The sequence below is a fragment of the Mustela putorius genome, unplaced genomic scaffold (assembly GCF_011764305.1).
Source record: "Mustela putorius furo isolate JIRA1106 unplaced genomic scaffold, ASM1176430v1.1 tig00000095_pilon_pilon_pilon, whole genome shotgun sequence".
NCBI classification, from domain to species: Eukaryota; Metazoa; Chordata; class Mammalia; order Carnivora; family Mustelidae; genus Mustela; species Mustela putorius.
This window is the reverse complement of record NW_025421280.1, coordinates 38,211,239-38,656,053: the sequence shown is the minus strand read 5'-3', so window position 1 is coordinate 38,656,053 and position 444,815 is coordinate 38,211,239. Positions and strand designations below refer to the sequence as shown.

The 444,815-nt window shown below is 58.0% G+C and overlaps 22 protein-coding genes, 1 non-coding gene and 1 pseudogene across 61 annotated transcripts; 10 read left to right on the top strand and 14 right to left on the bottom strand.

The window, feature by feature from the left end:
- Positions 1-3,922: 3,922 nt before the first annotated feature.
- Positions 3,923-13,242, bottom strand: EEF2 (eukaryotic translation elongation factor 2). The gene is made up of 15 exons (XM_004771417.3): positions 13,093-13,242; positions 11,967-12,181; positions 10,994-11,175; positions 10,700-10,911; positions 10,056-10,234; positions 9,774-9,879; positions 9,189-9,302; positions 8,850-8,988; positions 8,517-8,712; positions 7,643-7,901; positions 7,088-7,195; positions 6,100-6,453; positions 5,621-5,803; positions 5,407-5,539; positions 3,923-4,654 (listed from the first exon to the last, which is right to left on the bottom strand). Exons 1-15 carry the CDS (start codon positions 13,093-13,095, stop codon positions 4,461-4,463), a joined length of 2,577 nt encoding a protein of 858 aa, XP_004771474.1. The 5' UTR covers positions 13,096-13,242; the 3' UTR covers positions 3,923-4,460.
- On the bottom strand, positions 10,306-10,370 carry LOC123394500. The gene has a single exon (XR_006609276.1). It is a non-coding gene; the product is annotated as a small nucleolar RNA SNORD37 (small nucleolar RNA).
- A 16,992-nt stretch (positions 13,243-30,234) lies between the features above and the next one.
- On the top strand, positions 30,235-54,695 carry PIAS4 (protein inhibitor of activated STAT 4). Its single transcript, XM_045086543.1, has 11 exons — positions 30,235-30,343; positions 35,261-35,687; positions 46,387-46,471; positions 47,160-47,201; positions 47,541-47,631; positions 47,725-47,853; positions 47,943-48,048; positions 49,980-50,053; positions 50,139-50,299; positions 52,601-52,731; positions 52,882-54,695. The coding sequence occupies exons 1-11, from the start codon at positions 30,317-30,319 to the stop codon at positions 53,151-53,153; spliced, it is 1,545 nt and encodes a 514-aa protein (XP_044942478.1). The 5' UTR covers positions 30,235-30,316; the 3' UTR covers positions 53,154-54,695.
- Positions 54,696-56,464: 1,769 nt separating this feature from the next.
- ZBTB7A (zinc finger and BTB domain containing 7A) lies at positions 56,465-76,518 on the bottom strand. 2 transcript variants are annotated; one of them, XM_045086539.1, is made up of 3 exons: positions 76,057-76,518; positions 65,198-66,480; positions 56,465-61,577 (listed from the first exon to the last, which is right to left on the bottom strand). In XM_045086539.1, exons 2-3 carry the CDS (start codon positions 66,463-66,465, stop codon positions 61,079-61,081), a joined length of 1,767 nt encoding a protein of 588 aa, XP_044942474.1. In that variant the 5' UTR covers positions 66,466-66,480; positions 76,057-76,518; the 3' UTR covers positions 56,465-61,078. The 2 variants fall into 2 exon arrangements, with proteins under 2 accessions (XP_044942474.1, XP_044942477.1); XM_045086542.1 differs by lacking the exon at positions 76,057-76,518 and adding an exon at positions 74,806-75,257.
- A 17,440-nt stretch (positions 76,519-93,958) lies between these two features.
- Positions 93,959-114,285, bottom strand: MAP2K2 (mitogen-activated protein kinase kinase 2). Its single transcript, XM_004771421.2, has 11 exons — positions 113,904-114,285; positions 110,384-110,594; positions 106,256-106,402; positions 102,032-102,109; positions 101,378-101,429; positions 101,167-101,291; positions 100,356-100,569; positions 98,425-98,489; positions 97,053-97,114; positions 95,907-95,952; positions 93,959-94,354 (listed from the first exon to the last, which is right to left on the bottom strand). The coding sequence occupies exons 1-11, from the start codon at positions 113,993-113,995 to the stop codon at positions 94,244-94,246; spliced, it is 1,203 nt and encodes a 400-aa protein (XP_004771478.1). The 5' UTR covers positions 113,996-114,285; the 3' UTR covers positions 93,959-94,243.
- A 19,357-nt stretch (positions 114,286-133,642) lies between these two features.
- LOC123394475 lies at positions 133,643-133,822 on the bottom strand (annotated as a pseudogene).
- Positions 133,823-139,217: 5,395 nt separating this feature from the next.
- CREB3L3 (cAMP responsive element binding protein 3 like 3) lies at positions 139,218-149,157 on the top strand. The gene is given in 11 exon segments (XM_004771423.2): positions 139,218-139,365; positions 139,910-140,038; positions 140,697-140,936; positions 140,939-140,996; positions 141,894-142,009; positions 143,496-143,633; positions 144,413-144,519; positions 146,613-146,681; positions 147,824-147,908; positions 148,081-148,177; positions 148,385-149,157. Coding segments are annotated over 11 exon segments (1,422 nt in total). The 5' UTR covers positions 139,218-139,338; the 3' UTR covers positions 148,741-149,157.
- A 659-nt stretch (positions 149,158-149,816) lies between these two features.
- Positions 149,817-159,650, bottom strand: SIRT6 (sirtuin 6). Of its 7 annotated transcripts, none has more exons than XM_004771427.3 (8): positions 159,520-159,650; positions 156,885-157,012; positions 154,788-154,970; positions 153,220-153,279; positions 151,677-151,772; positions 151,516-151,596; positions 150,809-150,932; positions 149,817-150,715 (listed from the first exon to the last, which is right to left on the bottom strand). In XM_004771427.3, the coding sequence occupies exons 1-8, from the start codon at positions 159,583-159,585 to the stop codon at positions 150,374-150,376; spliced, it is 1,080 nt and encodes a 359-aa protein (XP_004771484.1). In that variant the 5' UTR covers positions 159,586-159,650; the 3' UTR covers positions 149,817-150,373. The 7 variants fall into 7 exon arrangements, with proteins under 7 accessions (XP_004771484.1, XP_044942446.1, XP_012900899.1 ...); XM_045086511.1 differs by lacking the exon at positions 159,520-159,650 and adding an exon at positions 159,215-159,430; XM_013045445.2 differs by lacking the exon at positions 159,520-159,650 and adding an exon at positions 159,034-159,208.
- A 405-nt stretch (positions 159,651-160,055) lies between these two features.
- On the top strand, positions 160,056-183,726 carry ANKRD24 (ankyrin repeat domain 24). Of its 9 annotated transcripts, none has more exons than XM_045086439.1 (21): positions 160,056-160,380; positions 162,421-162,492; positions 169,670-169,800; positions 169,879-169,967; positions 170,812-170,876; positions 171,372-171,429; positions 172,800-172,870; positions 173,063-173,169; positions 173,351-173,538; positions 174,016-174,044; positions 174,668-174,748; positions 174,887-174,994; positions 175,684-175,728; positions 175,821-175,919; positions 176,925-176,997; positions 177,228-177,346; positions 177,529-179,070; positions 180,975-181,142; positions 182,830-182,955; positions 183,103-183,168; positions 183,359-183,726. In XM_045086439.1, the coding sequence occupies exons 2-21, from the start codon at positions 162,457-162,459 to the stop codon at positions 183,434-183,436; spliced, it is 3,279 nt and encodes a 1,092-aa protein (XP_044942374.1). In that variant the 5' UTR covers positions 160,056-160,380; positions 162,421-162,456; the 3' UTR covers positions 183,437-183,726. The 9 variants fall into 9 exon arrangements, with proteins under 9 accessions (XP_044942374.1, XP_044942372.1, XP_044942381.1 ...); XM_045086437.1 differs by lacking the exon at positions 160,056-160,380 and adding an exon at positions 160,544-160,677; XM_045086446.1 differs by lacking the exons at positions 160,056-160,380; positions 162,421-162,492 and adding exons at positions 168,515-168,667; positions 169,479-169,565.
- A 95-nt stretch (positions 183,727-183,821) lies between these two features.
- On the top strand, positions 183,822-191,755 carry EBI3 (Epstein-Barr virus induced 3). Of its 2 annotated transcripts, none has more exons than XM_045086483.1 (5): positions 183,822-184,905; positions 185,540-185,660; positions 186,710-186,885; positions 188,356-188,513; positions 191,324-191,755. In XM_045086483.1, the coding sequence occupies exons 1-5, from the start codon at positions 184,842-184,844 to the stop codon at positions 191,474-191,476; spliced, it is 672 nt and encodes a 223-aa protein (XP_044942418.1). In that variant the 5' UTR covers positions 183,822-184,841; the 3' UTR covers positions 191,477-191,755. The 2 variants fall into 2 exon arrangements, with proteins under 2 accessions (XP_044942418.1, XP_004771486.1); XM_004771429.3 differs by having other exon boundaries at positions 185,537-185,660.
- Positions 191,756-193,496: 1,741 nt separating this feature from the next.
- On the top strand, positions 193,497-206,568 carry YJU2 (YJU2 splicing factor homolog). 3 transcript variants are annotated; one of them, XM_045086434.1, is made up of 8 exons: positions 193,497-193,628; positions 195,232-195,332; positions 196,485-196,629; positions 199,213-199,347; positions 201,461-201,642; positions 202,263-202,386; positions 204,857-205,004; positions 205,307-206,568. In XM_045086434.1, the coding sequence occupies exons 1-8, from the start codon at positions 193,605-193,607 to the stop codon at positions 205,468-205,470; spliced, it is 1,023 nt and encodes a 340-aa protein (XP_044942369.1). In that variant the 5' UTR covers positions 193,497-193,604; the 3' UTR covers positions 205,471-206,568. The 3 variants fall into 3 exon arrangements, with proteins under 3 accessions (XP_044942369.1, XP_004771490.1, XP_044942370.1); XM_004771433.3 differs by having other exon boundaries at positions 205,175-205,449; XM_045086435.1 differs by lacking the exon at positions 193,497-193,628 and adding an exon at positions 193,937-194,976.
- Positions 206,569-211,412: 4,844 nt separating this feature from the next.
- On the top strand, positions 211,413-218,499 carry SHD (Src homology 2 domain containing transforming protein D). Of its 2 annotated transcripts, none has more exons than XM_004771436.3 (6): positions 211,413-212,949; positions 214,219-214,324; positions 214,404-214,592; positions 215,577-215,700; positions 216,899-217,018; positions 218,106-218,499. In XM_004771436.3, the coding sequence occupies exons 1-6, from the start codon at positions 212,680-212,682 to the stop codon at positions 218,290-218,292; spliced, it is 996 nt and encodes a 331-aa protein (XP_004771493.1). In that variant the 5' UTR covers positions 211,413-212,679; the 3' UTR covers positions 218,293-218,499. The 2 variants fall into 2 exon arrangements, with proteins under 2 accessions (XP_004771493.1, XP_004771492.1); XM_004771435.3 differs by having other exon boundaries at positions 211,415-212,976.
- Positions 218,500-219,233: 734 nt separating this feature from the next.
- Positions 219,234-225,038, bottom strand: TMIGD2 (transmembrane and immunoglobulin domain containing 2). Of its 5 annotated transcripts, none has more exons than XM_013045468.2 (5): positions 224,922-225,038; positions 223,058-223,408; positions 220,121-220,211; positions 219,941-220,042; positions 219,234-219,546 (listed from the first exon to the last, which is right to left on the bottom strand). In XM_013045468.2, the coding sequence occupies exons 1-5, from the start codon at positions 225,016-225,018 to the stop codon at positions 219,351-219,353; spliced, it is 837 nt and encodes a 278-aa protein (XP_012900922.2). In that variant the 5' UTR covers positions 225,019-225,038; the 3' UTR covers positions 219,234-219,350. The 5 variants fall into 5 exon arrangements, with proteins under 5 accessions (XP_012900922.2, XP_004771494.2, XP_004771495.1 ...); XM_004771437.3 differs by having other exon boundaries at positions 219,234-219,689; positions 220,121-220,156; XM_013045474.2 differs by having other exon boundaries at positions 219,423-219,546; positions 220,121-220,156.
- A 1,819-nt stretch (positions 225,039-226,857) lies between these two features.
- On the top strand, positions 226,858-237,651 carry FSD1 (fibronectin type III and SPRY domain containing 1). The gene is made up of 13 exons (XM_045086372.1): positions 226,858-227,001; positions 227,992-228,087; positions 228,308-228,439; positions 229,249-229,350; positions 230,241-230,263; positions 230,459-230,580; positions 230,867-231,076; positions 234,339-234,437; positions 235,252-235,411; positions 235,746-235,825; positions 236,799-237,050; positions 237,144-237,232; positions 237,351-237,651. Exons 1-13 carry the CDS (start codon positions 226,987-226,989, stop codon positions 237,459-237,461), a joined length of 1,491 nt encoding a protein of 496 aa, XP_044942307.1. The 5' UTR covers positions 226,858-226,986; the 3' UTR covers positions 237,462-237,651.
- Positions 237,652-237,860: 209 nt separating this feature from the next.
- Positions 237,861-244,922, bottom strand: STAP2 (signal transducing adaptor family member 2). Of its 2 annotated transcripts, XM_004771443.3 has the most exons (13): positions 244,575-244,922; positions 242,312-242,383; positions 242,040-242,162; positions 241,635-241,691; positions 241,099-241,199; positions 240,815-240,949; positions 239,986-240,055; positions 239,792-239,894; positions 239,608-239,682; positions 238,623-238,784; positions 238,449-238,538; positions 238,284-238,358; positions 237,861-238,019 (listed from the first exon to the last, which is right to left on the bottom strand). In XM_004771443.3, exons 1-13 carry the CDS (start codon positions 244,674-244,676, stop codon positions 237,949-237,951), a joined length of 1,236 nt encoding a protein of 411 aa, XP_004771500.1. In that variant the 5' UTR covers positions 244,677-244,922; the 3' UTR covers positions 237,861-237,948. The 2 variants fall into 2 exon arrangements, with proteins under 2 accessions (XP_004771500.1, XP_044942316.1); XM_045086381.1 differs by lacking the exons at positions 239,986-240,055; positions 242,312-242,383; positions 244,575-244,922 and having other exon boundaries at positions 241,099-241,691; positions 242,040-242,129.
- Positions 244,923-250,089: 5,167 nt separating this feature from the next.
- MPND (MPN domain containing) lies at positions 250,090-258,240 on the top strand. The gene is made up of 13 exons (XM_045086357.1): positions 250,090-250,555; positions 250,658-250,965; positions 251,697-251,933; positions 253,622-253,754; positions 254,163-254,247; positions 254,424-254,520; positions 254,787-254,859; positions 254,940-255,016; positions 255,788-255,956; positions 256,046-256,116; positions 256,455-256,544; positions 257,159-257,251; positions 258,052-258,240. The coding sequence occupies exons 1-13, from the start codon at positions 250,549-250,551 to the stop codon at positions 258,136-258,138; spliced, it is 1,527 nt and encodes a 508-aa protein (XP_044942292.1). The 5' UTR covers positions 250,090-250,548; the 3' UTR covers positions 258,139-258,240.
- Positions 258,241-258,551: 311 nt separating this feature from the next.
- On the bottom strand, positions 258,552-288,442 carry SH3GL1 (SH3 domain containing GRB2 like 1, endophilin A2). Its single transcript, XM_004771449.3, has 10 exons — positions 288,190-288,442; positions 263,741-263,809; positions 263,484-263,556; positions 262,468-262,611; positions 261,903-262,036; positions 261,615-261,773; positions 261,235-261,338; positions 260,749-260,873; positions 260,556-260,612; positions 258,552-260,058 (listed from the first exon to the last, which is right to left on the bottom strand). The coding sequence occupies exons 1-10, from the start codon at positions 288,232-288,234 to the stop codon at positions 259,862-259,864; spliced, it is 1,107 nt and encodes a 368-aa protein (XP_004771506.2). The 5' UTR covers positions 288,235-288,442; the 3' UTR covers positions 258,552-259,861.
- A 2,831-nt stretch (positions 288,443-291,273) lies between these two features.
- On the top strand, positions 291,274-316,457 carry CHAF1A (chromatin assembly factor 1 subunit A). 7 transcript variants are annotated; one of them, XM_004771455.3, is made up of 15 exons: positions 291,274-291,603; positions 294,192-294,242; positions 295,259-296,127; positions 301,319-301,372; positions 302,932-303,161; positions 303,330-303,390; positions 303,587-303,655; positions 306,763-306,989; positions 307,518-307,638; positions 307,764-307,844; positions 308,709-308,801; positions 309,848-310,100; positions 310,572-311,062; positions 315,328-315,424; positions 315,980-316,457. In XM_004771455.3, exons 1-15 carry the CDS (start codon positions 291,303-291,305, stop codon positions 316,078-316,080), a joined length of 3,099 nt encoding a protein of 1,032 aa, XP_004771512.2. In that variant the 5' UTR covers positions 291,274-291,302; the 3' UTR covers positions 316,081-316,457. The 7 variants fall into 7 exon arrangements, with proteins under 7 accessions (XP_004771512.2, XP_004771513.2, XP_004771511.2 ...); XM_004771456.3 differs by having other exon boundaries at positions 307,470-307,638; positions 310,572-311,049; XM_004771454.3 differs by having other exon boundaries at positions 291,276-291,603; positions 307,470-307,638.
- Positions 316,458-317,992: 1,535 nt separating this feature from the next.
- UBXN6 (UBX domain protein 6) lies at positions 317,993-328,519 on the bottom strand. 2 transcript variants are annotated; one of them, XM_004771459.3, is made up of 10 exons: positions 328,334-328,519; positions 325,296-325,459; positions 324,898-324,962; positions 323,977-324,105; positions 321,353-321,450; positions 320,729-320,804; positions 319,898-319,982; positions 319,456-319,806; positions 319,199-319,347; positions 317,993-318,563 (listed from the first exon to the last, which is right to left on the bottom strand). In XM_004771459.3, exons 1-10 carry the CDS (start codon positions 328,414-328,416, stop codon positions 318,435-318,437), a joined length of 1,329 nt encoding a protein of 442 aa, XP_004771516.2. In that variant the 5' UTR covers positions 328,417-328,519; the 3' UTR covers positions 317,993-318,434. The 2 variants fall into 2 exon arrangements, with proteins under 2 accessions (XP_004771516.2, XP_004771517.1); XM_004771460.3 differs by lacking the exon at positions 328,334-328,519 and adding an exon at positions 327,888-328,073.
- Positions 328,520-329,087: 568 nt separating this feature from the next.
- On the top strand, positions 329,088-357,859 carry HDGFL2 (HDGF like 2). 3 transcript variants are annotated; one of them, XM_045086313.1, is made up of 16 exons: positions 329,088-329,267; positions 339,789-339,865; positions 339,969-340,107; positions 346,979-347,170; positions 351,420-351,536; positions 351,637-351,708; positions 352,331-352,499; positions 352,604-352,679; positions 352,767-353,076; positions 354,212-354,309; positions 355,194-355,267; positions 355,442-355,512; positions 355,870-355,971; positions 356,222-356,435; positions 357,037-357,169; positions 357,563-357,859. In XM_045086313.1, the coding sequence occupies exons 1-16, from the start codon at positions 329,103-329,105 to the stop codon at positions 357,660-357,662; spliced, it is 2,109 nt and encodes a 702-aa protein (XP_044942248.1). In that variant the 5' UTR covers positions 329,088-329,102; the 3' UTR covers positions 357,663-357,859. The 3 variants fall into 3 exon arrangements, with proteins under 3 accessions (XP_044942248.1, XP_044942259.1, XP_044942253.1); XM_045086324.1 differs by lacking the exon at positions 329,088-329,267 and adding an exon at positions 336,866-337,037; XM_045086318.1 differs by lacking the exon at positions 329,088-329,267 and adding an exon at positions 336,867-337,037 and having other exon boundaries at positions 357,560-357,859.
- On the bottom strand, positions 357,846-369,679 carry PLIN4 (perilipin 4). 5 transcript variants are annotated; one of them, XM_045086241.1, is made up of 10 exons: positions 369,572-369,679; positions 369,410-369,480; positions 368,767-368,902; positions 367,859-367,917; positions 365,766-366,659; positions 363,615-364,941; positions 362,340-363,317; positions 362,040-362,227; positions 360,143-360,229; positions 357,846-360,068 (listed from the first exon to the last, which is right to left on the bottom strand). In XM_045086241.1, exons 2-10 carry the CDS (start codon positions 369,458-369,460, stop codon positions 359,736-359,738), a joined length of 4,053 nt encoding a protein of 1,350 aa, XP_044942176.1. In that variant the 5' UTR covers positions 369,461-369,480; positions 369,572-369,679; the 3' UTR covers positions 357,846-359,735. The 5 variants fall into 5 exon arrangements, with proteins under 5 accessions (XP_044942176.1, XP_044942187.1, XP_044942193.1 ...); XM_045086252.1 differs by having other exon boundaries at positions 362,340-363,614; positions 364,308-364,941; XM_045086258.1 differs by having other exon boundaries at positions 362,340-364,941; positions 365,469-366,659.
- Positions 369,680-373,200: 3,521 nt separating this feature from the next.
- PLIN5 (perilipin 5) lies at positions 373,201-379,592 on the bottom strand. Its single transcript, XM_004771467.2, is given in 9 exon segments — positions 373,201-373,341; positions 373,343-373,821; positions 374,025-374,141; positions 375,336-375,535; positions 376,295-376,475; positions 376,808-376,890; positions 377,739-377,934; positions 378,375-378,450; positions 379,491-379,592. Coding segments are annotated over 8 exon segments (1,368 nt in total). The 5' UTR covers positions 378,435-378,450; positions 379,491-379,592; the 3' UTR covers positions 373,201-373,289.
- A 1,112-nt stretch (positions 379,593-380,704) lies between these two features.
- Positions 380,705-383,785, bottom strand: LRG1 (leucine rich alpha-2-glycoprotein 1). 2 transcript variants are annotated; one of them, XM_013045247.2, is made up of 3 exons: positions 383,661-383,785; positions 381,652-382,510; positions 380,705-381,556 (listed from the first exon to the last, which is right to left on the bottom strand). In XM_013045247.2, exons 1-3 carry the CDS (start codon positions 383,711-383,713, stop codon positions 381,404-381,406), a joined length of 1,065 nt encoding a protein of 354 aa, XP_012900701.2. In that variant the 5' UTR covers positions 383,714-383,785; the 3' UTR covers positions 380,705-381,403. The 2 variants fall into 2 exon arrangements, with proteins under 2 accessions (XP_012900701.2, XP_012900700.2); XM_013045246.2 differs by having other exon boundaries at positions 380,705-382,510.
- A 4,388-nt stretch (positions 383,786-388,173) lies between these two features.
- SEMA6B (semaphorin 6B) lies at positions 388,174-399,706 on the bottom strand. The gene is given in 18 exon segments (XM_004828384.3): positions 388,174-388,826; positions 388,828-389,269; positions 389,674-389,732; positions 389,829-389,906; positions 390,632-390,778; positions 390,870-391,052; positions 391,442-391,591; positions 391,808-391,939; positions 392,775-392,992; positions 394,019-394,107; positions 394,555-394,674; positions 394,985-395,075; positions 395,466-395,567; positions 395,990-396,052; positions 396,185-396,245; positions 397,852-397,975; positions 398,101-398,250; positions 399,216-399,706. Coding segments are annotated over 17 exon segments (2,697 nt in total). The 5' UTR covers positions 398,222-398,250; positions 399,216-399,706; the 3' UTR covers positions 388,174-388,309.
- Positions 399,707-444,815: the final 45,109 nt, after the last annotated feature.

Here is a 444,815-nt window from a genome sequence, read left to right as displayed (position 1 = left end):
TGCATCAGTAAAAATGCAGGTGAGGTCAGGTGTTGCCACGCGGGCTTGATTCCTCCGACTCGCGTCGTCTCGGGACACCGGCTCCAGCAGCTGGTCAGTATGGCCAGACCAGCCCGCCGCCGCAGGGGAGCTGTGACCATTCCTCCGGTTCTGCAGATGGGACGCTGAGACCCAGAGAGGTTAAGCAGCCCACCCCAAGTCACACAGCCAGTAAATGGCGCAGCCGAGGCTCATTCCCAGGAAGCCGCGAACCCGAAGCCAGTGCTGAACCACTGCAGATACCATCGGACGGCAGACCCGGCTTGACTTTCGCCACCTCCCCTGACCTCTCGCCGTTTCTCCCGAGCTCACCTGCCTGCCTTCCGACTTCGAACATTGCACTCCCACCCCGGTGTTTGCGCGAGCTGTCCCTTCAGCCTGGAGATCGCCTTCCTCCGTTCTGGCTTCAGGGACCTCCCCCCGGAGCCGTTGCACTGGTGGGTACATCTTACATTAGATGGCATCATCCCGTCTGACGTCGGTATGGAAAACTCGTCACAACTAACGAACCCACAGGGATGCACCAGCACGACCGAGTCCGTTCTTCATTCTGATTTGTTCTCCCCAACACCCTTTCCCTGCCCCACAATTCCAATCAGGATCCCCTCTATTTAGTCCTTGTGGTCCTCTTGGTTGGTTCGCAGACTTTCCTTTTTTGATGACTTTGACAGTGTCAGGGAGGACTGGTCACGTATTTTGTATAATGTCTCTCGACTGTTTGTCTCTTTTTTTCCCCCATACACTGGGGTGATGGGTTTTAGGGAGGAAAGCCAAAGCCCTTCTCAAGACACCGTAACACAGGTCCAGACTATGAATATGACATTGTCGTTCACACTGACCTTGGTCCCCTGGTTCCAGGTAGGATCTGCTGTCAGGTTTCTCCGGAATACTTTTCCCTCCCCTTCCCATACGGCATTTTTTGGAAAAAGTCACTTGTGCATAGCCCATACTTAGGGAGTTGGAAAATCATTTTTCTTGGGGGGAAAAAAAATCTGACAAACTAACATTAGACTTGGGTATATGGCATTTTCTCAGAAACAAATCCAATCTGTCACTTCAAGGAAAACAATTGACAGGACTTGTTGCCTATGGTAAATTTTAGCTTTTAAGGGGAAAAAAAAGTTTAAATACTTCACTTCCTTGTTGAAATTGTTAACAAATGGGAGTTTTCAATGGTTTGTTTTTTTTTTTTAAGATTTTTTATTTATTCGACAGAGAGAGATCACAAGTAGGCGGAGAGGCAGGCAGAGAGAGAGGAGGAAGCAGGCTCCCCGCAGAGCAGAGAGCCCGACGCGGGGCTCCATCCCAGGACCCTGAGATCATGACCTGAGCTGAAGGCAGAGGCTTTAACCCACTGAGCCACCCAGGCGCCCTCAATGTTTTTTTTAATGAGATGTGTCACCATCTGAAAGAGCACCAAACTTGATACACCAGTATTTCCAAGGGACCAATGCAGGTCACAAAAAGGACACCTTCAAAGTGCAAGAGGGGCCAAGGGAGTTCATTAAAAAGTTCATTAATAGGGTCTCAGATTCCACCTTATAATTATTCTTTAAAAAAATTACTTGTTGAGGGGCGCCTGGGTGGCTCAGTGGGTTAAAGCCTCTGCCTTTGGCTCGGGTCATGATCCCAGGGTCCTGGGATGGAGCCCCACATCTGGATCTCTGCTTAGCAGGGAATCTGCTTCCCTCTCTCTCTCTCTCTGCCTACTTGTGATCTGTCAAATAAATAAATCTTAAAAAAAAAAATTGGGGCGCTTGGGTTGCTCAGAGGTTTAAGCCTCTGCCTTCAGCTCTGGTCATGATCTCAGGGTCTTGAGGATCAGGCTCTCTGCTCAGCGGGGAGCCTGCTTCCTCCTCTCTGCCTGCCTCTCTGCCTGTGAGCTCTGTCAAATAAATAAAATCTTTTTTTAAAAAATTAAATAAATAGGGGCGCCTGGGTGGCTTAGTGGGTTAAAGCCTCTGCCTTCTGCTCAGGTCATGATCCCAGGGTCCTGGGATCGAGCCCCGTATCGGGCTGTCTGCTCCGCAGGGAGCCTGCTTCCTCCTCTCTGCCTGCCTCTCTGCCTACTTGTGATCTTTGTCAAATAAATAAAATCTTAAAATAAATAAATAAATAAAAATTACTTGTCGAGTTTTGGTGTTCTATCAAACACAGCAGGTACATGAATCTGGCTATCTCATTAAGACTGACATTTCGGAGATTTACAAAAAGCCTACTATTCTTCTAATTTTTGTTGCACTTTTCTTCATAAAGATGTTAACGCATAGGGCGCCTGGGTGGCTCAGTCGGTTAAGTGCCTGCCTTCAGCTCTGGTCATGACCTCAGGGTCCTGACCCCCATATTGGGTTCCTTCCACCCTGTGGGGAGCCTGATTCTCCCTCTCTGTCTGCTACTCCCCTTGCTTGTACTGCCAAGTAAGTTCAAAAAATCCTTAAAAAATGTTAACATATAATGGGTTTACCATTAAAACATTTTTAAATCTCTCAATTTTATTTTCTAAACATGGCAAATATCAGTAGATAAAACCCATTTAAACAAAAAGGGTCTTTCTGGCGTCCTTGATGATTAAGAATGTACCAGTGTCCAGAGACTAAAAAAGGTGAGTATTGGCCTAGAGTAGACGAGGCTAACACAATCGGTCAGAGTAAACAAATTATGTGTGGAGCACGACACACACGGGTACTTGTAACACACCGCCGCTGGGGGTAGGCAGACTGACGTCGTCAGGACAGCCCTGACCAATGGTACCTTTTGAATTTTACAACTGAAAATGCACAGAGTTGCTGTTACAAGCCGAAGTACCCCAAAGGACTATGAACTCAGAATTGAAAACGGAATAGTTCCATCTTCATCTTCTCAATTTATACTCTTTAACAGAATTACTAGACCTTAAAAATGCACCAAACTAAATGCAATGTGGCATCCTGGACTGGCCCCTTGACACTGTGAGGACTTTAATGCGGAAAAGCAAATGAACGGTCACTTAGCATTAGCTTTGTAACATCTTCACGACTCTTCTGCAAATGTAGTCAGAAGTGCTTATATTAAGTGCAAAAAATGTGTACACATGTCACCCAGTGCCAGGTTTTGAAATAAGAGGATTTTCCAACGTGAAAAATGCGGGGGATGGGAGACTTCGTAGAGGGCGACCTGCTGGTGGGCGGAGCTGTCCAGTGCCTCTGGGACACCCATCACCCAGGCTCCTGCCTTCTCAATGCGAACCGGGTTCCTTAAGCTGGTGAACACCCGAAGTCCCCCCACAAATTTTCCAAACCACTTCCACTGCATCACGTCACTGTTGAAGCCACGCATTCTGTCGGTCACTTATCCAAGAAAGACAATGAGTACAGAGGTTTGTCCTATGTGAGATCTAGGGTTAAATGTTTAAGGTTAAAATAATAATCTACTAGGTTTATGTGCCACTTTTAATTTTTCTGAATAACCCATCTGACTGGCGAAGACAACTTGCCCCGCAGGTGGCTTTCTTCTGTGGTTTTCCCTCACTGCGGAGCTAAGTCCACAAGAGCAGACTGGGCAGAACCGTCCAGCCAGCAGCGCACACATGGCGGCCCCAGCAGACCGGAAGGGCACTCACGCGGTCCCTGGCTGCAGAGCGCTCGCTTCGAGCATTGAGCAGCCCCACAGCCCAGTGGCCACCACTCTGCAGAGTCTGGCTAAGAGGCCCCGTCACACCGGGTGGCACCCTGGGCCGGAAGGGCAGACTGAGCACGGGCCTCCGTGCTTGGGCCTGGCATTCGAGGATACTTCAAGATTGAGTTAAACCTTTTGCATTTCAGTATCACCAACAGTGGGGACACTGGCCCGGGGGGCCCACTGCAGCCTGACCGGACCAAGGACGAAGTCACATGGACACACACAGTCACCACTGTATCAAATTTATTATTCCAATGGCACGAATACAGCTGGAGGTGCTCACGGTGACACCACACCAAGTTTCCTGCCTTCTAGCTTCTGTCCAAAGAGAAAGGTCTACCCACCTGTTCCTTCCCCCTTTCTTTGGGAAAATCCACTACGGGCCATTTACCCAAATAAACCTCTTAATGCGTTTTTTTTGTGTGTTGGTTCTTTGCTTTTTTTTTTTTTTCTGAAATGGAAAAAGAAGTGTTGAATGTCCCACCCCGCCTCCCCCACCCACACCGGCCAAGTCAGTCCCTGCTGCCAGGGCATTTCTGCTGCCTCTGAAATCTCGAAATAAATATCTAGAGGAACGGCATCAAGCGTTCGCGCTGAGTGATGGCACTGGGTGGGCCCCAGAACCTGTCAGGTGGAGCAGCCCCGTCTGGACAGTCTCGAGGTGTCATGGAGAATGCGAGGGCTTGTTGCTGTGGTCGGTCGTCAGCCGGTGCAGGGGCTGTGCTGAGTCCCACCCGGGGTGGTGGGCTGCAGGGAAGGGCTGCCTACAATTTGTCCAGGAAGTTGTCCAGGGCCGGGATGCCTTCCTTCAGGCCTTTGCGCTTGCGTGTTTCGGCCACCACCTGGCTGGGGCGGCTGGTGTTGTCGAAGGGATCCCCAGGAAGGATCTGCCAGTGGTCAAAAACGCACTGGGGGAAGGCCTGGCCGCCAGTGTTGGACCTCAGGTCAGCAGTGAAGCCTGTGGGGAGGCACAGGGCTCATGAGCCAGATCAGGAGACTGTCCCTACCACCACCACGGCCAAGTCCGGAGAAGGTGGGGACGGCGCAGGCACACAGATCAGAGTTCTTTGTCAACCCAGACTGGGTCACACATTAAACCTAACTCTGGGGCACCTGGGTGGCTCAGCGGGTTAAGCCTCTGCCTTCGGCTCAGGTCATGATCTTAAGAGTCCTGGGAGAGAGCCCCGCGTTGGGCTCTCTACTCAGCGGGGAGCCCGGTTTGCCGCCTGCCTCTCTGCCTACTTGTGATCTCTATCAAATAAATAAAATCTTTAAATAAAAAAAAAAAAAGAAACTAGCTCACCCAAGCTTTGTTCATCTGTAAGGCCATGCTGGCCATTCTTGGGCTCACCCACAGTATAAACCTGGGCTACAAACCAACTGCTCTGCTAGCCATGACCTTAATGTTTCGCCAAGTTACACATCCAAAGGTTTTCTTCCCCTGCAGAGTCACCATCTCAGGGATCTGCATGCAAGGCGGACCAATACGTCCATGACCATGCGGCCCCCACTGCCCAGCTGCGTGGGTCCAAGCCAGCACTTTGCAGATTCTACCCATGGCTCTCATTAAACCAGCTCCAGGCCTTGCTAGAGCAGAAGTCCAGACGTATCCTGGACCAGGTTTAACTGCCTGTCAGACTACAGCTCTGTCCTGGGGCCCACAAGCCACAAGCAGCAGGTGTCTGAGGGGGGCCCCGAGCCCCCACTTACCGAAGGACTCATTGACGGGCAGATAGGCCTTCACAACAAACATGGGGGTGCCAGCCACCTGGGACTCCTCAAAGACGTGACCCCGCTTCCTGTTCAGGACACCGTAGATGCCACCAACCACTTGTTCCGGACACTGTGAGGCAAGAACGAGTATTATATGCAGCTATTAAACAAAACAGGACCTAGAAAAATTAAGAGAGCCCGAACTCCCTACCTGAATCTCCACCAGGTAGATGGGCTCCATAAGCCGGGGCTGGGCAGTCAGCACGCTGGCGTAGAGGCAGCGGCGGGCAGTGGGGATGATCTGGCCACCCCCGCGGTGGATGGCATCCGCGTGCAGGGTCACATCATGGACATCGAAGCGCACACCACGCATGTTCTCCTCGCACAGAGCCCCCTGCAGAAGGAGCCAAGACCACCATCAAGTTCCTGCAACTACTGTAGCCCCGCCTTCCAGGACCGGTCCCAGTGCTACACCAATGCCTCCAGGTCTCCACCGGGATGGACCTGCTGTGTCTCCTGCCTACCTCCACCGCCCTAGGATCCCCTTCCCAGCAAGCAAGTCCACTGCCTTGCTCTGCCAAGGACAGGTGACCCCAAGATTCCCCCAAAAGACTGCGAGCCTCCCCGGCTCTTCTGAGAACCCACAGCCAACTGTTCCATCTTCCACTGGACACCCACGCAGCCCCTCACCTCTTTGGTGGCCCACTGGAAGCCAGCCACCACGCTGTCCTTGATCTCGTTGAGGTACTGCACCCCCTTGGTGATGTCAGTGAGGACGTTGGGGCCAGTGCCGTCGGGCCCAAAGCACCAGATCTTACGGGCTTCAGCCACGTCCCACTCATACTTCTCAGCCAGATAGCGGGCCCGCTGCTTGAGTTCCTGGCGGGCAGACACTTCGCCCTTGTCAATGTCCTCAGCCAGGCCATCAGGGAAGGGTCGTGCCTTCATGTACAGCCGGTTGTGCTTGTTGGGGGACTTTGACAGGCAGAGCACATTTGACTCCTCACTGACGGTCTCGCGGTAGGAGACTACAGGGTCCGATTTCTGCAAAGTAAGTGTGCAAGTCAGGCCTGGCAAGGACCTCCCAGGAAAACACAGGGTCCTGATCAGAACGCACAGGCGGGGCATCATCTACAAATGACAAACCCAACTCCTTGCAAAAGCAGGTAAGAGGAGTGCCTGGGTGGCTCACGGGGTTAAGCCACTGCCTTTGGCTCAGGTCATGATCTCAGGTTCCTGGGATCGAGCCCCACGTTGGGCTCTCTGCCCAGCGGGGAGTCTGAGTCCCCCCCTCTCTCTGCCTGCTTGTGATCTCTCTGTCAAATAAATAAATAAATAAAAACCTTTAAAATAAATAAGTAAAAAAAATATTAAAAAAAAAAAAGCAGGTAAGAACAGGGCAGCCAACAGACCTCAGGGTGGCTACGGAAACCTAAACGGTATGTTAACTTTAGAACCTTGCCTTGCCAGTTTTCATCACCTGGAAAGCAACAAATCCTTCATGATGCCAACCTCAAAGATTCTGAAAACCAAAGTGAACTGTTCCTCAATTATACGTTTTATCTGAAGAAACACATCAAGGAAGGAGAAAAAACCTTGACTACGCCACCTCTGCATGCCCGGCTCTATACCGGGGAGGGCAGGCCTCCCACCACCTGAGCCCAGACCCAGGCCTCACCTTGATGGGAATGCACGCATGGTCCTCCTCCAGGTCCTTCAGACAGATCTCCAGGTGCAGCTCCCCAGCCCCCGCGATGATGTGCTCCCCGGACTCCTCAATGATGCACTGCAACGGGCCCATGAGTTAGCCCCTGGGCCCTGACCCCAGGACACTCAGCGACCCCGGGAAGTTTTAGGAAATGGGTGGAAAGCAGGCTCCAGGCTTCCCTACTGTTGGGAGAATGCAGACTTCCTCGAAACAGGGATTTCTGGTAACTCAGGGTCACGCAAAATAGCAAGAGCTCTCACAGGTGTGTGTGGTGCTGGTTCTTAGCATTACATCCCAGAGCAACCCGCTCTACAGAGAGCCCACAAGAATCGAACTATGAAAGAAAACTTGAGGATTCCCGGGCAAGAAACCCCCGTTGTCGCACAGCTGCTCTGCCAAGAGACATGCCCACCACACACCCGGCTTTCCGAGTATCTGACTCCCCCTAACTGTCCGAGAGGCTGTCGTAGGCCCCCACGGTAAGCGCTCCTACAGGCAGCCTTCCCTGGGCCCGCACACACCCACCTGCACCATGGGGTCGGACTTGGCCAGCCGCTTCAGACCCTCCACGAGCTTGGGAAGGTCGGCCGGGTTCTTGGCCTCCACAGCCACGCGGACGACTGGGCTCACGCTGAACTTCATCACCCGCATGTTGTGCGCGTGCTCGAACGTGGTGATGGTGCCGGTCTTCACCAGGAACTGGTCCACGCCCACCAGCCCCACAATGTTCCCACAAGGCACATCTTCAATGGGCTCCACATAACGGCCCATCATTAGGATTGTCCTGGGGGGATGAGACAAGCACCCATACACCAGAGATCCCCCCAAAGGGCCAAACATGGCCTCCCTCGCTTCTGGAGCCTGTGGCCATCCCCGACCGCCTGAAACGGCAGTGTGGACCCAGCCTCCGAGCCTCGGGCCCTGGCTTCACCTTGCAGCCCAGGCTCCCGTGACAAGTAGTCCCAGTCCTTGTACACCGAAGCAGAAAGCTACCTGCCAGATTCCCACCTCCCCTATGAAGCCCCACACCCAATTCAAGGCTGACAGGAATGTCATGGGAACCTGACAGCTGTCGGAAGTCAAGGCCCCAGGGAACTAGAGGTCGGTCTTTCCCCCACCCCCACCCGGACTAGGGACTGGCACCAACAGACAGAGCCTCTGGAGTCACGCAACCAAGCCGCTGCTAGCACCTCGAGCTTAGGGACATGTGTCCAAACCCAAACTAGGGCTCCAACCCCTGTTTCTGGACGTGCGTCATCCAGACAAGTCCCTCCCTCACCTGAGTTCCTCCCTGCTGTCTGGGCCCCTCTACACGCTGCCCCGCTCCCTGTGGGGGGAGCTCGGGACTGGTGTGGGACAAAGACCAGCCTGGCACACCCAGGAGCCCCGAGCACCTCACCTCTGGATAGGTTTCAGGTACAGGTCCTCCTTCTTCCCAGGGGTGTAGTTGGGCCCCATGATCCTGACCTTCAAGCCAGTGGACACCAGCCCCGAGAACACACGACCGAAGGCATAGAAGCGACCTTTGTCGGAGGTCGGCACCATTTTGGAAATGTACATCATGAGAGGACCTTTGGGATCACAGCTTTTAATGCCTGAGAAGAAAGAAATCCCCAAAGGGAACTATGTGACTCCCTCACAGCTGGGCAGCGAGCATCGCCTTCCGGCCACCGGTGCAGACTGCTCTTAGGACCAGCGCTCTGTAGCCAGAGTGCAGATGAACCCCACATACCCATGGCTGCCTCGTCGTCCGGGGGCCCCTCGTACAAGAGCTCACAGCGGTACTTCTGGGCCGTCACGGGGGAAGGCAGGTGGATGGTGATCATCTGCAGCAAAGCGTCCCCAGCGGGAAGCCAGCGGCGCATCACAGCCTGCAGCAGGAAACGCAAAACTCAGGCAAGGCCCATAGCCTTCAGAATCCCAGCCTGCTCCTGCCGGACAGGCCAGCACCGCAGGTCTCCTGACCGCCCGGCTGGCGATGGGGCTGGGTCTGGTGGAGCCTCGACAGCCAGTCACTGACGCACCAGAGGGCAGGGCCAGCAGCATCCCCAAGCGGCCCACCCACACTCACCTTCAGAAGCGGCTTGCCTTCTTTGTCTTTGTCTTCGCTGTCCAGCTTGATATCCAGCTTTTCAATCAGCTTTGCTGTCTCCTCTTTCTTGAAATTCATGATCGCATCAAACACCTGATGAGTTACACAAACAGCACAGTGGGTTTGGGAACAAAACGGAAACCTGTGGCTGCCTCCTGCCCAGCAATCCTAACAAAGCCACGGACAAAACAAGGACAGTGCTCCACAAGTCTGTAACAGCACAGCTCTCAGGGAGCCAGACAAGCTGGGAGAAACAAGATAGACTCCCAGGACAGGAGTCTGTCCTAACCCCTCAACCACAAAGGTGCCCGGGATTTACAAACGCTGAACACCTGCTAACAAAGCTCCCCCCGCTTTTAGTCTGTCCTCCGCCGACCAACCTCAGTGCGAGCTCGTCATCAGAGTAGAGCCCTGGTGGGCTGAACCCACCTCACCCTCCCCCAACACCCACTTTTCAACCCAGCTCTGCCCAGCCACAGGAGGTAGGAACAGATCCGGGAGCCACCAGGACCAAGGACAGAGAGCCCAGGCGGAGGCCCATCCGCAAGGAACTCGTTAGCTCACCTTGAAAATAGGGTCTAAGATGAGCTGACAGAACGTCCGTGGTAGTTTCTTCCCATCGGGGCTGGTGGCCGACTTGCTGAATTTGCCATTGGCGGGATCAAAATACCTGGCGAGGAAGAATCCACCAAGTCAATGACAGCAGGCCATGGGGAGACCCAGGTGGGCAGAAGGCGCCTCCAGACCGCTCCTGCTCCCCAGCCACATCGCCACCACTGGCCCCGAATCCCTGCTGAGGTTCAGCAGCATCAGGGAGTGCCCTTCCACCTCCCCTGCAGTGCTCACCGGTCACCCCACAGCTTCTTCATCATGTCCTCCACTTTCTTGGCCCGCTCAGCAGGCCCCAGCTGGCCCTCGCCCTTGGCAGCAAATTTGGCCACATACATCTCTGCAAACTGCTTCAAGGTAAAGGCCCAACCGTGGAGCCCAGACCCAAAGCCGACAGTCCCAAGTACAGGGTCGATCTGCAAGGGCGAGAAAATGCTATGAGCGGAAACAGCTGCACAAAAAGCACAAAGCCCCTGGGTACTGTGGGCCTCAGACATCCGATTTCTTCAAGAGCCATCAGGTCAAAGTGAAGAAATTTTAGTCATCATTTTTAAGGCCCAACTCTGCTCCATGCCCTCTGGCGGCAGGGTATGTGAGCACGGACCGCCAACAGGTGGGACCGCCCACCAGCCCGCAGCCCCTCAACAGTGCAGGTCAGACCCGCTTAAAAACAGCCCAAGCTCCGTTGTAAACCTGCCTGCGCAACCATCACCCGGAGTCCCCAGGAGAGCCTCGACTCACGCCCTCTGGCCCAGAGAGGTGCCAGCCCTCCCAGTGTGGCCAAGAACGAAGACCTCTCCAAGGGAGATGGACAAAGCATTGGAATCGAGGCAAACAGCAAGCCAGCCGAGACCCTCAACCGCAAAAGGCAAATGACATACCATGATGTTGCCCATGGGTCCGCTCTCGCCCTCCCCGTAGGTGGAAATGATGACGTTGACGTTCTCCACGATGCGCTGGAAGGTCTGGTAGAGCTCCTCGGGCTCCAGCTGCAGCTCCAGCAGAGCCCGGTCCATCTTGTTCATCATCAGCACAGGCTTGATGCGCTCGGCGATGGCCTGCCGCAGCACCGTCTCCGTCTGCACGCACACACCTGGGAACGGGCGTCTCCATCAGTGGGGGCAGGGGTAGGGGGGCAGCATCCCAAACCACACATGCAGGGACCTACCGCTTACCAGACACACAGTCCACCACCACCAAGGCACCGTCGGTGACACGGAGGGCGGCAGTCACCTCCGAGGAGAAGTCCACATGCCCAGGGGAATCGATGAGGTTGATGAGAAAGCCGGAGCCGTCCTTGCTCTGCTTGATAAAGTTCAAGTCGTTCTCCGAGAGCTCATAGAAGAGGGAGATAGCCCTGAGGAGATTGGGGCACGTTGGGTGGATGGAAGCCACATCTCCACTGCCCTCCCTGGACGCGGGAGTACACCCAGACCTGCCCTGGGAGTCGGCACGCCCTTTTCCTACCTCTCAGTGAGGTGCTGCGACCTCCCCTTGCTGATCACTCCGCCCTACGGACGGGATCCGACTTCCCAAGCAGAGAAGCTGACCCACCCGAGAGGCTCTGCCCTCAGCCCGGAGGCCCACCTCCCTGCCAAGAGTACCAGCTGCAAATGCCCACCTGCCCAGCCCCTCGTCCTGGTTCCTCTCAGGCCCAACACACCTGACCCCAAATACTGACCAGGTGATAAAACAAGGCCTGAAACCTGCGGACAACCTTCCACGCTTCCCCCGGACCCCACTGACGCCAGCCTCGGAACCACCCAGAGAATCTCCCCAGCTGCCAACTGAGAGCAACGGCCGCTCAGTCCCTGCTCCAGGTGCTCCCTTTGCCTGACACCTAAGACCAAAGATGGTCACTGAGGGAACACACATGGCAGGAAGATACGAAGTGGCTCGCTGTCAGTGGCACCAGCCCAGACTTCTCCTGACGGTGCCAAGAGCCCCGCAGTCCTGGAACCGGGAGGCCACCCGGCTAAGCCCCTTCCTCTCGGAAGCGCCCCACGCCCCAACACCAAGCCTCCCGGGCCTCGCTGGCTGCACTTCCCCTGGCGGGACTGCTCCCCTCCTCCCTCCCTGCCGTGGACTCCCCACGGGCTCCGACCGGCCCGCCCCGACCGGCCCGCCCGGGGACAGCGGCGTGCTCACGTGGATTTGATGGTGATGCAGCGCTCCTGCTCGTCCTTCCGCGTGTCGGTGAAGCGGGTCTCCCCAGCGCGGGCGGAGGCGATGATGCCGGCCTTGCACACCAGCGAGTCCGTCAGCGTGGACTTGCCGTGGTCCACGTGGGCGATGACGGACATGTTGCGGATGTTGGCCTTCTTGTCCATGATGGCCCGGATCTGGTCTACCGTGAAGTTCACCTGGGCGGGGGAGGGGGAGCTCAGGCCAGCCCCGGGGCAGGGGGACCGGGGTCTGGGACTCCCCCGGTGGGGGCTGCCGAGGCGGGAACAGGAGCGCGGCCGCTGGGCGTCTGCACACCCCGACTGCTGGCTGACACCCCCGTGAAGGTGTCACTCGCCCGACTCCAGGAGACCCCGGCCGAGCCTCCCGCACCGACACCAGGTCCCCGCGGGACAGCGGCGCCGAGGGCTGCGGCAACCCCCTGGCCACCGCGGGACCGAGGACGCCCCGAGAACCCCATCCCCGCGGCCGCTCCCCACCCCCCAGCGAAGGTCCTCCGTGCGGTCCAAGGTCACCCCTCCAGCTGGGGGCTGGACGGCGCCGGGGCGGGCGGGGGGCTGGCGCGGTCCCCGCGGGCGCCGGCCCCGGCCTGCGGCCCCGCTGTCAGCTGCGCGTAGGGGGACGCGCAGGCAGGGCGGCAGGTGGCCCTGACGGCCCAGCGCCGGCGCGGCAAACCCGCCTCCGCCCCGCGCGCCCACCCCCGCCCCCGGCGACCCCGGCAGAAAGTCGAGCCCGGCTCGCGACCCGCGGGTTACATAAGGCGGCTCGCCCTCGCCCCGCTCCCCGCACAGCGCCCGCCATGACGACGTCTGCCACATCAGCACAAGCTCCCCCTGCCCCGCCACGGCCCCAGCTCCGGGCCGGGGTCCCGCGAGGGGCCGGCGCCCCCGGAAGTGGGGAAGGGGCTCGGCGAACGGCACGACGCGCAGACATGGCGGCGGCCGCTTCCTCTCCACCCCCCCCCCCGGGCCTGCCGGCGCCGCCATGTCTCTTCCATGTCCGGGCGGCCCCAGCGCTCCAGACCCGCGAGCACCGGTCCCGGGGGGACCCCGCCGCCTTCCCAGGCCTCCAGCCGGACGCCGCTGCTCACCATGGTGGCGGATGGCGGTGGATTCTCCCAGGCAGATCCGAGCGAGGCGAGTCGCGCCGAGGATGGCGGCGACGACGGCGGAAGAGAACGTTGACGTCAACACCTGACCTTTTATAGGGAGAAGCCGGTTGGGCGGGTCATCTGCCCGCGCTACGGGGGCGGGGCGACAAGGAACGCCCGGCGCAGGCGCAAGGAAGGGCTCCTCCGGTTAACCCTTCCGGCGACGGTGCGGCCGTGGGATTTCCCGGGGACGGTGGTCGACCCAGAGCTGGGGGCAGGCTTCCGGAATGCAGTACTGAGGAGCCTTGGGCGAAAAGCGCCGCTTTAGCTGAGAATATTAACCGTGGCGGCTATCGCAGCTTGCGCAATGCCTAGCACGTCTGCTAAAAGCACTTTACAGTGTGAAAAGGGTCTGTGGATTGCACGCCAGCCAATTTTCTGGTTTTGCTATTATGTAAGATGAAACCACCGAGAAAGGTGGAGCGAGAATCCTCGAGACCTCTCTGCACTATTTTTGTAACTGTCTGCCATATAATTATTTCAGAATAAAAACCTTTTTTAAAAGCAGGTATTAATCATTTATCCCAGAAAGACAGATGGGCCAGCCACTGCACCAGGAATCCTGTAAGCGTCGTCGCTGTGACAACCCACAGAACGCCTGACCTTCTCTCCCACTTCACCTGTGCTTACACCAGGTCCTTGGATTTCTCGTGCCTCAGTTTCTTCATCTGTAAAATGGGGTCATCGGTGCTACCTTACGGCGGGAGGGTGAGATGACAGACATTCAAAGGGATAAGCTCTGCGCCTGACACAGCGCTGAGTACACACCAGCTATTTTAATTAGCTATCTCTGCTCTTAGTACAACATTTATTTCAGAGACGCGGTTTGCCATGTCTCAGGCACCAGGCTCAGCGCTTTCCAGGTGCAACCTCATTTTCTATTTCATTTCCTCCCTAACCAAAGGTTCACAAGTCTATTTTGCATTTGTGTCCTAATCTGACCCTAACAAACTATTGTATCTCAGATCTTTGGCTCGAGGGAGCAAATTTGACATTCCATTCAGCATCTTTATTCTTTATAATGAGCCAAGTTCAATGCTGGGTACATAGTGACTTGTAGAAAGTCTTTCTTGTACCATCCACGAATGATATTCTTATTAGCACACAAACAAACAAAAAATCACCCCTAAGATAAATCTTCCCCTACACTCACGCTGTCAAAAAGAGAGGGACTGCACTGCTTCCCTCCCTCCTTCCCCACCTCCGGGAGAAGGGAAGATGTGCGTCCTCAGAAAACAACACACTTTGGAATCTGAACTCAAAGCCTGTGCACCCTTCCTTGCACATTTGGTGTTGTAAAGCACTGTCCAGCCCTGACAGCCTTTACACTGGGGGTTAATTCGGAGGCTCTAAGCACCAGCATCTGTGTCATGACACATCTAATGTTAATCTTTACAAGGCAAATATATGTGCCATTTGAAGCACACGGGGGGTTTTTGTGTGTGTGTTTCATTTAAGATTTTATTTATTTATTTGACAGAGAGAGAGAGAGAGAGCACAAGCAAGGGGAGCAGCAGAGAGAGAGGGAGAGGGAGAAGCAGTCTCCTCCCTGGCCACAGGGCTCAATCCCCAGACCCCTGGACCATGACCTGAGCTGAAGGCAGACACTAAGCTGACTGAGCCACCCAGGTGCCCTCGAAGGACACATTTTCAGTGTACACTTTCCCATTCTCAATAAATGTTAATCTTTAAATGTATTGACGACCTACTGCGCGCTGGGCTCCGTATCAGGCACTTCACAGCACTTCCTTGCAAATTGGGGCATTTCATTGTCGAAAAGCAAAGGTTTTCATTAAAAGGGGGGTCAATTCGCTCTCAAGTGAATGAAATGCTTAAGACGAAAATTCAATTTAGTATAACTTAAACGAGCGGGGTTGACTTTTAAAGAATAATGAGATTAAAGTCCTTCCATCCACAACGACCCTTCACGGAGAGGTTTTCTGTCCCACAGCTGCAGAGAGGGGACCAGGCGTTGGCGAGCTACCTGTCCCCATCGCTATTCCCAGACCCACATTCAGCAGAAGCCTGGGGAAGGAATTGGGCTTCAGCAGACAGCGAAAGCATCCACCGCCAGGTTCAGGGTCTGCAGTAATAAATACAGGCCGAGGTAAAGGGTGGGGAAGAACCATGAGAAAAAAAATCACCTCTGCAGGGAGGCTCAGCTGCGCATGCGCGAGCCAAGAGGTTGGTGCGTCTAGGAGGCGACGGCAGCGGCCCCTGCTGACCAGGGGCCGCCATTGCACGCTCCTCGGATCTGCCTTTTGATGCGCTTTGAGTGCTTACGGGATGTCGGCCACCGCCCTTTCTATCAATTAATTAACTTAATCCTCCTTCCACCCTGGGCTTTGGCTAAGCTCCTTTGTGCTGGAGAAAACTGAGGCCCAGAGAAGTTAAGTGATTTAATGAAAGTCTCCTCCGATTAGAGCAGAACCGAGTGACTCAAGCATGGTTTACCAGTGCCTACACGTAATGAAGGGTTCTGCCCTGGGAAGGACGCGCATTCCTGCACCTGCCACGACGCGGAGGGACCCCGAGGATACGGAGCTCAGCGAGGTCCAGAAGGACACATCCCGCAGGACCCCACTCCCAGAAGGTCCCCAGAGGAGTCCCATCTGCACAGACAGGAAATGATGGGAGCTAGGGGTGGGACAGGGCTTCGTGGGGGCAGAGTCTCTGTTCGGGGAATGGAAAGTTCTGGAGACAGAGGGTGGGGGTCGTTGCACAAGAGTGAGTATGTGGGGCGCAGGGGTGGCTCAGTCGCCCCACTGAGTGTCTGACTCATGATTTCAGCTCAGGTCGTGATCTCAGGGTTGTGCAATCGAGCCCAGCATCAGGCTCTAAGCTCAGTACAGAGTTAGCTTGATACTCTTTCTTGCCTTTGGGCTGCTGGTTGGCTCAGCGGGTTAAGCCTTTGCTTTGGGCTCAGATCATGATCTCAGTCCTGGGATCAAGTCCTGCATCAAGTTCCTTGCTCCTCAGAGAGCCTGCTTCTCCCTTTGCCTGCTGCTCCCCCAGCTTGTATGCTCTTCCCACCCCCAACACTTTATTTATTTAAATAAAATGTTTTTTAAAAATAAATTTTGGTCCTTCTCTCACTGGCTGTGTGACCTTTGGCATGTTACTTAACCTCTCTGAGCTCCAGATTTTGCATGTAAAATATCGAATAATTACAGAACCTATTTTATTATGGGACTCTTGTGAGGCTTGAAGAAACTACCCAGTATACAGTATTCCCTTCTTTAAGAGTTTACTCCTGTTTGGGGTGCCTTGGTGGTTCAGTGGGTTAAAACCTCTGCTTCGGCTTAAGTCATGATCCCAAGCTCCTGGGATCCAGCCCCACATCAGGCTCTCTGCTCAGCGGGGAGCCTGCTTCCTCCTCTGTCTCTTCCTGTCTCTCCGCCTACTTGTGATCTCTGTCTGTCAAATAGATTTTTAAAATCTTTAAAAAAAAAAAAGTTTACTCCTGTTTAAAACATAAAAAAGGATTTACTCCTGTTATAGGCTGAATTGTGTCCCCCCCCACCACTAAAAAATAATATACTTAAGTCCTAATCCCCAGTACCTAGGAATTGGATTGTATTTGGAGATAAGGGTTTTAATGAGGTAATGTTGTGATGAGGTCATAGTGGGAGGCCTGCTTCTCCCTCCACCTCTGCTCCTCCGCCCACTTGAGCCCCTCCTAATAAATAAATAAAACCTTTTTTAAAAAAGAAACTTCAATCACAGGTTAACGTTTTAACACTACTTTCTGTTAACACCGCTTTAAAAAATCAAAACGAATGCATAAATGTCCATGATGAACAAGACATGAAATTTTTATTTTTTTTTTTTAAGATTTTAGTTGCTTATTTGAGGGACACCTGGGTGGCTCAGTGGGTTAAGCCTCTGCCTTTGGCTCAGGTCATGATCCCAGGGTCCTGGGATCGAGCCCCGTATCGGGCTCTCTGCTCAGCGGGGAGCCTGCTTCCTCCTCTCTGTCTGCCTCTCTGCCTACTAGTGATCTATGTCTGTCAAATAAATAAATAAAATCTTAAAAAAAAAAAAGATTTTATTTATTTATTTGAGAGAGAGAGCGCAAGAGAACACGAGCAGGAGGTCATGACCGGAGCCGAAGGCAGATGGTTAACCAACTGAGCCACCCAGGTGCCCCAAGACATCAAGTTTATACACCAAGACAGAACCTGTAGTCTGGATTTTTCTCTTTTCCCCGGGTCCAGCATGGCTAGCAAATAGGCCTTCAGCGTGCCCTTGGGCAAGACGGCACAGGTTGCCTTCAAGTCCCGAGAAAGTAGTGTTGCGCTGCATTCTCCCCAAGCAGCCTTAGGGACAGACATACTGCACTCCAGGGAGGATCAGGTAAGCCAGTTTAGGGAAATCTGGCAAAGCTAAGTGGTAAGAACAGCCATTCCAGGGCAAAGCCCGTGTGCAGGGTCACTGAACTCTGCAGAGGCTTTAAGGAAAAAAGATGGCCTTGTTTCTAACCCTCCGGAGGGGTTTCGCCCAGGGGTGATGACCCGGTTTACAGAGGCTTACAGTGAGAGTCCGGGAGGACGAGTTAAGGTGACTGCCTCCTCCTCTTCTGGGCCCCACTTCTGTGAGGACACCACCAGGCCCTTGGGGCTTTGATTAGAGCCCTTGGCCAACTGTTTTGCATTTCTTTGTCTTTAACCTGCCCCTAGGACCTCCAGCCCGGGGACTTTCCAGGGCCCCCATCCACCCATCCGTTGTGCAGCCATATTTTTGCCTCGAATTCTTCACAATCCTCGGACCAGGAGCTCCTAGGTATTTTTCAGTTATCTTCTGGGAGAGTCCCTCCCTGCCCTCAGGGAGCTGAGTAGCTGGAGGAAACAGTCAGTCAAATATTTCCCCAAACTGAAGTTTTCAGACTGGACTTGGAGGGAGAGATAGACTGGGAAAAGGAGATAGCAGAACAGGGCAGGGGTAGGATCTAGCCTGGAGGATCAGGGAGGGCTGCCTGGAGGAGGTGACTCTTTTTTTTTTTTTTTTAGATTTTATTTATTTATTTGACAGAGATCACAAGTAGGCAGAGAGGCAGGGAGAGAGAAAGGAGGAAGCCGGCTCCCCGCTGAGCAGAGAGCCCGATGCGGGGCTCCATCCCAGGACCCTGAGATCATGACCTGAGCCAAAGGCAGAGGCTTAACCCACTGAACCACCCAGGCACCCCGAGGAGATGGCTCTTAAAATTGTTTCCTGCAGGATGCTTGGGTGGCTCAAGTCAGTGAAGCCTCTGCCTGCAGCATGAGTTGTGATCCCAGGGTCCTGGAATCGAGTCCCGCATCAGGCTCCTTCCTTTGCCTGCTGCTTTCCCCCACACTTGTGCTCTCTCTGACAAATAAATAAATGAAATCTTTACAAAAACAAAAAAATGTTACCCATAAGATGAGAAAGCTTTCAATGAGCAAAAGTGGTTTTATTTATTTATTTGAGAGAGAGAGAGAGGGCAGGAGCAGAGGGAGAGGAAGAAGAAGGGTTCCCTGACCAGAAAGAAGGCAGACGCTTCCCCAACTGAGCCACCCAGGTGCCCTTGTTGACTTTTTCTTAAAGGGCCAAGTAGAAAGCATCTCAGCCTTTTGGGCCACACAGTTTCAGCCATAGCTTCTCAGCTCTGCCATGGTAGCATGTAAGCAACCACAGACGACTACGCAAGTGGGCGTGGCTGTGTGCCAATAAAACTTTATTGATGGACGCTAACATGGGCGCAGGCTTGGTGGGGAGACTGCTCTCTCACTTTCTCAAAATAAATAAATAAGGAAATAAATGAATCCTTAAAATACATACTGTGACCAGCCTTCAGAAACCCTAGAAATGCCCCCCGTGTCTCTTCCAGTTGCTACCACCCCAAATCAACCACCATTTTGTCTTCTAATGACATTAGATTAACGTGATGCTCCTTGTGAATTTTGTATATGTTCCAACATGCTGCATAGGCTCTTCTCAATGCTGAATTTTCCTTTCGAGACCCTAGCACAACGCATCTGCCCGTTTCACAGTTGGTGGGTATTCCGGCGTTTTCAATTTGGAGTGGTTATGACTAACGCTGCTGTGGAACATTCTAGCACATGTCCCAGCAGCATTTCTGTTGGGTGCATACCTCGGAGGGGAATTGCTGAGTCATACACTGTGCCTGATTCCAGCTCCTGTGGATGCCTCCATCTACCAGAGTGCAAACCAGGATGGTTGGGAAAGCAAAATGCATGTTAATTTCATGAGAGCAGCATGATTGTAACTCAGGGTTGCCCCAGGCCCCTGGGATGTGTGATGTCCCCCGGCAGACAGGGGAGGAAAGGAGTAGAGACCCCAGTGAGAAGAACCTTATGTACAACATGCTGCCTTTTTTGAGGTGGAATGGGGAAGTCACATGCCGCTTCAGCAGGTAGCCTCCAGGAGCCATTTTGTCCCCCATGGGGCACTGGGCCATGTCTGGGGACATCTGTAGTTGTCACAACTGGGTGCGCCCCTGGCATCAAGTGGGTAGGAACTGGGGATGCCACTCAACACCCCCGGTGCCCAGGACACCCCAAAGTGCCCAGCATCACCCCATTTTATAGCATGATTGGGTTCTGAATGTTCACAGTGCTAATGGAGTAAAAACCTACAATGTGATCATTTAAAAAAAAAAAGTGCTCTAGGAGCTGGCTCAGTCAGCAGAATATGTAAGTCTTGATCTCAGGATCATGAGTTCGAGCCCCACGTTTGAGGTAGAGATTATTAAAAGTAAATAAATAACTCTAGATTTTTAGAAGGTGTATGATATTCATCTGTCCCACAGGTATCTCGTGAGCAGTCTGCCAGACATTGATTGAGGGGCTGGGGACACAGAACAATCGTCCCTGTCCTGATGGGGCCAGCCAGGGAAAGCATGAATGCAGTATGTCAGATGGCAAGACGTGTTGTGGAGAAAGATGAAAAGGGATTAGGGGCTGGGAGCATTGGGGTGCAGATGGTGGCACAGATTTCATATGTGTAAGGATGCAGCAGAGCAGAGACCTGAAGATCGGGGGCAGAGCAATGTGGTTGTCCGGAGGAAGGGCGTTCCAGCTGGGGAAAACAGTATGAGCAAAGGTCCTGGGGCAGGACCATGCCTGGAGTGTTGAAGGAACAGCATGGACGCTCTGTGCCTGGAACAGAGTGAGGGAGAGGGAGAGAGGAAGGAGGAAAGGGCAGGAAGGGGATGGGGCACGTCTGGCAGGGCTGTGGCAGCGACTGGGAGTACTCCCCGGTGTTTACCCCCAGGGAGGTGGGAGTCCTGGAGGGCTGTGGGTAGAGGGCAGGAATCTGACTCTGGTGCTCACTCGTGCCCTCTGGCGGCTGCTGCGGGGAGAACAGACTGGTGGTGGCAGAGGGCAGGGAGTGGCAATTTTCCTGGTTCAGGCAGGACACCATGGGGCTTAGGAATAAACGAATGTGCCCCCAGCCCAGCACACTGGACTATTATTATGCCATAAAAGGGAGGGGAGTACTGACACACTACAATGTGGATGGACCTTGAAAACATGATGCTCAGGGAGAGAAGCGGCATACAGGTCATATAGCACGCAAACGTCCAGAACAGACAAATCCACAGAGACAGGACAGTGGGTTAACGGGTAACAGGGGTTGGCGGAGGAGGAATGGGGAGCCATGGCTAAGGACTATTAGGTTTCTTTTTAGGGTGATAGAAATATTTTAAAATTCGAATATAGAGATATAAAAATTCATTACACACATTGTTTATGGATGGGATGCCTGGGTGGTTCCGTTGGTAAAGCATCGGCCACTGGCTCAGGTCATGATCCTGGGGTGCTGGGATCGACCCTCATATCAGGCTCCCTGCTCAGTGGGGAGCCTGCTCCTCCCTTTCCCTCTGCTGCTCGGCCTGCTTGTGCGCATGCGCTCTCTCTCAATAAATAAAACGTCTTTTAAAAAAACGCTTTAGGGGCGCCTGGGTGGCTCAGTGGATTAAGCCTCTGCCTTCGGCTCAGGTCATGATCTCAGGGTCCTCGGATCGAGCCCCACATCAGGCTCTCTGCTCAGCGGGGAGCCTGCTTCCCTCTCTCTCTCTGCCTGCCTCTCTGCCTACTTGTGATCTCTATCAAATATATAAAAATCTTTTTTTAAAAAAGCGCTTTAGAATGAAATTAACACTTAAGTCAGTGGACTGTTAAGTGAAGTAGGTTGCTCTCCCTGATGAGAGCAATGAGTGGGCCTCGTCCAATCAGTTGAAGACCTGAATAAAACAAAAAGACCGACATTCCCCCAGCAAGAAGGAATTCCACTTCACATCAGAATCGCGGTGGCGGCTCTTCCTTGGGTTCCCAGCCTGCAGGTTTGGGGACTTGCACTTCCACAGTGGCCTTAGCAAATTCCTTAAAGGAAACCTTCCTTCCTTCCTCTCTCGCTCCCCCTTCCTCTCTACGGATGCATATGCATGTATGAATCTATAATTGCAGAGACACCCCCAATATGTGTGTGAATAAACACACGTGTGCACGCACACACGCATGTGTGTGTTTATTCTATACTGCACGTGCTGTTTCTATGTAACACACACTGTACTAACTGTACCCATTGTCTCCGTAAAATGCACGCATTTTTTTTAAAGATTTTATTTATTTATTTGACAGACACAGATCACAAGTAGGCAGAGAGGCAGGCAGAGAGAGAGAGAGGAGGAAGCAGGCTCCCTGCTGAGCAGAGAGCCCGATATGGGACTCGATCCCAGGACCCTGAGATCATGACCCGAGCCGAAAGCAGCGGCTTAACCCACTGAGCCACCCAGGCGCCCAATGCACGCATTTTGTAACAAACATATTGCAGTCAACATCTCAAGATCCTACTCTCTTGGGGCACCTGGGCAGCTCCGTCCTTAAGTGTCTCCCTTGTGCTCAGGTCATGGTCTCAGGGTGCTGGGATCAAGCCCCACATCGGGCTCCCTGCTCAGCAGGGGGCCTGCATCTCCCTCTCCCACTGCTGTAACCCCTGCTTGTGCTCCCTCTCCCACTGTGTCTCTGTCAAATAAATAAAAATCTTTGAAGAAGAAAGAAGAAGAAGAAGGAGAAGGGGCTTCTATCTTTTTCCTTCACTCTCCCTAGAGTGCTCCCCTGGTGGCCCAGGAGAGTACACCTCACGGTCATATTGCAGCCAATAGGAAGAAGGAAAGAGGAAAAGGAACAGGAGTGTACAATCACTACCATCATTGGCCAGAATTTAGTCACATGACCACACCTAGCTGCAAGGGAATCTGGGAAATGTAGTCCTTATTCTACGAGGCCTTGCCGAGCTTACAATAGGAAGTCTTTTTTTTTTTTTTTTAATATTTTATTTATTTATTTGACACAGAGAAAGGGATAATGAGAGAGAGGGAGAGAGTGCAAGCAGGGGTAGTGGAAGGCAGGCAGAGGGAGAGGAAGAGGGAGAAGCAAGCTCCCTGCCAAGCAAGGAGCCCAACCTGGGGCTCCATCCCAGGACCCTGACAGATATGAGGGAACGACTCATCTTTACCACCCTATGATAATGCTAAGGATTTTGTGAGGCTTGCCACTTCTTGGAACACCCAGCATAAATTTTCCCACAAATCACACACTTCCGAATTTACCTGGCTGAGCTTGGGACTTATATAAGAATGTATTTCTATGGAATAAGTTTCTTAAAGTGAAATTGCCAGGCCAAGTTATATGGCTACTTTTAATTCTTTTTAAAGATTTTATTTATTCATTTGACACAGAGAGAGATCACAAGTAGGCAGAGAGAGAAGGGGGTAAGCATGCTCCCCGCTGAGCAGAGAGCCTGATGTGGGGCTCGATCCCAGGACCAGGCAGAGGCTTAACCCACTGAGCCGCTCAGGCGCCCCCCTACTTTTAATTTTTTATAATGACGTGAATGTGTCATTCATGTGAAACATGTGCCTGGATGGCTCAGTCAGTTAGGCATCCGCCTCTTCGTTTCGGCTCAGGTCATGATCTCGAGATTGAGCCTGTGTTGGGCTCTGTGCTCAGCAGAGAGTCTTGCTTGCAGATTCTCTCTCTGCCCCTACCCCTACTTATGCTCTCTTATGCTCTCTTTATCTCTTTAAAATGAATAAATCTTGGGGCACCTGGGTGACTCAGTAGGATTTAAGTCTCTGCCTTCGGCTTGAGTCGTGATCACAGGGTCCTGAGATCAAGCCCTGTATCAGGCTCTCTGCTCGGCGGGTAGCCTGCTTCTCTTCCTCTTTCTCTGCCTTGCCTCTGCCTACTTGTGATCTCTATCTGTTAAATAAATAAATAAATAAACAAATAAATGATTTTTTAAAAAAATGAATACATCTTAAAAAAAATAATAACACGAATGTCAGGGCACCTGGCTGGCTTAGTCAGTGGAGCATTGGACTCTTTATCTCAGGGTTGTGAGTTCAAGTCCTCTGTTAGGTTAGGAACTGTTCAAAAACACAATAACACACACACACACAATAACATGAAGTCTAATATTATACATGAGATCAGATTGCACATACTACTTTTAAGATGCTTCTAGTACTTTTGTAAGAGCATTTATAAATGCTCCTGATGGACAGACTCTTAGGTTGGCCCTCCAAATCCCCACCTCCTGGTACTCACACTCTTGTGTCATCTCCTCCCCTTGAGTGTGTGTGGGATCTTTGACTTGCTTCTAACTAACAGAACACAGCAGAAGTGGTGGATGTCATTCCCATGAATCGGTTACATAGGATTTCTATCTCTAGCCGAGTTGTCTCATTCACTTGTTGGTCGGGATGGAGTGAACTTCCACCTTGGGAAGCTTCCCATGACAAGTCCTGGAGGGTGGCTTCTACCTTACAGCCAGTGAGGAGCTGAGTCCTTCTGTCCTACAACCACAAGGAAGGGAATTCTGCCGGTGACCACCGGACCATTCTGGATGCCTGAACTACAGGAACTGTTAGCTGATAAATAGGTGTTGTTTTAAGCTGCTAAATGAGTGGTTATTGTGTTACGCAGCAATATGTACAGTCAAGTTAAAGGGACTGGCATAGGGGTGCCTGAGTGGCTCGGTGGGTTAAGCTTCTGCCTTTGGCTCGGGTCATGATCTCAGGGACCTGGAATGGAGCCCTGCATCGGGCTCTCTGCTCAGCGGGGGGCGTGCTTCTCCCCACACTGCCTGCCTCTCTGTCTACTTGTGATCTCTTTATGTCAAATAAATAAATAAAATCTTTAAGGGGCGCCTGGGTGGCTCAGTGGGTTAAGCCGCTGCCTTCGGCTCAGGTCATGATCTCAGGGTCCTGGGATCGAGTCCCGCATCGGGCTCTCTGCTCAGCAGAGAGCCTGCTTCCCTCTCTCTCTCTCTCTGCCTGCCTCTCCGACTACTTGTGATTTCTCTCTGTCAAATAAATAAATAAAATCTTTAAAAAAAAATAAAAAAAAAAAAAAAAAAAAAAATAAAGGGACTGGTGTAAAGAACCATCACGTACCAGTTGCAATTATACAACAACAATCAAGATTTTACAAGCTTGTAATAAGTCCTATACGCAATATATTAAAAATTTATGGAATTTTCCAAAAATGTCATTTTAGGGGCACCTGGGTGGCTCAGGTGGTTGAGCATCTGCCTTTAGCTCAGGTCATGATCTCTGGGTCCTGGGGTCCTGGGATTGAGCCCCACATCAGGCTTCCTGCTCAGTAGGGTGTCTGCTTCTTTCCCTCTGCTTGTCCCCCCCACTTGTGCTTTTTCTCTCTCTCAAATGAATAAATTAAAAAATGTCATTTTAGTATTTTTCTCCTTCCTTTGAACAATGTATCAATTTCCTAGGATTGCTGTAACAACAGATCACAAACTGGGTGTCTTAACTGCCAGGAGCTTGTTGTCTCCCAGCTCTGGAGGCCAGAAGTCCAAGATCAAGGTATCGGTGGCACTGGATCTTCTGAGGCCATAAGAAGGGATCTGTCCCATGCCTCTTCCTCAGTTCTGGTAGCCTCAGGTGTTCCTTGTCTAGGAGAGGGGCTTCTCCTTGTGTCCTCACATTGTCTTCCTTCTGTACATGTCCAAATCTCCCATTTCTACAAGGACACTAGTCATATTGGATTTGAGCCCATGGTAATGACTTGATCTTCTCTTGATCATTTGCAAAGACACGGTTTCCTTTTTTTTTTTTTTTTAAGATTTTATTTATTTGTTTTGGAGAGAGAGGCAGCAGCAGAGTCCCCACCAAGCGGGGAGCCCGATGTGGGACTCCATCCTGGGATTCCAAGATGATGACCTGAGCCAAAGGTGGTCCCTTAACCGACTGAGCCACCCAGGCGCCCACAAAGACATTATTTCCAAACGAACTCCTTGCGCAGGTGCTGGGGGTCAGGACTCCTACATCTTTTGGGGAGACACAATTCAACCCATAACAAACAGGACCCCAAAACAAAGTCTATGGTTATATTCAGTTGCTATGTCTCTCTCTCTCTCTCTCTTTTTTTTTCCAGTTGCTATGTCTCTTGAGTCTCTCTTCCCTAGAACTGTTCTCCCTCCCCAGCTCGCTTTTCTAAATATGACCCCATTGAAGAAACAGGGTCGGTGGTGCCAAAAAAGTGTTGCACATTCTTCAATGTGTTAATGTGCTTCCTTGGGGTGTCCACATCCGTTAGCCATCTGGTCTAACCTTGATAAAATGGCAGTTAGGGCTGGAGTCTTGGTTGAGTTCAGGTTCAACTTTTGGGGCAAAAAAATGCTTCCTAGGTGGTGCTATTTTCTTCCTATTGCATTACACCAGAAGTCTCAGAATGCCACGTGTCCCAGGCAGTGTGATTCTAAGACGGAGGCGAATGTCCAGGTGATGGTAACTGGACCCCTCCAGGGTCAAGTCATCCTTCCATTGACGGCTTTGACCAAGAATCCTCTTTGCTGGAATCAGTAATTTCTTCAGCAGTTACAAAATGGCAGCTTTCTAATTCCACCAAAATGTAGGTTTTCCCTTTTGTTCCTTTTTCAAAAATTGAGCTATAATTGACATATAGGTTAGTTTCAGGTGCATAATACAGATTTGATATTCGTGTTAAACGTAGACTTTCTAGTTCCTGTATTGGTTGGCTGGAAATCTGTAAAAAGAAAAAAAAAATCTTCCCTTTATCAGCTAGAGCTACTCAAGTCCACTGAAAATAGAGTTTGTGGGATAAAGACTGATTAAATGCTTAACTCTCTCTCTTTGAAAGCCTGCTCTGAGAGCAGTGGGCGCCCTAGTTACCTCCAAGGGTGACCAGGGGTAGCTTAGTTTTCTTCTTCCTCTTTCTGCTTTTCTGAAGTGGCATTAGGAACTCCTGGTTTTTGGTACTGGCGGCATGCCTGGCCAGTTGTGGTCACCTCATTGTTTTTTGAAAGCTGCCCCCCCTCCACGTAAAACCAGGTCTTGAAGACCTCCGTTATTCCACCGAATCCAAGACGTCATCCACGGTAAGCACGACATTATTCCCACGCCTTACAAATCAATGAGAAAGGAATTACTTAGTCCATCCATCTAAGTCCCAAAATTGATGGCAAGGGGCACCTTAATTTCAGCGACATTCAAACAGGAAGACATGCACACACGTGAATTTCTTTTTTTTTTCTTTAAATTTTTTTTTTTAATTTTTATTTATTTGACAGACAGAGATCACAAGTAGGCAGAGAGGCAGGCAGAGAGAGAGAGAGGGAAGCAGGCTCCCTGCTGAGCAGAGAGCCCGATGTGGGACTCGATCCCAGGACCCTGAGATCATGACCTGAGCCGAAGGCAGCGGCTTAACCCACTGAGCCACCCAGGTGCCCACGTGAATTTCTTTTAAAAGTCATGTAGTATAACAGTCTATTTTGCTCCTCTTTTAATTTTAATTTTTATTTATTTTTAAAAAGATTTTATTTATTTGATAGAGAGAGAGAGAGAGATCACAAGTAGGCAGAGAGGCAGATAGAGAGAGGGGGGGAAGCAGGCTCCCTGCTGAGCAGAGAACCCGATGCAGGCTCAACCCACTGAGCCACCCAGGCACCCCTTAAATAAATAAAATCTTTTAAAAAAAAATCGTATTGGCTATTGGGGTCCCTTGAGATTCAATATGAATTTTAGGATGGATATTTCTATCTCTGCAAAAAAAAGTGATTGGGATTTTAACGGGAATTGCATTAAATCTGTTGACCCATTACTTTGGGTAGTTTTTTTTTTTTTTTTTTTTTTTTTTTTTTTTTTTTTTAAAGATTTTATTTATTTATTTGACAGAGAGAAATCACAAGTAGATGGAGAGGCAGGCAGAGAGAGAGAGAGAGGGAAGCAGGCTCCCTGCTGAGCAGAGAGCCCGATGCGGGACTCGATCCCAGGACCCTGAGATCATGACCTGAGCTGAAGGCAGCAGCTTAACCCACTGAGCCACCCAGGCGCCCACTTTGGGTAGTTTTTGACATCTGAATAATATTAAGTCAGGCACTCAGGGAATAGGAGAAAATATTTGCAAATCATATAACTGATGTGGAGTTAAGGGCCACAATATATAAAGAACTCCAATAGTTCAACAACACAAAACACAAACGACCTAATTAAAAGAAAGGGGGAAGCGCAAAAGACTTGAATAGACTTTTTTCTTTTGAAAGATTTTATTTATTTATTTATTTATTTATTTGACAGACAGATACCACAAGAATGCAAAAAGGCAGGCAGAGAGGAGGAAGCAGGCTCCCTGCTGAGCAGAGAGCCCGATGTGGGGCTTGATCCCAGGACCCTGGGATCATGACCTTGAGCCAAAGGCAGAAGCTTTACCCCACTGAGCCACCCAGGTGCCACTTGAATAGACATTTTAAAAAAAGATTTTATTTATTAATCTGACAGAGATAAGAGAAAGAGTATAAGCAGGGGAGCAGCCGGCAGAGGGAGAGGGAGAAGCAGGTTCCCCTCTGAACAGGGAGCCCAACGCAGGACTCCATCCCAGCACCCTGGTATCAAGACCAGAGCTGAAGGCAGAGGCCCAACCATCTGAGCCACCGTGATCCAGCAACCCCACTTCTGGGTATTTACCCCAAAGAGCTGAAAGCACGTTCTCAAAGAGCTATCTGTACCCCCAGTGTTCACAGCAGAATTATTCAGCACAGCCGAGCGATGGAAGCACCGCAAGTATCCGTCCGTGGGCGAACGGAGAAACGGAAAGTGGCCCCTCCACACGGCAGAATGGGATGCAGCTTGAAAAAGGGCGGACACGGGCACCGGCTGCAACACGGATGGACCGAGGACATCACGCTCGTCCAAAGAAGCCAGACTCAGGAGAACAAATGCTGTATGAATCCACTTAGATGAGGTCCCCAGAGGAGCCGGTGGGAGCCGGGGCGCCCCTTTACGGAGCCTTCTAAGAACACAGCGGTCATACCGCGATCGCACCTTGAACCATTAGTGGCAAGAATCTACACATGGGATCGGCTTTCACCGCCACCAAAAAGTACATATGAAAACCGGAGAAATGTAAACATCTGTACCTGAGGGCACTGTATGGTACCAGCACCACTTTCCTGGTTTTGACAACACACGGTGTTTCTGGTAGACTAGAGGTTATCACTGGGGGAAGGGTTGGTAAGACTCTGTGCTATCTTTGGGATTTCTTGCAAGTCTGAAAATGGTTCCAAAAACTTAAATATGGTAGTAATAATAAAACAAACCCTGTAGGGCGCCTGGGTGGCTCAGTCGGTGAAGCTTCTGCCTTCAGCTCAGGTCCTGATCCCCAGCTCCTAGGACCGAGTCCCAGGTGGGGCTCCTTCCTCAGCAAGGAGCCTGCTTCTTCCTCTGCCTGCTGCTCCCCCTGCTTGCGCTCACACTTTCTCTCCCTTTGACAAATAAATCAAATCTTTTTTTTTTTTTTATCCTGTAAAATTAGATCAGTGAAGTCATGCCAATTGGAGTTGGATTCTGTCTTAAAATTTTTTATATTTTCATCATGGTGGATTTTTTTCTCTTGCATTCTCACTTAAAAAAAAAAAAAATCCCATTAACAGGGGCGTCTGGGTGGCTCAGTCAGTTAGGCCTCTGCCTTCCGCTCGGGTCATGATCCAGGGTCCTGGGATGGAGCCTCCCAGCCAGCCACCCGCTCAGCTGGAGCCTGCCTCCCCCTCCCTCTGCTGGCGTGCGCGCGCTCTCTCTCCGCTAAATAAAAAAAAAATCTTAAAAAAAAAAAAATCACACTAACATACTTTGTAACTGAGTGATTTGGAGTGTTTCCTTCAATTTCTCTTAATTCCTGCCTTGAGAACCATGAACCCAGGGTACGAGCCCTGGAACATACATTTTTAAAAACATTTTAAAATATTATTCTCTCTCAAGTCAACTCGCCCCCGAACGTGGGGCTGGGGCTGGAACTCACGACCCCGCCGTCCAGAGGCGCTCGCGCTCCCGACGGAGCCAGCCGGGCGCGCCTGGAACACACGTTTTTGTCCTCTTGCTCCGGACGCAGGCAGGTTGGAGCTCCGCTGCTCGCGGGCGCTGGGGAGCCGAGGAGGGCTCTAGAGCAGGGGAGGCTCCAGTTCGTGCAGATTCCAAAGGTTACTGTGCGTGGGGAGGCGGGACCCGCAGAGGGTCGCCCGCAGGGGCGGGGCAGAGAGAGCCGCGGGAAGCTGGGGGGTGGGGGGGTCCTGGTTTCCCCCGCCCAGGGCCGGCCCGGGGGGCGCCGCGCCAGGACCCGGATGTGCACCGCGCCGGGCCCGCCGCGGCTGTGCGGTGCTGGACGGCGGGGAGCCCGGCTGCACGCGCTGGCGGCCGCGGCGCCGGAGTCCCCGTCCCCTCCCCCGACGCCGCCGGGCATCCGGGCGCGCACCTGGCCTCCCTCCCCGCGCGCGGGCCGCTGCACCTGGCTGCATTGTTGTCCCCGCCGCCCCCTCTCATCTTCCTTCCCTCCCAGCCCGGGACCCAGCACGCGCCCCCACCTGTGCGGAGCTCGTACCCCTTTAAGTGGACAGACGCCGCCAGGGGTGGGCGTGGTCGCCGCGGGAGGAAAGGGGGGGGAGACGGTGTCGGGCAGCCCTGATTGGCCCGAGGCCCGGGCGGCGGTCGCATGCGCCTGCGCACTGAGCAGCAGCGCGCGCCTTCGGGGGGTAGGAGGGCGCCCGGGTGCTAATTGGCCGCCGCGACGGCCCCGCCCGCGGGTGGCGGGCGGTCACGTGACGCGACGGCTGGGGGCTCCCGGCGCGGGGGACGCTGGTGGCCAAGATGGCGGCGGAGCTGGTGGAGGCCAAAGTGAGTGAGCGGCGGCGGCGCCGGCCCGGGCGGGCGGGAGAGGGGGCGGGGGCCGGGCGGCGGGCGGAGGTCTGCGCCTTCCTCTTAGGGCCCCACGGCGCGGCCCGGTCGCGGTTCGCCGCCCAGCCCCCTCGCCCGCCCCTGGCCCTGGCGCGCCGGGTGCGGGCGGGGGGCGGGGAGGCCGGGGGCGGGGTCCCCCAAACCTTACCCCAGCCTTCGCGCTGGGGGTTGGTTCCCGGGCTTGGGGCGGGGTCGCCCCCCCCCGCGGCCCGAGTGGTTGGGGTCCAGTCTCCCTAAGCACGGGGGACAGGGCCGCGCCTCCCAGCTAGAGGCACAGTTCCCCCGGACAGCATGACGGGCCGAACTGCTCGTCCCCTCCTCGCCCTGAGCCGGGCTCCTGCTCTGTGGGCTGGGGGGAGCGTCTTCGCTTCTCCGCCCCCCCTGGCACCGAGGGCTGGCATCTGGGTCTCAGACTCCCCACCCAGCAGGCCAGCTGGGGTTGGCGACTTCCTCCTCTGAAGGGTCCCCTGACCCTTCTGCCACCGATTCCACCCTCCGGGGTGATGAGGGCGTCCTGAAGCGCCCCCAGATACAGTGTGCTCCTGGGGTTCGTACCCCGGCCTGGAGTTTGGACCCCTAGTTCTGCTCCCGCGTTGGTCCCAGAGCCCCGCCCCCCTCCTGGCACCATCTCTCTCGTCCTCGGAGTGGGCACCGTGTCACTCGAGTTTGCTCTCCTGCCTGGGATGGAGTCCTGACCCTTGTTCCCAGTTTAACGCCTTCCTCCTTCTCGCCTCAGTTTTGGGTCCTGGGCTCTGCCTTCCTCCCCTGTCTACCCTCGGGACCGCATCTGTGAGGTTTTGGACTCTGCTCTTGGGGTCTCTAAACTTTACACTAGCAAGATCAGGCCCCGTAGTGACTGTTTTCCCGTATACCCTAGTGAGTCTACTGAGATGGTCGTGCTCCCTCCGCACAGCTCCTGAACACTACTTCAGATCCCTTTACGCACCCCAGCTCTGCCTGCAGAGGCTTCCTCTCCTATTTTGCTGGTTTCTTGTGTTGCTCTATGGAGAGTCCCTGGTCTCTTTCTTCAGTGCTCTCAGTGCTTCTCTCTCATACTCCATTTTGGGGTTTGGGTTCCACATCCCATAGAGGCCATCCCTCTTCTAGGGATGTACCTTCTTCCAGGTGCTTTCCCAACGGTGAGGCTCCAGAGCCCTTGCCCAAACTACACTAGGATTGTTCCCTTCCCTGAGAAGTTTACTCAAGGTCTTTGATGGCAGGGAGGTGGGGGACTGGACCTCCTCTGGACAGAGGCTCCGCCCCCGCCCTCCCGCTGGTCTCCCCACCCCAGGGTCCTGACCTGTAAATGTTTCCTTTCTCCTGTTCTCTCTCTCCTTCCATCTCCCTTCCCTTCCCTCGGAGATCTGAAATGAAGCCCCCTTCCTCCTGAAGCGTCCACCTCAATGCCTGTACTACGCACTCTGCCCTTCTCTAGGGTTTTGAGAAATTGGGACTTGCCCTGGAGATGCAGAAGTCTGAACTCTGCAAGTCCATGGCGGCAGCCGGTGGGCATGAGGTCCCCTGGAGTCCTGAAATTCAGTAGTCCCATGGGGCTGTGAGTCTGGGCCCCGGCCCCTGCCCCCACCCCTGCCAGAGGGTAGGGACTCAATTCAAGGCCCCATCCATGGCTTTGAAATATGATCTGATGAACTCCACTTGACCCTCCGGTGGCTGGGGCCCCCCATCCCAATTAAATCAAGTTGACCCTTTTTCCAAGTTCTCTAGAACGGGAGCCTCCGTTCAGTGGCACAGCTAGCTCTGAGCCTCGGGAGCCTTCCTTTGGTCTCTGTCGCTGTGGAGCACCGGACGCGTCATTGAAGCGTTCCCTTCTTCCAGGTGCTTACCCAGCCTTTCGTGCTAGGAGCTGGAGATTGCATCTTTTGGGGTGCAAAACTGGCTGGTCCGTGGGAAGAAAGGGGGGAGCTTGTTGGTAAACTTGGAAATCAGACTCTTCAGGTGTGGCCCCTCAGAGGGCTTGGGGGAGAGGCAGTCTGAGAACCCCTTGGGATGGTAGCATTTTTCACTGATCTCCCATTTCCTGGAGATAAAGACCTTAACTTTCCCCCATGCTCCAAGGAACCTGTATGCGAGGCCGGTTCAGTTAAGCCCAGCAGACCTATCCAGCCTGATGCTTTTCCACACAGCTTCAAGCAGGCCCGGAGCTGAGACCATGGAAGCCATCGGGGCCTGGTGCTGTTTATAAACAGACCTGAAGGGAGGCAGGGAAGGATGAAGCCAAGGCAGGAAGTGATTTTGCAAAGCGCTTGGGGCTTCTTCCGGAACGGCTGTGCCCCTCTCACGCTGTCCCCCTCCCAGTGTCAAGGGCAGCCTCCTTGGTGATGGCAGCTGCTGAGAAATCTGAGTCGTGAACATATGGCAGCTTGAGGGATGTGCCCCAGGATGCTCTCGCGGCCCCTGGATGTCCAGCCTGGTGCGAGGGCTAGGCCTCGGCGGGGGCAGGGCGCTCCCAGGGGCCGGGTGATGTTAGAAGACGTGTTGTGGTCGGACTCGGCACCCCGAGCCCACCTGCCTTTGGCGCCGTGGAGGGCAGGCAGCTTCCACGTGACATCGCCTCTCCCCTCCAAGGCCTTGGGCCTCTTGCAGAAGAAACATCTTGCCTGCAAGCCCATTTTCTCTGCTCCAGGTAGGAGGTCAGGCCAAGGAAGGTTTGTTTTCACAAGCGTTCCGGGCTCTCCGAGGGCCAGCTCACTGCTCTGGTCCCGAGGCAGGGGGTGTGCTGGGATGGAAGGGTCCTCAGGTCCTCCAGACAGCTGGGTGGGAGTGGGAGGTAGTGCCCGCGGGAGTCCAGTGGACTCTGCCTCTGACACGGAGGCTTTGGGCCAGCCGCTTCTTTCATGGGGCCTGAGTCTTCTCACCTGCCTGGTGGGCGTGGATCCTGGTGCGCTTCACCGCCGGGGAGAGCCCTGGAGCGTGGCGGATGATAGATCTCCAAGTCTGTCGCCTGGGAGCCGGAGGAAGGCCCCACTGCAGGAAGAGGCTCCCTTTTGAGATTTTGCAGGCAGGACGGGGCAGTCGCACGCGTTTTGTCTGTCGCTTGGTTCCTTGACAGCCCTTCTGCCGCCTGTGGGAGCCTCGTGTGTGGCTGGGAGTGTTCTTAGAGGGTTCCCATCTCTCGCGGCTAGATGAGGTGCCCAGTGTGTAGAGAGGCCGGAGGACCCAGGGCCCCTGAGTCTTGGTGCTGCCGTCAGACACCATGCCTCACCCTTCGGCAACCAGGAAACGGGCAACACCAGAGCCTTCTGACACTGAGACCGCTCCGTAAACACCCTGGCAGGGTTCCCACCCACCTCCAACTGTCAGGCTCTCAGGTTGAATTTAAGGGCGCTATGGATTTCCTTGGGTGCCGTCCTGCCCGGTGCCAGCCAGCTTTCCTTAGGCACCCTCGTCACTGGTACCCATCTTCCCCATCCCACTGGAAGCGTCTTTTTCCCACCACATTTCGTTCATCACAGGCCCGCTTTGGGGCTCGGTGTGGGTGGCCCTGAAAGCCCGCTGGCCCATCCATTCTTCAAGGATGTTTTGCTTATGTAGCATGTGGGGAAGCGTGCCTCCCCTTGGCGTCCCAGAGTCTCCCCGAGGCCGGGCCATGGTCAGGCCGCCCCAAGGAAAACACTGGCATCAGCTGAACTCCCGTGTTTGGTCTGAGCGATTTGGAGGGACCCTGCCAGACCACTTGCGTCACTGCGCCGCAGATCACTTCACTGCCTCTGGGGCTGCTGGATTCTCAAAGCCTTCTCTCAGGTCCACGGTTCTCGATGGGCCGATCCTGTTCCAGGGGACACTGGACAGTGTCTGGGGAACATTTGTGATTGTCACCATGGGACTGGGGAGGGGGCTCCTGGCGTCGAGTGGGCAGAGGCCAGGGATGCTGCCGAGGACCCCACAGCGCCCGGGACACCTCCACCCTGGAGAACAATCTAGCCCCAACATCCACAGTACCGAGGTGAGGAGGGCCTGCTGAAGTGGTCAGCAGACGTTTGACGCTCGCCTGTCCTCAGCTCCGTGTGGACACCCGTAGTGCGAGGGACAGAAATTGCCCCCGGCTTTAGAGTCAGGCTTAGGTGTGAAGCTTGGCTGTAACGTGAAGCTCCCCCGGGCCTGGCAGTGGTGTTTTAGGAGTCAGAGTTAAGTATGTGATTGCGCGTGCGGCTCCTGGCAGGTGATGACTATTGAGTCGTGGCTCCCATCCTCCAGACGGAAGGGAAAACATGTTTGTGGCCAAAGCTGATTTACTCTGCTTTCCGTATGTTACCTCCTCTGGTCGTTCCCACATCCCAGCGAAGTGGATCCTGTCATCCTGACGAAGATACTGAGGGTCCGAGAGGCCGTTAGTGTTCTTGGCTAGGGAGTGGCTGAGGTTGTTTACGGGTAAAGCAAGATTCCCAGTCCCTGCCCTGGGGATGCTTTCAGGCTTGAAGATGGGAGAAGAGAACCTAAAATAGAAGGCAGTGGTGTGTGCTGGGGGGCGGTCAGAAGCTTTTGCTGCGTGGGCAGTGCTGAGGAAGGTTTGAAGAGGAGGAGGGGAGCAGGGCTGAGCTGGGGAGGGGGCATCACGGGGATGGGTGAGCGGGGGCCTGAGCACAGGCATGGAAGGGACTGAGCCTGGGCCCGTGGGCCTGGGGCCAAAGCCTTTTCCTCCTCCTCCTGGGCTCCTGCTCCTGCGGCTAGAGTGAGGGGGACCTGGGGGCAGGGCCAGGCAGCCCCCGATGGGCTCTCACTTTGCTGTCCCCCCATTTAGGGCGCAGGTGGCTCCAGGAAGCCCCTTGCCCCATTCGCAGTCCCTGAATCTGGCTGTGTCTCCTCTGAGCGTGTGTTCCTGTTGTTGCTCTTCCCCAGAACATGGTGATGAGTTTCCGAGTCTCCGATCTTCAGATGCTCCTGGGTTTTGTTGGCCGGAGTAAGAGTGGACTTAAACACGAACTCGTCACCCGGGCCCTCCAGCTGGTCCAGTTTGACTGTAGCCCTGAGCTGTTCAAGAAGATCAAGGAGCTGTACGAGACACGCTACGCCAAGAAGAGCTCAGAGCCTGTCCCCCAGCCCCACCGGCCCATGGACCCCCTGACCATGCACTCAACTTACGACCGGGCTGGCACGGTGCCCAGGACTCCCCTCTCGGGCCCCAACATTGACTATCCCGTGCTCTACGGGAAGTACTTGAATGGACTTGGACGCTTGCCCGCCAAGACCCTCAAGCCAGAAGTGCGTCTGGTGAAACTGCCCTTCTTCAACATGCTGGACGAGTTGCTGAAGCCCACAGAGCTGGGTGAGTCTGCCCCCACCCCGGGGGTAGGAGCGGGCGTGGGGGTCCCCCCCTCTGCATTCTCCCCAGTGCCTGTGGCCAGCACGTCACCGCCCCGGAGTGTCTTCTGGGAAGCAGTGAGAGCCAAGGCGTCACAGGGGAGCTTTCCCTCCCAGGAAGCGCAGGAGCCACCTCTGGGTCTTTCTGTTAGCGACCTATAGGGTCGTCTCGTGAATAAGCCTGATTCTCAGCAGCTTAGCATCCCAGACACCTGGCTTGTGAGGGTCAGAACTCGGGAGTGGCTTAGCTGAGTGGTCCTGATGCGTGCACACTGGTGCGGTCTCTGTCGGGCTGTTGGCTGGAGGCTGTCTCATCCGAAGGCCGGGCTAGGGCTGGGGGCTGCCCTCTCCCATGGTTGCTGGCAGGTCTCGGTTTCTTGCTGGCTGTTGGCTGGAGACCTCAGTTCTTGACGTGCGGGCTCTGTGGCCTGTGGAAGCGTCCCCGCAGTGTGGAATGGTGGTTTGCTTCCTCCGGAACCAGTGACGTGGGGGTGGGAGGGTTCGTGTGCGGACAGACAGTACGTGTGGGAGCAGCCGGAAGCCACGTTGTTTCTCTGACCTCCACCTGGAAGCAGCCTGTCTTTGTGTTCCACGTTTCATCGGTCACATAGGCCAGCTCTGTGCCTTGTGGCCTGGGACCATACCAGGCTCACCCTAAATGGGTGGGTGTCACTGGGCGCCACCGGGGATGCTGGCTTCCATGCTCTCACGCCCTGCGGCGGAAAGGCTGGAAGTTGCGTCTGACCTTCTTCCTTCCTTCCCCCCACAAAAAGCTTGTTTCCTGCTGGGCAGCTTTGGGAGCAGCCTTGCCAGTGGGCTCAGGCTGATCACCGCGGGCCTGCTGGTTAGGGAGCTGCTAGTGTGCTCCCGAGAGATGGGACACTGCCGGGACTGGAGGAGACCGTGCCAGGGCCTTGTGGTTCCTCTCTCTGCTCATTTCTCTGGCCCCCAGGTTGATGGAGCGCCACAGGCAGACAGGCCCCGGCGCCTCACCGGCAGTTGTGATGTGGGGGCCCGGTGGGCATCAGCCTGGTCTCGGCTTCACGTGCTCCCTCCCGCGCGTGCCCTCTCTCGGCTGTCCGTGCCTCCAGGGCTCCTGATGGCACGTCTAGGGCCACGGGCTTCTTGGGGCCCCTGGGATTTGACCAGGTGCCCGCCTGGTCCTGGGAGGCCTCTCTCGCCGTCATTCTCGTTTCTTCCATCTTCTTCCCTTGAGGGCCTGCGGAGGGGTGCCTGTGGAAGCCCCCCGTGGGGGACGCGGCAGGGAGCAAGCAGGGCTCCCCGTCGTGGGGAGGGTTCGCTCTGGCATTCCTCGCTTAGGGCCTAGAGGTGCCCTGAGTGCCTGTGGGCACAGTGGGTTGGGCTGTTCCGCTGTGGCCCTCATCCACGGCTCCCGCTCAGCCCCCCGCATCTTTACCGAGCCCCTGCTGCACACCAGGCTCCGGCCTGGGCTGTGAGTTGGTCTCTGCCGACTGTAGCTAAGGTCATGGCCCCGCCACGCCCCCTGCTGTGTGGTTCTCTCCCGCCCCTCCTGCTGACCCAGCATCCCGTCTGGCTCAGCCAAGGGGCCCCTCTGTGCATGGTGAGTTCCACGCCAGCCCTGCGCCAGCCGGCCCACTCGGTCCAGCCCTAGCTGCGGGGAAACGGGACTGCAGCTGCCTCTTTTCCTCCTTCCTGTAGACCTTGAGCTTCGTGAGGTTGGGTGAGGGGGCAGTGGTCCCGGTGAGGCCGCAGGAGGTGGAGGAAGGAGTGCCTGGTGCTCCAGACCCTGGAGTCCCAAAGCTCCGTTTCAACCCGAGGCTCTGCCCTCTCCTGCCTTCCCTCGGGCAGTGTGGTCGCCGGCCCCCAGGTGGGGAGTGAGCTGGCCTGGCAGCCCCTGGCATGGGGTTGGCGTGGCAGGGCTGGAGAGCCCAGGCCCTTTCCTCAGTTTCTCCAGGACGGCCCCCACCCCTGCCCTAGCTCCACTCCTCCCCACTTCCCTCTCTGTGTGTTGGAACTCCCTCCCTGTGCCCAGGGGCTCTCCAGCAGGCTCTGGGGGCCTTGGGGCTGGCTGGCTCTGAAGGTCACGCAGTTCGGGCTCCTCAGGACTCAAGGGTGATGTTTACAGTAGGGAGGCTGGGTTTTCACTGGGAAGCAGTAAGTCAGGCTTGGCACTGGGCGGGGGACAGAGGTGACTTTGAACTCGGGGGCCAGCAGCCTCCCTCCCCTGCCTGGACCACGAGCTTCCTTCCTGCATGGCCCGATCCCATTCCCGCCCCACAATGCATCACTTTGCCCTGAGCCCCCGGGGACCCCAGTCACCTGATCTCCGGGAGAGTCTGCTCCCCTGTCTACACCAGGAACTACTCTGCTGGCAGCTCAGAACAAAGAGGCCAACCCCGCCCTCCCTGGCTCCCACCCACTTCCCCGCCCCAACCTGAATGTACCCCTTCCCTGGGGCTGCGTCCTCAGGGACCCCCGCGCCTGCCAGGTCCCTAGGGAGAGTCCTCGTGGAGCGCAGAGCTGGCCCGGAAGCCGCCTGGTCCCCTCTGTTCCGAGGCCAGCACTTTGGGCCGCCCACTCCCCCACCTGGGGGCCTCCCTGTGGTGACTTGTGCAGTGCTGGCATTGCCCAAGAGTCCCTTCTCCGGGCTCGGGCTCAGCTGGCGTCCCCTTCCCCCTCGCTCCTGACCATGACCCGCTGACCAGAACGAGGTCCAGACACTCCGGTCTGTTTCCCCGGAAGAGCTGCTGGCCGGCTCCAGCTTCGGGACGGAGAGTGCGCCCGGCGCAGAGGAGACATAAATCTCAGGGAGAGGAATGTTTGGGTTGGGGGAGGGGAGGAGGATAATGGAGCTGGGAGGAGACGGACGATCTGCTCCAGCGGGACCGGGCCCCTGGAAGGATCGGGAAACTGACGCAAGGTCACACAGCGTCCCAAGGATGGGGTCCTGGGGCCGCAGGCTCAGCCATCTTCCCGACTCTCACTCCTTCCCGAGTCCTCGGTGCTCTGCACCTCTGGGGGGGGAGGGGTACCCATTTTGAAGCACATGAAGGTTCTGGACCTCAGGTCTCTTAGCTCAGAGGTCCTGGCTGTCCGAGCCATTCCAGGGCACTTGATTCCTGACCCCCGCAGAACCCACGGGGGAGCCAGGGAACGCCATCCTGGGCATGCCACCGCAGCCCATCTGACGGCCACCTAGGCTGTGAGTGGCCGCAGTGTGACCGAGGAGGCCCAGAGCTCCGCCAGGTGCGTGGGAGAAAGGAGAGGCTGGCGTGAGGCGTGCGATTACGGGCAGAAGGAAGGAGACGCGACCTGGTGCAGTGCTGCTCCGTGGGGCTCGCCGTGTCCTGTGGCCAGTGTCTCGGGCTGGGGGGCTGGGTCCCTACTGCAGAGTGAAGGAGCCACCCCATGTCGGGACAGCTCCCGAGGGTCTGCTGGTTGTCTCCATGCCCTGCAGGGTGGCAGCACCAGCACTGGCTGGGGACTGCTGGTCCAGCGGCTGCCCTGTTAGGCAGGGCACACGTGTGTCCCTCGTCCGGCCTCTCTGGCCTTGGGCTGGCATCACCCAAGCAGCAGGGGAGATGTGGGGTCCCCACCCTGGTGTGTTTGGCCAGGAAGCTTCACTAGAGGCGAAGGAATGGGCCCGGGGAGGAACGCTGTGCTTCCTCAGGGCGTCGGGCCGGGAGCTTCGGGGATGCATTCGTGCGGAGGCGGCAGGTAGGAGGCTTCCGGGCGGAGGCCCCGTTCCAGACCTGAGGGCTGAGTAGCCAGAAGCCTGACCGGGGAAGGAGCAGGCCCAGGTCTGGCAGGGAGCGAAGGCTCCAGAACGGGAGTGGTCGGGCCTGGAGCGAGGTGTGGTGTGGGAGGAGAGGGAGGCCAAGGCCAGAGGGAGGCCATGGCCAAGCTGCGCGGGCCATGGGGCGAGTGGAAGCTTCTCGGGCCATGGGGCGAGTGGCGGCGGTTGGGACTGCCCTGAGGGCTTCGCGGTCGGGATCTGGTGAGCTTTCCTGGGTCTCGTTTCCTGGGGTCCTCTCTGAGGTGGGTGTTAGCGCCTGGGGTACACAGAGGCAGAGGGCCTATGTGCATCCATGGGCCCGGTGGGGCTTCCATGCAGGGGTGTGCTCTCTCTCTGGGTCCTCGGGTCCCTCCTGTGCCCTGGGGCTGCGGTGGTCCCGTGGCATCCCAAGTCTGGCCTCACAGCTCCAGGGGCAGGTGGGCCAACCTCCCAGGCCGGAGCCTTCCCCCCGCTCCCCGCAGCTCACCTGTACAGCCGCCTTCCTGCTTTCCTTCCTCCACATTGCCAGTCTCCCTCAGCAGCCAGAGGAAATTTTTAAAATAGCTGGCTCAGTATGTCCTTCCTCTGTTCAGAACCCTCCCATGACCAGCTGACTTTTCTGCTTGGTTTCTTCCCTGCTCTCGTCTCCTCTCTCCCTTCCCCTTGCCTTGCTAGTTCTCCGAAACGCCAGGCCCAGTGTTACCCCAGGGCCTTTGCACGTGCTATACCTTCTGTCTGTCCCACTTTTTCAGACGCTGCCTGGCTCTTTCCACCCCGGTCACCTAACCTGAAGCTCATCTTCCTTTCCTCCTCGCCTTCCCTCACCTTCTCGCCACCCCCCACGCTTCCATGGCCTTGCCTCCAGCCCTGACGAGGTTTATTCATTTGTTGGTGTTCTTCTTTAACACTGGGGCCAGGTCAGTTCATTCCCTCCCTACATCTACAGCGGGAGCAGGGCAGGAGGCGCCCAGTGCAGGAGCTGAGGAGCGGCCTGGGGCTGCTGTGAAGCTGACGGGAGCTGGTGTTGTCTGGTGTTGTCTGACGCTCCTTCGGTGTGTGACTTTTGTGAAAGTGTGTGTGTGTCGTAGAACATAGCATCAGGCCCCTGCTGGAGGCTTCAGCTTGTTCTTGCCTGTGTGGCCCTCCGAAACAGCGGCTGTGCCCTAACTACTGTTTTACCTGCCCCGCTCCCCGTTATGGTGGGAGCATCCGCTCGGGCCAGGAAGTGTTCTCTGCTGGTGGTGGTTTGCACGGTGGGCTGACAGCCGGGGCGGAGATGGTCATGCTGCGCTCCTCGCTTGGTGTCTTGGATTGAGCCGGAAGCCAGTTCCCAGTCCTCCCAGAGGACCTGGAAGCAGGGGGTTCCCTCCCTTTCGTTCCTGGGGGTCTCTGAGGCCTGGGATGGGTTCCTCATCCTAGCCTGCGCAGGGCCCCCCCACAGCCTTGGGGCAGCCTGTGGGACACAGCAAAGGCACTTTGGGGTCAGTTTGGTGTTGGCAAAGAGCCAGAGACACTGGGAAGTTATGTTGATTTTTTTTTTTTTAAGATTTTTATTTATTGGGGCGCCTGGGTGGCTCAGTGGGTTAAAGCCTCTGCCTTCGGCTCAGGTCATGATCTCAGGGTCCTGGGATCGAGCCCCACATCGGGCTCTCTGCTCGGCCAGGAGCCTACTTGCTCCTCCCTCTACCTGCCTCTCTGCCTACTTGTGATCTCTGTCTGTTAAATAAATAAACTCTTAAAAAAAAAAAAAAGATTTTTATTTATTTACAGGAAGAGAGATCACAAGCAGGCAGAGAGGCAGGCTGGGTGCGGGGAGCAGGCTCCTTGCTCAGCAGAAAGCCCAATGCGGAGCTTGATCCCAGGACCCTGGGATCATGACCTGAGCCAAAGGCAGAGGCTTTAACCCTCTGAGCCACCCAGGCACCCCAGTTGTGTTGTAGAGAAGAATCGAGTGGGCGGGGAGGTACGGGCAGTACCAGGATGGCAGGGGCCTTGTGGGGGGCTTCCAGCTTCTAAATAAAGGCGATCAGGGTAGTCTGTCATTCTGACGCCATTTGAGCGGACTTCGGAGACATCAGGCCATCTAAGTAGCTAGGGGAGGAATCTTCTGGAAGACAGGATGTTGAGCACAGAGGCCCCAAAGCAGGATGTCCTTGGCACATGGGGAACACGAGGAGGTGGCCTGGGAGGTGGCCGTGAAATCAAGACCACTAGGGGTGAGGACAGCATCCCTCAAGTGGCAGATGGTGAGCTTGGGGGAGCCAGGGGGCCAGCCAGGGGTCGCATACAGATCAGGGGGCAGGGGTGGTGGGGGAGGGACCTTGCTAGTGTGTTTCAGAATCGGAGCCAGCTGGGAGTTGGTGCTGTGGGTTGGGGGCAAGGAGTCGTGGATGAAGCCTATGGCCCAGCCCTGTGCAGCTGGAGGGCCGTTGGCAGTGGGTGATGGAGGCCGGGGTTTGGGGGGCCCCCCACCTCCATCCTACCATGCAGGGTGTGCTGTGTCCCCGTTGAGGCTCACCTCCCACTGGCTGCTTGGCTTCCTGAGGGAGCTGTCAGCCACCTGGGGCCCATGGCACAGCAGAAAATCCGAACGCCATCCCCGCGGGGGTGTCATCTAGAAGTGGCAGCCCTAGAAGGGACCCCCGACTCTTGGCCTCCCGTGACCATGCCCACTGCCTGCTCTGTTTCTGGGGACAGCACTCCCTGGCCGGCGGGTAGGGTCACTGGTGGTGCTCTCTGCTTCCCACTCGGCCCTCACAGCTCCCCTAGGTATGGGGAGCCCCACCCTACCCCATCAGAAATAATTGCCTCCCCCTCCCCAGGGAGCCTGGGTGGCTCAGTGGGTTAAGCCTCTGCCTTCGGCTCAGGTCATGATCACAGGACCCTGGGATCGAGCCCCACATCGGGCTCTCTGCTCAGCAGGGAGCCTGCTTCCTCCTCTCTCTGTCTCTGCCTGCCTCTCTGCCTACTTGTGATCTCTGTCTAATAAATAAATAAAATCTTTTTTTTAGAAAAAAGGAGTAACTGCCCCTTGGCTGTTGGGGCATGTCTGGGCCTGTGTGCACTCCCACCCCCCAGTTAGCTGTCCTCGAGGGCACCAACCAGGACTCTGTGGGGACTAGCCAGGCCCTCGGCAGACAAGCAGGAATTGATGGCGGCAGCTTGGCGGTTTCGTCGGCCCTTGCTGAGCTCCATCCACGGGCCCACATCTGGGCCCTGGGAACTGTGGCCCGTGGACAGAGGGCACCCAGGTTGGGGCGGGGGCAGGGATGTGTGCCCCAGGCAGAGCTGGGCTATGAACCCCGGGATCTGGCTTCTGAGTCTGAGCTGGTTTTAAATCCAAATTGTGTTTGTGTTTTAAATAGGTGATCTTCTGTTGTGGTTTTGGAGTTCAGAAGGTTCTGGAGCTGGGGTGGGCCAATTAGGGCCAGGGGCCAACGTCACAGGCTGCCTGTTTTCCTAAACCAAGCTGTATTGACACACAGCAACACCCATCTGTCTGTTGACTGTCTCTGGTGCCTTTCATGGTACGAGGCCAAGTGGGGACATTGAGGCAGAGACCGTGTCTCACTAAAACCAAGACTGTTTGCACTCCAGCCCTTCGTAGGAACAGCAGTCACGCCACTGTTGGAAAGGTTGGCCGTTCAGAGAAAGCTGGCTCCCTGCCTCTCCCAGTCCCTCCGAGGAGGTGACCGTGGCCGTCCTTGAGCAGATGAGCGGACCTGCATTTGCCCAGACCCTTCCCTCTGAGGGTGACCCGAGCCCGGGTGTGGTGCACGCCTGCCTGCACCGGCTGCTTTCAGCTGGCAGAAGCATCTCGCAGGTTACCCCTTAGCAGAGCAAGAAGAGCTCCCGGGTTCCTCGCTGTCCGTGTCAGGGTCACATGCTCGTCCTCCGTCAGCTGTCCCGGAGTGCATCGTCGCCAGGCTGGCTCGGCGGGCGCGGCTTTGGGGCATCGGCCGTCTGGTGGAAGCCGTTCTGAGTAGGGCTGTCTGCAGGCCTTGGACATCCTTTGTGTGGGAGCCTGTCTCGGCGCGGCTCCCGTGTTCCTCGTCGTGCGCGTGGCAGTGACGAGACGGCCTGCTCTAGCGTCTCGTCTCCTGATCAGGCAGCTTTTCAGTGTGGTTGGTGGGGGTTTCTTTTTTAAAGATTTTAATTTTAGGGGCGCCTGGGGGCTCCGTTGGTGAAGCGTCTGCTTACAGCTCAGGTCATGATCTCAGGGTCCTGGAATTGAGCCCCGCGTTGGGCTCCCTGCTCAGTGGGGAGCCTGCCTCCCCCTCCCCCTGGTCTTGTGCTCCCACTCGCACTCTCTACCCCACACCCCAAATAAACAAGCAAGATCTTTTTAAAAATAAAAATTAAAATATTTTAATTTTAAGTCATCTCTGCACCACCATGGGGCTTTAACTCACAACCCCCAGATCAGGAGTTGCAGGCTCCACCAACGGAGCCAGTCAGGTGCTTCTAATTCAGCAGAGATGCCAGCGTTTTTAAATTGAGGCAGAATTTACATCCAGCAAGGTCCTCAGATACTTAGTGTGAACTTGGAGTCTTACCAAGTGAACGTACCCCAGTTACCCAGATGCCAGCAAACAGAACACGTCCGTCCTGGAAAGCCCCTCACCGTTGCTCCAGCATCCCTGGTCACACCCCCCGGAGGCAGCTCCCGTTCTGATTCTTTCCCCTGTGAGTTAGTGTCCTGTTGGGGGTGCAGCCTAGTGGACGTGCAGTGGGTGCTTTGGGCGTCTCTGACGGTGGCTCACCATCCTGATCTTAGATTTGCCCCTGCACTCGCCAAGGTCACCCGTTTTATTTTACCGCGTGAACACACCACCGTCTGTTTCTGCTTTTCCACTGGTAGGCACTCAGGTCGTTTCCAGTTCAGGGATCTTAGGAATAAGTTTACCATGAGCACTGTTGGGCAAGTCTTTTTGTAGCCCCATGTCCATTCATTTGGGTGTATGTTTACCTTCGTTAGCCGACAGTTTTCCAGAAGGGTTGTGCTTGTGGCAGAGAAGCCCGCGCTCCACGTCCCTGCTGGTACTTGGAGTTGTCGCTCTTTCATTTTAGCCAGGCTAATAGATGAGTAGAATGCCGTCTCGCATTCCCGGGCTGAATCCCCAGATCCTGGATATTTGCAGATATTTTCTAGAGGACTTCCGTGTCTGTGTTCATGGGAGGTGTTTACCTGTAATTTTCCTTTTATGATGAGTCTTTGTCAGGTTTTGATACAAGGGTCATGTCAGCCCTGTGAAGTGAGTTTGCTGTTCTCTTTGTTTTCTGAAAGTTCAGAGAAGTTTATTTACATGGTTTCTTAAATATTAGAACTCAGCAATTGGATCTGCAGTTTTCTTTGTGGAAAAGTTTTTGTTTGTTTGTTTTTAAGTTTTTATTTATCTGTTCATTTGACAGCGCATGCGTGCGCGAGAAGGGGAAGCAACAGCAGGAGGGGGAGAAACAGGCTTCCTGCTGAGCAGGGAGCCTGATGCGGGACTCCATCCCAGGACCCTGGGATCATGACCTGAGCCAAAGGCAGATGCTTAACCAACTGAGCCACCCAGGTGCCCTTGAGGAAAAGTTTTTAATTATGAGTTCAGCTTCTTTAAGTGATAAAGGGCTTCTCAAGCTTCCCATATTTTTTGGTGCGAGTTTTGGTAATTTGCAACTTCGGAAGAATTTGTCTATTTCATGTAAGTTATCAGATTTATTGCCATAAGTTTGTTGGTTTCATTCCTGTATTAAACCAAGAGACTGTAGGATCTATTTCTATTGTCTATCTTTTGTTTCTGGCAGTGGGTGTGCTTGCGTTCTTTTTTATTGTCTGTTCTGGTAGCTTATCTAAGAAGTTTGACTTGATTGATTTTCTCTGTTGCTGACTTTGTTTTTATCTTTTAACTTCCTTCTGATAAGTTCAGCTTTAATTTGCTCTTTTTCTAGTTTCTTGTGGAGGAGCCAATCTTTTGAAACTTTTTTCTGTCTTTTTTAGGAGAAGCATTTAAGACTGTGATTTTGCCTTCATCAGCTGTGTTAGCTGCTCCCTCCCAGGTTTTGCAACACTGTGTCTTCTTGTTCAGTTCAGAGACTTTCTGGTCACCCCTGGGGTTCTCAATGCAGTTTTAATGGACAGTGAAATGCCAGCTTGTCACCACCAGGGTCCCCATCCTCTGGCAGACATTCCTCTACTTCTGCACCCACTGGGCACAGAGCCAGTGTGGCTCTGTGTGTGGTGTCCCTGTGCCCTCCTCACGTCTTCTGCTGTGCGCGGGGCTGCTCCGTGACTCTTGTTTTCTGCACTGGGAGCTTCGGGCAGTTTCACTTGCCTGCCTCCTCCGCTGGCCATGAATGCCCAAGGTGGGATCTCTGTCCGGCTCGTCTCTGTCCCCTCCGGCAGTGCCTTGCAGGGCCTGTGCCAAGCACCACAAAGACAGGCAAACACTTGCCAGGTGCCCAGAACAGTGGTGTGAGGTGGGGACAGAGTTGTTGCTGGCATCTCACAGGCCCCAGGGGGAGCAGCTGGCCCAAGGGCATGTAGTCTGTCGCACTGCCTCCCGTCAGCTAGGCAGGCTCCTTTCCCTGGGCTGAGCACTTCTGTCTTCCTTGGAGACTCCTGAGCCCCAGAGGGTTAAGAAGGTTTCTGCTTCCCAAGGGGCCCTTCCGGGGTTAGGGGTGTTCCCTGAATCCTAGGCTGCGGTGTGACACCGGCAGGGGCTGCGGTGTGACACCGGCAGGGGCTGCGGTGTGACACCGGCAGGGGCCGCGCTTCCCGCACCCTCGTCCCTAGTGGTCCTGCTTCCATCCCTGGCTGCCTGGGGGGGGCTCAGCCTCCTGCTCCCTGCTGCCCCTCTGAGGAGGGCCCGGCTCCCTCCCTGGGAACCGGACATCCCCCTGACGCTGAGTATGCCTTTAGTCCCGCAGAATAGCGAGAAGCTGCAGGAGAGCCCGTGCATCTTTGCGCTGACACCGAGGCAAGTGGAGCTGATCAGGAACTCCAGGTGCGCTGCGCCCCGCACCCCTGCTGGCCTCCCCAGCGGCCGCTGCGCCCGTGTGCTCTTGGGCCACCCAGGGGCTGGGCTAGGGGTGCCTTCTGCAGACCCGATGTGCCTGCTCTCCCTGCCTCTAATCTGCAGCCTCCAGACGTGGGCCGCTGTCCCCCTTTTAACAGGATTCCCCTCAGCACTGTTGATGTCAGGGCTGGGTCCCTCTTTGCGGGGGATGCTCCCGGGGGTGTCCTGGGCCATGTGGGCGGCTGAGCTGCATCCCTGGCCCCCTTCCCCTAGTTGTAATGCCCGTAGCTGTCCCGATGCTGCCTGGGGTCCTGCCCGGCCAGCATCGCCGTGATGAGGACCCTGAGCCTTAACAGCCGAGAGACAGAGGCCATTCCCAGTGTCTGCTGAGACGTAACTCCCCACTGAAGCAGCCGCTTGGCGCCCCCATGGCCGTGCCGAGCTTACGCCCGCCGACCTATTCAGTAAATCCCCACAGCCGCCCCGCCTCGTGAAGAGAGGGGAGGCCCTCTGCCCAAGTCACAGTGAGTAAGCAGGAGAGAACGTTCCAGTCAGCACCCAGAGGTCTTCGGCTGCCGAGGGAGGTCGCGGGGTCCCTGTCTGGCTAGCCCAGGCGAAGGGCTCTCCTGCCTCACTGAGCGCTCTTCTCCTCCCCTCTGCTTCCGCGGCCGCGCAGAGAACTGCAGCCCGGGATCAAGGCCGTGCAGGTCGTCCTCAGGTAAGCCTGGGCCTGCCCGGAGACCCCGTGCCCGGAGCCCGGCCCTGCCTGCCCCAGCGCCACCCTCCTGACGGCGTCTCAGGTTCTCCGCGGTCAGAGGTGGAGCCCTGCTCCTCCTCGCCGCCTGCCGTCTGTCCTTGCCTGTGCGCCGTCACCACAGAGCCTCGCTCAGGCCAGATCCGGGGCCTCAGAGCCGCTCTTGCGGTCCGGCAACGCAGCGCCCCTGCCACGTGGACGCGGCCCTCATGGCCCCTGCGCCGGCCCTGCGCCCATCCCCCCTCGGGGCCGCCCCTCTGTGCATAGCCCCTGCTGGCCTCACGGTGCGCGCTGTCATTACAGAATTTGCTACTCAGACACCAGCAGCCCTCAGGAGGACCAGTACCCACCCAACATCGCCGTGAAGGTCAACCACAGCTACTGCTCGGTCCCGGTGAGTGGGCACCCCTGGGCCGCTGTGGGGGACGCGGCAGGGGGGCCGCCACAGAAGCCCTTTCCGAGGTGTGAGCCCCGCGTCTGCTTCCAGGGCTACTACCCCTCCAATAAGCCGGGAGTGGAACCCAAGAGGCCCTGCCGCCCCATCAACCTCACCCACCTCATGTACCTGTCCTCGGCCACCAACCGCATCACCGTGACCTGGGGGAACTACGGCAAGGTGAGGGGGGCCCGCCCGCCTGCCCCCCACCCCGGCCCCCTGCAGGCCCCGCCTTGGCCTGACTGCTCCTTCCCGACTTCTGCCCCCAGAGTTACTCCGTGGCCTTGTACCTGGTGCGGCAGCTGACCTCTTCGGAGCTGCTGCAGAGGTTGAAAACCATCGGGGTCAAGCACCCAGAGCTGTGCAAGGCGCTGGGTGAGCTGCGGGGCCCGCGCGTCACCCCAGGGGATGCACAAGGAGGGGAGCAGAACAGTCCGCGCAGAGGCCCTGAGGCACGGACGTGGGGGGCGGGACCACTTGGGGTGGTGGTTCGGGGCCAGGTCTGGGGGCATGTGGGCAGGGCGGGCACATGGGGGTCACCCCCACAGCATCTGGGAAAGATCCCGGGGGATGGGTGCTCGAGGCCGATGCTTCTGACTGCTGGGTGGGGGCTGGGAGCCCGGGGGGCAGGAGCAGACCCGATTCACAGCTGCAGGTACCGGGTGAAGGAGCCCAGCCCGAGCCCAGACCAGCAATGTTGGGGGCGGTGGAGGGGTGACACGGGGAGTGTGTTGAAAGTGAACCACCGCCAGGATGGGTAGACAAAACCAGGCCTGTTTCTCGTCTTGCATCCATGTGTGCGATGGCTGTGTGGCCTCAGGCAAGCCACTGGCCCTCTCTGTTCAGAGGAAAGCCCTCTTCTCTCTGTTTGCTGCGTCTTCTGACCCAATCCTCATAGTAGCCCTGGGCGGAGGGACTAGGCGATGACCCCATCTGACCACTGGGGACCCTGAGGCGCAGAGTGGTGGGGCTCCCACCTATGCACCCCAGCCCACTTTCCTCGAAGAGCTGGCCCCCCAGCCTGCGCATCACCCTCTCACTGGCCAATGTGACCAGAGGGGACAGGCATTGGCATGGGGGCCAGGCGGGCTTCATCCAGGCCTTGGCCTGCAGGGGGGTGGGCAGGGCACCCGGAGGTCTGGCGGAGGCCTGGATAGGGTGTGTGGGACCACTGGGGCTCCTGCTTGGCACGGATGGCCCGGTTTCCTCTTGGAAGCCCGCCCCCAGCTTGGCTGGCAGCCGCGGGGTTTCTGGTCGCTGCGGGAAGCCCCGTGATTGTCTCACCTGTGGCCTTCTTGCCGCACTGAACCCTCTTCTGTCGGCCGGGGAGGAGCGGGCCTGGCTTCAGAACCAGACGTACCCGAGTCTGTCGCTGGCATTCCGTCCGAGAGGCGAGCCCTGTGCTGGGACTTCACGTGGGGGTGTGAAGGGCTGACCTTCGGGACCCTGGGGAGCTTCTGGAGGAGGGGCTGCAGGGCTTGTGTGGAGGAAGGCGGGGCAGCTCCGGGGTCAGTCCTGAGTCTTCCCACTGAGAGCGGAGCAGACGCAGGGCGAGCCTCAAAGAGTCCGGAGAGGGAGCCCGTGCGTCCTGCGGACCTGCCTTGGGGTTCGCTCTGTGCGCCTTTCCTTTCGGTCCCTCTGGCAGCCCCGTGCTCACCGTTGCGAAGGGGCCTTGTGTGTTGTTGTGGGCATTTTGCACGTGGCCTTTGGCTTCAGGCACCGGCCAGCTCTTCCTAAGTTAGGTCGACTTGGTCACCTGAGAGGCCGCGCTCGTGGGCTCCCTTCTGCCCCTGCTGGGTTTGGGGGTGTCCAGGAGTGGGGCCTCGCTGTGTCCTGGCTCCGTGTGTGGTGGCCACGAGAACCTTCCTGGAGCGACCCATCCCGCTCCTCACCAAGTCCCGGGGATGGTTGGCGTGGAGCGCACGGTCGCAGCGGACATCCCTGTGGGCGGCTCGCCCTTGCCTCCATCTTTTCTGTGGGCGGCGAGAACGCGCAGCGGAGTGGGCATGTGGGCCGGCCTGCCCCATCAGCCTGCCAGGTTGCGCGAGACACCCCGCCGCGGCCCAGGGCGCTTTTGCAGGTGACCCTCGCAGGCCCGAGCCCCAGAGCCGAGCCATGTGGCTCGTCCTGGGAGGAGGATGTGAGGTGCCCCGTGTGTGGACCGTCTTCCCCGAGGTGGAGGGGCTGAGGGTGCTTGCCGCTGCCTGCCCTGGCGTCGATGGGTGCTGGAAACGCCTGCCTCCTAGCTCCGCCCGCGCAGACGCCTCTGTCTCTTCTGCTAACGACGGCCACCCCCTTCTCCGCAGTCAAAGAGAAGCTGCGCCTGGACCCCGACAGCGAGATCGCCACCACGGGCGTGCGGGTCTCCCTCATCTGCCCGGTGAGTCGGCACGCGCGCGCCCTCTGTCCCCACCTGCCTGCGGCGCGCGGCCGCCCAGGGCCGCTGACCGCCCCCCTCCCCGCAGCTGGTGAAGATGCGGCTGTCGGTGCCCTGCCGCGCCGAGACCTGCGCGCACCTGCAGTGCTTCGACGCCGTCTTCTACCTGCAGATGAACGAGAAGAAGCCCACCTGGACGTGCCCCGTGTGTGACAAGCCGGCCCCCTACGACCAGCTCGTCATCGACGGGTGAGGCTGCCGGCTGCACGGCCCTCTCCTCCTGGGGTCCCGCGGGCGCCCTGCCGCCCGGGCTTGTGGGCCGCCCTGGAGCCCTGGCCACAGGGCCAGCGGGTGTCCTCCCTGTGGGGCTCTGCAGGGCCTTGGCGGTGCAGGCAGAGGCCGCTGGCTTAGGCTCTCCGGGCCCAGGACCCCGCGGACCTGGAGTCTGCTCTTCCCCAACAAAGCAGGGGCCCCGAGAGCCCAGCTCACGGGCCCTGCACAAGCCGGAGAGCCGCTCCCCGCACGGCGCTTGGTGCCACCTCCAGCTCGTCCTCCGCTCCAAGAGGTGGGAGGCTCAGCCGTCTGCCCGCCTCTGCTCTCAGGTGCCCTGCGTCCCAGGTGGCGCCCACATGCGGCCAGGCCCTCCCCGTGCCACAGGGAGACGAGGGGAGAATGGCTGTTCTCCCCAAAAGGGAAACTTTGCTCAGGTCTTAGGTTTCTAGAAACTGAGCCCAGCACCTGACCAGGCAGCTCCGGCCAGACGCCAGCCACACCCATCTCCTCTCCCGGTGCTGGGGGTGGGGTGGGGAGGGAGCGGCCGCAGGCTGGGTCTGTGGCCACACTCAGTGCCCAGAAGTCTGTGCAGCCCAGATGCGTGTTGCAGGATGTGGGTGTGTGGGGGCCCGGGGATGGCCCGCGGCCAGCAGGGGCTCGTGTACGTCTGTGCCACATTCGAGCGCTCACCTTCGTCTGGTCCCCACACGTGGGCACTTGTCAAGCCATCCCTCCCAACTGTACCGAGATGTGGTGGGCCTGGATCTTCCCCACCTTACTGATAAGGAGACTGAGGCTCAGAGGGAACAGTCACCTGTCCTAGGCGTGCCCAGCTCACAGGTGGCCCGGCCAGCTCTGAGCCCGGGTCCCTTCCCTGGAGGGGCTGAACTGCTGTGTCCCGCTGTGCCCCACTGTCCCCATGCCGTCTGGTCTTTGGGTGGAGTGAGCAGGCCCCTGGGGCCGGGCACAAGGGCCAGGGTTGAATGGCTGCTCTGTTCCTGGCCTGGCAGCCGTGCGGCCCTGTGCCTGCCTCTCCCCCCACCCCCACAGGCCTCGAGCGGGTCACCCAGGCTCCAGTGGCGGCAGCTTGGACAGCTCCAAGGGCAGATGGGCCTGGGGCTAGGGGGTGTGGCTGTGCCCCGTACACCACAGTCCCAGCATCCCATGGGGCCTGGGCATAGCCAGGAAGGCTTCCTGGAGGCAGGGTCCTTGATTATTCTGTTTCTTTGAGGATTTGGTATTTTGTCCCACCCTTGGCTCTGAGCTGGGTGATTCTGGGGTCTCCCTAAGGACTGTGTCCCAGACTCTGCCTTCAGGGAATACCAGCTGGCTTGGGGAGCGTGGGGACCTGAGCCAGATAGAGACGCTCCTACTGCTTGGGCTCTGCGGGGGGCAAGAGGCGCTGCGGACTGGGGCGTCCTGGCGGAGACGTCCATGGCAGGCAGAGCTGTGTTAACACTGTGGAGCGACCCTGGAGTGGCGGGTCTGTGAGTGGCCCGGGGGAGTGTCCTGGAGCAGGAAAGGGTCTCCCTCCTTGTGACTGCGTTTGAGGCGGTTGAAGTTACATGGAGGCAGGCACTGTTCTGACCTGGAACAGATGCTGGGGGCCAGGTTGGCCCGTTGCCGCTAGGGCACGTATGTCCCTTGTACAGGACCTGGCCCGGTGTGGGCCTCCCGGCCGCTGGAGTTGGTGGGGAGGTGGAGGCCCCGTGACCGGGAAGGGGCAGAGCCAGGAATGGAGCCCAGGTGGCCTGGTTTTCGGCCTCGTTGGCTTCGGGGAGCTTCCCTGCCCTCCCTGGGCCCCGGTTTCTCCATCTGTAAAATGGGTCTGGCCGAGTACCTTAGTGAAACAGTGCCCAAGGCCAGAGCGTGTCTTGCCGGGCCAGACTCACGCTGGGTGCTCCCTTGGGGTTGCTGTGGCGTGTGGGAATCCAGTGCCCCCACTTCTGCTTCCTGCCCTGCCCCAGAGCCTCTCCAGGGGCTGTGAGCAGTACGCACCCCTGCGCGCCTGGCGCCTGGTCTGCAGAGAGGGCGAGGTGCGGGGATGGGACAGGAGGCTGGGGCCGTGGGCCAGAGGGGGCAGCCACAGGCATGGGTGCAGGCAGGCCTCTTCCCCCCGCGGGGCAGGGGTCCCCAGGCCCTGGTGGGCGCTGTCTTGAAACCACTTCCATGGAGGAGGAAGCAGCTAACTTAGCGAGTGTCCCGTGGGAGTCCAAGCAGTCAGGGCCGGGTGACAGTGGCCCTGCCGGCCCGGGAATCAGCTCCTCGCCCCTCCAGGCTCCTCTCCAAGATCCTGAGTGAGTGCCAGGACGCGGACGAGATCGAGTACCTGGTGGACGGCTCGTGGTGCCCGATCCGCGCCGAGAAGGAGCGCAGCTGCAGTCCCCAGTGTCCCATCCTCGTGCTGGGTGAGTCGGCTGCCCGAGAGCCGGGCAGGCTGGGGCTCAGGGCTCTGGCTAGAGACCTCCGTGCTGTCCGATCGCCCGCCACGTCCCGGGCCCCTGCCCCTCGCTGGCCTCCATGGGCCCGCTCTGAGCACCACCCCCTGTCGCCCTCAGGCCCCTCGGACGCCAATGGGCTCCTGTCCGCCCCCAACGTCAACGGCGGTGGTGGCGGCGGTGCGCTGGGGGGCGCCGGTGGCGGTGGCAGCGCGGCAGGTGGCGTGGAGAACGGGAAGCCGGGAGCCGACGTGGTGGACCTCACGCTGGACAGCTCGTCGTCCTCGGAGGAGGAGGAGGACGAGGAAGAGGATGAGGAGGACGAGGACGAGGAGGGCCCCCGGCCCAAGCGACGCTGCCCCTTTCCGAAGGGCCTGGTGTCGGCCTGCTGACTGCTTGCCGCCGCCGCCGCCACCGGCTGGACACGCGACTTTCCTGGTGCTCACCACGCGGATGGGGCGCAGGCGGGCCTCGGGCTACAGAGGGAGGAGTGATTTTTTTTCTTTTTATTGTTGTTCATTTGTTTTTCCACCCCTTTCCCTGGCTCCTGGCACCTGTACCTCTGGACTCTCCAATCGGAGGATTAAAAAAAAGTAAAATGACAAAAAAAAAGTACAAAAAAAAAAAGAAACCACAAAAAAAAATCAAACTCTTAAAAACAAGGCAAGCCGCCCTCACAGCTGCTCCCCCAGCCAGAGCCTGAGCCCCGGAGCCTGAGCCGGCCCTGGGCAGCAGCGGGCAGACCCGGGAGCTGCACGCGGACGCCCCGGCCCACCTCGCCTCATCCAGGGACCATTCCAGCGGGTGCAGAGGGACGGGGCGCGCGGGGGTGGTGGGGGCAGCAGGGGAGACGGACGGGCGCACGGCACCCCTCCCTGGCGGCAGCCACGACTTTGACATTCGTCTGTTCCTTTTGCTCTTTTTTCTCTGCAAACACGTTCTCTCGCCCAGAGACCCTGGAGCGCACCGCCGAGCAGGGAGCATTTTAGCCAAGAAGCCATGGAGTGGGTTCGGGCGGGGAGGGGGGGGGCAGGGGCACGGGGGGGGGGGGCGGGAGGGGCCAGGGAGGGTTTAGCCACAGATGTGTTGTATTTTTTGAAAGTGCAATAATTTGGTATTTTGAAGACCCAGCATGTGGCCAGGACCCCCCGTGGAAGGCGGGGCCCCAGGGTGCGGCAGCGTGTGGCGTGGGGGGGTCTCCGTTTCCTAGCAGCTACCTCGGTAACTCCAATTCAGGTTAACTTCCCTACGGGCCAGCGCAGGTGTCCACAGACGCCGCTGCCGCCGGCCCTCCTTGGCGGGCGGGGCGGGCGGCCACTTCCGGAGGGGCAGCAGGGACTCCCCCCCCCCCACCCTCTCCATGTGGGGTGGCCCCTTCCCCCTCTTCTTGCTCTTGGGTTTTCCAACGGGTCGAGGCCTGCCTGGCCCCCCCACCCCCCCGGGAGCCTCACTCTCGTCTTCCAACAGGACCGGGCCGAGGGCCACCCGCCAGCGACTCGCCCGGCCTCAGGGGTCCAGCCATCGTGGGGGGGGCCCCCACCACTGCCCCCGATGCCTCCAGGAACCCGCGGCTGGGTGCCCGGCCCCCCGCCCAGCATCCTTGTCCTCTGGAGGCCACGCTTGGTTCTCCCACCGCCTCTGCCCTCTGTTCTGTTCTGCTTTTTTTTTTTTTTTTTTCCTTGCTCCCCCCCAGCCCCAGAATAATTTCCTTTGTGTAAACAGAGCTCTTCTAGTCAGGAAGCAATACCGTTTCAGGTCTGAAGAAGAAAGGGACATCAATCTGGCCGAGGGCAAATTCAGTTTTACTGTATAAACTCGGCTGTGCAGCTCGGCCCCCCTCCGGCTGCCCCGGCAGCTGAGGGCCGCGGTTTTCTAATATTTGTATTCTAATTTAATTGTTTTTAAAAAACGCAAATAAAAAAGGTCAAGGTGAAGCCACCGAGGCGTCTGCTTCTCTGTGCGTCGGGGCACTGGCTGGGCGAGGGGCGCAAAGGACAAAGCTCCCTGTGGCCGGTCCCCTGCGTGGCATGACGTTGGGGATCCAAAAGGCACAGCATTTGGTCAAACGCGGAAGGTTTCACTTTGTGCTGCTGGGCCGGGTGTCTTTGTACTAGGCTGGGCCAGGAGCCGAGGCAGAGCTGCCAAGTCCAGGACTGTCCCCATGGGCAGCCGGGAAGACCCCCACACGGCCCATAAGCTGGTGGGGGAAACACGGGCCAGGGCCCCGAGACCCCAGCAAAGCCTCCGGGAGGGGGACAGTCAGACAAGACTAAGTGTCAGTGACGACACGGAGGGACCGGAACCCTCACGCGGGCCTGGCGGGAGTGGAAAGTGGGGCAGCTGCCCCAGAGGACCGGACAGTGGCCCCTCCCCAGGGGAAACCGCGATCGCGGGACAGCCCTTCCCGTCCTAGGTTAGCGAGACAAGTTCACGTACGAACCCGCACACACGTGTGCAGAGCAGCCGGAAGGTGGAAACAGCCCCACATCCAGAGACAGGCTAACGGATAAAGGAGGGGTGTCCCCCACGTGCAGGCACGTCTCTCGGCCGCAAACAGGAGCGAGGCTCCCACATGCGTGGCTCCGGGACCAGACCCCGAGCCCACGAGGCTCAGGGAGGGGACCAGACACAGAAGGCCACACGGGGTGTGGGTCTACACATGTGACATGCCCAGAACAGGTTCCTCCACGAACAGGGAGGGGGCTCGTGGGGCAGTGTATAGGGGTGACTACTAACAGGGATGGGTTTCTGGGGTAATGGAATGTTCTGGAAGTAGGCGGGTTCCCGGAATATGCTGATACCCCTCCTTTTACAAGATGAGTCCTGAGTGAGTACTATTTAAATTAAAAGCAAACCCCTCCCTCCTAGCGGGGGGGGGGGGAGGCTAAGGGGGGACACCAGGGCGTGTGGGAAGAGGCCCTGGTGGGCTGGTGGCTGCCTCAGGCCACTGGTCCCACCAAACCAAGCCCACAGTGGAGGCCGCAGTTGCCGGCCTACGCGTGACCCCGAATCCCTCTGCACGACCCGGCTCGCGCTCTCCCGGGCTGCGGCATGGCCATCCTGCCTTTTGGTCCCCTCCATCACCCACCCCCATGCCCCACTCAGGGCCCTGGAGGTGGCCGTGTTTGGTAACCCCAACCTGGACGTGGGGGCTGCCGTCTGGGACCCCTCATTGTGGGTGGGCAATGGCCCCCCCTTCCTCCTGGGGGCATGTCAGGGGAACAGCAGTCAGCACAGATCCTTGATCGCGTCAGGGGACCCAGTGTGGGACAGCCCCCGGGGCGGGGGGGGCCTCCGGCAGATCTGGGGCTCCCCAACTAGACGCCCCGCCCCCGGCCTCCAGAAACCGACGAGCTAAAGGTGAGGTGACCGAGAAGCCTGTCAGGCCAGTTCTCCCTGCCCGCCTCCGGGGCCCCTTCCTGGTGCCATCTGCCCAAGCTGGGGGCGTGTGGGTCACCTCCTCTGTAGGGGCCCCAGGCCTGCCAATGCTGGGGGTCCCCACCCAGCCTGGGAGCCCGGGAGGCCAGCTTCCAGGCCTGGCAGGAAGGGTCAGGCTGAGCATGGTGTGGGTGCTTGAGGGCCAGACCCTCGGTGATGGGGGTCCCCAAGGCACTCCGTCCCCACCCCCCAGCCACCACCCCCCCCCCGGCCCCCACCCAACAAAACACAAAGAACATCAAAATCAGGCAAATGAGGCGGCAGCTTTCGTAACAGGCTGCGTTTAGTGGTTTTTTTATGTACAAGAAAAATGACTTTTTTTTGTCTGGTTTTTCATCTTTTGTCTTTTTGTTTTTGTTTTTTTATTACTTTTAAAGCTTCTCCCCCCCCACCCCCAAAAAGTGCATTTTTATCAATTGATTTTTTTTTTTTAAATCTCCCACACTTTATAAAGACTCTCAGATACAGTCTATGGAATGTCTGCTCTGTGCTCTGTGTCCCCGGGCGCCGCCCTGCCCCCCATTCACCAGCCCCGGCCCCCCAAAGTCCAAGGCACCTTGTATCTGGGCCTGGGAGGGGCAGGGGGGAACCGGGGTATCTGGACCCCTGGCCGTGGCCTCCAGGCAGCTCCGACTCCAGGACAGGGGCCTCCCCGGCCCCCTCCATCTGCTGGCCCTGCCCGCCCACCCCCCATGTAAATCTATGGACTTAGTGCGAGCTAGTCTGAACTCTGAGGTTATGGCTCCCGGGGGCCCCTGAACCCCCAGGCCCTGACCCGTCCTGCGCCAGCCGCCCCTCCAGGAAGGCTGCTTCCTCAGCTTAAATAACTTTTTAAAATAAAACTGCAAATATAAATATCTTTCTTTCTCAAAAAATAGGATTTTTGCTTTTTTTGTTGGTTTTAAATTTTTTTGTCCTGCTTTGCCTTTCGCTCTGTCTGGCCTCCTACCATCCCGGCTGCCTGGACTGCCTCGGTCCTGGGGTGGGTGGGTGGGTGGGTGGGGGTGCTCCCCGGGCCCCAGCCCCTGCCTCAGTGCCACCCTGTGCCACACATCCGCCGCGGTCCCCCCCCCCCCGACCCCGCACTCCCACCACCATTACTGGGTCTCAGTAGTGCAGAGATGCCCCAGAGGGCCCTGGAAGGGACTGGCGTCTCTCCCCTCCCCCCTGAGACCCCCCCTCCCCCCTGGAAGGAAGCCAAGGGACAGCCATGTACAAACGGAACGGGATGAGATGGCCACATGGGTTCTCCTGGGCAAGCCACCCAACGGGGCAGACTTTGGTACGGCCTGCTGAGCCCGGCTGGGCCTGCTCCGGCACTTTACATTCACTGGGTTTTAAGTTTTTTTTTTTTTTTTTTTTTTTTTTTTTTTTTTTTTTTTTTTTTTTTTCTTAATCTCAAAAGGCAGGGTCAGGGTTGGGGTGGGGGTCTAGGCAGGGAGCAGTAGCAAGGGTGTTAACCTCTCTCTCCAGGTCCCACAGGCTGGTGGACGTCTGGGGGTAGGGGGCTCCGGCTCCCCCACCCCGAGCGTCCCCCGGAGCGCCCCCCACCCAGAGCCCCAGGCCGGGACCTCACTCTTACACACACGCGCACAACACACAGCCACACAACTTCACCAAGATGATGGAAATAACAATTTCGCTTTTTCTTTTCTTTCTTTTTTTTTTTTTTTTTTTTTGTACCAGGCAGTTAAAAAAAAAAAAAAAAAACACCCCAAAAAAAGAAAACACAAAAAAAACCCCAAACAACCAAACAAAAAAACGTTTTGCTGTGTCCCTTCTGACCAGTCAGCACGTTCCCCCCTCAAATTTTTTTGTGTTTGTTTCCTGAAACGCGAGAATTCAGCAGTATCTTTGGCAACACTTTATCACGACCTTAATTTAAAGAATAAAAATAAAATCGATCCACGTCTATATACAGTATGTGATTGCGCAGAGTTGGGGGGGGCTGGGGTCCCGGCGCTGGGCCCATGCAGACCCTGCGGCCCCTAGGACGGGCTGGCGGACAGCAAGAGAGGGTTAAGGCGGAGTAGGTGGGCAGGGCTGTCAGAAGCTGAGCTCAGAGCTAGGGGCAGGGGTTTAGTGCAATTCCCAAGGAAGTTTGTTAAAAGTGTGCTCGGCGGGGGTTCAGCCCTTGCCCCCCCCCCCCCCGCCATAGTCCCAGAGGCCTTGATCCCCCAAGTCCAGTCGCCCCCACTGGCCAGGACGACAGCTGATTTTTCAGTTGGTTTTATTGCAAGGGGGTATACGGGTAGGGTGAGGGGGAGAGGGCTGTTCCCTCAGGGAACCTCTCGGCTGGGCGGGTGGTCCCTGGCCTGGGTGCTCGAGCTCTCTGCTTGGCCTCCACAGATGGTTCTCCAAAAGAGCTCACTCCGTGACACGGGGTGTGAGCGAGGCCACCCTGGGCTCCATGCCACCCCCTCGGGGGGGGGGGGCAGTCCTGAGACATTTTGGGGGGGGCTTATGGGCTCGGGGGGCGGGGGAGGAGACACGAAAACCATCCTGTAGAAACGATGATGAAAGTTGCCTTCTTAAAGCGCTTCCCTTTAAAAAAAAAAAAAAGAAAGAAAGAAAAAGAAGACGGGGGTCTGTGTCACAGAGCCAAGGGGCCTGGGGAGACGGGCCAGCAGCTGGGGGGAGCAGGGGCCCCTCACCTTGGGCTTCGATGGGGAAGGGTCTCGGCTGGGCAGAGCGTCTATTTACAGGGTCCCACGCTAGGCATTGCATATGCGAGAGGGCGTTGGGGTGAGGGTGCCCTGGCCTCTGGCAACACGGTCTCCCCAGCCCTGGCCCCTGTCCGTGGCCTGTGGCTCGGTTGGTACCGGGCCTTTGGGGTGCCAGGGGCTGGGGGGAGGCAGGTGCCAGCCCCCAGATTACAGTCAGTGCCTTTGAATAAAAAGAGGGGTGCCTAGGGGGGGGATGTAAGGCCCTGGAGGTGGGGCCCCGTCACCCACCTCGACGGGGATGGCATGTCCAAGATGGCAGCTCCTTGGTGGCCACAAGGAAGGGCGGCCATGCTGGAGGGCGGGGAGCCCCGAAGTGGGCGAGGGGCGAGGGCAGGGGCCGGTGGGGGAGGAGGGGGGCTGGGGGGGGGGGCTGGGCTGCTCTGGCTGGTCGGAAGGCCAGCCCTCTCTCGGGCCCATCCCTGAGCTGGGGACGCCAGGAAGGACGGTCCCCGCGGACACGGGTCGGCCATCGTATGGCTGGTGGGTGACGAGACATCTCCAAATCAGAACCAAAAAGGGACAGAAGGGGGGTGGGGGACACGGCAGAAACACAAAAACCCCACGGTCCTGCCTGCAGCACAGGCCCCGTGGCGAAGCACGAACGGCCTCAGCCCCGGCCCGTGCCTTCCTGACCCCTCCTCACCTCGGGGAACAGAAGTGGATTCTGCATCTGTGGTGGGTTTTTTTTTTTATTATTTTGTACAAAAATAAATGGACTTTTAGGAATTTTCTTTTTGCTCTCTCGCTCTCTCTCGCTCGCTCGCTCTCTCTCTGTTTTTTATTTATTTATTTTTTTTTGTCTTTTCGACTTTTCATAGAAGTTGGTTGCGACTTGTAAACATGTTTTTAAATTAAGAATTAAGATAAAGTGTAGTACCCGTTCTGTTACAAAGTGCCGAGACTTCTATTTGTGGTTGGTTGTCTTTTTTTTTTTTTTAAGTTTTTTTTTGGTTTTTTTTTGTTTTTGTTTTTTTGTTTTTTTTTGTTTTTCCTTTCGTTTTGTAAAATCTTGTTTTTATTGCTTTTGTGACACTGGAACTTCTGGACTCTCTCCTCTCTTCCCTGCCACCACGAGACCCTGGGCTCCCTCTGCTCTGGGCTGGTCTGCCCCACACTGTTGTCAGCTCCTCTGAGGAAAGTATATTTTATATATATATCTATATATATCTATATATAAATTTTGTTTTTAAGGAGGAAAAGAAAAAAAAAAATCTAAAAAGTGCTTTAAAAACTTGGGCAGGGGCAGGGAGGGTGAAGACAAAAAAGTTTCGAATCTCCAAACGTCGTCTCGTGGGGTCTGGGCGGCCTGGTCAGGGAGCGCAGGTGGGGGGGGCGCCCTGAGCGGAGGTCCGGGGTGGGGGTGGGGGTGGGCGTCCGCCAGGGTGTAAGTGCCGAGAAGGGAGGCAGCGGGAGCCCCTGGGAGCCGCCCTGGTGCCCCCGCCCCCCCCCACCCCCCGGGGCTCCCCTCTCTCCAGGCCTGGAAATAAATAGATTTGTGTCACAGCGGCCAGGAGACACAGAGGACCACAGGCAGGAATGGGAGGCGGGGAGACCCCCACTTAGTAAGTGCCCTGAGGAAGGAGGGTGGGGGGTGGGGACGGGGTACATTTTAACGTCCACTCACAGCGGACAGAGAGCGTTTAAGGTCCTGTCTGAAAGACTCATAGAAACCAGCGAGGGGAGGAAAACAAAAGCCCACACCCCTCCCCCCCGTCCCCAGCCCCCCACGGCCACCCTCACCTCCACCTGGGGCCTGGGGCCCTGACCAGGCCTCAGATGGGACCCCAGACTCCGTGCCGGGGGACGTCTGGGGGACTCCGCATCTGTGTCCCACAAAAACCCCAAAGTGAGCCCCGAAACCCATCGACGGGGTGGGGGGATGGGGAGCCGGAGCGGGGGCGAGGGTCCCCGTGGAGGGAGAGATCATCATGAAGGAGAAAAATCTGAGAAAAGCACTACCCTAGATTCTGTGACGTTTCATATATATATATCTGTATATATATATATAGATATAGATATCTGTATATAGATAGATTTTCTTTTTTTGTGTTTTTTGGGGGGGTGGTGGGTGATTTTCTCTTTCTCTCTCTCTCTCTCTGTCTCTCTCTCTCTCTCTCTCTCTCTCTCGGGTTTCTGTTTTCTCTTTTTGGTTTTCAGGCAAGTCCGGCCGCAAAGCTGCCGTCGGCGGTGGGCCCGGTGCCCCCGTCGCCCCCCCCTGCGCCGGCACCCGCTACATTCAACCTGCTCAGGCCGTCGGGGCTGGCCGCCTCCTCGTCCTCCTCCTCGTCCTTAAAGTGCTTCTCCTGGCCGTTGCGCCGGGCGTCAGGGGAGCCGGGCGGGGCTGGGGCGCCGGGCGGGGCGGCGGCCCCCGGGGAGGGGTCGGGCCCCCCGAGCCCCCCGCCCCGGACGCGGGGCTTGCGGCCGCGGCGCGAGGGGACGCCGTTGCAGCCGTCCTTCTTGAGGTGTCTGTGCAGGTGGTCGGAGCGGACGAAGGTCTTGCAGCAGCTGTCACACTGGTAGGGACGCAGGCCCGTGTGCACACGCATGTGGTTCTTCAGGTCGTAGTTGTGGGCGAAGGCCGCCCCGCACTGCTGGCACAGGTACGGCTTCTCGCCTGTGTGCTTCCTCATGTGCACCTTGAGCTTGTCCTGCCTGTGGACGGGGCGACGGGTCAGCGGGCACGGCCGGGGGGGCCCCCCCGCAGCCCACCCCCCACCCGCTGGCTTGGCTGGGGATGTGAGACATCGGCGCTGGAGCAGGGGCACTGCTGGGCGCTCTGGGGCGAAGGAGGCGCCGAGGGCCCACAGGAATGGAAACAGGCCTCGGATCACTCGCTGTGTGGCCTCATGACAACGGCTGAACCTCTCTGAACCCCTTTTCTTAGCCATAGAAGGAGGGATATAAGGGCTTCCCCCCGGGACTTTGATGGAGTGCCTGCTGAGCACCAGGCCCTATTCCGGGGTCTGAAATATACTGCAGGGCACAAGGCAGAATGCCGGGGTGTTTGGTAACAGATGGGGGGGGCCAGCTGTCCTGGTTTTTAATACCGGCAATCCTGCATCCTGGGGCCATGAGTCTCCACCCCACAGCCCCTAGGCCCCATCAACTCTCCCAGCACCTCTGCTTCTCTTGGTTGGCTCCGACCACCCCAGCTTCCTGGCTGTCACAGCAACACACTAAGCACATGCCTACCTCAGCACCTTTGCATGTGTTCTTCCTGAAGCCTGGAGCACTTTCTTCCCAGCACTTTCTTCCCATCTTCACATCTAAATTCCAGCTCAAATGTCACTTCCTCAGAGAGGTCCCTCCACCCCCTACAGTCGACACCACCCCACGTCCCTCACACCACCACCATCTGACTCTCATGCCCGTTTCCTTGTTCCTCATCTGTCTGCCTAACTGGACCATGAGCCCCAAGACAGCAGGATCGGGGTGATTCTGGGATTTCTGCCTGCCCATCTTGCCCCACAGGGAACAGCATGGACCTAGCTCAACCTGGGGCCTTTCGGGCCCCCAAAGCTGGTCAGCGTGTCAGCCTTAAGCAACTTCAGGCCAGCTGCGGCTCTGTCCCCCAGCAGCCACTGCTCGCACGTGGCCCCTGAGCCCTTGAAAACATGTCCTGTCCGAACTGAGAGTTGCTAGAAGTGCAAAATGCATCCCAGATTCTGAAGACTTTACCTGGTTAATGTAATGTAAAAAAAACTCATTTATGATTTGGCACACTGGTTACATGTTAGATGTATTTAAAAAAAGGATACAAAGTAGGATTCAAATCACTTTCACCCATCCCTTTAACTTGTTTAAATTTGTGGCTATCAGAAAATGTAAAATCACAGCAGTGACTCACATGACGCTTTCCCGCACTGGGTTGGTCTGCAGTCACAGGAGAGGGCTCCTGCTTGGACCCATTCGGCAGGGCAGAGACCTGGGTCTCAGGAGCCCCGGCCAGCAACATCTGAGATACACTAGGTCTCTCACTTTTCACATGTGGCCAGCCTGGTCAGAACCAGGAGTAACAAACTCCTATTCATCCTTCAAAGCCCCATCTCAAATGCCCTCCTCCTCCAGGAAGGCTTTCCCCTTAGTCAGAGACTTGGTCTCCCCGAGGTTCCTCTAGCCCCAGGTCCCTCCCTCTGGAATCATCCACAGAGCTGGTATCCTTACTTGCTCTAACCCTTTGTTGACTCCCTACTGCTCTGAGGGTCAAGACCTGGCACTCTGCAACCACACTCCTGCCTATTCTCCAGCCTTATTACTTCTAGGTGCATCAATGGAACTCAGGCCACAGTGAACTCATCGTTCCCTGGACTGATCGGGTCTGTCAGCAGTGAGGGGATGCAGCCGCCAAGTTCCCTTCCTCTCACGCTACCCAAAGTCGGCTAACATAGTCCTCCGGCTGCCTTGCCTGGATTCTAGCATGGGGCCGGGTCCAGAGGGTACAGCAGCCCCTCGGACTATGCAAGCAGTGCACAGAGATTTCCCCACGTGAGGCCCAGAGAGGGAAAGTGACCTGACCCAAGTTGCACAGCGGGTCAGGGGCCGCACAGTGGTGGGGTGGGGGTGGAAGCAGCCTGTTTCGTCACCCCCAGCCCTGGTCCGGGTAATTATAGCCCCGGCTGCCACAGGCCCCGCTTACTCAACTCTCTAGTGTGACTCAGAGGGGCCCCTGGGCTCCCTGGCCTGGAGGAAGGCGTGGGGGCTGGGGCCCTGGGTTGGGGGCAAAGAGGAGCCAGGTGGGCACATGGGGGAAGAGGCACAGCCCAGGGACCTTCTCCCTGCCTCAGCTTCCCCGAATGACGAACAGGATCAGCCCGAGTCAGGGTGGGGTAACCACGAGTACAGCAGGTCAGAATGAAACTGCGTCAGGCCTCTGGTTAGGGGAGCTGGGGGAGTGGGACGGGGGTGCTCCAGGCCTCTGCTCAGCCTGGTCACCTCTCTAGACCCTGGCTTGCTGGGCCTCTATCAGGCTGCTGCTGGACCCAGAGACCCCTGAGGGCAGGGCCCACAGACGCCTTAGGACTCCTGTCTGGAGAAAGAGGGAGGGCCCAAGACTCTGAGCACCCTAAGCTCACCAAAGGGGTGGGGGCTGGGCCACCAACTAGACTGCCTCCCTCCCCCCTACACCCTTGGCCCGTCGTGGGGATACCGGGCCCTGCAGTCAGGGCCACACCCTCTTCTCCTGGCCTGCTGGGGAGGGGGCCAGAGGTCAGCCCCTCTGTCCTGTCCCCATGGGGCAGGACCGGGAAGCTGGGACAATGGCCTCTTTCTTTAGCCTGGGTGGGCGTGGCTGGGGGAACCCCAGGGCGGGTGGGGGTAGGGGGTGATGCTGAGTCACCCAGCCTGGCCAGGCCCCTGCACGCCAGCCCCCCACCTCCACTGGGTTGGTCCACAAGGCCCAACCAGCCAGCTCTGGACTCTTAAGATCCAATCACAAATTCCCCTAGCCTGGCCTCGGACTCCTCCTGCCTGTGGACCAAGCCCAGTAGCTCGTAGGCCCATTTCCCTCCACAGGTAGCTGCAACGCCCAAGTCCACTGGCCTCAGGACCTTTGCACCGGCTATTCACGTTGCCTTTCCCTTGCCTCCTTGGGATACTGGCTCTGTTTAAAACAGCTGCTGCCCCCCACTCTGTTCCCTGTAGCTCTGCCAACTCACGTTACCAATTCTGTGGTTTCGCCTCAGATGTGCCCCCTCGCCCACACAGGACCTCTAGCGTGTCTCTGCACTCCTGGGTCCCCACCGCCTAGGACCGGGCCCAGCACCCAGCAAGTGTGCCATAAATGTTGGCCCAGGACAGTGAGGCCCCCAGGGCTCCCAGGAGACTCAAGGAGATAACACAGCTCCCGATGCCCTATGGGGCAGCCACCCCCTCCCAAAGCAAACATCCGCCTCCAGCACAGCAGAGAAGAACCACCCCTGGGAAAAGAAGAAGAGCGACTCCCTGTGCCTTCCCCTTGAGCCTCCTGTGGTTCGGCCCCAGCGCCCGCACACTCCCCGTGGTGAGCACCCAAGCTCCCCCCGCACCCGAAGGCTGCTCCCCGAGGGCCGCAGGGGCGGCAAGTGCCCAAAAACAGAAGGAGCACCCTTCCAGGCAGGACCGCGCCACCCTTGCGCGTGCCCGCGCTGTGTGCATGCGTGCGAGCGCGTGGCTGGGTCCACACGTGGGGGAGGGGTCCACACATGCCTGCAGTTGAGGCAAAGGGCCCTGGCAACACCCCTGGCCACGCCCCTGCAGCAACCCCGCCCCCGGCCACACCCCCACGGCTGGCTCACCTGGTGAAGCGGACCTTGCAGATGTTGCACTCGTAGGGCTTCTCCCCGGTGTGGGTCCGGATGTGCCGGGGCAGCTTGCCGGCGCCCTGGATGACCTTCTCGCAGATGGGGCACTTCTGGAAGGCCTTGGCCCGGATCTTCTTTTCCACCTTCTGCGACCAGGCTGGGTAAACATCCCCGTCGTGGGCGCTGCTGAAGTACTTCAGGTAGTAGTCCACAACGCCCTTGTCGTCTGCCCGCGACTCGTCGTCACTGTCCCCCGCCGCCGCCGCCCCCGCCCGGCCCACCGATGACATCATCTGCTGCAGCAGCGTGCTGGCCGCCAGCCCGTCGGCTTCGGGCCCGTCCCCGTCCCCGTCCTCGGCCGCACCCGACAGGAAGCCCGGAGAGTCGCCGGGCTCGGGGGCTGCCTCGGACAGCGAGGCCGCCTCCTCCTCCCCACCCCGGCCGTAGTGGCCATTCTGCGTAGCGGTGGCCGGCGGGGCCACGGGGGGTGGGAAGAGGCCTCCGGTGGGGGCATCCTCGTCCCGCTCGGGCCACAGACCTGGGTTGCTGTCGCCCTCATCCCCGTCCCCAGCCGAGGGCCGATCGCCCGGCGGTCCCGGCCCGTAGAAGTCCAAGCCGTTGCAGTCGCCAGCGGCCACGGCAGCCACAGCCGCGGCCACGGCCTCCTTGGTGGCATCCAGGTCATCATCGGACGCGCCAAAGGCAGACCAGGGGAAGGCGGCGGCGGCGGCGGCAGCGGCGGGGGGCAGGCTGTTCATGGGGTTGCTCTGGAAGAACTCGAGGTACTCCTTGGCCCGGAGCAGGTTCCGCTGGTCGGTCTGATCGACGAGGTCCAGCTGCCCGGTGTCGGCGCCCGCGTCGGCCGCCAGGATCTGCCGGTCGAGGAGGTCGGCGCAGACGTGGCTCACGGCGGGGATCTCGAGCAGGCGGGCAGCACTGAGGATGTCGCCCACGTTGGCCGTGCTGACGGTGAGCGTGGCCGTGTAGGCGAAGTCCATGAGGGCCGTGAGCGCCTCGGCGCTGACGAAGTCGATCTCGTACACGTTCTGCTGGTCCACCACGGCGCCCGACGTGAACAGCTTCTTGAAGTACTGGCTGCAGGCCGCCAGCACCGAGCGGTGCGTGGGGAACTCCCGGCCCTCCACGAGGATCACCACGTCGCACAGCAGGCCCTGCGTCCGCTGCTCGTTGAGTCCACTCAGGATGTCGCTGCTGTGGTCAGGGAACGGGATCCCAATGGGGCCGTCCACGCCGCCGGCCATCTTCCGCGCCGAGACCTACAGCGCCGGGGAGGGAGTGCTCGTGAGGGTGCCAGCCGGGGACCCTGGGAAAGGGGCACCCCGCCCTGCCCTCCAGCCTCAGTTGTCCAAGGCAGGGGGTGGGGGATGGGGGGTACAGTTCAGCACCTCAAGTTCAGCATCTCAAGGTGAGATGAAATCGGCAAAACCCACGCTGGATGCCTCAGGGGGCGGACCCTGGTGCCCTGTCCTCCACTAGAGGGCCCACCAGACGACCCACCCCAGAGGTGATCTGCAGCGGGGCGAGAGCACACAGCAGGTGCCCAACGAATGCCTCCCGGGACTTGCTTCCTCATGACGCGGAGCACTGGCTTCTGCCCCTGCACCCAGCCTCTCTAGGAGGCATTGACACAAGCCACCCACCAGGCGCCATCCCCCCCCCCGGGGCAGCATCATCTCTGCCAGGGAGGTGAGAAACCAGGCCTCGGGGAGGAGACCTGTGCCCACAGCCCCACAACTGCACCCCAGCTCAAACCTAGGGTACATGACCCAAGGGTCCATGTCCGCCTGGCCTCTTGGCCTCCCAGACCCTCCCTCCCACCTCCCAGTGAGGCCCAGTTCACTTGGGGGGCTCTGAGGGAAAGGAAGAGGCTAAGATCTAGAGACCAGGCTGGGGTCACCAGGCTGTAGGCGTGCCCGGGGGGGCGGAGCCAGGGACGGCACAACAAACCCGGGGGAGCCTCCAAGGAGCAGTCTGGCCCTGGGACTGCTTTCCGCTGCCTGCCACGGATGAACCCTGCGGAGGTGGAGCAGGGGGCTGGGGGCTTCCTGCCCATATCAGGCCCACCCAGGCCACTGCTGCTCGGCCCGGGCCTCAGTCTCCCCATCCGTTAAATGAACAGAGGGCTCTGGAAGAGCCGGCCACGGCGGGGGCGGCGCTCAGTCCGTCCTGCCCCTCGTCCCCACTCCTTTTTTCCGCCTTCCCCTGGGCTGTGACTCATCCAACCACTCGGGCGCTTGTGCAACCCTCTGGCTCCTGTCCGCACCCCTCCGCCCTCTCTGGGGAGCCCCTGGCTGCCCCGAGCCACCCAACACAACCCACAATCCTCTGGCCGGTCGGCTCCCAGGACAGAGCCTCCCGACGTCTCCCAGGAGAGGGGTGCAGCTGTGCCTTCCTCGGCCTCCTCAGGACCTCTGGAGCGCCAGCCCCCAGCGCCAAGCAGCCCAGCGTGGCTCGAACCCAGATCCCTCCCACCTCGCAGGGCCAGCCTGGCGGGCCACGGAGCCCAGGGTCTGTGCGGCCAGCCCCAAGGCCATGGCGGAACGGTCCCAAGCCTGGGCCGCCCTGGGGATGGGGTCCAGGCCTTGGGGCCAACACAGAGGCCTTTGTGCAGCCACACAGGCACAAACTACACTTCCCAGGATGCTTCTCTCTTTGGCCCGCCCTCTTTCCCGCTGACCGCACCAGCTGCTCGGTTCCCCCCTCAGTTCCGCCAGCCTGTTGGCAGGGGGGGAGGCTGACAAGTGGCTGCTGGGAGCAGGAAGATGGGAGGCTGACCCCTTCTGAGAGGCTCAGCCCCGGGAAGCCTCGGAGGAGCCCCCATGGCGGCTTCCACCCCCTGCCACCATCTGCTGTCTGGCCCCAGGCCCCCGGGAGCAAGTGGGCAGATGGGCTCCGGATCAGACTGGCCTTGGCCCTCCTCACCCCCTTCTGATCCGCCTCAAGATGGCCACCCTGGCTGATCTGTCCCCCCCGCACCGGGGTGCCCCAGCATCCCCTCGGACCCTGAGGTGTCTCTGGGGGCCTCAAGGTCGGGCCCTGAGATAGTTCGGATGATTCACCGGCCCCCCTTCCACGGCCACTCCGCCCCCGCCTTCCCACGGGCACTGAGCCCGCAGGGCAAGGGGGCCCGCACAGCCCTACTTCAAGGGTGAGGAGGCCCAGGTTCTCATTTGCTGGAAACCACCTGGCTGGGAAGGAGCAAGCCTGGGCCTCGGAACTGGTGTGGGGCAGCAGGTCAAGTCCTGGGGTCCACACCGGGTCCAGAGCATCTCTTTCCCCACGTAACCACAAGACATCCTCCGGAGGGCCTGGCCTGGGAGCACGGATACAGGCCAAAGAGCCCCCCCTGCCCCGCGAGAGCGGCATGACCCCCACTGGTCTCGTCCACTGACAGAGGAGAACACAGGGGCCCCCAGACACACCTGGACCCCCAGCCCGGGCGCCCGGCGACCCTGACCCTCTGGGTCTGGCCTCCCATGTCCCTGCTCCCGCCACCAGCCCAACAAGCCATCACCTCGTCCCTCACCCTGGAAACCAAACTGGCTTTGCAGACACCTGGCCCACACCCTCTCTCCAGGAACACAGGCCACCTGCCCGCCACACCCTGGGCCATGGCCTCCACCCAGGCCTCCTGGGTGCCTCCCTCTAAGAAAGAGTTAGAAGACGGTGTACGCCAGGAGAGGAAAGGCAGCTGAGCCCCCTCGCTGGGTCAGGTGGGCTCCTAGCAGCAAAGAGCCGCGTCTGTTCCACACCCACTGGGCCCTGCGTCTTCTCCCGGGAGAGCCTCACGGCTTCCTGCGCTCCAACAGGCCCGGCTCACACCTGACGCCTAGTAGGTGCCCCCACACCAGGCGGTTTCCTTGGCAATGACAATCCAATGAAACTCCTCTTCTCCGGGAAGCCCCACCCCCACGCCGGCCAGGCGGGAGGTGGGGGGGTCCCCCTAAGCTCAGGCCCACACCCACCAGGCCCATCTTTCATCAGAGCTCCGCCCCCGCGCTCGCCTCTGCGGGATTTCCGGGGTGCTGGGTGCTGACTCGGCGGCAGAGGGGCAGGCCTCAGCAGGCTCCTCCCGGGCTAGAGGTGGGGCACCCCTTCTCTCTGTGCTCCCCGCCCACCCCCTCCCGCCACCGCCGCGGGCGCACAGTAGGGGCGCAGCAAACCGGATGAACCGAAGACCACAGAGCCAGGCGCTGGAGAAAGCCCACACCCAGCCCCGCCCACCTCGCCACCGGGCTCCCCAGTCCCACCTCCCATCTAACCCAGGGTCGTTGGCCGCACCAAGGTGGCAGAACCCGGGCCGGTTTCGGCCCTTCTGGGGCCTCCTCTGTGCCCTGGACATTTCAGGAATTAATTCAGGCACTAACCAGGCACCTTGACTTCATCTTTCCCACTGTAACCCTGGGCTTTAAAGACAAGGAGAGGCTCAGAGCAGTGAGGAGGCAAGGTGACACAGCAGACCAGCGGCTGGGCTGAAACTCAGACTAGCAGACCCGAGCCACTGCCACGCAACAACTACTAAGGGCCCCAAGGTGAGGTCAGAGGTTCATTCCCCTGGTCCCAGGAGGAGCAGGTGCCACCAGGAAGGACCCCAGGATTGTGGGAAGGGCGTCCCAAGCATGGGGAACAGCAGAGGCCAAGGCCCAGACGTGGGTGCCCGGGAAAGGGACAGGGAGAGGAGGCCACATCTACCAGGCTTCCCAAGGTCAAGGGTGCAAAGTGAGGGTTGGGCGCGCCTCCTCCTTCTCCCCCACCCCTCAGGAAGGAGAGGGGGCGGGCAGCCCAGGGTGGGCGGGTTAATGGCCATGTGATGTCTTCCTGGAGGAGTCCTGCGGGGGTGGGGGGGTGCTGGGGACAGCTTAGTGAGGGGTCAAGGCCTCTTCACCCCTCACCCGCAGAAGAGAATGACAGGAACCCAAAGGGAACTCTAACACCTACTATGTGCCGCGCAGAGCAGCCTGGGCCTGCCCCAGCTCTTCCACTTCCAAGTGGTAGGACTCTGGGCAGAACACAGGGTCTCTGTGCCCCGGTCTCCTCAGAGGTCACGACAGCAGCAAGGGGACTGCGGCTGCTCTAGGCCCAGGGTCCCGCTCTCACCCACTGGGCAAATTCTGCCTGAGGACCTACTGTGTGCCAGCACTGGTCCCCAGAGGCCCAACGAGGCTGTTTGTTGATCCTCTTCTGTGCATGGTGGGGGGGCCGCCTTGGAACTTAATCTCTAAACGCTACTGCAGGATTTTAGCCCCTCCCCACCTACTGTGTGTCAAGGGAGTGTGTGGGGGCGGGCCCAGGGGAAGCCAGGGGAGAGGAGCTGTCACCTGGAGGGGAAAACCAGGCCCAGGCCCAGAGAGGGTGGGTGGCCCGCCCAAGGTCACACAGCAAGTCTGGTGCCCAGGTGCAGCTGCCAGGCCCACACCCAGCCACCCCCGCCCCCTCCCAGGCCAGCGGCCTGTGTTGCAAGGTTGGTCCCAACGGGTAACCCCGCCCTGACCTGGTGCCAATCCCTGCCTGGCCCGGTCCCCGGCCTGGGGTTTAATGGGACAGGAATGCAGCGTCCCGATTAGGGAGTGGGGGGCACCAAGGGCTTGGCGTGGCTGCCGGGCTCCTAGCCTGCCTGTCCTCAGAGGCCTCCCTCCAGGCCAGACACCAGCAAACAGGCCCTCGGCCATTTTATGTGTCCATTATTGCCCTAAATGGGGAGGGGCTTCCTGCCCAGGCCTTAAAGGGCCAGAGGCAGGAAGGCTGCGGGCCCAGTGGGAAGTGCAGGGGGGAAGGGTGACAAGGAGGTCATGGGGATCCCATCTGACCCCCAACTCATGGGTGGGGCTGAGGCTCACCCTATTCCCACGCTCTTGAGCGCTGTCACAGGTCAGGAAGTGACAGCCCTGACACCAGTACCGGGTTCCAAAAGGAAGCCCCAGGAAGAGAGAGGCCGTTCATGGTATTAGAAGGAACAAGCCGCCTATCACCTGGGGTAAGTAAATCTAAGCCTCACAAAATCCCATCTCTGCCTACCCCACCCCTGCTCAGGCTGCACCTGCTTGTACAAAACGCCGGGAAGAGGCCTGGGGAGCCTCTAGGAGCCAGACTCCTCTGTACCTCCAGCCTCTTCCTCCCTCCCCGGAGGCCTGCTTGTTACCAGGAGGTGCCTGCACCAGTCCCACCCCCGCCCCCAGCCTGGGCAGGCGGAGGGCTCAGCCTCCAAGCCCCAAAGGGGAGCTCGGCCTATTGGCGCCTACTGGGGGGCCCTAGTGTCCCGTGCCCACAAAGCCGCCAAGTTCCCTCCCATCAAACACATCCTGATGGGAGGTGGGACCGGGCCTTGTTTTCCAGTTAAACCAGAAAGGCGTGGGTGGGGACACTTCCACTGAGTGGCCGTTCACAGCCTGCTGGGGGGACAGATGGAGGGGCCGGTCCTTTGGCCATACTCCTCACAAGCGCCGGATTCTCCGCGGGTATCTTTCGCGCTTTGGTACTCCGGACTCGGGCCTCGGGCCCCAAGGGCAGGAGCTGCTCCTCCACAGCTTCGGGGGTGGGGGGCCTGATCTCGATTATCTTGACATCAAGCATCACAGGGTCTGTAATCACTGACCCACTTTACAGGTCAGGAAACTGAGGCTCAAGAGAGGGGAAGGGACTTGCCCAGGGTCACAGGACAGAGCTGACTTTGAGCTCTGCACTGTCTAACTGGTCCTGCCAGGGCTCCTTCCCCCGCTCCTCCACGCTGCCCCCGGGGCACCAGCAAGGGACTAAATCCCCCTCCCCTGGGGGCCTTGGGGCTGAGGACAGCTTATTCTCACGCCCCCTCAGCACTGCCTTGAGATAGCCCAGGAGAGGGATAGGTTTGCCTGAGGTCACACGGGGAGCCTGGGGCAGGCCTGGAGTCCGGAGCCCTGGTCCTCAGAAGGATGCAGGAGGGGTTCTCCCAGGCCTTGACGCTCCCTGGGAAACACTGACCAAACCCTCAGGCCCAGAGACTCGGGCTGACGGCAAGACTGAGGTGGACAGAGGGGTAGTGACGTCCCCAGGCAGACCTTGGGTGGGGCAAGGGGTAGGCTGGGACTGGGCCACCCTGGCCCCCACCCAAGCCTGTTCCTCTGGTCCCCACCGCCCAGGGCTGTGGCAGGGCGGTTTATGGCCCATCAGGTGCCTGGAGCACAAGGTGACAGGTGGGGGCTGCCGCACGTCTCAAGGGGTTGTGCTGGCGACACACTCCAGCAGAATCCAGGTGGTGCCCCGAACTGACCTAGGGGCTCCCTCAATGGGGGGAGGGAAGGAGCGAGAACACAGGCAGACCTGCAGCCACCAACCACAGAATACCCCGTAACACCACTTTACGAGGGGGGACATCCAGACTCCAACAGGCTGAGGGGCTTGTCCGACGTCACAGAGCAGCCGGTAGGGCGTCATTCGAAACCCCCGCAGACCTGGGCCAGCTCTGCTGCAGAGCAGCCGGCCCCGAGACTCGGCTTTTTCGAGGTGACCTCAGTCATCTTGGGTATAATGGGTCATAAAACCCAGAGCCCTGCCCGTCTTCAGGGGCCAAGGTGCCAAGGTGCGGGACTGTGGCTCCAAGGGGGTGGGAAAGGCCTCAGCAAGTCGTAAAAGGGCCGGCCAGAAAAGACTGGGACATGAGAGGCCAGGGGTTTGTGCTGTGTGACCTTGGGCACCTCGCTGGCCCTCTCTGAGTCTCACTGTCCTCTTTGTGCAAAGGGAAGGGGTTCGAGAGCCCCAGGAAAGCTCCAGTTGGCCTCCAGACCCCTGCTCTCAACTCCCAGGCTCTCTGGAAGACAGGGGTGTGGGCGCCCCTCCGCTGAAAGGAAGGAAGATTGGGCCTCATCCTGAGCTGGGAGGCAGGACCACAGGGGACAGACCCTGCTCCAGTGAGGTGACCTTGGGCTGCTCTCCGCTTGCCCCTGAGCCCTGGTCCCCAACCGCCTCACCACGACACAGGCTCCCACAGGCTCCCAAGGCTGCTGTAAGCCCCCTCGTCAGGGTCTTCTCCCTGCCTTGGCTTCCTCCGAAGGCAACAGTGGCCGGGGTTGGGGTGTGTGTGGGGGGGTTGCCAGCCTGAAGCAGCCGTAGGTTGGAGGGCCCCGAGGAAGAGAAAGCAAGGAAAAAAGCAAACACAGGTGCTTGCTCCTGCCTCGGGAGCCTGCCCTGCTGGACAGAAGCTGAGCTCTGCGGGGCCTCGGTATCCCACATGCAGAAAAGGGCACACCAGCTCCCCACCGCAGCCCTAACACTGCTTCTCCCGGGCCCGCTAGCGTGGAGAGTTTCGTGGCTCCCGGCCCGGGCCAGGGTGCTGACTGGCCACCACGCAGCCAATCAGAGCTAAATAATAAATACCCCCCCAAAGTGACCCACGAATTAAAATTTCAGTGTCCCGGTTGGCTCCTCTTTCCTTCATTAGGCATGCGGATCCCAGGGCTTCGCTCTCCCCGTCACTGGCTCCTGCCCCCCCTTCTCCCCTAGGCTCCCGTCGCCACAGCGATGGCTGGCGGTAAACAGAGCCCCGAGCCCAGCCGACAAGTGCCAGGCCCGGTGTGCTCCAGGGGCCCCACTGGGGGGTGGCCCTGGGGAAAATGCCCCCTGCCTGGAGCCCTTGGCCCGGCAGCAGGAGGGCCCAGCCTGGACTCCCCGACCTCTCCCAATACCAGCTCTGCCAATAGGAAGTGATCGGCGGGTCGTGCGGAGGGCCCCCCCAGTGAGGGAGCGGCACACTCAGGGTTACGCCCTGGCCCTGTTGGGGGGGGCGCTGACATGGAATCCCGGATGCCCTCTCCAGCCAGCCCTGCTCCCAGAGGCAGCTGGCAGTGAGGAGGGGGGAGTAAACCAAGCCTGCTACCCATGGGTGAACCAGGTGGGCACAGCGGGGAAGGGGCACCAACACCGCTCTCACTTCCGCCGCCTGGCTAGGGGGAGAGAGAGAGAGAGGGAGAGAGAGGCTAGTTGTCGACCTCCCCCTGCCGCTCACTCCACTGCTGGCTGCATTTCCCAAACATTTAGTGGGCGCCCACTAGGTGCCCCGGCCTGGTTGGACAGCAGTCTCTTGCTGCGGTCCACGGGGCTCCCCCGCAGCCAGCCAGCGCGGGCAGTGCCTCCCAGAACCCGCAAAGGCCTGTGCCTGAGGGTGCACCTTCCCCAGCGCTCAGCTCAGGCCCCTGCCTGGTTCCCAGGCCTTGGGCCGGGGGAGGGAGCGGGTTCCCAAGCCAGGGAGGGAGGAAGAGCGAGGGAGGGGGCCGGATCCCACCAGCTCACCCCCTCCCCTGCCGGGGCTCAGCGTTCGCACGTGGTGGTGGCGTCAAGGGGAAGGAGGGGGTCCGGGCCAGAGGAGACGGGGTCACGCGCTTTGGGGGCGCGGGCGGGGGAACAGGGGTGCTCTCCGCCCCCTCCTCGGGGGCCGGAGCCGCGCGGCCGCGCGCGGGCGGGGCAAGGGGCCAGGCCGGTCCCCCCACCCAAGGCTGAGTCAGGCCCGGGCGGGGGCAGGAAGCGGCCCCCTCCCCCGCCCCGGCCGCAGCGCGCGGCCCCCGCCCCGGCCCGCGGGCCCCCGCCGCGCCGCCCGCGCGGGGGGCTCCTACCTCCTTCCCGGGGCAGCGGCGAGGGGGCCCGGCCCCGGCGGCGGCGGTGGCGGCGGCTGCGGCTGGGCTGGCTCCCTCCGAGGGGCCGGGAGGCGGCAGTGAGCCTGGCCCCGCGCCACCCCCCGCCGCCGGCGGCCAATCCCCACCCGGGCTGGGGGGAGGGCGATGCAAATTACCCCGGATCTGGGTCCGCCCGCCCGCCTCCCCCACGCCCGAGCCCGGCCTGCACTAGGCCGCGCATCCCCGGGCTCGCTTGCGCCGCGCGGCCGCTCGGGCCGCCGCCCTCCCCGGGGAGCGCCGGGTGGGTGACCCCCCCCGGGGCGGGGGGCCGAGGGGAGGGGGGCTGGGGACGGTTACACAACCAGGCTGGGAGGGGCCCCGGGGCGGGGAGGGGGCCGGCCCGCGGGCCGCGCAGCCGGAAGCCGAGGACCGCCACCGGCCCCCGGCGAGGGGAGCCCGGCTTCAGGCCCCGCCCCCAGGCCGCCTCGGCCCGCCCCCGCGCCGCGCCGCGCGATCGGCCCGCGCCCATTGGTTCGCCGGCCCGCCGCTCACCGCCCCTCCTCCGCACCGCCCCTACCCGCGGACCGCGGCGGGCCGCCGGCGCGAGGCACCCTGGGACGTGTAGTCCGAGCCGCCTGCCACCTGCCAGCCGCAAGCGGCGTGGGGACTACGACGTCCAGAAGTCCCCGCGGCCGCTCCCGCCCACCGGGACACTCCACCCCTTCCCCCTCCTTTGCAAAGCCCCCCTCCCTGTTTTTTCAGCCCCCTCCCCCCCATCCCCCATGGAGCTCAACCCTGGCCAACTCCAACGTATGCACGCAGCACCGAATAGGCCCCCGGGGGGCGAGAGCACCCCCAGTACCTAGCTGCAAACTTAGCACGCGACGCGCCCCCCTATCTCCCCACGCCGGTTTCCCCCACCCTCAATGCGGCCCCGCTTCCCCTCCCCCGCTCTCCGCGCGCCTGGGATCCCCGAAAAGCCATGCACTCGCGGGGGGGGGGGGCCGCTGGGGCACAAGTCCATGCACTTCGCCCCCAATTCCCCTTCCCGGGCGGCGACCCCTCCCCGCGCTCGGGATCCAGGGTGCCTTCAGCCTCGGGGCAGCTGCCAACCACCCCCTCCTCTGAAACTTGCGGAGCGTCCGCGGCTCCGCGATCTCCCGTTCCCGGGAGGGCAGAGGTGGGCGCAGCGCCCCCGGCCCGTCCCCGCCCTGCACCCCGTGCGGGGGGCCGCGCCGGGCGCTGACTTACCTCGCGCGGCCGGGCCGGGGCCGGGCCGGGCCGGGGCGCGAGGGGCCGGGGCCCGGAGTTGGGACTGGGCTCCTCGGCCGCTCGCCTCTGGGGTCCGCGTCTCTCGCTCTCCGCCTCTCGCGCTCTCCCCTCGTCGCTCCCTCGCTCCGGCGGCGGCGGCGGCGTCACTGCCCCTACAGTAACTGTACAGTACAGCCAAAGCCCCGTATGATGCTCGCGACTCCCTTCCTGGTTTCTCCGAGGGCAAGAGGGGTCCTCCCTTGTCTTAAAGGTGCCGCAGCCGCCGGCCCCCCCCCACGCCCAGCCCGCCCCCCCCACCCCGGCCTCGGAGGCCAGAACAGGCTCGGCAGGTCCCCTCTTGCCACGTCTCTGCCCTCCCGTGGGGCTTCGCCTGCTGCGCCGGGGAGACCGGGCTGTTATTAGGTTTTGTCAAGTTGGGGGGGGGTCCAGCCCGCCCCCGGCGCGCCCCCCCTCCTCTGACCTCTCCGCCCCGCTGCGCGGCGCCGTGCCAGCTTGCCAGCTTATCTGGCCCCAGAGCTCCCCGGGGCGCGGGGGGAGCGGGCCCCCCGGGGTGGAGGGGGGGTGGGGGCCTCCAGATAAACAGGCCCCCAGCCTCTGCGCAGAGGCGGGCGCGGGGGGGCGCGGGCTTTGCCCCCGACGCCCGGGGCGTGGCAGGATGGCAGCGGGGGCGGGGAGGGCTGTGCGCACTGCGAGGACCGACGCGGGCGTGGGTCGCGGCGGCCCGGGCTGCTGGGGGTGGGTGGGGGCGCGAGGGAGTGGGGTCCCCGGGCCCGGCGCCGGCCCTCCCTGGGCCTCAGTTTGCCCAGACGCAGAAGGGAGCCGGGGGCGGGCTTTCGAATGACGGCTTGGGTCCGCTGGGCTCCTGGGTCCCTAAATGAAGCAGCCAACCTGCCTGCCCGCGATTATATAAAAGAGTCGCCTCCGCCCGCTGCGCCAGGGGCGTAGCGGGGGAAGGGGTTGGCGAGGGGGCGGGCTGGGCGGTTGTTTTCCCGGCTTTCCGAGTTCCCCCACCCAACTGCGGGCGGCCGGGCTGGACGGGGCCCGGGCCCCGGACGTCTGGGTCCTGCGGGCCGCTCGCGCCAGGGTCTGCGTGGCTCCGGAGAGGCAGCGATGGGGAGTGGGGAGGCGTTGGCTTAACCCAACTTTTTTTCCCTGTCCATTTCTCCCACTTCCTCCCCGGTCGTGGGAGAGGTCCGGCGGGGGACGGGGGAGGGGGAGGAGGGGACGAGCGGTGAGAACAGCCTGACCCGGCCCGGCCGGCTGCCCGCTGCACACAGTAGGCGCCTGGGGAGGGCTGGCGGGCGCGGTCCGCCGCGTGGGGGGCTCGGGGCCGCAGGTTTCCCTTCCTCCTTCCCTTGCACGGAGAGGGCCGGCACCTGCTTGATAGCTGCCTTTTCCAGAGGGCTTCTCGAGTGGCTGGCTCTGTCCGGGGTCCTGTTTACCTCCATTCTAACATCTAATCGCATTATACTCATTTATTGCTATTATCATTACCACATTACCTTCCAGGCAGGAAACTTGCGCTGCCATGGGTAAGGCGAAGTCAGTCTGTCCTTCTCTGACTTCAAAGCTTCCCACCGCCCCGTGTACTTTATTACTTCTACGCACAACATATTAAAGGCGCCTTTCAACACCCAAACGGGTTGACTCGGCTTTTGTAATAATAATTTGGCTTTAAGGGGAAACCCGGGAGGCCCCCAGAGGGGAAGTGACAGCCCCAGGACTTGCAGCCTGAAACCAGCCCCTAGTAGGTGGGAAAGGACTGGGCGAAGGGCCACGTGGGTCCCGGCTTAGGGTGGAACCCAGGGACTTCGCTCTAACGACCCTGCCTGGGACATAAGCCCTTCTTCCTTCCTTAAACCACCCTGCCATCAGCCTCGGGATTAGAAGGGCCAAGCAGAAAGACAATTTGCAGGTCTCAGGGTTGGGTCTGGTCTCCGGCAGATAACTAGCTCGGTCCTTATTCCCCGGTGGTCTCACCGCCCCTCACCCCAAGCTCCACCCACTCGGCCAGTACAGGGGTGACTCTGTTTTTCCCTCCTGCGCCACCTAACCTCGAATATCCGGCACCCTTGCTCTACGGTTGATAACCTGATTCGGAATGGGAAGGGAATGCATATAGAAGGTTGGCGTTGGATCTTATTCTCCACACGCCCTGAAAAGAGGCAGGAGTTATATAATTTCCATCTTCCATATGAGCAAACTGAGGCCAGAGGGGGAACCCCAGTCTAAAGCTAATAGCCTTATAAAAGACTGTTACTGGGTGACCTTGTGCAGGTCTCCTTCTGACTGTTACTGTGTGACCCTGCCCAGACTACTTAACCTCTCTGATCCTCAGAGTCCTTTCCAGAGGATAATGATAGAGACTTCCTAGGGTTCTAACAAGGGAGACACAGGATGGTACCTGTAACTTTTTTTTTTTTAAAGATTTTATTTGAGAGAAAGAGACAGACAGTGAGAGAGAGAGCACGAACCAGAAGGAGCGGGAGAAGCAGGCTCCCCACTGAGCAGAGAGCCAAATATGGGACTCAGTCCCAGGACCCTGAGATCATGACCTAAGCTGAAGGCAGAAACTCAACCGACCGAGTCCCCCAGGCACCCTACATGTGACATTCTTAAACAGCACAAGAGGGCAGGGCAGGAGAGAAGTGTTCCATACGAGAGAGATGTTACTCTATCGATGTTACTACTACTGTTTGGGCCATACCCCAGCTCCCGTTCCTGGCATGGCAGTGATGAAACCCGCATTTCTAAGATGACGAGTTCACACACACACTCGATGCATTTTTTACTTCATCGACAGACCCCCATAAGGTGCTCACCGAAAAGGTTCTCGGGGTGTGTCTAGACCAGCTCTATCTCAGCAATAAAACGACACGAAAATCAACAAATGCTTGGCACTTGCTTCAGAACAAATTTGTTCCGGGATAGGTAGGAACATCGGCTCTGGATTTCTGAATTCCACCTTTGAATGCAACAGGATGATGGTGCAGAGACCCAGAGAAGGCAAGTAATCTGACAAAGACACACAGCGAGTGGATGGATGGACTTGAATTCGAAGTATGTTGGCCAGGCTGCCAACCGATATATTTTGAGCAGCTAATCCTTGTCACCATAAGCAGGGATTGCTTCTGGGATGGGGGATGATCCCCCCAGAAGGGGATGGGGACTGGGGTTAGAGACCCTGTGTTTACTCTCTTTGATCTTTTGAATTTTGCATCATGATTTTTTTTTAAAGTCATCTCTATGCCCAACATGGGGCTTGAACTCAGAACCATGAGATCGAAAGTCACACACTCTCCTGACTGAGCCGGCCAGGTGCCCCGACGCACATATTGTTTATAATGAAATTTAAAATAAAGTCACATTTCTTGACTTCTGCGCTTCAGAGAATGCCATCAAGAAAGTGAAAGAAAAACCCACGGAAGGGGAGAGCATATTTGCGAATCATAGCTATGGTTAGGGTCTGCTGCTCAGAATAGGTGAAGAAACCTTAAACCTACTCATAAAGACAAAATAACCAATTGTTTTAAATGAGAAAAAGATTTGGGGCGCCTGGGTGGCTCAATTGGTTGGATGACTGCCTTCGGCTCAGGTCATGATCCTGGAGTCCCGGGATTGAGTCCCACATCGGGCTCCCAGCTCCATGGGGAGTCTGCTTCTCCCTCTGACCTTCTCCTCGCTCATGTTCTCTCTCACTGTCTCTCTCTCAAATAAATAAATAAAATCTTTAAAAAAAAAAAAAAAATAAATGAGAAAAAGATTTTAATAGACATCTCTCCAAAAAAGATCTACCAAAAAGAAAAAAAGATACACACAAAAAAGTTGCCCAACATCACTAGTCATTAGGGAAATGCAAATCAAAACCACGATGAGACACCACCTCACCCCTGCTGGTGTGGGCTGAGTTAAAAAGGCAGACAACAGCAAGTGTTGGTGGGTATGGGGAGAGACAGGAGCTCTCCTGTCCCCGCAGGGGGAGTCCACGATGTTGCAGCTGCCGTGACCGGCCGGCACTTAATCCCAAAGTGAAACAGAAGTTAACTTCCCCAAGTTAAACCTCTAGCCCGGCAAGGCGTGTGCCCAAGACAAATAGCATCTGGTCCACAGCGAAACGTGCAGAGGCAAACCCACAGCAGCATTATTCCTAAGAGCCACAAATGAAAACCAGTCCTAATGTCCATCCATTGATGGATAAATGCATCCAGTGCGTCCGTCCACACTGGGGAGTATCAGCGGGGAGCAGGGCGAGGCCCCCACGCGCCGCCTCTGGACAGACCCGAGCCCACGACCCGCAGGGAGGGAACCAGATACAGAAGGCCCCACGGGGTGTGAGTCCACGCGTGTGAAACGCCCAGACCAGGCTCCTCCATGGATGGGAAGGGGCTCATGGGGCAGTGTGTGGGGGTGATTGCTAATGGGCACACGTTTCCTTTAGGGGTGACAAAAATGTTCCAAGATTAGATCGTGGTGATGGTTGTACAACTTTTGAGTACACGGAAAACCACTGAATCATAAACTTTAAAGAGTGGATGTTTTGGTACGTGGATGACATAAATTTTTAAAAAGCAAAGCAACACCCGTATTCACAGCAGCGTTTTCCCCAATAGCTGAAATGTAGACACAACCCAAATGCCCATCAACAAATGGACAAGGGGCACCTGGGTAGCTCGGTTGGTTAGGCGTCTGCCTCCGGCTCAGGTCACGATCTCAGGTTCCTGAGATCGAGCCCCCAGTCGGGCTCTCTGCTCAGCGAGGGTCAGCTTCCCCCTCTCCCTCTGCCTCTGTGTGCGCGCTCTCCCTCTCTCAAATTAATAAATAAAAATCTTTAAAAAAACACACGAATGAAGAAACACAATTAGGCCTCATTCATACACTGGAATATTACTCGGCCTGAAAAAGGAAGGGACCCTGACCCCTGCCATGGTGTGGAGGGACCCCGAGGACACGGGGCTCAGCGAAAGCAGCCAGGACCAGGAAGACCCCTCCCACAGGACCCCACTCCCAGGAGGGCCCCAGAGGAGTCCTGTCTGCACAGACAGAGAGGAGAGGGTGGGAGCTGGGCCTGGGGCAGAGGGTGGGAAGTCCGTGCTTCGTGGGGACAGAGTCTCTGTGTGGGGGGATGGAAGGTTCTGGAGACAGAAGGTGGGCATGGTGGCATGAGAACATGAATGTGCTTAATGCCATGGACTTATACAGGTAAAAATGGTTGAAATAGTGAATTTTCTGCCATAGATAGATTATCACAATAAAAAAGTAAAAAGAAAAAGAAGTGTCCCTGTAGGAGGCTATGAGGGTGACCATGTTCGATCTGGTTCCAAAGTCTGGGAACTTGTGTGGTCCCGGTCCCTGCTGGATGGCACATTCCGTTAGTATCTATGTGGGGTTATTGAGGAATAAAATTTTTTTCTTCCAAAAAATTAAAATTAAAGGGGCATCTGGGTGGCTCAGTCGTTAAGCATCTGCCTTCGGCTCAGGTCATGATTCCAGGGTCCTGGGATCGAGCCCCGCATCGGGCTCCCTGCTCCGCGGGAAGCCTGCTTCTCCCGCTCCCACTCCCCCTGCTTGTGTTCCCTCGCTTGCTGTCTCTCTCTGTCAAATAAATCAATAAAATATTTTTTAAAAATTAACATTAAAAAATGGAAAGGTGCCCCAAAATGGTGTGAGGGGAAAGCGTTAGCATTATTTTAAGCAGATGATGGTCCGCCCTCATGCTCCCTTTGTCCGACCCCTGGGCAGAGCACGGAGCCACCCGCTGGGGGCCTAGCGTGGGCCTCCGGGGAGCACAGACGGAAACAGCGGTGGCAGAACGGAGAATGGGTCTACTTTGAAGGTCAAGTCGAGAAGATCGGAGGCTGCATTGGATGTCGGGGTGGGGGGCGGGGGATGGGAGGCAACCCAGAACCCCAAGGGCTTCTGGGTTGCACGGGGCGTGCGGCGGGCCGGGGCACATGGGTTTGGGAAGACAGCGAGCGCGTGGTGTGAGCCGTGACTCCGTTTTTCCTCTTCACGATGGAGACGTGTCCATCGGGGGGTCCAGAGGCAGTGGATGAATCAGGAGTGTCGGGGAGAGAGGGTGGGCTTGGTGCTAGGGGCAGGAGGGGGGTTGGTCTTCCCCTGCTCGAAGGCTGAGTGGCACCCCCTAAGGGGGCATGGACAGAGAGGGCGTCCCTAGGCGTCCCCGATGCCAGAGTCCAGCAAAGGGGGGCAGAGGAGGAGGCCAGCGGGAGACTAGAAGCGGGTCCGATCCCAGCCAGCAGTTTCCGGGGACCAGGCCTGGCCACTCACTGCCTAATCCCCGGGGCTCAGGGTACGGTTCTGCCGAGCGAGCCGTGCCGCTAAACCCTTGCCTGAAGAATGAGCAGTTGTCTTTAAACACGCAGACGACAAAAACGGCAAGCGTCAGGAACCCTCCCGCAATCGCCGAGGACAAGTCACTGCCAAGGGGACGTCTTCACTGGCTTCTTAGATCAAAGCATAGAAGGAGACCGGCGGAGGGGACCCCGGACGGAGGGGACCCCGGACGCCAGCAAGGTCAGGAGCCGGACGGTGCCCAGGACGGAGGAAGAGGGTGGGGAGCGCAGCAAACAGAACGGGGTACACGTGGCCTGTTCCTGGACCCGCCTCTGGGTGTGTGTGTGTGTGTATGTGTGTGGTTGTGTGCGCGCGCGTGCGCGAGCGTTTATTTTTACTCTTGATCTCAATTATATATAAATAATATATAGACGATTATTTTTTTAAAAGGCTCATGATCTCTTTCTTCCATCTTCAGAACCAGCAGCGTGATGTTCTTCCAAGATCTCTCTGACCCTCCCCCCCTCCTCTTGGAATGGACCCCATAAAATATATCAGCCGCTTTCTTAGGGCCGCTGTGATGGGCTCCCCGGACCCGGTAGCCCGGATCTCAGTTCTGGGGGCCGGAAGTCCCACGTCAAGGTGTTGGCGGGGCCGCGCTCCCTCCCAAGCCTCCGCGTCCTGACCTCTCTCTCCTGGCTTCCAGGAACCACGTAGTCCTGGATGGCTTCCCTGCGCCGTCCCTCCGTGTGGGTCTGCCTGTCCGTGTCCAGATGTCCCCTTCTTATAAAGCCAGCAGTCCTGTTGGATTAGGGGGCCCACCTTCCTCCAGCATCACCTCGCGGTAACGAATCAGATCGTCTTCCATAACCGTCTCTCCAGAGAAGGTCACATTCTAGGGTCCCGGATGGAGGTTGGGACTTGAACGTGACGTGGTGGGTATGTATGCGTGCGCGTGTCCCCAGGTGAACACATCTACCTATCCGGTCAGCCATCTGACTGTCACCTGTCAGTTTTACCAGTGACTTGAGCGAGGTGTTGAAGGTGAGCTTATTGGCCGTTTGGGAGTCACGTTTGGGGGAACAGAGCGATGTCTGAATTCGAGGCAGACCACACACTAAAAACCACCCGCGTGAACACCAAGTTTCCTGGAAGGGCCGTAAAGATTCCACGCAGGCTTTCAAAAGCCCGCTCGCTGCGTGGGGATGGGGGTCCAGTCTGGGAGGAGGAGAACGTTCTGGAGAAGGGCCAAGCCCCAGCGTGACACTGTTGGAGGCCACTAACCTGCACACCCAGAAAGGGTTAAAATGGTAATAGCTGTGCAATGTATCATTTACTGGGCCAGGTGCCCCAAGGACACTATTTTTTTAATTCACCTTCTAGAGGCATCTGGATGGGTCCGGAGGTTGAAGCCTCTGCCTTGGGCTCAGGTCATGATCTCAGGGTCCTGGGATCAAGCCCTGCATCGGGCTCTCTGCTCAGCGGGGAGTCTGCTTCCCCCCCTCTCTCTGCCTGCCTCTCTGCCTGCGTGTGATCTCTGTCTGTCAAATAAATGAATAAAATCTTTAAAAAAATGTATCTAAAGGAAATATTTTGGGTTGTGCTTTAAGACATAGCTGCAACTGAGCATTGTTTATAGAAGCAAAATACGGGGAGATGATGCAAATGTCCTGTGGCAGGAGCTTCGGGCAGTGAGACATGCAGGGGGGATATTCAGGATGTTTGACCCACTGATAAAACCGGAGCACTGAGCGGACAAGTACCCGAGGGAGGGATGTCAGACCAGCCCTTGGTCCCCTCTGAGCCTCCGCCTACTGTCTTGCACATTTCATGGGGCTCTCTAGTCCCTGGCAGGCAGATGTGCGCCACCCCTGGAGAATTTCCCGGAAGCCTTGAGGGGAGCCCTTCCACCAGACTCATCAGGTCCAGCTCCAAAGTGCCAACAGGGCTGCAGAGGCCTAAGTCAGAGACCCCAGAGCAAAGTTCAATTCCTAAAATTATGTTGGTGTTTGCACACCCATGTTTGTAGTTGCCCAAAGGTGCGAGCACCCTGAAGGAATCTGTGCATGGATGGACCCACACGGTGCGGTCTGTCCCCACGCGGGAACACGGTGCAGCCTCAGGAAGGGAGGGACCCTGACCTCTGCCACGACGTGGAGGGACCCCGAGGACAGCGGGCTCCGTGAGAGCAGCCGGACCCAGAAGGACCCATCCCGCAGGACCCCACTCCCAGGAGGGCCCCAGAGGAGTCGCGTCCACACAGAGGAGACCGTGGGAGCCGGAGCTGGGGCAGGGGTAAGGAGTCCGTGCTTCGTGGGGACAGAGTTTCCATGTGGGGGGATGGAAAGTTCTGGAGTTGGAGGGTGGGGGTGACTGCAGTACGGGTGAGCGTGCTTCACGTCGCGGAGCTGTGCACTTACAGACGGTTACGATGGTGACTTATGTGTATCTTACACAATAAAAATATCAAGAGTTCTAATCTTTTTTTTTTTTTTTTTTAAAGACTAAAAAGAAGGAAAGGAAAGAGTATCAGGGCCCAGCCCCACAGAGGCCGGCCTTTTCGGTCTGACAAGTAAGGACATTAGGAAAAAAGAAGGGGCACCTTGCTGCCCACAAGTACAGAGACAAGCCCCCGCCCCCCACAGCCCGCCACCCTCAGACTCTGAGTCCCGCTGGGGCCGCAGCGCTGAATTTGTGGGCCGGGACGTGGACGTTGCAGGCCACGGGTGCCCGTGGATCCCGGGATTGTGTGCGGGCACAAGGAAGACGGGCTGCCGCCAGCACCCCCCCCGCCCCCCCGCCCCGCCAAGGGTGAAGCCGCCTCCTGCCCGGGCTGCTCCCAGGTCCTCCGGCTTCACCGGCACGCGCTCCGGGCCAGAGCTAACATTTAACCAGCAGCCCAGGGTGGTCAAACCAGGTGTGCAGGTCTGAAGGCACTACCTGCTCAGCAGATGCAGCTGTCCGAAGCGCCCAGAAGCCTCTCCCTAGGACAGCACCCTGTAGCCTCCTAGCAGACCGGCAGCCCCTGGACCCACGGAGGCTGGGGGGAAGCCTGGCCTCCGTGTGCCTGGGGGGCCAGGGTGCCCCACACAGGCTGTTTAGACTTGGCCCACAAGGTGGAGGAGGGGGGCTTTCCAGGCACCACTGCGGTCCTGACTCTGCAGCTCAGTATTCCTATCTGTGCAATGGGCCTTGCCGGCCGTCACTCCCCGAGGATGCCTCCCACTGGCCCCTCTCTCTGCCTGCGCCCTGGACGCCCCCGCACTCCCAGGCTGGACGAGGACCCTGGGGCCTCTCAGAACCTGGACGGGAGCTCCAAAGCCAGGGGGCTGGCTGGCTGGGAGCGCTATGTCTGCCCCTCTCTCCCCCGCCTGGCTTCACGTTGTAAGAATTTGCTGAGGGCTGTCGGTCACATGAGGGAGGCTGATCCCCCCACCCCGGGCTCCCTCCTGGGGCAGAGGCTGCCATCTGGGGACATCAGTGGGGGTGACACTAAGGGTGTTCCTGGCATCAAGGGATTGGGGCAAGGATGCTGCCGGAGCCCCCATATGCCCAGGACGCCCCCCACACCCCCGCCCAATGATCAGGCCCCAAATGGCCACACTGCCGATGGGGAGAAAGTCTGGCCTGGGTCTAAGGTCAGTCCTGCGTGCTGCCGAGCGTGGCTCTAGCTTCTCCCTCTCTGCGCTCTGCAGGGAAGGAAGACTTGCCTCGTGGCCCAGGTCAACCCAGGACTTGAGACCCCCCCCCACTGCCCTGCTGCCCCCAGGCAGCCGTCTCCACTCAGAGCCTCAGAGATGGTTCCGGGGGATCCACTTTGCCTGCGGGACCCCAAAAGGAGCCGGGGGGTCCTGGTCCGGGCCGCAGCCCTGCGGGAGGCCGCGAACAGAAGAGACCAGGCCGCAGGGCGGGGTCGGGGGCGCCCGGAGAACGCGGCTGCATTTCTGCTCCCGGTTCTTTATTTAAAATCACCGCAGTTGGCGTAGCCACTCCTCCCTCTGGCCTGCGCCTGCCACGTGGGCCGCCGGCAGCCGCCGCTGTCCCCGACCCTCCCTGGGCTGGGCCAGAGGCAAGAGCTTTGGTTTCACTTTCCTGCAGGAGAAGAAAAGAGAGGCAGAGCCAGGACGGAGAGCCACCGGAGGCTCGGTCGGCCGCGGGGTCGGCCGGCAGCCGCCGCCTCCGCCGCAGCCGGGTCCCGGTCGCGGCCTCCGGCAGCCCCCACCCCCCGCCCTCCTCCTGGGCTGGGGATTCTCCTCTCTCCTGGAGTCAAGGTCAAGGGTCAAGGTCAAGTTTGTTACTTGGCTGTGGGCGGGGCCAGCCACCTCCTCCCTCCGAGCTCCTTTTGGCAAGCCCACCCCCCTGAGCCAGGCTGAGAGTCCCTCCGCAGGCTGACGTCAAGGGCAGTCCCACTGCGTTCCCAGTGGGCGCGGGTGGGGCAAGGTGCAGGGCGAGCCGGATGTCGGGTCAGCGGACCTTCCCCGGCAGGGGACCCTTTGGCCCAGAAACCACTAGGAAGGAGGTTCCGTGTGGTCTGAGTCAGGGTCTAGATGTGCGTGTGTCCGGTGGGGGACAGGACGGTGTCCCCGAGGCCACCTGCCGTGGCATCTGTCTGGCAGACCCAGGCTGGAAGCCCAGCTGCTCCGCCGGCTTTCTGGCACACCTGCCCCGCTCTGGGACCCGGTGTTTTCATCTGTGAAATGGGTGTGGCCTTGTTCCTTGCCCCAAGTGCTCCCCTAGCCCCAGGGCGGCGGTGGGTGGGGGGTGGTGCGCGTCCCGGCTGCCCTTGTGCTGTGCGGACAGGGGATCCACAGCCTTCCGAGCCTGGCTGAGAGCCACGCCAGGGCAGGACCCGGGGGCCTTTCCCCTCTCTCTCCGCAGCACAGGCTCATGGTCTGAGAAGGACTTGCCAGACAGGACTGGGGAGTCATGCGCGGCCTATGTCAATATCGTGGCGCGGGCAACACAGGCAGCGTGTGTGCCAGTGGGACAGGGTGGCTCGTTGTTTGTAAGAACAGCTTTATTGAGATAGTTCACTTATACTCACCCACGTCAAGTGTCTAGTTCACTAGTTGCTAGTACATTCACTCAGCTGTGCAACCACTACCACTACCAATTCTGGAACATTCCATTGCCCCAGCACGAGGCCCTGCCCCATCATCAGTCCCACCCTAGCACCGACCCCCACGAGCCCCCTTCCTGTCCGTGGGGGAGCCTGGTCTGGGCGTGCCACACGCATGGACTCACACCCCGTGTGGCCGTCTGTGTCTGGGTCCCTCCCATCCTGAGCGTTGTGGGCTCGGGGTCTGTCCCCGGGGCAGCGCGCGGCGGGGGGAGGGGGGACGACACACTGTGTGTCTGCTTCGCAGTCGGTGGGCATCTGGCCTGTTTCTACTCTGGGCTCCCCTGAGTCGCGCTGCTGTGAACAAGAGCAGGCGTTAAGGTGCCCATGGCAGGTTCTGGCCAGCGTGTCCACCTGCAGCAAGTGATGCTCGGGGACCCTGTGTTTTGTGGGGTAACAAGCATCACCAAGTGCAGGGAGAGGAGGAGTGCCCGTGGGGGGCTCTGGCACCCAGGCTTTCCAGGTCTCTGCTGGGCTCTGGAACCCCTTCCCAACCCCTTCCCCAGCCCCCGGGGCTCCCCGAAACTCAGGGGCAGCCCTCAGTGCTGGCTGACAGCACAGGGGCCGGGCATGCTGGGAACACAGGTCTGGAAACTGGTCCCTTCCCTTTAAAGGGGAAGACCCCTGAGCTGCTGTGGGCAGGGAAGGGAGGGGAGAGGCAGGCAGGGGAAGGAAGATGGGGGAGTCGGAGTCACACAGGGAGCCACTTCCTACTCTTCGGTGTGGGGTGAAGACAGGAGACAGCACACCTAGGGCTTCATTCAGGCATCCCTCCGGACCCCCACCCCAGGACCCTGGGCCTGGGCCTGGCCAACGCGCCTCCCGGGTCCTGGGGCTGGGGCCCTGCCCCTCGGTGGACCGGCCAGAAATCCAGCCCAGATCTGCGTGTCACCCATGGGGAACGAGGTCCAGTGTCCCTGTCCCAACCACTGCTTGCTTTGTAACTGGGACGACCGTCTTTGGGTCGTTGAGCTGTGAGGGTTCTTTATGCACTCTGGACGCCAGACCGGTCTCCCCCTGTGGCTTGTCTCTTGATGGGGCCCTTTCACGCACCCAGGTTTTTGACTTTGGTCAGTCCGAGCGCACCCGTGTTTTTGTCTCCTGTCCTGCTGCAGAGCCCACTGCCAAGTCCAAGAGCACGGAGATGGGAGGGGGGAGAATCCAACCATCAGTGATGCTGAAGGTCCCTGGAAGGTCTGGTGGCCCTTGTGGGCGGAGGGAAGGAGCAGGCTGCCCTGAATTGGGGGGATGTCTGTCCTGAGCCTGAAGTTTGAGGAGGAGTTGGGGGTGGAGAGGGGAGATGAGAGAAGCTTCCAGAACAGGGAGCAGCAGGTGCACAGACAGGGAGGGAGCAAGAGTGGGAGATGTGCATTTCCCTCGTACCCCTCCCCTTTGTCCTCTCTCTTCCCCGCACCCCATGACCCCTGGGTAGGCCCTGGGTCTGCACCCTGGGTCCTGGGGCCAATGGGCATGGGGGTGATTTGACTGTGTTTAGAAACGCGGGTCCCTGTGAAAAAAATCCAAGCCTGTTCCTGGAAGGAGATGGGGGTCAGGGCAGGGGGGTGGCCCGTGCCCCCCTGCGTGAGCTTGTATATGAGTGGAGGGGGTGACTGCAGCCACACGGGACGGTTACAGGGGTGAGGGAAGCAGAGGTGGCCTCCCTGAGAAGGCAAATCCTGAGCAGATGCCCACCTATCAGCGAGCAGGAGCTCGGCAGGCGCAGAGGGAACAGAGCGTGCAAAGGCTCAGAGGCAAGCAGAATGGGCCGTGTGCAGGAGAGGACGCCAAGTCAGGTGGGCTTGGTCCTTTGGGGGAGGGGACCCAGGACAGCTTCTCAAGGGCTAGCTTTTACCTCCACAAGAGGCGGGCCCCCCAGCTAGGGTCTCTGTGGCTCTAAGGGCTGGACCCCAGAACAGGCCGTGCGGGGGGTCACCATGGGATCTCCAGGCCAAGGCCTCGCCCTGCCCTTTAGGACCCAGCTCTGTGACATTCTTTGCAATCTGAGGTCTGCTTCCCCAGGGTTCCCCCTTGAACCTGGACATGCGCTCCCGCATCACTGGTGTGGCCCCAAAAGAGGACAGCCACCATCGGGGCTGGACCCCCGTGTGGGGTAATCTGTGCGTCCTGCTCCGTATGAACTCAGCTTCCTAAACCTGTTTGTCTGAGCTTACTGCCTGGCTCGCGGGCGGCAGCTGTCCCTGGCACAAACGACTAGTGTCTTAGCCAGACGCCCAACTGACCTGGCTCCCAGCGCGGCCACCACCCAGTCCTGCACCCAAGGCCGGTGGGGGGTTGCAGCATTAATAGGCTTCTGTTTCCCCTGCTGGCCAACGTCCTGTCCTGTTTCCCACTGTGTCGCCCGAAAGGGTAGGTCAACACCGGGCACAGTGGGGGCGGGGGATGACTCTCTTCTGAGCCCAGGTCCGTTCCCACCACGTCCAGGGGAGCGCGGACTGCTCTGCGGGACGCCCGGCTGATCTCCTCCAGGGCCTGTGCAGGCTGCCCTGCTGGGGACAACCTCTGCCCGGGACCCTCGGCGGCCCTCCGAGCCCGGGCCTATGCGAGTTCCGCTGCTGGGGTGCGCTCTGCCCGGCCCTCGGGACCCCCCTTCACGGTTCCTGTCGCTTTGCCTTTAGCCTCAAGGGCTCCGTGAGCTGTGTTCAGCCTCCGGCCAGGCTGCGGGCCCGCCATAGGGCACCAGGGGACAGAAAAGACAGTGACAGAGTCAAGAGAAAGCGTGGCTCGGGCGAGGGCAGGATGACCGGCGTTTGTCCTGGGGGAGGCGGGACCCTCCGGCGTCAGAGAACTGTGCTGCCCCCGTTCCGGGCGGTGGCCAGGGTGGAGGAGGATTCGGGCTGCCGCAGAGGGTCTGCTCCTCCCGGGGGGAGGGGCAGGCGCCATCTCTGGGCTCCAGGAAGGACCCCCCCTCCTGCTGGCGGGGGCGGGGAGGGAACGGGCCACAGACCCAGGGGGACAGTGATGTGGGTGTCCCAGGGGAAGGGGCAGGGCTGTGGGCCCGAGTCCCTCCCTCACCTGAGGCCCTTGGTTCTCCAAGGGCTGCTCTTCGGCCTCCCTCTGTCCCCTGGGAAGCCCGAGCCGGAAACCCGAGACAGCCGGGCGGGCCTCGGTTCACGCCACCGAGGGGCCCAGGCCTCTCCCTCCGGCCCTCCTTCCTCCTCCTCGGTTGCCATGGGGACGGCCGACCAGGTCGGTCCTCGGGTACCTGGCCAGCAGCCCCCACCTGGGCGGCGCCGAGCCCCGAGAGGGGCGGCGCCTGGAGGGCCCCCTCCCCACCCCACTCCTGCTTGGACCCTGCGCTCTGGGAAACCCTGTGGCAGTTTCCTCTGACCTCTGTTAACCCGGAGTCCGTGGCCCACAGAGAGAGGCCGACTTCCGCCTCTGACCTGAGGCTTCCTGCCCAGCACACACCTCTGCCCTGAGGGCTGGCTGAGCACCCTGCTCTGGACTCCCCACCTTCCAGAAGGTTCTGGGGACCCTCTGCCCACATCCCTCCTGCCGCACGGGGCCCCCGGCTCCGGCCACGAGAAGTCCACTGGCTGGCGCACAGAGGCCTCTGCCTCTTGGGGCATTGAACTGGGGTGGGGTTTAGGGCTGGATTGTCCTCCGCGCTGTGGGGGTGGGGCAGCACCCCTGGCCCCACCCTCTCAACGCCAGGAGCTCCCCAGTGTGACTACCACAGAGGTCCCCAGACAGGACCGTGTCCCCTGCGGGGCAAGTCAGCCCCAGGTGAGACCCTGGTTTGGGGGGTCAACCGACCTCCCAAGTCACTGCCTTCCACCGTCATCCGACTGCAGAGGTTCTGGGAGCCACACACATTTAAAGGCGCACACTGGGGGTGTCTGGAGCACGCGGCTCTTGACCTCCCGAGCTCGAGCCCCACGTGGAGCTTAAACACACACACCGAGTTGGGGAGAGGGGGGGACTCACAGATACCAGGGTCACCTGGGCCCTGACCCCTGGGGATTGACTCTGGTGTCTAGTGTGTACAGAGCTCCCCCCGCCCCACCGTGGCCACGGGGAATCCTTCTCTGTGGGGCCAGCCAGGGTGCGGTGGGGGCTGAGTAGCACCCCTGGCCCCGTCCACCGCAGGCCAGGAGCCCCCAGTGTGACCACCACAGATGTCCCGGACATGGCCCTGCGTCCCCAGGTAAGACCCAGTGGATGGACAGCCTGAGCGGACACCCCGAGCGGACACAGAGCAGAGCGCAGCTGGGCCTATGCTGTGTAGTCCTGGCCACACATGGCCCCTGGGCTCCAAGATGTGACCACGCCGGCCTGAGGGGTGCTGTGAAGGCAAAAAACATGCCAGATTCCAAAGGCTCCGTGGAAGAAGAAACATGTAAGAACCTAAAAGACCACACTGCTCATCTCGTGTCGGTTACAAAATAAAAGTGGTAATTTGCTGCTACTGGGGCGAATAAACCTGCCATCAGGTTACGTTCCCCGGTCTTTCCCCAGCCTAGACGTGGCTGCCAGGGCATCAGGCTGGGGCTGGCACGGCGTGCCACGACCTTGCCAGGTCTGCAGGCCTGTGCCCTGCGGAAAGGGGGCGCGGGCCCACACAGGGCGGGTGGGCTTTCCTGGGAGGGCCAGGGGCCCCAGCGGGCCGTCCGGAACTTCTCAGGACTCTGCGGCACAAAGGGTGCCGAAGGGACAGAGCCCGCCCTCGGGGGACGCAGGGAGCAGGAGGAGGCAGGCTGGCGCGGACGGACGAGAACCCGTTCGCTGCACAAGACTGCGGAGCTCTGACGTTGTTTGGACAGCGGGCAGAAAGAGGGGGTGCCCGGGTCACGGGTGTGTCTGCAGGGGCCCCCGAACGTGGAGGCGGAGGGCTCCCTTGCGGCTCCCGTACTTGATGGTGTCGCGATTCTTCAAAAAGAGCCAAGAAACCTCAGCGTGGCCGCACAAAACGCTCCCTCTCCCCCAAGGGTCACCTTCTACCCCGACCCCCAGGTCAGGAGACACCAAAACCACCAGCTCCTACAGGACTTCCAAGGAGCCTTGCCCCCTCGCCGAGGAGCCCCCGCCATCAGGTCCGGCCGGCGGAGAGCCCGCGTGTGCGGGAGATGGCAGTGGGGAGGAAGCCCGGGAGGCGCAGGTCTAGGTCCCTGAGGCTCTCGCGCGCCCGGCTTCCCAGGAGCCTGGTCTGGGGCAGACATGGAAGAGAAGGACCCACTTCTCTGCAGTCCGGCCCTGTGGCAGCGCAGAGCGGAAGCCTTGGGGCGGCACCCAGACCTTCCTGGGGTCTTGAGCTGGAGACATCCTGCTTTGGAATCGGCCTCCCCACGGATTCCCAACCCTCCCCGAGCCCTCAGGACCCAGCCACCATGGTCTCTTACCCCTTGAAAATGGCAGCCGGTCACTGGAGGCTCAGCGGCTGCGGCTAGGCATGGGTGGGACAGGCCCCAAGATGTGGCCGATCCTGGTGGCCCGCGCTGGACCCCACCGCCCAGATGCTGACCCACCTTCCCGGCCCCACAGAGGGACAGCGGCAGACTTCCAGGATCTTCTTTATTCTCCTCTCGACCAGGAGAGACTTTGGGGACTAGCAGTGGTGGAAACCTGGGAAGCTGGCACAAGGAGCCAGCAACTTGTCTCTTCTTTGGTGTCCGCAGGAAAGAAGGCAGGAGACTAGAAGGGCCGCCTCCAGAAACACAGGGCTGGCCGCTGGCCATGCCCCGCAGAGCAACTGGGCCCCGTGACCTGCCACGGCGTCCAGGGGGTGGCTTCCCCGTCTTCAGAGGTGGCCCTGCTTTCCAGCCGCAGTGGCTCAGCCCTGGGTCCTGGGCCATGTGCACAACGCGACGGACAGAGAACCGGGACCACCACACCCTCACTGTTTCCCTGCCCGGCCACTGTGGCTGACCTGCCGGAGGGCCTGAGGGGCGCGCCCTGGGTGAGCAGAGGGGACGCGAAGGGCCACAGCCTGCAGGCGCGGGACTGCGCAGGCTCAGCGGGTCTGCGGGGCTTCTCGACCACGCCTGGAAGCCCGCTGCTTCCTTTCTGCCAAGTGTCAGCTCAGCACCTGCACTGAGAGCTGGGAGGGCGGCCCCTGCAGCACAGGAGGCGGTGAGCAGGTCCCTCCTGGGGGCACGTCACAGGCGGGTCAGTGGCGTGACAAGACGGAGGCAGGGAGCGGACCCCATGACCAGCAATGGGTGCTGGGGCGCACCTCTAGGGTGGGCGCCGGCGAGGGGAGCGACACAGGAGTGCGGGGCTGTGGCACCTCCTTCTCTGGTGAAAGACAGACACCGAGGTCTAGAGGGTCCCCCTGACGCTGCATCTCTTGGAAACAGAGCGAAGCCAGTTCCCGGTGCCTCCCCTACCCCATGACGCTGCCCCCAGGTGGGCGGGGGGCTCACGGGGAGCTCTCCCGGCCTGGGGCTAAGCCAGAGGCTCATCCGCACCCCCGTCCCCCCGCAACAAACGAACAAGGAGTACACTGGGCACGGTTTGCGTTTTCTTTCCCTGTTTTGTTTTAACCCTAAGAAGCAGGTCTGAGAAGACCCCGCGAGCAGCGTCACCCGTCACCCTTCCCCGGGGACCGGAGGCCACACCGGCTGGGACAGGCGGGAGCAAGGCTCAGTGTCCCCGCGGTGTGTGCGGGCGGCTCCGCGGACGGCGGAGGCAGAGGCGGGCCGGGCCGGGGAGGGGAGGCGCTGGCCTGGCCCGGCCTGGGCGGGAGGGGCGGGGCGCGGGTGGGACTGCGGGCAGGTCACCCGCAGGACCCTGTCACACGGCCGTGCGCGTGGGTGTGCTGGGCTGCTTCAGCCGCAGCGTTTTACACAACCAGCCGGCAAAATCCACTTCTTCCACCTCGGAGCGCTTGATGAAGGCGTGGCTCTGCAGAGAGGAGAGGCGTGTCAGGAAGGCCACGGCCCGCCCACTGCAGCTCGTGGGGGGCAGGGGGGTGGGGGGGTGGTAGTGTTGGGGGGTGGCAGGTGAGGTGGGCTCGTCAGCCCCGGACAGTGCCCAGCACCACCCATGTGGGGCCAGTCACGCTCTGAGGGGGACGGCACTGTCCCCAGCCCCTCGACGCCCAGAGCACCCCCATCCCCAGACACCACCCGCTGTCCCCCACGGTCGCCCCGGGGAGAACGCCGGGTCTGGAACGGGAGAAGCGTCTGCGAGGACAGTGACTCCCCAACACGTTCTGTCTGGTCCAGCAGCCACGGGCCCGGAGAGCCTCCCAAGGCACTGACATTGGGCTCCCGGGGCTGAACAGAACTCAGCATTCTGTTTCGTTTCCAGAACTGTGAGAGCCACGTGGGGCCGGGGGCAACTGCACAGGACGGGACACTGGCAGTTCCCTCCTGAAGGCTGGGGGGCATGAGCAAGGCTGTCCCCAAGGGCGTGCAGGGCAGGGGCGGCCATGGGGGCTTGGGGGGCACGGGAGGGGTGCAGGCCTCGAGATGCCCAGCTGGGTGGCAGGACTCCCACGGTCTGGGTCAGCAGGCCCCACGGGAAGTGGTTTAAGTTGGGGCAGAAAGACCGGGGTGCCCCACGGGGTCAACACTGAGGAGCTCGTCTAGATCACTTATCTGTACACATATTGGTGGCAACACACGTGCCTATAACACGTATAACTGGAACTCTCTGCTGGCACCGGGGCACACAGACCCTTCCCACATGGTGCCCTCGGTGGTGCCCATGACCAGGAGACATTGGCTGTCACCGAAACTAACAGAGGAGGCAAGACTGGATAAGGTGCCTGGGGATGCCTCACAGGAGGTGCCAAAGCAGAGACCCCAGGATGGGGACAAGCCAGCCGAGAGGGCCACAGGATGTGTCCCCCGGGGAGCAGGACTGTCCTATGCAAAGGCCCTGAGGTGGAGACTCTGTGAAGGAGGCAGGAAGGCTGAGACTCCCTTCCTGGAAAGGTTGCGTCCTGACACTGAATAAAAGGCTCACGTTCTGCTGTGCCACAACGGGGGCCCAGTGCCCGGGACTCACAAGGTCTCGTGTCGTGGAGGTGGGTGAAGGGCGGGCTGCCGCAGGCGTGGCAGGGCCGTGGGGATGAGAGCTGGCAGTGGAGGGGACTGAATGCACCAGTGGCCTCACTGCCCCGTGTGGCCTCCCCTGGCAGGGCAGGGGAGTTTCGACGCCCACCCTGGTTCTCAAGGACATCAGATGACAGCCCTGGGACTGACAGGGAGGCTGGCAACCCTGGGTCTCCCCAGCCTATGGGGCCCCACCAGCCCCAGGAACACCCCTGACCACACCTCCAGGAGCCAAGAGCGCCACAGCCGCTCTAGACCCGCCCACTAGTGGAGCCAGGAGACCACAGACAGGGGCTCTCTGTGGGGACATGCCGTGCAAGACAGCAGAGCCGCTTGAGGGCTGCCTGGGGTCTATCCTCTCCCCGGGGCGAGCCCGTGCCCCTGGGGTCACTTACCGTGAGCATCTTCAGATCTGCTCGCTCTGCTGGGTTCTTTATTAGGCTGGAGAGAGGGAGAGAGAACGGGGGGGGAGACGGCGCAGGGCAGTTAGCCAGCGGCCATGCGACCCCACCTTCTGAGCCATGACAGGTCAGCCCCTTCCCCGCGCCTGGCCCAGCTGAAGCCGATCATGACAAGGAGCAGGGGTGAAGGCAGGACCCCAGGCGAGGAAAGGGCAAGGGTCTGACACCAGGACGAGAAGGAAGGGGAAAGGCTGTGGGGACTCCTAGCCACTGCTCAGTCTGAGGCCAAACAGCAACAGCAAATAAACCCTCCTGATCTGGGAATCTGAATGCCAAAATGGAACTTTTTCCTTCAAAAAAGCAGAAATGCTCTTAAACACAGTTGCTCAAACCAGCCCGAAGTCAAACGGTGGCTGTTCAGAACCAAAAAAAAAAAAAAAAAAACCACACAAGGTGTAGAAAAACATTTACCCACACCGCTGGTTGGTGTGGCAGTGTGCTCGCCAGTGGTTGTGCAAAGGGCCAGTGGTCCCTTCACCCCCGGGAGTGGGTTTGCTACCGTGTGGGATGCAGTCCCCAGGCAGCAATGAGGCCGGCAGACTCCACCCGCCCTGACCTGGAGGACTGCCCTCAAGGTGAGGGGGTGGCCCCAGGCCCCCTTCCTACACCAGAGCCTGCTCGCCCCAGGCCCATGCTGACGCACTGAGAACAGCTGGCCGCCTGCCAGAACCCGACTTGGAAGGCCTGTTTGGAAGCTAGTGGGTTACAGGGCTTGAGGAATTAGGAAACCCGGAGGCCTGCTGGCGGAAAGCAGGCGGGAATGGCGTCATTTCCAAAGAGCCTGAAGTCCGGGTTTGTTCTGGGCTTTGGGGACAGCAGATGGACACCACGACTCAGCAGTCTTGGAAAGGGAACCTATCTGGGTTCTCAGGTGAGCTCCAGGTGCCCCGATGCCACCGCCCATGGGCAGTCCTGCCGCTGATCCAGGAAGGGGGACCTGGCCCAGGACCAGGAAGGAAGTGTGCACCTGGGCCGGGGCCGGGGTGTGGGAGCTGTCCCGGGAGGCAGGCGGGGCCTCTGGCGGCATCGCATCCTGCCCTGGCCCGCCCCAAGACCGTGCTGGGGGTGGTGGCACCTTACCATTTATTTACAAACTCCTGGAAATCCTGGGTGAAGACGCCACTGGGGAGCTTGGGAGGCGGCTGTGGGAGAGAGCAGAGAGTTGGCAGGTGGATGCTTGAAGAAGGTTCCAGAATCTTGGGGAGAAGGTGCTTCCGGGCCTGAATCCATGAGGACAGTCCAGCACTTTTGGGGGACCCTCAAGAGGCACCTCTCTTGGCCTTAGTCCCTTCCCCTTGCCAGAGGCGGAGGCCCCCCCACCGACCCCTGCCTTCTGGCAGCTTCCCCACAGGACTTGTGGCCCGTCCTGCCAATTTGGTCTCAGGCTCATCTGGGGTTCTCTTTGGAAAGTTCTGGTTTGGGGATCACAGCTGGTTCTAGGGAGTAGAACAGGGCCCACCCATCTCCCGCCGGGGGTCTGCACCATTGGGGGAAGGGGTGGGGTATGAGGCAGCCAGTTCCAGAAGCCCAAGGAGCCTGGCCCCATGTGTATGTGCTGGGGTGGGCACAGCCGGGTGCGGGGTCAGGCCCCCGTCAGGGAAGGCAGCGGGCAGACTGCCCAGTGAAACCCAAGGGGCCCCCCTCCAGGCAGGGGTGGGAGGTGGCGGCGGGCTCCTGGGAGGACGGGATTGCTGGGCCTAGGTGTGGCTGCAGGTGCAGGGCGAGCTGTGTCACCAGAGCCGGCCTGTCCTGTTCTGTCACCACCAGCCTGCTCCAGGCCACTCACCCTGCCACCCTATGCTAAGCCAGTGCCACACGCCATCCCCTTTCTCTGCCCTGACTCCAGAGGACCCCCCGGAAGCATACTTCGGCCCAAAGGAGGCCTGGGAGGGGCGACATGGCCAGGCGGGGAGGGCGGGCTTTGGGGACAGGTCCCACTCTGTCCCTGTCCAGCCGCAGCCCATCTTGCGACGTCTACGACAGAAACAACCCCACTACCTGCTCACACAGTGGCGAGGAAGATCTGGGGGGTCGGGCCCGCCACGCCTCCTGCCCTGAGCTGTCCCTGGGGACGGGGGTCATTCGTGACTGTGCGCGCAAGGACTCCGAGATGTGTGGAAGCTCCCGGGGATGGGGGGGCAGCTTGGGCGGGGGGAGTTGTCCCGCAGCAGGACTACGGGGTTGTCTCTACTCCCCCCATCCCCACACGTGCACGCACACACGCACACACACGGGCACGTGAGTTCCGCCTGGGAAGTGGGACTCGTGCGGCACAGCAGGAAGGCCGCACTCCTACCCCCACGACTGGCCATCCGGAGGTCCTGCCCGTCCCGACTCCTCCCCAACAGAGTCCAGTTTCCGCGTGGCATCCCTTCCTCTGGGTAGCGACTTCCTAGTCCAAAGGCTTCACCTGCCCACGTGAAGACAAGCCAGAGGGGCCTCAGGTACGCACCTCGTTCACAATATAGTCCAGCAGCTCGAAGATGGCCATGGCCGGCCGGCTGTCTGTCCCGTGACCTGCGTGGGCCGAGACAAAACAGGGGTAAGGCAGGCGTTGGCCGAGTATCCTGCCCCTGACACTGGCCCAGAGCAGGGGAGGCGCCCCGGTGGGCTTCCCTGCTGCTAGGCTCGCTTTCTGGGGACCCAGACTCAGACTCAGACTCAGCTTCTTCTCTGAGCCTCCGGTGAGTTAACGAAACAAAACAAAGCAAAATGCCAAAATGAACAGGAGTGTTTTTTGAGAAGTCACACATCTGGCACGGTGCTGCTTCCAGGCTGTGCCGAAGTCACAACCCCTGCCGCGCGGTGCCCAGGCAGGCTGTGCGGGTGGTGCTGACCAGCAGCAAGGCTGGCGGCGTGACCTTGCATGGAGCCGCGGGTGAGGGCAGCATCAGGCCCCAAGTGCTGCCCAGACCGGACGACCAGCTGGGGGTAGCTGACCCCTGACTTCCACCCAGCTGGCCAGGGCCAGGTTTGGCAGCTGGACTTTCGCCTTCTGTCCCCTGTCCTGAAATGGGCATGAGGGCCGGGGCTGGGGGAGGTGCTGGCAGGCCAAGGTGGCCTGGCACGGCCCGCCACTCCTCCCTGCTGGGACAGGGCCACAGCTGAACACCCGCGATGCCATCTGGGAGTCGGTGTGGGGAGCGACAGAGCAAGGGCCTGGGGACACAGATGGGAGCAGTGGTAGGCGGTTTCTACCCTTGGAGAAAATCAAGACACCCCAGCGGTGAGGGTCTGTCCCTAGAAAAGGAGAAGCTGGGCACAAAAATACTGTGAAAGTTGCTGTTGGATGGCCTGTGTCCATGAGCCGCAAAAACAATGCGGTCCACTACACTGAGACACACGGCTGTGAGCAGGAGCAAAGTTTTGACCCATGCCGTCCCGGGGACAGACCCTGAGCCCACGATGCGCAGGGAGGGAACCAGACACAGAAGGCCCCACAGGATGTGAGCCCACGCGTGCGACACGCCCAGACCAGGCCCCTCCACGGACAGGAAGGGGGCTCGTGGGGGCCGGGGGAAGAGACCCGAGTGGGTAAGGGGCTTCTTTTGGGGGTGATGGAACGTTCTGAAACTAGACGCTGGTTATGCTGGCGCAAGCTTGTGACGATACAGAATTCCACGATCCGTACACCTTCCACAAGTGAGGCCTGGGGAGCGTGAGGCCTAAGGGCTCCATGAAGCCGGCCGCGAACACGCCCAGCCGCACTCGGCTGCACGCTCCCTTGGCCTCGCTCGACTCCCTTCCTGTCACTTGACTTCAAAAATGGAAACCTGAGTCCTAAGCGCTGCTTCCTAATTATGCTGCAGCCACCGTAACCCTTTCTCTTCCACCCCCAGAACACGCCCGGGGGAGCCCCCAACCTTCCAGGGGATTGCTGCCGGCCCGCAGAGTCCCCCAAAGCCCCCTGGCCTCTTGTCCGCTCCCACGCTGTGTCAGGACTGAAGCGGACAAGCCACCCAAGGAAATTCTGAGCCATCCCTTGCAGGTTCTGCAAGGCCCGGCCCCAACACAGCAGAACGTTCACCGCCAAGTCCAGGCGGCAGGCACGTAGGTGGCTCGCGGGGCCATCCTCGTGTGATGAAATGCTGGGAAACCCACCAACCAGCAGCCTGGCTGCGGAGATCGTTTCCAGAACAACTGCCTCCCCCAGCCCTCCCAGGCTGGCCACAACCTGCGCAGCTGCCTTAGATGGCAATGGCCTGGGGAACCGTCCCCAGAAGCCTCGGGACCACCCGGGACTGCTGAGCACAGTTAAGGCAACCCGGGGGACGGCTGGTGCTGAAGGGGCCAGAGTAGAGGCAGCTGCGGCCCCCGTGCAAGGCACTCCCCACATTCGGCTCGCGGCCTGTCCCAGCCCGAAGTTCCAGAGTCAGGCCGTACCGCTGATGGGGCGTCCGGGGGGTCTCGGCCGCGGCGAGATGCTGTGAGGCTCTCCTTCTACCCCGTCCACCACGGGCCGGCCAAATATGGCCTCCAGCTCCTTGGCGTCCGGCGGGGGGATGGGGTACCTTCCGATGGACAGCTCCACCAGCGACAGCCCCATGCTCCAGATGTCCGACTGCACGGAGTAGTGCGTGCCCTGCAGCCGCTCCGGCTGTCGGCGAGAGAGCAGAGAGACGCCCCAAGGGGCGCTGGGACCTGGGAGCGCACGTGGCGCTCCTCCTGCAGCCCCATCCAGGCCTGGGCCACCCTCCAGAGACCCAGCAGCGGAGAGAGAGCGACTCCCGCTCCTCCCTGCCCCTGCCGCGGGACCACGACGCTCCTGGCCGGGGCTGACAACGGCGCTCAATGGCCCGACCTCCGGCCCTTCTGGGAAAGGGGGGCCGCCCCAGCAAAGGCAGAGGGATGCCTCCTCCTCCACGACAGTCCCAACACTAGCTTCTCCGAGTCCGCTCCTGAGGTCACCCAGATGTTTCCTAAGCTATCTGGGGGGGTAGACTCTCGGCCCAGAAGCTGCCTGACTGCTCTCCTGCACGGGGCTCTTCCTGTCAGCGGGAGGCACCGGGCGGCACTTCCAGAGAGAACCCGGCGTGTGGGCAGAGAGCCCCAGTGAGAATCTGACGGAGAAGAGAAACCAGCGGAAACGGGAAGTGTACTGCGGAGAACCGCAGGCTTTGGAAAAGCTTCTGGAAAACGGGACAGCTGACAGGCCAGGGAGGATCCAGCCCTCCTCACGGCCCGATGGACTTACAGACATGTAGGACCGCGTTCCCACGAAGGAGTTGGCCATGGAGTCGATGAGCTGTCCGCTCACCCCAAAATCGCACAGCTTGATCTCCCCTCGGGAGTTGACGAGGATGTTGGAAGGTTTCACATCTAAGGGCAGGGCCAGGGCAGGTGAGTGGGGAGCCTGGCCTGCCCGCCGGCCCCGCCCAGCCCACAGGCACCCCTGCCTGGCTCACCTCGGTGCATGATCTGGTGCTTTTCCCGGAGATACGCCAAACCCCGGAGAACCTGTGGGGGAGCCCCAGGCTGGGGTCAGCACCGTGGGCAGACCTAAGGGGCCGCCAGTCTGCTAGACCTAAGGGCCCACGAGCTCAGGGAGGAGCCCGCGTTGAGGGGCGGGGGCAAGTGAGAAGAGCAGCAGGGCCGGTCATTCTGTCCCAGGTCAGCCCACTGGCCGGGCAGGCGCTCAGCAGGGACTGGCCAGGCCCAAGGCCCAGCAGGGGGGCTGCCCTGCCCCGACGGGGATCATCTGGGGAGCGCTTCCGAGCTGAGTTTGCATGGAGGCCCTGCAGGTGGACAGCCATTTCACCAAGGGACAGTGGCACTGTGGGGTCCTATGCAGCTGGGGCCCTTGCCACTCGGGCCCTGGGTACCCCTGACACCTGAATGGGGAAGGGAGGCATCACTCCCGTTTATAGGCCACAAGATGCCACTGGCCAGGCCCGCAGATGGGAGAGATGGGCGTGGGCTGCAGTCCCGGGCTTCCGGTGGCTGCTCTGACTCTGGCCACATGAAGGGGGTGGGGAGAGTAAACCCGGGCAGAGCACTCGGCCAGGAGCATGCGCACAGCCCCCAGCGCTTGCCTGGCCAGAGGGGCCGGAGCCACTTACCGCAATGCTGACCTTCCCCAGGATCTCCTCGGGAATTCTCTTGGCTTCTTTCAACACCTGGTCCAGGGAGCCACCATCCTAGGGTCAGCACAGAAAAAAAAAAAAAAGCCCGCCATGCTGAGTGGGTGGCCGGGCAAGGCCTGCAGGGCAGAGGATGGTCCCGCGAGGGACACCGGAGCAGCAGGTCGGAAGGCGAAGCATTTCCCCGGTTCCCGGCGAGCCGAAGCCTGGCTTCCTCCACAGGAAGCAGAGGCCAGACCACTGCCAAGTGCCACCAGCTGGCCCAGCGTGGGGCCTCCTTCAGGCCCTCACAGCTCTGGGGCTCCAGAACGGCCCATCCAGTAAGGAAGGACAAGGCAGTACGCTCCCTCTGCGGCCTGGCCTTCCGGGAGCCCAGGCCTCTGACTCAGCTGGCCTTCCCAGGTTGCCACGGCAGCGGCGGGCGAGGCAGAGAGCCGGGCTGGCAATCAGAGCAACCACGAAGGTGCCAGAGCTCCACCGCCCGCTTCTGGGGCCTGGGTTCCAGTCCTGCCAGCCCGAGGCAGCCGCACCGCACTGGGGTCAGAGAGCTGGGACACGAGGCCAGGAGGCACCGGGGGATAGAGTCGCTCCCCTGCCTCTGGCCCATAGGTCCGGTGCTGTGCTCCCTGCACAGGTCCCACTCAGCTCCCCACCCCAGGCCTGGCCTTAAATCCACAGGCTGCCTGACAGCAAACCAGGAGACCAAGCCCAGGCCAGGGTCCCCGCTGGGCCCCCCGGGACACCAGGTGGGACACGGCGGGGAGGGCCGGGGACCTGCCGTCTCCAGCACTTCTACTCCAGCCTTGCTCAGTTAGAAAGGCCAGGGGTGGGAGCTCTAGAACACCCAGCACGCTGTGAAGCTTCCACAACCAGCAAGTGACTCTGGCCTAGCTCCTGCTGGAGGGGCGGAGTGTGCACAGGGAAAGGCCTGGCCCAGGAGAAACCCACGGGCCCAGCCTTCCTGGGTCTGCTGCAGGACCAGCAGGAAGGCCTTCGAGGGTCTGCTATCCCCTCTACCTCCCGACCGTAGAAGCTTACCGCAAAATTCTTTCTAAACCAGGACCCTGCTTTCCAACACAGCTCCTTTCGCTCTGGACTTTTTCATGGAGCCACGGCAGGTTTCTAGATGAGGACGTCCGGGGAGGCACCCCAGAAAGGCTACGGCAGGCCAGACCCCGCGCGGGGACCCCATCAGCGGCTCTGACAGTTCGGGGAATGGACAATTCTGTCCCCTCTCTGGCTGCCACTGCCTCGCCCTATCCCCATGTCCACCACAGACGTCTGCAGATGCGGCCCAGCGTCTGCCGGGGCAGGATCGCTTCTGGATGAGACCCCGGTCCACGCTGAGAAGACTGTAAGTTGCTCAAGTCACGCTGACAGGAAGTGGTGCAGGAGACAGCACAACTGGGTCCCTCTGACCCCAAATGTCACACCCTGTGCAGCGTCATGCGCTTTCGTTTTGTGTGTGTTCTAAGTGTTCCGGGAACGGCGCTCTTACTAAGCAAGCGCCGCTTGAATACCGTCTTAGAAAAAAACTCAGGGGTGCATGGGTGGCTCAGTGGATTAAGCCGCTGCCTTCGGCTCAGGTCATGATCTCAGGGTCCTGGAATCGAGCCCCGTATCGGGCTCTCTGCTCAGCAGGGAGCCTGCTTCCCTCTCTCTCTCTGCCTGCCTCTCTGCCTGCTTGTGATCTCTGTCTGTCAAATAAATAAATAAAATCTTTAAAAAAAAAAAAAAAAAGAAAGAAAAAACTCCACCGTAGGGACGGCCGGGTGGCTCCGCTGGTGCAGCGCCCAGCTCCCGGTTTCGGCTCCGGTCATGATCTCCGGGTCGTGAGGTCAAGCCCCGCGTCGGACTCAGTGTGGAGCCTGCTGGAAACGCTGCCCCTTCCCTTGCTCATGCTCTCCCCCTCTCTCAAAACAAAAGCAATTATAGGTAAGCGACCCTCTCCTCTCCCTAAGTTTCCACTCGCCTCCCCTGAAATGTGGCTTCCAGATCCTTCTGTGTATTTGCATACGCTCCCATATGCGCTGGAAAACACAGAGTTTAAGAACTCTACGTAAGTGGGCTCCTATTTCCTCCCTCGGCATGTCAGCACCGTCTCCCCTCCCTGTGGCCCGGTACCGTTCCTTACCTCTCCCCGACCAGCGGATGTGTGATTTTCACTATTACAGAACAAGAGAGCACGTGCTTCAGATGTGACTAGATGCCCCAAAATACCAACAGGTGCCTCTGAACAGACAGTAAGCTGCCCCCCAGATACCCACGGTCTGCAGGGTCCATGCCCTGAGCTGTCGGTGACAGCCCCAGAAGCCAGCAGGTGCGGCCTGGAGAGTTCCCCTTTCTGTGCTGAGACTGGGCTGCTCACCCCCTCCTCGGGGTCTCTGCTCGCAAGCCAGGGCTGGAATCGACTCGGTCGGGAACAGGAGCCGATTCACACCCAAACCTGCACAGAGACTGCATCTCACCCTGTGCTCCCTGCTCCAGACTCCGCAGGAAGACTGGACCCCCCCACCCCCACCCCCGGGGCAGGCACTGCCACCCCGACGGGTGCAGTGGGGGGAACCTGGTCCCAAGTCACGCCTTTGGGAGGTGTGCGGTGGAGTATAAGCTGACCCTGAGCTGTCCCGCCATGTGGCACACGAGTGAGTGTGGCAGGAACGTCCCGCACACTTAGAGAGGCCCTGGGCACACGGGGCAGTTCTATGCACGGCCACGTTGAGGTGGAAACACCACGAAGGCCGGTGGGACAGCCTTCCCCTTCCGGTATCTTATGATCCGTTTGTTCTTACCCCTTCCTTGACCGCAGCGCCCCCTCCCAAAGGCTCCTGGCTAACCGGTGGGCAGGGCAGCAGCGCTCAGCGCTGGTGCACACCTCACCCGACGGCAATGCGGGAGGGAGCCGCTGCCCTCCTCCGCTGCCCCGCAGGAAATCTCACCAAGAAAACCCAACCAGGAATATGCAGTGGGTGGGCACGACACACCCCTGGGACCGCCAGCACCTCTCCCCGCCCCAGCAGCTCCTCCTCGTGCTGCTGGGGGCAGACGCCTCATGCGGGAAACCTCAGCTTAGGTTCACCGACAACAGAAGCAGAAGGCAGGCCAGGCTGAATCGCTCCCCCTCCTCTATGAGGGCAAGAGGCACCTCTGAATTCCCACTGCGTTCGGGGAAAACAGGAAGAGAAGGCAAAGGGTGCCCCTTGGATCACAAAGGGACGCCCCGTCCTTTCTCGCGCCAGGTGCCTGTCTGCAGCGACCGCCAGACGGGCGGCGGGTTTGACCTCCCGCTCCCTCTGCGTCTGGGCGCTGCCGGGCCAGGAGCCTGGGGCCAGGTAGGCGCAGGGCGGGAGGGCGGGAAGCACCTTCTCCAGGGCAGGGTCCCGCCACGCGGCTGCTCACTACGCTCTCCTCCGGCTGCTTGCTCAAACTCACTTCCTGCCTCCGTTACAAAACCATCAGGGAAGAGCGCGCCGTGCCTGCAAGGCGTAACCGAAGCCCCCAGGCCCGAGGTCACCGCATCCTGGTTTTGCAAGGGCCCCAAAGGGCCCGCGCCCAGACGGCCCGGCAGCGCGCAGCCCCGTACCTGACGAATCAGGCTCTGCCCGGGGCCGGCAGCACCTCCTCCCAGGGCCCTCAGCTCTGACCACTTCTGCTTTCGTTATCCCCGATCTCACCCATTTCTGAGGTTCAAGACCGGCGTTTCTTCACAAGGGGGCTCATCAGAACCAACAGGGTGGTTTGAAACAAGATCGGTTCCCGGGTTCCACCCCGGAGCTCCTGATTCCACAGACCCGAGCTGGGTGGCAAAGCCGGGTCTCACCCTGAGCAGAGCGCACAGATCGCTGCCCTCTGCTCCGGGGCTCCGGGGCCCCTGGGCCCGGGACTTCGCCTCCGGGACCTCATCCCACCTCTGGTCCAAGGACATTCCTTGCGCTGCTGCTCCCGACAGGTGGGAAACCTGGGCCCGCCACCCCGACGGCGTTCGATGAACGACCCGACAGGCTCTGGCCGCGACTGGGACACGGACCGTGGGGAAAGGGACGCCGGCTGCCCGCGAGCCAGTGGGGAATGGCTTCCACCAGGTGTGCGGGCAGAGGCCAGGCTGCAAGCAGGGCGTCTTGTGCGTACAGAACTGGGGACCTAGGACACGGCCGCGAGGCACGGAGCGTCCCCAGGGGACCCAGCAGCAGCGGGCGCACTCACCATGTGCTCCATGCAGATGCTGATCTCGCCGTCGCTGTAGAAGGCCCCGTAGAAGCCCACGATGTACGGAGAGTTACACTCGTGTAGCACCTGCAGCTCGCGGATGATCTGGTTCCGAATGGCCGGCTTGATCTCCAGGTGGATCAGCTGCGGGGGGAAGTGAAGGGGGCTCAGACCAGGCTTCGAGGGGGCCCAGGAGGAGGTGGCTTTGGCCCCCGACCCTCAATGTGCTCACGGCAGCTTTCGACACTGTGCAATCCGCGCCAAGGCACTTACCTAGGGAACAAAAACACATGTCCACACACACACTCATTCGGCTGTGTTCGCACAGCAGGACTCACAGCTGCCAGAGTGCGGCAGCCACCCTAGTGTTCCTCGCCAGGTGAAGAGACACACGTGACCCACACCACGCACGGGCACGCCGCTCCGCCAGGACAGGAGCGAGACGCCCTCCGTGCTGCTCCGGGGATGGGCCCCGAGCCCACGACGCTCAGGCAGGGAACCACCTGGAGGAGGCTCCTGGCTCCCCTTCCACCAAGTTCAAGTCAGCGGAACGGGGACTCCCCCACGGCATCCCGACGTTCACACGGGAAGAAACCCGAGGACCGTCTGGAGAGATGCAGTCACGGCTGACAAATCTGACAGCAACGCCCAACGGGAAAGCGTCGAAGCCGGGGCTCCACGTCCGGGCCGCTTAGAATCCCAGCTGCTCCGACCATTGCAATAGGACAACAGAACGTTATTTCCACCTGCCTGTCAGGGGCGTCTGAACCTATCGCCAGAGGTCCCACGTTTCATCGGAGCCCTGTGATAGGGAGAGGGAGCGACAAAGACTTGCTCGGAGGGGACACGCGCCTGGAAGGACAAGTGGGAGTTGGCCGGACAGATGTGGTGAACAGTGGGGAGGGGGGGGGCAAAATGCTGACTGAGGCCACCAAGGCAGGAAGGGGTATGCGCCAAGCTCAGGGAGGCACACAGTATGTGTGGGGAGCAACATCTGCTCCCCGATGACTCCGGCCACCTTGAGAATAGCAGAAGGTCTTTGTGGCACTTCTCGCCACTCCCTGGCAAAGCTTCATACCTCCACCTGGGAAGGCAAGCTCTGGCCATGGGTTCCAGGCCCTGTGCTCCCCCCCAGGGCTACCCCCAGTAGGACTTGGGGATGCTCTCTCCTCTGGGGGAACCGCATCTGTGACGTGATGCCAACAGGCACACAGGAGATGCTGGTATGAAAAGTTGCGGTCTACGCAGAAGGCAGGACGTCTGCTCTCAAAATCCCAGAAAGATTTCCTGAGGCCGAAGGATGAGCCCCACAGGGTGACAGAGGCCAACATTAGCCACAGAAATAAACCGGGCCTCGTGTTTAGTTGTAAACCCTCCGCCTACCACGGCGTTACGAGAGTGCAAAGAAACAGAAATGACTCTTTTCACGTATTTTAACTCAATGCAGCATATCAAAAAATGACTGTTTCAGGGGCGCCTGGGTGGCTCAGTGGGTTAAAGCCTCTGCCTTCAGTTCAGGTCATGATCCCAGGGTCCAGGGATGGAGCCCGCATCGGGCTCTCAGCTCAGTGAGGAGACTGTTTCCCTTCCTCTCTCTCTGCCTGCTTGTGATCTCTGTCAAATATAAAAAAAAAGACTGTTTCAACATGCAATCCATGTAAAAAATATTCATGCAATGGTCCCATACTGAGCCTCTGAAACCTGGTGCCGTGGTTCTCTGCACGACAGCACACCCCAGCCGCGTCTCGGGGGCTCCGTGCACACGGCTGACCAGGCGGCCGCCACGGACACCGCAGCCACAGATGAGCGACCGAGCGGGGTAGCAAGAACTCCAGGCTTTGCACCAGAGGACGGGGAGGAGGGAGGGCACAGGTGGGCGGCACCGGATGGAAACCCGGAGGTCACAGGAGCCTGGAGCTGGGGCCCGGCATGTGAAGGACGGCCACCGGAAGTCAAGATGTTTCTGGGAAAGGTGTGGGGAGGATGCAGGAGCTCGTGGGCCACTTCCACCCGGGCCTGCAGGGTGGGCCTTCCAGGTCCCCAAGGAGCCACGTGGAGTGCATATGGACAAAGAGCGGGCACGGGAAGGGGCACACTTCTGAGCACACATTTCCACAGCTCCCCAGGGACGGGGAGAACCACCCCCATGCAGGTTCTAGAGGCTCGACCCTGTTTCCAGGGGCACGCGGCTGCCGAGCCGTCAAGCGTGCGTCAGGGCAGGGCTCCCGGGTCACCCAAACCCACGCTCTCTCCACGCCACCACCTGGGGTCATGTGCACTCGGGAGCTGGTGACCCAGGGACGGCGCTAGCCATTCAAGCCCAACACCAAGCCCATCCGGGAGTTTCGGCGACTTCTACTGTGGAATGGGGGTGCACACAAGAAAGAGAAGGGAAGACATTCTCGAGGCAAGACGCTGACAGTTCCTCCAGGTCAGGCCCAACGGGAAAGGGCAGACCCGAGAGGGCTCACACCCAACTCAGATGCCGACCCACCTTGGCCCGTTTCCTTGTGTGTAAAATGGAGCTTTTGCTCCCCTGAGACCAGAACAGGACACCAGCTCTGCTGTGCAGCAGCCACTCAAAGGATGGCAGCCAGGACCACGACGTGGCCTCGCAAGGGCCACAGACCCCCATCAGAGGCAAGTAAGCGCGACGCCCTAACAGGCTCCTCTGCCCGAGTTCTGGGGAGCCAAGGAGAGCACGTGCCCAACACACACCCTAATTTACCCTACGGCCCCCGGGGCCTGAGCAGAGGTCTCGGCCCCCCGGGCTCGCAGAAGCATGCAGGAGTCAGAACGCAACGCGTGAGTCAAGAACACACTTTCTATCACATGTGGTTGTAAACCTCAAGACCAGTTCACTCGGGGCTTACAGAACAGCTCTGCTCTCTCCCGGCTGTCATACTGGTTAGGAACATCCTCTGCCGATCCAAGGGGCCACAGGGATGCTGGCAACAAAGGGTCCTGCCTGGGAAGAAGCCCCACCCAGGCTGTTTCTGGAGATCTGATGACCTTAAGTCCTCACAAAGCCCAGAATCCAAACGCGGCACCCGTTGGTGCCCCCGGCGACCACTCAGCTGGCCTGGGGGCTCTGCGAGGTCCCCAATGCTGACCTGGGCCAGCACGCTGTTCGCAGGGTCCCTCCCCCACACCAGCCGTGGATCTCACATCTGCTTTTCTATCCCTGCTCATGGGGTGACAGCAGACCCGAGATTTCTGGGGTCTCCAGATGAGCAAAGGCTGCCTGTGTGGAGGGGGTAGAGCCAGGTCTCGGAGGGCGGCGGTGATTCAGGGGCAGGAGGAACAGGCCAGGGGCCAGCCAGCCAGCCCAGCGCTCCCGGGAAAGGCAGGACAGTGGGCACCACGCAGGCATGGGGTGCCTGGGTTTCTGAGCATGTGCAGTAGGACCTATGGGGGAGGGGACTCCAGAAGAGCTGATTTTCCCTGCCTGAGAGAACATGCCTGTAGGAGCAGAATAATTTGTCACACAAAGTCCCCTGCTTATGTGAGCCACTATCCCCAAAGGGTCACATCCTCCTATTCTCCACCCATCCAGCTGGCAGGGACCGCTCAGCTGGGAGCCCGGGTGAGGGCGCCAGTCTAGAACCATCCGGACGTTTCTGAGCACGGGAGTGTAAGTTCTGGAAGGCAGAAGTCAGGGACAGAAGGGAAGAGATGTTCAAGGCAGAGGGGCACTGCCGTGTCCTAACCAGAGGCCAGCTCTCCCTGAGGACCGAGGCGGGCTGACAGTGCCAAGCCCAGGGGCCCATCGGAAAGCAGAGGCCTGGGGCGCCTGGGTGGCTCAATGGGTTAAAGCCTCGGCCTTTGGCTCAGGTCATGATCCCAGGGTCCTGGGATTGAGCCCCACATCGGGCTCTCTGCTCGGCGGGGAGCCTGCTTCCTCCTCTCTCTCCCTGCCTCTCTGCCTTACTTGTGACCTCTGTCAAATAAAAAAACAGAAATCTTCAAAAAAAAAAAAAGAAAAGAAAAAAAAGAAAAAAAAAAGCAGAGGCCTGCACCTTTCAAACCTACCCCTTATTTCGGGGGGGTGGGCGGGGGCTGCCCCACCACACACCGCCGCAGGGCTCAGGGATGGAGGGCCCGCCCTCACCGGCCGCCCCTCACCTTTCTCGCCATGATGAGTCCGGACGGTCTGTGCTGGACCTTGGTGACCACCCCGCCGTTCCCAGCTCCCAGCTCCGAGATCCGTTCAAAGTCATCGTCCTTGAGCTCCCCGACCTTGGCCTTCTGGGTGAGGAAGGCTTCCAGTCGCTTCTTCTGCTGCTCATCCAGTTCTAGCTCTGCCAGCTTCTTCTGGAGGTCCACCAAGTTTGCTCTGCAAAGACCCAAAGGGCAAGGGCCAGTGAAGACAGTGCAGGCTGCGGAAAGAGGACTGCGCCCGGCCGGGCTCAGGGGGAGGCCGCCGAGTGCCAGGCCCCAGGTGCGCGGCCGCAAGGACACCGGGATGGATCAGACACCAGCCCCTCCTTCGGGACCGGCTTTGGCTCACTGGTGCTGGTCTCAGACCCGGGAGCTTCCGTTCCTGACACGAGGACTCTCGACCGCGTGGGAAGGAGACGCGGGAACAGGGAGGGGATGGGCGGGGGGCGAGCCTCGGGTCAGGCGAGGGAAGGCTCAGGCGGACACAGAGGAGGAAACTCGTGCTGAGCGGGGTCAGGGCCAGGAACAAGAGCCGCGGGGCAGAAGACAGAAGCTGCAAGATTCCTGTCTTTCAAGTTCATGAACGACACAGGAGCACTTGCGGGGAAATGAAGAGGGGCAGAGAGCGCAGAATTCCCAGGGCGCAGAATTCCCAGGGCGCGGCCGCCCAGCCAGCAGGCTTTAGGACGTTACTCTAAACATGAAGCATTTATGTGCACAAACGTTCCTGCAGCCGGACCTTAAAAAACAACCAGGGGCACCTGGGTGATGCAGTTGGTTAAGTGTCTGGTTCTTGATTTCGGCTCAGGTCATGATCTCAGGTCACGGGATCAAGCCCCACATCGGGCTCCATGCTCAGGGTGGCGTCTGCTTGCGGTTCTCTCCCTCCCCTACGCTCTCTCAAATAAATAAATAAATCTTTAAAAAAAGAAAAAAAAGGAAAGAAAAAAACCCAATACCCCACCATATACACCCCTTTCTTAGGTGATATGAGGAATTTCCCAAGGAATTTTGACCGGAAGCTATTCTCACGAATGCCTTGACTTTGACCCAAATCCTGGAGTCAACAGCAGCTCCCTGTAACAGGTGGGCAGACATTAGCTCAATGCACCAAAGGGCTAACCCACTGCTGTCCCAAAGGTCATGTGGGCAATTTTTTTTTTACACGTGTACAATTAAAATTTTTCTGGCTACGTTAAAAAATATCTATCAGGTGAAATTAGTTTTATCATATTCAATTTAACCCATCAAAAACAAATTTCGGGGCGCCTGGGTGGCTCAGTGGCTTAAAGCGTCTGCCTTCAGCTCAGGTCATGATCCCAGGATCCTGGGATCAAGCCCCACATCGGGCTCTCTGCTCGGCGGGGAGCCTGCTTCCCCCTCTCTCTCTGCCTGCCTCTCTGCCTACTTGTGATCTCTGTCTGTCAAATAAATAAATAAAATCTTAAAAAAAATACAAATTTCAACATGTAATCAGTATAAACAAATTAATGAAAACTTATTTTCCTTTTTCTTCATATAAGGCCTCTGGAATCTGGCAGGCATATTACACATCCAGCTCCCCTGAATTTGGACCTGGCACATGTCAAATCCCGGCGGTGGCCAGGGGCTGACTGGACCAGAGATGGTGGGCAGCTCAGAGAGTCTCTAAAGGTCCCTGGGTGTTACCTGGCCACTGATTTCTGAGGGTTTTTAAGAGGCTGACCCCCAACTTGGGGGAGACCTGGCGGGGGGATTCAAGCAGGGAATGAAGGGGGGACTGGGGCTCTCTCAGGAAACTTCCAAACCTCAGACTGGACCATAACTAGGCTAGAACTTGGAGGCTGAGCAAAGGGGCACAGGCTGGGAACGAGGTGAGGGGAGTCACCCGAGCTGCTACGGCGAGAAGCTGCTAGAAGGCAGGGGACTAGGTGCTACTTCCTGAACACACACCAGGGCTTACGAACACCACCTTGTTTCACGCTCAAGATTTTCCTGGAAGGTGGGTATCTTGTAGTCCCAGCCCACGTAGGAGGGAACAGGTTCCGAGAGGTTCAGTAACCTGCCTGTGGGTCGCAATGCAGGGAACTGGCAATGCCTAGAACCAAACCCGTGTCCATCCTCACTGCCAAGCCGTGCTCATCACCCACGGTGCTGAGCTGGGACTGAGGGCCTACTAGGCGCTCCCTGAAAGCCTGGGTAACAGAGACCTGGACGAGGAAGGGACAGAGGAGGGAAGGCAAAGGGATGAGTGCACACGACACGCTTTTCCCCTAAAGGGCTGAAGAGGTGGCTTTTGAGGCCAGACGCTGCAAAGTCGTCTTCGCCGGGCCCTGCCATCTGAACATGCGTCCTGGTCGTCAGCTGATCCATCCACTTTACATGGACTAGCAACCCAGCTGTGGCTACAAGGAAACCCTGGAATCCCAACGGCTGGCTTCCTCTGCAGGGGGCCGTTCTGGAAGGGGTGGAAATCAGAAGCGAGGAGAGAGAATGGAGAAGGCGCTCTCCTGCGGGAAGAGTCAGCAGCGGCTTTTGAAAATAAGGACCCGGTCCCCATGTCGAGCTGCCTGCTCAGAGACAGAGAAAGAGGCCAAGCCGCACACACAGGCCTCAGACCCTCTTGCCCGGGGCACAGGGGCCGGGTCCCCTGAGTGGGGCCACGCACGATGCTCCCCCATCGCACCTGGGTCTCAGGGGGTCACGCCACACCCACAGCAAACAGACCCCAGCCAGGGGCCTCTGCCACCGTCCTGCTCCTCTTTACTGTGGGGGACAGGAGTGGGGAGATTCCAGGGACGTCTATGGCCAAGGGATCACCCTCGCTTGACCTCGCAAGTGTGTGCCCCTCCCACAGCAGGATTCCCGGTCTCAAGACCCCACTGTCCCAGATGCTCCGTTCTGTCCCTGCCCCCAAAGCCCTCCTCTCTGCTGCCGTGCCTTGTCCTCCTCCCTGCCAGGATCCCGCAGTTGACCTCACTGCTCAGGGGCCCCGCCGGCCCCTGTGCCCTTAGAGACCCTCCACTAGTCTTCTCCCCTAGGGGGTCCTGGCTCATCCTAGCCCTCTACCGCCCTTCTCCTCCAGGGACCCTTCCCCCCACTCTCTGGTGTGCAAGCCCCCCCAATTTCACTACTGGGGCCCCATACCCCCTCTTCTTCCTCAGGGACCTACCCCTGGCTTCATTCTCCCCTCAGACTCCTCCCCACCGCCCTCAACTCCATCTCCCTCCTCCAGACCTCCCACCCCGTCCTCTTCTCCCAGAGACCCTCTCCCCAGAACACACGACAGGGACCCCCTCTCCTGACTCAATCCTCGGGGTCCCGCACCCCGTCCTCTCCACTCAGGGACCCCCTGCCCCAGCCTCACTAACCAGGGCCCCCCTCCCCTCAACCTCCCTACAGAGAGCGCGGCCCCCCATCCTCTTCGCCGAGGGCCCCGCGGCCCGACCTCACTGCTCAGGGACCCCCGCCCCTTCCTCACCCCGGCCAAGCCCGGCCTACTCACTCGGAGGCGCCCTCGCTGGTGGGGGACGGGCCCTCGGCGATGGCGGGGTTGATAGTGAGCGCCGGCAGCACCGGCTTCCTCCGGGCCAGCATCGGGGCTCCGCGGGCCGGCGGCGGCGGCACCTCTAACCGGGGCCCATAGGGGGCGGGCCGGGAGCGGGCGGCGCCAACGCGAGCCCGGGGCTGCGGCCGCGGCCTCGGCGGGCGCCGGGGCGGCGAGTGAGGGCGTCGCTGCGGACCCGGACCGAGGGGCGCCGACGGGCACCGGGGCTGAGGCCGAGAAGCCGCCGCCGCCGCCGCCGCCGCCGCCGAGGAGGCCCTTCCGAGGCTGACGCTGCAGACAGAGCCCGGGAAGCCCAGGGCAGGGAGGGGGAGCGACGAAATTGCGCGCCAGCCTCTCGCGAGACCCAGAGCCGGGAGCCGCGAGGCCCCGCCCCTGACCGCGGCGCGTGCGCGCCAGCCGTCGGCCGCCTTCCTGTGGTCGGGCGGGGGAAAGGGGCGGAGACCCACCGAGACGCCTCCAGGAGCGTGCACCCTTGCTCGCTTCCTTCAGCTGGTTTGCGCATGCGCCTGAAGCTCTGGGCGGAGGCGCAAAGGAGGCGGAGCCGGCGCAGCTGATGAGAGTGGGCAGGTGCGCGGGTTCGAGGCCAGACCCTGCGAGCCCCGTGGGTGTCGACTGGGGCTGCATGAGCCACTAAAATCCGCCAGATTTGTGGGAGACCACTCAGAGTCCATTGCAGTCTTTTTGTCGTTTATGGACACAGCCCCCGGAAAGAAAGCTCATTTCCAAACTTTGTTTTTAAGTCGTCTGAAATATATATGGCATAAAATTTACCACTTAATGTTCTGAGTGCACAGCTCGGTGGCATGAAGCTCACTCGTCCTGCGACCACCCCACCGTCCGTCTCCGGAGCTTCCAGCTCCCCAAACGGAGGCTCTGTCCCCGCCAAGCACGGACTCCCCAGCCCCTGCCCCAGCCCCGGCTACCACCGGGCTCCTCTCTGCCTGGGTCGACGGGACTCCTCGGGGGACCTCAGATAATTGGAGTCATGTTGGTTTTTTTAAAGATTTTACTTATTTATTTGACAGACAGAGATCACAAGTAGGCAGAGAGGCAGGCAGAGAGAGGGGGAAGCAGGCTCCCTGCTGAGCAGAGAGCCCGATGCGGGACTCGATCCCAGAACCCCGAGATCATGATCTGAGCCAAAGGCAGAGGCTTAACCCACTGAGCCACCCGGGTGCCCTTCAGTCATTCTTTTGAAAGTTGGGTTGCCTAACTCTTTACGTAACAGATACTGTGCTGGGCACCAGAAATACAATGCTTAAAAAGTAGATACATGATAAATGTATGCATAATTGCAAAATGTAACAGTGATCCAAAGTGCCATGTAACTATGGTTCTCCCCGATTAAACTGGTATGCATGCCTACTTCTCCATCTCTAGATGATAAGCCTTTTTGGTTTTTTCCTCCCACTGCTCCCACCCACTCCCGGAAAGTTAGGGAGAAGGCTGATCTGCCTTCAAATAATGCCACGACCTTCCCCAGCTCTGGGTGTTTTTCTACCTTCCTTCTGTTCCGTAAAGTGATCTCTCCATCACTATTTTATTTTAGGCTCCACATACATATAGTCTTTTCATGGAGCTGTAACATCCATATAATAAACCCACAGGGGGCGCCTGGGTGACTCAGTGGGTTAAAGCCTCTGCCTTCCGCTCAGGTCATGTTCTCAGGGTCGTAGGATTGAACCCCGCATCGGGCTCTCTGCTCAGCGGGGAGCCTGCTTCCCCCTCTCTCTCTGTCTGCCTCTCTGCCTACTTGTGATTTCTGTCAAATAAATAAATAAAATATTTAAAGAAATCATTAATAAACCCACAGTTCTTGGCTATTCCATTCCTTGAGGTTTGACAACTGTATATGCCCATGTAAGCACATCCATGTACCAAACAAGATACAGAGCCCATCCATCACCCCCAAAAGTGTCCTCCGTACCCTTTTCAGTAAATTACCCTCACTCCTGTCAGCGGTGGTGCGTTAGTAAATGTTTAACAATGTTTTTTTTTTCTTAAGATTTTATTTATTCATTTGACACAGACAGAGATCACAAGTAGGCAGAGAGGCAGGAAGTAGTGTGGGAGGGGGAGCAGGCTCCCTGCTTAGCAGAGAGCCTGATGCGGGGCTCAATCCCAGGACCCCGGGATCATGACCTGAACTGAAGGCAGAGGCTTCAACCCACTGAGCCACCCAGGCGCCCCTAATAATGGGTTTTGAAATGAGAGATGGATTGTCAGAGAGATGAAAAAGAGAGACAGGGAGGGAGGGGGAGAGAGAGAGAGAGACAGGCTGATTTGGAAAGAATGGTAGCAACTGGTGCCAGTGAGACACACCAGGCCGCTGCACACCACTACCCTACAGACAGCCTAGAGTCTGATTTCTATCCCCATAGATTAGTTCTCCGTGTTCTAGAACTTTATGGAAATGCACAGTGTGTACTCTTTGGCATCGGACTTCTTTGGCCCTGCACGACGCTTTGCCATCCATCCACGTGGTTTCATCTAACCGTGGTGGGCTCTGTTTCCTCGCTCCGGGGTATGTGTCCTCTGGGGATGGCCCTTTCCTCTTCACTGAGGAGGATGAAGCGATCACATCCTTTCTAATGTTCAGAATTGTTGGTTTCCACTCATTCAGACTTGAGGGCTCGGCCACCAAGCCCCCTTTTCCATAAACTCCATAAACATAAATTCTGGATTCTGCCAGGGGCCTCTAGCCCCCTCCTTCTGGAATTTCTGATATACCCTGCCTGTTTCTGGCTTTTAGCTCTTGTCTTCCAACCCGCCATAGCGCTCTTGCATTATGTCCTTCCCACTAGCGATGACCGTTCTGAGGGCAAAGAGGTTCTTGGGTCCGTGTCTTTCTCCCCCAGCCCTGCTCCTTGGAGATAACTAAAGCTTCCTACATTTATGCTGGTTGAACGAATGCAATGGCTGTTGCCGACCAGAGCGGGACAAGGTTCCTGTTAGTCACGTGGTTCTCAGCACTTGATAGAGAACAATTTATTGTTGAGATAACAGTGTGGATTCGTGCCCTCTACCCTCTTCCCTATCTCTGCTCGCAAGCACATTCTGCTCGGAAGCCTCGCCCTGCTATCTATCTCCGTAGTTATAATTGATTCTAATCACAGCTCTCTTCGAACTTCTGTTCCCTGGTCCCAGAAACTTGGGTGTCTCCTGAATCTGCCCCCAGCCCAGGAAATAAATTTCTAAAAGCTTTGTTGATAGATTCAATGCAACGTGACATTTATCTCGTATTTATGCACAATCCCATATTAATAATGCATGGGGACCCTCTTCTATCTCGAAATGCACCCTGAACGTTATCTTTCTCACCTGTGCAACGGATTAACAAATACAATGTGGACAGGACCCATTTGGAAAGCAGTTTAGTACCATCTAGAACACACACAACCCAGCAATTCTACTCTTCGGCATCTAACCTAGGAAATTCCTGGCTTGTATATAACCAGGAGCCAGAACCACAAATGCTCTCAATGGCAGGAATCTGGAAACTACATAAGAACAAATCAATGGAAAAAATATGATCTAGAGTAGTCCCACAAAGAGATACTAAGCATCAGAAAACTCACAAATTAAGCAACATTAAAAAAATGCCTTGGCAATATGGGGTGCCCACTGGCTCACTCAGTGGAACAGGCAACTCTCGATCTCAAGGTCACGAGTTTGAGTCTTGCATTGAGCAGGGAAGCTTATTTAAAAAAATACAAGCCTTAAAAATATAAAATTACAGAATATGTCTTTAGGAGATTAAAACCCCAGTAAGGTACTGCTAAAAGTAAAAAGGCTAAAGTAAAAAGATTGACAATACCAAGTGCTGACAAGGATACAGAGCAACTGGGACTCACACTTTGCTGGTGGGAATGCGAAAATGGTACAGCTTTTCTGGAAAAATGGTTTAGTGGTTTCTTAGAAAGGTAAATAAACACTTCCTCTACGACGTAGCAATCCCACTCCTGGGTTGTTTACCCAAGAGAAATGAACTCTTAGGCTCACCCCAGATCTGAACATGAGTCGTCAAGAAAGCGTGATGGGTAATAGACCAAAAACTGGAAACAACCCAAGTGTTCTTCAATGGGTGAACTGATAAACAAATTCTGAATTGAATGAGTAAAAAATATATATATATATGGATTAACTGCGCACGGGAATACTACTCAGTAATGAAAAGGAATGAACTGAGTACATACATGAACGTAAAGGCAGTTCAAGGGCAGTATGCTGACAAAAGGAAGATAATCACAAAAAGTTACATGACGCAGGATTCCATGTACGTGAGGTCCCTAGAGAAGTCGCATACGTAGAGAAAGTAAGTAGATGGTGGGAGCTGGGTGGGGAGGGGGATAGAGAGCAGTTGTTTAGTGGATATTGGGTTTCATTTTGGGGTGATGACAGTGTTTTGGAACCAGAGAGAGCTGACGGTCACAGAACATTGTTACTGTTTTAAATGCAACTGAATTGTTTCCTTTGAAAGAGTTCATCTTTTTTTTTTTTTTAAGATTTTATTTATTCATTTGACAGAGAGAAAACAGTGAGAGAGGGAACACAAGCAGGGTGAGGGGAAGAGGGAGAAGCAGGCTTCCCGCCGAGCAGGGAGCCCGACTCAGGGCTCCACGCAGGGCTCAATCCCAGGACCCTGGGACCGTGACCTGAGCTGAAGGCAGACGCTTAACGACTGAGACACCCAGGCACCCCTTACTGTGTACTTTTTCAACTTGACTTCATTGACGTCTTATTGGCAGCCCGAAGCGGGCCATGGTGGGAGTATTTGCATCATGGGAATTGGTGAATGTCATAAAAGAGAGCTGAAGGCATGATGTTATTGGTTCTCCAGACCGAGGGTCGGAAACCTTTTATAAAGCTTTTTAGAAAAACCTTTATAAAGAATCAGGTAGTACATGTTCGGTTTGTGGACCCTTCCAGTCTCTGTTGCATCTGCCCAACCCTGTCGGAGTGAAAAGCAGCCGTAAACCACATAACCCAATGGGCGTGGCCATGTACCAATAAAACTTTATTTACATAAACAGGTGGAGGGCCACAAGCATGTCAGCCCCTGGTTTAGGCTTTAAAGAGTGATGTAGAGAGACACCCAGGTGGTTCCGCTTGCTAAGCATCTGCCTTCCGGTCAGGTCATGATCCCAGGATCTCAGGATCAAGTCCCACATCAGGCTCCTTGCTCAGATGGCGAGCCTGCTTCTCCCTCTGCTCTCTCTCTCTCTCTCTCTGGTAAAGTCGTAAATAAAATCTTTTAAAAATAATAAAAAGAATATAAAGAAAAGTAAAAAGTGATGGAGAAGGGCACCTGGTTGGTTGAACATGAGTCTTGGTTTCAGTTCGGGTCATGATCTCAGGGTGGCGGCGGGATCAAATCCTGCTTCGGCTCTGTGCTCAGGGTGGAGTCTGCTTGAGATTATCGCCCCCTCCCTCTCCCCCCTCCCTTTCCCCTCCCCATGGCCCCCCTGCTCCACCCCCCCACTCATGCTCTCTCTCTTTCAAAAATAAATAAGTAAAATCTTTTATAAAAAGTGGGGTGCGCCTGGGTGGCTCAGTGGGTTAAGCCTCTGCCTTCAGCTCAGGTCATGATCCCAGGGTCCTGGGATGGAGCCCCCCGTTGGGCTCCCTGCTCACTAAGGAAGCCTGCTTCTCCCTCTGCCTGCTGCTCCCCTTTTGTGTTCTCTCTCTCTCTCTCTCTGAAATAAATAAAATCTTTAAATAATAATAAAAGTAATAATGATAATAAAAGTGTGATGGAGAAACATTAATAATGCAAATTACACTTTAAAATGCGTCTCATCTAGGAATGCCTGGCCGGCTCAGCGGGAAGAGCCTACAACTCTTGATCTCAGGGTTATAAATTCGAGCCGTAACTTGGATGTAGAGATTACATAAAAATAAAAATCTTAGAGACACCTGGGGGGCTCAGTGGGTTAAAGCCTCTGCCTTCGGCTCAGGTCATGATCTTGCGGTCCTAGGATGGAGCCCTGCATCGCATCGGGGTCTCTGCTCAGTGGGGAGCCTGCTCCCCGCCCTCCTGCCTACTTGCGATCTCTGTCTGTCAAATCAATAAATAAAATCTTCAAAAAATTAAGTAAAATCTTAAAAATAATGCCTGTCTCTAGTTGTTAGGTTATGAACAGCGCAAAAAAAGTGGGGCCCCGTTTTTTCCCCAGTATTCAGAAACTATTATCGGATTCATCAAAGAAGACATTCAGGTTATCAACAAACAAGTGAAATTCCAACACGTCCTCACTTTCACATTACTTTTTTCTGAAGATTTATTTATTTGACAGAGAGAGAGGGAACACAAGCATGGGGAGTAGGAGAGGGAGAGGGAGAAGCAGGCTCCCCACAGAGCAGGGAGCCCGATGTGGGGCTCGATCCCAGGACTCTGGGATCATGACCGGAGCTGAAAGCAGATGCCTAACCACTGAGACACCCAGGCACCCCTCACGTTACTTATTAACATAAATGAAAATATTGTGGACGTTCATGTCAGAACTACACTTGTTCCATTGGCAAAAACCAGCAAAATAATATAGTGAGAGTCAGGTGACTATTACAGTAGACTTTATAGTAAAGCGTTGCCTATTTTATTATTTGTAAATGGTGTGCTACACATCCTTTAGGTCGGTGACACTTACAACACATACATGTTCTGGACAGGCAGTATGTACGCTGCATTCAACACACAGAGATAGTGTGGTCCCCCCTCCGGAGAAGGGTCAATGCTAAACATTGACCAGGACACCATCACCTTCCTACACTTGAGAGTGGAGTTTCCTTCAATACCATGTTCATTCATTCAACCATCAATAATTTCGTGTCTGTTTCCTGCCAGACAGAGGGACGCATCCCTGGGGATATGGATATCCAGCAATTATTTCATTCTGTGAGAGTATCTTGTGACCCTTCCCCTCATCGCCATCAGTCCAACGACCCAGCTAGTCAGAGGGAAGGAGTGAAGGGAACAGAATGTACCAGCTCGGGAACAGAATGTGCAGAAGCCCAGAGTCCCCGTTGTGTTGGGGGTGGGGTGCCATTCTTAGAGCATTTTTCTTTTTGTTTTGTTTCCTCATCTGCTTTTTTTTAAAATTACTTTTTCATCGCTCTATGGTTGGCTGTAATATCATGTTAGTTTCAGGTGAGCAGCACAGTGATTCGATGGATGCGTATATCACGACGCGACCAGTGTTCAGCAAACAAGCATCACCTCACATAATTACAAACTTTTTCTTTTATTTTTTTTAAGGTTTTACATTTATTTATTTGATAGAGAGAGACACAGTGAGGGAGGGAACACAAGCAGGGGGAGCAGGAGAGAGAGAAGCAGGCTTCTCGCCGAGCAGGGAGCCCGACGTGGGGCCCGATCCCAGGATCCTGAGATCATGATCGGAGCTGAAGGCAGACGCTTAACCACCTGAGCCACCCAGGAGCCCACAAATCAATTTTTTTTTTTTTTAAGCATATTCCCTGTCTTGTGCAGTCATCACCACAAGCTTATTCTGGAACATTTCCATCATTCCAAAAAGAGACTCCGTCCCCCTCAGCAGTCAGTCCCCATTCCTCATGCCCCCAGCCCCTGGCGACCAGGAAGCTGCTTTCCATCTGTGTGGACCAGGAAGACAATCGCCCCGCTTGCCTCTCGCTACCAACTTCTGACTGTGTTAACAAAACACCTCCTCAGGGAGCAAGTCAAAACGGGGTTTTGATATGATGTTGTAATCACTGTGATCAAAGTCCTAAACTCAAGGTTTCTAAAAAGACCAATGACTTTTTTTTTTTTACAGGGGCAATTAAAAAATCTCCAGGGCTTGGCAAGACCAGATGGGTGTGTACAGATTTCTCTGTCAAGGTCGGTATCCTATGTGACCTTCTCTTTATGAAGGTACTTACTCGTGGGTCCGATTTCTGTGTTTCCTGTAAAAAAAAAATTTTGAGGTATGTTTGGATAATTTGGCAAATGAAGAATCCCTCAGAAATGTGGAGTCTTGAAAAACTCACTTCAACTCACGGGGCCTCAGTTTCCCCTTGGGAAACCTGATATTCTCCTTTGACAAGAAAGCGGGGCTCTCCAAAGGTTTTCTGTAACAAACAGGATAGTAAATATTTTCTGCTTTGAGGGCCAGATGGTTCCTGCCACAGCTACTTCCCTCTGACTCGTAGCTGGAAAGCAGCTTCAGCTGATACACAGACAAATGGGCCATGTGCCAATAAACTGTATTTATGGACACTGAAATTTGAATTTCGTATCATTTTCAGTGTTGGAAAATAGTCTTAAATTTTTTTCAGCCATTAAAAAATTGTAAAAATCACTCTTAACTTGTAAGCTTTGCAAAAACAGGTGACAAGCTGGGCTTGGTCCCTGGGAGGAGGAGAAGGCAGGACTAGGACAAGGCTGCAGTTTAAAACAGGATGGCAGGGAAGGTCTCATTGAAAGGGTGACATCTGGTCAAAGGCATAGACGGTGGGAGTGTATCCCGTGGATACCTGGAGGAAGGATTCTGAGGCAGAGGACATAGCCTATGCAAAGGCCCTGGGGCAGGACTGGGACTGGTGGGTTGAAAGAGCGGGTAGGAGACCTGCACGGCTGAGCAGAGTGAGAGAGGGGGACAATGGCATAGCACACAAATGCAAGGCATGCAGGTAAAAAGCACAAATTAAGAGTTTGTAGGCTTATATTGGAAGGGCCTTTGGAAAGTAATAATTGTTCAAATTTGTTGGCATCCTTGACATTCGCTGAGTGTGATTGAATTCAACTGCGTCAAGCATGGCGGGATAGTGGGAGCATGATCCCAGGTGGGGGGCCTAGAGACCTTGCCAGGAGCAGGGGGCAGAATCAGGGGGAGGAAGCGGCGCGAAGATAATCCTCCCACTTCCCCGGTGTGGGGATGCCCTAGGGAAAGGAGGCTGGGAAGCAGTTGCCAACGGCGTCCACTAGCGGGCGCCAGGGACTGGGAAGCCGATCTCAGGGTCCCCCAGCCTCAGGCCTGGCCTGGGTGGAAAGGGAGCGAGGGTCCCCCACCTTTGCTGGGCGCCTGGAAGAGGATGAATCTGGACGGCCTTTTCTGTGCTTCCAGAGTTGGGGTTTGGAGGAGAGGGGTAGACAACGTAGGGCAGGAGTCCGAAAACTTTTTCCTAAAGGGCCACATAGCCAGGAGTTAGAACAGAGCGTGTGGAAGGCCAAACTGCTCACCCCTACCCCTCCAGCTCCCTGACCGCCTCACACCACACCTCGGCTAAGGCGCCCGGCTCTGTGCCCATGAAATGTAGTTTCTGCAAGCTGAAAGGTGGATTTCATGCAACTTTCCTGGGACATGAAATAATTTTTTCCCTATTTTTTGAACCACTTAAAAATGCACAAACTGGGCACGCCTGGCCAGCTCCGTGGGTAGAGCACACAACTCTGATCTCGGCGTCGTGAGTTTGAGCCCCACGTGGGGCATAGAGATGACCTTAAATAGATAAATAGTGTAAAATATAAAAGTCCAAAAACTTCTGAGTTCTCCGGTTGGGCAGAGGCAGCCTGGGCGGCGGGGCGTGGGGCGGGGTGGGTATGCAGTGTGTCGGTGGGGTGACTACCGTAAGAAATATTTGTTTGATGCTAAGTTCCAGGCAGTAAGTGCTTCAAGGCAGGTGTCATGTTAACAGCCCTAAATCTACATCTTCAAAAGCTTCAGGAGTAATTATAAAAAGCAACTTGTAATGGGAATGTCCAGCAAAGAAATCCCAAGTGAGGATCACATGGGTAATTGTGTCAGCAACACAGGTAAAGTAAATGTTGCGGTGCAAAAAAAGGGGAAAGAGTAATGCGTGGATACTTTTTTGTTCCATTCTTTTCTCCTTTTTTTTTGGTTTTTTGTTTTTTAAATATTTTATTTATTTATTTGTCAGAGAGAGCGAGCACAGGCAGACAGAATGGTAGGCAGAAGCAGAGGGAGAAGCAGGCTCCCCGCTGAGCAAGGAGCCCGATGCGGGACCCGATCCCAGGATGCCGGGATCATGACCTGAGCCGAAGGCAGAAGCTTAACCAACTGAGCCACCCAGGCATCCCTCTTTTTTTTTTTTTTGTTTTTTAAGATTTTACACATTTATTTGAGAGAGAGTGAGAGAGGGCGGGAGAAGCAGGCGCCCCGCTGAGCCGGGAGCCAAATTCGGGTCTCGATCCCAGGACTCTGTGACCATGACCCGAGCTGAAGGCAGATGCCCAACCAAGGGAGCCACCCAGGCGCCCCCCATTAATGATTGTCTTTTAAAGAAATGTTATCCTTCCGTCCTGTTCTGTCCTAGTGATGAGTAATAGCATGACTGTTTGATAACTGGAAACCATCAGATGAAAAGATCAATTTGAAGGAAGAAGATACTTTAATGTAAAGATATGGCTCAAGTTTCAGTAAAAATACTGTGTTTGGATGAAAATCTGAGCTGTCCCTACAAAACTGGTATAAATTGCAGGTCAGCCCACTGTCAAAAATTTTAGACACAATGAGAACCTACAGGAGTCCCGATGCAATAAACGAAGTTACGTGGTCCAAACCCTAGTTCTTTGTGTTTAAAACAACTGGGTTAGCATTGTTTCTTTTGAATCTACTGTTTAAAACTTTTATTTCTTTCTTTCTAGGGGGAGAGACAAGCAAACACCTTTCTGAGTGCAGAGCTGGAGGACCCAAGCTCAACCCCACCACCCTGAGATCATGATCTGAGCCAAAACCGAGAGTTGGGGGCTTAGCCCCCTGAGCCACCCAGGTGCCCCAAATGTATTGTTTAAACAGGAGAATGTGTTAACACCACAAATGTGCCCAGTGAGGGCTCAAAAGACAAGATGGACGCATGTAGCTGGGTGTGTGTTGAGGCCAAATGCCCAGCACTGGGTACTCCAACATCCTTTCCAAATAGGATGATATAATGTTTACCAAAGGATAAAGAATAAAAATGTGCTAATACACTGCTTCTATTAAATATCACGAGTACCGGCACAAATTAGACCAAGAGGAGACAAACCATGGCTTTGCCGGCCAAATCTGGCCCCGTGTCTATTTTTGTAGGAACTAACGACAGGTTTTCAACTAGTTAGGGCAAAAAAAAAGTCAAAAGGGAAATAATATTTCATGGCATGAGCAAAGTATATAGGATTCAAATTTCAGCGTCAGGAATAAAAGTTTGTTGGCACGTAGCTACGCCCGTTTGTTCACAAACTGTCCGTGGCTGATTCCCACCAGGGCCTCAAGTTAGTAGAAACCACACGGCGCACGGGGCAGAAAATATTTACTCTCTGGCCCTTGATAGGAAAAGTTTGCTGACCGCCTGTTGAGACCAATGCAAGATTTCTTCAGGCGACGATTTTTAGGTCGTTGACATTGTTCAGAATCGCCTATGCACAGATATAATAAAAACACAGATCCCACAATAGGGTTTATTATCCTTTTTTGCAATTTTCCTTAGACAATGGGCCTCTGCGGCGAGCACCTGCTGGGGTCTGCTTCCCCCATCCCATCCTGGGTATGGCATTGCTGCGGGTAAGAGCTCACTGGGTCTGTCCTGTTATCCCCATTGCAAAGAGGAGAATGCTGAGGCAGAGGGAGGCCAAGTAACTTGCCCCAGATCACACAGCCTGCAAGAGGAGGGGCTGGGATTGAATCCAGAAGGCCGTGACCGTGACGTCACATGACCCTCCTGCCCGGCATGGCCAGGAGCACTGCCGCTCAGGAGTATCACCGCCTGGAATCTTGGGACGGCCACATACAAACTCCCCGTAAGCGTTTGGACAAAAGACATTCCCCTCCCCACTGCTCCTAACACCTCAGTTTTCTCATCTGTAAAATGGGTGTCACCAGAGACCCCACTCACTGAGATTTCTGGAGGATGGAGTTTACGTGTGTACTCAGCACAGTGAGGGATCGAGGACTATCAGCTGGAGGGGGCGCCCGGGTACCTCAGCGAAGCATTCGACTCTGGGTCTCTGCTCAGGTCTGGATCTCAGCGTCAAGAGTTCAAGCCCCGCACTGGCCTCCATACTGGGCGTGGAGCCTACTTTAAAATAAATAGGTAGATACACAGATAGATACATAGATACATAGATACATAGATAGACAGACAGACAGATATTGGCTCTAGTTTTTATTAGATTGCGTGCTTAGATCCAGAAGCTGAGCCTAGAGGGATGGCGTGGTTTTCCTTGGACAAAGAAAGTCCAAGAGAATGGGGTATTGCGGGGTTTCAGTGCACAAAATGAGTTTCTGCATGCTTGTAGGTATGTAGCACACACAAAATAAACCAAATGATAGGTAAGAGGCTGCTTCCTTTTCAATACAAGCTTTTTTTTTTTTTAAGATTTTATTTATTAATTTGACACAGAGAGAGAGGTCACAAGCAGGCAGAGAGGCAGACAGAGAGAGACGGGGAAGCAGGCTCCCCGCTGAGCAGAGAGCCCGATGCGGGGGTCCATCCCAGGATCCTGAGATCATGACCTGAGCCGAAGGCAGAGGCTCAACCCTCTGAGCCACCCAGGCGCCCCCAATCCAAACTTAAAAAATTTTTTTTTTTTAATTTTTAAGTCATCTCTATGCCCATTGCGGGGCTGGAACTCACAGCCATGAAATCCAGAGTCGCACACTCCGCCAGCTGCGTCAGCCAGGCGCCCCTCAATCCCCTTTTAAATCTTCTGATTCTGTCGAGAAGTACACAGGGAGCTTCCGTGTCTCTAATATCTATTTGTTAACCTCTTTTTAAGAATCCCCTAATCCCTAACCTTCCACAGCTAACAGTAGCTGCTTAAAGTTTAGTAACATTGTTTCTTTTCCTTTACATCTACTTTGGGCATCAGATACTGTGCTATTGTTGTTGTTGTTGTTTTTAATCTACTCCAGTGTTACAATGTTTCCTTCTAAGATAAACACATTAGAGGAAAAAAGTTCAGTACAGCCTTCCACGTGATCGTGAACTTTGGGGTTTTTTTCTTTATTAAATTTATTTTAGAAAGACAATTAGCAACCTGGTGGCAAATTGAGACTGATATCAGATGCCCCAAAAACAAGGTAGCTGTGAAAAATAAATGTTATTAAATCCCACCAAAGGTGGGGCAATCTTTCCAACATCCTCCAACCTGGAGATTCTAAATTGCAGATCCAAGGGACCCGAGGTTCTGCCTGCTGTGGGCAGGGAGTTCTGTGAGGAACTTCATAGCAGGTGCCAGGGAGAAGAGTCAAAGGGCAGTGTTTTCTGAAACCCCCTCTCAGCATGGCCAGCCTCGCTCCTGCGTCGGTGGGGATGGGCCTCTGACTGGTGGGCTTCTCCGTGCACCCAAAGTGGGCCCCCGTAGCTCCAATCGAATGCCACTTCCGATCTGATTTTCCCTGGGGTTAAACATCCACCCCCATGTTTGGCCTTGCAGGGATTTTATATAACCTTTAGGTCAATCTTCACATTTTACAGGTGGGGAGACGGAGTCTCGGAGGGGAGAAGTGATGTGGAGACAAAGCCAAGTTTATTGCTGAGCGGGAGGTAGGACTGAGATCCCTGGACACCCGGTCCAGAAAGCCACCGTGCCCAAAATGGGAGAGTCCATTGTGAACTGATGAGAGACGATGAGGCGGACGCCCCAAGCTGGCCAAGAACAGGCACAGTTATCCTGGGATCCACGGTGCACGCCGAATGGTGGGGTTCATTCCACAAATGTGTTTGCAGTCACTTTGATGCTCACAGGCCGTCAGTGGCCAAAATAGACCAGAGCCTGTTCCCTGGGTGAACAGGTAACATAGATAAACAGAGCTCTTCCCCACCCCTAGGTGCTCTGCTGGGGTGACCGAGGTGGGGGCTGCCTCTGGCTGGGGTGCTCAGGATGGCTTCTTAGGGAGGTGACCATTGGGCTGAGAGCACCGGCTTTGAGAAGGTGATGTGGGTTGAATTATGTGCTCCCCCATTCCTAAGTTGGAACCCAAGCCCCCAGGACCTCAGAATGTAACTGTGTTTGGAGAGAGGATCTTTACAGAGGTGATCGGGTTAAGATGAGGTCATTGGAGTGAACAGGTGTCTTTCCAAAAAGGGGAAATATGGACAGAGACACAGGAAGAAGATGGGGTCTACACGGCAAGGAGAGGCCTCAGAAGGAAGCAGCCCGTTGACCCCCGGCTCTTGGACTTCCAGCCTCCAGGACTGGGAGGCAAGAAATTCTGTTGTTTAAGCCTCCCGGCCTATGGGATTCCTTTCGACAGCCCGGAAAACCGACTCCGAAGGTGAAGGACGAAGGGTCAGGCCTCATTCAGGATCTGGCGACATGGAAATGCCTCTGCACCCCTCTACCGTGGGCTCCTTTCCAGAATCCTCTGGGGGTGGAGCCGAAGGAGACATCCCCTCAGGGGCCGCCCCCCACCCCCGACCCCGTGGCCACCAGAAGGAAGCCGGGATGACCACATTCTCAGCCAATGGAGGCCTCCCTTCCCTGTGGGAGCGTCCCTGTGACCCTTGGACCCGCCAGCCATAAAGCAATCACCAAGATTTGATGTGGAGGGAGGGGCGGGCCGGGAGAGGAGTGGGGGGCCGGGAGAGGAGTGGGGTGCCGCGAGAGGAGTCGGGTGCCGCGAGAGGAGTGGGGGGCCGGCTCTCCTCGCCGTCCCCACCTCGCTCCAGGCCCTCGTGGGGCGTGGTCCCAGGGGTCGCCCATCCTCCTGAAGCTGGGGGACCACATTCCCCTAGGAGCGAGCCCCAGACTCCAGGCTTGGGGAACAGCGTCCCTGACACGCCAGGCCTCCCAGTTCCATCCCTACACATGTCCCACCCAGACCCCCCGCAGAAACTTCTAGAGCCATTAACGACTGGCGTCACAGGCCTGACCATCAGCCTTCTCACCCCGGAACAGGCCGCAGCATCCCTACCCTCGCCTGCCTTGCTCGCTGCGAATGACTGTGTTTGGCCTCTGTCTCCCCCCACTGGAACATAAACCCCACCAGGGAGCCGAGTGGGGGGATGATTCGGTTCCGGTATGTTCCCTCCCGCGTCTGCGACACCCGGGACATAGCAGGTGTTCAGTAAACAGCGGCCAGGCCACGGGGATAAATGAATCCACGAATGATGAATCCTCAGCCCTGATGTCCTTCCTCTTTTAGGGAAGATGGAGGGAGTCGCCCCCTGCCAAGCACTCCTCCCTTGGGTGCTCCAAGGGCCTGGTGCAAATCACTGGTCTTCATCGCCCACCCCTCCCAGAGCCGGGAACTTCCAGGACACGCCGGAGCGCGAGGGGCAGGAGCAGGAAGGACCGGCAGCCCCGAGGACGAGGACGGGGAGCTAATCACTGGGCATTGACCAAGAGGTAGATCAGAGTCCCCCTGGCCCCCCCTCGCCGCCCCACAACTGCCCCTGCCACACCCCTATCACGAGGGCTTTGCTCACTGCCCAGCCTGGTGGCAGAGGCAGAGGAGGAGGAGGAAGGCAGGGAGTTGGCCAAGGAGCCGCAGCTCCCAGACCCCCTGCTTCTTTTTCCCAAAACTGACCTTAAAGGGAAGCGGAGGGAGAACCCTCCAGTAAGAAGTCCGAGTAATGGGGAGGTGACATGGTGTCCAGGGGTAAGCCCCCGCCCAGGGGGACAGGGACAGGGAAACTTGGGCGTTGTCTCAACCGAGGCTGACTCACGGGGGGGGGGGGGCACGGTGAGTCATAACCCTTTATTAGCCTCTCCGGCCTCACGGGCAGAGTGGGGGCTGTTGTCACGACCAGACCAAAGGGCTAAGGAGGAAAGCCAGAGGCCAGAAAGCGCCAGGCAGGCGTCTGTCCAGTGTCTCAGACTGGGAGAACCCGGCATTGCTTATGGGTGAACGTACTGGTCATAATGGAAACCAGCGCAAAGACAGCGTGTCTGGGGACCCGGGTCCGCCAAGGTTCCTTCCCAGCATCTTGCGTGCTTCCATTTATTGACTCCGGCCAACAATCCGGCGAGGCAGGGCCTTGAACCCGTCTTGCAGATGAGGAAACTGAGGCAGGGAGCGGTAGAGTCACGGGCCCGCGGACACGCAGCTACACACAGCAGAACGGGTGCTCCCCCAGGCTCTGCTCTAACCCCCGCCATCGGACAGAAGTGGCACGTGTCCTCTGAAAATTTCTAGCAGCTGCTAGAAATTTCACAGCACACTGTGAAATTAAGTTTCGACTTCGTAACATAGCTGGTTGATCCGAACAATTGAATCGATACATCCAAATGATGATCATTTCAACATCTAATCAATACTGAAATGATTTTTTTAAAGATTTTATTTATTTATTTGGCAGAGAGAGAGCACAAACAGGGGGAGTGACAGGCAGAGGGAGAGGGAGAAGCGGGCTCCCCGCTGAGCAGGGAGCCAGGACCCCGGGATCATGACCTGAGCCGAAGGCAGAGGCTTTAACCCGCTGAGCCACCCAGGTACCCTAATATTTCACTTTTTGAGATACTAACTCTTGTATATCCCTAGTGTACTTCACCCTTAAAACACATAACAATATGGACCCTAAATTTCCGTCACAAAATCCTTGATCTGTCTTCATAGAGTTCGTAAGATTTACAGGTACAAATGTAGACTCATGTACCCAAGCTCTTCCATAGGTACACAAAGCTGTCTGTTAACTGAGTTGAGTATCGGTCTTTAAATGCAAATTAACAAAAATAAATGAACACTTCCAACCCAGTTGGCCAGTCACCCTGTATACATCAAAGGCTTCGATAACTGGGTGACATGGCCCCTGTCCTGGGAAGATCAGGTCTAATTCAGCAAACCTGTGAATTACAGAGTTTTTTTTCTGTAAAGGGCCGGATAGTAAATATTTTCAGCTTTGCAGGGCACAGGTCTCTGCCGCAACTACTCACCTCTGCCAATGTTGCAGGGAAGCCGCCATAAACAAGAAGTAAACCAAAGGGCATGGCTAGGTGCCAATACAGCTTTATTTACAAAGCAAGCAGAGGGCCAGAATTGTCCCGCAGGCTAGAGTCTGTCAACCGCGCACTCAATTCTGTGGTTATATTTAAACATCTTCTGTTGTTCCTTCCATGAGCATTGATTGGGTAGCTCTTGTGGGCCAGGCACGGGGGATGCTACCTAGGTCTTGTCAAATTTTTGCAGATAATCCTAGGTGGAGATTTTCTAGCTCTCCACCCCACAGCCTTTCTTCTCTCTAACAAGTTAAGCACCTGGATCAATGTTGATGCAGGGAAGAATCAAAAGACATTTTTTGGTTAATGAAACAATGAATGAATATTCGTATCCCCTAGGTGAAGGCACCCAATAAATGCTGAATAAGCACATGCCCCAATAAATAAATAAAATACATGGTATGTCAGGTGATGGTTAAGTTTCTTTGAGCACGCGTAAAGCCGGATGGGGGATGGGGACCGAGGGAGCAATTGCAATTTTGGAGAGGATGGTCAGGGAGGAGGTGGATCTGAGCAGAAATCTGAAGGTGAAAAGAACCAGCCACAGGGAGATCTAGGAAAAGGAATTCCAGGAAGCGAGGAGAGCATGTGCAAAGGCCCTGGGGACAGCAAGTGCAAAGACCTTGTCCACCAGTGTGGAGTGAGGGAGAGGGAGAGCAGGGAAAGGCAATGCTAAGGTGGTGAGGGAGACAGACACCGCCCCTGTAAGGACTTCTGTGTCATAATAAGGAAAGCAGACTGTGGGGTGGGGGGGAGTGAGGGCCAAGCCAGGAGGAGGGCAAGATGGAGGACAGTGCTGATGGGGCTGGAGGCTGGACCAGGATTCGGGAACCAAGCAGGCAGGGAATGAACGTGTTTTGAAGGCGGAGCCGCCACGACTCATGGATGGATTATAATAAACGCGAGCAAATCCCATTGAAAGATAAAAATAAGTATGAGAGAGTGGGATGTAATGAAAGGAGGTACGCGGCAGATACTCAGGAAATGGAGCCAAAGGGCATGGAAATCAGAACAGTGGTAATGACTAGGAAGGAGCTTCTGGAGAGCGGGGGACGTTCTGTGTCTTATTCTGGAAGGTGCTTACGCAGATCGGTATAGATAAGAAATAATTCACCAAGTTGTACACTTACTATTTGAGAGGGCTTGTATTATACACAGCCTGATATATAATATATAGAACATATTATATTATATAATATATGTATATAATATAATATATGTATATATAATATATATACATATATATTATATATAATATATACATATATAATATATGTATATAATATATAATATAATATGTTCTATATGTACATATATTATATACTCATACATATACATATACAATATATATACATATATTATATACACATACACATATAATATATAACATCTATCATATAATATTATATTTATATCACATGCATATTATACTTTAAACAGTTCAGCTCTGGCTGAAGTTAATGCTAGTAGCATGCCATGAGAGTAATCAACTTAAATAATTTCAGTGATTCAGGAATGGGACCTTGACAGTCAAAAAATAGGGAGAAAGAAACCAAAGATGTGCGGGTAGGAAAGAATCTTTTTGGCGGATTCAGAACTGGCCGTTCCTAAGTACTCGTCATGGCCTGAGTAGTATCAAGGAGAATGAAAAGACCTACTTTCAAGGAGCTCCTTCTAGTTCTGAAAAGACAAGGCGGACAGATGATCAGCAGACACCCAAGGAGACTATGTGAATGCTAATTGTCATGATCTATATTCCAGTGTGCAGTTTGCGTGGGAGAGAAATCTGTGGGCAGAATTAATTAGGGAAAGTGAATAGTTAGCTTCCCACCCCCTCCCCTGGTCATGGAAAGGTAAGAAAATCAACTGAAAATTTTAAGCTGAAAAGGGAATCCACTGACTCACGTTGCTGCCATGCATCAGAAGCCAAGGATTGGATTTCAGGTATGGCTGGATCCAGGACATCAGACCATGGTGTCAGGGATCGATTGCTCTCTGTCGGCTCTGCTGTGTTCTGGGCAGGCTTCATTCTTTCACTGTGGGGTAGTGATGGCAAGCAACCCCAAACCTACATTCCTTGAAACCTGGCATCCCCAGTGTGTCCAGCATATCCTTTCTACAGGTGTGGCAAGAGGAGGTGCAGAATGAAGTTACTTCCCCCGGGTCCCACACCACACTTGAAAGCAGTAGAGTTCACACACTAGTTCATCTGGTCCAAACACTGAGTTCTTCACCACTGGATCATACTGCCTCCTATGGTCCTATCCTCAGGCTGTAGAGAAAGTGGGTAGCATTTTCTCAATTTCAAGAATTCTTTTTTTTTTTTAAAGATTTTATTTATTTATTTGACAGAGAGAAATCACAAGTAGATGGAGAGGAAGGCAGAGAGAGAGAGGGAAGCAGGCTCCCTGCTGAGCAGAGAGCCCGATGCGGGACTCGATCCCAGGACCCTGAGATCATGACCTGAGCCGAAGGCAGCGGCTTAACCCACTGAGCCACCCAGGCGCCCCAATTTCAAGAATTCTTACATCTGAGTTTTTCCCAGTCTTTTCTAACTTCTAACTGCTACGTGTCTGAGCGAGAATCTGGCACAGTATGTAATCTCCAGCCAGTAAAGATTCAGGAAGCAGTTTCATCATGCCCTAAATTACATGCTGGGGTTTTGTAGACACAAAATTTGTATGTGAAATTGAATACCATAACTTCATGGTGTTTCACAAAGATCCCAGGGGCTTTTGGACATCTTACCACTTGAGTACATCTGAAACACACAGAGAGAAGGATTTGACCTGAGCAAAAAGTTAAGAGCTGATATAGACGTAAGGTACAATTCCTTCAGAATGTAAATGGTCCCGAGAAAAATAATATATTTATTTCACATCTGTCATCACATTTTCAATTAGCAGTAATCGCACCTTGGATAACCTCATTGGCTATGATACTGCCACTGTGCAAAGCTTTGTCATCACATTTTAACTAGACCTAGTTATATCAAAGTAACATCTGAGAGAGGGTGATTTTTGTCCTGGGAGAAAAGCTAAGAACTAATCTTTGAGTTATAATGCCTTCCAGTTCCACAAGAAAATGTAAATGCTCCCATGAAAAAGTATATAGTGCTTGATATCACTGATTCACCTTAAACTAGAGCTAGTTTTACCCAATATCTTCGGATCTTCAGGGGGGTGAATTTTACCCTGGGCAAAAACCTAAGAGTTAATCTGGACTTGAGCTAAAGGGGTTCCTCCAAACCCCTTTAGAAAGTGTAGCTGTTTCCAAGAAAAGGAATAAATGAACCTGATATCAGTCATTCACACTTTAGTTAGAATTAGCTCAAAGAGCTTTGAGTGCCTTTTCGCTCTGTACTGTTGGAAACCACCTGAGGTAATTTTAGGGTTGGAAAGAAAGAGGGATCAGTGAGAAAGACATGGGTCTAAGGGACCTGCTTCCTGACAGGTCTCGGCTGACAATCATTGATACTTAAGTGTTCACACCAGAATAAAGCAATAATGGTGAAAGACAGGCATCTCCTTATTTGAGGAATGTTACAAGGGTGGCACCTAGTCCTGGTGGGAATGCTGAGCTTTGGGGACACAGCTGAAGTGATTTACTGTTATAGGAAAGGCAGCTCTTAAATGCTAACTCGGACCCGAGGTGAGCTTATATCAGGAAACTTGAAGAACCGTGAAGAATGCATGATCCTTGCTTCATTTGTAATGTTTTCTTTCTTTTTTTTTAAAGATTTTATTTATGTATTTGACAGAGAGAGAGAGAGCCCAAGTAGGGGAGCAGCAGGCAGAGGGAGACAGAGAAGCAGACTCCTCACTGAGCAGGGAGCCCGACGTGGGGCTCGATCCCAAGACCCGGGGACCCCAGGACCATGACCTGAGCCGAAGGCAGACGCCCAACAGACTAAGCTGCCCAGCTGCCCCTCTTTTTTGTTTAAATAAAATTGCATTTATGTGGAAGATGTAACAGGTACATGGTGTCAAATTCCAGGAGAGTAAATGATGATGCAGAAGAAAGCATCTTCTTTGGGGCACCTGGGGGCCTCAGTCAGCTAAGCATCTGCCTTCAGCTCACATCATGATCCCAGGGTCCTGGGATCGAGCCCCACATTGGGCTCCCTGCTCAGTGGGGAGTCTGCTTCTCCCTCTCCCGTGCCCGCTGCTTCTGTTCCCTTTCTCTCTGTCAAATAAATAAAAAAGATCTTAAAAAAAAAAAAAAGCCTCCTCCTCGGGGAGCTCCCAGCCGTGCAAGCCACCCCCATCCCCATCGTGTCTCACTCCAGCGTTAGTCCATAAACGTTCATTCATTTCCCCTGCCCTCACGCACACGTGGTGTCCTGTGCTCTGCGCTGCCCTGTTTCACTTACCGGGTGCACTTTCAATGGGGAAGATATTATCTTCGGGGGGATGAAAACTAGTGCTCATGGGGTGAAACAGATCTTCCTCTTTTTTATGCAAAGCACAGATCACATAGAGAGAATGAGCAGGTACATAACCTATGCGTGGTGTTAGGATTTCAGTGGGACGAAGAACACAAAAACCGAAATGGTGAGAAAACACTGATGGAACCATATACGCTCAATATTGCCTTCTGTCAGGTCAGCGCCTGGGTGGGCTCAGCGGGTTAAGTGTCTGACTCTTAGCTTCAGCTCTGGATGGTGAGTCCGGGTCCCGTGTGGGGCTCCAGGATGGGTGTGGAGCCTACTTTAAAAAAAATAATTATTGGGGCACCTGGGTGGCTCAGTGGGTTAAAGCCTCTGCCTTCGGCTCAGGTCATGATCCCAAGGTCCTGGAATCAAGCCCCGCATCGGGCTCTCTGCTTGGCGGGGAGCCTGCTTCCTCCTCTCTCTCTGCCTGCCTCTGCCTACTTGTGATTTCTGTCTATCAAATAAATAAATAAAATATTTTAAAAAATATATAATTATTGCCCCGTATCAGCACATACAAATAATCATCTTTCATTTTTGAAGTCGTGCAACATTTCATTATGGGAATACACCAGGCTCTACTAACCAATCCCCTGCTGATGGCTATTTTGTTGTTTCTAATGTTCCACTAAGTGTTTTCTGTATGTAATTGTTCACTTTATATTCTGTACATTTTTTATTGAGGTAGGATTAGTTTATAGAAGTAATGCACAGGTCTTGGGTGTGTGTTCAATTTGATGAGTTTTGACAATTCTATACACTCATGTAACCACCACTGAAAATTGGATCTCGGGGCCCCTGGGTGGCTCAGTGGGTTAAGCATCTGCTTTCAGCTCAGATCGTGACCCCAGGGTTCTGGGATCCAGTCCTGCATCGGGTTCCCTGCTCAGCGGGGGAGTCTGTTTCTCCTTCTCCCCCTGTTTGTGCTCTCTCTCTCTCTCTTGCTCAATCTCTCTCAAATAAATCAATAAAACGCCTTTAAAGAAATAAAAAATAAAAAGAAATAAAAATAAGATCTAGAATATTTTCTCCACCCTAAAAAAGTCCCTTCCTGCCCCTGTCCACAGAGCTCCCCACTCTAGCCTAGGCAACCACTCTCTTTCCCCCAAGATTCCGTTGTCTAGTCTCCAGATTTCCTATAAATGGAATCACACAATGTGGTGCCATCATACGGTAAAGGCACGTTCAACTTTACAAGAGATTACCCAATTTCCCAAACGAGGTAGAACGTCTTGACTCCCCCCAACAGCGGGAGCGTTCCGGTGGCTCCTTTATCTTCCAGAAGTGTTCGACGTCCAACTGTTTTATTTCAGTCGTTCTGGTGGGTATCGTTAACATTTTCACGTGCTGGTAACGGTTCAGAACCAACCAAGTGAAAATTAAAAGAAAAACCCACGCCGAGACAGTTATGTTTGGGAAATGCTACTGACCAAGTCCGTCCACTCTAAGAACACAGCAGAGCCTTGCAAAGACGGGCCGGTGCTCAGAGCCATTTCTCGATGGGGTGTTGCCTCATCTTGTTTGGCTGACGCGTCTCTCCTGCTGTGTTTCACACTCACACGTGCTGGTGGAAGCTACTGTGCGAACGTGACTTTGCTTTCCAGCTTAGCGTTGCCGGGAAGTACGCGTTCCTGTTCCATAAACGAGGTACTACGATGCCAGCATCAAACAGTCCTCTTGTCCCGCACTGCTTATCCTTGTTGGACTCGCGCAGATATCTCTTCGTTGGGTTCTATAAATGCTTTCTGAAGTCCATAATTATATATAAAAATTTAAATGCAAGTATCTTGGGGAGCGGGACTAGGGGGTCAAATCTACAGAAAGGAGTGAGGGAGTGAGTCCAGACCCTTTCCTCCGGCAGGTTTAGGTACGAGGAGGAGGGAGAGCTCTAGCTGAAGGGCCCTGAGGCTCCTGGGGGTCAGTAAAGAGGGGGCAGGCCCCGGCAGGGCGAAGCCAGAAGTCAGATGTCACCTACTCCGCACACCTGCCGTCCCTGCCCTGGAAGAGAGTCTCCACAGCAAAGTCTAAATAAATATTGTGTCTGGGATCACAAACGCCGAGCCAAGCCAAACAAAGCCCTGACGAGTCCAACACAGGGTGGTTACAGAGGAAGCAAGGAAGGTGGGGGAGCTGAGGCTGAGGGGGGACAGTGACGCCCCCTCTCCGCGGGGCTGGCGATGCTCCAGGGGGCGCTGGGGATGCCCGACCCCCTCCATACTGGGAGCTCCCCCAGTCTGATAGCCACAGACGTCTCCCAGACGTGGCCCAGGGTGCCCTGGGGGCGCCGCTGCTGTCATGTGAGTCCCCATCAAATACAAGGATGGCACCCGACGGGGCACCTCCTGGGCACTCATTAAGTCTGTCTGTGAATGGATGGCGATGGGTCCATTGAGAAAAACACACGGGGATGGGAATTTCTTGAGCGCAAGGGGGAGTTTTCCTGCCAGCTGCGAGCCTGGTGCCCGGCCCTGTGCCTGACACACAGAAGGCTCCGTTCAGTTCTCCTCGGCCCACTCAGCTCCCAACAGCTTCCTGTGGTATTTAATATAAAACAACAACTTCTCCTGGCCTGCCCCCGACCCCACGCCCCGCCCGCCCTTCCTTCCTCCTCTCGCCACCTTCTCCTCCTGCCCCAGCCACGGGGCCTCCTCCCTGTTCCCAGGACCTTTGCATGTGCTGTTTCTTCAGCTGGAAACACACTCCCCCCAGATCTTCCCAAGGGCTCCTTCTCCTCCTTGAGGACTGCTGTGAAGTGTCATCTGAAGGAGTGCCTGGCGGGCTCCTGAAGTGGGTAAAGCACATCGTTCTTGATCTTGGGGTTGTGAGTTCAAGTCCCACCTTGGGTAGAGAGCTTACTTTAAAAAAAAAAAAAAAAAAGGTCACCTTCTTCAAGGACCAGCCTTTGGTGGCCTTTCGCCGTGGTAACACACAGTGTCTTGGTAGAACTTAGTCATTTGTCAGTTTCCTGATTTATTTATGTATTTATGACATAATTGGTTCAGGGCTCTATCCCTATCCCTAGGGCCTGAAACGGGGGTGGTCACAGAGGACGTGTGTCTGAGTAAGGGTTGACTGAGCCCCTTGGCTGTGCGCAGACACTTTCTGGATAATGACGACCCGGCAGAGAAGAAAGCAAACTCCATTCTAGCCCATAAGGCCCTGGGAGTGGGGAGGAGGGAAGACAAAAAACAAAAAAAAAAAGGTTGAGGAACAAGACACTGTCAGACAGTGAGGGGTTCTTGAAAGCAGCCGTGTCACAGAGGGCTATGGGGCCGGCCTCCTCTGGCGGGGGGCGGGGGGACGGTCACACATGGCCTCTCAGCCAGCTGGGCTGCATGTATGAAGACAGTGACCGAGTCAGAGGTGGGAGGGAGGGCAGCTTCCCGCAGGCAGAACAGCGAGTGCAAAGGCCCTGAGGTGGGACCGAGTCCGGCTCAATCAATATCCGGTGAACAAATGAACCATAGAAGATTCTAGAAGGAACTGATTGCTGCTTAGCTTTGGCTGGGGAGGACTTGGAGCATGGCTGGGAGGTTGCTGGCTCCGGAGGGAAGGGAGCTTCTGGCAGAGGGGCGGCTCCAGCAAAGGCCTAGGATGTCCTTTTCTTGGTTTTGTTCCATCCTGTGGGTGGACAAGACACTGCCAGGGGCTCTGGACTCTCCTGGAGACCTACATCCTGGGACTCAGAGGAGAAACAGTCCCTGAAAGTAGGGGAGAGGTCATGGCAGAGCTGAGGCACCCCAGACTTTGGCCTTTGCCTCTTGCCGGCTAGAAAAGCACAAAACATCAAGATAACGGTCTTCCCTCCTTCCCCCAGCCTGGCCTGGTGTCAGTGGCCCTTCGCCCTGTCCATCTCGCGGATTCCCCAATCAGCACCCAGGGATGGGCTAGGAGCTCCCGATACAATTCCAGCATCTTTGGGGGGTGGTTACAGAGCTACAGAGAGGAGCGAGCAGAGTCGGCCGTCCTGGTCCTGGTGGTGGGGTGAGGCTCCAGCTCCGAACACACTCAGAAAGCAGCAGGAGGCCGGGCTGGCTGGCCTCATGAATGGGGATCTAGTACCTGGAAAGGTGAGCCCTGTGGAGGCGTGGGGTGTGGGGGCTCTGGGGGAGGGAGGGTCGGGGCGGGGGGGCGCTGGGGGAGGGAGGGGTGGAGGCCAGGAAACCCTCCCAAGATCCCAGAGTTGGAAGGAGCCTCCCACCCCACCCCCCATTAGACAGATGGGAAAACTGAGGCCCAGAGAGAGCACGGAATGGCCAAACTCATGCCTCCATCCCGGAGCTCTTCTTGTCTTTCCTCGAGGAAGGGGGCACTTGGGCAGGACGGGAGGGAAGAGGGCGCTGGTTCCATCAGCTTCATAGGAGCTGACCAGGCGGTTCCCCCGCACGCATGCCCCTGTCTAGAGCTTTGAAAGAAATCCGCTCGCCGGCGCTGGGAGGGCCTGTGGGAGCGGCACAGCCCGCCTGGAGATGGGAGCGCCAGGGGCAGGGTGGGCCGGCCTGGGGGTCGAGTGGGGGTCGATTGGAGCCGCGGGGACCTGGCGGCGGCGTGCCGATGGGGGGTGGGAGGAGGGGGAGCCGTGGGTTCCTCACGCCTGTCCCCTCCTCGCCCCAGATGGCTTCCTCCAGCTGCCCCTTGGACCCTATTGGCAGCCTGGAGCTCCTGGATCTCCTGTTTGATCAGCAGGATGGCATCCTGAGACACGTGGAGCTGGGTGAGGACTGGGACCACGTCGAGGACCAGGTGAGGACACACCGGGCCTCAGAGCCGGAGCTCCACTAACTCGGGGAAGCATTTAGGGCTCGGAGCTCAGTTTTTTTTTTTTTTTTTTTTTTAAGATTTTATTTATTTATCAGAGAGAGAGAGGGAGAGAGAGCGAGCACAGGCAGACAGAATGGCAAGCAGAAGGCAGAGGGAGAAGCATGCTCCCTGCCGAGCGAGGAGCCCCATGTGGGACTCGATCCCAGGACGCTGGGATCATGACCTGAGCCAAAGGCAGCTGCTTAACCACCTGAGACCCCCAGGCGTCCCTCAGAGCTCAGTTTTAACAAAGCTCATCGTTGTGTTGAACCTCTCAGCTACTCTAGGGAGTAGGTGACATTAGCTTCTTCCTAGAGGTGAGGAAACTGAGGCCCAGAGAGGGACAGTTACTTGTCCAGGGTCACACAGCAGTTTGGGGTTGGGTTCAAGCTCAAACTCGGGGCTTGTGTCTTGGTGGGTACCCAGGCTGCATGATCGTGTTCAGGCTCACCAACCCCGGGAGGAAGGAGCATTAGCCCGTTCTGTCTTGCAGAAAGGACAAGGGAGGCCCAGAGAGGATCTGCGGCTTGCTCGGAGTCACAGAGCGATCCAGAACAAAGCACAGCGCTTTTAACTCCCCCCTCCGTCTCTGTCCCAGCAGGTCCTGCCAGGCCCAGACTCTGACGACTTCCTAAACTCCATCCTGGGTTCCGGAGACTCGGTGCCCAGCTCCCCGATCTGGTCCCCTGCAGCCAGTGACAGTGGCATCTCTGAAGACTTGCCTTCTGACCCCCCGGACACCCCTCCACGCAGCGGGGCAGTCACCTCCCCCACCAGCTGCCATGCGGCCGAGTCAGCCAAGGGGCTCTGCCCCTCCTACCATCCTGGAGCCCCCCCGGCCTTGCCAGTCCCCCTGGGCCAATGGCCCATGTGCTGGAGGCCTCTGTGGCCATAGACCTGGGTAGGTTCCGCGTCTTCATTCACCACCCTTGCCTGGTTCTGGGCACTGGGCTGACACATACCCACCCTTTGAAAGAGATGCTGTCCTGGGCCCATTCCCCAGGTGGTGACATGGCATTCCGGGTGAGGTTTAGGAATGAGTCAGAGCCACCGAGCTGGGCTGTAACCCTGGCAGACTGGCTCCCGCCCCAGACGCCACCTTGTCAGCCTCATCTTTGAACCTCCCATGCCTGGATCTTGGAGATGCTCAATGAAAGCGTGTGAGGTCACAGGACCCTAGGCCTCCAGATGCTCCTCCTGGATCTGGGGAAAACTAGCCTTATGCAGAAGACACCCTCCCTAACCCCCAGCAGGGTGTCCTTTGTCCCTTGAGTCTTGCAAGGAGGCAGGAGTGCTTAATAGATTCACTGGGGAACTTACAAAACTGAGACTCAGAGAGGTTGAGTCATTCAGTCAAGGTCACACAGATCTGCCCAGCCAGGATACGAACCAAGAGCTGTGTAACCCAGAAGTCTGCGTTCTGGGGAGCAGCCTGCCTATAGGTGCCAGGTGGAAGGGCATCTGAAGTGAATTAGACCTGGTCCCTGTCCCCAGGGGGAGATAAGGCGCTCTGGCTGGAGACCTAGTCTATAGTCCTGGACAACAACCGCTCCCTCCTGGGCTGGCAGTGGGTCCCTCAGCGGTGTCCCGGGGAGTCAGGCTCCCAGTTCCCTCAGTGAGAAGACGGAGGCTCCAGCTGGGGTTCTCTCCTTCAGCCCAGGCCTTGGGTTTGTGCCCCCAATCCCTAGCACATTGTGGTCAATCCTGGAAGCCTTTCTGGAGGCAGCAGGTGGAAGCTGGGCACTCAGAGGCCCCCACCTGACTTTTCCCTGGGTTTGTCCCCATCTGCCCTCGTCAGAAATGTGGAGCCCCGACCTCTGCTCTGAGGAGCAGGTTGAGCCGGCCGACCAGCCTCCGTGCTGCAACCTCACAGTGAAAGATCTCCTGCTCTCCGGCAGCGGGGCCGCCGACCTGGTGAGCAGTCCCCACCCCCACCCCCCGCCAGAGCATCGGGGCTCAGAGGGCTTCATGGGGTCCCAGGACCTCCATTTCAGAGATTGGGAAACTGGGTCACACACAGGGTAGGGCACTTTCCCGTAGTGATAATAATTTTTTTTAAAAAGGCTAAAACCAGGGGCGCCTGGGTGGCTCAGTGGGTTAAAGCCTCTGCCTTCAGCTCAGGTCATGATCTCAGGGTCCTGGGATCGAGTCCCGCTTTGGGCTCTCTGCTCGGCAGGGAGCCTGCCTCCTCCTCTCTCTGCCTTCCTCTCTGCCTACTTCTGATCTGTCTCTGTCAAAGGAATAAATAAAATTAAAAAAAAAAAAAGGCTAAAACCAAGTATCCGCTATAGGCCAGACATTCTTCTAAATGCTTTCAATTCACAGAAATGCTAAAGATTGGGGCTCTTGTTACATTAATTTACTCTTGAGGAAATAGCACAGAGAGGGTCAGCAATTTGCCTTAAGTCACACAGCAGCCGCTGGCTCGATCCCTGGCTGACCTACTGAATTCCTGCTCACAGACCCAGGACCATCTGTCTTTCCGAGGGCTTTGAGTACCCCGAAACCAGATCTGATGACCCAATTAGTGCCCCCATTTCACAGATGAGGAACCAGTGATCAATGGCCTGGAATTATGGGTAGTGGGGACTGTCCCTCAGGATGGACAGACTGCCCCAATCTGTACCTTTATTCTGGGGTCTGCCGTTCCACCGGGTGACATTTCTAAGACTTGGCCGCTCGGATGACAACGTTCTTTCCTTTCTGATGTTTATCTTTCATAATTTAAATTTAGTTAAACACTTTTTAAAAATAGGCAAATGCAATCATTCAGCAGGAGTTCCAAAGGCACAAACAGGCGTGGGGGGTGGGGTGGGGGGGTCACCTCACCTCCCTTTCAAAAGATTCCAAGGATTCCTTTCGAAGGGATTCCTCCTCCTCCTCCTCACCCCCTCCTCCTTCTAAGCTTGACATAAGTACCATCCCACACTTACACTGGTTTTGCCCCTTTCTTGTTTTAACTTGAGAGTTTACCCTGGTGATTGCTTTAGGTCTTGATATGGGGAAGCCCCTGTCCTTTTCCACACCCCCCCCTCCATGATCACCTGGATCATACCTTATTTAATCTGTCCCCTCTTTGTCAGCTCTCCCCCTTGGGTCCAGCCCTTTGCTGTTACTGTGAATTTTCAGAACCCAGAACAGTGCCCGGCGCCCAGTAGGTGCTTAATACATGGTTGTCACATGACTGTTTGTTAAACAGATGAAAAGTCTGTGCGTCTGCGGTGAGGGTATCTGTGGGATCAGTTCCCGGCTCAGGGGGCTGGTGCCGGCTCTCGAGCCCCAGTGCCCGCCCGGACCCGGCCGCAGACCGATGGACAGTTTCTCAAATCTGGTCCCTCCTCCGTCTCCCGGAGGCTGTCGGTTTCCCGCCCCCAGCGCCTTGTCCCCGCTTCCCCCACAGCAGCAGCAGCACGTGGCAGGCCCCCACCTGCTGCGCCCCGGGGCTGAGCACTGCCAGGAGCTGGTGCTGACAGAGGACGAGAAGAAGCTTCTGGCCAAAGAAGGCCTCACCCTGCCCACCCAGCTGCCCCTCACCAAGGTGAGCCCGGGCTCCGGGCCCCGCCCCCTTTCCTGCCGCTACCTGCGCCTGGCTCTCACCGGTGCGCCTCCTGCGCGAGAATGTCAGGACCGGGCTGTGGCTGGAGCTGGGAAATGCATCCTAAAGGCCAGCTGGGTGGGCGGGTCGGAACACCCGGGAACCGAGGGCGGGCTTCCAGGCAGAGGCGGATTTGGGCGCTGGGAACCTTCCTGGGCCTTTCACACTGTATCATACAGCCCCTTGCAAGCCGGAGCTCACAAAGGGGGTGACCCGCAGGCCAGCTGTTCCTGCAGACAGGCTCCCACTGGGCTGTGCTGCGTTGTAGGAATGTTTGAATTTTTCTGGCCGGGAGTTTTCACGCAAGAATTCCGTGACCGTGGCCCCCACCCCCACACCGCCACAGGCAATAGCTCGCCGCAGCCACCCCCCCTCGACCCCCCAAGCCGATTTCACTCACCACCTGGGTTTGCCATGCCCACTGCCAAGACCGTCGGTCTCGGGACCCACCTGCCGGCCCCAGGAAAGCGCTGTTCCCCGGCGCGGCCGGAAGGTGGCGCCATCGCCCCGGTGCGCAAAGTCTGGGCGCAGGTTCCTAACTGGGACTGGGATCCCGGAAAACCATCAGGACCCAGGAGCCCCCCTGCAGACTCTGCATGAATTTCGAGGGGTCTCCTGGACTCTCCCCCTAGATCCCTGGGTCTGGGGGTGGGGGGCTCCTATGGAAAGAGAGCAGGGGTCCAGACAACAGAGCGGACCCTCCTTCCCTTGTCACTGCGCAGTACGAGGAGCGAGTGCTGAAAAAAATCCGGCGGAAAATCCGGAACAAACAGTCAGCCCAGGAGAGCCGGAAAAAGAAAAAGGAATATATAGACGGCCTGGAAACTCGGTAAGACTGGGGGGACTGGGATGCCACACGTGGGGTGGGGGACGGGAACAGAGGCCAGGAAGAGGGATGCAGCAGTGACTAAGGTCACAGTTGGGGGGGGGCTGACAAAATGAGAGGTTTTTTCCGCTCTCGGGGAGAGATTATTTTTCACGTGAATTGCAAGGGTGGAAAGATGCCCGGAGATGGCAGGAGCTTGGCCTCGGGGTCCCTTTATCCCCCAGAAGACGTAACGCAAAGAAAGGAGACTGTAGGACCCATCTTGTTCTGACTCTCTGCCTGGAGACGGGGTGCTTCCTCCCCTGGTCTGAACATCCCTGGTCCTCAGCTGTCACGGCTTCCTTGAGTGTGTGATGGGAAGGACAGAGGGGACGCCATTCTTGGCAGAACTTCCTCAACGGAAAAACTGTCACCCAGTGTCATCCAGTCACCTCTCTCTTAACTGACGGAAGGGGACAGCCTCCTCTTCTCTAACAGAAGCGTAACGAGCTCGCTCGCTCACTTCTGGACCCGGGCCTGACTCGATGGGGTGTTACGGGTCCATCTGGGTGTTCTGTGTCTTCCCAAGTCGGCTTTGAGCTGTCCTCCACTTCCGGGAAGTGGTCCGTGACAATGGACCGCCGTGACAATGGACTGCCATGAACTGGTTCACAGTGGTCTCTTCTTAGTTTGCTGAACTCTGTGCTGTAGGCGGTTGTACCCATTTTATTTTATTTTTATTTATTTATTTGACAGAGATCACAAGCAGGCAGAGAAGCAGGCAGAGAGAGAGAGAGGAGGAAGCAGGCTCCCTGCTGAGCAGAGAGCCCGATGCGGGGCTCGATCCTAGGACCCTGGGATCATGACCTGAGCCCAAGGCAGAGGCTTTAACCCACTGAGCCACCCAGGCGTCCCCCCCGCCTTTTCTTTGGTCGTACCCATTTTAATCATGTGCTGTTCATTTGGGCTTTCTCTTTTCCTTCATCTTCTTGACTCACCTTGCCAGAAACTTGTTTATTCACTTATTCTCGCCGGAGAATGGCTTTCTGGCCCTCCTCCCGTCCACCTGTACTTCTGTGTTCTAGCTCTCCCATTTCTGCTCTTAGCTTTATTATTATTTTTAATGTACCTACATTTAGTTCATTAACATACAGTGTATGATTCGTTTCAGCGGTAGCGTTCAGTGATTTGACAGTCTTGTTGCCCTTGGTTTGAGTATGTTCTTCCTTGGTGCTTTATTTTGTTCTGTTGTCCTTTTGCTAATTGTCAACACGTGTGCCTCCAGCTTGTTGAGCTGGAGGAAGGCTGGGAAAGGTCTGTCCCTCGCCGCCCTGCGTCAGCTGCCCCTTGCTCATGATTTGCTTCTGGTTTCCTCCATTGACATTACCATTGGGTCCTTGGGTCTTCCTTAATCGACATCATGGATTCTTTTCTACCCCGTGAGTTATTTAGAAGGAGGGCTTTTCGGCGGGGTTGGGGGGCGGTGCTTATTCCTTTCCCTGGATCCAATGCCAAGACCAGACTACCCCATCTGAGTGGTCTGAGCCAAGACCATGCTCGCAGATGGATGCTGGTGGGAAGGGTGGGGCTCCAGCCTGGATCTGGGGTCCCTAGACGGACAGATCACCATCGTGATGCTCCTCAGATGCCATCCGCGAAACCCCTCATCAACTGTGTTTCATGTTCCCCCAGACACTCTGTGAAATAGGTAACCGTTGCCCCATTCTGCAGGTGAGGGGACTGAGGTCAGAGAATAGAGTGACTTGAGCTCACGGGGAGGGTGAGGATGGTAACTTGGTCCTCCGTGGACTCCCAGTCATCCTACTCCTTGGTCTTCGGGAAGCATCGCTGTCCAAGTTTGGCATTCCATGCCCAGTCCTGGGGGCACAGGCTGGAGGGAAACCCCCACACCGATGCAGATGTGGGATATAGGAGCGAGGCAGAGCTGGGTTCAAATCCTGACCCATCCACAGATTTGCCAGGTGACTTTGGATGAGTGATGTCCCATCTCTGGCCTCAGATCCCCTGCCTGTGAAGTGGGGCCTCTCAGGGAGAGGTCAGCTGGGCCAGTTGGTGACAGGCATATTCTGAATGTCACTGTGACATTGTTCCTGCAGGATGTCAGCTTGCACAGCCCAGAACCAGGAGCTGCAGAGGAAGGTCTTGCATCTTGAGAAGCAGAACCTGTGAGTCTTGGTCCTGCTGTGGCAGAGGACGGGGGGAGCTGGCCCCCAGAGTCCCTCGCAGGAGAGAAGAACCGTGTGGGGGACAAACTTGTGATGGCAAAGCAGAGCAGGGGTTATGGGCTCCACCTAGAAGGGGTCAGGCTGCATAGAGTTGGGCACCTGGACTTGGGGACGGGTGTTTCCGGAGGAGGAAATGGCCCACAGATGGCCAGAGGCTAGAAACACAGTGTCCTGGAGGACTGCATGTGTTCTAAGAGGGACAGTCATCTACTTAACATTTATTTAGTATCTTGTCTGTGCCAGACATTCTTCTGGGCACTGGAACCACGCGATTAAACAGACAGACCATTTCCCGACTTACAGAACTCATGGTCTAGTGGGAGACATACTAAGACAAGTGAAAATATGTGAAAGATTATTTTCAAATAGTGATTGTCACTGAGGGGGAGAGCGAAGCAGGGCGAAGGCACTGGAGAGCGAGTGGGGCTGCTCTGGGCAGGGAGGTCAGATAAGGAGACTTTTGAGAGGAAACCTGATGGATGAGAAAGAACCAGTTCCGAGAAGACATGTGGGAATTGTGTCCTTGGCACAGAGGGAACCAGCATGTGCAAAGGTCCTGGGGCAGAACCAGGTCTGGTGTGTTGGAGAAACAATATGTGGGCCCATGTGGTTGGAGCAGAGTGGGCAAGGGAGAGAGAAACAGGGGAGGGGACAGGGCAGGTCGTGCCAAGCCTTGGGGACCATGGGGAGGACTTGGGCTTTTACCCAGGGTGGGGGGAGCCCTGGGAGGGTGGAGAGAAGCCCACTTACATTTGAAAAGTTCCATCTGGCTACTGCTGGGAGCATGAACCCTAGGAGGGCAGGAGGGGCCTTAGGGGGGCCAGAATAGAGGCTGGAGCTGGAGTTTTGGTGAGAGATGATGGCGGCCTGGATCAGGGAACCGAGAAGTGAGTGGATGCAGGGCGGGGATGTTCAGGGAGATTTACTGAAGCGAAGATGGAGAGTCCGGGACTCTAAGACCAATGGGGCCATGAGAGATGAGTGGGGTTCAGACATCAGCCAGGCTGGGAGACCCCAGAAACAGATGGGAGTCAGATCACAACGGCCTGGGGCTGAGCCAAGGCCTGCGCATTCCCACTAAGGTCCCTCTTGGAGCAGCTGAAGAAACTCCAGGCCATTGTCGTCCAGTCCACCAGCAAGTCGGCCCAGACCGGCACCTGCCTAGCGGTAAGTCCTGGTCCCGAGGATAAAGGGGGTCCGTGGCCTTGGCCAAGGGGACTGTGCAGGGAGCTGACCATAGCCTGAGCCCCAGTTCAAGCACGATCCCATCGTCTGGGCCTTGGTTTCTTTGCTCACGGGGTGGGGGGAGGGATGGGGTGACCTCCCCCCTCTCCGCCAGGTCCTGCTGTTCTCCTTTGCCCTCATCGTCCTGCCCTCCATTAGCCCTTTCGTCGCCAACAAAGCCGAGAACACCGGAGACTACGCACCTGTTCGAGGTAGGTGGGTTTGAGATGCTCAGCCTTCAAAGCCCCTCTGGGGTGCGCCATGGGTACAGTCCCTTTGTTTCCCCAAGCCCCTATACTGGGCTTCTGGGGGGTGGGGGAGCGGACCCCCTCATTTCCACCCTCTGAGGCTGGGGTTAGGGACGAGAGGGATGCCAGTCTCCCATCCTGTCCCTCATGATCCTCCCAACCCTCGCTCAGTTTTCTCCAGAACTTTGCACAACGACGCTGCCTCCCGCGTGGCCCCCGACGTCACACCAGGCTCCGAGGCCCCAGGACTGCGGTCCAAGGATGGCACATCCCAGGAAGGGTCTCCAGGCAGGCCCATGGCAGACTGGAAATCTCGGGGCATGTCGGCTCTGGGCAACTTGACGAAGGGTCTGGACAACTCGACTCTGATCCCGGACAACTCGACCCTCCCCCGGGACAACTTGACACTGGTCCCAGACAACTCGATGGAGAAGCTGAAAGGGGCCACCCTGCTGGGCTGGACTGCGCCTGAGCCAGCGCTCAGCTCTGGGCGGGTGGGATTGGAGGCAGCGGGGGAGGAGCTGTGAGCACCATCTCTATGTGCCCTCAGGCCCCTGGGCTTAGGGGACCTTCTGTGGACAGTCACGACGGGCATGGGGGTGAGAGGGGAGACCTGGCAGAAGATCCAGGATGGAAATGCACAATCTCCGGGACCCCGAAACACACAGAACACGCCCAGACACAGGACGCTCGCAGGGTCACAAAGCCCGAGAAAGCCACAGACCCAGGCAAAGGAACCTGCAGACACATGCAGAGTGACCCACAGACCCAGACAGACAGACACACACACAGACATCATGACCCAACAGCTCCCCTGCTCCCGGCCTCCTCCCTGCCCCCTGCACACAGGGAAGAGAAACCGGCTGAGTCTGTGGGGACCCAGGCCCCAAGCCACCTCACTTTTCTAAGCTTGCAGAGATCCTTAATAAAGTATTTTGACAGAACATGGCTGGCACAAAGAGGCGTTGGGTGGGAGCCGAAGCAGAGTCTTGGGCTCCCCAACTCCTGGAAGGAGGGGCTGGGTCAGCCCATGATGCGAGGGGAGGTGCGGCCCCACCCCCAGGCTGGAAAGGCCACATGCCAGGCCCTGGAAGTGCCTTCAGCACCTTGGAGAGCGGTCGCGAGGCCCGTGCTTGTCATGCCTTGACCGAGCTGTCTGGGGGCCCTTCAGGGTGTCGAGGGAAGGTCTGGGGACCTGCCCTCTTGGGGGCCTCCACAGCCCACCCTGCTCATTTTCCAGATGGGGAGACTGAGGCATGGGAAGTGAAGGATGCTGGCTGGAAGCCGGCTGTGTCTGACGCTCATGCGTGGTGACTCCCCACCTGCTCTGAGCAGGTGCCAGGGGCTGTGACCCAGACCTGCAAAGCCACAGCCTCTAGCCTCCAGGGGCTCACAGCCAGGCAGTGGAGGGCAAATATTTAGGAACCATGCACGCGGGCCCATGATCACACACTGAGGGCTCTAGGAATGCCAGCCAGGCTGGGGCTGGCCCAGGCCGGCTCCACAGGGGCAAGGGGACCACGTGGTCCTGCCCCGCCCCCCCCGCCCCCTACTCTCCAGGACTAGGACCTGGTACAAGGTCATGAACGTCAAACACACAGACTCAGACGCAAGAATTGCTGTTTATTGCATTGAAGACTTCTCTGGAAGCCGGAGGCAGCTGGGGGCACACACCTTTCTCCCTCCAGCCCCCAAGGCAAGGCAAACCCCTACTGTCCACGCCACCATGAAATCTGGCTCCTGAATGGTGGCTCGGCCCACCCTTACCTCCTGGAGGGATGGTGAAGGCGATTTTGGGGAGGCAGGGGATCGGGAGTGAGGGCCCAGGGCCAGAGAGAGTTAACTCGGCCCGGCCACACCTCCCCAGCACATCCTGAGTCAGGGGCTGGGCCTGGGCCTAGAAGAGCAAGTGCCTCAGGTATCAGATCCAAGGTCGTGTCCAGGGCGAAATGCTCCTCCTCGGGCCCACCCCAGAGGCCCCCAGAGCTAGAGAGAGAGGCAGTGGAGGGTGAGCCTGGCCTGGGGCCTGGATCCCAGCAATCAGCACCCTGAGGTCGCCCCCCCACCCCCATGGGCAGGTAAGAGTGACAAAGTGAGACCAGTAAGAAAAGATGAATTCACGGTTTCTACAAAAAGCCCCACCCTCCCCAGGCCCCCTAGTCAGCTGGGGGCCACCTCGGCCTTCACCCTTTTGGGGGGCCTGTGCGGCACAGGACTGTCCAACCGTTCCCTCTTGGGGCTGGCAGGCCCAGAGCCATTGTGCTGGGCGCAGGACTCCGTGGAGGGCTCGGGCTTGGGGCCGGCAGGTGCTGGGCCTTCGAGCTGGGTGGGGGTCTCCTCCTTGGGCTCCAGCTTGGGGGCGGGAGGGCGGGGCAGGGGGGGCAGCGCCCTCTCCAGCACGTGGGGGCCGTCCCAGGCAGGGATCTCCAGGCCCAGGTGCTTCATGAGCCTGGTCATGACCTCGTCCACGTAGCCATGGATACGCAGGTCAGCGTGGCGGTCCTGTGGGGGGCAAAGGCAGGTCAGGCTGAGGCCAAGGTTGGGAGAGGAGGGAGGCTGGGGCAGGGAGCATGTCAGGGGGAGCTCAGAACGCACGTGCTTCGTGGGCTGAAGGTTGACAATGACCAGTCGGCCTCCTCGGCGCTTGGTGGCAAGGGGCAGGTTCCCGCTGGGCCGGATTTGCAGCGAGGTGCCCAGCGTGATGGACAGGTCTGCGTTCCTGGGGCGGGCAGGCAGAGTCGGACGGAGCCCCTCCCAGCCGGGCACGGTGGTCTCTACAGCCCTCCCGCCCCTCCTGGCTCAAGCACCATGGTCTCCCCACAGGCCCTGTGCCCCTGCTACACGCCCAGCCCAGGGGGTAGGGGCAGCTCCCTTCAGGCTGCCTCCGTTCTCAAGGGCCACCCGCAGCCTGGGCCGGCTTCCCAGCTGCCCTGAGTCCCACCACCGCAGCTCCGCTTCTGCCTGGGCCCCCTCTCCCCCAACCCCCCATTGGCAGAAGCAGGGCTGTTGACGTGCGCAGGACCGTCGAGCCTTGGGACTCGGGTTCTACCCTGGCACAGCCACTTCCCAGCCGGGCAGCTTTGGGCAGGACCCCACCTCCAGATGCCTCAGTTTCCCTGCCCGCAACACGAGCACGGTGCGGTGCGTGCGAGCAGCTGCTGTACTCAGGAGGACAGTGAGGCCCAGAGCACTAGCAACCGCTTCTTTCAGGAAGCCTCCCCTGACTGCCCCCGGGGCCAGGGCTGGCTGGGCTTCTCCCTGTGTCCCCATCCGCCCAATCCGGGCTCTCCTGAGGGTCAGACCTGCTGGCCTCGTCAGCGCGAGTGAGGTCCCGGTCAGGCAGGGCGTCCTCCCAGTCCAGGATGGTATCTCGCAGCTCCCCCCTGCGGAGGAGGTTGGGGGCATCAGCGCGGAGGCGCACACCCTCCCCTGGAGTCCGGGTGGGGCGGGGGAGGTCACTCACCTGCAGGCCCGCAGCCCCCTCGCCTTGGCCACAGTGCAGAGCCGGCCTGTAGCCTTGAGGCCCATGCTGCCCACGACAGTGTCCCGGACGTACTGCCTGTGTTGGGGGAGGAAGGGGGGGCCTGTGGGGCCGGGTCAGCCCACCCCCTGCTCCCCTGCGGCCTGAGCTGCTCTCCCAGGGAAGTGGGGGGCTTCCACAACACAGCCGGCCTAGCCGCACCCCAATGCCAGTGGCGTGGAAATAGACTGGGAAGGGTTCCAGATAGAGACTCGAGAGATGCGACAGTGACATGCAAGGTGGGACCCCTGGTTGGATCTTGGACCGGGACAAAAACAGAAGGCTCAGGAGCACTGGGCAGCTGGGCTGGGGTGAGGCTGGGTGACCTACATGGCTTTCTATGTGGCCTTTACAACGAACGTGCTGCGGCCGAGGAAGAGAAGAGCTCCTGGGAGACACGCGTCCCTCGGGCCTGGAGCGGTGGACTATTAGCCTCAACAGCCCAGCAAGGACTAACAAAACAGGAACGACTGCCAAATCCACGTGGGGATCAGCAGACTACGGACGTGAGGACCAAATCTGGCCTTCAGCCCCCTGTCCTTGTGAATAAAGCTTTATTGGCGCACGGCCACGCACATTCCTTCCCATGGTGTCTAACACAGCTCTCACACCTCGAAGGCAGAGCCCGTCACCCTGACAGAGACACTCTGGGCCGTAAAGCTGAAAACGTTCTACTATCTGGCCCTTCCAAGAAAAGGTTTGCTGAGCCCTGGTCTGGGCAGAGTTCGGATCATCATACGATTCTTACGAGTTTTCTGTAGATTTGAAATTTTTCAAAACAGATTTGGGGACTTTTTTTTTTTTGTGGCCATGGGCACCTCCCGCCCTTGCCGGGCGGCTGCTGAGTCAGCACCCCGGCTCCGGGAAGGGCTCTGGCTCAGTCTGCCCAGAGCGGGCAGACACACCTCTGTCACACTCTGTCTTGGGCTGAACTGTGTCCCCCCAAAAGATATGCTGGAATCCCGACTCCTGATACCTCAGACAGTGACCACATTTGGAAACAGGATCATCGCAGACATAATGAGCTCATACTGGAGGAGGCTGGGCCCTCGTCTAACAGGACTAGTGTCCTTACAAGCCAGCCAGATGGCAGACTGAGGGGTCGACAGGCCGAGGAGTGCCAAGGACGGTGAGAAACTTCCAGCAGACACAAGCAGGCGGGAAGAAGCACCCCCCGCAGGGCTCAGCAGGAGCCGGGCCCGGCCACAGCCGACTTCGAACTTCTAGCTCCAGGTTGAGGTGACCCGTTTCTGTTTTGAGCCGCCCGGTTTGTGGCCATTGTTCTGGCCATCGTCCCTGTGGCGCAGGAGAGGAGCGCACCTCCCCAGGGGGAACGTGTGTCCCAGCCCCCACCCAAGCCTGGGTCTCTGGCCAGGCCAGAGAAGGCTCACGAGGCCCCGACCTGGGAGGTGACAGAACATGAACACAGGGCCGGCCGGGGGCTGCCCATGCCCTGCGCCCCGCCCCCACCCTCCGTGGCACTCACGTCTTACACTTGACACACTCCTCTACAAACATGTTTCCGTGGAGCTCTGCCAGCTTGTCCCTGTGGGAGGAGAAGGGAGACACTTCGCCGTGGCACGGGGTACTGGTTCCTAAGGCTTAAGGCTGAGCACTGAGCCCTCTTCCTCCAGGAAGCCTTCCCTAGGCCCTCAACCATAGGATCAATGGACTCCTTCCTTCCAGGGCCTCTGGCTGTGGACTCCGCCATGCATAGTGGTACAACCTCACCCAGAAGGCCCAACCTCTCCGAGCCTGGACATCATTAACCTCTACGGCTGATCCCACCCCGTACATGGACAGCCCACGCCGCTCACAAAATCCTTCCACACTCGGGCTGGAACCTCCAAATGTCACCAGGTCCGAAGGACAGGAATTCTGATCCCCGGTTTGCAAAGAACCTAAGGTGATGAGTGGCCCCGGGGGCACAGGGTTTAGAGGCAGAGGGACGTGGGATCAACTCCTGGCTCTGTTGCTTCCCTGCTGTGTGACCTTGGACAGGTCACTTAACCTCTCTCTGCCTCAGGCCCCATCTGTGAAATGGGACAGCAGAGCCTAACTTTTGGGATATTTGGGGGAGCAATGATCAGGCCTGGAAGGCTCTTCCCCTCGCTCTGTCGGTCACCTCTCTCACTCCCTCATGTCCCTAGGCCAGTGTCACAGCCCCCCTGGCCTGTCACAGGCTGCATCTCCTGTCCCACTTTCCCCTCTCGGTCCCTGACAGCAATCGCTGCCTGACCTAGCTTGCAGTTTGCTAACTGATCTCGTCTTCTGTTTCTGCGTCCCGAGAGCGTAAGTCCCGGGAGGGCCTTCCGTCCTGTGCCCACAACGACCTGCGTCTAGAACAGCCTGTGGTGCGCAGTGGGCACCGGGTAAAGAGGCGGGTGCAATCCATTTCGCTCCTGTCTGTGTGCAGTGGGTGCTGGCAGATTAGTGCTTCCTCCTCCAAAAGGGACTCAGGCCCATTTCAAAAGGGGAGGGGACAGTGGTCTCATTCCCCTTTAGAGGCCGAGAAAAATCCTCTTCCTTCAACCCTCGCCTACAAAGGGTGGGCGACTCGTGTCCACATCTGCCCCTGCTCTCATCCGTGGACCCAAGAGTAAGACCTGGTCAGTCTTTTGGCCCTAGTACAGTGTTCCCACTCACTATAAAAGTAAAAAAAAACAGGTATGAAAGACCCAACTACCAGCTTCCAACCGTGAGCACTTCCTCCGGCGCCCAGCTTCCTCTCGGCCTCCCCCGAGGGAGATTTGGGAGCAGGCCTGGTGCTGGTGGCTGAGGGCCACACTCCAGGCCGACAGAGGTCCAGACCACAGTGGTCAGGGCTGGAAGCACCCCAGAGGACCCTGGGACCAGGAAAGGGGACCCCAATTCTCGAGATGAGCCCGGGAGGCAGTGACAGCGGATGACAGCTCTGGTTCACAGAGCTCCAAGGGGCGCCCGGCGCTTCTCCCTGCCGCCTAAATCACCGCGGCGGCCTCCCATGGGAGGGGCCGGCTTCAGCATTCAGGAGACTGAGGCCCCGAGGGAGCAGGGCCAGAAGCCGGGGGTTACCTGGGGAAGCCGGAGCGCACGTGCAGCCCGTCCACGTTCTGGCTGACCAGGAAGCGGAGGAGGCCCACACGCTCCAGCTGCACCAGCGCCATGTGGGTCTGTGTGGGCCGCGCACTCTCGAAGGTGGTGTCGAATTTGGGGGCCAGGCCCCGCTCCTCCATTGTCCAGACACCATGGGGGCCCCTGAAGGTGGCAGGTGGGGGGAGACACGGAGAGTTTAGGGTTCAAGGAGACGGGGTAAGGAATAAGAGACATTAGAGACAGAGACAGAGAGAGACTGAGCCCTGCATCAGGCTCTCTGCTCAGCGGGGAGCCTGCTTCCCCTTCTTTCGCTGCCTGCCTCTCTGCCTACCTGTGATCTCTGTCAAATGTCTGACCTGAGGCTTATTTTATTTTAAATAAAATCTTTAATACAAAACAAAACAAAACAAAAAAACCAAGGAGAAGGGAGAGCTAAAGGGGGCAGGGAGGGGAAAGGGAGAGCCTGTGGCGCTCGACGGCAAAAAATTATTCATTCCAATCAACATTTCCTGCTGCTACACTGAGCCTGGCCCTGTGCTGGGTGATGCGGAGGTCCTAGTGGACCGAGGCCCTGCCCTCAAGGAGTCCTCCATCTCATGGAGGGTGGACCTAAGTAGTCACCGACCCTGCAGCTGTGAAGCTGGGGGAGCCCAGTGGAGGTGCTGGGGCCTGTGCATGGTGAGTGTGGGAAGGCTTCCTGGAGGAGGCTGAGCTGTCTCTTCAGCTGTGCAAGCAGAGGGAAGAGAGTTCGGGCGGGAGGGGTAAGCAAAGGCCTTGGGGACTGACAACAGCCTGTGAGTTGGCAGAAATGAAGTGGTCTGGGGGCTCCAGTGAGGTGTCCTGAGGTGGGTCAGGAAGGGCTTTGATTTCCAGCCCGAAGTATGGGGAACTCCCCTGTGTGGCAGTGGGGAGCCATGGCAGGTTATGGAGGAGGGGTGGGAGGGAAGCACGCCTTAGAAGTGTGACATTCCTGGGCGCCTGGGTGGCTCAGTGGGTTAAGCCGCTGCCTTCGGCTCAGGTCATAATCTTGGGGTGCTGGGATCGAGTCCCGCATTGGGCTCTCTGCTCAGCAGGGAGCCTGCTTCCCTTCCTCTCTCTCTGCCTGCCTCTCTGCCTACTTGTGATCTCTCTCTGTCAAATAAATAAATAAAATCTAAAAAAAAAATAAAATAAAATCGGGACGCCTGGGTGGCTCAGTTGGTTAAGCAGCTGCCTTCGGCTCAGGTCATGATCCCAGCGTCCTGGGATCGAGTCCCATATCGGGCTCCTTGCTCAGCAGGGAGCCTGCTTCTCCCTCTGCCTCTGCCCACCATTCTGTCTGCCTATGCTCGCTCTCTCTCCCTCTCTCTCTCTGATAAATAAATAAAATCTAAATAAATAAATAAATAAATAAATAAATAAAATAAAAAAAGAAGTGTGACATTCCTCCCGGAACCAGGAATCTGCTCTCCCACTGCAAGTCTGGGCTAAGGGCCTATGAGGCCTAGGGAGGGAGTATAAACACAACAGGCCTGCCCTATAGGAAACTCGGTGCCTTCAGGGGCCGCTAGGGGGTGCCAGTTTGAGACCCTGGTGCTTCAGCAAGAAGACTCTTGCCCAACACAGGCTGCCCCAAGCAGGGAGGGGCTTAGACACTGGTACACACCCTTGTCAACAGGTGAGAGCCTGAGGTCGGGATGGTTAAAGCCACTTGCCTGACACCAGGTCCGACCGAAAAATATTTGCAAGTGAGCATGGAGCCAACTGCCCCTGACAGCAATCTTCCCAAAGTCTAAGGTAATAGAACCCCAGTACTTGGGCATGCATGGTGGGACCAGGCAAAAGACTACCTTCCCCAGGATCCCTTGCAGCTAGGGACAGCCAGGTGACCACACTCTAGCCAATGAGGTGTGAGTGACCAATGGAATGTTGAGCATGACTTAAAGGGACCTGTCTGCAAGGGCGGGGTCTTTCCAGTCCCCAACATCCCCGGGGAAGGCGGCAGGACTGGTTCTGATGGCCAAGCCTCTGTGAGTTGACAGGGAAAATGCTGGCGGTAGCGGACCCTGCCTCAACCTTCCCTCCATGCCCACAGACCTGAAGTCAGGGATGCCCGAGGCGGTGCTGATGCCGGCACCTGTGTGGAACACCACGTTGGAGGACCGCCACACCAGCTGCGCCAGCTCCCACACCTTCCGCTCTAACTCCTCAGGAGGGTCAAAGATCTGTCAGGGGACACAGAGAAGGCAGAGGTCAAAACGTGTCCCAAGTGGCAAAGCCACTAGCCACAGATTGGGATTCCTCTGCCTTTCCCGGGGGTGGGGGGTAGTAGGGGGAAGAGAACCCACTGGAAAAGGGAGCTTATCCTCATGTCCCTCCTCTGTCCACAGGGGCTCCCGCATCCTTAGGGAGCCTAAAAACCTAAGCCCCCCTCTGCTTCTCTGTCTACTTGTGATTTCTCTCTGTCAAATAAATAAATAAAATCTTTAAAAAAAAAAAACACCTAAGCCCTCCTTAAAAGCCTAAGCCCTGAGGCGCCTGTGTGGCTCAGTGGGTTAAAGCCTCTGCCTTTGGCTCGGGTCATGATCCTAGGGTCCTGGGATCGAGCCCCAAATCGTGCTCTCTGCTCAGTGGGGAGCCTGCTTCCTCCTCTCTCTCTGCCTGCCTCTCTGCCTGCTTGTGATCTGTCTGTCAAATAAATAAATAAAAATATTAAAAAAAAAAAAAAGCCTAAGCCCTCCCAGTGGCCCCCCCGGAGGCCCTGCACTATCTACCCTCCCCTCCTTCCCCTCTCTGCCCTTTATCCACTCTCCTCCAGTCACACATGCCTCCTCGCTATTCCTCCAACACACCAGGCCTGATCCTGCCTCAGGACCTTTGCACAGGCTCTAGGCAGAGGGTACAGCACTACCCACATGACTCCTCTCTCACCTCCTTTAGCTCTTGGCTCAAAAATCATCTCATTTGCACACCTGTGTTCACAGCAGCATCATTTACAATCACTAATATGTGGAATCAACCCCAGGGTCCATCAATGGGCAAAAGGATAAGCACAGCGCGGCCCGTCCACACGCTGGAGTACAATCCAGCCTTAGAAAGGAAGGGACCCTGACACTTGCCATGACATGGAGGGACCCCTGAGGACACTGGGCTCAGTGAGAGGAGCCAGACCGGAAAGACCCCTCCTGAAGGACCCCACTCCTAGGAGGGCCCCAGAGGAGTCCTGTTCACAGAGACAGAGAGGAGAGGGTGGGAGCCAGGGCTGGGGCAGGGGGTGGGGAGTCCGTGCTTCACAGGAACAGTCTCCGTGTGGGGAGATGGAAAGTTTTAGAGATGGAGGGTAGTGGCGTGGTTGCAGGATGGTGTGGGTGTTTTCTTTTTTAAAAGATTTTATTTATTTATCTGACAGAGAGAGATCACAAGTAGGCAGAGAGGCAGGCAGAGACAGAGGAAGAAGCAGGCTCCCCGCTGAGCAGAGAGCCCGATGCGGGGTTCGATTCCAGGACCCTGGGATCATGACCTGAGCTGAAGGCAGAAGCTTAACCCGCTGAGCCACCCAGGCGCCCCATGGTGTGGATGTTTTCTAAGCCTCTGAACTGTATACTTGAAATGGTTAAGGTGGGACATTTTATGTTGTGGATTTTGCCACAATTAAAAAAAAATTGAGGGGTGCCTGGGTGGCTCAGTGGGTTAAGCTTCTGCCTTCAGCTCAGGTCATGATCTCAGGGTTCTGGGATCCAGCCCCAGGAGAGGCTCTCTGCTCAGCGGGGAGCCTGCTTCCCCCTCTCTCTCCTCCTGCCTCTCTGCCTACTTGTGATCTCTCTCTCTCTGTGTCAAATAAATTTTTTAAAAAATCTTTAAAAAAAAATTGAAAAAAAAAAAGTGATCTCAGTGATGCCTCCTGGGTCCTGGTTTCAATGCAGCCCCAGGTCTCCTCGCCACTGCCTTCTTTGCTTTTCTCCCTGAAGCTGACCGCCATCGGACTTCTATTTACTTTCTCCTTGTCTGTCTCCCTGCCAGAAGGAGGGATGAGAATGTGCCTGGTGCATAGTAGGTGCTCAATAAATGCTTGTGGAATCAAGCGACTAATCAAGGGCCAGGCAGGAGGAGAAGGGAGGGGCTTCGGGAGGGATTCTGAGGGCTCTTATTAAACGCCTCAGAGCGCGCGGACCGGGCTTTAGGGGATGGGGCGATCTTCCCCCCAGGTTACAGAGGGGCTAGGGGACCCAGAAGGGAAGTGACTCACCCCAAGTCCTAGAGCAGCAGAAGGGGTTTTGCTGAAACTATCTACGTCCATCCAACCTGAAACCCCTCTCCATCACCCTCAGGATAAAGTGTCAGCTCCCCAGCCTGGCACGTGCGGGCCCTGCGGGCCCGGCTCTGGAAACCTCTCGCCTAACTTGTGCCCCAAGAGTGTTTCTTCCCACCTCCCCGCCTTCGCCCCTGCCGAGCCTTCCGCCTGCAACTGCGTTCGCGCGCTTCCCTCATCAGAACTTCGGGACTTCCCGTGACGCGGGGGCCTCCCTCGGTCCGGCCAGGCCGACTGGGGGCTGGGGGCGTCCGGGTCCCCGGGAGCGCAGGGGGCGTCACTTCCCGCCCCCTCCTCTCCGGGAAGTCCCTCCCATTGTCTAGCCTCAGTGCCTCCCGATATTCCCACAATGCCCCGCTGCTGCCCGACCCCGCCCAGCCCGCGGCGCTGCGGGCGGCCTTCGGGACGCCGGGCCGAGCTCACCTCGGGGAGGCCACACTTGCCCTTGTCGGCGTACGGTGACAGTCCCGCCGCGTAATTCACCGACATCCTCGCCGTCCCGACGGGAACAATAAAGTTTATCTTGTTGAGGCCGCTTCCGCCGGAAACGGGGCGGGACGTGGGGCGGGGGAGGAGTCGCGTTCCGCCCTACGCGCCCGGCCTCTGCCTCCAAGGCGCGTGCGCCTTGCCTGACGCCTCGGGCGCCATCGTTAGTGCTGGCGAAGGGAGGGCAACTTTCTTCGGAGTGTTGCAGGGTGACGGGAAACGGGCTGCCGGCCGTGGGACAGTGCGCCAGTCAGCTCTAAAGTGAGGGGCACAAGCAACCGGCGCCCCTTTTGAATTCCCCACGTCCCTCACGAGGACAGAGGACTCGTGCTTCCAGTCGGGGCTCTTTCCGCTGCACATTTCAGAAGGGAATAAAGTCACCAAAGCAGGGCAATCGTGCACGTGGGCGGTGCGGGGGGCAATGCGGGGCCTCACCACGTAGGGGCTTGAACGCCGCTCCGAATTACCGGGGCGTCATCCAGCCGCGTGGTAGTCTGCACACGGCAGGACAGGTGACCAGCTAAGAGCCTGCTCAAAGGCACTGGGGCCGGTGGCCTTGAGGATGCATTGAAGAAACGTGCTGAGCACAACCGTGCGGGGGAGACACTGGAGAACAAGGGCGGCACCTTGTGGCGAGAAGGTGGACACAGACCCGTGAGCGGCAGATGGTGACTTAGTGTGATTAAGGTGCCTTAGGGGCACCGAGCCATAGGGAGCTGAGAGGAGGCACCTGACCCAGCCTGGGTACATCCCGGCAGGCTTCCTGGAGGAGGGGGTGCTGCAGCAAAGATCCAAAGAGTGAGTAGGAATGAGATGGGGAGAGTGAGCCTTTCCGGAGCGACATGGGGTACGGAAGGGGCGTTCCTGGTAGAGAAACAGCAAGGGCAAAGCCAGGGAAGAGAGGTGGGGGTGTTGGAAGAGCGAGGGTGTCTTCCCACCAGAGCTCGTTGGCCAGCAGGCAGCCTCACGGCCAGCCTGTCTCCTCCCTCTGCTCATCCCCGGCCCCCTGGGGCGGCTGCCCTCTCAGAGCTGATCGGGTGTCTGAGCTGAGCGCTTGGAGCTGCGGGTGTGAGCTGGTGGCCCAGCTGGGAGCAGGTAACCGGAGCCGGCAGAGGGCGAGGAGGCCTGGTGCTAGCGTGACTGGAGTGGCAGGAGGTGGGAGAGGAGGAAGCGAGGGAAGCCTGGGATGGAGACGCCCGTTAGGGCCTCAGGGCCCTGGTGTGTGGGAGCAAGGCCAGGCCCACGTCTGTCCCAGCTGTGCTGAGGAGCTACCCAGGTGCGCGTGCACACGCGCACACACACACACACACACACGCATGCACTTCCCACTTGCCAGCCTTTGCACCGCGTAGGGCCCGTACCCGGTTTATCTGCTGCCGCCCCTCTCAGCTTCCTGCCTGGCCATCAGGTCCCCCATTAGATACCATCACCTCTTCCAGGAAGCCAGTCCTGTCCCCCAAGCCCATGGATCCCCTCCTGCCCCGCCAACCTGTGGACTCCTCTTGGGTGTCTTACTACACCCAGCTCTGGGTGAGATTGAGACAGAGAGGAAGGAAGAGGGTAGGGTGAGTGCTGAGTGATGGGCAGGGGTCTCGGGAGGGGCGGCTGGTCTGGAGATAGGTCCGTGGGTAGGCGGGAGGGGTGAATGGGTGAATGCAGGAGTGGGGGTTGCATGGGTGAGCGTTGGGTGTAGAGGTGGATGGACGGTGGGTGGGTGGTGGACGAACTGTGGCTAAAAGGTCATGAGGAACCGCGAGAAGGTGACTTGGTGGCGGGTAGCCCGCGGACGGCTGTGTACATGCTCTGATGGGCGTATGGTGGGCGGACAGGTGGAAGGTTAGTTTCGAGAATTCACAGGCAGGTTGGACACCTCTGCTCACCTGGGGGGACTTGCCTCCATGACTCGGCTGCAGATAATCTTCTCTGATTATCTGAAAAACGTGCCTTGGTGCTAAGGTGGCCTCAGCTCTGGGCCCAGTAGCCAGGAGCCCCTCACTGTTCAGGACGACGGTTCCTGCCCAGACACTTGCAGCCTTCAAAGCCAGGGCTGCGGCCAAGGAAGGGACCCAAGTAGGGTTAGGGAAACCCAGGCTGAGGAGTTAAAAGAGTTCAGCCTGTGGACGACAGATGAAGCTCATCAGAACACGGGATTTTGGGGAGCCGGTGGGGTTGCTCAGTGGGTTAAAGCCTCTGCCTCCGGCTCAGGTCATGATCCTAGGGGCTCAGGTCATGATGCTAGGGTCCTGGGATCGAGCCCCGCATCCGGCTCTCTGCTCAGTGGGAAGCCTGCTTCCTCCTCTCTCTCTCTGTGCCTGCCTCTGCCTATTTGTGATCTCTGTCTGTCAAATAAATAAATAAAATTAAAAAAAAAAAAAGAACACGGGATTTTGGAACCCGCCTGTGAGGGATACATAAGAATTCGCCAGGAAAGAAGGAGAAGAAAGAGCGTTCTGTGTAGAAGTACCTGCACAGATGGGAGCTTGGAGACCAGGAAAGGCTGGATCTGCTCAGACAACAGAGAATACTGGTGAGGTATATGTATTGAGCACCTACTGTTTACCAGGCTCTATGCTAGGGATGTCACTGAAAACCCACCACAAGTGGGTCAAAAGGGGATTATCTCCCTCATTTTAAGTTGGGGGAAGGTGAGACTCAGAGAGGGTAAGTGACCTGCCAAAGGACACACAGCAATTAGGAGATGGGACATCCTGCGTCTGGGTCCTGCTTGAGGGTCTGAAATGGCCCAGGGATGAGGAAGAGGTCCTCTTGAGGAAGGGGAGGTGGGTGACCCTCCAGCTTACCAGGTACCCATCCCACCCCAATCTTGTGCTTCCCCAGGTGGCCTGGGTTGAGGAGAACCATCAGACGCCGGCCATGAAGACCCTCCGGGCGCGATTTAAGAAGACAGAGGTGAGTCTGAGGCCACTGAGATGCCCAGTGTCCCCCGATTTTCAGGCTCCTGTGCCCCAGGGCCTGGCAGAGGAGCCACTGGGCCTTTGGAACACTGTCCTCGGCCCCTCCTCTGATCCTTCTGGCAGTTTCCATTCGACCAGGCCCCTCCCGGTTCTCCCGAGGCTCCTCAGCACCCCCCTCCCACCCCGTAGCTTCTGCTTCCTCTCCTCCCTCTCCTGCTGCCTTCACGTCCTCACTGCTTCCTGTTCAGTTTCTAGCCACAGGACCTTTGCCCCTGCTGTTCCCTCTGCTGGGCAAGCCCTCTCTTGCACATGTTGCTGCCTGTCAAACCCTCTCCAGGCCCACCCTGTTTGGGGCCCAGAACTCTTCTTCCAGAAGGGTCTCCATTCTCCCAAGCTCCAGTGGCCCGCTTGCTTTTCTGAGGACTCAATTTCTCAAGGATCCTTATCTCTGGCTCTTGCATATTCATTCAGCAAATGTTTGTATGAGGCACTGTTGTAGGAGGAAATGCCTGCTCTCTTGGAGCTGACAGTAGGGCAGGGTGGTGGATAGTCAACAAGGTATGTAGGAGCAAAGGCAAGCAAGGAAAGGGAGCGCCCAAGGCAGGGGAGATTTTTGCAACTTTAAAGCAAGTTGTTGAGGAAGGCCTCACCAAGGAGCTGACGTCAGAGCAGAGATCAGAAGGGAAAGAGGGAGGGAATTGTGTGTATATTTCAATGAAGTGCATTCCAGGCAGAGGGGACAGCCAGTGCAAAGGCCCTGGGGTAGGCTGGAGCTGGCTTCCCATGCAGCCATGCCTTGGACCGTGAACTCCCAGAGGGAGATGTTCCTTCTTCCGTCGTACACACCCCCTTGTGCCTACCCCTCCAAGTGCCTGCTAGCGTGGGGTCCAGTCCAGGGCATGGATTGAGAGAATCTAGGGTTAGAGGACGGAGACCAGTGCAGGCAAAGTTCAGAGGGTGGGCCAGGCCCGGTGGATTCAGGGCATCTTAGGATGATGAGCGGGTTCCTTGGGCTGGAGTAGAGCGTGTGAGCGGGGTGATCCTGAAGCGGGCCCAGCCCAAGGAGTCCTGGAAAGCCAAAAAGGAAGGGGCATAGGAACATGCCTGCTTATAAAGTCAGATGGCTTTGGGTTTGGGTGCAGACTCGTCCTGTCTAGTTAGGTGAGTGTGGGTCTGTCCCCAGCCCCCGGTGGCTCCCTCAGGCTTTCCCAACCCCTCTTATTAATTTATTTCTGTGATTTAAAGCTTAATGTTCCTTTTTCTTTGATTTATTTTCATTTGTAAAATTTAAATGTAGTATCATTGAATTCATTTTTACTTACTTCACCTATTTTTGGTTTTATTTGTATGTTTTTGAACACCATAAGGAGCTTACTGTGTGCTTTGCAGATGTTAGCTCATTTATTCCTCCTAACAATCGTATTGGGTGGGAGCTTTTATTATCCCACTTAATAGATGAGGAGAGAAGGCCGGAGAGGTTACGAAACTTGCCCAAGGTCACACAGCTAGGACGTCCCTGAGGATAGGGTAGGGAAGGGAGTCTACTGATAAAAAAAGAAAGAGGTAGGGACCTACAAAGGCAGGAATAAAGGCTCACGAACCACTTACAAAATGTTTCACAGAGTCAGACTCATTCATTGCGGAATGACCTAAAATTCTGTACCATCTGAAATTCGTTCTTAAGGTGGACTGTTCCCGTTTACCGCCCCCCCCCCGAATTCCTGAGATGCGGTAGCCAGGGGTAACCCAAGCCATATCATTGTTTCATTTCGAAAGCAGAATTATATTGAAATCAAATCCTTCAAAAGGTTTTGTGCAGCTAAAAAAAAAAAACAACAACAACCCCAAAGACACCTAATTTGGGACATGGGGGTTTTGGGCGCATAGCACAGGTGTGGGGGTGAGTGGGGGGTGTGGACAGGGGTTAAAGCCTCAGGCTGGGTGTGAGGGTGTCTGGGGTGTCTGGGAGGTAGGGAGGAGCCTGGGCAGCAGCGCCGAGAGACCTGGGGGGCGGACGGGGAGAAGCTTGCCCTCCGCATCCCCCATCAGGCAGCTGGGCAGCTCACTGTCCCTCCCCCCACTGGCCGTCTCCAGTTTCTGGGCAGACAGCAGGAGTCAAGTTCGGCTTTTGTTCGGCTCCCCAGAGGGACGAAAGCAAACACCATGACTGCGTGACTGCAGACACACAGACACACCTGCCTCCCACCCCCACCCCCAGCTGTCTCTGGGGACGGTTCCCTCCCTCTTCCCAGTGCACAGGCCAGCCCCCCCCCCCCAGCACCCTGGCTGTCCCGCCTGCTGCCTGGCATTCCCTCCCTGCCCCTTTCTGCTTCTTTCCCACCAGCCTTTCCTTCGAGCCCCCAACACATGGCCATCCTTGCTCTGAGCCTTCTCAGAGCCTTTCGGGGCCTCAGTTTCCCCATTCATAAGATGGGATTTAACTGGAGCTGTGAGCCTCGTCCTGGAGCTCCCACGGGCTTCCTGCCCTTATGTCAGGTTTTAGAAAGGTCCCACAAGCAAGAAAATGGGAGCCTTTAGAGGTCCGTAGATTCCCACTGCTTCCTGGAAAAGTCAGTCTGCCTCCCATTGGTATTCTCCAGAGTTATTAATTCTTTAATCCATTCGACAGACATAAATACTGGGTCCCTACCCCAGGCCAGACCCTGGGATAGGTGCTGGAGATCAGGGTTGGTTTCATTGACCCATGATGGGAGTAAAATCCAGACTGCTGCCCGTGGATGGGCTCGGCTCCATTCCAATAAAACTTTATTTATAGACCCTGAGATGTGAATGTCATGTCATTTTCATGGATCACAAAATATTATTCTCCTTTGATTCCCACCCCGCCAACCACCTGTAAGTGTAAAAACCATTCTTAGGACTTGAGCTGCACAAAACCAGGCCAGGGTGGGACTTGGCATGCCAGGAGACCAGTTTCTGTAGACCCTTGCCCCCCCCCCCAGATGACAGATGACTGTCCCTCTTAGAACACGTGCAGTCCTCCAGGACACTGTGTTTCTAACCTCTGGCCATCCGTGGGCCATTTCCTCCTCCGGAAACACCCGTCCCCAAGTCTATGCAGCCTGCTCCGGAAACACCCGTCCCCAACTCTATGCAGCCTGCCCCCTTCTAGGTGGAGCCCATAACCCCTGCTCTTCTTTGCCATCACAAGTTTGTCTGGATTTTACCCCAAGTGAGGTTGTTGGAGGGTTTTGAGCAGGAGAGAGAAAAGAGCTGATGCAGGCTTCGGGAAGCTGGGGGACAAGCCCAGGGACTAGGAGACCAGGGCGGAGGGGTCCCCGCAGGGAGCCTGCAGGGACAGGGCTGCACCGTGTGTAGGACTGGGTCCGTGCATGGAGTTAACAGCCGGTGAGGTTAGCTGGTAGATGACTGTGGGGCGGGGGGGGAGATGGTGGTGTCCACGTGCCTGGGGGGCGGGTTTGAGGGGCGTTTGTCTGAGCTTGTACAGAATCCAGGAGGACAGGCCAAGGCATCTGGAAATTCGAGGCCAGAACTGGGAGATCCACTTCACTTTCCCCCCTGGCAAGCCTGAGAGGGGCACTGCCCACCAGGTGTGAGTCACAGGAGCCCTCAATACCCACCCCTCCCCGATTACTTAGTACCAGACTCTCCTTTTCTCTGCCTCACCTCCCCCTCCTCCTGCCCAAAGATGTTCTAAGAATTGAAGATCTTGCCCCCCGGGGACGCTGAGCTAGGTCTATAGAGGGACCTCTGTAGTGGTCGCACTGGGGGTTCCCTGGCCATCCAGTGGGTGGGGGCCAGGGATGCTGCTCAGCCCCCTGCTGCCCAGGACAGCCCCCCAACAGAGAACGTTCTGGTCCTGAATGTCGGCGGTGCCCGGGTGGAGGCGCCCAGCCCTAGGGTGTCTACTGCATCATCTGTCCCATGTAGCAGCCGGGGAATTGAAAGCCAGAAAAGGAGCAGGACTGGCCCAAGGTCACACAGTAGGTTGACATGACCAAGGCAGATTGAGGCTCCCCCGTCCTGTCTACAGTCACGGCGGCTGACCCCAGCTTCCAGAAGGCTGTCTCTGCCCCCATCCCTTCTGTCCCCTCTCATTTCTGTGTCTCCCCGACTCACCCCATGGCCCCTTTGTGAACTCATCAACACAGTGGGCGGTCCCACCTTCGGAAGCTCTCGTGGCTTCCCATTCCTGGTTTCCCCCTCCTTCCGCGGACAGGCCTCCTCCTCTGTCCTACCCTTAACTGTGAGCCCCAAACAGCTGGTCCTGGACCAGGAGGACACAGGCAACTGGGCTGGTGGAGGCGAGTGATAATTTCATCATTTCTCCTGAACATGATCTTGTCCCTGCCCATCCTCCCCTGAGCTCTTCCCGGAACTCCTCCCAGACTCCCCAGTGTCAGGAATCCTCTCTGAGCTCCCGCTGGCCTGGGCTTCCCCCACTACAGCCCCAGTCACCCTGGTTCATGAATCCCTGGGTGTATATGACCCCCAAGGGACCCCGGGGACAGGTCTTGTCAACACGGGGAGCCATGCCCTTTGCAGCACCAGACACCCTGTAGGACAAATGGACTGAGTGACTGAAATTCACACGGCTCAGAAGGCCTGGCCTTGTGAGTCATTCATTCACTCTGCAAACATTTACCAGCGGCCCCACTCCACCGTGGGGTGCCTGGCCCTGCCGTCAAGGGGCCCCCAGTCTGCGAGAACACCCAGGAGACCCAGACCCTGGGAGCAGATGGGTCCTCTCCCGGCTCGGACCACCTAGGATGGCCTGTGTCCTCGGGATTCAGCATTAGATTCGCGCGGACGCAAGCACATCCGTGTTTGACGAATGAATCCATGTTGAGTGCCCTTACTGTGTGCCTGGCACTGGGGAGCGTTTTGCGTGGCCGATCTCCTTAGTCCTCCGATAACCCACCGCGGACAGTAGCTACGGTTTATTTTGAAACCCATTTTCCAGGTGAGGACAGTGAAGTCTGAAGCAGGTGAGCAAGTCCCTGGGGCGGGGGAGGGGGTCGCATAAATGTAAGTGCTGAGCGCCTGGGGACAGGGCCCTGGACTCAAGGTTCAAGTTTGTCAGACTGCTGGGTCGCCCCCGTGCGCGAGTGCGTAGCCGCGCAGAGTGGGAAGCTCTGTGTGCCGGGGGATCGCGCCCGGAGTCACCTGCGACCCGCGGCCAGCTCGGACGAGGCGGAGACGCTGCAGGCGGGTCCCTGGAGATCGAGCGGGCGGCCCGTGGGGGCGAGCGAGCCGGCCTTGCGGGCCGCATCCTCCTCCAAGCAGGAAGGTCAGGGCGTGCCCGGGCGGCTACCGGTCTCGGAGACTAGCCCCTCCCCCACATGCCCCCTACCGTGGAGGCGGGACCTCCGGGAGGGGGCGGGGCGCGCGGGCCGGGCTACAGAGCTCCGCGGGACCCCCACCCCTCCCTCGAGTACCCCCAAGTTCCTCCCTCCGGCCCCCACCAAGTCCCAGCCGCCCCTCCCTCCGGCCCCTGCCTCCAGCGCCCTCCAGCCCCTCCTCCCGGCCCCCACCAGCCCTTCCCTCTAGGCCCCTGCCCCTCCCTCCGACTCCCTCCAGCCCCTCCCTCCAACCCCCGCCAGTCCTCCCTCCCGGACCCCAGCCCTTCCCTGCGGACCCCGTCCAGCCCCTCCCTTAGGGTCCCGGCCCTCCCTCAGGGTCCCCAGCATCCCCGCGCTGCCCCCTGCCCCTCCCTCCCGGCCCTGTGTCAGCCCACAGTCCCTCCCTCCGGACAACCCCCCCCCGCCCCGGGCTCTCCCAGCCCCTCCCTCCAGCCCCTCCCTCCCGGCCCCGACTACCCACCCCCTCCCCCCGCCTCTCCCTTCGGGCCTCCCCGACCTATGCCCCCTGTCCCTCCCTCCGGGTCCTCCCAGCCCCTTCCTCCGGGCACTCCGTCAGCCCCCGGAGCCCCTCCCTCCGGACCCCCCAGCCCCTCCCTCCGGACCCCCTCCGCCCTGCAGCCCCCAGCTCCTCCCTCCCGGGGCCCCTCCAGCCCCGTCTCCAGGCTCCCCCAGCCCCTCCCTCCAACCCCCGGTCCCTCCCCAGGGGCCCCCCCAGCCCCACCCCACCCCCCTCCGGCCCGGTCGCCTCCCGGAGCACGGGGCCCGGCACCCTGCGCCCCGGCCGCCATGAAGCAGCTGTGCGTGTGCGCCGCCACCTCCTCCGCGGTAGGGCCAGGGGAGGGGGCGCGGGAGGGGGCGGGGCTCGGGCCCTTACTCTCCCCTCCCCACTCCGCCCCTCCCCGCCCCCGCCCGCGCCCGACTTGGACCCCTGCCCCCAGACCCTGGAAGGACCGGGAGTGAGGGGGTTGGGGGGGTGCGGCGCAGAGGTTGGGGGGTGGGTGGGACATTTGGGGAGACGTGGGGACGTTCTGGGAAGCAGTTCTGAGAACAGATGGGGACACTGGAAAATATGGAGGGACAGTTTAGGGGAACAGTTTTTGGGTGGGTTCGTTTGAGGGGACAATTTGGACTATATTCTGAGGGATCATTTTCGGGACAATATATTGACATTTGGAGAACAAATTCAGGAGGCATTCAAGGGATTGTTTTGGAAGGACATTTTTAGGACAGATATTGTGGTCATTTGGGGGGATGATTTTGGAGAAACTTAAGGAATTTGGGGAAGACATTTTGGAATGCATTTCGTGCTAAGTAACGTTTTTTGGGGAACAGAACCCCGTAACATTGGGGGGACAATTGTGGCATTTTGGGGTCAGTTTAAGAAGGATGAATGGCGGAGGACAGTTCTGAGGACATTTAAAGGGACACTTTTAGGGGGTCCTGTAGGAGGATTTTGGAGGTGGGGGTGATGTTGGAAGGGGGTTTTCACTAAAGGATGGGGGCGCTGATCTGGGGGAAATTGACTAGGAGGATGTTGGTGGTGGATGTAGGCTGGCCCTGGGGGCAGATGCTGGGGGATGCAGGCTGGGGGGGGATGCTGTCTTAGACCCCCACCCAGGACTTCCTCCCCCTGCAGCTGCGGCTCAGCCCCTCTGACCTTGGCTCCTGCCCGCCCTGCGGCCCCTGCCCCATCCCGAAGCCGGCAGCCAGAGGCAGGCGCCAGGCAAGTGCCCAGGGGCAGGTGGTGAAGCCTGGAGCCCCAGCCAGGGGGAGCGGGGTGGGGGCAGGGATCGCCTGGCCCCACGACCCTCTGGGTGTCCCCCGCAGAGCCAGGAGTGGGGCAAAAGTGACGAGCGGCTGCTGCAGGCCGTGGAGAGCGACGACGCAGCGCGGGTGGCCGCCCTCATCACCCGCAAGGGGCTGGTGCCCACAAAGCTGGACCCCGAGGGCAAGTCCGCGTGAGTGCCTATGCCCTGGGGGGTGTGAGGGACAAGGGTTGGTCATCCTGCTGCTGATCCCTTATCTCTGACCTCCAGATTCCACCTGGCTGCCATGAGGGGTGCAGCCAGCTGCCTAGAGGTGATGCTGGCTCACGGCGCCAACGTCATGAGCACGGATGGGGCAGGTACTGCCTGCCGGGTCCTGGGGAGGGATGAGGAGCTCAGACCAGGTGCCCAGCCTGAGGGTCCGATTCGCCCTGCTCTGTGGCTTCCCTGAAAAGGAGGAGGATTCCTTTGGGTGCTCCCAGGGAGGCACAGGGACATGTCAGGCTGCGGTGCCGAAGGAAAGAGACTCTAGCTGGCACCATTCAGGGTAGTGGTCAGAGGAAGTGACGGGACTAGAGGAGTACCTGAGCTTGAGAAGTATCTGGGGGACAGGAGACTCACAAGCAGAGGTTAGGGAGTAGTATCTCAGGTATGTGGAGTAGCTAGGACAAAAGGAGAATCTGGGCCTCTGACAACCGGGGCCCTGAGATCGAATGCATGGCCAAAGGGGCTAGCTGGAGCTCAGGAGGTAAGTAGGGGTGGGGCGTAGCCATGTCTGAAGGTTTGGGGCAGCCTAGGAGGCATGGCAGTCCGGACTTAGGGAGCAGCAGGGGATTTGTAGAGTATCAAAGACGGGGAGATTGCACATGGAGTAGCAAGGGTTTCCAGACTAGCTGGAACAGGTAGGACAGCTGGAGGCCCAGGGGCGGTGTCATTGAGCATACGGAGGAGCTGGCATTGTGGGGTGTTGCCAGGATGGGGGGCCTGAGGAGGGCGTGGGAGTGGAGTGTCGTCTGGGGTGTGGACTAGCTGGAACTTGGAGAGTCTCTGGCCACCGGGAGTCTCATGATTTGGAGAAGTACCTGGGGTCTGGGGACTTATTGGACACGGGGAGGCTCATCACAGATGGTTGACACAGGTTTAGGGAGCAGCTGGAAGCTCCTTGCATAGGTGGAGCCCAAGCAGATGCTCCCTGCTTTTCAGGTTACAACGCCCTCCACCTGGCCGCCAAGTACGGGCACCCACATTGTTTGAAGCAGCTGCTACAGGTCATCTACTTTCTGGTGTCAGATACTTCCTCAACCCAAGATGCTTCCTTCCCCGGGCCCCCTCCCCTCCTCCCCGAGTTCTAGAAATCCCCCAAGCTCCCAGATACTCCCTGAATCCTAGCTGTGTCTTAGACTCTTTTACTCAGCTACTCCCTGGACAACCAGATACTCCCAGAGTGTCAAGTTACTCCTCACACCCAAGATACACTCCCAGTACCAGATATCTCCCAAGCCCCAGCTTTGCCCCAAACTCTAGGTCACTCTTAGCCACAGTCACTCTCAGAGCTCCTATCCAGCCCCCCAAACCCTCAGCTTCTCCTGAGCTCCCGGCGATTTCCACTTTTTCACCAGTTTTCCTAAAAGCCGAGTCACCTGAGGGTCCGGGTGGAGATAGGGGAGGAAGAAGTGCTAAGGGGAGCGGCCAGAAGTACATCCCGGCCCAAGAAGGGGCAGTTCCTAGGGAACCTCCAGTGACCCGCACCCCTCCTGTCCCAGGCCTCCTGCGTGGTGGATATTGTGGACAGCAGTGGGTGGACAGCCCTGCATCATGCAGGTGGGTACGGCCCAGCGTCGCCCTGCCCACCATGACCCAGAGGCAGTAGGGCTAGGGGTTCTTCTACCCGGGGTCCTGGGGACCTACCATGAACGTCCTGCCTCCTTCCTCCCAAGTACCTGCTGTGTGCCAGGCAAGGGGCCCAGCATTAAAATTCAGCAACCCTTTGGGCCACAGAGAGGCACCCCATTGGACAGGCAAGGTGATTGAGGCTGGCCCGTAAGAAAGTAGAGAAGACCCAGGTTGTCTGACCCCAGAGCATAGCCTGATGTCTGCCAGGCCTGGTGACAACTGTGGTGGCCGTGTTGGGGTGGGGGTGTGTGTCCAGAGTGCAATTTCCTTTGACCAAGTCCTAGAGGATCTCAGGCAGGCCAAAGGTCCAAGCACCCTTCCAAACCATCCGATCCAAACTCCTGCTTGAGGGAGGGGAAGGAACCCACCTTCCCGAACCCGGTCCAGGCCCAGCGTCTGTCCATCATGCCCAGTTAGGGAATGACTTTCACCAATGGCTCAAGAAACGTCCGACCTTTTGGGAACACGCATTTGGGTTTGCTTAAGGGTTTTAAGGCACCGGTTAAAACTTCCCTGTTGTTGGAGTATGCTGCCACCTAGTGGTGGCAAATGCCTTTTGTCACAGTGGGAGATCACTAGGTTTTTTTCACGCAATAAATATTATTAAGTTCCTGCTCTGTGTGTCAGGCTCCGTTCTAAGCATGGGGAGCAGAAAACCAAATTGCATACCCGCTCAGGCACAGAGAAGGCCATCAGATAGAGCTTGTCGACTTTTCCAGTGACCCCTAGTGTGAAACCCTTCCTTCTTTCTTCACGGCTCTGGACATACACAGTCTCCCACTTCCTTGACCTTACGAAGCTCTCTCCCACTTCACGGCTCTTGCCTGCGCAGAAACATCTACTGTCCCCCCTTTCACGTTTAAAACTCAGAACTCAGATCCAGCCGCGAGAAGCCTGCCCAGTCTCAACCGATGTCAGATCCCTCCAGCAAACATATACCCTCTATATGAGAGTTGGAGTGTGGTAGTTAATAGTTAAATAGTTAAACAATACTAGTTAAATGAAAGAGAAGAAATACGTAAAAATTAGTCAAAAGTTGCACCTGAAGAGGGAGCTGTGATGGAATATGGAAAGAGCTTGGGACAGCGGGTTAGCGGACCTGATCATAGCTCTGTCTCTGACCCTACGGGATGACCAGGGACCTGGCTGGACCTCAATTTCCTGAGGTCATACCTTTGCCTTTGGCCTCCCAGGGAAGGTGGGAACTTCTCATGAAATGAGGGATAAGAATCACCCCAGGCAGAAGGCCCCCAGAAAATGTCTAAACCTTGCGCTACCTACCCTCCCTCTTTTTCCAGCGGCCGGCGGCTGCATCTCCTGCTCAGAAATGCTTTGCTCCTTCAAGGCACATCTGAATCCCCGAGATCGGGTGAGCCTCTGGGATCTTTTTGGGAAAGATGCTGTATTTGAGGTACACCGTCACCAAGTGGCAGCACCCCGGGCTCCCTTTAAAGAGTATGAAAAGGTCTGGAGTGAGGTTTAGGGGCACTCATACAGGCTTCCCTACCTACAAGGTCAGCCTCTCACCTTTTGTCTCGTCCTTCCCCTAATTTCCCACCAGTCAGGTACAACGCCCCTTATCATAGCAGCTCAGATGGGTCACACAGATTTGTGCCGCCTCCTCCTGCAGCAGGGGGCAGCAGCAAATGACCAGGACCTGCAGGGGAGGTGAGTATCTGCCCTCCCAGTGAGTCCATTGTATGCCATGTGACCTTGAGCAAGTCGTTAATTTCTGTGGGTGGGGGAACTAGTTGACCTCCCCCCCACCCCACCCCCAGCCTGGGTTGTTGAGGAGGGCTTGGGGATTTGAGAAAGTCCTTGCTTCCTCAGTAGCCGCCTCTCCTGGTAGGACAGCGCTGATGTTTGCCTGTGAGGGGGCCAACCCCGAAACAGTGGAGGTTCTGCTGCAAGGCGGGGCCCAGCCAGGCATCACCGACGCACTGGGCCAGGACGCTGCTCACTACGGTGCCCTAGCGGGGGACAAACTCATCCTGCATCTCTTGCAGGAGGCGGCACAGCGCCCCTCACCACCCAGTGGTATGCAAGCCCCCCCATACAAATTCAAGCACCCCATCTCCTCCCGAGCAGTATCTTGTCACCCCTTTCCCTCCTCTAGGTAGTTTCAAGGTATCTCTATTTGCTGCATCAGGAGAGGTTTCATGTTTCCCCTGATATTACTCAGAACAGTTTCAAGGAGCCCCAGAGCTTTTGGATTAATCTAGGGGTCCACTCTGCTCTCCTGGGCCATCCTTATCCTTGGATCTTTGCCCTTCCTAAGACTTGGCACCCCTACTTGAGCCATCCTGGAGGTGCCACTGTGCTCCCTTTATTAGGTGGCCCTCCTGTTACCGTCTGCAAAAGTAGTTGAGTCCTACTTTCAAAGTCCCGATTCTGGGGACATTGGTAGCCCACTCCAGCCATGAGTCCTCTCCCTAGTGCCCTTCCTAGGGCTGGGAATGGAGTCCCTAAAACAGAGGGCCTGACCCTGCTTCCCTCTCTTCCCTGCCCTCCTAGAGGATGACTCGGGCGAGGCATCATCTCAGGTACGGATCTCTAAGCAGTGAATGAGTCCACTCCCCCTCCACACACCGCCTCCTCCCTCCCCGCTCCAAGCTTTATGGAATGAGAAGGAGGAGATGGACTTTTGTCCCGGGGTTATGACCTAGGAAGACCTGTTTGGGGTGAATGCCACTTTCTGGGTACGCTGCCACCAAGTGACAGCATCGCCCACAGCGTAACTCTCAGCACCGGGTGAGAACACTGCGGGAATGGGGCCAAATCATGGGGCTGGGGTGTAGTGGTAGAGGGAACTGAGTTTGGTGAGGCTGGTGTAGGTCACGGAAAAAGGCAGGTCTGGCCTCTTCCTCCCTCCCAGCTCTACAGCATCTCCATTCCACACGGAAAGGGAACTTGTAGGCGATCTGGTCTAGCAGCACGTAGCAAGGCACAAAGGGGGAGAGAGCAAAGCATTAGATCTGGGACTCGCAGGAAGCGCGGCCACTTTTATGCTGGGATAAGCGAGGACCAGGGAGAGGAAGGGGCTTGCTCAGGGTCACGCAGGAAGTGAGGCCCGAGTTGGGGCTGATGACATCTAGTGGGCTGGGCTGGTGAGTTTGGGTGGGAGACTGGCCCGTTCCCCATGTGCCCCCTCCCCGCCTTCTCCCAGAACTCCGTGTCCAGCCATGAAAAGCGAGGGGCTCCCAAGAAGCGGAAGGCACCTCAGCCCCCTGCCAGCATCCCCCTGCCGGTGAGCAACGTCCCGACTCTCGGGGGAGGAACAGGGGCCAGGCAGGAGGGGGGGAAGCTCTGGCTCAGGTGTAGGAGGGGGCAGCCCCTGGGCCTCACATGAAGGTGGTGGGTCCCTGGGGCGGGGGGGGGGGCACAGGATGACCGAGATGCGTATGAGGAGATCGTGCGGCTGCGACAGGAGAGGGGCCGCCTGCTGCAGAAGATCCGGGGCCTGGAGCAGCACCAGGAACGGAGGAAGCAGGAGGTGAGGGGCCAGGCTAAGCCTGGCGTGGGGTGCAGTTTTGCAGGGAAGACTCCCCTCACCTCTCCTAGCTCCCACGTCCCTCTCTCCATCCGCGCTCACTCTCCTCCAGCCACACGGGCCTCCTTGCTGTTTCCGCCGGTGTTCCAGGCCCGCTCCGGCCCCAGGGCCTTTGCGTGTGTGGTGCCCTCTGCTTGGAACACTCTTCCCCAGATGCTCCTGTGGCTCCTTCCTTCTTTTCCTTTAGGTCTTTGCTCAGGAACTGCTTGCCAAAGACACCTCCCCTGCTTACCTTATTTAAAATTGTGATAGCTCCCACCCTCTTCCCAATTCTCTTTATTTTTATTCGAAGTGCTTCGTGCTCTTGGGAATACCATGTATCTTACTCATGGTCACCCGTTTGACTGTAAGCCCACGGGGATAGGCATGCTTGACCATGACTGGCTCACAGTACACACTGGGTGTTTATTGGAAGAACGGGTATTTCAGTGGGCGAGTGAATGAATTATGGCCCCAAACTGGGTCAGACACTCAAGAAGTCCTTAGTAATGAGTCCGGGGGCAGAGCAAGGTGCTGGGTGCACAGTGGGTGCACAGCCGATGTCTGTGGTGGGGATCGGGGGCTACTACGGAGGTGGGGCGGGGACGACCCGCAACCCAGATTCCAGCCTGGTCCCCCCTTCTTCCCGTCAGCTGCCAGAGGTAGAGGCCAGCTCCCTCCACAGCCTGGAGAGACAGGTAGGTGGCAGGTGCAGAGAGCCAGCCCCTCGGGCACCCCGTGTTTCCTCCCAAAGGCTGGCCAAGCCCCCCTGCTGCCGCCCCCCTTCCAGGTACAAGAGCTGCAGCAGCTGCTGGCTGAGAAGCAAGAGGAGAAGGAGAGCCTGGGGCGGGAGGTGGAGAGTCTGCAGAGCCGGCTGTCCCTGCTGGAGGTGTGGGGGGGTGGGGCCAGGCAAGGGCGGGGCCGGGGAGGGGGCGGGGCCGGGGAGGGGGCGGGACTTCTCCCCCCTAGGTTACAGGACAACCACCCCAGGACTCGCACAGGCTCTCCTAGGAGGGCACACAACAGTCAGACCTACAGACACGCCATCGCAGGCACCACACCCGCACACATAACATGCCCAAAGTGGACACTTCTCCAAATGCGGGGCTGGGACCCACGGAGGTGAACGGCCGCCCTCACACACACGTGGTCTTGCACCTTAAACCGGCGACCACAGCAAGCATCCCTGAGGAAAGCGAGATCCCACGCACACGCCAGAAATACAGGCGCCTACACAACAGACGCTCCTCCATCCCACGCAGACGGCACACCCACAAACCCATGCACATGCACAAATATTTCCCCCAACACGTGATTACACAAACATGCGCGAGCACCTGTGCTCTCGCACACAGACCCACCCAAATCTGCAAACACCGCTGAAGCAATCACACCCACACAACAGACTCAGACACAAGCACTAGATCACACACAGTCACAGGAAGGCACGCGGGAGGTGCGGGGGCCACGCCACATCCTCAGGTTCCCCGCAGATCACAAACCCTGAGCTGTTCCTAGTCACAGGCAGACACCCTCAGCCCCACGTGACCCCCAGTGCGGGATCCCAGACACACCTTCATGGGGATGCAGCCGGGCATCCCTCTCTCCGTGTGCCCTCCCCACACACAAGATGTGCATACACCCCCCAGGCATCGGGTTATGGTCACACATTGGCACAGTGGCTGGGCTGTTCCCTGTCCTTCCCGGGGAGCCCAGCGTAGCCCCGTGGCACACAGTTGGCACTCAGCAAACACTGTGGGCCAGACACGGCCAGTCATGTGCCTGGGGAGCGACGGAAATGCACGGAATCCCCTGGCCGCTCGAGATTCTCAGGGGCAGGTCTTGGGGCTGGGAAGGGGGTAGGGGCCTGAGCGGGACCCTGTCCCCTCCCCAGAATGAGCGGGAGAACACCAGCTACGATGTGGCCACTCTGCAGGATGAGGAGGGTGAACTGTCTGACTTTCCAGGTGAGCCCCCAGCCCCATTCTTCTGCGCACCCCTGGTCCTCTTGTCCCTGAGGCTCCTGCAAGTGGAGACTTGACCCACAGGCGCGGAGAGAGTTTGAAGCTGGGAGGGAGGTCGGCCCCCACCTGTTATTCATTCCATCTGCCTGCCTTGGGGGCTTGGACCCCCTGCTCCAGACCCCTAGCTCCCATCCCCGGTGGCCCCCTGGGGCTGACTCTGTGCGCCTCCCCAGGGGCCGAGGCTCTGCTCTCCAAACAGCTAAGCCCCTCCGCCCAGGAGCTCCTGGCCTCACTGCAGGAGCAGGTGGCTGCACTCACCAGACAAAACCAGGAGCTGATGGAGAAGGTCCAGGTGGGGAAACTGAGGCCCAGGACGGCCGGGGTTGGGGGGGTGGGACAGATCTGAGGACCTGAGGGATCGTTCCCTGGGGGGTCAGGGTGGGCACACGGCTAAGTCTGTGGGCAGGGAAGGTGGCAGGGCTACTCTGAGCCCCCACGGCCACAAGCTCCCACCAGCTCCCCACTACCTCCCAGATCCTGGAGAGCTTCGAGAAGGACGAGATGGAGGTGAACGGGTCGGCTGAGGTCGTCCCTCTGGCCCTCTATGACTCCCTTCGGGCTGAGTTCGACCAGCTCCGCAGGCAGCATACCGAGGCTCTGTGGGCACTGGAGCGACAGGGAACACTGGGGGCCCCTGGGGAAGAGGAGGCAGCCGTGGGGGAGGGCACGGGCACGGGAATCAAGACCACCAGGAACGGGCCAATGGAAATGGAGCTCACCCCGGCTCCGGGAGCCAAAGTGAACGGAGCTGAGACCACAGACGAGGAGGCTACAGGAGTGGAAACTGTGAAGGCAGCTTCTGTGGGGGCTGAGGCCACAGAGACAAAATCCACGGGGGCTGAGGCCACAGAGACGAAACCCACGGAGACTGAGGCCACAGAGACAAAACCCATGGACACGGAAGCTACAGAAACAGAATCCACAGGGATCGAGGCCACAGAACCCGAGGCTCTGGGAAAGGGAGGAAATCCAGAAACAAAGGCCACGGGAGCAGAGGCCACAAAGCTGGAAGCAGAGGAAGCAGCAATGACGGCCGGCGGAGCAGGTGCTGCGGGGGCCGAGCCTGCGGGCATGGAGACCACGCGCGTGGAGGCCACGGCGGGGGCGGCCACAGCCCCAAGGGCCCCCCCGGGCCCCGTTCTCCACCCCGGGGCTGCGGAGGCCTGGGAACAGCTGCAGGCAGAGCTGGAGACCAGGATCCGTGGCTTGGAGGAGGCGCTCCGGCAGCGGGAGCGGGAGGCGGCCGCCGAGCTGGAGGCGGCCCACGGCAAGTGCCAGGCCGCGGAGGCGGAGGCCGGCCGGCTCCGGGAGCGGGTGCGGGAGGCCGAGGGCGATGGAGCCGCTGGGGGCGGCGGCGGGGGCATGGTCCAGCTGTGGGCCGCCCTGGAGCAGGCCCGGGAGGACCTCCGAGGCCGGGACGCCCGCCTCCGCGAGCTGGAAGCGGCCTCAGCCTGGCTGGACGAGGCCCGGGCGGGCCGGCTGCTGGCCGAGGAGGAGGCCCGGAGCCTGCGGGCAGAGCTGGCCCGGCGGGAGGAGGTGTGGCTGGAGCAGAGCCGGGAGCTGGAGGTGCTGCGGGAGCAGCTGGCTGCGGCCACGGCCGCCGGGGAGCGGCAGCGGGCCGTGGCCGCCGAGCTGGAACACGCACGGGATGCGGCCGAGGCCCGGGCGGCCGAGGTGGCCGCCGCCTGCGAGGAAGCCCGGCGGGGCCTGGCGGAGCTGCGCGAGGCGTCCGAGGCCCTGCGGCAGTCGGCGGTGCCGGCCTCCGAGCACCACCGGCTGCAGGAGGAGGCCCTTGAGCTGCGGGGCCGGGCCGCCAGCCTCGAGCAGGAGGTGGTGGCCGCGGGCAAGGAGGCTGCCCGGCTGCGGGCCGAGCTGGAGCGGGAGCGTGTGGGGGGCGTGGCCCGCCTGGAGCACGAGCGCATCGTGGGGGCCTTGCAAGCTGACGTGGCCCGGCTGGAGGGGCAGCTGGAGGAGCTGGGCCGGAGGCACGAGAAGACCAGCGCCGAGGTCTTCCAGGTGAGCCCGGCCGGGCCCCCGCAGAGCACAGCTAAGTCCCAGTCAGGCCGGTGGACCATTGGGCCCCCACAGAGCACAGCCAAGTCCCAGCCCGGCCGGTGGCCCATTGGCGGTCTGACCCACAGCCCTGATTCCGGTCCCGTAGACACCTGACCCTGCTAGCATTTCTAGGTGCACGGCTAACCCTGCGGCCATTCTGATCTCTTGGACGTTTCAACTTGTGTTATCTTTTTCAAAACCTTCGGCTGCTTTTAACCTTATCATCTGTCTATCTACTGATCTTTCTTTCTTTCAAGACTTTGTTTATTTGAGAGAGAGAGGGAGAGAGAGAGGGGGCATAAGCAGGACAGAGGGAGAAGCAGGCTCCCTGCTCAGGAGCCTGGGACATGGGACTCGATCTCAGGACCCCAGGATCGTGATCTGAGCTGAAGGCAGGCGCTGAACCGAATGAGCCGCCGAGGCGTCCCGACCCCATCATATTTTCTAATGGTTTGTCTGGGAGTACTCCGTGCACCCCAGGGTCACACGAGCTCTCAGACTGATTGCTTTGGTTCCACAGTCGTGCTCATGCTTCGGCGCTAATGGTGTGTATGGTGTGAGGTAGGGATCCATGCCCGCTTGTGGTTTTGTAGGCCGTGAATTGGGCTTTTCGCACTGATGTTTTTTACTGTGACGTCCATTTTCTCTGCTAGCCTGAAAGCTCCCTGTGGTTCTTCTGGCTGTTTAGAGTTTGTCATTTTGCCTCTGGATCATTTTTGATGCTTTAGCCCAAGAGTAGGAGGCTTTTAATCTAATGTTTTGAACATTATTTTTAATCTAACTTTTATTATTTTATTATCATAATTTTGTTTATTTGTTATATTTTATTTATATGTATTTTTATTTTATTATATATTTTAATATATTATTTATTATATTTATTATTATCATAATTTTTAATCTAACATTTTGAACCTAGTAGATTTTGATGCTGAGCTGTTCATTTATTTGAGACCAGGGAATGTGATTATATATGTGTGTGTGTATATATATACACACACACACATATTTAAGATTTTATTTATTTATTTGACAGAGTGTGGCTCTATTATTGAGCCTCTGCCATCGGCTCAGGTCATGATCCCGGGGTACTCGGATCAAGCCCCGCATCGGGCTCCCTGCTTAGTGGGAAGCCTGCTTCTCCTGCCCCTGCTCCCCCTGCTTGTGTTCCCTCTCTTGCTGAGTCTCACTCTGTCAAATAAATAAATAAAATCTTAAATAAAATAAGAGAGATGTAGCCAGTCTTACTGAGTGGAGCATCTACTTACCCACACTCCCCTGCAACTATTATTTCTACAAAGGCCAATGTCCGATACCCCTCCTCCCCGGGAGGGCCAGTGTTTGCAAAGCTGACATTGCTCTGGTCTTGATATTTTTGTGAAAGTGCAGTCATCAACTTGTGGACATTGGTTTGCTTCTCATCCATGTTCTTCTGGCTTTGTTTTCTTTTGTAAGAAACTGATAAACCTTTACAGCACAGACAAAGGAAGGCTAGTGACAATGACAGTATAGCGCCTTGAACCTCACGTTCCCTGTGCACTGGGCACTCTTGGAAGCACATGTCCGGGATTCGTCCATTTCCTTCTCAGAATTACCCTGCGATGTGGGGGCTGTTGTTACCCTGATTTTACGTATGAGGAAACGGACACAGAGAGGTGAAGTAAGCTGTCCAAGGCCACACAGCTAGCACGTCAGAAGTGTCAGCATGGGTCAGAGTCGTCACCGTGTCTGGGAAGAACCCAGGACCCCCTGAGTTGAACTCCTCAATATCCAATTGGACTGGAATGTCCTCAGGCCAGGGTGGAAGGGTCGGGAGACTCTGGGGTCGCCGTGTCCTCAGGGTCCCGCGTGGGCTTGGGCCACAGGTCCAGAGGGAGGCGTTGTTCATGAAGAGTGAGCGGCACGCCGCCGAGGCCCAGCTGGCCACAGCAGAGCAGCAGCTGCGGGGGCTACGCACGGAGGCCGAGCGGGCACGCCAGGCCCAGAGTCGCGCCCAGGAGGCCCTGGACATGGCCAAGGAGAAGGACAAGAAGGTGCGTCCCCTTTCCCTGCGCTCCCTTGGAGGGGAGGTTCCCACCCAACAGAGGTTGGGGGAAATCCAAGAATGCCCAGATGAACGAGTCTAAGACAATCAGCCCATTTTCTAGATGGGAGACTGAGGTGCAGAGAAGGAAGGAGACAGTTTAGACACATGGGGACTGTTCTAACTATGAATTATAACTGCAGTAACATTTACTGGGCTCTGACTGCATGCTAGGCCCCGAGCTATGTATTTGACACAGACCAGCACATTTAATCGTTGCATCAAGTTCCTGTAAGATCGGTGCTTTTATTGTCCCCAGTTGAAGAAACAAGGCACAGAGAGGGGATGCCACCTCCCCGAGGTTGCACAGCACGCAGAGGTTCAGCCAGCGTTTGGACCCAGGTTCCCAAGTTCTGGTCTTCTGTAATGATGATGGGTGACAGTGGCCCATGGCTATTGAGTTAGGTGGTTTTCACACACTATCGGTTTTAATTTCCCTCTGACCCTGGAAGCCAGAAGGCATTCTTATTCCTGCTTTCTAAATGAGCAAAGCTGAGGCTCTGAGGCACTCTCAGAGTGACGTGTCGGGTTGCGCAGTCACCAGGCAGCACACGTGACTCCCAGAGCCAAGGGCACATTAGTGGAGAGCCCCCCAGCCCTAGCGCACTGTGTGACCTTGGGCAAGTCAGTTGACCTCTCTGAGCCCCCCAGCCCTAGCTCACTGTGTGACTTTGGGCAAGTCAGTCGACCTCTCTGAGCCCATGATCACCTCTTGCAAAACAAAAATAAAGTTGTGGTTGTGATTCTGGTTTATTGGTTGCAGGGACTCTCCCCCTCGCCACAAGTGACACTTGGGTCAGGTCCTTCTCTATTGGGGGGGCGTTGGGGGGCCAAGCAGCATCCCTGACCCCACCCTCTCTATGCCAGAAGCACCCCCAGTTGGGACAGCCACAGACGTCCCCACACATGGCCTGGGGTTCCCCAGGGGCAGAATGGCCCCTGGTTAAGAGCCTCTGATCTGTAGTATAATAACAAAGCCCAGCATTTATTGAGTGCCTGCTGTTTACCAGGTACAGTTTCGATTTAACTTCGGTTCAGAATTACAGTAACCCGCCAAGGTGAGAACCGTGATTCCCCTTCCTTTTCAGATAAGGAAACTGAGGCTCAGAGGGGTTAAATCGTCTCCCCAAGATCCCCTGCAGGAGAGGGGCAGGGAAGGACCCAAACCCAGGGCAACCCGACCCAGCCCCACCAGGCCAGGCTGCTGTGGGCCTCTGTTCCGTCAGCCTCCCCTTCCCAGAGCCCGCAAGAGGGGCTGTGACGGGATCGGCCGGCTTCTGGAAAGAGCCAGAGTCCGTGTTCTCGGCTCTGACGTGTCCGTGAATGGGCGCAGCAGCGCACCCGTGAAATTTCCTGTGCGCGCTCGGAAATGTGGATGCGATTCGATTGTCCTACATCACGAAACACCACTTTTCTTTTGACATTTCTCCCCCAATCACTTTACAAACGTGAAAGCCATTCTTAGCTCACCAGCCAGACTCCCAAGGGCCAAGAGTTCGCTGGCCTCTAGGCTATGACTTTCCCTTGCCTGCCTCCTACCGGGGGAGGTGCTGGACAGGTCCAGTGCCCCCGCCCCCCGCCCCCCGCCCCAGGCTCGGGGTGACTGGAGGTCCCCCCCCCACGTCTCCCCCCACCAGATCACAGAGCTCTCCAAGGAAGTCTTCAGTCTTAAGGAGGCCCTGAAGGACCAGCCGGGGGCCCAGGGCACCGCTGAGGTGGAGGCCCTCCGAGGCCAGGTCAAGGCCTTGCAGGAGCAGCTGAAGGTGAGTTCACAGGCCGGGGAAGGGAAGCGGTTCTGTATTTTAACAGCTGTTGCACTGGCGCGTGGGCTTTGGGTGCAAAGGGGGGGCTTTGGGCATGTTTTGGGGGGGGAGCCTGCTTTTCCAAGGACCTCTTCCCCATGCTCACAGGAGGCTGCCAGGGACCACAGCGCAGTGGTGGCCTTGTACAGGAGCCACCTCCTGTACGCCATTCAGGTGAGTCATGCCAGGCCCCCGGCACTCGGGCCTGTCCTTCCGTCTGTATGGTGGGGGGCTGGTGGTGCCAGGGGTAGGGGGGGTTCATGGCCTTGCAGGGGTGGGGAGGGAGGGAATAGGGAAGCCAGAACAGGAGTGCCCAGGCATATTCTCTCTCTCTCTCTCTCTCTCTCTGCTTCCCCCATCCCAGGGTCAGATGGATGAAGATGTGCAGAGGATCCTGAACCAGATCCTACAGATGCAAAGGCTCCAAGCTCAGGGCCGCTGAGCACCGCGGTGCTGCCCCCCCCACCCCCGGTTCCTGCGCAGGGCATCCGGGCCCCCGCGGTCACGTTCCAAGCCCAGACACCCGCTGGGCCTGCTCAACTGTACTTGGCTGCGTCCACCACCCCATTGGTCCCTGCGTGCATTGGCTGGGGTCGACCCCAGCCCTGACTGTGCACCCCCCCCCCGGCCCTGGCCAGAGAACCCGCGAGCCCCCGCGTCCATGTCCCATCCTGTCCGTCCTATAGCCGGGCGGCACCCCGGACCCCGGGAATAAAAGTTCTCAGAGCGGAGGACGAACGTGTATGGTCTGATCGCTGGGTGCCCCCCGCCCCCGGGGCAGGGAGGGGGACGGGGCTGGCGTGGAGCAGGACTCGCAGCTGAGGCCCCCATCTCGCACATCCACAGCTCAGGCCCCCGAATGAGGGCTATGTTCATGTCATAGAAAGTCAGAAGGGGCGACCAGAAGTCCGTGAGGAGCAAACCGTCCCATGGCTAAGGGAAGACAGCGTCCAAGACTGCACGCCCTGAGTCTCCTCGCCCTAAATCCAGCCCCACCGGGAGTCTCCCACTCCCAGCCTCCCTGCCCTTGGGCAAGTCCCCTGAAATCCCCTGGGGCTGCTTGGCTCTTTCCAGCCCGGGTGGGGGCGGTAGGAATGTGGCCCTTCCCCGGGGTTTCCTTGAGCGTCCAGGGAAAGCACGGCATCTGGAGGGGCTCAGCCTGTCCCTTGGCGTCGATGTGGCTCAGAGAAGGTCCCACAGGTGGGGCTGCTTCCCCAGGGCCCTGTATGTCTCTGTCTCTGTGGCCTGGAGTGTGGAGGGCTGGCCAGGGTGGGTCCCCACCCCTGCGGCCGGGCGGTGAGTAAAGGGGTGATTTTTGTGTCCTGCCTGCGCCTCTCTTCAAACTGTGTCTCTCTGTCTCTCTGTCTCTCTTCCGTTTCTGCTGCTGGCTCCCAGGCTCCCGTCTCTGTCTCTGTCCCCCTTTCTCTGTGTCGCTGTGTCGCTACCCGCACTGGTCTTGCTCATCCTTCCCCTGTCCTCTCCCCCCTCCCGGGGTTTCCCCGTCCTTGTCCTTCTGCAGCCGGAAGGAAGGACTTACAGTCAGACTGCTGTGGGAAAGGCCACGGGGACGCCACTTCTCTCTTTCGAGGCCTCCTCTCCCACCCCCGTCCCCAGGGTCTCCAGAACCCCGCGCCCAGCCACGACAGGTGAAGGGACCAGGGCTCCTTGGCCACCCCCGCCCAGCTCTCCGCCGGCTCCGCAAACTGGCCAGGGAGTCAGACCCGGGCAAGGGGAAGTGGAGGCTTTGACCCGGCGGGGGCTGTGCTTCCCCCTCGGGTGGGACCCGCGTCCCCTGGCTCCCCAAGGAGCTCCCTGCCCCAGCTCCTGACAGCACAGCCCGTGGACTCATGGTCTCAAGACTTCTGGTGCTCGCCCTCTGGGTGGGCGGCTTACCCTGCAGTGGGAGAGAAGGTACGTGGGACGCTCTGGGGCTGGGGGTCTGGCGCCGAGGGATGCGACTTGGGGACTGGAGTCGGACTGTCCACCATGGAGTATTCTGGGCTGGGGTGGGAGCTCACACACCTGTTGGATAACCCACGGGTGGGAGGGGGTTACCGTCGCATTGCACAGATGGGGAAACCGAGACGCAGAGGACCAGTCCTGCTGCAAAGTGACATTAGGAAGTGGCAGCCACAGCGGGGACAGAGGGAGAGGGAGGGAGAGACTGAGACATTTTAATTACACGCATTCATTCCATGCGCTTCTGAACAAAGCTGCTAGGAAGAGAGGCTGCATGGAGACGGCTCCCTCCCACCGGGGCTCCCCGACACCCACGTCACCCCTGTGTGGCTCCTTAAACCTCAGTTTTCCCATCTGGAAAATAGGCTAATACCCCCTGCCTTCGCAGGTTGTAGTGGAGGCCAGAGATGAGGCAGCTGCCTTCCATTTACATATTCATTGGCTACACAAACTTTTATTAGGCGCCTACTGTGTGCCCAGTGCCTCCGGCTGGCAGGGAGGCTGGGGCCGGTCTGCCTAGGGCTGGGACAATCCTGGGGCTGGTTGGAAGCTCACGAGGCTCCCTCCCTCTTCTTGGCCCCAGCAGTGCCCCCCCAGCCCAGGGTGAGGTGCCGGGCCTCTAGGTACCCAGTCGCTGTGGATTGCTCCTGGACCCTGCCGCCCGCTCCGCACTCCGCCGCGCCCACATCCTTCATTGCCACGTACAGGTGAGAGCGCCCGGGAGGTCTGACGCTGGGGCCGGGACAGCGGGAGGCCTAGCGAGCACCCTTCAGGATGCGGGGGCAGCACGGGCCCACAGAGATACACTTCCTAAAATACAGCCTGCGGGTCACATGCAGAGTTCAAACCCTTCCAGAAGCCGCGTTTGAAAAGGAAAGAGAAGTGACGTTGCTTTTAACGTTTTGCTTCTCAGCATTCCAAATATTTGTTTAATAAGATCGAATGTAGCTTAACACGCTTACAGGCAGTTTACACGTTTCAATTCATAATAGAAAGTAATATTATGCAGTGGGATTAAAGCAGGATCATGTCAACACGTAACCAACATGTTAAATGAGTATTTTACATTCTCTCCAAACTAAGTCTGAAACTCCACATGCCTTTCACACACAAAGCACTTTTCAACTCACGCGCTAAGTTTTCCCTGGGAATTCTTGGTTTCTGATTAGATTTTATGAAATCTGTGGGTGGGAAGAGTCACCCACCTGGGTGGTCCAGTCCAACTCTGCCACGTTTTCTGACCGCCAGGAACTTGATCTTGAGGGTTGATAAAATAAATCGAAAGCCGCACTTGGTTGCACCAGCCACACTTTGAACGGCAGACAGCCACTTGTGGCCAGGGACTACTGCCTCCCACCCAGCAGTCAGAGCACGTGGAATGTTCTGGAAGGCTGTATGTGCAGCACAGAGCTTGTCTCTAGAGTCTGAGATCTCGGGGTCTCCGAACTCCCGACAGTCAGTATCTTATTATTTCAGAATCTGTGAGTCTGTGGACCTCGGAATGTTGGAATTCTAAGGCTGGAATGTTGACATTCCAGAAACCTGTAGTATCTGGACCCTAGCATCTCCGCGTGGGACATTCCCCTGACCCTGGGTCTGCACAGGACCCCTGATGTTGGGGTGAAGGCTCCCTTGGGGTCATACAGCCAACGGCAGGATCCCAGCCTGTGGTCCTTGAGTGCCATCCACATGGGTCCAAGACACAGGCCAGCCCATGGGAAATGCTGAGGCCCTCACGCTGCCTCTGTGTGTCCAGGCTTGGAGTGGCTGCCCACGGGGAGAGCAGGCCCTGCCTCCAGCCGACCCCTGAGGCCGCCAGCTGCATCATCCCGGACGTCCAGATGTTCTCCATGGTGCCTTATATACTCAACGTCACGACGCTTCAGCCCTGGCCCAGCAGCAGCTTTGTGCCCTTCGTTCCAGAGCATATCAGTGAGTGCAGACAGCAGCCAGCGCGTGGGGCGGGGGGCCCTCTGGCTCCTGCCCCTCCCAGCTCTCACCACTCACCCCTGCGCATCCATCCTGGGTCGTTTGGCTCCACCTTTGCGTTTCTCCAAAGAGGTGCCCACTTCTCCCCACACTGAGCCTCCCAACATGCCCAGCCTCCATCTTCACTTGGAGCGGCTCAATCCCTTTCCGGTCCTGTCCTTGCCCCGACTATCCGCCCTCCCAACAGTGACCACCAGAGGGCACCCACGAGCACCCGAATCCTGTCCCACCCTCCTCCCTCCTCAGCCCTTCATAGCTCCCACCTACCTGGGGCAAAAACCCAAGTCCTCCCCAGGGCCCCCAAAACTTTGCACGATTTGCCTTGTCCCCTCCCTACCGTCCCCTTCTCCCTCTGTCTTCCTCCCTCACCTGCTCCAGCCACATATGCTTCCTCTGTTCCTCCAACACATCAGGCAGGTCCTGCCCCAGGACCTTTGCACAGGCTGTGCCCTCTGCCTGGAGCGCTCTTCCAGACCTCCACACAGTTCACTCCCCCACGTCCTTCACATCTACTCAGAGGTCATCTCAGTGAGCCCTCCCTCGAGCACCTTATTAAAGACTGCAGACCCTCATATGTTGCTGATATATGCATCATACTAAGAAAGTCTAGTAGTCCCTCAGAGACTTAAACGTACATAATCATATAAGCCAGCAATTCCAATTCTAGCTGTATACCCCAGAGAGGTGAAATCATGTGTACTCAGAAACTTGTTTGCTAATGTTCACGGCAATATAATCCATAACAGACCAAAAGCAGAAACAACACAAGGGTCCATCAGCAGATGAATGGGTACCCGAAACCGGCTCCGTCCGTATTATGGAACATTTGGTCATGAACAGGAGCAAGGCGCCCCCATGTGCTGCCCCCGGGGGCGGACCCCAAGCCCACGATGCTCAGGGAGGGAACCAGACACAGAAGGCCACACGGGGTGGGAGTCCACGGGTGTGACACGTCCAGAACAGGCTCCTCCGTGGATGGGAAGGGGGCTCATGGGGGCTGGGGACAGGGATGGGGGTGATGGCTGATGGGGTGGGGCTTCTTTCTGGGGTGATGGAATGTTCTAGAGTTAAATAAAGGCGAGGTTGCACAACTCTGAATGTCCCACAACCGCTGCACTGTACGTTTGACAAGGTGAGTTTTGCACTATGCGAATTACGTCTCAAAACACTGAAGCCACTCTTCTTGCCCTGTTGATTTTTCTTCCCTGTGCTTGATGACCCATGGATTTGCTGCTTGATTCTTGTCTTTTGCACTGAGCGCCAAGAGGACGGGGTGGGGTTTGTGTGGGTCACTGCCGTGTCCCCAGCGTCCAGGACGCTGCTGGACACTCAGTGGACAATAAATACACGTTAGTTGATTGGATGAAGGAGCGAGCCTACCAGCCCTGACCTTACGTCCTGCTTGTCCATCAGTTAAACCGGACCCTCCAGAAGGCGTCCGCCTGAGCCCCCTCCCCGGGCAGCGGCTGTGGGTGCAGTGGGAACCCCCCCGGTCCTGGCCCTTCCCGGAGATCTTCGCACTCAAGTACAGAATCCGGTATAAGCATCACAGATCGCCCCGCTTCCGCCAGGTGAGGAGGGTGAGGGGAGGCGGCGGGAGGGCGTCCTGGGGCGTGGGGACAGCATGTGCGGAGGTGCACTGGGGCCTCAAATGCAGCCGTGGCCAACTCACAGGCAGCCCAGAGCTGGGACTCCCGGCTGTCCACCCAAAAGGACAGCAGATGGGAGCTTGCACAAATGCTTGTACACCCGTGTTCACAGCAGCTCCATTCACAGCAGCTGAAAGGCGGAAACTCCCCAAATGTCTGTCAACAGCAGAGTAGAAAAACACATGTATCCACCCACGCGCGGGCTCGTCACTCGGCGGGACCAGGGCGAGGCGTCAACAGGCGATGCCCGGGGACGGACCGAGCCCACAGTGCTCAGGGAGGGAACCAGACACAGAAGGCCACACAGCATGTGTTCATTGATTCCATTTATGGGAAACATCCAGAACAGGCACATCCTGGGACTGGAAGGGGGTTCTGGCTGCCAGGGGCTGGGGAGGAGGTGGAGAGAGACAGCAGATGGTTGCGTGACTTCCTTTTGGGGTGATGGAATGTTCTGGAACTAGAAGGAGGTGATGATTGCACAACATGACGAATATACTCAATGCCCCAGATTCTCCTTCTTCATTGGTCAATTTTATGTCATGTCAATTTCACCTTGACTGAAAACAAATACATTGTTTACATTTTCACAAGGGAAAAGATACATACCGCAAGGGTAGTGCTGAGCACCTCCAGTGAGCTGTGCAGAGGCCGACCCCAGAGCTGCGGGCTTGGAGGGCGTAGGCTTCTGCAGCCCGACCCACGGGACTTTCTGGGCCGATAGAAATGTCCTACGGACTAAAATTGGTCTTTGCCGAGCAAGGACAACGTGGCAGGCAGCCAAGGAGCTGGCTTTTATGTTTAAGCAAGTGTGCCTTCATTTGCTTTTAAATATTTTTGCAATTTATTTTTATTTTTATACATATAACGTTTTGTTTCTTTGATGGTATCTTTTAAAGATTTTACTTTTAAGTAATCCCGACGTGCAACATGGGCCTCACACTCACAACCCCAAGATCAAGAGTCACGTGCTCCCGGCATCTGGCGGTCACTGTCGGGCAAGCATCTGACTCTTGGTTTTGGCTCAGGTTGTGATCTCAGGGCGGTGAGATCGAGCCCCGCATCAGGCTCCGTGCTCAGCAGAGTCAGCTTAAGATTTTCTCTCCCTCTCCCTCTGCCCCTCCCCGCCTTCCTCTTCTGCACGTGCCCGCTCTCTCTCAAACAAACAACAACAAAAAGTCGCACATTCTACCAGCTGAGCCAGCCGGGATCCCCTATTTTTTTTTTTTTTTTTTTTGCAATCTTTTAAATGGTGAGAATGGGGGTGATATTTTTTATTTTTTAAATTTTATTTATTTATTTGCTTTGAAAGATCCCATCTATTTATTTGACAGAGAGAGATCACAAGTAGGCAGAGAGGCAGGCAGAGAGAGAGGAAGGGAAGCAGGCCCCCTGCTGAGCAGAGAGCCTGATGTGGGCCTCGATCCCAGGACCCTGAGATCATGAGCTGAGCTGAAGGCAGAGGCCCATCCCACTGAGCCACACAGGCACCCCGTGGGTGATTTTTTTTTTTAAAGATTTTATTTATTTATTTGACAGACCGAGATCACAAGTAGGCAGAGAGGCAGGCAGAGAGAGAGAGAGAGGAGGAAGCAGGCTCCTCGAGGAACAGAGAGCCTGATGTGGGGCTCGATCCCAGGACCCTGGGATCATGACCTGAGCTGAAGGCAGAGGCTTTAACCCACTGAGCCACCCAGGCGCCCCGTGATTTTTAAAAAAAGATTTATTTTTTTATTTTAGGGAGAGAGATTGTGTGCTGGGGGAGGGGAAGAGGGAGAGGTCTCCAGCAGACCCCCCACCGAGCCCTGAACAGGGAGCCCTTGGTGTTATAGACCTACCTAGCACCACCCTAAGATCATGACCTGCGCCCAAACCAAGAGTCAGACCCTTAAATGACTGTAAATAGTTTTTACAATTTTTAGATTGAGACAGAATTCACATGCCGTAAAATTCATAAAAAGTGTACAAGGCAGTGGCCTGGAGCGTCTTCACAGAGTTATGCAATCGTTTAATCTAAACGGACAGCGTAAACCACCACATCCGGCTGCCGTGGGATGACCCAGGGCAGAGCGGGTCAGGGGACAGTCAGATCTGGGGCCAGGATGTTGGGGAGGCTCTGGGACATCAGAAGAAACAGGAGTCAGGCGAGAGACCCCAGCGTCAGTAGGGGGGAAGGTGCGAGGCAGGGGTGGGGTGAACCGCTCGCTGTGGGGTGGCCAATTTGAAGCCTTCCCGCCGCCTCTGGTCTGCACCTGGCCCCAGGACGCTTTAGGGCAGGGGGTCTGCTGGATTGTGTCGGAGCTAGAGGAAGGGGCTGTGAGTCTGACGGGCCGGCGTGTACAGGAGAGCCGTGCTCCTGGCCGGCAGGCGGTCTGTAAGAATCGGCGGGCCCTGGAAGGGGCAGTGCCTCCCTGGTCACCAAGTTGCGGCAGAAGCAGAACGGAGTATGCCGAAGACTTAAAAACAAGTTTACTAGAGCGGGGCGGTGGGGAGGGAAGCCGATCGCAGAGGATGTGGCCGGGGCCTGGAGGAGCAGGAGGCGGGTGTTGGGGATGGGGGTCTCTGTGGTCCACAGAGGTGTCCTGAAATGGGTGGCTCGGGGCGGGGTCGAGGACCAGGAAGGACCGACGATGTGGAGGGGGCCGTGCGGGCAGCTTGTTAAGATGGAGCAGGGGGTCCAGAGCTCCAGTCTCCTCGTTCCCACTGACCTGGCCCCTCTTTTCTGCTCTCAGGTAGGGCCAATTGAAGCCACATCCTTCACCCTTAGGGTTGTGAGACCCCAAGCCAGGTACTGCATCCAGGTGGCTGCTCAGGACCTTACCGACTACGGGGAAATGAGTGACTGGAGTCTCCCTGCTGCTGCCTCCAAGCCCATGGGCAAATAGTGAGGCTTCCCAGACCCCGCCCCGCCCAGAAGACGGGCTGGGTCCTTGACGTCCGCCCCCCACTGCCACCCACTCAAGAACGGATGGGACCCAACCGGCCTGGGGTCGCTGCTGCCGGGTTGCTGGGCCACTTCCAACAAATGACTTTGCCTTTCTGAGCCTCAGTTTGTCAATCTGTGCAATGGGGATGTACTTCTTCCTTGGACCGCAGTGCAGGGCCCTGTGAACTGTGAACCCGAGAGGTTTTTTATTGTGTAACTAAAAAAGATTGTTGCTGGACTCAGGACTCCTCCTCCTTTCGTTTTTAAAAAAGATTTTATTATTGGGGCACGTGGGTGGCTCAGTCGTTAAGCGTCTGCCTTTGGATCAGGTCATGATCCCGGGGTCCTGGCATCGAGCCCCTGCATCAGGCTCGCTGCTCAGCGGGAAGCCTGCTTCTCCCTCTCCCACTCCCCCTGCTTTGTGTTCCCTCTCTCGCTGTCCCTTTCTCTGTCAAATAAATAAATAAACTCTTTTTTAAAAATTAAAAATTTTTATTTATTTATTTGAGAGAGTGAGCTCCAGTGGGGGGCGGGGTGCAGAGGGAGAAGCGGGCTCCTTACTGAGCACGGAGCACGATGGATCCCAGGACCCCGGGATCATGACCTGAGCCAAAGGCAGATGCTTAACCCGCTGACCCTCTTCCTTTCAGTAGACCCAGATGAGACCAGGATGAAGTAAGACACACACAGCGAATCCCCACTCCCATGGATGGGGTCAGGGCTGGACCAGAGGCAGAGCCTGAGGCTGGAGGAGTCCTGGGGCTGGGGGCAGGGCTCTGCCTGGGAAGGGGTGAGTTCAGGAGTTGAGTTCACCTACCTTCTGAAAAGCTGCCTGGGTGGAGGCAAATAGGACATGAGCTTGAGACTATTTCTCTTGCTGGGGGAGGGGTGGCAGGGGGCAGGGGTTGAGGACCAAAGACACCAGGACTGAAGGCAGGAGAAAAAGCCATGGGCAGTTTGTGGCCTGTGGGCGGACCCTGGAAGCCGGGAAGGTCAAGGAAACAGATTCCGCCCCGGAGCCTCTTCCCGTCCACCCTAGACTTCTCTCTGCTCCAGCCTGAGAGAGAAAGAGGGCGGGAGAGAGAAAACACACAAAAGGGAAAAGGGGAAGGACAGAGGGAGAGAGACATCTCAAGCAGGCTCCACGCGAATGGCAGGGCTGGATCTCAGGACCCTGAGATCATGATCTGAGCTGAGATCCAGTCCCACGCCTAAGCCACTGAGTCACCCAAATGCCCCAACTTTACACTCCTGACCTGCAAACCATAGCATAATAAACTTGTGTGGTTTTAGGACCTGCGAGCTGGCGGTAACCTTCCAACAGCCACGGGGAAGCTCACACACCATCTTGGATGCCCACTGTCCCAACACTGCTCTGTTGCACGTGCAGGGCAGGTGGGTGCGGGAGCCGGGGTGCCCGTGCAGGGCAGGTGGGTGCGGGAGCTAGTGCGTGAACACGCAGGGGAGGTGGCGGGAGCTGGTGCGTGCACGTGCAGGGCGGGTAGGTGCGGGAGCTGGAATGCATGTGCAGGGTAGGTGGGTGCGGGAGCTGGTCTATGAGTCTCTGCCCCGGACTCCAGGTAAACGTGCGGGAGGGCGTCCAGGCTGCTCCTCTGTGGACATGCGTAGTCCGTGGGAGCTGTCCCTGGCCCCAGGTGCACGCTAGGGACACAGGAACACGCAGCCCAGCACACAGAGTAAACAGTCAATGACAGCCGCCGTTTTCGCTCCAGAAAGGAGTAAAGAACAGGGAACGCCGCGAGCGGCGGCCACGGCGCACCACGATGGCAGTTTGGTGAGCGGCTGCTCACCTCTAGGGGGCGCAGGACCTCCCCCGATCTTCAAATCAGCCGATCCCCGGAATCTTTGTAGCAATCTCGCGAGGGTGCAAATCGGAAGGGAAGGTAGCCGGACTCGGATCTTGACAGGCAGGGGCCAGAGCCAATGATAGGGGGCGTGCTATGCTCTTACCAATAATAGCGCGGAGGAAGTGACGATAGCGGAAATACAAGGGACGGTCAGAGAAGTTCGAAGAACACCGAGCTTAAGCGTTCTTCTCGTGCTTGAGAGACAAGTAGGAGGCGAAGATGTCGGAGCGAAAAGTTTTAAACGTAAGTACTTTGTGACTGGGCTTTCTCCCCGGGGTGGGACACCTCGGAGGTCCGGCCTAGGTGGGTTTCCTGTGCTCTCTTATTGGAACCTTTTTCTCTTCGCCAACGGTCTTCCGCGGGGTGGGGCTTTCAGACACCTCCCAATCACCTTCCTTGAGGGGTGGGCCCTTGCGTCCTTTCGGGGCGGAGCTGAATATGTTTGCCCCAGCGCTTCTCCTGATTGGGTGTGCCGGAGGGAGCTAGCCAGTCAGGTCCCTTGGGGGGGTGGGTCCGCCCTGGCCGTATTGCCGTTCGCTCCTCCTCCAGGCGCCTGAGGCCCCGCCCCCAGGGTCCCGGGCGTCGCGTTTCTTGGGGGGTCTGGGCTCAGCTCTTCGGCTGGGCCGGCAGGGGCAGGGGCGCCCCCTCCCGGCCGCCTCGGCTTCTCCCGACCCAGTGGGGAATCCGGTGGGGCTGGGAAGGCGGCATGCGGCCCCCGAGCTCCGAGTCCCTGCGCGCGGCCCCCGGGGGCCCGTGTGCTCCGCGTCGCGGAGTGAGCCCCGCGTGCCGGGCCAGGGGCCCAGGTGGGAGCGGCCGGGCCGGTGCGGCTCCCGCGGCGCCGCGCTCTCGTCTCTCCCGCACTCGGGTCAGGGGTCCGGCGCCGGCGTCCTCACAGCCCGGGGGCAGGAGTCCTCGGGCCCTGGCGACCCAGCCGGCAGCCGGCTCTCCCCGTCGGTTCCCGGGGCTGCCGCGCCGGCCCCGGCTCATCCCGGCGTGCGGGCGGACGGGCCCGCTGAGGCCCCGGAGGCGGGGGATAGCCAGGGAGTGGAGGACTCGAACCCGGCCCCCAGCCGTGTAACCCGGACTCCTGACCCCCGGACCTCGCTGCACCTCCCCAGAGCCGTGTCCGTCCCGGGGCTCAAACTCTCTGTGATGGGGGCCCGTCGCTCTGCCTCCACGAGGCTCTGCAAGGGTTCTCTGAGGCAAGAGCTATGAAGTGCCCCGTGCGGGTGCTCAGCGCACGCACTGCTTTATTTTCGGATTATCCGTGGAGCTGAGTTCCCTGATCCACACCTGTCCCCTGCGGGTCTCCCGCTGAGGCTCCTGTGTGGGAGCAGCTAGCACGGCAGCCTGAGGCTGCGGTCCTTGGAACGGCTGGCGTGCCAGGTGGAACCTTGGCTGGCACCCGGGAACCGGAGTCTCAGGATGGTTGGAGGGCTTACACCCTCCCTATGAGCAACGCGGATCATGCGGAGCGCCCGACCTCCTTCCGGGTCTAGAATGTTGGAAGCTGCGAGGCCACGAGAGCCCCAGGCTCCCTGTGAGCTTCTAGGAGACGCCATCTCCCATGTGCGGTCGTCTCCTCTGTGGGGTAATTAACACATCCTGTGTGATTCCGGGGGAGCAGATCGGGAAGCAAGTGCCTGGTCTCCCGGACCCGCCCCCACACACCTTTTCCCTCTGCTGGTGTGGTAGTAAGTGGTAGCCAGAAGGACGAGTGTATGCGGAGTCCTAGGAGCCACAGGGTGGTCCTGGGGACCTGGGCAAGCTCCCCAGAGCTCTTCCCTCTGCCCCTGGCCTGCTTCTGGGCCCGGGACAGCTCCCCTGACACTTTCACTTCCCACAGAAATACTACCCGCCCGACTTTGACCCATCAAAGATCCCCAAACTCAAGCTCCCCAAGGATCGGCAGTACGTGGTGCGGCTGATGGCTCCCTTCAACATGAGGTGAGTGTCCCCCCGTATGACTCCCCACGTGGCCCCTCAGGTGGCCTCCTACATCATTCGTGGCAGACACACCTGGTGCCTGACATCCCCAGGGAGTGGCTCATTCGCGGCACTGAGACGTCGACCCAGCGAGCGCAGGACTGTGCTGACCCTTGCTTTCCTCCCAGAACACCCCTGACTCCGAGCCCCCAGCCAGTGTCCACCTCAAGACCTCGATTGTGGGTTATAAGTGTGAGTGCAGAGATGGGACCCGGTGTACTCTTTCCCTGCCTCCAGCAGGCACACTTCTTCAGACCCCAGGACCTTTGCACAGGCTGTTCCTTCTGCCTGGATCATTATTCCTTCTGCTCTCACCTGGCCAGCTCTTCACCCCACAGGTCTTGGTTAAACCCCACCCTCTCAGGGACATCTGGCTGGCTCAGCTGGTCGACCCTCTTGATCTCAGGGTCGTGAGTTCAAGCCCCATGTTAGGTGTAGAGATTAATTTTTAAAAATAACAAGTTCTAAAAATACATGTTTCAAAAAAACTATTTTAGTAAAATCTTGGAAAAACCCTCACTCCCCAAGAGTCCCCTGTGACCCCCCGTCTGACCCCTTCCATAATTCCCCCTCCCTCACCATCCCCAGATCTTGGCCTTTGTACGGCTTCACAATTACCGTGTCTTACAGATTCTGAGCCTCGTGCTTTTTTTCATGTTTTAGCGTGTTGAAGTCAAACACCTGGTCATCAGACCCCTCGTTCTGTGAAACTCAGTGTGTGTTTGCATATCATTGGTCCATTCTCTCCTTCATTCACTCATTTTTAAAATTCAGCAATCCTTTTGGGCACCTGCTGTGTGCCAGGGCCTTGGCAAAACGGGGGACGCTGTGGGGAACAAGATACCCACCGAGCGCCAGCCAGGCCATTGCGAGTGTGTGACAGGCAAGTCTCAGCAGGTCTGGGTCGTCTGGGTGCTTCCCCAGCAGGGGATTCGGGGGCCAAGGGCCAGGCACATACTAGGAAAAGCGTGCTAGGTTGGGGGACTCGGAGGCAGGCTGCTTCAGGAGGGAGGGAGCTCCCTGTCCCAGGGGGTATGCCAGCAGCCACCTGCCAGAATGCCAGGAGGAACCAGGGTGCTGGGGTGGCTTGAGTCCCTCTGTCCTGACCCGCAGGTGTAAGACGTGCGGAGAGTACATCTACAAGGGCAAGAAGTTCAACGCGCGCAAGGAGACGGTGCAGAACGAGGCCTACCTGGGCCTGCCCATCTTCCGCTTCTACATCAAGTGCACGCGGTGCCTGGCAGAGATCACCTTCAAGGTAGACACCAGCCCTGCCGGCGGGTCCTCCCCGCGGGGGGCTCCCTGCTCCTGTCCTCTCGAGCTCCCGTGTCACGCCATCCCCAGGAGACAGGCTTGTTTCCGGTGGCGTTCTGTACAAAGGCCCGGGTGTTCAACGACACGGGATTCAGGGAGCAGACCGCACCGTGGCACGTGGCCGGTCATGGTCACGACCGTGTTGAGAATTTGGGGGAGCGGCCGGGGACCTTATGTCCTGTCGGAATTTCTTTTACCTAACTCTTTTCCTCTTGGGTATAAAAAAAAAAGGACATTGAAAGAATGACATATTTTGATTACTTTTTTTAAGAAGATTTAGGTATTGAAGGGCGAGCGAGCACGTGCACAAGCCGAGGGGTTGGGAGGGGCAGAGGGAGAGAAAATCTCAAGCAGATCCTTGCTGGCCGTGATCCCAGCGAAGGGCTCGGTCTCCCCACGCGGAGATCATGACCTGAGCCGAAGTCAAGAGTCAGATGCTCAACCGACTGGGCCCCACTCCCCGCCCTGGGCGCACCTATTTGGGGTCCCTTTTATTTTTCTGACAGAGACACAGCGAGAGGGGACACAAGCAGAGACACGAGAGAGGGAGAAGCAGGCTCCCACTGAGCAGGGAGCCTCATGTGGGGCTCGATCCCAGGACCCTGGGATCATGACCTGAGCCTCCCAGGCGCCCCCTTGGAGTACTTTTTTAAGCATCTGTAGTAAGATGGGAGTCACGTACCATGTACGGTGTCTGATTCGGTGGCACTTAGTGTGCTCACAGAGGACTAAGCTGACCCTGTGCCCAGTTCCAAGAAATTTCCGTCACCCCCAAAATGAGCCCCCTAACCATTAGCAGTCGGTCCCCGTTGGGCCCCCCCAGGAGCCCCCGTCTGCTCTCCGCCTGCGGACGTGCCCGTCACGATGGTTCTCATGCAGGGTGCCCTGCGCCCTGTCCTTGTGCACGTCTCCTGGTGTGGTTCCGGGTTCCCCTGACCGTGGCGTGTGGTGGGGCTCCTCCTGCCTCACGCTCAGTCACGTTCCCGTGTGGGAACACACCACGTTGTACGCCGCCCTCTGTCCCCTGGATGGACACTTGGGTCCTTTCCAGAAAATGATCTCTGTTTTTCCTGAACGGTAATGATAACGTATGTGTTTCTATGATATTGACGATTTTACGATATTTACAAATACATACTAATTTTTAACTTGATTTTTTTTTTTTAAGATTTTATTTATTTATTTGACAGACAGAGATCACAAGTAGGCAGAGAGGCAGGCAGAGGGAGAGAGGAGGAAGCAGGCTCCCTGCTGAGCAGAGAGCCCGATATGGGGCTTGATCCCAGGACCCTGGGATCATGACCTGAGCCCAGGGCAGAGGCTTTAACCCACTGAGCCACCCAGGTGCCCCAGCAAATAGATACTAATTTTTAAAGACTAGAGGAGCTCTGGCAAGACGGTGCAGATCGGCTCTCCCGCTGAAGAACTTCGGGCGATTAAGTAGACGGGGCTGCATGTGTGGGTCACGGGTCCCTGCGCCCACACATCGTGGGCACAGAACTCAGAACTGTGGGGCCGGTGCCAGAAGTCTGCCTGCTGCTGCCGCCGCCCGGCCAGCCCTGAGCCTGGAAACAAACGCTCGGGAGGCGCTCGTGTGGGTTCCAGGACACGGGCTCCCCGTCGTCCTCGCGCTTCCTCTCCTAGTGACGCGCTCCGAACCGGGGCTGCTTCCCCGCCCGTAGCAAGGCGGCGGGGCTGGCACCGGGGATCCCGCCTGACCCTCGCCCGCTTCCCCTCCTGTCCGCATCCTCTGCACCCGCAGTGCCTCTGTCTCTGTCACAGCGAGAAACCGACCCTGAGTATCACTGTTAACCATGAGCCACACACCGTGTGGGTTTCCCTGTTTCCCCTGATTCCGACTCGGCGCTCCAGGGTCTCGTCTGGGATGCGAGCTTGTGTTTCCGCTCTGCATCCTAGAAGTGCATATAGGAGCACGCTCTGTATGTACTGATATGTGATTTATGAATACAAGAAACTGTGAACACGTGTGCGCACACGCAGCAGACAGGAAGACACAGGGCACGTGCAAAGGCCCGGAGACTCGCATTCGCGGTTGGGCAGAGGTCGGAGGGAGGCAGCGGGCAGGTTCAGAGGGGTCTGGAGAGGACAGGGGCACTAGAAAGTAGCGTCCAACCCAGGCATTGAGACAAGACCAGCGGGGTGGCCGGGGGACGTCGCGCAGTGTCTGAGTGTCTCTACTCTTGGCTTCAGTTCAGGCCTCGATCTCAGCGTCGTGAGGTCAAGCGCCAGGTCAGGCTCCATGTTGGGCTCGGCCCTCGGGGTGTTGGGCTCGGCCCTCGGGGTGGGGGCGTCTGCTTGAGACGCCCTCTCCGTCCTCCTCGGCCCTCCGGCTCATGCTCTCACTCTCTCTCTAAAGTAAATAAATCTTCAAATTAAAAAAAAGACCCGGATGGGGACGAGCAGGAGTGAGGCACGGACAGGAGGTGCCCCGGTGGCCGGCTGCTGGCCAGCAGAAGCGCCTGTGCCCGGGACCGTAGGATTGATGTCTGCCCGTTCTCCCTTGCAGACGGACCCCGAGAACACCGACTACACCATGGAGCACGGAGCCACGCGGAACTTCCAGGCGGAGAAGCTCCTGGAGGAGGAGGAGAAGAGGGTACAGAAGGAGCGCGAGGACGAGGAGCTCAACAACCCCATGAAGGTGAGGCTGCCGCCGCCCCGGGCCCGGGCAGGGCGATGGGGTGGGCAGGGGCGGTCGGCAGAGCCCCGAAGTGGTCCCAGGAGCCCACCCCCTGGCCACACCCCCGTGCAGCCCCCAGAGTGCGCGTGTAGGAATCTCACACCTGCGATCAGGTGGTGACATTGGGTCACGGTCGACCTCGGGAGAGGGAGGCTGTCCAGCGGGCCGGACCTCTCGCCTGAGCCCTTCATCTGGGTCTAGAGGATGTTAGCGGAGTGAAGGAGCCGGCCTGGAGTGGGGGCCCATGTGGCCCCCTGTCAATAGCCAGCAAGAACGCGGGGACCTCAGTCCCACAGCCAGAAGGAAGAAGACTCTGCCAGCAGTCCGAGCCAGGCCAGGCCTCGGGCGAGACCCCCAGCCCCAGATTTCGCTTCTGGAAGCCTTGTCGGAGAACGCAGCCACGCTGCACTGGGCCTGGGACCCACACTGGCCAGGGGACAGCGAGAGCCCTGTGGTTTGAAGCTTTGGAGCTGGGGACAGACTGTCATGCAGCTGGGGAGAACGAATCCAAGGGGCAGGAAGTCGAACTTGAGAAGGCGAGGTGCTTCCTGCGGCCGGCTCCCCCGTGTTTGCACAGAGGACACCCATGACCGGTGGCTGTGAAGACCAGAAGCATGGAAGGAAACGTTCTCTTGAATGTTCCCTGGCTGTGTGACCTTGGGCAAAGCCCTTGGCCTCTCTGGGCTTCAGAATCCTGGTATATTCTTGAATGTTCCCTGGCTGTGTGACCTTGGGCAAGGCCCTTGGCCTCTCTGGGCTTCAGAATCCTGGTATATCAAATGGCTTCGATGACCGGCCTCAGAGGTTGTGTGGGGCTTAAGTGAGTTTGTACACGGGAGACTCTTGGGACAGGCCCCAGCACGTGCGCAGGAATTCCCGCTTGATGAAACTCTGACCGGCCCTCTTCAAACAAACCGTCCTCTTCAGTCTGTCTCGGAAATGGAATGACGGCTGTGTTCCTTCCGGCCTCCCCCACCCCCGTAAAGCCCATCCATCCCTGGGCCCTCCATGCCACTCCTGGCTGTTTTCTGAGCCCGCATGTCGGACCTGAAGCGGGGTTCTCCACAGCGAGCAGTGCGGCAGGGAGGGACGCAGGCTCTGCCGAGGGGACCGTGTCCCGGCAGCAGTCTGCATGGTCGTGTCCATCCCGGTCCACCCACACGACCACGGGGGTTTATGGCCTGAGTTACCCCAGAATTGCACCTTTACAAACATTTCTGTCCTCCAGTTTCTGGGGCTCAGGAGGCCCAAGGAGCTAAGCTGGGTGGTTCGGGCCCAGGGTCTCTCCAGAGGCCGCATCTCTGAAGGCTCAGCCGGCCATGTCCTTGCCACGGGGCGTCTGCACCCCCACACGACGCGGCACCGGCCTCCCCAGAGCCAGCGATCTGGAGGAGCCGGGAGGACCCACCATCAGAGGGACACGCTGTTGTCCCATCACATCCCCCTCGCTCGGAGCGGGGCCCCGAGTCCAGCCCGTACTCACGGGAGGGGGAGTGGGGCTCTGCTTTTTCAGGGGAGAAATATCAAGACTATTGGGGGACACATATTCAAACCCTCAGGACTGCCACTTCCCTCTGGCCGCAGTCCCAACAGCCCCGAAGAGGCCAGTGCAGGCTTCCCGCCCATGCCTCAGAGACTTGGGCTGGCATTGTCGCAGGGATGGAACTGGCTCACGCGCGGCCACGTATCAGCCTGGGGCCCGGCGCGTCGTGATTGCTCAGACTCGTTTTTAATCTTCGTTACTGTTATTTTTAAGTAAGCTGTGCACCCAGCCCGGAGACCAAGGGTCGCACGTTCCTCCAGCAGCCAGCCAGGCCCCTCCTCTTTGTTTTTACTGCTGTGTCATGGCGGACCTGGGCCAGACACCGGCGGGGTGGCCTCAGCAGAGCAGCCCCCCGCCCCACACCTTTCTGCTCTGAGCTGGGGAATGGGGGCAGCCGGGGGACGGGGCAGGAGGCCCCTGCGCAGGCAGTGTGGGTGCAGGTGGGCGTGGGGGCTCCTCCCCGGCAGGTGCCGCCCCCCGCCCCCGCGGCCCCAGCAGCCGTGCACACTGAGCCTGGGTCCTGCCCACCAGGTGCTGGAGAACCGGACCAAGGATTCGAAGCTGGAGATGGAGGTTCTAGAGAACCTGCAGGAGCTCAAGGACCTGAACCAGCGGCAGGCCCACGTGGACTTCGAGGCCATGCTGCGGCAGCACCGGCTGTCGGAGGACGAGCGGCAGAAGCAGGAGCAGGAGGAGGACGAGCGGGAGACGGCGTGAGTGCTCCCAGCGGCGCGGGCGGCGTCCTCGGTGCTCACAGCCTTTGCTCAGGCCTCTGCCTGCGGCGCCCTTCCGGGACTTCCGTGGCTCCTCCAGGCGGCCCTTCTGCAGGAGGCTTTTCCCGTGCTCCCCCCACACCTCTCTTTCTCTCCCGCGGGGTCTGTGTCGGGGTCACCAGCATCACCCCCCAGGTTTGATGACTCGGCAGGGTGGGGTCCCTCAGGCCCGGGCCTGCTGTGTCCACACTTTCCACAGGGCACTGACCGCCCTGGAACCTTCCCTCTGCTTCTGTGTCTCCGTCTCATCGCCTCCTCCCTCTTCCGGAATCTGAACGGGACCCCGGTTTGGCTTCTGCGTTCCCAGGGGGGCGGGCGGCGAATGGCGCACAGGGAGAGCGGAGTCCTCGTGGAGCACCAGGCGCTGGGTGGTCCTGGTCGCAGCGTCCATCGAGGGGACTGTGGTGTGGGGAGCTCCCAGCCAGAGTTCCAGCCGAGGCAGGTGGGGGCCAGTGGCCGGCACTTAACCATGCCGCCCTGGGTGGCCAGAGAGGATTGCCGGGTGTCTGGGGGCCCCTCGCTGCCCCGCTCACTCCTGTTGGGGGACGGCGATCCCACAGGGCCTTGGTGGAGGAGGCGCGCAGACGCCGGCTGCTGGAGGACTCTGACTCGGAGGAGGAGGCGGCGGCTCCTGCCCCACCGCGGCTGGCCGTCCGGCCCAGGCCCACCGCCATCCTGGAGGAGGTGAGTGTGCCGGCATCCCCCAAGGGCTTTGGGGGGCAGCAGAGAGGGGGAGCTGGGCCTGGCACCAACGGCCAGAGACCGACTGTGCGTCAGCAGGCCCAGCTGCATGCCAGGAGAGCCTTGTCTCCAGAGCCTGCAGTCAGCCAGCCCCTGCTCAGCCACTAAGATGGGAACACCCCCAGACTCGGAGACTTAGGGACGCAGATGTGTGTTTCTTCATCCCCATAACAGCCCTGGGGTGACCGCCAGGACTTGCAGGCCACGCTGCTCCCAGCACTCAGGGACCCGGGCTCTTTGCAGCTTGTCTGTCTGCTCTCTCCTGGAGCGTGGGTCCCAGCTCTGGGGTCGCGGCTTCTGGCCAGGGTGGGGCTGGGAGGGGTACCTGCCAGATACTCGGGCAGCAGGACTAGTGAGCTGCAGGGCCTGGGCCGGCAGCAGGGAGGAGCATCCGGCAGGCGGACTGCCGGCACTTTCCAGCACAGCGGCTCATCCAGGGCCGTCAAGGCCATGCTGGCGTGTTAATCAAAGTTGGGGCACTAAAGCGAGAAATGACAAGTAGCGGTCACCCCAGCCATGTTTTATTTTCACTCTCACGTGTTGGTGGTCCCTGCCAGCCAGATGCAGGTTCAGCCGCTGGGTCGGACCCAGTCACGCTGTTCTAACTGCTTGGAGGTGACTTAAAAGTTGTGCTCAGCCACTCAGAACGGCATCGGGCCCAGGCAGCGTCCTATTCTAGTGGCCTGGGGGTGGCGGCGGGGGGGCTGCCCTTACTGCTGCACCTTCACGTCCTAGCCAGGGGCAAGGGCCCAGCCCGGGGCTCCCGTCCCACACAGTCCGTTGGCAGTGGCACGCATGCCATTGGTCAGAGCCCAGCCACCTGAGCACATGGTGCTGCAAAGGAGGATGGGAAATGTAGTCTCTGTGGGGGAGGGGCACAGCCATGTTTCCGCGGAGGCTGGTGACTGTCCTGGGAGAGAATGGCCCTTGGGGTGGTGCTTGCCCGTCCCTTACTCTCAGACAACCAGGACACTCTCCTTGAGGTGCTGTCCCCTGCTGACAAGGTCTCACGCTGTCTTTCTTAAATAAACCGCCCCCAGAACTGTCTAAAATTTCCTCTTCTGTCACGTGGAAGAGACGGGAGCCGCCGTGAGAGCAGTCTGGCTTCCTTTGCCGCCCCCGGACTCCCCCGTTCCCTGCCCCCCCACGCGTCTGTTCCAGGCGTCTTCCATGCACCTGGTTTGAGGACGCGCTTCTTGTTTGGTTTGCGCCGCACGGTGCCACCGAGACGTCCCAAAGCCTTGCCATGACGTCTGTCCCCTTCCGCGCCGAGGCGCCCGTGTCCACGGTTTTGCTTAGTGGCAGTGCGTGTCGCGGGCGGACGCAGGCTTGGGGAGGAGGCTCACGAGGGCCGGCGCTGGCCCGCCGTGGGTGCCGCGTGGGTCCGTTCAGAAAGCGGCAGCTGGAACGGCTGGTCTCTCTGTAACCCACTGGACCACGTCTGTCCCTGTCCGTGCTCGCTCGAGGGGCCCCGGCCGGTGCACAGGTGGCCACGTGCGGCCACGCGCCTCCGGGGTCCCCCTCCTGTGCTCCCTGCTCCTGCCGAACCAGCTCTCCGGTGTCCCTGCTCCAGGCCTTGGCCTCATGCTCCGCCGCTCGGAGCGCGGTCCCTCTCGTCCACTTGTTAACTGCTCATTCTGATGGCTGCGCACAGCCCTCTCCGAGGAGACCTGGCCCGACCGCCTTATGGACTGGCCGCTGTTGCTCAGCTGTCACACCACACTGAAGTCTCCTCGTGTCACACCACCTGTGAGGACAGACGTCCCGTCGATCTGTTCGCTGGCCCGTCCCACCTCCTCCCGCAGACGGCGGCCCCGAAGGCAGCGCCCCGTCCCTCGTGCCCCGGACAGCTCCAGCTCCCAGCTCGGACAGGACCTGCTGAGGCCCATGTTTCAGCATAAAACAGACAAAAGGGGTCCCTGCCCGTACCGTTGAAGAGCCCGATGGAGATGGGCCTGAGCCCGTCCCTGCCTTCCCCTCGCTAGTCCCCAAAGTGGGAGCCTCCGTTTTCCCTCGCGCCGTCGAACACGTTGGTAGAGCACCTTCGTGCCAAGAGTTGTCTGTGGCACCGTGGACCCAGTCGTGAACACGACAGGAACCCCCAGAACGGTTGAGGGGGTTACGTCCCGAGGCAGTGGAGGCCACTGAGGGCGTGGACATGCAGCACTCGCTCGACCACATGATCTTAAACTGTAGAGAAAGGTTTCTCAGAGGAGCTGATGCCTGGGTGGGGTATTGAAGGATGAGTAGGAGTTCACCAGATGCCTTAGAGGAAAGGGGGCATTGCAGGTGGAGGGAATGACATGGATAAAGACCCAGAGGGGAGAAGGCGTGGTGCGATTCAGGAAGTGTAAGTGCCGGAGAAGGTGGGATTGGGGCCAGTTCACCCACTCATGTCCCCCCTCACCCCCAGGCCCCAAAAGCCAAGAGGAAGGCAGAAAGCTGGGAACGGAGTGTCGGCACCCTTGGCAGCAGGCCCCAGCTGTCGGGCCTGGTCGTGGTGAAGAAAACAGACCTGGGTTGCAGCACCCGGCAGGGCCTGGCATCGCCCACCTCCCAGGGTAGGTGCGCACCCCCCAACCCCCCACCGCCTCCTGTGACTGGAGCGCAGTGCCCCAGGGGGCCATCAGGTGATAGCAGGCCCTTCTCGGGGCTTCGGGGGGTGGGCGGTGCGCCCCCAGCCCGGGCGTGGGGTTGAGGCCGGGCGGGCCAGCTGTCCTCTCGCCCCCAGGGCCCGTGCGGAGCAGCAAAGCAGCTGACCCTGCGCCCCGGTTGCCGGGCACCTCCTCCCTGAGCCAGCTGGGGGCCTATTCGGACAGCGAGGACAGCAGCGGCAGCAACTGAGACCCAGGCCCTTCCCCAGGTCAAGGTCCCGCATCCAGAGCACCAGCCAGAGCCACGCGTGACTGGGCGAACCCGGAAGTCCTCTGCGGCAGGCAGGGCCGGCACGGGCTGCGGCCAGGGGACTCGGTTTCTGTCCTCTCCCCTCACCTGCCGGCCCTCGGGGACCTCGGGGTCCCCAGCTGACACTGCCGCCCTCCGTTTGGGGCCGTGCCATCCCTGGGAGGGCTCCCAGCAGGCCTCTGTGGGCCACACGGGGCTAATCTGGCCTCTTGGCTCTCGGAAGCTGACAGACGGTAAAGGTCCGTTGACTGGTGGACGTCTGAGGGGGTTGTACGTAGCACTAGATCGCCGGGCCCGCCGCTGGTCACCGGGCAGGAAATTGACGCCGGAGCTCACGTGGTTTCGGTGGCCCGACTCCGGCTCCCCGGCTCTGGGATAGTTCTCGCCCGCTCCAGAACGTTCTGGTTGCAGGTCCTGTGCTCCCGCCAGACTCCTTCAGCCCCTGACCCGCAGCTCTGCTCTCCCGCCCCCTCACCCCCAGCGTCGCCGGCCTCTGCCCCCCTCCCGCATACTCACCTTAGTTTGGCATCTGGGAATGCGGCTTTGTGCTTCCCGCTGGCAGAGTGTGGCAGCCCAGCAGCCCCCACTCGGGATCCGCGTTCCTGCAGTGACTTCTGGGCGGGTATGGCTGGGAGGCGGCAACTGGGATCCAGCCAGGCCCCGGGGCCCCAGCCTCACCCTGAAAACAGGACCCCAGGGGGCCCAAGTTCTGGAATGCAGATGGTGGCCCCGGCTCGGGCTTGCTGGTTGGTGCGTCCCTCCCCCCAGTTCCCCCCAGCAGCATCCTCTCCATGGTCACCTTGGCCGTGGTGGGAGGACTTACACCGCGGGAGTCCGCACACAGATCAGTGCCCTGTGCAGGAGAGCCAGCTGTGGGCACTTCACAGCCTGCCCGGCCCGCTTCCCCAAAGTCAAAGTCAGCATCGGCCCGCGCGCGCTGCCCCAGATGGGGCTGTTCAGAGCAGCGGCTGGAGGAGAGCGTCCAGGCCAGGAAGCACTTGTGGGAGAGATGAGGACGCATGGGGCCCGCTCGCTCTGATGTGTCCCCGCAGCCCATCTCCTGAGCTCCCATCCTTTGTGGCCGTGTGTGCGTGCCAGCTGTCCCTGTTCTTTGCTGAAGATCGTGGATCCTGTTCTGAAACCCGGATCAGCGAACTATGATTGGTGGGCCAAAGCTGGCCCACAGCTTGTTTTTGTGAATAAAGTTTTATTGGCACAGCAGCCTGCCCATTTGTGTGCGTATGAGGTATGGCTGCTTTGCTCCACGGCAGCAGAGCCAACAGGTCAGGTTTACCATCAGGTCCCAGATAGAGAAGGGTTGCCGGCCCCCGTCTGGGTCGCCCTGCTCTGCTCTTCCTGCTCTGCTCCCCACGGCCTCCAGGGGAAGGTGCTGACACCGCCCTCACGCCAATTTCCAGGCTCACCCCATGCCCGCGGCTCTGTGCCCAGGGTCACTTGAGAACGGGCGCCAGCTGCGGGATGCAGTCCGCGGGATCCCCTTAGCAATAACAGCTAATGTGGGCGAAGCCTTGCCACTTGCCAGACCCCTGCCGAGCTCGGGCAGACGCCCTCCTCTGAGTTTCCTACAGCAAGTTGCCCGCTCCAAATAAAAATAAAAATATATATATATGTATATCATTTATCTATAAAGTACGTATTAAAATGTGTATATAATTTAATATATATCATGAATTTTATAATTTAATATTACTATATATAATATATACTTATACATTTTTATTTTTTATTTCATTTATTAATTTTTTGAGCACCTACTTTGTGCACAGATGTGTTTTAGGGACGGGCTACAACGCTGAAGGCACACCTACGACGATAATGCCCTAAAGAAAAGAGCAATAGTCCCACCTCCTAATGGTGATGTTACGTTTGGAAGATGGGGGGAGATCGTGGACGTATCTGAACAGAACAGTAAGCTCTGAAGAGAGGCGAGCACGCACTGGAGACAGCAGGGGTGGGGGTGGGTCTTGTCCCCCACGCTGCCCCCCATCAGCTACTGCTGTGTGAGGAGGTCCCTGAGAAGGGCGCAGCGGCAAACATAGGAGCCTGGGGGGGCGGATCTGCTGGGTTCTTGGCCTCAGGGTCTTATGCGGCTGCCCCTCACCTGGGGCAGGGCTGTGGTCTCATCGGAAGGCCCGTCCGGGGCTGGATCTGCTCCCACGCTCACTTGAGTGGCTGTTGGCCATTCCTCACGGGCTCTTCGCCAAAGGCGGCCCTCAGCTGCTCACCTACACGGCTCCCTGACGGCCGGACCCCATAAAGCCAGCACAAGGGTCTGTGGGAAGTGGCATCCCCTCACCTTTGCCATGTCCCCCTGGTTGGAAGCAAGCCGCAGCTCCGGCCACATTCAAGGAGAGGGGATCACGCGTGGCTCTGGCCACTGGGGGGTGGGGGTCATTGGAGGCCAGGGGAGGGTCTACTTCCCAGACCACACCCCGCTCCCTCGTCCCCCTTCACCTGTGAGCTTTATGAGGGTAGCTGTGTAGACGAGTGTGACCCCAGCCCTTGAGGCCATCTGGGCACTCCGTGGGAGCAAAGTGGAACTCACTGGACCTGTCTTCAAATTATCTCCCAGCAGGCTTTATGCTTCCTTCTACCCACCCTATGAACTGGGAGCCCTTCTGCTCTTGGCCCCCAGTTCCCAGTGGGGGTTCCTGGGGTCAAGCGAGCAAGCAGAGGGTTAGTGACGCATCAGGGTCTTGTGTGTGTGTGTGTGTGTGTGTGTGTGTGTGTGTGTGTACCCTCCAGGGCCTCCACTCACCTGCTCTCCCCTCAGCCCCCTGCACCCCCTCCCGCTCTCCAGAGCCTGCCCTTCCCCCATAGCTGCTGACAGCCCCCTTTCCCTGCACCGCACTCCATGTCTTTCATCCCGGGGAGCTGTCAGCCTCATGCAGAGCCTCCTCCATCAGTGTCCCCTGGGGCCGCGGCACAGCACCGGGACTTGCGGGGGTGGGCTGCCCTGCTAGAGCGCACTCGGCCTGAGCCTGGGCTGCACAAAGACACAGGGGCCGCCGCCCCGTTTCTCAAGCTCAGCTGCGTGCCAGGTTCTGCCCCAAGCTCCCTCTGCACCAAAACCCGCCTCTCCCTCAGACACATGCCCTGTTATTGCCTGGTTTTACAGAGGCGGGAAGCTCCTGGGCCAGGGACTCAGAGTGAGCAGGGGACGGGCCCCGGGCTTGCCACCGCAAGGCTCCGAGGCTACACCTTTAATGACCACACTCCCCTGCAACTCCTGCAGACCGAGCCTCCAGGAGCTGGGCCTCCCTTCAGACCGGGCGCTCATGACGACAGGGCTACGTCTCCTCCATCAGACTAGGTGTCTTTGAAGGCTCGACCATGCCCGCCCTATCCAACTGAGACTCCTAAGGATAGCCTCTTGTCTCCTCCATTAGACTAGGGGCTCCTAAAAGCAGGGCTGTATCTCGCAAGAGACAGGAAACCCCTAAAATCAGAGCCATGCCTTCTCCATCAGACTGAATGCTTCAGAGGGTAGAATCATGCCTCCCCTATCAGACTGGGAGCCGATTAAGGCATGCACCTGTCTCCTCCAACAGACTGAGGCTTCCAAAGTCAAGACCATGCCTCTCTCATCAGACTGTAGGTTTTAAAAGGTAAGGCTGTGTCTAGGAACTTCTTAGGGCAGAGATTGTCTCTCCTATCAGAGTAGGAGCTCCTAGGGCAGGGCTACATCTGCTCCATCAGATCAGGAGTATTTCGGCCCCACTGTGAGCCGCCTCATCTTATCCTGGTGTCTTGACTCCCATTCCCGCTCCAGACTGACTGCTCCATGAGACAAGAGTGAGGGGACAGAGAAGGCAGGCCCAGCCCCCACCCAGGGATCCCAACTGGCTCCCTCTCAAGGTCCCACCCACCCAAAGCATATATTGAGCGCCTACTGTGTGCCACGTCATAGGATATTATTGGGCCATAAAAGGAATGAAGCTCTCTCACACACACGAGGATGAACCTTGGAAACAGTGAGTCCTCTCATGAACCAGCCACAAAAAACCACATAGTGTGGGATTCCACTTACACGAGAGGTCCAGGACAGGCCCGTCCAGAGGGACAGAAAGTGGACTAGCGGTGTCAGGGGCGGGAGAAGTCGGGGGAGAATGGAGAGTGCCCATAGGGATGATGTTTCTCGTTGGGGTGAGGAGAATGTTCTGAAATGAGTGGCGATGATTGTATGATCTTTTGAACGTTCTCAACCTGAAATGCACACTTTAAGCGGGTAAATTATAGAGCATGTGAATTGCAATAAAAAAAAAGAATAAAAAAAAATAAATAAAGGTGCTCCAAACAGTGTCCAAAAGCGCTCAGCAGAGGTTAGCTGTCCTCCAGCTCAGAGAGCTGCGTCACCACCCAAGGTCAGGGGGCTGGGCTTCCAGAAAAGGCCGCACCCAGGAGATGCCCCTGATACAGGGCCTCTCAGACCCCGAGGTGGGGGGCAGGGGGAGGGAGAAAGACTCAGCCCAGGACCCCTAGACCACCCCACCTGCTCGCCTTTGTCCACGCAGCGGCCCCCTCTGCTGCCCATCAACACGCCAAAACCCAGGAGTTCCCAAGAGTTCCCGTGGCTCTTCAAGGGCACCCCGCAAGGTCACCAGGCCCCCAGCCCCTCCTCATCCTCGCTGCTCCTCCGGGAACCCCTTTGCGGGCGGGGGGGGGGGGGCACCCCAGGAGCAGTCAGCTCAAAAGCGCAGGAAAGTCAAACGCCGTTTGATTCTGCCTCGGGGGCCTCTAATTGCTATTCCTGACACACGCTGTAATTAGAAGGCCCCTTTCAAATATTTATACCTCAGACGTCTCCTATTTATCCGACAGGGAGAGGGCTCGGATTTGATGAGATCTGTCAACAGCTCATCCCCGAGCCGGGAATTGCCTTGCGGCTGACAGAAAACAGGACAATTACCCGCCGTGCTCCCCAGCAGTCCCCAGGGACGCTGTCTTGTCGCTGATCGAAGAGGGCTGGGTTGGGGGGGGGGCCGGTGGAGGGGCTGCAGGAGGGGGACGGAGTTCAACAGGTTCATGTGGGCGACACAGCCAAAGCCGGGAAGGGGACATATGGAAGCCCCTGCTGCCACGAGGGACTTTGCCTGCTCAGCTCTGGACCTCAGCGTTGTCGCCTGGAAAGCGGGGCTGACCCTGGGGCAGAGGCGGAGAAAGGCTGATCCCACAAAGGCACTCTAGAGGGTCTCAAGAGCCACCCCAGCCAGCCCCCCACCTCCCCCACGGGCCGTATAGTGCAGGCAGACCTGAGCTATGGGGGGGGGCTCTAGCAGGTCCTGCCCCCTTGGTGCCTCAGTTTCCCCATGGGAAAAAGTAACTCCCTTCTGCTGATCCTTCCTTCAGCTCTCTGGGGATTTCCCGTTAGATCCCCCGCTAGAAACCAGGAAAGCCAGGCACAGACAGCGTAGACATGGCCCCTGACTCACTGTTCCTCCCCAGGGGCCTTTTCCCAACAGTGTCAGCTCTGACTTCTCCCCTCCAAGCCTCAGGCAGCAGCCCACCTTGGGGGCTGAGGTGGTGAGACGGAGCACTGGGAGAAGGGAATCTGCAGCCCCGTTCTTCCCGATGATTACCCCCTCTTACTTCAGTACTAGGGGGAGCTGAGCAAACCCCCTTAGAATGAAAGAAAACCCGTGTTTGCTCTGGAATTGGCCAGCACACCCCTTTGCTTCCCTTACCCCAGATCTCTTACTGTCCTCGCCCCCCAGACAGCTGCAGCTGCCAACAGGCAGCCAGGCCAGCCGAGACCCTTCTCACTTCTGTCCCCCTCCCTGCCTCCACCCCCAGAAGCCACAAAGGGACAGATGCTGAGGACCGGCGCCAGGCACAGATATCATCTCCCTTCCCAGGGCCAGCTGCCCCAGCCCCCCTCCCCCATGCTGCAATCAGTCCCCTGGGTTGGGGGCGGTTTGCAGAGAAGAGTCCCCTTGGGGAGGGGACGCCAGACTCCCCCCCCCCCGCTTCCACTCCCCCCTGCTTCCTTCAGCTCCATCAATATCAATTTTAGCCAGTGACCTCTGGAACAATCCGCTGGTCAGTTGCGCCGCCAGATACTGGTTCAATTTCAACCCTCAACAGTGGTCGCTCTCACCCCCTCTGCTGGTCAGTTTTACCCCCTCATGCGGTCACATCCAGACCCCCATTTCCCGGCCAATTTCCACCTCGCCTCCCTCTCCCCGCTGCTCCCCGAAGCTCCCCGCCTCTGCACCTCTCGCTCCCCTGAGCAAGGTCAGCCCTGTCGGTTCCCACCTCCCGCTCTCCTCGCTCGCTCCTGCCGGCCGCGGTCCTCCGGGTCAGTGTCCAGCTGCCGCGGCCTCGGCCCCGCGACTCCCGCCCCGCACCCCCTTCCCTCGGCGGGCAGAGGCTCCCCTCCCTTCCCAGAACAGCTGAAGGTCTCAGTCACCTCCGAGGGGGGCGCAGGGGGAGCGGAGGGGGCGGGGGAAGCCGCGGAGGGGGAGGCGGGGAAGCCTTGACGTCGCTGCCCGGGACGCGGCCGGGGGCCGATAGGGGCTGGGGCGGCCGCCTGCGCGCCCCCTCCCCAAAGTCCCACCTCCCGGCCGCGGCGGGGAAAGTCTCTCCGAAAGCGTGAAGGGGGATTGGAGGAGGTTTTATTTCCCTTTGTGCCGGTAGCTGGGGCCGGATCGAGGCGGCCGGGCCGGGGGCTGCGGGACCCGGGCTCCCCCCGGAGCGGAGAGGAGCGCAACAAAGGATGCGCCGCGCGGAGGTCACCCTCCCCGCGGCCCAACTTTGCGCGCGGCGCCCGCGCCCCGAGGGAGACCGCCCGCGGCGCTGAGGACCCAGGCGTCGGTGCTGAGCCGGGCTGGGGGCGCCCGCGGGCGGCGCTTTCCCCGACTCCCGGCCGCAGAAGGGAATCCCGGAGCTTCCCGGAGGCGGCGGGCGGCCGAGCCGCGCACTGGGACCGCGCTTCCCGCGGAAACTCCGCGCGCTTCCGCGGATGCCCCTCGCCCTGGCCCGACCACCCGGCGCTCGGCGCTCAGGGCCCTGCGGGGCGCCCCCTTCCCCCGCCGCCCTTGCGGAGCCGGGCTCAGGTGGACTTTTGCTCTGCTTCTTCCTCTTCTTACCCTTCCCAGTCTCCTTCCTTTCTGCCCTTTCTAGCGCCTTCCGAGCCCAGCCGAGGGACACACCTGATCTTTTTCCCCCCCTCCCTTCCTCCTCCCACGCCTCCTCCTCCCCCTCCTCCTGGTCCCCCTTCTCCCTGGGGACTCTGCGGAGAAAGGGGTGCAGGAAGGGGGCATGTAGGGTCCCCCTCTGACAGTGGCCAGGTCTGGCGCGACACACGCACAGATGGCCCGGTGGCTGCGGGACTACCTGGGCTTCGGCGGTCGGAGGCCCCCTCCGCAGCCGCCCGCCCCGGACTACACCGAGAGCGACATCCTGAGGGCCTACCGCGAGCAGAAGAATCTGGACTTCGAGGACCCCTATGAAGACTCAGACAGCCGCCTGGACCCCGACCCCGCCGGCCCCGGGGACCCCAAGGGTCTCGGAGACGCGAAGTACGACTCTCCCAAGCACCGGCTCATCAAGGTGGAGGCCGCCGACATGGCCAGAGCCAAGGTCTTGCTGGGCAGCCCCGGGGAAGAGGTTCGTCGCTAAGTCCCAGATGCTGGGTGGCCCCAGGAGACTGGGTGGGGAAGGCCACGCTGGGTTTCCTAGATTTGGGGGACCTTGTTTTATGGGGCAGGCTGGGGCCCCCCAACCCCCCACCTCCTTAGCGGAATCTGATTTTTGTCCCTTTCCAGGGGTCAGCATTGGTTGTCCTGCTATCTCTCTGGCACGGCTCTGCCCCCCTGTCGTCCTGCTCCCCGCTCCCCGCTCCCTAGTCCCCTTCCCTCAGCTTCCCCAAATAGATCTGAGTGAGTCCTGCCCTGGTGAGCCCTGGAGTCCCCAACACTGTGCCCCTCCTCTGCAACTACTCCCATTTCACAGAAGGGGAAACCAAGGCTCACTGAAGAGAAGCAAGTGGCCCAAGGTCAATGGCCCTAGTTCCTTAAAACTTGACCCAGATCTGCCTCCAGTGCCTATGCTTTTCCAGTATTTTTCCTAGAGAATCAGGGAGTCGACCCCAAATCCTCAGGGTGGAGACAGACAGATGATTTGAGGAAGGTCGCACAGGCTGTGTCAGGCAGTGATTAAGAGCCCAGAGGAAGGAAGGAAGAGGCAGGGACTTAGGGAAGCAGGCCACCTGGGATGAAACCCTGCCTCTTATTTACCAGCTGTGTGACCCTGAGCAAGTCACTTACCCTCTCAGTGGCTTGGTTTCCCTATCTGTAAAATGGGGCTAATGTACTTACTGGATGTTGCGATTATAAGGAAACACATGTGAAGTATTTAGAACATGGCTCACAGCTGATAGACATTAAAATTATTATTTTTTAAAGATTCTATTTATTTTATTGGAGACAGAGCACACGCAACAAGTGGGGTGCGGGGGAGAGATGGGGAGGGAGAAGCGGCCCCATTGAGCAGGGAGTCCCCATCGAGCAGGGCACGATCCCAGGAGCCAGGATCCAGGATCCCAGGATCATGACCTGAGCCAAAGGCAGACGCCTAACCACCTGAGCCACCCAGGTGTCCCGACATTAAAATTACTGAAGGAGGGAGTTGGGGCGGTGTGGCAGGAGGAGAAATGGGAAGCTGGCATCTGAATGCAAACCTGGTGCGTGGGACAGAGGACTCCCTAGCCCAGAGACAATGAGCTTCGTGGAGGGGAAAAGTCAGCCAACCAGAGGTGCACCGTCACCCCAGAGCGGGTGTCTAGGGCTGGGCTTGGCTCCCCTGTAGCCCTTGCCACTCACTCCCTTACTTCTCTACTTCTCTCTCCAGCTGGAGCTCGACACGGAGTACTCAGACCCCTTTGACGCCCAGCCTCCCCCGCCACCTTCAGAGGATGGCTACATGGAGCCCTATGACGCCCAGCGGGCTGTGAGCGGTGAGTGAGTGCAGCTTGGGAGAGGGGGACGGGGTCCCCGGTGAGTGTGGGAGCTGACCAGTGCTCTCGGCTCCCCCAGAACTGCCATGCAAGGGGGTGCAGCTGTACGACACTCCCTATGAGGAGCAAGACCAAGAGCCAGGAGATGGAGCCCTTTCTGGAAGGAGACCTCGCCAGAGCCGGCTGCCTCAAGAAGACGAGCGGCCAGCGGATGAGTATGACCAGCCCTGGGAGTGGAAGAAAGATCACATCTCCAAGGCGTTTGCAGGTGCCCCTCCAACCCAGGCCTGGGCCCTCCCCAGGCCCTGAATATCCACGTCCATTTCCTGCTCTGGTCTATCCTCTGAGTCAACTTACAAAATAGACCCCCAATCACCTGCCACCAGGGCAATTTCTTCATTCCCACTAAAGTGTGAATGGCTGATAATGGCACAGCCCTCTTCCTTGGAGAACTTGTACCTTCCTCGAGAACAGAAACTCCTTCAGAGGGCCTGTGGGGCTCACTGTAGTGCAGGGATAGGCTTTGGGGTCAGGGGAGGCCTGGATTTGTGTCACTTGCTTGGGCAAAGTGCTTTATCTTTCAGTATCGGTCCCCCACCCCCCATCAAATGGGGATCGCCGTAGCAGCTACAGAACACGCTGGGCGCCAGCAAGTGTTCCCACGGGCGCTGCTGGGGAACAGGGTAGCATTTCTTAGTAACTATCACTAGGCGGGCTTGGGGTCCAGTCCCGAGTTGGGGAAGCACCGGACAAGTCTGTGGCCTCGGTTTCCTCTTTTGTCAAAGGGTAACAATACGGTCAGCTTTAAGAAATGAAATAACTTGTGCGAACCCAGTATGACTGGGAGGGAGACTGGGGCTCAGTGCCTCACCCCACCTGGCCTACCGTGGGGGGTGGAGGGTGTCTAGCTCTAGGACTTGGCCAGAATGTGCAGAATCTGCAGAACGACCAGCCCCTCTAATGCATCTCTCGCACCCCCCCCCCCTCCGTCCCCGCCAGGGTTTGTCCCTCGTGCATCTGCCCCGCCCTCGCCAGCCACCACACTTAGAAGTGACCACACCCCCTTCTTTTGAAGGCTGATTGGCTGCTCCTGGACCAATCCTGCCCAGTCCTTAAACCCAGCCCCTCCTTCCTTGGATTCTGATAGGTTGCCCAAGTTGGCACCGCCTTCCCACTGAGAGTGCATTGGCTTACCCCGGTCCCGCCCCTCCCGGGTGGGTTGGACTTAACCCTTTCCTCTCTAACCCTCCAGTGCAGTTTGACAGTCCCGAGTGGGAAAGGACCGCAGGTTCAGCCAAAGACCTCCGGAGACCCCCATCCAGGAGCCCCCAGCCCGCAGAGCGCGTGGACCCGGCCCTACCCCTGGAGAAACAGCCGTGAGTGGGGAAGCTGACGTTGGAGGAGCCGGGTTGAATCCCTCCCCACCCCATACCAGCCTGCAGACTCCTCGGACCTGGGGGCCGGGGGAAGTACGACTCATTCATCCCCCTCATCCCTGTCTTCGAGTAACCCTCACTGGGTGCCGGAGCTGCCGTGCGTTAGACACTCTTAGCTTAGGTACAAAGCAGAATCACGTGGCGTCTCATTCCTCTGGCATCGGAGTCTGGGTTCAGATTTCTGCTCTGCATCTCTTGGCTGGGTAGCTTTGGGCAAGTCCCTTAACCTCTCTGAACTTAGGGCTCAAACCCCCAAGATGATACACAGCTCAAACAGAGCTCCTGAGCCCAAGGTTAAAGAGACGGAAATCACCCCCCCCCCCAGGAGATCTTGGGATGGAACTAAGAGGAGCAGGGTTTGGGGGGGGGGGGGGGGGTCCCAACTTTGGGCTGGGTGCAGTGCACTAGCTGGGAAGGGCTGGGCCTTCTCCGTGGCTCTCCAGCCCAGCAGCTCCTCCAGGAGCTCCCCCAAAAGCCCGCTGAGCCCAGCCCAGTGAGGTGGGGAACTAGGCATTTCCTTTAAAGCCCTCCAGGTCCAAAGGCGCCACGGTGTGTCGTCACAGTTATTCCCAAACCCCTTAAGTGGGCCAGACAGAACTGACTAATGAACACGGAGGTGCAGGGGGAGGCGTTTCTTCGCTGTTCCATTTTCTTTCAATACAAACCCACGAAGTCTGTGTGGCGCTCCTCGGTCTTGAGCACTTGTTACAACCGCTAACCTCTCTCTGAGCACATTCAGTCCAATATTAAGTGAACGATGGTACAGGTGGGCAGGTGGGTGGGGATACAGGGTGTGGGAAATCTCCAGAAGGCCAGATGCAGCAAGTGGTTCAACTTGAAGGACTAAGGAAGGGGAAACAGGACCCTGGGGACCCAGCTCCGGGAGGCTGTAAAGATCCAGGTCAGGTGGATCTTTAGAACCGGAGGGAGCAGCTCCATGTGGACCCGGGCTCAGCTGCCCGGCAGGGAAAACCGAGTCCGCCTGAAAACCGGGCTCTGCTGGAGAAGCACAGGGGCATTGTTCTCACTTGTTTGCCTGGAGCTCACAAGTCCTAGAAAGGGCTATGCCTGCACCAGCTCCCAGGGGCGTGTTTGCAGGGGCATCGCCCTTTATGAGATATCTGCCCCCGCCCCCTAGGTGGTTTCACGGCCCACTGAGCCGGGCAGATGCCGAGAACCTCCTGTCTCTCTGCAAGGCAGGCAGCTACCTCGTGCGGCTCAGCGAGACCAGTCCCCAGGACTGCTCCCTGTCCCTCAGGTGAGCCCCCAGCCCCCTGAAGGGACCAAGGCTCACAGGATTCCCTGCCTCTGGCTTTCGGGCTTTGGCTATCTGGTTTTTTGGTGGGAGCAAGAGGGTGGCACCAGCAGCCAGTGGGCGGGGCTTCTAGAGAGGCCACAGGCCTGTTTCCAACTGAGAGTAAGCACCCTGTCACTGGGGGTATGCAAGAAGGTGGAGTGCAAGCCATCCAGTAGATCTAGGATGTGAGTGAGGTGGGAAACTAGATATTTCCTTTAAACTCCACCAGCCCAAAAATTGAAGCATACCCTCTTGTGTCTCTCGGGGCCAGAATCTCCTAGTGGCACTGCAGGCATTTGAGTTTGAGATCCTGATTCTACAAGCTTCTCTGCCTAAGATTCCAAGTGTGTATGATTATAAAAAGCCCCAGAATTCGACTAGGAATCTGAGTGTGAGATTCCTGAAAGGGCATGATTGAAGAGGGCTTGGAGAATCGCTTTAAATCCTGCCACTGCCACTTTACAGCTGTGTTGCCTTAGCTAAAGGACTCAGCCTTTCTGGGCCTTGCTTTTCTCGTCTACGAATGAAGATATAAATAGCACCTGCTTCATGGTAATACCGCCACGAGGAAATGAAACACACACTCACGTGTGCACAGGCACACGGAACTGAGACTAGTGCCCCAGCAACAAGATGTGTTTCATTCATTTTAGTCCTGATAAGATCATTCCCAGGTTCAAAGTCATTCCACTCACCAGAGATGCAAGAAAGGAAAGAGGCTCCGGACTGGGGGTTAACTCTTGGGAAGCCCAGGAAGGGTAGCGCTCAGAAGGTTTGGGGGAAAAGTGTAGCCTGACCTCAGGGGAGGAGCCGCCACCAGGTAGGACCTCCAGCGCCCTTAAAAGCACATAGGCCGGCAAGGCATCCCTGCCAGTGGGGAACAATGGGGAACAAGCCCAGAGCTTGGCCCCCAAGTGGCCATTGAGCAGAAATATTTGGGAACTCCAGCTGCCAGCTTCTGGGGATCGCGAGAGTGGTGGGTCTCTAGGGTTGGAGAGCGTGAGCAGGTTGGGCGTGATCAAGGCGCTCTGTGACGCCTGTCCCCCAGGAGCAGCCAGAGCTTCCTGCACCTGAAGTTCGCGCGGACCCGAGAGAACCAGTTCGTGCTGGGTCAGCACAGCGGCCCCTTCGCCAGCGTGCCAGAGCTGGTCCTGCATTACAGCTCCCGGCCGCTGCCTGTGCAGGGCGCCGAGCACCTTGCCCTGCTGTACCCAGTGGTCACGCAGAACCCCTGACCCCAGCACCTTCAGCCCCTGCCTGCACCCGGCGGGCCCAGAATCACTGGCTGGGAGCACTAGAGGTCTTTCCAGAGACTCGCCACCCCTCCAGGCCCTGGGTCTTCCTCAGCGCTGCTTTCTTGGCCCTCCTCTCTTAGGTGCTAAGGTCCAGAATTGTGTCGCCAAGCACTTCTCTGGCCTGGAAAATAAATAAGTTATTGTGTGTTTCAAGTGTCCTTTCTGGGAGGCAGGGGTCTCAGCCCCAGGGAGAGGAGAGGGTGAGTGACCCTTAGACCCTTAGAAGGGAAGGTCATCCCCAGCTCCACTTGGGAGATGACTTGGGAGTGAAGCCTGAATTACTCATGGGGGCCGGTGTGGGGGATCACAAGTAACAGAGCCCGGGGGGAGGCAGGGAGAGAGCATATTAGGTCAGAGGAAAACCCGGACAGCTGATACAGACATGATACAAAGATGGAGAAACCGAGGGGGGAGGCTCTCAGGCCAGCCCTGCCCCCACCCGGCCCCTCCCTCACACCCAGGCAGACAGCCGTGGCCTGATGCTGCAGCAGAAAGGACATCTGTCCCCATGGAAACAGCAGAAGTGGGGGAGGGGAGCTGATCCCAGCTGGTGTCACATCAAGGTGACAGTCGGGCAGGAGACTGGGGGTGTGTGTGTGTGTGTGATAAATTCTAGGGAGCCCCGATGTCTCCTGTCACCCTTCATCTCCACACTGACCCAGGGAGGGGGGGTGCTTCCAGCTCAAGGCGCTGTGTGGAAGTTGGGGGCATCGCTTCTCTGCTAATTGGACATGACACTCCAAAGATAAGAGGGAGGGAGCTGGCCAGTCATTACAGAGCCCCCTCGCCACAGTGGACCCCCCCACAGCCATCCTGGGGCTCCGGAAGCCCCAGACGACGCCTCAGACATCTTTAACACCCCCAACATCACAAACTCTGGCTTTCCTTTATAAGCCTTTATTGATTGCTTCGGGGGTGAGGGAGGGGGCCAGCGTTACAGTAATGAGGAGGGGGTCTTGGGCTGGGCTGTGGGACTCCCTGACTCTTTGGGAAATCAGTCACATTTTCACGTGGCCGTTGGTGGGAGGGGGTCTTTTCTGGGGTTTCGAGTCGTCTTCCCACTTCAAGGAGCCCTCCTGGCCTCTGCTGCCCCGAGGGGCGTGCGTCAGGGGAGACGCGGGCAGTAGATACGGGGTGACTCGACCTGGGGCTGGGGCAAGTCTTCTGGGCCAGGCGCTGCTGGGGGCTAGGAGGCTGGGGGAAAGAGATGGGATAGAAGCTCTGACTCTTCTGGTCCTCCCTGGGGATGTCCAGCACCGTCCCCTCCGCACGCCCCGCCTTAGTTTTCTTTGGGGCCCCCCGGGGCTGGTAGAGGACGTTCCCGTAGAGATGATGCGCTGCAAGGGTGGGAGGGAGGGAGGACACACGCTGAGGGGAAAAGGCCCTGAGACAGCCTGGCTTTCCCCAGCCTACCTCTGCTTCTGCCGAACAGAAGCGTTTCTCCATTTATTCCCCTCCTCCCGCCCGCCGGGCGCAGCCCCACCCGCCCTCCCTCCCGGTCAAGCCGCTGCAGTTCCCGCCTCCGCCACGCGGGGGCAGGGCGGCTGCGGAACGCGTCGGCCGCCCGCCCCGCCCCCTGAGCGCTCACCTGAGTCCTCGCGCCGGCTGCGACAGCGGCCCCACACCCAGGCGCTCAGCGCGATGGCGGCCACGGCCACGCCCCCTGCCACCAGCGGCGCCACCGGGAGTCCTGGGGAGGGGGAGTTCGGGACGGTCTGACGGGGGGCGGGGCGCGGGCGGCGGGGCGGGCGGCGGGGCGCGGGCTCACCTGCGTCGGTGGAGGTCTGGTACGGGGACCCGCCATCTGCAGGGAAGAAGCCTGTGTCTCGGGGGCACCTTCGAGTCCAGCCTCCACCCTTCTGGGCCAGAGCCCCCCACCCACAAGGGACGTCAGGATTCCGCCCCTGCCATGTTGCCTGAGTCCGAGCAGGTGTCCCCTGGACCTGTTTCCTCTTCTATGAGCGAGTCGGCCCATTTCTGCCTTGCTCGGTCCTTGTGGAACAATCGCCGAACGGATGCTTTTCATCCTGAGCGCCACCATCCTTGCACGAACCCGATCACCCCCATAAGAGGTTCCACCATTCCCATCACAAGCCCTGTGGTCCCCATAAGCCCCATCCTTCCCACCGGGAGCTACCCGATCCTGGTCATGGGATCCACCATCTCGAGGGCTCCTGGTTTTTGTTTTGTTTTGTTTTTGTTTTTTTTTTGTTTTGTTGTTGTTGTTTTTAGCTCAGCTCTGCTGTCCAGCCCATTTTTCGTACAAGGAAACCGAGTCTCCACCTGAGTCACTTGCCTGGGGTCCCACACCCAGGCAGCAACAACTCCTGCTTTGAACAGGGGTGTTGCTCACCTCAGCTCCCCTTTCCTTTGCTGCTTTAGGAAAAAGAAAGAAAGGAAAAGAAAAGAAAAGAAAAGATAGAAGGAAAAAGCTATACAGTCCTGAACTTTTGAGTCTTGCTGAATAACCAGGATAAGAGACATAAATAGTCACTTAGGTTTACTGAGGACTTATCATGTTCCAGACCCCGTAATAAACGGTGTAATTACTTCACATAATTACTTCAAATCCACCTAACTCATAGCTAAGGAAACAGGCACAGAGGGGCCAAGTTACTTGCCCAAGGTCACACAGCAAATGAACAGCAGAGTGGGGACATGTTTCCAGGTCTGTGTAGTTGACAAAAACTCCTGCCAAAGGTTCCTGGTGTGCCTGAGATGAGGCCCAGTGCCCTGACCTCTTCATCTTGAATGTTTTAAAGTTGGTGTTGGTGGGGGGCAGGGCGCCTGGGTTGCTCAGTCTGTGGGTTAAACATCTGCCTTCAGCTCAGATTGTGATCCTGGGGTCCTGGGATCGAGCCCCTGCGTTGGGCAGGGAGCTTGCTTCTCGCTCTGCTTCTGCCTCTCTCTCTCATGAATAAATAAATAAAATCTTAAAAAGAAAATAAAGTTGGCATTGGTCCCTGGGGACTACCAAGCAGCTGTTGGCAGAGGGAGGGGAGAGCCAGCTGCGTGGAGCTGGACACACGCCTGCCCGCATCCCTGCAGATGTCCACAATGCACAGCCTGGTGCCTCCACTACCAGATTCTGCTAACGGCTAACTGGTCCTCTCATTACTGGAAGGTGGGGGCAGGCAGGACGGCCATGGCGCACCGCCCTAGAGGCAGGCGGTGGAAGGGTACTGCCAACCAGAGAGCAATGGGCACCTCTTTGGGCCAGGAACCGGGGAGGCACTCTGTCCTGTCTCATGCATTGAGGAACCTCAGAACTATCTGTCCTTACACACTCTGAAACTGAAGCAGTCTAAAAACCTACTGAAAATATTCAAGATTCTGCAATTCTAAGACTCTAGAATCTTCTATTCCTTTACGTCAGTGTTTCTCAACCTTTTTTCATTATCGCCTCCTCCCAAAAGACTTTTAAAATCGTAGTTTGTTTCCCCGTGACATTTTAGTACCACAGACATAGTGTGACTCTCTTTTTGTACAGTCCATACATCTATACTTTATACAGAAAAAAGCAAAATTTTCATTGCTCCCCAAGAACCAATTCTTGCCTCCTGAGGAGCAAGATTCCCCATTGAGAATGTTGTAGTTTTAAGAGCCTAGAATTTTACACCGCTGGGATTCAAAATCTGCACGATTCTGTCTTATGGTTAGAGGTTCTAGAATAGTCTGAGGCACAACAGAAATGTGTACATAGACTGGCCAATGACCAGCTGAAAACTGCTCACAGCGTCCTTATTCGTGATTGCCAACAACTGGGAGCTGTGCAAATGCCCATCACGGGAAATTGGATTGGAGGACGGACGGCGGTGGGTCTACAGCAAAGATGAAGAACATTCCAGGGGCACCTGGGTGGCTCAGTGGGTTAAAGCCTCTGCCTTCAGCTCAGGTCTGATCCCAGGGTCCTGGGATCAAGTCCCGCATCGGGCTCTCTGCTCGGTGGGGAGCCTGCTTCCTCCTCTCTCTCTGCCTGCCTCTCTGCCTACTTGTGATCTCTGTCTGTCAAATAAATAAACAAAATATTAAAAAAAAAAAAAAAGAACATTCCGTTGCTGCATGACCGGGATGGACGAACCCTCTGGCTGAGTGGGGAGAAGTCAATGTTGAATGAAGGAAGCCAGACACAAAAAAAGAATGCCCTCTGTGATTTCCCTTAAGCAGCACGCAAAGCCAGCGAAATACGTCTATGCTGCTAAAAGATAGGATAATAGGCGTGGGCTTGGTTGGGGGAAAGGGATGTGGGAGGCAGGAAATCTGGTTCCTTGAGCAAGGTGGTGGTGCAAGAGGATGTTCGGGAAGAAGGCTCAGCAAACTACAGCCTGTGGACCCAATGAGGCCCACTGCTTGTTTATTTGTTTTTTTTTAAATAAAGTTTTATTGAAACCTAGCCCCACCCATTCGGGCCCGGTCGGTCTAGGGCGGCTTTCATACTGTAACGGCAGAGTGGGGTCAAACACAGGACCCAGAGCAGGAAGTAGGTACTCTGTGGCCCTTTCCAGAATGTTTGCTGAGTCCTGGTCTCGAATTATAAGTTTCAGCATGTGTTTGGTTCTGTGAGTCTAGAATTGGATGTTCTTGACTTTGCAGGATCTCTTAAGAATCTCTAAGAATCCCGGTGGAAGAATTTAGAGTTTATGTTCCTAGGACTTGGAGAGTCTAGAGCCTGAAGATCGCTTCTTCCCTCCAGGGGCCCCCATACCTTTCTCCACCAGGAGCAGCGTGCCGTTGCCCTGCTTCTGGTTCAGGCTGGGAATCTCCACGGCCACCGAGCACACGTAGTCCCCGCTGTCCTTGGGGCTCACGTGGTCCAGCCGCAGGGTGAGATTGCCAGGTGGCGTCCAGGAAAGTTGTCCCCGGGGCCCACAGGCCTCCAGGCTGAGGCTGCCGTTGGTGATGTGCGGCTCACACAGGGGCACGCTGTCCTTGACCCACCCAACACGGAGCCGCTCCCAGACTTGGGACTGGAGCACTTGGCAGGCCAAGGTCACCCGGCTGCCCGGAGTCGCCCGCAGCCACTCGGGCTCCTGCTGCACTCTCAGGCCTGTGGCTCCTTGCAGGACGAGGGGATACAAGAGAGTAAGGCTGTCGCGTGCGTGTGTGTGTGTGTGTGTGTGTGTGTGTGTATGTGACTTACCCCCCTCCTGAGCCCAGCCCACAGTGCTGACGCTACATGATCTGAGCCTCAAAGTCCTCTCCTTCTTCTTCTTCTTCTTTTTAAAGACTTTATCTATTTCTTTGGCAGAGAGCGTGAAGAGCACAAGCAGAGGGAGCAGTAGAGGCAGAGGGAGAAGCAGTCTCCCCACTGAGCAGGGAGCCCGATGTTTTATTTATTTGAGAGAGACAGAGAGAAAGAGAGCATGCAAGCAGGGGGAACAGCAGGGGAAGGGGGAATTTCGAGCAGACACCCCTGCACGCGCACACACTGAACTCAGGTCCCCATGTCAGGATCCCATGACCCTGAGATCATGTCCAGAGCTGAGATCAGGAGTCGGACACTCAACCAACTGAGCCAGCCAGCCGGCCCCCGATTTAAGTTTTAAAAAAGATCACCCTGACCGCTAAGGTAAGAACAGACTGTGGGGTGGGGGTGGGGGGCAGGGTGGCTGGGGGATGAGGGCCAGGAGCATAGGAAGACTGAACCCTGGAAAAAAGCAATCAACAGCAGAATGGATTGCGAGAGGGAAAGACGGTCAGTAGCAGATTCCCAAGGTTTCAGCCTCAGGGACCATGTGAATGGCAGTGGCTTTGGGCCGATATGGAGGACCCTGACAGAAGACCAGGGCTGGAGTAGAAGAAAAGTTTGCTCTGGGCCCCTGAGATGTTGAGGTGTCTGTTGGAGCCCCCAGAAGGGGTGCGTTTGGCTCAAGATGCTGGCATCTGAGATGCGATCTCTCCTGATTCTGGAGAGGTGAGATCCAGGCGGAGGGAACAGCAGGTGCGCGGGCCCAGAGGTGGGACCGAGGTTGGTGTGTCAGAAAAAAAAAAGAGAGAGAGAGAGACAGAGACAGAGAGAGAAAGAGAGAAGGAAGGAAGACAGGGCGCGTGGGTGGCTCAGTCACTTAAGCCTCTGCCTTCGGCTCAGGTCATGATCCTAAGGTCCTGAGATGGAGCCTCGCATCGGGCTCCCTGCTCAGCAGAAAGCCTGCTTCTCCCTCTCCCTCTGCCTGCCACTCCGCTCGTGCTCTCTGTCAAATAAATAAATAAATAAAATATGTTTTTAAAAAAAAAAAAAAAGGAAGGAAGGAAGCAAGCAGGCAAGCAAAGAAAATCGAGCAGGCCGCCCAAACGTGAGAAAGGGAATGCCGTGGAGGGAGAAAAAAGACGGCAGCGGCACCAGCTCACGCAAGCCTGGCGTGGAGGTGCTGGTGTGAGTTCTACTCTACAGACCAGCTCCGAGTATCCTGCTACAACCTTCAACCCTCGCAAGCTTCTGAGTATCAGAGAGAAGCAGGCCCTGTTCAGCAAAGCACAGTTTCGTTTCCAGGGGCTCAGAACCAGGGGGCAGGCTGCTGAGATGATGGGCAACAGGAGGGACTCTGGCGGGCGGGGGGGCAAGTACTCACCCCAGAACTGCACCAGGAGGACCAGCGCTGTGCCCAGGGACTCCATTCCTGGCCCACCAGGCACCCCTCTCCTGGCTGGCGTCCTACCCCACCCCATCTCCCCAACGCCCCCCCCAATCCTAAGTGACAGACTTCCTGCCACAAGCTCCACCCCTGTCACGGATGCAGATGTGACACCCAGGCCAGAGGTCTAGTAACTAAACCTGCTTAGAGCCCCACTTCCTCTCCTCAGGTGCCTGGGTTTCCCTAAAGATTTTTCATTTTTGCTTTTTTTTTTTTTTTTAATCTGAAAGGCAGTATGTGTACATAAATGGGATAATGCATTCCAGTGAGAGAAAATCTTTCTGGGAGATGCTATTCAAACACACCTGAGGGCCCCCGAGTGGCTCGGTCAGTTAAGCGGCTGCCGTCCCGTCAGGTCATGATCCCAGGTGCTGGGATCGAGCCCCGCATCAGGCTCCCTGCTTCTCCCTCTCCCCCTGCCTGCTGCTCCCTCTGCTTGTGCTCTCTCTCTCTCTCTGTCAAATAAATAAATAAATAAAACCTTTTTTAAAAAAAAGGTTATTTCTTTATTTGACACAGAGAAATCACAAGTAGGCAGAGAGGCAGGCAGAGAGAGGGGGGGAAGCAGGCTCCCCGCGCCGAGCAGAGAGCCCGATGCGGGGCTCGATCCCCAGCACCCTGGGATCATGACCTGAGCCGAAGGCAGACGCTTACCTGCTGAGCCACCCAGGCGCCCCAATAAATAAAATCTTTTAAAAAATAAAAAAATAAATAAATAAACACACCTGAGCTGGGAATGGGATGCACATCGGGAGTTTAGGGAATGCAGGTGTGGGGACCGGGAGCGGGGAGCGGAGTCCTGAGCTTGGACTGAAGATCAGAATCCTGGCTTCCAGTATTTGGTCCCCAAAGCGTCCTCCTTTAAGGTTCAGAGTAGATTCGCACTGATGGCTTCAGGTCCCACAACAGGTATGGGGGTTTCCCCTGTCCCCACAGATTGCAGAGGAGTTTGGGGGCCCAGTTGAGGGGGCTCATAGGCCCTGGAATTTCCGCCAACCCTCCATCAGTTCCCCAGCGGCTGGGAGGCGGTGACTTCAGGCCTCAGTGTGTCACCGCAATCACGTGATGACCTCTTTTCTCACCCAAAAAGAAGAGGGCCCATGTGCTCTGGGACAGTGTTGTTCCTACTAACCACAGGATGACCTCTGTCTGCCTTGACACTCTGCCCACACAGCCCCAGCAGACACACAGAGCTTCCCAGCCTCCCCGGCCCAGGCCACCTCTTCCCGCCAGCTGACTTTCCTCTCAAACTCCATCCTTCCGCCACGGTTTGCAGAGAGGCAATGCTGGCGATCCTGGAAAGATCTGACCCCAGGCTGACAAGGGAAGACCCAGCCCGACACAGATATTCAGAGACCTGTGGCTTCTGGTCAGACAGAGAAGCTTCTGGAGGAGATAAGAGAGCCTGGGGCTTTGTGGGATGTACAGGAGTTCAGTTGTGCCTTGGGGAGAGAAAGAAGTCATTGGAGGCTGAACATCTGCTCCGGCAAAATGTAAACGCTAGGAGAGAATGCAAGGCGTGTGAGCTCATGCCAGGGGTCGGGTGGGTGAGGCGGTGGGGAGCGTGTATGGAGTTCGGGTTAGAGGAGCGGGCGCGAAATGGCACGGGGGCAAGAGTGGGTAGGCTTGGGCATCAGGAGGACTGGGATGGGCTTGAGGTCACACAGCAGGGCCGGCGGTCGAATGCAGGCAATCTGCTTCCCAGCTCCCGGCTCTCCGCAGCTCAGTCATCACTACCAAAGCCGCCTGGCAGGCCCCAGGCTCTGGGGGTCCCGGCTCTCAGGGGGCACAGCGCGGGACTACGTTTCCCAGCCTGCCGCAGGGGTCGCGCGTGCGCACTGCGGCCAGTGATGGAGCGCTGACGGGGGGCGCGGCGGCGGCGGCGGCGGCGGCGGGCAGGGCTCGGCGGGCCATTGGCTCGTGGTCGCGGCAAAGGCAGCTTGAGGACTAGAAGAGCGAGAGGGGCCCGCGGGCCGGGCCGGGGACGACCTGGGCTGAAGCCATGGAGGACCAGAGGGTAGGACCGGGGCGGGGCGGGGCGGGGCCCCCGGTGGGGGTGGACAAGGGGGAGGGGACCAGGTGATGCCGCAGCGCCCCCCCAACCCCCGCAGCTGCTTTGCGGCGGAGGCCCCACCCCCGCCCGGATCTAGCCCCCTAATTCGGGACGCAGCACACCCCCCCCTCCCAGCCGTCACCCCGACCTCTCCTCATCTTGGCCGGGATCCAGACGGGATCCCTTCCATGCCCGGCACCGGCGCCCAGAATCCCGGCCCCAGCCTGGACCCCTCCCCCACGCCTTCCATCCGGACTGCGGACCAGGTGTCCGGGCTCTGCCCCGCCCCGCCCGGGTGAACACCCCTCTAGCTCAGCACTGGTGGTCTCACCGACCCTGCATCCCCAGGAATGCGACCCCTCCGAGGCCTGGGACAGGGCTCCAGGCCCCAGCAGGATCCTCCCACGCGGCTTCCTTCTCTCCAGGCGTCCCCTCACCCAGAACTCGTTCTCCCCCTGCCCGGTTACCTGGGCTCTCAGGCACCCCGTTCTCCAGGTTCCTCTTTCCTTCTCGCTAACCCCCGTTCCCCAGGTATCGCCTTCCCCAGGTTAGCCCATTTTCTACAGGCATGATTTTGCTCTGGGGTTTTCTTTCCCCACGGAGCCCCTCACCCCATGCCCCGCCCTCGGATAGGTACGAGGTTGAAGGCTTTGTGCGGAGACGGAGCTGGCTCAGGGCCAGGGTCTGCCCCTTCCCCAGAGGCTCCTTTGGAGCCTCAGTTTCCTGCGCTGTAAAACGGGCTTGCTTGCAGTGCCCATCTGCTAGGGGAGGGAACACGCGGCCAGAGCTTTGCCAGGGTCTGCCTCGTGGCGGGTGCCTGAGCTCACCCGCACAGTGGCTCCCGCATCTCCTGGACCCCAGGAAGGCAGGGTGGGGAGCCCCTGGTGGGGGAGCCCGGCCTGGCCGAGGGGGGCTTACCAGCCCTGCCTGTGTGCGTGCTTCCCGTGGCGGCAGGAGGCCCTGCGGAAGATCATTACTACCCTGGCTGTGAAGAATGAAGAGATTCAGAGCTTCATCTACTCCCTCAAGCAGATGCTGCTGAACGTGGAGGTGAGGCTGACGCCTGTAGGGGGAGGGATGGAAGGCAGTGGGGACCTCTTGGCCAGGCGGGTGGAAGGGAGGGTGGGGGGAGGCAGCCGGAGGAGTTGGCCTGTTCCTGCTGTTGCCCGTCCCACGTGGCCTGGCTTCGGTATCCAGGCCTCAGTTTCCCCATCCGAGCATGGGCTTTGGCCACCTCTGGGCCGGCTGACCCCCGCAACGTCTCTCTAAGGCAAACTCCACCAAGGTGCAGGAGGACCTGGAGGCCGAGTTCCAGTCCCTCTTTTCCCTCCTGGAGGAGCTGAAGGAGGGCATGCTCATGAAGATAAAGCAGGACCGCGCCAGCCGCACCTATGAACTGCAGGTGTGTGGGGGCCCCCCAGACCCCACCCCAGGCCCGATTCCCCACGGCACCCCTCAGACTCAGCAGAGCCCATATGGCTTCCGTGTCTGCCACCAAACCTGCTCGTCTTCCTACCCTGCGTCTTGGAGAGACCCCCAAGGGTCTCTGGTGTCCAGAACCAGACAGCCCAGGGGTATTGGCCTCACCCCCTCTTTTTCTTGGTCTCTTCTCGGCCCCTCCCTGGCCTTGACCCATCAGTCCCCGCCCACACCTGCTCCCCTTGATCTCTGTTTCTCCCACCTCCTGCCCCCACTGCTTCTCTGTCACCAGAGCCCCACCCCCATGTCTGGCTGCTCCCTCTCTCCAGGCCTCACCCAGCACCTCCAATTTCTCAGCCCTTCCCATGGGTCCCCCAGATCTGGCAACATCCCCTCTTGCAAAATGCTGCCCCCCTCCCCCGGCCACAACCCCAAACCCCACAGCTCCGGGGGTCTTGGACTCTAGACCCAGGCACTGGGGCTGCCTCAGAACGTCCTGGACAACTTCCTAACATCAGATCCTCAATCCCAGGAGAACTGGGGGCCCCAGGGCTCAGGTGTGGCCCGGACATGTGAGTTTTAAAAAGAGAGATTCCCAGTTAAAGAAAGGGATCCCCAGGTGATTCTGGAGTGCTACCAGGAGGGATGCCCCATTTCTCTTCCCCCCCACCCTCCCCCACGTGGAGTTGGAGAAAGGCCAGGGTCTCTGAATCCCAAAGGCATTGGGGAGCCCCAAAGGGTTTGATGCCATGCAGTGAGGTGTCTCTTCCCTCCGTGATGTGCCACTCCCAGAACCAGCTGGCCGCCTGCACTCGGGCCCTGGAGAGCTCAGAGGAGCTTCTGGAGACTGCCAACCAGACCCTGCAGGCCACGGACGGCAACGACTTCCCTCAGGTGGGCCCCTCAGGAGCTGGACTGGTAGGGATGTGCCCTCAAATACAGGATACCGGGTTACATTTTTTCATTTCAGATCAACCCCAAGTGATTTTTTTTTTTTAAGTGTAAGTATGACCCCTACAACATTTAGTGTACGTATGTCCCAAGGAGACCATGGGGCATCCTTATGCCGAAAGATGATTTGTGGTTGATCTGAATTCTAGATTTAACAAGGAATAATTCATTTAGTGTAAGCAGATCCCATGCAAACGTTGAGTGTAAGTATTTCCAGACGTTGCGTGGAACATATTGATACTAAAAAATTTATTGTGCATCTGAAATTCAAATTTAGCAAATTTTTTAAAAAGATTTTATTTATTTATTTAGAGAGTGAGAGAGGGCAGGGGGAGGACCGGAGGGGGAGAGGGACCAGCAGACTCCACACTGAGCGTGGAGCCCATTGTGGGGCTGGACACAACCCTGAGATCATGACCTGAGCGGAAACCAAGAGTCGGAAGATCCATCAACTGAGCCACCCAGGCGCCCCTAACAATGTATCGTTTTTTAGTATAATATGTCCCATGCAGTGTTAGCACATGAATGGGACATATTTACACTAAAAAATCATTTTGTTTATCAGAAAGGAAGACTTCACTGGGCATCCTGTGTTGTGATTTGCCAAGTTGGCCAGCAGGATAAAATGGGCACGAGGCACTGGGGAGGGGTGGGTGGGGGTAGGAGCCTGTCTTTGCCCCCGTCCCTTTGGGGCATGGCCAAGTGTTTCTACCCCCGTGATAGGGGACTTTGGCTAGTGGCTGCCACCCTGGGCCTCCGTCTTCCTGTCTGTGTATCAGCTTCCTGATTCACTCAAGAAAACTCTTTGAATTTTATTCTGTCGCTTTTTCTAGGCTGCCAAGCAAATCAAAGATGGGTAAGATCCTGGGATCTGGTTCCCACCCCAGTGCCCCGCCCCTGGTGTGAAGGTGGGGACGCCCAGGTGAGGGTCTCTGGGCCCAGAGCACTGGACCAGAACGAGGGGAGTGGGTCTCCCACACACTTCCGAGAATCGGGCCTGGACCCCCTTGAGATGCCTGCCAGCAGGCTGCCTCCACCTTCTTCCCCGCAGGGTGACAATGGCCCCTGCCTTCCGGCTGTCATTGAAGGCCAAGGTCAGCGACAACATGAGTCACCTCATGGTGGACTTCGCGCAGGAGCGGAGGATGCTGCAGGCACTCAAGTTCCTGCCTGGTGAGAAGGGAACTTTCGCGGGGCCTGGCTTTCAGGGCAAAGGTGGTACACTGAGAAAGGCGGGAGTAAGCCTGGGATTGGAACCTTGGAGGCACTGGCCCTGGGGGTGGAGCCCTGAGCATCCCTTGCCCCTGTGGGTGGAGCCACAAGGAAGCCCGCCCTCAGTGGCTGAGCCCTGAAAAGTCCCACCCACTAGGGGGTGGAGTCCCATGAAGGCCACACTCCTACACTGACCGAGAGCCTCCCCGCCCCCTCCACCATCCCGCCTTCCCTCTGTCCTGGACAGTGCCCAGTGCTCCTGTGATTGACCTGGCCGAGTCCCTGGTGGCAGACAACTGTGTGACATTGGTGTGGCGCATGCCGGACGAGGACAGCAAGATTGACCACTACGTGCTGGAATACCGGCGGACCAACTTCGAGGGCCCGCCCCGCCTCAAGGAGGAGCAGCCCTGGATGGTCATCGAGGGCATCCGGCAGACGGAGTACACCCTGACCGGTAAGGGCAGCTCCGGGCTGCGGCTGACACCCCCCCACACACCCCCATCCCGGAGTGGCTCAGGAATTCCAGGATCCCTTTTCTGCTTTCAAATGGGGGCCTCTGTTGTAATTACAATGAAATTATAATGAAACCGATATTGATGCTCGCCCCGCACTGTTCGCGGAGGGCTTGTCAAAGGTTTTACCCACGTGTAACGGACATGCTTCTCATCAGCATTTCACAGACGAGGGAACTGAGGCCCAGAGGGAGAAGACATTCTCCAAACCCCTCCCTCCCCAGCTATGACCCAGCATTTGTTCATTTCCACGAACTGAGCGCCAGTGGCCTACCAGGGGCTGCCCTTGCGTTAGGAAGCGAAGCGGACGAAAATCCCTCCTCTCCTGGGGCTGGCATCCTGCCAGCGTTTGGGGATTTCCTTGGCAGGTGCAAGAGAGCAGAACACATGGGGGAATCCCCCAGGCTGGAGGGGAGGGTCTGAAGAAGGTAAAATCAGGGACCTCTAATGAGTTTCAGAAGCCGTCCTGAGCCAAGGGAAATCCTCCGCGGCAGGGAGAGCCTTGCTGACAAGATAACTATCACCATAGCTCTCGGGCTGTAATCAGCCCGTTCTTTATCTGTAATTAGCATACATGGTTAATAATGAGCATGCTAATTGCAAGAAAGAAAAGCTACCAGCCAGCAAGAGGGGCTGTCCTTTGTGTGGGAATCAAAATAAACAAACGCCACTTTTTTCCGATATATATATTTTTTTATTATGACAAAATACATATAACGTAAAATTTACATCTTAACTGTTTTTTAAGTGTCCAATTCGGTAGTAGTAAGTACATGCATGATGTTGTAAAGCCATCATACTGTCTTCATCACTTTCCATCTTGCAAAACTGAAATTCTGTCCCCACGGAACATTGACTCTCCAGCCCCTGGCTCCCACCATCTACTTCCTGTCCCCATGATTTTTACTACTTTAAGTACCTCATGTGAGCAGAATCCAACAGGGTTTGTTCTTTTGTGTCTGGCTTATTTCACTGAGCGCGGTGTGCCCAGGGGTCATCTGTGTTGTAGGGAAGATCAGGATTTCCTTCCTTTTTCAGGCTGAATAGTGTGTGGAGAACCTGGTTTTCACCCCTACTAGCGGCTCATGTAACCGCTAGTCAATGTCAAAACCGAGGAACCCACACGAGCACGTTCTGCGGTGTCAATCCACATTTCCCTGGTGATATAGTCGCCGTCATCCATGTGTGCGTGTGTCATCTCTCCCCTATGCGGTTTTCTCCCGTGTGCAAATTCCCATAACTGCCAGCACAATCAAGGCGGAGGGCTGCTGTATCACAGGCTTCCTGATGCATCACCCCCTCGCCATACCCTCTTGCAGTCTACAAAATTCCTAGCGAGTGAATTCCCCTGGGCGGGAAGTTGAATTCATCAAAAAGGTGTGGTCCTGAGTGGTACAGACGAAGACACTCACCTAGTTAACTAACCCACGAGGTTATATGAACCCCAGCTGCCATCTCGATCGCTTGGACAGTCAAGAGGGTTTTGGTTTAGTGTTTGTAACTTACATGCCTGTGCTCATCCATCCTCATGTGAGCCCTGCTTAGGACGGGGAATATGATGGTCGGTTTGCAAGATAGGAGACCGAGACCCGCTGTGAGCCCAGACCAACCATAGTCAGATGGGTTCCAGGTTTTTTTTTTTTTTTTTTTTAAGATTTTATTTATTTATTTGACAGAGAGAAATCACAAGTAGATGGAGAGGCAGGCAGAGAGAGAGAGAGGGAAGCAGGCTCTCTGCTGAGCAGGGAGCCCGATGTGGGACTCGATCCCAGGACTCTGAGATCATGACCTGAGCCGAAGGCAGCGGCTTAACCCACTGAGCCACCCAGGCACCCGGGTTCCAGGTCTCTAAAACTGAGCCTTCTGGTCAGTAATCTTTGCTCGGGGTGTGGGCGGGGGCAGTAGACGGTGTCGCTGAGCCAAGCGCTGAACTCTCAGAGAAGGGGATCCAAGAAGGGGGAGATAGTCCTGGGCGCCTGGAGGCAGTGGCAGAAAGAGCAGGGCGTGGCTGGAGAACGGCCTTCCAAGCAGAAGGACAACCAGATCGAGGATTCAGAGGCCAGAGCACTGAGACTTTGTGTCTAGAACTAGTTATGTTTGCCACCTAACTAGAGAAGTGAGAGGAGGAACGGGGTCTTTACCTGGAGGGCAAGGGGAGCTATGGGAGGTTTAATAGCAGGGGTCGCTGAGTGCTGTTTGGGATGGCCAGAGAATGGGCATCCCGTGGGGAACACTCAGGAGGCAACTGGACATGTGGTTTGGGCTACAGGTTGGGCTGTGGGTGTTGTGGTGGATGGATGGTATCTGAAGGGCAAGGAGGGGTCAGGGAGCAGAGTGCGATGAGTAAGGACCCCAGACTGAGTCACCCCGACATTTAAGGGGGTCAAGGAGGGAGGAGCCTACAAAGGAGACCTAGGGAGAACAAATGGAGGAGCTAGCCAGCACAACACAATGCCTTGGCTGCCAAGGAAAGAGAGTGTTCCAGGACGGAAGGAAAGGTCAGCCTGGAGATCCTACAAAAGTGGGGACGGACCAAGCCAGAGGAGGGAGAGGGGGCGAGGCAGCAGAGAGGGGTAGGGATGAAGAGAGCTCTCGAAAGAGGTTTAGTTTGAGGGGAAACATAACTAAAGACAACTAGGTAGTTGCTTTTTATTTTTTAAGACTGGAATAAATGAATACAAAAAGTGTGGATGGGAGTGTGGGACATATCCTAGAAGTAGGGGAAATTTTTAACCCGGCATGGCTAGATCCAGGGGTTCCAGCAAATGACTGGCTCACCATTGTTCCCTGCACTTTGTTGGATCTGGGGACTGTACTCTGAAGGGACCTGCAAATGCACTGAGAAATTTTCCCAAGAGGAGCCTCCCCCAGCCACCCCAGACAAGACAGTGACTCTGCTCCCTAAAATACCAGCCCAACGCCCCAGGGAAGATTCTTATTGGCCAGTTTGGGTCATGTGCTATTCCTGAACCAATTGCTATTACTGCTTCCTAAAGCATTCTGATTGGCCAGTCTGGGTTGGAGGCGGAGCTGAGTCACCCATAGCCCTGCAGGTGAATGAGGGCAAGGGGGGGTTTTCAGGGATAAAATGTCCTTTGCAACGTGGTCCTTAGATTGAGGAGTGGTGGGATTACTGGGGCCACAGGGACCTATAACCAGTTGCTCAAAGCACACACAACTTTGAGATCTCTCTCTTTGTCTTAGGTCTCAAGTTTGACATGAAATACATGAATTTTCGTGTGAAGGCCTGTAATAAGGCCGTGGCAGGCGAGTTCTCCGAGCCAGTGACCCTGGAGACACCAGGTGACTGTCCCTCCCCACCTTGTCTGTGATTCCATAGCCCCTCACCCCAGGGCCCCAGGTTCTGGTGTATAGTGATAATCTTCTAATCAGGGTTCTGTGGCCCTTTTTGCTCTGGCTGCCAGGAAGCTCAGCACGTAGTCCACAGTAGATTCCTCAGTCCAAGTGTCTACTATGTACCCGCTATCGTTTTTTGCTTTTGCAGTTGATCCCATTGTGCCGGTATGGTTTTGAAACTCTTTCCCTCTCTCTCACACACCTCAACCCACACACCCATTCTCTCTTCTCAAAAAAAAAAAAAAAAAAAAAGAAAGGAAAAAAAAGATAAGGGCTCTTAGAGAAGGGGGTGGGATGTCCGTCGTGAAACCTGATCTTACTTTCCTGCAGCAAGACCTTTGCGTGCCCTCATAGGCAGTCCTTCTGCAGTCCACCTAAACTACTGTCTTATGTATGACCCGGCCCCTTCTCCTGCGATTAATCCCCAAGAGAAGCAAAGAGCACAAGCCATTTGGAAATACCTTCAGACCTAAGGGAACTTTAGGCAACACACTCTCAGCCTTCCCTCCCCTGGCTGCGCTCTCTGCCCCTTCCGCGCTTCCCCATCTGTCTGTCTTGGTGTCTTGCTGCCTGTCCTGTCTGTGTCTGTCTGCCCCTGAGTCCGTCCGTTACCCTCTCTCTGTCTTTGTCTCTGTCGCCGTTGTCTTTTTCTGTTCTCTGTCCCTGTCACGGTCTGTCTTGGTCACTGTCTGTCTCTCTGTCTCTCTGTGTCTCTCCGGGTTTCCCCATCTCTGTGACTCCCGCGTCTGCCCGGCCCCAGCGTTCATGTTCCGCCTGGATGCGTCCACATCTCACCAGAACCTGCGCGTGGAGGACCTCTCCGTGGAGTGGGACGCCATGGGCGGGAAGGTCCAGGACATCAAGGCTCGCGAGAAAGATGGCAAGGGGCGGACGGCATCTCCCGTCAACTCCCCAGCCAGGTAGCCTGCCCTCTCCTGCCCTCCCCGAGTGTCTGCTGGAGGACAGCGAGCTGGACACGGACACCCAAGGTCCAGCATGGTCGAGGCTGGGGTGGAAGGAGGCACACGGAGCTAGGGGAGCCCCAAGAGTAAATGAAGGGAGAAGAGGCTTTTAATTGGGTTTTGACACCTGAAAGGTTTTCCCCACGAGGAAGGGCACGATATGCAGGACTCAGAGTGAGAGAACCAAACCCCGTGGAGGACTGAGAAGACCATGGTGGCTGGGCGGGCCAGGGAAACCCTCCTCGGGAGCAGTGAGGCCCGAACTGAGCCTTCCCCTCCCCGCCCCTCACAGAGGTGTGCCATCCCCCAAGAGGATGCCTTCGGGTCGTGGGGGTCGGGACCGCTTCACTGCCGAGTCCTACACGGTGCTGGGTAAGGAGGGGCGGAGACAGGAGGACAGAAGGGACACTCTGGGCAGGGCCCTGATGGTGGGTCGTGGGAGAGAACCCCTTTGGGTGGGGAAACTGAGGTAGCCACCCCCAAAGCTTTCTGGAAATGGTTCCAATAATGTGTTGCTTGTGGTGCTGGAGGAGTGCGGGGTTTGGGGGGTGTGGGCTTTCTGGGGGTGGGGAGCAAAGCTTATGTAGGCTCTGGCCTGGAGATCAGCCCGGGGCGCGGGGGGCATGGGTCCTGGGGTTTGTGGAGTGCCTGAGATCTGCGAAGTAGCTGGAAGGAATGGTTGCCATTCTTGGCTAGAGCTGGGGTTAGAGGAAGAAGCAGGGGAAGGGGTGGAGGGGGGCGGTGTGCCAGGTGACCGAGACTTCAGAGGGGAAAGCCTCGCCTAGTTGTGGTTGGGAGAGTAGCTGAGGTCGGGAAGGAGCAGGCCCGGGGAAGAAACGTACGCAGGGACAAGCCCCACATCTGTGGAGGAGCTGAGCTGGGAGATGGACAGGAGCTGGGGGCCTGGGCGGAGTCTGGAAAGTGTTAGGAAAGTGTCCCAGAGTGCCAGGGAGCTTTGCACTCCGGGAGGACGTGAGGCCTGTGGAAGTACTGGGGAGTTGGCCGGAAGCGAGGGTCTGGGGATCATCTAGTCGCTGGAAGGACTGAGGAGTAGCTGAACATGAGGAGGAACTGGAGGAAATTTCTGAAAGCATCTGAAAGGAGTAGCTTGGGTCTGCAGAGAATCTGAAAGGATTAGTTGAGGCTTGGAGAGTATCTGGGCTTTCTGACTATCTAGAGGGAGTGGATGCAGCCTGGAGACTCCCCAGGAGGAATAGCTAGGAACTGAGGAGTATCTGGAGGGAAGCGCTGGGGCCTGGGGAGTACCTGGGTGACCACCCCTTTGTGGAAGGGCCTCTGGTACCCGACTCCACCGGCCCCCGCTGCCCACCGCCCCCCCCACCAGGGGACACGCTGATCGACGGTGGGGAGCATTACTGGGAGGTGCGCTATGAGCCGGACAGCAAGGCGTTCGGCGTGGGGGTGGCGTACCGCAGCCTGGGCCGCTTCGAGCAGCTGGGCAAGACGGCCGCGTCCTGGTGCCTCCACGTCAACAACTGGCTGCAGGTCAGCTTCACCGCCAAGCACGCCAACAAGGCCAAGGTGCTGGAGCCCCCCGTGCCCGACTGCCTGGGTGTGCACTGCGACTTCCACCAAGGTGACCCCGAGCCCCCTCTCCCCGCCCGCCCTCGGCCGGGAGCCCCTCTCCCTGCGCCCCCACCCCAACCCCGTCGCTCTCCCTCCACCCCAGGCCTCCTGTCCTTCTACAACGCCCGAACCAAACAGCTGCTGCACACCTTCAAGGCCAAGTTCACGCAGCCCTTGCTGCCCGCTTTCACAGTGAGAACGGTTCAGCCGCTGGGGCGGGGGGGGGGGGGGCAGGGGTGGGGCCGGGGCCGGCTCTACGGCGCCTGAGCCTGCCCCTGCGGCTCACCGGTCCCGGGTCCCCGGTCCCCAGGTGTGGTGCGGCAGCTTCCAGGTGACCACAGGCCTACAGGTCCCCAGCTCTGTGCGCTGTTTGCAGAAGCGGGGCAGTGCCACCAGCAGCTCCAACACCAGCCTCACCTAGGCCACGGGAGCGCCCGCCCAGCCCGGCTGAGTTTGGGGAAGCCCCTTGCCCAGCCGCCCAGGCCTTGGTTGTTGCAACCGCCACCCTCGTCTCACTTGCTGCTTGGAGCCTTAACTCCTGATGGGGGGGAGGGGGCACCAGGGCGGGCCCTCGTCCCTACCTCACCTCCTAATAAAAGTCAATCACTGGCCAGGCCTTGCTGATGGTTCTTTGGGGCTGGCTGGCACTGAGCGTGCCCCCGACCTCTCTGGACCTCAGCTTTCCTGGCTGTGAAATGGGTCTTTCCTATAGGGTCAGGTGGCAGGTGTGGCCGAGTGGGCGGGGCTTGCTGTGGGCGGGCATCTGACCTACACTGCCCACCCCCCCCCAAGCCAGGCCAGACACATCAGCCCCCAGGGGATCACTTGAGCTTTTATTCTGGGGGAGCTCTTGGCTTGGCTGACTTCCACAGCTGGAGAGCGGCTCACGGATCCCCGGCGCCTGCGCCTCAGTGCTCCAGCGCGCGCCTCCTCTGCAGTTTCTCTTCCAGCTCTGCTGTCAAATCTGCCAGCTTTGGGGCTGGGGAGGGTGGGAGGTGACTGAGGCGTCAGGTGCACGGGTCGCAGGGGGTTGTCCCTCGTCCATGCCCTCCCCCCACCCCACATCCACCCGTGACTCCCTGCAGAATCTGTGGGGCCCCGTGAAAAGTGAAAATGTACCCAAGAGCCCCAAGGAGTTTCAAGACTGCCCGGCATCAGACCGAGCATGGGGCACTTCGGAGCAGGGGTCCCGCGTGGCTGCGCTGGCCGCCCACTGGGGAGCACAGACCCCCACATGCCTCACCTGTTGTGGGGAAGAGAGTCTGCATTGAGCCCACCGCTAGCTTCTTGGCCAGGCCACTGTTGAGGACTTTGGGCTCTGGAGGAGAAGGCAGATGGACAGATGAAGGCCAGGGCTGGCTCTCGCCTGGGTGAGGGAAGGCCCCCGGGGAGGCAGGAACCCCCCTACCTGGCTTGGGGACAACAGGTGGCTTTAGAGGCTTGGCCTGAACCTTTGCCAACTTCCTGGGCTTCGGGACCTGTCGACTGGGGGGAGGCACTGCGTGGACAAAGGTGTGGTGTGTCACCTCCGGCTTTTAGCCCCTCCCCCGTCCCCAGCTCCCCTCCACACCCCCCCACCTACCATCCCCATTCATGTAGTTGGCAGCTGGGTCATCTCCGATGGGGATCACATAGTTCTCGTCCTCGTCCTCGTTCAGGAGTGGGGGTGACCTGTCCTGGCTTGCCACAGGCGTGATGGGCAGGGGAGGCAGCTTCTTGGGGCCACCCGAGGCCAGTGTGGGCCCTGGTGGGAAACGGTAGTTCCCCATCTGGGTCCACGTGGTGCAGGGACACCTTGGCTTGTGTCTGTGTGCACCCGAATGTGGACGTCTGTATACATGCTGGTATCCAAGCATGTGACCCTGTGCGTGTGCGTGTCCGTCCCTCATCGTAGAAACCTGTACACTGAGTGAATCCACATAGTTGACTATATGTAAAGGGTTTGCACACCACACCTAAACGTGTGCGAGCACGGCACTGTGTGGATACTGAAGTGTGTGCCCCCGGCTCGTCTATACCAATGTGCACACCCACGTACCTAGAAATGTCTGAATTTGTGCCCACGAGTGAGCATCTGTGTGTACACGCGTGGTTGTGGCTTAGGTGCGTGCACAAGGGTTCCCCCCTCCACGCATCTGCCCAGCCCCAGGAGAACCAGACTGCTCACCCCACAGACCTCTCCAGCCTCTTCTTCCTGCTCCCTAAAGAGGACCACCTCCCACCCCAGCAGCCAATCTGGATCCCATCTCTGGGTAGTTTCTTGCTCCCGGTAAAGCTCATCTCTAGCTACTGAAATCCTCTGAGACCTTAAGCAAACACGCCCTCCTACAGGAAGCCTTCTCCTACACTGCCCCCTTTCTCTCCCCAAGTCTAGGCGCTGCTGCCTCCAGCCACAGGTTCTACCTCACGGGGCTGGGAGCTGTCCAGCTCCGCAACCCAGAGGGCAGGATCTGGGTAATTTCTGGGTCTTTGCAACTCTGGGTACAAGATTGGACACGGGCGGTGCCATGAGGGTCCCACGTCTCTCCTCAGTCTGGCCCAGCCGCGGCCGCAGGGCGGGGCATCACCTGGGCTGGGGGCCGCGGGGGTCGAGCTTGCCACCCATACTCTCTCGCCGTTCTCTTTATCCGCCTCCACGTGGCCTAGAACAGAGAGCGGTCCTAGAGGAGGTGCGGCGGCTGGGCATTGACCCCGGGGTGGCCCCCGGGCACGTACTGGACCCCCCCCCGAGTTCCCCGAGGCCGCACCTACCTAGAACCTTCTCGTAGTCTTCGTCCAGCAGGAAGGGCACCAGCGCGTTATTGGTGTGTGACACGAAATAGTTGACCACTGAGTCGAGTGAGGCACAGGAGAACTGGAGGCGGATAGGGGTCTCAGTCAAGGCTGTTGTGAAAGGGGCGCACAGCCCATCACTGCGCATCGCCGGACCCCGGCCCGACGCTCACCGGCTCCTCCACGTCGATCACATATTTGGGGCCCTCACGCTTCACCTTGTAGTGCCGGACCACCGACGTCCTGCACGGGCAGTGGTGAGTGGGTGGACGGACTCCGACCAGGGAGGACCCCGCCCTTGTCCTGGGTCCGCCCCCACGGGGGGCCTAAACTCTTCCAGCTCCGCGGCACGCTGACCACGCCCCGTCCTGGCGTGCCTCTCGGCCGAGAACCAGACCCTCAACGGACTGCAGCCCCCGGGAAGACCAAGCCGGACAGGTCCTGGCACTGCCCCCAGGGAGGACATGGTCCTGAAGGCTCCACCCCCGGAGGCCATGCCTCCCGTATGGCCCCGCCCACCAGGGTGCTGACTCCACCTTCAACCGATCCCGGAGGAAGCTTTATGTCAGGCTCCGATCCGCCCCCAGAGTGTCTTCACCTCCCAAGCCTGAGTCAACCACTGCGGGGGAGGGCCGGGGCGTGACTCCACCCACAGGTCCTGACCCCGCCCAAGGGGCAGGTTAGCATCCCTGGATTTGATTTCTTCCCCGCTCCAGAGGCCCAGACCCAGCCGATCTTAATGCAAAGGTCTGACCTCGCCTGGAGTCCGTCCCGGCTCCAGGATCTAGCTCCTCTCCCGAGGGGGATCCACCGCCCTGTTTGGTCTTTAGCCCCGCCCCCAGGCACCGACTCCCTCCCGCATCCCAGAGCCGCGCGGGCCTCAAGACCCCACGCTCCGGGAGCTCGGGCCCCGCCTCCAGAGCCTTCCCCCTCCCCGCGTCCCAGCTCTGACTCCGCCCCCACGCTCGCCCCGCCTCCCGGCCCGAGGCCGCGCAGGCGCACCCGTTGAACGTCTGGCGCGTGGTGACCGACACGTCGTCCCCGCCGTCCCCGCTGGGTCGCAGCAGCAGGTTTCCGCAGTCGGGGTAGCGCTCCAGGAGCAGCTGCGCGTCCAGCCGGCTCACCTTCAGGAAGCAGCTGGGGCGGGCCGCGTCCCTCGCTCAGGGCAGGCCCCGCCCCCGGACCCCGAGGCGTCCCCTGCACCCTGGCCTGTCCTCCCCTGCTCTCCCGCCCCGCGCCTCTGTCCGCCGCTGTCCCGGGGCCCCTCGGCCCCGCGGGCCACTCACGGGGGCAGCTCGAGCGCGCGGCGCGCCTCCTCTTTGGCCAGGGCCTCGGCCATCATGTACAGGTGTCCGGGCAGCAGGGTCAGGTTGGACGGGACACGCAGCTGAGGGACGATGGGGCGCCCGAGGACGCCCGGCCGTCAGGGCTCCAGCGGCTTGTGCCCGTGTCCCCGATGGGCTCCCTGAGGTCGGGGCGCGGGCCGAGCCAGGATGGGAACCCGGGTCTGGGGGATCCGCAGCCCCCCAGGACAGGGGCCAAGAGGCCTTGCAGGGGACGTGAAGACACTTCACTGATGGGGAGGACAGCGCAGATGCTAGAACGAAGGCCAGGTGTCGAGGCCCGGAGCCTGCGCGGGGCCACGCGGGGCACCAGTGACCACAAGAGGAATCAGGAATGTTGACAAAAACTCCAGGCAACGTTCGCATGTTTGATGTCCGTGGGCTCCGCCCGGGCCACGGGCCGCCGTGTGGGAGGGGCTGGTTCGGGGGATGCAGGGTGGAAAGAGCGAAGAGGACTCTGAGCAGGCGACCGCTCTCACCTCGACCACCGTCAGGATGAAGCCTTTCCACATCTCCCGAGACTCCAGGCTCTCTGCCTGCGGAGGGAAACAGAAGGAGGCTGCGGCGGTGAGCCTCGGCCCACTCAAGCGTGGAATGCGAATGAGGAATGGCAACTGTTTTCAGGGTTAAATGAGGAAGGACGGGTTAATTTAGGATGTCTGAACCGAAGTCCTTAGTAATGTGGGATGCTGTCCCCTAATGTCACTGAATCAGCATTTATTTATTTGTTTTTTCTACATCGACTTTTTAAAAATATTTTATTTTTGCAGTTGTAGAAACCAAAGTGTAGAAAAGCGAAGTGAGTGGCCCAGGGTCACCACCCCCCGTGTGACTCCATCCTAGTGGGTGTGAATGGTGAGTGTGGCAGGGAGGGTTGGGCTTACCTTGAACTTGATCTCTTGGTTCCGGAGGACCAGGCTGAAATAGATACCAGGGTCTCCTGAACTTTCCCAGGGCACCTCATCCGTGAGCTTCACAAATGCTCCTAGGACTAACTTCTCCACATGCTGGGGATCCAGAAGCAGGAGTCTGAGTGCCAGGCTTGTGACTCACCAGGCCCTCTGGCTTGGCCACACCACCCCGGCTCTCTGCTTGGTCCTTGAGGTCAAGCTTGGGGCTAGGAGATCAGCTCTCCAGCCTTCCTGCCCATCCTTACCTGGGAGTCCCGATTGCTGTTATAGAAATAGAGAGTGCAACCCTGGAGGCCTGCCCAAAACTTCTTGTAATCCTGGGGACCAAAGGTAGAGAGCAGAAGATGAGAAGGCAAATTCTGGCTGCCTCCAGGACACCCACTCCTGTCTCAGGACCTTTGCACTGGCTGTTCTTGCTGCCTGGGTACTCTTCCCGGAGATCTTCACAAAGTTTCCTTCATTGCCACTTTTGGTCTTTGAACAAATGTTGCTTTCTCTGGGAGGCCCTCCCCATCCATGGCCCAGCTTCTGGGGACCCATTGTTCTTTGAGAAAGGATTAAAGAGAACTTGGATGGAATGGGAGATCCAGAGCAGCCTCTCAGTGTACAGAGGTAGGAGCTCTAGAAGAGAACTGAACTAACCATCCGCCATCCATCCGTTTACTCATCCGCACCTACATACATCCCCCTTCTCTGTGTCCAACCCATAGATATTTACAGCAATCTCCTGATTTCACATGGTTCTGGACTCTAGAAGGACTGTAGCTTCAGGATGTCTCCCCAGGATTCTGATTTATAAATGTCCCAACTCTCAGGAGGTCTAAGGGGCTGACAGCCAGGACTGTAAGCTTCTAGGTTTTTTCCCAGGAAATATTCCCGAACACCTACTCCTCACCCAATCTTGTTATTGGGTTGCAGGCAAAATAATAAATGAGACATGGCTCCTGTTTCAAAATAGATTATCTTCTGGAAGAAAGCATGTATACTAAAATGTGGTGTGCCTGGATGGCTCAGTTGGTGAAGCGCCCGACTCTTGGTTTTGGCTTGGGTCGTGATCTCGGGGTCCTGAGATGGGACCCTGGAGAGGACTCTGCTCTTAGCAGGAAGTCTGCTTGAGGAATTCTGTCTCTCCCTCTGCCTCTGCTCTCCCTCCCCTCATGCCCTCTCTCAAATAAACAAGAACTTAAAAGGAAAAAAGAAAACATAGACACCAAAATCCTCTAGGGAAACGAAATTAGTACACCAGGAGGGACAGACCCTGAGCCTCGAGGTCACAGAGGACGAGAAAGGCCCTCCAAGTGGGAATCTGGGAAGACTTCCTGGAGGAGAAGGTACTCTAGTCCATAATGATAGCGAGGATAGTTCTCATATTGACAGCTAGCATCCATTCATCAATCCACCTGTCACTGCAACCGTCTGCCTCCCTATCCATCTGTCCATCCATCTATTCATCTGCATATCCACCCACCCACCCATCTGTCCGTGTAGACATACATTTAACATTTACCGAGGACCTACTATGTGCCAGGCACTGGGAACAGAGCAATAAGTGATTAAACTCAGCATGGTCAGTCCTGCTTCCTCGTGGACCCACTATACACCCCAGCACACGGTATTTAACTGCTCCGTGCCTCAGTTTCCCCACCTATAAAATGGCCATAGAGATGTACCCACCTCGAGGGTTGTTGTGAGAATTGGGTGCGTGAATGCCAGTAAAGCACCAGTGATGGTGGAATCAAATCCGCAGACCACTGAGGGCTACCCCTCTCCTGTAACCTTGACTAGGGCCCTAGCCCTAGCATACCCATTTTGTACTAGAGAAAAATGAGGCACAGAGACAGAGAGTCACTTGTCCAAGGCCTGGGCATCAGGGAGGCTTACTGCAGGGATGTGAAGCTCGTTCGTGCACTCTGGGGCCAGGCCTTTCTGAGCCCCTGGGGTCTCGATGCTGTCTAGGCTGGGGAGGATGTGGGCACTTGGAGGCACAAGGAAGGGAAGAGGGAACAGCAATGACAGTGGCTCTGGGGGTGGGCAGGGGAAGCAGCAGGTGGGTATTTGGGGTTGTAGTGGGAGATGAGTGTGAGCAGTGGGGGGGGGGGCTGGGGCTTCAGGGAAGGAGTATCTGGTCCTGCCAGATGTGGCCCCCACACCTTGCACTGTCCCCACATGCCACCTGTCCTGGCCTTGACCCCTGCAGCTGAGGTTCATGGTTTCTTAGGGACTAGGGGTGGGACATGGGAGTCCGAAGGCTTCCCATTTCCTGGTGGAAGTCCCTGATCCTTCCTGTATCCAAAGAGACAGAGAGACTGGGAGGGAGACCCATGGAGACCGGCAGGGAGAGGCACAGAGAGAGAGAGAGAGAGAGAGAGAAGCTTGATGGTGGACCGAACTTTTCCCAGCCCCCAGCACATGCCCTGCTCCATTCAGTCCCACCCGTCGCCCTTGGCCAGATGCAGAGTTCTAGGCCACCCAGGAGCCCAGCTGTGCCAGCTCCCTGCCCCACCTTACCTGGTCGTGGGGTCCCTTCTTCTGCAGAAAGCTCTCATAGTAGTGTGAGGGTAGAGCACCCTTGTGTTTGGGGATCCGGGGTGGGCTTAGGGCTGAGGCCATGGCCTGGCCTCTCCCTCCAGTGGGTGTCCCGGGCTGGGCCAGGAAGCAGAGAAACAGGTTCCCGGGGAATTTCCTCTTCTGTCAGCTCCCCAGCTCCCTCCCCTGTCAGCTCTGGGCCAGGCTTGTCGCAGGGAAATCCCAGCCTCTCTGGTTCCCCAGCAGGTCTGGGAGGTCTGCAGGAGTTGCAGAGGAGGGAGCCCCGGGAGGCTTTCAGGGCAGGGCAGAGACTGGACAGAGGGCTCATGGGGAGGAGGGACCTGCCTAAGCAAAGGTCTGGATTTGAGAAAGGGAGGAGCAACGTGTCAGAGCGGCAAGCGCTGTGTCACCGGAGAGAGCACAGCAGGACAGAGCATGAAGATCTGAATGTCCCTTTAGCCCAAACTTGCCTAAACCTACCAAAAAATCTTGCTGGGTTAGGGGCGCCTGGGTGGCTCAGTGGGTTAAGCCTATGCCTTCGGTTCAGGTCATGATCTCAGGGTCCTGGGATCGAGCCCTGCGGAGGCTGCTTCCTTCCCTCTCTGCCTGCCTCTCTGCCTGCTTGTAATCTCTGTCTGTCAGATAAATAAATAAGATCTTTAAAATAAATCTTGCTGGGATTTTGATAGGTATTGCACCTGTATATCGACTGGGGAAGACCTGACATCTTTACTATGTTGAGTTGTTGTTGTTGTTTTTTTTTTTAAGGAATCTCTACACCCAAGGTGGGGCTGGAATTTACAACTCGGAGATCAAGAGTCACGAGCTCTACTGACCCGTCCCTGTTGTGTTGTGTTTTATCTATGGACATGGTCTGTCTCTTCACTTATTTAAATCTTTGGTTTTGTTCATCAGCAAGGTATAGAGCTTCCTCATACAAGTCCTGTGTGTGTTTTGTTAGACTTATATCTAAGCATTTTTTTCCTTTTCTTTTTTTTTGAGCAGTTACAAATGGCATTGTATTTTTCTTTTTTTTTTTTTAAATAAGATTGTATTTATTTATTTGACAGAAAGAAGAAGAAAGAGGGAGTGAGAGAGCACAAACAGAGTGACAGGCAGAGGAAGACGGAGAAGCCGCAGGCTCCCCAAGGAGCAGAGAGCCCAACATGGGGCTTGATCCCAGACCCTGGGAATCATGACCCGAGTTGAAGGCAAACATTTAACCAGCCGAGCCACCCAGATGCCCCGGCATCATATCTTTCATTCCAGATTTCACTGCTAGTAGACAGATGTGCATTTTTTTATTTTTTAAGGTATAGATTTTTATTTTTTTTTAAATTTTATTTATTTGTTTGAGATTGAGAGTGAGTGAACAGGCATGAGCAGTGGGGGGAGAGGCAGAGGGAGAAGCAGGCTCCCTGCTGAGCAGGGAGCCCAGATTCGGGACTGGATCCCAGGAACCTGGGATCATGACCTAAGCGGAAGGCAGACGCTCCACCAACTGAGCCAGCCACATGCCCCCTTTAAAAAAAATTTTTTTTTCAGGTGACTCTTTTTAAAAAGTTTTATTTAAGGGGTGCCTGGCTGGCTCAGTCAGTAGAAGATGTGATTCTTGATCTTGGGGTCATGAGTTTGAGCCCCAACTTGGGGAAGTAGATTGTACTAAAAAAAAAAAAAAACTTTAAAGTTTTATTTAAATTTCAGCTAGTTAATATACACATTATATTAGTTTCAGGTGTACAGTATAATGATTCAACAATACCACACACCACCCAGTGCTCATCCGAAGTCCTCTCCTTAATCTCTATCACCTACTTCTCTCCTCCCCTCTGGTAACGATCAGTGTGTTCTCTGTGGCCACGACTCTATTTCTGGGGGCGCCTGGGTGGCTCAGTGGGTTAAAGCCTCTGCCTTCAGCTCAGGTCATGATCCCAGGATCCTGGGATGGAGCCCCACATTGGGCTCTCTGCTCAGCGGGGAGCCTGCTTCCTCCTCTCTCTCTGCCTGCCTCTCTGCCTACTTGTAATCTCTGTCTGTCAAATAAATAAATAAAATCTTAAAAAAAAAAAAGACTCTAATTCTGGGTTTGTCTCTCTCTCTTAATGTCTTCTGTGAATCAGCTCTTCCCAAACTCCTGGTACTGTTACTATTTTGCCCCCTTCCCATAAGCCATCATAAGTACATAATAATGATGGAGAAGATTAGAATATGATGAGAATTACCAAAATGTTACACAGATAAGAAGTGAGCTAATGGTGTCGGGAAAATGGTGCAGCTTGATGCAGGGTTGCCGCAAACCTTTAATTTAATAAAAAATCCAGGGGCGCTGGGGTGGCTCAGTGGGTTAAAGCCTCTGCCTTCTGCTTGGGTCATGATCCCAGGGTCCTGGAATCAAGCCCCGCATTGGACTCTCTGCTCAGTGGGGAGCCTGCTTCCTCCCTCTCTCTCTGCCTGCCTCTCCACCTACTTGTGATCTGTCAAATAAATAAATAAATAAATAATTTTTAAAAAAGATTTAAAAATGCAATTATCAGTGAAGTGCAATAAAGTGAAACACATTTGCCCGAGGTGGTCCTGTATGCTTCTTGGCATTTTCCGTGAAGACCATCACGTCATCTGCAAATGGGGCTAGTTGTATTTTTTCCTTTCCAATTTGTATGCCTTTCATTTCCTTTTCTTGTCTTATCGCACTGGCTAGAATTTCCAGGACTGTGCTGGATATGGGTGCCCTGTTCCTTCTGTTATGGGGAAAACGTGTAGTCTTTCACCATCAAGTAAAATGTTAACTGAAGATCTGCGGACATTCTGCAGCATGCGGAGGTGGTTTCTGAGGGCGTCTGCCTTCAGCTTAGGTCATGATCCCAGGGTCCTGGGATCCAGTCCGGAATCTGGGCTCCCTGCTCAGCGGGGAGCCTGCTTCTCCCTCCTAGCTGAGTTTGTGTCATGCATGGGTGTTGAATTTTGTCAAGTGTTCTTCCTGCATCAGTTGAAATGCCCTTCTAACCTTTCTTCCTTAGCTTGTGTGTTGGTTTTCTGTGGCCGCTTTGACACTTATTTTAAATGTAGAGGCTTAAAATGACACAGATATGTTACCCGCCAGCTCTGTACAAGTCCTACATGGATATCAGAAAGCTGAAATCAAGGTGTTGGCAGGGCTGCATTCCTTTCCGGAGGCTCAGAAGATGAACCCATTTCCCTTCCAGCGTCTAGAAGCTTCTTGCATTCCTTGGTTCATGGTCCCCTTTCTCCATCTACAAATCCAGCAATGCAGGTACAATCCTTACGTCGTATCACTCTCAATTTCTTCCATTGTCACTTCTCTCTTCTGCTTTTAGGAAACCCTGTGATGACTTTGGGTTCACCCAGATAATACAGGATAATTTCTTCAAAGTTAGTTGATCAGCAACTTAAATTCTATCTGGACCTTAAATCCTCTTTGCTATGTAACCTAACATAGTCACAGGTCCTGGGGATTAGGATGTGAACATCTTTAGGGAACCATTACTCTACCTACCACAGCCTGTTAAATATGGTGGATAAGATTGATTTTTTTTTTTTCAGTTAAGATTTTAGTTATTTATTTGACAGAGGGAGACACAGCGAGAGAGGGATCACAAGCAGGGAGATTGGGAGAGGGAGAAGCAGGCTTCCCGCCAAGCAGGGAGCCTGACACGGGGCTTGATCCCAGGACTGTGGGATCATGATCTGAGCCAAAGGCAGATGATTAACGATTAAGTCACCCAGGTGCCCCTCTTGATATAACTTTTTTTTTTAAGATTTTATTTATTTATTTGTAAGAGAGAGAGAGAGTGAGAGCGAGCACAGGCAGACAGAGTGGAAGGCAGAGTCAGAGGGAGAAGCAGGCTCCCCGCAGAGCAAGGAGCCCGATGTGGGACTCGATCCCAGGATGCCGGGATCATGACCTGAGCCGAAGGCAGCTGCTTAACCAACTGAGCCACCCAGGCGTCCCGATATAATTTTTTTAAATTTTATTTATTTATTTGACAGAGAGAGATCACAAGTAGGCAGAGAGGCAAGCAGAGAGAGAGGGGGAAGCAGGCTCCCCACTGAGCAGAGAGCGGGATGCGGTGCTGATCCCAGGACCCTGGGATCATGACCTGAGCCGAAGGCAGAGGCCTTAACCCACTGAGCCACCCAGGCGCCCCTTGACATAAATTCTTAAGAGATTTTATTTATTTGAGACAGAGAGAGAGAGAGAAAGCTCAAGGGGTGGGGAGGGGCAGAGGAGGAGAGAGGGAGAAGCAGACTTCCCACTAAACATGGAGCTCGACTCAGGGCTCTATCCCAGGACTCTGGGATCATGACCTGAGCCCAAGGCAGATGTAAATTCAATTTCCTTCATCGTTAGAGGGCTGCCTGGACTTTATACACGTGGCAAAAAATAGCCTTTGGAATCCATTCAAGAGCTGTCTGACTTGGTCATCTCTTCTGATGAACTGTCTTATAAAGCTGACTAACCATACCCGCCATAAAGGGGAGTCACAAATGGTTAGTAAGGTCACAGCCATTTAATTTTGTTTATCAAAGGCAATGGGGAGCCATAGAAGGATTTAGAGCAGGGGAGGGAGGGGGTCATGGTTGCCTTTAGTAAGATCCCTCTGGGGCCAGGGTAGACGCTGGATGAGGCAGAAGGAGAGGCCGGAGGTCTGGGGCAGGGTCTTGGAACAGTCAAAGACAACGTGCGCAAGGTATGGGGGTATGGACGGAGGTCGGAGTCTGGAGGTGCTGGGGATGCCCCGCGCTGGCTGGGCCGGGGTGGGGAGCGCGGCGCGTGGGTAAACTCCGGGAGGGGCGTTGAGTTTATCCGGTTCTTCCCGGACGTCCAGCCCGGATCTGCAACACCCTGAGGCAGGCATGACCACTGTCCCCCGAGAAACACCGGCGAGGGCCCACGTGGCTGGGAAGCGCGGAGCAGGACCCGGAGCCAGTCCGGTCGGACTCCAGACCGCCGTCCCGAACATCGGGCCCTCACCCCATGCCCTGTCCCCTTCCAGACCCGCGCCGGGCCCAGCCCACGGCTCCCCGCAGGCTCGGGCCTCCCCCCCACCCCCGGACTTCCAGTCCTGCCCGGGCTGCGGACTCCCCATTCTGGGAAGTGCTGCTGCGCCTCGGAGCAAAGGTCCCGGGACAGGGACCGGGGACAAAGGACAGGGACGCACCCACACCGCGGGCGCGCAGCCCGGCCCCGCCTACTAACACCCCGCGCAAGGGGGCGTGGGAAATAGGGGGGGCGCGCCAGTCGGCGGGCGCGTGTCAGACCCGGGACCTGACTGGCTGCCGGAGGACCAATGCCTACCACTGAATGGATGCGTGAACCTCAGGAGCTCCTGCTGATTGGCCGAGGGGGACGAGCTTGGCGGAAGCAGTAGCTTAACACTGATTGGCTGAGAGGGAATCCAGCGACTGCTGCCTATTGGTTAAAGTTTAAGTGACCCTCCTATAACTGGCTGTTGGGCTCGGTCCGACCGTGGAATCAGTTCAGGGGTGGAAGTTAACCCTCTAGAGACTGAGGTGCGGCCGGGACGCTTCAGAACCGTGGCGCGCGGCCCCTTCCCGGCTCTGCTTGCGGCCCCAGGGCACTCTGGCTCGTTCTCCGGGCCTCAGTCTCAACGACCGAGCTCTCCGGCCCCTCGTTTCCCGTCTCGTCCCCCTGAGCTGAACGGCCGGCGGCTCCAGGCCTCGTCCAGGGCGGGCACTAGTTCCCCGAAAGCGGAAGTCCCGGAGCCTCAGTTTCCCCACTCGTAGGCTGCCACGCGCCTCCCACGGGAGGCAGCCTCGGGCCTCCGTCTTCCAAGTGGTCCGGGAGGGCTGAATCCCCCGGCTCCCCGCCCGCCCCCAGGCTGGGGCTCCTCCCCTTCGGGGCGGAGCCGTGTCACGTGCCGGGAAGAAAGGGCCCGCCGCGCGCGGGGCGCACGGGGCGCCGGGCGGCGCGGCCATGGCAGGTACGGCGGGGCTGGCGGGGCCGGCGGGGGTCGGGGGGCACCCGGCGCGGGGGCTGGGCGGCCGGGGGCGCGCGGGCCCATGCAGCCGGTCGCTGCTCGCAGCTCCGGAGCCGCTGTCCCCGGCGGGCGGCGCCGGCGAGGAGGCGCCGGACGAGGATGAGGACGAGGCGGAGGCCGAGGACCCCGAGCGCCCGGCTGGTGCGGGCGGCGCGCGTAGCGGAGGCGGCAGCTGTGTCGGCGGCGGCGGCGGCGGCAGCGGCGGAGGAGGAGGCGGCTGCGGGGTCGGGGCCGGGGCGGGGGGCTGCGGCGGGCCGGGGGGTGCGCTCACCCGGCGCGCGGTCACGCTGAGGGTGCTCCTCAAAGATGCGCTGCTGGAGCCGGGCGCCGGGGTGCTGTCCATCTACTACCTGGTGAGCGCCCCTACCCCCATCCCATCTCGACTAGGGCAGGGAGGGGAAACTGAGGCCCAGAGCTCCCTGACCGCCGGTCGAGCCCGGGTGTGGGGAGGCAAAGCCGAAACACGGAGCATGCAGACCCCGCAGGAGCTCCTCCGGGCTGGAGGACCTCGTTTCCCCAATACCCCGTTGCACAAAGGAGAAACTGAGCTCGGGAGAGGACACCGCCGCTTTCCTGGCTGTGGCACCTTGCTCAGCCTCTCCATATCCTAGTGTCCTCATATATAAAATGGGATTTTCTTTTTTTCCCTTCACGGAGTTGTATGAGGATTAAATGAATATATCGCCCAGCCGGGTGCCTGGTATCCCGGGAGTGCTTTTCGGGTTTGCTGCTGTTGCTGTGGGTCTGTGCGTGGGAGCAGTTTATGAATGGGGCGCCTGCCGCGCCTGGCTGTGCGCTTCGTGTTGGGGACTCGGCAGACCCCGTCCCTGCCCTTTGGGGACTCGTGGTCCAGTGAGAAGGTGGAGACACAGAGCTGGACACTTTCAGTCCAGGCTGATGAGCACTGTGATAATGGACACACAGGTGCTGGGAGGTCCCTAAGCCAGAAGGCTTCCTGGGAGGTACGCTGTAAGTGGAAGTGCCAAGTGCCAAGCCCTGGAGAGCAGCAGGGCGTCAGGGAGGGCTTCCTGGAGGTGTCTTGGTGGGTCCAGCTCTGGGCCCAGCCAGGCCGCTGTTACTGCAGGGGAAGAAGTTCCTGGGAGACCTGCAGCCGGACGGGAGGATTGTGTGGCAGGAAACTGGGCAGGTGTTCAACTCTCCCAGTGCCTGGGCAACCCACTGCAAAAAGCTGGTGAACCCGGCCAAGAAGTCCGGGTGCGGCTGGGCTTCTGTCAAGTACAAGGGCCAGAAACTGGACAAGTACAAGGCAGCCTGGCTCCGGCGACACCAGCTCCACATCCCCACGGCTGCTGCCGATGAGGTGCGTTGCTCAACCTCCTGGAGCAAGGATAAAGGTTTCCCAGAGTAAGGGCATTGGAGCTGGGGCCCCATGGGATGAGTAGGAGTTCGTGAGAGCAAGGTGAAGAGAGTTTGCCAAGGGAATGACACAGTCAAGCCACGTTGGTTAGAAAGCAACACAGCACTTGCGGAGCCCTGATTAGCTGATGGAGCTGGAGGCTAACGTGGCTTAGGGAGCTGAGGGGACTGGGAACATTGGCTGGCAGGGACCAGATCTGGGAGAATTTCCAATGCTATGATAATTATAGATCTTTGTATATTCACCAACTGGGTGGACCTAGCCAAGGACCTCTCTGGGTCCTAAATCTTTGTACGTAAAATAGAGATGATCCCAGTACCCGTATGTATCAGATATGTATATCTAGCTGGCAGGGCTGAGATCTGTAGGGCCGCTGGCAGGCTGGAAACAGGCAGGGAGGACTTGGGAGCCCTGGAAGGCTAGGGGCAGAGGATGGACAGACCTCACTCAGGTGCCCACGGCGCCCTCTGGTGGCCGCTGTATGCAGTACAGCCTAGGGGGCGGGGCGAAGGTGGGAGCTGGGGACCAGTATGCAGGAGACTGAACTGGTCCAGATGGGGAGATGATGGGGTGGGACAGTCCAACAATGGATGGGGAAGAAGTGGGCGGGTTTTGGCTTATTTTGAAAGTGGGTCTCATGGGATTTGCTGCTACATGAGATGTTGGTGTTAAGGGCAGTTTTGCTCTGAGCAAGTGGATGGCTAGAGTCGCCATGGTCAGAGATAATGGGGATTGGGGAGGAGCAGGTGTGGGGGCACAGTCGGCTGCAGTGTGGCCGAGCTGAGCGTGAGATGCCTCAGAGCTCCCTGCAAAGAGACCTCCAGGATTAGCTGGACTCCCAAGTTAAGCTCAGGGGAGGGCCCGGCTAGAGATGGGACTGTGGGCATCATCTCGCCATAGACCGGTTGGGGGTGCAGCGGATGGTGGATGAGGCTGCCTGGCAGCGGAGCAGGTGGGGAGAGAAGAGGCCCGAGGACCCACCCTGGGCATCTGGGGAGGGGTGGGAGACTGAGGGGGCTGGAGAGGTGGGAGGGGAGCCAGGTCCCTGAAAAGCTCCCAAGAGAAGGAAGGTCCATGAGACATCGTAGCGAGGGGGCGGGGACAGAGACTATGTGACTGTTGGATTTGGACACTGGGAAGTCACCCCAGCGGTGGCAGTTAAAGGGAGAGCAGTAGGAGGGATTACTGAGAGAATCTGATAACGTAATCCCTGTAGACCCTTGCTTGCCCAGTGAGTATGAATTGACAAGGGGCATGCTAATGGCTTTCCAGGCATTATCTTATTTCACCTGGATGCTGTCCCTGTGCATCTGGAGGTCATTGTGTGGTTTTACAGATGAGGAGGCTAGAGCTCAGGGAGGTCAGGGTGCTTGCCGGAGGCCACACAGCTTGTGAAAAGGAGAGGCAGAGTTTGCATCTTCTGCCAGGCTCTCAAATCGGAGTTGCCGCCGAACCATAGGCTGCCTCTGCTGGCTCCCTCCCTCCCTCTAGTGGACATCTAGGGCAATGGCAGGAACCGAAGGCTCAGGCCCACCTCCGGTCTGAGTGGACCTCTGGGTAGATCGCGGTGAGGAGAGTGGGCAGCACCCAGCTGAGGGTCCTGTGGCTGTCCCCCACCCCCACTCCCCCAGAGCCCGGCCAGTGAAGGGGAGGAGGAGGAGCTGTTGATGGAGGAAGATGAGGAGGAGGTTCTGGCGGGGGTCTCGACGGAGGACAAGAGTCGGAGACCACCGGGGAAGGGACCCTTGGAGCCTCCCCACCCAGGTGAGAGGCTTAGGGAAGGGAGGGGGTGGCACAGGAGACCGGCACAACTCAGGTGAGCGAAGTGGCCGCGGCTGGATCTGGCCTTTCTTCTGCCTGGCTGACTTCCTAGCCCTGCTGCCTGATTTCCTTCCCCTGCTGCCTGATTTCCACGACCCCCTGTAGGACTTCCTTGCCTCGTCGCCTGATTCCTTTGGCCCCCAGCCTGGTTTTCTGAGGTCCTCACCTGGTTTCCTAAGCCCTTCATGGGCATTTTAATCTCCTCTTCCCGATTTGTTAACCTGCCGCCCAATCTCTCCGTTCTGCGGCCTCTGGAGGTTTTCCCTTCTTGGGCTGCCTGGGCTTGTGTTTTCCGGTTCTGGGCTGGACGGGATTGATGCCGCCTTCTTTCCGTTACCCCACGCTGTGCAGAGGCCGTGGCCCCCGGGAAGCGGGTGGAAAACAAGATCCGGGTGCCCGTGCGCTACTGTATGTTGGGCAGTCGCGACTCTGCCAGGTCAGATACCCCTGTGCCCGCCCCCTCATCGCCCGGCGTACTCGCGCTCTGTGGGAGTGGGGGGGGGGGACCCCAAGTAGGTGAGCACAAGGCTTCCCGTGCTCAGAGCTGGCTCCAGAGGCCTGGGGAGCTGGCTCCTGAAGCTATGGGGCTGTGGGACCGTCTGGCTCCGACAGGAACCCCCACACGCTGGTGGAAGTCACGTCCTTCGCTGCCATCAACAAGTTCCAGCCGTTCAACGTGGCCGTCTCCAGCAACGTGCTGTTCCTGCTGGTGCGTGCCCTGCTGCCCCCTTGTCCCTTGTGGGCCAAGGGCCAGGCCTGGGCAGGTGGCTGGGGCACCTGGGAGGGGTCCCTGGAATGTTAGCTCTGTGAGGGCAGGAAGGTGCTTTGTCACTGCCGAGAAACTGTAGGCACTCAAGGTCCCGACGGAGGCGGGTGGGGTGGGCTCTGCACATCGCCAGGGCTCTGGGCCCGAGGATAGGCTTTGGGGTGGGGCCGCAGCCTGAGCCACTCTTCCAATGTCCGTCCCCTCCCCAGGACTTCCACAGCCACCTGACTCGCAGCGAGGTCGTGGGGTACCTGGGGGGCCGCTGGGACATCAACAGCCAGAGTGGGTATTCGGGGCCAAGTGGGCAGGGGGGTGCTGGGGGCCAGGGTTGATGTCTACACCTTCCCCCCGCCTCTGCGCAGTGCTCACGGTGCTGAGAGCCTTCCCCTGTCGCAGCCGCCTGGGGGACGCGGATATGGCCGCCGCCATGGAAGAGGAGGTGAGGGGACACCTGGAGTCAGGGTGCTCTGGGGAGGGCAAGGGTAGACACAGCTGTCTTGACTACCATGTCCTGGTGGCTAGCACAGTGTCCTAGTTCAACACGTGTGCAAATGTGTGTGTGTGACCCCATGGTCATCCTTTCTCTGGGCACAGGTGGCCAGCCCCCTTTCCCTCTGAACCCCCGTCTCCAGATGTGTATCAGGGGCCGTCCTGATAGCGCTTGCACAGTGAGGCTTTGCACGTGCCTGGCGCTGGGCCGAGCGCTCCAGCCCGCCTGCTCCCTGCTCCGCCAGGGGCTCTCGGGGCATGCGAACAGGCGTGCATTTGGTGCGCCCGTCTCCCGGGCCCTGCCTTTCTTGGTCCTCAGGCTAGCGCTTGCCTCTACTTGCTTCAGGCCTCTGGAGACGCCTGGCCTGCTCCAGTGCGCACACACCCACCTAGCTGCTTGTTTAACTATTTGGGCGCCTACTGGGTGCCGGGAGTTGTTCCCTGAACTAGGGATACTGCAGTGCCCCCAGTAAACTTTAGCCGTTGGTTGGTGACAGGTGCATTTTATGGATTTGTTGACTGTGCCCCCCTCCTTTGGCCTCATGGAGGGTGGTGGGGGCAGGGTCTGGGACACCACTGTCCCCAGGCCTGGTACACACCAAGCACATAGGTAGTGCTGGCCTCATGTTGGGGATGGAGCGCGGCAGGTGGGTGCACACACGGGCTGGTAGAGCCCCCCCGGCGTGCACCCCGCCCACCCCAGCCTCGCCTGTGCCCCCAGATCTACCAGAGCCTGCTCCTGCGGGGCCTGTCCCTGGTGGGCTGGTACCACAGCCACCCGCACAGCCCTGCGCTGCCGTCGCTGCGGGACATAGACTCGCAGATGGACTACCAGCTGCGCCTGCAGGGCTCCAGCAACGGCTTCCAGCCCTGCCTCGCCCTGCTCTGCTGTAAGTGCGGCGGCCCGGTCCCACCCTGGGCCTCCGACCCCAACACCTCCCCATCCCGCCCAGCCCCCACTCTCACTCTCCTCCTGCAGCCCCTTACTACTCTGGCAATCCTGGCCCTGAGTCCAAGATCTCGCCGTTCTGGGTGATGCCGCCCCCTGAGGTAGGCGGGGCCGCTGGGGAGGCGGGGCCGGCGCTGCGGGGGCGGGGCCTCAGCGTCCCGGGTGAAATGAGAGCATAACCATGGCACTGAGATTCGGGCTGTTGAAGAGGTGTGGCCCCCATGGGGAGCATGCTGCCCGCGTTACGGAGACGGCCCCCTTCCCGAACCTGTCCTGGGGTCAGAATGGGGTTGGGAGAGCTATTCCTGGCCTCTTGTGCTGGGGGCAGGGCCCACCGGGCCTGGGGTCTTGATTGGCCGATTGCTGGCCTAGGGCACATCCTTCATGGGACGCAGGGGGCTGGAGGTGGCTGAGGGTGACTGGCTTGTGTCCCTGCCAGCAAAGGCCCAGTGACTACGGCATCCCCATGGACGTGGAGATGGCCTACGTCCAGGACAACTTCCTGACTAATGACATCTTGCATGAGATGGTGAGCCCACTCCCGGGGGGGGATGGGCGGGGTGGGCGGGGCCCCAGAGAGGAGAGGGTGGGGTTTTAGGGCCCCAGCTGGCCTGTGGCGATAGTGCAGGACTCCGGGTGGCTGAATGCCCTGGAGAGGGACTGCCTCTCCAGTCCCAGGTTCTTGCCCACCTGTCCCGTCCCCGCCCCCCGCCCCCCGCCCCCGCGCTCCCTGCTGTTCCGGAACTTGCCTCGTGCCTCTGCACGTGCCCCCAATTGTCCAAATGAAGACAAGTGAGGGCTTTCCGGTGGTGCCAGGTGAATGTTTTTAGGGCCCATGTTCCAACAGCCATTTTAAAAACAGCTAGTAGGTCACCGTGGTACTGCCGATCGGATATTGTTTGGGAGGAGGCTATACAAGGGGGCGGGGGTACGAATTCACAATCACCGGTGCCTCCCTCATTTCCCTCTGGGGGTGCTCCTCCGTGGTCTGTCTTGGGGTCCTGGGTGGCTCTGGTGTGCTGTATAGGACCAGGAGCCCCCCAAGGGGTGGCTCACCCCTTGGGGGGTGGCTCACTGCTGTATCCTGAGCGCCTGGTGCGGGAAGGCAGGGCGAGGGGGTTCCACTGGCCCCCTGTCCTCTAGATGCTGCTGGTGGAGTTCTACAAGGGCGCCCCAGACCTCGTGAAGTTCCAGGAGCCCTGGAGCCAGGAGCACACGTACCTGGACAAGCTGAAGGTAAGACTCGTGCCCCCAGCCTCCTGTGAGCCCCTTGAGGAAGACAGTTCCCGGAGGGCCCCCAAGGATCTATCATGGGCGGCCTGAGACACAGGGTGTCCTAAGTTGTTCTGGACCGAAAGCTGACGAAAAGGAGTCTGGTTTGGCCACAGGTGGGTGGTGACACATGATGGCATAAAGGCCTGGGGAGCACAGGCTGGAGAGAAGTACACGGGCGTCTCCCAGCCTAGGCGCCCGCAGGGAGCACAGAGGGGGCCACGGTCCAAGCCAGAGCCGCAGTCGCCAGAGAGCGGCTGGTGCCCTGAAGGGTTTCTCCAGCTCTCTGGCCCTACAGTCATTTAGGCGGACTCCTAAGGGCTTGGTGGCCTTGGGGAGGGTGTCTGACTGACTGCCGGCATAGAAGTCCTTCTCAGACGGCATCTTCAACTCCACTGGGTAGAGACAGTTTTGCATGCTTGCTTGTTTTGTTCAAACTTAAGAGTGACCAGAGCTTGGAGCTGTCACTGGGCTGGTGGGGTGGGGGCGGGGGGGCAGCTCCCCATGCAGGGGGTGTGAGATGGTGAGATCCTGGCAGGGAGGCAGCTGGGGAGAGAGCAGGATGTGGAATGTGCAGAAAGGATGCCCTTCCTCGGCCCAAACCCAGAACACACACGAGTGGGCCGCCTCCTTTAAAAATAAAACCTCACTCTCAGGACGCTACTGTGTACCTCTGTTAGTAGAGCTCCTCTGCCGGGATGGGGGCGGGGGGGATGCCAGGACCATGGGGCCCAGCCCTGAGGTGCCAGCCCTGCTCGTTTCAGATGTCCCTGGCCAGCAGGACACCCAAGGACCAGGGCCTGTGCCATGTACTGGAGCAGGTCTACAGCCTTCTTAAACAAGGGAGCTGAGGCACCGCCTCCGAGGTCATCCTCCGAACCCCCAGTGGTTCCGGCTGAGGGGGAATGGGTCGGGGGCTTTGTTGTGGTGCAGCAATAAAGGGGAGAAACAAAGAGCCTGGGCATGTGTCTCACCTGGGGGGTGCCCCCTCCCCACACTGGTCACCAGGCACGTGGGTGGCTGTCTGGGTGGCATGGCCCCTTGGTCGGTGCAGGAGGGGACACGTGTCGTGCAGCTGTGGTGGGGGGCATCCACAGCCGGTGCCAGCAGCTGGACAGAGGCTAGCTGGCCCTCCCCGGCTCCTGGGGGGTGGGTCCCCACCCCAGGAGTGGGCCCTGCCCTGACAGAGGTCCCTTCAGGGGAGTTATGAGGGTCTAGAGGAGTTGGGGGAAGACCCACCCTGCACCTCAACCAAGCAAGAGGCTCTAGAAAGAGACATTTAATACTTTTTAAAAAAATCCGGATTACATTTTGATCTGCCCTCGATTGTGACCAAGGCGATGCTGGTCATCTTTGCCAGGAGGTCAGTGCCTCCCCCCACGAATGGCAATGGTGGGGGGGGGGCTCAAGGAGGAGCAGAGCCTGGTGTCCCCAGGGCTTTGCTGAGTCATCAGAGGAGGGGAATGTGATCAGTCCCGAAGTCCCCGAGTTGAGCCAATTTTTGGACTAGGCAAGAGAAGAAGTGGCTGCGGGGCTGGGCTCTGCTGCTCAGGGCAGCCACCTGCCTGGGTCTGTAGGGAGATGGCTGGGGCCGCTGTCAGCAGCAGGGACAGCGGCCGGCTGAGGAGGGGGGAGGTGCCTGGACCCTCTTGAGGTCAGTCCCAGCAGCCAGAGGTCTGGGAACATTCATCAAAGCCTCTGTTTGACCGTCAGCAGAGCAGAGGCTGGAGACTCCTGTGGTCCCATTTGTGGTGCACACGTGTGTGCCGTGTGCACAGCTGGTGGTGGCAGCTCGTGCCAGAGAGAAACGTCTGTGTGCTTGTCTGGGGCACCCTGCATATGGGAACTAAGGAGAGGGTGCAGGACGCGGGGAGGGGGGCGCCGCTGTACAGAGCTGAGCGCCCTGCAGGAGGGAGACGCCAGCAGCTCCAAGGCTGCTCAGGAAAGGGTCAGTCTTTAGGGGAACCCTGAGGACCCCAGGATTGTGTGTCCCCAGGGAGGTGGCACCATGGGTGTGCCGAGGCCTGGGGAACCCTGGGGTTGGGGCTGGGAAGGAGTGCTGCGGGGCTATTTAAAAGCCGGCTGGTGAGCCTGGGCTAGGAGTCCTGCTCAGAACAGCCAGTGGCGTGGACATTCTCTTACCCTGTTAATGGCAGGTCTCCTAGGGGGTGGGGGACAGCCCAGAATAGAGGGGACAAAGCAGGGACAGGACAGGGCATGTGTGCACACACACGTGTGTGTGTGTGCGTGAGGGGGCACACCTGGAGTTGCCCATTCCTGGAGGGCGGTCCTGGAGGGGCAGGAGGAAGTTAGTGTTTCTCAGAGCACCTTAGTGTCAGCCCCCTCGGGGCACAGGACTGGGGAGAGGCAGTCCAGGAGCAGCGGGGACCGGGAGGGAAAATACTGCCCGGCCCCGAGACTGCTGCCTGCAGAGGGCGCTGTGGACGAGCGCTGGCGGCAGCGGGCCCTGCCTCCCCGGCGGCGCCTGCCACCGCCTCCCCCCATCCCAGCCCCAGAGCGCCGGTGTACAGCCCTGGCTGCTGAGGCAGTTGGGACGCAGGCCGGGGCCGGGCCTCACTGGGGCAGGGGCACCAGCACCTCCACGTAGCTGAGGGGGAAGAAGCCCGACTGGCCGTGGAGCATGCCCTCGTACCAGTTCTCGTCGATCTGGTTGGTCAGCGTGATGACGTCACCCTCATGGAAGCCCAGCTCCCCGGCGTTCTCGGGCTCGAAGTCGTACAGCGCTTTGCAGCTTGGCTGGTCCAGGGGGGCTGAAGGCAGAGGCTTGGCTCAGACCCCGGGCCCCCTCCCACCCCACCCCAGCTTGGTTGTGTCCCCTGCAGGACAGCTGCCGCTGGTCCCGACGTCCCCCGGCCTCGTCAGAAAGGAGGGACAAGGGCCAAGAGGGATGGAAATGGGCTCCGTCCACCGGCACCAAAACACGCCTGGGAGGAGCCGGGGATGCCCAGGGGCATCAGGGGGACAGAATGACCAGAAGCCCTCAGGCAGCCCGTCAGAGAGCCTAGAAGCTGTTGGCCACCCTCGGTGCTGTGGATGGGGAACCCAGAGATGCCGTGCTGTGCCGTGCAGGCTCCAGGGCCTAACTCCTTCCCTGCCCAAGATGGGCCAAGAGGACTTGATCCCAGGGGCGTCTGCTTCCACCAGAGAAGGGGAGGGGAAGGGTCCTTCTGGACAGACCAGAAAACCGCGTGTCACACTGCAGTGGGGAGCTTGTGAGGGCAGGGCCTGTGCCCGCAGGGACACTCACGCATGCTCCTGCTGGGGGTCCGGATGGGCTTGTCCGATGACCGGAAAGATGACGAAGCTGCTTGCAGACAAAGCAGAAAGGGGGACTGAGAACCTCGGGCTGGGCCCCTTCCCCGGGGTGGGGGGCAGGGGCGGCGGTTGGCTCCACGCTTTGGACGGAGCAGCAGGCTGTGTGGCCCCTCCCCACTGCTTACGTGTGATTTTGGGGGCCGTGGCACAGGGGAAGCCCCCATTGGACTGCTCAGGCTCCCCAAGGTCGAAGGGCTCCCGAGGCTTGGGCTTGTATTCCCGCTTGGGACGAGAGGAGGCGTCCCGCATCCTGCAGGCAGGGAGGGTCAGCTGTGGGCAGCCAGCAGGGGCCGAGTCCTGTGCATGCCGAGGGGAAGGGACACCCCCAGCCCCACCGTTGATGCTGCTGCCCAGGACTTGGGGTGGGAGGAGGAGCCCTGAGACCGGCCTGGATGCAGAGGCCCAACGGGTCTAAACAAAGGGCCTCCCAGTCGGTCGGTTCCTCCAGCTCAGACCCTGCTCGGAGGCTGCCAACCGGCCAGGTCCTGCCAAAGCCTGCAGCCCCGGGGCATGCCCACCCCACCGGCCCAGGGACCCACGGGAGCGGCTCTGGGCTTCCAAGGTGCAGCACAAGGCCCAACGGGGCTCCCGCGGGGACAGCCGGCGCGCACCTCCGCTTCAGCTTGTCGGCCAGCTCGTCCAGGATCTGCACGGCCTGCCGGTGGTAGTCCAGCTGGGCGTCCACCAGCGCGGAGAGCTGGCTCACCTGCTCGATCTGCGAGGAGCAGCCCGCTGAGGGGCCAGCCCCCCGGGACCCCCGCCCGCGAGGCCGCCTCTCTCAGGGAGTCTTGCCAGAATGCTCCCGGCACCGGGACCCTCCCCCTCCGCCTGACCCCCGCACTGCTGCTGGAGGAGACCTGAAAGCTTCACAGGGCCGGGGGAGGCCCCTCGAGTCCCGTGGCTGCCCCTTCAGGCTCCCGGTAAGGCATGCGTGACTCCGCCCATGGCCCCAGTTTTGGGCAGCCTCCCCCCAGAAAGGGCCCAGACGCACATCGGTCTCCAGGAGGTTGTGCATGCTGGTCTCGGCCACCTCCTTGGACTCCTCGAACTTCTCTAGGGCCTGCCGCAGCTCCTCGTCAGGGATCCTGCCCTGTCGTTTCTTCTTGTAGTCGAAGTCCAGGCGGCGGCCCTCCAGCTTCTTCAGGTGGTGCTGGGGGGTGGGGGGAACAGCAGGGCTGTGAGGTACGTGCTGGGGCTCCAGGAAGCCGGGCACGCTGGGAGCAGGGCTGTGAGGCACCTGCGCCACGTGAGGGCGGGCACGCTGGGGGTGGGGGCGCACCTGGATCTCCTTCAGGTCTTTGTCACACAGGTTCTGCAGGGGGTCGATGAAGTTCTGCTTGACCTCGATGTCGAGAGAGTCCTTCACCTCCGCCAGGCGCTTCATGGACTCCCCCGCATCCAGCAGGGCGTCCCCTGGCGGGGGGAGTAGGGGAGAAGCGGTCATAGGAGGCCAGGGCCTGGGGTCCAAGATACCCCCAACTGCGAACCTGCCCTCACCCCCCAGGGCCCAGACGCCAGAATTCAGAACCAAACGACGGTCCCTGAAGTCTGAATCTGAGCCCACCAGCCAGGAGGAGCCAGGGATGACGGGGCTCAAACCCCCCCCATGCCCCCACGCGCAGCTTCTCCCACGTTAGCTGTGGCTCAAGGGCAGGCTTTCCAGCGGCAACACTCCGCTCCTTGCTCATCCCCACAGAGGAAAGACGGGTGTTCTAGGAGCTTCCGTCGCCCTTGTCCAGGGAATTAACAGGCACCGTAGAGGACTCTGGAGCATGGCGGGAAGTGGCACCCCACCCTCCAGCGCGACGCTCTGGCCCTCCAGCCTGGCCTTCTAGAGCCCTCACCGAAGTTGGACTCGCCGCCCAGCTCCTTCCCGTGGCGGATCATGCACTCGCCCAGCAGGCCCTCCGACTGTGGGTAGCCAGGGTTCTTCACCTGCCCGCGGATCTTGGACACCGTGTTGAGCATCGTCAACTTGGCCCGTGAAGCTGGAAGAGAACGGGCTGGGTAGGCCTGCGGCCAGTCTCTCTCCAGAACAGGCCTGTACTCTGCCAGCGCTGCGGGCTGCCTGTCCCCAACACCCTCTTATAGAGCGCTGTCCTGGCCCAAGGAACCTCAGTTCCTGGGTCTGCTAATGGCCAAGCTCTGAGAAGAATCTCCTGCACGGACCTCCCACCTCTGCCCACCCTGGCCGTGAGCAGGTGATCGGCTCCCCTGGGCCCCTCGGGCCTTTGCATCCTGGAGCACAGCTCCGACTCCAGAAGCTCCCCTCCGGGCCTGGGGACTAGCACCCCAGAGAAGTGAGCGGGAAGGCATAGGTGTATACAGGTGCCTGGCACGGGGGAGAAGCTGTGCGCTAGCCTCGCCCGCTCAGCTCTGTCCCTGGCGCGGGCCTCGAGTAGACCCGGCTGGAGCTGCTGCCGGTCCCTACACGTCAGTAGGAGTACTGCGGGAACTCGGATCTGGACTGTCCACAGGGAAAGGTCCCCGTCTCTCTCTCAGACTAGAGACTCATGCTCCAAAGCTGGGCCTGCAGCTAGGGCCTGGCAAATGGTGGGCAGCCAGTTCAAACTGGTGCACAGAGCTGGTCAGGTGGGAGAGATGCCCTTTCTGGTGGGGACTACTAGCTGTAGGGGTGACTTCGGACTAGGGTTGCCACACAGAATAAGAGCTGCCTGATGGAGAGGAAAGGAAACACAGGACTCTGAGGGCAACCTCTGCACCCCTGGGTCCAGCCCCCCATGAAACCCGCCTGCCTACTCCCGGGCACTTCAGTTCTCAGCCCACACGTTCCTCCTTCGGCTCCAGAGACTGGCGGTTCCTGGCTGACACAGACCCTCCAGCCGGCTGGCACCCCTACCTGGGTTGGGCTGCAGGTACTCGATGGTTCTGGCCAGCACTTCCGTCACAGCCTTGCTGGTGACATCCACCTTCTGTCGAGAGAGGCGAGGCGTGGGCTTTCACAACCACTGGGGCGCCGGAGGCCGAACCTCGAGTCCCTGGACAGCCCCTGCTTCTGCCCCCCCCCCCACCTCCCGCAGCCCAGCTGTGGTGTGGCTGTGGCCTGGGAGGGTGACAGTGCTGGGCGTCAGGCGGCCACACCAGCTCCCCTGGTACCTTCTCCATTTCTTTGAAGTCTTCATCAAGCTTGGTCCCTTCAGCCCCTCCGACCTTCTCGCTGACCAGCTGGGAGACAGAAGGAGGGAAACCAGCGTGAGCCTCAGACGAGGAGAAGGCCTGACTATGCTCTCCAGCCATGTCCACTGCCAGGGCAGCTGCTGAAGGGGTGTGCCCTCCAGGATGGCTTCCCAGGGGTGTGGCTGACGGCTAGGTGGGTGGCGGGAGAGGGGAGAGTAGGGGTGGCGCCTCCTGCTGGAAGCCTTCCCTGGTCATGCCTACCCCCTCGAGGGCCCACCACCCCTGCAGACTCGCGTGGGGCCGACCACAGCTGAGTGACGTTCTCTCTCAGGGCTCAGAGGCCCACACCTGGACAGTGATGCCATGGCTCGGCTCCGTGTGGGGATGAGGTTCACCAGAATAACTCTGCTCAGGGGTCACACAGCTCCCTTTCCTGCACTGAATTCTTTGGGAAGGAATCCTGGAACCTGGGGGCCAGCACTTCCCCGAAACACAATCTCCCTGGGCACCTCTGGGAAGCGAGCAGATCTGCAGTGGAGAGGCGGTCCTGCAGCTGAACGGACGTGCAGACGACGCAGGCCATCGCTCTGTGTCCCCCACCCCCGGATCCGGAGCAGACAGGGTCTGTGCGCCAGTGGGTCGGGGTTTCTACTTGGCTGACCCTGGGGGTCAGGAGGGGCCTGTAGTGCAGGCGAGCGGTGAGGCCGCTGCAGTGCGGGGACAGGAAGGAAGCAGGGTTGGTGCAGGGTCTGCCTGGTGACTGTTGCCACCTGCAGTGCCTCAGGCCATGCGCCATCCTCTAGGGGACCCGGCAGGACGGACAGGGGCTACCCTCCGGGCTCCTGCTGGTCACTCCATAAGGAAAGACCCTGGTCTCTCCCTGGGCCATCATGGGGCGTTCCACTTTATTTCGTGGGACAGTTTCACTTCTTTTGATGACGGTAAAACAGGACGTTCTCATATTCAGTGGTTGCCAGAGAGGGAAATGAGTTCACTGCCTGACGCGAGACGAGACTCTTCTGCTGAACTGGGAGGGAGGTGAAGCGTAAGTGCTCAAAACCACACCTTCCGGGGCCCCAGGATGGCGGCCTGCTCCGTGCAGGAGGACACGGCGCGGGACAGACAGGGAAGGTCGCACAGGCAGGAGCCACAGCCCTCCCCTAACCGGAGGGCCACGGGCAGACCCTGCAGGCTGGGGAGGGGGCGGGCGTGAGGGGCGCCTCCCCGTCTCCCCAGAGCCCTCAGCTCCGCAGGCAGCACGTGTGGGGCTGGATTTCCCAGGCTGTCCCTGCACCGGGGCACACAGGAGGCCATGCGGGGTCCCTACTAGTCTCCCTTCACCCCGCCTGGGAGCTCCGGGCTCGAGGCCCTCGCGGAGCAGACGACCGTTCCCCACGTCCTTTCCCTTCAGAGCTCAGTCTTGGACCGGCACAAGTGGACGCAAGAAGACAAGAGGCCAAGAGGAAAAAGGGAAAATCAAAGAAGTCATGTGCCAACTGTAGCAACGGAGGGCCGCAGCTCTCAGCGGGGGCCTCGCCAGGGGCAGGCCGTGCCTGGCCGAGACGGGCCCGAGCGGCCGGGGAAGAGCTGCAGGTGTTGGTAACGAGCGCGCACCTTCGGGCAGGAGGAGCAGGTGTTTCTAGGGACCGGGGCCTCCTGTCGCCGAGCAGCCAGCCGTGGAGGCCCAGCGGCTGGGGTGCTGCCTGAGTGGAGGGGCTGGGAGGGTCCCAAAGGGCCCTGCTCACGGGGCAGGCCATGATCCGGACATCCCGTTCCTGCTCAGGAAGAACGCACACACATTTTCAGATCCAACAAGAGCAGCAGACGCCCCCTCGGAAATACCTGCCCCCCGCAGAACCTGCACCGCACCCCAAGCTCCCTTCCCACGTGCCCTCGGTCGGACTCCCTACAGCCCAATCCTGCTCCCCCTCGGGGCGGGAAGAAACAGGCGTGGTGCCTGCTGGGGCCTGCTCTTCCTCTCCACACCTGAGATCGGCCAGGGACGCCCACGGGCTTCCAGCATGGAAGGAAGCCCGCTGGCCGAGCCCTGCATGGCCACGGCACCCCCCACCCCAGCACAGGCAGAGAGGGTGGTGACCAGTGCCCACTTTCCTGCAGGGCCACGACCGTGGCAGTGGGTGCAAACCGCAGCATCCCGGGCCCCACCAACTTCATCGGAGCCCGAATTACCGGCTCCAACCCCATAAAGGCCGCTGCTGAGAAAGCCAGGCCGGTGCCTCCCTAGAGCCAACACGAAGCCCAGCTTGGGCCAGAACCTTCTCCAGAACCCTGCCCCAGTTCAGGAGCCAGTCTGTGCCCTCAGTGGCCCCCACGGGGTGAGACCCAAGGCTGCGAAGAAGCTGCCGGGCAGTGGGACCTGGCGATGGCCTCCGAGGGGGGATCCCCACAGCCCAGCGGATGCGTCCCCGCGCCTTCCGAGACCGGCTCGAGCTCCTCGCCCCTGGACTGGCGCTGCCCGCACGGTGGGCCTCAGGGTAGTGCTCAGTGACTGTGTCCACGAAGGGCTAGAGCAGGGGGTCTCTTCTGGGGGCCTGTCACCTGTGTCTATGAGCAGTGGAGCTGACAGCACTCCCTGCAAACGAGGCGCCTGGGAGACGAGCGAGCCTGGAACAGCGCCAGATCTTCACCCCAGCGCACCTACATGACTTCAAGGCACAAGGGTTGGCCTGTGGGCATCAGTAATAGACTGTCCGGGGGAGCGGCTGTTCTTTCGGATACCCGTGTCATCATTCCAGACCTCTGGAGAGAAGCAGGGAATCTGACCGTCGGGACAGAAACAGAACACGCAGCGGAAGGACCCACGAAAGGAGCACAAGCCAGTGGGGCAGCCGCTCCGGCCTCAGGACACGGAAGGGCAGGAGAAACTGCTTTCGGGGGCGGGGGAGGGGATCATGGGGAGCTGGTCACTGGCTACTTGGTGGCAGCTGGGGAAGCAGTGTGAATCCTGCGGGGCAAGAGGAAACCAACAGCGGTCTCCGGCTGAATCGTCTCCACAGGAAAACCGGATCGACGCGCGCGACACGGGAAATGAAGGGGTCCGTCTGCGGGCTCAGGGGCCTGGGCAGACCTGCTTTGATCATGTAAGGGTTTAAGAGAAAACAAGGCAGGGAGAGGAAGGAGGAGGGGGAGGAGGAAGCTGGCACGGAGGTGCTGGGAGGAGGGGAGATGTGCACGGCCGCCACGTGTGTCCCTACTCATGCCCTGCACCTTGTGTCTGGGGGCCACTTGCGGCGCTCCAGGACCACATCCCAGGGTAACACCAGAGGTCACCTGACCTCCCCTGGCCCAGGCTTCCCCTCCTGCGTCCATGTAGCTAACTTCTCCCTGCCCATCTGTGGGTGCCAGGATGACCTTTGCCATGCCAGGCACAGAGAGGGGAAGCTGCTTGTCAGCAAGGAACAGGTGACTGAGACCAGGGCCCTGGGGCAAAGGGGGCCTCAAGGGTCGGGGCCCAGCCACTCCGGCTATCCTACACGAGCCATGTGAGGATCTGGGCCGGTGAACAGGCCTCCTGGCTCTCAGATGTGAGCACAGCGGCTCCGGTTAGCGACGGCTGTCAGGCCGGGGGTCGATCGGCTAGCGCCCAGTTAACGGTCGAGCAGCTAACGACCACATTACGCGATGCCCGATGTCTGAAGCGGGGCAGGTACAGAAGGAGCACGAGAGTCTGACCTGGCCTTGGGGATCAGTGCTCTGGCAGGGGAGATGAGAAAGTCTGACGAAACCGCAGTGCAGTGCAGAGAACACAGAGAACAGAGAGTCACAAAGGAGGAGTAAATACGCCCGCAGGGAGCGGGCCGTGGCTGCGAGCTGGACCTGAAAGGCAGGGCCCCAACTGGCAGGGCCGGGCCAGGTGGGCAGAGAGTTCTGGGTTCTGGGTGAGAGGCAGGTTTGGGGCACAAGGGCTAAAGTTCCTGGCCGACTGCGTGCCAGGCGGTGTGTAGTACAGGCAAGAGGGTGGGGGAACCAGCCGGCCCATTTCACAGATGGAAGAAACTGAGGAGTAAGAGACCGTGGAACTGTAAGTGGAGGACACGGGTGCTGTGCCCAGACCTGTCGGACTTGCCAGTCTACCTGCACTGTGTCCTGTGCTGGGGGAGGGCGGCGGTAGGATACAGGGGAAGCTTGTGGCCCATGTGGGCCTCTGAGGGCTGCGGGGAGGGGTCAGAATGCCGCATACGCAATGCCTGGACACGGGAGGCCCCAGGAGGCCCCAGGGATGATCCCGGGGCAGAGCTGAGACATTCCTGAGCCAGGGTGACGGCACAGGGTTGGGAGGGGAGGGATGGAGCCCGAGGACAGACACACTCCCTCCAGGTCCCTTCCAACTCCACCCGCCCTCCCTGCCGCCTCCTAACATCTGGAAGGCTCGGAGCCAAATGCTGCAGAGCAAGCCCCTCTAGTTTCCATCACGGTCTTCGGTCTCGTGACACCCCGTCACCCAGCTCTCCCTCCTTGCCCTGTGCCCCCGGGCCCCCATCTGAGGGGGTGCTGGCACAGACACCAGCTGCTGTGCTCTTTGGCTAACAGGCTCCCTTTCTGGAAAGGCAGGGCGAGGCGAGCATGCTTCTGGGGAGATGGCATGTGGGTTGCATGGACTGCCCCAAGCCGCCGCCTCTTGATGCATCCGTCCCCACCCAGGAACCCCCAGCGGCCCCTGGCGTCACTGGGACACTTGGGGAAACTGCCAAAGCCTGGGCCCTCGTGAGCCGCGGGAGGCTGAGCTGCTTGCCACGCAGGGCGGAGCTCCCCCGTGGCTCTGAGAGCAAAGGCCACGAGACGTGGTGCTGGGCCCCGGCCCTGGGGTGACTGGGGTGGGGTGGGGGACGGGGAAGTGGAGCCCGTGGGTACAGCAGCTGTGCCTGCAGGAACCTTCCTCCTCCTCCTGGGAGGAGCCGGAGGACTTGATGGAGACATGTGAGCAAGACTGAGAGCTCCTGTCCCAAGCGCCACTCGTCTGTCACGGGTCCATAAATATTTGGGAGGCGACGGAGAGAAGAGGTCACCACCCCCACTGAAGGCAGGGTTGGGACAAGTCAGAACTCCCCGAGGCATGCCGGGAGTGGGAAACTGCCCCGGAGCTGCCAGCCCCCTTCATGCCTCGTGGCACACGCGCCCTCCTCCCAGCCGCCCCGACTGGGTTTTCCTTTGTGGAAGGGCGCGATGGCAGTGATGAACCAGGAATAATCTTGTGAGGCTAGATGCCACAGGAAAACCGCCAGCTGGGCGCCATGGCCACCAGCTCAGGCCCCGGCGGGCCAACCCACACCCAGACACAGCCCTGCACGCGGCATGTCGGGGCTTCCTGGGGACGCCAGCTCTGGTGCCGAAGCACCGCGGCCTCTGAAAGCCCGAGCATTCTCTCAGCAGAAGGCGGCGGTGGCCTCAATGCTGGCGCAGAAGCAGAAGCCGGAGGTCCCCCAGACTATAGGGCCATGCCAGCTGCTGGTTTCCCTGCCAGAGCGGGGCTGCTGTCATCTGGGGACAGAGCCAGCAAAGCTGTGGCGAGGAGCCGGGCAGGAGGGCCTCGGTCAGACCAGGCTTCTGAAGGCTGAAACCCCCGGGGTCTTTTGCCACCCATAGGGCCGGTCCTTGATGTCGCGTCCCGGGCTGGCTCGAGCCTCCCACAACCTGGCACAAACGCAGCTCAGGACAGCTTGGCTCTCGGCTCCCGGAGATGAAGGACGGGACACTGGGCTGGCATGGGGAGAGAAACGCTGTGCTGCCTGGACGGTGATGAGCCGAATGGCCCACGAGGTCCCAACAGCCGCTGCCCTGCTTGGCACACACTGTCCGAATGCCAGGGGGAACCCTCAAGTAAGAAAACGCCTCCAGGTCACCTGTCTGGCTTCACCCCAAAATCTGAGCTGGCCACTGACCACTGGGAGCTGGAACTGACCACTGGGAAGAAGTGACTTCAGGAGGAAGCGGCGAGGTAGACGGGGGACCACCACCCAGTGACCGTCACGGCACAGTGAGGAGCCAGATGACGAGGCTCCACATGCTGCTGTCCCGGAGACGGAACACAGCAGAGGGACACAGTGGAGGCCGGATCTGGAGGCCCTGACCTCTGCTTCCACAGTGCCAGTCTGAGTCCCGGCGGGGACAAGCTCCCACTGGGCAGACACCAGGACAGCTGCCCTCCTCGCCTCTCCCCACTCCAGGCTAAGAAGGTTCTTCCCGGACTCTGCTAGAGCCCGGTCTATCCACCCGCTCTGCACGGTCACACTCCTTGCCCACGGGGCCTACTGAACCCAGGATCTGCAGCTCCCCCGCGCACCCGGACCAGGCCTGCTCCGATCCTGGCGCAGACTCTCCTCGGTCTCCCCAGGACCCCGGGTAGCCTCTCCCAGGTCTCCCTCCCCGGGCCTTGCTCCCGCCTCCTGTCCAGAACCCTCCACGCGTCATGTCGGGGCCTGCCACCCTCTCTGGGCTCCCACCCTGTTCGCACTGCGGCCCCCGGGACTGCTCCCTTGTCCGCCACCACGGCCTAGTCCCCGTGTGGAGTAGGTGGCCTCGGCTCTGGTGCAACTTCCCCCAGGCCTTCCAGAGCACCTCGCATCCTAACTCCGCATGCCAACATGCCTTGGATCCCACATTTATCTCCGGCTGACAGCCAGCTCCAGGGGTGCGGGGACCCCATGTGTCTTGTTTTCTGACCCAACCCGGCCCGCTGCATAGGTCTGCTGGACACCATCGGACTGGCTGGCCCAAGGCCCACTGAAGGGCGGACTCTTGCTGCCCCCTCTCCCCACCTGCAAAGGGCCAGCTCCAGAGGCGGCCTCTCCTCCTGCCTCCCGGTGTGCCTAACGGGCAGAGGTGCAGGGTCCCCCAAAGGCGGGGAGAAATCTGAGGGCCTGAGGCTGCAGAGGAACAGTGAGGGGCAGAGCAGACATAGGCAGTTGCGAGGGGCCATTTCTTGTTGCTCGGGTCCCCGTTCCTGTGAGTGATGGAGCCGGCCTCAGCCCTCTGGGTTTGAGGGGAGCACCTTGCTCCTCCCCGCAGGGTGACTCAGCAGTCCCAGGAGATGGGGTAACAAGGCACTCCTGCCTGGCCCCAGCACCACGTGGAGGGTGCAGGAGAGGGCAGGCTGGCCAGCACGGGCCACAGGCAGGGATTTCCCCTCACAGTCCATCTGGCCAGGAGCCAGGGGCTGAGCACCCTCCCCACGGACTGTGGGGGGGGGGCAGTGGCCTAAGGTCCTGGGCGGGGCTCCTCCCAGTTTCCTTGTCCATGAAATGGAGTGTTGGCCCAAGTCCAACTGTAAAGATCAGCAATCCTGGGATTTCTGTGAAGATGCCAAGCTTTCCCAAAAGGAAGCAGAAGCCATTTAACAGAACGGGTCCCTGCTTTCATCCATGGTTCCCCAGTTCCCTGGTTGATCTCACAGAATCTGGGGGAGGAAGTGGACCCCCTGGGCACCAAGGGGAGCCAGCAGAGCAGGAGCTCAGGAGGGGTCAGGCAGCACAGATGACCTTCTGTGGTCCTGATGCCTTGTTGGCCCTTCTGTCATCCTGGAGACCCCAAGAGGAAGGGACAGAGGCATCCAAGACCTTCAGCAACCATCTGGCCCAGCTGTGGTCTCTGGGTAGGTATCATTACCTTATAAATGGGACAACCGGGCCCCAAGATATGCCTTGCCCGGGGCCAGGCAGCGTAGTGTGTGTGTGCCCACAGCAGGCAGGAGTCCCAGGAGAGTTAAGTCCAGCCCAACTCCAGAGGCTGGCCCTGCACTCCTCCGGCTTGTTCCTCGTTTTCAGAGGCTAGCTGCAAACCTCAGCCCTCCCACCAGCGAGTGTGGAGCCACGTCTCAGGCCTTGTAAGCAGGTCGGGAGGACCTTACTTGCTCCTGGACACCAGAGCAAGGCCCCGAGTTCAGAGCCGTCCAGGACTACTCTGAGATAACTGTGCTGGCCCTGATGCCTGACACCTGAAGTTGAGGGCCGGCCTTGGCCTGAGCCTTCTGGAACTCCACACAATACCGACAGCTCAGGGCTAACAAGAGACCAAAGCTCCTGGAACACTACAGGGCCCTGTGCGACGCCAAGAGCACACTGGAGCCACTCGGGGGCCCACCAGTCTCCCATCACATAGACCCTGGCCCACGGCATGCTCCTGCTCACCTAGGAGGAGTCGGGCGGGACTTTTCTCTCACCCTCCCGCTGACTGTGGCTCGGCCCAGAACACACTCTGGGAAAGTGTGGAATCTGGGCAGCAGCAGACTTGGCGGGGGTTGGGGGAGGGCAGGCGCGGGGCTCAGGCTGTGAGCTCATTCTGCCTCCTCCCAGGGCGGGTGGAAGGAATGAGGCCTGCGGACCAGGGGACTCTGAACTGGGCCCGATCCCAGCTGGCACCCCGGCTACACAGATTGTTTTTACCAACAACTGAGATGCTAGCAATTGCTCAAGGAACAGATCACCCCTGGGACTCGTGGTCGGGCTAAAATGCCTGGGTATATATGTTGCCCTCCTGGGTTCTGTCTTCTCATCGTGGGGATGAGGCAGGAGGACTGCAGGTCCCACACTGGGGAAGTCAACTTCAGATGAAAACTTACAGAAAGAGACACCCAAGCCACAAACAAATGTAATACAGCCCCAGGCCCGCCCGGCTTCACATCAGTGAGCATGCGCTGAGCAGCGGCTGCCAGCAGCCAGGCCCCGGTCAGGGCGGCAGAGCATGAGGGGGCCTGTACACGCACAGAGACGACAAGGGCGGTCCGCAAACTCGTCTGGTGGCGATGGCAGAGCTGACAGAAGAGGAGCCGTTCAAGAAGAGACCAGAGAGCAGCTTGGAAATCCTGCCTGGCCTCCAAAAGGCACCAACTGAACGTCCGTATCAAACACTGTGAACACAGCCTACCACCCAAGAGGCTGGGCGCTCAGGCCAGAGTCTCAAGGAGGGGCATGTGTACCCCAAACATGACAAGCTAAGGCGATTCCCTGACTGACCTAAAAGCCCGGGGCCCCTGCCTCTTGCAACACAGATGCCTTTTCTCTGGTCTCTAAGACCTCTTCCATTTCTAAAGTCCTAACTTATGAGAAGCTGCCTCTTCCAGGAAGCCCTCCTGATTCTCCATCACCTGCCTCCTTACCCAGACGGGAGTGCTGTGGCCAGTGGTCACCTCTCCCATCACATTACCGGCACCTCCTCTCTTAAGTCCCTGTCCCCTTCCGACCTCACCTGGGACCAGCTCACCCGGGCTGTGTTTTCTGTTCTGTGACGTCACCCGCCTCACTCCCACTGGACTGTGCCCCTGAACACTGACAGGAAGCACTTCGATCTGGCCTCATACGCCATTCCATGGCGGCGAGGCTCTGAGAGAGCAGCAGGCTCAGGAGCTGACTGGATGGCAGCACGCCTCCGTATCCCCAACGTCCTTCCGTTGCCCGCATGTGGGAAATTCGGGTTAGGCTGGCAATCTGGCTGGAGGCAGCCAGTCCAACTCCCTGCTCTCCACCCAAGGTCTGCCCACAACGGGCTCCTGCACCAGACAGCCAAGGGTTGATGAAAGTTGCGAAGAAAAACAAAATCTGGGTGCTTGAGTGGCTCGGTTGGTTAAGCCATGGCCTTCAGCTCAGGTCATGATCTCAGGGTCCTGATATCAAGCCCCACATCAGGCTCCCTGCTCAGCGGGCAGCTTGCTACCCCCTCTGCCCCCGACTCGTGCTCTCTCTCACTACGTGCTCTCACGGTCTCTGTCTCCCTCTTGCTCTCAAATAGGAGAGGAAAGGAAAGGGAAAAAAGGAAACCAAAATCTGGACCAGTCAGGCCCAGACTGCTTCGTATTCAGAGGATGCCCCTTCCTGGAGAGGCGTGACTTCTCAGTGACAGGAACCCCTGTGAAAGCAACAAGTCTATGGTTGGGGAAGACAGGACGCCGGAGAGGAAGGCTGACAGCAAACAGCCTCTGAACAGAAACACGCCAGACGGGAGCGGGGAGCTGGGGCGGCACACACTCAGGGCGGCGGGCATCACCGGGCGGGCAGGGCTCCGACGCGGAGCTCCCGGCCACAGCTCCAGCCAGAAGCGCTGAGAGGATGCCGAGGAAAGTGCCGTCACCTGGCGCTACTGCTTGCCTGTCCCATCAGGGCGGTGACAGCAGGCCTGGCTGGCAGGTGACTCATGGCCACCAAGACCAGTTTCTTCAGGTGTGGCTATATACGCTCCTGGGCAGGCGCTGACCCCGGGACAGCACATGGCGAGCAGCGGCCCTCAGCACAGCAGACCCAGCCCTGCTGTGGGTCAACGACCGGTGCTGTGAGGGGGGCCAGGTGCTAAGTGCCACCGTTCTGTCACCCTGCCCGGCCACTGTTCCCCTGCCCCCCTCCAGCGACACCTGCCCGGGTCAGCTGCAGAGCCGGTCTTGGAAAGCCAGAGCTGGAAGGAGTCTAGTCTCAGAGTTACTGTCCAGCGCCTCCGCACAGATGAGGACACCAACAGGGCTGAGGAGGAAGGAGTCGCCCGGGTCAGGCAGGTGGCTCCCGGCAGGCACAAGGACAAACTGCCCCATCCCTCCAGCTGCCACCCACCCTTTAGTGACCAGGGCAGGTGGGCCTGTCCTTCCTCGGGATGCGTGGTCAGGCGCACGTGAGCGCGCGCACACACACACACACACACACACAGCCATCAGCACTTGTGCCCTAGCACTGGGGGAGAACCCAGGACTTGGAGGTTCTCAGGGACCCTGCCGCAGGCCACCGATGCACCAGTGCAGTTCCCAGTTCTCCTCCCTCAGGGTTGATCTTCATTCCAGCAAGGCCACTTGGGACAGCCTGGTCCCACCTCCCTGCTCCAGGGCGCCTCGTCAGCCAGCGGTGCAGTTACCATGAGGAGCCGGTGGGGGGCGGGGGGCGGGGGGGTACAGCGTGGGCCTGAATCCCGGCAGGTGCTTGGGTAACCAATATCCGTTGAGATAGTAAATAGATACACGTTGGCACGCACACCCTGCCCTCCGGGAGCCGCTGGGCAGGCGCTCTCAGCAGAAACACGCACTGCCTCTGCCTACCAGGCCACGACTGTTCGCAGGAACGCGGACTCTGCTGAGCCTCTGTTTCTTCAGCTGTAGGGTGGGAGGTGGTGACGATGTGCTGCGGGGCTCGGGTGTGAGTGTGCTTTAAAACCCACAGACCGGGGGCGCCTGGGGGGCTCAGTCATTAGGCGTCTGCCTTCAGCTCAGGTCATGATCCCAAGGTCCTGGGATCGAGTCCTGTCGGGCTCCCTGCTCAGCAGGGAACCTGCTTCCCCCTCTCCTGCTGCCCCTCCTCCCTGCTCGTGTGCATGCACACCCTTGCTCTCTCTCTCAGATTTTATTTATTTATTTAACAAAGAAGAAGCAGAGAGAGCGGCAGAGAGAGAAGCAGCAGCAGATTCCCCGCTGAGCCTGGAGCCAGATGCAGGACTCCATCCCAGGACTCTGGGATCATGACCTGAACCAAAGGCAGACACTTAACCAACAGAGCCACCCAGACACCTCCACTTCTCAAATGAATAAATAAAATCTTAAAAAAAAAAAAGCCAAAACAACCCACAGACTATAGGTGCACGCCTGCTGGTCACCGCGGGACAGGCTACGTGAGGAAAGGCGGCCAGAGGGCTGTGTGCAGAGCTGGGGCATCGTTCCGCGGCTCAGGCAAGGTCCGGAAGCAGGATCGGCCATGTGGCCCGTACAATGGGGTGAAAGGCTTCCCGGAGGAGAGCCCTCCTGAGGGACCCGTGGTCCCACACACGCATGACCACACAGAGCCAGGCAGGGATTAGAAACTGCGCCCACAGCAGGCCAATCCGCTAGCTCTTCTTCTGCAGCAGAAACTCCGAGGGATCACAAACGGGACCTCGACTCCAGAAAGCTCACGGCGCAAGAATGTCTGTGGACAGGTGGCTGCAATACACAATTCTCTGTTTGAGAGTGAGAGAGAGCCCATGCAGGAGCTGGGGATGGGGGGAGCAGGAGAGGGAGAAGCAGACTCCCTGCTGAGCACGGAGCGCCACACAGGACTCCATCCCAGGACCCGGGATCATGACCTGAGCCAAAGGCAGACGCTGAAAGACGGAGCCACCAGGCACCCCTAGTTACGCACACGCGCTCCTGGCTACGGCGCTCACACTCTGCAAATGAGAGCTCAGCCCCGCAATCTGGGGGTGCAGGCGCAGCTGCATTTGCCAAGACAACTCTGCTGCTTCGACTCACCGGACCCCTCAGCAATGCTTTTCTGCATTGAAAGGAGCCCGGCCTCCCAACCTAGTGGCCTTCCTGTTCCGTTGTCACCCCATGATATATGTCTGGTGTCGCTGCTTCTTAAGCTAGGAGCCAGAAGCGCACTCAAATCCCTCCCCACCTCCTGATGCCGATCTAGCACCCAGGGCCGCCTCGCAGCACCCAGGGCCGCCTCCACTTCCCGGGAAGGACAGACCCCACTGACACACGGCGTCTGGGCTCCTGGATGAGGGCGGAAAGATTGCAACAAGGCAAGCCAGCAGCCCCGAGGCTCCAGCACTCGCTCTAGCCGCCCATTTAGAAAGCCCTGTGTGCTCCTCTGCTTTCTTCCTCCCACGTTCAAATGCAAAGCCAGAATCCAGGGTCATCACCTCGGGAATCATCCCTGGTTTCTCGCTGCCAGCACTGGTCACAGGACCCTGTGTTACTGTATCAGCCCTGTTCCAATCACTGAGTCACCATTCGTGTTTGGGACACTCTCCTGCCCGGAGCTGATGTGCTCTGTCAGGATGGGGATGAAGATTTGGGGTCAAAGTCAGAAGGCCAGATTTCCCCCTTTTGAAAAGGTTGCCCTATTCATTCAATAATTCATTATATATGCCAAGTATAGCAGGGGGGAAAGGATTAATAAAACCACACACAAAAAAGATTAATAGAAGGGACTCACAGGGAGAAGCCACTTCCTCCTTGTGGGGAGAGAACCAGGGACAGTTCACAAAGGACATGACCCCGAACCTGGCTTTGAAGGATAAACTGATGCAGAAAGGAGAACAGGATATGATGTGAAGAAAGGCACAGACAAGGGGACACGGAATCTGAACCCATGCCGAGGACAGAGGAGCTGAGGGCTGACATGGAAACAAATGCCCTCAGGGGGTCTTGAAGTGTCCCTCTTAGAGATGGGGTGGTCTGGTCATTAAGCAAAGAATATCTAGTGTGAGCTCCAGGCTCTATGATGGGAAGAAAGGGGCCCTTGGACTCCAGACCTGCCAACTTCCTTCCACACAGTCAGCAGGAGCTGGTGACCCTCCTGTGGTGTTTCCTGCGAGGTGCCGCCCTGAGGGTAGAGGCACCAACAGTGTTTTTGGCATAAAACCTGAACACAGATTCCTGTTAAACAATGGTGGCGGAGGACTTCCTATCAATCAGCTTTTAAGTCACCAAGGTGGGATCCAGGAGCCAGGGAGTGCCTTCCGCAGAGCTCCGGAGTCCCTCCACAGAGCCCTTTGGCTGAAGACAGCCGTTTTGCGGGGGGAACCTGTTCTCAGCACAGTGACCCAGAAGTCGACTTGGCCAAGTGAACCAGCCCTATTTTCTGGCGGACTGTGGTCGTCAAGTTGGAGGCGAGAGCTAAGGGAGGATAAGACGCGCGAGCGCGAGTGCGAGCGCGCGTGCACACACCCACCCTTACAGAGGAGCAGAAAACCTTTATCAGGACAAGGCTTTCAGACAGTGCAGACCTATGGCTGCAGTAACAAATCACGACAAACCCAGTGACAAACAGCACAAAATGCGCAACAACCAGACACTAAAACGATACAAACACAAATCTTAAAGAGGCGAGAAGTCCGACATGGATCTCACCGGGCCAAGTCCAAGGCGTTGGCGGGGCTGCGTTCCCGCCTACGGGCGCTGGGGGTCTTGGTGCCTCTCCTGGCTTCTAGAGCGGCCCCCAGCCCTTGGCTGTGGCCTGTCCTGTCCTCAAAGGCAGCCAAACAGACCTGCCACGTTCCCTTCTCCCTGACCTCTCCCTCTCACCACAAAGGCGACAGGAACCTGTCTGGAAGTGCCTTGATCCCTAGATGGGGCCCACTGGGTCAGTTCCGCGTGATCTCTGAACCTCCAGGTCCACACCCTGGCTCCCATCAGCAAGCCCCCACGCTAAGGCAGCACACGGACAGGTTCCATGGAGCAGGTCGAGGCCCCCTGCCCGCCACAAGGAACCACGGGAGGGCCTCGCCACCCATCTATAGCACTCCTGTTCTAGAAAGTCACCGCGAACACTGAGCTGTTGAATATGAACCCACTGCTCCGAGGGGAAACAACAGGGTTAGGTTCTTATAAGCCTCCGGCCACAGCCGATCAATACATAACCCTGTTGTCATGTGCGTCTGTTTCAAGACACCGTATTTAACACACGCTGTTGACTCATCTACACTGAACTTGGCCAACAGCGCCATAACCCCCTCGTGTACAAGGTTCATCAGACACACGGGTTTCCTCCATAAGGAACAACATGTCTTCTTGTACTTGGGAACGCAAGCTGGCCCTGCAGCTCTGGGCTTGGGGCTGTTTCACACAGCAAAGTCACTCACAAAAAGCACAAAAATGCAAAAAAAATGTGGCACTTAACAATACCGCAAGGACCCTGGTTAACAGTTTGGGCTGAAACACAAACACGGAGCCACTCTGCTCCCCCCCAGCTGGGAGAGCAAGCACACGGGGAGACAGAATTGTTTGCGCCTCGGCACAGGATTGCAAGGACAGCTAAGTGCCCCAAGCGCTGACTTGGGGGCCACGAAGAAATCCCAGTGGCCGGGAAGCCTGTACACGCAGCATCTCCCACCAGGGAGCCTCGACTGTGTATGTCAGCGTGAGTGACCCTCCGCGACAAAGCCGGATGCCAGGTGCTTTCTGCACACGCGGCCTCCCCGCGGAGAGCAGGGCTGAAAACTAAGCTACTGAGGAGCGGACAGGCTGATGCACAAATGAATCCTGGGAGGAAGACACGGGGCAGAGAGGGCTCTGGGTGTGGGCTGCGGCTGCAGGCCTCCCTGCTTTATCCGAGGTTCGTGTCCCTCCCAGGCACCCCCCAGCGAACCCCAGGCTGGGGAGCCTCCACCTCGCCCACTCGGTGTCCTGGCCGGGGCCCCTGGGCGGAACCGCAGAGCACACTGGAAATATCACCCTTATGAGTGTTCAGACACGTGACTCCCGTCAGCTTTGGGCCCAGGACTTCAGGTCATGCAAACTGACAATTTTTTTCCAAGCTGCTACCACAGAAAACCTATACGGTTCCATTACATGAGGTCTAAGTCTGGAAAACCTCTCAGACACATGCCCGAGGGGACACCGGCGGGCGCGCTCACTGCCACACGGTTTGAAAGAGCAAAGACACGGGAACATCATAAATGCCCACCAGCGGGGGACGGTGCGGTCACGCCAGGGAAGGCCAGCCAGCGGAGCGCTGAAGCCGGAGCTACCCGCGCCCGTGCGGCGAGCAGCTCACGCCGGACAGTCACGCGACACCCTCCGGCCGAGGGCGGACCGGGAGGGAGACAGCCTGTGCACCTGCGGGCGCCACTGGCCCAGCGGTAAAGGCGTAAATGAGGGAGGGGCTTTGCCTGGGACGCACTGCCCGGGTTTTAGTGACGCTCTTGTGGACACGTGGCTACTGTGGTGGCCCTTCTTTGTATCTTTTTCTGTGTCTGAACCACTTCGTGACACAGCAACAGCAGCAGGGAGGCAGCGCGACCGTACGTGGACACACATGACATCAGCTGGGTAACAGGTATCAGCAAATGATTATCGACAACGGGCGGAGGGGTCGATGTACCCAGATTAATGTTCCAACGGAAGGACGTGATTAATGACAAGGAATGCTAATACCAGCGGCCACCGCCTTACCAAGGTGCCTGAGAAGCAGCGTACCCTTGACGGCACACCAGGAACCCCAGCGCCAACTGGCTAGGGCCTGCTGAGCGCACCGGGAGCTACCCCAGTGACCTCTGCATGGTCGACCCTGCGGCTCTGCCGGAGAGCCCGGCGGACTCCTGGACCCCAGAAGCATGACGGAGGCAACTGAGCAGAAGGGCCTTCTCCCCACCCTCCTGAATGAGCACACTTCCCTCCTGCGTCTGCCGCCCGACTCCAGAGCCCGCTCAAAAGAAGGGCCCCCCCCCGCCCCCTGAGCTGAAGCTGTGCTGGGGGCAGAGCAGGGGACCCGCTGTGGGAAGTGCAGGCCAGGACAGAGGACACTCAGGGGCCCCGAGACAAACAGCTCAGATCATTCTGCAGTGAAGATGTCCCATACCAAAGCTGGGGGACAAAGCCATCTGGATTCCGGGGTCCAGGACCTCCTCACAGCCCAGCTCAGCGTGGGGCATCCCTTGCACGCGTTTCAGGGCCCTGACCCACACACTTGGCGGTCAGCGGGGAGCTGCAGCGGCCCCTACGTTCCACGAAGATGGGGGAAATGCTGCGTTGTGCAGGCCAGAAATAGCGGGAGACTAGCCCACAGTGAGGGTTCTCCCTCTCAGGAGCTAAAGGTCAACCCTAGACCAGCCGGGTTAGACTCGGAGATGAAGAGATCCCACCCCCCTCCCTCAGCTGCCCTCCTGCGCACCACACAGACTGGCCTTGAAGGGCCGGCGCTGAGGGTCCATTTCTGGACAGTCATGGCTCTGACGGGCCAAGGCGGACGGATGCCTGCCCGTCTGCCCCTCGGCCCCCAGACAGCTGTGGGGCCTCGTCCTGGGAAGGTGAGTGGCAGGGGCCAGAGGGAGACTTGGGGGCAAAAAGGAGCAGGAAGTTTCCAGTTTCCTTCCCACGGGGCTTCCTAAGAATGTGGATTGCTCCTCAGTCCTGGGGCTGAGACCCTGAATGACAGAAAGTTCATCATCCGGTTGCTGCGCTTTAGAAAAACCAGGGCGGGGTAGCGAGGTGCTGGTGAACAAGATGTGAATTAAGGGCCCCGGTGAAGGCTGGCAACTCCCCCGAGCGTACTGACAGAACCAGACACTTACTCTCATGCCAACCCAAAGCCACGGGACCAATCTCTGAGTTTTGATTTCTTATTTTTAAACCAGCTGGGCCTGTTCCTGATGGAGGGCTGTCAGCCACTCTGCTTCCCTGGGGTTCTGCCTAGGCCTAAGCAGGAGCCACCCCCAGGGATATGGCGGGAGGCCACTGTCCCTGGACTGCCCCACTCCATTTCTGACAACTTAGTCAGCAAGCAATGGCCCAGGGGGCCCTGGGCCCGTCACAAGTCACCAGGCAGCCGTGCTCCATCAGGAGCTCAGGTCTGGTGAGCGGAGAAGCACACACTGGTGTACGGAAATATCTGGCACACGGCATGTGGGCAGGAGAACAGTCAGCTGCTCGGAACACGGAGAAGCCTTTCCAGTGGGCGGCCCCGGGCAAGGGCAAGGATAAAGGGAGACACAAACAGGGCTTTACAGGGCACACAGGAAGTGGACAGAGAGACCCGGTTGGGATGCGGAAGGTGAGGCTCAAGGAACGAGGCAGTGCGAGGCGGCCCGGCCGGCCGGCAGACCGGTCAGACCGGAGTGCGCCACCCGTGAAGAGAAGAAGTGGGATTTAAAACTGGGACCAGGCGGGGCTCCAGGAGGTCCCGAATGCTGGGTCAGCGGGGGGTGTTCCCACTTCCCACCAGTCCCAGGCTCGGCTTCCTCCAGGCGTGCTGACACTACACCTCCGGCATCTGCACCGGCGGCCCGTGACGCCACCATCTGCTCACTAGTGTGCAAACATCCGTCTGTCCATCTACCCATCCAATACTTACTGAGTGCCCAGGACCGGCCAGGGACTGGGCTCAACGGGGCACACAGCAGTGGTAGAGCCATAAGGGCCCTGCCCACAAAAACTTAGGATCCAGTGACAAAGATGCCATCTTGGTCCTCGAATGGGAAGGTAGCCATACAGGAGTCGGAGATGGGAAGACAGGGGTTCTGAGTGGCCGGGGGCTGGGGAGATGCCGAGCAGAGGCTGAAGGGACACGTGGTAGGTGAACCTCAGTTCACCTACCAAAGGCCAGGAGGGCTGCCAAAGGCCAGTAGGGCTGCCGAGCCCGGGAGAAGAGCCTGCGCCCTCTGTGACACTCGGTGGACCCCTCGCATGTTTGGGCGAGGACGACACTCCCCACGACTGCGAGCCCTGCCAGGACAGGGGCCACTGGGCGGATGGTCTCGGGCACCGGGTGAGAGGCCACTGGTGGGCACCACTGGCGGCGCCCGATTCCCAGGTATGGAAACCGAGCAGCTGCGCAGTGACCGATGCTGACTCAGGTCCTTTGGAGGAAATCACACTTCAATTTTCCTGCTGTGGTTGGGAGTCTCCACATGACCCCGCTCTCTGGGCCCAGTCAGCAGGTTTTTTTCTAGGAGCTGAGCGGAAAAGGAAGATGGAGCTGTCCTCTGGGATCCTGGGTTCGTGGAACCCTGGTTACTGCCTAACAGGAAATGAGTAGAAATGTACCCAAACTGCAGTGAGTGCTCAGTGGAAGCGGCTGCCAAATTCAGTCCTGGGAGCTGCTGGGGAGGGGCGGTGGACAGGGACAAGGCAGGGAGGAAGGGGAGGGGGAAGGGAGAGGAGGGGGGAAGCGGGGAGGGGAGAGAGGAGAGAGCAAAGAGGAGAGAAGACAGAAACCAGCTGCTGCGCCTCTGACACACCCCTCCAATCAGCTCGCCAGGGACAGCTTTGAAAAAGAATCCAAAAAGCCACCCCTGACACCTCACCAGGCAGGAAAAGCCATCGGGGTTGGAGTACAAAGGTAAAGACCCCTCAGTGGGCCTGCAGAGCTCCTAACCCCAGGGGTAGAGAAGGTCTGTTGCTGGAAACCGTCCTACAGCTTACACATCTCACCGCCACCGCGCCTGCCCACCGCCCCCCCCTTGGAAATCAGGAGCAGAAGAAGACGACTAGACTTTCCTCCAGCCCCGCCCCAGCGCCCCGCAACTCGCCGCAGTGCCAAAACGTGCAGCCCACTTGCCTCCAAAACCCTGTGGAGGAAGCTGGCCACAGGACCCCTATTAAAAACTAAGTTTCCCCAGATTGGATCAGTTTCAAATGGTGACAACGGAAGAGCAGGAGAAGGGCTGAGATGGGCCGGGGCAGAACTGGCCTATGTCCTTGGGTCAAAGGCCCTGGGACGCACACGCCAGAGGCAAAGGGCAGACCTGAGTAGGCTGCGCCAAGTGTTTCCTCTGAGGAAAAAAGCGAGCAGAAGCGCATATCGACACCTGAGGGGCCAACCAGTGAGCTCAGGCCCGCACACATACTAAGGTTCAGGGGCCTTCACAAAGGGAAGGCTGGGGGCGGGGGGGGGTGTGTGCATGCAGAACAGCACTGCATGCCCGGTTCACTCGCTAAGTGCTGGGGTCTCAGGAATGTGGCAGCCCCCAATGTCTGAACAGAACAGGGAGACACTACGAAATCCCTAACCTCACAGGCCATCATTCAGTGGCACGCAGACTATAATTAAGTACCCTGTGGGCTCTGCCCTCACGCGGAGCCAGATAAGCAGGGAGAAGTGCACCCAGCACGCTAACAGGTCTTTAATAAACACAGCGTTCTGAGTCAGAGGGGAACTTGCCACCTCACGTTTGCCAGACACGGAAGCAGAATCAGAGCAGGGTGCCCTCCTGTTCCTGGTTCGTTAATAAGAATTAGCACGATTCTGCTTGGCTACAGAGCGCCTCCAGGACTGTAAACAGTGGGTCCTGGGAAAGCAGTCGGGCGAACCCAGTTTTACCGACAGGCCTGGGAAGTGGTGGGGTTCAAGGAGGTCCCGGGGTCCTCTGGGGGAGAGTGGTCTCACACAGTTCAGCCTAGAACACCAGGCTGGTGACCGAAGCCGAGTGGGAAGAACAGCCGGGACTGGCCACCAATGGAGCAGGACAGGAGCATCTCTGTCCAGGGTCCCACAGGAACATGGCCAGTTCAAGGGTCTTCTAACAGACGGAGTCAGGAGAGTTGCTTCCGGCAAAGTTGGACTTAACCCAGGTTCCATCACACTTGGATATTGCCAGTAGCCAAAGCCATTCCCGGGGCTGCTGAGAGGCTCCAGGAAGTCAGCCACTGCTGCTGAGCTCAAGGGCTTGGGGTAGGGACCCAATTCAGCCTGTCACTGTTGTTCTCAGCACACAGGTCCCATGCTTTTATGTCTCGCAGGTGAAGGAGGTGCATGTTCCACACTTTTGCATCTAAGACCATCCCATGTTTGTTACTTAAGAGGCCAAACCCTTTGCTGGGGAATCAAAAGCCTGATTCCACACAATAAGGTTTTAAAAAGGTCAGAACAGGTAGTAACTGGGGACATTCCAAACACCAGCCACATCCCCCAGATATTACTTACTCTAACAAGCTGGGAAACTGGGTGCCCCGGCCCACCACAGGCCTCTCAGAGGAAGTCGGATCTCTCCTCCCAGGCACAAACCCAGAGCCTCGAAAGCACCCGGGGAACGTCAAAGCTACGGGATATGGCAGTGGTGAATTTCCCCCCAGCTCTGACGGACCAATCTTTAGCTCAAAGTCTCGCCCTCCTTTCAGGCAGGCAGGCAGGCAGAAGAAAGAGAGAGAGAGAAAGAAAGTCAGTCGAGCCAGCATTCCAGGCAGCTGCCAAATCTATCCCTAGTTACACTCTCAAATCTGGCCTGGCCACAAGAATTATCAGAAACCAGGGAACAACTTAGGCCTGGAAATGAACATGGAACCACGACGAGAAGTGAACTTCCTAGTTTGGGTCTCACTAGCTGGGGCCCCTGACCCTCCTTATTCCCCCAGAAATACTCAGATTAAAGCATCTCCCCCAGTTCCAGATGTGCACGAGTACCAGGACTGGGGCCCCAGACAGACGCCTCTTCTTTCCAGCGCTTTCCTCTACAGACTCTTGAGCAAGCCTCGGCAGCGGCCCGTTCTGAACAAGTAAAAGCTCACAGACTTCTCATGCGAGCCTGAACTGACCTTATACAAGACCTGAACGTTTGCACCAGAGGTGGGCTGGGGTGAAATTTGCCAGGATACTGCCAGATACTAATAACTGGTTTGTGACCAGTATCATCAATGAGATCAGAAACTTTCAATTAACGTCACAGCCTCAGCTTCTGGAAACCAAGCCTCTCCAGGCCCCACTCTCTCCCACAACCACCCGACTTCTTTTTCTCAATTTAGAAACAGCACTGCTACAAGCCTCTGAAATCAAGAACCTGTTTCAAAGCATTGTTTCTCAACCTCGGTGCCACGGGCATGTGGGGCCGGATAATTCTTTGCTGTGGGGAAGGCTGTCCTGTGCACCATAGGGTGTTTAGCAATCATCCCCAGCCTCTACCCACTCAACGCCAGTAGCGCCCTCTCCCCAAGCAGTGACAACCAAAAACCGTCTCACACATTGCCACACCTCCCTGAAAGGGTGCACAGGGCGGGAGAAGAAGGGAAGGTTAGTCACCCCAGCGTACGCTTATGTCTTCGTAAAAATACCAGAGGCCAAAAGACACCCTGGGATTCTAACCACCTGCGACCTGTTCACGTCCATCTGCGCATTCCTGGTTATCTGTGTTCTGAAAACGAAGAAAAGCAGGCAGCTGTCGTAAGAATGGCCCAGGAGAGAGCTGTTGGTGTTGTACTGGTTTTCTGTTTTTGTTTTTGTTTTGCTGTAATTATCCTCACTTCTCACAAATCTTAGGGCAGGGTTTCTCTTCCTCCGCACTACGGCCATCTGGGCCCAGATAATTCTCGGTTGTGGGGGCTGCCCGGTGCACTACAGCGTGCTGGGGGGCATCCCTAGGTTTGTGACCACCAAAATTGTCTCCAGATACTGCAATGTCTCCTAGAGAGTAGAACTGGCCCTAGTTGAAAACCCGCGTCCTACAGGAAGATATAAACAGCCCCACATCGCTTTGTGTAAAAAGGGGAGTGCATTTACTCTTCTGCCAGGTAAATGAGACCAGAGGCTGAAAGCAGACTGCCGGTTCATACAGGGAGGATTCAACAGACATTAACCACGGCCTCGTCCTCCTCAACAGCCGACCCTACTCTGAGGACAAGAGGATGAAGAGAGGTGCAGTGAGCACAAGAAAAGAGACACACAAGGGCGCCCGGGGGGGCTCAGTGGGTTAAAGAGACACACACGGAGACAGACACGTTCCGATAAACAACAGAGATGCTGGGGGCCTGTGGGAACTATTCTGGAAGAGAGCAGAGCGCAGCCAGCATGAGTCCTGAGAGCACAGCTCGGCAGAGAATCCGTCAGGAGGCCAAGACAGCCGTTCCCAGAGTAGGACGTGGCCACTGCGGCCCTTGTTTGGGGATGGGCTTAAGAATGGCGAGATCACAAATCAATGTGAACCAGCAGCATACGCTGCTCGGTGCTTTCCAGGTTCCAAGGTATTTATTTATCACAGATCTGAGCGTAGGGCACCCTGCTTTCCCCTGAGACATAAAGCTCTGGTGGCCGGCCAGAGTGGCCTAGCTAGTGCCTCTAGCAGAGTGTGCCTGCTTGGGTCAGCACGGGCCTCCAGCATGGGCCTTGAGAGCTGCGGGCTGTGAGGAGAGGGCTTCTCTGGCAGGAGGGACTACATTAAGGTCATCGAGGTCCAAGACAGTAAGCACCATCCCCAGATTCTCTGGTCAAGCCCTGGGGATCTGGTGTCTGCTGAGAGAGGTCTAACCCAGGGCCAGGTCCCTTTAATTCTATCCTGCTGGGGCAGAGGGCTGTCCTCTCAGCAATAATCCTAGAACCCCTCTGGATTAAGTTTCTCTTCCTCCAAGGGTTGGCCATTGTCTGGGCTTTGCCCTAGATAAAACACTAGGGTGGGGTCAGGACTTTTTCCACCAAGGGCAAAAGGTACCAGCTGTGTTGCTGTGGACTCATTTCTCTTCCCTCCCCCTGAACTTCTCCAAATTGTGGGAAAAGCCCAGTCTGCCGGCAGGGCCCACACCAGCCCTGAAGCTGAGATTAAGAAGCGGGAACCAGTAGGAGTCAAGGAATCTGGGACGTGACGTGGACCTGAAACTCTAAGCTGAACTGCCCCCATCGCCCAGTTTTCTGGAGAGCGGGCGCACAGCTCGCACCAGACTCACGGGCAATGGGTCACGGACATTCCAAAAAACCTGTACTTCTCTGTCACAACTAAAACCCTATTCTCGGGACACCTGGGTGGCTCAGTTGGTTGGATGACTGCCTTTGGCTCAGGTCATGATCCTGGAGTCCCGGGATCGAGTCCTGCATCGGGCTCCCAGCTCCACGGGGAGTCGGCTTCTCTCTCTGACCTTCTCCTCGTTCATGCTCTCTCTCACTGTCTCTCTCTCAAGTAAATAAATAAAATCTTAAAAAAAAAAAAAAACCCTATTCTCTCGGATTCAGCATTCCCCTTCTGGGCATTTACCCTGTTAAGTCCGATCCCACCCGTGAGCAAAGATGGTCAGTGGCTAATCACTGCGGTGTCATTTGTAGCAAAAACCGGTTGGAAACCATCTACACATCCGCCACCGGTCGAAATTCAGCCAGTCCCAGAGAGATGACAGGAGTACCACCAACCCACTACAAAGATCAAAGAAACTTGGGGTTATGCTCCAGCGCAGTAGCTTGGGGGGTAAGGGGAGTTCCCCCAAGGACACTTGGTAACACAGGGAGGTAGAGGTGGTGTAGGCCGGTGGGGGGTGCTCCTGGGATGGAGGAGGTGGGGCCGGGGATGCCGCTCACCACCCCACAGTGCCCAGGACCCCCACCCCACCCCACCCCGCACCAGAGAGCGATCTGAGGTGGAGAGAATCCCAGCTCTAGCGTTATCTCCAAACCCATTTAAGGAAAGCGCGAAGCAGTAAGGGCTGGGTAGCCTATGCTACCACCGCGTGTGTGTGTTTTGTAAAGGAAAAAGTGAACCCGATCTTTGGAAAGGGATGTGAACCTGGCTGACAGTCCTCGCCGCTGGGGACAGGGGCCGGGAGGCCCGAGGCACTAGAGGCGGAAACGGACTTTTCACTCTACCCCGTCCCAACGCGGTACCGGGTCCATCAAAAGGGGTTTTCGTGTGTTTGTTTTTAAAGAACTACTCCGGACGCCAAATCTCCCTGCCCCTGGGCTCTCTGGCAAGAGTCCGGTGTCGACAGCCTCAGGACTGTTTCTTCGCCCGCTCTTTCCCCACTCCCCGCCCTTTTACAGGGGAGGGGGCCCTGCCCCGGGTCAACCTCCGGGCGCATCTCCGCCGCTGCCAGGGGTCTGCCCACCCTTCCAGGGGATACCAGAGCCCACATGGCGGGCAGGGCCTGGGCCACTTCGTAGGCACCCCCGTCCCTCCGGCGCTCTCCCCACCCAGCGGGGGACACGCGCCAACGCCGCCCCCTCGGTGCCCGCGGCCCCGTCCCGAGCCAGGGGCGGGCCTGGCCGGCTCCCGACCCCGGGCAGCCTGGGGCCTGGGGCCCGGGGCTCGATCCCCCCGCTTCGGCCTCCGCTCACCTGGCTCGCCTTGTAGAACTGCTTCTTCAGCCCCGCCACCGACATACTGCCTCCCGCCGTGGGGGCTCCCGCCCGGACCCAGCGAACCGGAGGGACCGAGCGAGCGACAGGCTCCCGGGCGCCGCCGATACCCCGCGCGCCTCAGCGGGCCCCGTCGGCGCCGCCTCCACCGCCCTCTCGCCAGCTCCGCGCCCGTCCCGGCGCCGCCTCAGCCTCTCGCGCGCCCGCGCGGCCAGGATATTACATGGCAACCGCACACTTCCGGTGCCGGCCTGCGCGCGCCCCCCCAGGCCCCGGCTGCGCACGCGCGCCCCCTACCGGCCAACGAGCGCACGCGCATGTCGTCGTCCCTGCGGGGGCGGCCTCGGCCAGCGAGCCGACAGGAGTGAGCCTAGAGAGACCGTGGAGACTACAGCGACCCCTGGAGGCCCCGGAGGTAGTCCTAACGTTTTAGGAAAGGCGCTTAAATCCTGGAGAGGTTGGGAGGCTGAGTTTACAAGTCTCAGTGTACCTGTTTGTCAATCTCAGCTAACCCAATTCTCGGGGCGTTTAGTCCGTCCCGCACACACTGTCTTCAACCCTGCCACGGGCTCATCCATACAGCTGCCCAACTCAGACATCAGGTGTCACTTCTACTTCCTTTCCATCCCCTTATCCTCCCTGCCCTGTCTAGACCATCCCATTGGCCTCCTCTCTGTATGCCTGTTTGGAGGTTCCCCCTCATATTTCCCCTAAAAATAAAAAGACTTTACAATTCATATCACGTTATTCTACTGTCCTCAGAATACACTCACAGCGGGGCGCCTGGATGGCTCAGTCCTTAAGCGTCTGCCTTCAGCTCAGGTCAAGATCTCAGGGTCCTGGAATCCAGCCCAGCATCGGGCTCCCTGCTCAGCGGAAGCCTGCTTCTCCCTTTCACACTCCCCCTCCTTCTGTTCCCTCTCTCGCTGTCTCTCTCTGTCAAATAAGTACATAAAATCTTAAAAGAATAAAAAAAAAGAATACACTCACAATTTCCTAGCATGGTCTGCCTACAAAGCTTGCGCGTTTTGGCTCCATCTTGCACAGAACGACTCTTCTGACTTCAACCCCCTTCCTCTTCTATAATCCATGATCCCTGTTTCCTGTGGGCCTTTGCTAATGTTGTTCCTTTCTTGCACATTCTCCCTCAATCTTCCCCGCATCCTTTGTTCATAAAAGAGATATCTGTTTGGAATTTCACCTTCTTTGGGAAGTCCTCCTGGGTTGATACATGTTAATTGATTTGAGTTTTTTTTTTTTAATCAGCTGTTATTGAATTGAATTGATTGGAAGTAATAATGAATTGAAACAGATAAATTAATCCAAAAAGAGGAACAAGAAAGTGGCTAGAGCTAACGTGTTTGCAACTTCAATGCTGAAATCTCTGACGGATTTGGGTGGTTTTCTGAAGCAGAAGATTGTTGGAAGTTTCCAAATGCCACAACAGAAGGTACTGGACCTAGATGGAGGATTGTTTCAGAATATGTGTGCCACAAACCTCCTTCCCAAAGATCCTGATGGGGCTGTTATGAATAGCTTTTTAAAATTTTTAAAATTCCCCATGTGGTGACCCTCTGGTTTAAATCATTGCAAAATGCTAGAATGTCATGATTCATACGGGGGAATCTCATGCCTTGAGTAAAACATGACCTACCCAAAGTGAAATGCCTAATAATTCAGCTTTAATTATCCAATCTATAGAATTGATAGAATTCTGAACTTGGGCTAAATGTCAGTCTTCTTTCCTAACTTCTCCGCTTGAGAGATTAAATTGATGCTAAAGAAAACTAATTCTAGGGGCACCTGGATGGCTCAGTCGTTAAGCATCTGCCTTTGGGTCAGGTCATGATCCCAGGGTTCTGGGATCAAGTCCTACAGCGGGGTCCCTGCTCACCAGGAAGCCTGCTTTTCTCTCTCCCACTCCCCTTGCTTGTGTTCCCTCTCCTGTTGGGTCTCTACCAAATAAATTTTGTTTAAACTTAAAAAAAAATTGCTTATAAGCCTTGCTGGTTGACCCGGAAGGTCTCTGTTCTATGTGAGGTTTTTAATCTACATAATCACACAGCCCAATCAAATGAAGTTTATGCATTCACTCAACTATTTATTGAGCTTGCTAATATGTCAGTCGCTGAGAGGTACTGGGGATACAGTGTTAAAATTATTCCTTCCCTTATGGAGCTGGTGACAAATACAGATAGTAAATCAAATAACAAGTTAATAAAAAAGATAAAGCTGTAATTGCTTCAAGAAAAAGAGAGGTGCCTGGGTGGCTCAGTCGTGAAGCGTCTGCCTTCGGCTTAGGTCATGATCTCAGGGTCTTGGGATCGAGCCCCGCACAGGCCTCCTTGCTCAGCAGGACGCCTGCTTCTCCCTCTCCCACTCCCGCTGCTTCTGTTCCCTCTCTCGCCGTGTCTCTCTCTGTTAAATAAATAAATAAAATCTTAAAAAAAAACACACACACACAAAACTGTAAGGGAAAAAGGGCGGGGAGGAGGGGAAAAATTAAAAAAAGAGGGGAAAGAACCCAGTGGTAGGAATTTCACCTTGTTGGGGATAGGGAGGGAAAGGCTCCTCTGAGGTGCAGATCTAAGATCTGAAAGTTAGCTAGAAACTAGCCAGGAAGAATGCTGTGGAGAGTTTCTAGGCGAGGAAACAGTGTATGCAAAAATCTTGAGGATTACACCAGAAAGATCCATTTCATTCATTCCCTCTGAATATATTTGGTGCACAGTAAATGCTTCTAAAGGGCTACCCAGAATTTACTTTCTTCCTGTTGTTCACCTAAAAAGACATTTATAGTTTTAATACTTATAATATTCAGCTGATGCCCAATTAGCATAAACTAAAAACTTTTCTTCCTCTAAACCGCAATTTCAGGTTGTCACCCATCAGCCTACGTAAAACGTTTCGTCATGACGTAGGAGCCTGGCCCTCCCTCCTCCTGCCGACCTATCCCACGCGCCTAGCCAATCACAGTGTTGAACTCTCAGCTTGACATCTTCTGCCTCCAATCGCAGGGCACCTCCTCCCCGCCAATGACCGGCGGCCGAGAGGAAGCCCCGGTCCTCCGCGGGAATATCAATAGGGGAGCCATGGGAGGAATGGAAGCCTCGGCTCTCGCGAGGATGCTCCCGGCGGTCCCTTCTTCCCGAGGCGGGTTGTCACGTGACGCGGCCTCGCCCAATCACCGCGCGGGCTGCGGGGGTCGCCGCGGTTCCCGCCAAATACGAGCTCGGCGGCCGCGGCAGCAGCGGCGCGGGCGGGAGGGCGAGCGGCAGTGGCCGCCTGAACAGAGCCCGCGCCTCCGCCGCCTGGGGGGAGCTCGAGCCGCCGCCGGGGCGATGCTGGAGGAGTTGGAGTGCGGGGCGCCCGGCGCCAGGGGAGCGGCCGCAGGTCAGTTCGGTCCCGCGCTGAGGGGAAGGGGGGGCGCGGCGCGCGGCCTGCGCAGGCCGAGGCGGCAGTTGGGGGCAGACGGGCCTCCCGGCCCCAGGCCCGTTCCTCTCCGGCGGCTGTTCGGTCGGGGCGGCTGTTACGGCCGTAGCCAGGGCCCTGCGACCCGAAGGGCGCCCTCGACGTTATTGTTGCGGCCGCGACCATTTTCCCCGGCGCTTTTGCGTCAGTTGGTCCTTGCAGGGCTCTCTGCGGTGACGGGTCGGTGTGTCCCGGAGGGGAGACCGAGGCCCAGGGAGGCGGAGGGGCTGGCTTTGCAGGTTGCCGAGTGCGTTTGTGTCCCCTGAGCAAGTTGGACCGTGCAGCGGCCCTCTGGCCGGGGGTGGGGGGGGGAAACTGAGGCCCGGGGGCCCACGGGCTCGGGGACCAGAACAGCTGCGTCTGCGGGTCGGGGCAAGCCCAGGTAAGAGGCCCGGAGGGTGGGCTCTTGATCCTGCCCTCTATGCAAGGTGAAGACCTGCCTTCCCCTCCCCCACCGCACCTTGGGAGGGGGCTTTCCTGCACCTGGCGGGGCCTGGGAAACGTGGGATGGTGAGCCGAGGAGGACTAGACTGCCTTGTCTACTTTGCTTGACTCCCATTTTGTGCCTAGCGCCGGTGCAACGCTTGGCGCATAGTAAGTGCCTGATAAACAACCTGTCCCTTGAGTTGAGGGCTGACAGGGAGGTCCACTAGTCCGCTCCAGGGTTTCCCAGCCTGGGCACTGTTGACAATGGGGCTGCCCCTTGCATTGTAGCGTTGAGCATCGTGCCTGGCCTCCACCCATTAGATCCCAGTAGCATCCCCTTTTTCCTACTTGTGACGACCCACAAAGTTAACCGAGCAGTGCCAAGGGGGCTGCAGGATGGGGAGGGGGCACGGAATCTCCCCCTAGTTGAGAAGCATCGCTCCTTGGAAATTTCACGGAGACATAAAATTCCTATCAATAAAGTTGGGACCGATCGTCTTGAGCGGTCATTTAATACAGTAAGAATGTTTAATTTAAGAATTTAAGAAACACCACCTTGCTGTGACCCTCCTACCATAAGAGGAAGGGGTGTTTTAAGGCTCCATGAAAATCGGAGCCATGTAATCTCAGAAGAGCCTTCGTAACTTTAGACACGAGTGTGTGTGAATCGTATGTTTGCCTTTGAACAATTCACATCCCTGGGTGGGCTACTCTTGCATGCTTCTGGGCCTGGGTCACTTTTGTTCCCCTCGCATCAAAGCTGGCGGGCCACACCCGTAAATCCTTGTGGTTGTCCTAAATATAAATTTACGTGGGTAAAGATTATGTATACTTCAGATAAGGCAGGGGAAATCCTGTCTTTGGTCAACAAGGACCTGGGAATGATACCGCCTTGAAATGGGTAGAAAGGAGATGTGAATCCTGGGGGTCCTTGTATTCCAAGCCTGGGGCTTAGGCGAGAGCAGTTCCATCTCTGGACAGCTGAGTGTTTCAGAAATCTTGATCTGCTTTTTGAAAATACTCACTTGTGTGTATCTTTTCCAAGACATATGTAGATTGCCCCAAATAACTAACCTAGATTTTTTCAAGCCAGATCTCCTAGCAGGTGTCAGCTTCTAAATTTACTCTAACCAATTTAAGGATATTTTCCCAAAGACTTAGCTCTATTTACAGTCATTTTTGTCTCAGCTTTGATATTATTAGATGCTTTTTTTTTTTTTTTTTTTCCCCCCCGTGCAGGAAAATACTCTCCCTTATTTCTTGACAGCACGTCAGGTCCACCCCGACAAGCTCAACGTGCTTTAAATTGTTTTACCTGTATGGACTCTATTTAAGAAGAAAATTAGTCCTATTCTGATTTTGCAGATTTGGTGGTGGGGATGGTTTGATTGGAGGAGGACATTTTGGGGTCATTAATGGTGAAATCTGTCATGCAGTGTTTTCTGTCATCTCTACTTGCACTTGTTTCCCTTTTTCTTCTCTCTCTTTCTCTCTCTTTTTTAAGATTTTATTTTTTAAGTAATCTCTACACCAGTGTGGGGTTGAACTCACAGCCCTGAGATCAAGAGCTGCGTGTTTCTCCAACCGAGCCAGCCCCTTGCCCCATCTTTCCCCTTTTCACTGTCCCTGTTACCATGCTCACTGGTGTCCCACTGTGTGCCAGTTCTGAGCTAGGTGCACAGGGTACAGTGTGGAACAAGTCTCCATGTTGTCATAGAGCTGCCATTGTGTGGGGAAGGGGGAGAAGACATAATAATCTAAGTTTCAGAGCGATGGTTACCACACAGAATGAGAAGGTGTGACAGTGTTGAGAGCAGAATTTCTCAACCTGTTAGCATTTTGGGCAGATAATTCTGCCTTGGGTGCCATCCTGTGTATTTTAGGATATTTAGCAGTATCTCTGTCCTCTATCCACTAGACACCCCCCCTCACAGCAACCAAAAATGTCCCTAAACATTGCCAAAGGCCCTGTGGTGGGGGTGGCAAGATCGCTCCCACCGGACAACCACTTTGGACGTGTTAGGTGGCTCCATATGAATTACTTACGACTTCTAATAACTTATCCTTTGACACTTCATTCACAGCCATGGATTGCAAAGACAGACCAGCTTTTCCAGTCAAGAAGTTAATACAAGGTAACTGTCTGGGAAGGGGTTAAATACCGTTCCTGACTTGTATCCTTCATCATCTCCTCAGTAGTATTTTTAGTTTTCTTTGAGCAAGGGCCTTCCACTGGGGTCCTCAGGGCTTAAGGGCTAGAGGCAAGATAACGTTTGTACCTTCCAGTCAGAGGCTGTGGAGCCCCTGTGATTATGTTGCTGTTTTCTTAGGTTCCTGGGAGCAAATCTAGTGGTCACTGCCCTTACTTGGGTTTCTCTGTGTCAGCACTGTTGACATTCTGTAATTTTTTTGTCACAGTGTGGGGCTGTCCTCTATATTGTGTGGTTTAGCAGCATCCCTGGTCGCTCACCCAAGTCATGACAAACAGTAATATCTCCAGACTCCGCCAGAAATCCCTGGCAAGCTCAGCTGCCCCTGGTTGAACCACGGTTGGACAGAACGATAAACGTATCCAAATCCTTTGGTGTTTATTTGCCCTTAGGCCAGATTAGTTAAGTAACTGTATAAAAAAGTATGGTTTCTGGTGTTTAAAATTTTTTTTTTTAAGATTTTATTTATTTATTTGATAGAGATCACAAGTAGGCAGAGAGGCAGGCAGAAAGAGAGAAGGAAGCAGACTCCCTGCTGCGGAGAGCCCGATGCGGGGCTCGATCCCAGGACCCTGAGATCATGACCTGAGCCGAAGGCAGAGGTTTAACCCACTGAGCCACTCAGGCATCCCTCTGGTGTTTAAAACTTGGTATCTGGTTCCACTGGAACAGTTTTCCTCTTCCCGTGATGACTGATAGCAAGTTTGGTATGGAGGGGAGTCACGTTAAGGGCAGCAGTCTCTGAGGTGAAAGGGGCAGGGGCAAACCGTGGAGCCTGAGGGCATCCGTGTTTTCTAGAGAAGTCCGGACCCCCTGGACCCCCGGACTCCCCTCCAGCCCAGCAAGGTCGATGCTTATTGAGCCTACAGAATATCAAATTATCGATGGGGTGTCGCCTTTCACACTTCCCCTGTAAAGACGGCCTTCTCTCTCCGTTTCAGCTCGTCTACCCTTCAAGCGCCTGAATCTTGTCCCAAAGGAGAAGAGCGAGGACGGGTCGGATGACACCAGGAGCTCTGAGGGTACTCCTGCCCAAAGTCAAGTCCCTGATCTGGAGACCTCTTTGGACACCGTGGAGAACAACTGTCATATGGGCTCTGACATAGACTGTAGTCCCAAACTTGTCAACGGGAAGGGTCCCTTAGATAACTTTTTAAGAAACAGAGTCAAAACCAATATTGACCAGACTGCGGTCATCATTGATTTGACGGAGGACTCAAGTGACCAACTAGATGGCCTTGTGGCCCACAGTAAACTAGATGCTGCAGCCTCTCCCTCTGAGGAGGCTGTAAGTGGGGTCAGAGAAGAAGCTGGAGGTGACAGGGGGCCGCCGGAGGCCAGTCCGGAGGATGAGCTGGCGTGTTCTGAGGAGACCCTTTCTGACATTCCATGCAAAACCGAGAAGGAGGGTCCCGGCTCCGGGGGCCCAGAGAGGAGTGGAGATGGGCAGAAAGGCTCGCCCCCAAGCTGCCCCGTGCCAACTGGTGACGCAAGAATGTGCCCGGAGAAGGACCAGGATGGTTGGAGTGAAGCCAGGGGCATCCTGTTCAAAGGGAAGGTGCCCGTGGTGGTCTTGCAGGATATTCTGGCTGGGAAACCTCCTCGAGCCAAGTCTCCGCCCGTGACACCCGCAGACCAGGGCGTGCCCTCCGAGAGCGAGACGCTGGAGTCCGGCCCTGAAGAAGACTCTGTTCTTAGCCACTCATCCCGGGGTTCTTCCTCTCCCACCAGCTCACCCGAGGGGCAGTTTGTTTCCAAAAAGCAGCACAGCAGTCCCAGGCCCTCCCCAACCTGCACACCTATCCGCAGAGTGAGTATCTCTGCCGAATGCTGGTGTGGCAGTGGCAACGGGATTCAGCCTCTTGCTCTCCGCCTGGGGATACTGCGTGGCCCAGGGGGTTAGTGGCCAAGTAGGTGGGGCCACAGACTGATTGGGAATAAATTTTTTTTTTTTTTTAAGATTTTTATGTATTTATTTGACAGAGATCACAGGCAGGCAGAGAAGCAGGCAGAGAGAGAGGAAGGGAAGCAGGCTCCTTGCCGAGCAGAGAGCCCAATGCCGGGCTCAATCCCAGGACCCTGGGATCATGACCTGAGCCGAAGGCAGAGGCTAACCCACTGAGCCACCCAGACGCCCCATGATTGGGAATTCTTTGGCTATCAAAACCGTGAGCAGTGTTTGGTTACATGTGCCCCGCAATGTGCTGGTGGCTCTGTTAGTCACCAGCGTGTCAGGTGTCTTCTGTGAACTGCCATCTTGGTAGCAGTGGTTGTTCACACCTGAGGAGTGGTGCCATCAACTTGCCCATGTTCGTGAGGAGTCCACGTAAGCGGGCAGCTGCGACCCCTCGTGTCAGATGTCAGCTCCGTTTCTCCTTGCTGTTCTAACGCGGGCTCGTAAGGGGGTTAATCGGAAGGAGTTTTGGTGAAGAGATCCCAAGACAGCAGGAAGACTAAAATGGGAATTCTGCAGGGTCAGCTCTCGTCAGCCTGGTCACCCAGACCTAGACACTGAAAAACCGCCCCCAGAGCAACAAAAACCAAAGGAAAATATGGCCCCATTTTAAGGACCCACAGAAAGATGACTCTCGAAATGCCTGTCCCTGTTGCTGGCTTATCAGCACGGTGGCAGCTGTCTCCGCTTTCATGCCTCCTTAGGGTCTTCCGGGTAGAACTGGTAAAATGAGTCAAGAATCCAGAAGTGTGTATTGACGGCATCCTTTGGTTTGGGTTTTTTGGTTTTTGGCTTTTGGTGTTTTGCTTTTGTAGAATTTTTGTTCACATTACGTTTTTGTTTGTTTTAACTAGGCTTGGTGCTCAGTGTGGGGCTCAAACGCACGACTTTTTAGACCAAGAGTCACAAGCTCCACGCGTAGAACCAGCCAGGTGCCCTTAGGTTGTTTTGTGGTTTTGGTTGCTTTTTAGTGTAAGATCAGATCCCGGGTTGGATAATTCAGTCTCCACTGAACCTGCTTGATTTGACCTTGATCACTTTGTGAGATTTGATCTCTAAGGGACTAATTATTTTTCTGGGTGACTGCATGGCTTTTATCTCCTGAGGAGTTTAGAAGGAAAGAACCAGTGGCTTTCTCTTTAGGTTTTCAAAATGGCAAGAGTGGAGCAATCTTTTCTTCTTGCAGACAGAGATACATTTTTAAACTTGCATGTGAGCCATTACTCAGACGCTCAGAATCAGAGTTGACGTCCCTTTCCACTGTTAGCCATCTTGTTCGGTCCGGCCAGTTGCCTGAAATCCTTCCAGCCTGCTGCTGCTACTTAGCCTAGATCTTATCATGTGATTTGTTACAGCCAGTTAGCCTAGAAAACAGGACATGCACATGTGTTTCCGTTCTTCTCAAGCACTTTATTTTTTAAGTTTGTTTTTATACCCGTAGCCAAGCCCGAGGAATGGGAAATGACATAGTTGGGCCTTGTCATGAAACAGTTTTATTTCTGTCTGCTGGCGCCCTCGGCAAGCCAAGCATTAAACCGAATGTGGCTGGTTAGGAGATCCTGCGCCTTGGGTATTGGCTCCTCGCTCTCAACACAGGCCTGGAGGTCTGAAACGCTCAAGAAGGCAGTGTTACCACGTGGCTTTGCAAATAATTTGCACTGAGTGGCGAAGGTTCACACAGCCCCAGAGCCTGCAGCAGCAAATCAGCCCTCCCCCCCCACCCAGTGAGCTGGTCGGTCACAGGAGTGGAAGTGGAGCCTCCTGGTGGTGGTTGGCACCAGATGGATGAGAGCAAAGCCAAGTGATTATCATGTGTCCCGGTGCTGTGAGAGCCAGACTCCCTGAGGAGGGCGGCCAAGATGGACCGCTTGCAACCACACCCACACCCACAGCCTCGTGCATTATCTCCCACCACCCCCCTTCCCCAGGAGCAGGGAGTTTCCAATTCGCCGGTTAGTTTTGTGTTTGGTGCTCAACCAGCACCTTCCCTGGGGGGCTCAAGGGTTTCCTGACCCGTAATAGCTTGGGGAATACTTGTGTTTTTCCACTTTCCCTCTCCACGTCCTCCTTTCCAGATTGTAGGTGGAAACTCAGTGGAAGCTCACATACTGTTTCATGTTACAGTGTAACGTGTTTGGTTTTATTTGGCTTCCCCAGTCCTGGGGTTGGTACCGTAATCTCTGCATTTGGATGCCCTAGGCACGCTCCTCTAGTGCGCACGTGCTTGCGTGCGTGTTTCCCTTCCAGGGGACTTAAGATGCAGCTCCTGCTGTGTCTTCCCAGGGAGTCTGAGATGGTCCGCTCGAAGAGCTTCATTCTGTTGTTTCTTGTGTCCTTTATTGTGTTCGTTAAAGCACCAGGGTTCCGGAGACTCGCTTTGAGAACAGGTCTGGAGGAACGCAGTTTGGGCTCTTGCGGGCTCTTCTGGCTGAATGGTCGCTCTGTAGCATTGGAGCATTTTACCATCTGGAATAGAAGTTGGCTTGCGCTTTAGCCGTGAATTCAGCCTGCTTTAATGGCGATAAGAGGTTTATTTTTTTCATAAACAAAGATGTGGATACAGCTGTGTTCCTGGAATCTGGGCATGTCTACAGATGAGCCCAGGTCGCTGGAACTTTTCCGGGTATAATTTAAATTACACAAGTGCTAAATTCTTCGTGTTCAAAAAACATCATTGAAGCATGACACTCCCTCCAGCCCAGCTCTCCCAGGAGTTCGTCACAGTTCGTCACAGTTTACGCTTCCCCGTGCGGCTTATGTGAGAGATCCTTGGGAATACGCAGTATCGTTTTGTGTCCTTATACGAGCCATGTGCTGTAAATATGTTTCCTTTTCATTCTGGGGTGTCTTCCATATGTTTGATATTTTCTCTACAGGCCTGGGAAGGTCTCTGGTTAGCTGCTGTCTTACACCTGTGGTCTGGACACACTGCGGAGTCGGTCTTGTTGGTAGATGTTTCCATGGTCTCTTATTCTCAGCCTTGACGAAGCAACTCTAATGTGCTTTCTTCTGCATGTTTCCTTGGGCTGCTGTTAAGTAGCACTTGAAGCTCCGGGAGGCACAGGTGAATGTCGCCTGCTGGCTCTTCCTCCACTGCAGCTGGAGCGGTTTGCAAAGGTCGCACGTCTCCCCTGCTGCTGTCTCTCCCCTGCGGGGAGGTTTTTAGCTGCTCCTGCTGCATCACTGCCTCTCCTCACCTCATTCACTGCTGCTTCGGAGCGAAGAAATCCACCTCCCTGTATACATAAAGTCAGAGCAAGTGGCTCTGAACAGGTCCTGCCACGTGAAGTTCGTGCCCATGGTTCGGTCTGTCTTGATGTCCGGGGTGTCGATGTGTGTGTGTCAGCTTCCTGCTGGGGTCTTGGTCTTGTTTTTGGCAGCCGAGTTCCCGACGGGTGATGTGTGTGGTCTCCACTTGGGGAGAGTTTCATAGACACTGGGACCAAACGTCAAGAAGATAATCTGTCAGACCAGTGAGGCCCATCTGGGTGCCTAGTGACGCAGTACACCCTGGTTCCGCATGAAATGATCACAGCTCTGGTCGTCGATCAGTAGCCGGCTCCTGGGAGTCCATCACCTGCCCGGACTCGCCACGGAGGAGACGCTCTGTCAAAGGCACTGACTGTGTTTTCCTCTCAAGTGCACTCCTCGTGTGGGAATCTGACCATCACGTTGGGTACTATCAATTTGAACACAAATTCAACAACAGAAATGCAGCAACTTGCAGATGCTGCTGTTCAATCCTTTCTGGTGGGAGTGATGTCGGGGACTTGGCAGGCAGAGCGGACTCTGGAGAGGCGGGTGGTGTTTCTCAAGCCCTTGGTAAAACTGCTTCAGAAGGTGGCATCTGCGTTGGCGCGGGCTCAGTAAAGACAGGCTCAAGCATCCTGGCACGATGCTAGAGGCATTTGAGGTGCTGCCAACACGTGGCTTTCATGAGACTGCTGCCATTTCCTAAGGGAAGGCTTAATCCAAGAAACTCGATGTGTCCCGAGTAAGAAGGATGTCTTCTTGATTTATTCGTCTGTAAGTTGTATTCTACATGAGGTCGTGGGCTTTCCCCAAGGAATCATCACTACCTAGTCTTGTCAGTGTTGTCAAAGCATCTTGAGGAAAATGGGCCTTTGGTTTTTCGAGTCCCCAGTCTCACGTTCTGGCTGCCTCTTTGTCTTCACGGAGCCTGGGTAGTTGCTGCTTTTCTGTGCACGCTCTCCGCACCTCTCTTCCGTCTGACAGTTTGGTTTTCCGGCTTCCCCGCTCTGGAGGTAGCTTAGGCCAGTAGTCTGAGTTGTTCACACTCAAACCGGAGGCCGTGAAGCCAGCGGTGAGTCCTTCTGGCCGTGCTCACCCTGCAGCCGGGCGGTAGAGGCTGTTGTACTCTAGGATGCGGGGGTCCTAGACCAGATCGCTACCTCCAGCAAGCTGACCTTTTCCCCTGAACATTCATTCGCTCCACATTTCGGAAAGCGGAGTACACATTGATGGCTCATAGGTAGCTAGGCCACAGACCCGTTAACTTGTTAATGTTAACTTTTAGACATTACATAGAAAATGTAAACAAAATTGCCAGTATTGGCTCCTCTTGGAAAAATCAGAAGGGGCTGCTGTGCCGGGTTACTGGCTCTGTCCGTTTCACACGGGGTGTGTCCCATGGCCTCTGTTACAAAGCCTTCTACTCGGTCACATGCTGGACGCCAAGGCTGGCTGTCCACTGCCGCTTGGTGCTGAGCCTGCCGTGTTTCTCCTGTGCTTGGCCCCCCTTCGGTTTTGTTATCTGTCTCCCCAGTCTCCTGTTTGATCCCCAGAAACATGCATGTGAATGGTCTTTGGAGTTCATGACCCCACCACGATATTTTGGTTTTTGGTTCTGTTTTGTGGAAACTAGTCACTGGAAGGTTTTCACTGAGCTCTTTTTGTAAAGAAGTTCTCAGTAGTGTGAGCCCCTTAGTCCCCCTTCCCCTTCTTTCCCAGAGAAGCGTGTGATATGTTACATGTACTGTAGTGATTGAAACAAGCCATGTTTAAAGAAAAATATCTTTCATTTCAGATAACTAAGAAACTCAAAGCTTCTGCAGAGAAGGACAAGCTCAAACTGCAAAGAGTAAGACATTTCCCCTGAAACAGAAAGTTAACCTGCTGTGCTTTTTGTATTGAATAGTAAGCAAGGCCCCTGCACCCCTCCTTTGCCTGTTCCCTTTCCCTGCTTGTCCTGACCATGACTTTGAATCTTGCTTCATTTCACACAGCTGTGCCCTGGGACTTGTGGGTTGCATCATTTTAGTGACGATTTTGTACATAGCCTTTCTAAGCTTCTGTTATGATCATGGTTTCTCCTACTGTCTTGATAGCTGGGCTTTGTAGCTGACACTTACCAGCCCCTTCCCACGTGCTGTGCTGGTCTGGTGGCCACGATGCTAGATGGGTGATTACTGTCTAGTGTCGCTTCTGAGTCTTGCTTTCTGTCGCCTGGGGGTCACTACCTGTCTCGCGCTGCAAAGCAGAGGACGTTTTCCTCATTGCTGTAAGGAGCAGAGAAGGCCAGTGGGCTTCTGCAGCCCAGCCAGCCTGTGGAAGGGGTGATGAGGACAGTGGGTCTGGGCTCACCCCGTGCTTCCTATGCCATCCGCCTTATGGCTGCATTCAGTTTTTGTGGGTCAGCTTTTGGTGGTGGTTTTAGAGTTTCTCTCATTCTTGGAGAATTTCAGAGGTTGACACACATGGGGTGGGGGAGGGACATGGGGCTCAAGGATGGCCGGTTTCCAGAAGCCTTCTTACTGAGCAGTGGGCCCACACGACTCCTCACCACCTTGCATGCTTTCCCCAGTCCAGGCACCTTCTTCAAGTGTCCGAGCCGTCCGCGGAAGGTGCAGAGGGCGGGCGCTCTGTGAGAACGGAACGCTTCCGCCATCACTAGCGGGGAGCCTCTGTGGCTTTCCTTAAAGCAACGAAAGGTTTCTTAGGGCAGAAGGTGGGACATTCCCTAGAGACGAGCGCAGAGTCCTGTGCCCAGACCGAAACCGGAGTTGCCAGGCTCCTGATGTTGAGAAACCCATTTCCGACATCAATAGTCCTCGAAGTTTCGCTGGTGCTGTGGCAGAGGGGAGCCCCTGTGTCTGGCAGGCGTCTCGCCTGCTGAGCCAGAGCTCGGGCTTAGATAATGATGCAGTGCCTCAGGCCGTGTGCCGGTTGTTTGGAATGAGGAACTGATGTAAAGATAAAAGCAAATTCATTTTTTGCTTTTATTGGTTGTTTTCATTTCCCCCTGACTTAACAGATTCCCAGTCCCTGTCTCATCCCGATCTTCCATTTCAGAGGAAAAAAAATAATCCCTATAATTTGATCTGGTTTGGGGAGGGTGGGAAGCAAAATGCTTTTGTTTTAAAGGTAGGGAAGCAAAACCTACAGGTATTTTGTGTCTTTATTTTATTATCATTTTCTGATTATGAAGATAAACTCCGCTCCACTTTTAAAGATTTTGAGTGAAGCTTATTTCAAATCGCGCGGAAGGTCCTGTGAGCATTGGCTGGCGGCCGTCACTCCGCTCCCAGTGGCCGGTGCGGTAGGGCGCCGGCTGGCAGGTCCCTCCCGGGCGGGCCGCCTCCCCTCGGCCTCCACTGCCTCGGGCGCAGGGACACACCGCGGGACCCTCTCTCGGTGCAGGACAGGGAGCGGCTGGGCAAGCAGCTCAAGTTACGGGCGGAGAAAGAGGAAAAGGAGAAGCTGAAGGAGGAGGCCAAGCGGGCCAAGGAAGAGGCCAGGAAGAAGAGGGAGGAGGAGAAGGAGCTGAAGGAGAAGGAGCGGCGCGAGAAGAGGGAGAAGGACGAGAAGGAGAAGGCGGAGAAGCAGCGGCGCAAGGAGGAGCGGCGCAAGGAGCGGCAGGAGGCGCTGGAGTGCGTGGGCCCTTGCAGGGGGGCGGGGGCGGGGGGGGGCGGGGGCGCGCACCCTCCCCAACCCCTGCGCGCGCCGGCCTGCCCGCACCGGGCCAGCGCCTTCCCAAGGCGGCCTGGGTGCACGCACACCGGAGCTGCCCGGCCGAGGCTGAAGGTCCTGTCTCCCAGGGCGAAGCTGGAGGAGAAGAGGAAAAAGGAAGAAGAAAAACGGTTGCGGGAAGAGGAGAAGGTAGGTCATTGTCCCAGGACCTCTGCCTGGGGAAGCCAGGTGGCCTCGGGGACCCGCACGGAGTCTGACGCCCCCGAGGCCTTCACGGGTTTGGAGAGCGGACAGCAAAGGAGTGCTCTCACCTGTAAAAGGCCGGGCTCCCGTTTCGGGGCCGCCATCTCTTATTTCTTCGTGTTCATCTTCTCTTCCGCTGCAGCGCATTAAAGCCGAGAAGGCCGAAATCACTAGGTTCTTTCAGAAGCCAAAGACCCCGCAGGCCCCCAAGGTGAGCGCCCAGCTTCCTCCGGCTTCACTTTCTCTGTCACGTTCGTCCTTCTGGAAAGTGCAAGGGTATCTTCTGACCAGGGAGCTTCCCTTTCATCAAGAGGGGGTCCCCGCTTACAGAGGGAGCTTTTACTTCTGACGGAGGCTGGAGACGCAGGATTTTGTCATTCGCTCTGTCCTTGAAAAGGCAAAAAGTGGCACGTGTGGTAAAACCACTGCCGAGTGTTCGGAGGTTGCTTCCCGAGCAGTTTTGCGTTAGGAGCCGTGTGGGAAGGTGTCAGAGAAGACCTAGTGCTTACGTTCAGGGAGCTGAGGCGTGGGGTGGGAGGCGAGAATAAGCATAAAACAACAGTTCAGAATTCACAGAATTCTGCTTCTCCAAGCTGGCATCTGTCGCCTTCTAGCAGCATCTGCTTCCGGAGACCCCAGACTTCCCTCCCCTCCCTCTGCACTCCAGAGGTAACCCAGCTCCTCTGATGCAAGGGTGTCCATCTAGAGCTTTCTGCGCATTTACACGTCTTCATATGTTTGTGTGTTTACATACATATCATGAGTGTGTTCCGTCCCTGCTTTGTTTACATCGCTGAATCCTGGATTCTTGCCCTACTGGCACGTTTGGGTCGGCTTCGTTCTTTCTGTTGCCGCTTAACTTTTCATAATGTGGATGGTGTCACAGTCTATGCCATTGCCCCATTGATGCCCCATCAGTGGCATGGTGACTGTCACTGACAGTCCTCTCTGCACGTGTGCCTTTTTTTTTTTTTAATTTTTTTAAAGATTTTATTTATTTATTTGACAGAGAGAGACCATCGAGAGAGGGAACAAAGCACGGGGAGTGGGAGAGGGAGAAGCAGGCTCCCCACTGAGCAGGGATCCTGATGTGGGGCTCGATCTCAGCACCCCGGGATCGTGACCTGAGCCAAAGGCAGATGCTTAAGGACTGAGCTCCCCAGGTGCCCCACGTGTGCCTTTCTTTAGGACGGCTGCCTGGAAGCAGGTTGATGCTTGGTCCAGGGATACACCCTCGGACAGAATGACTGATTGTATTAGTCCGACCCAGGTGCCCTCCCAGCGGGAACATCCGTGCTGAGCCTCGTGGGGAAATGAGCTCTTCCCCACCTGCGCTGGCACGGAATGGAGCGTATTTGACCTTCACTAATCCAATGGGCAAAAATGATGTTCTTCTTTCACTTTACAGTTTTCCTTGATTCTAGCTGGACATCTTTTTGTCTTTTGTTCGCCGTTTGCTTTCTTCTGTGACTTGCCAATTCCTATTTCTTACCTATTTTCCTACGGGATTGGCTTTTGCTCTGATCTCTAGGAGTTACTTCTGCAGCCAGGATTTTCTTTTTAAAGATTTATTTATTTATTTATTTGAGAGGGAGAGAGAGAGAGTGCACATGCACAAGCAGAAGGAGGGGAGAAGGAGAAGCACACTTCTCACTGGGCAGGGAGACCGATGCAGAGTTGGATCCCAGGACCCTGGGATCATGACTGAGCCAAAGGCAGACGCTTAACTGACTGAGCCACCCAGGTGGCCCACAGATTTCATGTTTTAAAGTCAACATTCAAAATTTTCTTTTTAAGATTTTATTTATTTATTAGAACAGTAGACAGAGGGAGAAGGAAAAGCAGGCTCTCCACTGAGCAGGGAGCCCGATGTGGGGCTCGATCCAGGATCACGACCTGAGCCGAAGACAGACACTTAACCGACAGAGCCACCCAGGCGTCCGTTAAATTTTTTAGAGCATTTGGCTTATGGTTACAAAGCCTTGTATACCCTCTGGCCATAGGCAGATATCATCTCTTTCCTATTTTTTTGGTCTAGTTTTCACTGTATGTTTTTAAAGATTTTTTTAGGGGCACCTGGGTGGCTCAGTGGGTTAAGTCTCTGCCTTCGGCTCAGGTCCTGGGATCGAGCCCTGCATCGGGCTCTCTGCTCAGCAGGGAGCCTGCTTCCCCACTCTCTCTGCCTGCCTCTGCCTGCTTGTGATCTCTCTCTCCCTCCCTCTCTCTCTCTCTCAAAAAAAAAAAAAATCTTTAAAATTTTTTTTTTTTTTTAAATAATCTCTATACCCAGTGTGAGGTTCAGACTCCCAGCCCCAAGATCGGGAGGCGCCTGTTGCACTGGCTGAGGCAGCCAAGCCACTATTTGGTTTTTTATGTGTAGTTCCTTAGCTTGGTTGGAGTCTTTGGTCCTATGGGCTCGGCCCTAACTCTGTCCTGTCTGGGTGCCTGATAGCCCAGTTCATTAGTGAGGTGGGCCGTCGGCTGGTTCTTGGCTTTGACTGCAAGTTGGGAATCACCAGGGAGATTTGCAAAATCTTGGAGCCTGGATCCCATCCAGGAGCATCCCCCAGACGGCCCTCTGTGCAGCCACGGTGAAGGCGGTTGCCGTAGTGTTCTCTCCTCAGTGAGGTCGGAGGCTGGCTTGCTTATACTGAGCTTCACAGATGGGGACTCTCCTCCTGACCCCGCACGTCCTCGTGCGCCAGCTTTGGGACCCGCTGACAGACGTGGCCAGTGCTGCAGGAACTCTGAGGGGAGATTAAATCCACCAGAACTTGTGATGAGTGATTCTTAGGGAGCAGACATTGGTGTGGCAGGTTCCTGTCTGCCTTCAGTGTTGAGATGGGCTCTGGCTCGTGAGTCATCTTGTCCCAGTGCAGCTCTGGGGAAGCGGCAGTCACTCCCCGGGGGCTCAGTTCCCTCTCCTGGGATCGCGTGTCCTATTGCGCCCCGCCCCCTTCTTTTTAAGTGGGTATAATGCAGAGTAAAATTCACTCATTCGGTGAGTTCTGACAACGCGTAGGGCTCCACAGCACCCCCCTTCTCGAGAGCTGAAGTGTTGCTGTCGCCCCAGTTGGCTCCCTATAATTGGTGCCCTCCTCCCGCCTTGGCCCCCAGGCCCCAGCAACTGCTGATGTGACTTCTGGCCCTCTAGTTTTGCCTTTTCCAGAAACTTGTGTAAGTGACATCACACAGTGTGTAGCCTTTTGTGTGTCTCCCTGTACTTAGCGACCTGGATGAACGTGAAAAGGAGCATCCCCGTGCAGTGTGCCCGGCGGCGCCTCCCCGGCGCGCGTCACGGCGTCTTCTCCCTTTCAGACCCTGGCTGGCTCCTGCGGGAAGTTCGCCCCTTTTGAAATTAAAGAGCACATGGTTCTCGCCCCTCGGTTTCGGACTGCTTTCGACCAAGACCTCTGCGACCAGTTGGACCAGCTCCTCCAGCAGCAGAATGGCGAGTCCTCCTTCCTGAAAGATCTGAAAGGCCGGCAGCCCCTCCGGTCCGGACCCACCATGGTTTCAAACCGAAACACGAATATTCATAACAGGTTAGTGGCCGGGGAGACTGTCTTTTGCCTGTTGGTGACATCAGAGCGCAGTTGGAAAGTGCCGGGGGGTCCGGGGCAGAGCCCTGCCTTCTGGTCTGCTGCGGGCTCATCACGGCGGGTTGTCTCCCTCCGGGGCCTAAAGCCAGAAGCTCAGTGCTGAGTGTCGGGGGCGCTGGCCTTGCCGAGAGCTGCCGCTGCGGAGGGCAGACTGGCTGGCCGGGCTCCCTGGGAGCAGCTGCCCTGTTCTTGCCAATTCCCGTGCTCTCTGGGATCCCGCTTCTGTACATCCTGCGGGGTAGCAGCTTGGCCATCTTGTCTCCGCCTTCTCCTTGCTCTGTGTCCCTGAAATGAATGTCCCTTAGCTTTCTTGGGAGCAGGTGGTTTCCCATCTCTGGAAAACGTTGACGGCCTGCTTCCTTGAGAAGCCGGGGTGGCGAGCGGCGCGGAGCGGGGAGGCGCATTGCTGGGTCTCCTCCTCAGCGACGTGGTGATCGTGGAGAGCGGCAAGGCGGATGGCGTTCCTGACAGGAGGAAGTTCGGCAGGATGAAGCTCCTACAGTTTTCCGAGAATCACCGGCCGGCGTACTGGGGGACGTGGAATAAGAAGACGACCGTCATCCATCCAAGGGACCCCTGGGCCCAAGACAGGGTGAGCACGTGGCAGCGGTGCTGCTGGTCCCGGCGCGTCTGTCTTTCTGTGTCTCTGCCATTCCAGTGTTTTCTGCTTTGCCGGCCCCGAAAGAGCCATGACGCGCTGCGTCTTTGTTTCCTCAGAAGTTCCTGGACTATGAGGTGGACAGTGACGAGGAGTGGGAAGAGGAGGAGCCGGGAGAGTCCCTCTCCCACAGCGAGGGGGTGAGCACACGCCTGCACGGCTTTTGGCTCCCACCCAGAGGGCTGCGCTCGCTCACAGCCAGCCTGTGTCTGACCGGCGGTGGGGACACCTGGCTGGCCTCGTCATCTGAGCTTCCAGCTCATGGTTTCGGCTCGGATAGTGATCTCAGGCGCGTGAGAGGGAGCCCCATGTCAGGCTCTGTGTGGAGCAGGGAGTCTGCTCGGGGGCCTCTCTCTCCCCCCTTACCTCTTCCTTTGCTGCCCGTGCTCACTCACTCTCTCAAATAAATAAATAAGTCTTTATGTTAAAAATAGTTAAAAACAACCAGATTTCCAGCATCTACTGGAAAATCTTATCTAGTGACGCTAGCTCACCTGGCAGTGGGACTGAGCGGTGTCCGGCCTGTGAGATGGCACACGCTGACCCCTGATCTGCCTGGTCCCCACTCACCCCTCCTGTCTTACCTCTGGGCGGCTTCACTCGCTTGTGTTCTGCCTGATCCACACCGCTGCTGCCCCCCTCAAATAATGGGATACAGGGGCACCTGGGTGGCTCAGCCAATTAAAGCCTCTGCCTTCGGCTCGGGTCATGGTCTCAGGGTCCTGGGATCGAGCCCTGCATCGGGCTCTCTGCTCAGCAGGGAGCCTGCTTCCTCCTCTCTGCCTGCGTCTCTGCCTACTTGTGATCTCTGTCAAATAAATAAATAAATCTTTAAAAAACAATAATAATAACGGGGGTACCTTCAGGGGGTTTCACCCCGTGCCCGTAAGCATGACACTCAAGGCAGTAGATGCCTTTTCCTTCCTTAGATGTTCGCAGGTGAACATTCTAAACGAGGCATATATTCTGTTGCCACATATTATGAACCGTTTTTCTTTTTTGAGGATGATGATGACGAAGTGGGAGACGATGAAGATGAAGACGATGGTTTTTTCGTGCCCCATGGGTACCTGTCTGAGGACGAGGGAGTCACTGAGGTGAGGGGAGAGCGGGGAGGTGACTGTCCCGGAGAGAGCTCGCTGAGCCGAGCCGGGCTGCGAGTGTGGGGCTGTGACAGTGGTGTGACGGCCCAGCTCACCCACCCTCATCCCATGCACGCTTTGCGACCCCAACACGTAGTCATTTGTGGGGTCTCGGGCCTGAGCTTGAGTTTTGCCTGGGGAGGGTAGTGAAGGTCTACAGAGGTAGGGGAGAATCCCAGATGGGGCAGCAGCATGAGGAAAAACCCGAGTCAGAGTTTCCGAGCTGAGGTATAACGAACTTATAAGAAAACATGTAGATCTTAGTTATTGAGCACAGTGAGCTTTAATGATTGACATTTGTAAATCCATCACCTGAAATAAAATCTAGAACTTTCTGTGTCTCCAGATGGTTCCCCTATGCCCCTTGGAGTTAACCCCCAACCTCTGCCACCAACGTGCTAGACTCTGGCAGATGGCTGCTTTTAGGGCTCCGACAGCCGGTCAGGTTGTCGTGTTGGGACAGTGGAGGTTGGAGAAGTATGCCGTTGCCTGGGGGAATGGTTTTGCCTCTCCCAAGTCAGGCTGGAGGGGCGGGTGTTCCTCGTACATTTCCAAGCAGCAAAGCAGGCTGTGGAGCCCATGGGCCTCCCCGTCTCTGAGAGCAGTGTTGGGCCTGGCTTGGAGGGTGACCTGGGCGTGGGGTTTGGGGTTGGTGATTGGATGGCCCTGGCATCACACCGTCCCTAGAAAATCTAGAGTGGCCTCGAGCGGCTTACTGGTGAGGATAGAGTACTTTAGTCCCTGCTGGTCATGGCCAGAGAGGATGGGCACATCCCAAAGAGCAAACGGCAGGAGTGCCGGTCTCCGTTGCATCTAGGAAAGCACTCCGCTGTTTCCCCGCGGTGATGTTAGGAAGGGGGTGCGGGACACGGTGGGGGCCGGGACGTGTGGATGGCTGTGCCCAGCCCCAGTGTGCTCGTCCCTCTCCCTGGCCCGGGGGTGGGACGAGAGGGCACAGGGGCCCGGGGACCCTGAGAGAGCTTTGCTGTCTGCCCTGCAAGGAGTGTGCTGACCCAGAGAACCACAAGGTTCGTCAGAAACTGAAGGCCAAAGAGTGGGATGAGTTTTTGGCGAAGGGGAAGAGGTTCCGCGTGCTCCAGCCCGTGAAGATCGGCTGCGTCTGGGCAGCTGATAAGGACGGGGGCGCCGACCGGAAGGTGCTGCAGCAGTTCACGGCGTGCCTGCTGGAGACGGTCCCTTCCGAGGAGGAGCAGACGCCCAAGGCCTCCAGACGGGAGAAGAGAGACCAGCAGAGTGAGTGCCGGCGCCTGCCGGGAACGGGAGGGGATGGGGCTCCCAGCGCCCCGGGCCCAGGGAGACTGCTGGGTGGCTGGACTGCGATGCAGGAGGGCTGTCGGCCAATCACGAAAGCAGCGCCGGCTGAGCGCATCTCTTACTTTCTTGATACGACGGCAGGACCCGGCCCTCTAATTAGCGCCCTCCCCAGAGGGCCGGGCTCGAGGTCACACATGCCTGAGGCCTCTGCCTCCTCACTCTTCGGAGCCGGGGGAGCCCCGTGACTCGGGAGGAGTGGGCACATGGAGGGAGGCATGCTCGTTTATCCGGAGAAATCCCGCCTCGGGAGACCTGGGCTGCCCAGCCTCCCGCAGCTCATCTCGAAAGGCCACCCCGCAGCTGATTGCGTCTCTGACCTCGGTGACAGCCCGGGAGCCTTGTGCGATGTGTGTTCTCTCTCCCGGTGTCTCCCCGCCCTGCCCCCACCAGTCTTGGCGCAGCTGCTCCCGCTGCTGCACGGGAATGTGAACGGAAGCAAAGTGATCATCCGGGAGTTCCAGGAGTGCTGCCGCCGGGGGCTGCTCGGCAGGGATGCGGGCAGTCCCGACAGCAGCTCTGCCAGCCCGCCCAGCCCCGGCTCCTCCCGCCCGCAGACCCCCACCGCCAGCGAGGACGCCGCCGTCCCCTCCAAGGCCAGGCTCAAGCGGATCATTTCCGAGAACTCGGTGTACGAGAAGAGGCCTGACTTCAGGATGTGCTGGTACGTCCACCCACAGGTGCTGAAGACCTTTGACCAGGAGCACCTGCCCGTGCCGTGTCAGTGGAGTTACGTCACCGTGGTGCCCTCGGCCACCAGGGAGGACAGTGGCAGCGTCCCCGCCACGGGGCCCAGCCAGGGGACGCCCATCTCGCTGAAGCGGAAGTCATCCGGCAGCATGTGCATCACCCAGTTCATGAAGAAGCGCAGGCACGACGGGCAGGTGAGGGGCGGGGCGGGCTGGGGGAGACACCCAAGGGGGCTTTTCAGTTTCTGTGAAGTGTCTTTGTTAGAGCAGTTTTCGAGTCGCAACAAAAGTGAGCAGAAAGTGTAGCGATTTCGCGTGTTTGCCTGGTTCCCAGGTGCCCCGATGGCTCATTTCTTTTAGCCCCCAACAGCGTTGTGTGTGGAGACTTTCCAGTCTTTATGTTTTTGCTTTTACCTTTACTTCCTGTCGTTGGAAGCACTGACTGATCTGGGCTTTGCCCAACCTTGTCCACACGGTGGCGAGCAGAATCGTGACTGGGAGCACAGGCGGCGGTTTGTCGCCTGGGCAGCTCCCTGATCACTGACGGCCGCACCGGGAGGAGCAAGTGCGAGGAGCCAACTGTGGGGGCCTGGGGGCGCGGGCACGGCGCCGTCTCCGAGGCCGGCTGTGGGCGCAGACGGGCGCGGCCCCGGCCCCAGCCTTCCCTGCTGTTGGATGTGCGGGTTTTTTCCTGCTGGAATAGGAATGGGATGAGTTTCTTCCTTTCACGCAGCTTCTCTTACCGGATACCTGTTTTGCGGCGCGAGTCCCGGGTGCTTGTCTTAGGCAGACGTCTCGGGGTTACAGACCTCACGCGGAGGGTGCGAGGAAGGGGTCTGTGGAGCCGTGTCTCCGGCTCGTGTCCAGCCCTCCACGGGGGTCATATGGCTTGGGGAGCTGCGCGCCGCGGGCTGAGTGGTGATGCCGCCGCACCCCCAGGTCCTACCCACGGCTTCTCTGACGGAAGGCACCGTTTAGCTTAGAAAATCCAGTGGCTGTCAGAGCAGGAAGGCGGGAGAACTTGCTCCTGGAATGACGCCCGCCTTCTCCCTGCTGCTGGGGGCTGACGAGGCCTTTGACACGTTGTAAACCTTCCCAGTGTCTGCATTATTGCTCCCCAAGTAGTCCTAGACGGAGCCAGAGCATGGCTGGCTCTGCTTGAAACCAGCAGTGGGAACCCCAGCTTGAAATGGCGGGGCTGGAAAATATCCTTGTTCGTCTGTCTGTCTGGGCAGCCTTCCTTCAGGGCCCCGCCATGTCCTTGCCCATTTTGTGGGCATGGATGTGGAGTCTCACCCGAGCCCGAGGGACGGCCCCGGCTGCATCCTGAGCTCCATGGTGCCCTCTCTCCCCCATGGTGGTTCTCACTTTCAAGACAAACAGTGTTTTTGTTTTTGTTAAGATTTTATTTATTTATTTGACAGAGAGAGATCACAAGTAGGCAGAGAGGCAGGCAGAGAGAGAGAGGAGGAAGCAGGCGCCCTGCTGAGCAGAGAGCCTGATGCGGGGCTTGATCCCAGGACCTTGGGATCATGACCTGAGCCGAAGGCAGAGGCCTAACCCACTGAGCCACCCAGGCGCCCCGAAAACAATAGTTTTAGACACTATTACATGTTCCTCAAATGCCAGGTCCTAGGCTAGGCGCTTTATGGGAATCCCTGTGCTTCATCTGTAAGATACTTTGTTATCACGCTGAGCCGCCGGGAAAGGAAAACCCCCGGTTGTGTGTCCGGGAATCTGCGCAATGGGGAGTCTCACCTGATGTTCCTCGCGTGAACAGTCGCCTGTTCCTGTTCCCTGTTCACGGGTCGGGCCCTCCAGAGGCTCCGCAGTGCTGGGGACTCACCCGAAGGCTACAAAGCAAGTGAACCCCCTCCAGCCCCTCACAGGGCTCACCTACTGCCCCTGGGATTTTTAAAACCGCTCCCGGCACAAGTACCACCAGGCCGAAGCTTCGGAGTTCTGGGCGTCCTGGGCCCGGTGACGCGGATTCAGCACGCCGGAGCGAGGAACTTGGGGTCTCCGTGTGATTTTATTTAATTTTTAGAGAGCGAGTGAGTGAATGTCCTCAAGCAGATTCCCAGCTGAGCACTGAGCCAGACAGCGGGGCTTGATCTCAGGACCCTACGGGCATGACCTGAGCCAGACATGCCGCTGACCCAGCCGCCCTGAGGTCTGCGTTGTAAAATCTCCTCGGAGGGCGGCTGGGTGGCTCGGTCAGTGACGCGTCTGACTCGTGATTCCTGCTCCGGTCGGGACCTCAGGGTCTGAGGTAGAGGCTGCCGCCTGCTCGGGCCAGGACCGGCCGGGAGCCTCCCTCTCTCTCTGGCCCTCTGCCCGCCTGCTTCTGCGTGTGCGCCCTCGCTCGCCTCAAATAAGTAAATAAATCTTCAAAGCTAAATAAATACCAGAAGCCCCTTAGGAAATGCCATGTGCCAGGCCCAGGACCTCCGCGTGGGCCACCACAGTGTGTGCCTGTGGGGAGGGAATCTCTGAGCGCCTGGCTTCTGGGGCCTTCTGGGAGCTGTGCCGTGGGCAGTTAGCCTCACCCCTGCTCCGCAGAGGGGGACACAGTGCTCGGCGGTCCTAGCTTCGGGCCGTCACTCATAGGGCCCCAGTGTCAGCTTCAACACGGGCCAGGGCTTTGTCCCGAGCTCTGGTAATGACAGGCCACCCCCGTGTCCCACTCCCTCCTTCCTTAGCATGTGGCCTTTGTCTTCGTGGTCACACATGGCTGTCGCGTACCTCCCACCGGCAGACCAAGGCAGCGGAGACTTTCCGCTTAGCTGGGTTCACAGGACTGGCCAGGCGGCCTCGCTCGGCTTCCGGGGTGCAAGGGCAGGGTGGGGGGATGGCTTTGGGGCTGCCTTAGCCGGGGCACAACCCGCTGACAGCCCCCACATAAACGTGCCCGATGCAGGTAAACTTCTAGAAGGTAAGACTGGAGGCCCGAAGCCTGTGAAGCGTTTGGGCTTGGGTTTCGGTAAAGCCGCTGATACTTCCCTACCCGTGCCGATAGCTGCTGTCAAACCGTGAACGTCCGCACAGATTCTAGATGGGGTTGAGCTTTCCTAACTTGTGGGAATTTATTTATTTATTTATTTGTTTATTTATTTCAAATTTTTGCTTCAGTTTTTGTTTTGTTTTCTCCATTTTGTGGGAATTTAAAGATCCTTTTGAGTTGACAGCTGGCCTGCTACACCGCATGTTCACGAGGCGTCACAATCAGTCAGGTGAACAGGGCCGAGTGAGGCACCAGGACTGTGGTCTTGTGTGGCCCCTGGGAGGGACTCGAGCTTTAGACTCTTATTTTATTCTGAAATGGGGAGTGGCCCTGTTTTCCCTTTCCTGTCCGAAATCGCCTCTGATCAAAATGACCCCGAACAGGTGTTCCACAGAGTTGATTCCTGATCGTGGCTAAAGGTCTTTCCAAGCCCAGAGCGTGGGGCGGGCCCTGGGCCCCTGTGGGCATTAGCAGCAACCTGAGCGCCTGTCCTGAGTGGGGGGGGCTGCGGCTGGGGAGCCCCCTGCAAAGTGGCGGCACACGGGAGGCCTCGTTCCTGTTGCTCCGCGGACCCGCCAGATGCCTCCCGATCAGCGTGGGGAGAGCCTGGCTCTGCTCTTCTCAGCCGGTGAATTCTCTGGAAACCGGTGGTTTGAGGCATCGATGCTGCGTGCTCTGGGGGCCGCTGGCGTGTCCGTGGGGCTGCCCAGCCAGGCCAGCAGGCTGCACACCGCGTGGTCCTGCGCCATCGCTCCTTTTCCAGGCAAACAAATGCCCATTTCTGTAGCAGAGGAATTCCGGGAGAGTTTTGAGAAAGAGCTTCCCCTTTTGAAATCAGCCCACCTCTGCCTCTGCTGGTTCTTTGTTCATCTACATAAAGCAGGGGCACTTGTACAGATGGTTGGTGTTTAAAATTGAGCCTTTTAACTAATTAATTTGTAAAAATTGGCCTTTTTCCACGTGGTCCTTCTGTCCTCTCTGGTAAAAGCTGATGAACACAGGTCCAGAAAGTCGATGGAGAATCCGCCCACAGCGGCTTGGATGGTGTCGTCACCAGCAACAATGGTCCGAACACAAGTGACAAGAGAGAGTTGTTGGGGGCCGGGCAGAGGGGCTGAGCCCTGGGCAGAGGAGGTGACGCTGGCTGGCGGAGTTCTCCACTGTTTATTTCAAGAGAAAGTGAAAGTGGGCATTTTATCACTCTATCTTCAGATCACACCAGAAAGCCAGATTGCTGATTCAGAATCGGCCAATTTTTGTAAATAATGCTGGTGGTTGTTTTGGGAGAGCTGAATGAGGTCGTTGACGAGAACCTTCTCCCCCCAACCTGTGACAAGGCTCCTTTGCACATAGGTTCTGAAGCACACCCCTGCAGCTTGTTCCCAGATCAGGTGGGGGGTGCACACCGGCCTATCTGCTGCTGTTGCTGATGGCACATGCCCCCTTGTCTGTCCAGGTCGGGGCCGGGGACCTCGATGGCTTCCAGGCAGACACGGAGGAGGAGGAAGAGGAGGACGGCGACTGTGTGATCCTGGACATCTCGGATGTCGGGGGTGAGAATCTGGCAGGAAAAGAACGCACACCCCGTCGCTCCCACACTCCTGTCTGTAAACAAGGGGGCTGAGCTGAGAGACCCCAAGAGGCGCTGAGTGGGCTGGATGGGTGGGGGCGGTGCGTTCTGGTCCAGGGTCTGCAGGATCCGGCTTCTCCGAAAGCTGCCTCGTGCCCAGCGGGACTGGACTCCAGTAGCCATGGCAGAAATAGGTACAGTAACGGGCCAGCAGTTGGATGCTGACCACGTTGTGGTGCTGTTCCAGAAGCGTCCCAGAGAATCGGCAGTGCTGCACCTGCAGTGCCAACCCCTGGGCTGGGAGCCGTGGCATCTTGGGGCGGTCTCGGGAGTAGAAGGGGCTGAGTCAGGGACACCTGGAGGGGGCAGTGAGGGGGGCCAGTGTTTGACTCTTGCCGAGTGAGCCCAGGAGGGGACAGGCTCTGAGGGCCGTGAATGAGTATAGTTGTCTGAAGGGGGGCGTGGGGGCAGTGACTTGGGCCCCTACCCAGTCTGGGGGTGCAGCCAGCTAAAGGCCCCTCCTTCTCTTGCCTTGCAGAGGCTCCGACCCCGTGTGGAACCACTTCTGGAGCTGGGGGGTCCGTGGGAATGGACACCAGCGAGAGCCCCGTGCCCACCAGCTCGCTCAGCTCCTGCTGAGTGCCCCGCTGGCCCGGCGTGTGTAGGTAGAATGGTTAGGGCATTCACAAACGCCTCTTGGATACTTGAAAGTCCTACAAGTCCTGTGTAAAGAGCACTTTGTCCTGCTTCGCAGGCCTCTCTGGAGGTCTGGAAAGTTTTATAGAGGATGCTTGATTTGTTCCTTTTGGTATTTGTAAAAATTCCCCCCAAAAGCTGCATATTAATCTGCCCTTGAATAAAGCATTATTGCGATGTGAGGATCTGTACAGGGACAGCCTGGTCGCGCCTGTGGGCCCCCAAGCAGGCGCTGTGATGAAATGCTTGTAAATGAGTTGGAGCCCGCGGCGGCTCCTCAGCCTGATGTGGGTGTGTATAAACTTATTGTCCAGCCCTGACCTGGTGCATCTGTCGTCTTTTCAAGCATCGTTGCCTGTGCATGGTTCCATCCCCTGGGGCTGGCCCCCCACTCTGGGCTGGCGGGTGCGCTCTCCCCTACCTGGTATGTGGCTCGGTCGTTTGTATAAAGGGTGACACCTTGCAGCACTGTCCCCACTCTTGGCTGTAAAATCCTTGGCCTCTATGCTGACCTAGTTCAAGGTGACAGCTTCTGGAAAGTGCTTCTGTCGGCCTATCCCTGCTGCCCATCTGTTAGGCCACCGGGACTGGAACTGTAGCTTCCAGATCGACTTCAGGGTTGGGTCACTCTTGGGGAAGAATGCATGGACAGCTGTGGGCCCCTGTGCCCTGGAGCGGCCCTGTGTTGGGGCTGTAAGCGACCCCACCGAGACATCAGAGCACATCAGAGGCCTGGGGTGCGGGGATTTTGGCAGAATTCCTGGACCCCATTTAACCTGGACCGGCCCGTCAAGTTCTGTTCCTGCTGAGCCCGCGGGAGAGGAGGCAGCCACCGTGTTGGCGTTCAGCAGCCCCCAACTCAGCCAGGACCCCTCGCTGGGGGCAGATGTGTGTGCTGCCTCTGTGGACGGGACTGCCCAGCCAGTCAAGTCCCCTGGGACCCGTGTTAGGCGGTCACCTAACAACTTGGGAGTTAATGTCAAGTCACAGTTGGGCCGGGAGGGGACCGAGTTGGGGCAGCAGAGGACAGGCCCCCATCTTGCCCTGTGTGGGAACAGCCAGATGGGAAGCAAAGGCATGTAAGGGAGCGTCTTGCCGGCTGGGGGCTAGAAGGTGTTTTTGATGGTAAAATCACATTTAGGCCTCAAACTTCCAAGTCAGTCTGTCACTGAGCTGGCGGTGGCCAGGGGACTGGCCACCACAGGCCTTTCTCTCTGCAGAGGGAGAGGGTCTGGGAGGGGCCGGCCTGAGGAGAGGGGAGGGGACAGTCCAGGTGAAGTCAAGGGCATCTCTCCAGGGACACGTGACCAGGGCCAGTGCATCCTGGGCTCCACGCTCAGCTTCCGTTACTCACTTCCTGCGGCTGCTGGAACACACGGCTGCCAACTTGGCTTAAAACCACACTTGTTCCTATGGTTCGGGAGTCAGAAGTCTGCCATGGGCCTCACGGATTGGAAACCAGTGTGGGCAGCGCCAGCTCCTTCTGGAAGCCCAGGAGGGGGGACCCGCCTGCCTTTTGCAGCTTCCAGAGGTGCCCATGTGGACTCGGGGCGGGGGGCTCCCCCTGCAGCCTCCTACCTCCTTCCAGGGGTGAGGACCCCTGTGGTGACGCTGGGCCCACCTGCCTACCCAGGACACTTGGTGTCTCCAACCACAGGCACAGCCACTTTAATCCTATAAAGTTACCACCACAGGAACTGGGGCTGAGGATGGGCCCCCCAACAATAAGACAAGAGCTCCCTGGGAGGTCCGCCCTCAGCAGGTGCCCACCCTGCCCCCTGCCCTAGGATCCACTCGGGGGGCCTCCTATGCCGGCAGCCTGCGGCAGCCACTGCTTCAATTCAGCACCAGGAGACAAGTCTGATGTCATTTATTCGGGTTCGTAATTCAGCAACCACAGACCCGTGTCCTGGCAGGCCCTGCATCTCTCTCTGCCGCTGTCCCCAGCAACTGCTGTCCCTGGCAACCCCATGGCTCAGCATCAGGGCAGCCGCGGCCACCTGGGCCACAGCGCATGGGGACTGGGCCCATGCCGCAGGCCTACTCTCCTGCCCAGGGGCCCTGTGAACAGGTACAGCAGCTGCCTCCCGAGAGCCCTCTCTGGGAGGCTGTCCCAGGCACGGGTCACAGCCCACCAGCGCTCCTCCCTGTGCCTGCAGAGCTCTCTGGGCCAGGGCAGGCACTTCCGGGGGAGTGGGGGACCCTGGGAGGAGGGAGACTGGGTGGGGGGCTCGTGGTGGAGGAAGCAGGAGAGTATGAGACAACCCACGTAGGCTAAAGCCAACCCTGCTTTTATTTCATGAGAGCTTCTCGATGGCTGCCAGGAGCTCAGGTTTCAGAATAGATGAGTCCGGATTGGCCCCTGCAGCCTTGATGTCTTCAAGCACCGCTGCGTCCCACGAGAAGGTCAGGAGGGCCGAGGGCACCTGCAGTGGGGTGAGAAAGCCTCAGCCGCACTCGGGCGTCTCTGTACTGGGAATCTCTGCACTCAGTTCCTTGTGCTGGGGCCAGGGCCACGCTCGCCCTGGGCGGCTCCACGCCGGGGACCACATACCACAACCGGCCCATTCCCATGGCCTTGCCAACCTCAGGAACTCCGGAAGTCCCTCCAGTCTTCCCACAGGAGGGTCTGAAAGCTGCCCACCCCCCCCACTTCCTCCCCAGGAAGGCCCTCATCTGGGATCCACTTCCTCCCCAGGAAGGCCCTCATCTGGGATCCACTTCCTCCCCAGGAAGGCCCTCATCTGGGATCCACTTCCTCCCCAGGAAGGCCCTCATCTGGGATCCATCTGCCTTGGTTCTCCTCCTCAGAGAACTCTCACATGCCTGCCCTGTTCCCACTCTCTAGGTGGGAAACTGAGGCAGAGAGACATCACTTGGGGGCACACCACACATCCACAGGAAGGTGGGACTTGAACCCAGGGGCCCAGACTCCTGGGCCCCACACCACCCACTGCTCAAGGTGCCCCTTCCCCTGGAGGGGTTTGTGTGGGCAGGAAAACCCAGAGACGCACCCTGGGCCGCCGCCTACCCCCTCCCACGCAGGGAGCCCGTCACCCACCAGCCCGCACTCGTTGAAGGCCAGGCTCTCGTCCTCCGACAACCTCTGCCCGCCCGAGGCCAGCAGGTCGAAAGGCAGCCAATCGTTCTGCAAGGCCTCCCGCACGAACGCGTACAGCGCGGCCACACGCTCCCGGGCGTAGAAGGTCCCTGGGTGGGCGGGACAATGGGGTCCCCCGGCGGTCAGCAGGAGCACCCCCGGGGAGCCCCCCGGCCCGCCCCGCTCCTCCCGCCACCGCGCCGCCCTTGGACACGCACCCTGCAGCAGGCAGCCGTCGGGGAGGCGCACGCGCAGCAGCGTGTAGGTGTACTTGCGCAGCTCGCGCTGCTCCTCCCGCTCCCGCATGGCCTTGGTCCGCAGCACACTCAGCCGCTCCACCGCCTCGGACCTGAGCCTCTGCTCCCGCTTGATCTCCTCCGCTGTGAGGTTGAAGAAGTCCCCGGGCAGCTCGAACTGGGAAGCCATGGGCGAGGGCCGGAAGAGCCGGCGCTGGCGGGCCAGGGTGGCCCGCACGGGCTCAGCGACCAGAAGCTGCTCCTTGTGCCTCTGCAGGCTCTGGGGCTGGGCCAGGACGCCCTCACTCAGCACGTAGAACTCCTCGGGGCCCTCTGGGGCACACACAGGGGTCACTCTGCTGCCGCAGGGTGAGCCCCCACCCCTTCCCCTGGCACGGCCAAGACCCCGCTCCACCTCCCTTACCCTGATCAGGAACTGGAAGCAGTGCCTTCTGGAAACCAATGGCCTCAAAAAACTCGTGGGTCCCTTCCAGGCAGTTAATGCGCTCCTGAGGGAGTGCAACCAGAGGTCACACAAGGCCGCGGGGCCTCCGGGAGGCCACCAGCCTCACTGACCACCCTGCTCGGCTCCTAGGTCTTGGAGCAATGGCCAACAGGGCGAACCCGCCAAAGCCGTCCCCAGAGCGGAGGCACAAGCACACTCGCCCCAACACCAGCCGTGGGACCGCCACCAGCGGCTCGCAGAGGAGGCTACAGGGCCAAGGGACAAGCAAGAGGACCCCAGAGGTGGGGGAGACCGGCTTCGTGGGATGTGGGGGCAGGAAGGGGGCAGGGGGCGGCCACAGCCACCAGAAGTCAGCAGCAAGCACCCTGCCAGCGGCACAGCTAACGTGGGCCACAGTGGCGGGACCCCAGGGATTTCTCCACAGAAACCCCAAGTCTGCGTTTATGGGAGAAATCTCCCCAGTGCCCACGGCATCCCAACGCGTTCAAATGAAGTCGAAACCCGACAGGGTGGTGGGGAGAACACACAACATAGACTCATGATGCACGACCCGTGTTCCCAAAGCCCCGGGTCCCCGGCCGCCCCCTGCTGCCTGCCCTGCCCCAGCCCTCCAGCCCCTGGTTCCGGCAGCCTCCCCTACACCGCCCATGGGCGCCATGCGCGTGCGTGTGTGTGCATGTGTGCAGGTGCCTGCATGCGTATGTGTGTACTTGTGTATGGTGTGTGCGTGCAGGCATGTGCGTGGTGTGCACGTGTGGCCTGGCCACACCCCGCCGCGGGCAGCCTCACCTGGAACACTCGGTTCTGCAGCTTGATCTTCCTGTACTTCTCCTCCTCGGGGTGCAGGCAGATGTTGTCCAGGTACCTGCAGGAGAACGGGGGGCCGGAGCTGACAATCCTACCAGGCCTCGTGCTAGGACGCACCCTGGAGGGCCCCCCGTGAAGCCCACCCCTTGGGGCTGACAGCCCACCCTGGACCATTCCCGGGCCTCCCCTTTGGTCCTGCTTCCCCTGAGGACACCAACACACACAGCAGTGGGGTGCGGAAGGCAGAGCCAGAGTAAGGGACCATGGAAGCCCCCGGGGCCCCAGGGGCTCACGAGCTACAGGGAGTTCCTGGCATCCTTCCTCCCCCAGGCCTGTTCGAACAGATGAGGGGAGTGGGGGGGACCCTTCACTCCTCTGATAACCCCGAAGGAAAGCCAGGATTGGGATTCCCTCACTTGGTAAACCCCTCCGTTTTACAGACAGGTAAACTGAGGTCCGGAGAGGCCAAGCCCCTCTCCAGAGGGCTTGGGGCAGGGAGTGCAGGGTGGGGCCTGGCTGCACTCCCGTGCTCCTTCCAGGCTCCCCAAGGAGGCTGCAGTCTGGGGTGGGGGCGACACCCCGCTGGGAGGGCGGCTGCCCGCTCACTTGGCAATGGTGTCCACACCCAGCTTCACCCGGTCCCGGTCTTTGTTGAACGTGTGGATCTTCATGATGGAGGCAGCCACGGGGTCCGTGGAGAAGTGCTGGGAGGAGGAAGGGAAGTGCATCAGGCACCCTTCCCTGCCCCCAGTAGCCTGGTCTCACTACTCAGGTGACAGAAGTCCCCTGGGAGGCCAGGAGCCTTTCACTGAAACAAACTCAACTGTGCATTTTCAGCAAAGGAAGAGGAGGAGAGAGCCCCCCCCCCCCGTGCTCCAGCCTGGACCTCATCCTGCCCTGACCGCTAGGGAAGAGGGTGCGTCAAAGGCCAGATGATGCTGCCTCCCGGGGTCCATCGGACCTCTGCTACCCGGTTTCCCAGTTTAGTTGTCGGGGTGGGACAGAGGGGACAGAGACATCGACCGGCAGAAAAACCCGTCTCCGGATGAGAGGGGGCATGCTCTCAGGATGAGGCCAGGCCAGGCCTGCGTGACCTCCCATATACCCCCTGGGGACGAGCTCCTGCTCCAAATGCTGCTCTCAGGGGTTTCCAGGTACAGGGCCCGAGGGCACACAAGGGACAAAGGAGCAGAACATCCAGAAAGGAGCCAAACCCGTAGAGGAATCTGCTTTGTGATCGAGGCAGGTTTCACAGCTGTGACCAAAAAGCAGGTGTGTTCCATCACAGGGGGTTGGGGGGTCAGGAGAAGCTCGTAGCTATGGGGGGGGGGGGTGCGGAGAGCACTGGCTTCATGCCTCAGGCTGGACAGGGTGACAGCTTCTAGTGGGACTCAAGTGGTTTTTATGCACCAAAGTTTTAAACGTTGAATAACAAAAAGCAAAACAGAAAAGCACTAAAAAGCCACGTAAGAAGCATTTTAATTCCCAAGCGGGGAAGGCCTTTCTAAGTGTGCCACAAAACCCAGAAGCCATAGGACCAACATACTCAATTACACAGATCAAACACCTCCATGTGGCAAAGCGACCACAAGCACAATCTGAAAGTAAAGCACTAGGGGAAAACATGTATAATTCACGTCACAGGCAAAACACCAATCTCCCTAATATGTAAAAAGTGCCCACAAATCAACTTCAGAAAAAGGCCAGGGGCGCCTGGGGGCCCAGGCGGCCAAGTGTCCAACCCTTCATGGTCTCAGCTCAGGTCATGATCTCAGAGTTGTGGGGTCACCCGCACTGGGCTCGGCGCTGGGCACGGAGCCCACTTTTTTCTGTTTGTTTTTTTTTTTTAAGATTTATCTGTTTGACAGAGAGCAAAAACGAGAGGGCACACACACACACGGGAAGAAGGAGCTGCAGACTCTCCACTGAGCGGGAAGCCCGATGCGGGGCTCAATCCCACAACCCTGGGATCAGGACCTGAGCCAAAGGCAGACGCTTTACCCACTGAGCCCCCCAGGCATGGGGTCTACCTAATAAATAAATAAATAAATAAATAATCGATCCAACCATCCAACAGAAAGACGAGAAAGAGACACATTCTCTTCTGAAAACACGGCCAACCTGAACCAAAGCGAAGGAAATGCACGTTACGACTATCCCGAGATATTTTCACCTGTCCATCCGGGGGAAGACAGACGGAGCATCTGCAACCCCCACAGGGACGGTGTGGTCCCCGTGATCTAGGGGAGCCGCTGGCGGAGCGCGAATGGGGACAGCCCCTTGGAGGTTCAGCAGCAGCTGCTGTCCGCACCCCACGCACGCGTCCACACAGCGCTCCCTCCCGCCCTGGGACTGACCACGGCTCTGTGTCACGTCACTGTTCCCGCTAGGACAGGACACACTGGCCATACAGTCCTCAGCAAGGAGCTTTCTAAACAGCTCCAGAACTTATGTCAAGTTGCTAAGAGTGCAGAACCGTCCCTCAGATGGTTCAGAAAGAACTAGAAAGGGGTGACAGTACAAATGCAGAAAAACATCAATGCCCGTGAACTCGGGGTAAGGTGCGGCAGAGGCCCCCGTCCTCCCCCCTCCGTCTTGCGGGCGCGGTCGGTGACACGGGAGGGGGGCAGCGAGGAGGCAGATAATGAGCGCTGCTCATCAGCGGGCCTTAAAATAGGGAGATTAGCCTGGATTATCCGGCGGGTGCAGCGTAATGTCGAGGTCCCTTCAAGGGGAAGAGAGGAGAGAGGCGGCCCGAGCACGACCCGGGCCTGGCGCGCTGGCTGTGAGGGCCGAGGGAGCCGCCGCGCTCCTCCCCCCACCCCTGGAGCAACCAGATGGAACTCGGGGCCGCTGCCACCTTGACTCGAGCCCAGTGGGACCCGTGCCACGCTCCTAGCTTCTAGAACCGGGAGGGAACGCGTGCCCTCTGAAGCCACAGGCTTCGTCAGAGTTTTTTCAGGGCCGGGATAGCAAACTCAGACCTGGGGGAAGCGGGTGCGGGGTTGGACAGCTGCGCCTACCTGGAACCCCTCTCTGGAAAGGGCCGGAAACCACATAGAGTGGTCGCCTCTAGGAAGGGAAGGCGAGAGGCGGCTTCTCTTCAGCCGCCCTGGGGCACTGGACATTTCGTACCCCACGCACACGCTGCCTCTCCAGGGAGACAACACATGCACCATCCACGCAGACCCGAGCCACCTGCCGGGGCAGGACCCGGCACTGCCACTCACCGAGAGAATGGCCTCTTTGATGTGGGCATCCCGCTGGTCCTTCCTGAGCGTGGCCCCGGTGAGCGGGCATGTGAAGCACACGCCGGGCACTGCCAGATGGGCGGAGCCCTCCTCTTTGGCCTCGGGCACCTGGGGGGGAGGGTGCAGGCGGTTGAGCCCAGAGCCACCACGCTGCCGCCTCTGCGGGTTGACGCTGGGACAGTCCGGCCCCGCACGGCAGCCCTGCAGAGCCCACCTTCAGCTCTATAAAATGGCTTAGTGGGGCTTGCACACAACCGAAGGACGGGGGACAGAGAGTGTGGGGGGACAGAAAGTGGGGGGCGGCTCTGGACGCGGGGCCAGTGCTCTGCAGTGGCCCCGCTCATGGTTCCCGCATCTCGTGGGGACGCAGCCCGCGGGCGAGTCAGGAGTCACCGCAACCTAGAGGAGTCCCGACTGCTCTCTGGACCTCCGTCCCTAGGCACTGTCTAGGGCCTCTTCTATTCTTAAACTCACTGAGAGCCCCAGGGTCAGGTTGCTCAGAACACCCTTTCCACCAAGCTCCCCTTTAAAGCCCACCTCCCCCAGGAAGCCGTCCCTGATGCCACTAGTCCGAACAGCCCTCCCAATTCCCCGGAAAACAGCTAAGGGCAGGAGTTGAGTGTGACAAGGTCCCAGTCAACCCCACCTTCAACCACAACCTGCTCCCACCGTCCCAGGCGGGGCTTCCCACACTGCCTTTGTGCACAAGGACAGAGGTGACCTCCGGCCACCCTGACTTCTCCTGTGTCCCCCACCCCAGCAGGGCACGCTTACAGCCCCAGGGCTGGGCCCCCTGCTCGTAATGAGGAAATGGCCAATTAAACCAACACAGGCAAGAACCAGCTCCCCCCCCCTCTGGAAGGCCCCGCGGGCGTCTGGCTGCTGTGCAGATTTCTTTACCGTGTTGCTCCCGGGGGCCTCTGTGCTCCCGCCGACAGTCGCTTCAGCTCGAAGTTCCTTTCTCACTGGAGACGGGACAGAGACAGGCGGGTTGTAAGCCCTGGTGTGTCCCCAGGCACACATCCCCAAGACCCAAGACCGGAGAGGGTCAAGATCTAGTCCTTCCTCTCCTGGGGGGGGGGGCCCTGCCTGAGCCACCTACCCCCGCCCCTGGGCTTCCCCTGATCGCCCGATGACAACCCTGTCTCGCTCCCTTCTCCCCTCCTCAGCCTTCCAGACCGCAGCATCCTTGTGCCTTTCTGCCCTGTACCCCTCCAATGAACGTGAGACTTCAGAGCCCCCAAAGTTGCTGGTCCCATAACTATTTCCACCCCAGGCCAAGCACAGGCCTTGCTCACCCTGGTTGCGGATGGACTCCTGCGACGTGGGGCCCCGGGCTCTGGGCTGCTTCTGTTCAAGCCGGGCCAGGGCCGCCGCTGCCGCCATCTGGGCCTCATCCGTGGGTCCCTGGCGGGCTTGCCGCAGTGCTGGCTGGGTGGGTTTTTCTTTGGGGGCCCTCTCCCTGAGGACAGGCAGAGGAAAAGTGAGGTGACACAGGGTCAGACAGAAGAGCCTCTGTCCCTCTTCCACTTCTGCGCCATCGGACAAACCCCTCCCTCTTTCCCCAGGGGTCACCTGCAGTCTCTAGATGGTTCTAACACAGAAGAGCCCCAGGAGGCAGAGGCAGGTCTGCTTCCAGCTCTGGCCCTGAGGGCAAGTCCCGCATGAGCCCAAGCCTCAGAGTCCTGGCAGCTCAACAGGGGGACCGCCAGCCCGCCCACAGGGGCCACCACTCCGCCACCACTCCGCAAGTGTGAGAGCACCTGTGAGAAGGCACCCCACTGCCCTGAGGAACTGAGGAGACTCAAAGCTCTCACTCCTCTCCACCATCCCTCCCAAGCAAGACCAACCCTGCCAGTCTGTGGAAGCCAGGCGCTGCAGCTTCGTTAGTAGGTGCCTACGGTTTGCCTGGCAGTATGCCAGCTCACACGGCAGGGGCTGGGTCTGCTCTTGCCTCTACCTGGGGAAACTAGCCCAGGACGCATGCTCCCAGGTCCACAAGGCACAGAAAAGATCCGGCCTTCCCTGCGGAGAAGCCCTTCCTTAACACCCTACTCTAATTCACCTCCTCGCCTCCTTCCCTCAAAACCCTCTCCAGGTACCAAGGCTTGGAATTATCCATACTACATCCCCAGAACTTTCTAAGCAGCCAAGGCTCTGGGTTCCTGGCCTCACTCCTCCTGCCCTGCTCAGAGCCCTGTCTGCTCAGATGGCCTGATTATTGTGTCCCGACATCTCTGGGACCTGCTTCCTGCCCATCCCTGCCCCTCTGTCCACAGCTGACAACCTCATATTGAAGAAAAGATGAATCACACACCCCACCCTTGCTCCATGTGACATTTAGTTCTATCAAAATACCATTTTCAAAACACCTTACTTGCCCTCTTGAAGGCTCCATGGGGCAGCCAAAGGGATCCTTTTAATCCTAAGCCAGAGCTTGTCACTCCTGCACCAAGCCTGTCTACCACATGCACAGCACAGACCTAAAGCCTCCCCGACCCACAGGCCCTTCACACCTCCCAATCTACTCTGATTTCCTACTATTGCTCCCAGAGGCCCAACTGGCTCCTACCACTGGGCCTTTGCACTTTCTACACTTTCTGCCCGGAATATTCTGTCTGCATGTGGAATGAGGAAAGAAGGTCTGGGAGCAGCCGGGGCTGCTTAGGGCTGTGTGTGTGTGTGTGTGTGTGTGTGTGTGTAAAGACTGACTTTCACATGGCTAAACTTCTCTGGCTCTTGGCTTAGATGTCTCCTTCCCAAAGAGGCTTCCAGGATGCCCTAACAGTCCCCCAAATCACTTGCCATCTCCTGACCCAGCTTATTTTCCCTCACAGCTCTGAGTACCACCTCATCTCTCACCACACATGTGCTGGTTCATCTGTTCATACCTCCCCCCTGGAAGCTGAGCCCTGAGACAGCAGAGACCTTCTCTTACCCATGAAACCCATGACAGCCCTTGTCACACACCCTGAGCCCCCAGTCTTGCCCAACGGCGTCACAGAAGCCCGGATCTCCACGCTACTTCCCTCTTCCTGGCGTCTTGTCTGATACAGTCATCACCCACACGGCCGCCGCCTCCTCGTCACACTCAGTCCCTGCTGCACCAGCCCCACCTCTGCCCAGTACTTGTGGAACAAATGAATGGACCTGTCTGGTCCACCCCCTCTCCCTGGCCCTCTCTTAAGCTGCCCTCCTCTCCCAGGCTCCCAGGACCTGATTCAGTCTACTGGGCTTCCCTCCCTGACTCAGGAACTTGCCCCTAGGGGGTCTCCTTCGTCTCATTCTCAGGAACCCCCAATCCCCACGACAGATGCCCTGAGGGCATGTACCCACACTCCCTCACCCACCCCCGCTGCCTCAGGATTCCCTTCCTGCAGCCTCCCTGCCTCTCTGCCTCCCCCTCACTGCCGCCCTCTCCACAATCCCTTCCATTACTCCCCACAGACCCCACGCAGGGCTGACATCTTCAGCCACTCCCCTTCCTAGACCCCACTCAGTCCCCAAAGCCCCCGCCCCCTCTACACTTCCTTTGGTCTTCCCAGCCCACCAGAGCCCTCCATCTTCTGTCCTCCCCTGAGTCTCCAGACTGGCCCCTGGCCCTTCTCTTCCCTGAGTCCTCCCCAGACGTCCACAGTGGCCTGGATGAGCACTCCGCTGGCCTTCTTCTCCCCTCTCCTCCCAGCTCCCCCTCAGGACCTCCCGTCTGCCTCAGCCTTCGCCCACAAGGTCCCCATCTCTTCCCCTGATGCCTCCGGCTCCCCACCTCCACCATCACCCGCCTCCATTTCCCTCCCAGACCCCCCTAAGCCTCTCCGACCCCCGCGCCCCCAGTCCACCGAGCCCTCTTCCAACACCGCCTCAGGCTCCCTGGCCTTAATCACACTTACCCGATCCTCCCTCACGCTCCAGAACCGAGGCCCAGATCCCTACCGCCATGGAAGCTACGCCTCCCCACTCTTTACGACCCCAGCTGTTCTCGCATCTTCAGGCTCTGTGTGCAATCTCCGAACACCTCGATTCCCCAGGTGATGCCCCTCTGGGGCCCCTTTACAGCCCACTCACTCTCCTACGGTTTCGCCAATGACCCCCAACTCTGCACCCCGCCCCCGAGCCCCCGCCTCCAGCCCCGCCCCCCGAGGCCTCGACAACCCCCCCCGCCCCGCCCCCGGAGGCTACCCCTCCCCTTGCTCCCACCGTCGCCCCCCGGCGCCCCGCCCCCAGAGAGCTCTCCCCACCCCGAGACGCTAGGACTCCCCTCCCCGCCCCTGGCCCTCTCTGGGCTCCCCCTCCCATGCTCGCCTTCGGATCTCAAGCATCAACGCGGGTCACTCACCCCACGGACTCCGTGAGCTTCTGACCAGGTCCCGCGCTCTTGAACTTGATGTCAGCTTTGATCTCCTGGAAGAACTTCTTCATGGTGGCGGCGGGCCCGGCGGCAGGGGGCCGCGGGGGGCGGGGGGGGGGCGCAGGGCCCAGTCGGGGTGGGGCCGGCAAGAGCCAACAACCGGAAAGAAAATACCTTGCTGCCGGAAGTCCCGCCTTCAAGAGGCCGCCCACGTGACAATCGGCCGGGGATGCCTCTCTAGCTCTCCGCGCCTCACTGGCCCGTGGCGGCCGCTCTGCACCCCTGGGCCGCTTCTCGGCGCTTTTTCCGGACTCCGTTGCCAGGGGCGACGAGCGCGCTTCCGGCTGGAGGCTACGCCGCCCTCGCTGCACAGCTTTCCCCAAAGCGGTGTTTCGGAGAGGGCGGGACCGGCCCGCGGAACTTGGTCCTGACCTTTTCCCTGCGCGAGAGCCTTCCCTGGCTGCCCCACGCAGCTCAGTGTGGGGGCGTTCAGGGCCGTGGAGACCGACCTGGTGCCCGGCGCTGTGGTTCTCTCGGGCACACGTGCTGGAGGCGCGGGAGGGGGCGCACGAGCGAGGGCCTGGGCACCCACGGGGGCGCATCCCCACGGCGTCTGGGCCCAGCGCCCTAAAGTCATCTTCACAGGATTTAGGAAAGAATCCGGTGCAGCCCGGACAAAGCTTGCGGAGCTTTGGCTTCCTGCGAAGTGGGCCCAGGACGGGCGTCCCCCTCGTCGGACCCCATTGTCAGGGTCACGATGGCGTCAGAAAGCTTTCAAGAAATGTCAGAGGTTGCAGTGACTTGCTCTCTGCGTACTGAGAGTCGGCCCTGTACCAGCGGGGAAGCACACACAAATTCCCCGACCTCGCAGCCCTCGTGGAGTTTCCGATGGGGCTGGGCAGACAGAGGAGGCGAGAGTCAGGTCTGGGGCCGAGTGGATGGTGTTAAGCGCTAGAGAGAGAAGGTGGACGCTGGGAGCAAGGGAGGGCGGCTGGGGACCGTTGGCAACATCACCTAAGAGGGGGGCCGGCGCAGGAACGGGGCGTGCGTTTTTGAGACCACGGGAGGGGGGGGAATGCGGAGGTGTCTGGGCATCAGATGATATAAAGTAGCTGCAGGTGCTTTTGTAGGGGTGAGAGGGGCACGGCGGTACCTTTGGTTCATCTGGGTTTTGTTTTGTTTTCTCTTTTGACCCCTTTCCTCCGTTTCTACCAGCCCCCGCCTCAGGGAACCCGCCCATGGGCTCTCCTTATCTATAAGCTTCCTGGGGTTCTTTGTGTTTCTTCTTACTTTTTAAAAATTTTTTTAAAATATTTTATTTATTTATTTGACAAAGAGAGAGATCACAAGTAGGCAGAGAGGCAGGCAGGAAGCAGGCTTCCTTCCTGCTGAACAGAGAGGCCCATGCGGGCTGGATCCCAGGACCCTGAGATCATGACCTGAGCTGAAGGCAGAGGCTTTAACCAACTAAGCCACCCAGGCGCTCCTACTTTTTCTTTTATTTTTAAGATTTTATTTATTTATTTATTTTTAAGATTTTATTTATTTATTTGACAGACAAAGATCACAAGTAGGCAGAGAGGCAGGCAGAGAGAGGAGGAAGCAGGCTCCCCGAGGAGCAGAGAGCCCAGGACCCTGGGATCACGACCTGAGCCAAAGGCACAGGCTTTACCCCACTGAGCCACCCAGGCGCCTCTCTTACTTTCTTTGTTTAGATTCCACGTATAAGAAACATCTTATGGTGTTTGCTTTTCTCTGCCTGACTTGTTTCACTTAATGCCCTTGAGGTCCATCCACGTTGTCACAAATGGCAAGATTTCCTTTTTATTTATTTATTTTTTTTGGCTGAGTGATATTTCATCATATATCCATACCACCTCCTCTTTATCCATCTGTCCTTCCATGCACACTGGCTTGTTTCCATAGTTGTTCATTGTGAGTTGTGCTGCAAGGAACATGAGGGTTGCACACTTCTTTTCGAATTAGTGTTTTTGTTTTCTTCAGGTACAAGTGTAATTGTTGGATTATGATACCTTTTTTTTTTTTAATTTTTAAGAGATTTTATTTATTTGACAGCAAGAGAGGGACAAGCAGACTCTGGGCTCAACCAACTGAGCCACATATGTGCCCCTGGTACTTCCATTTTTTTTTTTTTTAAGCTTTTATTTATTTGACAGAGATCATAAGTAGGCAGAGAGGCAGGAAGAGGAGGAAGCAGGCTCCCTACCGAGCAGAGAGCCCAATGTGGGACTGAATCCCAGAACTCCAGGATCATGACCTGAGCCGAAGGCGGAGGCTTTAGCCCACTGAGCCACCCAGGCGCCCTGGTACTTCCATTTTTAATATGTTTAGGGACCTTTATACTGTTTTTCCATAGTGGCTCTACCAATCTACATTCCCACAAGCAATGCATGAGCATTCCTATCTTGCCACATCTTTACTAACACTTGTTTCTTGTCTTAATAATAAGCTGTCTTAACAGGTATCAGGTGATCGTTTGTGGTTTCATTGTGCATTTGCCTAATGATTGGTTGATTACCTTTTCATGTTCCTGTGGGCCATCTATATGTTTTCTTTGGGAAAATGTCTTCAGATGGAGGAAGGAGCCCTGAGCTGAGGAAAGCAGATAGCTTCTAGGAGCTGGGAAACGCAAGGAAACGGATTCTCCCCTAGAGCTTCCAGAAGGAGTGCAATTTCACAAACACATGGATTTTAGCTCATTGAAACTCACCTTGGATTTCTGACCTCCAAAATGGTAAAAAATCAATTTAGTTTGTGGTAATTTGTTCCCTAAACAGGTAAGGGCGCCTGGGTGGCTCGATCAGTCAAGTGTCTGCCTTCAGCTCAGGTCATGATCTCGGAGTCCTGGGAATGAGCCCCACATTGGGCTCTCTGCTCAGTGGGGAGTCTGCTTCTCCCTCTCCCTCTGCTGTTCCCCTGCTAGTGCTCTCTCTCTCTTATTCTCTCTCTCTCTCAAATAAAATCTTAAAAAGGTTATAAAAATAATAATAATGTGGTCTGGAACATATTGTTTGCTCAATAAATGTTACTGATTGTTTGAAGACTTATTTTTATTTATTAAAGATTTTATTTTTAAGTGATCTCTACACCCAAGGTGGGGCTTAAACTCATGATCCTGAGATCAAGAGTCACATGCTCTATGGACTCAGTCAGGCGGGCCCCTGTAAATGTTACTCATTCTTGTACTTGGCTAAATGGGTGGTAAATATTTCCTCATGATAGTCCCCGAGCAAACCAAGCCTGCAGCACACAGTAGGGGCTCAGGCGGCCTGCTGTTTGGAGGGGGCTGTTTCTTGCTGTTCTGGGGGGTCAGTGGTAGCTCCCTCTCTAACTGGCCTCTTCTGGCCTGCTGCCAGGCCCCGTTTCTTAGGGAACAGGAAGTAACCTCACCTCCCCAGGTGATGACTAAGGGATCAACCATTGTCTTCACAGGCCTCTGATCTGGCAGGAGAACATGGATCCTCTCCTGCCTCCTCCTGCCACTTTGGGGGGCCCTCCCCACCTTCTGGGAGCAAGCTGGCCCCAGCTTTCATCAAAGCTTCATCATTTCCCAGCTGCTCAATGTGGCTCAATGAGGTTGGAGTCTGGTTTTCTGGCCTGGTTCAGAGTCTGGGGAAAAAGCGTGTGCAGAATCAGGAGGGCTTTGGAAAGGGGGGGCCCACAGAAGAGGCATTTGAGCCCCTGCACTCCATGTCTCACTTCAGGCAAGTCAGGCCCCCGTTGGGCCTCAGGCCTCAGTCTCTCTCTCTATATCTAATTCAGGCCCCTCCATACCATCTTCATTCCTTTTTCAACTTCCACACTTGGCCCCTGTGTGATTTAGCATATATAAGATACAGGACACCCCATGAGATCTGATTTTTTTTTCTAAGATTTTATTTATTTATTTGAGATAGAGAGCGAGAGAGCACGAGAGGAGGGAGGGTCAGAGAGAGAAGCAGACTCCGGGCTGAGCAGGCAGCCCCATGTGGGACTCGATCCTGGGACTCTGGGATCATGACCAGAGCCAAAGGCAGCCACTCAATCGACTGAGCCACCCAGGCACCCTAGATCTGAATTTCAGATAAAAAAACAAATACTTGGGACACCTGGGTGGCTCAGTTGGTTAAGCGTCTGCCTTAGGCTCAGGTCATGATCCCGGGATCCTGGGTTCCACCCCTGCATCAGGCTCCCTGCTGAGCAGAGAGCCTGCTTCTCTCTCTTCCTCTGCTGCGCCCGCTCTCTCTCTCTCTGTCACATAAACAAATAATCTTTTTTTTTTTTAAGATTTTATTTATTTATTTGACAGACAGAGATCACAAGTAGGCAGAGAGGCAGGCAGAGAGTGAGAGAGAGGAGGAAGCAGGCTCCCCGCGGAGCAGAGAGCCCGACGCGGGGCTCGATCCCAGGACCCTGGGATCATGACCTGAGCCGAAGGCAGAGGCTTTAACCCACTGAGCAACCCAGGCGCCCCTGTCACATAAACAAATAATCTTAAAACAAACAAAAAAACCAAAATACCTGAATGGTATCTATATAACATTGAGTTACAATTTTAACCATTTTAAGGAACTATGAATTAGGTATTTCTTTTCTTTTCTTTTTTTTTTTTTTAAAGATTTTGTTTATTTATTTGACAGAGATCACAAGAAGGCAGAGAGGCAGGCAGAGAGAGAGGAAGAAGCAGGCTCCCCGCTGAGCAGAGAGCCCAATGCGGGGCTCGATCCCAGGACCCTGAGATCATGACCTGAGCTGAAGGCAAGAGGCCTCAACCCACTGAGCCACCCAGGCGTCCCGAATTAGGTATTTCTATTGGATGTTATTTATGATCAATTATATATATATATATTTTTTTTTTTTAAGATTTTATTTATTTATTTGTCAGAGAGAGAGTGAATGAGAGCGAGCACAGGCAGACAGAGTGGAAGGAAGAGTCAGAGGGAGAAGCAGGCTCCCTGCGGAGCAAAGAGCCCGATGTGGGACTCGATCCCAGGACGCTGGGATCATGACCTGAGCCGAAGGCAGCCGCTTAACCAACTGAGCCACCCAGGCGTCCCTGATCAATTATATTTTTACAGTGGTAAATATACATAGAATTAACCCTTTCAACCATTTTTATTTTTTTTTTTAAGATTTTATTTATTTATTTGACAGACAGAGTTCACAAGTATGCAGAGAGGCAGGTAGAGAGAGAGAGAGGAGGAAGCAGGCTCCCCACTGAGCAGAGAGCCCGATGCGGGGCTCAATCCCAGGACCTTGGGATCATGACCCGAGCTGAAGGCAAAGGCTTTAACCCACTGAGTCACCCAGGTGCCCCTCAACCATTTTTTAAAAAGATATTTTATTTATTTGACAGAGATCACAAGTAGGCAGAGAGGCAGGCTGAGATAGAGATAGGGAAGAGGCTCCCTGCTGAGCAGAGAGCTGGATGCAGGGCTCGATCCCAGGATCCTGGGATTGTGACCTGAGCTGAAGGTAGAGGCTTTAACCCACTGAGCCACGAAGGTGCCCCGCCCCTCAACCATTTTTAACTGTGCAACTCGATGGCATGAAGCACACCATACCATCCTGCTGTCACCCCCACCCTCTGTCTCCAGAACTTTCCATCTCCCCAAATGGAAACTCTGTCCCCATGAAGCACGGACTCCCCACCTCCTGCCCCAGCCCTGGCTCCCACCATCTCCTCTCTGTCTGTGCAGTTGGGACTCCTCTGGAGACCACCTGGGAGTGGGGTCCTTCAGGATTTGTCATTTGCATCTGGCTTATTTCATTGAGCAGAACGTCTTCAAGGTTCATGCATGTTATTGGACGTGTAACAAGTAATTTTCTAGCATAGGTATGTCACAAATATTGCATGAGCCAAACGGAACATACTTACACTGAAAAGGTATCTGTTGTGTATCTGTAATTTAGATTTAATTGGGCATTCTGATTTTTATCTGACAATTCTAACTTATAGCTCTTCTCGGCCGGAGAAATCGTTTTTATTTTTTAAAGATTTTATTTATTTGAGAGACAGAGATCACAAGCAGGCAGAGAGGCAGGCAGAGAGAGAGGGGGAAGCAGGCTCCCTGCTGAATCCCAGGACTCTGGGATCATAACCTGAGCCGAAGGCAGAGGCCCCAACCCATTGAGCCACCCAGATGCCCCCCGAGAAATCATTTTTAGACAAAGGTGTGTTGATAAATAATTCACATCCCCTAAATTTCATGTTTTAGGGATACAATTAAAAGAATTTCATTTTATATTTGCAAAGTAGTAAGACCATCACCACAATCTAAAACATTTCCATGTTTTATACTGCCCTTTGTATGAAATTATAAATTTAACTCTGGATTCCTAACCCTAGATCAAAGTAACTACTTTTGTCTCGAAAGATTTGCCCTTTTTGGACATTCCATCAAATAGCCTATGATAATGGAGAGTATGTGACCTCTTGGTTGGCTTATTTCACTGCCTCTCGTGTTTTGGGGGCACTTCCCGGTGGTAGTGTGTGTCAGCGCTGCTTTTCTTTCCATTGCTGAATAGTGTTCGTTGCAAGGATATAGCACATTTGTTTTTCCCACTCACATATCAACGGACACTTGGGTCTTTCTGCTTTTTGGCTGTTGTGAATCATGCTGTGATGACTATTACTGTACAGGTTTTTGTGGGGAGTGTGTTTTCATTTCTCTTGGGTAGATTCCTAGGGTCATGTGGTTAAGTCTATGTTTCACTTTTTAAAAAAGTCTTTTGCAGATGTATTTCATGTGCATAAGGATGTATCGAGACTAAAGTATTATTATTATTTTTTTAAAGATTTTATTTATTTATTTGACAGAGAGAAATCAAGTAGGTGGAGAGGCAGGCAGAGAGAGAGGAGGGGGGGGGGAAGCAGGCTCCCTGCTGAGCAGAGAGCCCGATGCGGGGCTCGATTCAGGACCCTGAGATCATGACCTGAGCCGAAGGCAGCGGCTTAACCCACTGAGCCACCCAGGCGCCCTAAAGTATTATTTTTGTACCCTGTGATCAGATCTCTCCCATGTTTTCCCAAGAAGCTAAAATAAAAGCCAGACTGTTCACACCCGTTCCCAAGGCACTAGGACAGATCCCCGACGGACGCACTCACGTGCTCCATCCTCTCTGGCTCAGACGTTTGCATTTGCTATCCCCTCGGCCCTACGTGCCTTCTCTGTATCCATTTCACTCCACTGGCCCATCTTTATTGCCCTGCGAGTCTCTAGAGTCTCTACCTAAATTACCAGCCCCAAACCCGCCCTGGCCCTTCCCCGACTACTCAGCATTTTCCTAAGCACTCTGGCTCTTTTACCTCCAGTTCCTACCAAGGGTCACTAGAACGAAATTAACAGGGGCGCCTGGGTCAAATCCTCTGCCTTCGGCTCAGGTCCTCATGGTCTCAGAGTCCTGGGATCGAGCCCCACGTCGGGTGGCTTCGCGGGGAGCCTGCTTCCCTCTCTCTCTGCCTGCCTCTCTGCCTGCTTGTGATCTCTGTCTGTCAAATAAGTAAAATCTTTAAAAAGAAAAAAAAAAAAGAGCGAAGTTAACAGAGGAGGTAGCAGCATCTGGTGCTCCCAGTATTTCCGACGGCCAGGCGCAGTCCGCAAGGCTTTAGGGATGATGAGAGCACTTCACGTTTACGGCCCTCAAGGATGGGTGCCGTTACCAACCCCATTTTATAGGTGGGTAGACTAAGGCACAGAGGTTATGGCATTCTGCCTTGCGGGACGAAAACACATTTCTCTGGAATGAACAGGCATATCGGGTATCTTGCGGACCCGGCATCCGGTGCTCAAAACCTTTCGCGGAGTGAAAAAAAGAGTCCCCCGCGCACTCTCTGGCTGTTTACCCCAAGAACTCCCCCACGCCCCGCCCCTTCCCCAGCCCCGCCCCTCAGGCCGGCAACGGCGCGTCCCTATTTTGAGTTGAACCTCTATCACTTTATCCAATGGTGAAGGGCTGCGTAAGCCCCGCCCCCCCATGGTAGCCAATGCCTGCTCCCTACCTTGAGGCCTTCTGGAGTGGTAGCCAACCGGCTCCCGGGAGCGGGAGGCTTTCTGTGCTCCGCCCCCTACACGGAGTAGGCCTTCTTTCGGTGGTGGCCAATGACCTGCCTCCTACTTAAAGCCCTCTTTCTGTGGCCGTTCGTTGCCCGCCCCCCTGTCCTACGCTCCGCCCCTAAGCCGCCTGGCCACCCGCCTCACCACTCCCCGAAAGTCTCCGTTTCCCTCCTCCCACCTTTCCCCTTTCACCTCCCATAACCTCCGCCCCGCTCCCATTAGGCCTCTGGGTCACGCCCCTTGGATCTACCCGTTACCCAATCCCGTTAACTTGCTCTGCTCCAACCCCTCTTCTCATTGGTCCCCGTGCGCCTCTATCCCCCGCACGTGGTCCTGAGCGACGGCGCCTCCCGCCCGTGAAGGCCGGAGGGCGGGACTTCCGGGGGCGCGCAGTCCAATAAGCACGCGCCGGTCCTCTGCCCAGGAGGCCGCCCCCGCCCCCTCGGCGCCCCGCTCCCGCCCCCGGCTTCGCCTCCCGCTGCCGCCGCCGCCGCCGCCGAAGCCGCTGCCGCCGCCGCCGCTGCCTCCGCCGCTTCCTGCGGCCTGGGCTTCCCGCCGCCAGAATGCCGCATGCCTTCAAGCCCGGGGACTTGGTGTTCGCCAAGATGAAGGGCTACCCGCACTGGCCGGCCCGGGTGAGGCCGCGCGGGAGATGGGCCAGGCAGGGGGGGTGGGGCAGCAGGGGCCCCGGGCCTGAGGGATCCTTACTACAGAGGTCTGGGGGTCCCCGGCCTGAGGGACACGCGCAGCGGGTCCTGGGGGGTATCCTGGGCCTGAGGAAGCCCGCGCCGGGGGCCTGGGGGTCCCGGCGCCTGAGGGACGCCGCGCCTGGGTCTGGGGGTCCCAGCGCGTGAGGAAGTCCGCGCGGGGGTCTGGGGTCCCGGCGCCTGAGGGAGGCCGCGCCGGGGGTCTGGGGGTCCCGGCGCCTGAGGGAAGCCGCGCCGGGGTCTGCGGTCCGGGGGCCTGAGAGAGCCCGCGCGAGGATCTGAGGGTCCCGGCGCCTGAGGGAAGCCGCGCCGGGGTCTGCGGTCCGGGGGCCTGAGGGAGCCGTACCGAGGTCTGGGGGTCCCCGGACCTGAAGGAGCCCGCGCGGGGGTCTGGGAGTCCCCGCGCCTGAGGGAATCCGCGCCGGGGTCTGGGGGTCCCCGGGCCTGAGGGGCTCCGTGCGGGGGTCTGGGGGTCCCCGGCCTTGAGGGGCTCCGCGCCGGGGTCCGGAGGTCTCCACACCTGAGGGTGTCCGCGCCGGGGTCTGGGGGTCCCCGGGCCTGAGGGGGCTCCGCGCCGGGGTCTGGGGGGTCCCCGGACTTGAGGGAGTCCGCGCTGGGGGTCTGGGGGCCCGCGCCTGAGGGGCCCCGCGCAGGGGTGCGGGGGGGGGTCTGCGGGGAGATCCAGAGCCAAGGGAAGTGGGGTTTGAGGGATCTGCGGCCTGAGGAGGCAGGGTTCAAGTTTGAAGGAGGTGGTGGTGTGAGGAGAGCGGAGGAACATGGGGCTTAAGGAGAGGAATCCCACTGAGGGGAAGGGGGTGCCGCGGCCTGAAGATGTCAGGTGGGGCCCCAGGCCGTGTGCGAGAGAGAGGGCTGGAGAGCGGTGCAGGAGGGGAGAGGGGTCGAGGCTGAGGGGGTGAGGGAGGGTAGATGCTGCCCCGGGGGGCGCTGTGTTCACACGGTGGCTGAAGCAGAGGGGACTTCTCTGATAATGGGGGGTGTCAGGACCAGAGCTTGGAGTGAGACTTGCTTAAGGGACCCTGGGAGCGGGTGCCCTTATGAGGACCCTCTCCTCTGTCCTCTGGTGTAGGAGGCCGGCTGGGTGTGAGGTTGAGAGATCGCAGAGTGGTCCTCCCTCATTCTTGAATCAGATCCTTTTCGGGCTCAAGCCCAAAAGAGAGAGCATCTGAGGAAAGAGGTTGAGCCAGGGGGACTTTGGGGATCCGGGGTAGAAGCTGAGATCCAGGGAACCCAGATGGTCTGAGGGGTGCCGGTCTGGCGGGGTCCTGAGGGTGGAGGTCCCAGAGAGTGCGTTCCCAGGCACTATCCCGGGCAGGCCCATGTGGAGGAGGGAGCTGGCGGGTGTCATCCCCAGGTCTTGGGAATAAAGCTGCCCCAGGACCTAGGCTGGTGGAATATGCATGACAGGACTGAAGGAATTTGGGGGATGGGGGGTGGGAGGCCCAGGCAGCAGCAGGGGCATGGGAAGGATGGGGCTGAACTGATGCAGTATTGCGATGGCAGCCCCACTCCCTGCTCCTTGGAGCACCCCCCTCCCAGGGTGGGAGGACGGATAAGGGCATCACGCAGAGCTGGGGGTCTGGGTGCAGACAGGCTGCCACAGGAGGCCGGGAAGGGGCACTGACCAGGCCGGCAGTCCTGACAACTGTTGGAGCTGGTGCTGCCGCTGGGATACCTGAGCCTCAGGCGCAGAGGCGGGTCCTTGGTGAGGCCCGAGCAAACGCCCGGCCAGCAAACGCCCGGCCGGGAAGGCGTGGCAGGCCCGTTGTCAGGAGGTGAAGTTTGGGGAAGCTTGTGTGCAGCAGTGGGATGCTTGAGATGGATGCTTCCTTACCCCAACCAAGGACTTTGAAAAGCAGCCCAGAGAGCTGAGGAAGGAAGCTGGGTGAGGGGGACGGGAAAGTTCCAGTAGCCCCCAGGCATGGTAGAGGATGGCAAGAGATGAACGGGGACCAGAGAACTCACTTTAACCCAGTTTTCTCTGGATTATTTTTTGGGGGACTCTAGAGCCATGAAACTTTGCGGGCACTTCCGTTCTTTCCGTGTACCAGCTTCCCCTGTCCTCCTTACCCCCTCCTGGCAGCTCGCGAAGCCCGGAACATTTCCAAGCACCTGATTGGAAGTGAAGGGGCTGCTAGCCTCCTGTGGGGAGGTGACTGACAGCTGCCGGGGCCCATGGGCCTGTAGGGAGAGGGTGGGACTTCCTGGATGCTCAGGGCCTGTCTCCTGCAGCCCACCCCCCACCCTCTGCATCCTTGGAGCTGGCAGCTACAGCTTCTGGGAGATCAACCACCTGATCACCTTTTTGCGGGAGGGGTCCCGAGGGAGGGTCCTGGGAGCGCGGAGAGGCTGAGCTTCCCCCCCCCCCCACCTCCTGGCTGCTCAGGGCACCATATTTAGCTTTGCTCAGGTGAAGCACCTACCCTGGAGGCAGAGAAAACACTCTGGGGAGGTGGGGGGACAGGTATGCACTGCTGGGGGGGGGCGGTGTTCCTAGAAGAATGCAGATGCCTAGCTGGAAGGTGATGTGTCTCCCTCAGTCAAAGGCTCCCTTCCTCCCAGCATGCTTACGCCAAGTAACTTAGCTGATTTCTTGGTGATTTCCTGGGTCAGGGGGTGAAGGTGTCCTCCAGCCACGCCCTGACCTGCCTCTCACTGCAGATCGATGATATCGCCGACGGTGCTGTGAAGCCCCCGCCCAACAAGTACCCCATTTTCTTCTTTGGTACACACGAAACGTAAGTTTCCGCAGGTGGGGCTTGATTTTCCCACCTGGTGCCTCCTGGTGCCTCCTGGGTGGCCTGACTCACCTGGGACTGGCCCCATGGTTCCTTTCTCCAGAGCCTTCCTGGGACCCAAGGACCTGTTTCCTTACGACAAATGTAAAGATAAGTACGGGAAACCCAACAAGAGGAAAGGCTTCAATGAGGGACTGTGGGAGATCCAGAACAATCCCCACGCCAGCTACAGCGCTCCTCTGGTGAGTACCTGGGGATGGAGAGTGACTGATGTGGCGTCTGGGGCATCCAAGTCATGCCTGGCGCTTGGCTACATTGGGCGCCACAGGTGGTCTCAGTTTGTCTCATAGGAAAGGAGCAAGGGCTCAGCCTCCCTTGGCACTGCTGACCGTTCTCTTTCGGGGTGTCCTGGGGCGTCCTGGGCACAGTGGGGTGAGTAGCATCCCTGGCCTCACCCACTCCATGCCAGTGGCACCCCACCCCCCGAAGTCGTGACCACCATCCACGTCTCCAGACTTAGACGAGTACCCCTGGGGTCATGGAGGGCTGGAGGGCCACCCCTGGTGAAACCCAGTGCTCTACAGTTAGCTTGGATTTATAATAGTATTTCTGTGGCTCTTAAAAAACCTTTTGTTTTCTCAGAAAAAAAGTTTTTTTCTGTCAGTGACGCGCCTCCCTTCCCCCTTACTGCCAGAATTTAGCCTTGAGAAGAGGCTGTGGTTGGTCGATGGTGGGAGTTATTGCTTAGATGGGAAATAAGTGCCAAAAAGCACAGAGATGACATCTCAGTGACAAATGTTCAGGGAAAGATGGCATTCAGAAGAGAAATTTGTGGAAAGCCTCGGAAGGCTGCAGAAAGGTGGCAGAAAGCTACCTTGCTCTGGACATTTTGGGAGGAGATGCAGTTGAGGGGCGGCTGGGCTGGGGTTCTCTGCTCTGCTGTCAGCCAGCGTGGTTTGGATTTCTGCAGGAGGCACAGGGACCCAGAGTAGTCTGGCTTCAGGAGGGGTGGGCATGAGGTTGGCTGGGAGGCCAAGTGGACTGACTGCAGGGGCAGAGCATCCTTGCTGGGGGAGAAGAGGGCCTGCGGCCTGGCCTGTGGGCAGGGATGCAGGAGGCGCCGAGAGAGTCTGTGAGCTCAGCCACCGCCGACCCAGTAGGCACTGCTCTGTGGCGGGACCGGCAGTCCAAGATGAAGCAGTCCCACTCCTGGCCTCCTGGGAGCTCACGGTCTGGGATTCAGGGTTTATCACCAGATGTTTCTTGAGTGCTGAGGGTTTGGCAGCCCCTTCTCGGGGGGCAAAGACTCACATTTAGTGGATGTTGGTGGTGTTCTGCTTTTACCTAGTCTCTCGGTTTTGTGAGTGAGTGGGTCGGAAGGTCTTCACGACAGTTAGTTCTGTGTGATCCTTTTCTGGCCCTGGCTCAAGTGCTGTTGGTTACATCCTAAGCTTATTACTCCTGGTGAATCATCACACCATTTAATATTTATTGCACACCCACGGCTTGCTAAGTGCTGTGTAGATGCCTGCCCTCGAGGAAATAAACTCAGAAATGGTACAACCTTGACATTAAACTGGCCTGACACAGACTCCCCAGGTTGAGAAGTAGCTGTTAAGTGTGAGAGCTTGTCTTGCTGGAGCCTATGGCTCCAAACTGAAGGTCTGTTTAAGATGCAGATTCATGGGCCCCACCCGTGGAGGTTTGGCTTTCAGGGGTTCAGGCCTGGGACCCCTGAGGTGTTCCTTCCAACTCATCGGCCTGGGCATCAGCCTAGACGTTTCTGATGGAGCCAGGCCGCAGGCATGCTTTCGGAAGCAGCTCTTTCCGGGTACCTGAGCGGTCTCTTTGCTCAGCCTTCAAGTTTCTTGTGGGAACGCAGACTTGGCACAAAATTGAAAAGATACAAAGGTGCGTAGGGATAGTGAACAGTTGGCCCTGTCTCCTGGTCACTCTGCTGCCACGTCCTGTCAGGATAACCATAGCTACTCTTTCCTTGTACATTCTCTGAGGTTCTCTATTCATAATGAAATCTATGCAACTTTTCCTTCTAAGGCATAGAATTCTAAATTTTACTTATTGTCCTCCAAAATACATCTTTTTTTTTTTTTTTTAAAGATTTTATTTATTTATTTGACAGAGAGAGATCACAAGTAGGCAGAGAGGCAGGCAGAGAGAGAGAGAGAGGAAGAAGCAGGCTCCCCGCTGAGCAGAGAGCCCGATGCGGGACTCGATCCCAGGACCCTGAGATCATGACCTGAGCCGAAGGCAGCAGCTTAACCCACTGAGCCACCCAGGCGCCCAAAATACATCTTTTTTTAAAAAATGTATTTTTAATAACCTCTACACCCATTGTGGGGCTCAAACTCATGATCCTGAGATCAAGAGTTGCATGTTCCACTGACTGAGCCTGCCAGGTGCCCCCAAAATATATCTTGAGTGTTGGTTTGCATGCAGAGAACAGACTCATTCTTTCCGATAAGCTTAACTCAGCTGGTTCTTCCTCTAAGAGGGGACAGCAAGCCCTGTTTACGCATCTCCTTGCCGAGGCAGGAGGTACAAAGTGGTATCTGAGTGTGGTTCCAGCTTCATTGTCCTTTGGTCCACACAGTAATCCTGAGAGGAGCCTGGGCAGGTAGCATCTTTCCCATTTTCCAGGTAAGTAAACTGAAGCCCAGAGGGACCCACTTAGAATCTGAGATCTCTTAGACATAGACCAGGGTTTTTCAACATTTGTGGCTACATCATTTTAGGGTGGGGTGGGAGGGGGTGCTCCTGGGCACTGTGAAATGTTTAACAGCAACCCTGGCCCCCATTAACTAGATGCCAGAAGTGCCCCAGTTTTGACAGCCTCAGTTGTCCCTAGGCATTGCCAAATGCCTCCAAGAGAACAAGAGTCATTTCTGGTTTAGAACCATTGACTTAGAAGGATCCTAGAAATGTATGCTTGTTCCTCCATAGAGGAAAAGGGACAGGGATCTGTGCACGGTTCTCAAGTTGGTGAAAGGGAGCTGGGGCTAAAGCCCAGGCCTCCGGTGTCTCAGGCCGGAGGAGGGCCCCGAGAATAATCTCTACCTTGGGTCTAGGGTTAAGAGCCCTGTGGTATGAATGTCGGGACCTGGGTTCGAGTCCTGGCTCTAGCACTTGCTTACTGTGAGCCTTGGGGCACCACATCACCTCTCTGAGCCTCAGTCTCCTCATTAGAGACGAGGATCCTGGTAGTGTCAGCATTTCACAGGGTTGCTGGGGGAGCCCTGTGAGCAAACGGCACAATGCTGAGCAGCTGATGAGATGCTAGTTGGGAATGAGGCCAGGCTGAACCTGACCTTCCCTTTCCACCTGAGTCACCCTCTTGATCCATTAAGGCAGTGAGAGAAACGAATGCTCAACCCCCTCACCTGACCATCGGGCTTCGGTGGTTGGAGGTTGGCTGGCTCTTGGCCTTTGTCTCCTGGTTCCTTTCTGTACATCATGCTTGTCTTGTGTGGACCGGATTTCCCCAAAACTAGTGAGATCCCATGGGCTGACCCCAGGAGATCCAGAATTCCTGGCTTTATCTATAGGCATAGGGTAGAGCCAGTTACTTACCTTCCCAGAGAGTCCGTTTTCCCAATTGTGGGACAGACCCGTTCACCCCTGCTGCCTGGCCGCCCCAGCTGCCTGGGTAGATATGAGGGGCACGAGTTGGACCCTAGTGAGTGGGGAGCTTGGCAGAAGCAAGAAGGGATTATATTTATATATTTATTTATTTATTATTTTTAAAGATCTTATTTATTATTTGATAGAACAGCAAGAGAGGGAACACAAGTAGGGGAAGGGGCAGAGGGAGAAGCAGGCTTCCTGCCGAGCAGGGAGCCCGATGCGGGGCTGGATCCCAGATCCTGAGATCATGACCTGAGCCAAAGGCAGAGGTTTAACCCAATGAGCCACCCAGGTGCCTCTAGGGGTTTTAATTAGCAGTAGCTGCGCCCAGTGGCCTGGACTTAGAGGCTAGAACGGACCTGGCTGGCCTCCCGCCTCTGTCACATCGTTGCTGTGATCCTGAGCTCTCAGTCCACCTTTTCCTCGGCGGCAAAATGAGGGTGACAGTTCGTACCTGGTACACCCAGAGAGAGATGGGGAGCTTGGGGTCGGGGCTTGCCCCAAACCAGTGTCTGCTCTTACCGCCATGAAGCCGATCCTTCCGCAGAAGACCCGTGGGCCTAGTCACTTGGCCTCCAAGCTGCTGTGCTACCCCCGCCATGGAGAACGGGTCATGTCTCCCTGCTCCCTGCCGGGGCTGCTGTGAAGAGAACCCACCCCCTGGCACGAGGCATGATGGAAGTCCACCGAGAAAGTGGGATTATCCTCTCCCGGCGCCTAGGGTTCGGGCTCGACCTACTTACTGTTGCAGCCTTCAGTTTCATCAGCCATTACAGATCGGGCCCGTCACCGTTCCACAGGGGAGACAACAGGTTCTCGGAGCTGAGTGCAAGGTCCTGTCAACACCTGGCCTTTATTTTTCTCACCTATTACTTATTAACCCAGCCAGGTGAAGGCCGGGGGGGCTCATGACCCGGAAAGGACTGGGGGCTTCCTAAAAGAGGTCATGGGCAGCCTGGGTCCCCTCCCACGTACTCCCTGTGGCAGCCCCCACTCTGGCTCCCACATTTCTGCTCTGAATGCATTTCCACACTGATGTGGTGCCGGGACCTCCTCTCTCCAGTGCTGGCAGGTTCCTTCCCTCCTGGGGCCCCGGTTAAGCCCACGCTTCCACTTCTTGCTTCTCAGTCCTGGTCTCCACTCATGCGTCCCATCGGCGTGCCCTGGAGGTCCTTCCATGCGCTCTCCTTTCCTTCTTGTCCTCCCCGCTTTTTTCTTGGCCAATGCGCACGCGCCACTCCGACCTGTTGATTCCCTACCAGTGATTACGCTAAGGGAATGTGACTTCTCTCTTTTTTTTTTTAATTTAGGAAATTGACTATTTTAGCCATATTCCACAGTGCCTTTTATTCATTTATAGTGTCACGTGATCATCTCTTTTTATCTAACTCAGAACATTCCATCACCGCACAAGGAAACCCCCTCCCCATTACCTGTCATCCCCAATTCTCCCCACAGCCCCTGAGAAGTCTTTTTTTTTTTTTTTTAAGTAGGCTCCACACCCAACATTGGGCTTGAACTTATAAACCTGAGATCAAGAGTGGCATGCTCCACTGACTGAACTGGCTAGCTGCCCCACCCCCGAGAACTGATCATCTATCTATTTCTGTGGATTTGCACATTCCAGATATTTCACATAAAGGGAATCCTGTTTGGTCCTTCACCCTGCTTCTTTTCACTGAGCATGTTTTGGAAGTTCATCCATGCTGTAGCGTTCCTTTTTATGGACGAGAAGCATTCCTTTCTGTAGCCGGCCCACGTTGTGTTTCTCAGTTTGTGGCTGTTCGCCTTGTTTGCAGATAATGTAGCTTTAAAAAGGTAATGTAGCTTTGGGGCGCCTGGGTGGCTCAGTGGATTAAGCCTCTGCCTTCGGCTCAGGTCATGCTCTCAGGGTCCTGGGATCGAGACCTGCATCGGGCTCTCTGCTGCGTCGGGAGCCTGCTTCCCCCCGCCCCTAACCCCTGCCTGCCTCTCTGCCTACTTGTGATCTCTGTCTATCAAATAAATAAATAAAATCTTAAAAAAAAAAGTTAATGTAGCTTTAAGGGAAAAAAAGAGGGAGAGAAATCAGTTATTCAGAAAGAGGTACCTTGGAATAACATGATCAGGTTTTACATGGGCTTAGCTGCACTGGGTGCCCCAGGACTGTCACAGCAGCCTCCCTCATGGCGCTTTGTAGCTGTGTGTTTCCTTGTCTGCCCTCTGTTAGGGCGTGGGCTCCCTGAGGACAGGGATGCTGTCTGGCTCGCATCTAGCTCCGGCCCTCAACACAGGGCCTCCTGGGCTGCGTGTTCCATGGCGTGCACTGAACGGAGTGATGGCTAAAAATGCCTGGGGCTCATATGTTTTCCTCCCATAAATGTCAGACATTCAGAACAAGTTCAGAAACTGGCCCCAGGGAGCTGTGGAGCCTGGCCATGGTTGTGCCGTCTGCCAGGTCCCCTAGATCCTCCAGGACCCTGTATAAGCCCCAGCTGGCCCGCCAGCCTTTCTTCTGCCCCATCCTCTCTCAAGGTGCAGTGGCCACACTGACCTCACCAATGTCTGGGGGGAGCCTGCTCTCATGCCGTTGGCGGCTTTTCAGAATTTGTCTGGCCCCTGCCTCTTTGCATGTTTGGGACGACTCCTCAACTAAAATGTCACACCCTCCAAGGTTCCCCCCGACAAAACAACACTTCAGAATACTGCCACTTCATGCCCACCTCTTCCTGATCCCTCCGGCACCCATGTACCGGTGCTGTCCTCTATCCCTGTCCCCAGAGTGTGACGTTATTCCGCTGCATGTCCCCTGTCGGCTTCTGCTCCAGGGCTGTAAGCCCCCAGGGGGCAGGGATCGCACTGGGCTCACCTGTGTGGACTCGAGGCCTGCCCTGCGCGGTGCCTGGCACAGGCCCTGACTCACCCCCGACTGAGTGCGTCCCGAGCCCGGCACAGGGCGAGCTGGGAAGGGGTGCCGTGTAAGCGTTCGTGTTTCCGTGGCTCTCGTTGCCTGAGCGAGCACACTGGGTGACACAGAAATCACAGTGCCTGGCAGCTCAGGCCTGGCAGTCCTGTGTTCATGGTGACGGGAGGGTGAATAAGAAAAGCCAGCTCTGGTGGCCTTCTGGCCAGTCTGGGCACTGTCTTCAGTATGTCACATCCCACTTCTGCCTCATTCCTAGCCACAGCCCTGTGAGGCCAAAATGGCGCCATCCCCATTGCTCAGCTTGGGAAACGGAGGCACTGAGAGGCCAAGTTACTGGCCCAAGGTTTGATCTGTAACCCTAGCCCCCACTGCACGTGTCATCTCGCCTTCCAGCCTGCATTTTCGGAGCTTTCTGGGCTGCAGGTCCCCAATGTGGAAAGTGAGGAGGCCAGACCCAGACATTTGAGACCCCGCCATGGGTTCTGTCCTCTGGGTCACCGTTCTGGTTGGGAAATGCACCCCAGGCTGATGGTGACTCGCTGTCTCTGCCCCCTCCTGCCCCCCAGCCGGTGAGTTCCTCTGACAGCGAGGCCCCTGAAGCCGACCCGGCAGGCGGGAGCGAGGACGACGAGGTCCGGGGGGTCATGGCCGTCACAGCCGTGACCGCCACAGCGGCCAGCGACAGGATGGAGAGTGACTCAGACTCAGACAAAAGCAGTGACAACAGTGGCCTGAAGCGGAAGGCCGCAGCCCTGAAGGTAGGAGTGGGGCAGGAGCTCCCAGCCTCGGGGGCAGCCCGCAGTCCAGCCTCCCTCTGGCCTTTCCTCCTCCCCCACGAGGCCTCTAGCAGCTTGCAGTCCCTGCCCTGCCTTGCTTGTTTTTAATGCACGGTTTTATCTGATATATTATTTATTTTTATTTGTTATTCTTGTACACGCGTCATCTTGTTAACTTTTGTAGTATTGCTCTGTAGATAGTACTGTTTCCACCTTGTAGATGATCATCTCAGGGAGGGCAGTGCACTTAGCGTGGCTCTCTAGTGTGAAGTTGAAATGCTGTCTTGTATTAACACGACCTTTTACTCAACACCAGCAGGACTGAACAGATACTCCCAGGACTGGAACGCAGGCACTTGCTCTTGGCTTTTCCCTCCCAGGAGCGTCCTAGCTGAAATTATGCCCTTAGCCTGAGTATGCAGTTAATTTTTCTGCATGTTTAACAAGCTTTTATTTTTAACATGCTTTTTAAAAATTGAGATAACATTCACATACCACAAAACTCCCTCTTTCAAAATACGCAGTTCACTGGTGTTAGTACATTTGCAGAGCTGTGCAGTTACCACCACTGGTTAGTACCAGAACATTCCCTGACTTCAGAAGAAACTTTGTCCTGGCCATCAGTCATTCCCCCCAGCACCCCCCGAACCCCCTTACCGTCCATGGATGAGTCTGGTCTGGACATGTCACACACGTGGACTCACAGCCCGTGTGGCCTTCTGTGTCTGATTCCCTCCCTGAGTGTCATGGGCTCAGGATCCGTCCCCAGGACAGCATGTGTTGGTGTCTTGCTCCTGTTCGTGGTGGAGAGACGCTCCCAGGGGTGTGTGCTGGACGTGTGTGTAGCCACTCATCGGTGGACGGACATCTGGGTTGTGTCACTCCAGCTGCCGTGAACGTACTGCCGAGCACGGTTGTGTGCAGATTTCTGTGGGGACAGGGGTGTTCGGTTCTCCTGGAGATAGGCTCTTTCTTGCCTGTCTTTTGACTGCTTTTAAACATTCGGGAGCAGAATGAAAGGACTATGATTTATCATCAACTTCTTTGACATAGTAAGGCTTTCCTTTTATTATTTGTAAAAATAACATTTGCTTTCGGTTCCATTCGTAAGGATCAACCACGCTTGTAAGTTGTAAGGTGTAAAAAGCGTGGAGAAGCTAGTGGAAAACGCCCACATTATGTGGGAGGGCTGCCATGCCGAGGACCGGACACACCCTGTCGTGTTTCTCCGTGGTCCCGCGTGTGCCTCACACATGGGGTGGCTGCGTGAGGCCCATTTCACACACTCTGTGTGTGAAATGCTGAGTGTTTCTTTGGCATTACAGACAGTATCAAGTCGTGGTCTTCCGTGGTTGCGAGGTAGTATATGACGTGCGTGATCTCTAACCAATATGTTATGAAGAGTGCTGGGCATTTGGCTTTTTCCCATTTTCATGATATGGCGGCATCATTTTTTAAAGTTCCCCATCACCACTGTTTACAGTTACCGGGGACAAGGAACAGAAGCGTGTAGGAAACCACGCCCCCTCCCCCCACCCCCGGCCCCCGACGATGCCGCCCCTTAGAGGTAAATCCCTATTTGTCAGTCAGTACTTACTCAGATGGGGTTTTTTTGGGGACGGTTGGGGGGGACAGTTTTGCATTAAACAGGTCTAAGTTCTTACTACCACGCCAGGGAGAACTTGAGAGATGAAGAGACCATTTCCCTGGTAGCCCCATGACACCAGCACGTCGCAGCTGTCGTGCACCCAGTCCGTGAGAGGCTGTGGTTTTCCTGCCAGGCCAGCTTTCTGGGTTTTTCTCTTCAGTTAACGTTAACTTGTTTGCGCGTTTCTGTGGCCCCACATGCTGCTCCTCTCGTCGCTCCCTGGAACGGCTCCGAGGCAGACCCTGACCCCAGCCCCGAGCCCTGGCGGCTCATCCCCACCCCCCGGGGTTCTGTTCTCTCGGGGCTTCCAAGACTCAAGACTCGCTGCTCCGGGCCCCTCCCCACCACCTCCCCCTGCACCTCGCGTGTGGACATTGGGCGGGGGGGTCCCGGGTCATCTTCATCCCCGTGATTCCTGCCTTTTTGTCTGGGGAACCAGGCCATGTCCCAGCTTGAAACGCCCTGGAACTGCCTCAAGAGTTTTGACGGAACAGGAGCTGTCGTAACTGGATTCCCCAAGCGCCTGGGTTGCGAGTGCTGTCCTAGCGGGCTGGGAAGAGGCCACAGACCGCCTCTGCCCCAAGAGGGAGTGGGGAGTGCGCGGTGCACCGGGCTTGGGCTCGGCCTCCCGCGAAGTGGGGCCCGGCTCTGGACACAGCCGGCTCTGGACACAGCCGGCGCAGCCCTGCCGGTCTGGAGCCCTTCCCTGCCCGCTCAGCAGCCACGCCGTCTTCCGCGCACGGGGCTTCTTGCTTGCTGTCTCGTCTGTCCCTCCATCTGTCGCTCTTCCCACTGGCCTCATGGCGGCCTTCTGTGACTGCCGCCCCCGTAGAACAGTAACCTTAGATTCACACGGAATGTTTCAGTTTGCCTCTCCTGACTGGAGCGCACGGTGTGCGACCTTGTAGGGACCTTGTCTCTCACTGGTGTGTCACTAGTGGACAGGTGTGCCAGCCACCCTAACAGTAGCACGGATCATTCCTGGACGCTGGAAGTCCGAGATCAAGGTGTCGGCAGGGCTCGTTCCTTCTGAGGACTCTCTTCGGCGGGCCGGCGCCCTCCCACCCTCGCATACTTGTCCCTGCGTGTCCGTGTCCTGACCTCCTCCTCTTAGGACACGGGCCATACTGGATTAGGGCCCCCCAGTGACATCGTTTTAACTTAATGACATTCTTAAAGATCCCTGTCCCCAAATCCTGTTTCCTTCTGAGGCCCTGAGGGTCAGGGCTTCACTGCAGGAATTTTAGAGGGACAGGGTATGGAGCAGGGGACATGCTTAGGTGACTGTTGTTATGAGAACCAATGCATTTCTTAGGTGTGACAAAGCAGAGGGGAGGTGTGATGTAACTCCACAGTCGCTGGCTAGAAAGACCCCGGTTGTCCCTCGTTGAGATCGGTCTTTAAAGCTCGGTTCTTTCTTTAAATTTTCTTTAAAAATTCTTCCGTTGGCTTCTCTTAGTGGATGTCAGGGAATGCGGGAACCCCGACTCTGAATTCAGGCTGTATGCGTGCACGTGTGCTTCTGTATATTTTTATTTTTTTACTGAGGTGAAATTCACAGTAAAAAGTAGCCATTCTACAACGCACCGCTTAGCGGCATGGGGTTCATTCCCAGCAGGAATGTGCAGGCTTTGTGCAGCCTTAACCACTCTCTAGTTCCAGAATGCACATGTATGTTTTTCTGGGGAAAGCACACTTGGTTTGATTTTTCTAAATTGTGCTAAGGTACATGTAAAATTTGCTGTTTTAACCGCACAGCTCAGTGTCATGAAGCCCACTCACACTGTCCTCCAGCCACCCCCACCTTCCGTCTCCAGAACTTTCCTTCTCCCCACACAGAGACTTTGTCCCCATGAAGCACAGACTCCCCATCCCCTGCCCCAGCCCCTACCCTCTCCTCTCTGTGTGGATGGGACTCCTCTGGGGACCTCCTGGAAGTGGGATCGTGCGGGATGGGTGCTTCTGGGTCTGGATTCTCTTACTGAGTGCAGTGTCCTCATGGTTCAAGATCCATGGTTTTTTTTTTTTTTTTTTTAAAGATTTTATTTATGTATTTGACAGAGATCACAAGTAGATGGAGAGGCAGGCAGAGAGAGAGAGAGGGAAGCAGGCTCCCTGCTGAGCAGAGAGCCCGATGTGGGACTCGATCCCAGGACCCTGAGACCATGACCTGAGCCAAAGGCTCAGGCTTTAACCCACTGAGCCACCCAGGCGCCCTCAAGATCCATGTTTTTAATTTATTTATTTATTTAAAGATTTTATTTATTTATTTGAGAGAGAGCACATAAGAAAGGGGAAGGTCAGAGAGAGAAGCAGACTCCCCATGGAGCTGCGAGCCCGATGTGGGACTCGATCCCAGAACTCTGGGATCCTGACCTGAGCTGAAGGCAGTTGTTTAACCAGCTGAGCCACCCAGGTGCCCAAGATCCATGGTTTTTAACCAGATCCTCAAAAGGGTCCCTGCTGCCTTCCAAAAGTTCCAGAACATCAGCTCTTCAGAGTATGAATGGCCAAGTGGGAGGCAGCTCTGCCAAGCACATAGGCTTTCTGACTGTGGCTCTGTTTGGGCTGCTCCCTTGCTAGATGTCCGTGTCAAAACGAACTCGAAAGGCCTCCAGCGACCTGGATCAAGCCAGTGTGTCCCCATCAGAGGAGGAGAACTCAGAAAGCTCATCTGAGTCAGAAAAGACCAGTGACCAGGTGAGTGTGTGGCTGGCTCTGTGGGAGGGTGGACACCCGCATGGGAGCCAAGCAGCAGTCAGCCAGGGGGCCCACACTCAGCCCCCTTCTCTCTGTTCAGGACTTCACCCCCGAGAAGAAAGCTGTGGTCCGGGCGCCTCGGCGGGGCCCCCTTGCAGGACGGAAGAAAAAGGTAGAGGTTGCTCGTTTCGTCATTTTGTTGTTTGTGATTTTGTTCCCACCTGACTGCCTGTGGGAAACCCTGAGAGATGCTCTCCACGGTCACCAGGCAGTGTGAGAGTCAGTCCTTTTTGGAGGAGGGTAGGTCATAGGCTACAGGGAGCCCCTGGGCCCGCCATCTTCCACCTTTACCTCTGCTTCCACGGATGGCTTCAGCTCATAGTTTCTGAGCTTGGTGTGTGCAGAGCACTTCCCTGGAGCTGAGACCGCGGAGACACCATCGCTCTTGAGAGGAGTGTAAAGGCCAGTTTGGGAAACGGGTTGCTAGAACGCTGGCCTTGGAAGGGAGTGAAGTGCTATAGGCCGTAGTTTGTAGTCGAAAGAGCTCTAACTACTGGAAAAAAGAGTAGCCCTCCTCTGCCTCCCCCGCTTCACCAAGGAGGAGATGAGGCCTGGGGATGTCACATGCCATCACTGAGCCGGACCGTCAGGTGGCTGCAGGCACATCGGGGGCCGCCTGTGATTCCTGACCAACATGAAGGGTTTCTACATGGAGGCTGTTTGTGGGTTGGGGGCTGCAAAGGGGCACTCTCCTTGGCCTGCGTTCTTCTCACCTCTGTGCCCGCCTCTCTCAGAAGGCACCTTCAGCCTCCGATTCCGACTCCAAACCAGAATCCGACGGGGCCAAGGGTGAGCCAGTGGCTGTGGCCAGGTCAGTGCCGTCCTCCTCCTCCTCCTCCTCCTCTTCCTCCTCTTCCGACTCGGACGTGTCTGTAAAGAAACCTCCTCGGGGCAGGAAGCCAGGTATGGTCCCAGCGGTGTGCCCCTCACCTTTGGCTGCCGGCGGTGGGGGCCTGCCCTGTGGGAGAGTGCCCGTGTAGACCGGGCCACCCCTTCCTCTCCTACAGTGGAAAAGCCTCCACCAAAGCCCCGCGGGCGGAAACCGAAGCCCGAGCGGCCCCCGACGAGCTCGAGCAGTGACAGGTGGGTGAGCAGTGACCAGCGGGTCATGGGCCAGGGTTGCGTGGCTGGGCCTGGCCCCGCAGCCCTCTGACCAGCCTGCACCCCCAGTGACAGTGACGAGGTGGACCGCATCAGCGAGTGGAAGCGCCGGGATGAGGAGCGGCGGCGGGAGCTGGAGGCCAGGCGGCGCCGGGAGCAGGAGGAGGAGCTGCGGCGCCTCCGCGAGCAGGAGAAGGAGGAGAAGGAGCGGAGACGCGAGCGCGAGCGCGGGGAGGCCCCGCCTGGGAGCAGCGGGGGCAGCAGCGGGGATGAGCTTGGGGACGAGGATGAGCCCGTCAGGAAGCGTGGCCGCAAGGGCCGGGGACGGGGACCACAGTCCTCCTCCGACTCGGGGCCCGAGGCTGAGCTGCAGAGAGAGGTGCGTACCATCGGGGTGTGGTGTGTCCTGGGCTCTGGGGGAGGATATGGTGACCGAGGGGCTTCTTCCTCGCGCCCGCCCCTTCCAGCAAGTCCGTTCCTGACTCCACATATTCAATGAGCACCAACTGCATGCTGAGTGCTGTGCTGTGGCCCAGGGTGTGGGAAACAACCTGAGATGTTCCAAAGTGTTCATTGCTAAGGACAAGAATGCAGGGTCGGAGGGCAGGAGCTGTCGGGTGAGGTTTTCTGTTTTAGGTAGGGTAAATCCTAAAGGCTTTAGTTGAGAAGGTGCTATTAAATAAGGATTGGAATGAAATGAGAGGTGGTGTAGGAAGATACTCGGGGGGAATAGCTTTCTAGGCAGAAGGCACAGTCTCTGCAAATGTCCTGTGGCAGCACCAGGCCTGATGTGTTTGGGGACTAGCCAGGAGGCTTGTGTGGCTGGAGCAGAGTGGGTGAGGAAGAAAGAGGGAGGAGGGGAGGGTGAGGAGGGGGCAGGGCAGATTGTGTGGGGGCCTTGGGAATCGGGGTGAGGACTTGGGCTTTTACCTCAGTGAGTGGTAGCCCTAGAGGGCAATGGGCAGAGGAGCGGGAGTTGACTCAGGTGCTCACAGGTGCTCTGGCTGCTGCGGGGAGGGAAGGAGGGAATCTGAGTGAGCGACAAGCAGGTAGGAGGTCTCTGATGACTTGGTGGTGGCCATCAGGTGCCCTGCAGTCCCACAGGCCTGTCTGCTTCCTGCTCTCTGGTCCTTGCAGCCTGCCTGAATCTGAGCCTGACTTTCCAGGCCTGTCGACTCCTAGATGGTGCCCTGTGTGCTGGGAGGACGGGGAAGCAGGGCAGTAGTCTGTTCTCTCCCTGTCTCTCTTTGATCACAAAACGGGGACCAAGACCCCTGCCACAGGAGAAGTGTGTGCAGTGGGGCTGCCCCACCCATCGAGGGAGTGGTCCTTTTAGGGTCTGAGAAGCCGTTGCCTGGGGAACGGACTGGACACCAGAGTCCTTCTTCCTGTCCCCTCCTGCCTGTTGCACCAGTTCCCAGCAGTGCAGAGGTGGTGGCGGGAAGTGTCAGACTGTCTCTAAGGCGGAGAGCCCCTACTGCCTGCCACTCCAGCCCTCCCTCTGGCCACTGTAGGCAAAGAAGGCAGCAAGACAGTCACAAAGCACAGAGCCCACGAGGAGACCCAGCCAGAAGGAGAAGAGAGGGCGCCCCGAGGAGAGGCCCCGAGCCAGGTCAGCACTCGTTTCGCCTCTCCTCCCACAGCTCCCTGGGGGCCTACCTGCCCCGTGCTAGTCCCTGCAGTTCTCAGCCTCCTGGGGACCCATTACCCCTCACCCCCACGGGAGCAGGGTTTCCGATTCCGATTTCCGAATTCAGCCTTGGAGATAGATCTGATCCGAGTGTCCCCTTCTTGGGGCTCCATCAGCTCACATAGGAGCCATTGCTCCAGGACCGTGATCCTGCCCCAAGCGGCACCACGCCGTATCTGTGGTCGTCACACGGGGGGTGCTCTGGCATCGAGGGGGCGCCAGGGTACCCGCCAGAGAGGGAGCCACCTGATGTCAGCAGTGCTGAGGGGAGGGATCCTCCCCGAGACCTGTGGTTCTGAGACTCCTCCGAGGCCCGCCAAGGCGGGGGACGCAGCCCCTCTTCCCGCTGCTGGCCGAGTGAGATTCCCGTATCAGTGAGGGAACCTGCCCGTGGGAATTTGGCAGCTTCTGCCAAGCAGAGTGTCGTGTCCACGCTGTGGAACCGGGCCTGCGGTCCTCAACAGGTGTCGGATGGGGCACCTTCCCGTAATTTGTTCACTCGGGTTTCTGTTAAGTCCCCGTTTATTCTCGGTGGTATGTTCATAGTGATGATAATTCCGAGACTTGATACTGTTTGCCGGCAAGAAGCAGAGGAATCCCTGGCCGCCATCCCTGGTCACTTCAGGTGACTGCCTAGACCCGATCACGACAGGCCTTACCTCCTCTCCCTCCAGCTTCCAGGGCCCCCTGAGGGTCTCCTTCCCAGTGGCTTCGGGTTCCCCACCGCACAGTCAGGAGACAGCAGTGGCTGGGGTCGGGTGGCTGGTTGGCAGTCCAGGGCAGGACTAAGGGGTGTGACTCCACAGGCCTGCGAAGGTGGAGCGAACCCGGAAGCGGTCAGAAGGGTTCCCGCCTGACCGGAAGGTGGAGAAGAAGAAAGGTGAGGGGCAGGCCGCTGGCGGGAGGCTAAGCCAACAAGCAGCGCGGTGCTGGGGCAGGTCCCCGGCCAGCTCTGACAAAGGGGTCGAGGGACTCAGTCAGGTGTAGGGGGTCAGGCCAGGCGGCCCTTTCGGCGCTGCTCAGGCCCAGGTGCTGCATTCTCTCCTGGTCCCAGAACCTTCCGTGGAGGAGAAGCTGCAGAAGCTGCACAGTGAGATCAAGTTCGCCCTGAAAGTTGACAATCCGGTGAGGCCCTCGTTGCAGCACTGAGGCCACATCGCAGCCACTTCCTCTGAGCCAAGCAGCCCCCCTCCTCACCCCGTCCCTCCTGTCTGGAGCTCCCTCAGAAGTCTCAGGAAACTGAGGCAAATCCAGGGTCATTGTTCTCCTGGGTGTCGGCCTCAGAGGGCCCGGGGTTGGCCACCTCGGGTGCACTGCTTGGCATGACCACCAGGTGGTGCCAAGCAGCCCTGCAAGTGCTGTGTCCCGACCAAGTCCTGGGGTTCCCTTGATACTCCGCCCTCCGCCCAGGTTGCCCCATGGGGCCCCCAGGGTCCCTTCAGCTAGATGCTGTCCCTCCTTACTCCCCTCCCCACCCTGCAGGACGTGAAAAGGTGTCTGAATGCGTTAGAGGAGCTAGGGACCCTGCAGGTGACCTCACAGATCCTCCAGAAGAACACAGATGTGGTGGCCACATTGAAGAAGGTACGTGGGATCCCAGCAGTAGAAGGGGCAGGTGGCAGGCGAGGCAGGGTTCTGTCTGCCTGGCGAGCCTGGGTTCCCAGCCGCGGAGCCCTCGGTCCAGGAGGACGCCAGTGTGCTGGCTGGCCAGAGTGCCGGTGTTCGCTGCACCGTGCTCTTGGGAAGGTGCTGCCAGGGCGGCTGCACTGGGGGCGGGTCTGTGGCGGGGGGTGAGACCAGCTGCATCTCCTGAGCCAGGCCTCTTGCGGGCCAGATCCGCCGTTACAAGGCTAACAAGGAGGTGATGGAGAAGGCCGCAGAGGTCTACACCCGGCTCAAGTCTCGGGTCCTGGGACCAAAGATTGAGGCCATCCAGAAGGCGACCAGAGCCGGGCTGGAGAAGGAGAGGGCCGAGGTGGAGAAGGCCGAGGAGGTGCCGGCCGGAGAGGAGGCTTCCACGGAGAGGGCGGAGGTCGAGGCGAGCGCTGGTGAGCAGGGTGGGACCTCCCTGGGCCTCAGGCGCCACTTGGCACCAACCCCCACGGCCAAAGTGGCTTGTTTCTGCATGCCTGGCTGTGTCCTTAAGGTGGCCGGGGCCTGGTGCGTGCACGTATCTGAGCCGCTCATAGACGCTCAGAGCCCGACGGCATGGGAGGCCGTGTACGTGTGTGCGGGCCTCGTGCGGGAGCGCTGCTGGGACAGGCGTGGGGTTGGAGAACACGGGTGTTTCCCACAGGGTCAGTGGCCCTGGTCCCTGTCTAACGGGAGGGTGGTCCTTCCTCCTCGGGTCATGTGATCCCATGGAGCTGCTGAGAGGTGCTCCGCTGAAGCCTCAGCAGCCGCGGGGACGGCCTGCAGGGGACACCGCCGTATTTCTGTCACGCAGGCTTCTCCCCCTTACGAATGGCCACTCGTTAACTGGCTCCTCCCTCTTGAGGCTTTTGTGTGCCTGGCTGACTGGGAGGCAGGGTTGGGGGGATGGGGGTGCAGAGGACCAGAGCCCTTGAGGCAGGTGGCGGCTCCTTTAGGGCTCCTGGCCCCAAATCAGCAGGCGGGGCTACAGGATCCCAGGAGCCTCTCTCCCGCCAGATCTCTCAGCCCCGGTGAACGGCGAGGCCCTGTCCCAGAAGGCGGAGAGCGCGGAAGACAAGGAGCAGGAGGGAGGACAGAACTCCGAGGAGGGGCCGGGCTGTGGCTCCTCCGAAGAGCCGTTACACAGCGAGTGAGTATTGCCAGGGCGACAGCCGTCCTCCTGACAGGCCTCTGCTCTGTGGGCTGCTTGTTCTGGTCATGGCCGCAGGGACTTGTCCACACGCCGGCCTGCGACCCCCACCTTTGCTGCTGACCCTTGGGTGCCCCACCCAGGGAGCTCCGCAGCTCTGAGCTGCTCTGGGCCCGGCCCCGGGGAGACTGGCTTCCTCCTGGTGCTGTAGGAGCGGGTGCAGCGCCGCGCTAAGGACCCTGGGCCTGCCTGGGCCTGGCAGGGTCTGGCAGGGGTCCGGCTGGGGCAGCGTTGGGGGGGCTCCAGATGCGGGCTGCACTGCTGGGCGCTGGGTCTCCACTGGCAGCGGAAGGCCCGAGTGCTCACCCCGCCCACCTGTGCTCCCACCAGCAGCGCACGGGAGGGCCCCGAGCTGGACGTGCCTGGGAAGGAGCGGCAGGAGCGCGCGAGGGGGCGGATGGACTCGGAGTCCCTGGATGAGGAGGACAGCTGAGCCCTGGCGGCCAGGCCTACCCGTCGCACGTAGATGCCCCAGGCCTGCCCCGGCCCCCGCCCACCACCCGCGGAGCAGAGACCTGTTGGGGAAGCACCGTGCTGTCCCTTTGTATCTGTTCCCTGGGTTGTTTTTCTGCCTAACTTCTGTGATTTCCAACCAACATGAAATGACTATAAAGGGTTTTTTTAATGAAAGTCATTTTTATTGGCTCGGTTTTCTAGGGTTGTTGGTGCAGCTGTCCAGGGACAGAAGGTTTAAGCCACGAAGTCACCGTTCACAGCGAATGTGAACTCGGTTCTGCCCCTGCCCGGTGTGCGCCTGCAGGGCTGGCGGTGAAGGAGAGGGGAGGTGGGGGCTGTTTCAGAAGTAACGGAGGCTCAGGCGGAGGCTGCGGTCTGATCTTCTTGTGTGGGGCGGCCCAGGGCCCAGATACTCTCACGCGGCCTTGCTCCGCGTTCCTGTTCCTAGCTGGGCTGCACGTGAGACCTGGGTCCCCGGCTGCAGCCGTTCGGGGTGCTCAAGCCATTCAGGGTTCGGGGGGTGCTGTGGGCTAGCCGTTGTCCTTGATATTCAGAGGGCGTTAACTGTTGGGGGACAGGCCTTGTTCCTTGACCTTGGACAAGTGTCCCTCTCCCTCGGGGCTTCTCGTTCCTTACTTGTAAAGTGACCCCAGGCTCCTAGGCCTGGCACAGGGATTTGGGCAGTGTGTGCAGTCCCGGGCCAGGCACCTGCATCAGTAGTGGCGTCCACTGTGTGTCCCCGCCCCGCCCTGGTCAGATGCCTCCATCTCAGCCAAGGCTGTGGTGGGTGTGGGACTTCAGAGCCTGGCGACCCTCTGTGTGGGCTGGCTGGGTTGAAGCTCCCGTGACCGCTCGGTTTGCACGAATGGCTGTGCGCCCAGCGCCTCTGCCTGGGGCAGAGACTGAGGAGGGACAGGCCCGAGGGGCTTCCTGACCCGTCACACAGGTCTCACCATGGCTGGGAGCCAACGGGGACCCTTTGGTGAAGGCTGGCGTCGCGTCCTTGGAACACCCCATTGTTTCTGAGAAGGGGCTGGTAGGGGGGTGCCTCAAGCCTTCCTTGAGGGAGGGCGGGAGCCCGATGAGGGGTTGTGGATGGGGTACAGGCTCCGGGAAGCAGGGGCTTGCTTGGCTGGGTTCCCTGCAGCTGGAGGACGGGGGGAGGCCCAGTGAAGGGGAGCCTCAGCTTCCCCACATGCCACCCACCTTGCGTGGCTGCCCTGGGCATTTAGGGACAGTGTGGCCAGGATGGAGGGGACCCTGCATGCATCCCAGCCCCTGTTCTCCAGCCCGGGGTGGGCGTGGGACCGTGTTGAGCACATTTTGTCATATAGCCCTCAGGGCCCCATCCCCCATGGGGGAGCCCTCTCACTTCTTCCTCAGCCCAGAGCCTTGAGGACCACAGAATATCAGCTCTGGGGGTGAGCTGAGGCCCAGTCCGGTCCCCCATCCGGGCCAGCACGCAGCTGTTGCGGCTGCTGCGGCTTCACCCTCACAGCGCCCCTTGGCCACACTGGATGTCAGCAGAGATGGTAGGAGCCTGCGCCAGGTGACGGTAGCATTCTGGTACCTTCCGGTACGTGGAACACGGTTTGCTGAGGGCCAGGTGTGTGCTTCTGGAGTGAGGACGGGGCTCCGGGAGCCCAGGGTGGAGGAGCAGCAGCTACACCGGTAGCTAAGGGATCAGGTTGGGGTGCCCCGAAGATAAAGGGGCGCCTAGTGGAGGCTGCTGAATGGAGAACCTTCTAGACCTAGGGGTGTTTCCACGTCTCTTCCTAATTGGAGGGCTTGCTTGAGACCATCAGGGGAAGGCCCTCTGTCAGCCGTCTGCGCAGCCCTGGGCACCTAGGCTAGGAGAAGGCCCAGTGGTGCTTGGGAAGAAAGGGTGGACGGCATAGGCGGGGCCAGAGCTGGGTGCGTGGCATGGCCACCTCGGTACCTCCGTGGGTGCCAAGCGGCACCCACTGGCAGAGTCCAGACCTGAGGGGAGTTGGAGCTGGTTTGGGGCTGGGGAGGAGGCTCTACAGAGGGCTCTGTGGGCAGGAGGGACCTACAGCTGCTGCCCAGTGGGGTGCAGGGCAAAGGGCCCCACGAGCCAGCAGAGTGGTGGGCCATGCTGCACACTCTCCAGCATCTGCTCCAGCTCCCGCCATGCTTGGCGCACCGCCCCGCGGCTCTGGGCCAAGCGCTCTGCCGGCAGCTCTCCCACGGAACTGGCCGAGGAGACGAGGCCATAGAGCTCACAGAGGCCATGGCGCGCCTGCCCAACCTGCTGTTGGAGCTTAGAGGGGAGGCCCTGGAGGCTGGAGGCCAAGGTGCTGTAGGCCACGTGCAGCTGCTGGATGAGGCCGCAGGCCCTGGACAGAGCCTTGGAGTCCAGCACCTGCGGGGGAGGTAGGGGTGAGGTAAGCAGGGGTTGAAGGAGAAGAGCGGGGGCCGTGCCCCTTTCTTACATACCTCTTGGGGAACACCTTCCTCTACTCGGCTGCTCAGACCTTGGTCCCCCCGTGACTGGCCTTCTGGAGCCTGCTTGGCCTTCTCAATCTAGAAAGAGTCCAGCAGAGGAATTATGGCTTCTCAGCAGGATCCTTTGATACACTCTCCCCTGGGGACATTCCTGGGGCTGGCCCTGGAGACTTGGGTCTAGACCTTTCCATTGCATAGTGGGAAAGCCACAAGTTTAGAGCCAGCAATGGGCAATAGTCCCTATTCTCTTTGGGCTTGTCAGAGACCAAATAACAAACTCACTTCCCACCTCAAAACCCTCCCCTGGCTCCCCAGTGCCCTTTGGATAAAATCCAGCTCTTCACCATGGCCTACAATGTTCCTTGGGACTTCCCAGACCACGTCTCCTGCTGACACTTTGTCACACTCTGCTCTGGACATGCTGGCCTCATTTTGTCCTCTAACCACTTCTAGCATGCTGTTGCCTCAGGGCTTTTGCACATGCTGCCTGCTCAACCTGGAGCATGCTTCCTCTGGCCTTTCCTGTGGTGCCCATCCAGTCTCGGCTTTAGGTTGTCCTTCAGGTAAGGCCTTCCCCAGCCACCCAGTGCAGTGGCCCTAGTCCCTGCTTGTCAGATTTCATTACTCCCCAGGGGCACGTTAACTGTCAAGTTATCACAGATGTTTGCTTCTTTGCTGTTTATCTCTCCCCCGTTTGGAGATAAAGCTCTTTTGGCAGCTTTTCTTCCTTGACTGTTTGGTCCCCGGCACATAGGAGCCTCCCCAGCCCCACCACCAGTTAGTTGACCCATCTTCATTGGGTCAATGGCCCAGGTGTGGACTCCTAACTTATGGTCGCCCTCCTAGCACACCTTGCCATGACTCCTATCTGGGGCCCGCTAGTCACTTCCAGGTTCCCATATCCAAAACCAAACTCTCACTGTTCACTCCCAACCCACTCGGCACCCCCTGGGGTCCCCTGCTAAAAATCTCCCACACAGAGTGCCTGGCTGGCTCAGTTGGTGGAGCGTGTGGCTCTTGATCCTGGGGTTGTGGGTTCGAGCCCCATGTTGGGTGTAGATGCTACTTAAGTAAGATACTTTTAAAAACTTTTTAAAAAATCTCTGAGGTGCTTTAGGGTCCCTTTTTCTTGAGCCCCACATCTAGCCCGCCCACAGACCTTGGCAGCGCTGCTCTAGAGGCACATCTGGGACACGGGTGCCTCTCGCTGTCACTGACACTAGCCCTGAGGCCCCATCGTGTCATTTGCCAGGATTTTTGTGAAAACCTCACTGATCTCCCGGGACCAGCCTGTTCTCCCTTCAGTAGCCACAGTGACCCTCTAACAAAAACCTCTGTTGGGTCAGGCCAGTCCTCTGTCCCTGAGCGCTGGGTGGGGGCTGAGCACCATCCCTGGCCCAGCCCCCTTGAAGCCAGGAGCACCTTTGCTCGCAGTCATGATAGCTACAGATGCCCCCAGATGGCCCAGTGTCCCAGGGCCCTGATCATCCCTGTCTACACCTCACTGGATTGGACCAGTTGGTCTTCAAACCTTGGCTCAGCAGAGCCCGGGGCCCTGATTGAACACACAGCGGCGAGGGCACATCCCAGGGATCCTGACTGAGGCAGGATGCCCGGGCTCCTCACTGCACATGTAAGTGAGGCCAATGTATCCGAACACCTTAAACCTGTGACCTTGGGAGCCGGCAGGGGCCCAGAGCTGGGGGTCCCTCACCATCTGCATGCAGCCCAGCACCACCCCTGCCCCCCAGCATGAGTGGCAGCTGTCAGCGGTGCGGCCAGATCCCCGGCCACAGGGCCCTGCAAATCCTTGCAGTCTCTGCACATGGCTGAGGGAGCCTGGGGAGCTATTTTGAGGAAGGGGCCGTGGGGAGGGCAAGGCTCTCACCAACTCGAAGGACTCCTCCAGCTGGGCCAGCGCAGCCCGGGCCTGGAACTGGCCGTGCTGCAGGTGGCTCAGGGCATGCTCGAACGCCCGCTGCCGGAAGCCAGGAGCCAGGTCGCCCAGACGCACAAAGTAGCTGCCGCGGTCAGCCGTGAGCACCTTTGGCCCAGGTTCAGAGGCAGCAAGCTGAGCTGGAAAAGAAGACGGGATTCCTCAATCCGAGAGGTCCCTGGAGAATCCAGGGCTTGGGTTTTACAGAAATCCAGCCCCGCTGGGAGGTGGGCCCAGCCGTGCTGTTCTCACCTTGCTCCTTGGCATCCATGGGGCAGAAGATCTCCCCCAGCTCCCCCAGCTCGTCCCGCAGAGTCGCGAAGCTCAAGGCTCCTTCGTGTCCTGCATTCTCCCTGCCCAGGGGGGCCCCGTGGGTGCCTGTTGCCACAGCAGTGGCTTCCCTGGCAAGGTCCAGGCTGGCACAGAGAGTGTCCGGGGCGCAGGACAACCCTGCGGACAGAGCCTCCTGGGGTCTCAGGATGGCCTGTTCCCCGCTGTTGCCTGGGGCTCTGTAACTGGTGAGTCCACTCCAGACACTGTCCTGGGTACCGGGTAACCAATTCTGGACGGTTTGTACTGCCTCTTTGGCCACACTCCCTGCACCGGTGAGCCCAATGGACACTGCATCTTTGGTGCCAGTCAGGATGGCCTCTGATGTGTCCATGCCAATGTGGACAGCTCCTTTGGCCACATTCATGGCATCAGTCACACCACTGCACATGGTGTCCTTGGTGCCCGTCAGGAGGGTCTTGGTGGTGTCCAGACCAGTCTGAACGGTGCCCTTGGCCACACCCAGTGCACCTGTGAGCCCAGTAGATAGGGTGTCTTTGGTGCCAGTCAGGATGGCCTTTGAGGTGCCCAGACCTCCTTGGACAGCTCCTTTGGCCACATTCATGGCACCGGTCACGCCACTACACACGGTGTCCTTGCTGCCTGTGACGATGTTTTGGGTCGTATTGAGCCCAGTTTGCAGGGCTCCCTTGGCCATGTTCGCTGCCCCTGTCACCCCAGTGGACACTGCATCTTTGGTGCCCATGAGGACAGTCTTTGAGGTGTCCAGACCTCCTTGGACAGCTCCTTTGGCCACGTTCATGGCACCGGTCATCCCACTGCACACGGTGTCCTTGGTGCCCGTGAGGACGGTCTTGGTGGTGTCCATGCCAGTCTGGACAGCTCCTTTGGCCACGTTCATGGCACTGGTCACCCCACTGCACACAGTGTCCTTGGTGCCTGTCAGGACAGTCTTGGTGGTGTTCAGACCAGTCTGGACGGTGCCCTTGGCTACATCCACTGCACCTGTGAGCCCTGTGGACACAGTGTCTTTGGTGCCAGTCAGGATGGCCTTAGATGTGTCCATACCAGTCTGGACAGCTCCTTTGGCCACGTTCATGGCACCGGTCATCCCACTGCACACGGTGTCCTTGGTGCCCGTGAGGACGGTCTTGGTGGTGTCCATGCCAGTCTGGACAGCTCCTTTGGCCACGTTCATGGCACTGGTCACCCCACTGCACACAGTGTCCTTGGTGCCTGTGACAATGTTTTGGGTTGTGTTGAGCCCAGTCTGGATGGTGCCCTTGGCCATATTGACTGCCCCAGTGAGCCCAGTGGACAGTGTATCCTTGGTGCCAGTCAGGACGGTCTTGGTGGTGTCCATGCCAGTCTGGACAGCTCCTTTGGCCACATTCACGGCACCAGTCACCCCACTGCACACAGTGTCCTTGGTGCCTGTCAGGACAGTCTTGGTGGTGTTCAGACCAGTCTGGACGGTGCCCTTGGCTACATCCACTGCACCTGTGAGCCCTGTGGACACAGTGTCTTTGGTGCCAGTCAGGATGGCCTTAGATGTGTCCATACCAGTCTGGACAGCTCCTTTGGCCATGTTCATGGCACCAGTCACCCCACTACACACGGTGTCCTTGGTGCCTGTGACGATGTTTTGGGTCGTATTGAGCCCAGTTTGCAGGGCTCCCTTGGCCATGTTTGCTGCCCCTGTCACTCCAGTGGACACTGCATCTTTGGTGCCCGTGAGGACGGTCTTTGAGGTGTCCAGACCTCCTTGGACGGCTCCTTTGGCCACGTTCATGGCACCGGTCATCCCACTGCACACGGTGTCCTTGGTGCCCGTGAGGACGGTCTTGGTGGTGTCCATGCCAGTCTGGACAGCTCCTTTGGCCACGTTCATGGCACTGGTCACCCCACTGCACACAGTGTCCTTGGTGCCTGTCAGGACAGTCTTGGTGGTGTTCAGACCAGTCTGGACGGTGCCCTTGGCTACATCCACTGCACCTGTGAGCCCTGTGGACACAGTGTCTTTGGTGCCAGTCAGGATGGCCTTAGATGTGTCCATACCAGTCTGGACAGCTCCTTTGGCCACGTTCATGGCACCGGTCATCCCACTGCACACGGTGTCCTTGGTGCCCGTGAGGACGGTCTTGGTGGTGTCCAGGCCAGTCTGGACAGTGCCCTTGGCCACACCCAGTGCACCCGTGAGCCCAGTAGATAGGGTGTCTTTGGTGCCAGTCAGGACAGTCTTTGAGGTGTCCAGGCCAGTCTGGATGGTGCCCTTGGCCATGTTGACTGCCCCAGTGAGCCCAGTGGACACTGCATCCTTGGTGCCCGTGAGGACGGTCTTTGATGTGTCCATGCCAGTCTGGACAGCTCCTTTGGCCATGTTCATGGCACCAGTCACCCCACTATACACGGTGTCCTTGGTGCCTGTGACGATGTTTTGGGTCGTATTGAGCCCAGTTTGCAGGGCTCCCTTGGCCATGTTTGCTGCCCCTGTCACTCCAGTGGACACTGCATCTTTGGTGCCCGTGAGGACGGTCTTTGAGGTGTCCAGACCTCCTTGGACCTCCTTGGACGGCTCCTTTGGCCACGTTCATGGCACCACGGTCATCCCACTGCACACGGTGTCCTTGGTGCCCGTGAGGACAGATAGGGTGTCTTTGGTGCCAGTCTTTGAGGTGTCCAGGCCAGTCTGGCACCGTGCCCAGTGGACACTGCATCCTTGGTGACTGCCCCAGTCTGGAGCCCTTTGGCCACATTCATGGACAGGTCACGCCACTATCCTTGGTGCCAGTCAGGACGGTCTTGGTGGTGTCCAAGCCAGTCTGGACAGCTCCTTTGGCCCCCTGTCACATTCACGGCACGGTCAGTCCACCTCCACTGCACCGGTCATCCCAGTGTCCTTGGTGCCTGTCAGGGCCAGTCTGCACCGTCCCTTGGTATTGGCCCCAGTGGTGGACAGTTCCAGTCAGGACGGTCTTGGTGGTGTCCACCAGTCTGGACAGCTCCTTTGGCCACATGGACGGCACCAGTCACCCCACTGCACACAGTGTCCTTGCCCAGGACAGTTGTGGTGTTCAGACCAGTCTGGACGGTGCCCTTGGCCACATCCACTGCACCTGTGAGCCCTGTGGACACAGTGTCTTTGGTGCCAGTCAGGATGGCCTTTGATGTGTCCATGCCAGTCTGGACAGCTCCTTTGGCCATGTTCATGGCACCAGTCACCCCACTACACACGGTGTCCTTGGTGCCTGTGACGATGTTTTGGGTCGTATTGAGCCCAGTTTGCAGGGCTCCCTTGGCCATGTTTGCTGCCCCTGTCACTCCAGTGGACACTGCATCTTTGGTGCCCGTGAGGACGGTCTTTGAGGTGTCCAGACCTCCTTGGACGGCTCCTTTGGCCACGTTCATGGCACCGGTCATCCCACTGCACACGGTGTCCTTGGTGCCCGTGAGGACGGTCTTGGTGGTGTCCAGGCCAGTCTGGACAGTGCCCTTGGCCACACCCAGTGCACCCGTGAGCCCAGTAGATAGGGTGTCTTTGGTGCCAGTCAGGACAGTCTTTGAGGTGTCCAGGCCAGTCTGGATGGTGCCCTTGGCCATGTTGACTGCCCCAGTGAGCCCAGTGGACACTGCATCCTTGGTGCCCGTGAGGACGGTCTTGGTGGTGTCCAACCCAGTCTGAATGGTGCCCTTGGCCATGTTCGCTGCCCCTGTGACCCCTGTGGACACTGCATCTTTGGTGCCTGTGAGGACAGTCTTTGAGGTGTCCAGACTTCCTTGGACAGCTCCTTTGGCCACATTCATGGCACTGGTCACCCCACTGCACACGGTGTCCTTGGTACCTGTCACAACAGTCTTGGTGGTGTCCAGGCCAGTCTGGACGGTGCCCTTGGCCATGTTGACTGCCCCAGTGAGCCCAGTGGACACTGTATCCTTGGTGCCCGTCAGGACGGTCTTGGTGGTGTCCATGCCAGTCTGGACAGCTCCTTTGGCCACATTCACGGCACCGGTCACACCACTGCAGACGGTGTCCTTGGTGCCCGTGAGGACGGTCTTGGTGGTATCCAGGCCAGTCTGGACAGTGCCCTTGGCTACATCCACTGCACCTGTGACCCCAGTGGCCACAGTCTCCTTGGTGCCCATGAGTGCAGACTGGGTCATATCTAGGCCTCCCTGCACCACACCTTTAGCTGTGTCCACCATGTTGGCCATCCCGGAGGAGATGGCACCCTTGGTCTTGGTCATCTTAGAGCACACCAGGTCCTTTGCCCCAGAGATCATCTGATAAGAAAGGACACATGTGGTCAGAAGGAGAGCTGGAGACACTACACCCCAGATTTCAGCCAAGCTGATCCTCTGTGTGCCTCAGGAGGGGGACTGTCCCCCAGAAAGCCTGCAGCTCACCTCCCGCCCTGACATACTCTCGTGCTGGTATCCAGCCTCTACCAGCCCTGTCCCAGTGCCAGACCATCCCCATCGTTGACGGCAGGTCCCTACAGCTCTGGAGCCCTTGCCAGAGTCCCCTGAACTTGGGCTCGGTGCCACTCACCGAATGACATCGTGTGTTCACCCTGCCTACTCTACTTTTGGCAGATTTCAAGCCTGGTTTCCCCATGAGTCTGGAGACCAAGTCGCTCATTAAACGGAACATTTTCAAGTGAGAGAGGAGAACCAACATTTAGAAGAGTAATACTTGCTAAAGGACAGGGACAAGTGTTGGGGTTGAGTCATGGGACCCCATCAGTGATTTTCATCACTTCTGACCTCCCAAAGGGCGATTTCACCAGTTAATTAAGCTAACAAAGGGTGGTGACGGTCTCAGAGCGCCAGCACGCAGTTTAAGCACGACTGTGCTGGTTGTAACCTAGGGCTCCTGCACTGGGGTGTTTCCACCCTCCACGGGACACCGGGCAGTGTCTGCGGACATCTGGGCTTACCGGGACTCGGGGGAGAGGGTGCTCCTGGCGTCGAGTGCACCCCCTCCCCGTCATCGGGACAGCCTCCACCTGCCCAAGGTTCAGGTACTACCATACCATGCCTTGCTGTGTGACCTTTGGCAGGTTGCTTGCCTTCTCTGTGCTTCACCTGCCGTGTGGGTTACTCTGGCTCCCTTCCTCCTGGGGCCAGTCAACTCTGAAGCAGCGTGTGGAAAGCACTCAGCCCAAAGCACGACACGTGATGAGTTCCCATGTTTTCAGTCCCATGATGCGAGACGGAGCTGGGACGGGGTCGAGGGGGGCTCTCTGTCGATCTCGTGGAGCCTTGCCATGCCTGGCAAGAGGGCAGGACCGTGCCCATGTCACCGATGTGCCAACAGAAGCTCAGAAGGGAACCAGTGCCTGGAATCCCACAGCAGGACACACACAAGGGTCTGCCCACGGCTTGGCCTACGACAGCCCCTCAGAAGGCAGGAACCGAAACAGCCTGGGAGGGGCCCCAGAAGGAGGCGGAAGCCATCAGGCCCTGCCAGCACCTCTCACCTTATCCGGAGGCGGCGGCAGCTTCTCCCCGCGCTCCATCGGGTCCAGGTTGGTGGCTGCTGGGAGGACAGGAGCTGGTCAGGCGACCAGGAAGGGCGAGGGACGTGGGCTGGCATCAGCCACCCCAGTGCCCATTGCGTAATTGGTGGGCACAGCCTGAAAGGTCAGGAATGTCCCAGCTGCCCTGCCAGGGACAGCAAGAGATGACATCCGTGGCCACTGGTCTGGTGCCGTCACTGGTCCTGCCAGAGGTTCCCCTGACCTCCGGGGTCTCGGGCTCCTCTCTGGAGTTTTCCCTGCCTAGACACTCCCCAGAGGGGGACCTCAGGAAGAGGATTCAGGGCCCCGCCCCCCAACCCTGCCGCAGCTGGCAGCTGCCCACTGGGCCCGGGCATGTGGAGCAGAAGTCAGCTGCTCGGGGCTCTGGCCCAGAGTGAGGCCCGGTCCAGGCAGCCGCCCCAACCCCAGGCTCCCCTGCATCAGCCCCTCTGCGTGCCCTGAGGCTGCCCAAACGGTGGAGGGCCCCCCCAGGCTGTGGGACCCCCTGGAAGCCAGTGCCCTTTCTGGGAACGGGGAGGGGAAATCTTCAGTGAGCTCAGACCTGGGGAACACCCAGTGTCTGGTCCATGGTGCATCAGAAATGGGGTGGGAGGCAGGTGGGGGGCCAAGAAAGTATGGGACATCGCAGGGAGACAGGCTGTGTTCCCCTGCTACTGTGGGCCACTCACCTGCCGTCTTGATGCCTCAGTTTCCCCGTCTGGTGCTAAATGAGCATGCCGGCTTGGCATGTCTATTGAGATGATGCTGACACATGCAAACTACCCCCCAAATAGCCAAGATCCCCGTTAGGGGGTTTCTTCCTGGGGCGCACCCCCAGAGCCCCTGCCTCCATGGAGCCGTCCACTCACCCTCAGTCTGGGGCTGGGCAGAGGCACCTGTGGGGTCCGCGACGGGCCGGGCCTCTTTCGCTGAACTGTGGGCACCGGCCATCAGGTTCCGTGCAGAACTGAAGCCAGGCAGAGACCCGAAGAAGCTCCCCAGGGTCTATATGGGGCAAAAGGACAGGGCCAGGCCTTAGGGGCAGGGCAGGGAAAGCATCAGACAGCCTGGGGTTCCTGGGTCACCTCACTCTTGCTCCTGGGTGGCCCCAGGAAGGAGTCTTAGCCTCTCTGAGGCTCAGTTTCCTTGTCTGGTGAATGGGCAGGGTCAGCCTGCCTCCCTTACAGAGGAGAGGTCATCCTCTGGGTCTCCAAAGACCTTTTCCTTTCATGGCCCCCATTTCACAGATGGGGAAACAGGCCCAGAGAGGGGCTCTGGCTGGCTCGAGGTCACACAGTGAAGAAGGAGCTGAGGGTTGCTCGTGTCCCCTACTCCTGCCCTCGCCCTCCAGCTTGGGACAGCAGAGAAGCGTGGGTTCCACGGCTCTCGGAGCCTTGCCGCCCCACCTGGGAAGCCCCTCTGGACCCCAGTACGCGGAGGTCACCTTCTCAAGGCTCTGGGGGGGGGTCCCGGGCCCTGGCAGGGATCTCCCCCTCCCATGCCTCCCCTTACCTTGCCCTTGGGTTTGGGAGGATCCCGGCCTCCTTTGTCGGGGGCAGACATGGTGATGATACCCTAAGCAGCTGGAAGGGGGCAGAGAGGGTGTGTGAAGAGGGGCCCCCAGGCAGCCCCCGACCACACCCCCAGCTCAGGCCCCACCCTGGCATTGCTCACCTGGAGTGAGTGAGGTCCCCTCGGAGCCACAGGAGGCGCGGCTGGCAGCCGGCTCTGCTCTCGGCTACCAGGCCTTATAGGGTCTGGGGCAGGCATGGCCCGGCCCGCAGAGGCAGGCAGCCAGCTGGGGGAGGGCCCTGGGCAGTCACGTGCAGCCTGCCCTGCCCAGCGTGGGCCGTGGGCCCAGCACCTTTCCCCTGCTATCAGCACCAGGCGGCTTCTGCCCACGGCCCCCACCCCCACTGGGTTGATGGATTTGGGGGCCATTCCATGCCCCCAGGGCACTACCTGCACGCTCATTGCTGCTCTGCTGGGACTCCTCAGCCAGTGAACACCCTGGGGCCTCTTTACCCTTCCAGACTCCTCACCATGGCCCACAAGGTCCTGTTGTCTCCCAGTCCTCACCTCCTCCAGCTCTCTGACCCCTGTGCATTCTGCTCCAGTGCACCGGATTCCTTGCTGTCCCTCCAACGCACCAGGCATGGGGCTTCCCCAGGACCTTTGCACATGCTTTCCTTCTACCCGAGGGCCCGTTTGCACAACACACAGCTCCCTCTCTCTCCTCCCTCAGGCCTGTTTTGTTCCCAGCAAGGTCTCCTGCAAATCAATTTATACCTGGCGCACACACAACATTTAATAAACATTTAGCTAAATGGGCCAACTCATAGGACAGTTCTGAGTGTGAAGTGTGGTCAAGCACGTGACCTGTTTACCCCAGTGCCTGGTACCCAGCAGGTACTCAACAAACACTAGCTTAGCATTGTCCAGGCAGAAAGAGAGGAACAGGGTCTCTCCTGGGCAGGGAGGGGATGTGTCAATCTCCAGGAGGGATTTCCCTTGATAAATTAGGGCCAAAATGCGGGTCCAGGGTCCAGGGTGCCAAAAGAGCCGGGGGATCTTGGGAGTGAGATCCAGGCCTGGTGGGCTTGGGACAACCCAGGGTGACTTCTTGGAGGAGGCATCCTCTGCCTGAGGCCACAGAGCCAGAAAGCGGGAGAGACAGGATTCGAATGTGGCCCCAGAGTCTATGCGCAGAGTGGGCTGTCTGTGCGTTGGTACAGAGGCCGGCAGACAAATGATGCCCTCCATGAGCTCAGTTTCCCCCTGACTGCTCCTGGGACAGGGGTCCCCGTTGTGTGCTGGTGGGGCAGGGAACAGACCCCATTGGTGGCTCTGGGCACTGAGCTGGGAGGCGGGAGGGTTCAGACACAGCCTGATGACCCCTAAGTCATCTCCTTGGAGCCATCGCTGTGTTTGCCAAACAGTTGGGGAACAAAATGGGGATGTCCCCCAAACTCTAACCTCCCCGCCAATCCTTCCCAAAGGTGGCAGGGGAGGAGGGAAACCTTGGGTGTGCTCCTCCCCTTCTCACAGGCTGCCACAGCACCGTGAGGGCAGAGAAACCCAGCCAAGATAATAAAAGTGATCACAAACATCCGAGTCACGTCCGGCCCTCCTCTGCCCAAAGTCCTCAGGGATCCCACCTCCCTGGAGGAAACCCTAGTCTTCCTCACGGCCCGGGCCCCCATCACCTCCCTGTCCCCCCCTTCTCCCTCTCTCCCCTCGACTCATTCTGCTCTAGACACACTGTTCCTTCAACACCCCGGGGCCAGTGCTGCCCCAGGGTCTTTGCACAAGCAGTGCCTCCTGCCCAGGATGCTTGTCAGTCTTTGCTCTGAGAGGTCTTCTTGGACCCCCTTCTCCTATTTAAAAATACACACCCTTCCTTCTACCCTCACAAGCAACCCCATCCTCCAACCCTTTTATATTTTTCATCATCTATACAACTAAGACATAATTTGCACATAGTTTGTTGTCTCTCCAGCTGCACTGTAAGGTCCCAGAGAGCAGGATTTTTACCTAGTTTGCCGCCTGCCTGGCACACAGCAGGTTCTCAACAGTATTTGCTTGCTGGCCGCACAGATGAACGAGCGAACAGCAGCTTCCGAACGTGAAGCGTGTCCTAGGACGGAGTATGGTCGCCTCGCTACTTTGATACCCACCCCACAGAGGAGAATCCAGGCTCACAGGAGGCAAGCAACTTGCCCCCCCAGGCGTAGGCCAGGCTGAGATGCAAGCCCAGGGCCGTATCTACTGACCCACCCCTTTCCAAGGTTTCTCCTCAGTCCATTAGCTTTCCCTTCCCACTGGTCCTGCCACGCTGACTCCCCCACTGTCCCCCAGTGCCATGCGTTTGCCCGAGTCACTCCCTCTGCAAAACACCCTTCCCGTGTGCCACCCTGCCCATCCTCACCATGCCTCGCCCTCCAGGAGCCCCCAGCCTTGTGGGGGAAGAGAAGACAAGGTTGCCTGTGGCTCTCAGTCCGAGCGGAAGGGGGTTTAGAGTCTCAAGAAGGTGAGCTGTAGATTGTTGGAGCTATCCCACTGGGGTGGAGTGAGGGAAAGCTTCCTGGAGGAGGTGGCATTGGGGCTGGGGCTTGAAGATGGATGGGATGTGTCCAAGAGACGGGTGGTGGGGTGGGAGAGGACTCCAGGCACTGCCTGTGCACAGGCCTGGAGGTGGGGGGATTGCAGAGTTCGCTGGGAATGCGGCATGCCAGGGTAAGGAGTTTGGATAATTGGTTTGAGGGTGAGTGGGAGCCATGGACGTTCCTGACCAGGCGCGGGGAAGTTAGTCTGGCTAGTGGGAGGTAGTTCAGCCTCCCAGAGCCGCCCCTGGGCCAGGTCCTAGGGAAGCCAGAGGCCACCCTGACCTCACCACATTACACTGTGGTTTCCTAACACCCCGCCCAGCCACAGGGGAGTCTGAGGGGCAGCCAAGAATTCGGTCAAAGGATGGGAAGGCCCCCAAGAGACTGGCCCGTGGCCCTTCCCCTACCTCTGTCTGCCCCATTCTGACCAGTGCAGCTGGAAAAATCACAGCAAGTTCAACACCCCTCGGTCTAGGGAGGTTGGCATAGGACGGGCTGCCCTGTCTGACTTCTTTCTCCCTCTGATCCCGTTCTCTGCAGTTGCTAAGAAATTCATTTATACTAAAGTGTGAATAGCTTCCATTCCAGGAAGCTACATCTGGGCGCCTAACCATGTGGGCCGGGTGATAGAGGTGGGACTCGACAAGTTGTCAAGCTGGTCAGAGAGGCATTCTCACGCTTTCAAATCTCGAACCTTTGCTTGTACCATGCAGTCACACACCTGAGGTCCCCGGCACTCTGAAACTAAGACCCACCCTGGCCTGAACAGGGGCCACAGGCCTTTGAACAACACAAAGCACCTTTATTCCGGAGCACAAAACCCCAAAGGGCAAAGCAAGTGGGTCTGCAGGCCCAGCGGATACAGCTGGCTATCTTCCGGCTTCCGGGACCCCCCAGTCCAGGGTGTACAAGGTGGTGGGGGAGGAGGGTGCTCCCTTTTCGAAACCCCAAGTAGAAGCCATTGGGCAAAACGTGTGCTTCTATGGGGAGTTTTGATCGGTTTCTGGGGTTCAGGGACAGGGCCACTGACAGATGAACCCAGCCGGGGGCTAGTGGGACCTGAATTGGGTTCCAGTCCCATATGCTCAAGGGAAGGATTGGAGAGGGCCTGAGATCAGTGCAGCTGGTCTAAGATGGCGACTTCAGCCCCTCCACTCCCACCCTGCACCCAGGCCGAGGCCACCGCGTGGGCTGTTATTGCGAACACACGGCCACTAGGGGGCGGCACGGATCTCGGATAGAAGCGGGCTTCCTGCTTGCTGCCCCGGCCCCGCGGCCGCCTCTGGTCAGAAGTCCAGCTCTGGCATCAGGGTGTGCTTGGGGGGGCTGGGGGGGCACGGGTTCCTCCTTGGGAATGTCCTCTGGGAGGGCTGGCCCGTCCCCGTGCTCGGCCTCCCAGGCTCTCTGCTGGGCCGGCCAGTCCAGGTGAGCCCAGCGGGGGTCGGGGCCCCCCACGACCTCGTCCACCAGAACCTCCAGGTCGGGCGGCGGCGCAGACCGCTCCAGGAGGATGGGCGCAAAAGGCCCCACCAGCCAGGGCAGCGGCACGGCCTGCACCACCAGCTCCAGCAGCTCATCCACACAGGCGTGGGCCCGGGCCACACTGCCCTGGCCCTCGGCCAGGGCAGCGGCCGGCACGTCCCGGAAGCAGCGGGCGTCGGCGAAGGCGGACTGCAGGGCGTCCACACTGCGCCGCACCTCGGCCACCTTCTCCTGGGCGCCCGGGGGCAGGCCCCGCACGCTGCTCTCCAGCGCGTCCACTGTGCCCTGCAGCTCCCGCATCAGACTTCGGGACAGCACCAGCGTCTCCAGCTCTGCCTGTTGGGGGAAGGGAGGGGCCTCAGGGTACCAGATGGCCGCCCACCCAGACCAGGCCCTGCCTCAGTTTCTCCATGCACCCTCCAAACAGCGGAGCTCAACACTTGGTTGGAGAGAGCTCGAGTCTGGCCCCTGGCGCCCCGGGCAGATCCAGAACACACCCCCACACACTCCCCCTGCTGATCCTCTCCCTCCCACCCTACCTGGCTGCGGCGTCGGCCATTCTCTGGGGAGCGCTGGCTCCAGTCCTCCCAAAGCTCATGCACCTTCCCAGGCTGGGCCGGGGCAGTGGGTGTCACACCGCACTGCATGAGGTTGATCTGAGGGGACGGGGATAGTGGTCAGAGCTGGACCATTTGGGGGCTCAGGGGAGCCAGCATCCTAGCCTGGATCTGGTCTCGATAAACATCTAGAGAACATCTTCTTCCCTGCAACCTTCCCCCACCTGCTGATCCAGCCTGGCCCACCTGCCCGCTCTCTCCTCTGCTCTTGGTCAGACCCTGAGACCTGTGGGGCCCCTAAAACTCAGGCTCACTTTGCCTGTGCTGCTCCCTCTGCTGGCGATGCACTTCCCTCCACTCCATGCCCCTGCCTGGTTCGCTCCAGTTTAAGTTTCAGTGTAGATGACTCCCCCTCCAGGAAGTCTTCCCTCCTGCCCTCCTGGCCGGGCCCTGATCCCCCTACTGGACCCCCACTGTGTCTTCGGCACCCGGGACAGGGCAGGCTCTAGGAGATAAATAGAAATAAAGTGTGGTCCATCTGCACTCTGGAATATGATTCAGCCTTGAAAAGGAAGGGCATTTTCACCCCTGCTACAACCTGGATGGACCCTGAGGACGTTGTGCTCAGAGATAAACCGTCTCAGGGGCTCATAGGCGCCCTCTGGTGGGTGCTGTGGGGAGGTCAGAGTGGAGTCCTTGGTGGGGCTGGGGGTGGGCTGGCCCTGGGCGAGAGAAGAGGAGGGGGAGCTATGGGCAGAGCTGGGGTACTGGCTGGTGTGCGGGATGTGGGATCGGAGGAGAAGAGGGGAGTCGGGGCTTGCTCTGGTGTTGACCTGAGTCCTGGAAGCACGGAGGTTGAGAGGCAGCAGGAGGAAGAAGTTAGGGGCGTCTGAACTTATCCAGCTCAGTTAAACGGGAGCTGCCATGGTCCTTTGGAGCAGGGGGGGATGGACAGTGAGGGAAGAGGCGAGAACCTACAGGTTGAGGAGGGCTGGGATTGGTGGCAGGAAAGCAAGGGAAGGGGAACTTTTTCTCACTCCTGAACTACCCTAACTGCCTGTAAATTCCAGCTCTTGCCCCCCCCCCCCCACTGGACGAAACCCCTTCCCGTCTCCCCAGGCTCAGCCTTGACCCCTCCCTGAGCTGCCCCAGCCCTGAACACACACAGCGGGAGGCAGCCGAGCTCGGCTGTGCCTCCCCCTTCAGACCATTTCAGGACCAGGTCCTCAGCCGGCACTCGGGCCATGCCTACGGGCCTGCATCGTGGCGGGGGTGTGGACAGAGGGCTCTCACCAGCTCCAGCGTCTCCTGCAGCTTGGCCAGTGTGTCCTGGGCATGGTGTTTCTTCTGCCTCAGTTTCCCCAGGGAGTGCTCATAAGCCAGGTGGCGGAGCCGCGTGGACAGGGAGCCCAGACGTACGAAGTAGCCCTGGTGTTTCCTCTGCTCCTCCACAGACCCCACTTCCGGGCCCTCAGCCTCGGCCGCCAGGGCCGCTGGGGGATGGGACGGGGGAGGGGGTCAGCATGGCCACCCCACCACATCTGCTCACTCTCCTTCTGGGTGGACAAGCCCACGGACTCCCTAATTTCTCATTTCCGTTACCAGTATCAACTCAACCTTCCCCGGACCCTAGGACCTAGGCACTGCTATTAGCCCCATTTACAGATGAGGAACACTGAGGCAAAGGGAAATACGTCCCACGGCACGCAAGAGGCAGATCCGGGATTCCAACCCAGGCGCTCTTAACCCCTCGACTGAACGGTCAGTGAGGGATATCCTGCAGGTGCTTGGCATACAGTAGGTGCCTCATAAATGACTCGCAGCCTTCCTGCAGACGAGGGAGTGCCTTGACACACTTTTCCCGGGCCCTAAAGCAGGGGCTGGGAGGTCAGATCGTCTCTGGGGTCAGAGACAGGTGGTAGAAAGTTGGAGAATGGTGCTTTTTGTTTTGTTTTGTAAGATTTTATTTTTTGAGTCCTATTTACCCCCAATTTGGGACTCAAGCTCACAACCCTCAAGTCTCTGAGCCCCGTAGACTCTTAGGGTCTGTGTGGTCTGATTTCTAGCAGAATGTGGGTCGGGGGGCCATGGATGGGGATGCGGACGTCAGGCCCGGGCTCAGCTCAGTGTTTCCTGCTGAACGGCTGTGTGGCCCTGCCCAAGTCCCAGACTTCTCGGATCCGTCCCCACCAGGATGCGGACTGAGCAGAAGGATTCAGCGGCAGGGCAGGGCAGGAGGGTGGCGGCCTCACCGAGCTCGTCCTCAGTCATGGGCAGGAAGTGGTCCACCAGCTCCTCTGACTTGCCCAGCACGACGTCCACGGCGTGGCTCATGGAGCGCTTTAGGTCCACGCTCCAGCGGCGGCCCTGCCGGGCCAGGCCCACCATGCCCGTCACACCACTGGCCACCGTATCCTTGGCCGAGGTCACCACCTGGTGGGAGGGGGCTCCTTCTAGATTTTGACTTCCTTCTCTCAGCCCAGCTCCCTGGGGCTCGGTATCAAGGGGTCCCTGGCCCCTCCTGGCCCTGGGCCTCGATTTCCCTTCTATAAGACGGAGGCAAAGAAAAGTTCTCCCGCACGGGCTTGTTGAGGGGATGCTAGACTCGGGTGCAGATTATTTTCGTCTGGCTGGTGTTTTTTTTTTTTGAGTTGGGCCCAAACCTGACTCAGCCGCCCTGTCTGGCCAGCCCAGGTGTCCAGGCTGGTCCCGGGGAGGCTGCGCTGCTCCCTCCCACCCCCACCCCTCCCTGGGTCCCCACCGACCGTCTCGGAAGGTTGCTGGAGAAAGGGCAGCTTCTCTTCCAGCTTGTCCAGACCCCGGCAGGCGAGGTGGTTCACTGTGGCCACTGGAGGGGAGAGGCAGTGAGTGAGGGCAAGAGGAGCAGGGGGAGGTAAGGGGAGGCCTGGGCCACCCCGCGAGGGGCTGGGGACCCTGAGGGTGGGGGTGGGGCACCAGGCTGGACCCCACCACTTCTACTGTCTTCCCAGCCTCAGCCCTGCCACTGGGCTGCCACCGGTGCCAAGGTGACTCCCCGTTCGTGCCCGATTCAGATGCCCCAGCGAGCAGGGGCCGAGGAGGAGGAGGCGGGGAAGGCCCTGAGCTGGGACCCTCCGGTGACCCCCTTCCTTGGTCAGATGTGAAGTCAAGGCCTTCGATCCACCCCCACCCCTGTGCCAGGCTGGACTCAGGAGCTGGTCCCAGGAGTCCAGGGATATGTGGGGCTCGGGACACGCAGGGGCAGCGACAGAGAGGAAGACGGGGAGGGAGGTGGACAGGCAAAGGGACCTGGGGTGTGTCAGGCCACTCAACCAGGGAGGACATCAAGACACACAGGAAGGGGACAGAAAGAGGGCGGCCCAGATAAACAGCCAAGAACGGAGGTCCAGGAGATCCAACCACAGAGGGACAACCTACAGAGCAATGCAGGTGGAATCAGGGGTGGGAGTGGGGGCAGGCGGGGTGTGGGAGGTGGCACCGGCAGGGCTGGGGGAGGGTGAGACGTGTGGGTGGGGGCACAGACAGGTGGACAGGCTAAACGGCACTCTCACGGAGGTTCCAGCTCAGCAGGTGCCCTCCAGAGCCTTCATGCGGATGGAGCAGGAGTGGGGGGGCAGCTGGGACATACTGCAGGACCCAGGGTCTTGGGTGGCGGGACCCAGGGTCTTGGGGGGTTGGGGGCGGGGTGGGACTCACGCTGGGGCTGCAGGTGGCTGAGCAGCGGCTGGGCGTGGTCCAGGGCGCGGGTGGTCAGGCTGCACATGCAGTGCTCGGCCAGGCGGCAGGCAGAGCCCAGCAGCGGGTGCCTGTCCTTGGCCGCGCTGTAAGCATCGAAGACGGCGGAGCACGTGGTCCTGACCAGCGGCAGGGCCACCACGCGCTGCACCACATTCTGCGGGAAGAGGTGGCGTCAGAGGGGCCCCGATGGGGCGGGGTGGGGGTGGGGGTGTGTGGGGAGCTCAGTCACACCTCAGTCCACACGTCCCCTCTCTGGGCCAGGATGACCACGTGGGCGGGAGGGTTGGGGGGACTGCGCAGGAAACCTGGGGCTTCAGCCTCCCCATCTGTTAAATGGGTTTCTAGGGCTGCAAGATTCATAGGCGTGAAGTGCTGGGAGCGGGGTCGATGCAGAGTCTTGGGCAGAGACCCCGGGGGTGGGGGAGGGAGAGACACTCCCCACTCCCGGCACCACTGTGCCCCTCTGGGAAATGAGTAGGCTGTGCCACCCCCCCCCCATGGTCCAGAGGGGGTCCCTGGTCTGAAACTGTCCCAGAAGGGATATCCCCCCACTCTGGCCTGTGCCCCTCTTCCGTGGGCAGGGCAGCCCCGCACCTGCTGGTTCTGTTCCCACAAGCTGGTTCGGGGGGCCTGGGCAGCCTCATCTTCTGACATGCCTGCTGCGAACACCCTGCGGGGCGGGACAGGGTGAGAGGGGCCTCTACACACCAGCCCCCCTGGGTCCTGCCCAGGCCTTGGGTTCTGTCCCGCTGGGCTTGGTGACTTGGGCAAGTATTGTTCTCTCCTGCGACCTCAGTCTCCTCAAAATAGGGTAATGATGGGGCACCCGCGTGGTTCAGTCCGTAGAGCACCCGACTCCTGGTTTCAGCTCAGGTCGTGATCTCAGGGTCGTGAGGCCTGTGCTGGGCTCTGTGCTCAGCGGCGGGTCTGCTTGAGATTTTTCTCCCTCTCCATCTACCCCTCCCCTGCTTGCACACCCATACACTCTCTCTCTCAAATAAATAAGTAAATCTTAAAAAACAAACAAACAAAAAAACTAGGGTAATGGTTGTAGCTACCTCACAGTGTCATGAGGGTCATGGACAATGTGACAGTGCATGCACAGGGCCCTGCACACAGCAGGTGCACACTAGAGAGCTCTGGCAAGGTGGGGACACTGTAGTGATTCAAAGCATGGGCCTGGAGAGAGAAAGACCTGGATTCAAATCTTGCCATTACTTGCTGTGTGACTTGGGGCAAGTGCCTTCACCTCTCTGAGCTGTTTCCCCTTCTGCAAAGGAGAGGAGGTGCCTGCCGTCCCTCCCCACCCCCAACTCACCCTTCCCCGACAGAACTGCATACGCAGCCTCTGGCAGGGGTGGAGGGGGCAGCTGCAGAATCCCAGTAAGTCCACAGACTGACAGGGAAACTGAGGCGGCCAGCAGGTCCGTGGTGTTTCCAAAGCCACTCATCTAAGCGGACTCCATTGTCCGCTTAGAGCGGGGAGTTCGACCTGAGGCTCCTGCTCGCAGTTCTTCCTTTATCTCCACTCTGTGCCCTCAGAGCCCTGGTCCCCACCCAACTGGGTCCTGAGCTTCAGCCAACTGGGCCAAGGGTCTCGGCCACCTGCTCCGCCCATCATCCCCCTCCTTCTCACGCCGCTCGATCCTCTCCCGCCCATCTGATCTGGAGCCCCCAAATCTGGACGGACGCCCTCCGCGTGGCACTCACCTGGGTGCGTGCAGCCACAGCCTCCAAGTGCCCCTGCGGACCCCAGACTCTGGCTCCAGTCTCCGCCCACCGCTGGCCTCTCCCGCCTTATAGCGGCTCGGGGGGCGGACCTTCTGGGACTGACCAATGGGGAGGGGCCGGGCGGAGGCGTGTCTCGGGGGCGGGGCTCCAGCCTACCCTCCCCACCCTGCACGCTTCCCTGGGGCTCTGTCCGGGTCGGGGTCGGAGTCGGGGTCGGAAGTCGGGGTTGGGGCCGGAGTCGGGGTCGGGGCGGGGGTGGGGGGAAGTAGGGGGCGCTCCGCAGTTGTCATAGTAACTTGAGGACGCTGGATGCCCCAGAATTGAGCTACTTTCCTTGGCCAGTTTTGGCCACCTGTCACCCTGCTGTTGCCGCAGATACCCCTGGAGGACGATCCTGCAGCTCCCACCGCCTCCCAGAGGAGTGACCTTAGGCAAGTCCTCAAGGTCATTCTGGTTATTTAAAAAAATCTGCCATTTAACTTGGCCAGGAATCCCGGCCGGCCCATTCCCTTAGTCCCCATTTTACAGATGAGCAAAGTGAAGGATCCAATTCAAACCCCACTCGGCCAGACTCCAGGCTCCTCCCTGGCATTCATCATCATGCCTGGAATGACCACCAATGTGACCATGACCATTCTTCCAGGGACCCCGTCCTCAGACACCCAGGGGTCCCCCAAATCTGACTCTGGCTCCCAACATGCCCAGCACTGTGTCAGCAGGTGGCCCAAGGTTCTGAGTGGGAGGAACACAGGCTCCTATGCCTTCAGCTCCACCCAGCCCGCCCAAGCCCACCCTGGGTGGGTGGCTATCCCCCACGGCTTGTCATGGGCCAGCATGACAAATTGTTTAGAGACCTGAAGCAATCTGGTTTAATTTAAACCTTCCCCAGGACACAAGCTCTGGCAGGAGTCCACTGGTAAAATGACACTCTGGGCGATGGTCAGTGTTTTATTTCCAGTTAAGTCCTGGATGGGGGGAGGGGAGGAGGAGTCACGGGCCATCAGATCCCCACTGCCGTCCCTCTGGAAGTTTATATCTTGCACCCCAGGCCCTGGGTCAGGCTTCTTCTTTCCTTCTCCTTCCTTTTTTTTTTTTTTTTTCAAAGATTTTATTTGTTTATTTGACAGACAGAGATCACAAGTAGGCAGTGAGGCAGGCAGAGAGAGAGAGAGAAGCAGGCTCCCCATGGAGTGGAGAGCCCGATGCGGGGCTCGATCTCAGGACCCTGAGATCATGACCTGAGCCGAAGGCAGAGGCTTTAACCCACTGAGCCACCCAGGTGCCCCCTTTCTCCTTCCTTTTGGGGAGGACTAGAAAGTCAACCTGGGAGGTGCTCGGAACAGTGAATTCTGCTAGAATTCCAATTCCATTCCACGGTTATTTCCTAAGCCCTCAGGTCTGACCCCAAACTGAATGATGCTGGCTTTGAGGGAAGACAGACCCAGGCCCTGCATTTGGAGACACCCTCTCCCCCCACCTCTGCCCACAAAGTGGGGAGGCAGAACCAGATAGAGACAACGCTCGCATAGCCAGGGCTGGGCCAGAGGGAGCCGAGCAGGCTGAGGGAACCTGGAGATCAAGAGATCTGGAAAACGGGGGAAAACATTCTTTTCTCTTTTTCTTTTCTTTTAAGTAGGCTCCATGGCCACCGTGGGGGTTGAACTCATGACCCTGAGATTAAGAGTCGAGTGCTCTACTGACTGAGGCTGCCAGGTGCCCCAGGGAAAGACATTCTTGGAAGAGGGTACAGGAGGCTGGAAAGCCCCACGTGCATTTTGGGCAGCCTGGGCCGAGCAGGTCCTGGCAGCTCTGGGAAGCTGAAGGTGAATTATTTGCTGAGTGGCGTGCGCTGAGCTGAGGTAATGCCTGTCTCATTACCTCGGTCCCAGGCCTCAGTGGGACTTGGCTGCTTCCAGGAGCTTCTGGCCCTTCGAGGCTTCAGGCCCAGCGCAGCGTGTGGCATTCTGGGAGAACATCTTGTCTCTGTTGGCCACGAGCCACTCATAGAGGTCGTCCAGTTTCTCATCACAGATCCAGGGGTTCCCCAAATCTGACTGGCTCCCAACATGCCCAGCACTGTGTCAGCAGGTGGCCCAAGGTTCTGAGTGGGAGGAACACAGGCTCCTATGCCTTCAGCTTCAGAGATGTCAAAGCCTTCCTTCATGTCTCGGGTGGGCTGCCCCAGGGATGTCCAGAGCCCCTTGGGGACGCCAGTGAGCAAGTTGTTGGAGAGATCTAGCATATCCAGCTGCCGCAGGCCTTGGAAGACGCCAGCGGCCACGGTGGCCAGCCTATTGTCATTCAGGAAAAGGTAGCGCAAGTCTGGCTGGGGTGACAAGAGCCCCTCTCCGAGCACCTGCAATCTGTTGCCCTCCAGGTGCAGCCTCTCCAACTGCAGGGGGCCCCACAGAAGGTCAGGGGGCAAAGTCTTCAACTGGTTATTACTGAGGTCAAGGATGTGCAGGGAGGTGAAGTTGGCCAACAGCCCAGGGGGCAGCATCTGGAGGCGGTTCCCGGATAGATCCAGATGCCCCAAAGCTTGGAGCCCCTGCAGCCACGAGGGCTCCAGGATTTCCAGCCGGTTCTCTTTCAGCACCAGGGTGTGGAGAGCGGCAGAGACCCGGAAGAGGCCGGGGGGCAGCCGGGTCAGGGCATTGCGGGTTAAGTCAAGCACCTTCAGCAGAGGCACTGGCAGCAGGAACTTGGGGGAGAGGCTCTCCAGCTGGTTGGTGGAGAGGTGAAGCTCCTGGAGGTTAGAGGCGCCCTGGAGGGTGTCGGCCCGCAGCTGGGTGAGGTTGAAGAACTCCACCACCAGGTAAACCGTGTCAGCGGGGAGGCGGTGAGGGAGTTTGGCCGGTGGGTGGCAGGAGACGGAGCTGCCGTTGATCGAATGGAACACCAAGCAGGTGTCCCGGTTTGGGGTGACATCCTGAGCTGAGACCACAGAGAGCAGCAGCAGGAACAGTGTTCTAGAAAGATGGGAACTCAGGCCTCCTGGGCTGCAGGCAATGACAGAAGACATACCCCGCTTCATGAAAGGGTCCCCAGACTCTGCCAACTATTTCCTGTCTCCATCTCCACACCCGGGACCATGCCCCCTCATGGCTCCCCTGGATTCAGGCAGTCACCCCCTGCTCCTGTCCTGGCTTCCACCCGCACCTGCCAAGAGCTGCCAGAAGTTGCTGCAGATCTGGAGAGCAATCTAACTCTCTGAAAACTGAGTTTCTCAGTCTGACCCATAAATGCTACCCTTCTCTGTGGCCAGCCCAGCCCCAACAGACTGTTAATGATTTCCAGTCAAATTTGCTAATTTCTTCTGCTCTGGCTTGTTTTCTGGGTCATTTCTTTCTTTCTTTCTTTTTTTAAGATTTTATTTGTTTATTTGACAGAGAGAGAGATCATAAGCAGGCAGAGAGGCAGGCAGACAGGAGGAGGCAGGCTCCCTGAGGAGCAGAAAACCCAAAGCAGAGCTTGATCCCAGGACCCCAAGATCATGACCCGAGCCGAAGGCAGAGGCTTAACCCACTGAGTCACCCAGGTGCCTCTTCCGGGTCATTTTTTAGCTCCCTGGCTCCAAATTTTAAAGGTAGGGCCAGTGAACTCCTACTTATCCTGCAAAGCCCCTGCTCCAATGCCCCCTTTTCCATGAAGCTTTCTTTGATTTTCCCAAGGTTTCCCCTCTGGCCTCCTGCTCTTCCTATCCAAACAAGGTTCTGTTTCTTTCTCTGATGGAGCCCCAGCTCTCACTCCAAAGTGCTTGGGTGCAACCCAGCACTCCAGAGGGAACTCTGAACATGAAAAGTGCATCCTGCTTCCTGCAGATCTGGGACAGGAATTTGGCCTTAGGATGGGGTGGTTTACAGTTGACATCACAGTCCTTGGAAGGCTGGGACTTCTGCTCTTCCTGGTGCCTCCAGCAGGCCTCTGATGGGGTGTTGGTCAGGAGGTGTTGGTGGGCCTCCAAATCTCTGTCTGGCCCGGGGAACACCTGGGACTTCTGTAGTGAGTGTGTGTATGAGAGCACGTCTGTCTATCGTTACAGCTGTAGGTCTATTCCTGCAGATCCATGTCTAGCCCTGTGACTTTGGTACATTAGACAGAATGGTCTGCTATCTAGTTCTGCCCACCATGGGTGGGGTGGGGGCTTACCTCTGGTTGCGCTGTGGGCTCCAAGAGGACATGCCGGCCTCTCTCTTTTCCATCTATGTTCCCTTAGCCTGGTGAGGTAGCCTTATACCTGCCTGGACTGCCCGCAGGGCCACCTCCCCTCCTAGGGAAGTCCTCACCCACATCCTGTTCCCGTTAGTGGCTGGGCCCGAGCCAAGCAGGGGAAAGGAGCTGGTCAGAATTGCAAAATTGCTTCCTGGCAGGGAGAGGGCAGGAGGCTGGGATGCCTGCACCCTTCTCTACCTGCTTCTTCCCAGTTTTTCATTCCTCTGATTCCTGCTTTTGGGGGGGGGGTGCGGGCACCTGAGAATCTCTGGGGCTGAATACCCACTTCCCCCAACCCAGAAATCTAGGGTCAGATTTGCAAGGCACCATGCCTGAGGAATAGGGACAGCTCTTTAAGCAAGAGGTACTCTTTGCAATAAATTTGAGCAACCAGGAAGTTCAATGAATAAATGAAAAGCATTTGTCTTCAATTCATGACATATTGTTGCTGGCTTTTTTTTTTTTTTTAATGAAATCATTTCTAGAAAATAGATTTCAAAAGTAAGTGACACTCGAAGTCTTCATGGGCTTTGAACAATAGCCTGGGTGGGATGAAACCTGGCCCTGGCTCCCAGCTTCACTAGGAATGGCTTTATTTTGTGATCTTGGGCAAGCGGCTTAACTTTTTTTGGCTTCAGTTTCCATATCCATGAAGTTGAAATCAGTCTCCAAGGGCCCCTTCTACTCTTTCTTTCTTCATCTGACTCTAAGGTGCTCTTTGTTTTGGATCTTTCTCATTGCCTAATAAACGCATTTGGAGGCTACAAATTTCCCTCTGAAAACTGCTTTGGCTGCACCCTGGGGGTTTCGCTAGTCAGTGCTTTCTTTCTTTCTTTCTTTCTTTTTTTGTTTGTTTGCATTCTAAACATTCAGGTGTGATGTGTCATCTTTACCTGCACCCAGGACTTCCATCATGGCTGGCCATGTCTCCTTTTCCCTTGCATGATCTCTGAAGCGTTTTCTGTCTTTTGAGCTGTGAGAATGAATAGGAGTTCTGTCTTGTGGACACATAAGTTCAGAGGCACACATGCAGGCTGACCATGACAGGCATAAAGAAAGATAGATGGATATCCTCATGAACCCACAGATAGAGATACGACCCAGAGACAGGTGAAAACACAAAGAACCATACAGAGGCACAGTCAGACCGAATAACAGATCCATAGAGTTTGACACACAGAAACGGATACCGACAAAATAGGCAAAGGACCTGAATAGACAGTTTCCCAAAGAAGACATCTAGATGGCCAACAGATACAGGGAAGGTGTTCAACATCACTTATCATCACTTGTCATCAGGAAAATGCAAATCAAACCCCAGTGAGATAGTGCCTCACACTCGTCAGAATAATAGGATCAAAAAGACAAGAAGTAACACATGTTGGCAGGGGCATGGAAAGGAGCGCTGTGCACTGTTGGTGGGAAAGCCAATTGGTTCAACCACTGTGGAAAATGGTATGGAGGTCCCTCAAAACATAAAAAATAGGGATATATGGGAAAAAAATAGGGATATGTGATCAAACAATCCCACTTCTGCGTATTTAGCCAGAGAAAACATTAGAAAAGATACCTGTGTTCCTTTGTTCGTTGCAATATTGTTCACAGTAGCCAAGACATGGAATATCCTAGTGTCATTGACAAATGAATGAATAAAAAAGATGTGATAAAAGAACAGAAAGAAAGAAGGAAGGAAAGAAAAAGAAAGAGAGAAAGAAAGGAAGGAAGGAAGGGAACAAGCAAGCAAGCAAGCGGGCGCCTGGGGGGCTCAGTCGGTTAAGCGTCTGCCTTCGGCTCAGGTCCTGATCCTGGAGTCCCAGGACCAAGCCCCACATCGGGGCTCCCTGCTCGGTGGGGAGCCTGTTTCTCCCTCTGCCCCTCCCCCTGCTCATGCTCACTCTCTTTCTCTCTCGTTTGCTTCTCTCATTCACTCTCTTTCTCTTTCTCAAATAAATAAGATCTTAAAAAGAAAGAATGTGAGAGACACACCCTGGAATATTATTCAAAAGTAAAAAAGAAGACCATGCTGCCATTTACCTCCGTGCTGTTGTATCTCTAGAGCGTTACCCTACGCGGGACAAGTCAGGCAGACAGAGACCGATCCTAGGTATTCTCACGTGTGTGTGGAATTTTAAAAATCCGAAACTGAGAGCGGGATGGTGGCTGCCAGGGGCTGGAGGGCGCCGGAAATGGGGAGGTATTGGTCTAAGGGCACAAACGTGCCCTTCTAAGAGGAGTACATCCCGGAGGTGTAATGTACAACCCGGTGCCTATAGTTATCCTTACTATGCATAGTAATGTGATATACTTGAAAATGGCTCCAAGAGTAGCTCTTAAAATGTTCTCATCACTTGCACAGGAACTAGGGAGTTAACGTATTCATTGTGGCAATCCTTGTGCAATCCTTGTGCACACGTCAAATCACTGAGTTGCACCCCTGAAACTCACACAGTGCTGATCGTCAGACCTCCCTCAGGAAGCCTGAAGAAAGGTGCACGCACAGGTTCAGGAGAAGCTAATCTGTCATCACGGAACTTTGTTTCTTGGTTTACTATACGAACAATCTCCCCCGTGACAAGGGGGAACCGGATCTGTTTTGTCCACTGCTCAGACCCCAGAGCCCGGCACACAGCAGGTCCTTCATGGGCACCGGTGGGAAGGAGGGAGTGCGAATGGGAAAGGTAAAACGCCAAAGAAATCTCTTAAAGTGAAATCAGATCCCCTCTCCCCCGCTCCTCGCCCCCTGCTGAAAGGCTTCGGATGGTTCCCAGTCCCACTTAAAATTCGTTAGGCTGGGAGCAGGGGTAAGATGGGGAGTTAATGTTTAACGGCGACAGAGAGACACAAAAATGTTCTGGGCATGGCTGGTGGGGGTGGGGGCCCAGCCGTGGGAGTGTGCTTCATGCCACCCAACTGCGCACTTAGGGATGGTTCCAATGGTGCATTCGAATTTCTGTGGATTTTACCACAATAACAAAACTTTACACTATGCACCCCTGAGGCCATTTTTGCCTGGAGCCCTGGCCCTCCTCTCCCTCCTCATCAGCACCTGCTTCTGCCAGGCCCTCCTTTTGCTGCTGGAGGCCACTGTGACCACCACCTTGCCCCTCCCCCAAGCCCATTCCCACCCAGAGGCTTGAGCTAGCTGTCCCCTCTGCCTGCGCACCTCCTCATGGCTGCTTCCTCACTTGTCACCTCTCAGCTCCCATGTCACCGTCTCTCCAGGCCCTCTTGGACCACCCTCTCCTCCACCCCACACAGTCCTCTGGTCCTATCTTCACAGCATGAATCACTGCTTCAGATCCAGTCCTGATTTGCGTGTCTGGGGCCGGTCTCCCCCACCCGGCTGTGGACTCCACGGGGACAGGGATCTAAATCCCCAGCAGTGTCTGGCACGTAGCGGGTGCGCAACAAATATTTGCTCAAGGATGATCGGAACACCGGTCCCATGAAACCCGCAGAAACCCGCCTCCTCCCATTTCCTAGTTCCCCCAAATTCTGCTGGTCACTGTGAGTCTCAGGGAGGGACCCCCAACCGCCTCACTCCCCGGAGACAGAGCGGACCCAGAGCCTTGGGGGCCGGTGGTTGTAAACAGTTTTATTGATGGGGAGGGGGTTGGGGGAGGCAAACCCCAGAGAGGGTCCAGGACTCAGCTGGCCACTCAACTGGCATGCATGGTCAGCTGGAGGTCAAGGGAGAGGTCACAAGGGGACGGGTGGCATGGGACCCTCTGACCACCCTGGGGCCGTATTTACAGTGGGGCCCGCCCGCCTTCCCCGCCCCCCCCAGACCACCAAGCCCTTTAGACAGCTGCTGCCAGTATGACTTCTGGGCAGGCCCTCCCGGCCCCCCTGCCCGGAACCCCTTCTTGTCTCCCCCTCAAATTCCTAACCGGCACCTTGGAGGCCCCCGGGCCTTTTGGAAGCCCCGGCGCCGGGTCAGCCAACGCCCAGGCCGCTGGGGCCACCACCTCGCACACAGACAGGTACACTGCACGCGTGGCCCACCGCGACACACACACACACACACACACACACACGCCGGCAGCAGCCCTCGTGGGCACACACACGCACCTCCCTCCCCTTCCTGGCCCCTTGCACACGAACACGGCATGCACACACACACACACACACACCCACACATGCCTGGAGCCTGGGTTGAGGAGGGGCCTGGAAAGGGGCGGGGCAGGGAGGTGGGGTCTGCAGATGCGGCCCCTCCCCCGTTCCACCGCCTCCAAGCCGCGCCCCCCCACCCCACCCCGGCTGACACCCCGAGAACGGAGTTGTGCAATTGGATAGAAATCTGCAAAAGAAACGCCAATTGGAAAACAAACCCAAATCCACGCGCAGGTCAACCTCAAATCCATAGCACATTCCTCCCGCCCTCCCCCACCCCCAAACCGCGTCAGTGTCCCGCGGCCCCGGGCGGGGCGGGGGCGGGGCGGGGGCCGAGCTCGTTGTGCTTCCGTGTGGCCGAGGGCCCCCCCCCACGCGGGCGGGGGCGGGGGTCTTGAGCACCCACTGGAGCTGGGCCGGCTCTCTCGCTCCTGGTTCCCGTGGCTGGCACCGCCGAGGCGTCGGGCCCCGGCCTAGGGCACGGGGGGCGCAGTCCTGTCCGTGCCCCCGTAGGCGAGGAGGTGGGCCAAGTCCGTGCCGGGCCGCACGTGGCGGCCGCGGTGGCGGTCGCCGCCGGGCCGGGCCTCGCCGCTGTTGAACGTGTGCGTGCGGCGCAGGGCTGCGGCCGGCGGGCCGTGCGGGCCGGGCCTCCGCAGGCTGCCCGTGGGCGGCGGGCTCCAGGGCCGCGGGAGGCCGTCGGCGGCGGCGGCGGCGGGGACTGGGTCCGAGGGGCCCGTGGGCGCCGACACGACGCGCCGGCGGTCCGGGCTGGCGTGCGGGGTGAGCGGGAAGTCGCCGTGCGACGCGCGGCCGGGCCGGGCGTAGAGGCGCGCGTCGGGGGCCGGCTCGCCGGGCGCGGGGGGCGCGGGCGGCGGCTCGGGGGCGCGGGCGGGCGCCAGCAGCAGCAGGGACGAGGAGGCGGAGGCCGGGAGCAGGGGGTGGCCGTGCTCCCAGGCGCGCGCGCCCAGGGCGTGCGGATGCGGCGCGGGCTAGGCGCTTCTGCGGCAGCGGCGTCTGCTCGGGCGTGGGCAGCAGCCCCGAGTCCAGGTCGTGGGGGCCGCCCTGCAGCAGCGTGGCCTTGGCCCAGCCGTTCTGCATCAGAGGGGCCAGCAGGGCCTCGGGGGGCCCCCCGGCGCCGCCGACGCCGCCGACGACCACGCCGCCGACGCCGCCGCCCCGGCCCCCGGGGCCCGCCGCCCGGCGCTCGCCCAGCCGGCTGACGCTCAGCACCGCCTCGCCGCCGCCGTGCGCCAGGATGGCCTCCTTGTCCCTGCGGCGCGCGAGCTCGCGCCGCTCGCGGAGGCCCACGTACCAGCCCACGCTGAAGCCGGACACCACGGCGCCCACCACGAAGGCCGCCACCGACGACGTCACCAGCAGGTTCACCGACACCAGCCCGGCGCGCTCCTCTGCCAGGCTGGCCCGCAGGAGTCCTGGCCGGGAGCGCCCGCGTGAGAGGGGCCTCGGGGACCGGCCGGGTGCCCGCCTCCCGCCGCCTGGGCCCCTCCCCGCTCTGGCTGTCCGGGCGGGCCTCTCCAGGGGGGGTCTGTCCATCTGTCCGTTGGCTTTTTGGGGTCTCTGTGTCTCTTTCAGAGCCCGTCTGCCTGTCTCTTGGGGTCTCCCTGTCTCCTGGGGTCTGTGCATCCTCTCCCCAGGCTGTCCGTCAGCTCGGTGGCCTGTCCCTCCCCTGCCACCCCTCCTGGAAGTGGGACCGCTGCCTTTCCAGGGCCCTGACCCCGGCCACCACCCCCAGCCCCCCTATTTGGGCCTGGGCCGCAAAGGGCACTGGGAGAACCCTGGGAGTCCCCAGCTCCCTCCCCTCCCCGCCTCCACGTACCTGTGCAGTCCCCTAAGCCCGAGGTGCTAGCCCCCGACACGTCCTGCTCAAAGGTGCCTCTGGCGGGGTAAGAAAGGTGGTCAGCAGAAACCTCTCTCCCAGCCTGATCAGCGGGCGGGTGGGTCACCCTCCCCTACGCCCTCTCCCCCCAGTACCTGGTGTCGGGGCTGAGGAAGACACAGGACCCATCAGGGGCCCAGCCGCAGTAGGGGTCCTGACTGCCAATACAGTTCCTAGAGCAGACAAGTGACCCAGCGGGCCCGTCAACCACAGTCCCTCACGGGGCAGCGCTGTCACTTCCAGGAGCCCACGTGACAAATCTGCGCCAGAGGCCGCTTCTTCCCCACCTTGTAGATGAGGCTCAGGACAGCTCACGGTTGCCCAAGTGGCAGCCCCGCGACGGGAGCCCAGGCGTGGTTACTGCCACGAGGGCGGGCTCAGGGAAGGGTTTCTCCATGGTGAGGGCGCACGCTGAGCCCAGGAGCCCACCAGAACTTTACATCGGACCGTGCCCCCTTTTTTAATGACAGGGAGACGGCGGTCTCCCTGGCCCCCAGCGCCTGCTTCTGCTGCTCTTAAAGATGTCAGTCAGATCTCATACCTTCCTCTGCTCACAGCCCTCCAGGGCTCCCACCTCTGAAAGCCCAAGTCTCTGCCCTGCCCCACGGGACCCTGCCCCTGCGCGACTGTCCCACTCCCCTCCCTGTGGCCCTCTCTTCCCTCCCTCCCCTCGCTCACTCTGCTCCAGCCAATCAGGCCTCCTTGCTGGGCCTTTGCTCGGGCTGTGCCCTTGGCCTGGCTCATCGGCCTGGCTCATCGGCCTGGCTCATCGGCTCCGCTCACCGTTCAGAGTCAGGAGGCTGCTGGGCCCTGGACTTGACCTTGGCTCTCAGGGCCTCCTGTGCTCATCTCCCCTCGCCTCCCCCTCACCTCCGCAGCCCGCCCCAGGGGCACTCACTTCATGCAACCTGAGTACTGCTGGCAGCGGGCCACGGGGACGCGGACCACGCAGCGGGGGAAGGCCGCCAGCAGGCCACCCGACGCTGTGTCCAGCTCCAGGCTCAACAGCCGCCGCCCTGCCTCGCCGTCGCCCGACCGTCCGCACCTGCAGGTGAGCAGACTGGTGAGACTGCCCGCCGGGCCCACCTCCCGACCTCGGCCCGCCGGGCCCACCTCCCAACCTCTGCCCCCGGCACCTGTCTGGCCGGTAGGTCTCAAACTCCTCCAGGAAGACACTGGGCCCAGTGGTGCCCGAGGTGCTGGCGTTGGGCCAGATGAGGAACTTGAGGACGGTGCCCACCTCGGAGCCCAGGAAGACAACAGTGTGGTTGCCCCAGGGGCCAGCACCCACGTCCACAGCCACTCGCGTCAGCTGGTGCCTGGGGCCAGGGTGGGCAGGGGTGAGGCTGGTCCCAGAGTCCCTGAGGTGCCCTGGGCACTTGGAGAGACACCACCCATGCCAGGCAAGGTGGGTGTGGGAACAGGGGTGCCCATCACAGAGGGACAGACCCCCAAGCTGGGCCCCAGCCTGTGCCTGTCTTCCCCTTCACCTCCCGCCCCCGCCCCCCCGTCCCTCGCACGCCGTCCCGTGTCCCTGCCTAGTTTGCTGTCTGGAGGGCCTGGCTGCAGCAGGATCGCTGTCCCCCTTGCCCTCGTGCCCACAGGTGGCCCCATTCTTCCTCTGTACCTGTCACCCCAGCCTGGGCTCTCGTCACCACTCACTGCCCACCGCCCCCCACCGGAACCCCAGCCACGCCTGGGGACTGACCGCATCAGAGTCCGCACAATCCAGGGCGCGTGGCCCAGGGAGGGCACCGCTTCGTCCATCAGGGGATGGGTCTTGACGAAGTTGAGGATCTCATCGGGGAAGGCGCTGGAGGCATTGTACTGCATGCCGGGGGCCGCACAGCACCCGGGTCTAGGTGGGGAGGAAGTGGAGATCAGGGCGGACTTGCCCATCCCTACACAGGGGCTCTGACTTGCTGGGGGGACTGGCTGCCCTGCCCAAAGGGCCTCAGTTTTCTGCATCTGGATAATGGGTACAGCCGAACTCAGCCACATAGAACCACCTGGAAGTCCCAGCCCTTCACCCTAGGGTCCTGGGCACCTGGCTCAGGATCAAGGGGGCTCTCACCGGGGCCGGGGCACCTGATCCTCCGGCACGGGTGTCCAGATGGACTCGGGGGACTTCTGCTCACGGAAGCGGCCTTCAAACACAGCGGCCACCTGAGTCATGTCAAAGGCGCAGACAGCTGAGCCGGGGATGCTGGGGAGTCAGGTGAGAGATGGCGGTGAGGCTGGTGGAGGGCGCTGCCTTGGACAAGCGTGCCCAAGAGCCTTTGTCCCCGTGAAGCTGTCAGATGTTCCATCCCCAGGGCCAGAGACGCCTCCCCCACCAATACAGTCACTCTGTTTCCTCAACAGGGCTCAGACTGGGCCACAGCCTGGCCTTTCCACAGCCACCCGTGTCCCTCCATGGCCGCCCATCACCACTTGCCTGGACGTCCAGTCTCCCAGAGGCCACTCTTGCCCCCTTGCAACCCATGCCCCAGGGGGCTTTTCAAAAATGCATGTCTGACCTTGTCTCTCTTCTGCTCCTCACTCTTCCATGGCTCCCTAGAGCTCTCAGGATACAGTCCAGGCTCCTCTCGGTGGCTCGCCACCTCTCTGCCCTCTATCCCCTATGCTTCCCCATCCCCCCTCCTCTCCAGCCATGGGGCCTCCATCCTATTGTTTAAACACACCAAACTCACTGCAGCCTCAGGACCTTTGCACATGCTACTCCTACAACTTGGAATGTGCTTCCCTCTCCTGCCATCTCACACCGTTGGTGGCTCGTTCTAATACTCCCTCCTCCAGGAAGCCCTCCCTGACCCCCTCCTCTAAAGGCAGAGGATGAGGACATCCCCCATCTGGACTCTTCTGACCAAGGGGCCACGGAGGGTCAGTAGCTGGCTCTGTCCCACCCCAGCCTGGGGCTGACGCTGCTCGGGAGTCCCAATCTGGCCCAGCCCAGGACCCAGGGAATGTATGACGAATGCGGGAGCTCTCCGCTCCTGTCTCCACAGTGCCCCAGTCTGCTCCCCTCGGGGTCCTCTGACCTGTTGCTGGGGGTAGAGAAAACAGCGAGGACCACGGGCCGGCCCCCCAGGCTGACGACACCGGTGACGGCCTGCAGCACGTTGAAGTAGAAGTGGGAGTCCCCGGGCACAGAGCAGTTGAGTCGCGCCTTCAGGAAGGATGTCCACTGCTTCTCCAGCACCCGAGGGGAGCCTCCCAGGTCATTCTTGCACACCCGGGCCACGCGGGACACCACCACCTGGTGTGACAGCAGACAAAATGGGGGCGTGAGCCCTGTGTCCGCAGGCCGCGCTGGCCATCACCCAGTCCGGGATGGAGAAGTCTGTTGACTCGCAGCGTGACCCCAGACCGTCACCATACTCCTCTGAGCACCGCACTCCCCAGCGGAGACATGGGGACGTCAGTGACGGCCATGGCGCGTGTTTACGGACCGCTCACTGTGCACCAGGGACATAATCTTCATCATCTCCTACATCCCTCCCAAACTCCACAAAGGAGAAGGCTGATATCCCATTGTATAGATGGGGAAACTGAGGACCAGAGAAAGAGAAGTGACTGGTCCAGCGTCCCACTGGGAGCAAATGGAAGCATTCGCACTTAACTGTCCAGCCGCCTGCACGGCGTGAGGGGTAGGCTAGATGGGTAGGTGAACGGTGGCGGGATGGACGGATGGATGGACTAGCAGATGGGTGGATGGATGGATGGACGAATTTGAATGTGGTAATGATGGACAGTGAGAAAAATAATGTAGGAGATGATGTGTGTATGGATGGATGGACGGGCGGATGGACAGATGGATGGCGGCCGAGTAGATGGGTGGGCAGAATGGACACCTGAGTGGATGGAACTTGGCGGGGCTCAGGAACACACAGGGGGGTGAGTAGAAGGTGTCTGAGAAGGAGGGTTCCTAGGCTGATGGACGGACAGCGGGAGAAGGACAGGTAAGTGGTTGAGACGTGGATGGTGGACAGGCGAACAGCCACACCAGGACTGGAACCCAGAGGTGTTACCTGCCTTCAAACCCGTGAGCCTCACCCAGGGCCGTGTGTAACAAGGCCGCTCCGGAAATGTCTTCCACCCTTGGTGGCCTGGTCCTGGCTGGCGTGGAGGGTCTTGAGGACCAGAGGGGGAGGGTGGAACCTCTTGCCCCAGGTGGGGATTCATGGCTCCGCCTCTGCTCCCCAGAGCCTCCCACCACCAGAGCCTCTCAGCTGCATGCCCCCTACACCGGTGCCTTTTGGGGGTGGGAGAGAGACGCGCTCACCTTCTCCAGGTAGTTAAACTCCATTGCGATCTCCCGGAAGAAGAAGTAGATGTGGCTGGCCCACTCGACCGCGTGGACAAAGTAGGGCTCTGTAGGAGAGGAGGGGTCAGAACCCAGCCCCTGACATGAGAAACAGTTTCTGGGGCTGTGAACACATCAGCTCGGGTGAAGGCTTTTACAGTGAAGGGGGGACATTCGTCGATTACCCAGACAAAATAAAATACTCAAGGATTGGGGGGGGTGTTGGGTGTCAGAATCCTAAAATCACTGTGTCTACCCTCCACAAACAGCAACATCTACTATTTTGGTCACCTTCCTCCCTCATGTGTTGAAGAGCTAAGTGCCCGCTAGTAGTTCCATTTCAGGCTTCCAAACCACCCATTTCCAGCAAGTTTTACTTTAGATCCAACTGAAAGCTTTCCTCTAGCTTTATCTTCAAAGAGGTCAGTAGGTGCCCAAGATGAGATGGGGGTCCCCTCCCTGTCTCCTCTGGGACTTTTATTCTGGTGGGGGGATTTGATGAACGCCTGCCCCACCTTTGAACCACTTGGAGTCATGTTTCACGGTTCGCAGAGTGGGCCGGTCCCCCAGGCTGCGGTAGATGACAGCATCGATGGCTAGGAAGTCGGTAACTGTGGCCGTGAAGAGCATTCCCTCTGGATGGCCGTGAGTTAGGGGAAGCAGGTGAGAAGTTAGACGCCAGGGGCAGGGTGGGTCCAAACTTGATCTTCGAAGATTGAGCCCAGAGCTCAAGGAAGCTCCTGTCCCTTGGCTGAGCCCTGATCCCATCTAAGCCCGAGCCCAGGCTCATCTCCAGCTCCCCCTGCTGAGCCCTGACCTTGGCTGAGTGCTGAGAGTGGCCAAGATTCTGTTTCACAGAGTCACCTTCATCAGAACCCAATTCCGAGAGTGGGACACTGGGCAGGGCTGGGGCCCCATCAAACTGTCAGAGCTGGGGGCACTCACCAGAGAAGAGAGCAACGTTGGCATGTTTGGGGTCGTAAGGGCAACGGGCCATGCCGCTGATGTTGTCCCCGAGGGGCTGCAGTGTGTCCATCTGTGGGGGGCATGGGGCCTGAGTGATAGAGCTCCTGGCCACCCCGGCAGCACCCCCAACCCGTGAGGAGTCCTGCTTCCACTTGGATGCTGTGACTTGGTCAGCCATGTAATCTAGGGCTTAGTTTACTACTCTGTGAACAGGTCTAAGAATCAAGTTCGGTTAATCCTATAACTGGCTTGTAGCTTAAGTAGCTATGGCTTCCCGGATCTCTTTTGGAAGCCTCCTCTCCAGCTCCCTGTGAGGGGCCGAGGAGGGCATATCCAGTAAGGCTTCCCGTAGGAGGTGACGCGGTCTGGGGAAAGGGCTGGGCCAGCGCAGGGCAGGTGAGCCAGCCAAGACCGGGAGGTTGGACCTGGGGCACCAGGGCTCGGAAGGGCGGGGACTCACACTGTAGTTGGCACAGACGGGGTTGAAGGCATTGGAACCGCACACAAAGAGCGTGGATTCGTCCCGAAGAAGCAGCACCTTTACAAAATTTCGACACTCGCCCTGGGGTTGGTTGGAGGGATGGGGAAGACAGAAGCCATGGTGGGCGTGGCCCCGGGTGTGGGCGTGCCCGGCGAAGAGGGCTGGGGGGGAGCCTGCGGGGCGGGGCCGGGGATATGGGCGTGGCGAGGACCGGAAGCACATCAGGGGCTGAAATGGGACTGGATCTTCCAAGTGACTGAGGGACCCGCCAAGGCGCCCAAATACTTTGCGTCGGCGGCCACTGAGGGATGGAGTTCCGGCCAGAGCAAGACTGTGGGCGTGGCCATGCATGAGGACCGCTTGGGGGCGTGGCCAGGCTCCGGGCATAGCCATGGCAACGCGAGGCATCTGGCCTGGGATGATGACAAGGACCACTGCGCATCCGCGAGCCGGGCTGGGGCGTGGCTTGAGGCGTGGCTGGGGGCGTGGCCAGGGCCACTCACCTCCTGCTTGCCTTTCATCCGACACACGTTGATGTCACTGGGGTTGGAGCGCCAGGTCAGTTTCTAGAGCAGAGGGAGTGGTGAGGCGAGCGGGATCCCTGCCGCCCAGTTCTTGCTCCCCGGCACCGGGTCGGGGCCCCTTGCCAGGAGCCTCGAGTGCCGCCCCCACCCCTCCCACCCGGGCGCTCTCCTCACCCGCTGGTACCGCAGCTCCGTGGCCGTGGGGGGCTCCAGCTCCACCCGGTACAGGTTGTCCCTGGGGCAGAGGAGCCGCTAGTTAGGATGGGCGCCTCCAGCCCCCGCCCCCACTCTGCATTCTCCTGGCGACAGGTGTGTCCCACACGTAACACGCAGGGGTGTGCCAGAGCCTCAGTCACAGGCGACTCTGACGCTGATCACGCCCGCGCGTGCTTGTGGGTGCCATCACGCGCCTCCTCAGGCCCTAAAAGGACCCACAGGTCCTAGCACAACCCACACTCCTTGACACGCCCCATCACGCTGACACGCCCCGTGGCCTTGGGGTCCTACTGCCAACTTGATGGACTGTCCGATGCTTCTTCATCAGCCACCGGGTGCCCCTCCCACCACCTCTCAGCCTCCTCCAGGCTCTTCCCTCCACCCTCCCCCTGCCCCAGAAACTGCCTTGGTCAAGGTGAAGTCCAGCAGTCATTTCGACGTCCTCCTGCCCCTCACGCACTGCCTCCCTGGCCCAGGCCCCCTTCTTCTCCTAGGAGCTCCTCAGAGACGCAGCTCCCCACCCGCTCCCCTCCTGTGCAGCCTCGTCCACTCTCCCGCCCCTACCCCCGCATCCATGGCAGGGCGACACCCACCGTTCTGTCTCCAGCCCGGCCCTCCCCTGAGCTCCAGACTCGGGGGTCCAGCTGATCTTGGAAGTCTCTTTGCAGGGGCCTCCCAAGCGTCTCACACTCAGCTCAGCCATGCTGCACCCAATTGTCCCCCACACCCGCTCCTGCCTTGTCGATCATCTCTGCTAAGGCTGCCCTGTCCTTCCAGAGGTGAAGGTCACAACTTGGGAGACACTCTCAACTTGCCGCTTCTCCTCACCTCCCACAAATCAGCCAGTACTGTCAGTTCTGCCTTTAATGTCTACCAAGAATTTACCAACTTCTCATACACTCCCTGGGCACCACCCTCATCCGACTGGAACCAGGGCAGTCACCATCGCCTGGGTGCCCCCCCCCCATCCCTCAGTCTGTCCTTCCCACAGCAGCCATCAGGAGGTACCCATGAGCACCTGAGTCAGGACCCCCTCCTCTGCCCACAGCCTTCCACGGCTCCCCCCTCACTGGGGTAAAAGCCCAAGGCCTCCCTGAGGCCTATAAGACCCTGCACAACCTGCCCGGTCCCCTCCCCGCCCTCCCCACCTCCCCATCTCTCCCTCCTCCCCATCTCTCCCTCACCCACTCTGCCCTAGCCAATTGGGCCTCGTCAATGTTCTCCCAACACACCAGGCCAGATCCTGCCCCAGGACCTTTGCACAGATTGTGTTCTCTGCTCCCATTTCTCCCTCTCCCTGAGATGTCCCCGTGGCTGCCTCCTCATCATTCAGGTCTCAACTGAAATGTCACCTTCTTGGAGAAGCCCTGGAGCCCCACATCAGCACCCTCTGTAGAGACCCAGGGAATCCTGACCAAGGAACTGTCTCCACCTCTGGACACACCATAGCGGTCTCCGGGCTGTAACAGGTGGAGTTCGGTCAGCATCCGCTATAAAGTCCCACCCCAAAGATGCCGATCTGAACTCCAGCCAAACAATATGACCGGACGCGCAAACCTCCCCGAAATGCTGCCGCCGGCCCCCCACACCTCCCCCTGCACACTCTGCCGGACGATTCCTCATACCTGTCCCCGATGAACAGGGTCCTGTTAACGCGCAGGACTCGCTGGATGTGGAGGTCGTCAGGACCCTCTGCAGGGGTCAGGCGTCCCGGCCCGCTGCCCACGAACACGGGGTAGTGGTTCAGGTCTGGGGGAGGGGTGAAGGATGGCTGTGAGCCTGGTCTGGTGAGCCCCTGGGGGAAGTGGGCAGCAGACCCAGCTGAGAGTGAGACCCTCCCTCAGGACTCGGGCTCCCCCGGGACCCCCACTTACAGTCTCTGGGGGCCACGCTAAGTGGCGGCGGCTCCTCGGGGAAGAGGCCGTTGGCTCCCCCCAGTAGCAGCAGTAGGAGCAGTGGGGCCGGGCGAGGAGGGGGCGCTCGCGGGGTCCGCATGGCGAGGTCGGGGCGACGAGAAATGAGACCTGCTGGCGAAGGCCTGGCGGTGAGAGGCGCGGCATGCACTCCCGCCCTCCGCCGCGAGATGGCGCACGCGAGCCGCCGTGGTCGGGACCTTCCAGTGCCAAAACACTCCCCAGCGGGGTAATAATAAAACCTAACACGCCAGCCGCGGCAGTAATAGTAACGCCAGCCCTTGTTTAATCATCAGAAGGACTTTCTAGGGGCGCCTGGGTGGCTCAGTCGTTGGGCGTCTGCCTTCGGCTCAGATCCTGATCCCAGGGTCTTGGGATAAAGCCCCGCATCCAGCTCCCTGCGCTGCGGGAAGCCTGCTTCTCCCTCTCCCACTCCCCCTGCTTGTGCTCCCTCTCTCTGTCAAATAAATAAGTAAAATCTTAAAAAAAAAAAAAAGACTTTCTGACCATATCGCTGTGAGAGCTCCAGAAACGGTTTCTAACCAAAAGCTATTAAGTACAATATTTAAATGACTTTGAAATGAAATGATATTAAATAATTTAAAAAAAAATAAAAAATCACGATAATGAGAGACACAGCACTTAACCACATGTACTTAAATAATTCAATCTCAAAACAGATATTCAAGAATTCTTACAATTAAATCACAACAATCCTGGGGCGTCTGGGTGACTCGGTCGATTAAGCGACTGACTCTTGATTTCTGCTCAGGTCGTGACACCAGGATGGTGAGTTCTAGCCTGGCGGGGGGCTTCCCTGCTCAGCGCTGGAGTTCGCTTGTCCCCCTCCCTCTGTTCCTCCCCCCCCACCCCTTGCTTGCTCTATCAAATAAATTAATAAATACATGAAGTCTTTAAAAAAACCCACAACAATCTTAAAATGAAAGGCTCAAAAGAAATTTCAGTCTCTCAGAATTGTATAAACCACAATCTGGGAATTGCCATAGTTTCGAATCATAAAATGTTCCAACTGGCCGGGGACCTCAGAGGGGCCCCGGTGAGTCTAACTTCCTTACCAAGTCCAGCCTTTCTGACCTCTGCTGGAATACCTCTGTGACAGGCACCTCACTACCTCTCAAGCGAGCATGCTTTCCGCTCCCGTTCAAGGTATTTGAAGAACCGGCCCGGCTGTGCAGCGTGGAGACTCCCTCCGGGTGACGATCGGTTGGTGGAAGTGTGAGCAGAACTCACCCTCTGGAACCCAGCCCTCCACACCCCTACCGGCGGGGGTACAGTCTGGAGATCCCGAGTGAGAAACCTGCAGCCTCGTCCTTCCGGGGAGCCTCAGGCAAGCCCTGTGCCTCAGTTTCCCCGTCTGAGCAGCAGGGACATCGTTATGCCCTGTCTTGGCCTCAGAGCTCCAAGATTCCGAACCCCGGGAGGTGAAGGTGATGTGGGAACTTTGGCCCTGGGGAGCCTGCCTCTGAGGATTCAGGGCCAAAAAACAGGAAGGCCTTGCGTGGACTAGCAGAACTTCCTTTTTATGACCCTGAACTTCCAGGATTTGTGACTCAGCCGATGCCCGGATCCCACGTGTCCATGGGACAGGCCTCTACTTCCTTAAAAGCTTCCTTCCCTGGCTCCTCCCCTGCTCCGCAGCCTCCCATGGCTCCCAGTGACCCTGGTCTGGGTCCCAGTCACTGCATAGCAGTCAAGGCCTCTGCACCCCTCCCCCACGCCCGGTGAGGCCTCCAGCCCACTGGGGCCAACTCCACCCCCAAGCACTGCCCGCCCCCCCCAGCCTCCTCCCTCACAACACCTGCCTGGGTCATCACAGCCTCTCAGGTGCTCTGCCCTTTTTTTTTTTTTTAATAAACATTTTCTTTTTATATTGTGTTAAATATATATACCATAAATTTACCATCTTAACCATTTTTAAGTGCACAGCTCAGCTGAGCACACTCATACCGTCATGCACACATTCCCCACCCTCTGCCTCCAGAACTTTCCATCTCCCCAAACTGAGACTCTGTCCCCAGGAAGCACGGACTCCCCATCCCCTGCCCCATCCCCAGCTCCCACCCTCTCCCCTCTGTCTGTGCAGACGGGACTCCTCTGGGGCCCTCCTGCGGGACGGGTCCTTCTGGGTCTGACTCCTCTCCCTGAGCCCAGTGTCCTCGGGGTCCCTCCGTGTCATGGCAGGGATCGGGGTCACTTCCTTTCTAAGCCTGGATCGTATTAATATTTAACGTAAGAACCTTCCAAAACTTCCATTCACTGGCCACACAGGGCTGCACGAGTTCCAATCCCAGATCCGGCATTTACATGCTGTGTGACCCTGGACAGGTTTTGCCTCTGGGCCTCAGTTTCCTCATCTGTAAAATGGGTACAGGAGCAGTCCTGATTTCACAGCCTGGGGCGGGTGATTAGCACAGAACCTGGCACAGCACAGGTGCTCCATGAGTGCTGATTATTATGCTTCCTGTGGCTGCCGTTACCATGGTAAGTTCCAGAAGTGGAGGCTGTGTGGTTTCCCGGAATTACTGTGTAGAGTCCCCCACTGGCTCTAGCTCTAGGAATGGTGTAACAGTCAGCCCATTTTACAGATGTGAAAACTGAGGGTCTGATTTGGGGGCTGCGGTCCCGCCGGAGAGGATACGGCAGCTGGGTCGAACCCAGGGCTCTCGGGCTCCAGGAGTTTGCTCCTAGGTGGTGGGCACCCTAACGACCTCAACACCCTAATGACCACAACAAGATCAATAATCACCCAGCCGCTGCCCTCGACCCTCAGCCCCGACAGGCTAATAGTAACTTAATACCAAAGTTCAAGGACGGGCAGACTGAGGCCCCAGGTCAGGATGCAACCTCATGACTAACTTTTTCTCCTGTTTTTCTTAACTTTGTGATGCAGCAGCTGCAGGCTGGGAAGGGGCTCATTTGGGCCCTCTGTCCACCGGCCCCACAGATCCATCCAAGGACCCCGGGGGCTGACCTACACTGGGCTGTTCTTGCCAGGACATGTTTCTCCTATCTGTTCCTCCACTGAAGGACAGCCCCGGTGTCCCCTAATCCAATAATGGGGCGTTGACCTCCCTGTCCCCTCGGTGCCCTGTAGCCCAGCTCCCACCTGGTCTCCTGGCCTTCAGTCCTGCCCCTTCAGTGTCCTCCTCAAGGGAGCAAAGGAGTCTTTCTAGAACTCAAATCTCACCCTGCTCTAAACCAGGGTCTCTTCCCCTTGACACTGTTGGCATTCAGGGCGACTATTCCCTGGGGGGCTGCCCTGGGTACTGTGGGGTGTTGAGCACCATCCCTGCCCCCCTCACATGATGCCAGGAGAATCCCAGTGTGATAACCACAGATTTCCGCAGACATTTATTCCGTGTCCCTTGGGGGGCAAAACCAGCTCCAGCTCCGCTCTGAACTCTTCCATGGCTCCCCACTGTCCTCAAAATGAAGTCCCAGCTCCTCCCCTCATTCTATCACCACCTCTGGACATCTGTGCATGCTGTTCCCCCTGCCAGGCCCACCTTCCTCCTGCTCCCAGGAACAGGTAAACTCATTCTTCTTGGACACCTCCTCCAAGAAGCCTTCCTAGATCAGCCCAGCTGGGCTTCCTCAAGGCTCCCAGGTGCCTGTGTGTCCTCCATTAGTGCCCTGACCATCCTACCTACTAACTGCCTGGCTGTCTGTCTTCCCCACTGGACTGTAAGCCTCCTGAGTGGGTAGGACAGGGTCCTGGCCAGCACTGTGTCCCCAATACCCAGCACAGGGCCCTACATACAGTAGGAGCTCAATAAATAATAAAGGTACCAAACATCAAGCACTTACTATGTGCCAGGCACAGTATAAACTTAAATTAACTCATTTAACCCATACCACACGCCCAAGAGGTGGGTGCTGTTTATTTGTCCCTTATACAGATGGGGAAACGGAGGCTCAGACATCGACGTCATGGACGAGGGGAGCTGAGAACCTGCTGCAGAACGGAACCCCATGTGCTCTTCCTGGGGAGTCCGGGCCACGTTGGGGCCAACTCACTGTACCTGGCCTCGGTTTACCCCCTGACCTGGAGTAGTCCTCGGCCCCTCCCCCAACCCCCTCAAGACCATCTGTTTCTCTTCATGAGACTCAGCGCGCCTCTGCCAGCCGCCAACCAGCACCCACCCACCCAGATGAAGCCCCACCACCTGCCCAAGCACCTGGCCCCAGAGAGCCCCCAGCAGGGCCAGCACCAGCACGTGGCCAGCCTGTGCACCCTGCAGAGTGGGGGGGCATTCCTTCACCCACATGTTTGCCTGCCCGTGGAAGGGACGTGCCTCCTGCCTGCGGCCCTGGGGACCCACAGCAGGGACGGTCATAAGGCCACAGAGCGCCAGCCCCCATTCAGGAGCCTCAGGCTGTGGCAGGACCTCTCCGCGGGAACCCCGACCATCACTCCAACGCGCAGCGCATGGTCCCATTGTACGGATGAGAACACTGAGGCAGAGGCAGAAAACCCTCAAAGCCACCCTACTTGACCTCCTCAGGTCCTCAGGGAGCCCCCGGACCGGACCGGCTTCTCCACCCCTTAGCTACTGTAGCCTTGACATATGTTCCAGCTTCCTTCTGGAAGACTTCTCCCACCCGGCACTTCGCCAAGCCAGGGTGCTGGGCTACCGTTCGGCCGGGGTCTTCAGCGAACATTTTAGGACCAGCTGGTAAGTTCCAAACAACAGACAAAACGTAAATCTTGTCGGAGTTTTCACCGGATGGGTGCGAACTTCTGGACCAGGCAAGTCAGGCCTGACTGGCAGCTGAGGCTCCCACCCCCAGCAGTGCCTCGTCGGTCACCCGGGTCACCCCTGCCTCAGCCGATGGCTCAGGTCCTACCTGGGAGTCCTCCCCAGCTCCCCCCAGCCTCATTCCCTCGCCCTCGCGCCCAACGCCAGCAAGTCCCGTGGGCTCTGACTTTAATTCACCCAGAATTCTCACTCCTGTCCAGTCTCTTCCTGATCAGCCCCCATCGTCTCCCGCCCGGACCCGCACAGTCCCCTCCGCCCTGGTCCCAGGCTCCTGCCTTCATCCCCGCCGCCAATGCCACCGTCTGTCTCCCCCACGGTGGCCAGCAGAGGGCGCCCGTGAGCAGTTGCGTCAGGTGGGCTCTCCCCCGCCCACGGCCCCCCAGGGCTCCCACCTCCCGGGGGGACATCCTCCTCCCTGCAGCCCCGCAAGACCCTGCACGACCCGCCGCCAGCCCCCGCCCCACCCTCCCCTCCTCCCCATCGTCCCCTCGCCCACTCTGCTCCAGCCACACGGGCGCCCTCCAACAGGGCAGGTGCGGTCCTGCCCCGGGGCCCCAGGGAAGGATAACCGCATCTGACCTTCCTTCAGTCCCCGCTGCCGCCACGGCCTCAGGGCAGCCCCTCCGGCCCGACCCCCCTGTACGCCGCGCACCCCTAGGCCCCTCCCCTCCCAGTCTCACACTCTCAAAGGGTCCAAATTAGATCCTTTGCTCCGCTGAATTTGCTTCTCAGACCAGAAGCATCGGCCTCACTTGCAACCCTTAGAAATGCAGACCCCGTGGGGCGCCCCGGGGGGAGGCCGGGGGGGGGGGTGTGTGTGTGTGCTCAGATGGTTGAACAGAGGCCTTGGCTCGGGTCATGGTCTCTAGGTCCTGGGATCCAGCCCCACGTCCAGCCAGCTAGGTGGGGGGTCTGCTTCTTCCTCTCCCTCTGACTCTCCCCCTGCTTTGTGCTCTCTCACTCTCTCAAATGCGTAAATAAAATCTTTAAAAAGAAATAAAGAAAAAGAAATGCAGAGCCCCAAGCCCCGCCCCAGACCGGCCAAACGAGAGGCTGCCGGTAAGTAAGATCTCGCAGGGATCGGCGTGCACAATAAACTTTGAGCATGGGTACCCCCAAATAAAACTATCGCCCACAAATCAGCCTGTTCAGAGCCCATCCGCCGCCCCCCACGGACGGCGAGCCCTGTGGCAGCGGCCTGTGAGGCCGCGGTCTGCGAGGCGTCTTGGTACAGCCCTGGTGCTCCATGACGGCTTGTTGTAAGTGAATGAACCAAGCGCCCACAACAGGAGCGGAGTCGGGATCTGCTCTCCTCCCTGGTGCCCCTTGGCCCGCGTCCATGCTGTGTGGGTCCCCCCGCGCGAGTCCACAGGCCCCGACGGCCACCGCGTGTAACAGCCTCTGCGCAGTCACACGTACCCATAGTTGCAACCACCATGCATGCGTGTGCCCCGGCCGCGGCGGGCCGCCTACGCGAGTGTGCACATGCCCGTGTGTCAGAGTTCACACACTCATCCCCCCCCGCCCCCCCCGTGAAGCTGCTGCCTGCCACCCCCACCCCCGATGGCTTTCCGGCCATCACACGGTTTCCGAGGACCTCAATCAACCCCCGGTGGGCCCCAGGCTGGCCAACCCCCCCCCCCCCCCCGGTCTGATCTTGTTGGTGGGTTAGGGAAATGAAGACCCAGAACGCGGGCTGGACGGCTGGACGGACAACACTGTCAGCTCCCCGCAAGGGGCGGGGTCTCCAGCAGTGCCCGCCCAGGTTCAAATCCCGGCTCTGCCCTCCCACGGTCCCCTCCCCGTGAGGGCCTTGGCTGTCCCACCTGTAAGCAGCAGGTTAGGACCCATCCCAGCCGACCGTGCGATGAGAGGACATGGTGTGGACCAGCGCCGGCCCACAGAAACCCGCGCCCACACGTGTCCTCTTCCATTTCCTGGCGGCCACACTCAGAAGGGGAAATTCATTCTAATAATGTGCTTTATTTAACCCAATAGATCCAAAATACTGTTATTTCCCCCAGTAACCAAGGTTAAAATGATTAACGAGACATCTCAACGTGCCGTTTTCCGCATTTAATCTTCGGAATCTGGTATAGGTTTTGCATTTAGAGTACAGGTCGACTCAGGCCAGCCACACATGGTGCGACCGTCACACGTGGCCGGTGGCTGCCGCTGGTGACAGCCCAGCTCCAGAAATAAGCCTGCAGCTAGGGAGGATTCGCCCACCCTCTCTGCCTCAGCAAGGAAGTTCTACTTTCGATCAACCTTAAATTCCTCTTGCTTCCAGAGGCTCCCAGAAGCTAAAAGCCTGGGGGCTGCAGTTTTGGTCCCTCCTCGGGCCTGGGCATTTCCTGCTCAGACTTTTGAGAATTTGGGCTTGAAGGGCAATGCCACCCTCCCCTCGGATCCCCCTCCCCCCAAGCAAATCTTCACAAGCTCAGCCCCCACCATGGTCAAAGGCCTGTGATGGCTCCCTAGTACCTCACCGAAGAAAGAGCCCATTTCTGTGCGCTGACATTTAAGGATCCCTCCCACCCTGGGAATGACCTTAACCTTCACTTACCCTCATCTCCTGCCAGGCATGCCCTGAATTTACCAGTCAGGTCTTTGCTCAGACTGTCCCCTCTGCCAGGGGGACAGCTTCAGCTTTCTCAAGGCCCAGCTGCTCCCCAGAACCCCCCTCCAATCACCCAGACATAGTCCCCTTGCTTTTGCTCCTTGAAGCCCCCCAGCCAACTCCTGCTCGCCGTCTATATCAGCTCCATGTGTGGATGTCTCCTACTCCAAGAAGTCCTCCTTGACTGCCCTGGCTGAACATCATTGTCCCAGGGCTCCCCCAGCCACCAACCCCACCAACCTGGGAGCCTCTGGGTCCAGCTTGGGCTCCCTCTACCCTACAGGGGAGCTACGCATTCACTCCTTAGATGAGCAATTATTGTGTGCCTGCTGGATGCACTGTTCCAGGCACAGGGACGCAGCAGTGACCAAGACAGTGGCAAAGCCCTGTCCTTGCAGGGTCCCCACTCCACAGGGGAGACAGGGGGGGTACACATGTTACCAAAGGACAGTAAGAATGGCAGGGGTTGGCAAAGGGGCTGCTCAGGTCCGGGGTTGGGGGACCCCTTGCGGTGGGACAGTCCAGCTGCGGCCTGGGGCTTGAGAGCGGGGAACAGCGTTGAAGGTGTGGGGAAGGGGGCTCGGCAGGGGTAATGGCCTGGGGGCTGGAACTGTTCCAGGAGCAGCAGGAAGGTCCCAGTGGGTAGAGGGAGGTGCAGGCCCTATTTTGAGAGGAGGCCCCCGGGATTAGCGCCCTCTCTCCAGACCAGACACGGCACCTCCATTTTCTCCTCTGTAAATTAAGGCACCACACCAGGACCAGGTAGGCAGGGGTTTGCTTGACATGCGATGGCCTCACTGGGTGGCCTTGGGCCGGCAGCTTGCCCTCTCTGGGTCCCTCTGGGACGCCATAGGGGACTCAGTGACTCTGGGTCAGGCTCGGAGCCCCTGTTTCTCCATCTGCTGCAGACTGGAAGGGGCAGGATGTGCGTTTCCAGTTCCATAGAAGGAGCTGCTGTCCGCCTGCCGGCCCCAGGATTCCAGCTCCGGGGCCCGGTGTCCCCGGGGGGATCGAGTAACCCAGCCCGGCAGCCGGGCCCCTGTGCCTTCCAGGTCTAGTTACCAGCTCTGCTTACAGCTGCCTCCTCCAGCTGCCTCAGTCGCCCCCTGTGGCCGCCCCGTTGGGCTTCGGGGCTGTCTAGGAACTTGGCAGAGCAGCCAGAGGGAGTCCCTGGGGCCCAGGCCGTGGAGGGGCTGGGGAGAGAGGCCCCCTCTCCCTGCAAAGGCTGCCGAACGCCGGTTAACTCATCCCTGGCCAGCCTGGGGTGGGGTAGCGGGGTGCAGCAGCCCCCCTCTGCCCATTGGGGCCACAAAGGTACCTCCGGGGTGCACAGTAGATGCTCCAAGAATCCCAGTCCAAGAGCGTCCCCCTGGACCCGAACAGCCCCTACTTGCCAAAGAGCGCAAGGATGTGTTTGGTCCAGACATTCCGGGGACCTACTGTGCTCCAGGATGGCAAGAGGGTCGGCTGCCAGAGCTGGGCGTTCTGCAAACCCTCAGTTCGCGCTGAGCGTCTCTTTCGAAGGCGCCTCCACGGTGCTCAAGAGTTCCCGAGCCTCCCTCCCTCTGTGCGGCCCACGCGGCCCAGCAGAGCAGGGATTTAAGCTAAGACGTCAAGAAGCCCCGTGCGGGGCCCCAGGATTCGCATGTCTGGACTCATTTCCTGCCCACCCCAACCCAGCGAGGTGGAGACCAGCACCAGCATCTCTGCATCGCTGTGGAAAAAGAGGCCCAGAGACGTGAAGCTGCCTGCCCTAGATCACACAGCACAGAAGCATGCGGCTGAGTCGGAACCCAGGCCGCTGGGTTCCACTGCCTCTCCCCGAGTGCCCGCGAGGTGCCATCTGTTTACAAGGCTGCCCAGCCCGAAATGCACGTTTGTGGATAAGCAAGCGGAGAGCCAGAGAGAGGCTCTCCTGTCCCCAGGCCACTGGGAGAGCCAGCCAGGGTGGGGAACAGGTGGAAGAGACAGGACCTCAGGTGGGGCCACAGCAGCCCCCAGGGCTCCAGGCCCAGACGGGGGTTGGGGGGGGGGGCTCCTGGGTAATTAATTTTAATCACTGTTTGGAAATTGGGCCGCCAGGAGGCAAGTCGGAAGCAGCAACTTGTAATTAGGAACGGGGAAGGGGGGGCTGCTTTCTCCACGATGCAGCGACCATTCTGAGAAAATTAAAGTGTCATTTATACCCAGCGGGTAATTAGAGGGCCCGGGAGGGGGCCGCCCAAGGGGGCTGGGGGCTCCTGGGGAATCCAGAGTGGGGCTGGGGCTGCGGGGTGGATACCCACGGATTCCCAAGTGGAGAATTCTGCGTAGGCCTGAGGGGCAGACAGACCCTGTCCTCAGTCCCAAGTTGAAGGAAATGCAGAGGAGTTGGGCCCTGCTCTTGGGCTCAGTTTTGGGGGACGGAGGGGAGTAAGGCTTGGCTCTAGTGGGTTCCACTTTAGGGAGAACAAAGAGATATGGTTCTTCCCCTTGGGGTCCAAAAAGGTGGTGACCCAGATTCCTCCTTTCTTGGGATTCTGGGAGCCCTCCTCTCCCGCAGGTTGATCCCTCCACCCAGATTCCTCCAGTCACTCTACCCCTCCACCAGCGGCCCTGTGTGGGAAGCCACAGGGATCCCCAAGTGGGACAGGACCAGAAGGGCAGATCGGCAAGAGGACACCACTAAGAGATGCTGGGCGGGAAGCAGGCAGGGCTGTGCTACGTGTTGCTGGGAACGGAAGATCTGGCAAGTGAACTTAAAGAAGACAAAGGCGGTATATAGGTCCTGGGGGACGGCCCTGGGGTCAGAGTGGACCACAAGTCCTGGTGAGTCAGGGCTCAGGAATGGCAGAGATGCTGGCAGAGTGACGTGGGCCCTGGGGGATGGGGCGTGAGAACTGTGCATCAATGGAGAAAAGATAGTGAGGGCCAGAGGACCTTGTTTTCTGGGTGACCTCAGGGAATTTGCTACCCCTATCTGTGCCTCATTTCTCCCCAGAGCCGGAGGCTCAGACCTTCAAAGGGAAAATGAGAGCAAACACTCAGGGGGCATTTATGGCATTCCAAGCCCTGTGCTGTGGGCCTTACCGAAAGGACGAGTAGGGTAGATGGGAGGCGTTCTTCTTAACATTTAATGGTTGAAGAAACAGGCCCAGAGTGGGTGAGTGACAGGCCCAAGTTTGCACAGCTAGGAAATGGCCAAGCTGGAACTTGAACCCAGGCCGTATGGTCTAGACACTACACTCACAACCATAGTCCTCCCTATGCCTTAGAGAAAGGAGCCCTGTTTCTCTCCACATCATTCTGTAAGCAAGTCCCAAATCTACTCCATCCCCAACTTCTTTCCCCCTCTCCTGCCTCAGCTAGGTCGGCCCCCATCATCGCTCATTTGGACCCGCGCGGAGGCCTCGGCCCTGGTCTCCCAGCTCTGGCCCTTTCTGCCTGCAGGCTGTCCTCCCCACAGCAGCCGGAAGAGGGCTGTGAGCCCGGGGCCAGATGCTGCCGCCTTGGCCCACAGCCCTCTGGGGTTCAAGCCTCACTGGGGGTGAAAATCCAGGTCTTCCTCTCAGACCCCCAAGGCCCTGCAAGACCGGCTCCTCCTTTCCTCTCTCTCCCTCACTCACTCTGCTCCGGCCATGCAGGCCTCCAAAGCACCCCACGCACCCGGCAGGGTCCTGCCCCAGGGCCTTTGCACTGCCCATACCCTTTTCCTAGAATGCTCTTCCTCCAGATACCCGCATGACTAGCTTCCTCCCATTTCCCAGGTCTCAGCTCAGATGCCACCTCCTTAGAGACACGCTCTTTGACACCATCAGCTAAAACAGCCCTACCCTCCTCAGCTACACAGCCCCGGAAACCTTATTATACTTGAGTTACTTTATTTCTCTAGTTGGTATCTGTGTCCCCACCTGGCTGTGAGTTCAACAAAGGCAGGGCCCAGTCTGCCTCGGTTATTGCTGGGCACCCAGCATCTGGCACCTAGTCGAGAGACACTTATTAAATTATCCGTCGTCTCACGAAACGAGAGCAAAGACCACACAGCTCCAAAGGAGATCAGGTCCAGGAGCCACAAAGTTTCTGCTTCTCAAAGTTACTCCTTTTTCCAGAGTAAGAAAAAAGCAGGACTATGCCCAACATGTTAACTGTATCCTCTTCTTTAAACGTTCAGCCCTACGGGAGAGAGAATGGCATCTGTGCTTTACAAATGGGTAAACTGAGTCTCAAAGGGGGGCACGACTATGTGAGTGAATGAGCAAAGACAGGGACTCAAACCCAGGTAAGTCTGATCCAAGTGGGCAACCTCTAAGGGCAATCGTTCAGAGAGGCTGTCTCAACTGCCCAGGGCCTCTGACTCCTTGGCCTCTGGGAAAGGAAGAAGGTTCTAAAACTATCAAAACATGTAGCCCCCCCCCCACCGCGAACTCCTACTCATCCATCATTGCCCCAGCTTCGATACCCCTCCTCCGTTCATCTCCTCTGATGGTTGGGCAGAGACCAACCTTCCCCAGTCCCATTTGCTCTGTGCACGTGGGCTCTGACTCCATGTAGCAGAGGGGGCCACCGTCCGTGTGTTTCCCCTTCTCCAGCCTGGAAGCACCCTGAGGGCCAACTAGGGACCGGAACAAAAGCCTTTTCTCTGGGATCCCAGTGTCACCCAGCATGGGGTTGGCCCACGGGGGGCCACTAGGAGCTTTTGTTGAGTGATTGATGTCCTCAGCTGCCCTGGACCAGGTCTCCCCTAGGGACCCCCTGGGAACCCATATTCCTCTTCTGAGCTCCAGCAGTTGGGAAGTTCTCCCCTAGGTCCGCTCTTGCAAGGCAGGCTCAGCCCGGGGCCAGCATGCATCCTGGGAAATGTAGTCCTCAGTGGCCTGGGCCTCCCTCCCAGCAGGCCTTGGGGCGGCCACCAGTGAAGGGTCGGCGAGGGGCTGGTGGGGCACCGTATCCCTGCCCAAAGGAATGGAAGAGGGGTCTCCGGCCTCCCAAGTCACGTCTGTGGCACATTCCAATGCCTGCCACTTTACATGGACATCCCCAAAGGCCAGGTGACGAACGACCGTGATAATGAGAGCACGTGGCTCAGGTCCAGACCCATCAGGCCACACGCTGAACCCTGGCTCTGGCGGGCCAAACCTGCGATGTCTGGGGTGGTGGTGGGGGCGGGGGCGGTCTGCAGCCGCTCCTGGGTAATTCAACCACAGGATGTGGGGCAGGTGGCTGGGGCCTGGGTCTGAGGCTGCCTGGAGCCTCAATTTCCCTACTTCTGCTAAATGAGGCCACACTCACAGTCAGCCCTTGTCACTGCTGGGTCTTAGAAGAATCAGTCTGAGAATCCCCGGCCCCTCAAATGGCTTAGAGTTTCAGAATCACAGTATCTTAAACTTTATAGTTCAAAAAACCCCACAGTACCTGGAAATTTAGAGGATCACCAGGGCCTAGACCAGCATCAGGATTATTTTTGCAGGATTCTGGAAAGATGGTTATTGACCTCACTTGCCTGCCTCCTGGGACAGGCAACTCACTACCACTCCAAGTAGCTCACTGGGTGTCCAGGAGCCTGTCTCCTGGTAACTAGCCTTCCTTCGGGCTGCTCAAGGTCTAAAATGTCGCCCATTCCCTCCCCTGCTCTAAAACCTTCTGTGGCTCCTAACTGCCCTTGGGATAAAGTCCAAGCTCAACTTGACATTCCTGGCCCCTATCCAGTTCTCAGGCCTCACTGCTTATTATCTCCCACCCTTAAAATAGTCCAGCCTCTCAGGCCCCCCCCCCCCCCCCTCTTGCCATTCCTCTATCTTGAATCTCTGACCCCCTCTTCTGGCATCATCCTTCCCATCCCCCAAGTTCAATGCCAGCACCCTCTCCTCCAAACAGTCTTTCTGACCTGACCCTGGCCGAGGCCTCCCAGGACCCCCATCATCTTCGGACAAAGGGCCCGGCAGGCAGGACAGGCCACACCCCGGGGTCAGCTAGGGATACCGCCTTCCCAGGAGACGGGAGCGACCGGCATGTCCTTCAGCCTCCAGGGACCCAGCTCACCTGTCCTGCGGGCTGACGTCAGGGTCACCTTTCCAAGGACAGTTTGATTTCTATCTAGGTCCAGCCCCAGCAACTACTGTCTCAAGCCCCGGGCAGCCCCAGCAGATGACTCCAGCACCTTCCTTGCCGGGTGGACACACGCAGACCCCAAACCTACAGGAGGAGGTGCCCCTCCCACGTAAGCCATACCCCCGCTGGAGGAGACACCATCTCACCTCAAAGCAGAGGAGGCGAGGGGACCCTGAGGACGCGCGGGGGCTCAGACCCCGCAGAAGGGAGGCAGGGACTGGAGGCAGAGTGGAGAGGTGCAAGTCCGGGGCATCCTGGTGTCCCTTCCCTTTGACTCATCTCCCTTCACTCAGGCCCAGAGCCCAAAGAGCACCTCCTGGGGAGATGGCAGCCCAGAGAGGGCTAGACACCTGTCTGAGGTCACACAGCTGTGCTCCTCCTCTTAGCCTCAGCTTTTTCCTCTACACTGAACTTTTTCTTTTGGAGAGGGCTGGGGGCACTGGAGACTCCAGGTCTAGACTGCCACGTAGCTCAGGGTGGACAGGGCATGGGGGTCTCAGGAAACCTCTGGGGGGGGCTCCTGGGTTTCAGCTCCTGTGGCAAGTCCTTTCTCCCTTGACCCTGTCTAGCAACCGCAGGAGAGGAGAGGCCTGGCTTTCCTCTTTGCCTCCTCTGCCTATTTCTTGAGACAGTTTCCTCATCTACTTTTGGGAACAGGCCAGTTCATGTGGCATTTGAATGAAGCTTTTTTTTTTTTTTTTTTTTAAGATTTTATTTATTTATTTGAGAGAGAGAGAGAGCATGAGAGGGGAGAAGGTCAGAGGGAGAAGCAGACTCCCTACGGAGCTGGGAGCCCAAAGCGGGACTCGATCCCTGGACTCCAGGATCATGACCTAAGCCGAAGGCAGGTGCTTAACCCACTGAGCCACCCAGGCACCCTGAGTGAAGCTTTTGCCAGGCGGTCACCTACCCAGTATTCAAGGGATCTCCTGTGGGCCACAGTGACCTCCCAGCCAACTTCCCAGAGAGCTTAAGACCCCCTCCAGTAGGGCTCTTACCCCACCCGGGAGCCCAGGCGGCTCCCCACACGCTGTACTCATTCTAAACAGAGTTTAGAACAATTGCCCAGACACATCCCCAAGTTCACCCCTGAAGGAAACCAACAGCGTCTACTAGGATGTGGGAGAGAGGCTGGGTGCGGGGCGCCATGGAGGGGATGCTTCAGCCAGCAGACTCCCTGAGAAGCTGAGAGAACCCAGAGAAACATGAAGAAATGCAATTTTGTAAATGCGGTAGTGGGGGGTGGGGAGGGTCTCTTCTGTCGGTCCAGCCCTTGGCCACACTCCCACGTTCCTCCTTAAGCCCAAACCCAGTTCCCCAAAGCTTGAAGGCCTCTTCCTCTAACTCCAAGCCTCAGTTCCTCTCCAGTCTTCGGGTCAAAGATGACAACCTCGATGGGGCGGGGGGGTGGGCACGAAGGGGCGGGGAGGGTGACCCTGACGCCAAAGACCTCAGCCAGAGAGGGCCAAGCAGGGGCTGAGGGTCTGGGAACCGCCTCCAGCCCCAGGACTCTTGCAAATACTCCCAGCTCCAGCATCTACCGGTCCAGGGCAGGGGCTGGGGGGTGGTTCCTACAGCAGCGCCCCCTCTGGGAGGTGCCCTAAACTCTGAGGGCGCCCGCAGGCGGAGAGCAGGGCGGAGGGGGGGGGCACGTGACCCCCGCCCCAGGGACCAATCAGCGCCCGCAGGAGGGGGGCCACACTGGGCGCCCCCCACCTCTCCCGGCGCGCTCGGAGAAAGACGCTTTCTTTGTCCCTTTGTCAGCTCTTGGGGGGCCCCGAACCCCCAGGCCCCCACTGCAACGGGGGGATCCGGAGCGGCTGGCTCTCTCCCCTCACTGCGGCCCCTCCCCCGCGGCCCCGGGCCCTGGACTCTTTCTGGGCCGGGCGTGCGGCAGGAGAGGGCTCAGGGGCGCCCTAGGTGCGGCGGCCGGACCGCGGAGTGGGGTGGAGGGGCCTCACAGGGCCAGGACCACCGCACCGGTCCCGGGTCCGCCTCGACTTAGCTCTCGGGGCTCCGCCCCCCAGCACCACTCCCCACCCCCGGCCAGCAGGCCCCTGCGGGCCCTGAACCCCCCACCTGGGCCCAAATCCAGCTCCCCAGCGGCGCAGCCGCGAGCCCCGTTATTGTGCCTCCCACGGCCCCCCCGGACAAAGTCTCCACCCGCTGCGGTGCCGACAGAACCCCCATTATAGCTCCACATACAGGCCCCCAGGCAACAATCCAGGCCCCCCCAGCTGCGGTGCCATTAGACTCCCCCATTATGGTGTTTCATTCAGCGCCCCAGGCCCAAATCCAGCCCCTTCAAAGCGCTGCTCCTGGACCCCCCACTACACCGTTCCACACAGTGCCCCCCCCCCAATCCAGCCCCCTCCCCAGCTGCGTCGCTGACAGATCCTCCCGCGACAGCGCTCCACAAACCCCCTCGCGGGCCAAATCCATCCCCCTCCCGGCGGCGGGGCCCTCAGGCCCCCATCCTAGCGCCCGACCGGGCCGCCCCAGCGGACGATTCAGCCCCCCAGCTGCGTGCCGACAGACACCCCGGGACTGCGCCGCCCCCAGCCCCCTCCCGCAGACGCCCCGGGGCGCTTACCTCGGAGCCGCCGCGCCGCGAGTGCGCGGGAGGGAGCGCGAGGGCGGGAGGGCGCGGGCGGGGGGGTGCTCCGTGCGCGCACCTGTCCCGGCCGGGCCGGCTCAGCCGGGCATCCCGCGCGCGGAGGGGGCTGGGGGCGCGCGCTCTCCCCGCCCCCGGCCCGCGGCGCCTCGCTGGGGGAGGGGGCTCAGCCCCGGCCCCCGGCGCGCTGGCGTCGGCTCCGGGGGGGGCGCTGCGCGGCGGCCGGACCCGGGGCGCGCCGCGGCCGCATCTCCTCCGCCCGCCGCGGCCGCCGCTGCGACTCGCGGCTCCGCCACCTCCGCCCCCCCTCGGGCACCGGCCCCCCCCAACCCCACCGAAGCCGGGCCGGAGCCACGCAAAACCCGGCCCGGAATTACAGCGGCGCGGAACGGAAGGAGGAGCTGGGTGGGCGGCAGGAGGCGCTGGAGGCGGAGGTGGGGGTGGCAGAGCGACCCAAGAGGAGGCACCCTGCTTTTGTCTACGTGGGGGCCTAATTGGGCCGCCCCCCCCGGCTTTCTGGTCTCCTGCACGCTGACCAGACTCGCATCCCCAGGGTCCATCCCCAAGCGGACCCAAGGGGTGATGGAGATGATGCGGCGTCATGAATCCCTGGGTCCACATGGCCCCTTTCATCTATGAGGTCATTGATTCAATCCACGATCATTCTGTTTAACAACACTCAATGGACACGTGAGGAAATTGAGCATAGGAAGGCGCCTTGTCCAAGGTCACTCAGTTAGAAATGGTGGGATTTGAACCTAGGAGAAAAGGCTCCGTCCGGTGCCCATATGGCTTGGTCCAGAAAGGCGCTCCCAGAGGGCTGCAGGCCTCCCTGAGCCAGTGGAGAGCACTCCTGTCACCTCTCTTTGGTGCTCCAAGACAGCCCGGTCTTCAGGCTTGGGAGACCTCCCTGTATCCCCCTGGCCCTCTGTGACCTTAGGACAAGACGCCCTAGGCAAGACAACGTCTCAGAGCCTCAGTAACATTCTCTGTCCAAAGCACCTCCCAGCGTGTGTGTGACGTGGATGTGCATGTCTTCCCCTCTGGACTGTGGGCTGTCCCGGTCCCTCTGGCATCTTCAGTATACAGTAAGTGCTTAACAAATGTTTTACTATTATGTATTTATCTGGCGACCTTTCTTGTACACACACTGCATGCGGGGCGTCTTCTCAATAAATCCGTTCATCCGTTCCTCATGGAAGACCCCCGCACCCAAGCTGGGACACTGAGGCACAGAGAGGTCGAGGAGCCTGCCTTGATCGCAGAGGGATGAGCCCTCTTACTGCTGGTTGCTGAGCACCTTTTAGGCAGGCCTTACCCACTATGTCCCATGCATGTTTCCAGCAGGCTGGGGGGCTCAGACAGGGCACGCGGCTTTCCACTGGCCATGCTTGCCGCGGGAAAGTGGGGGTCAGACTTTGAACCCTCCTCCTCAGGATACACAGGCTCCTGGGCAACCTGCAGCCTCCCCGGCTTCCGTGGAGACAACCCAATTCTTCCAGGCCCCAGGCATCAGCCAAGGGCCGGCATGAGACCACAGACATCCGCAGGCAGCCAGGCCTTCCTGCCAGTGGTTTTTCCCTGACCGGCTTTCCGGCTGCGCCACTGTCCCAGGCAAATCAGCCAGCACCTGCTCTCTACCAGCCCTTACCCCCGTGTGCTGCCCAGCTGGGAAGACGGACGCCTGCCTGACCAGGGAGGGGGTCCAGGCTCTCAGGTGGGCGCCCAGGCTCTGAGCTCTCTTCTCACTGCCACACGGGTTCTCATGCTGTGCCCACCCCTCTGGCAAGCCCTCCCTTGCCGGTGGCCTTGGCCAGACTGAACTCCTTGGCGATCTATGCTTTCAACATTTATTGGACACACATTGGATGCCAGGTCTTGGGCTGAGCAGTCAAACAGTCGAACTGACTCCCTGCCTAGAGAAGAACTAGGGCTGGAGAATGCAAGGTCCAGGTACAGGCTGAGCTAGATGGGGGCCCCGGGATGAGTGAGGACCACGGGGAGGTGTCCTGGGGGCCATAGAAGGACCACAGATAGATCTGGCAAAGCACATGGGTGCGGGGCGGTGGGGTGGGAAGGTTATACTGGGCAGGGGCCTGCTTGGGACAAAGGCCCTGAGGGAGGCCCCACCCCCGCAGGCTGCCTCAGCTGCCACCCAGGCTTGGGAGGACATGAATGGGTCTTTCATGCCCTGGACCACGGCAAGGTCAGGCCGGGCTGCTCCCTTCCCCCAAGCCCTGGGCTCCTGACTGTCTGAGCTCTGACCTGGAGGAGGGTGGCAGGAAGTTCACAGTTTGCCCTCGGGGGGAGCTGGGGAGGCCCAGGGAGGGGAAGAGCCTCGCCCGAGGTCCACCAGCGCCAGCAACACCCTCCTCATTGTCTTAGTCTGAGCAAAGCCTGCCCCTCTAGGCCTCAGTTTCCCCTCCTAAGCGGCCAGGTTGAGCAGCGCGGCGCTCTCCTCCTGCTCCGACTCTGGCGCAATCCAGTGCGGGTTTTGTGGGCGCCCGCGTCCGCCGACACCTTCCCAGCGCGGCCGGGCTGCGGCCCCGGGTCCGAGGGGGCCGAGGGAGACCCGGAGGGGCCCAGGAGGCCTTGGGGGCCGCGGGATGGGCTGAGGCTGAGCCTGGCCTGATGCCTGCGGGGAAGGGAAATCCCGCCCCGCTGCCTGCGAGCCCCCTCTGAGCCCTCCCCGCTTCGGCGCCCTGCTGTGTGACTCCAGCCGGTCTCTGCCCCTCTCTGAGCAGCCCTGGAGCGGGGCCGAAGGGCAGCGTCTCTGAGAGGTCGCCTGCGTCCCGTAGCCCCCCTGGCGGGTCCCAGCCTGGTTTTCCCTAACCGTGCGGGCCCTCTGCTAAGCCCAGGTTAGGGGGGTCGTCGCTGCCGGGTCGCGCCCCTAGCCCGGACTCGGGCCTGGGAATCCCCCGGGGGCTCAGAAAGGGCAGCTGCGATTGGCTGAAGCTGCGTGTGACGTCAGGGCCTCCCCCGACACCCCCTCCCCCCAGAGGCACGTGGGGGTGGCCGCGGCAGGGGAGGGGCCCGGGGTCCGGGTTGATTCGGGGTGTCCCCCCAGCCTGAGGCGGCAGCTGGGCAGCGCAGACGCGATTCTCCTCGGACAGATTTTTCCCTAGTCCCATATCCCCCTCCAGCCCCCCCAGAACGGCAGCTGCTCAGGCGGCAGATGCGCCGGCTAAATCCGCCCAGCTGGTCCCTCCGCAGAGCTAACCGCCTAGAACCCATTGTGGGTGGGTAGGGGTGTGTGTGTGTGTGTGTGTGTGTGTGCGCGCGCGCGCGCGTCACTGCACGCGCGCGCGCGCCTGGGGGCGGGGGCATGGTTCTGCCCCCGCCCTGCCCCTTATCCTTTGACCCCTGCCTCTTCACAGGGCGGGGTGGCGTGGGGCTCCGCTTCTGGACCCTTCCCCAAGTTCACATACCCTCCGACAGCTCTTGAAGGATTTGGGAGACCTAGTGACCAGAGAGGGTGTGGCCCTTTCCAGAGCACCCCTGGGCACAGCACCCCTGGGCTTTCGGTCCAGAAAATGCCCCATGCCCGTGCATGCATTAATGACAATGACGAACTACCGTTATCCGGCGCCTACTGTGTGCAGGTCCAGGATTCTACAGCACGGGTACTATTCCATTTTCAGGGGTGGAAACGGGCCCGGAGAGAAATGGCTTGCTGGCTCACATAGCCGGGAAATGGAGCTGGAATTTGAACCCGATGCTTTTAATAATTTCCAGGGGCTCAGGGACCCCTCAGCTTTCGGAAGGCTCGTAAGGCCAGTGACTTGCAGTCACTCACTTGAGTGAGTGGGGTTTTGATGGCCACCCCCTGCCCTGTGTTTGGGCCCCTCTGAGCCTGGCGCAGACCCTCCCTCCTTTGCTTCTTCAGCCCCCTTGGGTGCCACTCTCATCTGGAAGTACTGAGGATGGGGGGGGGTCTTCCTGGAGGAAGAGGAAGTGTCTCCACTCTGAAATGTTGGGGGTGTAGCTGTCAAGGGCTTGAGGCTGCTTCAAATGTGTAGTTCTGCCTCTGGGCCTTTGCACTTGCCATTCTCCCCATCTGCAATATTGTCTCCAATATGACCTACGCTCCACCCTTCGGGTCTCAGTGCAAATGTCACCTCCACAGTGACAGCTGTGCCATTCCTGTCTGTCCTCTTACCCTGCTTTGGTTTGATTCATTTTATTTGTCACAACCAAATATGGCACATTGTTTCCCCCACAGCACTGTTTTGTTTCATGTTGAATCTCCATTGCCTAGAATAGTGCCTGGCACCCAGTAGGCACTCCATAAATGCTTGCTATTCAGAAATCTCAGGGATATGGGCGTGAATAGAGGGCTGCAGGGCAGAGGGCAGCCATGGGGAAGGCGCATATGGTAGTTCTGTCTTGGTGTATATATGAGAGCCTGGACCCAGGCTCTTCACCAAAAGTGACTTCACTTCACCCAAAAGTGACCTCCCAGACCCCACCTCCTTCTTTCTGCTTTTCCCCACATCAACCTCCTCCCTCCTCCCCGTTCCTCCAAAAGTCCTTCCTGCCTCAGGACCTTTGCACAGGCTGTGTGCTGGCTGGTGGAGATACTCTTCCTCCAGATCTCTGAGCAGTCCTGTCCCTCACCTCATCCTTCGCCTCCTTAGGTCTCATTTTTTTTAAAGATTTTATTTATTTATTTGACAGAGAGAGATCACAAGCAGGCAGAGAGGCAGGCAGAGAGAGAGGAAGCAGGAAGCAGGAAGCAGACTCCCTGCTGAGCAGAGAGCCAGATGCGGGACTCGATCCCAGGACCCTGAGATCATGACCTGAGCCGAAGGCAGCGGCTTAACCCACTGAGCCACCCAGGCGCCCCTTAGGTCTCATTTTAATGTTTGCCCCAACATGTCCCCATCTAAATAACCACCACTCTTGGGGGGCCTGGGGGGCTCAGCTGGTAGAGCATGGGGCTCTTGATTGGGGGGGTCATGAGTTTGAGCCCTATGTTGGATGTAGACATTACTGAAAAAATAAATCAATAAAATAAAATGGAAATCCCACTGAAGGGGGGCGACCATAAAAATTAATAATAATAAAAATCACCACCCTTTTCTCTGTTGTGATAGCTTTGCTGTACTTTTTACCGGTGGCATTTTTTTTTTTTATCATTTATTTGAATTTCTTCCAACCCTACCCACACTCCCTGCCAGTTAGCTGTGCCAGGGAAGGGCTGGAGTCAGCCTTGGTCTCCGCTTGGTCCCTGAGGGCTAGGACAGGGCCTGGCACATAGTAGACACTCAGCAAGCCTGTTGAGCAGATGAATGAATGAAGGCACCTGTGCGCTCTCTGGTGTCTGTCCTTGTCACACGAAGGGAGGAACCGAGGTTCAGTAGGGAATCCAGTGTCAGAAGCAAAATAGGGCAAGAGGAGGTCACCCCTTAAGCAGGGGAGGGGCGCCCAGTGAAATAATAACTAAAGGAGCCCTAATTAAGCTCCTACAGTGTACACTGTAGGCTCCAGGCCCTTTGCACGTTTTCAGCCAGAACAGGGATTTGAACCCAGGGCCCCTGGTCTCAGAGCTTGTCCAGATCCCCCTCCCCTACAGATTTTGTGTGCAAGGCCCCAGGCTCACATTAGGCCCTGAGCCAGGCAGTTAGTGGGGAGTGGCTGAGGACTGCCCAGCCTGACACCCTCTTTCCAGCCCCTCAGACCAGGGGCTGGGCTCACTGTGTCCGGCATGAGCTAAAAGCGTCCTCCATGGGCCCAGGAAACATTAGAGAGAAGCAGTAGGATTTGCAGCCTGATGTGTGAGGAAACTAGAGCATTTACAGCCACTTTCTCAGCTCCTCCCCGCAAAGGCCCAGGTTGTCCCAGAACCCCCTCCTCCAAGTGCAGACCAGGCAAGGGACACCCTGGTCCCCAGAAGTGAGAAGTGTATAGGGAGGGCTTCAGGAACCTTTGAGCCCCCTGGGGTCTGTCCTTGGACATGGATAGGAAACAGAGGCACAGAGAGGGCTCAAGTCCATGGTTCCTTGAGGGGAGGGGGGGGAAGTGTCCCATTATCCCTGTTTAAAACCTGCCCTCCCGGGGCTTTCTGGTCCAGCCCCGTAAACACACAGAGCTCCCTCCGTAGGGCTTCTGCCCTGCTCCTTGCTCTGCGTGGGAAGATCCTCGTGTGCCTGGCCAGCATTTGTTTCTCCCAAAGACATTCTCTGAGCATTTGGGGGAGTTAGGGCAGCTCTTCCCACCCTGTTTTCTTTCCTCTAAAATTGTCTCGTTAATCTATTTTTTAATCAATAATAAAGTAGTGACCTGCCCTTCATTTGGAGCAAGCAAGCCGGAGGTGGGATGGCTGTACTCTCTGCAGGAAATCCCGACGCCCGCTACAACGTGTATGAACCTGGGAGCTGGTCTGCTCAGGAAATAGCCCAGACCCAGAAGGGCACATCCCCGTGGGACCCCACTCCCGGTCCCCAGAGGAGTGCCGTCCACACAGACAGAGAGTAGACCGCAGGAGCCGGGCTGGGGCCGGGGGTGGGGAGCCCGTGCTTCGTGGGGATGGAGTCTCCGTTTGGGGAGGTGGAAAGTTCTGGAAAGAGACAGACGGAGGGGGGTGGCTGCCTGACAATACGGATGCGCTTAGAGCTTAATGTCATGGAATGGAACACTTACAAATGGTTAAAGCAATAAATATTACATCATGTACAGTTTACCACAATAAAAATAAAAGGAAAATCAAAACTGTTATGGAGAAAAAAACCAGACGGCGACAGTGGAGGGTGTGTGTGTGAATGACTTCAACTGGTGGCAATTCGGTCATTGTCACCAGGGCTCTCGACTCAGGTGACACTGACGTCAGCGTGTGGGGGTGCCAGTGGGTGGGCGCTGAGCTCACGCTCCTCTCCTATTCTTCTCCAACTTCTCATGGCCTTGTGTCCCCCCCCGGGGGGGGCTCCTCTGCTCTGGCCACAGGGCCTCCACAGTCTTCAGGAAACAGAGCTGAGCCCACAGGCCTTGCCCCGCGCGGATCTATTTCTTGAGGTAACGCTCCCGAGCTCCTACTCTGCACCGGGCTCTCCTGGGCGGTGCTGGGGGGTACAGTAGGGACCAAGACAGAGCCAAGTCCTGTCCTGGCAGAGCGTGGGGCTCAGGGCAGGATGAAAATCAGTTGTTTAACAAGTATTTACTGAGCACCTACTGGACGCCCAGCTTCATGCAGTCACTGGGGGGGGCGCAGCAACGACCCGATCAGGGGAGTCTCTGGCCTTATGCAGCTGACGTTCCAATGGGCTTGACAGATGTGAAGCTGTATTAACACGTGAAACCTACTCTGGGCCAGAGGATGCTAAAGGAAAGAAGATGGGGAGTGCTGGGGTGGGAGGGACTTGAGACAGGTGGTCAGGGAAAGCCTCATGGAGGAGGTGACATCTGAGCGGAGTCTCGAAGGAGGTGAGGGGAAAACCCATGTAGGTGTGTGGAGGAAGAGAGTTCCATGTGGGAGGAATAGCCAGTGCAAAGTCCCTGGGGCAGGACAGTGCCTGACCTGCTGGGGGAGGCATGTGGCTGGAGCAGCCTGACCTTGAGCCAGAGAGGGGGGAAAGCAGGAGCAGGGAAGGGCGGGGGTGGGGGTGGGGCTAGGTGGTGCAAGGCACTGTGTCCCTAAGGGACCACTTTTCCCCTGCCTCAGGGTCTTTGCCCGTGCAGTTTCCTCCTCCTGCTTGCTGCCTCCCTTCTTCCCAGACGCACCCCACTAACCTCTCCTTTCCCAGCATAATTGTCTCAGCTTCAACCCTACCCACGCCAGACTGCAAGCCCCAGGGTCTTAGTCAAAGCTCTTGGGCTTGGTCACAGCACCGACACCGCCCAGCACAGAACCCCGCACAAAGTAGGCACTCAGTAAAGACAACGAGGTCCTAGGTAAGGTCCAGACAAGCTTCAGGGAAGCCTCTTTTTTTCTTTAAGATTTTATTTATTTATGTGACAGACAGAGATCACAAGTAGGCAGAGAGGCAGGCAGAGAGAGAGAGGGGGGAAGCAGGCTCCCCTGCTGAGCAGAGAGCCTGATGCGGGGCTTGATCCCAGGACCCTGGGATCATGACCTGAGCCGAAGGCAGAGGTTTTAACCCACTGAGCCCCCCAGGCGCCCCGGGACGCCTCTTTGCCTTCAGGGTTCCACAAAGCAATGGGCCAGTTCTCATCTCATCCCTGCCCTGGAACTGCCCTGAGGCCAGTGGCTCCCCTTGTCCGGCCTCGGTTTCCCCTTCCAGAAGATTCCAATAGGCCGCAGTGGAGGTGGAGGTAAGAAGGTGACTCCCATGATGCCAGCGTGCGGTAGGGAGCAGGAGACCCCCGCCACGACCTCCGGCTTCCCTGGTGCTGCCCACTCCCCAACTTCCAGTTCCCCGCTACTGGGAATGGTGGTGGAGAGGGGTGCGAATAAATACTCCTGTCACTTACATAAAACCTGCACAATTAGCATAATGACTGCGGGAGTCTGGAGAACCTGGCAAGGGAAATACTAACTTTAATGACGAACAAGGCAGGCAACCTCCCCATGGGAACAGCTTGTCCTAAGTCCACCCCCTTCTACAAATGGAGAAATTGAGGCCCATGAGGGTGAGGTCTAGCAGATCTCTGCCTTCTCAGGGCACCCGTGGACACAAAATAAGAAAACACATGAATGACTAAAATATCTCAGATTATTGTAAAAACTGGGCTCGGGGGAAGAATGCCTAGGACCCTGGGATCAGGACCTGAGCCAAAGACAGACGCTTAGCCACCGGGACACCAGGCGCCCAAGTGAGATGATCTGATTTAACTTTATAAAAGGTCCCTCTGGCTGTGTTTTGGAGACGTACACAGGGCAGGCATGGCCCCCCGGGGTCCAGGGAGGAGATGCCGGCACTAGTCTAAGGGAGCAACCCAGGGGCCTGGACCAGGCAGGGGCCATGGAAATGGAGAGAAATAGGAGAGGTATTTTGGATGCGAACACAAGGGACTTGGGGAGTGAAAGAAGAAAGAAGCCAGGAGGACCCCCAACGCTCTCCCTTCCCCAGCCTGGCTCCTCACCACCCCCCATCTCTCCCATTCTCTTTTGCGGTCAGCTCATATCACCTCCACCAGAAAGCCCTCCTGACTGCCCCGGCCCAGTTGAACTGCCTGCTTTGGCCCTGCCATGTGTTCCCTAAGAGAAGGAAGGAAGATGTCAGGCTTCTCGGATCTGAAGATTCTGATCTGACACCCCATCATCCCCACTTCTGGGCTGAGAATCCCACCTGCACCTCCCAGCGACCAGGGGCCCAATGATGCTCCTCTTTTCTCAGTGGCGGTGGGGGCGGCGGGGGTGGTGGTGGGGAGTTTGAGCCCATTAGGGAAACCAAGGCACCATTAGCTGCTTCCCTGCGCTGCTTTTCCAGTAGGGGTCCCGGGGCTTGGGGGCTTTGGCCCAGCTGCTGGAGCGGGAGCTGGACCAGGAGAGATCCGGAGTGGGAGACAGGCAAGCCCGGGAGGGACTAGGAAAGTGTCTATTTTTCCTCCTGCGGCTGTATTTATAGATTCCCTTTGATGTCCCAGCGGTTGGCTGACCTGGTTCTCCGCTGCTGCTGCAGGAGGAAGACAGGTTCTTGGGGCTGCTTCTTGGAGCTGGGTGGTGGGGTGAGGGTGTGTAGTGGGGTGCCTGGGTGCGGAGAGCCTCGGTGTGCAGGGACTGGGCTCCTAGGCTTGAGAGGAGGAAGGCCGGGAGCCAGACTCCGTTTCCCTGTTTGCAAAACCGGGCTGTCAGTGTAGCATCCTCAGAAAGTTGAAAACCTGACTGATTATGTAAGAACGTGTTAAGGGTTGATTGACTCATCGTTCAGGGCACCAGTTAAATGGTCAAGCCGGTTCTAAGAGCGTTTGAGGAACGGCATATTTATCAGGGTTTTTCCTTTTAGAGATCATTAGAATAAGATTAGCTCAGATCCCAGCTGGCAAATGTCCTCCATGCCCCCAAATCCTGAGCGGGGCTCTCTTTTCTGCAATCTGCAAGTTCACGGTCACTTCCCAGGGCCTGGGTTCTCACCAGAGGCAAAGGAGCAGAGGTTTGTTCCTGCGGAGCAAAGCTGCCCTGTAGAACTTTCCGTGATGAGGGACGTGCTCGAAATTCAAGCTTGCCCCCACTCGGCCCCATCCACGGCAGCCAGCAGCCGTGGGGGCTCTCCAGCACTTACCCATTGGCTAGTGTGAGCGAGGACTTGGACTTGCAATTTCACTGTAGTTGACTTCCGTTGACATTGCACAGTCATCCGTGGCCAGTGACAGCACAGTGGGCAGTGCAGCGGGAAGAAAGTGATCTGTGGGGACCATTTTAGACAATACTCCCGTGGGACATCGAGAACACCTCCTGTTCTCCCCAAGCTTTCTGTATGTTTTCTTAACAGGTATAGATCGCGATGGTGGCAAGATGGCAGTGATCATCATAGCCCTGCTCATGGAGCTGCCCCCGGGGGAGAGGCGTCACTCCCCAGGCCCCCAAGAAGTGTCTTGTTGACCCCGGGGGGTCCCAGCTTTACAGCCTGGTGACTTTGAGCCAATGGCTTAGCGTCTCTGGACCTCAGTCTCTGCTTCGGCTCCAAGGGACTACTATCAAGGGTTCCCATGGCCTCACTGGATTTGGGGGAGAATTTGATGCGCGAATCCATCTCAGGAAGGCTCGAGGCTTGGAAATACGTGCTACTGGTAATCCTGGGTTGGCTTATTTCACCTCCGCCTCTGTTTTCACATCTGTGAAATGGGGGTCAACGGGACTGGAGAGCTCAGAATCCTGCCGTAAGACAGAGCTCATTCATAGAAAGGCTGTAAATGGGGCTTTGGGCCCCCGGTTAGCACTGAGGAGGTGGTTATTACAGTTAATGGGGACAGCGACAGGAGAGGGGGGCCAGCTTCCCAAGGGCACACAGCCAGGCAGGGAGCTGAAGCGGGGTCTTTCCCGCTGCGGTTGGGAGCAGCGCCAGGCCTCTCCACAGGGTCAAGAGGGACAGCGTCGGGCCTCTGAGGACCCGGCGCCCAGGCTCCAGGGTTAAGCCCATACGGCAGCTGAACTTCCGTGCTTCTACTCCTCTGAAATCCCTGGGAAGCGAGGCATCGGATGTCCCGGAACAGGCTCCTGCTCTTGACAGGCCGTACACATGGAGGGACAGCTGGCGAGGCCAGGCGGGCCAGGCAGGAGGGGCCCCTGGGAAGGGGGCACCTTGGCCAGGGATAGAGGTCAAAAGCTGCCCCAGCGAAGCCACCTCCAGACAAGGGCCACGAGCCTCCTCTCCACAATCCTCCAGACCCCCTGTTCTCTCATCAACACTTGGCGAGTATTTATGGAGCGCACGTGCCCCTGCTGAGCCCGCTCCTGAGCCACCGTGCAACTGAAGCTCAGACAGCCATGGTCCCTCGTCCAGGTCCCACAGCAGAAAGCAGGGCAAAGCTGGGGCTGTAAGCCAAGGGGCTCTTGCTCCTGCCTCAGGGCCTTTGCACCTGCTGTCCTCACGGCCTCCCTTGAGCCCTCCCAATTAGCCTTTAGCCCCGTTTAGATGACAGCTCCCGTGAGCAACCTTCCCCAATCCACTGGCTTCTGAAGCCCTCCATCGCAGTCGTTTGACCCTCCAACCCACCAACCATCTCCCCCACTAGACTATGACCCCTTCCGGCTGGGGCTCTGTTCCCTGCCGCCAGCACAGGCTTGAACACAATAGGTACTTGTTGAATACTAAGATGTGCGGATGACAGAACGGAGTCAGAACTTCTACCCGCCCCTATTTCAAAATCAGTCCCTTGATGGGTAGGGAGGAGTCAGAGGTCTGCCCTGGGATTTGAAGGGGATATGCACGGATAGAGTCCTCCTGACACTGCCTGATGTAGCCCGGGACTGGGTGCTCCAGATGGGAGGGGGTGTCTCTGTAGGGGTTTGCTGGGTAATGGGGCGGCACAGGGTGCCCCGAGAGGAGGGAAACCTCAGACTCACTGGATGTTCCTGTCACAAAATATGTAGGGAGGGGAAGGGGCTCCGAGTGAGAGGGGCCTCGGGGAGGGGCGGGTGCTCGGAGGGGAGGGGGCTCAGAGTGGGCAGGGGCTCCGGGAGGGGAGGGGCTCCGGGAGGCTGCCGGTGGAGCGCCTGCCTCGGTTCTGTTTTACCCTGGGGCCCCTGGACTCCGGGGTTAGGAGCGTATCCTGTCACCGGGTTTCGCGTCCATCCAGAAACCTGACCTCGTCCCCAGGGCTCAGGGTCTCCTCCCGGCCCGCACCCTACCCCCCTCCTCTTTTCTTGGGCCCTCCAGGCTCCCTCCGATCTCTTCCCCCACCTCCCCAGTCAGCTGTGTTCGTATTTATAGCGGTGAGGGCCCATGTCGCTTTACTTCCGAAAGGGATTGTGTCCCTTACCCCTGCCTTCAGAACCCCCACACCTGTTCCCGGCACGAGCCTCGCGGCCAGGGGGAGGGAGCGGCCTGTGGGACTGGGAGCCGCGGTGGGACAGGGGCACAGGCCGCCTCCCCGCTCTCTCCGAGGCCCCGCCCCCCTCGGAGCCCCCTTCTCCGAGTCTCCGCCGCCCCGAGGCCGCGTCTGATCTCAAGACCCCCTCCCCGCACACCAACCCCGAGCCGCGTTCCCAGGCCCCCAAGGCCCCCGGCCCCGCCCGCCCCGGCTCTCCTCTGCCCTGCCCATTGTCCCGGCTCCCGGTGCTGGGGGCTGGGCGGGCAGGGGGCTTGCGCGCAGGGGCCTGGAGCCCGCCCGCTGCCCACCGGTCTCTGGGCAACGCTGGCAAAGCCCGAGCGATGCTGGCCCTTCCAGCCGGGACACAGAGGCGGCGCGGTTCCCCGGGAGGGGCCGCAGCTGGGGAAGGGGGTCCCAGGCAGCAGGCGGGTCTCGCTGCTCCGGGTTGGAGAGAGGTTAGTGGGCGCAGCCATGGGAAACCTTCTCCCTGCGCTGTCCCCCCAAGCCTTTTCCCAGACCCCACAAAGGGTGCTGGGCACGCCGGGTTCCCCGCGTTCCCCACAACCTCACCGCTGGGTTCGTCAGCGAAGCCCACAGCGCCCCTGGGGAAACCGGCCTGGGAGCATTTTGGGGACAGGGCCTAGGATTGGAGCCCCAGCTCTGCATTTAGGTAAGGCTGGGACTGGTCCGACTGTGTGCGGAGGCCTCCCGGCTCACCCCCTTCTCCTCCACCTGAACCACCTGAACCGTAGGGATCACCCCGAGCCCCTGAGGTGGGAAGACCCCCCAACTCTGAACCTGTCCGGCTAATCCCTTGAGAGTGGGAAACAAAGCCTCTATCCCCGCCCCCCACCAATCCTGGGCCACAACTCCTCTGGGTACTGGGGGGCTGTGGGCTCCAGGCCAGTGTGGCGAGGGCAGCTTCTCCGTGGGGAGAAGGGACCCAGCTGTCCCCTCCACCTGTCCAGGCAGCCACCAATGTATGTGCTACTGCCAGGACCCACCTTCCCATTGGGCCCCAACAGCCCCACTGGGGCGGATTTGGAGGGAGGCTGGGGGACAGAGGAGGGACAGTGGGCTGGTTTAGACAGACAACTCAGAATTTCTCAATAAAGAGCAGAAAAGTGGAGTGGTCACTGGAGAGGAATGTGGGATCAACAAAAAGGTTTTAGAAAGACGCCAAGTGTCTTGAACAGTGTAAACGCTCACCAAACGGACACTGCTAAATGTACTTTTATTAGATAATAATTAAAATCATTATCCTAATGACGGTTATTACCAGTTCCTGATGCTTTGGGCAAATCCCAAACAGCTCCAAAGTCTGTCATTCCCCTCAGCCCACAAAGGAAGGGCTAAAAGTAACAGCAGGCGCCAGGGGCTTGGAGCCCAGGGTCTAGACCCAAGGGTGTCCACGCGGAGGCGTCGTTTCTATTTTCATGCCTTGGTGGCAAAGCCCAGGAGGCTGCAGATTCTTGCCTCTCAGGCCGAGTGGAGCCTCTCCAGGGAGGATGAAAGCTGGAACCAGCTTCTAGAAGCTGCTCAAGCAGGGATGGCCCCCGATCAAACCAAGGTGGGGAGTTGGGAGTCCCCCCAGCCTGGGTTCCCCCAGTGACCAGTTTACAGGTTATTCTGGGAGGGGCTACATCCCAGACGTGGGTCTGAATGCTGGTGCTTTTCTGCCATGGCACATTTATTGAGTGCCTGCTGTATGCCAGGCCTGTATGTGGGGCTCTGGGAACTCACTGAGGCTGTGCCAGATATTAATGAAAGAATCTCCCAAATACACTTGCAACAGTGCAAACGTCCTGGGGCCACAGGCCCTGAACAAGCCCGTTGTTTTCTTGTCTCAGAGCCTCATTTACCCCATCTGTGAGATGAAAATAATCAGACCCTCAGAGAAGCTACCTCTCCAGGTCACGGGCGCGCATGCGTGCTTTCAGCCACCTGTGTCGTCATTCTAGCACGCTCCAACGTCGACTTCTTTCTGAGGCTCTACTCCCCTCCCCTGCCCCCATCCAGGGGTCAGCTCAGCTAGGACAGGCATGTGCTGTAACTGCTGGGCCTGGCATGCAGTCGATGCTCAATCAGGACTTGCCAACTGCATAAATAATAAGCATTATAGAACACTGAGTATACGCCAGGCTCTGTGTTAAGCATTTTGTAAATATATATATATATATATTTTTAAAGATTCTATATTTTTAAAATATTTTTTTATTTATTTGACAGACAGAGATCACAAGTAGGCAGAGAGGCAGGCAGAGAGAGACGGAGAAGCAGGCTCCCCACCAAGCAGAGAGCCCTATGCAGGGCTCGATTCCAGGACCCTGAGATCATGACCTGAGCTGAAGGCAGAGGCTTCAACCCCCTGAGCCACCCAGGTGCCCCTAAGATTTTAAGTCATCTCTACACCCAACGTGGGGCTCGAACTCACCACCCTGAGATCGGAAGTCGCGTGCTCTTCTGATGGAGCCGCACAATCCCACGCTGTGCTGCCCCTCTGCTTGGATCTTGTGGGCTGGGGGGCTGTCTGCGTGTGCACATGTCTGTGTGCATCTCTGTGTGCTCTTGGTGTAACCGAGTGTATGAAGATCAGACACACCCGGGCTCCCATAGGCCGTGGATGAAGCCCTGTGTGTGCAGGTCAGTGGGTGCCCCAGTCCCCGGGGCCTGGAGAGGGGAGAGCAGGTAGGAACAAGGTCCAGCCCTCAGACCTTTTTTTTCCCTCTCCTAGAGCAGGGGGCCCCCCTCCCACCTGCCGTGGGCTGGCCCCCCGCCCAGTTGCCGACCTCGAGAACCCGAGTCCCCCCGGGGATGCAGGCAATCAATTAGAATTGGCAGCAAGGCCTAAGTAAAAGGCTTCCTTTAATGAGGAGGCTTGAAGAGCTGCTGCGGGCTGCAGCCGCTGGGCTGGGCCAGGCTGGGCCCAGGCCCCGGGGTCTGGGCTGGGGACAAGGGCACCACAGAAACAAGACACACCGCTCTGCCCTCCCAGGGGCCTCACAGTCCAGTGGGAGTGACAGGACACCAGGGGACCCGCACAGGGTGTTAACAGCTGCGATGGGAATGAACTAATGCAAGGGCAGCAGCGGGAACCAGAGGGGGTCATCAGATATCAGGGCAGGCTTCCTGGAGGAGGTGATCCACAGACTGAGACCTGAAGGATGCATAGAAGTGAGTCCTGAAGGGGGAAGAGAGAGAGAATACTGTGGCACGGTTAGGAGTTATTCCACGCGTTCTGGTTGTCTTAAGCAGTGTAACCAGCCTCGGACAACAAGCTAATGCTCCTCGGGAGATGTCCGCGTCCCAATCCCGGGGGACCTGTGGATACAGCTTACCCTCCATGGCCAAAGGAGCCTAAGCTGCAGGTAGAATTAAGGCTGCAAATCAGTCTGGGTTAAAATGAAGAGATTATCTTGGATTATCCGTAAGAGCCCAGTGTAATCGCAGGGTTTCTTATAAAAGGGAAGCAAAGGAATGCGAGAAAGGCCCCATGGGTCGTCGCCGGCTGGGAAGGCAGCGGAAGGGGGAGGAAGGGCACCAGCCCAGGACCGCTGGCCTTCAGAACCCGGGAGTCGCCTTGACAGGGTGGCCTTCCTGAAGCCTCGAGGGGACCAGCCCCGCCTGCACCTGGGCTTTCACCTGGGGACACCAATGCCAGACTTCTGGCCACAGACCTTGAAAACACTCCCTGTGCCTTGTTTGAAGCCAGAACTTTGAGGCAAACCTTGGGGGTCCTTGGCTTGTTGCTGTGCAGCCCCAGTGTCTGCCCCTGTCCTCCTGTGGCCGAACCTCCGCGTGTCTGAATCTTCCTTCCCTTTCTCCGACAAATACCCCACTCCTGGGATGTGGGGTCCACCCTAAGTCCCGGATGACTCCATCTCAGGGTCCTCCCCTAGGGATTACACAGATTATGGCTGCAAGGAGCCTATTCCCAGATAAGACCTCATTCGGAGGTTCCAGGTACAGAGGTAACGAACGTGTATTGGATTTTTGTCTGTGTCCCCCTGTGAGATCTCAACTCCAGGAGAGGACCTCTGCCCGTCTTGGATCTTGCAGCGTCTCCTGTGGCCAGAGTACTGCTTGGCACACAGTAGGTACTCAGTAAGTGTCCATTCATTTGGCAAGCGATTATGGAGCGCCTACTGTGTACAGGGCCTGCTGAGCACTGGGACTGGTCCTAGGGAGTAGGTTACTGGACCTTGATCTTTCCAAACCTTCTCTGGAAAAGGAGAAAATGTCCAATTCTTCATTGTTGCAAGGACCCAAGGCAAAGAGATCTAGGCATGGGGAGAGTTTGATCTCTGGTTCTTCTCTACGTAAACCTGGGTACCAGAAGCCCTAATGGGGACCTGGAGGCAGAGGGAGAGGGGATGCTGGTGGACACGGTCCTCCTGTAGGAGGAACGAGCCCCTCTGGGGGGATGAGATGGGGGATATCTGTCCCACCCAGGCCTGAACTGAGAGGGGGAGGCCACATTTATGATACTCTTACTGTTTGCAAACTCCTGGACATTTTCCCTGCTTCTCTCCAATACCTCACTCAGAGCCTGTGTGGGAGGGTGATGGCGGTGGGGGGTGGGATCCAAGGTCTACAGATAGGGAGGGATGTTGAGGGGTACAGGTCCATTGTCCCAGAAAACAGGAACTGAGTACCTACTATGTGCCAGGCCCTGTGATGGGAGTTCTGGGTTCACTGCAGTGGCTGAGACTGTCTGTGGCCCTGTCTCCATGGGGTGGGTTTCCAGTCCTAGAGGAGTGATGGACTTAACACCAGGGATTTATAAGTTAGGATGATGAAGGTCATGATGGGGGACCTCCAGGTACTTTGGGGATGCAGGCAAAGCACCTGACCCAGTATGGAGATCAGGGAAAGCTGCCCAGAGCAGAGAGAACATGGTGCAGGGAGGGGGCACAGCATGTACAAAGGGCCTGGGGTGAGAACCAGAGAAAAGAGTCTTTGTAAGAACTGAAGAAAGGACTATAGCAGACATGTTGGTAAGGGTCCACTCATGCAGGGTGTCTGATTTATGATTCTAAAGTCTTTTGGGGAGGTTCATATTTGCCTTGAAAATCTTCTTCTATCCTTTGACTTTTAAGCTTATTTGCATCATTTCTTTTTAACACTTTATTATGTAAAATTTCAAACATATGTAAAAGTAGAGAAAATACTACAAGAATCCCCAGCCACCCATAATCGATGTCAAATTTATCAATTCATGACTGATCCTCTTTTACCTCTTTTGATATTATTTTGATGAAAATTCTAAACACTGCGTAATTTTTTCATATGCAGATCAGTTTGTATCTCTAAAAGATAAGGACACTTGGTTAACAATTTAACAATACTTCCATAGAAGACTCAAATAGCCCATCAGTCTTTGAATTTCCAATTATGTAAGAAATGTTACAGTTCTTCCCCTACAGGTTAAAGCAGAATCTGCATAAGGTCCACACACACAATTGGTTGGTTTGCCTTTAAGTCCCCTTTATTCTATAGATTCCCATCCATCTCTTTCTTTTTTCTCTGCAGTTTACTTGTCGATAACGTAGCATCCTGTTTTAGGTGCGTGTCTTCAAAAACACATGAGATGGATTTTGTTTATTGCTGTTCCTATGTGTCCAATCTGAGAGTCTGTGCCTTTCAAGTGTTAAGTTTAGTCCACTTACATTTATTGCATTTACAGACATATGTGGATGTATTTTCATCACCTCCTTCAGCTGTCTTTTCTGTTCAATGTGACTTTTTCCTGTTGCTTCCTTTTTATCTCCTCTCCAACCTTCTGTTGAATTTGCTGGATTTTCTTTGCTTCCTTTTATATTCCTTCAAGCATTTTGGAAACTATTCATTCTCGTCCTGTCCTTCGGACAGTCTCCCTTGTACCTTTCAAGCTTCATACTTAGCTTAGCATAGCAGAAGGTTGATCAATGTCTTTTTGTATCTGCCAACAAGACAAGATCTTGGGTTTGTGCACCAGCCCCCGCACGCACCTGCCTCCATTCTCCATGCCACTCTTGAGTCCCATCAGGACTCCTCCAGGGATAGAGAGGAGAGTGGGGGACCCACGTGGGACATCACTGCCTGCAGGGATGGTGGAAGAAGTGGAGATGGATTCCAGAGGCCCTAACTCTCTGTGTGACTTCAGACATGTCCTGATTTGGGCCTCAGTTTCTCCATCCGTGGGAAAGCATTATGTGTCCCTCCAGTGATGACATCTGGGTTTTGAGCACCGCCCCCCCCCACTGTCTTCTTTGTTCCCGCCAGCCAGGCAAGAGACTGTGCAGGCAACTAGAGTGTAGGACTGTGATGAGGGGCTTCAGGAGCTGAAGGAGAATGCTAATGTCATTATTTACTTCGCTGAGCTAAATAATCTTGGGAATTGCTCATCGGGGCCTGATAATTCGATTGGATTTCATGCACAATTAGGCCTTCAGAGCTGAGGCATTCGTACTCAAGTTCAGGGAAGAAGCCAGTCTCCCTGCCAGAGAGGCTCAAGGTGAGGGCGCAGCAGCGGGGTCCCCCAGACCCAGGAAAGGGTCAGATGTGCAGGCCGGCGGGGGGCCTGGCTGTCCCAAAGTCAGCGGGTCCAGCCCCAGTGTTGGAGTTGGCGACTGATCAGGTTCAACTTGTCACCGCTCATTTATTACTTGATTTGTATTTGGAGATTTATATTTTTTTAAACCAAGTCCAGACAATAATATCCCATTAAGGCCACCTCAGTCAAGGAATAGAGTTAATGTTTTGTTGTTTTTATCTGAGGTGTGCGTCTTTCTTCTCAGCATGAAAAAATTCAGAATAATCAACGTATTTATTGTTTTAAAGATTATTTATTTATTTATTTATTTGACACAGAGAGAGGGAGACAGCGAGAGAGGGAACACAAACAGGGGGAGTGGGAGAGGGAGAAGCAGGCTTTCTGCTGGGAAGGAAGCCCAACGCGGGGCTGGATCCCAGAACCCTGGGATCATGACCTGAGCCAAAGGCAGTCGCTCAACAACAGAGCCACCCAAGAGCCCCTGGAATGATCAATTTAAAATCTAAGTCAGATCCATTCCCGCTCTGCCCATAGCCCTCCAGTGCTCCCACCTGCCTGGGGATAAAAGCTCAAGTCCCCCTTCCCCCGTGGCCCCTAGGGCCCTGTAGGACCTACCTTTGTCCCCTCCCTGTCCACCCCTCCGCCTTCTCGCCCCCCTCACTCACTCTCCTCCAGCCACATGGGCCTCCTTGCTGTTCCTCCAACATCGCAGGCCTGATGCTGCCCCAGGACCTTTGCAGAGGGTGTTCCCTCTGCCTGGAATGCCCTTCTCCTATCTTTGCTTCTTCCTAGTGATTGGTCACCTACCCACACGTTAGCGCCTCTGCTCCGAGTGCCTCTCCTGTGCAGCCTTAACCCTCCCACCCAAATCAGAGCATCCTCTCCCTTTCCCCTCTAGACAACCCTCCCCAAGCAACTCCAGCGTCCTTCCGCCCCCAGCCCGGCCTCCAGGGCTGGAGAGTGGTCTATGCGGGAACCTCCTGGGCTCGAGGACCTGCCTGGGCAGCCAAAGTAACTTCTGAGAGGACACAGAACAGCAAACCAAACGCATGTGATGTGCACGTCACTGAGTCTCTAAGGCGGACCACAGTCTCCTGGATCTGCGCACGTCTCTCTCCAGCTCCCCTTATCTGTGCGGGTCTCTGAACCTCGGTGTCTCTCTGTGTCTGCCTCTCTCTCCCGTCGGTCTCTGTCCTTCCCACGGAGCAGCACCTGCTTCATTCACTGCCTCCTCTCCCACCTCCCTCCCCTTCTTCTTCTTCTCCCCCTCCCCGCCCCCTCCTCCCCCTCCCTGCCCTCCCCCCCCGGCCCTCCCCCACTCCACTGTGGGCCCCCTGACCCTTCTCTCACTGGTTGTGGGTTGGTGATTGTCTGACCTTCCTCCAGAAGCACCCCCTTCCTCTCTCGTGAACTCTCCTCTCTCCGCTGACATTCTATTTTAGTCTTTGTTAGCAGGGATCCCAGAGGTGCTGGGCACCCTTCCCCAGCACTGCCCATCTCTGAGCTCCACATTCCCCTTCTCTACTGAGGTGGGGCCCCCCTCTATTTCCGGGGCCCTCCATCTGCTCCCCGCCTCCCCAGGTACTCAACTTAGAGCTGGGAGGCGGAATTGAAATGTATCCTGTGGCCTCACCTTCTCCTTTTCTGGGGGAGTGGGGGTGGAGAGATCAGAGAGGGAAGGGAGCCTCCCTAAGGTCACACAGCAACTGGCCTGAAATGCCCTGCAGCCTCAGGTGCTAGTCCCAGGGGCCCGGCTTGCTGTATGACCCCCGCTGATTCAGCTTTCTCATCTGCTTGGGGACAGCAAGAGTGCCACCTCACCGGGTGACAAACAAGCCAGTGCAGGGAAGGTGACTAGGGTGTATGAAAGATGGGGTCGTGGGGACCACTATGGATGGGGACATTCCCAGGAAGGGTGATTGGGGGTGCATAGGGTGGGTGCAGGCAGATGGGACGAGCTGATCTGTTCCACCCCAGAAGGGAGTGTGGACTGTGGGGGCTGGGGAAGTCAAGAGCACTGGGTTGCCTAGCAACAAGGCTGAAGCCGGCAGCCAGGATCAAGACCACTGATGTCCCAGGATCTGGGGTGGGGTGGGCACCCAGGATTCTGCTGGGAGGGGCTGACATTAATCAAAGTGTGTGTGTGTGTGTGTGTGTGTGTGTAAACTCATTTGTCCCATTACCATTATTGAGCACCTACTGTGTGCCAGGTGATGAACATCAGAGGGAGGATTAGCAAGGTCAAGTGGTGAGCTGTGCTGTGGACAAGACAAAGAAAGCATGGTGGGGGTCAGGGAGGGGAATTTTTATTTTAGACAGAGAGTGGTAAGGGAGGGCCTCTCTGAGGAGGTGATGTTTGAACACGGACCTGGAGGAGATGAAGGAGGGAACCATGCAGAGATACAAAGCAAGAGTGTTCTAGGCAGAGAGTAGACTTTATGCAAAGGCTGAGACAGGACTCTTTCTGGGTGATGAGGGATGCCTACACACACACACACACACACACACACACACACACATTTTTACAAGCCACAGGATAATATTCTAAATCAAAACTCCTCTATCACTTTTAACAGTTGTGTAGAACTCCATGGCACGGGCACGAAGTGATATCCTTAATAAGCTCCGGTTCTAGAATGACCCTCCAAGGACCCCCGTCTCCTGCTTTATCACACCCTTGTGGAATCTCCTCCGACTGGTGCAAGTGGGCCAATGATTCATTTCGAAACAATGAAGTACAGCAAAAGTGATGGAAAGTTGCTTCTGAAATGAAATGGGCTATGTACGAGTGTAACTTCTGCTTCGCTGGTTCCCTCCTTCCCTCTCCCTGATTCTCTCTCTCTCCTTGGCTCTTCTTACCTGCTTGCCCGGATGGAGAAGGCCACCTGGCAAGAAACCGCATGCTGCCAGCATGCATGGGGCCGACAAGAAGCTGAGCCTGCCCCAGTTGTGCCTTCCGATGAGACCGCAACCCGGTTTCTCCTGAAATGTGGTCTTGTGAGACTCCGAAGCAGGACAGTCAGCTAAGCCACGCCTGGTTGTGGACCTGCAGAAACCATGAGTAGGAGGAACGTGTGGTGCTTAAAGCCTCTCACTGTGGGGTCATTTCTTACGCAGCCAGAGATGATTAAGACAAACAGGAAGGATTTCCTCCTTGGCATCTGTTTCGAGAAGGGGTGGGAAAGAGGCGGAGGGAAAGGCGGAGGCAGAGGCTTATGGGTGGGGACAGGCGGGAGGTGGCTGTCTGGGACTCAGAGATGGGGTAGTTTAGGCTTGGCTCGCAGGGCGGTGGGAGCCGCAGGCAGTTGTGGGATGGGAGGAGCCTGGGATTTGGATTGGCCACTCTGAGCGGGGCCGTGTGGGGGCTGAGCTGTTGGGGTGAGAGCAGGACTGGAGAGGTGAGAGCCCGGGTCGGGGACCCCAGAAAGCCCTGTCTCCGCAGCCCTGACTCTGTGATTCCACTCCACATTTAACATCTGCTTCACCCTCCAACTACCCCCAGATCGTCCTGCCCCACTCCCTCTGCCTCCCGTGAAAGAGAGTGGGATTGTATTTATATAACTTCTTGTTTTCCCCCAAACTGAGTCCCATGTGCACTGGGCTAAATTTAAAATCGGATGGATGCAGGGTGATCCCGTTCACCGCCGCTCCCCTCGGAACAGAATAAACGCCTCCATTCAGGTGTGGCATCTCCCAGGGTGCTGGGTGAGAGGTGCTTTCTGGCTGAGGAGCGCCAGGACTGAGTCTGGAAAATTCACACTTGGACCCCGGGGGCCTCCTCCTTGAAGCCTGACCCTGGTCAGCCTGCTCTGGAACTGCCTGTTTGTGTATTCGTCACCTCTGTGGGGGTTTGCTTTTGCTGTCCCCTCTGCCTGGCACAACTTCCCCACGAGTCGCTAGGGCTGCCTCTCACCCTTCAGTCCCAGCTCCAGCATCACCGTCTCTGGGAATCCCTCTCTGACCACCTCAGCTCAGAAAGCTTCCCACTCACTTTCTATGCCCTCATTGTACATTTTCTTTATACACTTGTCATCTCCTGGAATCCTCCTAGGCTCATGACGTCGAGTCATTAAGTACAATTATAGGAACTGGACGTTGCCTGCCCATCCCTTTTGACATCTCGGTCACCCTCCCCAGATAATTCATTTACCACTCAGCAAACACGTTTTAAGTGGCTACTGCACTAGACCGTGTATCCGATGATTCCCAACCCCGCGTGTATATTAGAATCAGCTGGGGAGCTTTTCATTCCAACCACCACCTTCCACCCTGCCCACCCCCTACAATGTGGGAGATTCTGAATTACTCCATCTGGAGCTGGAGGCTGGTCCCAATGTTCCACCCCAGGGTAGAAGTTTCCAGGCTGCCTCATACCCCCACAGCGCTCTGCTCACTGCTGCCACCAAGGTCTTTGCGCAACCTGGGCCTCTGCCCAAAACATCCTCCCACTTCTGCCCCACCTGTGTAAATCCTCCATTTATTTTTAATGTTTGAAAAAAGAAAAAAGGTGCAAAGATGAATTTAGCAAACACCTGTGTATCTTCCAGGCAGGACTGACAGTGAAAGGTTAACACTTGTCTTAATTTGCGGCGGGTCCTTTTCATCTTGTAAGAAGGAAACGAGCCATCCGAACTAAGGAGGAGTCTCCTTTGAGTCCCGCTTCCTGTCACACAGTCCTATACGCTCACGTGTGTGCGCTCTCACACACGCGGCCGTGAACAGTGAATAGGCTTGTTTTGTGTATTAAAAATATGCATTAACGTACTCATACGGCGAATAGAATTCTGCAACTTGATTTTTTTTTCTCCTCAAAAAAATTTTTTAGAAGATTTTATTTATTTATTTAGAGAGAGCGCGTGAACAGGGGGAGACATGGAGGAAGGGGGGCAGAGAGAATCTGAAAGCTTAGCGTGGAGCCCGTTGTAGGGCTCAATCACTGGACCCTGAGATCCTGACCTGAGTTAAAAAAAATCAAGAGTCACACACTTAAGTGATGGTTCCACCCAGGCTTGGCATTTTATTTCTGACTGGCTGGGATCCCGCGGAAGCTCTCCCAGATACAGCTCTGTGACCTTGAGAACGTGACTTAACCTCTCTGTGCCTCAGTTCCCTCGTCTAATATAGGGTTACCTACTGCTGAATTACAAACCACTCCTGAACTTAACAGTTCAAAAAGACAAAGCTGGGTTGTTTGGCCGGCTCTGCTGGTAGAGCCAGTGACTCTTGATCTCTGGGTCGTGGGTTCGAGCCCCACGCTGGGCACAGAGATGACTTAAAGATTTTATTTATTTATTTGACAGGCAGAGATGACAGGTAGGCAGAGAGGCAGGCAGGGAGAGAGGAGGAAGCAGGCTCCCCGCTGAGCAAAGAGCCCCCAGGACCCTGAGATCATGACCTAAACCTAAGGCAGATCTTAACCCACTGAGCCACCCAGGTGCCCAGAGATGACTTAAAAATAAAATCTTTTAAAAAACAAAATAAATGGGGCTCCTGGGTGGCTCAGTGGGTTAAAGCCTCTGCTTTCGGCTCAGGTCATGATCTCAGGGTTCTCCGATCAAGCCCCACATGGGCTCTCTGCTCAGCAGGGAGCCTGCTTCTCTTCCTCTCTCTGCCTGCCTCTCTGCCTACCTGTGATCTCTGTCTGTCAAATAAGTTAAAAAATAATAATAAATTTTAAAAAAATAAAAACCAAAAACAAAATAAATGAAACAGCAAATCCTTTGCAGCCTGGGGGGCGGAGGGGTTGCTTCCAGAGTGGTCCGCCCAAATGTCTTTTGGGGGGCGGGGCCTCTTCATCACCTGGTGGCTGGCTCTGCCCCCTGCCTCCCCCCCCATCTAGGGGTCTAGGAACAAGAGAGCGACTGCGGTGCCATCATGGCCTAGCCTTCGGAGACACTCACTGTCACTTCTGCCTTGCTGTGTCCATTAAAGCAAGCCGCCAAGCCCAGCGTGCCCTCAAGGAGAGGGGAATTAGGTTCTGTCTCTTGAAGAAACTGTGAGGAATTCACGGACCTATTTTCAAGTTGCTGCAGGCAGAAAACACAGACATTAATCCTCCCTGCAGTTTCGAGTGGCTTTCTAAGAGATGTTCTATGCCATCATGTCTAAAATGCTTAGCATGGCGCCTGGCCCATAGTAGGTGCTCAGGGAAGGTCAGATGTTATCACTGTATAGATCTAATTAGTTCATCATCGATTACCTTGTTCCTGCATGTGAACGTGCCTTCTTATTTTCCCGTTCTCCTCTTGATGGGCTTTTAGGTTAATTCCTGGTGTTAGTAGTCCAAACAGTGCTGCCGAGAACAGCCTTTACACATCCGTCTAGGTGCTTGGCAAAGTATTTCCCTAAGGACGATGACTAAAGATGGATTCTCTGGGGCATTGGTTGTGTGCACTCAGTAAGGATGAAATGCCCCCCTCCCACCATCTCCATCCGTCCCCCAAATAGCAGCTCACCAGAGTTCATGCCTCAGGGCCTTTGCACGTACTGTTGTTCAGTCCACTCTTCCTACAGATATCCACGTGACTCTCTACTCAGCTCCTTCACCTCCCTGCTGGAACGTCGCCTCCTCAGGGATGCCTTCCATAAACACTCTGTCCCTCTGCTAACCTGTTCCCTGTTTGGTCAGGGAACTTACCACCTGTCATTGTATTATGTTCTTTTTTAGATCGTTTATTATGTGCCTTCCCCCACCGGAACGGCGATTCCATGAGGACAGGGACTTTGGTCGGTTTTCTGCTCTGCTGCATCCCCGGCACCCAGAACAGCGCTGGTTCACAGGAGGCATCAAGCAGACACTGCTGAGTGGACATCAGGCTTGGATGTGGCTCTCTGGGGTCCTGAGACTTCTTCTGGACTTCTTCCTGGAGACTTCTTCTTCCCACGGACTCCATCCCGCACACCCCTAAGCTAACATCAAGTCTCCAGGTGAGAACCCACTTCCTTGCTCTTTCCAGCTTCTAGAAGTGTCCTGCATTCCTTGGCCGCTGGTCTTCTTCTCCATCTTCAAAGCCAGCGAGGGCTGGGCAAGTCTTTCTCAAACTGCGTTGGTGCGGTCCTGTGTTTCCTCTGTTCCAACCCTTGTGATGGCAGCAAGCTCCCCCGACTAACCCAGGACCACCTGTCCATCCAGGACTCTTAATTCCATCCCGTCTGCTGAGTCCTTTTTTGCCATAGCAAGGTGACATAGGCACAGGCTCTGGGGATTAGATAGAGGCATCATTTGGGTGGGGGGGATCATTATTCTGCCAACTATAAGAAGACGCAGACATGGATGCCTTCACTCACGCTGCGAACACTTATGGAGCGCCTCCTGTATGCCAAGCCGTTCAAGGTGCCGGGGACCCAGCAGGGAACAAGGTAGACCATCACTCTGGCCTTCACGGAGCCCAAACTCTAGTGGGAGACATGGGCAGGAAACACGATCAGGGAGGCAGAGTGTCTGGTGTTGGCTGGCAGGGAGGGTCTGTCTGAGAGGTTGACGTCTCAGCTCCCGGCCCTAGAATCTCGTGGCCAGCCTTGCGCAGAGTCCCGCATGGCCCTTGTCACACGCAGCGTGACTTCCGGGGGTGCTCGGCAGGATATGAAATAACCTCGAAGTCCATCTGCAAAGACGCCACTTAAATGTCATCTGCGTCTTTCTCCAGTCTCAGCTGGGTCTGGGCGGGGGTGGGGGCACCCAGCACCTGCCAGCCCAGCCACGTGCCGCGTGTTGCCGCGGGACCCGTGTTGCTGCCGCCTGCCGCAACCAGCGAGACTCGGAGTCAACTGTATTTTCAGTCACCTCCTGTCTATGATCAGGAGGCTGATTTTTCTTTCACCTCTATGACTAAAAAAAAAAAAAGAAAAAAAGAAAGAAAAAAAAGGGGAGGGTTTTAGAAAGCAGTACATGTACTGATGTTCTAAATGGGTGAATGGGTTCCAGGGAAAATACGAATTAAGCCATCATGGATATAGGGAAATGTGAGATGGAAGAAACCATTGGCACAGGTCTGGGAAATGGGGCTTGTCCATTTTACAGATGGGGAAACTGATGCCCTGGAAAGGGAAGGACTTCCTGTGACCCCACCCCCGCATCCCCTCACCCCCCGCACAGGCGGGCTGAAGCTCATTCTCCAGGAGGGGAGGAGAGATGGAGACCAGAAAGTATTCTGTCTTCTCTACTCTCTTCCTAATCTGTGGACAGGAGTCTCCCGCAACCTCCTCACCCTCAGTTAATGAGAAGATGATGCTCTATTGATGCTTTCTGGGAAGCTGCCTCCCAGGCAGATGGCACAGCTCATGCAAAGGCCCTGGGGCAGAACCTGCCTGTCGTGATGGAGGAACAGTGAGGAGACCTGTGTGGCTGGAGCAGAGTGAGAGGGAGGAGGGGAGGGGAGGGAGGGGCGCAGCACATGGTGCAGGGCCTTGGGGACTACGGGGAAGGACTTAGGCTTTTACCCCAAGGAAGGAAGGAGCTCTGGAGTGCCTTGGGCAGAAGAGGGCAGGACCTGACTTGGGCGCTCACAGTGTCCTCTGGTGGCCACCACGAGGGTGGCCATTGACGGGGAGGACAATGGCTGAAGGGAGACCAGTCCAGCTCTGTCTCACTTGCTGTGTGTCCCCAGGCAAGGGAGTTCCCTCTCTGTGGGCTCAGTTTTCTTATCTGGTAAAGAAGAACCTTAACAAGGCCTTCCTCCAGGGGCCCTGAGCAGGACTCCGAGATAATATGCAGAAGTGCTTATTGCCCCAGATTCTGGCTGGGCGCGGGGCTGCTGAGTTATTATTTTATGGTGTCAGTGTTGTGCTCACACACACCCTCCTCAAGGTGGCAGGATGAGGTCAGCCGCACCCCCAGCTCAGGCCCCAGTGAAGTCACTCAGAGGGGTGGGTGTGAGGATGGTGATAGAAATAGATTTCCCACCTGTGCCCTGTGCCTCCAGGAGAGGGGAGGATGCGTGAACCCAGTCTGACAGCTGCCATCCCCAGCACACCTCGCTGCCTAGGAGCTCCCTCCTACAGGAAGCCCTCCCAGATTGCCTTGATCCTTTGGGGTTTTGCAGGCAGCTGTTGTGAGGACGATCTCAGGCAAATAGTGAGGACCCCAGAGAGGCTGCCCAGACCAAGCTATGAGAGGGAAAGATGGTCAGAGAGGACAACAGGAGTGGCCCCCAAGGGGAAGGAACCCGCTGAGCTGGACAGGAAGTCTGGCATGCATGGGTCTGAATTCTGGCTCAGACTCTCTCTTGCTTTGTGACTCTGGAGAAGTCTTTCCTGGGCTCCATTTTCTCAGCCACAAAGTGGGGAAACAAGTCTCCTTCAGGTGCTTAACAAGTATTTAGTGAGAGGAAGATAGATCCAATCCCGGGGCCTCCCAGGCCAGAGGAGGAGATGGACGCGTCATGGGGTTTCTAGAATACAGGCTGATCATGGATGACGGGCACCAGGGGCTCTGAGAACCCCAGAGGAGGCCCTGATTCTGCCTGTGGGGGGGCAGTGGATGAGGGAGAAGCTACCTTCTCAGATGACCCCTGGGGAGTAAATGGTTCCCCAGGAAGGGGGGAGGGGGGAGGGGGGAGGGGAAGGGGCCAGGAGGTAAGGAAGAGGGGCTGTGGGCAGGCTCAGCCAGGACAAAGATCTGAAGGGGAGCGGGGAAGCGCTCCTCTGGGTGACAGGGTTCTGGAACGCACCACTCCCTGGAGGAGAGCGCCCAATGCCATTGTCCAGGGTCACTGGGCAGATCACACCAGAAACCCGTCCAGAGCGGCCTGGCTCACAGCAGCAGTCCCAGTTTCTAGGCTGTGAGCTTGCGGAGGGCGGAGACCGTCCTCAGCTGCACCCCCAGCCGGCACAGCCCCCAGCACACAGTGGGTGCTAATTTTCCAGATGACAAAGTTGTGGCTCAGAGACTGCAAGTCATTTGTCTAGAGGAACACAGCAGGCAACGGGCAGAGCAGGGATTTGAACCCATCTAGTCAAGTCTTATTGACGGAATAAGTGATTAGGGACTTGTAGGAGGGCTCGACAGCCACTAGAACTCCTTGGTGCCTGCTTTTTGTGTTGGGATTGGGACTCGGGTCCTGATTTTCATAGTCCCTGTGGATCCTCCAACCCAAATTCCATCTCTCGTCTGCCCACCACCTCCAACCAACTCAGTCATTATGAGCTAATCGCTGTTTTCATACCTCTAAGCCTTTGCCTGTGCGATTCCCTCTTTCTCAAACACTCTTGTTGCCAAACTACTGTCTCCCGGAAAACTCCTATTCAGCCATCAAAGCCCAATGTCCCTCTTCCAGTACTACTGGGACCCTCACAGGTTAACTCCTTCTCCCTTCAGCTTCCTGAGCTCTGGGACCTCCCTTTGCTGGAAGCATCTGTGTAGAGCTCTGTTTCCCCAAGACCTGAGGCCCAGCTCTGGGGATGAGGCTGCACTGGGTCCTCGATCTCCCAGCACAAAACTGGGCACTTAAAGGGATGGGGACCGCCTTTTAGGTTTTTATTCTGGAGGTCTGTGAGGCTGTGGAACTTTTCCTGATGCATAGCCCCTGCGTTCCACACACACAACCCCTGCATACCTGTTGTGAAGGGCTATGGAGGAGACGTCTTTGCTGGATTCACAAGTACCAGAAGCTAGAAAGTCTGGGGGCTTCAGGCACAGCTTGATCAAAGAGTCTCAGAACTCACTCTCAGTCTATGACTTAGCTCTGTTGCTGCCCCGTGTCGGCTTCTGTTCGAGGGGACCCACCTGCCTGACTGGCCCTTGGCAGATGTCCCCCTGGTGTTGCCCATATCTGGAGACCTTTCCTATAATTCCAAAATCAAGCTGCAGGGCTGGCTCCCCTTGGTTCGCACTGAGTCACAGGGAAGCAGGTGCTCCCAGGGGCCCCTATCTTCATGGCTCTTGCCAACACTTCCAATGCTCTGCATCGGGGCTCTCTCTGTGCTCAGAGCCTATGTGCCTGGGAGCAGCCCTCCGCCAATCTGCTAGAGAGTTGGAGGAACACCCCAGCTTCCTTGCTCTTGGACTTGGACTGGAGCAGTGCTGGAGCGCACTCTACAGTGTCTCCTCGAGGACCTCAGCAAGACTGAACCACAGGTGCCCTCGGCGACAGGTGCCCTGCCTGTGACACCCCACCTACTGGCCGCCTTCCCTTCCTGGCTAGCTTGTCGATCTCCTCCTGGAGCTAAGCAGATCTTGAGGCAAGCTTTCGGTTGCAAATAGTTCATCTGGGAGGTTGCAGTGGTTTTAAAATATGCCCACAAATCTTGCGACATTCCTCCTTTCAAAAAGTGAAGTCTAATTCCCGTCTTCTGGCATGTGGGCTGGACGGAGTGACTCACTTCTAACAAACAGAATGTGGCGGAAGTGACAGTGTGTGACTTCTGAGATGGAGACATCCGGGCATATGCCTTCTCCTTGCGCTCTGGCGCTCTCTCCCACTCCTGGCCCATTCTGGGGCAGGCCAGCCACCATGTTTGAAGGACACTCAAGCGGCCCATGGGGAGGCCCATGTGGCAAAGGGCTGAGCCCCCAGCCCCCATCAGCAGCCAGGTGTGGGAGCCAGCGGGGAAGCACAGCACAGACACGGATGGGTCCATGCTCGCCAGCCGTCCCATACATCCCAAGGGGAC

Bases quoted from the DNA above. Each gene is read 5' to 3' on its own strand.
- EEF2 (XM_004771417.3), bottom strand. The intron at 10,235-10,699 runs GTATGTCATTTG...TCGCCCTTGCAG, and splicing joins GACCCATGGGCAACATCATG to ATCGACCCTGTACTTGGGAC. The intron at 7,902-8,516 runs GTGAGGTGCTCG...TCATCCCCCCAG, and splicing joins TACCTGAAACCTATCCAGAG to GACAATCCTAATGATGGGCC.
- PIAS4 (XM_045086543.1), top strand. From the start codon at position 30,317: ATGGCGGCGGAGCTGGTGGAGGCCAAA. The intron at 47,202-47,540 runs GTAAGCCTGGGC...CTGTCATTACAG, and splicing joins GCCGTGCAGGTCGTCCTCAG to AATTTGCTACTCAGACACCA. The intron at 50,300-52,600 runs GTGAGGCTGCCG...TCGCCCCTCCAG, and splicing joins GACCAGCTCGTCATCGACGG to GCTCCTCTCCAAGATCCTGA.
- ZBTB7A (XM_045086539.1), bottom strand. From the start codon at position 66,465: ATGGCCGGCGGCGTGGACGGCCCCATTGGGATCCCGTTCCCTGACCAC. The intron at 61,578-65,197 runs GTGAGCCAGCCG...CCCCGTCCACAG, and splicing joins TGCAAGGTCCGCTTCACCAG to GCAGGACAAGCTCAAGGTGC.
- MAP2K2 (XM_004771421.2), bottom strand. From the start codon at position 113,995: ATGCTGGCCCGGAGGAAGCCGGTGCTGCCGGCGCTCACTATCAACCCC. The intron at 110,595-113,903 runs GTGAGTAGGCCG...GGGTCTTTGCAG, and splicing joins ACCAGCGAGGGCGCCTCCGA to AGCAAACTTGGTGGACCTCC. The intron at 101,430-102,031 runs GTAAGTGGCTCC...GCTCCCCCACAG, and splicing joins TGGGGAAGGTCAGCATTGCG to GTTCTCCGGGGTTTGGCGTA.
- SIRT6 (XM_004771427.3), bottom strand. From the start codon at position 159,585: ATGTCGGTGAATTACGCGGCGGGACTGTCACCGTACGCCGACAAGGGC. The intron at 151,597-151,676 runs GTGAGTGACCTC...CCTCCTCCGCAG, and splicing joins AGGGGGCTGCGGGCCTGCAG to GGGGGAGCTGCGAGATACCA. The intron at 150,716-150,808 runs GTGCGTTCTGAG...TGCCCCCCACAG, and splicing joins ACCTTCAGCCCACGAAGCAC to GACCGCCACGCTGACCTGCG.
- ANKRD24 (XM_045086446.1), top strand. From the start codon at position 168,629: ATGAAGCAGCTGTGCGTGTGCGCCGCCACCTCCTCCGCG. The intron at 169,801-169,878 runs GTGAGTGCCTAT...TCTGACCTCCAG, and splicing joins GACCCCGAGGGCAAGTCCGC to ATTCCACCTGGCTGCCATGA. The intron at 181,143-182,829 runs GTGCGTCCCCTT...TCCCCCCACCAG, and splicing joins CCAAGGAGAAGGACAAGAAG to ATCACAGAGCTCTCCAAGGA.
- EBI3 (XM_004771429.3), top strand. From the start codon at position 184,842: ATGGTCTCAAGACTTCTGGTGCTCGCCCTCTGGGTGGGCGGCTTACCC. The intron at 184,906-185,536 runs GTACGTGGGACG...TCTTGGCCCCAG, and splicing joins ACCCTGCAGTGGGAGAGAAG to CAGTGCCCCCCCAGCCCAGG. The intron at 188,514-191,323 runs GTGAGGAGGGTG...TTCTGCTCTCAG, and splicing joins GATCGCCCCGCTTCCGCCAG to GTAGGGCCAATTGAAGCCAC.
- YJU2 (XM_045086434.1), top strand. From the start codon at position 193,605: ATGTCGGAGCGAAAAGTTTTAAAC. The intron at 196,630-199,212 runs GTAGACACCAGC...TCTCCCTTGCAG, and splicing joins TGGCAGAGATCACCTTCAAG to ACGGACCCCGAGAACACCGA. The intron at 199,348-201,460 runs GTGAGGCTGCCG...CCTGCCCACCAG, and splicing joins AGCTCAACAACCCCATGAAG to GTGCTGGAGAACCGGACCAA.
- SHD (XM_004771435.3), top strand. From the start codon at position 212,680: ATGGCCCGGTGGCTGCGGGACTACCTGGGCTTCGGCGGTCGGAGGCCC. The intron at 214,593-215,576 runs GTGCCCCTCCAA...CTAACCCTCCAG, and splicing joins CATCTCCAAGGCGTTTGCAG to TGCAGTTTGACAGTCCCGAG. The intron at 217,019-218,105 runs GTGAGCCCCCAG...CCTGTCCCCCAG, and splicing joins GACTGCTCCCTGTCCCTCAG to GAGCAGCCAGAGCTTCCTGC.
- TMIGD2 (XM_004771437.3), bottom strand. From the start codon at position 225,018: ATGGGGTGGGGTAGGACGCCAGCCAGGAGAGGGGTGCCTGGTGGGCCA. The intron at 220,157-223,057 runs GTATGGGGGCCC...TCTTCCCTGCAG, and splicing joins GCTGCTCCTGGTGGAGAAAG to ATGGCGGGTCCCCGTACCAG. The intron at 220,043-220,120 runs GTGAGCCCGCGC...CCCCCTCCCCAG, and splicing joins CCAGACCTCCACCGACGCAG to GACTCCCGGTGGCGCCGCTG.
- FSD1 (XM_045086372.1), top strand. The intron at 228,088-228,307 runs GTGAGGCTGACG...CGTCTCTCTAAG, and splicing joins AGATGCTGCTGAACGTGGAG to GCAAACTCCACCAAGGTGCA. The intron at 231,077-234,338 runs GTAAGGGCAGCT...TCTTTGTCTTAG, and splicing joins GACGGAGTACACCCTGACCG to GTCTCAAGTTTGACATGAAA.
- STAP2 (XM_004771443.3), bottom strand. From the start codon at position 244,676: ATGGCCTCAGCCCTAAGCCCACCCCGGATCCCCAAACACAAGGGTGCT. The intron at 242,384-244,574 runs GTAAGGTGGGGC...TTTGGTCCCCAG, and splicing joins AGAAGGGACCCCACGACCAG to GATTACAAGAAGTTTTGGGC. The intron at 240,056-240,814 runs GTGCGCCTGCGC...CTGCCCGTGCAG, and splicing joins ACGCGCCAGACGTTCAACGG to GACGTCGGTGGTCCGGCACT.
- MPND (XM_045086357.1), top strand. The intron at 256,117-256,454 runs GTAGGCGGGGCC...TGTCCCTGCCAG, and splicing joins GGGTGATGCCGCCCCCTGAG to CAAAGGCCCAGTGACTACGG. The intron at 256,545-257,158 runs GTGAGCCCACTC...CCTGTCCTCTAG, and splicing joins ATGACATCTTGCATGAGATG to ATGCTGCTGGTGGAGTTCTA.
- SH3GL1 (XM_004771449.3), bottom strand. From the start codon at position 288,234: ATGTCGGTGGCGGGGCTGAAGAAGCAGTTCTACAAGGCGAGCCAG. The intron at 262,612-263,483 runs GTAGGGGTGCCA...GTTCTCTTCCAG, and splicing joins GTACCTGCAGCCCAACCCAG to CTTCACGGGCCAAGTTGACG. The intron at 261,339-261,614 runs GTGCGTCTGGGC...TGCTCCTCGCAG, and splicing joins ACAACCTCCTGGAGACCGAT to ATCGAGCAGGTGAGCCAGCT.
- CHAF1A (XM_004771454.3), top strand. From the start codon at position 291,303: ATGGGAGGAATGGAAGCCTCGGCTCTCGCGAGGATGCTCCCGGCGGTC. The intron at 294,243-295,258 runs GTAACTGTCTGG...TCTCCGTTTCAG, and splicing joins AGTCAAGAAGTTAATACAAG to CTCGTCTACCCTTCAAGCGC. The intron at 311,063-315,327 runs GTGAGGGGCGGG...TTGTCTGTCCAG, and splicing joins AGCGCAGGCACGACGGGCAG to GTCGGGGCCGGGGACCTCGA.
- UBXN6 (XM_004771459.3), bottom strand. From the start codon at position 328,416: ATGAAGAAGTTCTTCCAGGAGATCAAAGCTGACATCAAGTTCAAGAGC. The intron at 321,451-323,976 runs GTGAGTGGCAGT...TCCTCCTCCCAG, and splicing joins TCAAAGAGGCCATTCTCTCG to CACTTCTCCACGGACCCCGT. The intron at 319,348-319,455 runs GTGCGTGTCCAA...CCGCCCACCCAG, and splicing joins CGACGGCTGCCTGCTGCAGG to GGACCTTCTACGCCCGGGAG.
- HDGFL2 (XM_045086313.1), top strand. From the start codon at position 329,103: ATGGCGTCAGAAAGCTTTCAAGAAATGTCAGAGGTTGCAGTGACTTGC. The intron at 347,171-351,419 runs GTAGGAGTGGGG...CTCCCTTGCTAG, and splicing joins GGAAGGCCGCAGCCCTGAAG to ATGTCCGTGTCAAAACGAAC. The intron at 351,537-351,636 runs GTGAGTGTGTGG...CTCTCTGTTCAG, and splicing joins CAGAAAAGACCAGTGACCAG to GACTTCACCCCCGAGAAGAA.
- PLIN4 (XM_045086258.1), bottom strand. From the start codon at position 369,460: ATGTCTGCCCCCGACAAAGGAGGCCGGGATCCTCCCAAACCCAAGGGC. The intron at 366,660-367,858 runs GTGAGAGGTGCT...CTTTCTTATCAG, and splicing joins TGCCGCCGCCTCCGGATAAG to ATGATCTCTGGGGCAAAGGA. The intron at 360,230-362,039 runs GTGAGAGCCTTG...GACTCTTTCTAG, and splicing joins TGGAGGAGTCCTTCGAGTTG to ATTGAGAAGGCCAAGCAGGC.
- LRG1 (XM_013045246.2), bottom strand. From the start codon at position 383,713: ATGGAAAAGAGAGAGGCCGGCATGTCCTCTTGGAGCCCACAGCGCAAC. The intron at 382,511-383,660 runs GTAAGCCCCCAC...CATTGCCTGCAG, and splicing joins AGCCCACAGCGCAACCAGAG to CCCAGGAGGCCTGAGTTCCC.